We start from the raw sequence: 509,708 nt of genomic DNA, 5'->3' as shown, positions 1-509,708 counted from the left end.
GCATAGCATGCTTCAGTGAGCTAAAGAGGCATAGTAATACCTAGGTGTGATGGATTAAATCTGGGCTTGTCAACATATAAAACAAAATTTACTCTTTTTATTATTAATTTCTTGATAATATTTCAGTGTATCAGATATTGCATTACAAGCCCATATTTAATTTATCTATCTGCATAGCACAGAAATGCAGTTATATGTAAAAAAAAACTTATTACATAGCATCATATGTTCTGGTTTTCATGCATTGCATTTTGTTTTTTGTAGCATATGTTGTACATACATCAAACACAGAATAAAGAAATAAAGTGTTACTTGGGTTGAGTAAATGTCCAGATGTTAAGCAAATTAATCTTAAGTGGAAAACACAAGTGTATTTTCCAATGCTACTTGAGATACTGGAGTTGATAAAACTTACTTTGGTTTGTTTGATACATAATTATAGAATATACTAGCACTCATAGAAAATCCCATAATCAATAAAGTTTAAGTTCAAGGTTTCTATATGAAATGAAGACCTTTTTTCTTCTTCAGGTTTGTGAATAACTAAACATAATAGTAAATTCTACTTAATCCTAGTTTACTAACCTGTTTGGAAAGGGCATTTCTTTAAAATATTAAAATGTTTGCAGAATCTACTTTGATGCACAAAAATTGATTAAAGAATACATATATAAAACTATAAAACATTATTTAGAATTTTTCATTACATCATAAAACAATATTTATACTTTAGGAACTTGAAACAAATTGTTCAAAAAAGCTAGTGCTGATATAAGAAAAATTTCTCTCTCTCTCATACAAAAATTTCTGTGGGAGAAGAAACCTTTATAGTTACATGTGGTAATTTTATATATTTACATGTAGGATTATTATGATATATGTAGGATTCGGATGATGGAGAAAAGGTGGTTTTATCCTTTATCTGTTGATCCCCTCAAAGCAATAGTTGTAGTAGGATATAATCATAGGCCAATGAAGTGTAGAAGCCTAAGATGACACTTTTTTATATACAATTTGATGGTTTATTACTGGATTTTATTATTATATTGTATGTTGTATCAAATTATTTTTTTTATAACCATCACTACATCAATGCTTCAGTGTTTAGAAACTGCTCTGAATAAAATTTAAATTATTTTCAAAGACACAGTTCATAAAAGTATTTCCTAATAGTGCAAACATGTTCTTATTGCATTAATTATATTATTAGTCAAGTTATTTTATTTGGAGTAGGCCAGAGCATAAGGTTTTTGTTTGTAAGTTACATAAATAAAAGAGTACTTATCTGTGGTTTGACATTAATCTGAAGATGAAAAAAAGTATGGTCTTCTCTTACTGAGATTTCTCCATCACAGATACCCACCCTTTCCTCAAATTTTCCATTCTGTCCTCTTCCTGCATCCATGAAAGACAGTAGCCACAGATGAAAGTGTATTTCATGTAACTTGCAAGCAAACCCTTATATTCTTTCAGACTGCTCTGGAAAAAAAAAAATAGCCTTGTCACTAGTATAATGAAATGCAATAATCTCTGTTATCCAGTATCCATCAAAATAGTAGCATGTACTACAGGAAGCTACTGTGGTTACAGTAGTTTTGGGTTACTCCAAATGGCAACTAATATGAGTATATTCTAACTACTAAATTGCATGTGATTTCTAGCTTTGCCAACCTGGTTACACAAGTGAATAATCAACATGCTATGTGCTCACATTACATTCTGGTCATGGATATCTGAGAATGTCTTTAGGTGTTAGATTAATTTCGTCACCCAGTGTGAGCCACCACTTTGCTATTGGTCTGGATTACTTAACACAAAGTTATAAACTGGTACATTAAGCCACCAATGGTGCTAATGTACTGGTTTATAACTTTTCATTGGTGAAATTCAAAAATAAATAAATAAATAATAAATAACAAAAGTTGATTATTATGTTTTTTCTTGGCAAGGAAAATCGTGCTACCTGTGTATGAGACCTCTTAGCCCACTTCCAGTTGAAAAGTCCTTATACATCTTCTTTGCTTTTAAATGCGATTCAAGCCAGGTCTTTTTCAACAAAGGGTGCTGTCATTCTTCTGACTACACCATAGTCATTTAAATCTTACAGATGGTGACAGTGTTAATGCAGTTAATGAACATTAGTTCGCATTAATGTTGAATGCACATCCCTCTTATAAAGAATTAATAATTATGGTATATGTAGACATAATAAATATGTTATATTGCTGGGTACAATTTTTTACATTTTTTATTTTTTATGACAATCTGGTACACAAAAATAACATGTAAACCTATTAGCACTTCTGTGTCAATATACTTGTAAGTGGGCTAATGCTTAGATAATCTGAGACCTCTAAGACAAATGCTATAGTAATCTTTCAATCCGCTTCACTCTTTCCTTTGAATGAAAGGAAATGTTTAAGGATTAAACATTTCCTTTCATTCCTGACAGGCACAAAGTAATCCTTTACACATTTAGTTTGTAATAGGGATAATATAATTTTAAGGTCTAGTGCCCTTGAAATTTCAATCACTATACTAAAATTATATTCGAGGGTCCATATTTGTACTGTGTATAGCACAAATCAGGACAAACAATGAGTCCTTAATTCTGAATTGAAGCACTCCTTCTATATGAGATAGGAGGATGTGTGTGTGTGTGTGTGTGTGTGTGTGTGTGTGTGTGTGTGTGTGTGTGTGTGTGTGTGTGTGTGTGTGTGTGTGTGTGTGTGAGAGAGAGAGAGAGAGAGAGAGTGAATCTGGCTCATTAGTAGTACCATACCATGAGTAGACTAATGTAAGCTAATTTCTTTTTCTATTTTTATTAATTTTATATAATTTTTTGCCTTTTTCTTTTTTCTAGAGACCAAACATGGAACTTTTTTAAACTACTTCAGGCTTCCAGTAAGCAGGACAGTGGTCTCACACCAGATAATAAAATTCATCTCCCACATAAGACAGTCCCACACATCCATGCCCATGGGATTTGAAATTACAGCCAGTTGGTTGCAGAGCAGATATGCTATTCACTTGACCAACCAGGCCAGTAAATCGATAATTATCAAATTCATGCAGTTCTATAAACTGAGGAACGTTAGACCTTGCCTTAAATATAGACTACAGGATAGACTGTAAAAGCTTATGACTAGTTTGAGAGAGAAATGCTGGCTACAAATATGAAACAGTTGAAACAGGTATAAATTAATCCAATATCAACAAAAACAATAGATTTACTCTCAGCATATGTATAATAAATTTAGTTTAATCCTTTATCCAAGTGTGAGCAAACAAAGTTTGCGCCTGAAAGTATCTTCAGGACTGGGTTAAGGTGGTACACACCAGGGCAACTCGTTGCAAAGGTGGAGCAAGCTACCAACACTCCTATCCTAGTATCTCCTATAATGCAAAACACATCTCCTTGCGGATATGTCTATTGTTATGCATTAAGGGAAGGGCCACTACCCAGACCGGTTTCGACCTTTATTGAGGTCTCTTCAGTGACCTGCAAATGCTTCTGCCTGATTTCTCGACTTGGGCCTGGCTCCCACTGAAGAGACCTCAATAAAGGTCGAAACCGGTCTGGGTAGTGGCCCTTCCCTTAATGCATAACAATAGACATATCTGCAAGGAGATGTGTTTTGCATTATAGGAGATACTAGGATAGGAGTGTTGGTATCTTGCTCCACCTTTGCAACGAGTTGCCCTGGTGTGTACCACCTTAACCCAGTCCTGAAGATACTTTCAGGCGCAAACTTTGTTTGCTCACACTTGGATAAAGGATTAAACTAAATTTATTATACTCTAACCAAGTGGAAAATAAACTTTCAACATCTTTCTCTAAATCCAGAGTAATTTATTAAAAAAGGGTGGCACACCAATTGGCAATTCCTATAGGTGGAGATGACCTGCAAATGCTTCTGCCTGATTTCTCGACTTGGGCCTGGCTCCCACTGAAGAGACCTCAATAAAGGTCGAAACCGGTCTGGGTAGTGGCCCTTCCCTTAATGCATAACAATAGACATATCCACAAGGAGATGTGTTTTGCATTATAGGAGATACTAGGATAGGAGTGTTGGTAGCTTGCTCCACCTTTGCAACGAGTTGCTCTGGTGTGTACCACCTTAACCCAGTCCTGAAGATACTTTCAGGCGCAAACTTTGTTTGCTCACACTTGGATAAAGGATTAAACTAAATTTATTATACTCTAACCAAGTGGAAAATAAACTTTCAACATCTTTCTCTAAATCCAGAGTAATTTATTAAAAAAGGGTGGCACACCAATTGGCAATTCCTATAGGTGGAGATGACCTGCAAATGCTTCTGCCTGATTTCTTGACTTGGGCCTGGCTCCCACTGAAGAGACCTCAATAAAGGTCGAAACCGGTCTGGGTAGTGGCCCTTCCCTTAATGCATAACAATAGACATATCCGCAAGGAGATGTGTTTTGCATTATAGGAGATACTAGGATAGGAGTGTTGGTAGCTTGCTCCACCTTTGCAACGAGTTGCCCTGGTGTGTACCACCTTAACCCAGTCCTGAAGATACTTTCAGGCGCAAACTTTGTTTGCTCACACTTGGATAAAGGATTAAACTAAATTTATTATACTCTAACCAAGTGGAAAATAAACTTTCAACATCTCAGCATCTGGATTGCTTCCTTCTACATTCTGCCACATATAAGCCAAAATTAACGGAGACTTAAAAACTATCAGAACTTAGGTATTCTCATCCATGCCCTGATACCTAAGAAGAGTAAATTCTGATGTTAAGTGAATGAGAAACAATGGTACTAAACTGGAGATTTCAGAAATTAGACCCACAGCAACAGCTTTTCGGTTTCATTATTTTTAGGATTAGAAAGGGAAGTTTGAAAAAACTACATGAATTATCACTTAGTTTGCAGGCTTTTTAGGTGCTCTGTCAATTAACTTTAACTGATCAATAGGCTACACTTTATTCTATGTGCACCATGATACTGTTACTTATGCTAGATTGTACCAACTTTTATGGTCTGTGCTGTTGAGTTTTGCATACCAACTTAGTCTGTCATTGACCAAGCATAACACATTTGGACAAAACCATGACTTTTTCATTAAGTAAGGTGTTTTCATTGCATAATGATAATTAAACAATTTCTGTAATATTAATCTTAGTAAGAAATCTTAAAGTTCTTTTAATAATTATATTAGTTTGGTTAGAGAAGGAAAGGAGTATCTAAAAATAAGAGGAAAAAAATTGGGTAGTACAGACAAGTCCTTCCTACTGTTGATATTTGAAGCCTTTAATGGTATTTTACTGTCTGTTACTCTGAACAAACATGCAGTGATCACAGTAAACTAACTACATTAAACAAAAGCAATTACTAAAATGGGAATTTTACTAACTAGTGTTTGTCTGCCAACTTTAATGTATTTTGGTGGTAAAACTACAATAAACACTTTTAAAAACAAAGCAAGAATCATAGACAAAATAATGACCTCTAAAAATTAAATTGCTCTTTTACTGCCTTTTTGTTATGTAATTTGTTTCTTAGTATTTATTAAAATCAGTACTTTGAAAATGAAAAACTGTCAGTTTTTCATGTTATAATAAAAACAAAATACCACAAGACTAAATGCATGCTTCTTTATTTTCCTAATCAAGAATAGTATTATACAAAAAAATTTCATATTAAAAATATATGCAGTCAATTTTTTTTTTAAATAGTCACAAACAAAGACATATCAAGGCAGGTGAAACATTAAAAAATATATATGAAGTCAGTTCATTGTGAAGGTCTTCACTTACAGACACATGCACATAGCATATCAAATTAAACTTATTTTCTGTTTCTGCATTCACCACACTTTCAGAACAATGTATTTCACTCATCCACCATTCTCCAAGCAAAAACAACTCCTCTTTATACAACTTCCAGGGCCTCTTGTTTCACTTTTTTCTCCCTCAAGTGTGAAAAGTCTGCTACATTAACCTGGTTATACCAGGTTAATGTAAACCTCTCATCAACATATATGTCTCAATCAATAAATTATTCCCACTTATTCCTGATACTCTTGGCATATATAAATAAATACAATAACTAATTTTGGGATCTCTAATCACACTAACTTATGCACTTTTCATCTGTGGCTGCTGAGCTCCTCCACTTTATCATAACCATCCTTTTTAACCTAGACCCAAATATTCTCCATGAATGTTAATCATCTTCACCATACACGTTCACAACTTCCACCATTCATGCTCTCCTATGCCATATATTACTGGTCACCCTGACTCTCGCAGTTCTCTGTTCATTCACAACCTTTCATTTGCACGTTCTTGCTCTTTCACAGCTCACCTAACATCCTTAGATTTCTCCTCACTTTAATTCTCTCTGTCTTAACATTTCAAATTCATTTCAAGCAGCCTCTTCAGATAACTCACATCAAATTATTTCAGTGCAATCTATCATTTTATACAATTTCACCTTCCTCTCAAATTGATCCCACATAAATCATAAACTGTACTCTCTTCTGGAGGATGCACTGCAAAAAAAAAAAATTTTTTTTTCTTGCAGACTTTAATTGCCACATTTTATTTTAAACAGAAAGTTGGCCTTCCACAAACAGACAAGAAAAATTAATTTATATTGAAAGCAAACCAGCTAACTCAGAATGGTTTTTAACCATTCTGAGTTAGCTGGTTAATTAAGAAATTGTGTGCTCAAAAAAGAATTAGGTTAAATGAAAATTGCATACATAAACAAAGTGTTTTTTTCTTCTGTTTTAGCTGATAATAACAACCTGAATAATGCCTTGTCGTAGAGTATCTGGTAACTCATATTAGTCATGTAATAATAATAACGCATGCAGTTCATATAGCATAAAGTAGTATAAGCCAGGAATAAGTTTCACAATGTGTCATATGATGCTTTAATTCATGTTTCAAATATATCAAGCAATGAAAAAAAAAAGGGGTAAGTATGTATCATACTGTATGTCACCTAAGGATATTTAGATTACTTAACACATTAACTGCCACAATGTCCCCCCCTCCCCCTTACAGACAAGGTTAATTATTTCATGATTAATTGACACGTGGTTTTTCCCTTTTATTTTATAAAAACATTATCCTAAGAATATAATTTGTTTAAAATATTTAAAATTAAAAAATTGTGCAAAAACAATACTTTGTTGATGTGTTTACATCATGTGCCATTTAATGCAAATTTTTATATGAATTATGTATATTACTTATCACATAAAAAGTTTTTCTTTTTATACTTTAGACCACACCATTAGGCCTGGTTGGCTGAGTGGTTAGCATATCTGCTCTCCAGCCAAAAGGAAGTGGGTTCGAATCCCGCCGTGCGCATGGATGATTGTAAAAATAGTAGTAGTGGTAGTTGGTAGTAGATGGCATTGGTGTAGATCAGAGTTTCTCAAACTGTGTTCTGCAGACTAGTGTTCCGCAGAAGGTGAATCGGTGTTCTGCAAGAAGTTCTAGAATTTGTCATTTTAAAATTAATTTGTCAGCACAAATTAATTTAATGATGGTTTAATTGATGTTTATTTATTAATTAATTATCAATTAATAATTAATAATAAAAATCAGCTAAATTACCAATTAATTATTAATTTATACATTAAAAAATAACCAATGTGTTCCGTGAGAATTTCAGGATTTGTGAAGTGTTCCGTCGTCGAAAAAGTTTGAGAAACCCTGGTGTAGATGATGAAGATAGTTGAGACTGGAGAGTTGGTACCTTCCCTTGATGAGTCATTGCACTCCCTGGAGGTGTTATGTAATAATAATAATAATAATAAAATATATTCAGGCATAAAGATAACATTTTGAGGAATAAGGTAAATGATTTGTGCACCAGGACATACAAAATTGCTCTTGGTGAGATTAGACAGCTGCTATTAAGCAGGGTGAGACATGTTCTAAATACAAGTTAATATCCTTACTTAATGTTCAGATAATAACCCTAAGTTCTCCACCTGCCATGAGCTGTAAAATCTCACTTGTAAGGGGATCTTACAGTATAGACACAATTCATATGTTTCTATCATACTTCTCTTTCATCAGTTACTCAAACGTTCCCTCACTGTCCTTTTATGCACAATTCTATAGGCCAGTCATTTTGGTTCCTCTCTGCCAGATCTCTTCAATTGTCTCCATCTACTCTGAACCCAGTAACAATATACACATTTGGTCTTATCAAGGCTTTGTAGAAAGGAAGAATAACTTCTTTATTCTGACAAGGTAGTGCAATTAGTTCAAATTGCAGTTATCCAGAATGATGACTTAATTACTGTAGCAGTAGCCCCAAACTTTCACAATCATCCCTAGGTCTGTAGCTTCAATGGCCACTAATATAATATTCTGTGTACCTCATCAGTCCAAAATGCATATATATTGCACTAAGCAACATTGAGCTGATATCTATTGTCATTTGTCCATATAAGCCTACAAGGATTCTGTTATTAGAAACATCTCTTATCACCATTCCTAGCTTTGTATCATCAGCAAATAATTGTATATTACTATCCAGATCAACCCTAAATATCAGTAATATATATATAATATAGTACTCTTCTGGTCATCCTCCATAAACTCAGCACTACCATACATTATTCTCTGATACGGTCAGTCTGCCATTATCTTATCCATGTCGCAGGTCCATTTTGTATATCCATCCCTCTGAGTTTGTGTTTGAAATACTTTGGAAAAATCTGAAAGTATTTTGTTTTGGTATACCCATTCTCCTTATCCAACTCTGCAGTCATGCTATTATAAAATTTTGAATAAAATGTTAAAGCAAGACTTCCTCTTAACAAAGCAGTGTTGGCAGACTAGTCAAGTGATCACTCAAACTGATATTAAGTGACAACTTACACACGCAAGGTTCCAGAAAGACATTCAACCATTCACCACAGATGAGTAAAGCGAGACAAGTGGCAAGTGAATTTTCAGCTTCATTGTAAATGTATTCAAAATATATTATTTTTTTTCACATAACTAATTTCCTCCCCCCCCCCTTAAAACATCTCATTCACTATCAAGTTATCTGATCACGGATGGCTACCAATGAGAAGTTTTATTTCCAGAGAGTTGGAAATAAAACTTCTGAATCTGAAATCCTTAATTTGAACACTACAGCTTTCTCTTTTAAAGAATCACAGAAACAGTTGTAATTTTAGTTGCAGGCTTTCTCTAAAAGTCATAACATAAGCCAATCTTCTCCACTTTATTCCCTCTTTTTAACTCCTTTAAGGTTTAGAACTTTATTTTTAAGTTGCCCTCGCGTATATCTCACACCACGATTTTACTTTATGAAAAAAAGAAATTAAAAAGTTTTGCATATACCTCACACATGAAAAAAGTTTAAACTTTAAGAAGTAGTAAATGTTATGGCAGTTTCAACTATTTTGGAATTCGGTTGAAGAGAATCAGCATTTCAACTCAACAGCCACCTTTGCCTTTGTTGTCGAGTCACACGATCTTATGTTAATACTGCACCAATCATATGCATGTCTTCATAGCGGTGCTATTTTTACTTTTGCTGTCTATTTAGTGCTCAGCTTTCACTTCTCATTAGTCATTCGTCTTGTAATAATAATAACCCATGCAGTTCATATAGCATAAAGTAGTATAAGCAAGGAATAAGTTTCATAATGTGTCTTATGATGCTTTAATTCATGTTTCAAATATATCAAGCAAAGGACTGTTCTCAACGTATCTCAAATCTTTAAATTACTGGTCATTTTTGTTTGAAATATGGAGAAACTTTCAAGTTACAGTGCTTGTTTTAAACTCAAAGATAAGCAATAATGAAGCTGTTTGTTTTAATTTAATTACAGAATCAATGTCGCTAAACATTCAAATATATCGCATGATGAATGCAAGAGACCGATCACATAAATAACGTCGATAATTAAAATTTAAATGCATTCATTTTATAAATAATGTGAGCAATTATAAATTATAATGAATACCGAGGATTCAATTATAAACCTCAATTTAGTTTTTCCTGAGAAACTAGTTTCCGAAAATCCCGCATCCGATTTTGTAACTTCAATTTTGGGGAAAAAGAGCGAGTTATATTTGAGTAAATATGGTAAAAAACTGTTTGCTTTTTCGTTGTAATTAAAAACTCAATCTGCCATAACTTACTCCCCCACCCAACAGTTATTCTGTCATCATTGTCATATTATAACAAGTGATAACTTTTAAACATATTTATTTCTATATGAAAGACTTATTATTATGTGACACCTCCAGGGAGTAGACTCATCGAGGGAGAGTGTGGCAACAGCATCGAACGATTGAACCTCTTCCAACTACTTACCGCACTCAAACTTGCTTAACTTTTTGCATGAGCCATTAATAGCAGAGGCTTTACCAATCCACCAACCTTTGCTGGCTTCATAAATATCTGCTTTCGAGTTTCAAAAATCTCATTTCTTGCACAGCTATATTATTATTATTACATGACGCCTCCAGAGAGTCCTTGGGCACCTGCTCTACAGCTCTCTCTCTCTCCAACGATTCACCAACTACAATGAACCACAACTACACCAATACTATCTACTGCCCACCAGCACCACTGGAATTTTCACAGACAATCACAAACATCCATTCCCTCAGTGGGATTCGAACCTGCAGCCTTTTGGCTGGAGAGCGGATACGCTAACCACTTGGCCAACCAGGCCTTACAATATTAGAGAGTTCTTTTCTCCACACATGCTCCAATACGTGACATACTTTCGGTTTTCATTTCAGTCATGAAGCAATAAAAACGAACACTATTATGTGTTATAGTTATGCCACTTTATTTAAAAACAATAAATTACTCTTATTATCAACAGACCTCCATGGAGTCAAGAGACTCTTTGCAAAGAAAGTGAAACCTTCATACAACTAAAGATTGTGATGCAAATTGATACAGGGACATAATTCCAAAAATATCAGCAAAGCCAAGCACCAAAAGAAGCAACTTAACAGCATATTTGATTTGATATTTCTAGTGAACATTTTAGCTAAATATTTATTTTGAAATATAGATTTTATTGTTCATAAATAAAAATGGAGATTCTCAGTAAAAAAAAAAATCAAAGATAACAAATACTTTATAAAAACACAAAAGAGGAAAACAAATAATAAAGTTCTCAATAAATAACATACTTTAAATATGCATCTTTCTGTATTTTTAACAGATTGACAGACATGAAAAGTTGTAAACGCATAGTACGTTAGTAGTATTATGAGTAGACCAAGGGGATTAAATAATCAAGAAATCCCACTGTACAGATCAAACAGAAAACTTACTAAATAAATATGCAGGGTGGTAATAGTCTCAAAAATTGGTGTTTTACTTAAAATTAAGCTTACATTATCCCAATGGTGAACACTGATACTGATTGACTCTTTTAAATGTAAAAAAAAAAAAACTTCTATATTGACATTTTGTAATGGCTCTGCTTTAGTTATAATTTCATCATTTTTTCAGATCAGCATGTCTAATATGTAGACATATGTCAATAAAATTTTATTATAATATAATTTTTTTATTAATGGCTTCACACATGTAAGAGAAAACTAAATATAATTTTTTTTATTTTGCTAAATATGTTAAAATAATAATCATCATCATCATCAAATTCCTGCCATGTACCCTCAAGGGGTGTACAGGATATGACAGTACTACATGAAAAAATTACATCATTACTAACTTCCTATCTACAATTTTCCTCCAAATCAGTCTGTTACTTGTCAAGACTCCAACATTATCAGATCTTATATTTCTATCGTCTAAAGCACTTTGTACCGTATCAATTCACCTATATCTTGGTCTTCCTCTGGGTCGTTTTCCTGCCAACCTGCCAGAGAACACTTGTTTTGATAATCTTTCCTCTCCCATTCTATTTAAGTGACCATACCACCTGAGATTAGCTCTGCTAATGCATTCCTGGATGCTGACAATGTCAAGTTCTTTCCTAATATCCTCGTTTTTAATATGATATTGCCATTGATGCCATCTGTTCATGCCTATAATCTTTCTCAGGACTCTCATATCTGCGGTCTCTAGTCTTTGGTCAAGTGTTTTACTTCTGACCCAGCTCTCTCAGATCCATAAGTTAAAACTGGTTTGAACACTGTCTTGTATACAGCTAATTTAGTGTTCCGACTAATTTCTCTCTTACTCCATATGAATTTATTCAATTGACTTCCCACCATACCAGCTTTGCTGATTCTGTTGTCTATTTCTATATTTAATTTACCATCTTCAGTAAAAATCGTGCCTAAGTAGCTGAAATGTTTTACTTATTCCACAGGTTCTCCATTCACAACATAGTTGACATTTTCAATGATTCTGCCTATTTTCATTGTCTTTGTCTTTTTATTGCTGACCTTCATACCATATCTATTACAACAACTATTCAATTTAGTCAGAGAATCTTGCAGACTTGTAGCGGATTTATTTAAAAGTATAACATCATCCGCATAAAGCAAAGAGCTGACATTAACATCTCCAATTTTGATATCAGGTTTAATACCACTTTCCTTCATAATGTGATCCATATAGATAATGAATAACAGGGGGATAATGTACATCCTTATCTCACACCAGATTTAACATTAAACCATCTTCCTGTACTTCCTTCAATTCTAAGCTGACTTACAACTCAAATAAAGACTAAGTATTGCTTGATATAATGCCCCATTGACACCATATAACTGCAGCGTACGTATTGAATGGCTTCTCTCTCAGCACCTTGTCATATGCCTTTTCCAAATCGACAAAACTTAAATACAGATCTTTGTTATATTCCCATGCTTTCTCGACTATTTGTCGTAAAGTGAAGATCTGATCCTGACAGCCTCTATTTGGCCTGAATCCAGCTTGTTCTTCACCAAGCTTTTCTTCCACAATTCTTCTCAACCGTTTCTCAAGTATACTTGCATAGATCTTGCCAGGAACACTCAGTAGGGAAATACCTCTGTAATTCTCACATTCAGTTTTATTCCCCTTTTTATATATGGGTACTATGAGAGCGCTACTCCAATCATCGTGAATTCGTCCCTCTGTCCAGGCTTTCTGAACTATGCAGTGCAGCCACTGTAAGACTTTTATACCACCATACTTCAGCATTTCTGGTCGAATATCATCTACTCCTGCTGCCTTTCCACATTTCAAGCCTTTGATGGCTTTTTTTACTTCAAGTATGGATATGTATTCCTGATTGCATGCCTGGTCAGTATTTTTTACCACTGTGCTGTCATCAGTGCTTGTTTCATTTAGCAGTTTTTCAAAGTAATTACTCCATACTTCAAGGATATCTTTTTCTCCTGTTTTCATGTCACCTTTATCATCTCTAAATCCTTTTACAGCACTCTTTCCTCCATTCCTAAGCTTCTTCAACAACCTCCAGAATATTTTGCCACCTTCTTGATATTTATTTTCTATATTCTTGCCAAAGTCCTCCCATGACTTTTGTTTAGCTAGTTTTACACAGTGTTTAGCTTTCTTACATTTGTCTCTGTATTCTGTAAGAGTAAAAGCTGACTTATTTATCAGGAACTTTTGATATGCTTTCTTCTTTTCCTTCACTACCTCTTTAACTTCCTGTGTCCACCAGGGAGTTCTGATTTTTTTATCCTTGCACACAACCTCACCACATGCCTCTCTGGCGGAATCAATCGATGTTTTCTTCAGAGTTTGCCACTGAATCTCCAAGGTTTGATTCCTGTTCTCAAACTCTTTCATTTTCTTTTCAATAATCTTTCTATATTTTAGTCTACAGTTCACATCTGAGAGCTGCTCAACTTTTATTCGCTTTAAAACTTTCTTACATATTATTCTTTTCAATATGAAATTCAATTTTATCCTGCTCAAGACTAAATAGTGATCACTTCCAATTTCAAATCCTCTGTACACTCTGGTGTCCTGCACCAGGGAGAAAACATCACTATCAACAATAACATAGTCAATGAGACTTTTCTTATTCCTTGTCTCTTCTCTCCATGTGAATTTGTGCACATTTTTATGTTGGAACATTGTGTTAGTGATAACCAGTCCATGTCCTGAGCAGAAATCCAACATATATTTGCCATTATTATTAGCTTTGCTCTTTTCTCCAAATTTTCCAAAATATTTTTGTATGTCTCACAATCATTTCCTACTCTGCTATTTAGATCCCCAACAAGGACCAACTTTTCCTTTTTCATTGTGTCAGTTGCTTTTTCTAAAGTCTGAAAAATTTCCTCCACTTCTACCTTAGTAGAACCTTCTGTGGGACCATAGGCATAAATAAGTCTCATTGTCCAGTTCCCCATTCTCATATTTGCCCACATTACTCTACTTGAGACTGACTGCTATTCAAGAAGATTAGCCTCATATTTTGTGTTGAATACTATGGCTACCCCTTCTTTTCCTTGATTGTCCTTGCCTGAATATAACATTTTGTATTTATTGCTTAGAAAGATCTCACCAGTTTTGGTCTTTTTTGTTTCAGTCAACCCTATTATGTCGATCTGGTACTTATCTAATTCCTCAGCTAGCTCCATTTCTTTGCCATTCAGGCATCTTACGTTGATAGTACCGATCTTTAACTCTGGTGATGTTGAGTTGGGGTTTCTTTTCAGATTTGTTCCAGTAGCTGACTTTTTGCTGTTCGCCCTGGTTCCCTGCCGAAAACAACGGGGGCCTTGTTTAACCGGGCGACGCCCCAGCCGGCATGAAATTTTGTCATGTTGTACCATCATTTTTTATTTTGGTTTAACCAATAAGAATACAATTTGGTCGGCTAAATCCCAAATTGCCAGCCCATCCTCGTTCGTTCAGTATCAAAGTAGATACCCAACAGAGTGCACAACGAGAAGGTGAGGATTGGACATTAGGTCAGAAGCCCTGGTCGGTTCTGCACATTCCTTTAAAGGCTATATGGAGGTCTCCTCTCAGTTATACAGCTTTGACTCTTAAGCACCCCTATGTCAAAATAAAAAATAAAAATAAAAAATAAAAAAATGTAAAAATAATAAAAAAAAAAAAAAAAGTCGGGCGCCTGTGTAGCTCAGTGGATGTGGCGTTTGCATACCATGGTGCTTGACTGCACGAAGGAAGACTTCTTGGTTTCAAATCTAGTCAGTGACTAGAAGAAATTTTTCGAAGCCTTTTTTTCAACTGGTTCCCGAGTTAGTTGATCTCTGGCACGGGCAAGCAGATTTTTTCTCCTGGAAACTCGGGTTTTTCATCCCGTAAACTCAAGAAAATCGACTGTAGAACCCACATTATTTCAGACATTAAATACGAGTGTTAGGGACCACGAGATGGCGGCATTTGTTGAGCCATCTCTCTTCACTGCATGCTGGTTAATTAGTGATAGCCTTGAGCCAGCTATCTCTGATTTGGTACCAGTGGAGATTGAACTGCCCACTCAGTCTCCAAAAGTTAGATAGGGCTTAAAACGGCCTCGCCCACTCCCTATATATGGGAATAAAAAGGCATTAGCTGATTTTTTTTTTTTTTTTTTTTTTTTTTTGAATATGTCATGAATTTCATTCAGGAAGAAGAACTGGTAACATTTAAATTCTGAATACAAAGACGAGTCATACATCACAAGTCTTGGTCGCAGCTGTACAGTAGGAGGAAACACTATTAGAATTCAGAGACGTGGGAATATATGCATAATTAATTAATTGTAAAATAATAATAATAATGAATAGTATTCACTTCCCAAAACTAAGAGATAAGCGTACAGTCTCTCTGATTAAGATTGGGACAGTGGCATAGGGCTTAACACGATTCGTAAAATAGATAATCAAATTTGAACCTGCTGTATTATAGCATCTTGGTATGGTTTCAGTGAACTCTATGTCTAGCATCGATAGCACGAGAAGAAAGGCCTGTACCTTCAGATTCCCAAAATCTTATGTAATCTTGATTGATGTTCTTCAATTCTAATAGTAGCAGAACTGTCAGTCTGTCCAAAATAGCAAAGATGAAAAGAACAGGGTATTTGATAAACACCAGGCAAAGATAGAGGTGATAATGTGTATTTGATAGGTGATAAGAGAGAGATAATGTCTGGGTTGGTTGAAAGGTCCTTTTAACCTCAGATCACAAGCTGGAAGAGGGATGATAATTATCAAATATTTTCTGTATCGAGGTCTCGCTGTATCTATTAAGTAATAGAGTCAGTTTTATTTTATTTAATCCTAATAATACTTGATTGCATGGGATCTCCTACTTATTATTTGGCAAAATATCTTTCAAGAAGTCTACAAAACTTTACTCATAAAACCACCTCTTATATCAAAAATAATTTTGACTTCAAAAGAAAAAATTAAAGATCTTCAAGAGTCAGAAATTATGGTTTCCTTTGATGTAGCTTCACTAGTTTTTACGATTAGATTTCCCTGATGATATCGTCAATTTATTCAAGTTTACTATCAATGCTGGTTAGTTTACTTGGCGTAATAAATTATTTCAGCAGATAGTGTAGCATACTAAGATGCTACACTACAGTAGGTTCAAATTTGATCATCTATTTTTTGAATCGTGTGAGGCCCTATGCCACCATCCTAATCTTAATCAGACAGACAGTATGCTTATCTCTAAGTTTTAGGAAGTGATTGCTGTTCATTATTTATTTAGTTTAAACAATTAATTATACATCTATTCCATGTCTGGTATTCATTTCTTCTCTGCTGTCGAGATCTCCAATAAGGTCTAACTTTTCAAACTTTTTCTATATGTCAGCTTTCTTCTTTGATGACTCAAAAAATTCTTCCTTAGTGAGGAAGAATTTTTGAGTCATCAAAAAATTCATACATATAATAAGTCTTATTGTTCAATTCTTCATTTTGATGGTTGTCTACATCACTTTACTTGACACTTCCTGCCATTCGAGATTATCTTCGTGTTTAGAATTGAATAATATAATATAGCTGCCCCTTCCTTTTTTTTTAATTATTAGTGACTGAATATATATCTTGTAGTTATTTAGGAGACTCACAATTTTTTCTTTATTTCATTAACACCAATTTTGCAGAAGTGATATCTCTCTAATTTGCCACTTTGTCTTTTCCACTGATACTTCTTATACTGATAATGCTGAATTTGTGTTTGTTCCAGGAGCTGACCTTCCAAATGTATCGCAAAGAAGCTGGTGATTTAATTTAAGAATATTCTGATTTAAATTAAACAAAATTTAATTAAAAATGGTGTTAATCTATTTTACAGCTGGCTCTGTACATGTTTAGTGCACACATGTTTAGTGCACTTCTATTTCACAGTTGGAAGAATGAATCGTTCCCACTGTATGAAAACACCAAGATTTTATCCATGAAGTGAAGAACATTTTTTTTTAAAAAAAGTTCCTCACTTCTTAGAAGTATCACTGTTTTATTGATGCTTTTCTACTTACGCTACAAATTTTCCTCACTCTCAGAATGCAGTTTTTATAGCTATTTTCAAATGATTCCTAACTATATAATCTCCTACTTAGTATTGTTTCCAACATTCAACTATATTGGCAGTGTTTCAACTTACAACTTATTGTAAGTTGAAACAATACCAATAGAAGAGAGCTCTCATAGTTATAATTTCAATCAGCTTAAACAACATAAGCTGTACCATACTATTCGCACCAGGTATGACAACTGGTGAGAATAGTATGGCCTCCCTCGATGTTCCTGACTCCCTGAAGGTCTCTTAATAATAAATGAGGGGTTAAAATTACTTAAAGACTATTAAAAACCCATGTATAATATTAACATGAATGTAATGATTAATCTACTAATCCAGTTTTAACAGGAGTTAACAGAGGATTAGTAGATTAATGTTGCAGGATTTATCTGAAACATCCTACAGAAACTTATATCAATTTATGGTGAAAGTTGCCTTTTAGAATTTTTCATGTTATATGTTCAAGGTATATATATATATCTTTTATGAACAATATTTATTAGATCTCATTTCATTTATATGATATATCTCTCTTTTTATGTGAACTTGCTAAACACTTCCATATGCTTAAATTTGTGAAAATTTTGAAGCATTGTGTTCATAAGTGGATTACTAAATGTCATTTCTGGTCGGTCAAGTCTGTGATATTCTTGCTTGCCAAATTTAGAAAATGGTCCATGTTACTGATCATCACTAGCATTTTGTAATCATTGGAGAGGCAGGATTCAATATATGATATATTGTTATAAATGAGTAATAATGCTAAATGAATAAGTATAATTAAAGTGTTAATTTATATGTATAAGCATAAATTATTTGTTATTTTATAAATTAAATAAGCATGAAGCAAGAAACATTGATATTACAAGGCAGACGAATATATAATGCTGTTACCCCACACAAAAAATCTTTTATAAATTGCTACAAGGTACAGTACTAAATTGTGAAATGACTATCTTTGCTTGCTTGTATATAAATCATTCTTTGTAAAAATCTGTACTTTTTTATTTCCATATTGAAAGAAATTAACTGCAGTAACTTATTATTGTAGATAGCACAAGTTGTATATACCTATATATATATATATATATATACATATGCAGTATGTATATGATCTGTTAATGGTGGTAAAAGAATTGTAAATCAGCAATATTTTTATAGTGATGAGTTTATTTATTTATTGAATTATTTATGTAATATATGTACATGCATAGAACAAGATCTTTTAGTAACTACAATACAAGTCTGCACAAGAAGAAAAATTCTCTAAATAAAGACCCAATGCCTGTTATATGTTCAAAATCATATATTATGTATACATGTGTGTCATAAACTGCTAGTTTGGGAATTGCTTATAATTCCTTATGTGCTCATTCATCAGATATGATATACAGGAAATTTATTCATAAATCTGAACTTTGCATTTCTATGTCCAAATCCAACTGTAATATTTACAAAAAAATGTACATGGTACATACTTCACAGAGAACATGTATGAATATAATGGGTAAATATACATATGAAGCAGCAGTAATTTGTCAAAATTATAAACTGTAATGGTATTTGTATGTAAAATAAATCCAGTTGACAATGAGAACTTGCTACATGTAACCCAAACTATAATTCTGCAAGGGTAAATTTAAAAACAATTAATTCTCTAGCATTCGTTTTATTAAGGCATGTATTTGAGTAACTTCTCCCTTTCCATATGCTAACTCCTTAGCAATATATTCTAAATTAAACTGCTATTTAATTAATTTAGTATATGATAGTTCCCTTATCTTTGACATCCCAATACTATGGTGGTCCAAAATCATTTTTGTTTTCCTATTATTTTCAAATATTCTTGGTCCTTCCACTTTTCTGGTTCTCTTTTATTTCACATCTTTTATTTTATTTTATTTCTGTATGATGTTAATAAACTAATTTCATTTTATTTGATGATTGGTTTTTGGTTCTCTTATCCCTCAGGCTCTTCAAATCTTGGATTGTTTTGTGGAAATTGGAATGGATATTTCTGTGTGCCTGTAATGATCCTGTCTGACATCTGACCATGTTAACACAGTGGAACCATTTTCCAAAAATTTTCCAAAAATACCACCTGATACAGAAGGAGTTGGAAGTTTTTTTCTTTCACTTGGTTATACTATAAATTAAACATACCAAGAAATTAATACTTGGTTTAATCCTTTATCCAATTATAAGCAAACAAGTTTGCACCTGAATTATTTTCAGGACTGGGGCAACTCATATATAGAAGCTTATGACTACACATTACTTGCCTTAGTATGCCATAATGCAAAGCACATATCCTTAGAGGTATGTATAATGCTATGCATTATGGGAAGGGTCAATACAGAAAATCTGTTTTGACCTTTATTGAGGTCTCATCAGTGGGAGCCAGAGGTGATACCAAGGTTGAAGTAATGCAGAAGTCATATTTTCATATACGAGTTGCCAAAAGGTGTCACCTTATTATTAAAATACTCTGAATTACAGATAGTTGTTGGAAGTTTTTTCTTTCACTTGATACTATAAATTAAAGATACCAAGAAATTATATACTTGGTTTAATCCTTTATCCAAGTGTAAGCAAACAAGTTTGTGCCTGAACTATTTTCAGGACTGGGACAACTCGTATATAGCATTGTACATACCCGTAAGGATATGTGCTTTGCATTATGGGATACTGAGGCAAGTAATGTGAAGTCATAAGCTTCTATATACGAGTTGCTCTAGTCCTGAAAATAGGTCAGGTGCAAACTTGTTTGCTTACACTTGGATAAAGGATTAAACCAAGTATATAATTTCTTGATATCTTTAATTTATGATATAGAAGGAGTAGTGTGATGTTCCACACAACACAAGTAACCATAGGATAAAGAATACAGATGGAATAGGAACACTTGATCATGTCAAAGATAAGAACTGTAACTGTCGTCTAAATAAAACAGTGTTATTAAGTCACAGTTAGTATTTTTATATGCCAAAAGATATATGAATCAAATGAATCATATAAATACACCTTGCCATAAAATGAATTTAAGACATATCAGTATGTGCCATTGATACAGAATTAATGTGTTTGTAGTATTGTCTATTCCACATGGAAGTCTGAAAATCTCTGCAACTGATCACTACTGTTACAATAATAATTTTCAATATTGTGAAAATTACCCCTTATATTGAAATGAAATCTCTCAACACACACACACACACACACACACACACACACATCATAGTAAAAACACTTTCAGAAAGAAGTGAAGTTTTTGAGGACTGGTAGACACAAGAAAGTACAGAATCTTATACATATAAATTACTCATTATACTTCATGTCTTAGCTCTATTTTTTTACCAGTTACATGAATATCGCATATACTCTATTTTTCAGTTATGTACTTAACAATACCCACTGGATAACTCCAAGCATCCATAAACATAAGCCATACCAAGGAGCAGCTGAATAGGATAATAAACCTAGTAAAAAACAAGGTTTTAAATTTTGGGTAGTTTAAGTCAGGACTCTCATTCTAATTCCTAGTTAGCAGAAATTCAAAATTTAAATATATGCAAGAAAAAAAAAATTTTTTTATTTTTTTATTTTTAATGCTTTTGCTGCTGGCTACAAATATTGTATTCACTCTTACAGCTGAATTTTTTTTCAGTTATCATTTAGTTATATAATAATATTTACTGCTAAAAGCAATATTATCAAAAGTTATGATTTACATGATGAAAAATCCAGATGTGGCATCTATAAAGCACATCTGGATACTTATGGAGCATGTTTAAGAACATTTCATTATTTTTGGTGTATATCTTTTGCCATATAAAAATACCAACTGTGACTTAATAACACTGTCACATTTCACATCATAGCCATTTTGTAATGAATTCAAATTTGGTTATTATATTTTATTGAGATTTTTTATTTCAGGAAATACAAACTTATAAACATATTTAAAACAACAATACACTTCACTTCAAAAATGAAGCAATTTATCTGTAGCAAGCATCAAACAGTTACACATAAAAGTAACTGATAACAAGTGATGGGAAAAATGTGAAGTTTTTGGTGAAAATAAGGAAAATTAAGGTACCGTCTTGAGCAATTTAAAATAGCTTTCAAATGATGAGGTGATAGTAAAACTTAAAGATTGACAATTCAGGTGGTTTAAGTCAGAACCCTCACTCCAACTGAATTCCTAGTTAGCAGGAATTTTTTTCCCCTTAGCTCTTTTGGTTCTGGCAATAAATTATAACCATGCCAACAAAAAGCAATAGAATGGGGGGGGGTTGTCTTGCTTTGATTGAAGTAGTTTGTAATGGTGAATGAAAAAGCATTGAGCAATTGCTTTGAGTATCGTTAACTTGTTAATGAAAACAGAAGGAATACTTTGAGAGACGAAAAACCCAAGTTCCATTCTTCTGTTTCCCATCCAAAGTTAAATCCTTTACATTCTCCAAGTACTCCAATTTCATCAGCAAGCAAATTAATTTCCTGAACCACTCTTCATGTTATTGTTCTGTGTTAATAATAATGTCATAACCTACAACTAGGACCTCTGAGAAAACAGTAAGTGGCTCAGGAAATTTATTTAAAGCAATTTGACTCATCTAAGAATCTCTTCTTAACATTCCAATTCCAATTTAAAATATTTCATTAAATTTGAGATTCAGATTTATATTCAACCCCACACACAGACATATGAAGAGCTGTAAAACCTATAGCACATCGATGCAGTTAAGTTATATATAAGAAATTTGGCTGATAGTTTAATAAAACTAGTCCATTTTACAAAAATAAAATTTTTATTCTTATTTGCCAAATCTGCAGTCTGTCAATCTTATTGTCAAATGCCATATTTTTTGTCTTCTGAGGTACTAACTGCATCAATCCATCTAGATCCTTGTCTTCCTCTGGACCTTTTTCCTGAGCTCATATACCTGTATTTTTAACTTTTCCTCTCCCAGTTTGTTTAAATGACCATTACCACCTTAGATTAGTGTTGTTCACATGTTTGAATGTTGCTAATGTCAAGTTCCTTTCTAATATCTTCATTTTTAATATGATTTTACCATCAATGCCTTTTCCTGAGATCTCCCTCAAATGGTCTTCTTTAATTTACATTTTGAAGAGCTCAGTTATGATATACTTTCATTGGTGCAGAGAGGATAACTTTACATAGCAAAATTTAAAAAGCAGTGCTAAGAAAATCTTTTATTAACACTGCCATCATGAACAGTTTGAAATTGTTGTCAGAAGTGTGTGATACCTGTTTGAAGCATGCCTGCAAAAAATCTTTATAATGGCAGTAATATAGAAAATGTTATTTCAACATGGGTGATTGGCAGTTGTCTTGAAACTTATCACTCGAATTTCATGACTTTTTGAAATAACACAGTCATCTGGTCAAGTAGGATACTGCAGTTAGTTGCCAAACAGAGAACTATGGTCTATTATTTATTATTATTTTTTATGTTGTTTTCACCCATGAAAGTTATATGCAAACCTACACTACACTTTGTACCGTGGCAGGCTAGTGATTTTTTTTTCCCTATTTTTATCAATTCTATATAATTTTTTTTGTATTTTTTACATAGTCCAGAAATCCTGCTCATAGCAACCAAACATCGAACTTTTTTAAGCCACTTCAGGCCTCCAGTAAGCAGCGAGGTGGTCTCACACCATATGATGAAATTCATCTTCCACCTGAAAACAATCACAAACATCAATGCCCATAGTGGGGAGACTGAGTGGAAAAATGGCGGCTCGCGTGTTAGTGTTTTGTGTCGTGTGTTATTGATGGTGAATTGTGTATTTGACTGATAAGTTTTCAGAGATTTATGCTTATATTCATTAGTAATATCAGTTATTTGCTTGCCGCAATAAACAGGCATTTTACATTTTATTTCCCATACAAGGTAAGTCAACTGACTTCGCAAAGGCGATACGCTAGGCCTACTGCCATTAGTGTCGTTGTTGTATTTTAACATCTTGTTGCTAGTTGACGCGCCTATGCTTGATATTGCTGGTAGTCCTTTGCGGCTGCGGGATATTTTACAAAAACTTCTGCTGGCAGGTCTTTAGACCTGCGGGATATTTTATTAACGCACATACGCAACTAAATCGATATGAGCGTGCCTGACCTGGACGTATTTGCTGATCTGCTCGAAAGAGAGCCAGCTCTTGAACTCATTGATAAACTACAAAAGAAGTTCAAGTTGACATGGCCTACTAGCATGATTGACCCCGACACTATTATTGAGTCACTCGATAAAAAGCTAGCACTCAGTTTTATTAAAAAGCTCCTCAAAAAGTTTGAACGGGATTGGCCCGGCTACTTAAATTTGTATTCCTCACCTGAAGTTGAAGTTGAGGAAAATGAAGACTCCCCACAAGTGGAGGAAAAACTCAATCTAGTTGTCTCTACCTCTAATCCTTCTGATCAAGAAGAAACTCACGCACGTAAGAAGAGAAAAATTCTTGCTGCTGAATCAACAAATGTTGTTGGTATGGAAGAGGATGTTCCCATTTCAGATCCCTCTGTTTCCCACAATGAAAAGGTGCCACCGATTATCCTAAGGGAAAAGCAGAGATGGACAACACTCAGAACCATCATGGCAAATTCACAAATTCATTACACGTCTGCTAAAAATGCAGACGAGGGAATACGAATTCAGCCCACCACGGTGGCTGACTATAGAAACCTTACAAAGGAACTGGATACTAGAGGAACCCAATATCACACATTTTCACTTGCCTCTGAAAAAAATCTGAAAGTAGTCTTACGAGGAGTCTCTGAGGATATTGACACAGATGAAATAGTTACTGACCTTAACCTACAGGAACTACCCCCCATAAAGGTCACTAGAATGTTTAGATCAAATAAGACACCTATGCCTTTAGTCTTAGTAGAAATTCATAACATCTACAAAGACATTTATAATTTAAAATCAATCTGTGGACTCAAAATCACCACAGAACCATTGAGAAAGAAATCATCTTCTGGGCAGTGCCACCGGTGCCAAAAATTTGGCCATGCCCAGAAGCTATGCAAAGCTCAGTTCAGATGCGTAAAATGTGGCGAGAATCACCCCACAAACACCTGCGCCAAGCCAAAAACCACCCCGGCTAAGTGCGCTAATTGTGGGGGTCCCCACCCTGCTAATTATAGAGGGTGTATGCATCATCCCAAAAACAGATGGAATGATCCCAGTCATCAATCTACCTCGTCATCTAATGCGAGAGTTCCTGAAGCTCAGGCTACTCAGTTCTCCAAGAGTGAGAACATGACAACTGGTGCTCGCCCATCATTAACTGAGCCCCTTAAGAAAACGAATCTTCAACATCAAGTAAGAACATATGCTGATGTGGCCCGCTCCAAACAGATAGTACAAACCCAGAACCGGAATACTCCACACTCAAATCTATCAGCTGTTATCACCTCTTCTCTTGCAAACATGCTCCAGGATTTCAGCAACTCAAATCCATCCTTAAGTGTCACAAAAAGATTCCTACAGCAAACCCAATCCATATTATCTGCACTCTCTGATGCATAGGAAAAAAATCGTCCCAAACTCTCTTAGGATTATCGGTTGGAATGCCAACGGTATAAAAAACAAACTATTAGAAATCCAGGAATTTAATAATAGATACAACCCAGATATACTGCTAATTAATGAAACTCACCTGAGGCCTGCTGACACCCTGAAAATCAGAGGGTATCAGATTTACAGAAACGACAGGCTTGGGTATAGAGGTGGAGGTACAGCCACTCTTATCAAAAGCTATATCAATCATCACTCAATAACCAACCCTACTACCACCAACCTCGAAATCACAGGAATCAATGTTCTCACAAACTCAATTGGGAACCTCAAAATTTTTTCTGCTTACAACCCTCCATTAAAGACATTATTGACCTCAGATCTGGATGCCATCCTTGGAGTAAAAGGACCGATCATCATCGCTGGAGACCTCAATGCAAAGCATCCTGCTTGGAACAGTAAATCCACTAACAAAAATGGTCGTATCCTTTCTAGCTACACAGGATTAAACCATGCTGTTGTGGCTGGACCTACCGAACCAACTCATCTCAGTACATCTGGCACTGCTGACATCTTGGATATAGCCATCCTGCAAGACATTAAACTACAGTACAGCCTTACATCACTAAACGAGCTGTCGTCGGATCACAACCCAATTCTACTGCAATTGGGAGAACAAGAATGCCTGTCTCCTCCTCATTCAGGCATATCGTGGGAGAGATTGTCTAAAGCACTTCGGGATCAAATAGGACCCGTCCCACACATATGCACACCAGAAGATGTGGATTCTGCAGTGACTAGCCTCACCCAACAGATTAAGTCCGCTATAATGGTTGCAACCTTCCAGAAACCTGTTCCCAAGCCTGATCGTTTGCCTGAGGACATTATGGACCTGATCAGAGAGAAGAACAGAGCTAGGAAGAGATTTCGTAACACTCGCGCTCCTCAGGATAAGACAGTGCTTAATAGATTGAATGGAGCAGTAAGAGATGCACTTAAAACGCATAGAAACGAAGTTTGGGATAAAAAGTTAGCCTCTATCTCACCTATTGATCACTCTATCTGGGGCCTACTGAGAAACATCAAAAACAAAAACAGATCCCTCCCCCCTATAATCTCAAACCAGGGCCTAATCCACACAGATGCAGATAAGGCAGAAGCCATACTTAAAAATCTTGAGGATCAGTGCAAACCATCTTATAACAACATTGATTTCAATCATCTGTATAAAATCCACAGACAGGTTAGACATGCACTAAACCTCCCGGATACCAGTGCTGATCATATTGCACCCGCATCACCTGTTGAATTATATGATATTATTAAAAAACTTAAGAACAATAAAGCTCCTGGACCAGACAGCATCTCAAACAGGGTGATCAAGCTGCTGCCTCGAAAAGCTATAGTGCATCTGACCAGTATAATAAATGCAATCTTAAGACTTCACTATTTTCCTTCCACCTGGAAACTGGCTGATGTGATTCCTATACATAAGCCAGGCAAAGACCCACACTTACCGCAGAATTATCGTCCAATCAGTCTCATCTCCAACCTGGGTAAGATTGCAGAGAAGGTCATCCTCTCACGACTCCAAACCTCAATAAATGACCTAAACATCCTCCCTAAAGAACAGTTTGGTTTTCGGCAACACCATAGTACTACCCAGCAAATCCATAGAATTGTGGAATATATCATCACCAGCTACAACTGGCGCCAGTACACAGGAGCTGTTTTCCTAGACCTATCTAAAGCATTTGATAAAATCTGGCATTTTGGACTCCTGCACAAACTTATCTCAGCCGGCATCTCACTAAAAATGGTTCATCTAATCCGTTCATATCTTCAGAATAGAACAATGCAAGTTAAAATTAACGGTTCTATATCGTCCCAGCGCCATATCTTTGCTGGAGTGCCACAGGGATCTCTACTGGCTCCATTGCTGTTTTCTGTATACATGTCAGACATCCCTCACAATCCGATGACTTCCATTTTAGCGCTGTATGCGGACGATACGGCAATACTAACCAGATCCCTCAGACCCCACTTCGTTACTAGAAAGCTTCAAGAAAACATTCTAAAGCTGGAGGGTTGGTTCTCTAGGTGGAGATTGGAAGTCAACCCCCTGAAAAGCTCAGCGGTTCTTTTCTCAAAAAGGCCAATGTCTCCTGCAGGAGATGTGTTACTATTCAATACTAAAATTCCCTGGCAGACAGAAACAAATTACCTGGGTGTAATTCTCGACAAAAAGCTATCTTTCAACCAACATATCAAGTCTGCATGTGCAAAAGCATCTAAAGCCATAGCTCAGATTTACCCGCTAATTAATAGAAATAGCAAGCTCAGCAACAGAATCAAATTGCAACTTTACCAGATGACGATTCGTCCCATAATCACCTATGCCTCTCCAGCCTGGAGCCACACCTCTAACGCTAACATTATCAAGATTCAGCGTGTGCAGAACAAGTGCTTGAGAATGATTCTGAACGCCCCGTGGTATGTTAGAAACAGCCAGCTCCATAGAGACACAAATATTCCATATATTCTCTCTTATCTACAATCCTTAGCTTCCAAGTTTTTTCTAAAGACGTCCACACACCCCAATGATTTGATTCAACAAGCTGCAGCATATGAGCCAACGGACATATTCAAATATAGAAGACCAAAAACTATATTAGCCTCCTATAACGATGCATAATCTCCATGCCCATTCAGGGCGAGCAAACTGCTCGTAAATTTTACCCTCACTGTAACCACGACAGATAGCGGGGAATATGAAAAGCATCTTGCTTCACCCTTAAAGACATAAATGTCAATTGTCAATTGTCAATTGCCCATAGTGGGAATTTGCAGCTGTTGGTTGGAGAGCAGGTACACTAATTACTTGGCCAACCAAGCTGGCACTGTTATTCCAAATTGTAAGGATAGAATCATTTGCAATATCTAAAGAAACAAAAAAGGGGAGCGGGATAAAATTACTTAATATAGCTGAAGGAGAAGATGATCTTGAAGATTCTAAGCTCAAAAAGTACTCCAAAATATTACAAGTGAACACTAATCACAAGCCATATGCCTTTGGTTATTTTTATTTATACAAATAAAAAACTTGCAATGTCCCATATTTCAGTCATATGCAGATGCCTCAGCAGTTAATGAACTTCTCAACAACTTGGTATTAAGTTCTATGAGATTTGACTAAGTTAAAAAAAAAAAAATCATCTTCTTATCATGGCCTTGATAGCTTTTTAATAGCATATCATAACTTTTTACCATACTTGTGGTTTTAACGTTTTCAGAGTATACAAATAAAAGTATAAAATGAAAAATATAAAAATATTTCAGCTATTTATGCACAGTTTTCAGTGAAGACAGCAAATTAAATATGGAAATAGACAACAGAATAAGCAAATCTAGTATGGTGAAGAGCCAGTTGAAAAAATTTATATGGAATAAGAGAGAGAGAAATTAGCCAAAAGACTCAACTAGCAGTATACAAGACAATGTTCAAACCAGTTTTAAGTTATGAATCTGAGAGTTGGGTTAGAAATAAAACACTTGATTAGAGACCACAGATGAGAGTTCTGAGAAAAATTAGATGAGTGAATAGATAGTATCGCCAGAATCATATTCAAAATGAAGATATTAGGAAGGAACTTGACATTGTTAGCATTCAGGATTCTTTGAGCAGGTCTAATCTAATAAAGGTGGTATGGTCACTTAAACATAATGGGAGAGAGGAAAGGTTAGCAAAAACAGGTGTTTGATGACAGATAAAAGACCCAAAGGGAGCTAATGTTTAGTTAATTGGTTTTAGATTGGTTCAGTCAGAAGTGCTTTAGAAGCATGAAATGTTAGATATGACAATATTAGTCCTGACAAGTAATAGACTAATTTGAAGGAAAATTGTGGATAGAATCCACATGTTGAAAGATTAATAATAATGTAAATTTAATCATATAGTCATAATAGCCTGAACATCCTCCTTTAGGGTACGTATCAGGAAACTAATGATAAAAAAAAATATTCCTAATTGGAATAGATATAGTAATACCTGGATGTATCAATGAATACATCCAGGTATTACTGTAAACATTGAAGCCTAAAGCAAAATTGTGATGTTAGTTCTGCAACTACACAGTGCACTTCAAAATTAATATAATCTTTCAAACTTTTGGAATCTTTAATCCATTATTCTGATTCAAGTTCAGGCAATGTAACTTAGAATTTGCCATAATAAGCAATGATGTCTAAAACTGCTTCAGTGAATTAGCTTGTCATTCTGGTGGATTCTATGACTAGTTCCAACTGCATGCTGGTAATTCAGATATGTAGTTTGACACACTGAATTTAGCCTTGATGGTCATCAGTCCTCTTCTCAACATGAGGGTATAAGCTTCTGTAACCAAAATAATAATAATAATGAAAATAAAACAATTATTTCCATGATACTTGATATACACCTGGCAGAGACAGGGGAGCCTGTCTGAACATCTTTGATATAAAGCAAAAAAAGTGGATAATTCATTTCAAGGTTTTGAAAATAGTGCAGAACTGAGGAAGTTCCAATCACTTGGATGGTATCACAGCTGAAGTGGGGGGAGGGGGAATCCACTAATACCGAATATTTCAGATGTCTACAGTATAGAATTGCTAATCTAAATTTGTTAACACATGCAGCAGCTAAGCAATACTACTTCACAGTTCAATTCCAAATTCAAAGAATTAAGAACACATTTTTCTTCCTCGTTTGTTCTATCTTTTGAAATGGTTTCAAATTCCATGGTTAAGTTTCAACTTTTTGTCCATTTTCAGGACAAATATAAGTTTAGCAATCTCTCATGTATGGGATTAACATAAAAGAATAAAATAAAAATAATTACAAAATGGATGTAGTTCAAATAGCTCAAAAGTTATCCAAAGAATCACATAAAACTATATACCACTTCCTTTCATCACTGATTTGATTATAGAGTTCTTATTATAGGGCTACATCTGTGAAACAAATATGAGCTCTTCATAACATTTTTGTAAAATAGATGATGCACTTTTGGGTGCAAGTATTTGTCTATAGTATATAAGACGTACTGTTTCTTGAAGAAGAATAGGGATTTGCTAGAGCCACATCCAGATTACTGTGCATAAATTTAGTCAATGGATTTCTTTGGGATAAAAAAAGTGGTGGAAAGGATCTAAGGTGAGTAACCAAGATTGTTGGGTGGTCTGTAGAATGCTCCCAAAAGGACGGATTGAGGGGACTTTAGATTGCAAAAGTTGAATGATAGAAGGAAAAGAGGAATAATGATGGACACAAGTCATGAAAAGGATTTAACAGGATTGATGCGCAGGAGCATTTTCAATATTTGACTAGAGGTCAAGTATTACTGGGGGATAAAACAAAGGGTCAGGCCATCCATAGAAATTGAGTAAGTGTAGCAAGGGCATCAGGACTAATTTTTCACAGAAAGCGGTAAATGAGTTGACTCATTCACTAGAATCTGTTAGTACTTTGTTAGTGAATGTGTTCAAGGAGAGGCATGATAGGGTCCAAAAAAAAATTTTTTTTCTGAAATGTGGATAGAATTATTGAGAACTTGTGGAAGCAATGTTATTATTGCATATGTTCATTAACACCAAAGGAAACAAAGAACAGAATTAACTATTCTTATTATTTTAACTGGCACAACTAGTTTCATCTTTCTTAAGGACTTCATCAAGCATAAATATACAGAGAAGGAAAGTTTTGGAAAAATGCAGACAAAACGTTGGAAATACAATAACTATCACTACTCTAAAAAAAAAAAAAAAAAAAAAAAAAAAAAGGATTGCCATTGTTTGGAACTATTCTAGACCTGCTGGCATTGTTGAGCATTGTGCAGTCTTTCTTCTTTATGCCATAAACGAATCATAGTTGAATAAGTCTAATCAGTTACATTATGATTTATATTTCAGATGATTGGGATCAAGCATGATTTCTGTAGTCTAATATATTTCTTTCACTCTCATGATATCAATCTAAGAGTCCCATTTCATCCCTTGTAGATTGGTTATCATTTGGATTTAAGGAGACATCACAGAAGATCTCCTGTGATGTCTCCAACTTGCTATGGGACATTGCGATCACACTGAAGGTGGTATAAACCTGGGTACTTCAGACTACTGTATTCTGTTAGACAACGCAAGAATTGTAGTTGAGAGGTGTGAATGCAATTCTGATTTTATAATCCTAGATACTTTTACCAGTTTGATTATAATGGACTAGCAGGGAGGGAGGCAGGGGAAGAGAGATTCTTTTATTTCACTATTATCAGTTTCATAGTGCATTTGCAGATGGAATAAATTAACAATTTATCCCAGTCATTCTTTTTCTGGAATGTAGCAACAAAAAAAATTTGAGTTCTTTGGGACTGGAGTTTCCAATATTGACATGATCTGAACCTTTTCGAGTCAATATTGAGAATGTAAATATCTGTTATGAATCAGTTGTTTTCTGTATATTGTAATTTTTACTGTATATGAAGATATGACTTGTAGAAAGTCATATCTTCAGGTCATGGAAAAAAAACCATTTGTCTGGCTCTGCTATAAAACTTGATTTTTGGCTGTTCAGATGATTTAAAAACTTTTTCAGGGCATCTCGCCCATAACTTTTCATCAAGGAAATACCAGTGTATGTCTTAGTTGTAATGATAAGTATTTATGACTTTTTTTCCTAATGTTTCCATTCAAAGCAAGAGTCTTATATTAGACTATTCATGGTATGAGCATAGAATACGTATACAAAAACCTTTTGTGGGTGGGAGTCAAATAAAATGTATAGATATTGATGAGTATCAGACATAGAGGGTTTCCTGTTGCCAAACATGAGTTCGTTTATGGATAATGCCTTTGTATATGCATTAATCTGGATTTATACGAGGGAAGTCCAGAAAGTAAGTTCTGTTTTTAAATATTTTCACTGCAGCGCTGCGATCGCAATGATGCGCATGAGTGCTGAGTTTGTTGATTCGTTAGCAAGGCGTTGCTACTTTCAGACATTCTCACAGTGCGTACACTTCTTGGTGTGTGTTTATAATAATGTCTAAGAAAATCAAATTGCCCGCCGCATGTGAAATTAGGTCAGTTATCCATTTCTTAAATGCGAGGAATGTTAAAGCAGCTGAAATTCATCGGCAAATTATTGAGGTTTATGGAGAACACGCAATGAGTGATTCAATGGTATGAAGATGGGTAAGACGATGAAGAATGGAGTGGGCAACCATCTTTAGTGACTGACGATTTGGACTAACGCCCACCCAAACATGACTGGCATAACACAACTTCTCGCCACCTTCAGCTGGGAACAATTCCATCATCCCCCATATAGTCCTGACCTTGCGGCAAACGACTTTCACCTGTTCAAACATCTGAAATCTTTCCTTGGTGGTCAGCAGTTTCGAGACGACAATGAGGTCAAAGAAGCAGTCAATATGTGGTTCGCGTTACAGGCAGCAACCTTCTATGATGAAGGTATACAACTCTTGGTGCCTCATTATGATAGTGCCTGAACAATGACAGAAATTATATAGAAAAGTAGTGAAAGATGTCATTTCCAATAAGTTTTTTTTTTTTGTAAGTATATTTTTGTTTCTCTGACAGCCCATCAGAAATTACTTTCTGGACATCCCTCGTACAATGCTTTAGAAGCGTCAACTTTTCTGGAAAATGTATTTGAATAATGTAAAAAGAAAAGTGACAAAGGTTGCCACAATTAATTTTTCAAAATGGATGTCTCTTATCATTTTAGATGATAAGAGACATCCATTTTGAAAAATTAATCGTTATTAATTAAAATTGCAGATTATTAGATTATATATGAAAAGGTTAAGCTTATCAATCTTTTTGAGAATTGAGCTAAATGTTTAGACAACCTGTACACAGATGTCAATACCTGTGGCACAGTGTAGCGTTTTCTATGTGCATTTTGAGCACATATTCCACACAAAGCCTCTGTAGCTCAGTTGGTATAGATGAAGTCCTTTGGTCGGAGAGACCTGGGTTCAATTCCCATCTATGTTGTAAGAATCTTTATCTGGCCTCTTTCCACTAAAGGTGAGTTAGCCGGTCTCATATGGAGGTAGTCACCCAGAAACTCTGGTTTTTTGTCCCTCAGAACAGGCAAACTGGCCTCGGGAATTCACAAAGATACAGCCATGAATACCTACAATAATGTGGAAGAGATAGGGTCCTTACACCCATAGTCAACCATGAGTTACATCATGGGGTCAACCTCCTGGACAGTGATGACACATGATGATTCCACACAATATAGGTGAGGAATTAGATGATGAGATCATAGTAACAGTCTTATTCTCTTATGAATTCCACTGTAGTTTTAAGCAGATTATTGGTATTACAATTTTGGAGTTCTTGTGTAGGATCTTTTAAGTTTCAAAAAAGTGTCTGTACTAAGTAACTGCATAATTTTATAATCGCAGTTCTTTGTACGAAGGACTACTACGACGTTTCCTCTATCTGTTAGGAGAATGATTGTTAGTATCGTCTTTTAAACACTCTTTACAAGTTTAATGTTACCTTTCAGTATTCTTCCACTGTTTATTATAAGGCCAGATATGAGTTAGTTTATTATAAGGCTGTAATGAGTTAGCCTCTTAAGGAAGGAAGGAAAAGGGTAGTCCTTTCCATTTTGATCATAAATATTCCTATGGTAATGTACATGCATAAACAGCAAAATTAAATCCTTTACTACGAATGTCTTTTTCCTTCTGTTAGATATATATCATTAGCTTATTAACTGCAACAGAGAAAGGCAAATCCATTGAATTATAAATTATGATCATATCATTTGTCTGGGCATGACATTAGTTACCCATTTCGATTGTGCTCTCTCAGGAGGCAAATCAATATGTGTAAGATTTTGTGGAAGACTATCAGATGCAGGTTTTATTTTATTTTATTTTTTTAATAAAAAGATTCATTTTTATGCACTATTCCCCCCCCCATCATCCCCCAACACACACACAATCACAGGCTAACAAGCAAGAAAAACTTTTTCTAAAAATTTTCGATTACCTCATATCATCTATTCCCCAAGAAAGAAAGAAAAGACTTGAGTTTTCAAAATTTATTTCAAGAAAAACTTAACTAATCCTAAAAGATTAGCAAGGCATGTTTCTGGGAATCACCTGAGAAATAAAGAATTATGAAGCTTTATAAAAGATCTGCATTTCCAAACCTGGTTAAGTGTCAGAGACTTTGAGACTGAAATATCAGAAATATTATAATATTAAATATTAATTTTTTTTTTGAAATAATATAAAAAAAAAGGAAGCATCTGATTATTTTATGAAAGTAACAATGGCTGTAATTTCCTATGCAATGTTTGATATTTCTGGGGATTATACTGGAGGGAAATAAGAATGAAATCCAAATTTACATAAAACAGTAATATGTGATATTCAACGCCAGTGTATAAAATAAATACAAGTGCATCTATCTCGAGATAAGGAGTGGGGGGACACCGACTGCAATGATTGGCTTTGTTTTCTTTGATGTTTTTGCAGATAACGTACAATGGTATAATCATAAAATAGAAATGTCACTAGATATTTATATATACTTGATGCATAATTACTTTAACTTTTGAGATATTTTGAGAAAAAAAATTACTTGAGATATTTTCTGTACCATGAAAACAGTTCGCATTTATTATTATTATTACATCCTCCATGAAGTTGGCAACCTCATCGTGGGAGGTTCGTTCAAGTGACAAAATCTTAAAATCAAATAAGATAGCTGAAATTGAGTTTATTGGTCAGAATTGATACAACTAGTAACCGACTAGTTTCGCCATGTTGACTAGTGGCTTCTTCTGGGTTTGATGAACACACAAATATGAACTTAAAACAACAGGCTTTGATTACAAATCAATACATAACTGAAAAAAAATTATACCAAATGCATAGGAACCGTTACAATACGTGAATGCTACCACATGGTCAGTCATAATTTTTTTTTTTCAGTTATCTAATGATAATCAAAGCCTGTTGTTTTAAGTTTATATTTGTATGTTCATCAAACCCAGAAGAATCCACTAGCAACGTGGCAAAACTAGTCGGTTACTAGTTGTATCAATTCCAACCAATAAACCCAATTTCAGTTATCTTATTTAATTAATTTTGTGATCAAATCTTAAAATTGTTAACACTTCCTGCATTAAAAACACATTCCAGTGATGTGTTCCATTCACTCACACCCTTCTTCACCACACTCTTACAAAACTTGCAAGGATGACTTCTGGTTCGTCCCCTCTGACACCTTCTACTATTTTTTATAATACCCTCTGGATTAATCTGATAAAATCCCCTCACTAACTTAAAAGTCTCTCTCTATCACTCTTTTCCTCCTATCTACCAACCTCTGTTCAAGGCCAACATTCCAATGTTATTGTCTTAGTCACTCATCTCTGAACCCTCTCTAATGAAACCAGTTGACCAAATCTGAGCACAATAGTCCAAGTATGGTCTGACCAGTGCATTATACTCCTTATGTAAAACATATATATTTTACATAAGGAGGTGGTTGTAACGATGTGTGGTCTTTGCAACACTTGTAATATGCCCTCTAAACTTCAGTGTACTGTCAACCATCACTCTCAAGCTTTATATTTCTGCACTCTAAAATGCAGCACCTTGCACTTATTAATATTAAAACTATAACCCCATTCCTTTGTCCAAGTAAAAAGTCTATTCAAATCTTCCTGAAGGAAATTAATATCAGCAGTGCTACTTATTTCCCTCAACTTTGCATTATCAGCAAACAAGTGAAGATCCCCTGACAGTGCACATGGTATACCATTTACAAACAAGTTAAACAGCAGAGGTCCAAGAACAGAACCCTAGGGCACACTACTGGTTATCGAGACTGCTCCATCTTACACAACTTGCTAGTATCGTTCAGAGAGCCAATTATCATCTACCTAACAAATATACTATCTATTCCCATCTTCCTCTGCAGTTTGCATACCAACTTATCATGTGATAATCTATCACACGCTCTTTGCAAAATCCAAGATATCACTGCATATGTTTCTTCCCTATCTAACACGCTCAATGTCTTATCATAAAAATCAAGTAAACTGCTAAAACAAGACCTACCCTTTACAAATCCATGCTGACCATCATAAAGAATGCTATGTCCATCAAGACATTTCAGTATTCTATTCCTAACCAATCCTTGAATACCTTGACCATAACTGCAGTTATACAGACTGGTCTATAATTGGAGACTTCTGTCCTAGAACCATGCTGGAGTGGTACTATTTTGCCTTCTTCCCACTCCTTAGGAATCTTATCCACTGCGAGAACTTTCATTAAATAACCAATCTCTCCAACACCTTGACTACAACTGCAGGTATATAGACTGGTCTATAATTAGAAACGTCTGTCCTTGTGGAGTGGTACTATTTCACCTTCTTTCCACTTCTTGGGACCTTTACCCACTGCAAGACTTTCATTAAATGTTATTTAATGAAATTTAGTCAAAGGCATAACTGTTCTGCACATTCTTTAAAAATATGTGGTAATATGTCATCCATTCCCACAACCTTATTAACATCTAATGCTATCTTAGTTTAACATAAAAATTCTACTGAAAAACTGGCATGTCATATAGATTGCAGAATACATAAAAATGTGCCCACTTGCCTGAAGTAGAAAAGACATTGGTATTCGATGAATGAATGTTACTTTCCTAAAGTTTAAATAATTATTCTAACACGTGTGTTGTGTCTCCATAAATTCTTCACTATGAATGCTGACCACTGTGTAACCTTAAAAGAAAGTACACAATATAACCCAGCATGAATGTATTAGTAAAACTATGCTGATCCTCATAGAGAATTCTGCTGCTATTAACACAATCCTTGAAATTATCTCTTTACAATATCATAACTACCAGTTCGGATACATGGATACTGACTAATCTGAAACCTCAGTCTTGTTAATGCCCTTTGAACAATTTTACTCTCCTTCCACTCTTCTGGGACCATCCTTGTTGCAAGACTTGTTAAATACTGTCACCTACCTGGAACATTCATTTAAAATGAAAGTGACATATCATTAAGTTGATATTAGCATAATTTACTAACCAAAAAAACAGAATCTCATTTTTTTTTATGGATAGCAAATTATGATTTTAAAACTTGAAAGCACTAAAACCATTGGCTGACAACCGTTTTAGAGATTATGTTAGTTGTTATTATCATCATCAAACCTCCATGGAGTGAAAAGACCTTGTGTGGGAAGTCCCTCTGTTAGACAATTCATCAAACTGTGCCTTACATGCATTCACTGTCTCTGCACTCATTCCACTTTAAGGCAATGAATTCCATTCACTCACTCTCCATGCAAAACACCTGCTTCTTGCTCCTCTGCTCACATCCTCCTTATACAACTTCCAGGGATGACCTTCTGTTCTCCCACCATTCTATGAAAAACCTCTTCTACGTTAATCTGGTAAAAACCTCTTAGCAACCATATGTCTATCATGTCCCCCCCCTCTCCTCCTCCTCCTGTCTGCTAGACTCTAAAATGCATTTTCTCAACATTTCAGAGATCACATACCACCTTAGTTAACGCCTCTGGACCCTATCCAGTATCTCTTCATCCTTTTGAAATTTTTTAGGTCCTTATCCACCATTTCCCTAGATCTCATTTCCTCCACCAATCTTCAAGATATCCATACCAATTGTACGATCTCCAATCCACAAACTAATCTATTATTCAGTCCCATCCATTTCAGTTTAATTACCAACTTCGTCATCGGGATTAATTAATGCCAGTCCTGTATTTTTCCTATTTATGAGTTCTGTTAAATTATTGACAGCCTTGATAGAGCATTGTAGATTTATTTGAAGACAGGCCAGGGAAGTAGTGCTGTTTCTACAAGCTTTATTATTGCTTTCCACAATCTATGTTTTGAATTTTGAGCTGTTTGTGGTAGTTGTATGTCGGTCAGTCTTTGCTTAATGCCATGTGTTTGCTGTCATTTTTGGTTTTGGCATGCTTGTTGTGATTTTGGCAATTTATGCAGTTCATCTCCGACTTACTTCGTGGGCACTCGCTGAACTTATATTCTTTAGAGCAGAATGGACATGTGGTTCCCCCCCCCCCTTGCAGTCTCGTGCATGATGGTGAAATTTATTGCAGTTAAAGCATCTCAGAACGCTTACTTCACATTCGTATTTAGTACTAGATACGTTCGTATCTAGTACGCAATAGCAAATTCTCCATAGGATTTTGACACCGGTTTTCAGCAGTTTGGTCCTCACCATTGGATCGACTTCTATAATCAAGTTTCTTTTATTCATTTTTATATCTGTCATGATAAATTTCTGTGTCATCTTTGTGTCGCCGATGAAGAGTTCTTCGTTCTGCATGCGGATTGAGTCTATTACGTTGCTCGTATCTGTTTCACTTGGAATATCATATATTATCAGCATTGGAAGGTGTTTCTTACTGGGATGTGTCTTTGCCTTCCTTCGTGATTTCTTTATGTAACAAGTCTATATCGGTCTTTTCTTTTGATTCAATTAACACTCCGTTATTAATAGTTTTCATTTTTGTGATTCCGATTTTTATTTTTCTTGGGTCTGTTTTTTTCTTTTATAAGATTGTTTCTTCGCTGTTTAGTTAAGCTATCGGTTTGACTATTAATTTATAGCAAGGATTGTTTTCGGATCTGTCTTTGCTTTCAGCGTTATTTTTAACTACTTGCGAGTATAGCTAAGTTAGGCTGTCCCTGGTTGTTTGTAGTTGTCTGTTGTTCTATCGATACTTTAGTTGCATTTTTCATTTTATTAAATACCTTTGTTAGTTCGCTCACTGCTGGTAATATGTTCTTTTTTAAATCATTTCTTAGAGTGCCACTTACTTTGGCAACGTTGCGCCGCAGAACTAGGGCTTTTTCGAATTCTGATTCGTCCCGTGCCGCCATCTTAATATTACTTAAAGTTGTGTGAGTTATTGCTTTCCTATTGAACTGCTATGCTTTCTAAGATACACAGTTTTGCACAACCTTCAGTTCTAATTGCCGATTTACAACTTAAATACGAGCATAAAATTTTCAATTAGCACTAAAGTGGGAAATAAATTTCATCGCCCTGTTCGAGATCAACTGCATAGCTTATTGAGTCTTGAAATGGTGAAAAATTTCCATGTTTCGTCTCCGAAACAGGGTTTCCAGATTATGTTAGAAAAAGCGCGCGTGTGTGTGTGTGAGTAGTATATACATCAATAAAATACGATCTCATCAGTGGGAGCCAGACCTAAAAATGCCAAGGCTCAATAAAGGTCAAAATCGATCTGGGTAATAGCCTTTGCCTTTAATTGCATCATACATCTCTGCTTGCATTAGGGAAAAATACTAAGGAAAGCGATCGGAGCTTACCCCACCTTTACCACGAGTTGCCTCGGACTTGCACTACGTGCAGGCGCAAACTTGACTTACTTGTCCGTTTTGCTTACTTGGGAAAAAGGATTAAAACCTGGCTTATAAAATTGCTTGGTATCTTTAACATAGTATATACCCAAGGTAAAAAACTTTCTATATATATATATATATATATATATATATATATATATACCCTATTGGACGGTAGTAAATTCGTCGTACATTTGGTACCATATGCGAGCTAAGGTTAGATAATCCTAACTCTTCTGTACAGACTAAACATAGAACTTTTCAAGTCGCTCCAGGCCTTCGTTAAGCAGTGGGACGATCTCACTCTGTCGAGTGAAATCCATCTGCCAGCCAGGCGCATGTGTTTACACACAATCCGGAAAAAAACCAAAAAAAAAAAACCAGCAAATATAAACTCTCTGTTTATTTATCCATATATAAACCTGCTGTATGTGAGCACGTCCGCGGGGTTAGCCTAGTGGTCAGTGCGCTTCGCAACCATATGCCTGGGGAAGGAGTGTCCTAGTTTCGATTTCCGTCTGAGACGTGAGGAGCTTAAGGATCTTCCTCAGCCATAGCCAAGTTAGCCGGTCGTGGGCAGTAGAGTTTTTTTCCCAGTTTATCCTGGAGTTTTTCATCCCGCAAATAGGCAAACCGAACCCGTGAACATTCAGGATACAGCCATAGGACATATAGACGAAGACAGAAGAGGAGAGGGCGCCATCTGACTTCACTGCCCATTAGACATTCATAGCTCAGCCGAACGGTCCATTAAGAACTACGGGATAGGATGTGGACCACATGCCATCAGATGACTGTGTGTGTAGGAATCTGCGTTGAGCTGCATAATATTGATTTACGATTTACAGTAAAAAAAATTGTTCACCTTTGGCAAAATATTAAGTATAAAAGACGATTAAGAAATAATTAGCCATGTTATCCCACTAGCGTAGTTTCGATAAAATCAGACATCGAAAAGTTTGATTTTTATAAGACATGGAAAATAATAATAATAATAAAACGCAGTATAAGAAATCGGATGGTAAACAGATGATGCGCGATAATTCTGATTCATTATGTAGAACTTTATATATCATAACTGACCTATGATCCGTAACGGAAGTTGGGAAAGAAAATGTCTTTTTCGTTATAAATACATTCACAGCAGAGGCGTAGCTGGAGGGGAGCGGTCCGCCCCGGGCGGCACTTTGAACATTTTTGAACTTTTGCAGTTAATTCTAAATACAGTCTAGAGAACTCAGTTCCAAATATCGTAATACTACTGCGAATTTTCCTCATAATTGCTGTAAGTGTTGCTAGTTGTGAGAGGAGTGTTTCTAAATAAAATTGATTAAGAATTACCTACATTATTATGAAATAGATTTCGACAATGTCATCGACGATTTTGCTAACAGAAAAGCAAGAAAAATAAATTTTAGAAATTAAAGATTTACTTCAAAAGTAAATAGTGTTTTAATTTATTTCCCTATACGTCGTTTTTTATTTTTTGTAGTATTTTTGGTGTGTATTGAGAGGGGCGGCAAACGCAGGGATCTTCCCTGGCGGCAAAAGCTCTAGCTATACCACTCCATCACAGTACTAACGAAGCGCGTGTTTAGGCAATGATAAACCACATATAAATCTATAAATAAAGCAACCAATATTTACGATGCCAAAAATGAAGGTTGTTACAGTAAATGAACTTCTCACGAGTTGCCATGATAGGTGTCATTAGCAAATAATCGGTCGGTTCATATGTGCGCGCGTGCGTGCTTTCTCGAGTTTTTGTATTTTGTAACCCACACAAAATAAATTACAACCCTTTCTAAAGTATCAGATATGCATTGACCTGCAAAGGCACTACGTTGAATAGTTTACGTGAATGATATTGCTTAAAAGATGATAAACATCTAAACTTCAGACAAGATGCTTACTTATGCAGAACACTTAAGTTTTGTTCCCAGCAACCTTTAACAATGTAATCTCTTAAGAAACGAAGCCTAATATAAAGAACAGGAACTAGATCAGGGAATCTTGAATGTTCTAAATATATATCTAGTAGATTTGAAAAATGAACAAATTGTGTGCGACTGCCCAGAACAAAATTCTTATGTTTACATTGTATTATGTAACACGAATGAGTTATTGTTCTTGGGTAACCAAGAACAATAACACGTGATTCCTTTCATATAGTTTTGAAAGAAAAAAAAATCGGAAACTTAGGATAAACAAATACCATTCCGGGATATATTAGAAGTGTTTTTGCTTGTATTATTCAACATGAAAGAAACAGATGAGCTAGAATATTTTTATTAATCAATAATGTAGAGAACAAAAATAAACTCGGAACCAGGACTGGCTGTTCGAACAGCTGATACCAAACATCAAGCGTTATGGCAGCAAACCAAAATGCTCCACTTGAATACAATTTTTTTTTTTCGTTATTACTATGTTATTATTTTGGCGTAAATAACGAAGAGCTTTTAATTCAGATAATAAAAAAACTTCGAATGAGAGGGGGGGGTGTTAGCTTTATACAAAATCTGTGCAATCTCAACCTTAGCTTGTTATGTAGCTAAGGTTGAGATTGCACATTACCTACTCATCTGAAGGTAATAACTTTTTCTCCACCTACCATAAAGTCTAAATGAGGCAGACGACAAGGTGTTACTGCAAAATGTAGACTTTTTGACAATACACATAATTTATCATTTGTAAAAGGACAGTTAGTTATTTAAATTTATAACCCACTTTCAGGGCAGACTTCGCTGGTTGCTGAATGAATCAACAGCGTTTATGTTCTAAGAATTCAAACTTACATAACAGATTCCTTTTTATACTTTCAGTGAGCACGTCGGGATGAGGAAAGAAAAATTCTACTAAGCCAAAATATTCAGGACAATGATTCTTTTTTCTTTTTTTTTTATTACGTTCAACAATGTTTACAAATAAAATTTCGAAAAAAAAAATAATAGCCGATAATAGTAACAAACAAACAAACAAAAAAATAATAATAAAGAAATAATAATGAAATTAACAAACAAAAATTAAAATAATAAAAATATTTTCATACACTACTAAAAATCTTCATTATAGTGTTAATTTAGAAATAATATAAATTCAATAAAATAAATTAATAATATATCAGAAAAATTATAAAAATAAGGAATTTAAAACAATATGAACACAAAATTGAAGTTGTCGCTAATGATGATAATAATAACAATGAAATATATCAAACTAAACATATTCCTAAAAAAATGATTAAGAAACACATCAGTTGGTCATCGGAGTCAATGGGATTCTTCACTTTCATATCATCTCTAGTCAGTTCAATAGTATCTCTGTCGACAGTAAAAATAGAAGCTCCTGTTCCCCCTTGAGTAGGAGAATTAATGCTGGTGACCTTAGCATTGGTGGATTCAACAGAATCCTCCTCTTTCAATCCTTTCGTAATTATATCAAGACGTTGTCTATTAAATGCATCACGTTCAAGTCCACTTTTTCCGGCATCAGAGAAATCCTCGTATGTGGCTTTATAATTGCTGGATTCAGTGGAATCCTCCTCTTTCAATCCTTCCATAATCATATGAAGACTTTGTCTTTTAAATGCATCAGAGAAATCTTCGCACATTGCTTTATCATTGCAGGATTCAGTGGAACCCTCCTCTTTCAATCCTTCCATAATCATATCAAGACTTTGGCATTTAAATGCATCAGTGAAATCTTCGCACATTGCTTTATCATTGCAGGATTCAGTGGAACCCTCCTCTTTCAATCCTTCAGTAATCATATCAAGACTTTGGCTTTTAAATGCATCAGTGAAATCTTCGCACATTGCTTTATCATTGCAGGATTCAGTGGAACCCTCCTCTTTCAATCCTTCCATAATCATATCAAGACTTTGGCTTTTAAATGCATCAGTGAAATCTTCGCACATTGCTTTATCATTGCAGGATTCAGTGGAACCCTCCTCTTTCAATCCTTCCATAATCATATCAAGACTTTGGCTTTTAAATGCATCAGTGAAATCTTCGCACATTGCTTTATCATTGCAGGATTCAGTGGAACCCTCCTCTTTCAATCCTTCAGTAATCATATCAAGACTTTGGCTTTTAAATGCATCAGTGAAATCTTCGCACATTGCTTTATCATTGCAGGATTCAGTGGAACCCTCCTCTTTCAATCCTTCAATAATCATATCAAGACTTTGGCTTTTAAATGCATCAGTGAAATCTTCGCACATTGCTTTATCATTGCAGGATTCAGTGGAACCCTCCTCTTTCAATCCTTCCATAATCATATCAAGACTTTGGCTTTTAAATGCATCAGTGAAATCTTCGCACATTGCTTTATCATTGCAGGATTCAGTGGAACCCTCCTCTTTCAATCCTTCCATAATCATATCAAGACTTTGGCTTTTAAATGCATCAGTGAAATCTTCGCACATTGCTTTATCATTGCAGGATTCAGTGGAACCCTCCTCTTTCAATCCTTCAGTAATCATATCAAGACTTTGGCTTTTAAATGCATCAGTGAAATCTTCGCACATTGCTTTATCATTGCAGGATTCAGTGGAACCCTCCTCTTTCAATCCTTCCATAATCATATCAAGACTTTGGCTTTTAAATGCATCAGTGAAATCTTCGCATCCTCTTCGCATCATTGCTGGATTCAGTGGGATCCTCCTCTTTCAATCCTCCAGTAATTATATCCAGACTTTGTGTTTTAAATGCATGAGATTCATGTCCACTTTTTCCGGCATCAGAGAAATCGCTTTTTGCATTAAGTGTGTTGGGTTTCATCGATTCGCCATCTGTTGATCTTCCCATAAGCTGTTCGTTACTTCCTATTTGGATGGTGTCAGAATAATGTTCGTTTCCCCCTTCGCCTGAGTTGTCATTTTCTGATGGTGACTCACATCCTGGGCAAATACCTACATGAAAAATGAAGATCATATTATTATCTTCGTTTAATAATATCAATCTAATCTTAGATCGATTTCTTATTTTTTTTCACGTAATTTTATCAGACTTAGAGACCATTACACTGAGCTAAATAGTAGAAGTTGATTATAGATCCAGTGTGTATTTCGAAACTGGATTTTGAATGAAGGAGAAATTCGGTAGCTGGTAATTTATGTTTGCAATATATAAACAAGCAAACAGAGAAGGAGATGCTTTCATATCGAAATGAAGAATGTGAATCATTAAGAAAAGGCCTGTGAGAATTTTAAATTGGGAGCCATTTTGGTGTATATCTTATATTATCCTACCGGCCGAAATGGATAAAATAGCCAGTCTATCCTAGCATTTTTCATCGATCAAAACTTAATCGCGGTTCTACCTTTTATCGTATAATTACTCTGTTCTGCAGTTAATCGCTCAACTACGATTTTCGAGCATTTTGCGGATTAACATTATGGTGGAGCAACCTTTGTGTCACTTGTCTTTACACGTGCTGTGTTACTTGGAAGTTCCTTTACTGTTCTACGAGATTAGACCTTTTTTTTTTTTTTTGCTGCACAATTTATTTATTGTGTATCTTCTCAAAAATAAAAACGAATTTCACATCTGCAAAAATAAATAATCAATCTTGAAATGACCAGATCAGCTTTTGCAATGAATCTATTTATTAGTGGTAGATTTTGTTGGGATATTGTTTTTCTAATCAGTGCAATGAAACAAGACAACTTTATGTTCTTTCACGTTAGTCACACTATAGAAGCATTCCCCCCCCCCCTAATTTTCAAATGTTTTTTGCATTGAAAATATTATGTCAAATATTTATATTTCTTAAATAACATTTATTGAAATAAATATAACCTTTTGCTTTCTTTCCATACAAAATACCATTATGTGGATCGTCACATTTCAGTGTTAGAAACGATTTTTTTTTGTTGTTGTTGTTATTATTATTATGGACAACGAATCATATTCAACTACATTACTCGGTTCTGACTGTGAATCTTTTTAGTAACAAACATTTATATACAGTGATTTTTCAGATATATTACTATTACTATTATTACGGGCGACTCCAGGGAGTCCTTAGACTCATCGAGGAGGCCCTAAACATCATGTCCACACAACTATACGACATTCTCACAGTATGTATCATACTTTGCCTTGAACTCACTCACCGTCATAGCACCCACAACAGACTCTGGCAGCTTATTCCACTCATTTACCATGATATATATACACACACACACACGTATGTGTGTGTGTTAATGATACCAAGCTATTTTACACCTGGTTTTACTCCATAATAGCTTGGTATCATTAACATTTATTATACCCAAGGTAAAAAAAAAAAAAAAATTTCTACATATAATATATATATATATATTATATGTAGTTATCCTAATATATATATATATATATATATTAGGATATTAGGATAACCAAGTTATTTTATAAACTTGGGTCTAGCTACTCACTGAGTAGCTAGACCCTAAATACCAAGGTTATAGTAGTACGGAGCCTTATCAACTTTACCTATAGAAGTTGCAATAAGGTGTTTTTATGATGAAAAGCCAAAACGGCTCTTTTTTTTTGGCGAAGTTGATAAGTTAAGGGGATAAAAATCCCTTGTTGTTTTGGTGTGGCACTACCATGGTGGTCACTTACGCTTGGATACGCTGACAGTTCGTCGGCATGAAACGTTCAGATCGTAATTTTCGATCTTAGTTTCGCTTACTGGCTGAAAAACAATAAGGGATTTTTATCCCCTTAATTTAAGGTGTTTTTATTTTTAATAAAAATCTCTGGAGGAGATATAGATGTAATAAATTTTTTAACTTGGGGACATTGTATATTAGGATAACCAAGTTATTTTATAAACTTGGTTATTTTAACTATAACCTTGGTATTTAGGGTTTAGCTACTCACTGAGGAGACCTCAAAAAAGGTTGAAACCGGTCTAGGTAGTGACCACACCCATAATGCATTGCATTTTATACATCTTCTAGTGAGATGTGCTTTACATTATGGGAAAATACTAAGAATAGTGATCAGAGCTTTTTCCACCTTTACAATGAGTTGCCCTGGTGTTGTACCATCTTTAGACTTGAACTCTGTTTCAGGCGCAAACTTATTTGTTTGCATACTTGGGATTAGGAGTTAAAATAACCAAGTTTATAAAATAACTTGGTTATCCTAATATACAATATCCCCAAGTTAAAAAATTTATTACACACACACACACACACACACACACACACACACACACACACATATATATATAGGATGCACATTACTATAACATCCAGCGCATAAATACAGTAGATATGCTGAAAATCTAATATATGAAAGATATCATATACGGAATAATTCAATATTTATGCTCATTTTGAAGATTTTAATGCCCCCCCCCTTATCCTCTTCTGGAACTCAATTACATAACTACTCTAAATTTCTACAGGTTTGAAAGCTTTTACAGACAGTATCCAAAATCTATTACTTCATTTTACTTTCGACAAAGAAATAAAGCAATAATATTGTTGTATATTGGAAACTTCAAATTATGTAGTATTTCTTTGCAATCTACAATCAGCTGTGTGCTGAAATTATTCTAAGTTTTAGAAATACTACGATATATTTTCACCATGTAAAACTGTTTATATGCATACCACACAAAAGAAAGCTCAGAAGTGCTATTTTTTTTTTTTTTTAAATTATAAATATTACTACTGCTGCTGCTGGTTGCTATTTCTGAAATAATCTACGTCTTAGAAATACTTGATAATAATCCTCTTAGCTGGAGGAAAAGCTAAAGGCTTAAATTACTCTCACTGCTCCTGAGAAAGAAAACAGACTTCACCAGAAGTCACACTGAAGTGCCTCAACTGTAGTGCAGAATACACCAAAAACGACCTGTTTTGTTTTCAACTGTTGATTAGCAGACATCCTGACACAGAAATACTGACATTTGTTTTACAGGCTGATATAGCATTTATGCCAAAGTAATTTCTTAATTTATAATGATCAGTTTCGCTTTTATTATCGAAAAAGTATCAATTATTTGATTCAATTATCTTGAAAAAAAATATTTTAATTATTTAAAAGAAAAGGCGCATATGTATTACATTATCATTTTTTATGGGGGGGGGAAGGGTTATAGACCTATTGAATCTGCAGATATTTCAGAGAATTTATTTAAAAAATCGTTCGCAAGACAATTGTTACAAATGTAAATCACTTCAGGCAGTTTAGTGTAAATTAGTAGCAAAAGTTTAGCTAATTCAACAATGCCACATTAAACTAGAAGTAAATGTTATATCTGCTGATGTTAGAACTATTACATAAATAATTTTTTCTGGCATGATTTCTCTATTAGTTGTAATGTAATCAATTTACATATTTTTTTTCTCTCTTCTATTCTCCCATGTTATGTGTAGTGATTTCTTTTTTGTACCACTAGAGAAAACAAGATAATAGCAGGAGAAAAATATGCAGTATTTTCTTTTTCATTGGGTGAATTTACAATGTTCTTTATTTGTATTTTGAAAAGAAAGTGCAAATGGCTATTTTCTTATTTTTGCCAAAAGAACATCTGATACAATTATAAGAGTGACATTTTACCTTTTTTTCTCTCACACGAGAAAAAGAAATAAGTTAATAATATTGTTGAATCTGTTTTATTTTATTGTTACAAAACTTTACTGCTTTGTAATAACTATTATTAATGCTACTTTGAAAATGTTTAATATGTGGCACACACTGTTAGAAAATTTAATAGAGAAAGTTTCACTTTCGGCAAATTGTATTCTTATTTACTAAAAGCAATCTTATAATATGAAAAAAAAAAAAAAAACATTTGCATTAGGTGCATTATTGCAGTACACAGAATATTTCAAAAATTAAGAAATAAAACATCTCAGAGAATGATTTAGCCTACTATTCAAAATTGTTTAGATTATAATTAAGGAATATAAATAGTCCCTTTAACCCACATTTAATAAAATATTACTATTACTACTAATAGATGGCGCTTTAGTAGCAAGTGGTAGTAAGCACAGTATTTTGATCCTCCCATATTTTAAGTTGTAGATTTTTACTTGTTGATTAAAATTCAAAGTGTATCAACGAATTCCATTCGCCAAGCCGAACATATTGATGCAAAAATTGTATCTTTTAAGTAATAAGTAAGTTATAAATTTTCAAATCTTGAAGCATCCGGTGGTCAATGCAAGAGTTCAAAGGCAGTCGCCATTTTAGCAATCACACCAGGATCGCCAAAACCAGAAAGATGAAGTGCTATAAATGCCAGGAAGACTTAACGGGGAAGAAAACCACATAACAATCAGGAACTGCCAGAGAAATATGCATTTTCTCTATTCGGGATTGTTCGAGACCGCTTGGCAATGAAAATCGAATGCGAAGCATGATGAGTGGAAGTGGCCACACTGTAGAGAAAACAAAGGAATGCCACCTTCAACAGCAGGTGGGAAACAGCCAGCGCAGCAATCAGCAGCAGAGGAAATGGAAATGGAGTAGCCCACTTTGAATGCATTACTAGAAAATAGATTACAAAACCTAAAAGACTGTTTAATCATATTTATTGGAGAACTATTTGAAAAGCATATCGCACAAATTGCTGAAAAATTCAACGAATATGAGGAATTTATTAAATTTAATAACAGTTCTGTAGAAGATGTATTGCAGACTAGCATACTTAATTAAAGACAACGGAACTATGGCAAGAATTAAATTCTTTAAAAGAACATTAGAAATTCCTAAACCAACAACAGTATAAAAATTATCTCTTCATAGATGGTCTCCCAGAAATTGCTACGGCACATTTAAAAGACACGGTAATTCAACTAAGCTAGCAGGATTAATAAATCAGTAGCCACCGATCTGAATGGAGCTAATGACAATACCCCAATCTACCTGTCTGAGTACTTAATAATAATAATAATAATAATAATAATAATAATAATAATAATAATAAGCTAGCACCTTTTATTCCCTTATAGGGAGTAGGTAAGGCCTTTAAACCCTATCTAGATTTTGGAGACTGTGTGGACAGTTCAATCTCCTGTCCGAGTACTTAACACCATATTATCAGAAACTATTTGATCATGCAAGGAAAGCAAAAACAGAAAAGAATTACCGGAGCTTCTTTTAAAGTAATAAAAAAATAACGGGCTTCAACAAAAAAATTTTTTTAATTAATTCTTTGTTTCATGATTTGCATATTAAATTTAGAAGTTCATGATACGGCAAAAATATCTTTTGAAACTTTTTTTTTTTTGCATCGTTCAAGAATTGTACACTTATTGTTCTACTTCTGCTAAGTGATGGGCTACATTGAATTCTCCTATTCAAAATGTAACTTTAAAGATGAGAAAGCCGTATAAAAGCGATAAAGCTTCTTTAAAATTGACATACATGAAATTTATCAAAGCCCTCTTGGAAATAAGACACAACCAAAGATCTCGAATCAAGACCTCAAGCTAATAATCTTGTTTTAAAAAATTACGTCGTTTAAATTTCTTTGTTTAATTATTATATGGCATGAATGTCATGAATAAAATGATGCAAACCCTTCATTTAATATACAAACAGTTATTGAATGTGCTGAACAAATTACAAAAGAATTAACAGATTACATGACAGATCAAAATTTTGAAAGTGTTATTAATTCTGCAAAGAAGATGGCAGATGATTTGGATATAGAGCCAGTTTTTCCAGGTATTCGAAAAAAAGAAAAGAATATGTGGTTATGAAGCAAATGATGAACCTCTGACTACCGCAAAAGATAATTTTAAAATACACCTTTTTTTTGCGATATTAGATAGTACTTTATCATAAAGGTTTATGCAGTTAAAGGAGAATAATGAAATGTTTAAAAGCAACCCTAATCAACGCATTGAAACAATGGAAGGAGGAAAATATCTTAAAACATTACCAAGATTTACACTTAAAATTAAGTGTAAATTAAAAAATCCAAATGATCGTGATATTGAGGGCAATGTCCTTTTCGAGAACTCAAAACTTTACAATGTTCCCTAAAAAAAATCTATCCCCTCACGATTTATTGAACTTCATATATGAGAACAATTTACATTATACGTATGCGAATGCTGTATTTCAATTGGTTTTAAGAATTTCTCTAACACTGCCAGTATCAGTGGCTTCAGGGGAAAGAAGTTTCACGAAACTCAGAATAATTAAAAGTTATTTACGATCAACCATAACCCAAAAACGTTTAACGGATTTGTTTATAATATCTAGAGAAAACGATATTATGGATAATTTAGACTTGGGTGAATTAATTAAGAATTCTGTGGCATTAAAAGCACGAAAGATACAAATTTTGTGATGTTATAAGGTACATGATGTCATTCATGATGTGATTGTATTTATAAACTTATGTATTTCTTATGTATATATGATCCAAAATTATTTTGTTATACATATAATTATATACTATACTTTTCATATGCGATTTCCTTCTTTTGTATGATTACTCTTGTACTTATTATTGTAATAAATATGTATTATAATTATAAAATGTTTCCATTTTTAAATACTTTCACTGACTTTCAAGAGGGGCAGTTTTTAAAGTTTGCACAAAGGCGACTCATATGCCCCCCGGTGGCCCTGGGGAAGTCTGTTCCACTGTGAAGGAAAGAATATCATCGTCTATAAATAGACGAAGAAACATAAAATATTGCTGTGTGAAAATGTTCAGTAGTTCCTGGCTTATCTGTAAATGAAAACTGGACAAGCTGATATGCATTTAGTGACGATCACCCATCTTCCGCACGAAGGCATGTCTGAACTGCACGCGAAATCTTCACAGCTAGAAAAATTTCTCTCATCAACATCAGTAGAATAAGAGCTACTTGAAAGACGACGACTTCAATTTTCTGCATCTTCAGAACTTTTTTTTTTTTTTTTTAACGCGTTACTTTGCTTTCTTTTGGAGAATGTACCACTTATATTTCAATCTGCTTTTGAATGGCAAAGGTGCAGCGCAACACATATACAGGAATTTTGTTTCTACGGGGTTAAAAAAAAAAGAAAAAATTCTGGAGGTGCAGAAAAGTTGGAGCCTTGGCCTATCAAGTAGCTGTTATCCTATTGGTGTTCATGAAAATTTTTCTAGCTACGAAGATATCGATTTTGTGTATTGCTTAGACATGTCTTTGTGAAGATGGGTGATCGTCACTAAACGGGAAAGTATCAGTAGAGTAATCCCTCGATTAATGCGCTCCCGATTAGTGCTCATTTTTTTTTTTCGATACCCAAATTCGATTAGTGAGCCTATATACATCTTAAAAATAAATGTTACAGATTTTAAAAATTTTCTATCTATACATTTTTTATGGCTAATTATTTTAAAAATCACTCACCAGGATGAAATAATTCAGTTACTGATTTAAAACATTTTACAAAGTTATTTTTAATGGTATACTACACTAATTCCATGTACACTATGTTCCAAATTTTTATCGGCAAAATTTATGTCGTTTGCTATTGTACGCCCACAGATTCGAGACCCTTCGACACTTCCGCGCATGTAACAGAGGGAGAATCCATTCCATAATAGGGTAATCAATCCGTCTTCTCGAATGAGCTGTTTATTATTACACGTCGGAAAATTAACTTTTATGATCATTGTAGTTTTTAAAGTGGTGTTAACTATTTTGCTTGCATAACAGTTGGTAAATTTTATCTATAAAGCACGTGATTTCGCGTGTTAGCGACCAATTCGTACGTCCTTCATTTCTTTCTCCCCTTCAATGATAACGTCCAAGAATTAATTAAATCTCATTCTGAAGAACTGAGTGATTCCGACCTGCTAAATTTAGATGCACAGCGGGAAGATCCCGAAGAATATGGAGAAAATTTAACTACCGATAGTCAGCCAAAAGAGATTTCACAGAAACAATTTAAAAATATTTTTCGTACAATCGAAGTTTTTAAGCAGCAATGCTTAGAGGCTGACCCTGATGAAGAGAGAAGCAGTAAAATTTACAGAAGAGTAGAAGAGGCAATAGAGTCATACCGTCGGTTGTATGAAAAAAGGAAACCAAATGCCCGCCAAACTACGTTAGCTCAATTCTTTGTTAAGAAGTAGAATAATAAAATTTATAATCTGAAAATGTTTTATTGTCTTTCAGCTTCATGGTTTTCCATTAACTAGACCCTGAGACATACCTTAATTCTTTTATAAAAAAAAAAATTAAGGTTCAAAAAAGAAATTTGAGGAACGAATTATACATTTTCCCATAGGTTATTATATACGATTAGTGCGCTTTCGATGAATGCGCCTGTTTTAAAGAACGCATTAGGCGCACTAATCGAGGGATTGCAGTACTTCAAAACTGACGCGATTGTTGCTACTACATGCTAATATTCCTTTCTGCTCGAGTAGCAGGCTGTAATCTAACGAAAATTATTGAGAAAGCGAGGAAAGAACACGTCCAGTAGACAAATTAAAAAAACCCCTAACAATAGCCGAATACGCACAGATTTTTTTTTTTTTTTTTTTTTTTACACCTTTCTGATTGATTTACAGATATTCGAAACATTTTATTCTGATATTGCTTTTGTAGAATGACAATGTGGGAATTAATGTTTTTTAAACATTAATTCCCCCAATATCATGTTATTTAATGATTTATAATTATCAGGAAATAATATAGATGAGAAAATATACAAAATTTGCTGATTTATAATAATCACGATTTAATTTCGGTATCAGAACATTAAAAATTATCTGGTACAATTACTTTGGAAAAATGATGAAGTCAAACAAAAAGAAAGTGCACTTACTTAGTAGTATTTGTGTGTGTGTGTGTGTGTGTGTGTGTGTGTGTGTGTGTGTGTGTGTGTGTGTGTGAGTGAGAGAGAGAGAGAGAGAGAGTTTGGAGGAGGGAGTTAGCTATCCAAGGCGAAATACAATTTTAATTCTATTATGAAAATTTGAAATTCACATTATAAATGTATAATCTTTACATGATATGATTCAAGATTTACGTATGATTCTTTATAAAGCAAAATCATAAAGGCGCGAACCTTCATGCAGTCTGTGAACTAACTTTCGAACGAAGATTATGAATAAAAAATAAAGAAAACTTAATTTGTAACAGAATTTTAAGAATCAGATTTTCGTGAATTTATAAAATAATTGTTTGACAAAAATAATTATCTTGAATTAGGTTCTGAGAGAATAAATGTATTGGCGACTAAGATAATTAGTAAAAAAAAAAGAAAAAAAAAGGTAGTGATATTGATCTTCCAAATTGGTGTAATATTAAGTGAAGAAAGTATGAAAGGACATCTTATTTTGCGCTGGCATTAAAAACAATAACTATACGATAAAAACAAACAGCAAAAATGAATATAACCGTATGTTTTTAGTCTAATATAATTTAGGTTCTGGTTACCGAGCAAATGGCAAGCAACTGCGTTTCTGGCAATAGGTACGCAGCTACGTACCCGAGGTAATCTGGTTAAGTATTTTCCTCAGCGTGAAGGATTATCGCACCTTCTAATGGACATGATGGCCAAATTGCACTTCTTATCCATGTTCTTTCAACAAGGGTATGAATCCTATCCAGGTTTTGCTGGACGTGTGGGTTCCCGGCTGGTGGAGAAGTTATTTGAGTTTTACTTGTCAGTCGTGTGTATGTGTGTGTGGGGGGGGGGGGGATGTGATTTGCAATTGTCCATCTGCACTGTAAACTTTCCAGATATTGATGTAATCCTGTAAAGGAAGGAATGGAGAACTGCTCATTTGCATAGCCGATAACGCATTTATATTAATCAAATAGTTAACTTTAATTGGTTCTCTCAGAGGTAGCCTAGGATAGATCAATAAATAAATAAACTCAGGCGTAGATAAAATAAATTCACACAATAATCTTGAATCATGTTTCATAGCTATGATTGCATACGAGAAAAAATAAATATTTCGTTACTAAATGCAGCACTTAAAAAACATGAGGTAATCTGCGAAATACTTACATCTAAAAAACGTCAACAAGGCTCCCATACTAAATTATTCTGGGAGCAGGTGGCAACATCTTTACATAAAATCTTTGAAATAATCTCTTGAAAATTATACACTTTAGGAGAGCTCAATAAGACACTTCTATTCAACATAGAAGAAGTCAAAGAAATGACACTGTGGCATTGTTACAAATAATAAAGTAAACTACAGACTGACAATGAACATTCGTTTAAACAAACATTGCAACTATTCATTCATTCATTCTATTGTTGCCCGACTGGATTCGAATCAAGACGAGAGCAACTGGAAAAAAAAAAAAAAAAAAATTCACCTCACCTTTCACCCATAAACCAACAACACCGTTTCAGGGTTGCTGAAGTTCATGCTACGTTCATAAAAATGACTTGCGTGTTCAATAAACTTTTTTTTTTTTTGTAATCCACCTCAGTGTAAAATTGTATTTTTAATGATTAAATTGACTAGTTCAGTGCCTGAATAAGTATGTTAAATTGAAGTAAGGAAAATATATTCTGTTGGACCTTCAATACCGATCTTCAAATCTCTGCACATAGTTCGTTGAGATGGGTCGGGAACAGCCTTCATTAAGTTTTAAAAGAGGTATATTGTGAGTAGACATATAGATACAAAATTAATAACGGAAAATTCACGTACAAAGATTATTTAATAGTATAAATAATAAGGAGATAATAAGGAGAAGCTTCCACATCTTAATTATCCAGATGTCTACCAGATTCCTTGCGCTTGTGGATTATCTTATTTCGGACAAACAGGAAGATCTGCCTCTATTCGGCTAGAAGAACACCAATCTTATATTGAATACTTTAAACCTGTAAAGTCTGCACTTGCAGAACATGCCATCTTCACTAGACATAGAGTTCATTGGAAAAAGACAAGAGTCCTTCACAAAATTCGGTTCCTCATGGAACGCCTTTATAAAGAAACGTGAAACTTTACTTCATTCTCCTAACTTAAACAGATCCGATGGTTTACATCTATCCCCTTTATGGGAGATAGTATGTTATAAATCAGCTAATCTTTCCTAACTTTTTATTGCATACATTTTTTTTTTTTTTTTAGGAAATTTATTGACCTTTTTAGTTATTTTACACCAGCTACTTAGGTAGCACTTTTTGGAACTGTCAGTTATTGTTTAATTTGAGCTTAATATGTACTGAAGATGCCTGTGACACCCAGGCGAAGATTATACTATTAAATACTCTTAGTACGTTTTTTCCGTTATTAATTTTGTATCTACAGCCTTCATTAAATTCTTCGGTCAAGTGCTACACGCAGAAAATTTTGTTAGTCCATACAAGCTTACTCGGAGGAGGGCGATCTCGTTCCTGAAGACAGTCTTAGGACCATAGTTAGGCTTCTTAGACAAGCAATGCAGGTTATTTTTCTACTGATTAAACACCCCAGATATCTCACCTGAGAAACCAGTCAGCTGCTGTTTTCAAAACTGTGGCTCCAGCCAGATGGGCACCCACAATAAGCCCATCATCGAACTCCGAAAGATTTTTTTTTTCTTTGCTATCAACATTATTGACGATTACTAACAGACAGCATTCTTAAATATTTGATATTAAACATTCTGGTATTTGCATACACGCTGCAAAAGTGCCTTTTACATACATATCTGCATAAAGCTTTTTACTAATTCGGTGGCCGATATGTGTATATTATATTACATATTGTATGCAAAGTCCTCTACGTCTTTAAGTGTGATCCCGGACGATAAAAACATTGCTAGCATATCACCATCATACGTGTGGTGTTAAGCTTACTTGTGCCATATCTTCATACTCGAATTTCTCCATAAAAAAAAGAAAGAAAGAAAAAGGTACTTTTTACAGAAATGAATTACAAATACAGTTAACCCTTGAACAACGGAGGGTTAGGGACATAGACCCCCCCCCCGCTCGTTGTTCGAAAATCTGCGTATAACTTTTGACACCCCAAAAACTTAACTCTACATTATAATAAGCTACTGTTGACCAAAGCCTTATCGGTAACATAAACAGTCGATTAACACATATTTTGTATGGTATGTATGTATTATTTACTATATTTCTTACAATAAAGCAACCTAGAGAAAGGAAAATGTTATTAAAGAAAATTAAGGAAGTAAAAATACTTTTACAGTACTGTACTGTATTTATCGATACTGTAAATTTACGTGGTCTGTTCACAAGATGAACAGACTACGTAAATTTACAGTATCGATAAATTTTCAACAACTACAGCAGACATGCAGGTAGGATTAAATAGCCAACATAAGCAATATCAGGTTTCTAAGAAGCCAAGTTACTTGCCTATTACAAGCCTTTGAGCTCAATATGAAAAAGGGAAGACAGGATTAATAATAAAGGAAATGAATTGGACATGTGGGGGGAGCATCCAGCTGTTTACTGATGATGGTAACAATAGTGTTGTAAAAATCCTGCAGGATGATTTAAATAGACTGATGATGTGGGTAAAGGATAATAGTTCAGTTGAATGTGGCAAAGTGTAAGGTTATTTACTCACTTTGTGATGAAAAAGATTACAAGCTGTGTATTACACTGGTGGAATTGAACTGTAAAAATTAATGCGTTCCACCAAACAGGTGGAAGTTCAGTGGACAAAATCTTAGAGGATCACTAGATGTTAAAGAGCACACTGATTATATAGAGATAATTATATCTGTTTATAAGGCTTTCATTTGATGACACATGGACTCAAAATCAGTTTCCTGGGAATGAGAAAGCACTGGAGGTGATCCAGAAGATTATGGTTCTCAAAGGAAATACAAACAGAGAAGATCTTGAGAAACAAGTGTACCTTAATGGAGAAAGAATTAAGCAAGTCAGCAAGTTTGATTACCTGGGATCCATTATTACCTTACTTATCCTTTTTGTTCCCTGCTAAGCATAGGGCCTCAACCATTGACTTCCATCTGACTCTCTTCAACACTTCTTTTTTGATCTTTTTCCAGGAATGTCCCAGCTGTCTTGCCTCTGTTTCTAGTGCTCTTCTCCATGTTATCCTGGGTCTACCTCTTTTCCTCTTGCCTTGGGGATTCCATTCTAGTGCAATTTTTGCTATTTCTTTACCTGGGTTCCTGATTGTGTGACCTATCCAGTTCCATTTTCTTTTAGTGATTTCATTTCGGATGCTAGTTTGATCTGTTCTCTCCCAGTTCTATGCTTGTTATTTTATTTGGCCAGTATATTCCTAGTATCTTCCTCAAGCATTTGTTTATGTAGACCTGTATTTTATTTATGTTTTCCTTTGTTATTGACCATGTTTCAGCTCCATATAGTAAAACTGGTTTAACATTAGTGTTGAGGAGCCTAATTATGGTTTTTAATTTTATTTCTTTGGACCTCCAAATTTTTATCATCATACTGAATGCAATCTGTGATTTCTGGATTCTATTTTGTATGTCCTGTTTGGTTCCTCCTTGTGTGCTGATCACTGATCCCAGGTAGATAAAGTTATCTACCTGTTCCAGTGTTTTCCTTAGTATTTCAAAGACTAATTCTTGTTTGGGGTTTATCTTCATTACTTTAGTCTTGTTATGATTTATTTTCAATCCACATTTATTTGCTTCCTGGTTTAAATTATCTATTTTCTTTTGGAGGTGTTGATGTTTTTGTGTCAAAAGGCATATATCGTCTGCAAAATCCAGGTCACTGATTTTATTTGATCATCCCCATTGAATGCCAATTCTTTCTTTAGATGTTTTCCTCATCACCCAATCAATAACAATCAGAAAGATGGTGAGAGATAGTATACATCCTTGTTACTCCTGTGTTTGTTGCAAATGGTTCTGATAGTTTGCCATTATTTATTATTTGGATTTTTCATGAGTTTTCTTTATATATATATGATTTTCTGAGGAATCCCGTAGTGCTTCATTAACTTTCATATAGTCTTTCTGTCTATGCTATCAAATGCACATTCAAAAAATATAGGCTACTCTGCCACTCTATTGACTGTTCAACAGTTATTCTTAGTGTTATTATCTGATCAATACAAGATCTGTTTGGCCTGAATGCAGCCTGTTCTTTCCTCAGTTTAGTTTCAATTTCTTGTTTCATTCTTTCTAGCAAAATTCTACTAATTACTTGCAACATTTAGAAGTGAAATCTCTCTCCAATTTTTACAAAGTGTTATATCTCCCTTTTTTTGGCAGTTTCACCAGGAGTCCTGTATTCCAGTCTTCTGGCCATTCCTCCTTTTCCCATATTTGATTAAATAGCAGGTGTAGTATTTCAACAGTAGTGTTTATATCTGCTTTAAGTAGTTCAGCCTGTATATTGTCACTCCCAGCTGCTTTATTGTTTTCTTCCTGCCTGAATTATTTCTAGTTTAGTTATAGTTCCTGTATTTATTTTAAGTATTTCTTCTTCTGGTATTTCTGGTTCTAGGTTTTCTATTTCTCCATTTAAAATTTCTTGGAAATGTTCTACCCATCTTTTCTCTATGTCTGCTTCATTTGTGAGTAACTTTCCTTGTTCATTTTTTACAGGCCCTTCTCTTTTAAAACTCTTCCCAGCTAACTTTCTTGTTATCTCAAACAACCTCTTTGGGTCAAATTTACTTGCTGCTTCTTCAGCCTCTTTACACATTTCCTCCAGGAAAACTCTTCTATCTTTCCTTGCACTTTTTTTTACCTGTTTGTTTTTAAGCCTGTATCTTTTATTTATCCTATTTCTTTTGTTTTCTTCTGTACTTTGCAGAAGTGTATTCCATAAAGCTTTTCTTTCTTCACATAATTTGATGGTTTCTTCAGAGATTCATTGTTTGTGATTCCTACTCTGCCTTCCCAGAACTCCTTCGGCAGTACTATTAAATATATTATTTATTTTTTCCCAGTTCTCTTCAATGTCTATTTCCTTATGCTGTTCTACAAGGCTTCCATATTTATTCCTTAACGTTACTTTATATTTGTCTTTTGTATCCCTGTTTTTCAGTTTGGATATATTGTATTTAATTCTTTGGTTCTTGCCTTTAAATATTTTTTGTAGTTTCATTTTTATTTTTGCAATCAACAATAAGTGGTCTGTAAAGACTCTTACATTCATCAAAGAGGTTCTCCAAGGTATGTTTATTAAAATATGGTCTATTTGGTTTTCTTATATGGTGATATCCAAGTCTGTTTATGGATGTCTTTATGTTTAAATAAGGTTCCTCCTATGATCATATCATTGAAAATGCAAAAGTCTTTTAGGATTTCCCCATTTTCGTTACAGTTTCCTAAACTTTCTTTTCCCATTATTCGTTCATATCCCACTTTACTATCTCCTACTTTTGCATTCATGTCACTTATAATTAAAAGCACATCTTTACTTTTTTACTTCAGCTACTCATCTACTTCTTTTTGCAGCATGTCATAGAAGTCTTCTTTCTCTTTTGTTTTTGCATTGCTTGTTGGTCCATATATGTTTATTATAGTCACATTTCTGTATTTAGTTTTAAATCTAGCTTTGATGATTTTTTCAGAAACTGGTTTCCATTCATTTAGTGCTTTTCTAGCATTTGTTGTTAGCATGAAAGTCAAACCTCTGCTATGTGTGTCATCTTCATTCTGATTTCCAGAATATAAAATGTGTTTGTTTGTTGTTAGTTGGATTTCTCTGCTACCATTCCATCTTGTCTCATTTAGACCTAGTATTTCTATTTTGTATCTGTCTATTTCTCTGGTTAGTAAGTTAGCTTTTCCACTTTCGTACAAAGTCCTAATATTCCAGCATCCAATTTTGGTTAAACGTTTTGGGCTAAAGAGGTTTTTTTCTTGGAGTTTGTCGCCTGTCAGCTTCCCCAATGGGGCTTTCACTGGCTTGCTTCATTTTCCACAGTACTTCTCCCTCTTGGTTCTGTGTCAGTTTTCCAACAATGGTTGAGGTTTCTGTAGCAATATGTTTTTTTATATCATGGTTGCTAGCTGCAAATACAACCCTCCTCCTTTCTCATCCGGGCTTGGGACCGGCAATGGCAGAGTTGGGATCCATTATTAATGTGAAGAATTGCTGTTCAGAAGATGTCAGAAAAAGCTAAAAGAATAGTCAGAGACCTGTCTAAAATCTGAAAGGATGGATTTATCTCCGTGGGAACAAAGTTGAGGATTTTGGATGCAGTTGTTTTTCCAACAGCGATGTGTTACAGAAGGCTGTTGAGGATATCATATACTGAAAGGTGTACAAATGAATGGGTGTTAGAAAAGATCAGTAGAACTTTAAGGCACCTTAAGGATATTGACAGAAGAAAGTTAAAATATTTTGGACGCATAGAAAGGATGGAAGGGAGACTTCTCAGAACAGTAATAGAAGGTAAAGTTCCTGTAAAAAGAGGAAGGGGTAGACCATCAATGAGATGGATGGTGCATGTGTGTGTGGAGTGACTAATCTTCAGAGAGTTGAGGCAGCCAGAAAAGCAAACAACATGGCAAAGCCTGGTGTGGCACATCACCGAGCATCAGAGTGACCATATGGCATCTGTAGATGTCCATGAATATAGAGAACTTCCTTTGATAGACTGAAGATTTGTAAACTTAGTTGATAGGTGCAAAAGAAGGGATTTACAAAGTAGAAGAAGAAAATTTTCAGTTAGAGGAAAAAAAGGGATCACTGTGGAAGTTATATAAAAATGTTTGAGCATGAGGCCCACATTTTTTGCTTGGAGTGGTTGTGAACTGAAGCAAAGTCCTCTCAACGGATTGCCAGAGATGATCATGAGTGATCTAAGTTTAAGATGCATAGCTACTGTGTAAATAATGGTGAGTAGTGGACCTCTCATGATCAGATTTTAGACTCCATGGAGATGCTCACGTAATAATAATGGTTATATGATAATTATTTCTTCTTGTATATTAATATCAGTATCTCATGATAAATATTTTTTAATGTGACTCCAACCTCTTTTAAAGGTTTTAGGGAACTTACGGTAAACATTAATACTGTAGATGGGCTAAGGATTTTTTTTAAACCTAGGTCAGAAATCATGAACAATTCTACGTTTGATCTAAAAACCATACAGGAAACTTTTTCAAGCACTCTGGGACTCCAATAAGCAAGGTGGTCTCACAGTTGGCAAAAAAATTGATCTCCCACAAAACATCCATGCTCAGGCAGGATTTGAACCTGTTCACTTTTTTTAGATATATACACTGAATTAGCTTTGCATTAGGAATACCCACCCTGATTTACATATTCAGCATGATAATAAAGTACAATGTGATATTAATGTCACATGCTGCTACTATAAATGGGCACACCTATCCTCTGTACATAATCAGTAAATATTTGCCAGTAATGGGGCAATGTGGTGACAAACCAATTTGACCACGGGCAGATATTTGGAGTCTGGAAGGCAGGTGACAGTATTTTGAAAACAGCTGCACTTGTTGGTTGCTCTTGTACTACTGTATCAAGGGTTTACTAGGACTAGAAACATGAACATATACCCAGCAGAAGGATGCACATTGGTTAGCCAAGCATAGTTGATCCTAGAGGTGAGCATCAGATGTCACGACTGGTATCTGAGCAACGACATGCAATAGTCATACAGCTCGCACACCAGTATAATAGCGGATCATTTTGACCATTTCCACATGCACCATGTGTCATACCTTGTTTCGCGTGGGGTTCACAGCCAGATGCCAATAAGGGTATCCATGATGACAGCCAGCATTATAAACAATGCCTTGCATGGGCCAAGGAATGTTGGCAATGGATCCTTGACAGATGGAAGAGGGTCGTATAGAGTAATGAGTCCTCTTTCCTGCTGCACTATGCTGTTGGCTGGGTTTGCATTTGGCATAATCAGCATGAAGCCCTATTCCCTGGTTGCACAGTTAGGATTCAACAGGGCAGTGGAGGTGGTGTTATGGTCTGGGGAGCTTTATCCTGGCACAACCTAAGTCTGTTGGTTATCATCCCACAAACACTGAATGGTGAATGCTACAGGGACTTGTTAGCTGACCATCTCCATATCTACAGGAGGCCTACCCCTGACCACAATGCCATCTTTCATTCGTCATTGGGTTCATAGAACTACTGAGTGGTTGGAGGAACAAGATAATGAATTTGCCACATTGCCTATAGCATCCTCAACTAGGCCCTCCAAACTCCTCTGATGGTAACTCAAACAAGCACACGTAGGATATGCTAGAACAGGATGCGAGAACTGCTGATCCTCCTCCATGGAATGAACTGACAAAGTTGCTGCAGCATACATGGGTCCAGGTACGCGTGGAAGATGTTCGACATTTTGTAGAATCTGTTGCTATGCATCTGCAGGCTGTGATTATTAGATAGGTGGACAGACTTGTTATTAGGTATTCCTAATGCAAAGCTAACTGAGTATATGTGTGTGTGCATGTATTACTCCCACACGAGAGGCTGTAAGGCCTATAGCAAATATGTGCCTTACAGAGATGACTGGGAGTTAAGGATGGCTAAAAAAGATGACTGGGAGTTAAGGATGCTATAGAAATTATGTGATTATACTAGGAAAGGCTAGTATAATGATTTGAGGTCAGTAAACAGGTCATTTATGTATATGAGGAAAAGAGTAGCTGAAACAGAGCTCTGAAGAACACCTGAATTAATAGGAAACTTTACATACCATTGCTGAACTTACACACATTCTTACTGTTTCTCCCATGATGTAGTTTCCTTGACTCTCTGAATTAGGTCCACCCTAATAATTAATTTCTCCAGGCTCCTGCTGCCAAATCCATTCCAAAAAAAAATAAACCATAATGCCCACAATCATTTAGTATAAACCTGCTGAACATGCACAAAGGTGATATTCCACTACAATTAATATAAATGGAATTAATTAACCCATTTTTGGCTAAGGCATCTTCATAGACTTAGCCAAAAATGCACATCCTTTCTCTTACATTAAGATTTCACGAGTTTACACAGAAAGAAAAATGTAATACTTCTCTCCATAGACTTCGTAGTTAGTATCAACATTTCTGCCCTTAATCTCTGTATTAAAAAGATCCCTCCACCTACACACACCATTTCTAGACATCACAAAACAAGCTTGCTCATGTGTTTGCATATTCCACATGTAAAAATTGGTGAAGCAAGTTTTACTTTTAAAAAGAAATACAGTAAAGCTCATCACTTCAGAATAGTGATGGAGAAGTGTGTAAACTTCTCTACAATAGAATAACCTGCTTGTGGAACACAGAAAGTTATAGAAAACAAACTGTAGCAGCTTGTCAAATCAGATATAAGTGTTTCATCTTACTTACCCTTATGCAAAATCAAAGGAAACTAGAGTAGTACTTCAACATACAAGGTTCAGTAATAATTAGTGATAACCTCATGATACAGAACTTCGAGCTCTCCTGATGTCTAAACAGATTTATTTTATTTTTTTAAAATCTCACTTCAATGCAGTTTTCCTGGTTTAACGCAGATGGCTCATATACCGAATAAGGATACAAGGAAAGAATCGCATCAAAACGCTAGTATAATTAAAATATTTGTTACATTGGCATAGTTACAATGATATATCACTGATATAATTATTATCAACCTTATGCTTAGTATCTATAGGCAGCACTGTACCTTTAATTAACTTTTTTAATTAATAATTTATATCCCTAATTAATACTTATAGTACCAAAATAAAGAATGGAGTGTTTTATTTTAGAATATATACCAAGGCCATTAAAGCTCACTCAAATTTAATGCTTGTAATACTTATGGGTGAATATGATTTTTTACTAAAATAAAAAATCAGCCAGTTAAATGAAACAGTATTTGTATCCAACAGTGGAAGTGTTATATAGATTTTTTTTTTGTTGCTTTTTTTTATGTTACATCTGGATATTTAAAAAATGCTAAACAATTGTTGCCATTTTTAATGGTGCCATTCTAGGCATGTCATTATATTTCTAGAGGAGAGAGGAATACACACACATACACACTGTATATCCATTTATATATATATATATATATTAAAGATACCAAGCTGTTTTAAACCTGGTTTTACTCCATTTCCCAAGTAAGCAAACAGACAAATAAGTCAAGTTTGTGCCTGCACATAATGCAAGTCTAGCTGACACTGCAGGTAGTTCAAGACCAAGGTAACTCATGGTAAAAACAGAATAAGCTCTGATCACTAATCTTAATATTTACCCATAATGCAAAGCACATCTCCTGGAGATGTATGATGCTTTGTATTAAAGGCAAGGGGCCACTACCCAGACCAGTTTCGACCTTTATTGAGGTCTCATCAGTGGGAGCCAGGCTAGAAATACCAAGATTTTAGTAATACAGAGCTTATAAGTATTTTACCAGAAAAAGTTACCATAAGGTGTTTTAACTAAATTATTAAATAAAAATCTCAGGAGGAGATATAAATGTAGAAAGTATTTTACCTTGGGTATAATAAATGTTAAAGATACCAAGCTGTTTTAAACCTGGTTTTACTCCATTTCTCAAGTAAGCAAACAGACAAATAAGTCAAGTTTGCACCTGCACATAAAATGCAAGTCTAGAACGGCCCACACCTTGAATACCAAACGTATTCAAGGTGTGGGCCATTCCTCTTATACAAATCCAATCTTTCCTCAAGCTCACTCCACACATCCAAAAACTTGCATCCATTCCTTCTACACAGCCTACATATCGAATCGTTTGCCATCATAGCCCTTCTTCTTAATTAATTTTTATCATAGCGAGGTAAAATACTAACGATTTTCACTTTATCACTCTTCGCTCTCACCTTTTCATATCCTCTCTCATACTGAACTTATCGCCAGTTAAGTCATTAGTTCCTCCTACAGCTACGATTTTTCTACTTTTCTTTTCTGGTTTTGAATTGCTTGCTTTATATTCTTAATTTCTGATGCAGGAAAATGTTATAACTCGCTGATCAATAGCATGTTTTATTATAGTCACCATACCAAATAACTTCTTTCTTTTTACTAACAACATCGCTTACCTGATTTTCGTTATTTCGTGCCTTACCTGTTTTGCTGCTGCTTATTTTCCTGTTTAATTTTCTTTTCTCCCACTGTTCATTTAAATGCCTCTCTTGCAATTCCCAAGTTGTCTCTCTCTGATGATCTGCTTCAATTTTGCTATTTTGGAAGTTAATTCATTTTCATTAACCTCCTCCATGTCTCTAATAACCTCGTTAGCGGGCTAACCTTATTGTTTTCGTCTGCAGTGCTTTTTTAGCATTACGTTTCTTGCCCTTTTTTGGCACCATTTTAAACATATACTAAATATTGAAATATCTTAATAAAAATATGTGATGAAATACTAAATACACTAAAATCTACACTAGTATATTACAAAACACTAATTTTCTAAGGGAAAATACAATAAAAACCGACAAAAATCACCAATTTTATAGCACTAAAATTTGCCAACCAACCACAATGTATCCTCAAACCAAAAAATTAATATTTATTTCATAATTATTTTAATTATATAATTAATATAAACTGTTACTTCATAAAAAAAGAACAAATGAAATTAATAATATGCAGTAAATGTTATTGTGTTGTGTTTTGTGTTTTCAAATTTAATGGTATGTATGATTAAAATATGCTAATGCACAACCTAAATTCAATTGCAATATCTTCAATGAACCATTGCAAAAAAACAAGATGTGAAATAGGTCTTTATCTGACAGAATGAAAAATAAAACAAAACAAAAAAAAAAGACAAGCATAATTTATTTGTAAATGATTTATACATGGAATTTCAGTGGATGTGTTATTTTTTATTTCATTTATTAGTAAAGCTTATTTTACTATAAGAGATACCTGCCTGAATTACTTGATACTAAATTTTAACAAGTTGGGATATGTAGATAAAATGTAAAACTGCATATGTTTGTAATATGAAGATATGTTAATTATATCCAAAAGGAATGATTAAAATCAAAACAAAGCTAACCACACTTTGGGATAATTAAGATGTTAATTAATCCAAAGAAATGATTAAAAAGTACCAAAGACTAATAATACTTGCAGTGATATCACTCACATTATTCTTGCAGTCATAAGTTTAATTTTAATTAAACTGATAATTATTGTCCAGTTTTAACAAAAAAATTGCTTCACAATATTCTTCAAGATCTTAATTATTTTGTTGTATCACTGAAGTTGTTTCAGGCAGTGGATGAAGTCATGGACTGTTCAAAATGCGCCTAAAAATGTTATACAGTGTGTTGTATTATTATGACACCTGTGAAAGGCTGTAAATATATAGCAGATTTAGTACTGTAAGTGGGCAAAGAGTTAGAAGCTAATCCAGGAAAACCCCACTCTAGAACCAAAGGCAATCACAAACACATCTGTGCTATAGTAAGATCTGAGCTGACAACCTGCATGTTGGAGTCCAAGAGTACAGAATTTACTTCACTCAACTAATCATACCAGCAATATGCTTTACATGCTGAGGCATATATCCTAAAATTATTGTTTATGAAAGAACTCATTTAATGAAGCAATTCAGACATTATAATTTTAACCTTGAAAATTAAGAATTTCAACTTGAAGAGCATGAAACTTGAGATACCCAAATGGTTCTGGTTGCAGCTAATCATTATTATGACTACAATTCTTCTCCTCTCTGTTATGATTACTTCTGATGGACCCTTTTTTTAAAAACCATAATAATTTTAGCTGGGCTCTCTCAGAATTCTTCCTCTCCCACCTTATATGATTTTGCATGATGGCAGCAATGACCCAAGATTCACAGATACTAACAGAAGAATAATTCTGATATACTCATCCATAAATCATGTAATGTTCTGGAGTAGAGAAAATTGTGACATTGGGTAAGATACAAAAAAGTTGTTGGCTTTGTCACCAAATAAATTATACTAGACAAGAAAATCATGGGAATGATCACTACCACCGGTTTTGACCTTTATTGATATATCAGTATCTGGAAGCTAGATCAGAAAAAATACTAAGGTAAAATCAGCACAAAGTCATAAGTAAAAATGCTGTATTACTATTAAAATACTCTGATCCAGAGTTGGTGACAGATCATTTTATTATTTGTATATGTCCCAGTGATGAGAACTCACTACTGAGGTCTCATCACTGGGAGTACATAGAAGCTGTTGACTCAATATGTGTCTGAAAGGAAGTGTCTTGTGCATTCTGATATTGAGACAAATGATGTGAAGTCAACAGCTTCTATGTACTAGTAGTCACGATGGTATCTCATAAACAAAATTTATTTGAATACACTTGGGTAAAGGATTAAAACAATAATATAATTTCTTATCTAGTATAAATTACTTCCATTGGAAATGTAAAATGAGAGATTACATTTAAAATATAATTCTCTTACAAATATGAGCATAGCTCTTGGATTATTTAAATAAAAATAAATGACATAAATAAAAAATCTGATACCTAACAAGAAAGATATTTCCAGGGTCAAAAATCTCAGAACTGACAAAAAAACAAAATTACGCCAAATTTTCTTATTATTATTACGAAACACGATCATCCTATGGTATCTGAAACCAATCATCTCAGCCCCTAACCTAGACTACATTTAAGCTATCAGGCCATTAACCATCACACAATCCAACTTTTCATGTGAAATTGGCTTCTGTGAAGTCAGAAATCCACTTCTAATCCCCTCCACTGATTCTATGCAGTTTCTTATGTATGCCTTCTCCTCCTGTTTACAACTTTATATACATACACACACACTGCTTGGAAAGAAGTCAACAGACACCATAGTGTAGGAACAAACATCCATGGCACCAATCATAAGATGTAGACCTTCCTTTCACTACGATGACTGCAGCAATCCTACGAGGCATATTTTCCACAAACATACAATAGTGATCAATAGGAATTTTAGACCATTCTTCCTGTGGGCATGTAATGAGGTCCTGGACTGTTGTAGGGCAGATGTCCCTTGACCTCACCTGATGCTCCAGTTCATCCCATGTTAGTCCAGTGTGGTGATGTTCATGTCTGCAAACCACGCAGTTACAGCAGCAGCCTTACATGGTGCACTGTCTTGCTGAGACAGTGGTCAGTTCCATACATACGCCACAAAATAGAAAGCTTTGCATTGTCCAGAATGTTCAGATATCACTCGGAGCTCAATGTTCGTGGCACCACAAACAGAGAACTGAGGGCAAAATAGGACTATACCATCACATTGCCACCTCCAAATTTCATAGTCTGGGTTACACACTCCAGTAAGATGTTCACTGGGCATTGACCACATCCATCCATCTACTCAATAGAGGGTGTAGCGTGATTCATCAGTCCATAACACTTTGCAAGTTTCTGCATCCCACTGTACATGCTCACAGACAATGCGGCATGCTGGTTCGGGTAATGTGGGGCTTGCATATTGCGGTCCTACCATGGAAACCCATGCTATGAGCCTCAGTTCTGAATGTTTTTGTGCAGATTAATGTTCCAGTTGATGCCAAGAACTCTGCATTCATGTTGGCTGACAAATGGCAGTTTTTATATATTATCCTTCGTAGCATCCTACAGTACATTCGGTGAGTGTGATGGGTTGTCCACTGCGGACAGCACTTGTAGCTGACTCCCTGCGCTTCCATCTCACTATGGTATCACTGATTGTTGACCTGGGATGGCCCAATTTGTCGACAATTTGCCAAACAGATAGGTCTGCAGCATGACATCCTATCACTATGCTTCTTTCAAACTCTGTCTCACAGCCATTTCACCTGGACACAGTTGCACTGACTTGGGAGTATCATATTCCTCCAATTCGTACCGGCTACAAACATGTAACTCGTTACATAGCATGATGCACATTGCCCATGAGGGTATCCTTGGATTTCTTTCCATGGAGGGAGAGAGAGAGAGAGAGAGAGAGAGAGAGTGCTAGGTGTGCGGTGCTCATCCACAAAACAGCAATATCACCAATATTATATTTTTGCATTTATTTCCATTAAAGACTCCCCTAACTGTTTCCTAGCTTCACGTGATTCCTAAAAAAAAAAAAAACAATATACTAATGCTTCTTATAGAACAGGAAGACCTGGGTTCGATTTCCATCTATGATGTGAGGAACCTTTATCTGGTCTCTTTTGACTAAAGGTGAGTTAGCCAGTCTCACACGAAAAGAGGTTTTTTTCACCTAGAAACTCAAGTTTTTTGTCCCTCATAACAGGCAAACCAGCCCCGTGAGCACACATGGATCTACAGTCATAAATACTTAAGGGGGCTCAAAATATATACTGAAAAATATACTAGGTAAACATTAAAAAAAATTACTGAATATCACAAATTTTTTAATGCACTAAATGGCCAGAAGAGTCACAAAAGTTGTATGGAAAGCTAGGTCTGAATATGAAAAGAAACTGGCTCTGGAAGTTAAAGATAATCCAAAGGAATTCTATCATTATGCTGCAAGTAAAAGAAAGAATGAATTTGAAAGAATAACTCTATTGAATGCAGATGGTATGTGGGTGACTGATGCAGAAGAGATATTCAACTAATAAGTAGCCATTTTGCTAAAAGCTATCAACCTGGTATATGCAACATTGAACTCACTGCCCTCTTCACTATTGGAAGAAACTAGTGTATGAGGAGGAGGTACTACTGCTGTTGTACAAGCTGATTAAGAATTCTGCAATAGGAACTGAAGCAGCTGAAGGAAAGTATTGCTTCAAATGGAAGTGGTTTCCTCTCCTGGAAACCCAGGTTTTTCATCCCGCAAGCAATCAAACTGGACAGATAATTGACAGACATAATATGCGGATAGGATTTAATGATTTAACTGCTCTATTACAGCATTAAGTTTTTAAGAGGTCAAATTACTTAGCAGTGACAAGCCACTTAATATGTAAGAGATGAGATCATTAAATATTGATTTATAATATGCTAAAAAATACACATGCACACAGCGATCTGTCAATTAAGCAGTTATGCTGAAAATTTATTTGCTGGTCACTTAATTAAAATTGCAAAGTGATATTCCAGGAATCAGTTACAATGCTAACTAGTTCAATAACTAGTTAATAAAGGTTATTTGAAGGTCGGATAACTGAAAGATCACTGTATATAGTTTTCAGATATATGTATAACCAAACATAACTACAACAGATAAAGCATGTTCTATACTGGAAACTTTAGGCAAAGAGTTAAAAACAAATTTATTTGACTATTTACCTTACATAAGCAGCTATACCATTCTAAGAAATATTTACATCATAGCAAATGCAAAGAATAGTTCTGCACCCGAAATTATTTTTTTTTTTTTTAAAAAAAAAAAAAACATTATGTTTAATATTTTGATTCAAAGCAAAATCATTATTATAATTCATTCACATATAGTGCCTGGCCAAGGTTCTACTCTGTTTTTCCTTAAGGTGAAAGCAATTTTGCGGGCCATGTCTTCATTATATATTGCTTTACATATTTCATAGTTCACTCTACGTCGGGTTTGAAAAGGTTTTTCATAACGACGTGTCCTCCTGTAATGCTCAAATATTCCTTCTTTTCCCAAAATTCTATTCAAAAAGAAATAATTATTATTATTGTATATAAAAGATATTTATATAATAACAGTAATTTGTAGATAATTATAAATGTGTTCCAAACTACAAGTCAGACTAAAATTATTCATCAGTGAAGAAATACTGATTTGGTGAAAAATAATCAGTGCAATAGCATTATTTATTCTTTTATTTTTTATAATACAGAAACCCTTTAACACATGTGTGCTGAGATGACAGGAAATTAAAATTGTATCATTCAAGATATCATATATTATTCTTTATGACAATTTACTTATTTACTAGCTTCAGTTTATATCAAATGTACAGTGATATTTTTCAATTAGATGATCTTCAAATAACTGACCACTGAATGGATTAGTAAATCAAGTGACTCTTATACGAGAATGGTCTGAAAAGTTCTTGGCCTCGACCATAGATGGAAACGCTATCGGCAAGACTTTTTTTTTTTTTTTCTAAGTTGGTACATCTATCATAAGCACCCATCTGAAATTGCAAGTCATTCTATCAAGTACTTTGTTTTATACAGCTGTCTGAAGCAAAAGTGTTGTTATCCCTTGAAATGGATAAAAATTGAGTATTGTGCAGTTATAAAATTCTTTGTAACCAAAAGAAATTCATTCCAAGTTCATAAAAGTTTATGGGCACTCTTCTCTTTCGTTTTTGACAATTAAGAAATCGGCTGCTGAGCTTAAACGACGTGTACCAGCCTTGAAGATGATCTACATGAAGGATGTCCAAAAAGTGTAACAACACCAGAAATCATTGATCAAGTGCACGATATGGTATTGGATGACTGGTGAGTCAAATTGCGTGAAATTTCTGAGACTATAGGCATTTCAAAAGAACGTACAGAATATATTTTTCATGAAGAATTGCAAATGAAAAAGCTTCGAGCAAGATGGGTGCACGCTTGCTCACAGTAGATCAAAAACGCACTCGCATGAAAATCTTTGAAGTGCTTAGAGTGTTTTAAACTACGACACACAAACTGATTTTGTGTGTCGATTTATTACTATCACTAACACTTACAGTTCCTTTAGTTTTGCACCATTTCACAAAACTCAACAGTAAGTTTCTGTGGTTTAGCAGTTCTGTAGAAAGTTTCTGATAATTGAAACCAGATGTTTTTAGATAAATAACGAGTTAAAAAAAAATCAGCTAACGCCTTTTTATTCCCGTATACGGGAGTAGGCGAGGCCATTTAGCCCTATCTAACTTTTGGAGACTGAGTGGGCAGTTCAATCTCCACTGGCACCCAATCAGAGACAGATGGCCCAAGGCTATCACTAATTAAGCAGTACGCAGTGAAGAGAGACGGCTCAAATGTGCAGCCATCTCGTGGTCCCTAACACAATATATTTAATGTCTGAAATAATGTGGGTTCTACGGTCAATTTTCTTGAGTTTACAGGACGAAAAACCCGAGTTTCCGGGAGGAAAAACCTGCTTGCCCTTGCCAGAGATCGACTAACTCGGGAACCAGTCGAAAAAAGGCTTAGAAAAATTTCCTCTAGTCGCCGACTAGACTCGAAACCAAGTCTTCCTTCGTGCGGCCAAGTGCGGTGGTATGCAAATGCCACATCCACTGAGCTACACAGGCTCTAAATAACGAGTTTAATAAAAATAAACAAAAGGTATTACTACAAGTTTCATAAGTCACCAGAGTTATATCATCAGATGTATTAGCAAAAGATGTACAAAAAAAAAAAAAAAAAAAAAAAGACTAAAAACAATTACTTATGCATATTAGATGTTATCAGGACTTCACAACTGGTACATATAAATAAGTATCCAGAATAAAAACATTTAATTAATTACTGTATACATGCTGGAACAATTCTAGTTGTTGCTGTCACGTTTTGTAGCATTGCAAATCTCATACCCTAAGACCATGGCAGTTAGATTTTTAATGAAAGCAGACCAAACTTGGTGTAGGATTAAGCCTTGATTTTTGTTATACTGTGTGGTTATCCTTAGCATTTGCAAAGCTTCCTTGTAAAACAATTATGATCAATATAAGGCATTTTTGTTTGTGGCCAAACTATGTGATGGCCTGTGGTGGTTGTATGGGACACCAAATCTGATTTATGCTGCCTTCTTTTTTCAGCTTCTCTCATGTGTTCAGACATGTAGATCCTTCCTGACCTTTTCATCTAGCATACATACACAGCAAATGCCACGAGAACAATGAATATCACAAGTGCCTGTTTTTTTTTTTTTATGGGATGACATGGAGGCTTTGGTGGATGTAAGAATTTGGAGATTTTATCCAAAGGTAAAACAGCCACTTTAATGTTGTACTCAGGTAAAATTTTGCCACTTTTGTCTCCGACATTCTTAATAAAAGGTAGCATGAATGCATTCTTAAAATCTTGTTTAAGTAATGGAACTGTTGAAGGTATAATAAGAATTTTGTTGATTGTCTTGGGTTCACTGTAGGAGAGGGGCAGTTCTTCATTCCTGTTAATCGACATACTGGACATACGAGGGTGGTCTGAAAAGTTCTCTGCCTAACAATGAAAAAATAAATTTATAATTTCAAAATTATATCTATTTTTCAACATAATCTCCAGTAAGACTAATACATTTATTCCAGCAATGCTCCAGTGCCATTACCCCATCCCTGTAGTGGTTCTCAGTGTCATTTTTCATATCCCTATGTGCCCTCGAGGGTACAGAGGTCTCATGTACATCAGTTTACAGGCTGAAGTTAACCCTGTGAGAATGACCAGGCCTCAGCAAAGTACAAACAGCATCGAACGATTGGACCCCTTCCAACTACTAACCGCGATCAGACTTGCTTAACTTGCATGAGCCATTAATAGAGGAGACTCAACCAATCGACCAACCTCTGCTGACAGTGGTTCTCAGCAAGATCTGCAAAATATCTCTCTACAGCTGCAATCATCTCTTGATTTGAAGAAAAATGCTGACCAGTGAGGAAAAGTTTTAATCTTGGGAAGAGATAGAAGTCAGAAAGAGCCAAATGTGGGAAATAGGGGTAGATGTTTCAACAATTCATAGTACAGATCCCTTAATTTTCCCATTGCCAAAACATCTTTGTGGGGGGGATGCATTCTTGATGAAAGATGATTTTTTCCCCTGCAAACCAGATCTATTCTCGTGATTTTTTTTTGTCTAGTCTGGTTAAAAGATTGTAATAACATTCCCCAGTTATTGTTTTACCCTTTTCAAGTTTGTTTATTAATTATCTTGAAAAGGGTAAAACAATAACTGGGGAATATTATTACAATCTTTTAACATTGGTGTTTTGGGATGGCTTTAGCATCCCAAAACACCAATGGCATGACCTTTCCTGATGATGGAACCGACTTTGTCTTCTTTCGTGCTGAACAACCGGCTTCTGTTCACTGTTTTGACTGCTGTTTGGATTTTGGTGTGTAATGGTGAATCCAAGTCTCATCCATAATAATAAATCAATGCACAAAATCAGTTTTATTCTTGTTAAAATGCTCCAAGCACTGTTCAGAAATTTTCATGCGAGTGCATTTTTGATCTGCTGTGAGCAAGTGCAGTACATCTTCCTCAAAGCTTTTTCATTTGCAATTCTTCATGCAATATTTTGCATGAATGATATATTTATCCTACACATTCTTTTGAAATGCCTATAGTCTTAGCAATTTCACGCACTACCATATCGTGCACTTGATCAATGATTTCTGGTGTTGTTTCACTTTTTTGGACGTCCTTCACATGGATCATCTTAAAATCTGGTACGGCCATGTTTAAACTTGGCAGCCCATTTCTTAATTGTCAAAACAAAGGAGAAGAGTGCCCATAAACTTTTATGAACTTTGAATGAATTTCTTTTGGCGTTAAATCTTCTTTTACAAAGAATTTTATAACGCACGATACTCAATTTTATCCATTTCAAGGGATACAGACAACACTTTTGCTTCAGACAGCTCTATAAAACAAAGTACTTGATAGAATGACTTGCAATTTCAGATGGGTGCTTATGACAGATGTACAAACTTAGAAAAAAAATTGTGCCGATAGTGTTGCCATCTATGGTCAAGGCTGAGAACTTTTCAGACCACCCTCATATTGTACTCCAGTGGTGTTCAAACTTTTTTTTTACTAGGCAAGCTACTTTTCTATTCAGCGATCTACTCTCTTATACAGATCACGTTCCCCCAGTTTTTAATTTTTTTTTTATTTGTGCATAATGATATCTGATTATGCACAAATAAACAACTAAAAAAAATACACAACTAAAAACTTTATTTATGTATTTAAAAATTTATTTATCACTTTTAATTATTTTAATACAACAACAAAAAAAAAACAAATATATTGGAATAAAATATTTCTCTATTTTGAAAAACCAAAGTTAGAAAAAACAACAGATTGATTACAAACGCACAAGTTACAGGAAATGCTGGTTGATTTAAAAAAAAAGTTAATGCGAAATTTGGCATTGTTTGGACCTCACAATATTTTCATAGTCAAGTTGATATGAAGAAGTGGCCAAATGCAGACAATCATTGAAATGATCATTTGTAATTTGGTTTCTTAATTGATTTTTTATGATGGTCATATTTGAAAAAGCGGATTCTGACAAGTATGTTGATCCGAAACACAACAGAATTTTTCATGCAATATCAGTTAACACTGGGAATTTTTCATGTGCATATTTTTCCAAATGACTTCATTGTTTATTGATTTTAAATGTAAACTATTCTGAATGTTTATTATCTCAAGTTCTACTTCAGCTTGGTTTATATCAAACAGCCCACTAATTTTATTTGAAATTTCCATGATGTTCAAGTTTTCTTGAAATGGATTATTGATAAAAGATAGTCATTTCAGTTTTATTAAAATCTTTAAATCTTGAATTTATTTCTTCCTCAACTAATTCTATTTCACGAATAAATTCTTTTAAATCATAGCGAAGCATTTCTTGATTTTGTTCAAAAAATTTTAATAAATATGGGAGATGTTTAAATTTGCGGTCATTTATATTTTTCTTTAATGAAAGGAAGTATTGTTGGAAAGTTTTTATTGAACTTAACATGTCAATTAAATTTTTATCTCTACCTTGCAACTCTAAATTTAAATTGCTTAATTTCGTACAGAAATCTACTAAAAATGATAAGTGTAACAACCATCTTTTATCACTCAATTATGGATAAATATCTCCTTTTTCATCACGAAAAATTTTTATATCATTAATTAATACAAGAAATCTTTCTAAAAATTGACTTCTGCTGAGCCAGTGAACATTATTGTACAATAGAAGTTCCCTATCATCATCTGCCTGCAATTTAAATAACCACTATTGCAGGGCTTTTCCTTGAACAGAATTTACAATTTTAAATGTAATATCCAAAACAACTTTTGTGTTTAATCTTTTACTACACAGTACTTGTTGGTGAATAATACAGTGGTACGTTAAAAAATCTAGATATTTGTCATCGTTTTTACATAATGAAATAAAACCTGATTTATTACCTATCATTGCAGGAGCAGCATCAGTAGTAATAGACACAAGTTTAAAAAGTGGAAGTTTGTGTTGTTTCACAAATTCATTAAATGCTGAAGAAATGTTTCTCCCCTAGTCCTTCCCAATAATGGTATAATTTTCAAAAGTTTTTCTTTACTTGAATAATCTTGAAATACCATTAACTGAGCAATACCAGTGAAGTCGTTTGATTCATCAAATTGTAATGAAAACGCAACACACTGGTGAATGTCTGACATTAACCTGGTCTGGAAAATTTTCTCGGGTAATTGGAACTCTTCCTTTCGGCAATTTGAAACCTTGTCTGTGGCCTAGAAGCAGTCTCTCTCTAGCGATGTCTCGAACCCAGAAGCTCCTTTCTGGAAGAGGGAAACTCCTCTCTCAAGCAATGTGATCCGGGCAGTCTCTCTGACGGTGACTCTGGACCAGGTGGCCCTCCTCTCTGACAGCAATTCTGGAACCAGGACCCCTTCTGCTTGCTTCAGTTCCTTTTTATTAGGGCTCCTCTGAGACCTCGCATGAAGTTTGGCAACCCCCAAAGAATCGGTACGAGTCTTTCATCTTAGGTTTCAAGTTCAGCACGCCTTTTGTTCTCCTCCGCTGTCTTTTGATTGTAAGTTGCCAGCCATCAGAAAGTTATTTGAACTCTTTCTGACTGACTTTGGAGATGTTTACACTCAGAGCCTGCAAGCCTTTCTCATACACACAAGTGTCAATAACAATCTTTCTAATGCTGCCATGTACAGCTTCGGTGACAAAAACATTGCCTTTGTTTTTAACACTTTAACATATTCTTATTAAAGCAGTATATACAGTTAGCTTCAAAAGAGTTATTTACAAAAACATCTAATACAAACTATACCGAGACAAACAAAGTTTATTATTTTGCAATATTCACATGGGACCTAATAAGTAAAAAATCGATGTAATGTACTTTGGAATATTTAATATTTAAGCTACAATCGAGTTTTTACACTTTGCTTATAATCGTATTCACTCGGCACTGTTTGACTTCCACTGATCCAAATTAATTCATTTACCTGGACTTTTAAAGAAATTTACTGATTTTACAATTTTAACGAAAAATAAATAAACAATAGCAATACACTTAAAGCTAATTAAAAATAATACAAAATAATGATAAATAATATTATTTTTTCAGTTTTAGTTAAATTTGTAAGTGAGGAGGAATACACAAGAGATTGACCAAAAATTGCTCCGCGATCAACGGGTTGAACACCCCTGTTGTACTCTATCCCACGGTGTTTTAATCATGCCTATCTTTTGTAATGGATGGTGTGAAGTGGTACATAAAAATCTTTTAGTCATGGTAGGAAAAAAGAACAAAAAGAAGGCAGCATGAAAATCAGGTTGGGCATCTCATACAACTACCACAAGCCATCAAGTAATTTTGGCAACAAACAAAAAATGCCTTATATTGATCATAATTGTAAAACAACTATGATCAAGTTCAATTATGAAAGCTCAAGCTTCAAAAATGCTAAGGATTTCCACACAATGTAACAAAAAGCAAGGCTTAATCCCACACCAAGTTTGCTCTGCTTTAATTAAAAGTCTAACTGTTGTGGACGTATGACAACACACGCAATGCTACAGCCCATGATACATTGTTCTGACATGTATACAGTATGTTAACATTTTTTTTTTTATTCTGGTTATTTATTTATTAAACTTGCTATTTATCTAAAAACATGGTCTCGATACCAGAAGCTTTCTACAGTAATTTGTTTTCTAAATCATTCATTGTTCATAATGAAGAATGAATTTATATAACTTATCCATAAACAATAATCCACTCAACAGGAAAGATAAATAATACAATTTACGTAAACAACGAGAACGTAATTAAAATTCACTATGGAGACACTTGCTTTTCACCATATAATGTCAGTCACATGATGTCTGTGACTTACCATTAGAAGATAACTGCATTTTTTAAGTAACAGTATGAAAAAGCCTTTTCATTATGAAAATATTCAAGTATATAACTACACTAAGCTAACATGTCGCAAATTGTGAAAATATGCATATGCCAATACCATATTGAGCTCAGACTTAAAGGTTAAAGACAGTGTTGGAAACCAGGCCGGCCTTGCCAACCCGGTTGGCCGAGTGGATAGCACATTCACTCTCCAGCCAAAAGGTTGCGGGTTTGAATCCCATTCTGGGCATGGATGTTTGCGATTGTGTGTGGAAATACCAGTGGTTGTCAGCGGTAGATGGCACTGGTGTAGTTGCGATCAGTTGTGATTGAATGGTGGAGACGGATTGTAGTGCAGGTGCCTTCCCTCGATGAGTCCTTGGACTCCCTGGAAGTGTCAAATAATAATAATTATTATTTTGTACAGTTGCCAGTGAAAGAAATGAAAAATGTTTTTTCCTCTTTTTTCTTTGTAAGAAAAATAGTGCTGATTGCAAGCTATATAAAATAAGATGTTTTCAGAATTCTTAACTGCAAATTAACTCTAAATGAAGGCGAGATAAATAGTGCCACCTGTTGCTTGCCATAGATTGGAATTACTACATCTTTCGAAAACAGCCAAACTATCTTTTAGCATGGGGAAAGAGCTTATGAATGAATTAACTTATTAAATTAATTAATTTAATGCCGGCCTGGTTGGATGAGTGGTTAGCATGTTCTCTCTCCAGCCAAAAGGGCAGCAGGATTGAATCCCATCATAGGCATGGATATTTGTGATTGTCTGTGAAAATACTAGTGGTGGTCGAAAGTAGATGACTTTGGTGTAGATGCTGAAAGTAGTTGTGGTTCATTGTAGTTGGTGGATTGAGTGGTGAGAAGGAGATTGTGGAGTAGGTGCCCTCCCTCGAGGTGTCATGTAATAATAATAATAATTACATAAGGTACTTTCTCCTGGTTGCAAATAACACTTTAATAAATTCATTGGCAGCTACCCATAATAAAATAACTTGGCAGTGAATGACAGACCAGCTCTAGAGACCAAATGACATTTGGTCTCTAGAGCTGGGTTTCCAGACTGTCATCATCATCAAATTCCAGCCATGTACCCTCAAGGGGTGTACAGGATATAATAGCACTACATGAAAAAAAACTACATCATTACTAACTTCCTATCTACAATTTTCCTCCAAATCAGTTTGTTACTTGTCAAGACTCCAACATTATCAGATCTTATATTTCTATCGTCTAAGGCACTTTGTACCGTATCAATCCACCTATATCTTGGTCTTCCTCTGGATCGTTTTCCTGCCAACCTGGCAGAGAACACTTGTTTTGCTAATCTTTCCTCGCCATTCTGTTTAAGTGACCATACCACCTGAGATTAGCTCTGCTAACGCATTCCTGGATGCTGACAATGTCAAGTTCTTTCCTAATATCCTCGTTTTTAATATGATATTGCCATTGATGCCATCTGTTTATGCCTAATCAGTTAATCTTTCTCAGGACTCTCATATCTGCAGTCTCTAGTCTTTGGTCAAGTGTTTTACTTCTAACCCAGCTCTCTCAGATCCATAAGTTAAAACTGGTTTGAACACTGTCTTGTATACAGCTAATTTAGTGTTCCGACTAATTTCTCTCTTATTCCATATGAATTTATTCAAATGACTTCCCACCATACCAGCTTTGCTGATTCTGTTGTCTATTTCTATATTTAATGTTTACGCCTAATCAGTTAATCTTTCTCAGGACTCTCATATCTGCGGTCTCTAGTCTTTGGTCAAGTGTTTTACTTCTGACCCAGCTCTCTCAGATCCATAAGTTAAAACTGGTTTGAACACTGTCTTGTATACAGCTAATTTAGTGTTCCGACTAATTTCTCTCTTATTCCATATGAATTTATTCAATTGACTTGCCACCATACCAGCTTTGCTGATTCTGTTGTCTATTTCTATATTTAATTTACCATTTTCAGTAAAAATCGTGCCTAAGTAGCTGAAATGTTTTACTTGTTCCACAGGTTCTCCATTCACAACACAGCTGACATTTTCAATGATTCTGCCTATTTTCATTGTCTTTGTCTTTTTATTGCTGACCTTCATACCATATCTATTACAACAGCTATTCAATTTAGTCAGAGAATCTTGCAGACTTGTAGTGGATTTATTTAGAGGTATAACATCATCTGCATAAAGCAAAGAGCTGACATTAACATCTCCAATTTTGATATCATGTTTAATACCACTTTCCTTCATAATGTGATCCATATAGATAATGAATAACAGAGAGGATAATGTACATTCTTGTCTCACACCAGATTTAACGTTAAACCATCTTCCTGTACTTCCTTCAATTCTAACTGCTGACTTACAACTCAAATAAAGACTAAGTACTGCATGATATAATGCCCCACTGACACCATATAACTGCAGCGTATTGAATAGCTTCTCTCTTGGCACCTTGTCATATGCCTTTTACAGATCGACAAAACTTAAATACAGATCTTTGTTATATTCCCATGCTTTCTCGACTATTTGTCGTAAAGTGAAGATCTGATCCTGACAGCCTCTATTTGGCCTGAAACCAGCTTGTTCTTCACCAAGCTTTTCTTCCACAATTCTTCCCAACCGTTTCTCAAGTATACTTGCATAGATCTTGCCAGGAACACCCAGTAGGGAAATACCTCTGTAATTCTCACATTCAGTTTTATTTCCCTTTTTATATATGGGTACTATGAAAGCTCTACTGCAATCATCGGGAATTCGTCCCTCTGTCCAGGCTTTCTGAACTATGCAGTGCAACCACTGTAAGACTCTTATACCACCATACTTCAGCATTTCTGGTCGAATATCATCTACTCCTGCTGCCTTTCCACATTTCAAGCTTCTGATGGCTTTTTCTACTTCAAGTATGGATATGTATTCCTGATTGCATGCCTGGTCAATGTTTTTTACTACTGTGCTGTCATCACTGCCTATTTCATTTAGTAGCTTTTCAAAGAAATTACTCCATACTTCAAGGAAATCTTTTTTCTCCTGTTTTCATGTCACCTTTATCATCTCTAACTCCTTTTAAAGCACTCTTTCGTCCATTCCTAAGCTTCTTCAACAACCTCCAGAATATTTGGCCACCTTCTTGATATTTATTTTCTATATTCTTGCCAAAGTCCTCCCATGACTTTTGTTTAGCTAGTTTTACACAGTGTTTAGCATTCTTTCATTTGTTTCTGTATTCTCTAAGAGCACAAGCTGACTTATTTGACAGGAACTTTTGATATGCTTTCTTCTTTTCCTTCACTGCCTCTTTAACTTCCTGTGTCCACCAGGGAGTTCTGATTTTTTTTATCCTTGCAGACAACCTCACCACATGCCTCTCTGGCAGAATCAATCAGTGTTTTCTTCAGAGTTTGCCACTGAATCTCCAAGGTTTGATTCCTGTTCTCAAACTCATTCATTTTTTTTTCAATAATCTTTGTGTATTTTAGTCTACAGTTCACATCTGAGAGCTGCTCAACTTTTATTCGCTTTAAAACTTTCTTACATGTTATTCCCTTTCAATATGAAATTCAATTTTATCCTGCTCAAGACTAAATAGTGATCACTTCCAATTTCAAATCCTCTGTACACTCTGGTGTCCTGCACCAGGGAGAAAACATCACTATCAACAATAACATAGTCAATGAGACTTTTCTTATTCCTAGCCTCTTCTCTCCATGTGAATTTGTGTACATTTTTATGTTGGAACATGGTGTTAGTAATAACCAGTCCATGTCCTGAGCAGAAATCCAACAGATATTTGCCATTATTATTAGCTTTGCTCTTTTCTCCAAATTTTCCCAAAATATTTTTGTATGTCTCACAATCATTTCCTACTCTGCTATTTAGATCCCCAACAAGGACCAACTTTTCCTTTTTCATTGTGTCAGTTGCTTTCTCTAAAGCCTCAAAAAATTCCTCCACTTCTACCTTAGTAGAACCTTCTGTGGGACCATAGGCACAAATAAATCTCATTGTCCAGTTCCCCATTTTCATATTTGCCCACATACTCTTGACTGACTGCCATTCAAGAAGATTAGCCTCGTATTTTGTGTTGAATACTATGGCTACTCCTTCCTTTTCTTGATTGTCATTGCCTGAATATAACATTTTGTATTTATTGCTCAGAAAGATCTCACCAGTTTTGGTCTTTTTTGTTTCAGTCACCCCTATTATGTCGATCTGGTACTTATCTAATTCCTCAGCTAGCTCCATTTCTTTGCCATTCAGGCTTTTTACGTTGATAGTACCAATCTTTAACTCTGGTGATGTTGAGTTGGGGTTTGTTTTCAGATTTGAAATTGAAATTTCCAGACTATGTAAGTCTGGAAATTTAATTAAAAGATAAATAAAAAATACAAAATAATAAAAAAAATTCTTTAGCCCATCCATGATACGGAGAGTACTATAAGCTTACAAACATTTATGGGTAGATGACACAAAGAAAAAGTATTTAAAAAAAAGGCAATTGTAAGGAATTCAGTAAATTAAATTAATAAATCAAAGCTAAATACCAGTTTTTAATATTTATATTAGTCTCTTTAGCACCCAAAAGTGGCACTGCAATTTTACACGGATAGACAAACCTTCCTTGAAGGTTTACAGAGGCTATGCAAGGCTTGCAAAAAAATGTTAAGAGGAACAACTGATCTGTCTACATACAAATATCAAGAGTATATAATAAATATTGAATTTCAGCTAATGATCAGAAGTAAAAAAACCCAGATATATTAGCTCTAACAGAGGCAGCATATCATCCTGATATTCAGAACTGAATTTGAATATGGAATTTTTACTTATAAACAGAACTGAGAACAATAGGTGAAGTTCTGTTACTGATTAGTAAAATTTTGGTTCTGTACAGGAAATTTCACTCAGTAATAATTCTATCCCCATTATTGGGCCTGTTTGATATGATTTTAATAAATTATTTATTGAATTACTAAAAGCATTAAATTATTAAAAGTTTGAATTATTTTAATTTGGGAAAATCTTGCTAAACATGATTAATTAATCCATCAATTAATGCATGCTAAGTGAAATCACTTTAAGCAAATAAAATAAACAATAGGAATAATTAAAATTCATCCAACAGTTAACATAAATTTGGAAAAAAATTACAGTATAAGCTATATTAGAGGATATAATCATCAAAGTTAACAAAAATCAATTGCTTTAATTTTTATTTAATGTCTAAACATTTGACTGAGCTTTTTAACAAAAAAATTAAGTAAAGATATTTGAAACGTGCTCAACTTTTTCATCTTGTCATGCAATTTGCGATAGCTGGGGATCACTTTATCAAAATTTCAGGATCAGCATCAAACAAAATTTCCTTAGCATGCTCAATGTGATTGAAAACTAGCTCAAGTTCTTTTGCAGGTAGCTTCTTAGTCATAAATTCTCTTATTCACACTCCTTATCTTCTTCTTCATATGCAAGCTGTTCTTCTAGTTGAAGGAGATCATTCTCACATAGCTGTTCTGAATGGGAATCGAGCAAGTTTCTCACATCTTCATTATCCAGTACAGTATCCACTCTCCAGCCAAAAGGCTACAGGTTCAAATCCCACTGTGGGAATGGATGTTTGTGATTGTCTGTGAAAATACTAGTGGTGGTGGTCGGCAGTAGATGCTGTTGGTGTAGTTGCAGTTAGTTGAAGTTGGTGAATTGAGTGGTGGAGACGGAGAGTTGTGGAGTGGGTGCCTTCCCTCGATGATTCTTTGCACTCTCTGGAGATGTCATAATAATAATAATAAATCCAAGTTCTTTTCCAATTGTGCTGATTTCTTCAATAATGTTAGATCTTGAATTTTGCACATGATAAACTAACATAGGCTTGAGTTTAAAATCACCTTTTGCATTGCCTCCTTATAAAAGTGCAAGGCAAGCTTTAGATACTTTGTACCCTGGTTGAGATGCTTCAGTTTTAGTTAGGAAAGTTTTTGGTGGCATATGTTTCCAAAAGAGACCAATTTCGTCGATGTTGAATATTTGCCGATTGTCATAATCACCCTCCTGAACAATTCTTCACGAAACATGAAAGCAGAATCTTTATCAGCACTAGTAGATTCTCCAATTATTCTTACGTTATGCAGTAAAACTGAATTTTTAAAACAGTTAAACCATCTTAAACTCGCAGTAAAGCTTTCGCATTCCTCTTGAAATTTGGTGTCTTTCAATGAGGTGAAAATATTGAGGCCTTTTGCCTGAATATTCCCTGTACTAAGAAGTTTTTTTTGGTTATAATCCTCACTCCAGAGTAACAGAAGACTTTCCATCTCGATCATTAAATGGTTTCTATTTTGGGTGATGTGCATGCTTAAAGAAGCAGTGGCAACTTGTTCTTTGCTCTTATTTAATATAGTCTGAACTGTAGACTTGCTGTATCCCAGGTCTCGAACAATCATTGTATTGCTAGCACCATTTTCATGTCTCTTAATGACTTCCAGCTTTTCTGCTCGCTGCAGATTGGCGAAAAAAAATGTTGTGTAACATAAAAAAATCACATTAACTGATTAATCACTTGCTTAAAGCAGGAAATAGTATTATTTCACTCAATCACGCTAACTGATTATCACACATATCGAATTCGCATTAAGCGAGGTTTTCCTGTAATTCAACCTATTATGCAACATGCTTAAGAATGCAAGCATGTTACACAGTAGGCAACAACCCTAATTATGATATTTCAAAAGAATTTCCCTGATATTGATATGGATGGTGAGATGGATATTCAGCTGCTTATAAATTTTTTTCAGAATCTGCAAAACTGTTTTTGCATCAACATGCAAGATATAATACAGGTACAGGCAATACACTGGACATAATCTATCGCTCCATTGCTATCGGAGAGCTCCTGAGAGATTTGTGTTTTTTGTTGATTTATTGGTGTTTTGGATTCAATTTAATGGACTTAAGTGTTTAATTTTGGTATATTATTGGAGCTTTATTAGCATGGTTAGTGTACTAAAGTGTTTTATAACATAATCTATGTCGGGAAGTCGCCGCTAGATGAATTCGTAATGTGTAGTGTTCGTGCAAGCTCCAGATAAGATAAGTATCATTTTCAGTTATCGATACAAATTACTTAATATTGTGTAGTGTATTTTTGTGCGTATTTTGCGTATTTTAGTGCATCTATTTTTGGTGTGTTATAACGTATAATTTGACAAAACACGTTACAGATAAGTATGGCACCTGTGCGAAGGAAAATGGCAGCCAGTAATGAAGGTTCGCCATCGTTATCAAAGAACGGTAGCATAAAAGAAATGAGTCAGTGTACTAGCTGTGAAATGTACGCTTTGCGGAGTGTGGTCGGAGTGTGGTTAGATGATAATAAAGGATTGAATGTGTGTAGAAAATGTAGGGAGAATGCAGAATTGAAGTGTATTTCGGATCGTGAGTGTGATATTTTTGTCAACCTTCAGAATGAAGGAAATAGGGATATGACAAGAAACGGCAAGGTTGTACATGAAAATTGTGAGAGTGTGAATGTAGAAAGTGTGAATGATAGTATAAATGGTTTCCCAGAGAACAAAAAAGATGAGATAGATGCATTGAGTGAGATCGCGTTGTTGAATAGTGCGATAGAAAGAGCAAAACAGCAGCTAGAGTGCATGAACAAAAGTAGACTGAATGAACCAACCAATAATAAAAGGTATGACAGGAAAAATAGACGTATGAATGTGAACATGAACAAAATGAAGGATAGAGTGCTGTATGGAGACTCGTTAGTACAAGGTGTGTTAGTAGAGGATTTGACAAAATCGTACCAACCTGGTGCGACCATAAAGGACGTAACTGCGTCTATTAGAGAGCAAAAGGAAAGGGTGAAAGAAATGATTGTTGTGGCAGGTACGAATGATTTGAAAGGAGATAAAATGGAAATGATAGAAGACCTGAATGAATTGTTTGAGGTAGCAAAAGAAAAGAGTGAGAGAGTTAGAATGATTAGTCTTTTGCCATGGTATGACAGTGAAATGTTTAAAAGGAGGGCTATAATTGTAAATGACTTTATGCGTGGGTTATGTATGACGAGTGGTGTGGAATTTGTGGATGTGTGGAGTGAGTTTGATGGGCGAAAGGATCTATATAAGATGGATGGCTTGCATTTGAATGGTTACGGTGTAAGAAGACTTGAGAAAGTGTTGCTGAATGTAGTGGATGTGCAAATTCAGGGAAACTAGATTTGTTAGGGGGGGGGGGAGTAGAGATACAGTCCTTATGGAGGCAGTTGAATGTAAGAATGAATATAATATGCCAGAGCAAATAAGGACAACAAATCTGAGTGGGATAGTTAATATAAGGCATCAAGGTAGGGTTGGGGCTAATGGGGGTCTTAAATTCATGTACACTAATACTAGGAGTATTAGGAACAAGAAGGAAGAGTTTTTGGCCATGGTTGGCACTTCCAGACCACAGGTTACAGGTATTAGTGAAACATGGCTGACTGTAGATGATATAACTAGTGGGATTGAATGTGATGGGTATAGTGTGTTCAGGAATGACAGAGAGAATAAAATTGGGGGGAGGAGTATTGTTGATGATAGCTGATGAGCTCCAGCCAAGGAGAATAGAAGTTGAATTGCAGGATAGAGAAAAGAGCACATTTGAGGCCATTTGGTGTGAGATTGTGGCTAGCAGAACTAAATATACAATTGGGTGCTGCTATAGACCAGGTGATGGAAAAGATGGTGGTGACAGTATGCACAAGCAAATAGAAGAAATGGGTGGAAGGAGGGTGATTATTATGGGAGATTTCAACTATGGTCGCATTGATTGGAGTGAGGAGAGGACACACGGGAGGAAGGAACTGGATTTTATGCGGTTATTAAGGGATAACTATCTGTGACAGCATGTAATGGAAAATACTAGGGGTCAGAGAGTGCTTGACCTAGTAATTACATCTGAGGATTTGGCTGTAACAAACATGACCACATTGCCACCAATCGGTGAGAGTGATCATAGGGTCTTAACTTGGGAGGTGGCTAAAGGTGTAGAATTTTCAATTAAGACAGGGTACATGTGGAATTATCGGGCTGGAAAGTATGACAAGCTTAGGAGTTTGATTGGTTCAGTGCCATGGCATGTACAACTGCAAGGACTAGAAGTTGATAGTGCATGGGAGGTAGTTAAGAAGTGCTTGCATGAAGCAATGGCTGACTGTACACCTAGAGTCCGAATAATAAATCAAGTAGGGGTTAAATGGATGAATAACACCATTAAGCTTGAGTTGCAAAAAAAGAAACAACTATGGAGGGAATTTAAGGAGAAGGGTGACCGGCAGGCTCATGAACGGTATAAAGCGCAGGCCAGAAGGGTGACGAGTGTGGTAAGAAAAGCAAAAAAGGATTACGAAAGAACATTGGCCATGCAGGCTAAAGAGAATCCTAAACAGTTTTTTAGATATGTAGCAAGTAAAAGGAAAAATGTACATGGCAGATTGATTTTAAAGAATGCCGATGGTAGGGAGGTAACTGAATCAGTTGAGATAGTTGAGTTACTGAGTGAGCACTTTGCAAAAGTATATCATCCAGGTGGTGACATTGCAGAAACGAATAAACCAGTAGATTATACGGGAATTGTGGTTAATGAAGTGGAGGTGAGTAGTCTATGGCATAACCTCAATGTCAATACATCTGTGGGATTGGATGGTATACCAGCTCGTGTTGTACAAGAAGCAGCTAAAGAATTGTCAGTACCCTTGACCATTTTGTTTAATTTGAGTCTCGGGTCTGGGTTAGTCCCGAGCGGGTGGAAAGAGGGGAAAATAGTTCCACTGCATAAAGGTGGTTCCAAGACTGCTGTTGTAAATTACCGACCGATTAGCATATCAGGAATCATTGTCAAGGTCTTAGAGAAAATAGTCAAGAGGAAAATACAAGATTGGATAGAAGAAAATGGGATACTGTATCGGGGACAGCATGGTTTTGTGAAGGGTAGGTCATGCCTCAGTAACTTGCTCACGTATTATAACACAGTGACGGCTGAACTGGATAAGGGTAATGGGTTTACGGTGATTCTACTGGACCTTGCCAAGGCCTTTGACAGGATTCCACATGGAATTCTAATCAGTAAATTGCAGCATATGGGAATGGACATAGGGTTGGTGAGATGGATAGGAGGGTGGTTGATGGAGAGATATCAGAGAGTGGTTTACTCGGGAGTAGAGTCCACAAGACGGCCTGTGACTAGTGGTGTGCCACAAGGATCTGTTCTTGGACCACTGCTGTTTAATTTGTTCATAAATGATATAGGAAATGATCTGAGAGGAACAGTTCATTTGTTTGCGGATGATGCGAAGTTGGGTAGGGCAATAGTGAATGCAGATGACGTCAAAATTTTGCAGGATGATTTGGATACATTGGAGGTCTGGGCTAAGGAGAATGGATGTCAGTTTAATGTGGCAAAATGTAAGGTTATGCATTTTGGGGTGAAAAGATTGGCGGCAGTTTACTGCATTGGTGGAACCCTGCTCCAGGAAATTGATGAGGCACGAGATTTAGGAGTGTTGGTAGATAAGGAATTGAAATTTAGGGGACACATTGCAAAAGTGACCAAAACAGCTCATCAAATCACTTGGTTGCTGAAGAATACGTTGACAAGCAGAAACAAGCAGGTTATTGTTCCTCTCTATCAAGCCTTGATAAGACCCCATCTAGACTACTGTGCTCAGATTTGGTCACCTAGGTTTCTTCTTGATGGGGAGGAGGTGGAGAGGATCCAGAGGCGAGTGACCAAGATGATAGCAGGTCTGTGGAATGAACCATATGAGAACAGGTTGAGGATTTGTGGGTTGCAAAAATTGGTTGATAGGCGGAGGAGGGGAGATATGATTGAGACATTCAAATTACTGAAGGGTTTCTATAAAATTAATTCAGAAGATATTTTTGAGAACAGGGCTGGTTGTGGGAGGACTAGGGGACATCCATGGAAACTGGGCAAAAGTGTGGTTAGTAAAGGTGTTAGAGCTGGGTTCTTTACTTTTAGAGTAGTGAATGAGTGGAATGCGCTCCCTGAGTCTGTGGTGGATGCTGTGACAGTGAATGAGTTTAAGGCGAGGTATGATAGATACCGTATGAATGTCAAATAGTTGTGATGAATATGATTTGGGGCCTCCCTCGATGAGTCTAATGACTCCCTGGAGTTGCCCGTAATAATAGTAATAGTAATAATAGTAATAATATGATCATAATGTTCTAATCTGGAATATGTTTTGAAACAACACAGGTGAATGAGAAAAGTAAGGAAATTATTATGAGCTGAGGAAATCCTTAAGGGAAATTGTAATTATTTTAAATTTATTATTATATGACATTCTGCAAAGGATCCAAGGACTCATTGTGGGAGAGCACTCCACTACAAACATCTCAGTGACAACACTACAGTTTAATTCTCCTACTACACACATCTACCACCACAACAACAACACTGTTTTTTGTCTGTAAATTGAAAATGTTCTGATGGTGATTTGCCTGGATGCAGGATGAAAACCTCTGTTTCCAGGAGTAAAATTTTTTGCAACTTTACTACCTTCATATGAGATTGGCTAACTCACCTACTATTGAAAACGCCTACATAAAGGTTCCTCTCTTAAGGGTTTCATCTTTTATCCAAGTGTAAGCAAACAAAGTTGGCACATGAAGAAACTTCATAACTGGGCTACTTGTATATAGAGACCAATAACTTCATTAATTGCTTTAGTATCCCATAATGCATGGCATTATACATATCCTTACGGACATGTATAATGCTATGCATTATGGGAAAGGCCACTACCCAGACCAGTTTTGACCTTTATTGAGATCTCATCAGTAGGAGTCAGACTCAGAAGATATACCAATCTTTAAGTAATGCAGAAGTCATATTTCTCATATACAAGTAGTCAAAAGGTGTCACACCTTTTGGCTACTTGTTGATGATGAAAAGACAGTCAGGTAATCAGGAATGCAATGGACATGTAACATTTGCGGAATGATTTGAATAAGCTGGAATTGTGGATGTATGAAAATGGCTGTCATTTCAATGCTAGTAAATGTAAAGTTATTCACTGTGGTGAAATGAGATATCAAATGGATAATATATATTGGTGGGATTATGCTAAAAGAAACTGACCAAGCTAGGGATCCTGGAGTTTTAGTAAATAGGAAGTTGAAGCTCAGAGGTCATATAGTAAAAACTATGAATACAACTCAGAGCATAAGTATAACAATGCCATACAGGAATACATACATCAATAAGTGTAACAATATCATACAGAATATTTCATTTTTTGAAAGGTGGTAAGAGGACATCCATGGAAGTTGAGAATGAATCCAATAAAACATTGACATGTAAAATTAAGGACATCATTTTGCCTCTTTATAAGACTTTGATAACCTCATCTCGACTGTTGTGAACAGATCTGGTTTCCTAGTTTCCAAGGTGATACAGATATGATGGAGAGGATGCAAAGGAAAGTGTTAAAGATGATATTGGGATAAGATGAAAGTAGATTATGTGGAGAAAGAGATAGATCGAGAATTTGTGGACAGTAGACACTAACAGGCAGAAGGGTGATATGATAAAAATCTAAAAAATTTGAAAGAGTCATACAGGATACCAGCAGATAGAATTTTTCATTTTCTGGAGGGTGATGAGAGGACATTAATGGAAGTTGAGAATGAATCCAATCAAGAAAAGGGTGAGTGCTAGATTATTCTCTGAGTGGTGCATGACTGAAATGGCTTGCCTTTGGAGGATGTGTGTGAATGAATTCAAAAGAAGTGGTGCGAGTGATATGTGGCCTCCCTTGATGAGTCCCTGATTCCTTGATTCTCTTGTAATAATAATGACAATCTTCATACTATTTAAACAACCTAAAATGAATAACAAACAATTCGATAGACCGCATAAGTTTCTTTATCCTTATTTGGTCTATCAAATTGTTTACATATGCATATATATATATGTTTATATATACATATACCCTGGAACAATTATAGACCTCTAGGAAATTCATTTAACTATGACAATTAAAAGGAAATATGCACTTTTAAATGCATAAGTCATACTAAAAGAAAATGAGCATGTTTCTGGAAGTGCCTAGGAAAGAAACAAGGAATTTTATGCAATATTTAACATAAAAAGAAACCACATAAATTGCATTGGTCCTTAAGAAGACTGTATAAAATATTATCACCAAAACTGTCTAAAATATTAAACCAATTATTTTGCAACATAAAAGCAGATGCTGGTTAAAAATGATGCTAGTAATCTATTTTAAACCAAACTTACATATTTTAAAAAATGAGCATGGCAAAAACATGTCATGTTTGAATTTCTTAAAATTAAAGAGTTAAGCCATTAGCTTTAATAATAAAGGCTTCATTAGATTAGCACAAGTTACAATAATCAATATAATACTCCTGCTATAGATTTCATTCTAACATCTGTAAATAAATCTAATAAAATATGTAAAAATCTAATAATGTAAAATCTAATATGGAGTGCAGGGTAGATGACATCACATTTTGGGTTTCACTTCAGATTTCTATATTACTTACTGCACACTTTGTATTCATTTTTTAGTCAATCAAACTACAAGTAAAATGGTTAAATTAAAATGCAAATATCTTCTTCTTCTTCTTCCTAACATGGAATATAGGCCATGTGGCCTGTTCCGGTCTCATGCCATCTCTTTCTTGGTCTTCCGATTCTTCTTTTTCCACTTATTTTGTATCTGTATAATATTTTTGGTAGTCTGCTGTTGTCCATTCGATTTAAATGTTCTAGCCATTTTTGTTTATACTGTCTTATGTAGTAATTAATTGGTTTGATTTTTAGGGATTGTAAGATTTCTTCATTTGTTTTGTGGTCCCACTTGGTATATCCAGCTGTTTTTCTGAGGAACTTCATTTCTGCTGTTTGAATTCGTTTTTCATCTTTCCTTTTCATGGTCCATGTTTCGCTTCCGTATAGTAGAGTTGGTTTTGACAAGACATTATATAGTCTGATTCTAGTGTGTTTTTGTACCAGGGATGGCTTAAATATACTGTTTATTATGCCATTTACTTTGAAAAAGTTTGATATTTTAGTGTCTATGTCTTTTTCTTCTTCGTATGATAGATCACATCCCAAGTATCTGAAAGTGTTTACTTGTTCTAGTATTTTATTATCTATCACTATTTTACTTCTTATTGGGTTTTCTCCTTTGAATGCCATTATTTTTGTTTTTTCTTTGGATATTGTCATATTATATTGCTTTGAGATATCATTTAATGATTTTAATGATCTTTGTAAGTCATCTTCTGATGTAGCTAATACTATTTGATCATCTGCAAATAGTAGTGTATCTATCTTCATTTGCAAATACCTTCATATACAAAAATCTAAGCATGGCCTATTTATAGCATAGTCTATTTATGTACTTATAAGGCACTTCCACCTATGGAAATATTCGCTGAGGAGGTATACCATGACACAGAAATACCCATTGAGGAGGTATACATATACCCTGCCAAAATTAACTGCTGGTTGGCCCACTTACTTCCAGTTTAAAATCAGTGAATGAGCTTCTCTGCACTCTTCTTTTGTTTCTCCCTACCAATGTTCCTTAAAACATCCTTATTTATCTAGGTAGAAGATAAGTTTCATCACCTAATATGAAACCATTGCCTCACTTACTGGAAGCTTGAAGTGGTCTGAAAAAGTTCCGTGTTAAGTCTTTTGAGCAAGATTTCTCAATTACAAATAAAAAAAAAAGCAAATTATAAAAATTATTTAAAAAAATACTCAGCTCAGCCAGACATACTACCGATGTACCATAGGTTTACAACCTTTTATGTGTGAAAAGTACAGACGCACACAAAATACTTCCTTCCTTCAGTGCTGATAAAGGAAAATATAAGCGTCTCTTTAGTTTACCAGCCTCTTGTGACACATGATATTCAAGAACTGCATATTCTATAAAATTTTGTTATATACAATCGCCACATAAATAAAACTTTAATATTATGCATGTGTGTGGGGAGGTTTATCTAATTCTATCAACCAATTTAAAGAAAGCGATTGTCTATTGATCAAGTCTATTGTAAATTTTAGAACATTCTTAGAAATTTTAGAAATGTCAATCAAGTCGGTTTTATACTTATTTCAAAACATTTAAAAATTTACACTTGAAGATAACAAAATTATTAATGTTGAATAACTCCATGGTGAAACAATTTCATTTTTATCCTGCTCATTATCGTAAAATCCTAATAAAAATTGAAATTTATTTCTTTCCTTTCATCTATAACTAGATAAGTAATGAATTAGCTAATTTTTCAGGATAAATAAACAATCGAAAAGTTGATTTGCTAACCGATCTAGGAGACGGAAGGCTTCGTCAACTTGTCCGTTTTGAACAAGAATAGTTCTAGCAAGAAACATAGGATGCCTCATTCCCAGCTGGAAATTATCTTGTTATTATTATCAGTAACAAGCAAGTTACTAAAGATTGTTAATACTATCATCAAAAAGCGATCCAATAACTCAAAAATACAAACTATCCGCTTCTAATCATCGGATACAGGATACTCACAATTCCCGACTGCTTACATCCAAATGTACACAACATGAGATTGCTCACAGCGCTACCTAAGTTTGACTTAGAAGAAATTCTTTAACCATTCAAATTATTCTTTTCCGTAACTCTGAACAACACACACACACACACCCAGAGGGCCGACGAAAGAAAGACGTTTGGATCTCTGCTTAAAAAAAAATTAATCACCCTACGGCAAGGACAGATGGCTGAAAACGGCACTACTGAGAAAGATAAAAAAATATGCTGTACATTCTTGCCCCGAACCAGGGTCGCCTTTATACTTTTGGAGACACTAGGCGCAACATCATTACAAGGTCTCGAAAGAACAAGTCTATTTCAGTTAATCAAATTCATACGCATTTTTTTTAGTTAATTGAAAATAAAAGTCAACATTTCCATAATAACTGATTTTGGTATACATATATTGGTATACATATATTGGTATACATTGGTATACTAATGTACAATGTACCAATGTACAACTCAACATTGGTATACATATATTTGTATCTATTTAAATACATATATTTAAAAAAAGTATAAAAAAATAAATCACTTCAAATTTAAATAAAAGAAATTAATAACTAAAAGTTTTTTTTTCTGGCTTTGGTTTTAGCAAATATATTTATAATGTCATCATAATTAATCGAGTCCATTACATCTGATTCAATGCATAATAACTACAAATCACTCGTTTTATTTTGGTGCAAGTTGCTTCTTAAATAATTTTTTATTCGCTGCAGCACTGAAAATGCACTTGCATTTGAAATAGGCATTGTCAAAAAAAAAAAATAAATAACTTGTTTCTACGTTCGGAAAAAAAAGTATACTTTAACCCATCATTTATAAATGTGTACATATTTTTAATTGAAGAATTTTCTTCCTTTATCATTATTAAAAGTTGCTTAACTTCACCAATAAATTTTTCTGAGTCAATATCAGTCCCTTAAGTTTGTAAAATTTTGTAAAACTTAATACTAGTCTTGATCTATATCTGTTTTCAAAAATAATGTCAAACATATTTTTGGTGGAGGTGGGCGGTAGATGGAGATGATCCGTAGTAGAGGTTCGGTGTAGTAGCAGTTGTAGGTGTCCTCCCGCGATGAGCCTTCGGACTCCTTGGAGGTATCAGGAATAATAATAATAATAATAATAATAATAATAATAATAATAATAATAATAATAATAATAATAATAATAATAATAATAATAATAATAATATGTCTAAATAGGTTTTTGCTCTTTCATTAATTTCCATTATTAGCTTATCGCAAATGACATTAAAAGTATTAACAATGAAAATTTCTTTCCCATGTAATATTATCTCATCGTTAGATTATGAAACTTCGCCACACATTTTTTTTTCATTTTTTTCACTCTTTTCTTTTCATCTTTAAATTTTGCATATCTAAAATAAAACCAATTAAAGACTAACAAATTATTAGCTAACAGCAAATCCATATCAGGATCTTGTAGAGATTTACTAGTACATTTATTCGTTGTAAAAGCGTTATCATAGCTTTGTCCTCTGCACATTTTTATCTCCAAACATAATTCTTCTAATTTTTTAATACTACCTCTTCTAAATATAAGGAATTATGTTGTGTAATACTAATGAAAATGGTAAATGTTTTTTCTCTAATGTCAGAATTTGCTGTATCTATCTATCTATCTATCTATCTATCTATCTATGTTCACTGGGCATCTACAGATGCCGTATGGTCACTCCGATGCTCGGTGATGTTCCACACCAGGCCTCGCTATGTAGTCCTGTTGTTTGCTTTTCTGGCAGCTTCAACCAGGGCCGGACATCTCGTGGGTGCAGTGGGTGCAATGCAACCCGGGCCCCACGATCGAGTGGGCACAGTCGGTACACATTTGCGGAAACGTATTATATTTCGAATGTGTTTTTTTTTGTTTTCCTGTGCCAAAATCATTTGCAGGTAAGACGTTTTACAATACGTTTATTTCGAAAAATAAACGTATTTTTCCTTTGAAAAATATTTTAGGGCGCTAAAAAGGTTTGTTGCACAAGGTCCCCTTTATAGATCCTGGCCTCAACTCTCTGAAGATCAGTCACTCCAGACACACACCATCCATCTATCTCATTGATGGTCTACCCCTGCCTCTTTTTCCAGGAACTTTACCTTCTATTACTGTTCTGAGAAGTCCTCCTTCCATCCTTTCTATGTGTCCAACATATTTTAACTTTCTTCTGTCAATATCCTTAAGGAGCCTTAAAGTTCTACTAATCTTTTCTAACACCCATTCATTTGTACAACTTTCAGTATATGATATCCTCAATAGTCTTCTGTAACACCACATCTCAAAAGCAGATATCCGTTTCTTATCTGACTTCTTTAGGTTCCAAGTCTTGCATCCATAAGTCGCTGTTGGAAAAACAACTGCATCTAAAATCCTCAACTTTGTTCCCATGGAGATAGATCCATCCTTCCAGATTTCAGACAGGTCTCTGACTGTTGTTTTAGCCATTCCTAACCTTTTGCGGTAAGGTACCTAAATATAATAGCTAGTTGGTCATTATGCGCAACGTCTGGCATTGAATCAAGTATTATTGCAAAAATAAGCAGCTTCCTAAATTTCTGATATTAATATTTCTCTTGTTCTTAGTAGTTATGAATTCGTCACAAGTGTGGTAAGAAAGATAATTTGATCTGCCAGAACCATAGTACATTTTTGTGTGATGTCTTAAAAAAATCATTGAATTCACTTAAATAATGTAAACACGATAAATAATTTCCACGAGAATCAGAGCAACATAATTTGTATTGCGCCGAAATGCTAGCCCTAGTTTACTCAGTAATTTAATGGTAGATATTATTCTTTTTTAAAACCTCTCTTCATCATCATCATGCATATCAAGGATTTAGGCCTTAGAAGTCATCATTGCATCTTTTAAGAGGCCGTCCTGGTTTTCTTTTCCCTAATGGCTTGTACTTTAAGGCTTGTTTTGGTAATCTTTCTATTTTCATTCTATGAACGTGTTCCATCCATTTATGTTTATTTTTTTAATTTTTTCTATTACTGGTTTAATTCTTGGTTTAATTCTTTCATAATTTCTTCGTTTCTTTTGTGATCATATAGAGTATACTTTGAAGTTTTTCTCATAAACTTCATTTTTGCTGTTATTAATCTTCGTTTGTCTTTTTGTTTTATTGTATAGATATCACTTCCATACAATAAGACTGAAAGTGAAATCTGGACAATAAAAGAAAAACCGCTCTCCAATAATTTTATTCAAATTGTATTTGTTTGATCAATTCAGAATCAATTCGACTATTTATAGAACTTCATATTCTTTTGCGATATGTGCACATCACTCATATATGCTCAGTAGAACGCTTGTGATCGCAAAAGGTTTGTGTTATATTTCTCTGGTCATTAAAACCCTTCATTAAGCTATTATTTGACTTAGAAAACAATTTACAAACAAAGCAGTAAATTGCTTTGCTGGTTTCTGAAAAAATTAGCCGCTCACGTTTCTCCTTTGTTTCATTCGCCGTTTTACAGTAAAAATGTGTTTCATTTATATTTCTGACATATATATTCGATTGCGTTCTGTGTATTTTTTTTAAATTTTCGATTTTACCAACATTCTGGGGCATATTTATTCAAATATGCTCGATAAATTTCATTAATACTAATTGACCACACTGTTATATCGGTAGGATAAGAGATAGCTTGCTTGCTGGTAAGTACAGACTCCGATTGAAAATTTTCTCCAAAACCCTCCTGATTTGTTTCATTTACTCCTTTCTCTCCTTCGGTGTTTTCCATATTACTCTGATGTTCTTCATTTTCACTTTCGTCTCCTCCTGATACTGATACCAATGTTTCGCTTTCATTCCGAGAAGTATGAGGTTCAACGTTTTGCACAACTCTTTGCAACTATTTGCCAGCAGAGGTCGGTCGATTGGTAGAGCCTCTGCTACTAATGGCTCGCAAAATGTTAAGCAAGTTTGTGCGTGGTTAGTAGTTGGAAGGGGTAAATTGTTCGATGCTGTTGGCATTCTCTCCCTCGATGAGTCTTTGGGCTCCCTGGAGGTGTCACATAATAATAATAATAACTTCAGTTCTAGAGCCTGTCTTATTGTATATATTATCATGTTGTAAATGAAAATTGTTAACTGAAATAAGCATGCTATATACTTATTGTATATATGTAAATAGTTCGTCCGAATGTATATAGATGCTTTTGAGAAAATAAAATATCTCAGTGAATGTGGCGTTTACACACCACGGCGCTTGATCGCACGAAGGAAGACTTGATTTCGAGTCTGGTCTGCGACTAGAGGAAATTTTTCTAAGCCTTTTTTCGACCGGTTCCCGAGTTAGTCGATCTCTGGCACGGGAAAGCGGATTTTTTCTCCCGGAAACTCGGGTTTTTCGTCCCGTAAACTCAAGAAAATCGACCGTAAAACCCACATTATTTCAGACATTAAATACAAGTGTTAGAGCTAGGGACCATGAGATGGCGGCACGTGTTGAGCGGTCACTCTTCACTGCGTGCCACTTAATTAGTGATAGCCTTGGGCCATTTTTCTGATTGGGTACCGGTGGAGATTGAACTGCTCACTTAGTCTCCAAAAGTTAGATAGGGCTAAAAACGACCTCGCCAACTCCCTATATATACGGGAATAAAAAGATGTTAGCTGATTTTTTTTTTTTTTACTTCAATTCTATGAAATTCTTCAATTCCTTCATTTTCAGAAGATCGTAAGAAACAACAATTTTCCCCTTTTGACTATTTAGCTGTTTTTCTTTTTCTCTGAGTCGTTTTCTTCTACTACCTCCAGATTCAAACTTCTTTCTTGGCATCATTATGTGTATTATACTATCAAAAGCGAAATAAATATTTATTAAATCCAAAATAAGCATATCGTTAAATAAAATAAATAATTACGTTAAAAGCTAAAAATACAAAAATAGAAACAGTAGTATCTTGGTTTTGTTAAAAATAAACCAGTAACTGCAAAATAAGAATAACAAATTCATTGAGAAATATATTCTTACCGACTACTTTAACCATATAATTAGGTATATACACTTGTATACTGCTTTAGAAATGCTAGCCAAATAACGGTAACTAAACTATTAGTTGTTACGCGGCGTACGAATTACACTTAACCTCCATCAGCCGAGGTGGATGAAATAGCCAGACCACACCAGCATTTTTCATGGATCCAAAGTTCATCGGCATTCTACCTTTTTATCATGCAATTACCCTCTCCGCCCGTTAATCTCTGAACTGTGGCAGTGATTTAATCTTGGGGTGGGGGGAGGGGAAGTTTAGTAGATGATTTGAGAATACACATTGCATACGACCTATGACTAAGCATCTGCAGTGATCGCCAATACATGGTACTCGTGATCTCCACTGCCCCTGCTCGGCCAAACGAAGTAGCGCTCGGTCCTCCCGAGCACTATTTCGTTCGCCTTGCGTTCACAGCGGCAGTGATTCCCGAGAGCAATAGAGTATTCCTACCTTATAAAAAAAATAAATAAATCAGCTAATGCCTTTTATTCTCTTATAGAGAGTAGACGAGGCCTTTATACCCTATCTAGCTTTTGGAGACTGAATTGGCAAGTTCAAACTCCACCAGTGGCCAATCAGAGATAGCTGGCCCAAGTCTATCACTAATTATAGCAGCCACCGATGAACAGGCTGGCAAATAAGTGCTGCCATCTCTTGATACCTAACCCTAACAAGATATGTTACTGTCTGAAATAATGTGGGTACTATGGTTTCTTTTCTTGAGTTTACGGGACGAAAAACCCGAGTTTCTGAGAGGAAAATTCCGCGTGCCTGTGCCAGAGATCGAATAAACCTTATGTGACCGCTAATTCATAAGTAGCATAGAAATAGAAGACATGACACAACATAAATTAAAAAAAAAAAAAAAAAGAATTTGAGGAAAAGATTTTTGGAAATTTTTCTAGTGTGTTTTCCTTTTGGTTTTGGGGGACAGGATCCCTCCCCCCCACCCAGGTGCGCCACTTAACTGTCGTGGAGCGACCTTTGTGTCACTTGTCTTTACATGTACTGTGTTACTTGAAATTCCCTTTGCAGTCCTACGATATTTGATTGTGCGGCACATTTCATTTATTGTGCCTCTTCTCAAAAATGAAAACGAATTTCACATGTGCGAAAATAAGCAACTCTGAAATGACCAGAGATCAGCCTTTGCAATGAATCTATTTAGTAATAGTAAATTTGCTGTCTTTTATTCTTCAAATCGGTGCAACGGAACAAAATAACTTTATGTTCTTTCACTTCACTGACAATATAAAATATTTTTTTCGCGAATTTTCAAATGTTTGTTCAAATGTAAGGGTTTAAAATGAGGCCCTAGCTTGCGCTAATGCGCCTTATGGTAAATGTGACCCTGACCGGAACCCCCCCCCCTTTCTGGACTGCTGTATTCAGGTAATTGGTAGTTGCTTTTTTTCTTTCCCATAATGTCTACACACACACACACACACACACACACACACACACACACACACACACACACATAAAGAAAAAAATCAAACTAAAAGTCAGTGGCATTCATTTAAAGGGGAGAACGCCTTGTAATCCACCCATAGACAGTAGGTGTGGCCCTGAACGACAGCTAATTTTCATCCTAAGCCAATCGGTAATAGCTAGCCCAAACTATCGATGGTTTTTAAACGACATCCGGTAAGTGGAGTACTGCAGACGACTGTCTCCATCTTATGGTTCCTGAACGTAACGCAACATATTATTGTCGTAAATAGTATGGGTTCGGCAGTTGATTATCCTGAGTTGCTGGATTAAAAACTCGAGTTTCCAGAAGAAAACTCTACTTGTTCGTGAGCTCGAATAAGTCTGGAGCCAGTTGAAAAAAGCTTAGAAAGAGCTTCTCTAGTCGATGATTAGAATGGAATTAGAACCCTCTTTCTTCAGGCAGCCCAGTGCTATAGATATAAACTCCGTTTCTGCAGGAAAAAATATGATCTGCAGTTCGCTAGTAAATTATCTACAAGGGTTTAAAAGCAATGTAAATAGAATTATAATCTTATTTGCATTGTTTAACAAGTAGGCATTTTGTAGTAAATGATCAAGATCACAGATCACAAAGAAATAAGATTATCAATGGGTTTGAAACGAAACAAACAGAACAAGGACACGAAGCAAATGAAAATCACTTCTGTGGACGACGATGCACTCCACATTCTCTTCTAGTCTGATGGTGTCTTTATGAATAGAAGTGCTCGGAGAATTCTTTTGAGCTGAGTGCAATGCATTGTCCTATCGATGACATTCGTAGGCGTCAATATAATGATCGAAGTTGCTTTTTTTGCTATAGAGATTCGTCATTCTGGTGGTTCCTAGTTTTCCCTTTCAGTCGTTTCCGACCATAGGTGACTTTGTAGGCATTTCCCACAAAGTATTCCTGTTGAGATTTTTCAGGGTAGTTCACCATTGCTTTCTTCAAACCCCCAATTTTATCCAGGCTTGGGACCGGAATATGGCTGGGACATATTCATGACTGTAATCCATGCATGTTCATGGGGCCAGAACTCTCCCCCAACGTCCGTATGAGACCGGCTAAGGTTCCTCGCGTCACTGATGGGAATCGAACTCAGGTCTTTTCGACCAAAGGGCTTCGTCCATACCAGTGATGGCGAACATTTTTACCCAGGTGTGTCAAACATTTTTTTTTTAAATATTGACGTTGTTGATGTGCCACTTGCATGCATGCATTATAAATTTAACTACATAATCATAGATGGTGACTTATACATATCATATTAGGCTATTTATTTAATAGGAGATTGATATAAAATCTATGAATTCATATTATACAATTAATTTAATAAAGTGAAATTACAAACTTACATTAATGTAAGTTTGTAAAAAAATACAAAAATTCATTTAATGACTTTTCTGTTGCTGAGTACTGGTAGAAAGTTGCTTTATAGAAGGGAAGGCTATAGTGTGTACATTTTAATGCTACACAGGCATCGCTCAAATCATTGCTCAATCTATTTCTCCCTTTCGATTTGATATTATTTAAGGCGGAAAATAGAGTTTCACAAGAGTATGTAGAAGAGAAAATTGTTAGAAGAGCTTTAGCAAAGATTTTAAAAGCATGAAAGTTTTTGGGAAGGCTATTCCACACGCTTAGAATTTCACAGTCTGAATTTTTACACGCGGTATCATGCATACGTTCCCGCTCAAGTTCTTCTAATTCATTTCTAAGAGCAATAAACTTTCTTTTCCAGATATGATTACACTGGAAGTCGGCTAGTTGCATTTCTAGATCTTCTAAATCCAACCACTCAAAGCTATCTAATTTAAGATCCATGAATTCTGTTTCATCAGGATACTTTATGAATTGGATTGTTTGTTCTAACATTCGAAATTGCTTAAATCTAGAAGAAAACTGCTCAGTTACTGGCTTTAGAACTTCGATAGATTGGTAGATATGTTGTTCACGATTTTTGGGGCTGGTTTCGTTAAAAACAATTTTCACTCTTGGGAAATACTTAAAATTATTATTTTCGAAATCACGTTGAAATATTTTGAGTTTATTCTCAAAATATTTCAAGGTTCTTGATCGTGCCAAACATAACATCGACAGATTTTCCGAAACCTTGCAATTGTATATTAAGTTCATTCAGGTGCAATGAGAAATCTGTGATAAACACAGCTTACTTGAGTCAAGCAGAATCGTTCAACTGAGAAAATTCGTGCTCCATGCCCTTCATATTTAAATACAATTTAATTTCATTTAAACATTCAACAAACCGTTCAAATACTTGGCCAAGACTCAACCATCGAATATTATTGTACATTACTGTACATTAATATACCATTGTACACTGATTCAACTTTGCTTAAAAGTGAATTAAATTCTCGTTTGTTTAAAGCCCTGGCAGCAATAAAATTAGTTCCTTTGTCTGTCACAATTCTCATCACATCATCCAAATCCTTTAAGCCTGATTTCGCACACAGTGTCTCCTGATATATAATACAATGGAAACAAACCAGGGGATGACCAACATATTCTGTAAATTGTTTGATAAAACCGACATTAGGCCAACCATATTAGGCGCGTCATCAGTTGTAATCGAAAATATTTTCGATAAATCTATCTGTTTCTCAAGGAACACTTTAACAACACAGTCGCATATGTCTTTACCTGTCGTGTTTTGAGGTAAATTTTCTAACTTTATCAATTTCTCGTGCATAGAATCACCGTGAAAATATCTTGCAATAATAAAATAGTTATTTTTGATCACGAGAACTATAGGAGACAATGACTACTATTTGGGTTTTTTTGGTTAAATATATTTATTTTAAACTAAGTTATACCAACTAGTTCAGCCAACTGTGGATTTATATAATTCTAACCCTGATGAAGCCAACAGCCACAGTTGGCGAAACTAGTTGGAATAACTTAGTTTAAAATAAATATATTTGACCAAAAAAAAACCCAAATAGTAATCATTCTCTCTTATACCTTGAAATAATAGCCAATCGAGCTGATGACGTAATATCTGTAGTTTCGTCGAGACAAATGGAAAAACAATGGCATGAGTTCAAGTCTTGTTGTATTTGATTTTCTATACTAGCATTCATTGATATAACTCTGTCTTTAATAGTATTCCTGTTTAATGGTAACTCTTTGCGCTTTACAATAGCTTCCTTATTATGAAAGTCCTCAAATAAAAATGGTGCACACTTTACCAAAGCTTCTTCAATATAATCACCATCACTAAGTGGTTCCCATGTTCAACAATAGTATGTGAAATACTGAACTTGTAGCTACTAAATTTGAAGGTTCTGAAACAAATTTAATTAAAGTCCCTGATTTTGTGATTCTGCCAGTTTTAGATGTTGAGATATGTGTTCTTTGCGTTCTTCAAAAGTTTTTTCTAGGAGCTATTTGTGCTTAGTTTCAAAATGTCTTCTTACATTTCAAGTTCTACTCACAGATAGCTCACCACACAATTTACATAAAACTTTATTGCCTCTATCAATAACACCATATTGTTCAATTCAGGCATCTTGGAAATTTCTTCCACTTCCTTTCTGTGATAATTTTAGTTTTTTATCAGTGCTAGCTGCCATTGTAAAAGGGTTCACAAATTAAAAAAAAAAGAGCACAATTATATACAGCAGTAATTAAGCAGTAATAATTAATAAGAACTAACAATTACAAGTGAATTATACACCAGCAACTCAAATTAATTAAGTGGCATATCATGCAAGACTACCACTACTTCTTTCAGCAGGATTGCCAGATTTATTATTACCGGTACGTTCGTAGCAACCTTGTTACGTTTTACTCTCTATCATGCTACTAAATAGCAACTATTTAGTAGGTTTTGTTGCGACGTCATCGTAAGTTGTTACTATTTGCATTATTTAACAAAATTTACTGAATTTATTGCAACTATAAAAATGTTTTCATTATTTACTCAGATAAATTCAATATTTAATGCTGCGAATTATATTTCCTGTTAAAGTGGTTTTAAATATGTTTAGACGTATTACTCAGTCGAGAGACTTGGAATGATGCATGAACGAATTTCACACAGAAGTAAAATGAAAAATTTAAGTTTATAATATATAAAGCACGTATTGATAAGTTTGTATCGTATAATATTGATAATAATTTTTATAAGTTTGTACCATATAATATTGATAATTTTTATAAGTTTTTATAATATCATATGACTATGCAGAAATTATAATGAATAAGAAAGAAAACATAAACTTAAAACGCTCGTTGTTTATAGGCTAGTTACAAAATAAAATAGAAATAGTAACTATAAAATATAATTCTTTCAATGAACCGAAACCTATCTTCGCCTTAACTGAGAGCGATCTTACACGATTTATTGCAGTTTTTTCATCAGAATACCAATATTTTTCAACATCCAAGGTGTGTCACCTAAAACCCTCAAGTGTGTCAGTGCTGACACGTGTGTCATAGGTTCGCCATCACTTGTCTATACTGACTGAGCTCTTCATACTAGTGATTCAAGGTAAATGTCCTATTCCAATCTCAGGTCATTTTTTTCTTGGTCTTACAATGTTTATTTATTTATTTTTTATTTATATACCACTAATTTTGGTAATCGAGTATTATCCATTCAGCTTATGCGATCTATCCATTTTGTTTACATATAATCAGCAAGAGATTCTAAAATTTCATCAATTTTGTGGCCTGACAGGTTATGTCCATTTGTTCTACTGATAATAGTGCATAGAATTATGACTGGTAGGATCAACATTGATGTAATGGACAATCAGTATCTAGAATTTAGGACGATGTGGATGTCGTATGTTGTGAGAATTTTGTATCATCAGCCCTTCTGACCTTCTAAAACGATAACACTCCATGTCACAAAGCAGTATCGCTTTGTGACCTAAACACATGGCTGGAAGAGAAGAGCATCGGAATCTTGCAGTGGCCTGAACAGAACAACATGTTGAATCCGATCGAAAATCTATGAGATTAACTGAAGCTGTTGAATGAAGTGAATGGCTTGCAGTCATTCCACAGTCCTATTCATTAGTGAAACTTACTAATGATTTAAACGAAGATTGGAACACAATGCTATGAACCTCTTGCCAGAAATTAGTGACACACTGTAGCAGTTATATATATATATATTATTTAAGATTTAAGAAATTGCTAAATTTCAGTTATTGTGTATATCCTAAAACATTTGTGCCTCTATAATCTGTGGAAATGGAAAGAAAGACGTTTGAAAGAAAGTCCGTTCTAAGTTCGATTCTAGTCGCCAACTAACTTTTTCTATGTCTTTTTCTTTTCAGTCGGTTGTTAGGTTTGTCAGCTTTTGGCACTGAAAAGTAGGGTTTTTCTCTCTACATTAGGGTTTTTAACTCAGCAACTGATGAAAATCGACCACAGAACTCATGCTATTTTAGACCACGGTTTCAGGGTTAAGACAATAAAATGGCAGCAGCTGTTTACCGTACTCTCCTTCCTGGATGCCTTTGGATCAAGGATAAGCTTGGGCCAGCAATGAATGATGGCTATGGGTTGAGAATGATTGGCCAGCAGTCTTAAAAAAGTTAATTAGAGCTAAAACGGCCTAGCCTATTCTCTATGGAAATTAAAAAAAGCATTAGTGGATTTTTTTTATATTTCAATACATCGGTGGGATTGGATGGTATACCAGCTCATGTCGTACGTGAAGCGGCTAAAGAATTGTCAGTACCCTTGGCCATTTTGTTTAATTAGAGTCTCGGATCTGGGTTAGTCCCTAGGGGGGTGGAAAGAGGGGAAAATAGTTCCACTGCATAAAGGAGGTTCCAAGACTGCTGTTGTAAATTACCACCGATTAGCATATCAGGAATCATTGTTAAGGTCTTGGAGAAATTGGTCAAGAGAAGAATACAGGATTGGATAGATGAAAATGGGATACTGTATGAGGGACAACATGGTTTTGTGAAGGGTAGATCATGCCTCAGTAACTTGCGGGCCATACATGGAACTGGGCAAGAATGTGGTTAGCAGGGGTGTTAGAGCTAGGTTTTTTACTTGGAGAGTGGTGAATGAGTGGAATAAGCTGCCAGAGTCTGTTGTGGGTGCTATGACTGTGAATGAGTTCAAGGCGAGGTATGATAGATACTGTGTGAATGTCGAATAGTTGTTCTTTACATGATGTTAGGGCCTCCTTCGATGAGTCTGTCGACTCCTTGGAGTTGCCCGAGATAATAATAATAATAATAATAATAATAATAATAATAATAATAATAATAATAATAATAATAATAATAAAAAAAAAACTGACACTATTACAGACAATAATACGAATGTTAGGATTTAGGGCCACGAGATGGCGATAGTTGTCTACCATACCTACCGTGTCTACCAAATTTTGTGCTATATGAAAGGCGTGGAGAGAATACCCGGGGACATCCATAGAAGTTAAGTTTGTTCGCAGTCAAAAAAAAGGAGTAAGAGCTAGGCTTTTTTCTTTTTTTTTTCCCCCTCACAAAGCAGTGAGTGAGTGGAATAGTTTGCCTTTAGGGGTAGTGAGTGCATCTAGTGTGAATGAATTTAAGAGGTGTGACAGTTGGTTTAGGTGATTTATAGCCTGCCTCGATGAGTCCTTAACTCCCTGGAGGTCTCAGACAATAATAATAAAAATAAAATTCTCTCTCTCTCTCTCTCTCTCTCTCTTTCTCTCTCTCTCTCTCTCTCTCCCTCCCTCCCTCTTGAAAAGCTTTGATATATTGAGAGCTTGGACTCTTTATCAGTGAGAGCTTGAAGCATGAAAGTGATTGCCTATATATCTTCAAAACGTTAGTTAGAGCTAAGAGAGCTCTAGTTACTTCCTTTAGGGAATAAAAGGCGTTAAAGTACTTATTTATTTATTTATTTATTATGTTTATATTATCCAAAATACATTTGAGCGTTGTATTTAAATAAAGATTGAAGCACTTGCAACTGTTTAAAATAATAAGAAAGAAAGAAATCGGAGAAGAGGTATTGTATTTTACTAAACCGAAATCAAAAGGAGTAAGAGACATGAAAAATGGAATTCTATACTGTACTATACTGCGATTCTTGTGTGAGTTACTGTGAGCTTCTAAGATCTGGCCTTTAAAATGCTAGTCTATAGTCGATTCATCTTTAAAGCGTCAAACTAATTCCTTACGTCAAACGCAAAAGAGTAGCTCTTTAACAAGTACTGTTAAGTTCTGTCAGCTGTCCTTGTGCGTTGATTTCTGTAGAATAGCAAAATAAGTTAATAATTCAAATATACTATGCTACAGCATTTCATAATCCTTATGGCAGAAAAGTGGGAGATGGAATTAAATTCTTTATATAGTACAGATATTACATTTCCTACACCTTATGAAGGAGTAAAGATCTTACATTAAAATAAAAAAAAAATCTCATACTACGCTTGAAGGTTCTGGAATTTACAGCTGTCGTAATTAATTCTCTTTGTTTCTTTGCACATCCGGGAGCAGGGTATGTCACGTCTGAGATCAGCGGATGAATTTTTATTAAGTTCTTTGCGTGACTGAAACGAGAAGTCACGAAAGTTCTTTTCTTTACTTAATATGGAAAGAATATATGAGAAATTAATTAAGTTATGAAAATAATTAATATTTTTTAAAATAATTAAGATGTTTCCTTGATAATAATTTTATAAGCTTTATATTTTCGTAACTTGTATTTCTAAATGGCCAATGGTGAACGTTTGAGGTCAGTGAACATGTTGTGTAAACTCTCCGATACCAAACCATTACTAATTCATATTCATAATTAATAAAGCCCAGATATTTATAACTATTTTAACAGCCACATTAATAATTTCTATTAAACGAATAAGATCTTTTCTTTTACCTATTTTAAATCTCATTTATATTAATGATCCTTTTAACAACACGTTATGATAAACAAGGTGACCGTAAATATTATAATCTGATTATAAATGCAGAACGAAGACTTAAATCATTCTGTATAGCTTGCTAAATCAATTGGCTTAGACAGTTATCCATACAGGATCTATTTAATCAATACTGTGAAATATTAATCGCTTTTTAACTTCGACCGCAGGAGAGTTTCAATACATATAGTTTCATGCAAATGGAACTGTCATATTGAAATGGAAAAGAGTCTGAATGTTTCTTTAATGAAATATTTAAGACTTAGAAGAGATTTAAACTAATAAAGACTATGTTCTTTTAAAAGGATTTTTATTTTACATTTAATATGGGAGCAGAATTAATGTTAAATAAGTAGATAAATTACTTAAACGACGTGCCAAAATCAATGCATAATTTTACGCTGTAAAAAATGATGAATTGATTTCGCTATTACTGCCACGCCTTATTTTTATCATTTATTTATGTGTGTTATTTTATTTATAATAATAATTATTATAGGGCATTATTTTACATTAGAATAATTAAGTATTCTACGAGAGAGATAATTATGATTATTAAACTAACACGGAATACATAAATTTAATATATTAAAAATAAATAAATGGTAGTTATATAAATCAATAAATTCAATTATCTCCCGAGACACTAGATGGCAGCAGCGAAAACGTTTAGACGTTTAATAATCAGCACGCTGTTTATTAGCAAGTCTCGAATATTATTTGCATGTATTTATTAATGTGAGGTTATTACAAGCGATGAAGTATTACTCATCAGTAATCTAGAAGATACCACCCAATACTCCTAACCTTCTCTTTTCTTCTCACTAAAATTTTTAAAGTAATTAAAAAAAAAAAAGAATATGTATGAGAAGGAAGTCGCATTGGCCAACAATTCGAAATCTCTCTCTCTCTCTCTCCAAAGGGAGAGGATCGTGGGCGGGGGGGGGGGTAGAAACAAGATATATTCAACAGGTAAACATATGCAAACACCTATATGAATGAATTAAAATTTGTATATCATGTTAGATGGCAACTGCCCAAAGTTTTTTTTTTTTTTTTTTTTTTTCCCCATGTCTGAATGACGTGCAAAATTTTAAGCCAGAAAGAAGAGTAGGCGTTTATAAAACTCATAAAACATGAAAGACGGAGCGAGTGCTTTTTTTTTTTCTGACTCTCAGAAAATTGATACAGCATACTAATTGTACAATACAATTACAGTTCTTATTTAGGTATATTTCCTTACGTTTATATCTTAATGTACCACTCCGAGTACATTAAAGTATAAACATAAGTCAATGGTTATATAAGATATTGGATTTCTTTGAACAAATTCATTGCTACGAGATATATAAAGTTATCATGAAAAATAGTTATGAATAACCTAGAAAAACCGGTTACATTACCTGTATATAATATAATTCAAATAAGAGATGGCTACAGATTTGGAACCATCGGAGAAGAGGTATTCTTCTCCTTCTACATAAGTATAGCAAGGGTTCTAAAAGGTGGTGATTGCGTAATATCATGAAGTCCTTGACTTCATGATATACTCGTATATAACATATAGCCTCTCCCACTCAAATACCACCCTCACTTTCTCGTGATAGAACCTGTTATCACAAAGGAGTCTCTGGTGACCGGCTATCGGCGGTATAACCGAAACAGATACACGATAGTAAATGCTTGTGTATAAAATGTATGTCTGGATGCTGAAGTAGCAGCCCTACCACCAGAATGGGAACTCGGTGGGCTAACAACCCGCAAGTCTCCGAAAATTTAATTACTGTTTTCAAGTCGGATAAATGCAGAAATCGAACTGACTCTTTGTTATCGACTAAAGCTTGGAAAATTGTACGCGAATTGATCAATGGAATGCTAAAACACTATTAAACAGGAAAAGAAAGGAGATGGAAAAATATCGACTTTAATAGATTGCGAGAAGAAGCAAGGATAAGGAACCGAGAGAAAGCATTTACAGTCTCCCGATGTTCCTGACGGAATATGCAAAGAAGAAGAAATAATATAACAAAGCAAATAATAAAAATCATGGTGTAATGTTTCTCATCATTTATTTTGTAATTTTTATTGTAATTTTTCTCTAATGAGAAAAATTACAAGAAATTGCAATTTTTTTCAAGGTAATTTCTAAAATTTTTGTAATTATTATGTATTTTCTAATGTAAATAAGTAAAAAATTCACAATTTAATAGATTCTAATTATAACAAGAAACAATAGTAGTTGCTTTCCCTTCCCACGACATTACTCTGATCCTCGTAAATGTATCAAAATTAGTATACACTATTAAACAACAAAACAATGAATATGAGAGCGAAAAACCTCAGTTAATATGACTAAAGGATGGAAAAATATTATAAATGATACAAACAGGCATGCTATAGTGTGTTATAAGGCATAACATACTGATGCCAACGTCTTTCTAATGTGCAGTGAGAACACTGCAGGCTGGTGGAGGGAGTTTCACACCGCAACTTTTAATGAATATCGTTGACGAGCTAGTGCACCCTTTAAGTGGTTTGTGATGATAACTTCGGACGTCATACTATAAAACCTCTCTTATAACCATAAGAGTAAATAATTTCTGTAAATTGCCTGCTTGGTCACTTAATCCGAATTTCATTGAACATTTATAAGATGTCGTAGATTGAGGAAAGTAATAAAAAAGGGTACTGAGTAAAATTCTTCTCACTCACTTCTCCCTCCCTCAAAATCATGAACTTTTCTTGGGGTTAAAGGTGTCGTATTCATTGAGCAACTACAAACTTTTTTTTTTTTTAAATCTTCTACTTGAAGTATACACTTTTTTTTAGAGTACTTCACCCACCTCCAGTATTGTGCAGGGTTCATTTTACTGGAATTTAAGTTAATTAGTTACTAGCTTATTCTAATTTGTTTTATATATTAATTAAAACTTTTTTTTGTCTCTACTTGATTCATAAATTAAGCTGAAGTTATGAGTGAACACCTACATGGGACTTATTAGCAGGCAAACTGAATACTTAGTCAATTAATTCTGCTATTTTACTTTCTATTCTACATTTACTGCTGAAATTACAACATTCTGTTTAAGGTGCAGTCAGAAGAAGCATTTTCCCCCTAATACCATTAGGTACCTCTAAGTGGGTGATACGCTTCCCGTTTCTACTCCCCAAAATACACACACACACACACAATGAATAGAAGAGTATAATTTCTTGCTCCGCTCTGTAATCACATGGGAGACATAATTGATATGGACAGGAGTGAGACAATTGTCCCATCCCCGAATTGTACGCCTCATTAGCACATCCTGTATAAAGGCAGCCGCTGTAACAAAGCGATCCAGCCGCACCATATAGCACGCGTGACGATATTTTAATATTGCTTACAAACAAAGGACTGGTGTGGTGTTTTCATGCATCGTTAGTTGAACTGTACAGAAATGGTCCTGATATGATACCGATCTCTGCAGGGGGAGGATGCTAATAACATCTAGGATATCTCATTGTTCATCAGATCGAAGCAAGTCTTTCGCACAGCATACAACCACTTAACTTACAGGCAGTCCATTGCGACATCATTTTAATGAAAGCTTGAATAAATTTTAATAATTATTTGTTTAAAAAAGACAGTGCTAATTCTTTATCGCGTTGGAATGGTCTGTCTTTCCCTCACAGGGATGATGTCTTCTGTAATGTTTAAATAAATAAAATGTGCGAAGTACAATCGATTGCACTTTCTCAGAAAAGTGTCGAGATATTTTGAAGTGAAACTATGCTCGGAAAGAACACACACACACACACACACATGTGCATGTGATGTATGCCTCGTATATATACATGCCGGCTTGGTTGACCGAGTGGTTAACGTATCCGCCCTCCAGTCAAAATGCTACAATTCGAATCCCGCCTTGGGGGGGGGGGGGAGGAGAGGATGTTTGTGATTGTCTTTCACCTTCATCCATTCAATTCATACATAGATACAATATACACACTCTCCCAATATGAAATGGGTCACAATAGGAGAAGTAGACCCAACCCTCCCGCAATGGGCCTTCACCCAACAGTAGGGAAGATACAAGCTGAATGAACAGCATCTCCTCGTTAACCTACAGGCCGCGAGTTGGAATCTCCCTATATGACGAACATCTGAGAATGGCTTTAGGTGTCAGGTAGTTTTCTCCTGACCTGTGCCACTACTTTATTGGAAGCCAGAAGTAGCTTTAAAACAGTAACATGTTTGTTACTGAATACGCTGTTGAAATAACGCTATCGAAATGTCCAAATCCTGCTCTGAATGTATGGTGAGTAAATCACCATAACAGCCTGCTGGCACGAGGTATAAGTCATCCTATGCGTACAGTGTAGGGCAGTGATTTTATTACATTTTCTAAAAGCTACATTTTGATTGTAAACCATCATTTCCTTACTTGTTGACTTACTTGCTGTAGAGATAATTTTTCCCCCCTAATTTGTCACTACAAATGATTCGAGTGAAACCAAAATTGAAATAAGTCGATAAATTTTTAATAGGAAATCCTAAATACAAATTTGTTTAAATTTTATCCAGCCAGTGAGGAATGATTAGTATCAGTTCAAGCTGTTTTCCAATAAAAATGATCCGATCGAAGCAATACTTTACTACCACGAAAATATGTTCCAGTGTGCATCTTAAATCTTAAATTTTAGGGAGACTCCCCTAACCAAACCCGAGTCATTGCATGCAATTTCGATACATTTTGTTCCTTTGAGTTTGCAATAGTTCAAGTGAAACCAAAAACTAAGATTCAAATTTTTTGTAAGAATTCCAATTTTCAATTAAAATCCACCCAGGGACAGAGAGAGAGAGAGAGAGAGAGAGAGAGAGAGAATCTAGAAATAATTTACAAACGAATCTAATAAGTGCTTACGCATTAAGGGTCGATAAATTCCCTTAGATCATGATCTTACTTGATAAGACCTTTTTAGTTTTTGAACCCACACTACAGGCGTTTGCCCAAGTCTGCATGCTTGATCGCAATGAACAAATAAATCTCTGCGTCCATTAGAATATCTTAACGAAATAAAATGCATCATTATTTTTCCGAACAGATAAGTATATAGATAATAAGTCCACCAGCTCATTTTTTTTTTGTTTTTCCGAATGACTTTTTTAATATCTGTAAATATTTTCACCTCTCAGCATCGATTCTGTGTGTGCTCTGCTGTCAATTTTATTCCCATTAGAAGATTTTTTTTCTATGCCTTATTTGCAGACAAGTTGTTGATGTTGGTGCATGCGCGCATCGGGTTTCAGTCTTGCAACTCTCAGGATTAAATTCGATTTCGAGTAACTCGCCATATCTCTAGTATTTCGAACCAAACGCAGAAGCCTGGAGCAATATAACATTACTCACGTTATTATTCTATAGAAAAGAGACTTCCAGAACATAACCCTGCATCCGATTTCAGAAATCTCATAAGTTTTGTGTCGCTCGCCAAGCAGTCGACACAAATCATACAAGTGGATTTAAATATAATTTTAAATAAATTTCTTTTTAAATATAATCGTTTATCTAAAGAAAGTTCTGGGGCATTATTGCAAGGATCCAGTATAATCAGAATGATTGTTTTCTATTATCAAAAGTTTGGGAGATTCTAATTCCCAGTTACTGTAAATAAAGTGTTCTTTTATCTAAAAAAATTTAAATATATGTATATTTATCAGTCAAAAATGCATACAAATAATTAACAGAAAAATACTATCGCTTGATAGATGGCGGAGTGAAGACTGTGGATTATAGTGTCAAACGTTGGATTGGTCTTTGGAGTGGGTGTGGCATAGTGGAGTCTCATCGAGTGAGGCCTTGGACTTCATGAAGATATCGTGTAATAACAATAATAAGAAGAAATGTAGAAAGCTTTTTTTTTTTTTTTACTTGATTACAAAGTAAATTATACTCTTGTTTAATTCTTTACCCAACTGTAAGCAAACAAAGTTTGTACATGAAATATAACAATCAATTATATTAAATTACGTTTTTAATTAAATAAATTCAAAATAGGTATTAATAATTAAAACCCTGCGAAGGTTAGTTTGGATTATATGATGAAGTACTTAAAATGACGAGGAGTCAAGTTTATTATGGATGTCAATTATGCACTTCTCATGAACAGGTTTTCTTTTTTATGTAAAGAAAAATCAAACCTTCCAGAGAAAAATCCTTTACCATCTATCTGAGATTGAATAACTCACCCTCATTTAAAAATAAAGTTTATAGAGATCTTCGTGAGATTGCCAAAAAAAGATAGAAAGGTTTCAAAATCCAGTTAACTTAGTCGTTAGAGACCCAAAGGCCTAAAACTGGAAACCAGAAAGATGATAATAAACAGCGGATAATTAGATAAAATGAGGTTATAATTAGGACTGTGGTCCTGAGAAATAATCTCTTAAATGCTAGCCTCAGAATGATGTTTTTAAGTTCAGACAGCTTAGATAGCAGAAACTAATACTCCCCACTGTGCAGCCACTGTGAGTCAGAATTTCTCCCCACGAGAGATTAGGTGATCCATTCACTTTCTACGTTATGGACACTAACTTTCCATTTTGCCACTATGGCAGTACCAGCCAACTCAGGGAAATAGAGGTGAGTCATGGTTGTAAATGCAGCTGCTTTTATAGCCAGAATACCCCGGATTCTCATAAAAAGATATCGATTTTGCGCCCTTCCCAGATATACTACTAGTAGTAGAGAGAGAAAGAGAGATGGTAAAAATATCTGCACTTCACAAATAGAAAAGCAATGGAATTCCGAGTTTATTTTAAGACAATCAAAAATATCCCGAAATTGAGAAAAATATAAAGTGTATTGTAAATATTTTTATTGTAGTCAAGGCTGTTAGTCGAGTAACAGAAAACTAAACTAATCACGGAGAAGCTTTCTTACTGTTTTGTTGTTTTCTCTCTCTTTCTTTCTTTACAATTAAACAAATCTACATAACACAGAATAAGTTAATCTCAACGATCACTAAATTCAATTTAAAATACATTGTTAAGTCATTAAATGATGTTAAAGATCCATTTGATAGTATTAAAAAGATGATCAACTTTATGTAAGTAATCAAGTTACAGCGATAATAAATGCTATAGATTGTTACCATAATAACTAAAAAAAAGTATTCAATGCGAACTGCAAAACTAGACTTAAATATTTAGTTTTCCATAAGGCGAAAACGCAGCAAAAACGATTGTCGACTTTTCCCCCTACTTAACAGCAGTTAATTATCATCATATATCAGTTAGTACTGTGATATTTCACATATAAATTATAGCAATACTCATTATTCTCTTCTATTTGTTGTGTGTGTGTCTTGTCAATATAACAATTGGAATTCGAACTTAGCTTACTTTATTCAGGAGATCTACCATAATAGTAATGGCGGAACTCAACAACAAAAGTATGCTTTGCTCTTACTGCGTGAAGGAAGATGAAAAGCGTTTGCCAAGTTGATCTCGCTCTTTCAAACTATATTAGTTTTATAAGTAGTTAGCAGATATATTACATACAACACTGAAGATCAGCAGACCAATCTGGAGGTAAATGTGATTTTTTTTTATATATATAAAGTGAATGTCGTCCATGAAAGGTTGAGAATTTATCGTATATTTAGTACCATGGATAGGCTAAGAGATAATCCAGTCAGCATTCTCTAAAGATCAAGAGTACTTTTTCATGTTCTTTCAGGTCTTCGGTCTGGGAGTTTTTTGTTTTTTTTTCAGGCTGAGAGAGACTAAAAGTGGCTACCAACTCGATGTTAATATCACAGTGGAAATGGAATCCACAGCTGTTGGTTGGAGAGAGGAGATGCTGTCTACTCGGCCAACAAGGGTGGCAGAAGTGGCACAGTCCTAAAGATTTGTTTACGCCTAGCTCAACCTTTGCTACATTGGTACCGTGGGTGGGCTAAGGGATTAGATAATCCGGATCTCCCCCTCCAGAAACCAAGCTGCTTCAGGCCTCTTATAAGCAGGATTGTGGAGGATCTCACACCCTACAAAAAGAAATCGTCCACCACCTAATGATATTTACAATATCTATTCTACAGTGAGAGTCGAACTCAAAGCCCATTGGTTGGAGGGCTACAAGGCTAACCACATGTGTGGTATACCCGCTTTCCATTAGGAATGAAAGTATGATAAAGTGTTCCTCCTTGATTGTTATATAGGAAAACCATTTGTCATGGATTCCATTAAGAGATTATACAAAAGTCGGACTTCCATGCCTGTTTTCTTATCTCTCACTTACCCCACTTTCGCTTGTTACTGAAGACAGGCTAAAAAGAGATCTCAGCAGTTTATGGGAAGACTTTATGTGTCTTCCGGGTAGGGAAGATGGATTAACAAGAATTGTATAACTTTATCCAGTAAGTAGAATTGAATCAGAATCCATAAATTTATAACTTACTTTGTTGCCCCACATCTCGCACATTGAGAATCACCCTCCCTCCATCATTTCAAAAGTTAAATGAGCACTAAAAGGAAAAAGACTCGATGATATTGAAAACTTGCAGGCTTATCTTATTGCAAATGCTTTCAACAATGAGGAATACGCCGAGTTCGTTATATGATATCTTAGGGAACTGTTTACAGGAGAACAACAACAACAACAATAATAATAATAAAGTACTGGAAACGTTAAGCTCAGTTTTCTTTATTATCTTAACCACCTTACTACTCGAAGCAAGGATAATGACACCTACGCACACATATAACGCCAGACCGTATGTCTGCAGATGAGTCAGTGCATTTGCGTGTCCACAGTCACTTGACCATAATGTACTGAAATAAGCAGGCAGAAATCTGAAATGATTGCATAGGGGTTTTACCATGCAATTTAGCACGGTAGGTTTCATTTTGCCTATAGGGAAAGTTTTAAAGGCCAAGATATAACTCACGAAGAGGGAAGAAAGTGTTTGTCTTAAAATGCCCACAATCTAGAGCACTGACCTGTGACCATTCATCACAATCAACTGCGCTCATCTTACTGTTACTATAGCAACAATGGCTGACCTCTTTCTAGCTGGAATAAGAACACGGATATTTATACTCCGTGAACAGAATTACATTTACAAATCGAAATGTATTCCACGATGCACAAGAGCACTTCCTAATCTCCCCTTCCACTCTCTGCGGGTTCAGGTAGCCAGCATTAAACTTTGCATTGTCAACTGCCATAGTGTCCCCGAAATGTATTGACTGAATGCAAGTGACGACGCCGCAAAGTCTGCACAAGAAGCAGCCAAGAGACGTTTGGTTCGATCTGTCAGGCTGTGTCTAGATTTCCAGAGGGCAATGACTTTGCCGCATGGCGACTAATGAGAACACTGGAAAACATACGGGTCATACTACGGCAAAGGAACCGAGAGACACACCCAATCCTTAGTACTCGAAGGAAAACTTATGTAGGAAAATCGAATCCGTGCTAATCTCTTCTATATTAACAGAAGTGATAATTATTTTAATTTGCCCAATGAATTACCTTAAAAATAGTTAGAGTGATATTTCAGAGTGATATTCTGGTGTCTCATACAGTGATACGCAACATATCGTATACAGAATCATAGCTAGATTTGTAGGATCAGTTGTGAAAGCAGATTTTAATGCTGATCAAACTAGAAGAAAAATTACTTAAATTTAGTATCGTGCAGAATCTAAAGAGAACAGTTTGTTGATGAACATTACGAAGAATAAAGAAAGCCGAATAACTGTTGTTCCAACGCTGTCCATTCGAACATAATTTGACCAATTTTTAACATTTTTTTATGTTAATTCATTGGTACGATATGATTCATTACAATTATTGCAATAACTATAATAAAAATAATACGAAAGCTTCCCTTAAAATATAGGATAGTCACATAGAAAAATGGAAATGTTATGTTTCTCAAACTAAGGGTTCCACCGAGAGACACATCCACTCCAAGTAACCTTGCTGTTCTCCCTAATGTTTAACCACCCTCCTGACGGTTGCTGATAGTGCAGAAGAGTAAAAAAAAAAAAAAAAAAAGTATAAAAATCATTATTGCAGCATTGTTTAAGAGAATTAATGGGTATAAATTTAGATTTAACCTAAAATTAAATCAATTTAATTTTTGAAGCCATAATTCGACACTAAGATACCAGTTTTCGTGAGTTAGATGGATCATGCGCCGAAGTATTGATGCGCTCAAGGAGAATATTTACACAGAAAAACGTTTCTCGACGCCTCTGCGAGTCTCATGGGATGCGATTTTAATTTCTTGCACGGGCGCAAAATAACTGTTGACAGTACTCAGTCAATAAACCTTCCCCAGTTTCATTGTGGTTAAAGAACTGTTATCATGACAGAAATGCTTTTTCTGCTGCAGCCAACTGCGAAGCGTTTGTTACTTACGAGGGGGGGGGGGTTCAGATAAATGGTTCTACCTCAATTCCTTCATGGAGATTATCACAACTTTTCAGCACGCCCCCATGTATCATAATTCTAATTATTATTGCATCTTCTGCATATATTTGAGTGAAAACTTTAAGCAATAATTCACAGATTGCTGTTAATTATTGCTTAAAAGCATTTTGCAGATCGATCTTATCTACCATTTTGCAGATCAACCCTTTCTACCTAAGTCTGAAAAATGCTATCATTTTGCAGATCAACTTTGTCTGCCATTTCTATCATACAGTTTGCGCAACGCAAGTATAATCATCCATATATAGTTTAGGATGTGAAGAAATAACTTAATGCTACTCATGCTATTAATAAATTTATAGAAATACTAGTGGGACTCTTCCCCCCCCTTGACGCCTCGAGTTCCGGATTGGTAGGCCGGTTCTCCTTGAATTCTGATGACTCGAAAGGGAGTCCCCCCCCCCGGCGCCTGCGGCGCCCAACCTCCCGAGTTCCGGACTGATAGGCCAGGCCTTGAATTCTGATTACTCGAATTTTGAAGACTCGAAAGGGAGACCCCTGCGACTACGATGCGCAATCCCCCGAGTTCCGGACTGGTATAGTTCGCCCACCGTTTGTAGATCTCTCCTTGGCATTTTGCGAAGAATAGTCGATTCATGCTGAAGGGGAGAAAGAAATGAAGGATGTACGAATTGGTCGCCAACATGCGAAATCACGTGCTTTCTTGTCTGTCGCTGTACAAGTACTAGCTTGATTTTTGTTGTCGCTTTTTTTGCATTATTTTTTTATTATTAATTTGTATGATGGATCCAGTACAGTCAACAAGTTCTGTTGTTAAACGTTTCAGTAACTCTTGCAACAGAATATTGAATAATATGCTGACATTCTGCGAAAAAGAATCGTCTCCTTGTTCCCCTTTCTCAAGTCATAAAACGTGCAAGTGCAATTGCGGGCGTATCGGGGTCGACTGTTAAAAGAATTCGTACGGAATCAAAAGGTGAAGGTAAGCCAAAATTTAAATCTCCTAAAAAAAAAAAAGCTCCAGAGTAAAGAAAACCATCGAAACCGTAGCTTCGAATTGTTTTGATGTAGACGTTATAAGAAGAACTATTCACGAATTTTACGTGGTCGAGAAAAGAGTGCCAACTGTTCCGAAATTGATTCCTGTGCTTAAAGAAAAAATTAATTTTCCTTGGAAAATAGAAACGTTAAGGAAAATACTTCATGAAATCGGATTTTGTTTTAAAAAGTCCCAGAATAAAAGGAAACTTATCATGGAGCGAAGTGACATTGTTTTATCTAGAACGCAGTATTTGAGAGCAATAAGACGTTTCAGGGAGGAGAAAAGACCGATTGTGTATCCAAATGAAACTTGGATTGATAGTAATTTAAATTATGGAAAATGTTGGCGGTCTAAAGAAGAATGTGGAGTGCTACAAACCGGAAATGCCTCGAGGCGCATAATAATTTTGTGTGCGGGTGGAGAAATGGTTTTATTTTTAGGTTGCAAACTAAAAACCCATTGCTGATTGCAAACCTTCCTAAAAATGCTGTTGTTATAATTGATAACGCTTCATATCACTCTATTCGATCAAACAAAGTTCCAAATTGGTCTAATAAGAAGCAAGTTCTTATGGATTGGCTCTCTGCAAATAACATTTCTCATTCCCCAGATATGCGAAAAATTGAATTGCTTAATTTGGTCAAAAGAAACTCTCCCACAAATAAACTATTTAAATTCGACAGGATGCTCAAAGACCATGGATTTCTAGCTTTGAGGCTACCACCATATCATTGCGATATTAATACTATTGAGTATGTTTGGGCAGAAGTGAAAAGTTTCATTCGCCATCGCAACGTAACTGGAGATATTGACATGTCGAAACTTTTTAAGCTTTCAGAACAGGCGATTGAAAGTATTACAGTTCAAAACTGGGGAAAATATTGCTTTCATGTCACCTCATTGGAAAATACGTATTGGGACAGAGACGGAATTATTGAAGAATTATGCGAACCTTTGGTGATCAGCTTAAGTGAAAGTGATGGCGATTCGGACACCGATTCAGATGACTATGAAGATTAAAAGGATTTGATAATGGTATTTTTTTTTTCAACCTTTTTTTGCACGGGTTTGTTAAAAGAGTCACAACAAGTCATAAATAATTAATCGGTTTAGGACATTAAAGTGTCTCAGTTCTCTCAACTGTAAGTTTAGAATATCTAAGTTCATTTGAAAAAATTTCTGTTTTTCTGTATAATTATTTTTATTTTATAGAAAGCTTTCTTAAAAATAAACTTAGTTAAATTTTTGTTTTATGCTATACCTTTTTTTAATTTTGTTAACACTCTACGTACATTTTTCCAACTGTTATACAAGCAAAATAGTTACACTTTAAAAACCACAATGTTCGTAAAAGAAAAGCTAAATTTTCCGACCTGTAATAATAAACAAACACATCCCAGAAGACAGATTGATTACCCTATTATCGGAATGGATTCTCCTTTTTCTGACATGAGCAGAAGTGTCGAGGGACCTCTAATCGGTGGGCAAACTATAGGCTGGTTCTCCTTGAATTCTGATGACTCGAATTTTGAAAACTCGAAATGGGGGGGTTCCTCCCCCTTGCGCCTGCGGCGCCCAACCCTCGAGTTCCGGACTGGTAGGCCAGTTTTCCTTGAATTCTGATGACTCGAATTTTGAAGACTCGAAATGGGAGGGTTCCCCCCATGGCGTTGTATATACTCGGGGGTTGTACAACAACCCCCAAGTATATACAACGGGGTTGTTGTACAACCGGCCTACCAGTCCGGTAGGTCGGGTTCCGGCCCACCAGTCCGGAACTCGGGGGTTGTAACAACCCCCCGAGTTCCGGACTGGTAGGCCGGTTCTCCTTGAATTCAGATGACTCGAATTTTGAAGACTCGACACTCAGGGTAGCCCCTGAGTTTCAAAATGTTTCAAATAACTTCACACAAAAACGTTACATAAAAAGGCTTATCATTTTTTATCTATAGGGTAGACATATATAACTGCTGTCTATATGCAATGAATTAATACATGACATTATATATATATATATATATATATATATATATATATATATATATATATATATATATATATATATATATATATATATATATATATATATATATATATATATATATATATATTAGTTATTCATTTTGAAAAATCTGTATAATCTTGTTAATATTATAACGATCAGCACATGGCGATACACAGAATTCTTAGCATTAAAAACCTGAAGCACTACATGACGTTAACAAGGAATTACTTCAACATCACCTATCGAAACAACAGAAACACATATCGTATAACACGACCTGCAACAACTCTTTACATCCCCACACCCTTAGACAACTCATATGGTTCTTTTATGAGTTCAGATACCCACGCTACTCAACAACCTACCAAGAAACTTAAAACAGAAATAGATAACTAAAGAACATTAAAACACGAACTCTGGAAAATATACCAACAAAGCTAATATACCATTAACTATACACATCACAAATCACCAGTATCCAATGCCTACATCCCATCCATTGTAACAACAACATAAATAGTGAAGGTTAATCCCACTCTCTTCATAAAAGCTAACCCAAGCTTCGAAGTAGGTGGGATTAATACGCCTCATTCATCTACACGTAATCCTTATATCAAAGACTGCAAATTATGCAACAAAACAGTCAGTACGGTGTATAATAATAATGAAGATACTGATATAAAAAAATTGTGTATATGTAAATAGGCTGTATAATAATAAGCTATGATATTGATATTGAAAAAAAAATTATGTACATTTATATTTACAAAAATCACTGTACTCTACATTTTGTACTGAACAGAAAATGTAATAGTATATGCTTTATTGTATATATGTAAATACTCTGTATGATGATAAATAAAATGTTATTACAGTTCAAAAAAATTATGTATTACGAATACATAATTTTAACTGACATCACTCTGATTATCATCTGAAAGCTCACTAATTACTGTATGCTTCTTTTTTTTCTTTTTCTTTTTTTTTTTTTTTTAGAAATTCAACTATGGCGGCGTATATGAATAACGAAGGGACATAAAATGAAATGCTGCAGTCATATAATGCTATAAAATACAAATATAGATAATGGTATTTGGGTAGTAGAGACAACGCAGCCTTAGATGCCTTATAAATTAGCAGAGCTATTCGTTAAAAATTCAATACCACATCACCAATTACAATCGAAAGCCAACACAACTTAAATCCCGACGCTCTACAAGAGTGTCAGGATTCAAGTTGTGTTTGCTAAAATTAATATTAATCTAATAAATATCATTATTCTCATCCGGAATCCCCCATTGTCGGTATTAATTTATTTTGCTGTAATTTGCTCTTGTTTTCAATTACTGTACCAGCATTTCACGTTCCTCCCGTGGTTTTTTCTTCATTATTTTCTTCTTCCTTCTTTCTGTTTAAAATAGATTTAAAATGACCTCCATTAGAAAGAGGGAAACGCCTTTAATGTCTTAATAATACTTAAGCCGTTTTCAAAATGCAATGAGATTACTAAAGCGATGCATGAATGCCTCCTTTTCTACTGTTATCTAGAGATAAGAGCGATTCTCTAATCCAGTTCCAGTTTTCCATTCAAATCTTCAGTGACAGCCCTACTAACATCCGCGTGAAGAAGGAAGGTTAAAGAACGTAATTTAGACAACGTTAAGAATTTTACGCCTGTTAATGTAAGGAATGTCCTCTGGTGATCTGTGGACCGTTAAAAGGTACACCAAGCTTGATAAGTTCACGTGACGTTACATTACTGGCGTTAGTAATTTACAGAAGTTATTAATAATACTGCAAACCAATATATTACTAAAATTCAACATCGACTTTAGACACTTTTTTGTCTATAGCAATAGGCACCGACATTAAACCATTACCATTTATGATTACGGACGCAAATATTTATTTATTTACGTATTTAGAGTTTCCCATTAAACTCTAAATTTTGTTTTCCATTGTGTTAAACGGTACTGCTTACTGACACCTTTTACAAAAAAAATAAAAAAGCTATTATTAAAAACTAGAAAGAACAAATATTAGACTTTAAATAATACAATATTTATTATCACATCTATTTCTATTTCCTGATGTGAGTGTGAAAGGTGATTTTCACTCCTCTTTATTAGCAAACATAATATCCTCAGTGATGTTTGAATACTCGCTTATATATATTGTATTATTATTATTATTATTATTATTATTATTATTATTATTTATTATTATTATTGTTGTTGTTTTTAATCACTATGCAGCTTTGCTAAAACATTATTTCGATGCCAACTACAGGACAGTCAGAAATACATACCGTATAACAAGACCTCAGACAACTAATTATATCCCGTATAAATACAATAATCACTACGGAAAGGCCACACGAAACTTCTACATCCCAGACATGCTAAACAAATTACCTTTTGAATACAGAAACCTTACAAACTACAATAGCCTGAAAAGAGCTCTAAGGACATACTATGAACAAGAAACACGCACCCAAAATACCATACAAACTTAATGAAACACAATATATTCGTTCAGGCTTCCAGTTCAGCGACGTATCAATACATTCCAAGTTATTGTGTGTGTGTGTGTGTGTGTGTGTGTGTGTGTGTGTGTGTGTGTGTGTGTGTGTGTGTGTGTGTGTGTGTGTGTGTGTGTGTGTGTGTGTGTGTGTGTGTGTGTGTGTTTCTCAATCAACGGCTGTAGTGGAAATCAAACCTATTAAACATCAGCCTACTTCCCAACACAGTAAACAAACCAATAAATAATAACTAACTGGTGTCATTCTCAGATAAGCTTAACAAATGAGCTTCGAGAATGAAGCTGAGAAATTACATCTCATCCAAGGTCAAAAAAAAAAAAAAGGGGAGGGGATCCATATATCACATTTAAGTGCCGTAGTTACAGCGCTTAAATATATTAAAATCAAAATTGTAAATACATATAACTCATTGTTAATTGAATAAATGCTGTATTATTATTATTATTAATATATTATACAGAAAAGAAAAGGAAAAGAAAAGAAAAGAAAAATCTGTTCGAATTTCATTGTTACAAAAAAAAAGAAAAAAAAAAAGAATTAAACCTGTTGTAAATATATAATCTTATATGTTGTAAATGTGAAATTATAATATGTAATCATAATTTTAATAATAAAAAAAATTGATTTTTTAAATAAAAAAATATGTAATCAATGCATGTAATGTAATGTATGTATCATATGTAATCAAATGTATATGTGTATGTAATGTATGTATCAAGTAATTTAAATATGTAATCATAAATTTTAATAAAAAAATATATTTTAACGAAAACAGTGATTTCACTGTGGTCTAGTCGGCTGTTTGGATGTCACATACAACTGGAAAGTGTGACCCAATTCCCGTAAAAGATACAAGGAGCTTCTTGAATTTTCGGTCGGCTGAGCTTAAACTAAATGAAATTTATTTTTCGTTCCTGCATACGGAGAATTAATATTCGTATCACGTAAGTATATAAAATACCACTTTAATATTAAATAATAATAATAAATTAATATTAACGTGGTATTTGAGGATGCATTTACTAGAGAAAGAGCAGTGACGTCACTTGCACTTCGCTTGTAACTCTGGCCAATAGAAATTACTATTTTAGATATTAATCAATGTTACTACTGATGTGATAACCAGTAACGGTTCGTTATCCCGTCTAACTGCATCGAACATGAGCATATTAAACACCAATACTTTTTTTTTTAAATTCCGAAATGAAAATATATTCTTCCCAAATGGAACATAATGAGAACGAGAACATATTTATATAGTACTGCATACCATTTATGATTTTCTTGTTTTTTCTCACTTCCCTTCCTTTGTTGAAAACCTCGATTTGTAAAAGAGCCAAAGGGGGGGGGGGGAAGATCGACAATTCTTATTGTATCCTCATTTTCAAAATGTTCAAAATCGACTGATGTTTCAGCTACAGTTGCTGACCCTGCAATGCAGTAGCATATGGCAACCAAATGGCGATTAAAGAAAACCAGCTTGGTTGTACTACACGCTGACTTTCACTTTCTCGCTATCATCACTTCTATAATGTTAAACTGCAGGCAGGAAATTTGTTGTCACTTATTCGTTCTCTTTTTATTGCTCAAACATGTTTATTGCAAGGCACTTGCCGAAGAGCCGGTTAGTATAATAATATCACTGTTTTACTAGCGCTATCTCTAGGATAATTAATCATTTGCCGAGCCAAGGCAATTCATCATTTGTCCATTCTTTCTTCGTGCAGCTAACTGTTTTTGGTTGGCCTCGTGCCCAAGTGCTTCCAAACCATTTCAAAAATGCCGTATCCGAAAGGCTCACGCACGAATTTTCCGCATGATATAATTCTAGATGAACACCTAATTTAGAGTGATAATAACACGTGGTGTATATATGTGCGCGCGCGCAGTATTATTTTAAGTTTTATTTTATTTATTTTAATTAAGGTGCCAAACACGGAGGGATAAGATTTAAAACCATGCATTTGTAACCAAGGGAAAAGATTTAGGCAAGGAATGACGAGGAAAAGACGAAATATTAAAAAATAAACTCGATGCACATCTAAACGATCGTAAATATAAATATTAAATTAATTGAACAAATAACGGAATAAATCGCTGCGTGAATTTCCCAAGTTACGAAAGCCATTCATTTTAATTGTAATGCTAATACCTCATGTGGGCTCTATAATGTTCTGTTTGTCACGTTGTGTGATGCAGCATCGACCTTTCATCCCTCTCAGTCACTATCGAGGGTCCCCTTTCGGTCAGAAAGACCTAATTTGAACTCGTCTAAGATGCGAAGAACCAATCTTTTTAAGGGTTTTTCAAATGATAGTGAGTAGCCGACCTCGTACGAAGGTGGGCTTACGCTGATCGATTGATGAACTCAGATGAAATTTGGCATATTTGTTCCTTACTAAAATGCACCCAGCATTTAGATATTGATTCAAATTATACAAGTTAACGCACCATAGCTCAGTTATATGAAATAGTAATTCTCATCTCATATTTTCCCTTAAATTTGTAAAATGGAATAATGGTGAAAAGCGAAACTCGCCATTTTCACATTTTGGGTGGTGCAGAGATCCCTAAATATCTTTGACTGTAGCTGGAAGGATTTACAAATGATACAGGATAAACAGTTGTTCAGAGGTAAAATGAAACACGAAGAGGAGGGATTATAGTTTCTTGGATGCTAAGAGAGTGGTAGTTGTGGTATGGTTTTGCTAATAATGTTCGAGGTTCAAGTTATCCAGTTTCATCAAAAAGGTTACATTTCGCGCTTTCCTGTCTAAGTTGAATAATTAATAATGCCTTCATGACCTCACTACGCACTTATAAAACGTAGCTCACCGATGAACTGTCATTAGTTACACTCTCTGCTTCTATACGTCATAAAACATTACTCAGACATCGTGACTAGTTGTAACTTTGGCCTTAATCTAAACTGAGGTCTACTAGGGATGGAGATAACGAAGACTCGTTAACTAGATAATTAGCATTTCTAATCATTAAAATAAAAAAAAATAGCAGAAAATGATTCAAGCTAGTTAACGATATTTCTCGACGCATCCAGTGGTAACAGTTGCTCATCCGCAGAAGAAAAACAACAACAACAACAAAAAAAAAAAAAACGGAACAAATACAATTAAGATTAACACAAAAGATAAAATGCTGTCACACCCATCCACCCACATAGAAACACGTGTATGTTTATTTTTATTTAGTTGTATTCATTGCGACCCGTGGGAGATCGTAATAAATGACTCTTTGCAAGTAGAGATGGAAAATTTTGGTTTTTAAATTATGATTAAATGCAAGCGAAATTTATCTTTGATTCATTTAGTAATATGCGTTTGCGTCATGGCACTAAATGGAGAATATTCTTTCTTTTTCTCTCTGTAGTGTGTGTGTGTGTGTGTGTGTGTGTGTGTGTGTGTGTGTGTGTGTAGTCCTTTGAAAAAACTGTGGATTATAAAGGTGCGACCATCTGTATGTTTTTTTGCTTTTTTTTCCCCTTGGTTCTTGATGCACTTGATTACGAGACAACAACACACCTACAACATTTACAGGACATGTTCGTTCTATTTAATGTTTCTAACACTCGTACATGTTATTCATATTTGATAGACACCGATTGCCCCAAATTGGAAATGCTAAATGAAACGCTATTGTCCTTTTCCCCCTACTATACGTTTCCATTCATCGCATCGACGCATATCAGGTCAGATTAAAGGTAGATGAAAAGTATTTCAAAAATAATAAAGAAAATAAATATGTCAAATAAAATAAAATAATAAATACACAAATAAAACAAATAAAGTACATATACGTTATGCGAATCCCACTCCAGATATTTCACGGTAAACCTATAGTAATATTAGTCTTAGTACCGTGGCGGGCTAACGATATGATATTTCCTGACCTCACCCTCCCCTTTAAAAAAAAAAAAAAAACACTTCAGGCCTCTTGTGCGCACTCGAACTCATGTGCCAAAAGTCGAAACTGAAGTTTTCAGGTGTTAACTAAACTGTGGGCGAAAGTAACAGGTATAGAAATGATCCAAAGAGCACATAAAAGGATTTGATCCTAATTCAAATTTAGTAATATGCATTTGCTTCATGGCACTAAATGGAGAATATTCTTTCTCTTTTTCTCTGTAGTGTGTGTGTGTGTGTGTGTGTGTGTGTGGTTCTTTGAAAAACAGTGGATTACAAAGGCGCGACCATCTGTATGTTTTTTTTTTTCCCTTGGCTCTTGATGCACTTACGAGACAACACACCCACAAAGTAATCTTAGTATTAGTATATGCTAATCTTAATATAGCCACTACAAAGTGGTTTAGTATGAGATATCCAAAATGTACAAAAAATTGTAAGAAATTCATATATAAAATTAGCTGCACAAATCAGAAAGACAGAAGATCAATATCATGAAGGTGGAGAAATGTTCTGTAGGCAATTTGATTAAAAAAAAAAAGGAAAAAGCTTAAAAATGAAGAAAAGTTTACTGTAAAAGAATTTGTAGATGATAAATGTGATACAGAACCGAAAATACAGATGTAGCAGGGTTGATTCTTCCGACAAATCGGCCTTCAGAACACACGCAATTTACAGACAAAAAATGCTGTGGTTGGTGATGATGGACGATAGGTGGCGTTGATAGTTGTAGTATCGTAGTTGGAAAATTAGGTAGTAGTGAAGAGGGTGAGATGCATTTAGCGAAGTAGAGTACTCCCGCGGAGTCCTTGGACTCCTTGGAGGTGTCACATAATAATAATAATAATAATAATAATTAGTTGCAAACAAACATCTACTATTTCACTAAAATACCCACATACATTAAAAATAAAGTATCAATCTTTAAAAAAAATGACAAGCTTAGATTAAAGAAAGAAACGCAAATTTCATCTTTGTGTTTCCCCCTAAAAGGCTGATTTCTATTTAAAAAAAAAAAAACAGGAAAAAAAAAGCGTATTGTAGCCAAACAAGGAATTTATCAACCACAATTCTGAATATTCTGTTAATGTCATTATATAAATAGTATTTTATGTCATTAATTACAAAATACATGACATTGCTATACTTGAAGTGGAGTAAACTATAAAACTTCTAAAGTGAAAACTGGGATCTGCACAACTCGTAGCTACAACTGATGAGCAAGGAAGAGGAAAAATTGCAGATCACAGCGGGGGATTTGGATAAATTTCCAGCCGATCTTTCTACATTTGGATAAATAAGTGATTGTAAAGTGAAAGAAATAACATTATTATTTACATATCTTATAGGCTCGCACACATCGCGATAGCGATTCGTGAATACTGACACGAATCAGTTTACGCGTAGGAATCCATGTTGGGCCTCCAAGTTAGGTCACGACGCGACGGACATCCTCCTCTCTGCTTTTATGCCGTCGGAATGTTTAATATATTCTAGAGGAAATGCTCTATTTCATTGCGCTTACTCTTCTTCTTCCGGTTATATTCTGAGTGATGACCATTCTCTGACATTGGAATCTTTGTAAAAATTTGCGTATTGTTTCGATATATTTCGCTGTTGTTGTTTTGTTTGTGATTATGGCCGAAGCAACTAAAGCTACGAGGCCAGTGGATTATGTCTACAAATTGCGTTCTTCTAACCGCATTTGCCCTGTTTTGAGGAATGAAAATAAAAACCGAGTTTTCCGAAGAAAATTTGTTCGACATATCAGTGTACTGTTTTTACCAGCGTAGAAAGATAGGCCATTTTACTTATATAAATAAACTCTGCATAATAATAAGGATATGTGGGCTATAAATCCTACCCTAAATCCTTCAGAGTAAAATTATTGCTCCTTTAACAAAGTTTAATTGAGTAATTTTATTTATTGAATAATAAATAAAGATATATTTAATAAAGCTTACCTGTTTTCACAAGTCTACAAACGCGTAAACTAAGTAACTCTAAGTAGCTCTAACTTATTTTACATAAACACAATCACAGATCAGACTAGTTAAAGAAATAAGTTGTCAATTTTGGCCGTTGTTTACAAGCGGCTTTATTTACCTAAACGTCAGAGCACAAACATTCGCTCCAGTCTCGCTGATCAGAGCATAGCGGAATTTCAAATATTATTATAATATAATTTGCACTATTTGCTCTCTACATTTGAATAAATAAGTAATTAAAAAGCGAAAGAAATAAAATTATTTGCATATATTATATATTCTAGTAGAATATTTTTGGTGAGTTCGATTTTCGTAGTGACGAGAGGAATTTATATCGGCTTTTTCAATGAAGGTGAGTTAGCCGTCTCATACGGGGATCGTTAGGATTTTTTTCTCCCGGAAACTAGGATTTTTCATCCCGCATGCAGTCAAATCGGCCATGAAGACATACACAATTTACAGACAAAAAAAAATACTGTTGTTTGCGGTGGGCGGTAGATGGCGTTGACGGTTGTAATAGTGTAGTTGTGGTTAGAGAATTTAGTACAGGAGGTGGTGAGTTGTGTGTAGTTGAAGGATTAAATAGTGAAATAGAGGTCCCTCCCGCAACGAGTCCTTGGACTCATTGGAGGTGTGCCGTAATAATAATAATAATGATAATAATTAGATGATAAGGTAGAAGCGGAAAAAGCTGTTAAAATGAATGAAACTAACCGGTCTATAATGTCATTCTTAATATTTTATTTTATTTCAGAATCAAATTTTATTTCAGTAACTTTAAACATTTTTACATGTAAATAACTTTCAACAACTACGCGTTCATTAACTTTAAGTGAAAATTTACTTCTGTGAGAGGAATAAAATAGTGAGGCTATTTAATTAATGAAGTTTCCCTTAATGAATATCACCTTTAATCGGATCGTATTTAAGAACACCTTATCACTGCTGAATTCAAGGTAACACATTTATTAATTCAGTATTTTGAGTTCAGCTTAAAGTACTTATCATCGTCTACTGTATACAGAAGATTGTCCTACAACTGCCAACAAACGAGCACAATGCACCAAGCAGGAAGTTCACGCACACGAATTGCAGATGTGGGCATATTCTCAGCACGAAATTTCTGCTTGAAAATTAATAGTGTTACGTAAGCTTATTTACTTCCTACAGAATGAAATGTGAACTACGTAAATGCACAGTCTTCAGTAACGACGCTCAAAAATATTTGAATAATTTTTCATTATCAACGCTTCAGTTATTTATTTATTTAGGTTAGCGCCACCTAAAATGTTGCTAGTCTTCAGCATAATCATGTATTTGTTTTAGATATTATTTTATGAATATAAATGGTCGGAAGTAATTGAAATATCGAAAACATAGCATCAATATATCTTGATTCGGAATCTTTATTAGATCAAAAGAACTATATCAAAAAAGAAAAAAAAGAAAACGCCTTAATATATTTTTTTAAATTAAAACACGAGTGTATATTAAGTTCATACAGTAAAACTGTATTGCCAAAATAGATAAATAAATAAATACATTTTCAAAATAAAATTGATTTAAACCTTGATTTTTATCATTGCTTTTATTTCCGTTTCTTGAATCATCGTAACTATAGTGACAAACAGCTACATGACGAAAAGGAATAGAAATAAAATATTCCAACACAAATAGTCTCGTACACAGCATATGACACGCCAATAAATCGTATTCTAAGGTTGAATTACACACATAGCTCGTATACATATACACGAAGGTAGGTGAATCTGATGCGAAACATAATACGCATTTCAGTCTGTGGCGTTCGATATAATATGGTAAGATTGTACAGTCGACGATTTGCATAATTATTTTATTTTATTTTTCTTTGTTGCTTCAAGATAATAGGGCAGAAACGCGTACTGTTATTAAAAATAAAGAAATACTTTATTTTAAATAATTAGGATTTCGGAAATTATATATATATTAAATACTAATATTGAATAGCAAAGCTTACTGGGATTTGAGTTGCTCCATGTTTAAACATGCAAAGCTAATAAAGTTAATAATTGTCAAAGTATCAGTTAAAGTATATTTTAAACATAATAGTGCCATGAAGATATACCTGCATATCCTTGTTGGAAAAGACGATAACCATTTTATAGAATCTACAAATTTAATTTCATTTTTTTAAGTAGGGAAGTCAATGATGGCGGCGAAAACAGCATAAGGATGAAAATATATGAGGAAAATGAAGAACCAAGAAATGTATGATAATTTATGATAGAATAAATGTTTCTAATTTATACAAATTAGAAACGTCGAATAGCAAGAATAAGAATATTATCCAATCAAATATATTCCCAATTATTTCATGATTTAATATTTGCTGAATTATATTCATATTTTTTCTCATCCATGTTTTTCTCATCCAAAATTATAGAAATTTATTCTTTCATACATTTATAAAAAAAAATCCTTCAACTAATTAAATTTGAAGACTACACAATATTTATCACTTTTCCTTTCAAGAATATCCAACAAGTTTACTTATATATTTTAAAAAGAAGCTTTCATAGGTAATGCATTTAATTAGGCTTCCTAGTTGGTAAACATCAGGACAGCTTCAATTCCACTATCAATATTCTGTGTGTGTGTGTGTGTGTGTGTGTGTGTGTGTGTGTGTGTGTGTGTGTGTGTGTGTGTGTGTGTGTGTGTGTGTGTGTGTGTTATTTTTTTTTTCATGACAAATAGCACACCAAAGATTGTACAGGGTGCAATATTTGGTGCTTCTTCTGCCCTGTGTGTACTGTGCTCCTTCTTTCGTGTGTACTTCTGCCCTGTACACAGTGTGTGTACAGGGCAGAAGTACACACGCACGACAATGACATTTCACTGACATTCAAACCCACAGCCCATGTAGGTTAGAGAGCGGAAACGGTATCTATTCTCTGCCGACTGTTGCTGTTAATTTTTGGGAATGAACAGAAGGCTGCAGACAGACAGACAGACAAATATAAGGTTCTTAATGACTTCTATTAAAGTTGACCTTTCTAAGCATTATTTGCATAGTATTAAATGTCTAATGTATAGTGCATATAATAAACTGCAATGCGCGTATATTTGTTACATCTGCATAAGCTTGTTGCATGATTGTGCAATAATGAAGTTTAGAAGAGAACCACGTCTCTCTCTCTCTCTCTCTCTCTCTCACACACACACACACACACACACACACACACACACACACACACACACACACACACACACACACACACACACACACACACACACACACACACACACACACACTGTGTTCAAAAATAAATACTTCTAAATGAATAAAACTCAAATATCTGCATGATGCAATTTTTTATATATACAAACTGTAAAACTCTCTGAAATTCTTCAAAATAAAATACTGCATGCATATTACGAGTATAAATTTCATACTCAGAATATTACTAAATTTCTAAGTTGCATTGACAATTTACTATAACTGATACTCTCAGTCGATTATGTCGGTTAATTTTAAGTACAAGCATAATAAACAAAGTTACTTTAAATGAAACATCTGCTCCGATGGTGTGTCCACCAGTGTCTTTTTATTATTATTATTATTTATTTATTTTTGTAACGGACGAATTCTGTTTTAGTTGCATAACTACGAATTTTCTACCCTCCTTGTAACAAGCATTCTTATGCGCCTTGGACCTTTTCAACAGATTCACTTCAGTTTTCGTGAGAGTTAGTTTATCCTTTTTGTTCATTCTCAAAAGCCCTTCATTCCACTTTGTGGCTGCTCATATTGGAGCTGATTGATATTTACTGGAATTATGAATTCAGTTCATCGGAGAAAGGAGCTCCGCCTCCTGTTTGCTGACGTTCATCCACCCACACTTATTCATGAAATTTTTATACTTCATTATTTATTTATTTATTTTTCATTTACGTGTTTATCTATTCCGTCTACTACTTTATTCGAGTAGGAAAATATATGATTGTTCATGAGCCTTCCTAGTTGGTAAACATTAGGACAGCTTCAATTCCACTATCAATATTCTGTGTGTGTGTGTGTGTGTGTGTTATTTTTTTTTTCCATGACAAATAGCACACCAAAGATTGTACAGGGTACAATGAGCCTGAGCTCATTAGCGTTTTCTTAATATTTTTTTCTTTGGACAGTTTATATTTTTGTATTCATATAAGTAGAAGTAGGTATAAGATGAAAATGTATAGTAGTTCGCATCTTGACTAACAGATGGCACTTGGTTTCGATGGCAGTTAATTAATTATTTATTTATTATAAAGGAATAAGTAGAAATTGTAAGTAGATATATAAGTACAAAATGTTTAGTAATTTCTCCCTTGATCAATAGATGCTTCGGGGTTATTACACTAATTTTACTTTAGTATAGAAAGAGATAATTCAAAGATGGGCAATGAACTTCAAAAGCCATCAGCAAAAATCCCATTGCAATGCATCATTAGCAATATGCCGGCCTACAGCTGTCGTTCAGTATGAGTAATATGCAAGTTATACTATTTCACAGAGAAATAGAAATCACCAGAAAGTTCAAATATAACCAGATGTAACGAATATTCGAGTCTTCTATTTATGGTCAGCGACACTGACGATGTGCCAAAAGCGCAGATCGACTCCAGGACGTTATTCTATAGTAGTTCTGCTGGTTGACGCATGGAAACATTTTTAGCATTATTGATTTTTCGCTGCAGTAAGGAGTGGCTGAGTTAGAAATATTCGATAGAAAAAAAACATGTTTTCTTAAATGTCGATTTAATAATCTCAAATGATGGATTCGGGGAATAGCAGACAAACCTTTTCATACGTTGCGAGGGAATTTGACATAATAGTTTGAAAGACTGACAGACGAAATAATTTCTGCTTTAGAGTTGGAACTAACTACTCATTAATAAATAGATTATTGCGAGCTGTGGTATTAAATGCGAGTAACATATATTGTGAAGGCGGTAACAACAGCAGTTTAGAACAGATATAAATATTAGTTTAAGCAAATTAACTGCAATTAAGATAATTAGTGATTTTATTTGGAGAAATTGATGCCGATATCAATCGCACAACTGGTCCACTTTAAGATATAGATGCATTGAACAATAGTATTTTTAAAATTGGTGTTAATTTCAAATCTCTCAATAAGCAAAGAGGGGTGAAATATGCTGCAGTAGAAAAGTTGACCTAAAACGTATCCCGTCCAATGCAGAATAAGGTAAGGTAAGGGAATTCTGCCACTGCACTGAGATTGCCATCTGTACAATGAATGAAAATTGAAAAGATGAGATTCAGTTGATTTATTAGGAAAGTGAATGATTCTTTAGATTACGGCAAAGTGCAGGGCAAAACCTTCCTGAAAGACGAGAATGAAACCATCCATCGCATGAAACCCACTACTTTCAGTTGAAAAGCCATTATGTTTCTCCCATACTGTAAATAGAATCGAACCAATATCCTTCTAACCTGGGTTCGCATCCATCTAGGACAGTGTTTCTTAAACTTCAAATATCCGCGGACCCCTTCTTAAATTTTCATTATTACCAAGTACCCCTAATTAATTAAAAATAAATTAATTAATTAAAACGAAAAAATTATTTAAATTTAATAAATTAATTTAAAATATTAAAAAATTAAATATCTATTTTATTTGAATTTATATGTTCATGTAAACAAAAATATGATTTATTTTTAATAGAACAAACTTTATAAAGATACTATAAAGTTTTACTTACTTGAAATAATTTATCATCAATGAGAGGAGTGAAATTGCTTATGGTGAGATAAAATTTCAGCAAAATTTGGCTCTATAGTTGTTAATTTTAAACTCAGATACGGTTCGACATCTATAATGCGATTCCTCTTCTTCGTCTTAATATCTATAAGGGTCGAAAATCCAACTTCGCACAGATATGAACTTGGAAATAGATAAATGAACCTTAGAGCTTTATCTGTTAATTCAGGAAATTCATTCTGTATTTGTAGCCAAAATGATGATAACGTATTCTCACTGTATTTATTTTTTAGGAAACCATCAGAAGCTAGTTCTAAAAGTTGTTCTTCTATTGACGATAGACCCTTTGGCATAAATTTGTTTTTATTGAAAGGGTATCTTATTCACTCAATATTAATGTCCAATTCAGGGAAATACTTTTCTAGATTCATTTGTAAGCTTTTTAAATGCTGCATGATAGTAATTTTCACACCATCATCAATTTGTTCATTTGAACTTGCGAGCAATTCATGAAGCGATGGAAACGCGTCAAATTCTCCATTACCAACCCGCTTTTGCCATAACTTCATTTTTTTACCAACGTGGCGTTCACTTTTTCTTGGACATAAAATATAGAAATTTCCTTGCCTTGTAAAGATAAATTAAGACTATTTAATACAGTAAATATATCTGCCAGGTATGCTAATTGACTGAGCCATTTCCAATTATGTAAATACTTTTTCAATTCAAACTTTTCATCAAGAAAAACTTGTAGTTCATTCCGAAGTTCAAATAAACGAGTAAGAACTTTTCTACGAGAAAGCCAACGAACATCGGTATGGAAAAGAAGTTGTGTATAGTTGCTTCCCATTTCTTTGCAAAGTTGAGAGAAAAGTCTGGCATTTAGAGGACGGCCTTTAATATAATTTATGATTTTTACAGCTTCATCAAGAACTTTTTTAGGTCTGTAGACATCATATGTGTAGCCAAAGCCTCCCTGTGTATGCAGCAGTGTGTCGACTTTGCATTTGGTGCAACAGCTTGAATCCTTGAAACAAGCCTTGTTTTAGATCCGACCATGGATTTCGCTCCGTCCTGCTTATTCCAACACAACTTTTCCAATCAAGCTTGTTTTGATGCATAAAGGTATTTATACTGTTGAATATTTCTTCTGCTGTTGTATGTTCTGGCAAGGGTTGGCAATACAAAAGGTCGTCATGAATTTTTTGATTTTTTTCGTACCTAACGAACACTAGAAGATTTGCAAAATTTGATGTCGGTGGATTCATCTACCTGCAACGCATAATAATGACTCTTACGTATATCGGATAACAATGTTTGTTTTATATTTTCAGCCATTTCAGTGATTCTTCGATGAACGGTACTATTTGAAAGACAAATCCTATCAAAAGATCTTTTTGCATTATCTCTGATCATAATTTCCGCTATTATTTTTGCTGCAGGCTTGACCAAAGTTTCACCAATTGTTTCGGCTGCACTTTTTGCTATTAATAGCGACACACGATATGAAGCTTCTAAAGCCTTCATGTTTTCACCTCCTGACACGATCGACATCACTTTTTGAGATTCTTTTAAATTTTTTAGTTTATTTTGAAAAAATTATGTTTCGATTCAAAATGACGATTTAAATTACATGGTTTCATTTTTTAAAGTTTCACCGCAAATTACACATAATGGAATAGGTTCCTCTTCATTTCCCGTCCATGAAAATCCACATTTCAACTAATTTATATCGTACTTACGAAGTTTTCTCATCTTCTTCCTAGTTGGTTCTTTAGAGATGTCAGACGACACACACTTATCAATTTCACTTGATCCAGATACAATACCAACATTTTCTTGTTGCTGACAGCTACTTGTATCTACTATGTTCCTCTCTTTTGCGCATTTTAAAAATCCAGTCTTTAACCAGTGATCCATACTTAAGAATTTCAAAGCTAAAAAAAAATTACCGTATTTAACGAACAGTCCTTCAACAAATGGCTAGTGAAAGCAGAACTCGAAACAGACAGCAATGGTAGGCTAGTAGAGCTAAAGCAGCTATGAATACGTCCATATGATTGGTGCGGTATTAACAAAAGATCGCGCTACTAATTGACAAAAGCAAGCCGACAGTTCAGTTGAAATGCTAATTCTCTTCAACCGAATTCCTTATATAATATCTGAAACACATTCACTATATATTTCTTAGTTTTAACACGTTCACTCAAACAAAACCATATGTTGCCGGTGCACCATATAGTTTTGATTGTCTACTATACAGCATTTTATGTGGGAGGGGTCATGCGATTCATTAGTTCTGTTTTTACCCAGTTGTCTCTAATTGCACTATTTTTTGAGAAACATATGACACAGCCTGCGGATGTTTGTGTACCTTATTCAGTGATACAATAGGAACGTTTTACGATCTCAAACTTAAATTTTATTCCATGCGTTAATGATGCATAGCCGAAAATTGCCACGGACCCCCTGAAGATCTTTCGCGGACCCCCGGGGGTCCGCGTACCACACTTAGAGAAACACTGGTCTAGGACAAACTTTTATAAGCACTTTTCAACTGAACTTGAGTTAGCTGGTCTCAAGGCTGTGGCCGGGTTTCCTTTCCGGAAAATAGGCAAATCGGCTAGAAAAAGACTCACAGTTAACAGACATAATAGATGGGGCTCAAAACCTTAGTTACTTCGGCAGTAATTCCAAATAATCCAACCCATATCGTTCCAGCTGAATTGTGTCCGTCACAATTCTGCTGTTGCAGTTTCTCAAAGACCATTTATTGTGCTTTTTTCGATCGATTTTTATATCGTACTCCCATCTGTAACTAAGTACCATATAGCTCAGTCGGTATAGACAAAGCCCTTTGGTCGGAAAGACCTGGGTTCGATTCCTGTCAGTGACGTGAGGAACCTTCATCTGGTCTCATTATCTATGGGACGAAAAACCTGGAAACTCGGGTTTTTCATCCACTAGAACAGGCAAACCAGCCCTCGTGAACACATGAAATGAATACGTCCCAGCCACATGTCGGTCCCGAGCCCGGATAAAAATTGTGGCGGTTGAGGAAAGCAATCATGAACTATCCTGTAAAAATCTCACCAAGAACACTTTGTGGGAAAACCTACACAGTCACCTAGGATCGGAAAGCGACTGAAAGGGATAAACCACCACCACCATATACTCTGCCAGCTCGGTTGGCGAAGTAAACAGCGTTTCGCCCTCCAACCAATAGGTCGTGGGCTATTCCAAAACATCCATGCCACTGACGTTTAGAAATGTCTTTTTTGTCTTTAGGTGGCAGATGAATTCCTTCTTCCTATGTAAGACTACTTATTTGTTTATCGGAAGCTTAAAGTGGTTTAAAAAAACATTCCGTGTTTGGTCTGTAGCGCTGGGTTTTTTGATCATCTAACCCTTCATGTACGACAGAGTTGTAACCTTTCCGGCTTCCGATAAGTAGGGTTGTCTTTTGTCTTCCGGTGATCATACACCAGCGGATGAAAGCAACAAGATATATAGTTTAGATGATATAATACTAACCAGCTATTAACATAAGATATGAGATGTAGTTGAAGTTCTCCACTTTTTATTTATTTTTTTTTATTTGAATTTTTCTCATTTTTTATTTCTTGTAGTATCATGGTATCTTCTGTGTTCTCTCCCTTGAATGTGGATACTTCTTTTTATTCACCTTGTTTTGAATATTCCTACACGCTAGTACTGTAAACCAATACATTAGTACTGTGTTGCAGGTGTTATAAAGACGTAGCATCACCAGTATCTGGATTGTAGTTTTCAAAAGATAAGAACTGGAATGTCCATCAGGTTCAATCCGCTTTGAAATGAAAGCCTTATAATGATCAGCTCTTTTATAATTAAAATGCACTAATCTGAGATAAACGCAATTAAAAAAAAACATGCTGATTTAATAAAATTTTCTATAGATTTTGTAAATCAGTTTTTTTATTTTCTTTATTTTATCAGGAAGCTAGAATGTTTAAAGATGGTTCTGGGGCAAAAATGTTATACTTGACGACTTGACCAATAAAACTTTATAATAATAGCTTGTTTTTATTGCTGCATTCTTACGCATTTTACTTCGAATTCATTTTACGATGTGATGGTTTTCGGTGCTCTTATACGAGGACATTTCGGCAAGGTGTTTCGCATCACACAAAATCGCCTGTCTTGGTGTTAACGGACCACCAGGATATGCTATTCAGTGTTATGTGAAACAATTTTGCCACAGCTGAATTATATGTATGTGGGGCACCCTGTCTAGCTATACCTGTACTGTGCGAAAACACGGCTGTCGGAAAACATGACTACAGCGGCAGGTGCCTGACATGCAGTTTGAAACATGCGTGCCGGATTTCTGTACGTGGGTTTACGGGGAGGGGAAAAAAAAATTACACGTAAACTGACAAGGGACATACGGGACCTAGGGCTCTCTGTCCCTCTCCTCGAAATTCTATCTTCTTAGTTATGCAATTATTTAAAGAGTATTTGATCACAGAATTATACTTTATAACGAAATGAATTAATATGTTACAAGGTTCTTAATTGAAACCATGATAGTGATGTGCACCAAAGATCGTTAGGTTTTAAATTTAAAAAAAAAAAATCAACTTGTATTTGATATCATTAATTAATCGCTGAATATCATTGAGGAAAATTAGATATATTGGGAATCTTTGCTAAAATTTGTCGCATCAGTTCGATTTGAATTTAAATTGGGCCATTTTTAAGTGGCAAAATTAGAAAGAAAAAAAAAGATTTTTCATTCAACATTCTAAAGACCTCAACTAGTATTTAAGTTAATTATCTTAAATTAGTATTAAAACTAGTATTTAACTAAGTTATCTTTCTTGATGATTCATCACCATAAATCGAACGCACAGTCATTTGGCATTCATCAAATAAGTCATTAGTAATACGGAACTTGTGTGCTGGATCTGTAAAGCAAAATCAGAATTAAACGAAATGCGCGTTTTAGTGATCTTTAAATCATTTAATATTTATCAAATTATTAAGTTAACTCTGACAGTAATGTCTTTCATTAGATAGGATTGTTTTCTGGCATACTGAGAACTGAAAATGTCTAATCTCTCCGGAGTAGGCAGGAATCAACACTGACTTAGTTTCTGCTATGTAGAGAATACTCTAGATGTAGGCCATCTCCTTGATCGATAATGAAGCTGAGATGACGGTCTTGGAAGAACATTTCTCTCTTTCTCTTTCTCCCTCCTGGAAAACGTAGTCAGTATAATTAAATAACCCCAACCTATTAAGTCGATTCTTATTGTCCATTTAGCAATGTGAAGGAGTTGCTTACTGGTGAATTGAATCCAGTCTAGAGATGTTGAATACGACTAGAGATTGCGGTTATTTTGAACTACAGTCGAAGCAACTAAGGCAGTGAGGCCAGCGTATAATGTCTGTAAGTTGCTTCTGGCCGGTTTGTTTTCTCAGAGGAAGATTCTTGGGACCATGATTCGATCAGTCGCAATTGGAAGAAAAATAATTCATCCAAAGAATGTGAATACCTCAGGACGATCACAAGGGGTTGAAAATGCGATATCTTCCATAAGACAGTAATTTTAACATGGAGCTCAATTCATATAAACTTAATTTAAAAGAAGGCGTCGAATTATTTTTACTTGATGCTCCAGAATGGTTTGCATCTTCAAACATTAGAAGATAAAATCAAGGCATTTAGATTATTATAATTATGTTAAGTGATTTAATTGGGACATGTGGTAAGATGGCGTTAATAACGATATGCATTTGTTTATTATTTTATTTTATTTATTTATTTTTTTTTTTTTGAAATAACCTGTATATATTTTGAAGATAAAAAAGTCCAGTGTAAATTGAAGTGAAATTTGTCTTGCTAAGCATGGCAAGGGATGCTTGCTTAGCATGCTATCTCTTCATACATCTATCACTATTACCATTACTTAACCTAGAATCGTTCATGCTCTTCACATTTCGGAAGTAGGTTTTGTGCACGGATTATCATGGAGTTCTATGCCAGTATGCGCGCGTAAAAGTTATCGGCGCGAGCTGAATGATAAAGAATTGCTCAAAGATGGTGAATTTAAATGTTTTCTACACGCCATCTTTAGTTATACTTAATTTTCAACTTAAACTGAAAAAAACGTTGTCCCTCCAGTAACTTTAAAGCTCCCACTCAAAAAACGAAAATCGAGTAGATAACATAAATCAGAATCCTATCAAACCCCACTCATAATGTGTGTATGTGCGTGTGCGCGCGCGAAATGGGAAGAGTGATTCTGTAAAATTATAAAGGAGAGAAACAATACTAGAAGAAGGGGGAAAGAATGTAGTATATTATGCGTAATTATGCAAAGAACATAAGTAATAAAGGAAAATATAGATATGGAAAAAAAAAAAGAGGTAAAACTATAGAAGAAATGTTAAATGCAAAAATTTCAAGTGGATACAAAAGATAAAAGCAGCGTAACTTGTAGGGGTGAAAAAAGAACGAACCGTTAAAGAAAAAGAACTTTATGCACTTTTTAAAAATGATTTAGACAATTTAAAATGTCTCGAAAATGAGAACAAAAGATGGGGGGGGGGATCTAGACTGCAGTCATTCATACGAACAAAAGTTTAAGACATCGATCGTCATTGAGCATAAGAAAAATGATCATGACTACTGTAAAGTATTTGAAACATTGAAACAGTTTTGCGAGACTACTTTTAGAAACTCATACATTGTCATCCTAATGAGACTGCACTTTTTTTTTTTTTCATGGACTTTTGGATGTTCATCCTCTATCACAAATTTGCATCTTATTGTCAGATAAAATTACTTCCATTTGGAAAAGTTGAACATTTGTACTTAACAATACCCAGATTGCCATATTTTTTAAATCATACGATCATTAAAAAAAAAAGTCTATTTATTTTCAGTAGTTGTCCGATGAACCTAAAAATTCTCAAAATTATAAAGTGTTTAATAACATTATAAAATATGTTAAGATGCTTAGACCAAAAATTTCATTTAAAAGTGTTAAGATTGGCTTCTTTGTAAACAGGCGACACCATTCTAGAATGAATAATATTTATTGATGTATTTAATTTTGCCAACACATATCAACATTCTAAAGTTCTCCCGAAACTCCATAAATTATATATGCCTTACAAGCTAGTGGCTCCAACTGTGTTGTCATCTTGGCTGTAGTTCTTGTAAGATGTCGCTGCAATCATTAATGTTACAGTATTGTTGGTACTAGATAACGTATTAATATCAATGAAGGACGCACTCTACAATATGACAAAAGTAAATTGGGTGGACTCGTGATACTCTCGTAATCTTGTTCAGATGCATTATAAATAGTTTCAAAATTATGTTATTACATTAAAAATGTTTTTCTTCTCCTCCCATTCTATGTTGTATAAGTATTTATTATTCAGGCATTGGAAATATATGTACTCTGAACGCCTTTGTTTTTCTACCTTACACTATTGATTTATTCATTCGCTTGGATTCGCCTGTGGAAACCATTCTTTCCTTTTGTGTTACAGAAAGTGCTTAAGATCCATCCATTGTTATACTTATGGTATGCTAATAACACGAAAGGCAATAAATTTTATGGTTATTCTGAAATATGTATCACATTTATACGATTTTCATGCATTTCATATATGTATACAGAATACATTCATATTTCTGTCAAAGACAATGGGAAAAAGATTGCCCTCTCACCAAAGGCCAAATTTTCAAAACAAACTATCAGTGAATCCGTTATTCATTTATTTTTTATTTTACAAATGATGTCATTTAAAATCAACAAAATAGAGAATCAGTCTGTTCAGGAAAATTAAGTCACACCATTATTATTATTATTATTATTTTATCAAAATACTTCAACTGTGCTTCATATGTATTACATCTGTCTCTGTACCTTGGCACCTTCATGCTGTTATATAACGCCATAATTTTTCAAGGAATGATGATCATAAGAAAAATCTATTAACATAATATTTTGTTTCAATTTGTGGTCAATGGGACAACCGATTTCCATCAAACTGGTTTCTGTTCTGAAAAAAAAAAGAAACACCAATCTTTGGTCATCACTCCAAATGAAATTTACCACAATCAGCAACACGACGTTATTGAAAAAGGCAAACCCCATTCAAAATGTTGCAGAAGGCATCGCATCACAAATACTAGACTTTAAAAATAAAAAAAAAAGTAGTTGGAGCTACTTTTTTAAAAAACATTTTTCAAACTTTATAATAGTTTAGTACAGACTAAACATATCTGACAAAGATCCAGGTTAGTAATAATATCAAACCGAGCGAGTTTTACGATGGCCATCCATCGTATTGTCATAAACCTAAATGTAACCTAAATTGTAATCTCCGTAATCTAACCATATATTCTGAAAACATTTACACAAGTCTAACTGATTATTAAACCCCCACTTATTTTCCTGATCAAGATAGACGAGAATTGAGGTCTCGTTTTCATAAGATCTAAGCACTAGTTAATCACTTATGTATGATGTAAATATTATAGAGCGTATTTTAGTTTTGATTTTATTTTCATTATTAAAAGTGGAAGCCGGCTGAAAACCATACAACAGAAAAATTTTACGAAATTATGTAACTGTGTGCACATGCACTAAGATCGCAAGACACTTCGCGTCATCGCTGACGTAAAGACAATTTTTAATGAATCTCAATTTGTTTATATAAAAACGTAGAATTAAAAGATTAATATTGATTGTGGTAATTTTGTTATGCAAACAGACATCAAAATTTCGCAAGTTGGTTTTTCATAGATATTTAAACTCAGTACGCGTTATTTCATTTTTTTTTATTTCGATATTTGTTTCTTTCCATATTTTTTAAACTGACAATTTATTATGATTTTTATAATTATATTATTATATATTATTTATAATTATATATTTTATATTATTATAATTAGTATACGCATCTCACCGCTACGTCAATCGTATGCTGTATGTCATAGCTGCCTTGAGGGGAGAAAAATCTGATATCAGTAACTTATTGATAATCTCCCATTGTATTATGTAGAATACAATGGGAGATTATCAAACGAATACATCAAACAGCATACTCAGCGACCACAATTATCATTGACTTTTATCACGAGAGAAAGCTTTATTGTTAGTTGATGACTACCTCATAGAAGTGGTGTTTTTATCCTTCCAATCAGAACACTAAGAACAATAGCGTATTCAACTGCATTCTTTTACAAAATGTAACTTCTTGCTGCTAAAAATATAGTCCACTTCATTTCTGGTCTTATATTACAAAACCCAAATGAATGAACCAGGTGTTGAGCGAGTGTCGTAACCACTCCCGTTTGTAGCAAACAGAGAGTGTGGGGGGGGGGGGATCAATAACCACATGTCCCCTTAATCCATTGATAAAGTCGCCATTCTGTCAGCATCTGCACTTCATGCATAGCGCAGCTGTCTAGCTGCAAAAGAGAGAGGGCGAGCACAGTAATGGTTTATCACGTGACTCACACATATACACACACACCGGCTACTCGTCCCCCAACAAGAGGGGGCGAGTCGCCGGCTCCGTCAATAATTGTGTCTCTCCTCTCTGCGCACTGCCTAAAGAAGGGGCGGGGGGGGAGTAGAGAGGGCGGCGAAGAAAAGAGGAGACGGAAATATCGTAGCAGTACGTTAGTGGTACTGCATTGCCATGGTTTTTGGCCCTGGAGTGAGAATAATGAGAAAGATATTTTCTTCAGTTACCGCAGAGGGCTGCTAGGGGTCTCTCGCGAAGATGCGGAGAAGCAGACGCGAAAATAACGCATGAATCACGGTTGTAACCGGTGGAAGCCTGGGCTGAACACATGTCGGTTAGGGAGTAAGGCAAGAGGCAAAGAAGAACCACCTCTTCTGGAGATTCTTGACGTGCATTGGTAAGTTTACCCCCCTGCCCCAGTTACTTATTTGCATATCTTCTCTTATGTTCGGTCAAGTTGCGCGATCGTGTAACTAGCTTCGTGATAGCACGTGTTAGGTGTGGGAAATAACTATTAGCATGTCTCGTGAACTTCTGGATGACCTTTGTTAAGGGGGGTGGACTTTATTGAGCAAAATTTCGATATCTTCCTGAGTTCTGTCAATCATGAACTGCAAACTGGGTCATTGCCTGCAGATGACACTGACCAAAAGTTCGCTTAGACATTCCTGGCAGTGTGCCTCTCATTTTTAGGGTAACTCCCTCAAAGTTCGTCACGCACGGTGTTTTATATTGGAATTCAGTTGTGGGGTTGGTAGCTTTTTAAAACGATAACGTGAACCGGTCAGTGATGAATGAAAATAATGTGGGCGGACACTTACATGCTTTATTTATTATTTATTTGTTTTTAATGGGGAAACTTGTCCGCTACAGACACTTGTCCTTGAAAAGTGCAATCACCTCTTGCAGGCGACGAATTGTCAACTCTGTACTCCTCTACCATGTAGTTAACAAGGGACGTGCACATTCTTTTGCATGCAGACGCTAATAAACTACTTATGTAAACACCACAAAAGTTCGAGTTTTAAAAACTATGCAACTCTGTTGATGAGCGAAACTGCTAATTTTTAGTTCTTTAATATTAAAATACACCAATGAAGGATACTTCTGGAAAAGCATGTACCGTATTATCACTTAATTATACGTAAAATACCTGTTGTTTTGCTGCGTATGTCGTAAGAAGGAAATGACATTCAAGATTGCGTTAACTGTAGAGCGAGTTGTCTGCTGTATTTTTTAAATATAAACCTTGAGTTTTGAATAACTTTTAAATATAAATTTAAAGTATATAAATTTTAAAAGAAAAATTAAATAGCGTTATGGTATGAATGTATTTATTTCTGAAATATCTTTCATAATGGTTCGTCATTTTTTTTTTTTTTTGTAGAACTTTTTTACCTCCTTTCTCTAAATGTCACATTACTTCAGATCCTGCATTATTGTTGTATTAAAAAAAAAAAGAAGGAAAAATTTAACCTTTTCAATTGTGTAACTTCAATAACCACAGTTTGACATTACGGAACTAAAATTTATCTGAACGATATGGATATTTTTACTGATAAAGATATCTACATCGTTACATTTTCAGATAATAAGAAAATAATTATTTTTTCAGATTTTTTTAATATTTTTTAAAATATGTTGATCTGCGATGTTTTTAATCTGGAAAATTCAAAATATTTCCGTGTTGTTTTTCTGACTTAACTCTTAAAAATGCTGTGTTTAGTTAAAATTGGTGTTTTATTTAGGGAAAGAATAAAAATGAACGATCAGTGCTTAAATTGGTTTTAGCTTATATTTAATTAAATGAAAATCATAATTAACTAAAAAGTATTAGATAAAGAAGCAACAGTTTAGATTTAGTTGAAAAGTATTATTATCGAAGTTTTCTTTGAATTGCTAAAAATGTGACACGTTTACGAAACTGATAGAAACCTTGTCACGTTCGAATTGGGACTCGTGTGTGGATTACGTGAGGTTATTTTGAAGGTTCTTCATAGTATGTGTAATTTAACAGACTACCTGCCCCCTATCACAAAAGAAGACGACCCCTTGTATTATGTTTTTAAATCAACGCCATGCAGGAAAGGTTGTAAAATGAACAGCTCACCAGTGGCGTGTGGGGGGATGACGTTAGGGGGAAAGTGGGAATCTGTCAATGTGTTTTAGAACAAGTAGAGGACTGTAGTCTTTGGGGACGATAAAGTAAGGAAGACCATTCCAAAGAATAAAGGTAGATAAAATAAAGGGGAGAAAGAAGTTTGGTTAGGCTAGTTTGCACAGTAAAATAATGTTGACTGGCAGTTATTCGTATTTTTGAAGTCTTCGAAGCAAGTGGGGAAATGATGCTGGTCAGTTTTGGGAAATAGAACGTTTGTTAGAACCAGAATGAATCTGCACGAGATGGGGGAAGTATCAATTAATGGGACTGCTCTTTTCTGGATAGCCTCAAGCATGTATTATTGGAAGGTTTTAGCATCTCAGTTATGCTGCATTCTACTATTTATATAAACGATGCTTATTATTAAATCGATGAATTCAAAATGCCCAACTCTCAAACACAACAGTGGCAAGGATTTTTGGATGCTCCAAGATGTGATAATAATTTTTACTGAATATCTCAACAAACACACATTATTTTCGCTTTGTATCAGCTATATACAAAAAATAATAGAGAACAGTAAAATATTATCTTTTAATAGGACATATCTCCTGTATAATATCTGGTAACGAAGGTGTCTTTACTGATTAGAATTCTCTTTATTGCTTCATGTTTTCTGCTGAGGATTTGACATTTCACTGTAGTTTTCATTGAACAAATTTATGGGGGTTTGATTCTAAATGTATAGTAATAATAAACAGGTTAAATGTTTGCATTTTAACTGTAGGCAAATAACTAAGTTGTTTGAGAAGAAACCAAATTTTGACGTCATGTGTACGTTTACACGGTTTACCAATGTAATTGATTTCATAGTTAATGTTTTATTTATAAAATATAATTCCGCGTTTTAAATAGTTTAATTATTTTTAATATTCTAAAAATGTTTCATATCTTGATAATATAATTTTATTTTGAAATGATTTCTCCGAATAGCTCAAGTATGAGAATTAAACCCAAGTCATGTCCTATTTAAGATTTGTGTTATATATTCTCTTTCGAAATAGCTAGATTAAATTATGAGTCCATTTCCCCTGTACAGTTGAAAAATGATCGCATAAAATCTAGTAAGACATCAGCTAGTTGATCAAATGGCTGTCCTCTACGAGTGGAGTATTCGAACGCATCATGCATCGAACACTGTCTCGCACTGGGTATAACAGCAGGAAGCCACTGAAGGTGTGACTCCACTTAAAATAAATAAATAAATAAAAGGGACAGTTAACCTTTCGCACTAAAGTGAGCGATGAACATGAGTTTTGAACGGCAGACTGAAAAAAGGTCATGGGACGATGAATCGGGGTTCCTGTTACATCATGAACCCCGAACGGAAGTACACACACAAGAACACCGACCTGTCATCCTTGGTTACAGCAATGCTACGTGGCGACAGCAGAGTGATAATCTGGGACATGTTTACAGACTCTTCCTTAGACCCTATGATAATACTAGGAGAGCAATGGCTGACTGATACGACCTACTATCCATACATCGGCACCGGTCATTTACAGCCATTCATGTTGTACATTTATCCTTGCATGTAATAGACATTTCCAACAGGATAATGCTGCAGATGGCAATCGACATTCGGGAATTGTCAAAAATGCGATAGTGATTTTACCTTAATGGGGTTGTTCCCCTTCATTTAAGGGATTTCAGTGCCATTGAGCATCTTTGAAACGTGGTGGAATGAGATGTTCATGACCCTTAGGGTAGGCGCGTAGTAAATCGATGGAACTATAGGAATTCATCATGTCTGCCTAGGAGAGGATACCTGTGGAGTATTTCCGGAACCTCGTTGAGCTGAGGCATCAAGGTTACTGTTTTCTTCTGAAGGGTATAACATCAGTTCTCATTAACTTCTTAGGGTATAAACACACTGTCAGGTGGATAGCTTTAATAAGCTGTTATATATAATGTATATACAGATATAGTTTTCATATATACTCAGTCACTTACATGCGTTCATCTGAGTGATTGATCAGACTTATTCACTTCCCGTAGAATTTTAAATTTAAAACTAAAATTTTTAAATCTGAAAACCCAAAATATTAGAGTTTAAGTTTCCCAAAATACGTTTTTTTTTTTTTTCGTCTTATCAGAATGGAAGATTTTTCCCAATTGTGTGGAGATAAATATAGAGTACGCATTCTTTACAACAACAACACACACACACAAAAAAAAAAACGATGTGTGCATTGACTGAGATGAATCTGAGAAATTTGATTAAACCTTCACCAGATCGTTTAAACAGTTTCATTTTCATGAAGAGATTCGAACACTGTTCACCGTGCGCACGTTTACATGGCACATACACTTACTTTGCAGTAAAGTTGGCGGCAGAAAGTCGCAAGGGCGGAGCCCCCTAATACATATATAATGTATTTCGTTTCTCGACCCAGACGAATGTCATGTGACAGGTTTCATGCAACAATGGGTTCTGTTTCCTTACAGTAATCAATGCATGTTGACCGTGCATCGTTTTCTCTGTCTACGTTTTTTTCTTTTTATTATTTAGTTTACTGCAAGTTAGCTAATTGCAAGTAAGTAATTAATTATATTGTTTGGGCTACTTGAATGATATGGATCGCGTATCCGTGTCTATAAGCATTTCTTCCGTCTTTCAAAGTGAGAACTGACTGTCGCCTTTTAAGGCTTAGGTACACTTCTGCGCCGGGTGCTTGAGTGTCGGCCAGGCTACAACTGCACGGTAAGCGTTTTTTTTTTTTTTTTTTTTTTTTTTTTTTTTTCAGTCATTTCACCTTGACAGATATGGAAAAGCAGCTGAACGAGACGATATTCGAAGAAATATATCGAGAATTCATTAGATTAGGCCAACTACTCAACAATAATAGGCCGGGAAAAGTGAAACTTTATGATACGTTCCCCCCCCCCCGCAAGTGTCACAGACGCTGTCGCCGAGAAAATAGAAAATCAGTTAGAATCGGTGACTCCCACGCCTTCAGACTTTGTACAGGTGTGCGCACGCAAAAAGCGAAGAACAACAGAAGAACCATACAAACACAATGGAATGGAACAAGGTGGTCAAGGTTCGGACGCCACTGTTTCTCCTAAAGAAAAGGTGCCTCCAATCATCCTAAGAGAAAAACACAGATGGGCAGCTCTAAGATCTGCAAAGTCCAATCTGCACATTGGCTTTATAAAGGCCAAAAACATGGATGAAGGCATGAAGATACAACCAACAACATTGACAGGCTATAGAAGGTTGACTAAAGAAATGGATGACAGAAGCATCCAGTATCATACCTTCATGCTCATCTCCGAAAAAATTTAAAAGTAGGCCTCCGTGGTGGCGTCTGTGAAGACATTGACATAGCAGAAATAGCTGCTGATCTTAATTTACAGGATCTGCCTCCAGTCAAGGTCAGCAGAATGTATAGGTCCGAAAAGACTCCCATGCCGTTGGTCCTGGTAGAGATTCATAACATCTACAAAAATATCTACAACTTAAAAACAGTCTGTGGGCTCATCGTCACACCAGAACCACTCTGGAAAAGGGCATCTTCTGGGCAATGCCACAGATTCAATGTTTGGCCATGTCCAGAAACTGTGCAGAGCTGAATTTAAATGTCTAAAATGCCGGGGATAGCCACCCAACCATCATCTGCACAAAACCAAAAACCACCCTGGCCAAATGTGCCAACTGCGGTGGCCCTCATCCCGCGAACTATAGGGGATGCATTCAGCACTCAAAGAACAGACAGATTGAGACAGATAAACAGCAGAATGTATAGGTCCGAAAAGACTCCCATGCCGTTGGTCCTGGTAGAGATTCATAACATCTACAAAAATATCTACAACTTAAAAACAGTCTGTGGGCTCCTACAGACTGTTTTTAAGTTGTACAAGAGCGCCAGAGGCCCGTGCTCCACAACCGGAGGCTCAGCGGCCACACTCAGAGACCTTCAAAGATAAAGAGAGCCAAAGGCAAATAAGAAGTTATGCCGATGTGGCCCTTTCAAATAAATCAATACCAGAATAGAATCAGGCAACAGCACCTACAAACCTGACAGCTGTTATTACAGCCTCTATAGCGAACATGCTACAAGACTTCAGCATGTCAAACCCTTCAGCAACCTCCACTAAAAGATTTGTACGTGAAACCCAGGTCATCCTCACAGCACTCATAAATGAATAGAAACAAACTTATTCCAGCCTCTCTTCAGATCGTTGCATGGAATGCAAATGGCCTCAAACACAAAATTCTGGAGCTCCAAGATTTTGCATACGGGTATCAATCAGATGTGTTATATTAATTAGTGAATCACACTTAAGACCCTCAGATAACCCTAAAATAAGGAGTTACCGCCTATACAGAAACGACAGATTGGTCTGCAGAGGCGGCGACACTGCCATCTTCATTAAAAGTTGCATCAAGCACAGTTCTGTGAACAACCCTGCAACCACTAATCTTGAGATCACGGGCGTAGAGGTGTTCACCAGCTCGGCTAGCAGACTGAAAATCTACTCTGCTTACAACCCACCCCTAAAAACTCTACTACACTCTGACCTAAATGCCATCTTATGCGTCAGAGAACTCACCATTATAGCCGGGGATCTGAACTCCAAACACCCTACGTGGAATTGCAGATCCACCAACAAGAACGGTTGCATCCTTTCCAACTTCATAGGATTAAACAATGTTGTTGTGGCAGGCCCCACTGAACCAACTCATCTTAGCACGTTTGGCACTGCGGACATCCTAGATATAGCTATCCTGCGGGATATTAATCTTCAATACAGCCTGAAATCAATAAATGGGTTGTCATCTGATCACCACCCAATTCTACTACAACTGGGAAAACAAGAATACCTGTCTCCTCCTTCTCATTCCTATGTATCATGGGAAAGACTGTCAACAGCTCAAGGATTATATTGGACCAGTTTCTCGCATATGTACAAAAGAAGTAGAATCTGCAGTTACAAACCTCATCCAACAAATTACTTTTGCTATATCGGTAGCGACCTCCTACAAATCTGCCCACAAGACAGGTTGTTTGCCTGAAGACATTATGAACTTGATCAGAGAAAAAAAAAAAAAAAAAACAGAGCCAGGAAATAATTGCGTAACACTCGTGCATCACAAGACAAAACAGCTCTAAATAGACTAACTGGTGCAGTGAGAGATGCATTCAAAGCTCATAGAGACCATGTATGGGAAGAAAAGTTAGCTTCTATTTCACCTACTGATCACTCCATCTGGGGACTACTGAGAAATATACAGAAACAAAGATAGATCCCTTCCCCCAATATTCTCTGACCAGGGCCTTGCTCACAAAGACGTAGACAAGGCAGAAGTCATAGCAAACAATTTAGAAGAGCAATGCAAACCTTCATATGAAAACCTAGATTTTGATCACTTGTATAAAATTCAGAGACAGGTCAGACACTCACTCAAACTTCCAGATATTAGTACTGACCATATTGCACCTAATCACCTGCTGAAATATATGAAATTATTAAAAAATTAAATAATAAAAAAGCTCTCGGGCCAGACAGCATTATAAATAGGGTGATCAAACTACTTCCCCGAAAAGCTGTAGTGCACCTGACCATAATAATAAATGTAATCTCAAGACTTCACTATTTTCCTTCCACCTGGAAACTGGCTGATGTAATTCCTATACACAAGCCAGGCAAGGACCCACACCCTCCTCAAAATTATCGTCCAATCAGTCTCATCTCCAACCTGGGTAAGGTTGCGGAGAAGGTCATCCTTTCACGACTTCAAGCCTCAGTAAATGAACTAGACATCCTACCTAAAGAACAGTTCGGTTTTCGACAACACCATAGTACTACCCAGCAGATCCACAGAATTGTGAAATATATTACCACCAGCTACAACTGGCGCCAATACACGGGAGCTATTTTTCTCGATCTATCCAAAGCATTTGACAAAATATGACACTTCGGTTTGCTACATAAACTCATCACAACTGGCATCTCAATGAAAATGGTACACCTAGTTAGATCATATCTACAAAACAGAACCATGCAAGTCAAGATCAATGGCATCACCTCATCTCGGCGCCACATCTTGGCCGGAGTACCGCAGGGATCCCTACTGGCTCCATTGCTATTCTTTGTATACATGTCAGATATCCCGCACAGCATTGTTAGTCAGGTCTCTCCGACCACACTTTGTTACCAGAAAGCTTCAAGAAAACCTTCTAAAGTTAGAAACATGGTTCTCCAAATGGAGACTGCAAGTAAATCCCCCAAAAAGCACAGCCATTCTCTTCATGAAAAGGTCAATATCTCCTGCAGGAGACGTCTTACTATTCAATACCAAAATTCCCTGGCAGACAGAAACGAAATACCTTGGTGTCGTCCTCGACAAAAAATCAACTTTTAACCAACACATCAAGGCAACTTGTGCAAAGGCATCTGAAGCCATCGCCCAGATCTACCCCGTAATTAATAGAAACAGCAAGCTAAACATCAGAATCAAATTGCTTTTATACCAGCTGATGATTCGTCCCATAGTCACTTACGCTTCTCCAGTCTGGAGCTATACTTCCACTACAAATATTATCAAACTTCAACGTGTACAAAACAAGTGCTTGCGAATGATACTGAACTTCCCATGGTTCGTCAGAAATAATCAACTCCATCGAGACACAAATATTCCTTATATCTTCTCTTTCCTACAATCATTAGCAACAAAATTCTTCCTAAAGACGTCCACACATCCCAATAATCTAGTTCAGCAAGCTGTAGCGTACGATGAGGCGGATGTATTCAAGCATAGAAGACCAAAACTATTTTAACTTCCTGTAGCGATGCATAATCTCCATGCCCATTCAGGGCGAGCAAACTGCTCACAAAATTCTACCCTCACTGTAGCCGTAACAGATAGCGGGGAATATGAAAAGTTTTTCGCTTCACCCCTAAAGACATTAATGTCAATTGTCAATTATATACAGAATTTCTACTGTCTGTACACTATGCTAGGAAACCCTGTCCGGCAGGTAATTTATTTATTTATTTATTTTTAAAATCTCTGAGGTGCAATGATTTCGAACTCCATCCCAAACCGAAAGTAAATAGATGATTTTTATTTCCCGGTGTGACACCTGGACCACTTTATTTAATAGAGGCCTGCAATAAGAAACATTTTTGCAGGTAGAACATGTTCCTATCATTTCTAGGTCTCAACTCGTTCATGATAGCCATATGCTATTTTCCCTCATATTTTCTATGTTTAATAACGTGTTTCGATATGCGCTTTATTTATGTTTCTAGCATTTACTGACCACATCATTGATGGTGAAAATAAGGGAGAAAACTTCCAAATAGGGCACTGTTTTACAACATCTAATCATTGTTTACAGACGTACTTGAGAGCGTAACAGAGTTATAATCTAGTTGGAATTCATGAAGAAGATCTGTTGAATAGATTTTACACAATTCTCTGTCCGTATTTTATAATAGAGTATAGAAGATATGCAGCGGTACAGCTACACAGACACTTCCGTGGAGTACACGGTGTGCCCTTATTCCTGCAGTTGGGAAACAGCGAGAATCACCTCAAGAAATAGGATTTTCTTGAGGTGATTCTCGCATTATTGGATTATTGCATATCCAAGGACTGATTCAATCGATGTCAAGGTCTTCCTTTAAGAAACTTTTTTTTTCTTGATTCCGCGTTCATCGATCCTATTACGTAAAATCGTTAGTATTAAGTATTATCGTAGACTAAGAATTATTTGGATAGTCAGGGATCGCTTCTCTGGAGACCACATATAAATTTTTTTCAAGTTTCTTCAGGCCTCTAATAAGTAGTCTCAATTGATGTAAAGAAATTCATCTAATCTCTAAAGGTATCCACGGATATACACGTCCAGAGTTGGATTCCAACTCAGCACCATTTGGTTGGAGAGTGGAAGCTATCCATTTGGCCAGTCATGGCGGCAAAGAATGAGATGATGATTAAGATAAAATTAGATTCACATTGACTTTTGTCGTGAGTTTTCTATTGAAATTGGTCTTTTTATTCCATCTAGAGGCATTCCAAGTCTGCTTCGATTTGTCGAATGGAAAAGATCTAATTCAAAGTTGCCTATCTGTCTACTGGCTGAGACACTTTATTTTATATCATCCAAAAAAATTCCGTAACCTGCTTGTTTTTATTTCACTGTTGGTTTTCCTCTTTTCAGAAGCTCTCATTTGATTTTTTTTAAATACATATAAAGTCTTTATTATGTGAAATAAATTAATGTCATAAGTCACTTAAAATAAACTGTATTCTGAGTAAATTCAAGTTTACTGTTAGACGGTTTCAATCAAATGCATTTGGATTTAGTACCAGAATTCAAAACAACGACGACAAAAACAAACTACATAATTTTTAGGAATTTTATTGATAAAATAATTTTATCTTTTCATGGCTTAAATATGCAGTTTTTGTAATAATACTGACAATTTTTGACATGGTAGTTTTTGCCACAGTATTATGCCCTGATCCTCATAGTATAATAATCTTCTATTCCTTTAACTATGCATTACTGAAATTGGCTTTATCAGTTGATTAGTATAAACAGAAGATACTGCTGCCAACTGACTTTTTTTTTCCTTTTAGGAAACTTTCAGCTTGTATGTTTTTTCTTTTTAAAATGGTATATTTAAAAAATTTTAAAAAGAAAAAACATTATATTTTTTTTTTCTTTTTTAAACGCTTTCAAGTAATAACTTCAATGCTAATTCCGTTTATTTTATTATATTATTTTTTCTAAGCTGTTCAAATTATTTGTTCTGACTACATTTTCTTTCATCAAACAATCTTGTATTTGATAAATCGGACTCCACAGTTCCTCCTTCAGGTCAGCCTCCTAAGATAGAAGCTTTACTTTCTTCCCTTCTTACCCAACACCCACTACATATCCGGGTGACATTTCTTAGTGACTTCCCACTCATCAGTCTTAATCCCTGTTTGAAATAAGCAAATATCAATAATAACCAAAAGCAAGCGTAAATCACAACAGCCATTTAAATACCTTTTTGTTGTTGATGTTGAGAGAGAAACAAAATTTAGGAACTGACATCGTTTTCTACGTTATTAACTGTTTTGAAAGTGCAAGATCATTGGTTTAAAAGATTTTAAAAACCGAAGTAATCTGTGTACAGTAACATTTTACAATGTATCCTGTTCCATATTATTTATATATTACTCCCGAGTGCTTATTGCTGAATATTTGACACCAGAGAAAGGCGTCAGAAAATACAACCGACCGGTTTGGGGAAAGATCTTATTCTGTAGTTAATATTTTTATGTAATATTAGCAGAAGCTATCTCAAGGACACGAAAATCTACTTCAAGGATGACTTCTGTTGAAGATAATGCATACAGAGGCATGCTGCTGATAGATACAAGGTCAGCGAGAAAAACGACCTAAAAATTATCGTCAAGGAAATTACGCAATTGAAGACAATTGGTGGCATCACTCCTGATAAAAACTATTCGTCTATAAAAGTAGAAGTATATAAAAAAAAAGCTTTGCTGCTTTGAAGTGTTTGCTTTTCATCTCTTTACATTTCTGAGTGTGAAGAATTCTGTCCATCAAAACCTTAGAATTGTTTACATAAGCTTAACACTTAAGTTATGAATCTTCAGGTTCTAAAGTGATATTTTACCAACTAAATCTTAAATATGCGAATGATTAATGTAACTTAGAATGAATGTGTGGGAAGTAAAATTTTAATTGATCGTGAAGTGAAAAAAAAAAAACACCCATCCCACACCACTCCCACATAACTATTGAAAACAGCCTTCAGATAGAGAGAGAGAGAGACATTCATCCTTTCAACATCGTAAAGTGCTTCTTATAATCAGGAACTTCTCAAATGAATATTGCTTGTTATGTCAGAACAAGCAGTAGGCTGTTGTGCTGAGTATCCAGTTCTTGATCTTTCAAAATATTATACAATATTTAATACTTTTACTCATTATCATACATAATGACAAATGCTTTCTTATTTGTCTGTCCTTTACAAATTTCGATGGACCTATCAGTTTTAACTCTTGCGTGGACTGTTTTGAGCACCTACAGTCATAGGGCATTATTTTCTAAACTACTGTAGGAACAAGTAATATCCAAATAACTTTAGCCACATGATTTATTACAGTAGTACTATGTACATTACACAGTACAAATGTACATTACTTGCAGTATTTTTTTTTAATTTTTTGAATGCCATTTAAATTAAACAGATATTTCCGTTTATCTATTGAATATATAAGGGAGGGTAATTCGGATAATCTAATTCTCAAATGCACAAACAGAGACATAAACTGCCGGTTATATACATATTTACTTCGGGATTTTAGTCGGTTCTTAGGCATCATCAGTGGAAATCACCGTTTTGTAATTTTTAACGACTTTACACCAAGTTGGTTACTATTTAATGTTTTTAGACTGAAATAAGATACGATCGGTTTGTAACCTTTTGTGGCTGAACTTTTTTTTTAAAGTGCATATAATTACTGTATGAATGAATAAGTTAAGTACGCCTCGAATTAACAAACTTTGAACTCAAAAAAAAAAAAACATGCCCAAATATTAATAAATTTTTAAATCATGCAAACAACAAATGTGATCTTTCGTACAGTTATTTTTATTCGAAAACATTTGGTGTACTTTTTGTTTGTATTAAAAATCTTAGTCCTAAAACGTATTTACTTATTCACAATATAGTAATAAATTTGGTTGGAACAAACATGATGAATTATATCCCTTCAGGTCTTCAATAGACAAATTTGGTTGGATTCTTTAAAATTACAGGCAAAATAATGAAGGCCCTGAGGACAATGTATTATGCCAATTAATTCCTTCTTATCGCAGGTTTGCCTATTTTGAGGCGTGAAAAACGTGAGTTTTCCTGGAGACAAAGTAGCGGTGGTGTGTGTGTGTGGGGGGGGGGGGGATTCTGTTCCTGCCTATCCATAAAAAAATATATTTTTTTTAAAGAAAATGAAAGAATTGGTGTTTATTTGAATTATTATACGTAATTCATTGTACTGACGACAAATTCAGCGCAATGACCCTTTGCATATAACATAAATGCTGGCGGTGAAATGAACTGTTTTTAGATACCCAGATAGTACAGAAATACAAGTGATTCCGCACAGTGATAAACCTCATAAATCACAACCCCGACACAATCACCGTACCTTCAGCCACACATGAACTATGAGTTCCGCTACAGCTGTTACAATTTACAGAATGCTCCGTTTTGTTTTTGTGCAGATGTTAGGTATGCGGGTTATATTTCACGTCTCTCTACTTAGAAGCATTTCAGAAGAAATACATTGCATTGTTTTGCCGTCAGGTTTACTTTAAATTTTCAAAATAAAAATAAAAAAAATACAGAAATTTGAACTATTTATTATTAAAACGTCACTGAACAAATTTTCATGTTTTCATTACTGATACTGCATTAGATATGAAAATCAACTGACATTTATCTGGGATATAGTTATTAAACTATTCATTTACTTATATTTCGCATTTTCCATGGCTTATTACAGAATAGTGTGATAATACAGTACATAGCATCTTATGTACTTACTCGCTTTCTCTCGTATTAAAATAAGATTTCAATATATCCAGAATTCTGTTCATAGCAATTTGTCAGAATTAACAGGTTGCCGGATTGCACATCTGGCTGTTTCATAATCGCCTTGGTGATATTCATATAAGCAGCTAAATCCCCCCAGGCTGTTTCCTCACCTGTTGTAGAATTACTTGATTAATATGTAGGAGTGGCATGCATAAGGGAAGCCAAGTGGCAAGTTGGTTGGTAGGAGTGATGGATCTGAAAACGTGGGATGTGAAATTTTAATCGATCTTCAAATGAAAATATCTTCCCCAACAATTTTCACAAACATCATTGAAGGTGACTTTCATATAAAGACAGAATGACTTTTATCTCTTAAATATAAAACAGAAGTGTGCGTACGTATTGTTAATCAGGTCCAAAATAAAAAAAGTCAGAGGACTTCATATAGTCTACTCTTTATAACCTGAATTTCTATGGGAACGAACTAACTGTTATCACTTTTTTTTTAACCCTCTTGACTTGTTGAAAATTGCAGTTCTTGTATTTCTTGTAGAGTCTACAAACTTACCTTATTGCATCAAGTCTGCAAACAGCATAGATCCTTTTAAATGAACGTAGGCACCGAAAAAGTTATGGGAAGAAATGGTAGTTTTCAGTATACTACCAAAATGCAGAGTTAATGTTTGTTATTTGGAATATACTTTCGAGTTATTCCCGGAAACCATGTATTTCTTTACTCATCAAATAATAAGGCAAATTTAAGCGGACAGTCAGGTGCAGTATAACTTTATTTTGCTTGCATTTCTTGATGCTCAGATTAGTTTGAGTTCAATTAAGGACTAAGTATATCCCCGACAACTACAGAGATCATGCTTTCTGGTACTCAGTGACAGAAAAGAGATAAAACCTGACGGAAAACACATGTAGTTGAGATATACTGCAATTAAGATATAATGAGCAGAGCCCAATGTAGGGGCACTCAATTTGGAGCATGTGTTAAAAAGCATTGCACAAATGTTACTGTAAAAAATTTGTTTTCATTACTACAACACACATACACATTGCAGAAGTTTATGCACGTTAGTGCCATATGTGTGCAAAATTAATTGGCAAACCAGATTTTTAGATGCGAATTCTGGTGAAACAATGGCAAAATTAGTGCAAGCTCTTGAAATTTCGCTCACTCCATAATACAGGTTAATATTCTAAACCCATAAAAGAAATTTGTTTCATATTTTCGCATTTTATGGAAACAAATGCAGGTTACAAATAAACTGAAAGAAAAAAAAGAAAGAAACGGACTTCCTTGTACTTATGTGAAGGGCTATTATGTTTCTTTAAGTTTAAAAATGTTTATTAATTTAAATTTCCAAACTTTAAAGATTAATTTAAGGACGCTAGTCCCTTAGAGCTAATGACAGAGGGAGAGTGTCTCCACTCTCCAACCAACAGACTGTGGGCTACTGTCTGGAGATTTATGAATGTTTTAGGTGGTAGATTTTCATCTCCCAATGAAACTACTGCTAAGCTATGGATTCCTGAGGCATGCTATATATCTATATTTCGTTTCTTGAGTAGTTTCCAGATTATCTAATTCTTAGCACCCATGATACTAATATGATACCAATTTACTACCATTTGTAGATAGGATTGCTATAAAAACGAACACTTTTTTTAATACTGTTGGTCAGGATTAAACACTTTTCATGACAAAATGTTCAAACATAATTATTTGTTACATTTAAATTGCACGACAACGTTGAATCTTCTGATTGAACACACGCAACCATTACATTTAATGGTTGAGTGAATTGTAGAGTAGCCATCTAGCGATGAGGCTTGAAAATCCACGAAGGTGATAAGTGGTAATATATAACATCGTGTTTATGTGTGGGTATAGACAAACAACATCGCATCCATAGCCTCCTTAGCGTCCAAAAAAGCTGGATATCCCTTTTTCGTTCTCTTCTGCTCAACTCCTAACACACTATAAATCCTAAAACCACATGTTCTTGCAATGAAGAGATTACTTCCTTTCTTCTCTCTAATCACCCACACACGGTGCTGTTGTGTTATAAGATCCTGAGATCTCTCGTGTGTGGATTTGATATATGTCGAATCAGGGGAACTGCTTGATTCGACAAAAGAGAACTCCACACTGAACACTCGTAATCCTTCACATGCGCCACATGTCTTAAAGCTCGTGAAAATTGAGACTAAGACTGATATGGAATTCTTCTAAGAATCACAATTTCTTTGTCAAAAATCCATCGCATTTTAAAAAAAGGGTATTTCCTTTTATCCGTTAACTAAGAACACCTTATGGTCACTTAAAATCGGTTGTCATCAAATTACAGAATGAAACTGGTTGACACGATTTCCTGAACAACATAGTATCATGTAATATTTTTCTTTAAACTACTTTCATGTGTCTCGAAAGCAGTAGAAATAGAAACCAGTCTCACAATTCAATAATCAGAAACGATCTGATTACCAACGCGAGGAGCAAACCTCGTGTAGCAACTGAACACCAACTCCTACTGAAAATAGAGAAACGAAAGAAGCGAGTTGAAGTCTTGTACTAGTTTGTCGTCTTTTCCAGACCATGCTTATAAGTATTTTCGCACAATACGTGCACTCTTATTCACTCAGTTCCTCTTTAAGTGATCACGATATATACATTATAACATTTCTAAATAGGTTTTCGTGACTGATATTCTTTTCGAATTAATTCGGTTACAATTTATTTTATTTTATTTATTTTGAAGAGCTAGCTTGCTTTGCCAGTTTCATGCTTTAACCTGTGATATTAAACAGAAATTTCTGTTACATTCGTCTGAAGTCCAGTTGACTTCCGAATTGTTTGAATCCAGATTTTCTCAATAGTGCTTTAAAATGATAATACCAAAATCTGGAAATAGAAATGTGAAAGCAGTATTCTTTCCCAAATACCAAATTAAAAGAGTACTAATTCGGGAAAAAAGAAAATCTTGCTAAATAATTTTATTTCAAATTCCAGAGAGCTTAGGATTAATTCAATACGATCATATGCTATTGAAATCTGAATTTTGAAAGATATTCGAAAACGTCTTTCCACCCCTTGCTAAAAGGGAATAGGCGAGGCAGTTTATGTCCAAACAAACTTTTTTTGAAGATCGATAGTCATTCAGTCTCCACCTGAATTCGTACGAGTACATACAACTAAATATTAGATGATTGAAATCATCGGCTCTTATCTAGCAGTCGAAAAGCAATGTGAGAGACAGAACCCAGCTACTTACTGAGGTACAAAAAGTTAGTGCTGAAAAGGTTCCACCCACTTCATTTGGGAAATGAAAGGGTGTTAGAGGATTTATTTATTTTATATGTGTTTTTATGATAATCCCAGCTACTAAAATATGTAGATTTATAGTACATTATTATCTTGGTTGGGACTAGACATTCCAGGAACCATTGCTATGAAGACCAAACCTGATTTTTTAAAGTCCAATTAGCCTCTGGTAAGCACAGCGAATCTAATATTGGGAAACAAAAGAGATCTTCCTCCTAAAGATTCACAAACATCAGTGAAGTATGGGTTTGAACTCACAGAAAAAAGGAGATGCTATTCTTCCAAGCAGGGGATACATCTTTAAGATTAAATCACTTGGGTTTGATATTTCTGTCTACAATAGAAACTTCCCTCCTTGTTATATATAATCAAGGTTTTATTTTAACTCAAAATTTTCGAATTTTCTGTCTCGCACACTGAAATTTACAAATCAAAATATTTAACTTCAGTTAAATATTTTGATTTGTCAAAGTCAGTCACTAGTGACTGATTTAACATGGTGCATATTACTACTGAATACTTCTATATTAAGATTTGGATTGAATTATTTCACATATATAATAGAAACAATTGAGCAAGATCTGCAAACATACCTTCAGTAATATGAAAATAAAATTTAAAAAAATTAAATTAAAATTTAGCATTAAAAGAAACAAATAACCTGAAAGTCGTGAATTATATATGCTATATTAAAATTATAAAAATGTTAATATCGAAAATAATTATGTGCTGATAGTGGGTAGTGAGAAGCGATGTTAGCAAAAAGGAAGTGGGAACGTAACGCCTCAGTTGATGGAAACAGGTGGGACGACACCCTGCTTCATATCAATTGTTTGCTAATATATTTTCATTTAAAAATAAATCATAAAATTTACCAGATGCGTTTCACATTTCTCTTTTTGAATCAACTGATTTTCTGTTTCAAGCTAAAATGCCAATTCCTCATTATGGAAAAAACATTATATTACAAATCACTAGATAACAATAAAACCATCAAATAATGATTTTTAGGGATAACTGAATATTGATGAATAAAATGATTTGCATTTTCTTAGAAACCTGAAGTGTAAAAACATCAAGGACATTTTTGTTGTCAGCCCACATGAAACGTAAGCCCACTGCACCAAACGAGTATTAGATCATCGTATGAAGATCACTATTTTTCAGAAAATTGTAAAAATCACGACGTCCGTTTTGATTAAGCTTAACACAGTAGATCAACCCTACAAAGCAACCAGAAGCATGTGGTTTAACTTGTCTGAACCTGAAGAGATATGTTTCGTTTCGCATCCTCATAACAACGAGCGAGTGCTTGACGTCGAATACGTTTTAAATGCTAATAGTTTAAATGTTTTAAATGCTCCAGATTATCTAGCAAGATATTCTGGAGCATAGATGAATTTATGAGAGTACTGTATATGTAATTACAATAGATATGTGATCTATACATACATAGTAACATCACAACTTAGCCGACATTGCAAATACTATAATTGCAAATGCTGTTTTAGAAGGAGTAACAAATCAAATACTATAGGGTAAAAGGAAATATGAAGTTTCCCTTTATAAACAGCCATTCTGCTTCTAAGCGCAGATTAAAGCTGCATCCGCGAATATGTACTGCTTTTGGTACGACGCCACAAAACCTGTACATCATACAATGAGGTTACCAACAAACTCTGAAAAGGATGCATCATTTAACCACTTACAATGAAATGAAAGAACGTATTCGTGAAGCCATCGCATTAGGGAGACAAAATACAGACTGGATGTTTATGGTTACAAATACAGTTCTTGGAATGACTTTACAAAACTTGGAATTTTTAAAAAGCCTTGCTAAAACTTGTCACTGTGGAATTAATGTTTATTGTCTCAAAAATAGCCATGTTTCATTCCTAAAGCAGTCTAAAAATGTATTTAAATAATCAAAATTTGATAAATCCTTTTAGTGTATCTGTACACGCTGTGTGCAGAGATACATTAAAAATAAATAAATAAAACTTTTTTTTAACCTTGACACAAATGATGGCTTGGCAAAAACTAACAAATATAGCTTTTCGTTTTCTTTTGTTACGAAATTATTATGACTGTATCTATTAAGATTATAAGTCTATTTTGTTTATAATTACTCCCAAGCAACTAATTAGTGAAGTACCATATTACAACCATGTATGTTTGATCATTTCAGGTGCTAATTAGGTCTGTCCATACATTCCGGCCGAAGTCTTTCCCATTGCAAAGTAGAAAAGTGCCTAATAGAGAAAGTTTTAAGGCAAATCCACACAACGAATACTACAATTTCATGTGGTTGTATATGCAATAATAATCTTCCTGGTATCGTCTTCCAGGGTCTTGAAGCTCAGCTACCGTTCCATACTAGTGTGCTATTTTATTTCCATAGACAATCTTCGAGTTCCTTCCAAGACACGTCCAGCATTTATGGCTTCCCCAGCGTCATCTCCTAGTCGAGAATCTCTGTCCAGTCAACCTGGCAGCCAAGCGGGTACACCTCAGCGGAAATTCAAGTCCAATTCTTTCTTTTGCACAATCCCCGATGCAAATGAAATGAAGTCTATCAACATAGGGGGAGAGTCTCCTAGAGATTCTCCTAGACACAGATCCAGAGGTGGTAGTCAAGATTCATCAGCATCGACTCCGAAACAAGAATCAGAGCAGGAGGATGAAAAACAAGATAAACCACAAGAAAATGGGTCTGTTGTTGAAGAGGAAATCACTATGAAGCAAACAATGGAAGTCGAAGCCAAGCCTTATGGAAACGATGCAGTATGTAAACATTGTTTTAAAATTATTATTATTTTTAAATTTTCTATATTTAAGACGAATAACAAACAAATCTAACAGTATCACTTTTTCAGCACAGCTAATAAAGTTTTTTTTTTTTTTTTTCAACTGTCGATACCATGTACGATTTTGCTTACTTTCTAATGTTTTCTTGGCGCTGTTATTACGACTATTGCTTTGATAACACGTTTTATTTATAAAATTTGTAATTTTCGCATATGCAACGTCTTTCATTATTAACAGAGGCCTACTACTTATGATAAGTGCGTTGCTCATTCTGCCCGTTATTTTTAGTATTCCCAGACTTCCTTTCATCACAAACGGCATTGTGGGTATGTTTGTTAGCTTTCAAGTTTACGATGATTAAGGTAAGTGTTAGAATGCTTCTTATCATTCCAAAGTAGGCTCTGTTCTCTTACACCGATAATAATAAGAGGTTTTTCCATAAATCGATAGACTCCTCTTGACGCCTATATCGAACGTCAAGTGAAGCACGAATGACGTCATCATGGAGTGCGCTTTCTGTCTGTAAACTGGTCTAGACTGTAGATGCGTGCCATTTGCCAGCGTTTTGCGATGCGGCTGCGTTCGTTTATTTCATACATACATTTAATTACGTAAGGATTAAGTTATTGGATTTTTTGGCTAGTTGTCAAAGATGTTATATATTTTTCTTATTTTTTATTACATTCTATCACTGGATATGTAATGTGTATAAAGGGAAAATATCTCATTGTGAACATATGAAACTAAGTGACAAGTTTTGTGACGGCCATTAAAAAAAATCGCCATTATATAACTGCATTGCAGGAAGAAACTTGGAAGAGAAACAACCGCTCCCCTCCCCTCTTTAAAGTATCTGATGTAAACAGCGTGAAATTCTACAGACGTCATATGCGTTGTACTATTGGGAAAAACATGCATTGATCAGATACGAAAAAAATAATAAATAAACAAACAAATTAATTAAATACATAAAAAATAAAAATTAAATAATTTCCACTCGCCTTAGTTCCTGAAAAATCAAGAATTAGAGAAATAAATATGACTTTAATAAAATGATAATATGTATTTTTTACATTTTCGTAGTGGGATTTGAATTAATGAGCAAACCATGCTGTTCCAATTATATTTTTTATCATCTTTTGATCAACCATGTTTGACAGGTGCATTACATGCATCATAATCACTCGTCAAATATAAATTATCCTAAACAGTAATATATTTTTTATTCTCACTAAAAATTGTTAATTTTTTTTAGAATAAAACCTGAGACGGCTTAGTTCAACTGATATAACCAACAAGATGTTTTATTTCTTTCCTTCTTTTAAATTTGATGTTATCATTAACTTCTTTCTTATGTTGAACAAAGTGAGACGATCAACATCACTCACAGCCTATAAAATAGGACAATCTCGTAGCCTCATTGTTTTTATGGTAATCCCAACCACGAAAACTTATAATGTGAAAACCATTAATACCGTGAATGGGCTAAGGATTGGATCATACGGATATCCTGCTCTAGAGATTCAACCTGGTACTTTTTTGAACTACTTCAGGCTTCCAATAAGCAATGCTATTGTCTTTCAGTGGGCAGTGAAATTCATCTTTCACCCAAAGTATGGTGATATGTTGCAAGGCTACGAATTACTGGGCATAATGTTATGGAAAAAGGATGAAAAGATATTGAGAAATTATTAAGGTGAAATGACAAAGGGACAAGTCACTCTGGCTCTCAAAGCTAAAAGCGTGAACTACACGTATGTGACATAATCACTCAACATATATTAATTTTGAGATGATCTGAACTTTTCTTTCCAATCGTAGTTGGAAAAATCGTTTTTCTTAATTAACATTTTGATATATATTTGTTGAGTAGAAAGATCCTCTTTCTAATCAATGATACGAGGAACAGTTTAAGTATTTTTCATTATTTTTCATTCAGTTGAAGTACAGAGAGAGAGAGAGAGAGAGAGAGAGAGAGAGAGAGAGTTTGGTATTTTCTTCCTCAAACTAGGCTTCAGAACATGCATGCAACTGACCTACACAACACAGTCTCATGGTCCTGGTTGCTGATATGTTATTCTGGATTGTCCAACTTATTAAAGGTCTCTTGAAATTCTCTCTATTCACGCACCGACTGCTCTTTCATCTGTCAGTATGGCTTTTTGTATCAGCCTGTTTTTCATATCGATGCTATTAGCTCGATCGTGCCGGTTTTCTCCCTTCCCTTGATTTGCTCCCCTTGTCTAATTGCTTTTATCGTTATTGCATTATTCTAAAATACAGTTTCAACTGTTACTTTATTCACTCAGGTCTAAAATTTACCACATGACGATGAACTCCATTTTGAGATCACTCCTTCACCTGTGAAATCGAACTCTCCATAGCGCAGTCTGGAGGCTATTGTATTGCTCCATTTGACCTTTGGCGGGAAAGATCTGGATCCGTCTAGGATATGAGACTGTTCAAAGGACTTTTTTTTTTCTTTTCTGAAGATAAGTTAGCCTGTCTTATATAGAAGTGTCAAGTTTTATTTATTTATTCATATATTTTTAAACCGGCCGGAGAAGACATGCAGTTTGCAGATATGATTATACTTCCTGAAAAGCCTGAGTTACTTCGGTCGTAATACCAACCAACTTGTGAAGTCATTACGCAAAATCATAGTTAAACATACACAAAGAACGATAATGTGAACTCTTTGCTAATCGAGTGACAGGATTTTTCTCTCATAAATCAGACTTTTTATACCGGAAAACAGTCAAATCGTATAGAAGAGCACACGCAATTTACAGACATAAATTGTACGCTGTTTCAATAGCCTTAGTTGCTTTGGCCGGAATTCCAAACGATAACACAAAATCTGCTAATTTATAAAATGCGTTGTTATCAGTCTAAACAAAAGAACATTTTTTCCTTTATTATGCAGATACTCGGATTGAATTATGCATAAATTCTCGATATTTCGTGGATCTGCTTGGGATCAGTTAATGAAGTAGAAGACTCGACTCAAATCACAGTTTTCAACTGTGATTTTTCCACTCATGACTTTGAAGAACCTCTGAATATTTTGGAACGCTAATCGCTGTATGCAGCCTGTTCACTTTTAATAAACACATGGTAGAAATGTGCGAAGTGGTCGCAACATTTTCCTTCTCTTAGAAAGACACTTGCGTTTGTAGACTATCTACGATCAGTGGAACTTTCGTAAGACTTTTCGAATGAAAGTGAATTAACCGATCTCATACAATGTGACGGTTTTTCATCCCGCAAAGTAGGTAAATCATAGATAGTTCCATGAGCCAATTCCATTCAAACTAACCCAACCCATGATCCAGATGTGATACAATAGGTCCAAAGATCTACTCCTTCCACTCTCGCCGAAAGTAATTAATACAATCTGCTCATCTTCTTGAGTTTTCTCAAAATTTCATATCCTCCGTGACCTCAGTTTTGTTATGTACGTGGAACACCATGAAATAGTCGCAGTTTATTTAATACCCCCCAGAATATATTTAAGTGAAGTATTCGAGCTTGGGCAATCAGTTGTCTTTGTCTCCCAGACTTATCTATGTTAATCTGACCATACCTCCGCTAATTAAATGCACCCGAAGAAGAACATTCACATCAGTGACTGATGACAGCATTGAGAGAAACCTGATCACTGTTTTCGATAATAGTGTGGGTGACATTATGAAGTGATAAACCATATGCAGATTAGTCGCTATTCTGCTTTCCAGCGATCAACAGCTGAAGGAGGGTTTTCGGATGGTACATCGAGGAAACAAATGTTTTCGGCTTCTACCTACGCATACCAAAGTGCACAATTGGAACAAGCAGGTAAAACTAGTTGTGTGTGGGGGGAGCGAGGGGGGGGAGATACCTACTTTGAGAAACGATACAACTGTATGTTTCTTTTTATTATGCTAAACACATTGCGAATATTTTCAATTACTTGGTCACATTTAATTTGTCGTCTTCGCTAAAAAGTATTATTTGTGCCTTATTTTATGATTGTGCTCACCCATACAGATTCTAAATGATATCCTTGAAAAATTACAGGCAACTTATTACTGCAACCTTCTAAAGTTTTCCTTTACTGATATTAATCTATTGTTCTGCATGCTTTCTAGCCTTGGACAGCTATTTTCTGCATTCACCTGTATTATCCAGCCTGACCTTATGCAAGCCATTACACGGAGCGATTTCATCTGAAACTGTGGATTTATCGTAACTGCTGTTATCCACCCCTACACTGGAACGATGATTAGAACATGACAGATCTCAGAGGTCATGCATGCTTTGTCCCAACAATGTCAGGAGGTTTGTTTTTCTCTCTATTCCAGCTGGAATGTCTCTAATAGTGAGCTTGTGTTTAATTGTGGTGCTACTCCTATATTTAGTTCAGAATAGGCATTCTCTTCACTAGAGCTCACAACCTTGGGATCTCTTTGCTCATCCTAGCTTCTTTAACTAGGTATCTGTTCATAATATGTTGAGACATCGCATCTGCTTTATAAAATAATCTCGTAAACACGTTGAAAAACAATGATTCACACATTCTCTTTCATTGTTATTATTATTATTTTTATCTGTTCTTAGATATTTATCTGCTATGTCTGCAGAACACTGTAGTTTATTGTACCAGTTTCGACGAATATCAGAGATTTGATGTTAGTGATAATACTAAATAGGAAACGTGCATTTCTGTGAAGGTCAAGTTTCACTCCTTCAAAGTCGACTAAGGCGACTTTGAGGGAGTGAAAATGGAAGCCTTCTTCGGTTTTCACTTCAAAAATGGTCACTTCCTTGGAAAAAAAAAAAAAAAACTTGTGAACTTCGTATAAAATGGTTAAGTACCCTAATTTAAAAAATATTTATAAAGGTTCCTCTTGTCCTAGACTGAATTTGGACCACCTGCTTTCTAACAGAAAGGCAAATATCGAGACCTCTTCGGGACTGCTTTACGTACGAGGACTCAACATATTAAAAGTTCCAAATCAGCTTTCAGAGGGGACTTTAAATCCAATGACGAAGTATCACTCCTATTATAAGTGAAAGATGTCCACAAGTTTGTGACTCTACATAGCGAATAAAAACATTACAGACCTACCGAAGTATGCAAGAATCTTGTTGTTTCAAATAGACGATCTTAATGAAAAATTTTCCTCCAATACAAAACGGAAATCCACTAGTCATATCTCGAATGACAACTTTCCAGCTTCACTCATGTGGGAAAAACTTTATCCATAGTTCTGGTCAAAGTGCGGAATCACGGGCGGCACAGTCACGAGCAGTTATCTGTGAAAGATAATTTTTTCGCACTAGAGGATGTTACGAGAGTGTGTAAAGAGTATACATTTTCCAAAATGGCGAAACGTGTGCGTTAGAATCGTATTCCATAAAGAACATTGAAGGAAGTTACTTATCCAAAATGCCAGTCTATCGTACAATACGTTCGGTGCGTATATCATGTATTTATTAATAACTTTTTGTAGAGCTGTAACGAAAATATTGCAGTAGAATAAGTTATGGCGGGGGGGGGAAGAACTAACGTATAATGAGTTTTGCAAGTACTGTAAATATCTTTTATATCTTTTATTATTAATGTGGCTTTTGCATTGTTGTTATTGTTGAGGAGAAAGTGCTTTAACTAGAAGAGTTTGCGAATGAGCGGAAACTGGATTGGTTGGAATTTACTAGCGCAGAAGCCAAGGCCGCGAGGTTAGTGAATTGAGACTGCTATTTGCGTGTGTTCTCCGGCCGCTTTGCCTGTATTGCTGGATTAAAAACCAGAGAAAAACCTTGATATTGACTGCCGTATATATATATATATATATATATATATATATATATATATTAGAATCGATCGGTCACTCTATTTATGTATGTATATACTGTATAACCATGCCTAACCACGCTCTACGAAGGAAGATATTCGCGTACCTTTTGCTAACCAGTACAGAATCTGTTAATCAAGGAGGTGCGATTTGTTCACTGGCTATGTCACATTTTTGACTAAAAGCAAAGTGCAGTTCTGCACAGTTTCAAATTTTCTTTCTTTTTCATTTATCTGGACATTTCTGGCCCGTTATAAGCTAGGAATATAAATAATTAAATTTCCATTTCTTCAAACGAACGGAGTTAGGAGTTTAAATATATAAAACTAAATAACGCAGAATTTATTCAAAATATATATACTAAAGAAGACAAATATTACAGAAAGACACTCCCCTCCCATGACCTTTGTTACAAGGCAGATTTATTATTATTATTCCTATCTAATAGTCTAGAGAATAATAACTGCTGTTCTATTCGGTGACAAAATGAAGTACTTTTCTAACAGGAAAAGCAACTTTGTATAAACAAGCTATGAAAGCAATTTCCTCACTATAGCAAACTACGAAAACAATTTCCTCGCTAGGTAAACATAGCTGCGATTCTTCAAGGACGAACAGGATGTGGTGATCAATTAATGCAACTTGACAGGAAGATGGGTTGGAAATTGACTAGAATTAGTAACTACGCGCGTCAAAGATCTTTTATTCCTGGAGAAGAAATTGTAGTTTTAGTTTTGATTTAGGAAAAACAGATATTTTGAGAATTCACAATAATACTTCACGTGTAACTTTTGTAGCGTAGTTATATAATACAGTATTAATATATAATATTATTCTCTCGATGAGTCCTTATTCCAAGAGGTGTTTGTATAATAATAATAATAAGTTTGGAACTGTTGAAATTGACTAACTATTATTAAAAGTAGTAATGCACATCATGTTATTCAAACTATATCTTTCAATAATAATCATTTAAGATTGCATGAAAATAATAATAATGAACACAAACTAATTTTATAAAATTTACATTATTCACACGAAAAAAAACCCAAAAAACTTGGAGATCTAATTATGCATCCAACAGGCACTACTTTAATTAACTGATATCCAAATAATTGTAAATCTTTATAATAGAGCATGTAAACATCAAAGAGCGAGTTCTAGATTTTTATACTAGGCTACCGGATATTAAAGAGGTGACTTAAATATTACTACCCTTTAAAGATGTCAGTTAAAGACACATACATTTTTTTTTTTTTTTTTACTTCTTTAATACTTTTTTTTTTTTTTATTGCTCCGAGGAAGACACGTCTAGAAATGACTGCCAGGGACGTACATTGAACGTAAACTACCACGTGAGTACTAACTTTTGCTTGGCGTCTGCCAGGTGTATTTTACGTTCAATGTCTGACTGGCTTGACGCCAACCTCACGAATTCCAATAAAAGCAGAAGGGCTTAAAAGTATTTTTAGACACCGGAGAAATTCGTGAAGGCTTTTTGTTGTCACTTATTTTAACCGAAAGCCACATATGGTCCATTCATAGATAAATGTACACAAATAAAGCAGAATTGTCGGGTGCAAAAAGGTGGGGGACATGTTAAAAGGAGAGAGAGAGAGAAATTGAGGAACTGGGAAAATATGGTTAGATAGACATAATAATTAGATATGAAGCAATTCTTCCTTTTTTCTGGCGATCCATAAATGCTAAGAAAATGAATATCAAGGGCAAAAATGAAGATTATTTTGTGCCTATCAAATTGCCTTCTTATATAACGACCCAAGACATACCCTATGGCGTCTCAGGGTGGATCAACGCTAAGCGGCACTCCCATCCCTGCTGGCAGTAGTAATAGCACTCTGAAAATATTTTAATTTCTTTCTTTAAGAATAACATTTTTTTTTTTTTTGAATTTATTGAAATTCATTCTATAACTTCGAAAACATAAACAAAGTGCAAAATTGTTACTCTAAATAAAATATTTCAGAATATCGAGGTCGTTATGTTTATATATGAATGTAAATATGCAAATTAATACTTGGAAATACAGTTTTGGAAGTGGTATTATTGCAATTATGGCCAAAGCCACTAAAGTCAGTATATTCATTTCTTCTCCGGCAGTTTTTGTCTTTTGTGGATTGAAATTATTTGAATTATCCCGTTATTTGAAAACTCCTTATGGTTCCTTTTGTTAGAGACGGAGTTCTCAGATCATTCCAAACCGAAAGGCAAAAAAACACGATATCCTCTCGACTGCGCTACGGAAGTGCAATGTTTTGGAAAGACACCAACTGCTTGGAATAATTCCAACTCGTAAAATGGTGCATCATTTTGTAAACTTTAATTTTTGTTTTAATTACAAAACCGATTGCGATTTTCAGAATACGAATCAGTATGCAATTAGTTTTTATTTTGTGACCAAGGAAAATCTAAATCGTTAGCACTTTGCGGAAGCAAATGCATCCATATTCGCTGCATTCATCGAAACAATTATATCATAGCTCATCTGCTGCGTCAATAGGACTACGAAAACATCATTTTGTAAACCAAAGATAATTATGAAAAAAAAAAAAATTTTTTTTTTTTTTTTTTCAATAGCATTGCCAATAGTATATCAGCCCATTACGCACCCACGGAAAAGTCGCCATGTAGAATCATTTCTATTGGATTAGAACAACAAATAGGTACAATAAATTGCCCAAAACTGTCATGTTGATGTGTCCACTGAAACAAACTACAAACATATGCGTTTAGATTCAAACAATAATGCGCCTTTTCAACTGAAGCTAAGACGATGATAGTCGGATTTTTTCCTTTCTTAAACCAGGTCCGAGAACACAGCGAAAAAAAAATCTCAATAGCACACAAATCTCAGGTTGCCAATTACTCCAATTACATCCCGAATTATTCAGAGTATCATTCTTTTGAAAGTTGCTTATTAGTGTTTTTGTTTTATTTCTAGCAGCATCTCCTTTGATACTTAGCGACCATTTCATCTTTAATATGGTTTCTTTTTGTGTCAACTTATTTTTCTCATGGATGCTATCTTGGTTCGGACACATCCTGTGCCGTTTTACCTCCCTCTTACATCGATTTGCTCCATCCTTTGCTGCCCTCGTTGCACAACAGTCATTTGTTTTATCAGTTCTTTTCGTTTCCTAAAATTTCGTTTCAGCGGTTTTCTATTCACTCTGTTCTAAATGCTTGCCGCGTGGCACGAATGAACTCATTTTTGGCAAATGCTCTCTCACGTGTGAAGTCGCTCCACAAAATAATAATTAAAATGCAAAAATGCGCCAGTATGAGCTCACAATAGTGATCATTTGAGCTTTTCAATATTTTTACGAATGAATCTTTCTCTCTTTTCTATACCGAATTCTTCGAACGAATTGAATTCTCAGGGTTTCATAGACATATGACATTGGCTAATTCGCCTCCATTTTAAAAGTCTTCATAAATGTTTTCTAGTCCTAGATGGGATTCGAATCGAGGTCTTTTAGCCATGGGACTCTGGCATTCTTCCAATTTCATCTACGTCGCTCGCAATTTGTTACTAATATATTTCAGTTAAGGACACATTCACCGATTATATCTGTAGTTGAAAGCAAGACAGTCTTCGCAGCTGCACTGTTCAACAGACTTGCTTTACAAAAATATATTACCTGCAGTTAAAAAGAAAGCGGAAGATCTTTCCCCCCCTGAATATGACCTTAATGAGATGATGTGGTTCATTACTGAATTATCTTAAAAAAAAAAAAATTGAAATCGCATGTGTTGGTTAAAAATCTTTCAAGAAATGGTCAAATCTTTTATTCTCGGTAGAATAATTATTCTCTTTCTGAGTTCATAAATGCTAATTATGAGTGATTTGCTATAATTATAATTCCGTGTATTTAATAAAACAAAGCAGCAATAAAAAGAGACTTAACAGATTTAAGGATCTTTTTATTAACACATCTCACCTAAGGAATGACACTATTTTTACGTACTAACTATATTCATTATATATTCATTTCGCTGTGGTGAAGTTTAATAGTTTTGGAACATATCCAAGGTACTGTTATTAAGAATTTTGTAAGATACAGTTTTTTGCAATTTTTTCAACTTAAGTGGACCTTGGGTAACTTTCAACTAGGATGTGTTACTAGGAAAGATAGTCTGAATTCTGGACAATCTCCAATTTGTAAAATAGAACAAATATTTCGAGAATATTTTCGCTTTTCTTAGAAAAAATTCATTGGCTTTGCCGCTATAGTGCAGTCAAAAGAATGCCACGATTTGCTCCGTTTGGTTGGAAAGATCTGAGTTCTAGATTTAATGTAACGTGAACCTGGATTTTATTTATTTTATTTTATTTTATTTTTCCTTCTGGAATTATGCATCCTGCAAATAGCCAAAATAAGTTTTACAACACAACCAGTGAACGGACAAAATATATTAAGTGGTGAAGAAGAACCGGGTGGAATGTGAAGCGGTGTAGGTGGTTTCCTGTGGTGCTTTCTGGTTCTGCATGGAAATATCAAGGAATAAAGTAATAATAACAAAAAGAATGCATTTCATATCTGTAAACTTTGCGATTGCTTTACAGTACTCAAATAGTATTTAACAAATATTTAAATACATTGATTAAATACACAAGGAAGAAACAAAAAGTCGACTAATTTCGATTGAGTAGAACTGAACCAATATAAAGAATATCGAAACATTCGATTACGAAGTTTTTGATCTACTCATATATAAATATTTAAGAATAATTTTCTCTCAGTTTCCAATTATAAATGTTAACGTGCATTTGAGTCTAATTTCTGTTTTACTAGTTTAATATTTATTTTTGGAAACCTGTTATTAAGTTCTTCTGTGAGAAAGAAAGGCAAAAGAAAATTGAGGAAGTGTGTATTCTTTATAATATCAAAAACTTTAAACATGGGGACGATGATTTAATTGAAATACGCAAATCTTAAGATTTGTTCTTACAGGTATTTTGATTTTTTTTTTTTTTTTTTTGTTCATTAATTTTTGGGAAATGTGTTTGGTGCACAGAAGAATTCTTTAACAATTTAGTGATTAAAGCGCATGCTCAACCAAGACAAACTTTAAAAAAATTATAAACAATTTTTTTTTTCAAAGATGCAACCATGAAGTAATATTTCCCTAAAGGATTGCGAATATTTAAACCCTTTGTGCACGCTTTTTCATTTTGACCAAAAATTATGTTGCCCAAGTTTTCAAAAACTAGATACATACGCTTTGATTTTATACACTTTTTTTTTAAGGAAATGTTTTCCAAAAGAAATCCTTTATCTATTTCATTTGCAAATGCCAAATCTTAAAGTAAGTTATTTTTTCTATATGAAATGGCAACGAACACGAAATTTCATTATGAAAATCCTAACTATTAAGAAAGAGCCAAAAAGGAGCCATCAGTTCGAAGCAGCTGTCAGGCCAGTGAAATCATTTATCCAAAATGATGTGAATATACGGGCGCGGCAGAGAGCGTGTCTTTTAAATCGTGCAAATATTTTTAACAAAGCAACTGTGCCCAAGGTTGTATTCTCATTATCTCTCGACCACTTCGAAACTTGTAAAGTTTCAAAAGGCAAACTTTCTTTGCTTACTGCATAAAATAACAACTGATATTTATTATTTCTCCATTTTAATAATTTTCAACGCTCGAAGTATTTTTGGGATGTTTTCTTTACGGGAAGCAACTGTATCGCTTGAGAATGCAATCTGTCATAGAATTGTTTGCTAGTACAGTTTTGTATCGAGTATGTAAGATTTCTGTTTCCTTTGGTGGATGATCAAAATCCCAAAGATTATTTCTATATTTCCACTAAGAAGCTGTCTAGAGAACGGACAGAATAATACAGCGCGTTGCAAATATCTTTTGCTTGGCTCACGCTAATGAAAATATGTGAAACCGGATTATTGTCGCGTTTAGTGTCTCATTAGTAAGATACGTGTTGTTACTCTTTAACGTTCGAACCCCAAAAATATGCTTCTGAAACGAGAAAAATAATTTTTTTAGTGATATTTTATTTTAGAGCGCCAGGTAGCCATAATAAAATTGGATTTTACACGACAAAGAAATTTTGTGATACGTTTGTAGACCATTGAGGTTTGAATACTGTATGAGCCTATCAGTCAGTATAGCAGTACAGCCCGAGATAATCCAGTCTGGTCCTTGATGTGATAAAGGTTACTATTATTATACTAAAGAATTCAAAGGTAAGTTACGGTTATGTGGTCAGTGCGTGTTCTTAAATAGTTTCAATGGTCGCTTGGACTATTGTTAAGCTGCAGTATCTAACCTGAACTTCCTGCATTCTCTCATGAACCAGTTATTCACCCGGGCATAAGGATAACCTTTGACTCCGAACGGTAATCTGTATACAAGTGGAAGAGCACTTTATATTTAATAATCCTACTATTCTCATCGGAGAGTTTTCCTCTTTCTGGGAAGTATGGAGAAAATGAATAGGGTCATGCCCCGCATTGTAATTGCTGTTGCTACAAGTTGATTTTTAGTTGCCGATTAGTTCCTTAATTACTCATGCTGCCATTGATTTTTGGTTCGTTAATTTTTGATTTATGCCTTTAGGCGTAAAAAACTGATAAAATCTCATAAACATTTTTTTTGTTTTTTTTTTTGTTCCCGGAAAAAGGGAGCTTATGGATGTTAAAAGGGAACAGCAAAATGATTTAAAAACAGTTCTACATAATTTTGCTCTCTTTTTGTATAATACACAACTGATTCTTATACTGCAGAATTTTTGTACATTTAAAGCCGTTTGTACGTGTTCGCTATTTTAAATAATCTATGTAATATGCCCATTCTAGGATAAATACCCCTTTTCAAGTGATATTTGAGCGTGCATATCTGCATGCTTCACTAAGCAGCACGCAGCTTTTTTATTATCATTGTTACGAAATGGAAAAGTCGTGTGTATAGTTCATTTAATAAGCTGTTATTTCTTTCAAGGGCGGTGCTGAAACTTTCATGGGATGTTGAATGCACTAAACAGCATTCACCCGTGAAGAAATAAGGGGTTTGTGCACATTTTATTTTTATTGCTATATTTTTATAGTTGAGCAGATTTAAACTACTAAACTCTCTGATTAATAGTACTTGAAGATGTATTCATTGTTAATCGGAGATTAATTACTATTAAGATTAACTACTAAATCGCACTAAAATATAGTTTATTATCACTATTAAAATGTTGCGTTGTTAATAAAAGAAATTGGGTTCTATAAATTAAAATTAATTAAATTAAATTGACAGGGTCGTACTTATGCACAGGAGTACGAGGCTTTAGCTGGGACCCCAAAAATTTAAAGCCAGTATAAGAACCCCCAAACAATGAGAGGGAGTCCCAGAGAACTCGAGCTCCTCGGGACCCCTCCCGCTTCTCAAAAAATGCATGATGCGAATGCCCAATCTATTTCAGCATTCTCCTATCCTGTCTTATTGCCACCATCAGTAAAATATGGTGATTGTGACAATAAACAAACTGGTTGGTGACTAATTATGGCAGACAAATATTTCTTCGCCAGGTGGGATACTACCATCCTGCTTATTGGAAGCCTAAAATAGCTTAGATAAAAAAAAAAAAATCAAAAAAATCCATATCTGATCTCTAGAGTAGCATTTTCGGATTATTCAAACCTTAGCCCACCGGATGATCCATAGGTCTCAACATTTAATGCATAAGATTCGCATTAAAAAAAAAAAAGTTGTGATAAATTTTTATATATAATAAAAATGCATGATAACTGACCACCATGACAACCTTTATATATACATATGCATACTTGAGTAGAAAATTAGTAATTTGTAGAGTTCGGATGTTGACACCCTACATCTTCTGGTGGAAGTTTAATAATGCCGGCCTGGTTGGCTGAGTGGTTAGCGTATCCGCTCTCCAGCCCAAAGGCTGCGAGTTCGAATCCCGCCGTGGCCATGGATGTTTGTGATTGTCTGTGAAAATATTAGTGGCAGTGAGCAGTAGATGGCGTTGGCGTAAATGATGATGATGGTAGTTGAGGTTCGTTGTAGTTGGTGGAGACAGAGAGCTGTAGAGTAAGTGCCCTCCCTCGATGAGTCTTTGGACTCCCTGGAGGTGTCATGCAATAATAATATCATTATTTAATAGTTATTCTAATTCTTAACATGAATTTAGGCCACGTGGCATGTTTAGATCCCTTGGCAACTCTCATTTCTTCTTTTCCTATTTTGAGTGTCTCAGTGGTAAGATGCACGGTATTACTTTTAGGCGTTCGAGCACCACAAAGATTCTTTTGAATTGGGAAAAAAAGATAAATAAAAATGACTTTGGTGATATTTTTATTTTATTTAAAATAAAAGTGAACGTTTTATACTTATTGTCAATTGACTGTTAATCGGTGTTCTGTGTTCGAGGTTTCGATCTTCTGTTCATTTTTGTTTATATTTAATTATACATATGACTGTGGTCATGAAAAATGTTTTCATATACAAGTAAAAATGAATGGTTTCCCAAAAGCTAAGGACGAACTAGCTTTTGGACATCAGTGTAGAAATATGTTTCGAGAGAATCAAGATCACCATATTTATCAAGTACAGGTATTTTTTGTTTCGCAAAGGGGGTTCCTAAAATATTTTAGGAACGTATCCATTTTTCTAAAGTTCATCAAGCGACAATTAGTTCGTAAATTGAAGTTAAGTATCTATTAATTTAAAAGATTCAGCAGAGATAGGGTCTCGTAATCCTATTAATGCATCTAATAATGCTATCTCATAGCAAAAAAAAAAAAAAAAAAGACTTTTCATATGCAAAAAAGGAGAGCCACTGAGAATGTGAAAGGTTGCTAGCTTCACTTTAGAAACGGTTAGTTTGCTGACATTATTGTTATCAGTGGTGTTGTCGTTGCTGTTTAATTTCCAAGGAAAATCTACATTCTTACCAATGAAAACAATAATGCCAGCTAAATAGCTGTTCTTTTTCTATGTGAGATATTTTATATGTTAGATAGTTAGATATCACTTATTTCGTTAGATGAGAAATAGTCTAAATACGTTGAATGTTGCAATTTCCAGACGTGTCAATAGAAATTTACTTTCTTCTCTCTCTCTCTCTCTCTCTCTCTCTCTCTCTCTCTCTCTCTCTCTCTCTCTCTCTCTCCCTTTACGCTTCCTTCATTTTTATTTGATTGTAACAAAATTCTTAACGTAACAACTATATTCCATACTATATCGAAATCGATTGAAAAAAAATGCAACCTATAGACTTGTCTGTGGGAAAATCATTCGTCCACTATCTCTCCTCTCCTTCATATTAGTCAAATTGGACTAATACTGGAGAACAAGCAACTCTAGAACGAATATAATTCTATTTTTTTTTTTTTTTCAGTTGAATCACATACCTTTCACTGATGTCTACGGAGGACGCCACCGTCTATATGCCTATCTCCTTCATTTTAGTTCATCTGAGATAAATTTCTTAGATAGCATTGAGGAGTATCGTATACAATTATTACCCACATTTCAAATTTGATCAAATCAATGCGTCCTGTAGAGAGATTTACAGACGAGTATGCGAAGTTAGAATGCTCTTCATGAAACTTTGATGCATTTTTGGCTTTTGTATTGTAGACATAATTTTTGTTTACCTAATTTTGTTAGTACAGATGGTCCTACTGAAACTAAAATCGAAATTATAAATTTTAAGAGAGATCTTAAATTCCAAAAATGTTATTCAATTTGCAGCCAGTTCGGAATTATTTCTATCAGTATGAATCGTCGCCATATTTTGCTATTCAAATGAAACCAAATCCGATTAAAACCAAAACTGACTTATATGGACATATGCTAGTGGATATCCTAAATTCAAGATTTAATTAAATTCCACCCAGATTTGTAAGTAGCCATGATAGTTAAGCCGTCAGTAGACCTCTATTAGTTTCTAATAGTCAAACAGCCTGAGATTGTCGCATAGGATGTGGAATACTATCAAGCTTTTATGAGTGCCACTGGGAAGATTAGGTTCTTTCACAATGAAAATCAGGTTACATTGTATTACTTTTCGATACTAAAGCAAACTTAAGAAGCTTTTGAAATTTAATCTGTTTTGTTAGTTTAGAATCGTTCATTAGTAACCACTTATACTCGTTTAAATCTAATGGAAAATCTGTATTATTTGCGATACATTTATATTAAAATATCTCATAAGTTCCATAAATAATGAGCATTAAATGTTATCGATAGCGCAGAGCAGAGAAACAAAGATAATGTTCAAGAAGGATAAAACCATTAGGCCAGTAACTATGTGCGTCATACGTGTGTGTGTGTGTGTGTGTGTGTGTGTGTGTGTGTGTGTGTGTGTGTGTGTGCGCGCGCGCGCGCGCCATTTGTTCACTTTTTATAACTTCTTTAGAATGTAAGATAATGAAAGAGACAAGAGGGAAAAATATGACATTTACATTTTTAGATAAGACGGATTATTGGCTTGCTGAAGGGGATCTCATGATAAAGAGATTCATAATGAGATCACGAAAGCGAAAGATATGGATTCGGGGCAAAAGAGAGAGAGAGAGAGGAAGGAAGGGATAGTCCACTAAAATTTTCCACGTTATTTTCCTGAAAGCCAAGAATTAGCATCTTGGCTTTCATAGGTACGTGCATTCAATTACAAAGTGATTATTTAGAATTGTAAGGACTTTATTAATACCTAAAAATTGTTTCACTACATCAGAACTTTGTTAGCTGTCAAGCACATGCAAACCACAGTGATCATAAAAGAATATTTGAAATATTCAAATGCTTGTTGTATTACGCTGGACATAGTTTTCATTTCATCTTCATTCACGTTTTCTGAAAGTGTCCTTTACAGTGGCGCACTCATGATTTAATCTGGGGGGGGGGGGAATACACACTACGCATTGCATACGACCTATAACTGAGCATCGCAAATGATTGCCAATACATGAAATCCGTGATCTCCTCTGGCCCGGCTCGGGCAAACGAAGTAACGTACAGGGCGCCCGGGCACTACCCCGTTCGCCTTGCCTTCACAGAGGCCATAATTCCCGACAGCTATAGGGTATTCCCCCTTATGTGACCGCTAATTCGTAAGTAGTATAGAAATAGAAGACACGACACAACATAAATAAATTTTTTAAAAAATTAATTTTAATTAGGAAAAGATTTTTGGAAAATTTTCTAGTGTTTTTTTTCCTTTTTCTTTTTTTTTGGGGGGGGGGCTTGTCCCCCCCTGGGTGCGCCACTGGTCCTTTATATATCAGTATAAAGATGATTAATTTTATATGTCGGCAAAAATCTGATTATTAACTGAAGAATTACTTTTTTACTCTTGAAAATGCAATTCTATCTACTCCGAAATTAACAAAGATTATTCACATATTTCTGTAGTATGAACAGAATATTTTATAAGATTATTCTAGATCAGCGTTTCTCAACCTTTCTAAGCCCAAGGACCAGTAAAATGCCTAAAACAATTCTACGGACCACTAAGTTATGTAATTTTTTAAAAAACCTATGTGGTGATTACTAACATAGTATAATAAATATAGAAGAATGTTTTGAATACATATGGAGACATAATTAATTAAAATGGAAGTAAACGATTAGAAGTGCATCATGATTGAACAAAGTTTTCATTTTTATTAAATAAATAAATAATATGATATAATTATGTTGCTACTTACTTTTAATGAGATGGTTGAGCTTCTCGACCCTTACAGAGTTGCTGGATATCTGGCTCAATATTGGTCAAATTCAGTCGAAGATCGTCACACACACTAAGGCGATTTCTGTATTTTGTTTTTATTTGAAAAAAGCGATGAAAATCCTTTCTCATAAAGATTTTGTAGAAAACTGTATGACGATTTTCAATGCTTCTTCAGATAATTCCGGAAATTCTCTCACTGAAGGCGAAAACCAGAATCGATCCAACCAAGATCACGGAATTGAATTTTAAGCCTACTGTCACTTGAAAGCTCAATTAACTGTTCATTTTTCGATAACGAAAGGTCGTTCTCGTGACTGTAAGCCTGGGATGGATCGCGAACCCACAGAAATTTCTTATAAAAGTTATTCGGAAAATATGTTTCAAAATTCCGTTTCAGAGTTTTTGAGGTGGTCACAAACGCTTTCCAGAAACTCCAGAATCAACAAAAATATCATTATCCACTAAAAAGAATTTCAATGTTGGAAAATGTGCAAATTGTCTATCTTTTACATAACTAATCCATTACACCACCAGTTTTTTTCTCGAATGCCTTTATTTTGTCATAGGCATCAAGAACAGTTGCAGAATTTCCTTGAAGGGAGAGATTTAGTTCAGTTAATTTCGAAAAAATGTCATGTCTGAAAGATATGATAGTGTTGATAACCATGCTTCATCAGCAAGCAGTGATGCAAAATCAGAATTACGTTCATTTACAAACAATAAAACTTTGTGCCTTAATTGAAATGATCTTGTTAGTACTTTATCCCTGGAAAGCCAGCCAATTTCAGAATGAAGCAAAAGTTGTATATATTCACTGCCCATTTCATCGCAGAGTATTGAAAGCAACCTACTATTTAACTGTTGAATCTTAATAAAATGAACTAGCTTTAAAGCGTTGTATAGCACAGTTTTAAATTCCGGTGGCATTCCTTTGAAGGCTAACGCTTTCTTCACCTTAGAAACAACCCCCACTATGTCTGCCTGTAAGGGCGCGAGCTCCATCCGGATAGAAGCCCATACATTTTTTTCCACTGGATCCCTTTGTGTATTATGTAATTATTGAGAATGTGAAGTATATCTTCTCCAATTGTTCGAGATGACAAATTTCTACAAAACAGAATATCGCCATGAATGTTGTTATCATGCGCATATCTTACGTAGCATATTAACTGTGCATCATTTGCAACATCAGCAGTCTCGTCTAATTGTAACGCATAATAAGGGTTCTTAACTCTTTCGATTAACTGAGATTCTACGTCACCTACCATATAATTAATTTTGCGACCGAAAGTTGTCAAATCAATATCTTTTAGTTACTTGTTGCCAAATATAGTTTTTACCACATCTTTTATAGCTGGAAGTAGTAAATTTTTCCCGATAGAATGAGGTTTCCCTGTTTTCGTTATGCGCAAACTTAAGAGATAGGATGCTTCCAGTGCCTTGCTATTAATCGAACCCATGGCCGAAACTATATTTTCTCCATGATTTAATGTCCCTAAGCGTCGCTGAAAAAAATCAATTGGCTTATTTTTCATATCACACTGTTTGGTTTGTAAACGTCGTCGGAGTTTCTCAGGTTTCATGCACTCGTTCGATAACACTTCAAACACAAAACGCATTGAAGTTTCTGTTCACTTTCATCTTCACACCAAGTATTCCAAATATGAACTGTTATATTTCCTACTGTATTTTTTTCTTTGAACTGCTTGTTTCTTCTACTTTAATAGTATCAGATTTACTCGCCGTTACAACACGTGAATCCAATTAGGGTTCGCGTCACCTGTTTCATTTGCTTTGCTTTTCAAAGTCCTAGTTCTAAGCCACTTTTCCATTATCGAAAACGTTTCCGAAAAATATATAAATACTGGGGTTAACTCACAACACACTTCGTCCAAGTATCATCACTTAGCACTTCTGAAGATATACTGAGCCTTGGTTGAAGGAGGAAAACCTTCAATAAACAACAATCAGTTGGTTGAAATGTGGATAACACATGTTTACTTCAAATCGGACAAAACAGCAAGGGAAAGCGGAAGCAATAAAACCATATTGTTGTTCACTTCACCCCTCTTTTATTATTCGTCATTCTTCTGCTGCAAATTATTGTAGTGGCAGAATGTTCATGGAATAAACATTCTATATATATATATATATATATATATATATATATATATATATATATATATATATATATATATATATATATATATATATATATATATATATATATATATATATATGTGTGTGTGTGTGTGTGTGTGTGTGTATGTAGAAAGTATTTTACCTTGGGTATAATAAATGTTAAGAATACCAAGCAATTTTTAAACCTGGTTTTACTCCATTTCCCAAGTAAGCAAATAGACAAATAAGTCAAGTTTGCGCCTGCAAGTGATGCAAGTCTAGCTGATCCTACAGGTAGTGCAAGACCAAGGTAACTCGTGGTAAAGGTGGCATGAGCTCTGATTACTAATCTTTATATTTACCCTTAATGCCAAAACACATCTCCAAGAAGGAGATGCATGATGTTTTGTATTAAAGGCAAGAGGCCACTACCCAGACCGGTTTCGACCTTTATTGAGGTCTCATCAGTGGGAGCTAGGCTAGAAATACCAAGATTTAGTAATACAGAGCTCATAAGTATTTTACCAGAACAAGTTGCCATAAGGTGTTTTAACCTTATTAAATAAAAATCTCTGGAGGAGATATAAATGTAAATGTTTTAAAAATTGCTTGGTATTCTTAACATATATATATATATATATATATATATATATATATATATATATATATGTATATGTATTTTTTTTTAAGTATCCATTTTATTTCAATAATTGTTACTTATTCAATTTTAATTTGTTTTGTTTGGATAATTAAAAAATATACATTTATTTATTTTATTTAAGTCTGCCTGCGGACCACCTGTCCCATCGTCGCGGACCACAGGTTGAGAAACACTGTTCTAGATGTTTCGGCAGTCTAGCTTGCTTTTAAAAGGCTGAGAATGATTGTGGAAAAGAGGTTTAAGTGTAGAAGAGATAGATATTAAGATGGGATCTCTCTACCTGCTAGTGGATGAGTGATAGAATCTACGGCATACATAAGGAGTAATAGGGTCGGGGAAATCGAAAACAGTTGGGTTGAGGAAAGAGTTTACAGGATTATCTATTAGGTAACTGAAAACAATGTGAAAGAGAATTAGAATGACACCGCAGAGTAAACTAGGACTGGAATTCTCTCTCTTGTCAACAAGATTATAGACCATCTAACCATTAACCTACTCATAGTACTAATACTAAAGCGCTATAAGTCCAAACTTTCGTGAGTGGAGTCATAAAAAAATAATAATAAAAAAAAAAAAACTAGCTCTACTCCCTCCTCCTTCAAGGACGCGTTCTCTCGATTACTATTTTCTTACACCATATTGAAATTTATGACAGCATCTGAGTAATCTTTCAAAATCTTTTTATTAACAGTAGAAAATTATACACCGAATTTCTGAAGTTCAGTATTACGACTGAAATCAATTATAAATTGAGGATATTAAGAAGTGAACTGGTACTTCGATTAACATTTCTGGTGACATGTTTAAAATTTTTAAATAATAATTAAACAAAATAAAATTACTTAATGGTATCTAAGCTTTCCTCTCCTAGTAAGTTACGAAAACTTAGTTTTGAATATACATATTTCTCGAGTTTATTTATTTATTTATTTTTCGCTACGATCATTGTAACTACACATATTATATGCACTTGTCTATGCTTCGAAAGTTTCTTCTTTTTTAACTACTTAAAAAAAAATGACCGGTAGTAATTGATAGGCTTCTTGCAACTTTTCACATACGGTGTTGTCCACATGAAAATGTGGACAACATTTTCATTGCCATACTCTGTGACGTGATTTGTTACCGCAGGATCTACCCCCCTCCCTTCAATTAAAATTCCTGTTTTAAAATGCTGAGAAAGAAAGTGCTAAACGTATAGCTCAAAGAGAGCACCCATTTCTCTATTATTATTATTTCGTTTTGCAACATGTAGCGAAATAGTTTTAATGGAATGCAATGGAAAGCGGATATTAGGTTTAACGCTTCGTAAATATTGTATGGTGAGAAATATCAACAAACATGCTTGTTAAATAGGACGCGGAACATTGTTGTGACAGTCACGTAATGGAGATTACGTAATTCCAAATTCAAGCATTGTAGGTGTATAGCTGAAATGTTCGAGAATTCATTCATTTTACTGTCCTTCCTTTATCCAGTATCTTTCGTCACGATGAGCAGGTGGTATAGCACCTGCCTTGCAGGTCCAGAAGGCTTCCGTGAATTTTCTAATGCCTTAATTATCTTTCGCAGTTGGTCACGTATTATAAAATCATGCTTTGGTTATCGCTTAAAAGACGACTATGGATTTTGTACACGTTTTTAGCTTCAGTGTCCTTTTACTCGTGTTCTGAGTGGAGAATTTTATTTTACAAGAAGGATCACCTCAGAACAAACGATAATAATTAATTTTAGTTTTATTTTATTTATATTTATTGTCAAAAATTATTTATCCGCCTCTTTGGAAACGATTATAAAATAGAAAATTTTTCTTATGAATTTACAGAATGTATACGAGAATGTAAATGTAGAATGCAATGATAATTTCTAAAGCTCTATGACACTGCCATGGAATCTCATTGGACTCATTACGGGAGGTCACTACACTAGTGTTTCTTAAACTTTGAGACGGCGGAACTCTACATAAAAATATTTATTGTTCGCGGAATTCCTCTAGAAATTTTCATAAAAATTATGGAAAAGGAATTATGACAGTAAGCCGTTGCTGCACAATATTTTAATCAAGAAAACATATGATACATAATACTTCAAATAAGAAAGTAACATAACTGTTTTAGAAATCATAAGTCAATTGTAATCAAAATTAGTATTTTCCCCATTCACTGAAGTTTTTTTTTTTTTTTTTTTTCAGAAACTACAGTCTAATACAAGTTATAATTGTCCGCATGATCTTAGGAACCTACATTTTACCCCTGAACACTAGGGTTCCACAATTTAAGAAACAATGTTCTACACAATCTACTATTTACAATGCTCAATCCAACGTCTACCAGACCAGCGCTTCCCAAACTGTGGGCCTGAGCATTCTTGGGGGCCGTAGATTTTGTTGAGGGGGCCCCGTGAAATAATGAAAACAAATTTAAAATATTTTAAGATTAAGTAGATTTTTTTATTTTAAAAGAAACGTATTTAATTTTTATTATTTCTTTTTTGTTATTTTTTATATTTTAATGGAAAAAAATCACACATTGGTGCGGGTTCACAAATTTTGCTTCCTGTGTATTTCGGCGCTTAATGAATATTAGTAAATATATGCTTATTCATATAAGTTTATTTCAAAGTAGAAATCTAAGAATTGCAGTTTCAAATATTTCACCTGATATTGACTCTTTGTGTAGCAGTATTGAAACACATCCATCACATTAAATTTTTATTAAACTTCCTTTATGTTTTTAATTCTTTCTTTATTACTAATCGTTTTACGTTTCATATGCTTGTACTGCAAATGTACAATAACAATATATCTATCTCTATAAAAATATGAGATAATGTGGCATGTCAAATGTGTATGTCTGATGCTAAAAATGTAATATTTGCATTTGATTTTTGCAATATTCGCTGTGTATGTTTTGTTTTCTAATATAAACACAATAAATATTATAATAATATATGTCTATATATATTACGATTTTTTTCGAGGAGGCCGTGTAATATTTTAATTTTTCCAAAGGGGGCTCTGACATCCAGAAGTTTGGGAAGCACTGTACTAGACTATCTGCTACTATTACTACTCACTACCATTACATTTTCGTCTGATAATTGAGTGTGTTCTCTGCCCTATTTATCTGTCATGTGGGACGAAAACCCGAGTTTCTAGAGTGGAAAAACCTTGGAGACTGGTTAACTCACCTTGTGCTGAAAAGAAACATAATATTGTACCGCAGAGTCATAATTTCTTCTGCCTTAATTTAACACAGCAGATCTTTCGAAGATGGGACTGACATCATAAAGAATACTTCATCTTTCAAAATGAAACTCGAAATAACTGACAAAATTCCATTAATAAGTCTTTGGTATTAAACTCTTAATCACCAAATCTGTTAACTTTCTTTCGTTGTTTTATTTTATTTTATTAATGCATATTTCTTTTTCTTTTTTTCCCTTTTTAAATAGCAAACCTAATTTGTTAATCTTTTTTTTATTTTTTATTCTACAGAGCTTTGGATATCAGTATTCACAGAATTAAAAATGTATCCATAAAATACATCACTGATAATTAGAAAACTTTAGGAATGCTTGAAATGAAACTTTTAAAAACTAATATAGAAAAAACACTTTACATCATTTTAAAACCTGATTTCAAAAAAAGAAAAAAGACATCAGAAACAAGTGCATATAATTTGAAGAAGATAAATGGAATGAGTCTCTAAAAAACCTTGGTATTCTTTCTATCTAACATTACTTCTTTTCTCAACTGCTATTACTTTATGAATCTCAAATCCAACCTTAGAATATTACTCTTACATTTGGGGTTGGGGGCACACGCAAAACCTTCTTCAGAATGCTTTATTGTATCTAGAAGAGGATTATTAACTTACCAAATTTGACTCCCTTCATCGCTTTCTCACATGCAGAACTTTTGCTACGTCTTTTTTTATAGGTATTTCAATGGGCACTACTCCACTAAACTGGGCACCACCCTTCCTTCCCTTTCCTCCAATCATCATGTACGAACACTTGCAGCCGTAACCATCCGTACACAATTCAGCTCCTAACTTATAAAACCAACTTTTCATCCTCTTCATTCTACCATTCTTTTTTGAACAGTTTTCTCCATAAGGCCTCTAGTAAATACAACCTCCGGCTCTTCAAGAAATACATCAACAGATTCCCTACTTCTTCCATCCTGCGAAACAGGCATCAGAACAAAAACAATTAGCAGAGACATAATGGCTCCTTAATAACTTGGCTCCTTTGAAACCTAACTGGGCTTCATGGCCTTAGTCATTTCGGCTGTAATTCCCATTAACAACAACAATGTCTGAGAAACTGGAGCTTCTCCGTAGCTTAGTTGCAACTTTTCATCGGTTGGAAAGAACTAGTACCGTAGAGGACTTGACACCTTCTTTTAAAGGCTTTTTGTAAAACTGATTTGGGTTAGCCGGTCTCATAAGGAAGTAGTAGTAGAGTTTTCGTTCTTGCAAAACAGGCAAATCATCCGGAGAAAACACGCATTTAACACAGAAACTATTCTGTTTTTCCACTTGTGTGTGAAACTCAGTGGCCTGTCGCTGCCAAGTAAGTTGACTTCTTTGAAACCTAATTAATGCTCTGATAGGGCGGTTAATCCTTCAATTGCCTGCGTTCTTCTGGTCGGTTTGCCTGCTATGCTTGATGAAGAACCCGAGTTTCAAGGAGGAAAAACTTTTTCACTTCTGTGTGAGGCAGACTAACTCACCTTCAGCTGAAAATCCCCAATAAGGATTCTTCGCACCTAGACGGGATTCGAACTCAGGTCATTCCAGCTTAAGGATATCGACGAAACTGGCTGAATTACGGAGGCTCCACAGGGATTATAAATATATTTAGAGATATTCCAAGGAATATTTCTGCTAATTCCAATCAGCTAACCAGCCAAACTGAAGACTTCAGTATTATTGGGGATGACAGGAAGTGACGTGAGATCTGTTTTGCAAGAAAGTAAACAGGACTGTAAAGTTGTCCTAAATCCATTAAAGATTGCTATGGATAACAATGTTTGAATTACTCAAAGGGATTATTCTAAGATGACATAAAACTACATAGTGACTCGTGATTAAAGTTTGTGTTTGTACCCCTCAAATCCTTTCTACATTTCTGACAAATTGTCAAAGTGTTTATACTTGTATTAGAAAGCATCTTATTATTAATAAGATGTCATCCATCACTGATAGCTGAGCTCGGCTATCGGTAATTTCATTAGACATCTGCAGCCATCTCGTGTCCCTTAATCCCGACAAATATTATTTTAGTCATTTCATTTAGTCAAATCATTTTTTATTTGATGGAGGAATAATTGAGAAAAATTCCACCTGATGTCTGCCGCACATTGGTGGAAAGCCTCCGTCAAAGGATGCAGGAGGTGATCAAAGACAAAGTTGGACATACCCGGTATTAGGTATCAGATATTAGCCTGATGGTATCAGAATTTACAAAATTGCTAAAGTGATCGGACAATTATTGGTAGATAGTGTATATTGCCTGTGAGATATTGATTGAAGTGAGGGAGGGGTTATCAATTAGTCGAACTGCGTTCTTCTAGAAAGCATGAAGGACTTCATAAGTATTTTGTGTGCTATCTCAAATATGAGAACAGTATTCTAAGATTGGAATTGGAGGCAGAAGAGGCTATGGGTGTGATATCTTTGTGCAGAAAGATTAGAAATAAATGCATTCCTGAAAGAGAGAGATATGATCTTGTCAGAGGAGCTGATAAGAGAGAGAGGTGAATTAAGATTTTTTGTTTCAGAAAAGAAGATAGACTGACTGTATTTTGGCAGTATCGAAGTTGACTTCATTGTTTTCGCCATCTGCTCATTCTCTTGTAAGACGTCATAGCATCTGAAATACCATCTCTTTAAGATATTGCTTTTCCTAGGATATTTGAGTACAAAAAGGTCAAATGAGTAGGAAGCTCAAATCATCAGCAAATCCATGTATAGAATTTCAGACCTCTAAGAGTATAGTCATCACTGGGCTTGGTTTGTTTGTTGGTTCTTTTGAAAGTACAGCTGAACCAACTAAAGGCTATGAGTTCACTGCATTATGTAAGAGTTGGTGTGTTTTGCTATACGTTTTGACTATTTACAGGATAAAACCCCGTAAAACAGTCAAAGCCATTTAAGAATTCCTGAGGGAAACTCTTCAATTTCCATACAAGACCAGCTAACTCACCTTCGGTTGAAAAACCCTTTATAAAGGGTGTGTTTTAGACGGGATTTGAGTACAGGTTTTTCCAACCGGTATTTCCAACGGGAATCGTCTATACTATTTAAACTCTGCAGTCACTGGAATTCATCATCCTGCATTAAGAGGAAAAACTGAATAGTGAAATAACTCCACCGAGACACATGATGAACTGACAGAAAAAAAAAATTGCCATTCAGTTATGAAGGGTGTAAAACACGCCATAAGGTAGCATTTCCTGTCCAGAAACCTGATCAAATGCTGTGGAATTGTGAAGAGTTACTGCAAAAGTTTTTCTCTTTTCCATGGTGCTTTCTCTTTTCCTAAGATGGATGATGTAAGTTGATAGCTTCGCTGCTGTTCTAGAATGACTAAATACTAGCGAATGGAGTTTTTGAAACAACCTTTTTATTCAGAATAAGAAGCTGATGTCAGAATAAATGCTGACTAACTGAGCTTGCATAGATGTCCAGTGAATAACTTCAGTGTTCTCAGGAGGCAAGTAGTTATTATTATTATTATTATTATTATTCCTGATACCTCCAAGGAGTCCGAAGACTCATCGCGGGAGGACATCTACAACTGTCTCCACACCTAACCGCTACTACGAATAATCTCCATCAACGCCATCTACCGCCCACCTCCAACACCATCACACCTAGTAATTTTTGTCTGTAAATTGCGTGAGTTCTGAAGGGCCGATTTGTATGTATGCGGGATGAAAAACCCGAGTTTCCGGGAGAAAAAACCCTGCTACCTCCGTATGAGATCGGCTAACTCACCTTCGAATTGAAATCGACCAGATAAAGATTCCTCCCGTCGCGATTGGGATAGTTATTGGGAGTTAATTGCTTGGAGTTAATTGCTACTTCTTTTCCCTTTGTACTTTATAATCTGATATGGACATCCATTCTTCGGTTGAGCCTGTTTGAAGTAGTTGCTAAATTTTTGAACCAGTTGTTGAGTATGGTGTTAATTGAGCCAAAGCAATGTACTCCAGGTTTTCCACTAACCTTGCTTGTCTTTGATCCGTGCGACGACCGATCCGATACCAATATGGGTACTTCTTTCTTGCGTACGCCATTCTGAAATGTTGTTTTTGTTATTGTTATTATGTTTTTCTTGGTGTTAACGGACTCATGATGTCACTCGTCATCGATCAAACCTAATTTTGAAAACATCCTTTGAAATAAAAAAAAAATGTTATTTTATACTTCAGTTAAAATGATAAAAACGCTTTTAAATTATTATTATTTTATATAAAAAAAAACGTCCTTGAACTTAAAATTGGTATCGCATTTATTTCGCGCGTCATAATCTTAAGCATATTTTATCTGTTTATCAAAAACTAATACTGTTCAATGTTCAAGTACTCTACACATAGATGGCGCGAAATAATATTCAACGTTTTCTTGCTGTCGTTTGCTGTGTAAATTTTTCCCCCTGGTTTTTTGGGAATAGGTTAAGCAGTAGCTGGGTTAGTCTTAAGGCTTGAGATTAGATTATATTTGTTTAAGATTTCTAAGTATATATCCAAAATACTTAGTAGATACTTCTTTGAAATATAAGCATGGAATCTGAAAACAAAGAAGATATGAGCAGCTCGGCTTCTGATATTGCTATAGACGAAGTAATTTTTGATGAAATTACTATCGCTGAGGAGGTAAGCGCGTGTATAGTAGTAATATCCCGTACTTTTTTCTCCCAGTATTTACAAATTGATTTAGATTTATTAACGATGAAATATACATAGTTCTCATTAAGCTACCGCCACATTAGTATTTAGTGCAGTTTTAAATCAGTATCCCGATATTAATAAATGCCTAGATTTATTAATATCGGGAATTCCCAATATTAATGAACTCTATGCTGGCTGTTATATTTTACAAGGCATTTTCTAAAAGTGTATACACGAAGTATTTATGTTTCGCTTTAAAATATTCACAAGAAATGTAGAAAGTGGCATATTTTGGATATAAATTAAAATGGCTTTCTCTTATATGTAATAATAATAATAACTATAAAGGTATTTGGAAGAACGACACGCTTATTTATTATAAAAATCAGAGTAAGAACATTTTCAAGGGCTTTCAACTGAAACTGGACTCACACATCGGAAACATGATTACTACACTCCACATTTAAAATGTGATGTTTTCTTCTGCGAATAGACACACTGGCAGGAACAAATCAACTTACCATATTAACTTCATGACTTTCTTTGCCTTACTTAATTTTAAAGTATTCAAATAATGTAATAATAATAATAAATAAAATAATCATCATTCTCAACGAGAAAGAAAAAACATATATAATAAATTCTGGACGAAGACTAAAGTGTGGATATAATGAATTAAATTTTATAATACTGTACATTAACTGAGATTTGATAAAGCGTGGATATAATGAATTAAATTTTATAATACTGTACATTAATTGAGATTTGATAAAGCTCATTTGGAATTTGGAATTACCTTTGCATTTATAAGACAAAATTAAAGAACAAAGAGTCAGAATACACACACACGCACACACGAGCCAAAACATTACAACCATCTACCTACCTAGTAGCGTGTTGGGCCTCCTTTGGCCGAGATAATCACTTGCACCCTTCTTGACATTGACTCCACTAGACCACTGCTTCCCAAACTTCTGGATGTCAGAGCCCCCTTTGGAAAAATTAAAATATTTCACGGCCCCAATCGAAAAAATATCGTAATATATATAGACATATATTATTATTATATTTATTGTATTTATATTCAATACAAAACATACACAGTGAATATTGCAAAAATCAAATGCAAATAATACATTTTTAGCATTAAATACACATTTGACATGCCACATATCTCATATTTTTTATATAGATAGATATATTGTTATTGTACATTTGCAGTACAAGCACATGAAACGTAAAACGATTAGTAATAAAGAAAGAATTAAAAACATAAAAGAAGTTTAATAACAATTTAATGTGATGGATGTGTTTCAATACTGCTACACAAAAAGTCAATATCAGGTGAAATATTTGAAACTGCAATTCTTAGATTTCTACTTTGAAATGAAACTTATATGAATAAGCATATATTTACTAATATTCATTAAGCGAAATACGCAGGAAGCGAAATTTGTGAACCCGCACCAATGTATGATTTTTTTCCATTAAAATATAAAACAGAAATAATAAAAATTAAATACGTTTTGTTTAAGATTTAAAAAAAAAACTACTTAGTCTTAAAGCATTTTAAATTTGTTTTCATTATTTCACGGCCCCCCTCAACAAAACCTACGGCCCCCAAGGGGGCCGCGGCCCACAGTTTGGGAAGCGCTGCACTAGACCAAGGAAGGTGTAATGAGGTCCTGATTAGAGTTGATAGTAATAATTTCGCACTGGCTGGATGGAAAAATAAATAATTGATTTAATATTTATTACCTATATTTAAATTTATCTTCAGTCTGTATTTCAATCGGAACGTTTGTAGTGGTAAAATTAATCATTTGCTTATAGTGCATAATCAAGAATTGCGTAAACTGCGTTACAGCGTTTGATTCATTCTACATTTTTTTCTCAGGAGAAACACTGTGGGATGGAACTCTTCGTGTGGTGAAAATGTCATATATCACATAATAATCTCGTGAAAATGATGGAAATATTTGCAGTCGAAAATTCAGTTGTGAATAATTTAAAATTGCTGTATCTGAATAATTACAAGAGCATGCTAATACGATGTGTATTTGGTCATGTGTACACGTAGTACAATAATTTTCAGTTTTAGGTTCAAGACTTTGATGAACATTTCTTTTTTCTTCCCATCCTCCCCCTTTTCTATTTCTTAGACTCAAGACCAGTTGAGTGATTTTCCCCTCGCTATAATATTTTATTATTGACAAATGGTTCGAAATGGCAGTAATAATTAATTAATTTTCCATGGCTGTATGAAATTTAGACTTCAGGATCTGTATTAAAATTTGGAATCATTTTCGTTTCATTCGAACTATCTTAGTGGAGAAATTGGACAGAACAGAATTGTGCGTTCTACAGTATTATTATTGGGATCATTGATGAGAAATATTACTGTACAAAAATTCTCTTAGGAAATGCATCATTTGATGTACCATTGGCATGGTACATCAAAAATAAAATAAAAATAAATAAATTATTTGTTAATTGTGCTTCAATAAATAATTTGATTCAAACCAAAATTGAAATAATTGAAATAACAATTTCAATTATTTCAAATAACAATTGAATAAAGAAAAAAATTTTAATCTTTGTATTTATTCTTAATTATTCTTTTCAGAGACCTATCTGAGGTTTGATTATTCAGGTATTAGTTTGAAACCTTCATTTCGTAGAATAAGATGGTTAGCCCATTTTTGAAATGTTTTTTTTTTTTTTTTGTAGATCGTGTGTCTGCTCTATGGCCAGTTTGTTTGTCTTGTCTGAAAACCCAAACTTTTATCATGCAAGACGGGCGTCTTTCCTTTAAGCTGAGATCTTATGAAGGTGCAATGTAATAATAATAAATTTTGTGAATCCATTCATAATAATTTTTTATTGTGAATCCATCGAAGGAAGGTTGTAAACCCATATAAGATCCTGATACATTGACGTACTATAGATAATTCGGAAATTTTGTAGGATTTCCGAATTAGTGGAATTTTTTTTTTTTTTTTTTTTTTTTTTTCAATGTCACTTCAGGTGTCCAGTAAGTAGGGTGTTTCATACTGCCGATTCACTTGTCACGAGCTAATGATATATGCAAACATCCATGCCAACTGTGGAATTTGAACCTGCAGCCTGTTGGTTTAAGAGCACTACTCGATAACCAAGATGGCAGTACAAAAACTATTTATTTACATTACTATCCCAGCAAAGTCAGCAATGTCTCGTAGTCACCCCCCCGAACAGTGTACTTGTTTAAAAACTGTTTCATGTTTCTCATCTCTCAACTCTAAAGATTCTTAGTGCCAAAAAATTTAAAACGGTGCTTTGATACTTTTCTTCTGATCGGAAAAGGAGAAAAGATTTGACATGTGTTGACCACTGCTGAACAGTTCTTACATGATGGACAGTAGCATTGTCGTCCGTGAAACAACAGTCGCTTGCTGGATAAAAATCAACATTGCAGGATGGACTTGATTGGCAACAATGTTCAGATATTCCTTGGAGGACACCCGACCTTCCAGCAATATCAGTGGACCCGTTCCATTCCAACAGAACATGCCCCACACCATGACAATACCTCCAGAACTTTGAGTTGTGTTTACATGACAAGCTAGGTTTATTGGTTCATGAGGCTCCCGCCAAACTCTCTGCCTACCATCGGTGCAGAACAAGATCTACTGTGACTCGTCAGACCACTTTTTTTTCCCCAATCGTCCAGTGTCCAGTCACGGTATTCCTGATACCACTGTGGATAGTGAAAGAACTTTCTGTTTTTTTTTTTTTTTTTTTGCAGAAATCAGTGGGTTCCGTGTATGTACGACTGCCAATACCGATCGTACTGAATTCTCTGCTATAGTTCTTTGAGATATGGGTCAGGAACAGCCTTTGTTAAATGTTTCCGTCAATTGCTGCACATAGGAAGTTCTATTTGTCCTTACAAGCTTTCTCAGACGACGGCGATCTTGTTCCTGACAGACTTGTATGACCACAGTTACGCATCTCAGACAAGAATTTGGATTATTTTTCCACTGATTAAACACCCGGGATATCTCACCTTTTGAGAAACCAATCAGTTCTGCTGTTTTTAAAATCGTGGCTCCAGCCAGACGGGCACCCACAACAAGCCCTTTATCGAACTCCGAATGATCCTTCGTTTTTCTCATTGTGATCACTGTTGACGATTACGCAGAACGCAGACCATTGCTGGTTTGATGGGTGAAGCACTAATGCTTTTCATATTCCCCTTTGTCTGTGAGGGAGGTTCTTTGAGTGGTGTGTTATTGAGCTCTAGGCTCGCCCTGTGAGGCGTTGAAATTAGATTGAACATAAGATTGATTTGGGTCTTTTATATTTGTAGCATTCTGCTTCATTGTAGTCCGAAGCTTGTTTGATCAGCGTGTTTGGATGATTACTTGCCTTGATGAAGAACTTTTCTGCTAGATCGTGGAAAGGAGGAAATATAAGGAATATTGACTTCTCTGTGGATCTGGAAGTTTCTAATGAACCATGGGGCATCCAGAATCATCCTCAGGCGCTTGTTCTGTATCCTCTGCAGTTTTCCAATATTTGTATTCGAGGCATGGCTCCATGCAGGAGATGCGTAAGTTACGTCCAGCTTGCTGCCTCTGTTGATCATGGGGTAGAGTGGTGCGATTGCTTTAGATGTCTTCGAGCATGTGTTTATATGATTGTTGAATTTAAGTTTTTTGTCAAGTATCACGCCTAGGTATTTAACTTCGGTCTGCCATGAAATCTTGACTCCTAATAGGTAAATGTCCTTCTTGCTCTGGACGTTCTTTTTGGAAAACATTATAGCTGTACTTTTTTGGGGGATTTACTTGAATCCTCCAGTCCATCAGCCACTTTTCTAGTATATGAATACTGCTTTGGCGTCTACTGATAACAAGTCGGGGCTCTGAGTGATCTTGCTAATAGAGCGGTGTCATCTGCATATAATGCTGTGATGGTTGTACCAGGGTTTTGGGGAATATCAGCTATGTAAATTGAAAATAACAGGGGGGGGAGCAGGAGAGAGCCCTGAGGCACATCAGTCAGGATTTTGCGTCTAGTTGATGCGATTTCATTTATTTTGACTTGCTTAAATCTGTCTTTGAGGTATGCATCTATTATTTTTATTAGCTTGATTGGTAGGTTGAATTCTATGAGTTTATAAAGCAGGCCCCGATGCCTTGTCAAAAGTCTTTGCAACATCTATGAAGACTGCAGCTGTATGGAGGTTCCAATTGTAGCCTTTTGTGATTAGCTCAACCAGCTGTGTATCTGTTGTACAGTATATATATTCTTTACGGAATGCAAATTGCTCATTTGGAATGATTCCTAACTTGTCTGAGATTGAAGCCTTGTGAGTATAACTTTTTCAGCGCTCTTGCCAAGACATGGTAGAAGGCTGATAGGTCTGTAGCTTTCTGGGAGTTGGGGGTTCATTCCAATCTTTTTGATTGGGATTATGTCGGCAGTCTTCGAGGTTGTGGGATAATGCTGAAATTTGAGAGTAGCGTTGATTATGTTGACTAAATGAATTATAGCTTTTCTGTTTAGTGATTTGATTATTCTGTTGGTGATGCCATCTGGACCTGGAGCCTTTTTGTTGTTCAGATGGGCTGTAATATTTGTTATTTCTGTTGGAGAAGTAGGTGTGATAGGTTCAGAATTGTCCTGTTGATGTCTTAAGACTTGCTTGACATGGCGGTGAATTTTGTAGATAAGGTTGATGTTTAAATTTTCATAAGAGGGGTTGCATTGTGTTTCCAAGTTGTCTATTAGAGCTTCTGCTTTTTCTTTGTCAGTGTGGGCTACTGACTTCTTGGTCTGTACTGGGGGTATAAATTGCCTTTTAGTGCGAAGAGATCTCAAGAATTTCCAGATGGCGTTGTCCTCTGGGTTTAGGTTAGTCAGTTTGGTTTCCCAATCAAGGTTTCGGTGCTTTTGAAGAGCTTTGCGGATTTGCCGATTTAATCTGTTCAGTATTGTTTTATTTTGTGGGGCTCTTGTGTTGTGGTATCTTTTGCGAGCTTTGTTTTTTGCTCTTATTAGGTCCATGATTTCCTCGGGGATCCGACTGATCGGGTGAAAGACTATAGATTGGGTAACTGAATTTATTGCTTTTTTAATTTGACTGGTTAGGTTATTTACAGTATAGTCTATCTCCTCTTTATTGTGAATAACAGGGGTTGGGCTGACGTGCTCTGGGAGAATTCTAGAGAGTTTGTCCCAAGGTATAAATGAGTACGGAGGAGTGAGTTGCTCCAGCATACCGAGCTAAGCAGGATGGGGTTGTGATCGGAAGACAGTTCATTTAGTGTTTCCAGCTGATACTGGTATCTAATGTTTTTGAGGATGACTACGTCAAGTGCATCTGAGCATTCAGCTGGGCTGTGATTAGTGGGCTCTATAGGTCTGGCTATAACTATTGAGTTTTGGGCTGACTAATTGTTTAGTGTACTACCTTTATTGTTGATTGTGGAGCTGAACCATGCTGTGTGTTTGGTATTAAGATCTCCAGCCATAATAATTAAGATCTCCAGCCAGTCAGTAGAGCTGAGAATGGAATCCAAATCAGATCCAACAGTGGAATGCTAGGTGGGTTGTATGCGGCGTAGGTTTTGATGCTGCCGGTATTGTTAGTATGATCTTCAATGTCTGTTATCTCAAGGTTCTTGGTTTGTGGGTTGGTCAGGACGTTATGGCTTAAATAATCTTTGATGTATACGGTTGTGCCTCCTCCACCAGCAGGAAGTCTGTCTGTTTTATAGATCACGAAGCCCCGTAATTTAGGGCTGTTAGCTGGCCTAAGATGTGTTTCGTTAACTAGAACTATATCAGGATTGTATCTGTGAGTGAATTCTTGCAGTGCAAGGATTTTGTTTAATAGACCATTAGCATCCCATGCTATTATCAAGAGTGAGTTCGGTATCAATTTCTTATACATTGTATAGAGCTGTCAATATGGATTGGGTTTCTAGATAGAATCGCTTTCTGAAAGATGGTGAAGAGCTTGCTTTTCTGAATTCCTGCAGCATGATGGCAAGAGAAGCAGTTAGAACTGATGCGATGCTTGTTTGCTCAATGAGGTGAAGAAATCTGCGTTCGAGCCGCCTCTGTGTATGTTTTAGTCGAGGATGAAGATCGCGTGCCTTCCTATGCTGCTGCAGGTGAGGTATTTCGAACAGGAGGGCAACCTGCTTGGTTGCTTATGGTGTCATTACGTAGGGGAGCAGGGTTCACACTTGCTGACCCGCGATTTTTCGGGTGGAAAAGGCACCCCTTGTAATTTGCGGGGTGAGGTCCTCTACAATTAGCACAACAGGCAGGTGTAGTTCTTGGCTTGGCGCAGGAGCTGGTCTGGTGTCCTTCATCACATTTTAGACATCTGTAAGCTGTTCTGCACAAATTTTGGGCATGCCCAAACTTTTGGCATCTGTGGCATTGGCCTGCTGATGCCCTTTTCCTTAGAGGCTCGGTTGTAATTTTGAGCCTGCAGATATATGTCACTTCGTATATCCTTCTCTGGGTGTTACTGATTTTTACTAGTACTAAAGGCATTGGCCTTTTGTCGGATATCAGCATTCTGCTAACTTTGATTGGGGTAAATCCTTGACTGATGAGGTCGGCATTGACCTCATCTGCTGTGATGCCCTCGACAACCCCTCTGAGAACCACTTGAAAAATTTTTCTCGCTTGCTAGTGCGAAGGTTTGGAAGAGCATTTTGAAATTGTCCAAAATTTTTGCCATTTTGCGATAATCTGAGACAGTAGCAGGATGAATCTTAACTCCCTCATCTGTGTTACTGGCCCTGGAGAAGTTGATGTTTTGTTCACCGAGGGTCCTTGAAACTAATGTCCACTTTTGTTTGTCATGGAGGATCACTGGTGGGATCTTTTCCTTTTTATCTTCTGAAACTTGTGGTGTTAAATCTTCCATAAGATCTTCAGATGTCCTCTGTCTTTTGGTTGCCTGTGCACCCTGGGAGTCGATATTTCGAGGGTTCTTAGGCGATGGGACCGATTCGCCTTCTGTATCCTCATCCTCTCCTTCTTGATCATTGACCTGGGCATATAGTTTATAAATCCTGGGAATTCTGTGTCAAACCGTTTTAATATCTTCTTGAACAGGTCAAGCAACTACTCTTTGCTAAAGGCTTGAACAATATCGTCCGTGATGTCCATACTGGGATTAAGAGCGCCTTGGTAGATATACCTCTTATTCAGTTATGCCTGTTTAGGCAATCCTGTAGGCTTATAACCTACTATCAGATCCTGTGACTCACGTGGAAGTCTACTAGTTAAGTAAAACAAGTTTGTAATGCCCGTATTGTTACAATGTCAACAAGGGGAATGGAATGTCAAGAACTCACTTGGCCATAGAGTGAACGCCTACCTCCCTAAAATACCATAAATCCACCACTGGTCCTCGTTTCCGGTGGGACCTACACGGCCATCAGACCTCGTGCATTCTTCATGCAGAGGGGAAGCCAGTAGGAATCAAACTGTGTTAGTGCCAGTGCAATGTGAGATTCTCGAAAAACCTTGTATGAAATCTAATCAAGCTCAATCTAAAAAAAACATGTCTGTTCTCGTCAAAAGTCCAATCGATGTGTTGACGATTACTGACCAGTAGTAGCATTAGTAAATAGTTGCTTAGAACACGTGGTGACGCACCTGATCAAGTATTTTGCATATACGCTACGTAAGTGATGTTTACATACATCTGCATAAAGGTTTCTACTCGTAATTCAGTAGCTGATATGTGTTTATTGTTTATCTTACTTTATTGGTAAATCTAATATGATTTTTTCCATGATCGTCAGCATACCCAAATACAGGTGCGTTTAGAAATAATAATAATCCGTTGTAATTAAAGGCTCTTAGGACCTTCGATTGCATGCTATATGTTAATTGCATGTATTCTCCTAGCCAATTTTCTGGATGACATACCCGAGTTTCCAGGAGGAAAATCGTGCCACCTGCATAAGAGACTGGCTAGTTCACCTTCAACTGAAAAGTCCTGATAAGGGTTCTTTGCGTTATAAACTGCACATTTGAACCCAGAAAAATTCTAGCGAGCCTTAACCGTTTTACCCTTTTTAAGGAATCTATATTGATTTGTAGTGGGGTGGATTCAGTTTAAAAAAAAATGAAGCGTCTTTTTCTTAATTTTAAACGCTTTTGACAAATCGCTTGGGAGTAGAGATAACGGTGATGCTGGTGATAATAATGTTGAGATAATAATTTTTTTTAAAGATAGTAAAGACTGTTCCTTTTTTAAAAGTATGTTAGGGACTCTACTTGAAAAATAATTATTTATAATGTAAAGAAGAAATTATGCTTGGTATTTACTTTTCTTATGTGAATGCCACCCTCGAAAGGTTTCAGTGTATCACAAATTTTAGTCTGCAGCTAAAAGTTTAGATATCTTGTTATCCTATTAAAAAAAATCAAGGTGATGGTAATCTCAGATCTGGAAACAGAAAAAGCTACCATCTAAGACCTTTTATCATTTTTACAGTCTTAACCTGCAGCCCCATGACTATTAGTTTGGCTATAAATAATCGTACGTCTTCAAAATTTTCTGAGAAACTTGAAATTTAATTTGCCTTTAGGAGCAAAAAGTTAGGATTTGAGATTCTTCACTTGAATTATCTGACACCTGGATGTCTGTTTATAAATAATGTAATTTATTCCAGTTCATAATTACGTGATGGAAGACTATTTTTCTGCTTCTATTGCTTACCAATAAGTAATGCAAGCGTCTCCATTATTTTCTTAGATTGTTATTGCAGCTAGGAATTCAAATCGGAAGAATATTTCCTTGCCTTTATGTTGGTTTAACAATCTTGAGATGCATGCTAAACGATCTGTATTCGGTTTTTTTTTTTTTTCGTTTATTAAGTTAATTTTTTTCTTGTGATTTATTTTTAATTTATGTTTTTCTCTTTAAAGTTTCGCTTTCACAATAAATAAAAAATTAAACATTTGTTTTATTTATTTATTATTATCATTGTTATTGATTTTATTTTTATTATTTTATTTTTTATTTTTATTATTTATTTTATTTTATTATTTTATTTTATTTTTTGACCGAGTATGTTTGGAAATCAGCACCCTTTCAAGCGGGCGATATTTCTTTCCTGATATGAGGAATAATTAACTGCGTTTTAGGCTTGACTCTGGTTGGTTGAAAACCGTATGTTTAAAGTCCATGTTGTCGCACATTTAGAATTTAAATATTCATCTATTTCTCTATTATCTTTAAGCAGGTATATGTTTACGTCTTCCAGGGAATACATCCAATCATTTTTGACACTTTTAACGCTTTTCTAGATCTTCATTAAATTTTCATTCAAAAGGAACCCGTTGATATTGTTCTTGAATTGCTAAAGGATGTGGTTGTTGGGGAACACTTTGTGAGGACGATTGTTCCAGAACATTTTTTTATGTGATACCCACTCACTAATGATGAGAAAGTTATATTAGTACTGTGGGTTGGCCACGGCACTTTTTATGTATTAAATAATCATTTATATATATGTAAAAATATTAATTATATTATTATTTTTGCATAAGCAGTAATCCTGTAAAAAAAAAAAGGCCAGACACGGATCTTTCTTAAACTACTTCAGGTCTTCAATAAGCGGGCCATGGTCATGTTTCAGCTAATGAAATTCATCTCCCATCTAAAAACATTCACAAACCTCAAATCCCACGGCGGGATTCGAATCCTTAGCATGTTTGTTGAAGAGGTACGCTATCCACGTGACCATTCTGGCCAGCAAGGAGACAATTTAATATGCTTCGTTAAATGGAAGAACGGTGATGCTAGTTCATTGGAGCAGCGCCTGTTGAAATACTAGAAAAGAGATACATAAGTCTGAAACATAATCTCTGACAGTTGTTGAAATGAGTTAGTGAGAGATGGATCATTGACCGTCCGGACCATATTGTTCCATCTCTCACTAACTGATGTATTTTCAGCACAAGTATTCTAAAGATGGATGGATTTGAGATTTATACAGAGTTTTTGTGTTTAAATACTTGGTCGAACAGTTAGCATATCTGCTCTCTCCCACCGATATTATTTATTTTTTACATTATTCCAAAACCCTGGTCTAGAAACCATACATGAACTTTTTTAAATCCACTTTAGGTCTCAGATAAGTGAGGAGGCGGTCTCAAACCGGGCGATAAAATTCATCTTCTATCTAAAGACAATTACAAACATTCAGGTCCACTCGAGACTCGAACCCACAGCCTATCTAAATGTTTGTAATTGTCTTTAGGCAGAAGATGAATATTATCGCCCTGTCTCAAACCGGGCGATAATATTCATCTTCACTTATCTGAGACCTAAAGTGGATTTAAAAAAGTTCATGTATGGTTTCTAGACCAGGGTTTTGGAATAATGTAAAAAATAAATAATAATACAAAAATATATAGAATTTAAAAAAAAAGAAAAAAATCATTAACCCACCAACAGTACTAATTCTCTACAAGTTTACAACCTTTCGTAGACGGAGGCATATTAATTTTTTTTTAGCTTGTGCCAAGTTGTTTGGTCTTCCTCAGCCTCTAAACACACTTGGTATTCTTTTCCGATCAAGACGTTACTTTTCACCCATCCAATTTCTAACTTCAGATCATTACACCCTCTACGTACAATCTTCGCAATCGGGTGAATTCACCCAACTGTCAAGTTTGTAGGCGGTAATGATCTGAACTGTTTTCTCTGGTATGTGCTCTGGCTTTCAGTGGAAAAATGAACTCCGACTGATATGTTTCATATATTGTGGTACACATACCGGTAACTGAATTATAAATCTTTATGTAGATGTACGTAAACCTCTTTTACGCAGCGTATATGAAAAATACTTGGTATATGCAAAGAATCTTTTGGAGTTCGATAAAGGGCACCCACAGAATTGTAGATGCCCTTCTGGCTGGAGCCACGATTTTGAAAACCGCAGAGTTGACTGGTTTCTCAAAAGATAAGATCAGTGGGAAAAGAATCCACATTGCTTGTCTAAGAGGCGTAATTGTGTCTTAAGACAGTCTGCCAGGGAACGAGCTCGTCGTCGTCTGAGAAAGCTTGTACGAACAAACAGAACTAGCAATTTATCCAAGCATTTAATGAAGGCTGTTCTGGATTCATATCTCACCGAATTATGCGCAGGGAATTGAAGAGGATCGGTATTGGCAGTCGCATGCCTATACGAAAACCATTTTATTAAATAAAAGTTTCTAATTCAATGGCCAGTATGTGTAGTTTTATAGATAGATTCATATTTTTCTACACGACGCCGCATATTGTCATATTGCAAGTGCTATTACAACACAATTTGTGAAAAACGATGTGAAAAAAACTTGATTGGCCTACATTGAGTCTATATAGACAGAGTGATTCCATACCCCTGACATAAACTTTATAAGTATATTGTACACCTCAACATCTCAAAACTAACGAAAAAGGTAGCACTAAACATGAGTCCGGAAACCTTGCATTTCCGAGATCCCTTTGTAGTGACAGCATAAATGCTTACAACTCGCAGTGTAAGATTGAAAGGTTATTTTTTATGTCAAGAAATAAGCATAAATTCCTTGGTAACTACAAAAGAAACACTGTAGGACATGGGTGTCAAACTCGCGGCCTGCAACGAATCAACGAATATTTTTGCGGCCCAGCCAAGCGTTTGCCAATGAAAGTGATTACTACATATAGCCATGTTGCATGCATTTCCTTTTTCAGTTTTGACAGTAATCACTGCGAACAAGATTTCCCCCGAAGTAGGAAAGATAGTAGCAGAGAAGAGATGCCAAGTGTCAGGGAGAAAACATTAATTTTATCGTTGTTCTTGTTCTTTTTTTATACTGTACTTTTCAAAATAAACCTGCGTTTTTATGAAAATTGAAGTTTTTGTTTTTTGCGGCCCACATAAACTCAAACCTCGTTTATTTGGCCCGTATGTTAGTCTTTGAGTTTGACATGCTTGCTGTAGGATGAATGTACTTCATAGGAGGAGGAGTTCAAAATTACCTTTGTTGCTAGCCAAGCAGCCATTGAAACGTCTCACTACTGACTTTTCAATGTCGTTTATATGTTTTCTTACTAGTTGAAAGTGGCTGGAGATATCAAATTATTTACTCACTTGTCGTAGAACCAGAAAGCTGAAATTCTACATGAAGACAGCTTTTGGAAATCTGAAAAGTTTAAAAATCCAATTACGTAAGTTTAAGTATCCCAAGTTAAGTGGTTCTGCTGAGTGGAGATCCAGACTCAATGAAGGCCAATCAAGTTTTTTCACATGCTCGAAAGTCTAGCTGATGTCTGATGGCAATGCACGTGCATGCTCGATACTTTTTGCAGTTCAACGTTTCCTATTCAGGTAGAATACACCAATAATTTCAAATGATACCACCACAGAATTTAGGGCAAGTGGCTAAGGAGACCATGTAATTGGCCCACCTCGACCAATAGATGGTCCTGACTGGTAGATGGTTGATTTAGTTCAGCTGAAGTGAAATACCTTTGGACCTAATGACTGAAGTGTGTGGCACTTCCTCAATCGTGAACCACATTTTTCCTCCATTTCATGGGAGATGTACTCGTCATCAAGTACATCATGGAAGCTTTTTGTACTAGGTTTTGCGAGAAGTCGCGGTACAGGGCCCACCAAGCCATACTAATCTGTCTTCAAAGATACCTGTTTATACATTGATGGAGGACTGCTGCTGATATCTTGACTTTATAAGGGCTTTTCAGCTGAATGTGAATTATCCGGTCTCATACGGAGGTGGAGGTTTCTCCCTCCAGAAACAGATTTTTCATCTCGAATCAGGCTAGAAGAGCACACAATTAACAAACATAATGCATTGGCCTCATAGCTTTACCTGCTTCGGCCCTGATCCCAGATAACAACAATAGCTGACGTCTTGACTGAATAATTTCATGCAAAGTTTGATTGACCCACAGGTAATTGTTGTGAAAATGCCATCCCGAGTGAACATCGCCTCGTCTATGAAAAGCACACAAGAGAGAAATCGCATGTTGTTGTTGTTGTTGAAATCACTGACAGAATATCAGTTGACGATGATGATTGATCGTCTGGTAAAAGTGCTTGAACCCCCTGGAAATGGTAGCGATGAAACCAATTTCCATGCAAGACCGTGCATACAGCTACTTGGGAGACACCCCCTTCCATTGTTGTCCTCCATCTGCTAGTGCGTAGATTCACTGCCACCAAATGCACTATGTTTTCCTCAGTTTCTTCATTCATGGTTCTTCATAGTTTTTCGTTCTCCTTCATTTCGTGGTGCATACACTGCGCAGCGTTTGCTAGGTGGTGATGAAGATGAGTGGCCGTTCGAGAGCATGAAATTCAGTTCGACAGCCAGGGAAAGTCTCTTGATAAAGCAACATGCTTCACATGCTTTTCTGTTTTCACGTCCATAATAAAAGTACATTATCAGCCAATTCAGTCAACATGAGGTTACCTTCCATTGCAAAACCCCAACGTGTTATTCAGAAACATAAACCAATAGCAACTATCACTTGTTTAGGAGCCTATTAGACCGAACACAATGTCACGCATACAATTCTGGTTGTTTACAATCAGGTGTTTCATCGATTTTATATCTCCTTTGTTTGTTGTGGGCATTAGTGTTTCAACAACAAAGGGCTGTGCCTCAAAATGCGAGGTTTTTGGACCCATGTTTATTGTGACCATTTCGTTAGGTATGAATACATCATTAAAGTTTTTGACAGTGGTATGGAAAATATAATGAACAATCCATATGCTGTTAGAAAATTAAAAAAAAAAATTCACATCTTGACTTTTCATGCTGTTTTTGCTTCTTTAACATGCGCTGTTTGTAAGAAGTGCAGAAGTATCGTAGTTCGTGAGAGAGTAGATCTCACGCAACAAATGAAATTTGTTCTAATAACGCAACAACATTTTTGTTTGTTTGTTTGTTTTATATTAATCTGGCTACTGTACCGAGATTGCAAGGAGTTAAAATAAAATGGTAACATGTGGTATGGTTAGAAAGACCAGACTTTCCTCTAATACCACTAGTAAAAGTATACTTTTCCATATTATTATTATATTAATTTTACTTCATTTTAATCAAAAAGGAGGTGCGCACGAAATCTCAACGTATTGTTCTCATTAAAAGTAATAATAATAATAATAAACTTTCATAGTTTGTGCTAGCTTTCTGAACAAGCACAGGTAGCCGAAGGGAGGGAGTAGAGCACATTCAAAGTGGATTTATTCTGAGAGAATTTCTGGAGAGTTTCTCTTCTTTTCCATATCATTCTGATTATTGATCTCCTGCGAAGGAGGCAGAGATGTTCCTCTTGAAAATGCGGGTATTTGCCAAAAGACATTCATAGTTAACTGACATAATATAGTGGTCTGGTGTTTTTAGTATTCGTTGCCTCATTAATTTTTCAGTATGTCCTCTGAACTCACAATCTACTGTTACCATATGATCTCTTGTGTTCATCATCATCTTGCAGCACATAGAACAGCATTATTAATATGTAAGTGTATTACTTTTGTGCTTTAGAGCGACGTTTGAATTCCGAAGTTAAAATTTGCCATTTTATAATAATAATAATAATAATAAATAAATAAATAAATGGGAAGAAGTCATCTGGGAAGCTGAATATCAGGAGGAAGGTATTCAAAATTTAAAAAAAATACAAAAAAAAAAAAAAAATAGTCTGTTCGCTCTCTATCCAGTAGGTTATATTCCTGTGGTGGTAATGGATATTAGTGCTTGTCTTTTGGTGAGAGAGGAATTCCATTGTCTGGTTTTAGAGCACCGCCATGCTTATAGGAGCCCCGAAGTGCCTTGAAAATTGAAAAAAAAATTCCATGCTTGGTCTCTAGAGTTGGATTTGCCAGATTATATATATATATAATCTGGCAAATAATAAAAACAACCCTTCCCAATAACGGTTCTAATATACTATAGGTTTGCAATCTTTCGTGGATGGGAGTCGCATAACAAAATCTTTTTGATGGGCTACCTTCAGCATTATTATAATAACCCTCCCATAACTTTCTATTTTCAAACATTTGACTATTTCCTCCTAGTGCCTGCACTGTATCATTAGCATTCATAGAGTGAATGATAATTCCACGAAACATCATGGTGTGTCTAGAATCGAGAATTTAGCATATTACGAGTATAATTCCAAATACATCGTATTTCGTCTAGACCTGAGAACTTACAGGTCCAATAAACCGACTCATGGGTCCTACAAAACCTGTAAGAGGCCTGTAGCTGAAGATTCGTAGTTATGCTATTGTTTCGACATACAACTCTGATATTTGTTAGACTGTCTCTCAGCACGTCCAGTAAAGATTTTCCAGTCCCATCTGCACAGGTTAAATATTAATTTGCTATGCAACAATATTTCAAAGGTATTTGCAAAATTTAGAAACATGCAGTATATAACGTTTTTCAGTATTCTAACATATTATTGTTTTGTTTTGAAACTATTGAGTGTTACATTAATTTGGATAGTTCAATTTTAGAATTCAATATGTTATATTTTAGTAGAATATAATAGAATATAATAGTCTTGAATAAACAGTTATTAATTTATTTATAAAATTATTAATATTTATTATATTATACAAAGAACGATATTTTACATATCATTGCCGGAGCTGAGTAAGTATAAATTTCTACTCTGCGATTTGCAGATATTTTCTGTTGGCATCTAGTGTATAGTACAACCCAGTGACGTTTTCTCGGTATTCTTTATCGATCGTCTGCTGGTTACGTATTGACGATGCATGTTCCGGGGCCACCCATACATGAAGCAGTGGTTAGCGCACAGCGTATGAAAGATGTCCCTGCGCGAAGACTGACTATACAAAATTCTAGCATACTACACACACTGCTTTAAAGGTTCATGGGCACAGCACACTGATCGCACAGCACTGTTTTCAAGATCTTCATTTCTGCTGCTACCGGCGTCCTCTGGGCGCGGCCGTGAGTGGTGGTAGTGAGGCAACATCGTACGCTTTGACTTCCTACACACGCTGTACCAGTCGTTTCCCGCTCATTCGCTGCTGTGCGTTTGCAGTGTGTGTATGTGCAGCTCTTTAATGCGCATCGACCAACTGAACCAGTGGATGTTCGCTACTAAGATAACGTTGTTGTGATTTGTTTCGGCTTGAATATATCTCTTTTCTAGTTCATTTTATTCAGATATCAAGGATTTAAACCACATTCAACTAATTTTTAACCAAATTGTGATATTTTCTTTTTAAAAAACCAATTGCTCCAAAATGTCCAAAACGCCTTCCGGAACACCTGTGAAGAAGGTACCAATTCATCTTCAGGTAAGACTGGAAAGCTTTGGGGGGTGAGGAGAATTTCGCTTCTTTTAGTGGTTATTGTAATACAGAAAAATAGCAGTTATAATTTAATATGCTAAATTGTTTCAGGTGTATACTATTTGCATGAAGTGCTATGATCGTATTTGTTATATCAATATACTTGTAAAATTCGTGTATATTCTAAAAAAAAAAAAAAATCCCTCGAACTGGATTCTTAACTTGTAAATCTATCGCAGGAATACTTATGATCGCTTCTTCAATAAGTTAGTTTACCTTCTGTTATAACTAAAAGTTTGCGGATTAAATTGATTTTTCTCATTTATAGGAGAGGGTATTTTACTTCTTGCATCATTTCTAATTATTTTCATATTTATTATATAACAGTATCGTTACATCTCAAGGCGAGAATTTTGCAAGGATAATGCATTGAATAACAGAAAATTTAGCCAGATGGTTTTAAACATGCAATTTGGATCGGTATGTGGCTAGTATGGCGGGTTTGTTAACTTAGATACCATATTCGCATGGCTTACAGAGATCGATATTTGCAAGCTGAACCAGGGTGGAATGCACCTTAAATGACTTTGGATCTTTATGTTGTCTTAAGCAAAAGTGGACGCGAGCTGCTGTGAAATCTCAGGATTAGTAAACTGACTTCGGATTATTAATTAATTACTCAACCAGTGATACATTTCTTCTTTTTTTTTTGTAAATCGAATAATCTTACTTTTTTTTTTGTCTTGCCTGCACTACTTTCGTATTTTTAAGAGGCCTTTTTGTAGCATCAGCGTTATTCCCATTTTATTTATTAATATATAATATATAAAAATGTATGTGCGGTGGATTTGTGGAAAAAACAGTATATTATTCTTCCCCATTTTTATTTCTGTCGTTACTAAGTGCAACAACTGTATTCGATTATTTATTATACGATTATAGCTATAATTGTTTTTATCTTTTGTTAGTTTACACTATACGTAATTACGTACGTGTATTACACAATTATAGCTACCGGTATATCTGCTTTACTTTTGTTTATCTTTTAGGTTTTATGTATAAATGCTAATGATTGACGTTTACTTCTGTCATCTGATGGTTGCGGCAAAAATATCTGTGGTTTCCTTTCTTAGGGAGGAAGGAGAGGGGTTTGGGAATGAGACCTAGTCTCAGTTCTTGATCAATTCCCTCCCTCCCCTATATGCAAAATTTTTTTCGGTTGCTAATAGTACATTAAGGTGTTTCATATTTATTTCCACATAATATTTTTTGTCTTAGTTTCCAACAACTTTAGTTTAAATTTCATCCTTTATCATGAGTCGTTGTCTACGTTAGGCATGCTTCAGGACAAAAATCGACTATTCGGCATATCATTCGACAGAATTTGATAGTTTTTGTACAAAAATGTGATTAGAGGTAGATAAAACAGTTAATAGCAAAGGAAATTAGGAAAGGGATTAATGATTGACTTCTCTCCACTCATGCAGTACTATCTGCTGCGACATTTGTATCTTATCAAGTGATTAAATTCATCGAGTAATGATTTCGTGGTTCGTCTACCTTTGTGCATTCACGAGAAAAACATAATCGCACGGAATTTACGAATATATAAAAAATCTTTTACAGATATCTGTAAGGAACTTAGCACATTTTTAAAGGTCACTTCCCGATGGCATATCACTCATTTCCCTTCTCATTTGTGCACGAACCTGCATTTCAGAATTAATCCTATCTTGTGGCACCTTTTTGTCAACATCTGACCTACATCTTCGGAGTTAACTCATATCGAGCTAGTCTTAAAAAGGGAAATTTATGTCTGTTGGTGAATTATCAAGTCACTGCCCACTTTGTTCTCATTATTTTTGATGTCTATCAAAAGTCTTCTTCACACCTGGAAACCTCCCCATACATTGAACGACTCTTGTATCGACTTCGTATCGAAAGTGGCGGAATCCACGCGTCAGCGTGGATTCCGCCACTTTCGATACGAAAGGGTGGAGAGGACTCATTTTGTTTGCATTACCTATATTTTGGCTATGTGCCACGAAGAAGTTTGAGGAAATTCAATTCATCGCTCTCGATATTTTCCACTGAATCGGACAGATATATTTTTTTCGCAATTTCGTATAATTGCTGAAACCAGAAGAAACAGCTGGTGTCTAAACCTTGAGATCTTCTCGTTTAAGCAAGGTTTCAATTTCCTCTCATTATTAGATTTTCATTATTAATTGCTTTCGGTGTAGAATTCCCCCAAAGATTTTTGTTTTCTTGTCTATTCTCATCCTCTCACCTCAAATTTAGCCAGAGCTAAATTTGAGGTGAGAGGATGAGTAATGCTTTTCAAATCCTCAAGACGATTCTGTTATTAGTGTCTTAAGTACCGATCTCCAGTGGATGGAGGCAACTTTCCTTACGTGTAATCAAATCTAAATCCTCTGACAAGAATAACTGTTTTCAATATTCGAGTAACTCCGGGCCTTCTTGGCATAAATATATCCCACTATATGCTATTATTCTGTTTCCAAATAAGTTGACCCTCCCCCCCCACACACACCGCTGTACAACCTCCTTTTGTCAATCCTGAAGTTGGCCTTACTATAAAAGTACTCTTCTTGGTACATCAAAAACTTCTCGGAAATTTTTGATTCCTCCAAGAAGAGTGCATTTGATTACTTTAAGATCTGACTCACTTCCCTCAGTCAGGTTTCTCTCCTTCCGTTTCCATAATTCTTCCTTTTTCCTGTAAACCTATAAAATCACGCGACATTAGTTAGCATCAGCAATTTACTATCATGAATGCGATCCAAAACCTGATGAATTGCATTCTGTCTTTTTCAAACACCTCCCTATCGCACCCACTCGGAAGAATAACACACACACTTTGGTTGTAAAAACTAGGTTCTTGCATCTAGAACGCAAAGAATATAAGGACTTTTCAGTTGAAAACGAGTTAGCCGTTCTCAGTAGCAAGATTTGATTTTCCTCTTAAACTCCCCCCCCCCGTCACTCACGCACACAATAGATGCTTCAATATTAGGTATCCAGTTGTTTGAGGAGTATGTCATTCTCCTTCCCTAAGTAAAATGCTTATTTTGATTAGTTTCTTAATTAATTTAATGCAATTAATATGCACATTATTCAGTAATCGCTTACTAATACTTTTACAAAATGTGTAAAGTTTCTTGTGTAGAATATCCACGTAGCGTTGTTCTTAAATTCACATCGAGGATGATGCGACATTTACTTTTTATTTGGAAATATCTCGTCCCCATCTAAGATGCGAGGATCCTTTTCTTGGAAGAGCTTTTGAACCGAAGGTGAATTAGCCTGTTTCATATGCGGGCCTGAGATTTTTCTCAGACACTCAAAAAAAACAGGCAAACCAGTTGAACTTAGAAGTTACAACCGAATCTCAATCAGAGATTCGGTTGTAATTATAGCCAAATCAAATCCACTGTCCCTTTTTTAATAGAAGGAAACAAAAAAATTAAGGTAAAATAGATCGTTAAAAACAAACTGGAAACTCGAAATCTTAAACGATATTTTGTCAACATGAGTAGGAAATTCCCTGTTCATTTTCAATGAAATTTTAACCCCTCTTCTTAACCTGAAAGGGTTCTTCTGTACTGATGACTTCTAAGAATGACCAGTTTTTGGAATTTGATACACTGAGTTGTTTAGTGACAAGCTTTTCATACCTCGAACATTTTTGCTTGTGTAAACAGCTCTTGACAGTGTTCTATAACAAACGATGAAGTAGCTACACCCTACTTCCTACTGTTATTATTTATTTTAGTTCTGAATTTGCCTTTATTTTGTTCGAGCTAGTAGTGGCAGCTATACCCCACAGCTATTCCACACTTTAGACGCAATGCTTCTCAACTACTAATAGTATTCCTTTTCTAAAATTACGGGATTTCTTTTACCGAAAGTGCAAAAACACTGCACTACAGGTTTCACTACTTTGATAAAAAAAAAAAAAAAAAAAGTATTTAAACTTGCTGAAGGTGTTAAGCTTTTCTACACCACAGGATAACTACACACTTTCATTCACTCTACTGAAAATTTTATCTTCCCCCTAAACGCAGAGATTAATACTAGTGAGGAAAAAGTGGTTCCAATTCCACTCAGAATATGTTGCCTGAAATTATTGAATTCGATGAGGCTAGAATAATAAAAGCATTAAAGTAATAGCGGACAAGATTTTCTCATCATGCCGTATGGCTAGAGAAAATATTAAAGCATAGTTTTCTCTTGTTTGTACATCTTTGACTAAGACGGCTTCTTAGTGAACAGAAGAATTTCCTATGGAGTATTTGGAAACCCGCAGTGAAATTCTGATCCAAATGGTTTCGAGATGGGGAAAAGTTTCCAAAATGCATTTCCCATGAAGATCCTAACTGGTACTCTGGTGCAGTATTTCATAGTGGATATGAAGGCCTTGGTTTCTAGCTTTGTCACCATAGTAACATCCTGAGTTATTGTCAATTATCTCGAGGTTCAGAGAGTGTCTGAGCTGTGACTTGCTGCAACAATGTTTCTTAAACTTTTTGAGGCTGCGGAATTCTACATGAAACTCTTTTTCGCAGAACTCTAATGAAAATTTTCATTAAAAATATATCGGAAAGGAATTTACAATGAACTGTTACCTGCAAAATATTTTAATCAGGGAAATATATGATACATACTTGTTCTAGAAAATGTCATCTTAATAATATACAAGGAGTGTTCAAAAAAAAAAAAAAAAAGACTGAACTTTTACTATAAAGACTTTTTTGCTCATTTTACATTTTAAGCACTATCCCCTTCAAAGTAGTCCCCTACTGGCGATACACCATTTCCCAACGTTTCTTTCATTGTTGAATGCTTCCTGGAATGCACTTTCTGTGATGGCGCGGAGTTCTCTTATCGCATTTTCCTGAATCTCTTCTATGGTTCGGAAGCGACGTCCTTTTAAAGTGGTTTTAATTTTGGGAAACAGGAAAAAGCTAAGTCTGGAGAATAGGATGGACATTGCACAATAGATGTCTGATGTTTTATCGTGGTATGGTTTTTCCCACAATTCAGGCCTCTTCTTACGCACAGCATCCCTCAAACTTCTTGGTGCAACTCTTTGTTTACCATCTGACCACGTCGTACAAATTCATAATGGACAATTCCTTTTCAATCAAAATACACAACCAACTTCACCTTGATCTTTTGACCGACTCATCCATCGACGCTTAAACCACTCATAAGTACTGCGTTCGGCTCATAGTCTTCCCCGTATGCTTGGTTAAGCAATTGAAATGTCTCTGTAAAATTTTTGCTAAGTTTGCAGCAAAATTACACACACACACACACACGTTATTCTTCAAGCTCTTTCATTGTCACTTTGTCACTAATCCGACGACAAGCTTGTGCACGTGCTTACTTCAGCTGATGTAGCTCAACGACTAATGCTCATTTGTTTTCAAAACCTGCCGCTAGGCGCGCTCTCTGTGTCGATTGGCGCGCTATTTAAAACATTCGGTGTTTTTTTTTTTTTTGAACACGCCTCGTGTGTGTGTGTGTGTGTGTGTGTGTGTACAGTATATATATTCTCCACTTTCACGGAAAGTTCCTCCCCCCAGAAACTAGATTTAATAAATTATAAATGTCTGCATGTTTTAGAGAATCCTTAAAATTTTCGCAGAACTCTAGTTTTTGCGGAACATAGTTTGAGAAACACTGCTAGACCATGTGGGCAGTAACTGCCTTAGAGCCAAGTGTTTCAACTATACAGAAATAAGGCGTATCTCCAGCTAATGTCCGAAACCATGCAAGAATGCAAAAGCATGGACTCGTATTACCATCTGTTTACAAAGAACATTCGCCGAGAGAGTATGAACGTCAGAACCACTACCGAAAAAAAGTAGTTGCTTAGAGCTCTCCAGCCAACCGATAAAAGAAAACGCTTGAACAAATTGCGCTATGGAGGATAAAAAAAAAATAATAAAATAAAATAATTAATTAATAAAAAATAGAACAGTAAACATCACCAGAGTTGTCCAACAAATAAGCCTTCGATCACATCCACAAGAGTAGGATGATTGCTACCCTATCCTACGGAAGACGCAGTAGAACGCATGCTGATGAAAGATCTTGAGTAGGGAGGTAATAACACAAGCAAAAGACAACGGCATACGCCCTCCACTAATAAAAATAAAGACGAGCTGCTCAAAAAATAAAAATAAAGAAAAACAAAAAGTTAAAGAGGGGGGGGAAGAAAGAATGGGGAGGATTATGAATCTATGACCTTGAAGTGAACCTCCTTCGATTCAGAGGAATATATAGAACTTAAAAATCGTTTCTCACGCACAGTAAACCGAAGATCCAGTTAAGGAAATGATAATAATAAAAAAAATACACAGATAGGAAATTCGACTTATACGATCAGTGAGGAATCGGTCTTTCAATAGAAACAGATTAAATTCTATTACTCAACCGGGGGGGGGAGCTATAAACTTGTGTACTATAAATGACTTTTGTTCTGTGTTTATTATCAATGAGATCAAATATCACATCTGAAAGGTTAGGAAAAATATGCAGGTAACCGTCACCCTCCCAGTGAATTCGCATTATACCAGATAATTTCATATATATTCTACAACTCCTTAAGCCAAGTCCGTGCGGTTAGCCGAGTGGCTATGCGCTTCGCAACCATATGCCTGGGAAAGAAGTGTCCTGGATTCGATTCTCTTCACCAACGTTAGGAGCGTAAGGATCTTTCTCCAGACATAGCCAAGTTAGCCGGTCTTGAGCGTTGACAGCAGGGTTTTTCTCCCCAGTTTAACTGGTGTTTTTCCTCGCACAATAAGCCTGATTCGTCAGCTATGCCGGTCTCAAGCTCGGATAAAATTTGGGGAAATTGAGATGGTGCTGTACTTCTCCATAAGAGGGGCCTCACGGCTGTTATATCATCATACGAATAAAAAAAAAAAAAAACTTCTTAAGGCCTTCCTAAATCTTAGAATAAGATATCCTGAGGGGGTGGGGGACAAAATTCCCAGGAAGATGATAATCTACCCATCTTGTCTATCCTAGGGGATAGAATTATAAAATCCTTACGGTGCAATACTTTTTTTCATTGTTCTCAAGCGTTATCTCCTCATTCATAGTCCTCCATACCCACAGTTTAACTTGTTTTTCTAGCATTTCAACAGTGAGTTTTCTTCAATTAGTCTTCTTTATCTAGGCGTTACTCGGAGACGACCAGCATGTAGGCCAACTAAGGCAGTCATCCCGGAAAAGGATGATCACCTTGGTATCCGTACTCCTGGGTTCCAGCCGATTTTTTTTTCCCTTGGGTCTAGTGAAGCGTGTTGGGTGAAACAGTTTACGTTGACCTAAAATTAGATGAAATTATAAGTTGAGTCCCTTTTCCTCTTACCTCTTCTACTATCCCTCCACTTCTCTTCTTCCACTAGTGTGCTCTCTTAGACTTCCTTTACTTTTTCACCAGGACGTGATCTGACTTGGAAAAGGTGTGATTATAGGGTACTAGTTGAAGAGTTGCAATGTCCAGGAAATTGTCAATATTGTAGGCCTTCCAAGAGCGGAAGGATACTGGGCAAAACAGCATTCGCCAGGCCAATGATGGGCGTCATGTTTCATCGATGCGCGTGATAAATGCTGTTTTCCCGCTATGTGAAAGCTATAGACGAAAAACTGCAGACCGGCTGACGATGGAATTTAATAAGGGAACGGATGGCGATGTTTCCCAGTCCACAATACAACATATGGTCCTGCAGCCCATATGAATGCTACAAAGTATCTCTGCATTTTGATGAGCCGCCGTATCTCAGTTTCGCGATGTCCTTTGGTTGGAAAGACCGAGGTTCGAATCCCGTCTAGATGCGAAAAACCTTTATCAGAGCTTTTCAACTGAAAGTGAGTTAGCCAGTCTCACACAGAGGTAACTTGGTTTTTCATCTCCCGCAAAATAGACAGACCGGTCATTAGAACACATGCAATACACTGGCCTCACTGCCAGGGTTGCTTCGGTCGTAAATCCAAAATAACATTAAATAACATTCTGGCCGATCAGACACATCCCCCTTTATGACGACTGCTTCCAAAATGGCACAGTGTGTTTCAGCAGGATAATACGTAGCACCACGTTGCTGGTGTCGTGCGAAAGTAGTTTGCCAACATGGCAGCGACTTCCCGTTGTTACTGTGGCCACCGAATTCGTCGTATTTGAATCCCATAGAACATCCGGGATTACTTGGATCGGGAGATCGTGCATTGAAATCCTCCACCACGAAGACTAGCAGTTCAACAGAAAATAATCCTGATATCAAAATACACAGTCTGAAGTTATCTTAATCGGATTGTGTATTTTGATTTCGAGTGCGAATTCTAAAGTTGGACTCGAAATTAAAATACAAAGTTGGAACAGTTATATTTTCGTATCTTCTTTATCAGAAGATACAATAGTTGGAAAAGTTTTGGTACAAACATATAATAGCTAAGCTTGGTAATGAACCTTCCGTTGTGTAGGTACTCGTAACAGTAATAGGCAAATAAGTCAAAGTTACTGCTTATTTTGAGGGGGAAAAAACCTATTAAAAATATGCCTGAATATTTTTGAATGGAAAGATTTAATGTTATTTTGAATTGCCTTAATCAACACATATCTTTCCTTTCAAGGATATTCAGGTATGTTTTTAACAGTATTTTTCCCCCCAAAATAAATTCATCAGCAATTGTAACTTATTTGATCTATTAGCCTTATGAGTTGGTTACTGGGAAACTCTGTTTCCGCTGAGCTTAGTTATTGTTACATATTTATGTCAAGATACCCGTGTTATACATTTAACATTTCAGTTCTTTGATGCATTTCAGTTGTGACATATCAGGATTAATCATTAAAAATTGATGTCATTTCTAATTCGTTTGGAACAACATCTCTGAAACAAGGATCTTCAATACAGTCACACGGCATAACTATTCTACAGCACTATCATTTACAGATTAATTAAAATGGATTGGAGGAGAAGACCAATACTTGGAAGATAAACAGACGCAAATCACAAGAGCCTAAATTTAGTTCATCTGATTATTTCTTTAGCATACCTGTTGATATCCTGTTGCCGAATTCTTATCCAGGTGTATGCACCTTAGTCTCTTCATCCAATGTAGTGATAGCACTAAGCATTGTGTTGCATGCACCAGGTTGATTCTACACATGTATTCTTTGGTTGCGTTTTGCCTGCATGACCAGTTTTTTTTTTTTTTTTCATATACTGAGTTAGCTTTCAATACAATACTCAATTTTTCTGGTCTATGCTTTATACACTCCATAACTCCTCATTCTTTCCACATCTTATGGATCTCATGGGGCTGCATATCCATTTCACTTCCACTCAACCAGGGACACAATCAGATACTGCATCATTTAAGCATCTTTTCAAAGCTTTCCTTGCACTGATATTCTCCTTCAGCAATTGATACCATGGGACCAAATATAGTATTCTCTTGGATTCATTTGTAATAATTTCTAGTTTTGTAGTTCAGCATGTAACTTTTCCTAATAGGGACATCCATATACGTAGTTATTTCCTATGTCACTACTTCATGATTACTGTCACTGACTGGTGGAAAATCAATCACATCCTTAACTGAGACTTCTTTGACATTCCAATCAAATGTAACTCCTTGACCTCGAGTTCACATGCTGCTTGAGAAAGTTGCCTTGCAACAGTTGAATAAATTCTTCATTCTTATTGAGTTTTTTTTTCTCTGCCATCTAATCAATATTATGATAATTTAAGATAATTTATAATAACCCATAACGATTATTCATTTAGCGGTTACCATGGTAATTTGGCGATGCATTTCATCATCTGTAGAAATAATATTATTATTTCATTACGCTAGCTTCCAGGTCGCTGCTACACGGAATATTCTTATGCTTTTATGAGTTTCTACCCTATGCTTTACGTCTTTTATTCTTAATTTCAGTTACTGCATCTGACTCTGAGACTCAGATTTTACTAATACCAACAATCCTAGGCCACAAAAGACTCAATCTCTTTATTCCTCACGATCCTTGCGTTTGTGTATAGACATAAGTTTGCCTCTTGGCTGTTTTAAATACATCTGAGTATGAGTGGCCCAGTTGCTTTCCCGTTCTCTCTCTCTCACTACACACACACACAAATTCTCAAACAGTCCGAATCCAGTGCATAAGGTCTCTACCCCCTTCACCAGATTCATAACGATTCTTATTTACATAGAATTATTATGTTTACATACCGTAGCTGTACTTACATTCTCATAGTTCCTTCCATGATCTTGTTTTCCCTGTATTAGATCTCGCCCTCAATAGAATTTTAAAGACTATTGATGCCAAATCTATTCAGGTGCAGGCCAAACTGTGAGTATGGTTTGGGTATAAAGTAATCCGGTTAGTTGTCGAAAGCCTTACTAATGATTTTTGATTTAGGCTGGATTATTTTGAACCACATTACTTGAGAACGCATGAGATTTGAAAACCGGATTCAAACAGACCAGTAGGTATAATGTAGGAATAAATTTGAACAAGTATAAGAGAGAGAGTATATATACTTAAATTTGAAATTTTAAAATTTGCTTAATTAAAAAAAAACCTTTAAAATTTTAAAGTTAAACCCTGTGTAATGCGTGGGATGACTTTATGAAAAGTAAAATATATGAATAAGATAAAATGCAAGAAAAGTACTTTGTTGTAATCCGTTTCGGTGGTCGTCTTCAGATGGGAATAAGATGATTCTAGACTTATTTTTTCCGTATCGGAGTATGATAAAACATTATTCATTAGCCAGTCTTGAACATTAAACTAATTGCATTATTAAAACGATGTTTTTTTTGTTTTTTTTTTAATGCAAAAAAACGTTTTTGTAAATTTACAATACATTCGTACGGTGAGCTATGGATTTTTTCTATTGTTATTATTTTTCAATTCTTTTGTATTTTTATTTTATTTTATTTTTTTTATTCGGTAAACTCTGCTCTAAAGACCATATGTGGAATTTTTTCAATCCACTTCAGGCCTCCGATAAGCGAGGCGGTGGTCTCGCTCCGGGCGATGAACCTCGCATTACACCTAAATGCGACCAAATAAATGTACATCCGATTGGCAGACAAAATTATTTGCATATAACAAGCACCTCCATAGCGCAGCCTCGATGACGTTGTGACATTTTCCCTGGGTTTGAATCCCATCCAGGAAGTGAGAATTCGTTTACTAGGAACTTTAACAAACAGAGAGTACTGGCTTCAGTTACTTCGACTTCATTCCAACCAGCTCAACGCATACAACACATTTTGAAATTGCTCAGAGTTAAAATTTTTAAATTTCTGTTCTTGATATTTCTGTTTTTGCAAGAACTATCATGATTCTGTGGTTGAATTATGTCATTCACAATACGTTATATATATATATTTTTAAATGTGAAAAGCGTGCCATGTTATAGCACTGTTTTTGAAAGCGTCGAACGTTTTTGGCTTATGCACAGTAAATGTTCTGTTTAGTTAATTTTGCTACAGATAATTCTACTGAAAGAATTGGATCAGACGTCCTAAATGTTAAATTTTATTAAATTTAATCTGAGCAATACAGAACTACTCATACTACTACCACCACCACCACCAGTTCGACCTGTGTACTGTAATACCAGTATTTGAGGAATGAATAAAGCATCTAGTTTCCGGTAGGAAAAATTATTTGCTGGATAGGATTTAATAAAAATTTAGTATATGAAGTTAATCTTTATTACTTTTATTCATCCATTGTCTGGATAGAACTGACATGTAAGCCACAAAATAATCCAGACAGTGAATGGATTATTTTGTGGCTTACATATGCAAAAATATTGCATATGTAGAGTCCGTAAGCCACAAACGGGTAGATATGTCCATAAACGCATTATTCCTTTTGATATGCTTATCGTATTTCTGCAGGGTGTATTGTTGTTCTCAATATCTTAAACAAAATGTTATATCGGTGTAATTCTTACACCACTTTCAAGCTTATATGCTACCAGTCTAAACTTTCCATACATGCCTCATGAGTATTGAGCATAATTTCTACAGTCTCGAAGACACTACCTACTTCGTTCATCAACTTTCCTGATAATTATGATTGTTTCATGGAATTTTCAGAGCTTGTACTGATATGGCAGGGCGACAATTCTAAACTAAAAGCATTCTGTGAACCATGAACTCTGTAAATCGATATGTCGATTTACAAAATCGCCTGCAGTTGTCGTTTCAGGCTGACCATGAGCCACATGACCGTTGAACAAGTGCAGTCGAGTTTAGTTGCAATGACTGCTGCAAAATTTGTTGGTCTCTACTTGCTTTAAGACAACGAATTTTTTACTTAATTGATTTCTCCAAAACTTGGAACACACAGACTTCAATAGAGGATTCGAAATATTTTTAATGTCTTCCCCTCTCTTTATAACTAAAAGCATTGAATGTGTCTTCGAAGCTGCAAAAATGTGTGCCCGTTGTTCGGACCTATGTATGTGGAACTCCCTGACTGAATATAAGTTTTAAAATGGTCAAAGGACATTAGACCATGGTTAGGCTGAAGGTTAGATAATCCAGAAATTCTGTTCTAAGGATCAAACATGAAATGTCAGGCCACTTCAGGCGTCCAATGTGTATTTTGTTTTATTCGTTTTGTCTGTCCGTCGGGTGTTATTTCTCGACTGTAGCTAGACATTTTTTTTTTGAAACTTATTTGGAAAAATAAGTAAATGTCGAAGCACCTAAATGTTCATTTCAGTCGAAGCATTTAGAGAGGTGAAGTGGTAAAGCAGTTTGAAACTGATAACTGCACTCTCGTTGGATGGAATTTAATGAAGTTTGATATCTACTATAATTTGTTTTGATTTCACTCGGACCATACTCTTTTGAAACAAACATCTTAGATTTTTTTTCCCTGATCGTTTTTGAATGGAGACAGTTCTATACCATAATTTTTGTTATTTTTTTTCTCTTGTGTTCGTGTTCTTCCCGCAATTTGCGTGTTTTTCCGGAAGGAAAAATCATGCCACCTCTTTATGAGACCTGCTTCACTTTCCATTTATGTGGTTAAACAGTAAGTGTGGAAGCAGTTATTGGATTCGTTTTGTAATCTATATTCGTATTTAGAATTCCTATTATTATGAGGGATTTCAACTATGGAGATATAGATTGGAAGCAAGAAAGATAACATGGCAGGAAGGAAATATAATTTATACACCCGCTAAGAGATAATTACTTATGGCAACATGTGATGGAGGGGGACTAGGGGCGGGAGAGTGTTGGAGCTGGTCATAGGATTAGAAGAGCTATCCATAACCAAGGTGACAACATTACCTCCAATTGGTGAAAGTGACCATGCGGTCTTGACTTGGGAGATGTAAAACATGAGGAATATTCTATCAAGAAGGAGTATTTTGTGGAACTATAAGGCAGGTGATTATGACATGCTTAGGAAGAAGCTTAAATCTGTACCATAGCATAAAACACTGCAGGATAATGATGTTAGTAGTGCATGGGATATAGTTAAGGGTCATCTTGAGGACGCACTATTAAATTCTATACCTAGGGAAAGGAGTGTTAATCGGGTAGGAGTTAGATTGATGACTAATATTATTAAGCATGAGCAGCTTCAGAAGAAGAAAATGCTGTGGAGGGTATAAAGAGAAAGGTGACCAGCAAACTCATGAACAGTACACGGCTCAGGCAAGAAAGGTGAAGAAAGAGAGATTATGAGAAGAATTTAGCTGAGCAGGCCAAAGGAAATCCCAAATAGTTCTTTCGGTATTTGGCAAGTAAGAGGAAGCATGAATATGGAAGATTAACCTTCCATAGTTGAGTTACTGAGTGACCACATTGCAAGGGTATATCATCCTAATGAGGTTGCTTTAACCAATGCGACAGACACTAATATGGGAACAGAGGTGGATGAATTGGAGGTTATTGGGACATTGCAGAATCTCAATGTAAATACAGCTGTGGGATTAGATGGGATATCAGCTAGGGTTGTGCGAGAATGTGCAAGAGAACTGGCAATGCCTTTGACTAGGCTCTTTAATTTAAGTCTCAGCTCTGGTAGAGTTCCAAGGGAGTAGAAAGAGGGCAAAATAATTTCCTTGCATAAGGGAGATTCTAAGCCTGCAGTAGCAAATTATAGACCAATCAGTATTTCAGGCGTTGGTAAAAGTACTAGAAAAATTGGTAAAAAAAGAGAATTCAAGAATGGGTAGATAAAAATATGATAATGTATGAGAGTCAACATGGCTTTGTGAAGGGTCGGCCATGCCTTAGTAATTTATTAACTTTTTATAATATAGTAACGACCGAGTTGAATAAAGGAAATGGCTACACAATGATTTTGCTGGATTTTGAAAAGGCATTTGAGAGAATGCTACATGAAACTCTGTTATGCAAATTAGAACAAATAAGGATGGATATAACTGATTAACTGGAAAAGAGGGTGGCTGCTGGACAGATATCAAAAAGTGGTATATGGATGGGCAAAAACAGGCGACTAATGATATCCGCAAGGTTCAGTGCTGGAACCATTGCTATTTAATTTGTACATAAATGATATAGGAAATAACCTGAAAGGAAATATTCAGTTGTTTGCTGATGATGCAGATTTAGGTAGAGTAATAATCAAGGAGATGTGGAGAGTTTGCAGGACGACTTAAATAGACTGTTAGTATTTGGTATATGGACCAAAGTTAATGGGTGTCAGTTTAATGTCGAGAAATGTGAAGTTATGCATTTTGGAATAAATAGATTACAAGCCGTGTATCACATTGCTGGCACTCTACTTCAGGAAGTAGACGAAGCTAGAGATTTAGGGGTGGTGGTAGACAGAGTTAAAGTTTAGAGGACATGTTGCTAAGGTAACCCATAAGATTACTTGGCTATTGAAGAATACATTAATAAGTAGAGATAAGGAACTTGTTATTCCTCATTATAAGGCCTTGATACTACCTCTGTGTTCAAGTCTACTTGAGATGCACTACTGTACTCAAGTTTGGTCCCCTGGGTTTCTTGAGGATGAGGAAGTAGTGGAGAGGATTCAGAGACGAGTGGCCTGTTGAATGTTCCTTATAAGGATTGATCGAAGGTATGTAGATTGCAGAAGTTGGTTGATAGGAGAAAAAGAGGAGCTATAATATAAATATTTAAGATAAGGATTTTATAGGATAGATGTAGGGGAAATGTTTCAACACTTGGCTAGAGGGAACAGAACAAGGAGTCATTCCTGGAAGTTGAATAAATGTGTGGTTATTAGGAGTGTGAGAACTAGATGTTTCGCTTGGAGAGTTGTGAATGAGTAGAATGGGTTGCCAGAGTCACTTGTGAGTTCTTTGTATGTTAATGGGTTCAAGGAGAGATGGGATAAATTGTGTGGTTAGATTGGATCTCCCGAGATGAGTCTTCGGACTCCATTGAGGTGCCCATATAATAATAATATTAAAATCTGCCAAGTCATCTAATTTTTTTTAATGTGATAATTTATCTGGTTATTGTTTTCTGTTTCTGTCTAGTAAATTGCAACTGCAAATCCCAAACACTGAAGTCTATAGATAACGGTTGTGTTAACGACTTGTTTTCCATCTTCCACTATTATTCTTTCGAAGCAATGTCGTTTAGCAAATATTAAATTCTGTCCTTATTAAAATATTTTACTAACGATAACTTTTTTCAGATTATATAAAAGTTCATATTCCATACTTCATGCTAATTCTTCAACGCTATTTTTTTAATAATAATAAAAGTCATAGATGTAAGAAAACTTATATATGTGAGAAAGTAATTGAAGTGATATCAGCAGTGTCCATACAGAGATATTATTGAATAATAAATACTTCGCAGGCCCAAAGAAATGGTACTAAGGAACTCTCCGAAAGCTTGTCGTGCTAATAATTAATGTACTGTAGATGTTATTACATGTAATAAAAGCAATGCAGTAGTATATTGACATTTATATACATCGCAAAATACCATAGCATTGGATATGTTTCTGCGCTATTTTAATCTGATCCCTGATACTTTTTGGCTTCTCAGATAAAGAACCCCTAAAAATCTATTATGCAAAGTACTAATGTAGAATTTTCAGTTCTGCGATGCTAAGGAATCATTCTTTATGGCAGACTGTTTTTGGTACTTCTAAAACTCTTCCCATTCTGTAAATGTAGTTTAAACTTCTTTCTCCTCCACGCTACATATTAAAATAATAATAAAATACGTAACTACATAAAGTTTAACTTTTTAAAATTTCCGGTCCATTTTAAAGTTTAATTAATTTTATTAATTAAATGACATAATTACATCTCGCAATTAAGTGGTGCATTTCCATAATTAAAAATTTTGAACGTTGTGCTGAGACATCATTTTGGATTTAATTTTGCGAGTTGTAAAGATAACTCAAGAAATTGGTGTTTATACGTATAGATTAATATCAGTGCACATTAGCTCAGTCGGCATTGACAATACCCTTTGGTTGGAAAGACCTTGGTTAGAGTCCTGTCTAGGACGGAATAATTTTTATAAGGGTTTTTGAAAGTGAATTAGCTAGTTTCATAAGGTTACGGAAGGTTTTTTCCCCACAAAACTTGCAAACCGATCAGAAAAACACGCAATTCATATACAAAATGCACTAGCCACATAGTTGTTTCAGTCTTAATTCCAGACAGTAACAACAAACATCAATACAAATCTATTTATTGAAATATAGTAAAAATATAATCCTAGTGTTCATAGGGTGCTCAAGTATATTGGATAGAATGACAATGGATATTTCATAGCGAATTCTGATTGACACGTTGTAAGGTTGTTTAGGAATTCGCTTACACAAGTGGCTTATTCTTACAAAGGTAACTTTGTAGCATTTACTGGATATTTCTTAAATTTTCGGGACATAGGTTTAGGTTTATCATAGGTTTATCCTAATTGTGTAAACGAGCCATCCTAGTAGGCTTCAATAGTGATATTTTTCTGTGTATGTCGCTTTTGCCTGCAGGGTTAAGTTAGTTTAGGTGGGGAGATTTCTTTCATGCAGCTGAATGTGTATTAACTATAGAATTACACTATGGGCTTGTGGGAAGCCCGAATGTAAGGTCCATCTCATTCGAATCGGAAAAGTATAGCTATTGCTGGCGGTTGAAGTATTGTTAAGTATTTCAATCTTCTGAAATATTTAACACAGAGTTATAACTACTGGAATACCACTCTGTTTTAACCGACGCATTAAAATTAAGAATTTTTGGGAAAAAATTGTATAATTGGGAATCAGTGAAAACCTAGACTGTTTAAATTATACATGTTTTTGGTCATAAAATGTTACAAAATATGACTTATTGTTAAACTGACCATAGATTTTTAATTAGCACATGTTCGTACAATATTGCCTACCGGTTTCGCTAGTAACTGACTAGCTTTCTCGAGGCTTGCACAGTACAAAAAAAAAAAAAAAAGGTAAATGCAAAAAAGGTTTAAGAATAATCATATTACGCGTTACATGCAAACGCGTAATATGATTATTCGCGTACTGTAGTTCTGTTGAATTGAGGGAATTAATTAGATTTTTCCAAGTGTCGTTCAGTATGGCCCTTGATTTCTGTTTAGTTTGCTGCCTGTACGTAGCACTACTGCTGTTTCTTTAAATAATCGATGTCTGTAATCTTCGTCTACGTAAGGCATAGAGCTGTTATTCCAGTCTATAGTGTGGTTCGAAGTTGAAGTTTTTTTGTTTTCTTAAACCTTTTTTGCATTTACCATTTTTTTGTACTGTGCAAGCCTTGAGAAAGCTAGTCAGTTACTAGCGAAACCGGTAGGCAATATTGTACGAACATACGTACGAATTAAAAATCTATGGTCAGTTTAACAATGTCTTATATTTTGTAACCTAGACTGTTGTTTCTCTAATTGGTGTCACCCGTTTTCTACGCCGTGTTGATGCTGATGTATCTATCTTTGTTTTATGCTCTTATCAGCAGATAGTAGATACTCCGTGTTGTCTTGTGATATTACGAGTACATTAAAAAAAAAAAAAAAAAAAAAGCAGTACATTTTTTTTTTAAGTAAAAACAACAACAAAAAAAACCTTAAAACACGCTAAACTATACTCAAATATTTCTTATGGAATATTAACGACTTTTGGGAATATACCTATGACATTTATTAATTTCTTTGTTTTGATCAATAATAGCTCATTTTCGGAAGGTTTTATAATCAGAACTCCTAGGATAATGCAGTTGTTTTATAACTACTGTACATAATCATTGCCAGACGTCCACAAAAAAAAAAAAAAAAAAAAAAAAAATCGTCTCTCGTTTTGCGTTGCGAAACATATACCAAATTGCTCAACTTCCGATTTTTATGAAAATACTTAGATGCGAGTCAGCTTGAAGCATATTTACCCTCTATATTCTAATACTTAGATATATTACTTTATGCTTTCATGTAATTATTATTAAATCATAGTTTGTCTATGATATTTTTTATTAAACGAAAATTTTTATTTATTAATTTACAAAAGTCAACAACATTGCAAGTTGCTATTTCATTTCCATTGCCATAAATTAACGTAGGAAGTCATTGATCTGCTCAGTTATTACTATTCGACTTTACTGTGTTTCGTTTCGTTCCACTAAAATTCAGACCTCTGTGTTGCACTCGTGCTTCGTAGGGTCACGATCCTCTAACGTTTCTGTGGTACAGAGAGGGAGAAACAAAAATGATCAAAATATTGAAATGAAAATGATTCTTGAAAAATAAGTGCATCTTTCATTGAGTTAGCCTATATTTCGACCTCTCCAGCTGAAACAAAACCAATTTCAAGACAATCCCCATCTTCATTAGCTGGTCGAGTCTGTTCTATCTGCTACAAATGGCTTCGAACCCAGGACTGTGGGGTTCGAATCCCACTGTGGCTTGATGTTTATAAATGCAACTTGTTTTATATTGCAGATAAAGTAAATAATCTAATCCTTTTTTTTTGTACAGTTTTTATCACCTGCTAATTTTTTTTTACAAAAGTTTATTGGTTTCTAGAGTAGTATTTGCAGATTACTTAGCCTTCCCACCGTACTAATGTGTTATAGGTTTTCTGTAGATCGCATTCTCAATAAAAAAAAAAAAAATATATATATATATATATATATATATATATACACAACTGATTTATTTATGCATACATTCATTCTATATAATGTACCAATGGATCTGTACCTAAACTATTTGGCTCTTTAGTGTAAAAATTGACATTTTCACTCTGCAGAACTAAACCTATCATATTTACAAATATATTTTTTCGCCATAAAAGGAAAAAATGAGAAAATGAATATTTTTTAACTTATCTTGCTAGGAGGTAAGCTTGCCTGCTCCAATTTCCAGATTTATTTTCAAATCAGTTTTTAAGTTGAAGCTTGAAACTTGCTCTATATTTCAATTTTCATCTTAATTATGATTTATTTTTGAAATATAGTGTTATTTTTAGAGGAACCTAGGTTGTATGTTTACTGCCCCAAACTTCTAGATCACTTCTTATAAATGTAATAATGTATGTGTGAATAGTAGCTCTCTTCTCTCACGCGCGATTTACACCATCACATACAAAATTTAAATTGTGTAAACGCATTTTTAGATTTTCTTTATTTCCATATAATGAAAGAACTTCTCTCTATATTATTGGATTGAAATTGATTTTGGGGATGGTATTATTACATACACAAGGAATGACGAACCTTCTATTGTTGGTGTTACATCAAAACTAGAAAAACTTATCAATCTGTTAGGGGTTAATCCACCTGATAAATGTAATAAGCAGTAGTATAAGCTTACCAGTGGGTTTGAAATTATGACTGAGGCAACTTAGTCGTTGGAAGACAAATGTAATTTATGTCTGAATTCTCCGGGCTAGTTGACAGAGTGGGTAGAGTCTTTTTCCAACCAGCAGGCTCCTGTTCCCCTGCCTACCCACGGTACTAAATGTATAATAGGTATACAACCTTTCGTGAATGGGAATCTCATAAAAAGTATTTTCTGTTTTGCCTGTTCTATGGGATGAAAACTCGAGTTCCAGGAGGAAAACCTGACCACCTCCGTATGAGACAGGCTAACTTATCTTCAGTTGAAAAGTCCTTGTAGTTGGTATAAGCTGTTTTAACGAAAATGAAAAATGAGTCTGCAAAGCGCTGAGAAGTTGGTTGTTCGCGTCTCGAATAGGTAACTATTGAAAAGAATCGTCCTACCCATCCCACACATAGCCTTACAACTTTAGATATTTTGGTATATGGTACAGGTCAAAAGTGAATTCGCTACAAGAGTTCAGAGATCAAATATTAGACTCGTTAACTACAGTTATTCGGAAAATGTTGGAATTCGCATTGAATGTGTGCATCTCAAGTTTGGAAGGGTGGGGAATTCCTTGTGAAATTTTATCTGGGATACTGTTGTGGAAACACTATTTTAGGTTACATATAACACTTGAAACTTTGGAACAGGGAAGGTAATTTGGCAAGTATAAAACGTATTCCTTTTTCCAAAGAATTTTCATATCGTGAATTGATTGCATCAGTTGTTTTGTTTTCAAACCTTTTTGGAATTTTTTTGCAATTTTTTTTTGGAAAAGTTTGCAAACTTCCTGGAAGTTTCTGCAAACGATCCATTATCACAATTATTAGAATCAGTTAAAAGAAACGCGCGCAAGCGTGTTTGCCACCTTAATGAATCAAGATCACAATTTTCAAAACTTTTGGAATGATTAATCTGTTGTTCATTCAGGTCAGGAAAATATAAAATTCGTTATTCTTTAAACGCCCTTTTATGTCTTATATTAATTAACCTGTGTTATTCAAAATGATTCTGTGGCGGGATTCAGTGCCATGTTATGCTAGTCCTAATTTATGAAGTTTGATGCGACATATATAGGCATGGTGGTTTTCATCATGTGTTACTGAAGAGTGAAAGAATACTATAGGGCATTCGCAAGGCTTGATGTGTCGACCTATAAGAGATAGGAGAGTCTGTTTGTTCTTGGTAGAAGGCTAAAAATAAAATATAATGGGATTCGTAGATATCATTTATAAATGATGATTAGCAGTGGAGATAGTGTACGTCCTTGTCTCACATCTGATTTAACATCAAACTGCCTTCCTGTACTTCAGTTGTAACTGCTGACTTACAAGTCAAATATAGGCTGTGCTTCGATATTATTTCCGTTTTCACTATAATTGCAGCGTTTTTAATAGCTTTCTCCCGGCACCTTGTCATATACCTTTTTTTCCAGACCTACAAATTTTAAATATACTCCCTTTTCAGGACTTCTTTCTAAAATTTCAAACAAAAATTTGACCACTTTAATTAAAAGATCTACAAAGATCAAGACCACCGCTGTGAAGAGTTCATTATCTCACTCACTTCAGCTGCTTAATTACGTTTCATTTGCAGCTTCAAGTAACTATGTCGTTAACGTTCCGGACTAGTGAGAATGGTTTCCTTTAGAATATGATGAATAATCTCTATCCTTAGGTAAAATTTGCACAAAGACAAGGACGGATTTATCCATGCAGGTATCTTTGACCTTAAATTTCCTAGACGTTCTTATTCGAGAGACTAATAGTCTTTCTGGCACTCTGGTGTTATAGATACAGTCGCAGAAAAATTCGGCATATCCTCACACATACCGTCGTAAAATCTTTGGTAAGAAAAGCAAATTCATTGACTCCACAGGCACTGTATTCTTAACAAGAACTCTATACAGTTAAATACATGATGCACCAAAATGAGCATTTTCCAAAAGTTATTCAGAGAATCATAGGTGATTATGTACCATCTCTATTGACAGTTGAAAAATAGTTTTTTACATTTCATACCTATTTCAGAACGAGCTGCTAGAATGTTGAAACTTCTAGTTCTACCTAATAAACCTTGGAACAAATTACTTTTGCCATTTATGAAAGACTCGCTATCATTGCAACATCTGAATCCCCTTTTTATTTTGAGATAGCCGTCATATAAGTAGCTTCACATGTTGTCCCATACGGAGGTATTAGCAGAGTTTTCCTCCCGTAAAATCGGATTTTTAATATCTGCAAAACAGGCTAACCAGCCGGAAGAACACCAGATTGACAGCCATAAATACACCACTTAGTCTCATAGCTTTAATTTCGTCGCTTTAAACACACACACACACACACACACACACACACACACACACACACACACACACACACACACACACACACACACACACACACACACACACACACACACACACAAAAAAAAAAAAAACTTCAGTGTATAGTGCCATGCATTCGAATATAAGCTTTCGTCTTTTATCCAGAGCAGTTCTATAGGAGGAGAGGATTGAACAAGTTTATATATGTTGCTTCAAAACTCTCAAATCCGAACTTGCACAGTATGATATTGAAAGTTGCTATGGAAATATTTTCGAGTTAGACCAGGTCAGTTCATAGAAGCAATTTTAGACCAGAACACTTTCAAGTTCAGAGACCCTCGTACATTGTCCTGACGTAAATAACTGGTGTCCAAAAGCTAAGAATGAACTACATTTTTACCTATATATATATATAATCTGGAAAAAAAAAATTCATGACTACAGCCAAATATGGGCATAAATTTATTGCCAACATACTAATAAATTATATTACGCAAAAATGTGTTATAAATTTCGTACAAATTAAATTGTAATTCATTTTTGGCAAAGGTTACAAATTTCCAAAGGAAGGAATTAATGTACAGTGCTTACAGAAAACTGTACAGGGAGACATTTCAGTATGGAATATGTGCACCCCCAAAGTGCTATGCTGCTCTCACAATGTCGTACCATGCTTAGCACCAAGTGATTCAGGAGTTCTTAAGGCAAACTGGCGTACTCCTCCTTCAGAGCAAGGATAAAGCCCTGTTTGTTTTCTGGAGTGGAATTTCGAGCAGCAATGCTTCTCCCTGTTGCATCCCAAACGTGTTCTATGGGGTTGAGATCTGGGGAGTATGCTGCCAACTCGATTTGATTATTATCCTCGGTCTTCAGAAGTATCTCCACTACATCTTGTACGATGTGATGCAGCATTATCATCCATAAAAATGAATTCTTCTCCTACACCATGGAACAATCGAACATGACGTTGAAGAAACTTCATTGCAATATCATTCACCGTTCATAGTCCCTTTTCCCGCCACTTGTAGCTCGGCGCGCCCATTAAGCATAATGCCTCACCCACACCATAACCCCCACCACCGCTATCTATCCCTTACAAGAACATTCTCGCGATGGTAAGCAGTACCACTTTCACGTCAGACAAGTGTCATCAAAAATCGGAGGACACACTAAAACGATTGTCATCCGTAATGGGTACATTAGAGCATTGGTGTCTTATCCAGTTTTTATGGATACAACACTACTGAAGACGTGCCTTACGATGAGCTGTGGATAAAGGAACTCAGACTTGCAGACTTTCGGTCATAAAGGCCTACTTGTCACAGATGTCTTGCCAGTTTGTCGAGATATCTGTGTACCTGTGCTTGAATGGAGCCGACTTGCCATGGTGCGTCGATTACGTTTTGCTGTTATAACCAAAAATCTGTCTTCATTCTCCGTGGTAGAACGAGGATGACCTCAGAAAACGTCTGTAACACATTCCATTAGTTTGAAACGCTGCCCAGAGCTTAGATACAACGCTATGTGAGATTTCAAACTCTTGCAATATCAGTAATTCTGCGGCAGCCTTCAAGCTTTCCAATAATTCTTCCCCACGTGAAATCATCTAGATGATGTCTTTGAGACATTACAAGACATCCACGTTTACAACTTTATTCCTTGGCAAAAAGAGCTTCTTTCAAACACAGTTCGTGTAAGCGCAGCCTTTTATCCTGTTGAGTGCTACCACTTGCCCCCTTTGCGTGCAATTCGAAAATTTGAATCTGTACTCGCTTTCTACTCGACACCGTCAGCTATACAAATTTCCACACTCTGATTCGTCTGAATTTGCGGTTGATTTTCAGAAATAGTGTTCGTCCTTAGGTTTTGGACACCAGTGTATAATGTGATGCGGAGTTAGCCTGCAAGAAGTTTGGAAGGTAAACTGCATTCTCTTTTCCCTCTCCAGTTTGAATGGGTTATGGTAATTGTTGTATCGCATTGTTTCTGATATGCAGCGGTTTCTCTGGGATTGTACGGGATTTCGTTCTGCAATTCAAACCTTATTTCCACACTGCAGATGAATGAGTTATACATCCCGAAATATTTTTACCTTTTTTTTATTCAATTATGAATCAGTTAATTACCTATATCATAGCTATATGTTACATTTAAAGTTATGCCATTGTTTCGCTTCTCAAATATAACATAAATATCTTTCATATTTTAAACATGAAATTAATTCCGAGGAATTTATTGATATATTTCATCTATTCGCTTACCGAGTTTGCGATCCCCCCCCCCCCCCCGACAATAAACTTTTAGTAGACGCTTTGAAAGTTTTAGATGAGTTTTTGTTTTGTTTTGGAGAGTGGAGGGAGGGGGGGAGGATGTCTCTGAATTTATTCATCTGTACCACTAATCTTCATCCTGAACAGAGAAATTTGCAGCACGTAGCAGGTAGATTGCCACTATTGGCATTGTCAGCATCTCGCTAGCAGTCGCTTTTTAAGGTGCCGATTCAATGTCACAATTTCGGATACTCATTAATGCGCAACATTGCTAATAAAAATTAACCATTTAAACTGAAGCAAATACTAATCATGTTCATGTTTCATGTTCTTCTCACCAAAGACAATGGTCTTTGGTGAGAAGAACATGAAACAAAAGATACAAGTGGATGGAACTGATATAGAAAATGTAGAAAAATTCACATATTTGGGAAGTAAACTGACATATGACTTGGACTGTAAAAAAGAAATAAAGATCAGGATTGCAAAGGGAAGATCAAATCTGAAGGCCATGGATAACATCTGGAAAAGTAAAGTGATCAGTCTGCGAACAAAACTAAGAATATTGGAAACATGCATCTTCAGCGGTGTACTGTACGGATCTGAAATGTGGGTAATAAATAAGGAATCAAGAAAAAGAATTTTGTCATTTGAAAGAACTTGTTACAGGAAGATTCTAAGAATAGGATGGGTACAGAAAATCGCCAGTGAAGAGCTCTATCAGAAGATACAACCAAAACAGAATCTAATGCAGAGATTATAAAACGGAAGCTGCAATTATTTGGACACATCTGTAGAATGAGTGAGGACCGGAAGATAAAGACATTTATGTTTGGTATTTTGGATGGTTTAAACAGAAGAGGTAGACCATACAGAGAATGGATAGACGATATAAAAGACTAGTGTGGAATGGGTGTACAAAAACTGCGACACTGTGCACTGGACAAAGAAAGGTGGAAGAAGATAGTGAAACAGGCATCAGACATCAACGGGCAGTGAGCCCATGATTCATGATGATGATGAAATACATGTATCAAGTATTTTTGTGTATTGTATTTGCTTTATTGATTAAAAGCTTCCCCACTTGCAAAAATCAAATATGATAACTGTTCCAGATTTTTCATTCTTCAGGGGATGACGCTTTCCATCACATACATGCTCAGTGATATTTTAAGAATTGCTCATAAATAAATGTGAGAAATTCAACTATTTTTTCATTTCCCTTCCCTTCACTGCCGGAAAAACAAACTCGAATTCTCCTTTGATCAAATTGAACTGGATTAATCACCAGCTTATTGCTGCCTAGTGTGACAGAGTGGTTTACTTTCATACCAACAGTTTCTGGATTCGAATCCCACTGTGGGTATAATGTCTTTATATGGCAAATGAATTTTATAGGCGGTGTCTTAAAGTTCCATGTTCAGTTTCCCCAGGATGTCTGTTAGTTTACTAATGATACCGATCTATTACAGAGAATTGTAGCTTTTCCTGGATGAGAAATTTGCACTATTGAAGCGGGTTCTTCCAGAGTGCAGTCGGTATCGACGAAGCTGCCTGGAAAGATGCGGATCAGATCTAATCTGGAATCCGGGAATTTTTAACTTAATGCGAGGTAGCCAGTCTTATCTTGAAGTGACAGTTGTCCCATGCATTGGCATAGCATACCTATGAGGATAAGATTACCCCCTTCCTGCTATTTACAAATAATTTTAACTTACAAAAATCCAGGTTACTTTACCGCAACAGGTCATTAATTTTAATATGTAAAAGGAAGATGGGGGGGGAATAGGACCATTTTGTTATTTTCCCTCCAGATTTATTACTCTAATTTTGAATATTCTTTTAGCTTTGTATTGATCAGGATCAATTGGTGCCACAGTGGATAAACATCTAATATTTTCTTCAGCATTGCCGTTCGTAGGTTGGAAGGACTCATTCATAGTTAATAAATTAAAGTTCACTTGATGAGAATACCATTTCCACAACTAACATAAAATGAATCTATAAAGTATTTCGCATTGGGTAAGCGAGTTGCTTTCCTTCCTTTGATTTATGTTGGTGCAATTAATTTAAACTCGGTCTCGACGAGATTACTTGGGTATCTAGGAGCGATCACTCATCCCGCAGATCAGTGCGAAGAAATTGATCTTTGTGAAGATAACATGTTTTATTTGTTCATCTGCGCATTTTGAATTACCTAAAAATTTCAAATTAAAAATTTGAAATGTTGTTAGGAAAAAATTGGTCAGTTATGTGTTCACGAGCAGTTGGTGCCATAGTGATCCACTGTGGCACCAATTATTCGTGTTAAACATCTGTTTAACAGACGATGTTAAAAACGTTATATTCCTCAATTGCCTTCCCAAAATTGGAAAGACAATTGAGGAATATAACGTTTTTAACATCGTCTGTTAATCCTCAATTGCCTTCCCAAAATTGGAAAGACACGGATTCGAATCCGACGGTGAAAAGACCGTATGACACCGTTAGCCAGTGTCATACGGTCATAAATTTTTCATCATCCAAACACAAGCTAAATCGGACAAAATATCTCACGAAATTAAACGGAGAATACACTCTCCTCATAGTTTTGATCTCTTCAATAATTCGAAACAACGGAAGCTTAGATCCATCTGTAAAACTATGGAACTTTAAAAGGAAGATGTATTTATTAATGCAGGCAGATAATTAAATAAATGAAAACAACATTGCAAAATGTTTTTGTTTTATGTAGATTTTGTTAGTTAAAACGCCTGTTCTTCTGGCCTGTTTGCAGGATATATATATATATATATATATATATATATATATATATAATTTTATTATTATTATTATTATTATTTTTTTTTTTTTTTTCTAAAACTTCCTCTCCTTTATGAGATCGGCAACTTCCTTCAATTGAACAATCCTTCTAAAAGTTGTTCGCTTCCTACATGGAATTTAAATCCAAGTTTTTAACATAAAGGCGTTGTCCAAAATGACTACGCTACAAAGGTTCACATAGATTAGTAGGAGAGTGGTAATTATGTTCGAATTGGCGCTTAATATTAAAGTCGATAAACAGATCCGGCTCGCTGGAAGCTGGTGGTGAGTGAAAAATTATTTCCACCACTGATAATTCTTTAAAAAAACTGGGGTTTTGCTGAGGAAACATTTGCTTCCTTATGGCGAAGTAAGCAATTCAACCCTTCGCAGCACCTTTAGTGAATCCCAATTGAAAAGTTTAGTGCCTTTATTAGGACCAGTGGCGTAGCTGGGGGGGGGGGGGGCACTTTGAACTTTTGCAGTTAATTCTAAAATACAGCCTCGAGAACTCAGTTGTAAATATTGTAATACTACTGCTAATTTTCCTCACAATTGCTATAAGTGTTGCTAGTTGTGAGAGGAGTTTTTTTTTTTTAAATAAAATTGATTAAGAATTACCTACATTACTATGAAATAGACTTCGCCAATATCATCGACGATTTTGCTAACAGAAAAGCAAGAAAAATAACATTTTAGAATGTTGAAATTAAAGTTTTACTTCAAAAATAAACATAGTGTTTTAATTTATTTCCCTATACGTCGTTTTTTTCACTTTTTGTAGTATTTTTGGTGCGTATTGAAAGGGGCGGCAAAAGCTCTAGCTACTCCACTGATTAGGACTGCTATACTGCTCATTATTGCGGATCTTTGGACGATCTAATATTTATGTGTGTGGAATGATTATGAAAAACAATCACGGCAAGATCACTGAAAGAAAGAAAAGAAAAATGCTGATTACAAGCATCTTAGTTTCACTAATTACAGTTATCTAAATTACAAAACGAGTAATATATTTATCAGGAAAATTTTAAATACATACATTTCTGTAACTTGGTATTTTTGCACCGATACACAAATACTACCTATTTGCTTCATCAGTCGAATATATTTTTACTAATTTCTTTAAAAATACCTATATTAACAAACAAAAATTAACACATAAAATGACATTTCTTTGTTCATGTTAATCTCTGATCTTTTTCGCGTGCTCGGAGAGTGGTCGCCCTGGATTGTTCACATATTTTTCACATATTTATTGTTCACATATTTTTAAAATTTGTGACAAAAGTAGGAAGGTCTTGAAGGTCTGTGAGAATTAGTGACAGGTCCGATGATTCTCCCCCCCCCCCCACCCTCTCCAAAGAAAGGTAACCTTACTTAAGCTACCATGCTTCATTCGTAACACTCTAGTATTACCACCTGTTCAAGTATGATGTCTGCGTTCACCGTTCGTCGCTCAGTACCTTGGTTACATTTCAAAGTTACTGTTTTTAAAACCTTAGCTGTTTTAGCAAAAAGAAAGCTGTCAATTAGTAGCTGGACCCTGTAAAATTTTGCTTGCTTAACACACTATCTTATCAGATTCGTATCAGCTGTTTAACGCTTCATTTAAGGGGGAAATCATTAAAGACTTCTCATCCCTTAACTAAACAAAGTTGCTGAGAAGCGAGTCAAGGACACGAGCGTAAAAGAAAAAAAAAAAGGTCGGCTGTCGGTAGAGTAGTTTATTTTGAGCGTCTCGTTCAAAATAAACTACTCCTTGCTTCCTGGATGTACTGAGTAATTCGGTGCACAACTTAAATTTAACTTGAATATGACTCACAGTGAAGAGGTAATTCTAACATGAGAAAAATAATTGTCGGTGTTTTTAAACCTGCGAATTGACCTTTTTTTGAAATAAGTGATTTACAAGTGCAGATAAACATGATTTACAATATTCTCAATTTTTTTTTTTTTTAAATGACTTCATTTTCTGATTTTTCTGTTTTCTAACTTCTGAAATCAGCATCATCTGTCATTCATTACAATAAATATTGTCAATGCAATTAACTGTTTCAATACATTTTCTTTTTTTCAAAATAGCTTGTATATTCAATCTCTGTATCTTTTAATATTCATGTTTTTGGAACACATGAATTTCTTCATTAATGGAATGCATAATATCAGGTTAAAAATCAATGACAACTATCATTCATGCACTTAATGTTATCTCTTAATATGTTCATGGTATATAGAAAGACAGCGGCGCACCCAGGATTTAATCTTGGGGGGGGGGGGCGAGTTGAACGGATAAAAATATTTTTAATGCAATGAATTTGCATTAGAAATAGTTTTATCCGTTCATCGTTAAATTTCATTCATTCAATAAAATTCATTAGGTGATTGTAAAAATTTAATTAAAGAATAAAATCCAGTTTTCTTTTCTTTTTACAAAGCTCTTGAATTAGTCGTGGTTACATTAATCTGTGTGTGTGTATAGCAAAGCCAGTCCGTTCAATCGTGATTGTGTCATGGTAGATCTTAAATAGGTTTTTAAAAGGCGTAAGTTATAAAATGACATTTCACTGACGCATGTTGTTACTGGAAGCGTTGCAAATATTTTTAATAAGTTATAGATGTTAGGATATATCATTTTGTCACACTTTGAAACTGCGTCAACGGCATTTTTGCATGGAGCTATTGCAAACGGTTTTTCAAATTTGTTATACCACAACTTGAATTTGGCGTTCAAAATTGCTGGATTTGTATAAGGCAAATTACCGGCATAAAATTCACACAGCTGACGAAAATCTTCCATTGCACTTGCTGTTAGAGCATCTTTTCCATTTGGTAGAAGAGAAAAAAAATATATTTCAAAATGTTGCGGTGCCGAGTGAAACGTTCATGAAGTTGAGTCAATATTTGGTCAATAAATGGAATGAAATAGTTCTCCTGAAATACTCTTCTACAGAATCGGCTGGAACATTGGACATTAATGTTTGTTTTGATGAAGTCCTTGGCTTTTTAATGTCAATATTAAAATTATTGGCTTTTATACATGCTTCATTGTAAATATCTTTAAATGAAGAATCTGATGTTTCACGAACGGTATTTAATTGAGCCACAACATCAACAAAATTTTGGGCAATTAAGAGGTCACTGTCAGATTTTTGCATTATTTTAGGCGATGGTAAGGTGCACGCAAATATTTTTTGCAAGCTAAATAAAGATATATTATAAATCTTAAAAGATATTAATATTATAATATTATAAACAACAAGGACGGCCTGTCTTTTAGGGGTATTGAAGAAATTGTATACCTTTTCAATTATGCCAATGCAATTTCTTATTTGGCACAGATATAGCATTTCCACGTGCCAAATTCAAACTATGTGATGCACAATGAACATATAAAGCTTGTCGATATTATTATTACATAACACCTCCAGGTAGTCCAAAGACATATCAAGGAAGGGCATCTACTCGACAACTCTCCGTCTTCACCAACCACAACTACAATCATCATCTACAGTCTACACCAACACTGTCTACCGCCGACTAGTACCACTAGTATTTTCACAGACAATCGCAAACATCCATGCCCACGGCGGGATTCGAACTCGCAGCCTTTTGGCTGGAGAGTCGGCCAACCAGGCCGGATATATGGATAAAAAATTAAATTTTGTGGATAAAAATAAAAAAAAACAAAGTTTTAATTTTTATTAAACACATAAATGAAATGATATAATTATGTTAGTATTTATTTTTAATGAGATGGATGAGCTTCTCGACCTTGCAGAGTTGCTGGATATCTGGCTCAATATTGGTCAACTTAAGTCGAAGATTGGCACACACACTAAGACGAATTCTGTATTTTGTTTTTATTTGTAGGAGGGATGAAAATCGTTTCTCGCAAAGGTGGGTTGTAGAAAACTGCATGACGATTTTCGACTTCTTCAAATAATTCGGGAAATTGGCGATAATGGAATTGCATTTTAAGCCCACTGTCACTTGAAAGCTCAATAGCTGCTCTTTTTTCGATAACGAAAGGTCGTTCTCGTGACTGCAAGTCTATCGTGAAATCACAGAAGTTTCTTATAAAAAGTTATTCGGAAAATGTTTCCAAATTCTGTTTCAGAGTTTTGAGGTGGACACAAACCCTTTCCCAGTGGTTAAATTCTAAACTAATGGGTTTCGGGGCCCTATACAAAATAACCAATTGCATTTACCTTTTGAATACTATCTGGGAAGGCTCCAAACCTCCCCGTCCCTTATATCAAGCGTTCGTAATCAGGCGACTGTTGATATTGACTTTATATACACATTCAAAACTGTAAACAATTGTTGAATAATAGCACAATAATGTAGGCATAATTACCGTAAAGGGAGAAAAGTCACGAAACAGAAAAATGTTCCTACAAACTAACCAATTGTATTTACCTTTGAATGCGATCCACTGGTCGAGTGTCTAGCAAGTCAGCAAATCTTTCCTTTCGTTAAGCGTATTAATATTATCGCATTGCAACTGATGGGGTTTCTGTGGATTCGGTACAGATCTTTTTCTCTTCAGAAACTACACACAAACTGTCATTACAAACTCGTTTTGTATTATCGCTGTCATCAGAGATATTTTTCCGTTTAAAGAAGGTACCAATGTACTTATCCATAATTGAAATAGCGTACTTACTCGCATATAACTCTCACCCCTGATTTTACTTTTCGAAAAAAGAAATTGAAAAGTTTTCGCATATACCTCGCAAATGAAAAAAAGCTGAAACACGTTCAGAGCAGGGCGATAGTAACTTGCTCACGCGGTAAACAATACTCCCCCCCCCCCCCCAATAGCCACTATATTTGAGGCAAGAAAAACAAGTACTTTTATTATGTCAGTGAATAAGGTATAAGCAATCTATGCAATATATTTCTCAACAACTAGTGCAATTAGAGACAACCGGAATAAAAACGACACTAATTAATAAATCACATGTCCCCTCATACAGAAACTAGTCTGTATATATAGACTCAAGCAAAACCATATGTTGCACCAGCAAACACAGTATATATATATAGTGAATGCTGTTATTGCAGCTTCACATATTATTGGAATTCGGTTGAAGAGAGTTAGCATTTCAACTCAATTGTCAGCGTACTTTTCGCGCGATTTCCGAAAAATATATAAATACTGGAGTTAACTCCCAACACATTTTGTCTAAGTATTACTTAGCACTTCTGAAGATATATTGAGCCTTGGTTGAAGGAGAAAAACCTTCAACAATAAAAATCAATAAACAACAAGCAATTGGTTCAAATGTGGTCATATGGACAACACATGTTCACTTCAAATCTGACAAAACAGTAAGGGAAGGTGGAAGCAATAAAACCATATTGTTTTTCACTTCACCCCTCTTTTATTACTCGTCATTCTGTTGCTATTTTTTTTTAAGTATTCATTTTATTTTAATAATTTTTACTTACTTATTCAATTTTAATTTGTTTTGTTTGGATAATTAAAATATATTTATTTGGTTAATTTTAGCCTGTGGACCACCTGTGCCGTCGGCACGACCATAGGTTGAGAAACACTGCTATAGGGTTCTCTCACCTTATGTGACTCCTAATTCATAAGTAGTATAGAAATAGAAGACATGACACAAGATAAATAACAAATGAATTTTAATTAGGAAAAGTATTTTGGAAAATTTTCTAGTGTTTTTTAACTTTTTCTTTTGGGGGGACCAGGACCCCTTGTCCCCCTCCCTGGGTGCGCCACTGTAGAAAGAAGAAATGTAGTTATGTGATGTACAGATAGGTATGTTCAGACAAATATGTGATGTATAGACAAATGATTAAACCTGCTGTTTTATTCCATTAAATTGCATTTGATACACTCCTATCTCAGTATCTCCCATAATGCAAAACACATCTCCTTCTAGCACCTAAAGCCTAAATATGTGTAGACAAATATGTTTGGTCTTTTTTAAATAATAGTGATCACTTTACAGTTGCTACCTGTGTATAATAATAGTGCCTTCAATTCTGCTTCCCTAATGTATCTGGAAAATTTGATTAGTTCACAACAAAACTGATAACCTTTTTTCAGAATGCTCTCGGAAAAAAAAATATCAGTTTTTTCAGCAAGTAGGTTTTGATGATACACTAAGCACACTTGATAATCAAAAGTATCTTATTAATGCACTCTGAATTGCTTGGGGTTGGCAAGCAAAGCTCCCACTGAAGAGACCTCAATAAAGGTCGAAACTAGTCTGGGTTGTGGCCCTTCCCTTAATGCATAACATTAGACATATCTGCAAGGAGATGTGTTTTGCATTATGGGAGATACTGAGATAGGAGTGTTGGTATCTTGCTCCACCTTTGCAAGGAGTGCCCTGGTGTTGTACCACCTTACCCCAGTCCTGAAGATACTTTCAGGCGCAAACTTTGTTTGCTCACACTTGGATAAAGGATTAAACTAAATTTATTGTGTCATGTCAATTATAACAAATGTAGTTCTATGTTCAAGGCAGATGCTAAGAAATCTACTGAAGATGGTTTGAAAGTGATATCATGATTATATTTATGAACATTAGGTATCTTTCATATATGCTCCAGATATAGGAAATGAGAATACTTTTGTTGTGATCTTGGGTGTCAGATGCGAGCCTTAAGGAAAGTCCTCCACACCTACTTGACACTTAATGAAAAGTGTATGGTGTTCACTACATTAGCGCAGATGGGATTATATATAGTTGAGGAAGAAAGTGGAGCAAGAAATAATTATTGAAAATTGTTTAACAGTATGGTAAAGGAGTGAGGAGTAAATTTTTTACATGCAGATGGATGAGTGAGTGGCATGTGTTAAGATTGTGAGCTTTGACTGCATGGAGATCGAATGATGTCCATTATTCTGTATGTCCTTTCTTTCTGAAGTTTTTTGGTGAACATGGTCTGGTATACCCTGATGCAGACAAAATTGAATCTTTTGCCAACAGCCTAGAGAAGATGAGAATTTCAGACCACATCAACATGTATCCAGACTTCATCAGTTACTTTCACATCTGGGCATATTGCATGCTAAATTGCAGAGACTACAAAATCCCCATCCAACTGTCACTCTCCTAGGGAGATAAAATCATCTCCAAACTTAAGAATGGGAAAGCACTAGGCTCAGATGAGATTTCTAACAAAATCAACAAACTCCTTCTACATAAAGCTGCAATGCACATTGTTGCTATTATTAAAGGAATGTTGGTATATCATGACTTCCCAGCACAGTGGAAAGCTGATGTAATCTTAATCCCAAAATTGGTATAATTCCCTCAAAATTATCATCTAATTTTTTTAACCTAGGAAGGAAAAATAGCCAAGAGGGTAATACTAACGTGACTGCAGAAAGTCACTAAAGAATTGAATCTCATCCCTGATGAGCAATTTGCATTTTGGAAGAACTGCTCCACCGAACAACAAGTTCTGAGAATTGTGGAAAACATCAGCCTAGGTTACAGCTGGAACCAACACACACAGGACAATCTTCCTGGACATTGCCAATGGGCTTCTTTTCAAATTGCTGGTGGAAAAATGCCACTATAGCTGTAAGATGATGGAAGTTTTTTAATTTATAGCTCCAAGATTTGTAAAATTCTTTATAAATGCCACCATCCATTGTAACCCATTAATCTGCCAAGTGGTAGAATGCAGCAACATGATCCTATAATACATAAACGTACCAAAACTAAAGAAGTCCAGTATAGGTGAGCTGAAGGCTTAATACATCCCAAGCCCATTGTGGTCTATTACCTAGTAGTAGACTACAATAAAGAAATATCTTGGGATAAATGTCTCTCACTGGAGGTGGCATGTGCCTTCCACCACGGCACTAAATCATCCAAAGAGAGAGCATTAAAAGTTCGATTCTAGTCACTGACTAGAGGAACTTTTACTAAGCTTTTGCTGGCATGGTTGGTCGAGTGGTTAGCATATCCGCTCTCCAGCCAAAAGGTTGTGGGTTTGAATCACACAGTGGGCATGGATGTTTGTGATTGTCTGTGTAAATACTGGTGGTGGACAGCAGATGGCATTGGTGTAGATGATGTGGTTGATGGATGAGGTTGAGTGGTGAAAGTGAAGAGTTGTAGAGTAAGTGCCTCCCTCGATGAGTCTTAGACTTCCTGGAGGTGTTAAATAATAATAATAAAAGTTGCACAGAGCAGGTAAAAGTTTTTATTATGTTTTAAAAACTCAATGCTCAATTATTCCCTTTAATTCAACAATTTCTTTTTGGATCCAACAGAGGGATAAGAGATTACAGGTCCAATCAATCCATCATGCCTATTCTAATTATCAGTTAATAACTAGAACAGTTATCATAATTGTGTTTCATCCTGGTTTAGCAGGCTATACTCTTAGAAGGATAATGGGTTATGAAGTGGTAGAAGTGAAGGAAGAGGATATATTCTAAATGCTAAGTACATTAAATGTTATAAGGCAGAGGGCCTATTACACCACGTGTTTAACAGGAATGTGCCATGGATCTGACTGTGCCATTAGCTTGTCTGTTAATGAAAGTCTTGCAATGGGACATGTTCCTGGAGAATGATTTCTCCAAAAGACCCATACCCAACTTGCTCAACTAGGTATAGTGACTGCAGTTTGTTTTCAAATTTCAGTTCTGCTCTTACATTTCACTGACTGCTCCACTCTCTTAATATATGATTTTTTTACTTTCTTCAACAATTTATTATAATAAATAAATTGACATAATTTAATCCCAAAGATTGGCCTTTGGGATCAAAAGATGCATGTTGTGTACTACACTGATGGAACTGGACTGCAGGAAATTGAGGATGCTACAGATTTCAATGGCAGATAGGAATTGGTTCAGAGCACATATTTCAGAATAGCTTAAAGGATCACTTGTATGTTGAAGAACACACACACACACAAAAAAATTTCAGATATAAGGAATTTATTATCCCTTCATTAAAGGCTTTGATCTGGGTTACTGTTCTGGGGGGGGGGGGGTGGGGGGGGGGGGGGGTGGGGGGGGGGGGGGGTGGGGGGGGGGGGGGGTGGGGGGGGGGGGGGGTGGGGGGGGGGGGGGGTGGGGGGGGGGGGGGGTGGGGGGGGGGGGGGGTGGGGGGGGGGGGGGGTGGGGGGGGGGGGGGGTGGGGGGGGGGGGGGGTGGGGGGGGGGGGGGGTGGGGGGGGGGGGGGGTGGGGGGGGGGGGGGGTGGGGGGGGGGGGGGGTGGGGGGGGGGGGGGGTGGGGGGGGGGGGGGGTGGGGGGGGGGGGGGGTGGGGGGGGGGGGGGGTGGGGGGGGGGGGGGGTGGGGGGGGGGGGGGGTGGGGGGGGGGGGGGGTGGGGGGGGGGGGGGGTGGGGGGGGGGGGGGGTGGGGGGGGGGGGGGGTGGGGGGGGGGGGGGGTGGGGGGGGGGGGGGGTGGGGGGGGGGGGGGGTGGGGGGGGGGGGGGGTGGGGGGGGGGGGGGGTGGGGGGGGGGGGGGGTGGGGGAGTGACCAAGATAATAGTAGGACTATGGAATGAACCTTACAAGATCAGGTTGAAGATTTGTGGGCTGCAGAAATTGTTTGATAGGCGAAAACGGTTGATATGATTGAGACATTCAAATTACTGAAGGGTTTCTATAAGATTAATTCAGAAGATATTTTTGACAATAGGACTGGTAGTGGGGAGGACTAGGGGGGGGGCATCCGTGGAAGCTTGGTAAGAGTGTGGTTAGCAAGGGTGTTAGAGCTAGGTTTTTTACTTGGAGAGTGGTAAATGATTGTAATAAGCTGCCAGAGTCTGTTGTGGGTGCCATGACTGTAAATGAGTTCAAGGTGAAGTATGATAGATACTGTGTGAATGTTGAATAGTTGTTCTTGACATGATGTTGGGCCTCCCTCGATGAGTCTAAGAACTCCTTGGAGCTGCCCGTAATAATAATAATCAAGTTATTCTGAAGCATTATGAATTTTGCTATTTTATTATTATGCCGCTGATATTTCTTCAAATGCCTCACTTTTTATAACAAAACTAGCTAAGTTATGTTGAATATATCTTATCTCACCTTCCTTATACCCTCTTTTACCTTGCGGTGTAGAGAGTCCATTGATCATCGGACCTCACTCCGTTTACAGGATAAAGTGGTCAGCCTTATGTCCCGGTGTATCCTATGGCCTGTAGTGTTGAGTTCTCAAGGCCAGTTTGCCTGCTTTGCGGGATGAAAAAACCCAGAATAAACTGAGGAAAAAACCCTGCTGTCCACGCCCAAGACTGGCTAACTTGGGTATGGCTGAGGAAGATCCTTCAGCTCCTCACGTCACCGACGGGAATTGAACCCAGGACACTCCTTCCCCAGGCATATGGTTGCGAAGCGCATAGCCACTAGGCTAACCGCACGGGCATGTTGAATATATCTGTTTGCAAATATACTCAAAATCCTTTTGACCTAATAAAAAGGTAGAATGCTGATGAAACTTCATCAGCATTGTGTCTGTTAAAATGCAATTACCTCCCCCACCTTTAATGAATTATTGTCTTTATGTGCACTGTAGGTACTTGAAATTTCCTTTACTGTTCTATGATATTTGACCCTTTTTTGCTGCACAATTTATTTATCGTGTCTCTTCCCAAAATGAAATTGAATTTCACATGTGCGAAAATAAATAATCAAAATGTTTGTTTGCATTGGAAATATGTCAAATATTTATATATTTTTAAATAACATTTATTGAAATAAATATGACATTTTTCTTTCTTTCCTTGCAAAATAAGATTATATAGGTTGCACATTTCAATTTAAGGAAAGATTTTTTTTTAATGAATAACAAATGATGTTAAACTGCATTACTCGGGGTTTTTGATTGCTAGTCTTTTTAATATCAAAAATTTATATCAACTGCAACAGATTTTTTTAGGATCTGCATTACTATAATATCCACTGTAAAACAACTGTAGATAAGCAGAAAATATAATATGAAGGATATCCTACATGAAATAATTCAAAATTCATGTCGTTTTGAAGATTTTCTACTGCATTTACCTCCCTTCTCCTCTCCTGGAACTACTTTAAATTTCTACTGGTTTGAAAGCTTTCAGACAGTATTCAAAATCTGTTACTTCAGTTTACCGTTTTGACAAAAAAATAAAAAAAAATTTTAAAAAATAAAGCAATAATATTGTTGTGCCATCGAAACTTCTAATTCTGTACTATTTCTTTGCAATCTGAAATCAGTTGTTCAGCGGTCTGCTGAAATTTCAGTAGTGTTATTTTTGTTATTTATTCATTTTTTTTTAAATTCTAAATATTACTACGTCTTCGAAATGCTCCATAATAATCCTCTTAGCTGGAGGAAAAGCTATACTTAGATTACTCTTATTGCTATTGAGAAAGACAAGAGAAAAAGTTTCCCCAGAAATCGCACTAATTTGCCTAGCTGTAGTGCAGAATACATCAAGAATGTCTTGTTTCATTTTCCATTGTTGATTAGAGACATCCTAACACAGAAATACTGATATATCTTTTACAGGCTGATACAACACTTATACCAAAATGATTTCTTAATTTATAGGGATCAGTTTCATTTTTATTATCGAAAAATTATAATTTGATACAATTATCTTGAAAAAAAAAAAAGATTTGAATTATTTAAAAGAAAAGGTGCATATGTATTACTTAATAATTTGCTTTTTTTTTTGGTGTGTGTGTGTTGGGGGGTTATAGACCTATTCCATTCTGAAATAGGTCTATAGACTTATAGATCTATTCATTTATGTTACTCGTATGTTATTATGTTACTCGTAAGCTAATCCAGGTCTGGATTATATTATATAGGTCTGGATTAGCTTACAAGTAAAAGTCCATAAGCTAACGAAAATTATTGAGAAAGTGACGCACTAAAAAGTCCCTAACAATAGCCAAATACACACAGAAATTTATTTTATTATTATATTTTTCACCTTTTTTTAGCCGAATACACACAGAAATTTATTATATTTTATTGTTATATTTTTCACCTTTCGGATGCTTTACAGATATTCAAAACATTTTATTTTGATATTGCTTTTGTAAGATGAAACTGTTTTTTAAACATTAATTTCCCCAATATTACATAATTTAATGATTTATACTTATCAGTAAATAATATAAATGAAAAAATATACAAAATTTGCTAATTTATAATAATCACAATTTAATTTCGGTATCGGAATATTAAAAGTTCTCTGGTACAATTACTTTGGAAAAATAATGAATTCAAACAAACAGAAAGTGCACATATGTTATCTAGCAGTATTTTGTGTGTGTGTGTGTGTGTGGTGATAATTTTGGGAGGTGGGGGGAGAAGTTAGCCATTAAAGGTGAATTAATTCTGTTATGAAAATTTTGGAAATAAATTTCATTTTGACGCATGCACCTATAGATGTTTCGAAAGATAAACTGTAGGGAAAATATCGCTACTTCAAAACTGCCGCGTAATATCAAAATTAGCCGAAAATATGTACATAACAGTTGACTTCATAACTGCCGTTTATTTCGATTTGTAGTTAGTGATTAGGGGGGAACCAACAAAGTTGAAATACTAAAACATATAGATTATGTTATGAAAATTATGCATTACATGATATGCATTACAGATTTAAGTATGATTCTCTATAAAGCAAAATTTAAAAGTGCAAACCTTCGCACAATCTGTGAAGTAACCTTCGAGCTAAGATTATGAATAAAAAAGAGAACTTAATTTGGAACAGATGGAGGCTGTATTCATTTTTAGATTCGGATTTTCATGAATTTATAAAATAATTGTTTGACAAAAATAATTATCTTCAATCAAGTTCTGTGAGAATTTTAAAATGTATCGATGATTAAAATAATTAGCAAAAAAATTGATAGTGACATTGATCTTCCAAAGTGATACAATATGAAGTGAAGAAAGTATGAAAGGATTTCTTATTTTGCACTGGTGTTAAAAACTATAATTATACAATAAAATACACAAGCAGCAAAAAATGAATATAACTCATAGATATTTAGTCTGATATAACTTCTGGTATAAATCCCTAATTAAACCACACATAGATTATTGTGCTCAAATTTGGTTATGGGATTTAAAATGGATAAATTGACCTTGGAGAAGGTGCAAAGATGAATAACAAAAATGATATCAGGACTGTACAACATTAGCTATGAGGATAGACTGAGGATATGCAGACTGAAGAGTTTGGTCAATAGAAGGAGAGGTGATAAGATTGAGATATTTAAACTGTTGAAAGGTAGTTACAGAGTTGATCTGCTTACTCCTTCTTGATCTACATATGTAGATCAAGAGTAAGGGACAAGGGGCCATTCCTGGAAGTTACAAATGGAGGTAGTAATTGAGGAGTGGCCTTTTTTATATGAAGGGTGGTTGCACCTTGGAATGCATTGCCTGATAAGGTTGTGAGAGCACAAACAGTGAAAGAATTTAAGGAATGGTATGATAGTTTGTATTCTTTAAGATAGGATTCCCACTATGAATTTAATAACTCCATAGAGGTCTTGAATGGTAATAAATAAATAAATTGGTGTTATTATTCTTTGTTTTTTGATACAGCTACATCTGTACTACTGTGAACAGATCTGGTTTCTTGGTTCCTCAAGAGAAAGTGGAATAGGATCTGGAATTGAGTTGAAGTTGAGAAGGGATGTGAAATGCTGCCCATCATGGTGGACTTGAAGGGCTGTGGGTTATAAAGTTCAGGTGATAGGCAGAAAGGAGGGGATATGAAAAAAAAACATAATTTATTAATGAATTTTTATAAGATTGATTCAGAAGAAATTTTTGAGTGCATGAAAGAAAGGGAGAGAACTAGAGGTTCAACTTCTGGAAGTTGTGTGTGCTTTGTCATTGAATGAATTCAAGGATAAATATAAGTATTGTTGTGAATAGCAGTTAGTGTAGGCCTCTCAAAATGATTCTTGGAGATGTGTCTAAGAATAATAAAGATTTCAGTTGCTTTTTTTTTTACCTGAAAAATTGCATATGAAGCTGAAGGTGAATCTATATACTGTATTATGAAAAATAAATTTGATATTGAGTTTTTTTTTAATTTATAGTAATAAATTAAAGAAACTCAGTTGTGTCAGTAAATGAATAATGTTGGCAATTAAAAATACTCCATTGACAATTAAAAAGTAGTTATGACCTCATTCTTCAGAACAAGATGATGGAAGCAATGGTGACATGGATGGTTTCAACCTCCACACGAAGCAGAAAAGAGGGTTGTGGGGAAAAAATTGTCAAGAGGCACTTTAAAATAACAGTATTTGACTGTTCCCAGAGTAAGAAGTTTTGTAACAAATTAAAAAAAAAAAAAGAATTTAATGCAGATGGCAAGTTGGCAGATGGCAGATGGCAAAAATTGTCAAGAGGCACTTTAAAATAACAGTATTTGACTGTTCCCAGAGTAAGAAGTTTTGTAACAAATTAAAAAAAAAAAAAAGAATTTAATGCAGATGGCTATTTTTTACTAAAGGCTATCATCTGAGTAGATCTTGTTAAACATGGTACTTGATGGTGTGGTGAGAATAGATGGGAAAATGGAAGTACAATTAGTGGAATATACTAGATACTGTATTATTATTATTATTTGACACCTCCAGGGAGTCCATAGACTCATCGAGGGAGGGCACCTGCTCTACAACTCTGTCTCCACCAACTGACCGCAACTACACCAATGCCACCGACCACCACCACTGGTATTTCCACAATCACAAACATCCATTCCCAGGGTGGGATTCGAACCCACAGCCTTTTGGCTGGAGAGCAGATATGCTAACCACTCAGCCAGCCAGGCTGTTGAAATGGATGGGATTTAAGCTTGTAAGTTAAGAGAACGTACAGGCAAATTGGCAACACATTTGATCTGGTTGTTCATTTTGTCTTAACACAAGCAGGATCCCAAAGAAATAAGAAACGAGTCAAATAGTCTCATTCCACAAGGATGGTGCCAAAGCAGGTGCAGCAAAATATAGTTGGCAGTATCGTAGAAGTTATTATTAAATTGGATAAATTTGTAGGAGTTAGAATTGAAGCATGGGTAGAAAGATGCTCTGTAACCTATAGAGAATAGTATGACTTTATCAAAGAGAGATCCTGTCTAAATAATTGAATTTGCTGTTATTCTTATGAAGAAACTATGAATTGGATAACAAATGTATTCTGTAATAGTTAATAGAAAGTAGTTTAATTTCAGGATAGTATAAGAATCGAACACCTAATGAAGCCAGTGAAGTGCTATGGAGCTCTGTCCTTAGACCATTATAGTTTATTTTGCATATTAATGACCTTAGGCTTTAAGGAAAATATCCAGTTGATTGCTGATGATCAAAAGAATTCTTGTTGTTATTATTTCAAACCTCCAGGGAGTCCAAAGACGCATCGAAGGAGGGCATCTGCTCTACAACTGTCTCCACCACTCAATCTGCCAGCTGACTCCACCAATGCCACCTACCACCGACCACTAGTATTTCCATAGACAATCAAACATACATGCCCATGGCAGGATTCGAACTTGCAGCCTTTTGGCTGGAGAGCGGATATGCTAACCACTTGACCAGCCTGGCTGGCAATTTCCCAACTGGATGAGTTAGAAAGGGATTGAAAAAGGATTGATTCAGATGTAGATGTTTTGCAAGATTATCTGAACAGGCTGATGCTATGTGCAAATCATAATGACCACCTGTCCAATGTTTCGACATCAGTTTTAGGCATTTTGGTTTAAAGAGATTCAGAAGACATATTAATGAGATTCTGTCTTAAAAAATTAACACGGCTAGAGAATTTGGGTGTTGCTGGGCACCTAGTTAAAGTTCAGGAACCACATTGCAAAACGGGTAAAAACTGATGTAGAGAAGAGCAATGATGATAATGAGGATTTCATAATACCCTCTATGCAAGACATTATGGATGCAATTTGAAAGAATGCAAGGGCTAATTTTTCCTTGAGTTAGTGGAGGACTTTAAGGAGAGATATAATAAGTTGTGTGTAGGATGAGTGAGCCATCTTTCAATCTTTGATCTCCCTAGAGGTAGTACTTATATAATAATTTATTTTAATCATTATCTTCATGTATACTTCATTAGTAATTTTATAATCTTTAGCATATAAGGCTGGTCCAATTGGGTGAGTGGTTGGTGTATCTGCTGTCTGGCTAAGATGCTACTGGTTTAAATCCTGCCAGGGGCATGGATACTTGTCATTTTCCTACTGACTGTTTGTGGAAAGGGCACAGAACACAATGGTGATACTCACAAGGTCAACCATGTGGGCATTGACTGGTATGACTAGGCTAGTGCGATAAAAATGAAGTGGCATTAATGACATACTTTTCAAACATGGTTTGATGTCATAACCGTAATATATATGCTTGACAGAATGTGAGAGATCTGTTTGTGGAGAGACTGAACAGGAGAAGAGAAAGTATGGATTTGTAGGAAGTGCGATATTTTATTAGATTAAGAGTTAATAGAGATCAGAAGTAAGAGATGCAGTTAAAGATCAGGAGAGTGGTATTGAAGAGACAGAGGAGCTTGGCAGTGGAAACAGCAGTAGTATGAGAGATGAAGAGAAAATGGGTATGCAAAAGAAACAGGGAAATGAGGAAAGCCCAGGTGGACAGGGACACATGGCACAGGGAGAGTTGGATGTTGGAAGTAGCAGTGAATGTATGTATGGAGATAAGCATAGAAATGGAAGATATTGTGATGTGAGTGAGAAAGTTGAGACTGAGTGGATATATGTGGCAAGTTGTGATAAAGGTGATTGGGCAAGGGCAGGTGTGCTGGGGGAAACAAGCGGCGTGGATAGGACTCGTTATAGATCCCTCAAAAATAACTGTTGTGTTTATTTACAAATGCCAGAAATATCAGCAATAAAGGAAGATGAAATGGTTTTACTAATGGAGTTTATTCACCCCAAAATCATTGGAGTAAGTGAAACATGGCTGAATGAAGGTGATATCCTAATGGGAATAGAAATTGAAGGATACAGTATCTTTTCATGAGGATAGAAGGACAAGAAGAGAGGGGGGGAGTGCACTACTGATGATAGCAGGGGAATTATGTCCACATAAAGTAGACATGAAAGAGGGAAATAGTGTCAATGGTTATGAGTCAGTGTGGTGTAAAGTAGAGGTTGACAGGAAGATATATTTAGTTGGATGTTGCTTTGGCCAGAGAGTGTGAAGAGTGGTGATTAAAAAGAAAAAAAAAAAAAGGTATAAACAACTTGGATTAGTGACAAAGGAAGGATAATTATTATATGTGTTTTAATTATGGCAATGAAGAGATAGCATTTGGGAATAAGGAAGATGAATTTCTCAAGATAACCATCTCAGGTATCAATCATGTAAAGAGTGCTTATGAGGATCGAGAGTTTTAGATCTGATCATTTCATCAGAGGATGTAATTGTGAAGTTTTGCACTTTCCTCCAGTTTGTGTGAGTGATCAATCATTTGGGTTGTGCTAGCCATATGCAGACTTCTGTCAGGAAAGGATATATGAGGCTAGCAATTATAACAAGTTTAGGAGACAGCATGGAGCTGTAGCATGGAATAGGGAATTGAGTGGAAAGAAAATAAATGCTGCTTGATAACTGATGAAGAAATACTTGACAGCATCAATGTGTGAATGTATTCTAAAGGTCAAAGGCTGAATAAGGTAGATGTAAAATGGATGAATGAGGAGCTTACACATGAAATCTGGAAGAAGATACTTTGCAGGCAGTACAAGATGAATAATGATAATAATCAGTTACATGAAGAAGTATAAAGAATAAGCCAGGACAGTGACTCAGTAAGGACAACAAAAGTACAGAAAAGTGCAATATGAGCAGAAATTGGCAAATCAGTCAAAGAAAAGCCCTAGAGATTTTTTTACATATGTGCCAGGTAGAAGGAAGGATGATCATTGTAAGATGATGTTAATGGATGAAAATGGTATAATGGTAACTGCTGCAGAAGACATTGTTGAGGTATTCAATGATCAATTTATAAGGGTGTTTCATCCTGATCAGGGTGAAATTATGAGGAACTTGAGTGTAGAGGACATAGAGGATGGCTTAATTGTGAGTGAGCAGGAGGTATTTTTTGGAAATAACCTTGATGTCAATAAGGCGATAGGATTTGATGACATATCCCTGCCCATCTTAAGGAAATGTTCCAGGGAATTGGCAGTAGCATTGGTATGTCTGTTTAATAAAAGTTACAACAGCACAGGTTTGAGAGGAGTGGGAAGAAGGTAAAATTGTTCTACTGCATAAAGGTGGTGATATAATTTATAGCCATAGGGTATGGCTACAAATTATAGGCCAATCTGGAGTTGTGGTGAAGGTACTAGAGAGATTGGTGAGAAGTAGGATACAGAAATAGGTTGATAACAGCAGTATTCTCTGTGGTTATCAGCATGAGGGAGATCATGTTTCACTAACTTATGTACTATAATAAGGTGAACAAATGCCTTGGACATGGGCGATGCATATAAAATGGTATACTTAGATTTTGCAAAAGCTTTTGATAGACTACCACACAACAAGCTGTTAAATATATTTAAACTGATGGAATTGAATAACAGACTTCTAAGTTGGACAGTGACTGACTTTCAGGTGGGTATCAGAAAGTTGTATATGGGGGGAGGGGGTACAGTATCCTGAAAGGGGAAGGTCACTAGTGGTGTGCTGCAGGGGTCAGTTTTGGGATGCTTGTTGTTTAATTTGTATATTAATGATATTGGGATGGGTTTAACTAGTGATATGCAGCTGTTTGCATATAGTGCAACATTGGGGAGAGGACTTGAATAGTTTGCAGACAGGTAATTGGAATTGTTAGTTCGGTGTTGCAAAGGGTAACGTTTTGAGATTTGGTAAGCAACAATAGGATGCAAAGTATACACTTGGTGGGTACCAAGGACCTGAAATTCAGGGGCTACATTGCAAAAATTGTGAAGATATCATATCTGATAATGGCAGTGATGCAGATGATCCTGACATGCAGTATTAAAGAGGTTATGATGCCATTTTATAAGCCATTGATCAGGCCTCATATGGATTATTTAGTCATCTGGGTTTTTATGGTGATGAAGATATGTTAGAAAGGTTCCAAATAAGATTCACAAAGGTGGTCAGTGTTTTTTGGAATGTGGAGTATGAGGACAGATTGAATGTAGATTGCAAAGCCTTATGAATAGGAGGAGGGGGATATGATTGAGACATATAAACTAGTCAGAGGTTATCTGGTTGACATGGAAGAGATTTTTCATAGAATGGGAGAGGAGGAGTAAAATGAAAATCCATCCCTGGAAACTGTATAAGGAGGGTGTGAGCAGAAGAGAGAGGAGTAGGTTCTTTGCATGGAGAATGGTTGGTGAGTGGAATGCATTGCCTGAGTGTGTTGCAAATGTAGACACATTGAATCAGTAAGGCACGGCTGGATGAGCATTATGTGCAATAGTGTGTACCTCTCACAATGGGTCTCTGACTCCATGGAGGTCAGATGCTAATAATAATAATAATCTGTGACTCTATAACTTCTAGCAGAAGGTTTCACTCCCAAAACCCAGTGAGGTATGGGAGTGACCATACATAATCAAAATGACATTACATGTGCATAACTAACTAGCATATAAAGAAAGCTCATGACTGGAAAGAGAGATCACCTGAGTTTGAACACTTTTGATTCAGTACCTCCCAGCTGCTACATTAACTAATTAAAATTGTTCTCTACCACAGTCCTTCATCCTATTGTTAACTGACTAAAAAGACCAATTTTCTTTGGTACATGTTTTTATTGAATTGTAATGCTCAGTTTTCTAATTTCTGCTGATGTGTCGAATTTATTCATTTCCTGTTAAACAATGAAATATAATTAAATCCTACATAATTCAGTTATCAATAGTGTGCCCTCTTGTTAGAATAGCCTTATCTTCGAATCTCATCTAGAACACAAAGGACCTTTTAAGGGTTTTATTCAGCTCAAGGTGAGTTAACCAGTCTTATGGAGGTGGCAGGATTTTTTTCTCAGAAACTCCACGTTTTTCATCCCACAAAACAGCCAAACTGGCCAAAAGAACATGACAATTCACAGACATAATTATCAACTGGGATCATAGCCTTACTTGCTTTGTCCATAATCCTAAAATAATGGGACTTAAGTATAATGATACTTTCACCTATCATTATAGAAATTATAATAGAAGTAAATAGAAAGATAGATATTAATCTTGAAAGACATCATTCTCTGTAATATATATACATTGCTTGGAAAGAAGTCTACAGACACCATAGTGTGAGGAACAAATAGCCATAGTGCCCACTGTAATAAGATGTAGGACCTCCTTTTGCAGTGATGTCTGCAGCAATCCTACTGGGCATACTTTTCACACGTGTACAATAGTGATCAATGAGAATTTTGGACCATTCTTTCTGCAGCATGTAATGAGGATCTGGACTGTTGTGGGGAAGACATCCCTTCATCTCACCTCATGCTCCTGTTCATCCCACATATGTTCAATGAGATGAGATCAGGGTTCTTGGGGGCCAGTCAAATTTGGTGATGTTCATGTTCACAAACCACAGTTACAGCAGAAGCTTCATGACATGGTGCATTGTCTTGCTGAAAGGGACCATTGTTAGTTCTGTAGAAATGCCACAAAGTAGAAAGCATTGTATTATCCACAATGTTCAGATACCTCTTGGAGTTCAGCGTTCATAGTTTCAGAAACAGAGGTCTGAGGCCAAACCAGGAAAAACAGGGCAACACCATCACACCGCCACCTCCGAATTTCATAGTTCGGGTAACCGGCCATCCATCTGCTCAGTAGAACGTGTGGCGTGATTCGTCTCTCTAGAACACAGCTTTCCAAGCTTCCATGTCCCACTGTACATGCCCTTTGCACTAATGTTGGTTCGGGTATCAATCAATGCTTTTCATGCCTACTGGCACATAAGGCTGCAAGTTTGAATAATGCAAGGCTTGCATATTGTAGTTCATGGAAATCCATATTCAGAGCCTTGGTTCTGAATGCTTTGTGCAACATTCAAAAACTGCCATTCATCAGCCAATGAATGGCAGTTTTTGCATATTATCCTTCGTTGCACCATACAGTAACGTGTGTGTGTGCGTTTTTAAAATTCAGTTTAACACTAGTGGTCACAACTTTCAGATTAAATCATTTTACTATATCCTTGGCTTTACTGTTTATATAATGGTGCAAGTTTAATTATTTTCTTTTCTACATCTATCTGTGCGAGTTTAATCTCGACTCCTTATGATAGTACTGCTGTAAGTGTCCAAATATAGTATGTTTGTGTAGGAATAGTTGTTGCTAATTAATCGACATTTGGAACAGCTAACTTTGATAACTGCTTGATTTCACTACCAAAACTATAAGATGGCTCAGTAAAAACAATGATTAGATTTATCTTTTAACATTGTTCACTTTCATTTTATCAAATATAACAAGATTTTATTTCATTGAAAAAATTATCAAGTAAATTGTATGTTAAATGTTGGGTACATTGTATATTCTATCAGTTAAATGACACAAGCAAAATAGCTGATAGTGATAGTTGGCACAAATGATTTGACTGGTAAGAAGGAGAATGTAAAGATGGATGTCAGTAGGCTGTTAAGGGGAGTGAAAGATAAGTGAGGTAGGTAAAGTAGTCCAGATATGTAAAGTAGTCCAGTTGAGAAGGTGAGAGAAGATTATGAATGGTATGCTATCAGAGTTGTGTGAGGAGAAAGGAGTTCATTTTGTGAATGTGTTGGATAAATTTGAGGAATAGATAGAGCTTTATAAAAGAGATGGGCTGCATTTAAATGGATTTGGTGTGAGTGAGTTGGGAAAAACTGTTGCTGCAAGAGAAAGTTATGACTGAAGTGAATGGAAGACCTGAGGAAGGAAGAGGTGTTGTGGAAGAGCAGGAAAGTAAGGTAGGAGAGTTAGCAAATGGAGATGGAATTGTCAGTGGCACGAGTGAAGAGATGGAACACAAGATGGACAGGGAAGGGAGGGAGAAGGAGATTGTGCATGAGAAGTGTAGATGTGTGAATGCACACAAAAGAATTAATATATTCAAAAATGTTGGGGAGGATAGCGTTTAGGTCTGGGGAGGGAGGTGTGATATCAGTGATGATAGAAAGGAATGGATGTGTGTGTGTGTGTGTGGGAGGTAGAGTGTGGATGAGTCATATCTGAGAAGTGGGGTCAGTGGGACTTGCTATAGAAACAGAAATGAGCTAGTGTGTATGTTTACAACTGCTAGAAGTATTTGAAACAAGGGGAATGAAATTGTAGCATTCATGGAGTACATTCACCCAAAAATTGTTTGAATAAGTGAGACATGGTTGATCGAGTATGACATTCTGACAGGAATAGAGATGGAGGAATATGTAGTCATTCATGAAGACAGACAAGGCAGAAGGAGGAGGAGTGCTTTTGACAATGGCAGAGGAGTTGTGCCTATCTAGGGTGGACATGCAAGGAACAAATAGTAACAGTGCTTTTGAAGCAGTATGGTGTGAAGTGGAGGTAGACAGGGTGAAATGTTTAGTAGGGTGTTGCTATAGACCTGGTGATGTGGAAGGCATTGAGAATCAAATATTTAGGTAAATTGGTCTGGCTAATAAGAAAGGGGTGATCATTATGGCTAGTTTCAATTATGATAATATAGACTGGAAGAAAGAGATAGCATCTGGAACCAAAGAGAATGAATTTCTCAAACTATTTTGAGCAGTATGTAATAGAGGCTACATGTGGGTCAAGGGTCTTGGGATTTGATTATCTCATCAGAAAATGTTATTGTAAATGAAGTGTCAAATCTTCATCCATTTGGTGAAAGTGATGACTATGAAGTCATCACTTATGTGGTGACTAACCATATCAGGACTTTTGTGAGAAAGGGTTATGTGGAACTATAAGGCAGGTGATTGTGATAAACTCAGGAGGTGACTTGCAGTGATATCATGGAATGAGGAATTGGATGAGAAGGAAATCAGTGTTGCTTGATCTCTACTCAGGAACTATCTGGCAGATGCAGTGACTGATTGTATTCCAGAGGTCAGGAGACTAAATAAGGTAGTTGTAAAATGAATGACTAAAGAGGTGAAGCATGCAGTCTTGAAGAAAAAGTCATTGTGGAGGTAGCACAATGAGTAGCCATAATCAGTTACATGAGGAGTACAAAGAGCAAGCAGTGACTCACTTGGTAAAGGTAGCGAAAGTGCAGTATGAGCAGCAGTTAGCAAATGAGACTAAAAAAAATCTAAGGGAGTTTTTTTCAGTATGTGGAAGAATGCTATGGGAGGATGATATTGGTCAGTTATAATGGGAGAATGATGGACACTGATCAGTCGGTATAGACAACGCCCTTTGATCAGGAAAGACATGCATTCGATTCCCGTCCAGATGTGAGGAACCTTTATCTAGTCTTCTTTTGACTACAGGCGAGTTAGCTGGTCTCATACGGAGATGGAGGATTCACTCAGAAACTCTGGTTTTTCATCCCTCAGGCAAACCAGCTTGTGAACACACACAGATCTACAGTCATAAAATACATCCTCAATCCCTCATTAGGAGGGCTCAACCAGTCCAAAGGAATGGTAGAGGAAACAGGAGAACCCCACATGATTGAGTAAACTGAGGAGGCTGTAGTAGAGGTGTTAAATGAGCAGTTCATTGAAGTATTCCATCCTTGTGATTGTAACATAATGCAGAAATTGAGAGCAGTGGGAATGTGGGAGGAACCACTGATGGCATGTGAGCAGGAGGTATGTGAGAAATTGAGTCAACTTGATGTCAATAAGGCCATGGGACTTGATGGTATTTCAGTGTGTGTGTCTTCAGGGAATGTTCCATGGAGTTAACAGCTTTAACCTTTTTAATGGAGTCTTAGATTGGCCCAAATTCTGAAGGAGTGAAAGAGGGAAAAATTATTCTGCTTTATAAAGGCAATGATAAGATTAGGGCTTCAAATTATAGGCCAATCTACTTGTCTCTGGAGTTGTAATCAAGGTGTTGGGGAAGCTAGTCAAGACCAAGGATTCAGAACTGGGTTGACAGCAGCAGAATTCTCTTTAATGGACAGCATGGGTTTACTAAAGGAAGATTGTTTCAGCCATCTGCTTACTTATTATATTGGATAAAGGGTGCATATACAATAGTATATATTTAGAATTCTATATTTAGAATTCTAAATTCTAAGATGAGTCTTAGAATTTAGAATTCTAAATTCTAAGACTCATCGAAGGAGGCCATATACTACACACACCAGCTATCATACTTATTCTTGAATTCATTCACACTGCTTGCACTCACAACATCCAATGGCAATCCATTCCAATCATGCACCACCCTCTGAGAGAAAAATCTAGCCCTCACACCCTTCTTGGCACCCTTCATTCTCAGCTTCCAAGGATTCCCTCTTGTCCTTTCCCCACCCTCCATAAATTGAAAAATTCCATCAATTGAAATCCTGTATGACTCCTTTCAAGAGTTTAAGTCTCAATCATATCACCCCTTTTTCTCCTGTTTGCTAGTGTCTGCAGTCTAGAAATTCTCAATCAGTCTTCATAATCAGTATTTCACAATCCTGATATAATTTTTAACACTCTCCTTTGTACTCTTTGCAAAAGCTTTCAATAGATTGTTACATGACAAGCTAATAGTTAAATTGGAACAGGTGGGATGGACAGTAGATTAGTGCATTAGATTGGAGATTGGCTGTTTTAAGTATCAGCAGGTTGTGTATGGGGGAGTGATATCCGAGAAGAGAGAAATCACTAGTGGTAGCCCTGGGGGTTCTGTTTTGAGTTCATTATTGTTTAATTTGTATGTAAATGCCATTGTAATGGGCTTAAATGGTGATATACAGTTTTTGCAGATGATGCGAATTTGGGGAGAGTTATGAGAAATAGAGCAGATGTAGCTTTGCAAGAGGACCTAAATAGGCTGTCTGAATGGTTGAGTGTGTGTGTGGGGGGAGGGGGGGTATCAGTTTAATGTAGCAAAGTGTAAGGTTTTAAATTTTGGAAAGCAGAGATAGGATGCAAGAGTATGGGATTTGTAGGGATATCTTGAGGAGGTGGAAGAGATGAAAGATCTGGGGGTGATGGTGGATAGGGACTTGAAATTTCATGGACAATTTTGCTAAAATTGTGAAGACAACACAGCAGATTATGGGAATGATGTGGTGAACACTGACATGTAGAAGTAAAGATGTTATGATTCCAGTGTACAAGGTTTTGATCAAGCTGTATATGGATTATTGTGCACAGATTTGATCACCTGTTTTCAAATCGATGATGAATTGTTGGAGATGGTTCAAAGATGATTGACTAAGTCTGTTTTTGGTCTCTGGAATGTGGAGTATGAGGACAGATTGAGAGAATGGAAATTGCATAGCCTAGTGGATAGAAGGAAGAGGGAGACATGATTGAGACATAAGTTGTAATTCCTCCTTACCACTGGTAAGGAGTAATTACAAGATTAATGTGGATGAAATTTTTCATAGAATGTCTGGAGATGGAAAGAACAAGAAGCCATCCCTGCAAGCTGTGTAAGGATGGTGTGAGCATGGGGATGAGGAGTAAATTTTTTGTATGTAAGATCAGTTAGGTGATTTGAATGCATTGCCTGAAAGTATAATGAGTGCAGAGACAGTTAACTCATTTAAGTCAATGTATAAGCTGTGCATGTGAGAGTGGAACCTCCTGCAATGAGTGTCTTGACTCCATGGAGGTCTGATGATAATAAATTCCTGTTATAATAGTTATTATTTCTGAGCCACAAAGTAATTTGATGCATTTCATGCAGTCTCCTTATTTCCATTCTAAGATAGTGTAATACTCCTTCGTTTTGTTCATTGTTTGTATAAGCATTTTGAAACATTTCATTACAATGTTAATATATAACATTATGTATGTTTTATATATTTTAATGCATAATTTATAAAATTTTATAGGCAAGTTGGAAAAGACCTAATTATACCTGGAGGCACTAAGACAATTGAAGCAAAAGGCAAGCTTATAATGCCTGGTATGTAGTTTTTTTCTTTCTATATTAATACCACTGAGCAACAAATCTGTCTCCACCACTCACTCAATCACACCAAATGCAACTACACTGTCATCTACCGCTCACTACTTTCACAGACAATCACAAACATCCATGCTCTTGGCAGGATTCAAACCTGCAACCTTTTGGCCCGGAGAGCAGATACGTTAACCACTCGGCCAACCAAGCTGGCAATTAGCTTTAATATTTCCTTTCACCTTTCTGTAGTTTACATATTTGTAAATTGACTTGGAGTTTTAAAACTCTTCCTTAATCCTCTGTTTATACTTCTCATTATATTTGATTTATGTAATCAACTACCATTCGAGATAAAAACTTTATATTTTTGACCATTTTGGCCATTATATTAAGATCATCTTCAGAAATATGGATGTATATATTTCTGAAGATGACCTTAATGCAGTGGTCAAAACATAGAATTATTGAAGTTTTTATCTCAAAAGCTGACTTCATAAAGGGTGTTGTTCACCATTTAATTTTGCTGACTGGAAAGATCTACTTATGTTACAGTACTCATATTATTTAATCAATGATTAAAAATCAGCAGGCATGCAGGAGTTACACCTTCCTGAGTACTGCTGTTCCATAATGTTACATCTATGACAACAAATGCCTTGATGTAATCATTTTCATGTTTATTGCTGACAGCAAATTTAATGATAGCAGACCCCATAAAGTCAGAAGACTTGTTGGGAGGCACACAAAAAATTCATCAAATCACACCTTACACTCAAGTGTTTCCCTTCTCGCCTCACTCTTGAGCAGTGCATTCACCTCACTAGCCATTTTTCATGTGATGAACTTGCTCATTACCCTCTTGCTCATAACTTCCTTATACAGTTTTCATGGATGGCTTGTTGTTCAACCCCTATATTTCGCCATTCTATGAAAAATCGCTTCCACCTTAATCTGGTAACAGTCTGTGAAGTTGTATAAAAGGAATTTCTTCAAAGTGTTTAAATACCCAACATTTTGCAGACTGCAAACCACCTTAGTCATATCTGGATCCTTTCTAATTTCTAATATATCCTCATGAAAACCAGCTGACCAAATCTTCATGGAATAGTTCATGTGCAGCCCGTTTAAGACCTTATACAATGGAATCATAATTTTTTCTTCATGTCAGGGTCCTTCAGTTGACTCGAGTCAAATCCGTTTAAATGTAATCTGTCACTTTGTACAAATTCATTGCATTTACAGCCTGTACATCCTTCTTCTCATGCAATTGTGTCAGCATACCATTCACTATTCTTCTTCTGTCTCAACTTGTCATTGTCATACCATGGCAACACTGACAACTTTTACTACCACACTGTTATCTTTCAGTCTCTTCAATAATCTTCTGATATCCATCCTCACATTCTCCTTTTATCCAGATAAATCATTTGGGCCCATAACCACCACTAATTTTTCTTGCTCGTTTACTTCTCATATCCAAAGCAATGATTATCTTTGTCATCCTCCTTTCTGGAAAAACAGACCTTGTGGTCCCTCATTCATCACATCTTTAATGATGGAATCACCATACATTACTGTTCTCTTCATTTGTCACCTTTTTTTCTCTACTTTCCTTCATTCTGTCCTTTTGCTCATTCATTTTTCACTAAATGTCTAATTTCACTGTGCATATTCCTGATCCATTTCTCATTCTGATGAACTCATTCTTCAAATCTTGCATCCTAGCCATTTCACTCTGTTGTTCCTACAGTCTCACACCCTCTCATTCTCTCCTTCCTTTCTTTCACATCTTTAGTTTCGCTCACTTTAATTTCTTCACTCCTACTTTCTTTAACATCCCTAGCCTCACTTGCTTTCATTTTGTCATTATGTTCTTTTGCTTCCATAGTCTCACTTATGTTCATCTAATAATAATACATAGTCTTTTGCACCAACAATTATGCTAACTTTTGTTTCATCAGTCTATTCATAATTTGTCTTTTAATTGCTGATTTTCATGTCAAATTTTTTTACAGCTGTTATTCAAATTAGTTAGAGAATCCTGGAGACTTGCACTGGATGTTCATGACTTAGTTTGTTTGGTGTTGTTAATACCATTAAAAAATTTCATAAAAAAAATGTTTTATTGACTTGCTTATATTTTGCTTAATTTCAAATTAGCATCATCAGAGCATAACACAGCATATATACACGACAGTGAGCAAGTGAAACAATACAATTGTAATGGACAAATTTTGTCTGTTACAATTGTATTTCATTTGTAACATATTGTATTTCATTCATATGGCTGTTTGGACAGTTGGTATGCATGTCATATTTCAATGGAGTGAGGACAACATTGTCAACTTCACCAAAACACAATCCTTATTTCATGCAAGGAAGGACTTGCTTCACTTTCCCATACCTTTGATAATCCCCAAAGCCTTCTGTGAAATCAGATATCACTTCTTGGACTCATTATGCCTCCACTGCCTTCAAAAAAAACAAAAAACAAAAACACTAGGTTTCCTTTACTATTCAAGGCATTACTTTTCAGCTCTCCAACTCCTAACATTGTCTAAATCCAAAGTCCATCCTACCCTAGATTTTTCTTTTCCACATTTGGGGAATGCACCAAAAACCTCCCTAAAAATGCTTGATGCTTTCCAAAATAGGATTGTTTGGTTGATTGATGACTATTCTCTCACAGGTGAATTCCAACCACTTTCTGAGATGATTTCTTTCTGTCTTCCTTCATTTTCATTCAAACCTATAAATGCTCAAACAACTACTAGTCAACATCCACTTATAGTCTACCTCTGAATGTACTAAAACCAATTTCTCATCAGTCTCTTTTATTCCATCTACCTCTGTGCTCTGGAACACTCTTTCCTTGTTTTCTCTGAGGAATACATTCTCCAACCCTTGCCATCTGAAACACCTGTTCATGGTGGAAGGCACTTCTCATGTCAGAATTGTCCTGTTAGACTGCACATCTCTAATTCACTAAAATGCTTCAAATGCTGGAAATGCAGACATACCCAAACTGCCTATCATGGCATCTGCCACCTGTGCCTGATGTGGTAGTAAGGTGCATGATAACCAGTCTTGCTTTGCCAAGAAAGCTAAATGTGTGAACTTTCAGGGAGATCTAGTGTATTTCTGTGCATGTCAGAAGTGGAAAGATGAGAAAGAAATACAAAAAATAAAAACAGAACAAAACATACCATATCAGGATGCAAAAAGAAAGTTATCCACCACCACACCTGCTCTGAGATCCTCTTATGCTGAGAGGGTAACAGTTAAGAAAATGTCAACAGCAACTCACACTCACATGTCTATTCTACCATTTGATAATTTCACTATACCTGAACTTTATGATCGTGACTGTTTCTCTGATGAGCGCATCAATCGCATGATGTACAGTCCCACTCTACTTGTGAAAAAAATTGTGGCAAGGTTATCACTTAAAGACAAGCCACCAGACCCTCTCACAGAAAAAAATGGATACTTCCATGTCCATTGAAAGTAACTTGAACTTACCCAGTAATCCTGAGTCATATCCTCAGTATTGGATATTATAAAATATCCAATATTATAAAATATTATAAAATATTATTTTATAAATTTATTTATTATTTATAAAATATAAATATTATTTATAATAATATTATAAAATATAAAATATCCTCAGTATTGGATATTTTTCCAGAGGAAGAAATGGACACTAGTCGTCTATACTTCCCAAAATCTAATGAGAAATATAAATCCAACAAGAGTAAGCCCTCAACCTTCCAGAAATTAGACAAGTCTACAAAACCTAAACAATAGGAAAATTTTTGCAATAGAATTGTTGTGGGTTTTGCCAGAATGTTGATATCAAGTACCTGCTGCAGAAACACAAACCTTTTGTTTCTATCTGCAGGAAATACTTAAACCCAGTGAGGACATTACCTTTAGGAATATCATTCTTGTATGCAAGGACAGAACTGGAGATGGTTTTGCTCATGGTGGAGTAGCTATTCTAGTGAGTAATCATTCTCCATTCTGTCATGTTCATCTTAACACTGCTCTGGAAGCAGTACCAATTTGCCAATCTGTGGGGTTTCTAATCACAGTATGCTCAATGTATTTACCACTGGGTTCTGAATTAAATGCAATGGAACTCAGTAATCTCATGATGAAACTGCCTCAGCCCATACTCCTAATGGGTGACTTTAATGGACATAACACTCTGTGGGATAGCACCAACACAAATAAATGAGGTTGTATCATTGAGTGAATGCTTAACAGCCATGACCTCTCCCTTATTAATAACAGATCAAATGCCTTCTTCCACATACCTACCTTCTCTTATTCGGCAATCGATCTTACAGTCTGCTCCCCCGCCTTTTTTTTGTAAATGAAAACATATATGCAAGTGATCATTTTCTTATTATCAGCACCATGTCCTCCTACATAGATGCCCATGTGACAAATGGACCAGGCTGACTGGAATACATTTTCCATCTTGCAAAATTTAATACTGAAGCAGTCAGCCAAACACATATTAATGGAGCAGTGAAGTCAGAGATTGTATTGTCCATGCAGACACTGCAGCAGTTCCGAAAACATCATCCCAATTTCTGTTCCTTAGCCTTGGTGGAACCTAGAGTGCCAAGCAGCCAAAAGAGATCAAGATAGAGCATGGGATATATTTTGTAGATATCCTACTACAACAAACTTAATAGTTTACACTGGTTTTTTTTTTTTTTTTTTTTTGACCAATAAATTTAATGATGAATTATGCCAACAAGTTTCACCAACTGGGTTGTTTGGCTTCTTCAGGGCATACAAATGGTAAAGACAACTCAGTCACTAGTACATAGAACAAATGTATAAAATATAGCAAAATTAAAAAGACGCATAACATCATATGCACGGAGCGTGTGTTTCATTAGTTATTGTTGTGTGTGCACGCTCTGTAGTTTGCAGCAAAATTAATTAAATTCTGGCAAGCTTCGCAATCTTATTAGGGTTTTCCATACGTCAGGCAGGATTATTCCTTGATTTCTCTTTAGGCTGCTTTCAGAACAGAGAACCACTGTGGCTTCTTTGAAATTGTGACACTGGAAATTTTCTTCTAGATAAGGCATAGAACTTTTGTCCCATTCAATGGTGTGGCTTGTGTTGAAGAAGTGGAGGGCTAATCGAGAACTATCTATTCTGTTGTTTTTAACATCCCCTACATGTTCCTTTTTTTCTTATTTCAAGACTTCTTGATGTCTGACCTATGTAGTTTAGACCACAAGAGCAAGGGGTGTTGTATATTCCAGTGTATTTGAAGAAGGCATTGTTTGGTGACCTTAATATGTTTCGGGTCATCTTGATCGGTTTGAAAGTTACTCTAATTTCAAAAGGTTTGAAGAGAAAGAGTGATGCAATCTTTTTTGACACTGTTCCTGCATAAGGGACGGCAATTGAGGATTTATATTGAGTCTTGGCAGATTGTTGTTGTGTAGGGTTGCTATGAAGGATCTTTTTAATTAAATTTCTTGGATAGCTGTTGTTTACCAGGGTCTGTGATATATGAGTTAATTCGTCCTGGAGGTCTTTTCCTTCTGATATGATGCTGGTGGCTCTATTTTTGAGCATGTGTATGATGCTAAGTTTTTGAGAAATGTGGTGAGTAGACGAGAAGTGAAGATAACGTCCAGTATGGGTTGATTTATGGTAGACTTTAAAGCTGATATGTCCATCTGCTTGTTTTTTGATTAGGGTATCTAAAAATGATAGTTGTCTATTCTTCTCAAGTTCCAAGGTGAATTTGATTTTCTGATGGAGGAATTTATCTTTGTTAGAAAGTCAAAAAGCGCTGTTTTAGTGTTTCTCCAAATTATAAAAATGTCATCAACATACCTCCACCATATTAATGGCTTGGGGTCTAATTGGGAAAGGATGTCATTTTCTAGTTTCTCCATGAATAGATCTGTGCACAGAGGAGATAAGGGACTGCCCATAGCCAAGCCAGTTAGTTTTTCATAGATAGTGCCATTCCATTTAAAGAAGTTTGATTTGAGGCAATAACTGAAGAGGTTAGCAGTATCTTGAGGATACAGATTGTGTAAAATGTTTAACTTCTACCAGGATGTTGGTGAATAAAGATACCACATCCAGGCTGGCAAGAATATCTGTTTCAAAAATAGAGATGTTTTTCAATTTAGTAATGAAGTGCTTTGAATTCTTTATGTAGGTATCAGAGTTTTGAATATGATCCTTTAGGAGACTGGCAAGGTGTTTAGACAATAATTAGATTCTCCAACCTACCTATCTACACAATCTACACAATGTGATCATTAATAATGTGACAAAATTTATTATATCGAAACAAAGAATTATATTTGGAATTGTCAATTATGGTAGAAGTCCTGAACGGGAACTTCCTTCAGTCTTTGGGTCACACTACATTGGATATCCTCAATGCCACTGAAGTGCTCCCCCTTTCAAGGTAGACTTCATCTTTGGGAAGTGGAATAAGTCTGGGAGCCAAATATGGCAAATATTGGGATGCTTGATCACACAGACTTCAAAACCAGAAACTGCTTCACATGCAGCTCATAGTGCATGAGTGCATTGTCATGCAACAGAAAACAATTGTTGTTGTGGAACAGTTCTTTCCTGACATGTCACATGTATAGATGTTGCATTTACTCCTAAATAATACTGACCGTTCACTGTGGTGTCCTCAAGAACAAATTCATGCTGGATAATTCCAGCAGCATAAAAAAAAAAAAAAAAACAACCAATAACTATTGTCTTGACCAGTGATTTTTGCAACCTAACTTTCTTCTGCTGGGGAGAAGACATTCCATGCCATTCCATGCTCTGGCATTTCGTTTTCGGATCAAACTGAAAATGCGAACTTTCATCACCAGTGAAAATTCTTTGTAACACATCATGATCTTAATCAACTGCATGGATGAAATTTTGACAACATGTAACCTGGTTCTTTCTCTGTTTGTGTGTCAATTTGTGAATCACAAACCTTGAACAAATCTTCCTCTTGTGCAAATCTCTTTCTAAGATTAATATGACTGTTACTTTACTGATACCAAGCTGTACAGCAAGTAGCCTATTGGTTATTTGCCTGTCACAGGCAACAATTTCCATAGCTTTCACCACATTTTCATTTGTCTGTGTAGAAACTTTCCATTCACAGCATGGTTCATCCTCCAGGGACTCTCCCCCCCCCCTCTTTAAACATTGAAAACCAGTGCATGGCTCAGAAAGGCGTCGTCATAAAGTTTTTTTAGGTCTTGGTATACACTTTTATAGCAGATTTCCCTAATTTACAGTAAAATTTTATCACAACTCTTTGCTTCACTCATACACTCTTACCTCAACAGTTGCCACATGAAAACTGCTGTGTTGAAAGTTGCATATGCAATTACAACACACTCTAGCAGTCAAAACTAAACACATTTGTAACTTTGATTTTTTACTGGACAGCCTTTTGAATAAATCTCGTTGCTTAATGGGTACACTATGTAGAGCTGATCTTCTTGCTTTCACCATCTGCTTCTGGACTCGAGCCAGAGAAAAATTAGAGAAACTTGTGGTTACTCTTGACATTTTAAAGGCATTTGATCATGTTTGGCACGGAGGCCTACTTAGCAAACTGCCATTCTTTGGTTTGCCTTCCAGACTCTGCAAATGGATCACTAACTTTCTCACTGGCTGCTCACTATGTATCATGGTGGATGGTTTCCTCTCCTGAGATTTCCCCACCAATGCAGGAGTACCCAGGGTTCTGTTCTTCCACCCACTCTTTCCTTTTGTATATATTTGACTCGTTATTAAGAGGAGTGATAGATGGGAGTTTAACTAAATTGTACTTACCGGGTGTGAAATTTAGGGATGTAAGTGAGAGTATTAGAGCACAAAAACAAAGGGTGAAAGAATTGATAGTTGTGGCAGGTATGAATGAATTGGAAGGAGATACATTTTTTATGAGAGAGAGAGAGGACTTGAAAGTATTGTTAAAGGTAGCGAAAGAAAAGAGTGACAGAGTTAGAATGGCGAGTCTGTTGCCGCAGTATAACAGAGAGGAGTTTAGAAGGAGGGCCATAATCGCAAATGATATTATGCACAGGTTATGCAGACGGTGTGGTGTGGAATTCGTGGACTGTGGTATGAGTTTGATGGGCGAAAGGATTTATACAAGATGGATGGCCTGCATTTGAATGGATTTGGTGTGCAGAGACTGGAAAAAGTGTTGCTGAATGAAGTGAAAATGGATGTGCAGAACTTGGGAAACTAGAACTACTAAGGAGGGGGAGTGGATATGCAGATATCAGTGAGACAGTTGAGCGTATGAATGTATATAATGTACCCGAGCCAGTACTAAGGACAAAAAATGGAATGGGATATTTAGAATAACGCATCAAGATAGGGGTGGGACAATGGGATCACTGATTTTCATGTATACTAATGCCAGGAGTATTAGGAACAAGAAGGAAGAATTTTTGGCCTTGATTGACTCTTCCTGACCACAGGTTATTGGCATTAGTGAAACATGGCTGACAGAAGATGATATAGTTAGTGGGATAGAATGTGTAGGTTATAGTGTGTTTAGGAGGGACAGAGAGAATAAAATGGGGGAGGGGTGTTATTGATGTTATTGATGATAGCCATTGAACTGCAGCCAAGGAGAATTGAAGTTGTATCGCAGGATAGTGAAAAGAGCTCATTTGAGGCTATTTGGTGTGAGATTGAGACTGGCAGAATAAAATATATAGTTGGGTGCTGCTGTAGACCAGGTGATGGAATAGATGGTGGAGATAGTATGCATAAACAAATTGATGAAATGAGTGGAAGGAGGGTAATTATTATGGGGGATTTCAAGTATGGTAACATTGATTGGAAGGAGGAGAGGGCACATGTGAAGAAGGAAATGGATTTTATTCAATTATTAAGGGATAATATCTGAGACAGCATGTAATTGAAAATACTAGGGGGTGTGAGAGTGCTAGACCTGGTAATAGCATCTCAGAATTTGACTGTAATGAATATGACCACATTGCCACCTATTGGTGAGAGTGATCATAAGATCTTCATTTTCACACCTTTAGCCACCTGGGAGGTGGCTAAAGGTGTGAAATTTTCGATTAAGACAGGGTATATGTGGAATTACCATGCTAGCAAGTATGACAAGCTTAGGAAATTGCTTGGATCAGTACCATGGCATGTACAACTGTAAAGGCTGGATGTCGATAGAGCATGGGAAGTGGTCAAGGAGCATTTACAGGAGGTTATGGCTGATTGTATACCTAGGGTCCGAATAGTAAAACAAGTATGAGTTAAATGGATGAATAACACCATTAAGCTTGAGCTGCAAAAAAAGAAACAACTGTGGAGGGAATTTAAAGAAAGGGGTGACCTGCAGGCACATGAACAGTCTAAAGTTCAGGCCAGAAGGGTAACGAGTGTGGTAAAAAAAAAAAGCGAAAGCAGATTATGAAAGGAAACTAGCTATGCAAGCTAAAGAGAATTCCAAACAGTTCTTTCAATATGCTGCAAGCAAGAAAAAAAACTGTACACAGCAAAATGATTTTAAGGAATGACAATGGTAAGGAGGTCACTGAATCTGTTGATATAGTGGAGTTACTGAGCGAGCACTTTGCAAAAGTATATCACAGGTGGTGACATTGAAAAAATGAAGGAACCATTAGTTTATATGGGAATTGTGATGAATGAAGTGGAGGTGAATAGTCTATTACAGAACCTTAATGTGAAGGCATCTGTGGGATTGGATGGTATACCAGCATCAGTCTTGCATGAAGGGGCAAGGAATTATCAGTGCCCTTGACCGTGTTGTTTAATCTGACTCTCAGGTCCGGTTTAGTCCCAAAGGTGTGGAAAGAGGGGAAAATAGTTTCACTGCATAAAGGAGGATCCAAGACTACAGTTGCAAATTACCGACTGATCAGCATATCAGGAGTCGTTGTCAAGGTCTTGGAGAAAGTAGTCAAGGGAAAAATACAGGAATGGATTGAATAAAATGAGATACTGTACTGGGAACAGCATGGCTTTGTGAAGGGTAGATCATGCCTCAGTAACTTGCTCAAGTTTTATAACAAGGTGACGGCTGAACTGGATAAGGGTAATGGGTTTACAGTGATACTGCTGGACCTGGCAAAGGCGTTTGACAGGATACCACATGGAATTCTAATCCGTAAACTACAACATATGGGAATGGATATAGAGTTGGTGAGATGGATAGGTGGGTGGTTGATGGAGAGATATCAAAGAGTAGTTTATTCAGGAGTAGAGTCCAAAAGACGGCCTGTGACTAGTGGTGTGCCGCAGGGTTCTGTTCTTGGTCCACTGCTGTTTAATTTGTTCATTAACAATATAGGGAAGGATCTAAGAGGAACAGTTCATTTGTTCGCTGATGATGCAAAGTTGGGTAGGGCGATAGTGAATGCAGAAGATGTCAAAATCTTGCAGGATGACTTGGATAGATTGGAGTTCTGGGCTAAGGAGAATGGATGTCAATTTAATGTGATAAAATGTAAGGTTATGCATTTTGGGGTGAAAAGATTAGCAGCAGTATACCACATTGGTGGAACTGTACTCCAGGAGATTGATGAGGCCAGGGACTTGGGAGTGTTGGTGGATAGGGAGATGAAGTTTAGGGGGCACATTGCAAAAGTAGCCAAATCAGCTCATCAACTCACTTGGTTGTTGAAAAATTCCTTGCCGAGCAGAGACAAACAAGTTATTGTACCTCTGTACCGAGCCTTGATAAGACCTCATCTCGACTACTGTGGCCAGATTTGGTCATCTAGTTTCCTTCTTGATGGGGAGGAGGTGGAGAGGATCCAGAGGCGAGTGACTAAGATGATAGCTGGTCTATGGAATGAACCATAAGAGAACAGGTTGAAGATTTGTGGGTTGCAGAAATTAGTTGATAGGCGGAAAAGGGGAGATATGATTGAGACATTCAAATTGCTAAAGGGTTTCTATAGGATTGATTCAGAGGATATTTTTGAGATCAGGACTGGTGGTGGTGGTAGGAGAACTAGGGAACACCTATGGAAGCTGGGAAAGAGTGTGGTTAGCAAGGGTGTTAGAGCTGGGTTTTTTATTTTTAGAGTGGTAAATGAGTGGAATAAGCTGCCAGAGTCTGTTGTGGGTGCTATGACAGTGAGTGAGTTCAAGGCAAGGTATGATAGATACTGTGAGAATGTCGTATAATTATGTGGACATGATGTTTAGGGCCTCCCTCGATGAGTAAGGACTCCCTGGAGTCGCCTGTAATAATAATAATAAATAACCTGCTCTCAGACTTCTAGTCCTGCCCTTAGCTTTGCTGATGACAGTACACTCCATTCCTCCTTTTTATTTGAAAAACTTGTAGCACTCGAGTATTAGAATTCTCGAGATTCACCATGACCGTTTCCCTGAACTCTGACCTCCTAGTTATATCCGAATGGGGCAAGAACAACCTTTGTAGACTTAGACTTCATTGAAGGGTAAAAATCCAGATGAGAGGGGGGGACAATCCAGATAATCAATGATCCCTCTCTTACAAATGTTAAGTTTCTGCCTTGTGCCTCTTCTACAGATAATTTCATGGACAGTGCTCTGGTAAATTGGCCACTGTTATTCCTCCACTTTCCTCCAAAATCATTAGAACAAAAGCCACTGCTAACCAACACTCTTTTACAATCTATCTTGAAACTCATTGAACCAAGTTCACTGCCTTTCCCAAAGAATGCAACCTTCATCTGTTCAAATAAAATGTGAATGGATTTCTCCTTCCTTCTTTTCCCTTTGCCTATACACAGCACTAATGTGCTATAGGTCTTGTGGCCTTTCATTTGTGGAGACGTGTGTAGTGCTATTGATGATAGAAAACGTTATGACAGTACTTGCAAGGGGAAAATAATGGCAGTGGTTTTGAGGTAGTATGGCATGAGATAGAGGTGAATAGAATTAAATATTTCATTGGGTGTTGTTGTTGTTGTAGACTTGGTAATGTGAAGGGTAGTGACCAGGAAATGTATAAGTAAATTAGCCAAGCAAATAGATGAAAGGGTGATCATTATGGGATTTTAATTATGGTAATACAGATTGGAATGATGAGATAGCAACTGGAAGTAAAGAAAATGAGTTTCCATTTTGAGGGACACCTACCTTAGGCAATAAGAAACAGAACTCACAAAGATCAAGAGTCTTGGATTTGATCCTCTCATCTGAGGATGTCATAAATGAGGTGTCAAATCCCCTTTCAGTTGGTGAGTGACCATGAAGTGATTACCTGAGTGGTTTCCAACCATGTGAAGACTTCTGCAAGGAAAGTGTATATGTAGAAATACAAGGCTGGTAATTATGAGAGGCTCAGGAGACAGCTTACAGCTGTGGCATGGAATGAGGAGTTTAGTGGGAAGGAGATCAATTCTGTTTGGGTGATATTCAAGATCCATCTAGTAGAAGCAATGTCTAAATGTGTTCCAAAGGTCAGAAGGTTAAATAAGGTAGGTGTGAATGGGATGTATGAAAAGATCAAGCATGCAATGGAGAAAAAGAAGGCATTGGATAATGGAAGAGATAAATGCAAGGCGAATCAGAGTAGGAGAGAGAGAGAATTTAAGGAGTATGAATGAGAGGTATGGGGGTGCTAGAAGAGGAGAGAATGGAAACAGTAGAAGAGAGGGAATGAGAGAGAGGTATGGGAATGCTAGCAGACGAGAGGATGGAAACAGTAGGAGAGACGGAATGAGAGAGAGATATGGAAGTGCTAGAAGAGGAGAGAATGGAAACGGTAGGAGAGATGGAATGCTAGAAGACGAGCGGATGGAAACAGTAGTAGGAGAGACAGAATGAGAGAGGGATATGGAAGTGCTAGAAGTGGAGAAAATGGAAACAGTAGGAGAGAGGGAATGAGAGAGATGTATGAGAGTGCTAGAAGAGGAGAGAATGGAAACAGTAGAAGAGAGAGGTATGGGAATGAAAGAAGAGGAGAGAATGGAAACAATAGGAGCGAAGGAATGGTAAGAGGTATAATGTATGGTGACTCAATGATCCGTGGTGTTCAAGATAGGATGCGTGAGGAGTGTTTGCCAGGAGGAACAATAGAAAGGGTGGCTATGGCAATTAAGAGAGGTGAAAGGGTGGATGAGATGATTGTGATGGTAGGAACGAATGACTTGAGTGGTAATGTAAGTCGGGCAGCGAGAGATATGAGATTTTTGCTTGAGACTGTACGGAAGAAGACAGAGAGAGGAAAAATAGTGTGCGTGTTGCCTAGGTATGATAATGATGAGCTGAGCAGAAGAGCGGTGATATTGAATGGCATAATAGCGAGAATGTGTGACAAGAGAGGACTGGTATATGTGGATGCTTGGAGTGCGTTTGAGGAAAGAGAGGAGTTGTATGCGAGAGACTGTTTACATTTGAATGAGGAAGGACGTAGGCATCTGGAGAGATTGCTGTTCTGAACGAGTCAGTGTGTCCAAGGGAGGATGATAGCAGGGGTGGCCTCTTGTGGGAATGGATACTTGGGAGAAGGGAGACAATGTCAGGTAACATTGAGCCCAGTGGAGTCTAGAAGGGATAATGCTGGGTATAGAAACAATGGCATTTATATGCCGTATACTAATGCCAGGAGTATCCGGAATAAGGGAGAGGAATTGGTGGCGCAGATAGCATCAGCCTGGCCAAAAATTATTGCGATCACTGAGACGTGGTTGACAGAAGGGGATATAACAACAGGAATAGAAGTCGCTGGGTATACTATTTTTCGTCAGGATAGGAGGGGAAAGCGAGGTGGTGGGGTACTGCTTATGATAAGTGATGACCTATGCCCTCTAAGAGTGGAGGCTATGGAAGGATGTGAGACAAATGATTTTGAGAGCGTATGGTGTGAGGTAGAGATAGGCAAGACAGGATATTTAGTAGGGTGTTGCTACAGACCCAGGAGCACAGGATGGGGACCAGGAGATGTTTAGACAGCTAAGTTTGGCAAGTGCAAGAAGAATGATTGTTATGGGAGATTTTAACTTCAGTAGTATAAATTGGAGAGAGGAAGATGCATGTAACAATAGGGGAATGGAATTTCTAGAATTCTTGAGGGACAAATGTCTTAGGCAACATGTAACAGAGGGAACAAGAGATTCAAAAATTTTGGATTTGGTTATAGCATCAGAAGAGTTGATAATAACTGAGTTGACGTCTCTCCCACCAGTTGGAGAGAGTGACCATATGGTGTTGACTTGGAAAATGAATAGACATGCAGGAGTATCAAAGAGACGGGAACTTATGTGGAATTATAAGGCAGGTGATTATAATAGTCTTAGACGTCAACTTCGGGAAGTTTCATGGAGGAAAGAATTGGAAGGCTGGGATATCACCAGTGCGTGGGAAATTGTGAAAGAATATTTGTTATCAGCAATGGTAAGTTGTATACCACGAGTGAAGAAGAGGGTGCAATTTGGAGTAAAGTGGATGACAAACAATATTAAACAGGAATTGCATGCGAAAAAGAGGCTATGGAAGAGATATAAGGAGACAGGTGAAGAGATGCATGAGGAATATAAGACACAGGCCAGAAGAGTGACTCGTGTGGTAAGGAAAGCGAAACTGGAATATGAGAGGAGATTGGCCCTAAGATCCAAAAAAAATCCTAGGGAATTTTTTAGCTATGTGGCCAGTAGGAGGAGAAATGACTGTGGAAGAATGATATTGTGGGATAAAAATTGGAATAGAGTGACTGATGCAGAGGACATAGTGGAATTGTTCAATGACCACTTTATTGGAGTATTTCATCCTAGAGGAGTCAGTTTTAATGCTAGAGGGTTAGGACTGGTACGAGGTCCGGAGGTATACAGGAGGAGAGTGTGTTTCAGATACTGAGTACTCTGGATGTCAGTAAAGCTGTGGGACTGGATGGTATTTCGCCACGAGTTTTGAGAGAATGTGCTAGGGAATTGACAATACCCTGAACGTGGCTTTTCATTGAAAGTCTGGCTTTGGCAAAGGTGCCCAGGGAATGGAAGGAAGGTAAGATAGTGCCATTGCATAAGGGTGGTAACAGACTGGAAGTGTCTAATTATAGGCCAGTGTGTGTGTCATCAGTAGTTAAGATCTTGGAGAAAGTAGTGAGGAACCGTGTACAGCATTGGGCAGATGAGGGTAATGTTATCTGTGAGAATCAACATGGATTTGTGAAAGGACGCTCTTGTTTTAGCAATATGCTAGCCTTTTATAATAAAGTTACAAGAGCATTAGATGAGGGAAAGGCATATACTGCAATTTTCTTAGACTTGGCGAAGGCATTTGACAGGGTGCCACATGATAAGCTGATATTTAAGTTGCAGCACATGAGTCTGGATGTCAGATTGGTCAACTGGATTCAGGATTGGCTGTCTGATAGGTATCAGAGAGTTGTGTATGGTGGAGCAGTTTCAAGGAGGCAGAGGGTTACAAGTGGGGTCCCACAGGGCTCAGTACTAGGACCTATATTGTTTAACCTTTATATCAATGACATAGCCAGTGGATTGCAGGGGGATATTCAGTTGCGTGCAGATGATGCGAAGCTGGGAAGGATTATTAGTAATAGTGCAGATGTGGTAGCCCTGCAAGAGGATTTAAATAAGCTAGATAGATGGGCAAATGAATGGGGGTTTCAGTTTAATGCAGCAAAATGTAAGGTCTTGAGGTTTGGGAAACATCGATGGGATGCTGCATACTCTATGGGAGGAGTTATACTGGAGGAAGTAGGGGAGACAAGAGATCTGGAGTTGATGATTGATAGAAACCTGAAGTTTAGGGGACATATTGCAATGGTGGTGAAGGTAACACAGAGGATTGCTGCTATTATGAGAAGGACACTGACATGCAGAGATGAGAGGGTTATCATTCCGTTGTATAAGTCTCTGATCAGACCACACTTGGACTATTGTTCTCAGATTTGGTCCCCAGGATTTGAAGGGGATAAATTAACTGTGGAAAGGATACAAAGACAGATGACAAAGATGGTTTCAGGACTGTACAAGGATAGTTATGAGGATCGGCTGAGAGAATGTGGACTGCAGAGTTTGGTGGATAGAAGAAGGAGAGGTGATATGATTGAGACTTTTAAACTGTTGAGAGGTGGTTACAGGGTTGACACTGGGGAGTTCTTTCGCTTGGTTGATCAGCGGGAAGGAGTGATGACAAGAGGCCATCCCTGGAAGTTACGAAAGGAAACTGTGAGCAAGAGGGTAAGGAGTGGTTTCTTTGTGTGGAGGGTGGTTGAGCCGTGGAATGCATTGCCTGATGGAGTGGTGGGAGTGAGAATGGTCAGTGAGTTTAAGGAGTGGTATGATAAACTTTGTGTTTCTCAGGGGGGGACCTCCCCTCGATGAGTCTTGACAGAATTTATGTCTTAGGAAGGACCTCCCTCGATGAGTCTTTTGACTCCTTGGAGGCCTGAATAATAATAATAATAATAATTATGGAGACAACATAAGAGGTTTGGTAATAAGTCCATGAGGAATACAAAGAACAGGCTAGGAGGGTGGCTCTGTTGGTAAGGGTAGCAAAAGTTCAGCATGAGCAGCAGTTAGCTTAACCATGCTAGCAGCCAAGACGTCTATAGATGTCAATTTAGTATGGATGCGAAGTGCATATTAAAATTGTAATATCATTGATATTGCATTGAAATATATGATGGATACGAAGCGTATGAGGATTCATATTTGATCCATAATGGCCGGTTAGGTGGTTAATGAAGCAAAAAAAAAAATCCTAAGGAGTTCTTTCGATATGTAGCCAGCAGGGGGGGAAAAAATGTGGTAGGATGGCTTTGATTGGAGAAAATGGTATAAGAACTGCTGCAGAGGATATAGAGTTGAGATATTTAATGAACAGTTCAGAAAGGTCCTTGATCCTTGTGGTGACATCATGGAGAGTTTGAGAGCAGTGGATGATGATGGAGGAGGTATATGGAGAATTAAGCAGAGTTGATATTAATAAGTCTGTGGGACGTGATGATATATCACTGCATATTTTGAAGGAATGTGCCAGGGAGTTGACATCTACTTTGACACATTTGTTTAATATGAGTCTTACATTGGATCAAGTTTCAAAGGAGTGGAAGGAAGGCAAAACTGTACCACTTCATAAAGGAAGTAACTGAACTCAAACATTAAATAATAGGCCAATCTGTGTGTCAGGTGTTGTCGGGGAGACTTGTGAGAATCAGAATCCAGAATTGGGTTCACAACAGTGGTATTATTTTTGATGGACAGCATGTATTTGTTAAAGGAAGGTCATGCTTTAGTAATCTGCTTACTTATTCAATAAGGTGATGGCAGCATTATATATGGTAGATGGATACTTAAATTTTGCAAAGGCTTTTGATGATGATAATAATAATTATTATTATTACTACTACTACAAGCAACTCCAAGGAGTCCTTACACTCATCGAGAGAGGCCTAAACATCATGGCAAGAACTATCCAGCATTTGCACAGTATCTTTCATGCTTTGCTTTGAACTCATTCACAGTCATGCCACCCACAACAGACTCTAGCAACTTATTCTGCTTATTTACTACTCTCCAAGCAAAAAACCTAGTTCTAACACCATTGCTAACTACACTCTAGCTCAGTTTTCATGGATGGTCCCTAGTTCTCCCACCACTAGACCTGTTCTGAAAAATTTCCTCTGAATTAATCTTGTAAAAACCCTTCTTCTGTAAATTGTATGTCTCAATCATATCACCTCTTTTTTTCCCGCCTATCAACCATTTTCTGTAACCCATAAATCTTCAACCTGTTCTCGTAAGGTTCATTCCATAGACCTGCTACCATCCTGGTCACTTGCTTCTAGATCCTCTCCCCCTCCTCCCCATCAAGAAGAAACCTAGGTGACCAAATCTGGGCACAATAGTCGTGATGAGGTCTTATCAAGGCTCAGTACAGAGGTACAATAACTCCTCATCACCAAGAAACTCTGGCACCCATTAGTCAAGATGAGATCTTATCAATACTCGATAACCTGCTTGTCTCTGCTCATCAAAGTATTCTTCAGTAATCAAGTGATCTGGTGAGCTGCTTTAGCCACTGTTCCCCCCCCCCTAAACTTTAACTCCCCTATCTACTAATACTCCGAAGTCTCTGGCATCATCAATTTCATAGAGTACAGTTCTATCAATGTGGTATACAGCTGGTAATCTTTTCACCCAAAATGCATAACCTTACACTTTACCACGTTAAACTGGCATCCATTCACCTTTTCCCAATCTGCCAATCTATTTAAATCATCCTGCAAAATTTTGACATCTGTATTGACTATTGCTCTACCCAAGTTTGCATCATCGGCAAATAACTGAACAGTTCCTCTCATATTCTTTTCTATATTGTTAATGAACAAATTAAACATTACTGTATGATAAGTTGATAGTCAAATTAGAGTGAATGGGGTTGGATATTAGACTAGTGCATTGGATTTGAGATTAGTGTCTGATAGGTATCAAAATATTGTGTATGGGGAAAGTCACTAGCGGTGGTGTGCTTTGGGGGTCTGTTTTTAGGGCCATTGCTGTTTAACCTATATGTTAATGATATTTGGGAAGATTTGAATGGGGATATTCAGTTGTTTGCAGATGATGCAAAGTTGAGATGGACTGTGAGAAGCACAGCAGATGTTGCAATCTTACAAAAACTTGAATAGACTGAGTACATGGGCAAGGGAGTGGGGATACTAGCTCACTGTTGCAAAATGTCAGGTTTTAAAATTTGGAAAACAAAGATGGGATGCAGAATTTTCTCTTGATGGGGATATATTATTGGAGGTGAAGGAAATAAGAGATTTTGGGGTGATGGTGGATAAGGATCCAAAATTTAGATGACTAAATTTTAGATCCTTATCCACCATCACAATGAATTCTGGCAGTGATGTGAAGGACACTGACTTGTAGAAGTAAGGAGATTCTGGTTTTACAGATTTGGTCACCTACTTTTCATAGGGGTGAAGAGATGTTGGAGAGGGTTCAGAGGAAATTGACTAAAATAGTTTCTGATGCCTGGAAAGTTGAATATGAAGAAAGGTCAAGACGATGCAATTTGCAGAGTCTAGGGGATAGGAAGAAGAGAGGGTGATATGATAGAGACCTACAAGTTAATAAGGGGTTATTATAAACATTGACAAGGTTTTTCATAAAAATGATGGGAAATTGGGTGAGAACAAGAGGTCATCCCTGATAGCTCTGTAAGGAGGGTATGCAAGGGAATGAAAAGCAGGTTTCATGGAGAGTTGTGAATGATTGGAATGCATTGCCTGAGAACATGGTGTCATCAGAGAATTTGAATGTGTTTAAGGCAGAGTATGATGAGCTGTGTATGACAGAAGGGACCTCCTAGATGACTCTTTGACTTTTTTGTCTTAGGATAATGATGATGATAATTATATACATATAAAAACTTGACAAAAAAAATTACCTTGTATTATTTTATACTCAAGCATAAGCATGAAGTAACTTAATGACTATTCTACTTGTGTATTGAGAAGCTATTGAATGGTCACAACACAGAGCATTCGAGGTTTCATCAGTGGGAGCCAGATCCAAGAAGGTACAAAAGTTTAATTAATGCAGGCCACATATATATTGCTTTGTATGTTTTTTTTTTTCCTACAAGTATAAAAAAAAGATGTATCATTTTATTAAATACTCTGGATGAGAGATAGTTGTGGAAAGTTTTTTTTTTTTTTTTACTTGGTTATAATGTTTATTATACTTGACAAGAATCGTTGTTTATATATCCTAGCATAAGCATCAGTATGAAGCATCTTCATGACTAGCTAACCTACTTATATATAGAGACTTGACTTTGCATCAGTTTCCTTGGTGGTAGTTGTCTAGATGACCAGTAGATTTTTCTATTTGTATATGGAAAATATGACTTCTGCTTTGATTTAACCTTCATAGCTTCTTGGGTATATCTCCCACTGATGATACCTCAAAGGTCAAAACTGATGTGGGCAGTGAACTGTGATGATTTTGCATCATTGGATACGAAGCCAACTGTTGTGGAGTCAACAGCCTCTATATAGATGAAAGTAGACTGGTTGTGAAGCTGCTTCATGCTTATGCTTGCACTAGCAAGAATATAATTTCTTCTCAGGTATAATAACAAAGTAAAGAGATAGGGTCCTCACCACATGTTGGTATATGTCTGTAGTTAACCATGAGTCACATCATGGTAGTCAACTTCCTGGATAGGAGATGACACATGAATGGAATAGAATAATAACCAAGTGGAAAAGCTTTTCACAATAATATTTATTAATACTGATGAACTAAATGGGAACTACTGCTAGTTTTAACTAATGCTCATAATACATGGACTTTGTTATTTATTCACTTTAGATCATATCTTTTGATATTGATGAGAGTTTTTCACTTGGCTAGGCTACCATTTTACCATTTATATATTACCATTTATATATTTGGTTTAATCCTTTATCCAAGTGTAAGAGTTTCCCTAGTCCTGAAAATACTTCAGGCGCAAACTTTGTTTGCTTGCACTTGGATAAAGGATTAAATCAAATATATAAATGGTAATATCTTTTGATGTGTTTTACTCAAAGATTCTAACTTTCTTTTTTCTTATTTATAATAGGTGGAATTGATACTCATACCCATATGCAGTTTCCCTTCATGGGAACAACATCAGTAGATGATTTCTATCAAGGAACAAAGGCAGCACTAGCTGGTGGAACCACGATGATAAGTATGTTTTTAAGAAATTTAACAATTATTTTTTTCAGTTTCCATAACTCATATTTTCCTGATAGGTACTCTTAAGTGGTATACAGGATGGATTCAGCACTAGTACTACATATTCTTCCAAGGAAACCTGACAAATAACATATTAATGTTATTTGTCAAACCTCCAATGTTATTGGATCTTCAAAGGACCACAAACTGCCTCATTCTGCCTAGATCTTTTCTCTGCATCCTGACATCGAACACCTCTTTCATTAAGCATTATCTCCCTCCCTCCCCTTTTTTTTTAGATTTATTATTACAGGTGACTCCAAGGAGTCCTTAGACTCATCGAGGGAGGCCCTAAATCTGGCAGCTTATTCCACTCATTCACCACTCTAAAAGTAAAAACCCAGCTCCAACACCCTTACTAACCACACTCTTGCCCAGCTTCCATGGATGTCCCCTAGTCTTCCAACCACCAGTCCTGTTCTCAAAAATATCCTCTGAATTAATCCTATAGAAACCCTTCAGCAAATTGAATGTCTCAATCATATTTCCCTTTTTCTGCCTATCAACCAATTTCTGCAACCCACAAATCTTCAACCTGTTTTCATAAGGTTCATTCCATAGACCTGCTATCATCTTGGTCACTCGCCTCTGGATCCTCTCAACCTCCTCCCCAAGAAGAAACCTAGGTGACTATATCTGGGCACAGTAATCAAGATGGGGTCTTATCAAGACTCGATGCAGAGGAACAATAACTTGCTTATCTCTGCTCGTCAAAGTATTCTTCATCATCCAAGTAATTTGATGAGCTGATTTAGCCACTTTTGCAATGTTCCCTCTAAACTTCAACTTCCTATCCACCAACATTCCCAAGTCCCTGGCCTCATCAATCTCCTGGAGTACAGTTCCACCAGTGTGGTATACTGCTGCTAATCTTTTCACCCCAAAATGCATAACCTTACATTTTATCACATTAAATTGACATCCATTCTCCTTAGCCCAGAACTCCAATCTATCCAAATCATCCTGCAAAATTTTGACATCTTCTGCATTCACTATTACCCTACCCAACTTAGCATCATCAGCGAACAAATGAACTGTTCCTCTCAGATCCTTCCCTATATCGTTAATGAACAAATTAAACAGCAGTGGTTCAAGAACAGAACCCTGTGGCACATCACTAGTCACAGGCCGTCTTTTGACTCTACTCCTGAGTAAACTGCTCTGTGATATCTCTCCATTAACCACTTTCCTATCCACCTCACCAACCCTATATTCATTCCCATATGTTGTAGTTTACGGATTAGACTTCCATGTGGTATCCTGTCAAAGGCCTTAGCCAGGTCCAGCAGTATCACTGTAAACCCATTACCCTTATCCAGTTCAGCCGTCACTGTGTTATAAAACCTGAGCAAGTTACTGAGGCATGATCTACCCTTCACAAAACCATGCTGTCCCCCCATACAGTATCTCATTTTCATCAATCCATTCCTGTATTTTACCCTTGACTACTTTCTCTAAGACCTTGACAACGACTCCTGATATGCTGATCGGTCAGTAATTTGCAACAGTAGTCTTGGATCCTCCTTTATGCAGTGGAACTATTTTCCCCTCTTTCCACTCCTTTGGGACTAAACCAGACCCGAGACTCAGATTAAACAATAAGGTCAAGGGCACTGACAATTCTTTAGCCCCTTCACATAAGACCTGTGCTGATATACCATCCAATCCCACAGATGTATTCACCTTAAGGTTCTGTAATAGACTATTCACCTCCACTTCATTCACCACAATTCCCATATAAACTAATGGTTCCTCATTCTTTCAATATCACCACCTGGATGATATACTCTTGCAAAGTGCTCACTCAGTAATTCCACTATATCGATTGATTCAGTGACCTCCCTACCATTGCCATTTCTTAAAATCATTCTGCCATGTACAGTTTTCCTTGCTTGCAGCATATTGAAAGAACTGTTTGGGATTCTCTTGTGCTTGCATAGCTGGTTTCCTTTCATAATCAGTTTTTGCCTTTTTCACTACACTTGTTACACTTCTGGCCCGTGCTTTATACCGTTCATGTGCCTGCAGGTCACCTTTCTCCTTAAATTCCTTCCACGGTTGTTTCTTTTTTTGCAACTCAAGTTTAATGGTGTTATTCATCCATTTAAACCCTACTTGATTTACTATTCGGACTCTAGGTATACAGTCTGCCATAACCTCCTGCAAATGCTCCTTGGCAACTTTCCATGCCATATCAACATCCAGCCCTTGCAGTTTTACATGCCATGGCACTGAACCAAGCAATCTCCTAAACTTGTCATACTTGCCAGCACGGTAATTTCACATGCACCCTGTCTTAACCAAAAATTTCACACGTTTAACCACCTCCCAGGTCAAGACCCTATGATCACTCTCACCAATAGGTGGCAACATGGTCATAATAATTAGTCAAATTCTCAGATGCTGTTACTAGGTCAAGCACCCTCAAACCCCTAGTATTTTCCATTACATGCTGTCTCAGATAGTTATCCCTCAGTAACTGAATAAAATCCAGTTCCTTCCTCACATGTGTCCTCTCCTTCTTTCAATCAGTGTTACTATAGTTGAAATCCCCCATAATAATTACCCTCCTTCCACTCATTTCATCAATTTGTTTATGTATACTATCTCCACCATCTATTCCATCACCTGGTCTATAGCAGCACCCAACTGTAATTTTGTTCCATTAGTCTCAATCTCATACCAAATAGCCTCAAATGAGCCCCTTTCACTATCCTGCAATGCAACTTCTATTCTCCTTGGCTGCAGTTCATCAGCTATCATCAATAACACTCCTCCTCCCTATATTATTCTCTGTGTCCCTCCTGAACACACTATACCCTACACATTCTATCCCACTAACTATATCATCTTCTGTCAGCCATGTTTCACTAATGCCAATAACCTGTTGCCTGGAAGTGCCAACCAAGGCCACAAATTCTTCCTTCTTGTTCCTAATACTAATGGCATTAGTATACATGTTCCATCTGTATCTTGATGCGTTTATACTAACTATCCCATTCTGATTTTTTTCCTTTGTACTGGCTCGGGCACATTATAAACATTCTTACACTCAACTGCCTCACTGATGTCTGCATATCCACTTCCTCCCCTCCTTAATAGTTCTAGTTTCCCTGATTTTGCACATCCACTCTCACTTCACTCAGCAGCACTTTTTCCAGTCTTTGCACACTAAATCCATTCAAATATAAACCATCCATCTTGTACAAATCCTTTCACTCATCAAACTCACTCCACACATCCACAAACTCCACACCACACAGTCTGCATCACCTGTGCATAAAGTCATTTGCGATTATGGCCCACCTTCTAAACTCTTCTCTGTCATACTGTGGCAACAGACTCACTATCCTAATTCTGTCACTCTTTTCTTTCACTACCTCTAATAATTCCTTCACATCCTCTCTCATATCAAATTTATCTCCTTTCAAATTATTCTTTTCCGCTATGACTATCATTTCTTTCACCCTCAGCTTCTGCGCACTAATACTCTCCCTTACATCCTTAATTTTCGCACTCGGTAAGTACGATTTAGTCAAATTCTCATCTATCACACCTCTTACTAATGAAACACTCCCAATCATATGCTTCATACATTTGTTTATTTCCATTTTCCAGGGCACTCGGGAAAGAGTTTTGCAGTCTCTCCAACTGTCGCTTCGCCCTATGTATCACTCTGTGTAACCATGCGATCTCACTCATTACAGCTAATTTCTCATTTTTTTTCATCATTCAAACCATTTTCTCTCCCTGTATAATTACTTCCACTCTCTATTTCATCACTGCTTTCATGTACAACATCACAATTTACTGTCAAACCACTATTTCCTTTCATTTTTCACATTCTGGCTTTCTTCTACAACTATCTCATGACCTGACCGACACTTCAATTCCTCACTTTCTTTACACTTTCGGCACAGTCTCCTACCACTATCATTATCTATCCAAACTCCAGCCTCTTTTGGGAATGCATACATACCACACATGTCACACTGGACGAATTCCCTTACATTAAAGTTCTTGAACAAAGATTGTGAAGTCTTGGTCGCCATTGTTTTTCGTCGCATTGGTGCCATGTGCTATCAATTGTATCTTTAAACTACTAGTTTAATTAAGGTGGAACACCAAAAATCACACACACACACCAAGCTACCAAAAACAAACAATACCATGTCAAGATTAAATCAATATTTCCAATTTATTCTCAAAATAATACTTATCTTTGCGAGAGCTCTCTGCAAACACTACTCTGGACTGTTTCAGAGCAGGGATGTTACTGATGCTAGGTATATTTTTGATATTTTGATTTAAAATGTGATTTTGCTATTGATGCCATCTGTTCCCACCTCTAAATTTCCTTAAAAAAATATATGTGGTTTCTAGTCTCTGATTAATCCCCCCCCAACTTTCAGATACTAAGTTTAACTTAGTTTGAACAGTGTCTTGTGTACTGTTAGTGTTTTTGTTGCTAATTTCTCCCTTTTCCCTATAAATTTATTTATTTGGCTCCTCACCATATCAGCTTTGTTTATTTTCTTATGTATTTCCATGATTATTTTGCTATCTTCACTGAAATTTGTGTCTAATGGCTGAAATATTTCATTAGTCTGTAGGTTCTGTGTTGAGAATGCAGTTTGATGTTTTCGGTGTTCCTGTCCATCTTTGATAGACAGCATGGATTTGCTAAAGGGAGATCATGTTTTAGTAATCTACTTACTTATTACAATAAGGTGATTGCTTCCTTGGACAAAGGAGATGGATTAAATTTCACAAAGGTTTTTGATAGATTACTGCATGATAAGTTGATAGTCAAACTAGAGCGGATGGGGTTGGATATTAGATTGGTGCATTGGATTGGAGACTGGCTATCTGATAGGTATCAACAAGTTGTGTATGGGGGAGAGCGATATCCAAGAAAAGAAAGGAAAGTTACTAGTGGTGGGCCTCAGAGACCTGTTTTAGGGCCATTGCTGTTTAACTTGTATATTAATGATATTGGTGAAGATTTGGATGGAAATATTCAGTTGTTTGCAGATGATGCAAAGTTGGGACTAACCATGAATAGTAGAGAAGATGTTGTGGCCTTCAAGAAGACTTGAATAAATTGAATGATTGGGCACGGGAATGGGGGATGAGAGTTCAATGTTGCAAAATGTAAGGTTTTAAAATTTGGAAAACAAAGATGGGATGCAGAATTTATGCTTGGTGAGGATATATTGTCAGAGGTGGAGGAAATAAAAGATCTGGGGATGTGATAGTGGATAACAATCTGAAATTTTGGGGACGCAGCCAAAATTGTGACGACAACACAAAGGCTTCTGGGAATGATGCGAAGGACACTGACTTGTAGAAGTAGGGAGATTCTTGTTCCATCGTATTGATTAGGTCACACATGGACTATTGTGCCCAGATTTGGTCACCTAGTTTTCAGAAGGATGAAGGAGATGTTGGAAAGGGTCCAGAGGCGACTGACTAAGTTAGTTTCTAACCTCTGGAATGTTGAGTATGAGGAAAGATTGAGAAGATGCAACTTGCAGAGTCTGGTGGACAGGAGGAAGAGGGGAGATATGATAGAGACCTACAAGTTGGTAAGGGGTTGTTACAGGATAAATGCTGGAGAGGTTCTACAGAAAACAGTGGGAGAACAGGGGAGAACCAGAGGTCATCCATGGAAACTGTATAAAGAGGGATGGATGTGAGTAGGAGAGTGAGAAGTAGCTTTTTTTTCATGCAGAATTGTGAATGATTGGAATGCCTTGCTGAGAGTGTGGTGTCTGCAGGGAATTGGAGTGTGTTTAAAGCATGATATGATGAGCTGTGTGTATGATAAAAGGACCTCCTAGATGAGTCTTTGACTACATGGGGTCTTGGGTAATAATAATAATTATTATTTTTATGGCTATTTTGCCTGCTTTTGTTTAGGTGTGCCCTTTTTTTAATGTCATTGGCTTTTTACTCAAGAATTTTTAGGGCATTATGGATGTATTTTAGAGACAAATATATTCAGAGTAATAGAGGAAGAAAATTTGCACATACCTTTTTTTTAGAAGTTGTTGGCTGTCTTCTTTCTGTGATGTGCATACTTCTGCTGTTTGGGTGTTAAAAGGAAAGGGGGTTTTGGAAACAGTGGGAGAGGGGTGTTGAGGCAATGCTGGAGAATTAATTTGAAAAAAACCCAGTTTTTTTTTTATATAATATATACGTATATTATTCTTTTTAAGGATGCCTATTTTTTGAGTGGGAAGAGATGGAAGGGGGGGGGGCTGAAAATAGAAATTTGGTTTTTGAGGAAGGGGAAGTGTTTACCCTTTCCCTGGCCCCCTTTTACCCATAAACCCTTCTTCTTCCTCAAAAACAAAAAACAAATTTCTATTTTCAGCCCCCCCCCCCTTCCATCTTTTCTCACCACAAAAAAAGCGTCCTTAAAAAGAATAATATGTATATATTGTATAAAAAAAGAAACGGGTTTTTTTCAAACACATAACACCCAAACAGCAGACGTATGCACATCGCAGAAAGAAGACAGCCAACAACATCCAAAAAATGGTATGTGCAAATTTTCTTCCTCTATTGCTTTGCATATATTTGTCTCTAAAATACATCTATAAGGCCCTAAAAATTCTTGAATAAAAAGCCAATCACATTAAAAAAAAGGGGGGCACTTCTAAACGAAAGCAGGCAAAATAGCTGTAAAAATAATGGTTTTTATGAAGAGTAACATGGGAATTTTCCCAGAAATAATACCTAATAATGATAATAATAGTTTTCATAATTTGCTTTTGTTGATTTCCATATTTGTTCAATTTAGCTAGTTTAAAAGCCTTATAACTTATTTCACAGTATAACTTCTGCATAAAATAAAGTGCCAAGTGTGTAGTAGTTGATATTTTGATATCAGCTTCAGTGCCACTTTATTTCATAATATGGTCAAAATAGATGATGAATATAGTAGAGATGGCATGTATTTGTTACACCTGATTTTACATCTTCCTGTGCATAATTAATTTCTGACTGCACTGCTAAACTATATAATGTTATTATTATTACCCAAGCCTCCATGGAGTCAAAAGACTCATCGTGGGTCGTTTCTAGGAAACACAAAGTTTATCATACCACTCCTTAAACCCATTGACCATTCCTGCTCGAACCACACTCTCTTAGTCAATGCATTCCAAGGTTCAACCACCCTCCATGCAAAGAAACCGCTCCTCACCCTCTTGCCCACAGCCTCCTTTCGTAACTTCCAGGAATGGCCCCTTGTCATCGCTCCTTCCTGTCGAAGGAGCGATGACAAGAGTGATTTCCACCAAGTGAAATCACTCTCCAATGTCTATCCTGTAACTACCTCTCAACAGTTTAAAAGTCTCAATCATATCACCTCTCCTCCTTCTTCTATCCACCAAACTCTGCAGTCCACATTCCCTCAGTCGATCCTCATAACTCATATTGTACTGTCCTGAAACCATCTTTGTTATCTGCCTCTGTATCCTTTCCACAGTCAATTTATCCCCTTCAAATCCTGGGGACCAAATCTGAGAACAGTAGTCTAAGGTCTGATCAGGACAACAGAATAATAACTCTTTTATCTCTGCAGATCAGCATCCTTCTCAGTATTGCAGCAATCCCCTGAGTTACCCTCACCACCTTTGTAATATGCTCCCTGAATTTCAGTTTTCTATCAATCATCACCCCCAGATCTTTTGCCTCCCCAACCTTTTCCAGTACAGCTCCTCCAATCGAGTATGCATCCTCCCATCGATGGATCCCAAACCTGAAGACTTTACATTTTGCTACATTGAACCGACCCCCCCCCCCCATTCATTTGCTCATCTGCCTAGTTTATTCAAATCCTCTTGCAGGGCTGCCACATCTGCACTATTACTGATAACCCTTCCCAGCTTCACATGTTTACACCATATAACTGTAGTGTTTTAAATAACTTTTCTCTTGATATATTTCTTATACCTCTTTCATATCTACAGAGCTTAATAGAGATCCTTGTTGTATTATCATAATTTTTTGACAGTTTGTTTTAAATGAAAATCTGTCCTAACTGCTATTTGGCCTTACTTTGGGTTGCTCTTCCACAATTTTGCTTTCAGTATGCATGCATAAAATTTACCTAGAACACTCAGTAGGAAATTCCCTTAATTCCTAGATTTAGTTTTATTTCCTTTCTTTATAGATAAAATATATGAGAATTCTTCAGTTATCGAGAATATGACCTTATAAGCCATAGTTATACATTCTAGCCCCTGTAAAATATTTACACCCTTTCAATAAGTATGTGGTTTATTAGGTATGTGGGCAAGTTGTCTGTAGAGATTAAAAAAAAAAAGAAAAAAAGTTGAAAGCTTTTTTAATTAGATCAGTATAATTGATACCTCACTCAGCATCGGTGGGAGCCTCCATAGCTCAGTTAATTTCAACGATTCCCTTTGGTTGGATGACCTGGGTTCAAATCCCATCTAGTTTCATATGGAGCTGGTAGGGTTTTTCATCTTGCAAGGCAGCCAAATTAACAGACATATAATACACTGGCTCATAGCCTAGGTCTTTGGGGCATAAATCCAATAAACCAAACCAGCATCAGAGCACATTTCTAATTCTGACTGAAGATGAAAAGACCGGGATTCAAATCCTTTCTGGAATGTAAAGAACCTATATTCTGGGCTTTTCAGCTGAAAGCACATCATCCAGTCTCAGATGGTGGTGACAGAGTTTTTTTTTCTTAGAAACTGTTTTTGTCCTGCAAAATAACAAATCAGCCAAATAACATTTGCAATTTATGGACATAACAGATTATGCAGATAGGATTAATTACCTTATTGTAAGCAGGTTTCCATAAAAGCCAAGTAATTTGGCTGTGACAGGCCATTGAGCCTACATAAAAGGGATGGGAAGCTGAAAAGCAAAATAATAATTATAAAAAAAGAATATAAGTAAATATTGAAAGTGACAAAATGCTCAAGGAAGTTACTGTAAGAAACATAGTGATGAAAAGTGCACTATGAAAGGAATTGGAAGGATGGGTTAATTTGATATTAAATCTGAAGATAAGGATATGGTGAAATATGCAATTTTTTTTTTCATTTGAAGAAAAGATGAAACTGCTAGAACTTTATCAATCACAATGCAGTCATTAACATATTTTAGTGCTGTTAAAAAAAGTCAAACTCGTAATGTGAAAAGAGTCATAGCAGAAGATTCTAGTTATAGAGATACAATAATTTTGGATAGATGATCTGCAGGTGTGCCAGTGGTGCATTCTTTAGCTGCTTCTGTCCATTTCCACCCTTATGTTATTATTATTCGGGATCTCCATGGACTCATTAGACTCATTGTAGGAGGCCCATCTTAAACAACAGTCTATCGTGCCATTCTTTAAACTCATTCCCTATCATGCTCAGTCAGTTTATTACCCTACCCTATTAGGCAATGCATTCCAAGGTCAAGCACTTAGCTTGCAACCACTGCGGACTTACCTTGGCATTGGTGTCTGGTTTTCACAAATGGGAGCTCTGAAATTCTTGGTGAGTATTGCTGCCAAAAATGTAAATTTTTTCCTGTTGAAAGAAATAGAAGCTAGACTGCTAGTAGCAATGACATTCATTGTCTGGTGATTCTTTGCCACCATATTTATTAATAGTGTACAGTGGCTGATATTGTTATTATTTGACACCTCCAGGGAGTACAAGGACTCATTGAGGGAGGGTACCTGCTCTACAACTCTGTCTCCACCATTCAATCACCAACTGACTACAACTACCTCAATGCCATCTACCTCCGACCACCACTGGTCTTTCCACAGATAATCGCAAACATCCATACCCACGGCAGGATTCGAGCCCGCAGCCTTTTGGCTGGAGAGCGGATAATACTCTAACCACTCGGCCAACCAGGCAGGCCAATGTAATGATGCCATGTTTACTTTTCAAACTAGTTGCTCTGACATTTCTTATTACAGGGTGAGTGATATTTTTCATGAGCGACCCTGTAATAAGATATTACATATGCTGAATAAGATATGCAGATAAGCAACTGGTTCTGCAGAACCAGTTGCTAAATAACACACGCAAAAATAAAAAATTATGGCACTGTCACCATATTTTCTGACTAACTAGTGGCATCCTGTTGCCAGTCTACTTGTCTACCTTTTCCAGGCCATGCTTGAAAGGAGTCAAGTAGTGTTATGTCATCATCATCAAATTCCTTCCATGTATCCTCAAGGGCTGTACAGAATATGATAGTTAGTAATGATGAAAAATTTCCATCATTACTAACTTCTTATATAAATTTTCCTCCAAATCAGTCTGTTACCTGTCAAGACTCCAACATTATCAGATCTTTTATTTCTATCTTCTAAGGTACCTTTCTGTGTATGTGTGTATACTCCAGATGATGACCTTAATGTGAATGTCAAAACGTCGAGTGTTTATTTTGGTTTATATTAAAGTTTTACTCCAACATTATAGTTTCCATAATTTTCATAATGTAATTTCTAAGGCACTTCTTACTGTATCAATCCACCTATATCTTGGTCTTCCTCTGGGTCGTTTTCCTGCCAACCTGGCAGAGAACACTTGTTTTGCTAATCTTTCCTCGCCCATTCTGTTTAAGTGACCATACCACCTGAGATTAGCTTTTCTAATGCATTCCTGGATGCTAACAATGTCAAGTTCTTTCCTAATATCCTCTTTTTTAATATGATATTGCCATTGATGCCATCTGTACACACCTCTAATCTTTCTCAGAACTCTCATATCTGCGGTCTCTAGTCTTTGGTCAAGTGTTTTACTTCTGACCCATCACTCAGATCCATAAGTTAAAATTGATTTCTTATAAAAGAACTCTTATATACAGCTAATTTAGTGTTTTGACTTTTCTCTCTTACTCCATATAAATTTAATTAGTTGACTTTCTACCATACCAGCTTTGTTGATTCCATTGTCTATTTCTATATTTAATTTACCATCTTCACTAAAAATCGTGTCTAAGTAACTGAAATGTTTTACTTGTTCTATAGGTTCTCCATTCACAACACAGTTGATATTTTCAATGCTTCTGCCTATTTTCATTGTCTTTGTCTTGTTATTGCTGACCTTCATACCATATCTATTACAACAGCTATTCAATTTAGTCAGAGAATCATGCAGACTTGTAGCAGATTTATTTAGAAGTATAACATCATCCGCATAAAGCAAAGAGCCGACATTAACATCTCCAATTTTGATATCAGGTTTAATACCACTTTCCTTCATAATGTGATCTATATAGATAATGAATAACAGAGGGGATAATGTACATCCTTGTCTGACAACAGATTTAACATTAAATCATCTTCCTGTACTTCATTCAATTCCAACTGCTGACTTAGAACTCAAACAAACACAAAGTATTGCTTGATATAATGCCCCATTGACACCATATAACTGTAGCATTTTGAATAGCTTCTCTTGCCACCTTGTCATATGCTTTTTCCAGATCAACAAAACTTAAATACAGATCTTTGTTATATTCCCATGATTTCTCAACTATTTGTCGTAAAGTTAAAATATGATCCTGACAGCCTCTGTTTGGCATGAATCCAGCTTGTTCTTCACCAAGCTTTTCTTTTACAATCCTTCTCGACCGTTTCTCAAGTATATTTGTGTAAATCTTACCAGGAACACTCAGTAAAGAAATATCTCTAATTCTCAGATTCAGTTTTATTTCTCTTTTCTTTTTTGTATGTAGAGCACTACTCCAATCATATGGAATTCATCCTTCTGTCCAGGCCTTCTGAATTATGCAGTTCAGCCACTGTAAGACTTTTATACCTCTATACTTGAACATTTCTGGTTGAATATCATCCACTCTAGCTGCCGTTCCACATTTCAGGCTTTTGATTTTTTCTTCTTCAAGTATGGATATGTATTCCTGATTGCATGCCTGTTGAGTGTTTATTACCACTGTCACTGATTGTTTCATTTAGTAATTATTCAAAGTAATTACTCCGTACATCAAGATTATCTTTTTCTCCAGTTTTCATGTCCCCTTTATCATCTCTCATTCCTTTTACTGCACTCTTTCCTCCATTTCTGAGCTTCTTCAACAACCTCCAGAATATCTTGCCACCTTCTTGATATTTATTTTCTATATTCTTATCAAAGTCTTCCTATGATTTTTGTTTAGCTAGTTTTACACAGCGTTTAGCTCTGTATTCTCTAATAGCACAAGCTGACTTATTTGCTAGGAACTTTTGATGCTTTTTTCTTTTCCTTCATTGCCTCTTTGACTTCCTGTGTCCACCATGGAGTTCTGATTTTTCTGTCCTTCCAAACAACCTCACCACATGCCTCTCTGGCTGAATCAGTCAGTGTTTTCTTCAGGGCTTGCCACTGAATCTCCAAGGTTTGGTTCCTGTTCTCAAACTTTCATTTTTTCTTTAATAATATTTGTGTATTTTAGTCTACATTTCACATCTGAGAGCTGCTCAACTTTTATTTGCTTTAAAACTTTCTTACATATTCTTCTTTTAATATGAAATCAATTTTATCCTGCTCAAAACTAAATGGTGATCACTTCCAATTTCAAATCCTCTGTACACTCATTTGTCTGCTTCTTTTGTCAGCTTAGAATGCAGATCTTCAAATTGAAGGGCAATACTAGCCAAAGCATATAGGTCTCTTAGTGGTGTTGGTTTCAAGCATTTTGTAATTAAGCATCAGCTTTCATTCAATGCTGGGTCAAGTTTTTCAGCATGGCAGGATCCGGACCATACAAGACAGATATATTCAACAGAAGAATAGCAAAGGGCCAAGGCAGAAGATCTCAGTGTGCTAGAGTCTGCATCCCATTTGGAGGAGGTAAACTTTCTTCGTATGTTGTTTCTCGTATTCATTTTTTCCTTTATTTTTTCTGTGTCTTTTATATGAAAGAGTGCGATCGAGAGTCACACTGAGATAGATTATGTTCCAGGAACGTTCTAAATTAGAGCCTACTCAAGAAATTTGTAACTTCCTGTTGGCTTCCTTATTGTTAAGGTGGAAAAGACCAGTCTGGGTTTTCAAGGGATTTGGTTTTAATTGATTATTGCTATAATATGTGGTAGACTATTTAAGGCAAGTGGTAGAGTAGTTTCACTGGACTTGATATTTTTGATAGATAGCTATGTCAAGGTCAGCATAGATAAAATTTCTAGTTCTTGGAAAGATGGGCAGATCATTGACACAGATATTAAAAAGTAATAGTGATAACACACTTCCCTGGGGAGGCAGTGTTTTTTGGGATACCTGTGGTTCTTCCTACCCTCCAGGTCCACAAAAAAGCATCTGTTTTCCAAGAGTGATTGGATCAGGAGGACAACTGATAATCTGTAGTTATTTCGTATATTTTATTTCTGAGTGTGAAATGGTTTATGGTATCGTATGCTGCAGATGTCTACAAAGACTACTCCTGTGGCTAGTCTTTGCTCATAACCATTTTCTATATATTGAGTGAGGTTAAGAATTTGTGATGTACAGGATTTGCCTGGTCTAAAATCGGCCTGCTCAGCAAGAAGATGGGGTTCGATTAGGGGGTCGTATTCTATTTAAAATTAACCCCCTAATCGAACCGTATTCTATTCAAAATTAAGGTATCCAGAAAGAGATTGCCAAATACCCACTAATAAGTAAAGACAGGTTTATTACTCCTCTTTATAAGGCTATTATGCATCTTGACTACTGCACACAGATTTGGTCACCTTGGGTTTCTTGGGGATCAGGAGGTAGCAATAAGGACTTAGAGATGAGTGATGGAATGCTGCTCCCTGTTAGGATAGATTGAAGGTGTGTGTATTGCAGGTAGAAAAGAGGGAACATGATATAAACTTAAAATTTACGAAAATTTACGTTTATATTAAACTTAATATAAACATAAAATTTCATAGAACAACTTGAATAATTTATTACAAATGGGGAGAGAACTGGGGATCACTCTGGAAGTTTTGAAAGAGTGTAGTTAGTAAAAATGTGTGGGCTAGTTTTTTTGCTTGGAGAGTAGTGATTACATGGAATAGATTGCCAGAAGTGGTTGTGAGTGACCTGATAGTGAATGGGTTTAAGGAGAGGTATGATAATTATTGTATGTAAAAAAGTTAGTGTGGCTCTCCAGCGATGAGTCTTCTGACTGCATGGAGATACCTGTATAATAATAATTATAGGCTACTTTATATAGCTGAAGATCTATTGAAGATTAGCAAGAGATTCTTCATGGAATGGAGAGAGAGACAACTAAGCAAGAAGCCATCTGTGGAAGTTATATAAGAAAAGTATGATTAGGATAGTGAAGATTAGATTTTAGTATGGAGAAGATGGCGAGTCTTGAATGGAAACAATGAATGAATTTGAGGAATGGTTTGATGAGGTGTTTGTGTGTGTATCTGTCTGTCTGAAGACAGACAGATACACACACCTGGAATTAAAACTTCCACGGTGAATGTTTTAATTCCAGGTATGATGATGTTTTTAAATGTTGTGTAAGGAATTAATTCATACGAGGGTGGTATGAAAAGTTTTCGGCCTCGACCATAGATGGCAACACTATCGGCACTATTTTTTTCCAAGTTGATACATCTGTCATAAGCATCCATGTGAAATTGCAAGTCATTCTATCAAGTAGTTTGTTTTATATACAGCTGTCTGAAGAAAAAGTGTTGTCTGTATCCCTTGAAATGGATCAAATTGAGTATCGTGCGATTATAAAATTCTTTGTAAAAGAAGGTTTAATGCCAAACAAAATTCATAAAAGTTAATGGGCACTCAGAAAAGACCTGGTTTGCAGAAGAAAAAAAAATAGTCTTTCATCAGGACAATGCACCTGCCCACAAAGGTGTTTTGGCAATGGGAAAATTAAGGGATCTGCACTATGAATTGTTGGAACATCCATCCTATTCCCCAGATTTGGCTCTCTGACTTCTGTCTCTTCTCAAAACTAAAACTCTTCCTTGCTGGTCAGCATTTTTCTTCAAATCAAAAGATGATTGCAGCTGTGGGGTGTGTGTGTGTGGGGGGGGGGTGTTTTGCAGATCTTACTGAGATCCACTACAGGATAATGGTGCTGGAGCATTGCAGGAATAAATGTATTAGTCTTAAGGGAGATTATGTTGAAAAATAAAAATAATTTGGCAATGATAAATTCATTTTTTCATTGTTAGGCCAAGAACTTTTCAGACCACCCTCCTATTTCTCCTACAAAACATTTATTTTATATAGTTCAGATTTAATTACAGGTTTTATTTTGTCATGTATTTCATTTCTGACAAGAACAAAAGCAATTAAATCCTAGTATTGTAATGAATTCTTTCTATTCACTTTGCAGTTGACTTTGTTATTGATCCAGAGTCATCACTTGTGGATGCTTATGAAAAGTGGAGATCTTGGGCTGATGAAAAGGTCTGCTGTGACTATGGTCTTCATGTAGGTATAACTTCATTTGATGATAAAACAGAAGAAGAAATGGAAATACTTACAAAAGAAAAAGGTAAATATTTACATTTAAGCAGTTTTAACATGAAAGTATTATACTAAATTCTGAGGGTAACTTATTAGTATTTTAGATAAGAATGTTTTTATGGTAGTTGGTCATGTTTAAAACTATAGATGAGGACATATGAATATAAAGAATTTTTAGCTTTCACATATTCCGATTTTTGGAGTTTCTGGCAATGGCTGAGTTCTATGTTATTGCACAAAAATGAAACAAAAACTGGTGAAATGTTTGTATTCATGTAGCTCAAGATGAACCATGGTGCATATTGAGGAATGTATGATTCCTCAAGAGAACTATACTTTTTTTCCCCCAACAAATCATGCATGGTTGTTATAAATTTACAGCCAATAATGAAAAACAGGGATTTGCTGACTAGGTTCTACAGATTATCTTCAGATGCACAATGTTTCATCTTGCGCTGCATCGGTGCAAATATTCCTGCATTTTTTGTTTCATTTTTGTGTGATCACTGCATTTTCCATGTTCCCAACTTTAACTCAAACAACAAACATGAAAGTCAAGAAAACAGAAATAGATTACAGGCATAGCCAAACCTCCAAAAGACTTTCAAATCTACTTTAAATATATACAGTGTTAGTTGCATTCTCAATATTATTAATTTCCATCTCCAGTCTTCAAACCCACACTACTTTTTTTTTTTTTTTTTTTTTCTCCCAGACTCAAAATTTCAAGTTCTTGATTCTTCATCTCAGTTTTTCTAATTACACATGCTTTGACATCTTTTTGTGAAAGATGACATTTGTTGCATATGTTCAGTCTGTATACCATGTCAGAGAATTTCCAGCTTTGAGAATTTGCACTTTTTAATCTTCTTTGGCTAAAAGTGTCACTGCTCCTTTTGTATGATATTCATTTACTTTCTCTGTCCCTGTCCTAACTATATCAACCCTTCTCAACTTTTTGATTTCTTTTCATTAAATGTTGATTTTCTTCATTCCAGCTTTTCTAACAGTGAAGTCACTTCTTTGGAAATTGAAATGTTCACAAATTCAACTAGAATTCCTTTTCTGTCTTTACTCATCTTGCAAATAGAGATGCCAAAACATTTCTTTAAATATCTGAGACACACACACAAAGTTGCAAGATATAGCATACTAGTGCTACACAATCTTATGCTAGTTGTTCATGTTTAACAGAATAAGAGATAAACTTAAGCCTCTCAAATCGCTTTTGATTTCATCAACATTAGTAATTTTTTATAGTATGCTGTGGATTTGGAGGAGGGTGCTAGAATCACCGGAGAACGTGGCGGGGAATTTGAGCTCTGCTGAAAAATGTGCTGTTTTAATCGGTGAATAGTGTGACTTCTGTCAAGATTTGTGCTAAGTTGTTTTTCTTTAATACAGGTGTCCTTCAGTGGTTGTTTTTGGAGTTAGTTGTTGTCGCTATATTGTGTATTTTGGTTACCGAGAAGAAGGGGTCAGAATCGGATGCATAATGGTGGAAGGGAAGATGAAGATAACATAAGTTTTCATTATTTAGTTTTCTTTTATTTATATTTAGTATACTTAAATGTTTTGTTTGTATTTTGTTTGTACTTTTACTTATATAGTTACCTATGGTTAAACTCCCTTATACTTAATTAGCGTTTAGTTGTAATAGCTCCTCGACACTATTTAGAATAATGGCAGCAGTGGCAGCTAAAATTGCAAATGGTGTATCACCAAGTCCTCCCCCATTTAAGGACTCCATTTTGTGTGATACAATACGGGATTTTGTAGCATGCGGAACTTGTGGAATGTATGCGTCTTGGTGGTTGTGTATGTGGCAGGTGAGAGAAGGGGAAATATGTATATGCACAAAATGCAGGCAATTGGAGGAACTTGGTGAGTTAGAGATGACTATAACCGACTTCGTTGAGTCAGAGGTGGGAGATTCTTCATGTAGAGAGAGATGAATGGTATGATAGAGGGTGAGAATAGCGAGGGAAATATGAATAAAATAATGAGAGTGGGGGAGTATGGAAAGGTTGAATGATTGTGAAGTTTTCGGAGATGGTCTCAATTGGTAGGATGAATGGCAAATAAGAGTGGCTTACTTGCAGAGAGAGATAGATGAGCTGAAAGAGCAGGTGGAATGTCTAGGGAATGAGATGAAAAGTGTGAAAGATGAGATTAGGCGAATGGAAGAGACAGATGCAAGGCAATCAGAGTAGGAGTGAGAGAGTTATGGGAATGATAGAAGAGGAGAGAATAGGAACAGTAGAAGAGAGGGAGTGAGAGAGAGTTATGAGAATGGTAGAAGAGGAGAGAATGGGAACAGTAGAAGAGAGGGAGTGAGAGAGAGTTATGAGAATGGTAGAAGAGGAGAGAATGGGAACAGTAGAAGAGAGGGAATGAGAGAGATGGGAATGACAGAAGAGGAGAGAATGGAAACAGTAGGAGAGAGGAAATGAGAAGGGGCACTGGAACCAGGGATAGTGATGACAGGTAAGTAGGAGAACACAGAAAGAAAGTGTTCGAGGAGAGAGAGTGAGGGATGCATGTGAGCAATTGAGGAACAGGGTGGTAAGAGGTGTAATCTATGGGGGGACTCGGTGATCCATGGTGTGCAAGATAGGATGCGTGAGGATTGTTTGCCTGGAGGAACAATAGATAGTGTGGCTATGGCAATTAAGAGGGGTAGATGACATGATTGTAATGGTAGGAACAAATGACTTGAGAGGTAATGTAAATCGGGCAGCGAGAGATATGAGATTCTTGCTTGAGATTGTACGAAAGAAGATGCAGAGAGGAAAGAGTGTGCTTGTTGCCTAGGTATGATAGTGACGAGCAGTAATATTAACACGTTCACTGCCAAGCTGAAAATTGGAATTTCGTGTGGTGGCCAAATTTTTTTTTTACTTGATAGTGGCGCCCACGCGATAACGCGTGATCGGCCGCTTGGTGAGGACTTGCATCACACGATATCGCGTGATTGGCAATGAACGTGTTAATAACATAATAGCTAGAATGTGTCAGGAGAGAGGATTGGAATATGTCAGTGGATCTTTGGAGGGCATTTGAGGACAGAGAGGAATTGTATGTGAGAGACCACTTGCATTTGAATGAGGAAGGGCGTAGGCATCTGGAGAGATTGCTGTTCTGAACGAGTCGTGTGTCAATGCAGGGAAACTAGAATGTCCAAGGTGGATGGTAGCAGGGGGTGGCCTCTTGTGGGAATGGGTACTTGGGAGAAGGGAGATGACATCAGGTAACACTGACCCCAGTGGAGGCTAGAGGGGATAATGCTGGGTATAGGAACAGTGTCATTTTTATGCTTTCTACCAGTTTCCCAACCTTTTTGATGTTGTGGACCCCCGTAGCCAGTGGTGAGCTATGGAAACTTTAACAAAGGGCTTGCAATGTGGAGGAAAAAAAAAAAGCCGTATTTCACACAAAAACTTTTATTAATACAGCTTGTGTACAAATTCCAATAAAAAAAAATAAATGAGATGACAATCAACCTCTAAAGGCTATCATATTTAAACAAATATTTCATGATCTAAACATGAAATATTTGCACACAATCAACTGTGTTAATTTCTCTTACATAAGAAAAAGATTTTTTATTATCAAAATATAAGAATGAAATATTTTATAATCTTTTATAAAAGATTTGATTGGCTACTAGTTTCACCATATGATTGGCTACCAGAAGGAAGAAGGGTAAAGATTGCGCATGCACTTATTTTATTTTCAAGCTTAGTTGCATTCGTTATACAGGAGTTGAAACAATAATTCCATTAATCTATACACTGCCAAATAGACTAACTTTTGTTAGGTTACCGTATGAGTTTGTTGCTTAATATGTTTAAAAAAATTTTTTTTTGAAAAAAATAAAGTAAACAAGAAGAACACGGGGCCTGCAAATTTGAGAAAAATTTAACAAAGAGCTCACGCAAGCCCCTTACAGCTCTCCACTGCCCATAGTGATTGTTAATTCACCGTGGCCCCCATAAAATCCAAAATGGAAATTTTTTATATTTTACATATAATAAAGATGAAGTAATAAATTACAATTTTACAACATTAAATGTGTCATTTATGACAATGCAATACTGTTATAAATGGAGATATTTGGAAGAATATGAACATATCAATTAGGCCAGGTGTGGGCAACATGATAAGATAAAGTTTAATGGAAATAAACTATCCTGCAGACTCAGTTTGGGAAACACTGCTTTATACTAATGCCAGGGTATCCGGAATAAAGGAGAGGAATTGGTGGCGCTGATAGTATCAGCCTGGCCAAAGATTATTGGGATCACTGAGACATGATTGACAGAAGAGGATATAATAACAGGAATAGAAGTAGCAGGGTACAGCATTTTTCGGCAGGAGAGGAAGGGAAAGCATGGTGGTGGAGACTGCTTATGATAAGTGATGACTTATGTCCTCTAAGAATGGAGGCTTTGGAAGGCAGTGACACTAATGATTTTGAAAGCATATGGTGTGAGGTAGAGGTGGGCAAGACAGGATATTTAGTGGGGTGTTGCTACAAACCAAGGAGCACAGAGGGTGGAGACCAGGAGATATTTAGACAGTTGAGCTTGGCAAGTGCAAGAAGAATGATTGTTATGAGAGATTTTAACTACAGCAGTATAAATTGGGGAGAGAAAGATGCATGTAACAATAATGGAATGGAATTTCTAGAATTCTTGAGGGACAAATGTCTTAGGCAACATGTAACAGAGGGAACAGGAGGTTCAAGAGTTTTGGATTTGGTCATAGCATCACAAGAGTTGATAATAACTGAGATGACCTCTCTCCCACCAGTTGGAGAGAGTGATCATGTGGTTTTTGACATGGAAGATGAATTGACATGCAGGAGTACCAAAGAGATGGGAACGTATGTGGAATTATAAGGCAGGTGATTATAATAGTCTTGGACATCAACTTGGGGAAGTTTCATGGAGAGAGGAATTGGAAGGCCTGGATATCATTAGTGCTTGGATATTTGTTATTTGAATATTTGTTAGTATCAATAGTAAGCTGTATACCATGAGTGAAGAAGAGGACAGAATTTGGTGTAAAGTGGATGACAAACAATATTAAACAGGAACTGCATGTGAAAAAGAGGCTATGGAAGAGATATAAGGAGACAGGTGAAGAGCAGATGTATGAAGAATATAAGAGACAGGGCAGGAGAGTGATTAGTATGGTAAGGAAGGTGAAATTGGAATATGAGAAGAGATTGGCCCTAAGATGCAAAGAAAATCCTAGGGAATTTTTTAGCTGTATGGCCAGTAGGAGGAGAAATTATTGTGGAAGAATGACATTGTGGGATAAAAATGGGAATAAAGTGATTGATGCAGAGGACATAGTGGAATTGTTCAATGGACACTTTATTGGAGTATTTCATCCTGGAGGAGTAAATTTTAATACTAGAGGGGATAGGGCAGATTCAAGGTTTAGAGGTGCAGGAGGAGAGTGTGTTTCAAATACTGAGTACTCTGGATGTCAGTAAAGCTGTGGGATTGGATGGTATTTCACATTGGTTGGTTTTTGAGAGAATGTGCTAAAGAGCTGACAGATCCTTTGACCAGACTTTTGAATGAAAGTCTGGCTATGTGAAAGGTGCCCAGGGAATGAAAGGAGGATAAGATAGTGCCATTGCTTAAGGGCAGAAGAGACTGGAAGTGTCTAATTATAGGCCAGTTTGTGTGTCATCACTAGTGTTAAGATCTTGGAGAAATTAGTTAGGGACTGCATACAGCATTGGGCAGATGAAGGTAATGTTATCTGTGAGATTCAACATGGATTTGTGAAGGGGCACTCTTGTTTTTGTAATATGCTAGCCTTTTATAATAAAGTTACAAGAGACAGTAGATGAAAGGCATATACTGCCATTTCCTTGGATTTAGCGAAGGCATTTGACAGAGTGCCACATGATAAGCTGATACTTAAGTTGCAGTACATAGGTTTGGATGTCAGGTTGGTCAACTGGATTCAGGATTGGCTGTCCGACAGGTATCAGAGAGTTGTGTATGGTGGGGCAGTTTCAAGGAAGCAGAGGGTTACAAGTGAGCTCCCACAGGGCTCAGTACTGAGCCTCTATTGTTTAACCTTTATATCAGTGTTGTCAGTGGATTGCAGGGGGATATTCAGTTGTTTGCAAATGCAGGTGATATTACTAATAACCCTGCAAGAGGGTTTGAATAATCTAGATAGATGGGCAAATGAATGGAGGTATGCAACATCGATATGATGCTGCGTACTCTATTGGAGGCACTATACTGGAGGTAGTTGGGGATACAAGAGATCTGGGGTTGATGATTGAAAGAAATCTGAAATTCAGGCGACACATTGCAAAGGTGATGAAGGTAACATAGAGGATTGCTGCAATAATGAGAAGAATGCTGACCTGCAGAGATAAGAGTTATCATTCTGTTGTATAAGACCCTGATCAGACCACACTTAGGCTATTGTTCTCAGATTTGGTCCCCAGGATTTGAAAGGGATAAATTAACTGTGGAAAGTTTACAAATGCAGATAACAAAGATGGTTTCAGGACTGTACAATGTTAGTTATGAGAATCGGCTGAGGGAATGTGGACTGCAGAGTTTGGTGGATAGAAGGAGAGGTGATATGATTGAGACTTTTAAACTGTTGAGAGGTGGTTAGAGGGTTGACACTGGGGAGTTCTTTCGCTTGGTTGAACAGCGGGAAGGTGTGATGACAGCCCCCCCAGAAGTTATGAAAGTAAACTGTTTGCAAGAGGGTGAGAAGTGGTTTCTTTGTATGGAGGGTGGTTGAACTGTGGAATGCATTGCCTAATAGAGTGGTGAGAACGAGAATGGTCAATGAGTTTAAGGAGTGGTATGAAAGACTTGGTGTTTCCTAGGAGGGACCTCCTACAATGAGTCTTGATAGACTTTGTGTTTCCTAGAAGGACCTCCTGCGATGAGTCTTTTGACTCCATGGCAGCCTGAATAATAATAATAATTTATTTTGTCATCTAGGCAATTTAGATGTCTGGTATTATCTGATATGGTGCTTAGATGGTGATTATCACTCATGTTGATATTTAATGGAGAAAACATGCATCTAAAATTAATAAACTAAATTTACTTATTAAACTGTATACCAATATTTTATCTTGGTTACCAAGGCATCTTCATGGGCACAAAGAAATAGTAAGCATGTGCATGCAGGCACTAGCAGGAAAGCAAACACAAATTGATTTCAAAAGGCCAGCTCCTAGGTTCTAACTGGTGCCCTCTATGAATGTGGTGTTGGAATCTTACTGTCAGTCTCACAGTGATGGTCTCCATATTTTTGACAATGTAATGCAGCTGAATTTGTTTAGGTTTGGAGAATTTTGTAGTTCTGTGGAAAATTTAAAGAATATTCTTTCTGATCTGTTTCTGTTTATATAAGAGGGAGGATCTTTCCATTGGATCTGCTCTGTATCCATACCATTGTCTACCAATCATGAATGGCTCTAGTGCAAATGATACATATTTTTCTGTGTTGGATATTAGCTGTTCTTCTGGTTTGTCTTGAGCAAGGCATACTGTAGTACCAGAATGATCAAGATGATGAAGTGAATCTTTAAGTGAGTGGACAATTTTTGGTATGGCTGTTAAAGATTTGTATGTTATACCTTTTTAAGAATGTGTGCAAGTTTTTACGAGATATATCAGATGTAGGGGACAGCAATGGATTTTTTTGTGCACTGGATTTTGTAGGGAGGGAAATTGAGTTTGGAGGATGGGCAGAGAACACTGTTGACTTTGTGAAGGGAGAAGCCATTGGCTAAAAACATCTCATGAATGGGATTGAATTCAGTAGAGAGTCTAGTGTGATCCCAGCACATGGTTCTGGCTCTGTTAGCTAAGGTTTTGATATAATGTGGGAAGGGTTTCTGTGGACGGATAAAGATTCATTGGGTGGCCAGATGACTAGTGTGGCATGGAAAGGCAGAACAGTTATTGTTCAATAGTGAAACAAATCCTCAAGTTTTGGCTGTTCAAATGCTGTTAGCACTTCTAACATATTCCCACCATCTAGCCAAATGGAGACCATTTGTCAATGTAGCGGAACCATATTATGAGTTCAAGAGGTGGGGGGGGGGGTGTTTAGGGCTGTATTTTCAAAATGTCCTGTGAAAGATTGACATGGGGGGAATCCTTGACTGTGTCTTCAGCCTGCTGGTAGGTTTTCCCTTTCTGTGTTAAATAGCCAGCACACATAGTGAAAGTGAATAATGCACATATGTTTGGAGAAGAGAGAGAGAGAGCATGAATGATTTCTATGATTTCTTTTAGGACTGCATTCATGAATATTCATGCATTCAGGCTATATCAAAACTGACCATGATGTCAGTATCCTTGAGGATATCAGCTCTCTGCCCATCTCCAAACTCAACCCTCCCAAAAATCCAGAACACAAAATATCCATTGAAATCTACTACATCTGTGGCTCTTTTCCTCTGCAATTTTTTCCTTAGAAAAAATTGCACATATTCTTAAAAGGTATAACATACAAACCCCTTTCAGGCCCCTTACCAGAAATTAGCTATCCTTATCCACTCATCTAAATATCCATTCACCATCCTTGATCATCCTGATGCCTATAATATTCCTTGCTTCTGCAACCTTAAATACTTTAAACAAACTGGAAGAACATTGCACGGGCTCCATCCATCTCTAATTTCTACTTTCTCCCCTCTGCATGAAATGTGCATGAAGTCGATGGTTGTGAAGGCCCTACCCGATAAAAGGACCAGTGGTGGATATTTAGTTTCTAGGGAGGTAGAAAGCTCCAGCTGATGCCTAGTGAAAATCACGACTCTTCCACCATTACTGTGTGTGTTTTTCTAAAGCTCAATCTTGCTGGCGGACCTTTAGGGCTGCGGGCCTCTCTTTGTGGGGTAGATCATCGATTTGATCTATTGGATAATACATTAAAGTAGAGAGTTCTAGGACCCTCTACTTTAATTGTATCTTGTCATTTCCTATCATTGACCATAAGTGAGATTGACACTGATGCGCTCGTAGAATCACTGGATAGAGGGCTGGCTCTAAACCTACTCAAGATGTTACTAAAAAAGTTTGAACTGGAATGGCCAGGTTTTTTAACCTTGTACTCCATGTCAAGAGATGAGTTCCTTCTTTCAAATTTCTAGGCTTCTTGAAGTTTGGCCTATGTAGGTAAGTCCACACATACATGGTATGCTATAAACACCTGCGTATTTGTAGAAATTGATGCTATCCTTAGGGGATCTTAATAACTATCTTGTAGTTGTGGTAGGTTTAAAAACAACTCTGATGTTAAAAGGTCTCATGATTGTTGCTATTTTGGTGGAGACTGATCCAGCATAGGGTATGACGATGGATGATATGTATTGGGTCGTCGGAGGTTGTTTCTATAGAGAATTTTGTTGATTATATTTTGATGATAACCATTTTGTGATAGAGTTGTTGATGTAAGGGAAAGCTCAGCAAGTACATCTTTATCCTCTGTGATGATATTTTGGGCTCTGTTTTTTAGCATATGTATAATTGCTCTGTTTCTGTGTATAGTGATGATTGGATGTATAATGAAGATGACGTCCGGTATCTGTAGGTTTACGATATATTGTCAGTTTGATAATGAGTTTAGTTTAATCCTTCATCCAAGTGTGAGCAAACAAAGTTTGCACCTGAAAGTATCTTCAGGACTGGGGTAAAGTAGTGCAACTCGTTGCAAAGGTGGAGAAAGCTCTCATCACTCCTATCTCAGTATCTCCCATAATGCAAAGCACATCTCCTTGCGGATATGTGTAATGCTATGCATTAAGGCAGGGGCCACTACCCATACCGGTTTCAGCCTTTATTGAGATCTCGTCAGTGGGAGCCAGGCCCACACCAGACCCTTTCTCCACCTTTGCAACGAGTTGCCTGGTGTTGCACTACCTTACCCCAGTCCTGAAGATACTTTCAGGTGCAAACTTTGTTTGCTCACACTTGGATAAAGGATTAAACTAAACTTATTATAGTCTAACCAAGTGAAAAATAAACTCTCAACATTGTAAGTTTGATAACTAGTACATCTAAAAAGGGTAATTGATTGTTTTCCAATTCTAATGTGAATTTAATTTATACGATGGAAGGAGTTAATTTTTTTGAGGAACTTGCGTAAGGTATCTTCCTTATCTTTCCAGATAATGAACACATCGTCAACATATCTCCACCAGACTGATGGTTTTGGATTTATTGTTGCTAGGATGTCGTTTTCTAATTTTTCCATGAACAGGTCTGCACACAGTGGTGATAGGGGACTGCCCATGGCTAAGCCTTCTAGTTGTTGGTAAACTAAGTTGTTTACTTTAAAGTAGTTGGACTTGAGACAGTGGCAGAATAGTTGCGTAATATCGTTTGGAAAGAGATCTTTTATAATCTTAATGACTTCTTCAACTGGTACGTTTGTGAACAAACAGATCACATCCAGACTTAAAGATTTCAACAAAGTGTTGAGAATTCTTTATGTATGAAGCTGATTTCCTTATCTTCTCTTTTAATAGGTTAGCGAGGTGTTTGGCTAGTAGGTATGTGGGAGAGTATCTGCCATCTACGATCAGTCGGAGTAGAACCTCTTCTTTATGTACTTTAGGTACAATGTAAAGGCATGGAGTTATTGTATGTAAAGATTTTAGTTTTCTTTGTAAGTCCTGAGGCCATCCATTCATTTTGCAAATCAAAAGATTGGTCTCGTTGTGTTTTTTCATGGTTGGATCTTTCTCTTATATTTGATATGTAGGCTGGTCAGCTAGTAAAGTATCGATCTTTGTAATATAATCTTTGGTATTCAAAATGACCTTTGTCTGCCTTAGTTACTATAATATCTTTGTTTCGTTTTAAGTTCAAAATTACTTTCCTTTCTGAATGTGTAATATTCTGTTTCAATGGTAATGCTGTAGAGAGGATGATTGTACTTTTGAATCTTATTTCATTTCTATTGTCTCTGAGAGTGGAGAAAGACCTTTCTCAATGTTACATATGAAGTCTATTTATGGGATATGGTTAGGAGCAATAGAAAAGTTAAAACCTTTTTTTAAAATTTCTGTTTCTTATTTTGAAAGGCTGTAGTCTGAAAGGTTAAAAATAACTTTATCATCCGGGAGACTTGGTCTAGAGTTGTATTTTTTTTCTATAGAGTTCATCAAATTTTTTGATTTGAGATACTTTGCTTGACTTGAAAGGCTTTGTTGTAGCTGTTTGTGTATCATGTGGTCAATAATATTCCAAGTTGAGTTGGCTATGCTATTAGAAATATCAAACATGTTCCAGCATTTAAGGCCAATTCTGTTTAATGCCTAGAAATTCGAAAGAAGGAACATGTCGGAGATGTCAATCATAATAGAACAGACACCTCAGTGTTAGCTCATCATTTCTCAACTTCAAACCATTCAATAGATTGGGATAACAGTTCCATGCCATATATCGAAGAGGATAGGATTGTAGATGTAGAACCTTTAAAGAAGCTGCAGTAGTCCTACGAACAGGAAATAACCTCAATAGAAACCAGGGAATAATATTAAAAGACATGTGGAAAAATCTGTTAAACTCATTAAGTTTAACGAAACTAAATTACGCAAAAAATTATAAAACGCGACTTAATAACAATAACTAAGTCTTCATGCCTTATGCGTGTGATGTCACGCGTGCTCTCCAATTTGTCTAACTATTTTTAAACCGTTACTTCATTCTTTTGTTTTTTGCATTTAATACTAGCATAACCTTTCTCGTCTTGACAAAGCTAGACAGTTACAGCTAGTGAAACTTGTAGACAATTATGTATAAATGTTTATTAAATCCATGGTCTTAAAAATCAAATAGTATGTTTCAATTTTAATGAAAAGGACCAAATAACTTTCAAATATTATCAAAATTGATTTTTTTTCCTCCCCTTGCACTGCAAGATCAAATTCACCTTTGGATAAAGAATAACTGCTCATTCTAGATATCTTGATGATGATCAGCAGTATGATCAACTGTTTACTGGAAACTATCCTAATATTGCAGATATACAGATTCCCACTATAGAGGAATAATCAAGACTGATTCACAGAATAGAATAATTAAAACTGAACAAATTACTATAATTCTCACCTTCAGTAAGAACCACAAAAAAGTTGTTTGCCTAACGATTCTCAATTTGTTAAGCATCTCATCTCTATCTATAACTGTCTTGAATCTAAACATCCTGACAACAGAATCAGCAAATTGCACATTAAAGAAACCTTTGTATGTAACTACACTTCAAATCAGTGAGGGAAAAAAAAATCATACTTATGCTCTCTGCAGAAGACAAACCATTCTATCATCATACCAGCAGTTAACCAAGTGTCATGTTCTTGCAGTATTTCCTCTTATGGACAGATGTAACTATAGAAATTCTTACTGAAAAAAATAGATTATGCAATTTCTTGAAACACTGGAGAGTCAGATATGACTAAGTTATCATCAATATCCACAATACCTCAAAAATTTTATAAAATAAAAGCAAATACCATTATGTAAGATTGCTTAAAAAAAATCTTGGGAATCCCAAAAGAAGAAACCAAAGATAATAAGACTGACTGTATGTCTATTTTAAAATTTTGGAAGGATTGTAATCCTTTATATTGCAATCTGACTATTAGCAAATGCATCTATTATTACTAGTTACTAAATTTACTAATTTTGTAATAGATCCACTTATGCTTCTTAATGATAGTAATAATACAGGTATCCCTTAACACGGGATTTGATTAACGTGGCAAAATTAATTGCGACAATCCCTTGATATACATGGCAAGAGTTTTGATTTAATGTGCCTTTAACCCTGCAGAGCTCGCAGCTGATCTGACAGATACATGCAAAATGTTTTTTTTTATTCTTTGTTGAATAATTGATATCAGCACTAGTGCCCTTGGTGAATGTGGCGGTCGGGTTTAGTTAGTCTAGAAAACGTGTTTTTAAATTTAAATATAGTGTGGCTTTTTGTCTCAAATTGTGCTGCAGTTGTGCATCGGTTAGATACAAGTATCCTTCAGTGGTGTTATTGTTTGGAACTGTGTTGTATATATTGTGTTTTCGCTGCCGTTTGTTTCACTACTTCAACGTGTAAAGATGGCAGCCGAAGAATGTGAAGGATCTGTGGTCGGTCTGGCTAAATTACTTTCATATGTGAGAAGTGTCAGGATAGGCTGGAGCGTTTAGGAATGGAAGCTGACATTGGGACCATAGCAGAAGAACTTTGGCGGGAGTTCATGAAAATGAAAAATGACCTTCATCTTCTGCATGAGGAATTGGAAGTGCTCAGTAAGGAGATACTGGAAGTTAAAAAGTTTAATGTGTTAAATGGAGAAATTAGGACTATAGAGATTACTTTAGCTAAAGTAACTAGAACAGGATTATGTATGGGTGAGTCTTTGGTGAATGATGCAGTAATAAATAGTATGGGAGTGATTGGGAGTCAACAAAATAAAACCACAAGTGGCCTAGAAGAAATGAGATGTCGTGAGAGTGGGGGGGGTAAGTAATAGAGCATTGATTAATGACACTGGGAGAGTCATGCTAAATAGTGTAGAAAATGAGTCCATGAGTGATGCTTGTGTGGACTTGAATGAAGTTAAGAGTGGTAAGATATATGGTGATTCTATGATTAAGGGTATGGAGAGTGGTATGCATGAGGAGTGCTTGGCTGGTGGGACAATAAAAAGAGTGGCTTTAGCAATAAAGAGAGGGCATGATGCAGACAAGATGATAGTTATGGTGGGTACAAATGACCTGAGTTGTGGTATAAATCGCGTAGGAAAAGATTTAAGAACATTGTTAGATATTGTGAAGAGGAAAAGTGTCAATGCGAGGATAGTGTGTGTGCTGCCTCGTTTTGATAATTAAGAGTTAAGTAGACGAGCGATGATAATGAATGATATGATTGCAAGAATGTGCAAAAAAAGAGGTCTGGAATTTGTTGATGTTTGGAGTGTGTTTGAAGGAAAAAGGCAGTTGTATGCTAGAGATGGACTGCATCTGAACATGGAAGGACATAAGCGATTGAAGAAGTTACTGTTTTCTGAACAAGTTGAAGTAATTGGGCAGGGAAACTAATATTGAAAAGGTTGAGTGTAAGAGAGAGAAACTTTAGCACTGATTGTATATTTATTGATCCTTATACGTAGAATAAATTGCAGAAGAGAGGGGATAAAAATTGGCATGGGACTGAAATTAGTGGCTTATATATCAATTCTAAAGCCGGTACAAGATCTAGAGGGATTCGAAATAAGAGAAGAATTTTTGCCATTATTCAGCAATCTCATCAAAAGTTGTAGGCATTAGTGAAACTTGGCTGTCAGCAGAAGATGTAGTCACTGGAATTGAATGTGATGGGTACAGTATTTTCAGGGAGGATAGAGAAGATAGAATGGGGGGGGGGAGTACTGTTGATGATAGCTGATGTGTTGCAGCCAAAGAAAGTAGTATATCAAGATGATAGACATGTGAATGAGAGTTCATTTGAAGCAGTCTGGTGCGAAATAGTGACCAATGCAACCAAATATATAGTTGGATGCTGCTATAGGCCAGGGAGTTCAGGTGGAGATATTGAATTCATGCATCAGCAAATTAGTGCAATGAGTGCAAGTTTAGTGATTATTATGGGGATTTTAATTACGGTGATGTCAATTGGAAGGAGGAAATATCACGTAGCAAAAAGGAAATGGAGTACATACATCTTCTACGAGATAATTACTTGAAACAGCACATAATTGAAGGGACACGTGGTGTGAGAGTGTTTGACCTGGTTATTGGTTCAGAGGTTATATGCATAAGTAAGGTGTCCTCATTACGTTATTGGTGAAAGAGATCATGTGGTATTGACTTGGGAGGTTGTAAAATCTGTGGATTTTTCTGTTAAGAAGGGGTATATACGGAACTACAGGTTAGGCAATTATAACAAGCTTTGGAGTGAACTTGCAGCCATCCCATGGCAGAACATATTGCAGAGGAAAGATGTAAGCAGTGCATGGGATAAAATCAGTGGGTATCTGAGGAAAGCAATATCAGATTGTGTCCCCATGGTCAGGAAGTCAAACAAGGTAGGCGTTAGATGGATGAGCAGTAGTATCAAGCTTGATCTGCAAAAAAAGAAAATGTTGCGGAGAATTTACAAGGAGAAAGGCGATCAGTACAAGGCTCAAGCTTGGAAGGTTACCAGCATAGTAAGAAAAGCTAAATCAGATTATGAGAAGACCTTAGTCAAAGAGATCAAGGGTAATCCCAAAGAGTTCTTCCACTATGTAGCAAGTAAAAGGAAGAATGACTTCGGAAGGATAACTTTAGTGGGTGCTGATGGTATTGCGGTGACAAAATCAGATGTAATAGTTGAGTTACTGAGTGATCGCTTTTCAAAAGTCTATCACCCAAGTGAGGATATCTCTGTACCTGTAGCAATAACTAATGTGAGAATTGAAGCTAAATAATCAGAGGTATTTAATATATTGCAAAATTTAAATGCAAACACTGCTGTAGGCTTAGATGGAATATCAGCTCGGGTGTTGCATGAATGTGCAAATGAATTGTCAACCCCTCTTACTTGTATATTTAAGTTTGAACTCTGGTATGGTCCCTAGGGAGTGGAAGTTAGGCAAAGTGGTTCCTTTGCACAAGGGTGGCTCTAAAACTGCGGTAGTTAATTGCAGACCAAGCTTGATCCACCAAGAATGGGTGGATCAGGATATGATACTCTATAGAGTCCAACATGGTTTTGTTAAAGGTAGATCCTGCCTTAGCAATCTATTAACTTTTCATAATAGAATGACATCTGAATTGGACAAAGGAACTGGCTACACAGTGGTACTTCTGGATTTTGCTAAGACTTTTGACAGGATACCCCATGGAACACTTTTACGCAAATTGGAGCAGATGGGAATGGATACTAAATTGGTGATACGGATAGGAGAATGGCTCAGGGAGAAGTACCATAAGGTGGTGTATGGAGGAGCCGAGTCCTGGATGAGGCTGGTGACCAGTGGTGTGCGGCAGGGCTCTGTGCTTGGGCCACTGTTGTTTAATTTGTATATAAATGATATAGGAAATGGCTTACAGGGAGATATTCAGTTGTTTGCTGATGATGCAAAGTTGGGTAGCACAATAAAAAATCAAGCTGATGTTGAAAGTTTGCAGAATGATTTAAATAAGCTGGTAGAATGGGCAAAAGATAATGGATGTCAGTTCATCTAACAGATAAGCTTAGGCATTGATGGTTATTCATGACTTATTTTTCACAGTATTAACAACACCACAAACACTTTTATCAACAAGCATGTTTTATTTACGCTAATATTTCGCTGATTTTCAACTCAGCATCATCGGAGCACAACACGCATGTAAACGTGACAGTGAGTGAGTGAAACAATATAATTGCAAAAGACAAAAGAACTAAAGTCCTATTTTTGGCACCCTCTAATGAAAAAAAAAAAAACAGCAGCAGTTATCCAGGAGTTTTTCTTAGGATAACCGTCTCCCAAATTTTTGGCAAATTAATGCAACCATATTTGTTAAGGTTGGGAGAATTCTTCAAAGCCATTGCTGACTCAAAAAATAATCTTTCAGATCTATAACGACTCCTAAATAGCACATTCGTTTTCCTCCATCTAATCCTCTGTGAAGGAGTTTCCAAAGCATGGTCTGCCAGTCCCGACTTGCCATAGTAATAGTAGCGGATGTATCTTTAATGTTCTTCCAGGCGGATGTTCACTGATCTTCCTGTTTGCCCATAATAGGCCAAGTTGCAGCAAAAAAAGAATTCACAAAAGTTAAAAGCAAGCACCTAAATAAATTTAAACTACTACAACAGCGCCAACATACGAAGTCCCGACCGCAACTTCGACGTGACCACGTGGTCGTAAACCTATCGTCGGAAACACTCACTGAAGAAGCCAAGAACGATCTCAGTTTGGGACATAACTTTGCAGTCGCGCCAAAACAAATTCCTAAACTCGAAATTATGATGAAAGTAGAACGGGGTATCCACGATCTTACGCCAACAATGGCCAGTAACGTGAGACTAGACATAGCAAGTATTATAAACAAAGCTAAGCCTCCAAAAAGCAATATGCCATGTAAGCAAATAACTGCCCTAAAAAAGTTATATAATAATAAAAATATTATTATTACAAAAGCCGATAAAGGAAATGCAACAGTTATCATGAATAAAGAAGAGTATAACAAAAAAATGCAAGATCTCATATGTTACAGTTCCACGTATCAAATTATACATCGAGACCCTACGATGTCGCAAAAGAAAAAAGTCCGAAAATTACTGAAAAAAGTGACATCATAGCCCAAAGAAATCATCAGGAAAATAAAACCAATTCATGTTAAAACACCTCGTATTTATGGATTACCAAAAATCCACAAAACTAATATTCCCCTACGCCCCATAGTTGATAGCATAGATAGTCCCACATATAAACTGGCCCGGCATTTAGCTAAGTCGCTTGCCCCTCTTACTGGCAACTCCTCTACTTTTGTAAAAAAATTCAATCCATTTCAAAACACTGGTTAAAAATCTAATCCTAAAAAATTCAGACATAATGGTTAGTTTCGATGTCACCTCCCTATTTACCAATGTACCACTTATAGACACTCTTGATTTAATCAAGTCTAAATTTCCCCCAGATATTTTTGAATTATTTTAATTTACCATGAATGCAGGTTACTTTACATGGGGGGGGGGAATTCTACAAACAGATTAATGGTACTGCTATGGGTTCCCCCCTCTCTCCCCCGTTAGCAAATTTTTACATGAAACACTTTGAAAACAAAGTACTTACCACAGCTACATACATGCCACAAGTGTGGTTGCGCTATGTAGATGATGTGTTTGCCATCTGGCCCCATGGACAAGACACTTTGGATGCTTTTGTCACCTACCTAAACAGCCAACACCCCAAAATTCACTTCACAGTAGAAAAAGAATCAAATAACTGTTTACCATTTCTTGACACATTAGTCACCTGCCTTTCAGATGGATCACTATCTTTTTCTATTTACAGGAAGCCTACACACACAGGAAGATACTTACATAAACAATCACACCATCATCCAGTCCAACAGTACGGCATTTTAAAAACACTTACACACAGAGCCAGAGCCATTTGTTCTAACGATACAGCTCTGACCACTGAACTCCAGTACCTGCGCCATACGTTCTTAGCCAACGGCTACAATCCCTACAAAATAGATAAAATACTACATAGGCCCATTACTCTGCCCTCCCCTAATACACAAGAATACAACATGACCATTTCTATTCCCTATATCAGAGGTACATCGGAAAAGATAGCCAAAGTATTGTTGAAACATGGCCTTCGCACCACCTTCAAACCTCATGTCAAGCTGGCAACTCTGATCCACTCGCCAAAGGATAAACTTCACCCTTTAGCACACCCAGGAGTGTATGAAGTTCCATGTGACTGTTACTTGGCCTATTATGGGCAAACAGGAAGATCAGTGAACATCCGCCTGGAAGAATATGAAAGATACATTCGCTACTATTACTATGGCAAGTCGGGACTGGCAGACCATGCTTTGGACACTCCTTCACACAGGATTAGATGGAGGAAAACGAATGTGCTATTTAGGAGTCGTTATAGATCTGAAAGATTATTTTTTGAGTCAGCAATGGCTTTGAAGAATTCTCCCAACCTTAACAAATATGGTTGCATTAATTTGCCAAAAATTTGGGAGACAGTTATCCTAAGAAAAACTCCTGGATAACTGCTGCTGTTTTTTTTTTTCATTAGACGGTGCCAAAAATAGGACTTTAGATCATTTGTCTTTTGCAATTATATTGTTTCACTCATTCACTGTCACGTTTACATGTGTGTTGTGCTCTGATGATGCTGAGTTGAAAGTCAGCGAAATATTAGCGTAAATAAAACATCCTTGTTGATAAAAGTGTTTGTGGTGTTGTTAATACCGTGAAAAATAAGTCATGGATGTCAGTTCAGTGTGCAAAAGTGTAAAGTCATGCATTTTGGGATTAAAAGATTACCAGCTGTGTACTACATTGATGGAACAGTACTCCAAGAGATTGAGGCTAGGGACTTAGAGGTGTTGGTAGATAGGGAGATGAAGTTCTGAGGACACATTGCTAAGGTGTCCAAGATTGCACATAAGATTACTTGGTTGTTGAGGAACACACTGACATCCAGAGATAAAGAGGTTATTATTCCCCTTTATGAAGCGTTGATACTTCCACATTTGGATTACTGTGCTCAGGCCTGGTCACCTGGATTCCTTGGAGATGAGGAGGCTGTGGAGAGGGTTCAGAGAAAAGTGACCAAGTTGATGAGTGATTTAAAAAATGCTCTCTACATTGATAGATTGAGAGCTTATGGATTGCAGAGGTTGGTTGATAGGCGGAGATGAGGGGATATGATAGAAACATTTAAATTACTTAAAGGTTTTTATAGGATTGCAGGGGAAATGTTTCAGCTGTGTTGATAGTGATGGAAGAACAAGAAGTCATCACTTGAAATTAAAGAAGAGTGTGGTTAACAAGGGTGTCAGAACAAGGTTTTTTGTCTGGAGTGTGGTGAATGAGTGGAATTCATTGCCTGACTTAGTTGTGAGCTCTTCGTCTGTAAATGAATTCAAGAAGAGATAAATATTGTTTTATCAAGAAGAGATAAATAAAGAAGTGACAGATATTGTTTTGCTAGTTTTGGTTTCCGCGATGAGTCTACTGACTCCATGGAGATAAACGTAATAATAATTTCTAGATTGTAACTGAAAATAAATAAACTCTCATGTATTACTGAAATAGAGAGCTAAAGGCTTATTTATCATACATGTCCTCTAGGACAACGCTTACCAAACTGTGGGCCGCGGCCTCCTTGCCGGGCCATAGGTTTTGTTGAGGGGGACCGTGAAATAATCAAAACAAATTTAAAATGTTTTAAGACTTGAGACTAAGTAGATTTTTTTTTATCTTCAAAGAAATGTATTTAATTTCAATGGAAAAAATCACAATTTGGTTCACAAATTTTGCTTCCTGCGTATTTCAGCGCTTAATGAATATTAGTAAATATATGCTTATTTATATAAATTTCATTTCAAAGCAGAAATCTAAGAATTGCAGTTTCAAATATTTCACCTGATATTGACTTTTTGTTTAGCATTATTGAAACACATCCATCACATTAAATTGTTATTAAATGTGTGTTATTAAACTTCTTTTATGTTTTTAATTCTTTCTTTAGTATGTGCTTGTACTGCAAATGTACAATAACAATATATTTATCTATATAAAAATATGAGATAATGTGCCATGTCAAATGTGTATGCAAGATGCTAAAAATATAATATTTGCATTTGATTTTTGCAATATTCGCTGTGTATGTTTTTGTATTGAATATAAATACAATGGATATTATAATAACATATGTCTATATTACGATTTTTTTTAGATGGGGGGGGGGGGCGTGAAATATTTTAATTTTTCCAAAGGGGGCCTTGACATCCAAAAGTTTGGGAAGCACTGCTCTAGGAGATGTGCTTTACATTATGAAAAATACTAAGGAAAGTGATCTGGAGCTTATTCCACTTTTACTACGAGTTGGCCATAAGGCACTTACTTATGCTCGCATCTGCCAAAACTCTTGTAGTTTCTATATATTCGGCACAAAACTCTTGTAGTTTCTATATATTTGGCTGTGAAATAATGTTGGATTCAATATCCACTTAATTTGTACCATCATGTATTATATTTGCAATGTTTTTTCTTTGTTTTATTGCATTTTAGCACATACTAGTAATGAATGTTTCTCTCAGATATACTGCAACCTACACTGCAATTTTTACCGCCGTGAGCTCCATAGGGTTACATTTACCATCAAAAACATGCAAGCCTCGTGGCGTGAGCATGATGATGTCATTCCTCCTATGCAGCCTCCTGCGAATTATTAATACAGTGATTGATCATGGACGAATTGTAATTTTTACCATTGATTATTAGATTTTATTAACGCAATTTTGATATACGCAGTAACATCGAGGGATTAATTAACCACGTTAATCATATAATACATTATCTATAGGATACAACAGTTGGCCCCCCCCTGCCAAGGTTCCATAATACCAGGCAAAGAAACCAATGGACAAATAGTCTAGCAGCACTCACAGCAGTGTGCTGATTAAGGGACCAGCCTCATCCAGGGTACCAGCTAAGGGATAAAAATGATAATAAATAAATAAAATTAAAAAAATTCTAGTGTTATGAGACAAGTGAAAAGTGGGTTAATAGCAGTATTCTTTATGATGGTCAACATGGGGTTTGTTAGGGGGTTGGTGACAAATTCACTCTATTTTTCAAAGGCCTTTGATAGACTGCCACATGACAGCCTAGTAGCTAAACTGAAACAGATGGGATTAGATAACAAACTAGAAAGCTGAATTGTTGCAAGTTTTTTTGCTTGGATATGCTATAAATTAAAGATTCCAAGAAATTATATACTTGGTTTAATCCTTTATCCAAGTGTAAACAAACAAAGTTTGCACCTGAAGTATTTTCAGGTTTGGGACAACTCATGGTAAAGGTGGTATGACTATTGACCCTTCCCATAATGCATAGACATTATACATGTCTGCAAGGAGATGTGCTTTGCATTATGGGATACTAAGGCAAGTGTTGTGAAGTCATGCCTTTACCACGAGTTGTCCCAGTCTTAAAAATACTTAAGGCACAAACTTTGTTTGCTTACACTTGGATAAAGGATTAAACCAAGTATAAAATTTCTTGGTATCTTCAATTTATAGTAAGCTGAATAGTAGCTGATTGGCTGTCACACTGGTATAATCAGGTTGTGTATGGAGGAGTGGTATCCTAAAAAAAGAGAAACTCCCCTAGTGGAGTGCAATAAGGGTCTGTTTTGGGACCATTATTATTTAACTTGTATGTTAATGACATTAGGACCAGCTTAACTGGCCCAAGTGATGTGCATCTGTTTGCCGATTATGCAAAGTCGGGAAGAACTATGAGAAGTTGAGCAGATGAGTGGGCAAATGAATGGATCTGTCAGTTTGATGTTGCAAAGTGCAAGGTCTTGAAATTAGGTAGGCAAGTTTGGGAATCAAAGTATACAACTAATGGAAACATTTTTTGTGGGAAGGGTGGAGGAGATCAGTGATCTGGGAGTGATGGACAGTAACTTGAAGTTTAGGGATTACATCGATGAAATTGTAAGAACATCCCAATGGATTATGGCGATGTGATAATGAGGATAGTGACATGCAGAAGCAAAGAGGTTTTAGTTCCCTTGTATAAAGCTTTGATCAGGCCACATATGGACTACTGTGCACAGATTTGGTGGCATATTTTTCAGGGTGATGAAGATGTATTACAGAAGGTCCAAAGGAGGTTTACTAAGTTAGTGTCAGGTCTATGAAATGTTAGATAGGAGGAGAGATTGAGGGATGAAATTTATTTATAGAACCGTGTGAATATAAGAAGAGGGGGTATGATTGAGATATAAGTTGATGAAGTGGTGTTACCAGATTAATGTGGAGAAGATATTTCATACAGTAGTGGGAGGTAAGGGTAGAACTAGAGGCCATCCATGGAATGGAGGGTGTGAATGCAGGGGGAGTGTGAATCAGGTTCTTTGCATGGAGAGTGATCAGTGAGTGGAATGAATTGCCTGAAAGTATGTGCAGAAACTGTGAATAGGTTCAAGGTACAGTTCGATGATCTTTTGGCATGAGAGAGTACAGACCTCCTGCGATGAGTCCTTTGACTCCATGGACATCAGATGTTAATAGTAAAAGATCCTTATCTTCATGCTTCTGTATGTGGGATGTTCCCTCTTTTCCATAGCACATAGATATTCTTTTCACAGTTTATCTTGCTGTTTGTATCAAGTGCACAATTGTAGATTTTGGTACTCCAGTTCTCAACCAAATGATGGTTATTGGTGTTGGGTGAATGGTCTTTGATTCAGTTTAGTGTGGTAAGTTTTTCGGCTAGTGACAGATTTTTGTTTGGCATCTTGGTAAGGGGTTCAAAATTTTATAAAATTAAGAACAAAATTATCAAAAACCAGAGCACTGAAAAATCTACACTTTTCTGATTAGCTGTTGACTCAACATGAAAGATGATGACAGAAGTGCACTTAGTTAATACTGGTTAGAAACTGTCCTACTTATTATTATTATTATTATTATTATTACGGGTATCTCCATGGAGTCAGTAGACTCATCGCGGGAGACCCAAACTAGCAAAACAATATCTGTCATATCTCTTCTTGAATTCATTTACAGACGAAAAGCTCACAACTAAGTCAGGCAATGAATTCCACTCATTCACCACCCTCCAGGCAAAAAACCTTGTTCTGACACCTTTGTTAACCACACTCTTCTTTAATTTCCACAGATGACCTCTTGTTCTTCCATCACTATCACACAGCTGAAACATTTCCCCTGCATCAATCCTATAAAAACCTTTTAGTAATTTGAATGTTTCTATCATATCCCCTCTTCTTCGCCTATCAACCAATCTCTGCAATCCACAAGCTCTCAATCTAACAATGTAGGGAGCATTTTTTATATCACTCACCAACTTGGTCACTCTTCTCTGAACCCTCTCCACAGCCTCCTCATCTCCAAGGAATCCAGGTGACCAGACCTGAGCACAGTAATCCAAATGTGGAAGTATCAATGCTTTATAAAGGGGAATAATAACCTCTTTATCTCTGGATGTCAGTGTGTTCCTCAACAACCAAGTAATCCTATCTGCAATCTTGGACACCTTAGCAATGTGTCCTCTGAACTTCATCTCCTTATCCACCAATACCCCCAAGTCCCTAGCCTCATCAATCTCTTGGAGTACCTTTCCATCTATGTAGTACACAGCTGGTAATCTTTTAATCCCAAAATGCATGACTTTACACTTTTCCACATTGAACTGATATCCATTTTCTTTTGCCCATTTTACCAGCTTATTTAAATCCTCCTGCAAACTTTCAACATCAGCTTGATTTTTTATTGCACTACACAACTTTGCATCATCAGCAAACAACTGAATATCTCCCTTTAAGCCGTTTCCTATATCATTTATATACAAATTAAACAACATTGGCCCAAGCACAGAGCCCTGAGGCACACCACTGGTCACCTGCCTCATTCTGGACTCGGCTCCTCCATACACCACTTTATGGTATCTCTCCCTGAGCCATTCTCCTATCCATATCACCAATTTAATATCCATTCCCATCTGCTCCAATTTGCGTAACAGTGTTCTATGGGGTATCCTGTCAAAAGCCTTAGCAAAATCCAGAAGTACCACTGTGTAGCCAGTTCCTTTGTCCAACTCGGATGTTATCCTATTATGAATAGTTAATAGATTGCTAAGGCAGGATCTACCTTTAACAAAACCATGTTGGCCTCTATAGAGTATCATATCCTGATCCACCCATTCTTGAATTTTGTCTTTAACCAACTTTTCCAATACTTTTACCACTACTCCTGAGATGGTGATTGGTCTGTAATTCAATACCGCAGTTTTAGAGCCACCCTTATGCAAAGGAACCACTTTGCCTAACTTCCACTCCCTAGGGACCATACCAGAGTTCAAACTTAAATTAAATATCCAGGTAAGAGGGGTTGACAATTCATTTGCACATTCACGCAACACCCGAGCTGATATTCCATCTAAGCCTACCGCAGTGTTTGCATTTAAGTTTTGCAATATATTTAATACCTCTGATTCTTTAGCTTCAATTCTCACATCCTCACTTGGGTGATAGACTTTTGAAAAGTGATCACTCAGTAACTCGACTATTACATCTGATTTTGTCACCTCGATACCATCAGCACCCACTAAGGTTATCCTTCCGAAGTCATTCTTCCTCTTACTTGCCACATAGCGGAAGAACTCTTTGGGATTATTCTTAATCTCTTTGGCTAAGGTCTTCTCATAATCTGATTTAGCTTTTCTTACTATGCTGGTAACCTTCCTAGCTTGAGCCTTGTACTGCTAATGGGTGTCCTGATCGCCTTTCTCCTTGTAAATTCTCCATAACATTTTCTTTTTTTGCAGTTCAAGCTTGATACTACTGCTCATCCATCTAATGCCTGCCTTGTTTGACCTCCTGACCATGGGGACACAATCTGATATTGCTTTCCTCAGATACCCACTGATTTTATCCCAAGCACTGCTAACATCTTTCCCTTGCAATATGTTCTGCCATGGGATGGCTGCAAACTCATTCCGAAGCTTGTTATAATTGCCTAACCTGTAGTTCCGTACATACCCCTTCTTAATAGAAAAATCCACAGATTTTGCGACCTCTCAAGTCAATACCATATGATCGCTTTCACCAACTGGAGGTAACGAGGACACCTTACTTATGCATATAACCTCTGAACCAATAACCAGGTCCAACACTCTCACACCACGTGTCCCTTCAGTTACGTGCTGTTTCAAGTAATTATCTCGTAGAAGATGTATGAACTCCATTTCCTTTTTGCTACGTGATATTTCCTCCTTCCAATTGATATCACCATAATTAAAATCCCCCATAATAATCACTAAGCCTTCACTCATTGCACTAAGTTGCTGATGCATGAATTCAATATCTCCCCCCGTACTCCCTGGTCTATAGCAGCATCCAACTGTATATTTGGTTGCGTTGGTCACTATTTCGCACCAGACTGCCTCAAATGAACTCTCATTCACATGTCTATCATCATGATATACTACTTTCTTTGGCTGCAACACATCAGCTATCATCAACAGTACTCCTCCTCCTGTTCTATCTTCTCTATCCTCCCTGAAAATACTGTACCCATCACATTCAATTCCAGTGACCACATCTTCTGCTGACAGCCAAGTTTCACTAATGCCTACAACTTTTGGTGAGATTTCACTGACTAATGCCAAAAATTCTTCTCTCTTATTTCGAATGCTTCTAACATTGGTATACAAAAACTGCAGATTCCCTCTAGATCTTGTGCCGGCTTTAGAACTGATATATAAGTTACTAACTACCGTAGTCCTATGCCGATTTTTATCCCCTCTCTTATGCAATTTATTCTGCCTATAAGGATCAATAAATACACAATCAGTGCTAAAGTTTCTCTCTCTTACACTCAACCTTTTCAATATTAGTTTCCCTGCCCAATAACTTCAACCTGTTCAGAAAACAATAACTTCTTCAATCGCTTATGTCCTTCCATGTTAAGATGCAGTCCATCTCTAGCATACAACTGCCTTTTTCCTTCAAACACACTCCAAACATCAACAAACTCCAGACCTCTTTTTCTGCACATTCTTGCAATCATATCATTCATTATCATTGCTCGTCTACTTAACTCGTAATTGTCAAAACGAGGCAGCACAAACACTATTCTCCCATTGACACTTTTCCTTTTCACAATATCTAATAATGTTCTTAAATCTTTTCCTACCCGAATTCCTTCAGCTAAAGTAATCTCTATAGTCCTAATTTCTCTGTTTAACACATTAAACTCAGCTTTAACTTCCAGTATCTCCTTACCGATCACTTCCACTTCCTCATGAAGAAGATGAAGGTCATTTTTCATTTTCATAAACTCCCGCCGAAGTTCTTCCGCTATGGTCCCGATGTCAGTTTCCATTCCTAAAAGCTCCAGCCTATCCCGACACTTCTCACATAAGTTGACATTTTCGTTCTTCTCATTTTGCCAGACCCGACCACAGATCCTTCACATTTTTCGGTGCATACATGTAGCAGTTTCCGCAATGCATCCATTGCAAAAAATCTAATGCTGAGCTAGCCTTTCGTGTAGTAGTAGAAGTCCTGCGCGCCGCTGACGTACGTTTCTTGTTGGACGCCATCTTTACACGTTGATATAGTGAAACAAACGGCAGTGAAAACACAATATATACAACACAGTTCTAAACAATAATACCACTGAAGGACACTTGTTTCTAACCGATGCACAATTGCAGCACAATTTGTGACAAAAAGCCAGACTATATTTAACTTTAAAAACACGTTTTCTCTTTTACTTAGAAGGTAATATACTGTATAAGCTGAATTGGCAAGAGGAATGATGAGTCATTTGTCACCTAAAAACACATGGATGAACAAAGCTTGATGAGTCATTTACAAGCTGTGCAGTATGATCTTCACACTCCTTCTGCTAATAAGCCTTAAACCAGCTAACCATTTACAAGTGATTACCTCAGAGGGATAATCTTGAGTGATGCATTTTCCATCCCAAATAAACAGCTTATTGTCTCAAATAAGCAAAGAAAACTGGCAGTTTTCGCTATTTGGTTTGGTTCTTTAAGATTTGTCCCAAATCAATTATTGCCCTAGTTAACTGACTGTCCAATTAACTGGATTCTACTGTAATCCAGTATTTTATTTTTGCATTTTATAATGTTAATTTTGAAAGTATTTATAACTTAAGAATAATAAAAGCAGTATTTTTTCTTCTCATGTAACACAATTAAAAGTTAGTATTTTTATAATTAAACTTTGGGAGGGTTATGTTTTGATATTGTCTTGAGTATAGAAATTTTTTGCTGTTGCATTGAGTACATTCTGCTAGATTTTTTTTTACAAATAGAAACCTACAGAAAAGTATCTGAAACAGAGCAAATGCGATTCTTCTCAAGTCCAGTTTCCAAGCATACTCATATCTGCTAAGTAATACCAGCAAATTTCTTTCTTTTTTTTTTTTTTTGGTGGAGGGGGGGGGGGGGAATTTCACAAAAGAATAAATTTTGAATTTCTGTTTTGCACTTCATCAAATTTTTGGTGAATTGCTTTTTCAGTGCATTGTCTGCCTTTTGATATATTGTTTAATTTTTTGTTTGTTTGTTTTGTTTTGATCAATTTCTAAGAACCAGTGTTGATATGTAACCTAGATGAAATATTGTCCTCTCTGAAATCAGTGTTGTTTGTTAATCACTTTAAGTCATAAATATTTAGCTATAAATGTTCTTTAAAGCATCATGCCTCCTTATTCTTTTCATACCTTTTGGCATTAGTTTTACTTTCCTTAAATTTTACATTTCATTAATGTTTAAATGCATTCTTTCTGAAAAATTTAAGAAATTAAATTTATTAGAGAAAATCATTTGCAGTTTTAAATAAAATTATTTTGGTATCAACATGTGCAGCAAGTTAAATTATTCTCTCTTTAATTTGTAGTCTCACATTATGCATTTGACTTTAATAGCTTAATGTTTTTTAGGTATAAATTCCTTCAAAATATTCATGGCATATAAAAATAAACTGATGTTGTCAAATGAAAATATGCTAGACGTGTTCAAAGCCTGCAAGAATATTGGAGCATTAGCCATGGTTCATGCAGAAAATGGAGATATTATTTTTGAGGTTTGGAATTTTTTTTCTTTTTTTTTTTAGCTTGAATAAATCTTAAAATTTATATTAACTAATATATTCGTGCATTTGTAGTCACATACAGTGCCTATGCTAAGGTTGTTGCAAAGTCGGCAGTTTTGTTTTTAAGTTTAATTTTTGTTTTCAAATGAGTTTTACTTTTAAATAGTATTTTATTCTTAATATTTTCCTGACCTCCATGGAGTCACAAGACTCATCGTGGAAGGTCAACACAGTCTGTCACACTACTTCTTAAAATCATCTGCAGTCTGCATGTTCATCACCCTCTGAGGCCAATTTTAAGATTATATTTTGCCTATCCAGTCATACCTGATTGCTATCAATTTGAATGGATAGGCATGATAATTTCATGAACAGGTGCAACTGATGGTAGAACCCTCTTTTCCCATTGTCTCTCTCACCCTCGAATTACCATAATAGCTAATGACCATAACAGAATTTGCTGAGTGAAGTCAATAGTGTATATCTTTTATAATGCAAATAATGTTTTGTATTTTCACATATACACAAACATACACAAACATTTTAATATACCTCTTATATTGCTGGCCTGGTTGACTTGACTGAGCAGATATCACTTGCTCTTCAACTAAAGCTGTGGGATTGAATCCTGTTGTGATGTAGATACTTGTGAATGCTTTTATGTGGGCGATGAGGCTTTCCTGCATATTGGAGGCTTAAAATGACAGTTCTGTGTTAGATCTCTAGAGCACAGGTTTGTAAGCTTTTTTTTTTTTTTTTTCTTTTCCCTTTTCAATAATCATGTAATCAGTTTTAAAAGAGGTATACTATGAGTAGACATATCGATACAAAATTAATAACGGAAAAAACTCGCATACAAAGATTATTTAATAGTATAATTTTCGCCTGTGTGTCACATGCATCTTCACTACATATTAAGTTCAAATTAAACAATAACTGACAATTCCAAAAAGCACCACCTAAATAGCTGGTGTAAGATAACTGGAGAGGTCAATAAATTTCCTTAAAGAAAAAAAAAAAATCAATACAATAAAAAGTTAGGAAAGATTAGCTGAAGAACTCTTGTCTTTCTCCAATGAACTCTGTCTAGTGAAGATGGCATGTTCTGCAAGTGCAGACTTTTCAGGTTTAAAGTATTCAATATAAGATTGGTATTCTTCTAGCCGAATAGAGGCAGATCTTCCCATTTGTCTGAAATAAGATAATCCACAAGAGCACAGAATCTAGTAGACACCTGGATGATTAAGATGTGGAAGCTTGTCTTTAGGAGAAGTGAGATCCGTGCTCTTGTGGATTATCTTATTTTGGATAATCCACAAGATTATCCGAAATAAGTTAATATTTCGGATAACATCTTATTTCGTTTCCAATTTATTCGATAATCTAATCTTATATTGAATACTTTAAACCTGAAAAGTCTGGACTTGCAGAACATGCCATCTTCACTAGACATAGAGTTCATTGGAGAAAGACAAGAGTTCTTCACAAAAGTCAGTTCCTCATGGAACTGACTTTTCTGAACACCTTTATAAAGAAGCATGTGAAACTCTACTTCATTCTCCTAACTTAAACAGATCCGACAGCTTATGTCTATCCCCTTTATAGGAGATAGTACTTTACAAATCAGCTAATCTTTCCTAACTCTTTATTGTATTGATTTTTTAGGAAATTTATTGATCTTTTTAGTTATCTCACACCAGCTACTTAGGTGGCGCTTTTTGGAATTGTCAGTTATTGTTTAATTTGAGCTTAATATGTATGAAGATGCCTGTGACACACAGTGAAAATTATACTATTAAATAATCTTTGTACGTGAGTTTTTTCTGTTATTTTGTATTAATCATGTAATCAGTATAAATATGCTTGATGTTTATTTCTGCAATAAATAAACAAATATAGAATGCATGGTTCTGGTGCATAATTTTAATAGTTCTATAATAAATATTTAATTTACTCACATTTATAAACGTTTACTGCAATCCCCACTACAAGAACTGCTACACTAGAGCATGGTTTCTAGATTATGTAACAAAAGCACTGCTAGCATGCAAAGATGGATACAATGTGTGACATGAGGTGGTAAAAAAAATAATAAAAAAAAAATTAAGTAGTAGTAAGGAAAGATATTATTGTGTTTATTTCATGAAAATACTGGTTTTTCAGTTTGCACTATTCAAATTGATTATTAGTATTTTTTTTGTATGATTGTGTGGTATTTTGTTAGGATTTTACTGTTTCAGTGTTGTCTCCATATGTATCGATTGTATTCAACATGGTGGCTGCCAGTTTTAGCACTTCGCTTAGCCCCCAAACCAGTTAAAGACTATATTATACATAGCATAGTTCATGACTTTGTAGCTTGCTATGCATGCATTATGTATGCATCCTGTTTAAAAATGTGGCAGGTGCAAGACAGGGTGTGAATGAAATGTACATAGTGGAAGGTGCTGAGAGACATAAGTGTCTCGATCTTAGAATTTTAGTGGTGGAAGAGATAGTGCTTTGGAAACGGGTGATTTTCAGTTTGTGGATGCCAGTAGTGTGTTGGAGGGTGGAGAGAATGTTAGATGTTATGTGGGATTTAGCTTTGGGCAGTTTAGTTGGAGACAGTTTGTCTGATGGCCATGATTGTGTGCAAATCTAAATTGAGAGAGAAATAGAACTGCTAAGAAAGGAGATGGAAGGAACGAAGCTCTTGAGTTGATAGAGAGGTTGGCTAGTGTGAGAGGAATGAGAGTAGGTGTAAGAGAATGGCATCAGAGAGCAAAGGGGGGGGGAGGAAGGTAATAGAATGGAAGAGTGAAAATTGCAGAAAACTGAGTGTGTGGAAACAAGGGATAGAGAGATTACAGGGAGGAGGCAGAGAAATGAGAGATTGGAAGCCATAAGAGTCAGGGATACCAATGAGAGAAGGAGGAATGCATCTGTTCAGCATGTCATGTATGGAGATTAGATGATTCGGGGTAGCAGAGGAGTCCTTGCTTGGTGGAATGATAGTGTGGAAATGGTAGTGAAGAGGAGTGAAAGTGTAGAGGAGATGATAGTAATGGTTGGAACAAATGAGCTGAGAGGTAGTGTAAATTGTGTTACATGAGATTTTAGGGTTAGAGATAGTGTAGCAGAAATGCATCTGAGGAAAGATAGTGAGTGCATTATCATGTTAGGAAAATACAGAGTGGAGGAGAGGAGCAATGATGATGAGTGAGATGATAGGCTAGGAAAAGAGGTCTGGAATATGCGGAACATGGAGTACATTTGAGGATAGTAGACAAATTAGTTTGACAAGTGCAAACCAAGTGATCATTATGTGGATTTCAACTATAGTGATATAAGATGGTCAGAGGAGACAGCATACAGTAATAAGGGAACTGAATTTTTGGATTTCTTGAGGGAGGAATATGGATAACTGTCTTAGGCAGCATGTGGGGGAAGGAAACACAAGGATGAATAGTTCCGGATTTGTTCATAGCATCAGAGGATCTGATTATGACTGAGATGACATATGACATACTTGCCCTCTATTAGTGAGAGTGACCATGCTATCCTGACTTGGAGGATGAATAGGCATGTGGAGGTATCAAAACAGAAAGAATTTGTGGAATTATAAGGAAGGTGACTATTATAAATTTAGAAACCAGCTTGTCCAGGAAATTGCCAGACTTTTTATTTAAAAATTTTCCTGTCTATCCAACTTAGAAGCTATTTGGCCTTGTCATTTTAAACTACTCTCCTCCACTTTGTATACACTGTTGTCAGCATTTCTTCTGCCCTCTGAAACATTTCTGGAATGCTTCTTTTGGAATACTGCTGTTCTACTAGTTATTATTATTTTTCCATTATTCAGCCAGTAGACTCAAAATGTTGGCCTTTCAGTTTCAATTTGGGGAATAATAATAATAAAAAAAAAAAAAAGTCTGCTGGTGCAAGGTCATTCGAGTAAGCTGGCTGGGAAATGACCGTTGTTTCACATTTCTCAAAAAATTGATGGATTAGTAATGTGTGTGTGTGGGTGCATTATCTTGATGAAACATCCATTGGTTTTCCCTTTAAGCATCAGGCCTTTTTTTTTCCCTGATAACTTCACAAAGATGTTGCAATGCCCTCAGAATCTGGAAAAAAAAATACTGTCATCACTTTGACATTTGATAGCACACTCGCTTTTTGGGATTGTGGTGATCCTTTTGACACCCACTGTGATGATTGAGCTGTTTCGATGTCATAGTGTGGTTTTTTTTTTCTACATGCTCTCTATTGCTCTTTTCCTTTTATATTCAATGAATGATTCATCTGTCTTTTGAATTTAGCCATTGTTTATATGCTCTCTTTTTTTCTTTAATTATCTTGATCTCTATAGTAACAGCTATATAAATACCTGGCATGCTGTTGGTTTACCTGTATACATCTTAGACCTCTGCATCTTATCCATTTTCTTTTTGTTCCCAAACTCTCTCTTGCAGAATTTTCTAATATATATTTGATGTTTGACCATTCTTCCTCCACTGTCCTGCTTTCCTCGATTTTGCTCAACCAATCCCCAATTTTATATAATTAATTTTATATAGTTTTGTGTTTCTATTTTCTTTTGATTTTTTTCTTCCCTCCCATCTCGGTTTCCATTTAATTTTCCCTACCAGTAAGTAGTGGTCTGACTATCTCTGCTCCTCTATATACTCTGGTGTCAATGATCATATTTGATAATTTCATATTAACTATTATATAATCTATAATGCTTTTGGTATTTCTTGCCTTCCAGTTAAATCTGTGAATATCTTTATGTTTAAAGTAGGTATTTGTTATTCTATAATTGTTGTATATGGTGAATGCTTTTAATCTCTTCCCATTATTATTATATGTTGGTTCACCTATCGGTCCTATGTTAGGTTTATGTGAGGTATTACCAATTCTTGAATTTTGGTCACCCATTATTATAACATAATCAGAAGAGTTTATTTGATCTATAATCTTTTGTAGTTCTTGATTTAAAAAAAAAAAAAAAAAAAAAAAAAAAAAATCTCTGATTCTTCTTTCCCCTCTTTTGGGGAAAGAAGAATCAGAGAATCAAAGATATCTTTAGTCTTGTCTCTATGATTCGATCATTCCACCCCCAGGGGCTTGCAGTTGCAAGTACAAGCTTGGCACACCCGGGATATCTAAGTATGGCCTCCTTCACTCTTTTAGCCATACGAAGGTTGTTTTAAAAGTTTGGTAAAAAAAAAGTTAAACACATATTTTTGGAAAAAATCTTTATTTATTTTTAAAAACCTTTATTTCTCAACATAGTCCCCATTGAGGTCTACATATTTGGTCCAGCGAATTGCCAATTTTTTCAGCCCATCTAAAAAGTAGGATTTGTCAAATTGTGCAAAATAGTCATTGTCAGCCTTGATGACATCCTTGTTAAAAGAAATTTTTTTTCCCATCGATCCAAATTTTCAAGTTTGGAAACAAGAAGAAGTCACATGGGGCCAAATCCGGAGAATACAGTGGATGTGGAACCAATTCGAACCTCAATTCATGCAATTTTACCATTGCGACGGCTGATGTGTGGGACAGTGCATTGTCTTGATGAAAGAGCACTTTTTTGTGTGCCAATCTTGGCTGTTTTTTCTTCAGTTCTTTTAAATGGTCCAACAATGATGCACAATAGACTCCTGTTATTGTCTTACCCTTTTCCAAATAGACTATCATGGCATTGATGTGAATGATTGGTAGTAGAGGTTCGTTGTAATGGTGGAGACTGAAAGTTGTACAGTGAGTATCCTCCTGCGATCAGTCTTCGGACCCCTTGGAGGTGTCACAAATAATAATTCCTTGGGAATCCCAAAAAACAGTGGCCATCACCACCTTCTCAGCTGACAAAACAGTCTTCACTTTTTTCAGTGCTCTTTCACTGGGCATTGTCCACTGTTTTGACTTCTGCTTGGACTCAGGTGTGAGTGGTGGATCCAAATTTTGTTAACAGTCACGAATCGATGCAAAAAAATCCTGCGAATTGTGAACATCAAACACTGCATTGAAATGTCTTTTCACATGTGTTTTTGATCGACAGTCAACAATTGCAGCACCCATCACGCACACAGCTTTTTCATGTGCAATTTTTCATGCAGGATATTATACACCCATTCAGTTGAAATGCCTACAATCTCGGCAATCTCACACACTTTCATTCAACAGTCTTCCATAACGATTATGGATTTTGTGAATCATTTCCTTCATAGTGACCTCAGTCAGCCGTCCGGAGCATGCGTCATCTTCGATGGACTTACGACCACGTTTCAACTCATTTATTCAAAAATAAATAGTCTTTAATGCTGGTGCAGAGTCCCCATGAACTGCACAGCTGTCCACTTCTTCAAATAAAAGTGTTTTATCACTGCTTGAAACTCGTTTTTCTCCATTTTTTATGAAAAATGCGAACACGTTCATTTTAAATGTTTACCAAATGAGAACTACTCATCGCACATGGCTAAAATTTTGCCAGGGGTCATGAAAAAGATGATTTGTGCCAACACTGGTATGAATAAATGAATTGTGTCACTGTCTATTGGAAATTTACCAAACTGTTCAAACAACCCTCATACTTCTTTCCTGTCTTGTTCTTTGTCTGGATCTGTTTTTCATCTCCTCTATTAACATCTATAGAAGAGAACACAATCCTATAATCTTTACTATCCTAACTTCTTTAACTCTGGAGGGGTTCCTCCACTCTCCCCTGAAGGTATTAGTGTAATCGACAGCTAAGGGGAATTTCATTTTCCTTTAATAACCACTAACCAAGACAAGCTTGATGATCTTAAGGTGGCAGCCCCACCATCAAACTAGACTGCAGGAAGCCAGTAACCCTCTCGGTGAACTGAAACTTACTAAAAAGACTCAAGACAATTCAAAAAGGACAGACCCTTGTCATCCATTTGACACAAAATTGCTTTATCTTCCTCACTCCAGGTATACAATTTGTCATTGCTGTCAATTTTTTTTAAGTATCTCCTATGCACTAATGACACCCCCCCCTCTTCCTTCAAATTCTTTCACCCATCCATTGTATGAGGTTTCTGGGAAATTCACAAACCTTTGAATTATTGCGCCAACCACCCCTACTAGGTTCATGCAATCTAGCAGCAACACTGAGAAATACCTTAGCAAACGCTGCAACATGATATTTTGCTTAGTTATTGTACTATGTCTGTTTATGTCAACACATGTTTGGTGTGTCTGCCAATTTTTTGTTGTGTTTAAAATACACAATTTGCATGATTAATGAATTTGTGTGAAGTTTTGTATCAAATTGGGAAAATTTTTCAAGGAGACATTTGAAAAGTTAAAAATAACATTTTGGAATTAGGCAAATGGCTGGATTTAAATGCACGAGTGGTGGAAATATTTCACAGATGGTAGATGATGATTCCCACTGAGGATGTTTAGGACAAACGTCAACATCAAAAATTGATGAAATGTTGCAAAAAGTTCATGAAGTCATCTGTTCTAACTGCCATTTAACCATTTGTGAGGTAGCTGAAGAAGTAAACATTTCAAAAACTGTCTGTCATGAGATTCTTAGGCAAAATTTAGGCATGCATCATATTGCAGCCAAATTTGTGCCTTACCTTTTGATTGACAATCCAAAACAAAATTCAAGTTGATGTAAGCAAAGAGCTTTTCAGTTGAGCTTACGAGAATGAAATCCTTTTAAAAAAACATCATTACCAGGAATGAGACGTGGGTTTACTACCTTCGCACATTAAAAAGACCTAACACATATAGAATCCTCGAACAAATGAATAATGATTTAAAACAAAGAACAAAAATCGATATGATCAAACATCAAAATGGAGTATTTCCAGAAGCTATGACATGATAACTCTTTAATACAAGAATCTTCCTTGAAATATAACATCAGTAATATAGATGAGTTTACATATGAATACCCTCAAACAAAGCAGAACAGGTAAGTCACCAGGAGAAGATAATATAAACACAGAACTTATTAAATTTGCAGGTAAAGAATTTAACATCAGATTTCTAAAATTTATAAACCAAATATACAAAGATGGAAAATCCCCCAAAAAGCTGGGGTAGAACTCTAGCGATACCAATTTATAAAAAAAAGGGTCTAAAAACAGATTATAATAACTATCGTGGCATCAAGCTCCTCAATACAGGATACAAAATTTATGCAAAAATGTTAAGAAACAAATTTTTATCCCATATAGAATCATATTTGGGAGAACAGAACGGATTCCGTAAGGGAATATCGATATTATGTATAGACTCGGCTTTTATCTTAAAAATAATTATGGAAAAAACATAGAGAATACAATATTGAAACCCATAAAGCTTTCATCAATTATATAAAAGCATTTGACAAAATTCTGAGGAATAAACTATGAGAAACTCTAAAGGAATATCATCCCAAACTAACTATACAATGCTCTATTAAACATATACCATAATAATGAAATAGCAATAAGGCAAAATGATATCATATCCACATTGAAGCCAATAAATAGGAGTCTGTCAAGGCTGTCCTTTATCATCCATATTATTCAACATATATATTGACTATATTATCAAAAAATGGAGAGAAGTAAATACATGTGGCTTCCAAATCAATCGACATGCAAAAATAGACGCAGTACTCTTTGCTGATGACGATTATCTTTGGAAAGGCTGAAAATGAACTGCAGAAATCAATTTATAATTTAAATAATATTATACAACAATATGGACTAGAAATGTTAACAGAGAAAACTATGATATGAAAATAATCCTGTCAGAAGTAAAATAGTAATAATTAATAATTATTACTATTAGTAATAATATTAATAATTTCAAATACCTAGGCTGTAAACTATCTTACATAAATGAAATAGATATTGATTTTAAGATGACAACTTTATAAATAAATTAGTGGAGTAATTATAAATTATATATATAAATAAATTTATATATATATATAAATTATAAAAATTACTGAAGTAATTAACAGAACTTTTAAACCTAACTACATATAGAAACATACAAGACTCAGTCTACAAAACAATTGCCAAACCTACACTATTAAACCTACACTCTGGACCTTTGGAGAAAGAGATATACAGAATTCAGGCAGCAGAAATGAAATTCCTTAGGAAAACAGAAAAACTCACTTTATTAGATTAAAAAAAAAAAAAAAAAAATCTCAAAATTAATCCCATAACAGACTCAATGATTAAATATAAGAAAAACTGGTTAGACCATACGGCAAGAATGCAGAGAGAAAGATCTTAACATCTAGAGAAACAAGGAATAGGGGATGACCAAGAAGAAGATGGACTGAATCCAGAACAGGCAACATGGCCTGGATAGGAAGATGACAAGAAATAAAAGTGGAAATTGCAGAAGAAAGAGATTATGGAAGGCATATAAATGGTTTATCTGATGGCCATGATTGTTTGTGAATGTCACTTGAAAGCAGGATGTGTGAAGAGAGAAATATAACTGCTGAGATAAAATAAGGAAGGCATGAAGACTGAGTTGAGAGTGAATGAAGAGAATAGGAGGCTCATAAGATTGGCTAGTGTGAGGAGAATGAGAGTAGGCATACAAGAGACAGGAGAAGAGAAGAAATTGGAGAAAGTCATGAGTGTATAAATGATGGATATAAGAGATAAGAGGAAGGAGGGAAAATGGCAGAGAGATTGGAAGCAGCAAGAGTCGATGCCAGTGAGAGAAGAATGAATGAATCTTTTCTTTTAAGCTTACACAGTGATCCAAATGCATTTTTGAAAATTATTGAGACAACTACTGTGTTTGAATAAAAACTTAGTTTAATATAACTAAAATCTACATTCAATGTTTCGACCTTTATGTCACGGTCATCTTCTGGAGCATACAACTATACACAGAAAACAAGCTACACTACAATCAAACTGGTTTATTAAAGTTACTGACCAACCGCTACAACAATTGTTGGCCTGACCTCTGGTGGGGGAAAAAATTATACATCAATGTTGGAGTCCTATTATTAGTGTTATCTGTTGGTTGTAGACATACATTGGGTGCAACAACAAGTCTATGTATCTATCTATATACATATATTAACATCATGATTATACATGTGTATTCCAGCCAGTTGGTATGGAATGGTTTCTAACACGTCGACGACGTGTTCGTGATCTGTCCGCACGGGCGACAAACGCTAAACACATTCCTTAGCCACCTGAACAAACAACACGAATGCATACGATTTACCATCGAAATCAAAACTCGCTCCTGTTCCCAGACACACTAGTCGCACGTCTTCCTTCAGGCAGTCTATCCTTCACGGTCTACTGAAAACTGACACACACTGGCCAATATATACATGCTAATTCATTAATGCCCTTAAAAACAGAGCTACAACAATTTGCTCTAATCAGCAAGCCATGAAACAAGAACTAAAAATCATCAGCGACACATTCATAAATAATGGATATAACAAAAATACTATTAATAAAATACTCTATAAAACAAAAACGAATCTAGATTACAGTAAAACCATAGCCATCCCATCCATTAAAGGGCCATCAGAAAAAATCAGCAGAATCCTACAACATTATAACCTCAATGCCACCTTTAAACCACCCACTAAACTTAAAACCATATTCAGCTCATCTAAGGATCCTCTCTTCCCATTGGCATATCCTGGAGTCTATTGCATCTGCTGCACCTGTAACTTACCGTACATTGGTGAAACAGGACGGACAATCCCTATATGCAAGAAAGAACACATTAAATATAACCATTATGGTGAAGCAGGCCTCTCAGATCACATGCTCAACACCTTACACCAAATCAACTAGAAAAGCACACACTTTCACACCAAAACCTGGTATGAAAGGAAATTTAAGGAAGCCTGCGAAATCCTGATAAACCACCCAAATATCAACAACAAAGATGGCATGAAAATTCCAAGGATCTGGATGGCACACATTCAGCCCACCTAATAATATAAGATCCAGCATAAGTCAGGACTCTAGCCAATCTTCAGCTAGTATCAGAAACCATTCCATACCAACTGGCTGGAATTCACGTGTATAATCATGATGTTAATATATGTATATAGATAGATACATAGACTTGTTGTTGTGCCCAATGTATGTCTACAACCAACAGATAACACTAATAATAGGACTCTAGCATTGATGTTTAATTTTATTTATTTTTTCTTCCCACCAGAGGTCAGGCCAACAATTGTTGTAGCGGTTGGTCAGTAACTTTAACAAACCAGTTTGATTGTAGTGTAGCTTGTTTTCTGTGTATAGTTGCATGCTCCAGAAGATGACCTTGACATAAAGGTTGAAACGTCGAATATAGATTTCAGTTATATTAAACTAAAGTTTTTATTCAAACACGGTAGCTGTCTCCATAATTTTCAAAAATGCAATGAATGAATCTATTTGGAGTATCGAATATGGAGATTCAATGATTCAGGGTGTTCAAAGTAGAGTGCTAGAGGAATGCTAGCCAGGTGAATGATATAGTGTGGTAAGGAACAGGGTGAAAATATAGAGCAGATAGCAGTAATGGTTGGTATGAATAACCTGAGAGGTAGCATGAATCATGTAGCGAGAGAGTTGCGATTTATGTTAGCAGTAGTACAGCAGAAATGTGTCGGAGGGAAGATGATGTGTGTCTTGGTATGATAATGGAGCTTGGAGTAGAAGAGCAGTGCTAATGAATGAAATGACAAGAATGTATAAGAAGAGAGGTCTGAATGCAAGGACACATGAAGTACGTTTGAGAATAGAAGGGAGCTACATGCAAGAGATGGATTACATTTGAACACAGAAAGGTACAGGCATTTGGTGAGAAAAAAACTGCTGCTAGTGCATTTTGATTCCCTTACAGGGAGTAGGCGAGGCTGTTTTAGCCCTATCTAACTTTTGGAGATTGAGGGGGGGGGGACAGTTCAGTCTCCACCAGAGCCCAATTAGAGACAGCTGGCCCAAGACTATCACAAGATTATCTGGCATCCAGTGAAGAGAGGAGGCTGGCAAGTGTGCTATCTCGTAGTCCCTAATCCTAACACTATGTATTTATTGTCTGAGATAGTGTGTGGGTTCTGTGGTCGATTTTCTTGAGTTTATAGAATGAAAAACCTGAGTTTTGGGGGGAAAACCTGCTTGCAAGTGCCAAAGATCAACTAACTCAGGAACCAGAAAAAAAGTTCCTCTAATTGGCGATTTGATTTGAACCTCTGTCTTCCTTCAGGCAATCAAGAGCTGTGGAGTGCAAACGCCACTTCCACTGAGTTGCACAGCCGTTTGATGAGATGTTTTTTTTTTTTTTTTTTTTTTTTTTTTTTTGTTGGACAACTGTGTTAACCACACTACTGGCCAAGACATTTATAGACGTCAAGGTAATCATGGATGCGAAGTGCATATTAAAATTGTAATACCCTTGATATTACTTTGAAATATATGAAGCATATGAGGATGCGTATTCGATTCATAATGGCTGGTAAGGTGGTTAAGGCATTGAAACTAGAATTGCAAGGGTAAAAGGTGAAATGAAACAGGCATAGTCTTATGGGTATAATGTCTGGAGAAATGAGAGCATGTATACTATTGCAGAGCTGGGTGATGTATCAGGGAGTAACAGCTATATAAATACCTGGCATTGTGTTGGTTTTCCAGAATACAAATGCTGGGAACATTACATTAGGAATGAAGGAAATGAGTATGTAGCATTGATTGACTGTCTATTCAGAGATCATTTGTATCAGTGAAACTTGGTTAATTGAGAACGATAATCTAACAGGGATAGGAATTGAATGGTATAGCATATTTTGAATTGGGTGTTACTCATGATAAGAGGTGAAATTTGCTTTTTTAGGGTGGAGAATCACAGTGGAAATAACACTAATGGACATGAGATTATATGATGTGAGATAGATCTTTATAACACAAAATATATAGTGGGATGTTGCTATAGACTAGGGAATATAGATAATGATGAGCAGGAAATGTTTAGGCAAATTAGCTTGGTAAGTGCAAATTGAGTGATCATTATTGTGGTGGGGCGGGGGGCTTCAACTATAGCAATATAAACGAAGCACAGGAAGCAGCATGAAGTACCAAAGGAATAGAATTATTGGATTCCTTGAGGGACAACTGTCTTAGAAAGACAGAAAGGAAGAGAGGAAGGAACATGAGGATCAAGAGTTTTGAATTTGGTCATGGCATCAAATGATCTAATTGTGACTTAGATGTCATACTTGTCCCCAGTTTGTGAGAGTGACCATTGGATCCTGACTTGGAGAATAAATAGGCACTAGTGGAGTGCTTCAGGGGTCTGTTTTAGGTTCCATTACTGTTTAACTTGTATATTAATGATATAGGTGAACATTTGGATGAAGATATTCAGTTGTTTGTAGATGATGCAAAGTTGGGACGAACCATGAAGTGTAGTGAAGATGTTGTGGCCTTACAGGAAGACTTGAATAGATTGAGTGATTGGGCACGGAAATGGGGATGCGAGTTCAATGTTTCAAAATATAAGGTTTTAAAATTTGGAAAACAAAAATGGGATGCAGAATTTATGCTTGGTGAGAATATATTGTTGGAGGTAGAGGAAATAAGAGATCTGGGGATGATAGTGGATAAGGATCTAAAATTTAGGGGACACATCGCCAAAATTGTGAAGACAACACAAAGGCTTCTGGGAATGATGCGTAGGACACTGACATGTAGAAGTAGGGAGATTCTTGTTCCGTTGTATAAGGGTTTGATTAGGTCACACATGGACTATTGTGCCCAGATTTGGTCACCGGGTTTTCAGAAGGATGAAAAGATGTTGGAAAGGGTCCAAAGAAGACTGACTAAGGTAGTTTCTGACCTCTGGAATGTCGAGTATGAGGAAAGATTGAGAAGATGTAATTTGCAGAGTCTGGTGGACAGGAGAAAGAGGGGAGATATGATAGAGACCTACACGTTGGTAAGGGGTTGTTATAGGATCAATGCTGGAGAAGTTTTACAGAGAATAATGGGAGATCAGGGGAGAACCAGAGGTCATTCCTGGAAACTGTATAAAGAGGGTGTGAGTAGGGGAGTGAGAGGCAGGTTTTTCGTACAGAGTTGTAAATGATTGGAATGCCTTGGCTGAGAATGTGGTATCTGCAAAGAGTTTGAATGTGTTTAAAACATGGTATGATGAGCTGTGTGTGTGTGATAAAAGGACCTCCCAGATGAGTCTGACTCCATGAGGTTTTGGGGTGGTAAAAATAATAATAAAGAAAGGGGCAGAGAACAGAATAGAGAAATAGAATATGAGACGAGACCAGTGCTTCAATTCAAGGATTTTCACTGGGTGGTGGGTAGTAGGTAAAATGATTGTGTATGGATTACCTTGCTAGATGGAGATGGGATTCAGGTAGCCAGTGCAGATGACATAGTTCAGCTCTTCAATTATCACTTTATTAGTGTTTCACCCTAGTACAGGAAGCTTTATTACTCTAGGGATAAGGAGTGCTGAAATGTTAGAAGTGAATGAAGAGGATATTCTGAATACCGAATATGTTAAATTCCCCAGATTCTGTTCTTGGGCCCCTGCTGTTTAACTGTTTGTAAATGATATATCATGTGGACTGACTGGGGATCTTTAGTTATTTGCTGATGATGCAAAGTTGGGAAGAATTATAAGTAGCACTGCTGATACTGAATCTCTTCTGGAAGATTTAAATACTTGGACAAAAGAGTGGGGCTGTAGTTTTAATATCAATAAGTGCATTTTGGAGTGCCAAAATATAAGGCTGTGTACTATATTTATGGTGCCGTACTGCAGGAAGTGGATGAGATTAGAGATTTGGAAGTGATGGTTGACAGTAGACTGAAGTCTAGAGGGCATATATCTAGGGTTGCAAAGGTTACACATCATAGTGCTGCTATGATAAGGTCTCTAATATGCAAGGATAAGGAAGTTGTTGTGCCACTGTATAAGGCACTAATCAGACCACACTTTCACTGTTGTGCTCAGATCTGGTCACCTGGTTTTCAATGTGATGTGGAGACATTGGAGAGTGTCCAGAGATGAGTGACTAAGACAATATCAGGAGTTTGGAATGCTTGCTATGGAGAGAGGTTGAAGAGATGTGGATTGCAGAGTTTGGTGGATAGGAGGAAGAGAGGTGATATGATAGAGACATTTAAGTTAGTGAGAGGATTTTATCAGATTAATCCAGAGGAGATTATAAAGAGTAGAAGGTGAGAGAGAGGAAGAACCAGAGGGCATTCCTGGAAGTTATGCAAAAGTGTGGTGAAAAAAGGGTGTGAGGAGTAGATTTTTTACATGGAGAATTGTCAGTGAATGGAATGCATTACCAGAATGCATTGTTAATGCAAGGGGTGTTAAGGACTTTAAGATTCTATATGATAAATATGTTGTCAGTTGAATGAACCTCCCACAATGAGTCTGACTCCATGGAGGGCGTAATAATATTTATTTATTTTCACATATATCCACGAAGAATTTTCATGTGATGAATTTTCATGCAATTAATTTTCCCTACGATGAATTTTCTGCACAATGAATTGTCCAGACATGGTACTGATATATTGGCTCTTCAAGAGAATTTGAATAAGCTGAAAAGGTGACCAAATAATTGGTGATATCAGTTTCAATGCAACTAAATGTATGGTTTTAAAATTTGGGATCCACAGATGGGATGCTTCATACTCACTTGGTGAAGTTATACTGGAAGAAGTGGAGGAAGTGAGGGATTTCAGGGTGATTGCAGACTGCAATTTGAAGTTCAGAGGATATATTTCAAAGGCTGTAAAGACCTCTCAGAGAACTGCTGCATGTTGAAGCCATTAACCAAGAGAGATAAAATGGTCCCATTGCATACTGGAATAAAACCGTTTCTTATATATACAGTCCTACAGTATAAAGCTTTTGATTTTGAGTTTCATGGATGGAAGACAAAGGGGGATATGATTGAGACATTAAGCTTTTGAAGGATTATTATAGGAATAACACTGGAGAGGTTTTTCATATGGTAGAACATTGGGAAAGAACAGTGATGAAGACCATCCCTGGAAATTTGAATAGTGAGTAAAAGAATAAGGAAGTTTTTTGTATGGAGAATGGTAGGAGCATGGAATTCATTGCCTGAGAGGGTAGTGAAAGTGCAAATGATGAATGAATTTAGGAGTGGTATGATAGCTTTTGTGTTGACTTGTGTTGACCTCCAGGAATGAGTCTTGTGACTCAATGCAAGTAAAGAAAACAACTGCATCTTCCTTCTTGATCATGTATCTGCTCTTTTATTATTATTCAGACCTCCGTGAGAGGTCCTTCCTAGGAAACACAGTCTATCATACCACTCATTGACCTTTCTCGCTCTCACCACTATCAGGCAATGCATTCAACCATTCTCCATGCAAAGAAACTCACCCTCTTGCTCACAGTTTCCTTTCGTAACTTCCAGGTGTGGCCCCTTGTCATCACTCCTTTCTGCTGTTCAAAGCAAAAGAACTCCCCAGTATCAATCCTGTAACCACCTCTGAACAGTTTAAAAGTCTCAATCATATCACCTCTCCTTCTTCTATCCACCAAACTCTGCAATCCACATTCCCTCAGCCGATCCTTATAACTAACATTGTACAGTCCTGAAACCATCTCTGTTATCAGCCTTTGTACCCTTTCCACAGTTAATTTATCCCTTTCAAATCCTGGGGACCAAATCTCCGAACAGTAGTTTAAATGTGGTATGATCAGAGTCTTATACAATGGAATGATAACTCTTTTATCTCTGTTGGTCAGTGTCCTTCTCATTATTGCAGCAATCCTCTGTGTTACCTTCACCACCTTTGCAATATGTCCCCTAAATTTCAGCTTTCTATCAATCATCAACCCCAGATATCTATTGTCTCCCCAACGTCCTCCAGTATAGTTCCTCCATTAGAGTATGCTGTGTCCCATCGATGTGTCCCAAACCTCAAGACCTTACATTTTGCTGCATTAAACTGACAGCCCCATTCATTTGCCCATCTGTCTAGCTTATTCAAATCCCCTTGGAGGGCTACTACATCTGCATCGCAAACAACTGAATATCCCCCTGCAATCCACTGACAATGACATTGATATAAAGGTTAAACAATATAAACCCAGTACTGAGACCTGTGGGACCCCACTTGTAACCCTCTGCTTCCTTGAAACTTCCCCACCATACCCAACTCTCTTCCCCACTATACTCAACTTAAATATCATCTTATCATGTGGCACCCTGTCAAATGCCTTCACTAAATGAAAGAAAATGGCAGTATATGCCATTCCCTAATCTACTGCTCTTGTAACTTTATTATAAAAGGCTAGCATATTATAAAAACAGGAGTGCCCCTTCACAAAACCATGTTGACATTCACAGATAACATTACCCTCATCTGCCCAATGCTATATACGGTCCCTAACTAATTTCTGCAAGATCTTAACAACTAGTGATGACACACAAATTGGCCCCTATAATTAGACACTTCCAGTCTGCTTCTGCCCTTATGCAATGGCACTATCTTACCTTCCTTCCATTCCCTGGGCATCTTTCACGTCGCCAGACTTTCATTGAAAAGCCAGGTCAAAGGAGTTGTCAGTTCTTTAGCACAGTCTCTCAAAATGCGTGGTGAAATGCCATCCAGTCCAACAGCTTTACTGACATCCAGAGTACTTGTGTTGTGTTGAAAAAAATGAGTCACCTTTTTCCCACCCAACATTAAGTTGTCTCAGAAGGAGTGGATAAGGACATGCTTATGCCTCCGGATGGGACATGTACCGACTAATGTCCCAAGAACATGTAAATATCCAAGTGTGTAAGCTCTGAATGGTGTTAAAATAACCCATGAGTTTAATAGAGAATAGTTGTAAATGAATTAGAATATAAAATCATGTATAAATTGCCAAGTAAATATGTATAAGCTAGAGCATGTTTTAAGCCATGTAAAAACAGTCCGTGGCCAATGCGTCCATTCGGCAGTCGCCGTATGCATGACGACACTGCTGAGTGAGGGAGATGTTTTGAGGTATAAAGGTTTCGGCGGGGATTCGAATCACTCTTCTTTTTCTCTTGTCTCTGATCTCCGGGTTTCGTCGGCACCTAGTTTCCTGTCGGAGAGCTGTGTAGAGCTTGCCGCCACGTGTAGCAAGAATTCCTCCTTGCTATGTATGCTGCGTGGGCCAAGGCTGCAACTACAATGTATTCAGATCCATAAGAAGAAGAGCGCCACTGATGAAATCAACGTCAGTGTTCAAATCTGTGTATGAGTGTTTTCGGTTTGTATGGAAACAAAGGAATAGCAAGGCCGCCATCAGTGAAGATACTGAAGTAGACCAGAATATCCAGTTCAAAGCAAGAATGGTAAGCGTAAGATTTTCGTATGTTAAATGTTGGATTAAAGTAACTGTGGAATAAGGAAGCAGAAGTTAAGGAAGCATACTACTTCCGTGTAGTGTTATAAGAACAGTCAGCGATTTGGACACTTTTGTCTGCGGTTCAGAAGAAAGCATATTAGGCGCCAGGCGAATAGGAGGCCGAGGTCCGAACTGTTTGTGTAATTTAGGAACAGTAATGTTATATGGTCAGAACGTAATTAAATGTTAGCTAAAATTTTGGACGGAGGATTAAGTAAGAATAAGAAGTATTACCTTAGAGAAGTTTGTCAGAATTATTGAGTTGTCTTGTGCACACATGCAATATTACATGTGTGATAATATTAGGTAACTTAGTTATAATATAAGAGTCTGAGAATAGATGTTACGTATAGAAGTGAGAAATTTGTGTCAAGTAAGGGACTATAATATAGAAGTTTTGGATGTGATTAATTAAGTAAAGGGAACCCAGACTCTTTCAAGATTAAGGATTTGATTAACATGTATACCTACATGTTAATCAAATGTTAATAACCTTTTACATGTTAATAACCTTTGTGCCATAATAAATGTTTCTTTATATACAATCAAATGAGTTTGTCATGCTTTCTGAGGATTGAGCTACCGTTTGAAAATTTACGTGCCGTGCATTAAGGGGGAAACCAATAGTGATATAAGAGTCAGGACCACAACTGCATGCCTCATGATCCCTACAATTTCTTTAAGTACTCTTGAATATTGCATCAGAGTTTAGTTACTGGCTGGCGCAGTCTTTAATCAATACAAATTTGTCAGCAAACGATTATCTGATATTAAGTGATACAAAAATTAACGTTAACTGTAAAGTTAAAGTAAAGACAGTTAGAGATATAACGATAAGGCAGTCACATAGTCACACAGCACACTAGACAACACAAAAGAAGAACATAACACTCGCTATTTGGAACACACTGTCCTGCTGCACCTCTAAACTTCAAACCTGCCCTATCCCTCTAATATTAAAATTTATTCCTCCAAGATGAAATATTCTAACAATTCCGCTATGTCCTCTGTATCAGTCACTCTATTCCCATTTTTATCCCACAATGTCATTCTTCCACAGTCATTTTTTCTCCTACTGGCCACATAGCTAAAAAATTCCCTAGGATTTTCCTTGGATCTAAGAGCCAATTTTTTCTCATATTCCAGTTTTGCCTTCCTTACCATACTAGTCACTCTCCTGGCTTGTCTCTTATATTCTTCATGCATCTTCTCTTCACCTGTCTCCTTATATCTCTTCCGTAGCCTCTTTTTCACATGCAGTTCCTGTTTAATATTGTTTGTCATCCACTTTATTCCAAATTATGTCCTCTTCTTCACTCGTGGAATACGGCTTGCTATTGCTGCTAACAAATATTCCTTCACAATTTCCCAAAGACTATTGATATCCTGGCCTTCCAATGTCTCCCTCCATTAAACTTTCCCAAGTTGATGACTAGTGATGACACACAAACTGGCCTATAATTAGTCACTTCCAGTCTGCTTCTGCCCTTATGCAATGGCACTATCTTACCTTCCTTCCATTCCCTGGGCATCTTTCACTTAGCCAGACTTTCATCGAAAAGCCAGGTCAAAGGAGCTGTCAGTTCTTTAGCACATTCTCTCAAAATGCGTGGTGAAGTAATTCCTAATACTTAAGTAATTCCTCCATGTTCCCGTCTCTTTGATACACCTGCATGTCTATTCATCTTCCAAGTCCAAACCACATGGTCACTCTCTCCAACTGGTGGGAGAGATGTCATCTCAGTTATTTTCAACTCTTCTGATGCTATGACCAAATCCTAAACTCTTGAACCTCTTGTTCTCTCTATTACATGTTGCCTAAGACATTTGTCCCTCAAGAATTCTAGAAATTCCTTTCTTTTAGTGTTGCACGGTGAATAGGATTCATTTTAGAAATTAGGGACTTTACAACCGTGTTATAAAAAAAACTTTTAATTTCCTGACATTTCAATCTTCATATTTAGATCATCATCTGGAGCATATACAAATATACAGGACAAGCTGAGTTACATTACATACAGTAAGCTAGAGAAACACTGATTAGATCACAGGTTATTCTACTGGCATGACCTCTAGTAAAAATACAAGAAAAATAATTATTTAGAAACTACATCAAGCTAAATTCTATTTATGATAACATGTCTTTCTTATAGATAGTTTTCTTTCAGTAGCAATGATGTCCTGTTTTTAGCATTACAGTTGTTATTTTTGATTTAGGATCCTGGATTATCTATAGTCCTGTTTATAGTTACTCTTAGAGAGGAAGATTCCATGGGTCGAATATGTGCCTTCCATATGTTTGGGATTTTTAGACCATCATGATTGTTCAGATTGGAGTGGTTGATAATAATCTCATAGGCTTCCTTAAATTTGTGTTCATACCATGTTTTGGTGTGATGTAGACAACTAGCAATTTTCCAGTCAGTTCTATGTAAGGTGTTCAACTTAATGAAACATGAATTAACAGCATTAAAATCAAATCCGAACATTGTAATAAGTAGAGTTGATAAAGGAAGTGCCACCGTTATTTTAAACCGAACCACTTATTTAGAAAAAATGAATCTGCTAGTCTCGGATAATAATACATACCAACTCGTTAACTACAACCCAACCAATAGAATAAAAAAGAAAACAGAGAATTACCACATGGCCCGAAGATATGGCCAAAAAACTATTTCCGGACTATGCTTGTTCCCCAAGAATTTACGGGCTACCGAAAATTCACAAACAAAACACACCACTCCAGTAGATAGTCGATGGGATAGATAGCCCGAATTATCACTTAGCCAAGAAATTAGTGGCAACACTCAAGGAATTGGTAGGTCATTCCTCCTCCTATATCAGAAACACACAACACGTTATAAACATTGACAAAGACATTACATTAGAAAAAGATAATTTTTTAGTCAGTTTTCACGACTCTGCCCTCTTTACGAATGTCTCAATCAACGACACAATTGTTCTTTTACAGAACAAATTCCCTCCTGATATCATGGTGCTCTTTATGCATATATTACATTCTGGTTATTTTGTATAGCAAAACGCTTTCTACCTACAAAAATAAGGCACAGACATGGGCTTGCCATTATCCCCCTCTGTTGCTAACTTTTATATGGAACATTTTGAGCAACATGCTTTAGATTCCTCTTTTAAAACCCAAAGTCTGGCTTAGATATGTTGATGATGTTTTCACGATCTGGTCACGTGGCCGCCAGACACTACACACATTCCTTAGCCACCTAAACAAACAACACAAATGCATACAGTTCACAATTGAGATTGAAAAACAGAACACACTTCCATTTCTAGATACGCTTGTCACACGTCTTCCTTCTGGCAATCTTTCCTTCACTTTTTACCAGAAACCGACACATACTGGCCAATATATACACAAACTTATACCACCACCCAACACAAAAACTTGGTGTCATTAATACTCTAAAACACAGGGCTCTGAAGATCTTCTCCAGTGAACATGTACTGAAAGATGAATTTAAAGTTATCAGCAATACTTTTCAAAAAAATGGCTACAGCCAAAACACTATTAACAAAATTCTCTACAAGAACTCAATAAAAAACAAAGACAAACCAGACTACAGTAAAACTATAACCATTCCTTATATTAAAGGGACATCAGATAAAATAAACAGAATGCTACAAAAATATAATCTCAAAGCCACCTTTAAACCTCCTGCAAAATTAAAAAGCTTACTCAACTCATCCAAAGACTTACTCCCTCTGCTGGCCCACCCTGGACTATACCGTATTTATTGCACCTGTAACATACCATATATAGGGGAAACAGGATGCACAATTCCTATCGGACAAAAAAAATCAAAAACGACACATTAAATATAATAATTATCGTGAAGCTGGCCTTTCTAATCATGCGCTGAACATCTTACATAGAACTGACTGGAAAAGCGCTAGTTGTTTATATCACACCAAAACGTGGTATGATCACAAATTTAAGAAAGTCTGTGAGATTATTATCAACCACCCCAATCTGAACAATAATGATGGTCTAAAAATCCCAAACATATGGAAGGCACATATTCGACCCACGGAACCTTCCTCTCTAAGAGTCACTATAAACAGGACTATCGATAATCCAGGATCCTAAATCAAAAATAACAGTTATAATGCTAAAAATAGGACATCATTGTTACTGAAAGAAAACTATCTATAAGAAAGAATGTTTATTCATGTTATCATAAATAGAATTTAGTTTGTAGTTTCTAAATAATTAAATTTTTTTTTTTTTCACTAGAGGTCATACCAGTAGAATAACTTGTGACCTAATCATTGTGTCTCTAGCTTACTGTATGTAATGTAACTCAGCTTGTCCTGTATATTTGTATATGCTCCAGATGATGATCTTAATATGAAGATCGAAATGTCGGTAAATTAAGAGTTTTATATAACACGGTTGTGAAGTCCATAATTTCTAAAATGAATCCATTCCCTTATCCCCAATTTATACTGCTGTAGTTAGAATCTCCTATAACAGTCATTCTTCTTGCACTTGCCAAGCTCAACTGTCTAAACATCTACTGGTCCACACCCTCTGCTCCTTGGTTTGTTACAGCACTCCACTAAATATCCCGTCTTGGTCACCTCTACCTCACACCATATGTTTTCAAAATCATTAATGTCGCTGCCTTCCAAAGTCTCTGCTCTTAGAGGGCATAAGTTGTCATTTATCATAAGCAGTACTCCACCACCAAGCTTTCCCTTCCTATCAAGCTGAAAAATGCTGTACCCTGCTACCTCCATTCCTGTGATTATATCCTCTTCTGTCAACCATGTCTCTGTGATCCCAATAATCTTTGGCCAGGCTGATGCTATCAGCACCACCAATTCCTCTCTTTTATTCCAACTACTCCTGGTATTAGTATAAAGCATAAAAATGCCACTGTTTCTATACCCAGCATTATCCCCTCTAGACTCGACTGGGCTCAGCATTACCTGATGTCGTCCCCCTTCTCCCAAGTACCCATTCCCACAAGAGGCCACCCATGCTACCATCCACCCTGGGCATTCTAGTTTCACTGCATTGACACACACCGACTCATTCAGACCAGCAATCACTCCAGATGTCTATGTCCTTCCTCATTCAAATGTAAGTGGTCTCTTGCATACAATTCCTTTCTCTCCTCAAAACCCCTCCAAGCATCCACATATTCTAATCCTCTCTTCTGACATATTCTAGCTATTATGTTATTCAACATTACTGCTCTTTTGCTCAGCTCGTCACTATCATACCAATGCAATGCACACGCTATCTTTCCTCTCTGTGTCTTCTTTCGTACAACCTCAAGCAAGAATCCCATATCTCTCGCTACCCCAATTTACATTACCTCCCAAGTTATTTGTTCCCACCATCACAATCATCTCATTCACCCTTCTTAATTGCCATAGCTACACTTTCTATCATTCCTCCAGGTAAACACTGCTCATGCATCCTATTTTGAACACTTTTGATCATTGAGTCTCCATACCTCTTAACCACCCTGTTCCTCGATTGCTCACATGCATCTCTCTCTCTCTCTCTCCTCTAACACTTTCTTTCTGTGTTCCCCTACTTACCTGCCTTACTGACATCACACTATCCCTGGTTCCAGTGCCTCCTTGCATTCTTCTCATTCCCTCTCTTCTACTGTTCCTATTCTCTCCTCCTCTATCATTCGCATAACTCTCTCTCACTCCTACTCTGATTTGCCTTGCATTCATCTCTTCCATTTGCCTAATCTAATCTTTCACACTTCTCATCTAATCTCATTCATTATACATTCTGCCTTCTCTCTCTCTCTCTCTCTCTCTCTGCAAGTCAGCCACTCATATTTGCCATTCAGCCTCCCAATTGAGACCATCTCCGAAAACATTCACAATTCTTCAACCTTTCCATACTCCCCACTCTCATTTTATTCATATTTCTCTCACCATTCTTGCCCTCTATCATATCACTCATCTCTCTACATGCAGAATCTCCCGCCTCTGACTCAACAAGGTCAGTTATAGTAATTTCTAACTCGCCAAGTTCCTCCCATTGCCTGCATTTTGCACGCATGTACGTATTTCCCCTTCTCTCACCTGCCACATATACAACCGCTGGGACGCATACATTCCACAAGTCCCGCATGCTACAAAATCCCGCATGATATCATGCAAAATGGAGTCTTTAAATGGGGGAGTACTTGGCGATACGCCATCTGCAATTTTAACTGCCGCCGATGCCATTATTCAAAATAGTGTCGAGGAACTATTACAACTAAATGCTGAATAAGTATAAGGGAGTATAATTATATAAGTAAAAGTACAAACAAAACATTTAAGTATACTAAATATAAATAAAATAACATAAGTTTTCATTGTTTAGTTTTATATTCGTTTTCTCTTCCACCGTTATGCATCCGATTCTGACCCTGTCTTCTTTTTCATCATCATCATCAAATTCCTGCTATGTACCCTCATGGGGTGTACATGATATGATAATACTACATGAAAAATTTACATCATTGCTAACTTCCGATCTACAATTTTCCTCTGAATTAGTCTGTTACTAGTCAAGACATTATCAGATGTTATTTTTCTATCATCTAAGCAACCTTGTACAGTATCAATCCACCTATATCTTGGTCTTTCTCTGGGTCGTTTTCCTGCCAACCTGGCAGAGAACACTTGTTTTGCTAATCTTTCCTCGCCCATTATGTTTAAGTGACCATACCACCTGAGATTAGCTTTTCTAATGCATTCCTGGATGCTGACAATGTCAAGTTCTTTCCTAATATCCTCTTTTTTAATATGATATTGCCATTGATGCCATCTATACACACCTCTAATCTTTCTCAGAACTCTCATATCTGCGGTCTCTAGTCTTTGGTCAAGTGTTTTACTTCTGACCCATCTCTCAGATCCATAAGTTAAAATTGGTTTGAACACTGTCTTCTATACAGCTAATTTAGTGTTACGACTAATTTCTCTCTTATTCCATATGAATTTATTCACTTGACTTCTTACCATACCAGCTTTGTTGATTCTATTGTCTATTTCCATATTTAATTTACCATCTTTACTAAAAATCGTGCCTAAGTAGCTGAAATGTTTTACTTGTTCTACAGGTTCTCCGTTCACAACGCAGTTGACATTTTCAACGATTCTGCCTATTTTCATTGTCTTTGTCGTTTTATTGCTGACCTTCATACCGTATCTATTACAACAGTTATTCAATTTAGTCAAGGAATCTTGCAGACTTGTAGTGGATTATTTAGAAGTATAACATTGTCTGCATACAGCAAAGAGCTGACATTAACATCTCCATTTCTGATATCATGTTTAATACCACTTTCTTTCATAATGTGATCCATATAACTCCAGTTTAACTCCTCCCATAGAGTATGCAGCATCCCATCGATGTGTCCCAAACCTCAAGTCCTTACATTTTGCTGCATTAAACTGATACCCCCATTCATTTTCCCATCTGTCTAGCTTATTCAAATCCTCTTGCAGGGCTACCACATCTGCACTATTACTAATAACCCTTCCCAGCTTCGTATCATCCGCAAACAACTGAATATCCCCTTGCAATCCACGGACAATATCATTGATATAAAGGTTAAACAATATAGGTCCCAGCACTGACCCCTGTGGAACACCACTTGTAACCTTTTGCCACTTTGATACTGCACCACCATACACAACTCTGATACCTATCAGACAGCCAATCCTGAATCCAGTTGACCAATCTGACATCCAGACCAGTGTGCTGCAACTTGAATATCAGCTTATCATGTGGCACCCTGTCAAATGCCTTTGCTAAGTCTAGGAAAATGGCAGTATATGCCTTTCCCTCATCTACTGCTCTTGTAACTTTATCATAAAAGGCTAGCATATTGCTAAAACAAGAGCACCCCTTCACAAATTCATGTTGACTCTCACAGATAACATTACCCTCATCTGCCCAGTGCTGTATACGGTCTCTCACTACTTTCTCCAAGATCTTATTAACTACTGATGACACACAAACTGTCCTATAATTAGACACTTCTAGTCTGCTACTGCCTTTATGCAATGGCACTATCTTACCTTCCTTCCATTCCATGGGCACTTTTCCCACAGCCAGATTTTCATTGAAAAGACAGGTTAAAGGCACTGTCAGTTCCTTAGCACATTCTCTCAAAACTTGTGGTGAAATACCATCCAGTTCCACTGCTTTACTAACATCCAGAGTACTCAGTATATGGAACACACTTGCCTCCTGCACCTCTAAAGCTCGAACCTGCCCTCTCTCTCTAGTATTTAAATTGATTCCTCCAGGATGAAATACTCCAATAAAGTGTTCATTGAACAATTCCACTATGTACTCTGCATCAGTCACTCTATTCCCATTTTTATCCCACAGTGTCATTCTTCCACAGTCATTTCTCCTCCTACTGGCCACATAGCTAAAAAATTCCCTAGGATTTTCATTGGATCTAAGAGCCAATCTTTTCTCATATTCCAGTTTTGCCTTCCTTACCATACTAGTCATTCTCCTGGCCTGTCTCTTATATTCTTCATGCATCTTCTCTTCACCTGTCTCCTTATATCTCTTCCATAGCCTCTTTTTTGCATGCAGTTTCTATTTAATATTGTTTGTCATAAATTGTGTCCTCTTCTTCACTTATGGAATACAGCTTACTATTGCTGCTAACAAATATTCCTTTAGAATTTCCCAAGCACTAATGATATCCCAGCCTTCCAATTCCTCCCTCCATGAAACTTCACCAAGTTGATGTCTAAGACTATTATAATCACCTGCTTTATAATTCCACATACGTTCCCATCTCTTTGATATTCCTGGGGGGCTTCTTTAACTGGGTGACACCCCAGCCGGCATGAAATTTTGTCATGTTGTACCATCATTTTGTATTTTGGTTTAAGCCAATAAGAATACAATTTGGTTGGCTAAATCCCAAATTGTCAGCCCATCCTCGTTCGTTCAGTATCCAGGTAGATACCCAACAGGGTGCACCATGAGAAGGTGAGGATTGGACATTAGGTCAGAAACCCTGGTCGGTTCTCTGCATTCTTTTAAAGGCTATGTGGAGGTTTCCTCTCAGTTATTTAGCTCTGATCCTTAAGCACCACTCCCCCTGTCTTCTTGGTAACCAAAATACACAATATAGTGACAGCAACTAAATTCAAAAACAACCACTGAAGGACACTCATTTTACAGAAAAACAACGTAGCACAAATCTCAACAGAAATCAGACTATTCACCAATTAAAAAAGCACTTTTTTCAGCACAGCTCACATTCCTCGCCACGTTCTCTGGGGACTATATTATTTTATTATATTTTTCTGCTGCATGCAACTTGTTGATGGTCTAAAATATCCCAAACCTTTTCTGATGAAGAAATATCCACATGCACTTCTGCTTCATTACTATATGTCTGATATGTTCCAGTGTCATTTATTGAGGTAGTCACTGATGACATGATTAATTAACAAATTCATACATACACTTCCTTGGGGAAGGGGAAAAAATGAATCGGAACAAGACAGGGCGAGAGTAGATTGTTTCTATGGAGAGTTGTGGATAATTGGAATGCATTACCTGAGAGTGGGGTTAGTGTAGAGAGGGTGAATGCATTTAAGAAACCATTTGATGAGTTAGGTGTGTGATAGTACGGATATCGCATAATTGAGTCTTTTGATTCCATGGATGTCTGATGATAATGAATATTGAGTCTGTAACAAACTATCTTTCTTCAGTGCTTTTCACTCCTCTAAAGAGATAATTTGAAGAAAAGAGGTAAATAATTTAAGATTTGTATATTAAGAACTGTTAATGGATGACTATCATATTTTAGAGGAGTAGAAGAAAGAATGGATAAGATTAAGGAGAGCTATACTAAAAATTCCATGAAGTAGTCATTTACTAAGGAGCAAGCATATGTTATATAGGTGAATGCAGCAAAAGTGAAAGAATTTCAGATGTGATATCACAAATGCAGCAGTAGGAATGGTTATCTGTGAGTCTTGACCCAATGGAAGTTCCTGAAATTATGATAAGATTTCATATATTGTGCCTGTGTAACTTATTATTATGAACGTGTGCGTCATTCTTTGTCTTGTATATCTAAAATTTAAAACATGTTTGTGGATGAGTTATGTAGTGGTAGTGTTCAGTTGTACACACACACACGGTATGGTGCAAAAAAAAAAACAGTACTGAATACCCCCATTACTCCATAACATATATCATTGTAGTTATTCAGTACTTTTTTTTTTTTTTTTTGCACCATATGATGTACATACTATAGTATGTATATATACATAGCACCCAGGATTCAGAGAGATAATTATCCCACATCAGTGATGGTTTAGTGTGTGTGTGTGTGTGTTGGAGGGGGGGAATAACATATCAGAGGATATCAAAGTTACATTTCTGCAAGAAAGGGATCAAAACCTCTGCTGATATGCACAGTCTTGCGATAAATACTGTTACAATTTCCTCACACTACCATGCTGCCTGCAGAATTGTGAGAGCCTGGTTCTGTTAGTAGTGCTGTGTGTGGCCAACATTTGCATGTTTATCGGTAGAGAGAGAGTTGTCTAGCTGTATGGGTTAACAGTGGGGAGATTATGAGAATCATATAGCTGTAATAGCACTTCACACGGTTGGGATATAGCCACCTGTTATTTTCAACATGATAAAAACACTCAGGATCAGTAAGATGTTTGTGTATCAGACTATTAACTGTTATAATGATACAGAAGACAGATCTGACCACCAAAGAACAGGTTGACTACACTATATTAGGACACAATGGCTTGTGAAAGCATGCCTCTATCGGCAAGAACACAGAAACTGATGTCATGAGAGATGAGTGTTTTGCAGAGAGCAATGTCATGTGTGCTAACTAATGACCTAGAGGTGAGAGAGAGAGCCTCTTGTTCTACTGGACACTTCCTAACCCTACAAGTTATGTCAGAGTATGATAAAATCAAAAGCACTTCTCTGGTGGTACATGAATGACAGACAGATATTTTCACAGATGAGATTTTCATCTTAGTTTTCATTTCATTTCATTTTCAACATCGAAGAGTCATTTAACTACCAGAATGATTGAGTATATGTTCTGGATGGTCACACAGTACATGCCATAGCACCCAGGATTCAGAGAGGTCATCACCCCTGCATAAATGATTTGGTGGAGTGACATTTCGGGGGGGGGGGGGGGTATCCAAGTTGCATTTTTGCAAGAAAGAGGTCAAAACCTCTGCTCAAGTGTATCAAGACATCATGCTGGAACATATGGTATGTCCCCTAAACACCATGTTTCATGGTATTTAGGGGACATATCATATGTTCTGTTGTACTGAAAGTACTGTTAGTCCTTCCAACAGGACTCAGTCCCTGCACAAACAAGGCAAGGACCACACAGCAGTGGCTGGAGGAAAATGTGCTTGACCACATGTCGCCATCTGATTGGTCATCTTGAAGACCTGAACTGAATCTGTTGTACTTCAAATTGCTGCTATATGCATATTATACATGTGGTTTGTTCGTGCTGAAGAGCTGTTAATGATTTACTGATAGATTAAAGGTTTGTGTTTTTCAGGTTGTAACAGTATTTATGACTAGAATTGGTGTGTGTGAGTCATAACTGAAATTTCTTCATTAATGAATGGTAATTTCTATATCTTTGATATTCTCAAGTAAATATTGTATGTTTGAATAAGCACTACTTCAGTCTCATTTTGTTTTGATGTAGCAATTGTAAAGCATAATGTTATTTATTTGTTTATTTACCATATATGAAATTATTATATTAACTGTTTCAAAACTAATTATTGAATTAGGTTTTCTAGAGCATGATATGCATTAAGAGTAATAGAATTTTTTTTAACATTTTATAGAATGAGAAAAAAATGCTGGATTTGGGCATCACTGGACCAGAGGCACACCTATACAGTAGACCTGAAGAGGTATTCTTTCCTTTATCACACATAAATTTGTTTATATTAATAAAGAACATCATTAAGTTGGGAAGTGTGAAAAAACAAGTTTTTGAATTGGAAAAATCAGCATTTTGATTCTTTGCTCAGTCAAAGAAATCGATATATTTTTCTTAGAAAAAAATTTATTTTTTTTAGATTAGAAATGTAGTAACTTAATATATTTTACATTAAAAAAATCAAAATCTTTGAATAGGACTACAGTTTCTGTTATTTTTTTATCTTATGATTTCTAAATATAGTTGTGTTGACAAAGGTTTGACTTGGTGGATTTTATGTGTTTTAGGAATAGAATTGAATATTATTAAGCATGTTAGTTTGTTTGTTTGTCCAAGTATGCCAAAAATATAAAATTGCTAAGTATCATCATTTATTATTTTCCTGATCCCATGGAGTCGCAAGGTTCACTGATAAGTTAAAAAACAACCATAGTTGTTAAATTGGAAAGGAAAAAAAAAAAAAAAAAAATTAATTTTTCAGAATGCATATATAATTCATGATATGTGAGAAAATGAAATAGATACTATTAAAAATAGTTGAAAATAAACATAGCTTGAGTAAAAAACTTAATTTGTTTCCTAATCTAAGTAAGCATCTTTGAATCTCTCTCTTAGAAGAACTCAACAATAGTCTCCCATTGCACTGGCCTTTGTGGATTTTTTAGTTCGACTTTTTTACTGAATTTTGCCTTTAAAGAAACTGTGGTGTGAACAAGATCTGCTTGCCATGCAGTGCAAAAATCAAATGCTATTAATATCATAGACTTTTTGAGAATGGTTTGATGTTATCAATGAAAGATGTGTTTGTAGAGACTGAGCAGGAGATGATATTTTGTTGGACTAAGATATCAGCAAATATGAAATAGACTGAAAGAATGAAAGTTAGTGTAAATGGGGATGTGAAAGACTATTAATAACGAAATGAAAGTGGGTGAGAATGAGAGAACATATAAATGAAGAAATGCAAGGAAGTGATAATATTTAAGCAAAAGAAAGTAGGAATGAGGAAACAGAAGAAAGGAATGGCAGAACAACAGGGAGTGAGACTATTGGAGCAACAGAGCGAAACTATTGGAGTAACACAGTGAAATTACCAGAATACAGGATTTGAAGACTGAGTTGTTCACAAAATGAGAACTGAAATGATGAATATCTAAAATGATATCAGAAATTTAATGGAAAGAAATGAAAGAGTGCAAAAGGATAGAATCAAGGAAAATTTGGATATGAGAAGGAAACAAGCAGGAGAGTTAGTTAGTGGTGATTGTGGGAACAAATGGTTTATTTGGACATATGGCAAATGTAAGGATGAATATCAGGAGGCTATGAGGAGACTAAAAGATAACAGTGTAATAGGAGACATTGTAAGTGTGTGACTGGGAAATGACAATGATGATTTGAGATGAAGAGCAAGAATCATGAATGTTATGCTGGCAGAGATGTGTGAAGAGAAAGAAGTACAGTTTGTAAATGTGTTGCATGTATTTGAGGGAAGAATGTGTTTGTACAAAAGTGACAGATTTCATTTGAATAGGTTTGGTGGGAGTGAACTAGAGAAATTGTTGCTATATGGAAGTACAGTGAGCGATGTGAGCATCAGATCAGATGAAGTAAGATGTGAAGTGAAAGACCAAGAGAGAAAGAAAAAAACCGGTGAGACTGAAGTGGTTGTAAATGAGATTGCTAATTTTGTGAGAGTGACAAAACAAGAATGCAGGAAACAGGGTTAGTCAGGGTGGACAGGAAAACATGGCAGGGAGAGTAGCTGTTGGAAGTAGCAGTGAATGCGTTGTTTATGGGAATGATCAGCATAGGAATGGATCAGGATGTGAGGGAAAAGGATAATTGAGACTGATGAGATATATCAGGTAAGGGGTAATAATGGTGATTGCAAGGCAAGTGTGATAGATACCATGTTTTTCCGTGTACAAGACGATACTTTTTTCTAAAATTTTTAGACCAAAAATTGGCGTCGTGTTATACACAGGGTGGGGGGGGGGTAACTGATTGAGAGATCTGTGGTTGCCGTGGTGAAACTTCAGTACCTTGTCTCTGTGAACAGGCTTCCTCCAATCACTAGCCTTTATTAACTCTGTCGATTGACGTCATTAACGGCTGATTCTGAATAAACCAATAAGAACTCTGAAAGCATTCATAAGTGTGCAACTTGTTGGCTGGGTAAGTTAATGCATTAACAATATTTTGAACACTAGCCCATAAAAATGTCTGAAAATAAAAAATGATTGTCATATTCTTCAAAATTCAAGTTAAAAGTCATCAATTATGCAAAACAACATGGAAATAAAGCTTCAGAAAGACAGTTTGGACCTCCTCCCACTGAGTGTATGATTAGACACTGGAGATGTTTAAAATATTGATTTCTTAATTTTGGGTTTGAAAAAGTAAGGTTCGTCTTATACATGGGGGTGTCTTATACATGGAAAAATACGGTAATTCACAGCTTGAGTAGGCCTGGTTATAGACCTAAAAGTGAACTACTGTATTTATTTACAGATACCAGGAATATCAGAAATAAGGGAGTTATTATGATGTAATTGATAATAATGGTGATGATTGCTTACGAAAATGTCTTATTTGGCAGAAATTAGTAGTGTTAAGTTATTATCCCAAGACCCCCATGGAGTCAGATGACTCATCATGGGAGGTCCCTTCATACAAACACCTCATCATTATCATGTAGCTTCCTAATGCGAGAGTGCAGCACCATGTCCTTCCAGTACTCTGTTGTCAGCCCTTCTTGTTTGTTTCAGCATAGTCACATGATCCTGTCCATGACCTTATATCATCAAACCATATCCTTTTTTTATCTCTTGATCCTCTTCCTATAATCTTTCCTAAAGATTTCTGTGTTTTCTTTCTCTGTGGTACTCTGTATTTGTCATGTGCTCTGACCAAATCTCTACTTGGTCTCACTTCCATGTGTGAAAACTGGCCAAACTAATGATCTTATCATTCTCTACTTTGTCTCTATACCCACAGAACTTAAACATAAAATCTGGAAAAAGAAAGTACTTTGGAGGAAGTACAAGATGGATAATGGTAATCAGTCACATGAAGAATATAAAGAACAAGCCAGGAGAGTGACTCAGTTAGTAAGGAAAACAAAAGTAGAGTATGGGCAGAAATTGGCAAAGCAGGCTAAGAAAAACCCTAGAAAGTTTTTTTAGATATATGGCAAGTAGAAAGAAAATGATCATGGAAAGATGAAGTTAAGGGATGAAAGTGGTAGAATGGTAACTGCTGCAGAAGACATTATTGAGGTATTCAGTAATCAATTTATAAGTGTTTTTCATCCTGATCAGGGTGGAATCATGAGGAACTTAAGTGTTGAGTACATAGGAGAGGATAGCATAATTGTGAGTGAGCAGGAGGCACTTGAGGAAATAAATAACCTCGATGTTAATAAGGTGATAAGATGTAGTGATATGTCATCAAATCCTAAGGGAATGTTCCAGGGAACTGGCAGTAGCATTGGCATGCCTGTTTAATAAGAGTTTTGTAACAGCACAGGCTCCAAGGGAGTGGAAGGAGGGCAAAATTGTTCCACTGCATAAAGGTGGTGATAAGGCTGTAGCTTCAAATTATAGGCCTGTCTGTATATCTGGAGTTGTGGTGAAGGTCCTGGAGAGATTGGCGAGAAGTAGGATACAGAAATGGGTTGATAACAGCAGTATTCTCATGGTTATCAGCATTTGTTAAGGGGAGATCGTGTTTCACTAACTTACTTAAGCACTATAACAAGGTGACAAATGCTTTGGACAGAGGAGATGCATATGCAGTGGTGTACTTGCATTTTGCAAAGGCTTTTGATAGGCTGTCACATGACAAGCTCTTAAATAAATTGAAACAGATGGGATTGGATAACAGACTTCTCTGTTGGATCAGGGACTTGCTGTCAGATAGGTTTCAGAAAGTTGTATATGGAGGTGCAGTATCTCGAAAGAGAAAGGTCACCAGTGGTGTGCCGCAGGGGTCAGTTTTGGGACCATTGTTGTTCAATTTGTATATTAATGATATTGGGCTGGGTTTAACTAGTGATATCCAGCTGTTTGCAGATGATGCAAAACTGGAGAGAGCAATGCACAGTCGGCTGATGTTAATGCCTTACAAGAGGACTTGAATAGATTGCATGAATGGGCAAGTAAGTGGAACTGTCAGTTCAATGTTGCCAAGTGTAAGGTTTTGAGATTTGGTAAGCAATGATGAGGTGCAAAGTATACACTTGGTGGGGAAACTTTAACCGAAGTAAAGGAGATGAGAGATCTAGGAGTGATGGTGGACAAGGACCTGAAATTCAGGGGCCACATTGCACAAGTTGTGAAGACATCACATCGAATAATGGCAATGATGCTGAGAACTCTGACATGCAGAAATAGAGAGATTATGATTCCATTGTATAAGGCCTTGATCAAGCCTCATATGGATTATTGTGCACAGATTTGGTCGCCAGGTTTTCATGGTGATGAGGATATGTTAGAAAAGTTCCAAATAAGATTCACAAAGGTAGTCAGTAGTCTTTGGAATGTGGAGTACGAAAACAGATTGAGATAATGTAAGTTGCAAGAGCCTTATGAATAGGAGGAGGGGGGGGATATGATTGAGACATATAAGCTAGTCATGGGTTGTTTTCAGGTAGACATGGAAGAGATATTTCACAGAATGGGAGAGGGGAGTAGAACAAGAGGCCATTGCTGGAAACTGCATAAGGAAGGTGTGAGCAATGGAGTGAGAAGCAGGTTCTTTTCATGGAGAGTGGTATGTGAGTAGAATGCATTGCCTGAGTGTGTTGTGGATGTGGACATATTGAATTAGCTTGAGAAGCGGTTGGATGAGCATTGTATGCAATAGTGAGTACCTCCCATGATGAGTTTGACTCCATGGAGGTCAAATGTTGATAATAATAATAACTTCTGAGCAGATCTTTATTTTTCTAGAAGGCATCTTTAGCAATGGCAGTTCTTATTTTTATTTCTTTATCTTATTTTCCATTTGCAGTAAAGTAGGTACCTAAATATTTGTATTCTGTTGTGTGCTCAATTTTTATATTGTTTATGAATATTTCTGGCTGAGATCTATTTTCTTTTGAAACTCTCATAAATATAGTCTTTTTTTTTGCATTTAAATGTAGGACAAAATGTTTACCTTCTTCAATTAGTAGGCAGTAATTTTGATTAATTTTTTCTGTTGTCAGCTCATCATACTATCTTGTCTTAAGCTTTTCAGGAACCATCAAGGTTCTTAGCTGTGGACTTCACAACCATGACTGTCTCAAGGATAAGGTGTTTGACCCTATACCTCCTGGTGTGTCCTATGTCTGTAGATGTGTATGTTCACTGGGCTGCTTTGCCTGTTCTGAGGGACAAAAAAGGCAACCCCCCCCCATCCTAAATCTGTACTCCATATGAGACCAGCTAAAGTGGTCTCATATGGAGTCAAAAGAGACCAGGTGAGTCAAGAGACCAGCACTCTTGTTTCTTTTGACTCACCTTTAGTCAAAAGAGACAAGATTCCTCACATCTTGGACGGGAATCAAATCCAGGTTTTTCCAACCAAAGGACTTTGTCTATACTGACTGAGCTACGGAGGCTCTGCTCATCATACTGTGCCTTAAATAATTCTCTGCAAATATCACACTCTCAGGAAATGCATTCCAATCATTCACAATTCTCCATGCAAAAACATGCAAAACCCTGCTTTTCACTACCTTGCTCACACCCACCTTATACAGATTCCAGAGATGACCACTTGTTCTCCCCACTTCCCATCTTTCACCATTTATGAAAAACCTCTTCAACGTTAATCCTATAATAACCCCAATGCAAGATGACTCAGTTTGTGTATAGAGTTTCCACACAATTTGACAATGTCATCACCCCATTCTTTTCCTCTTTTGTTCTTTCCTTCAGTTATTCCAAACAGCAACGTTTTTAGTTTTCCCTCATCATTCATTCTACATATATGACCAAATAGATGTAGTTTCCTTTTGATTATTTTCTGGATCAGGTTTTCGTTTTCTTTTTGTTGTATTCATCTGTAGATTTCCTCATTGTTCACTTTCTGTATCCAGCTTATTCTCAAGATCTTTCTATAGCACTTCCTCTCAAATGCCAATATCCTCCTTTCAGATTCTCTCAGGAGTACCCATGCCTTGCATCCATAGAGCATACTGCTGAAGATACAGGTTTCTACAATGCGCAGTTTAGTTTGCATCTTTATAGCTCGGCTCTTCCATATTTTGTCCATGGCTTTTAAAATAGTTGTTGCTCTGGCTATTCTAATTTTTATCTCTCTTTTGGGGTCCAAGTTATGCATCATATATGACATCCAAGATATGTGAAGTGTTCCACATTTTTTAGTTGAAATCTATCTAGCGTAACTCTGTTCAATAACTCCTGTTGTCCGAATATCATTGTTTTAGTTTTTTCAAAGTTGACATTTAGTCCATATCTTTTTCCTTCTGTGTATAGTGTTTGCAATGTCTGTTCCAGCCTTGCTGCATCTTCTTCAATCAGGATGATGTCATCTGCAAAGCAGAGGTAGTTTATTCTCATGCCATTTATTGAAATGCCTCCACCTTCTTTAATCTTATCTAGTGTTTTTCCCAGATGTGTGATGAAGATGATTGGTGGTATTGGGTCCCCTTGTCTTGTGCCTTGACTAGTGGCAAACCAATCTCCAGTCTCATCTGCTATCCTGATTTTTGCTTGTGCTTGGCTGTTTATATCTTTCAGCAGGCAGATCAATTTATTGTCCACACCATAGGATTCCAAGACAGCCCATGTTATATTTTGGTCAATATTATCAAATGCTTTTTGGAAGTTCACGAAACAGCAATATATCGTTTTGTTCTTTCTTCGAGCTTTCTCTGCTATTAGTCTTAGTGCGAGTATTTGTTGCACTGTACTTCGATCCTGTCGAAATCTGGCTTGCTTATCCGGAAGATGTGCCTCCATATGCCCCTTCAGGTGTTCTGTTAGTATTTTCATCAGCACTTTGCCAAGATGAGTCATTAATGCAATAGTTCTGTAATTGGTGCATTCTAAAGCACTGATTTTTCCCACTCTTCGGGGGCATATCCTGATCTCCATATTTCATTACATAGCTGATGTATTTCTTTTACAACTGATTCTCCCCCATATTTTAACATCTCGCCTATTATGTTGTCATTTCCAAGACTCTTGTTGTTCTTGAGATGTTTTATAGCCTTATTCACCTCCTCTTCGAAGATGTCATTTTCAAAGATCTCTGCTGGTGGAGAGATTGCTTTTAGTTCTTTGATTACTTCTGTTGCAGTATCATTTAGTTGATTTTTATATAGTTTGCTGCAATATCTTGTCCATCTATGTATCTTCCCAGATACATAGATGGACAAAATCTCTGTCCATCTATGTATTCTGTCTGTCCATCAATACTGTACCATTTTCATCTTTGACTGCTACTGATCTTGTTTGCCACTTCCTATTGACATTTCTTATAAGTTTGTAGACCTCTCTAGTTTTGTGTTCTCCATAGTACTGTTCAATGTCTTTGCACTGGTCCTCCAACCATTTAGCTTTATCAGATCTTGCTGCTTTCCGTACTTCATTGCATTTTTGATGGTATAACTCATCTGCTGCCTCTGAATTATATCTTTTAAGTTTCAGTTCTCTTTTCTCTTGTACAAATTTTAGGTTTTCCTGAGTTATCCATTTCTTGTTGATCTTTTCTCTTTCAGGAATTACTTCCTCTGCTGCTTTTTTTTTAGCACTGTAGTCAGTTGTTCTGCTCTTGTATTTATATTTTGTTTTTCATTTGAGGTCTTAAGCTTAGTTTCCAATATACTGTTCTTAGCCTGTCTTCATTTAGTTTTGAGATGTCTCTAGCTTTTTGGAACTTTCCTTTGTACTTCTGTTTCAGTTTTAGTCTTATATTCACAATCGCTAAACTGTGGTCCGAATCAATATCAGCTCCTTGGAATGATCTGCACTGTTGAACTGAGGTTATCCATTTCTGGTCTATTAATATCAGGTCAGTCATATTCCTGTGTTTGCCATCGAAGGAGTGGCACGTCCATTTACGACAATCTTTTTGTTGGAATTTGGTATTGCAAATTGTCAGGGTTGTTATCCGTGGCAAATTCCAGAAGCATCTCTCTACGTTCATTTCTTTCTCCATATCCAAATTTTCCCATAACCTTTTCCCATCCTGTGTTATTTTTGCCAATCTTTGCATTCCAGTCTCCTCCAATGATGAGTATATCCTGCTTCGGCACCTCATCAATTACTAGTTCTAGATCCCTGTAAAATTTCTCAATGTTTTCATCTGCACTCTCTGCAGTTGGTGCATATATTTGAATGGTCATGATATTAAATGGTTGGGCACTGAATCTTGCAACCATTATTCTTTCACTAACTGGTTTGTATCCTATCATTGCCTGACAGGCCTTGTTACTTAGCAGGAAACCTACACCTGCTTCATGCTTACTTTCATTTCCTGACCAGAAAACTCTTCTACCATTTGATTCCCCTGACAATGTCCATCTCATTTCTGAAATACCCAATATATCACATCTGTATTTCTTCATTTCTTCTTGAAGCAACTGCAATTTTCCAGTTGCCCAGAGTGTACGGACATTCCGTGTGCCAATTGATATTTCATCCTTTACAGGCCTGAGGTTGATTTTTTTTGTCTATGTTTTCAGTAACTGATTTTTCGATCCAACCCTGATTACTCGATTGGGGATACGGACCTTGTTTGACTGGACGACGTCTGAGCCAGCATGAGTCTTTTTTTCTTGTACTTTGGCATCAGATTTCAATCGTGTTTTTTTTTTTACTGTCAGCACATCGACACTTATCTGACAAACCCTTAGTCTTCCTTGAAGAGCTTGGGAGAGAATCAGAAGGAGAATATTCGTGAAGTATTGTGGTTTTTTTATGAAAGTGGAATAGTTCAGTTAAAGACTGTCATTAAGGACAGTCTTTAACTTATAAAGCTAAAAAAAATTTCTCTTGCCACTGATTATCATTTAAACTCGTCATATTCCTGATTATTATAGTACTATACTAGAAATTTACATCACTACTAATTTCCTCTCAATAATTTTCCTCCAAATTAATCTTGCCTGTCAGAACTCAATATCGTGAGATCTTATATTACAGTCTAAGGCAATTCTTATGCTTGAGTAAAGGACTAAACAAGAATATAATTTCATGATAAGTATAATTTACTTTGTTTTGTGGTCACAAATAAGTCTTATTGTTTAATTTCATTATTCAGGTGTTGCTCACATCACTATACTTGATATTGCATGCTATTCAAGAAAATTATTCTTGCATTTAATGTTGAAGACTGTAACTACTACTTCCTTTACCTGATTATTATGGCTTTAATATAACATTTTGTATTTGTCATTTAGAAGAATCTCGCCTGTTTTTGCCTTCCTTATTTTGGTAACATCTATTATGTTGTTTGAAAATTTTCATCAGGGATTTAAATAAGAACAATGATGGTGTCTACTCTTTTTTAAGTGTTTAAGAATAAGTGTCGCAAAAATTATGGAAGGCATTTTTATTGGTTTACAAATTTGTTTATTTATGAAGTACAGTTCTCTTCAGATGGCATATTAAATGATGCTTAAAGCAGCTTTGGAAGGCTTTATAGAGTGTGTTAAAAGTGACAACTGTAGAGATCTTATAGAAGACATACCATAGGCATATAAAGTAATTGCTAAAACGTGCAAGGAAAGATCTGTTTTCTACATTTACATTTGGATATTTTCCTCCTAACTTGTGTACTGTCATTGACAACATAGCAAATGATTCTTTCAGGACATTTCTTGTACTGAACATTGGAACTCCAAAAATAATTTTGATTTTTGCTGGATGATTAATGGAAGACTTTAAATTGAAGTAAATTTGCAGCTAGAGTTTTATGGAAAACAGCGAGGTAATTGTTAGTGCCCTTGACCATATTGTTTAATCTAGGTCTCAGCTCTCGGTTAGCTCTGAGGGGGTGGAAAGAGAGGAAAATAGTTCCATTGCATAAAGGAGGCTCCAAGACTAATGTAGCAAATTACCGACCAATCAGCATATAAAAAGATATTACGGAAGATATATAAGGAGAGGGGTGGTGGACATATACACGAAGAATATAAGACGCAGGCCAGGAGAGTGACCAGAATGGTGAGGAAGGCAAAACTGGAATATGAGAAGAGATTGGCACTAAGATCCAAAGAAAATCCTAAGGAATTTTTTAGCTATGTGGCCAGAAGGTGGAGAAACGATTGTGGAAGAATGACATTGCAGGATAAAAATGGGAATAGAGTGACTGATGCAGAGGACATAGTGGAGTTGTTCAATGAGCACTTTATTATAGTATTTCATCCTAGAGGAGATTTAATACTAGAGGGATAGTGTAGGTTCAGGGTTTAGAGGAGAGTGTGTTCTAAATACTGAGTACTCTGGATATCAGTAAAGCTGTTGGACTGGATGGTATTTCTCCACTGGTTTTGAGAGAATGTACTAAAGAACTGACAGCTCCATTGACCTGCTTTTCAATAAAAGTCTGGCTGCAGGAAAGGTACCCAGGGAATGGAAGGAAGGTAAGATAGTGCCGCTGCATAAGTGCGGTAGCAGATTGGAAGTGTCTAATTATAGGCCTGTTTGTGTGTCATCAGTAGTTGTTAAGGTCTTGGAAAAATTAGTGAAGAAGTATATACAGCGTTGGGCAGATGAGGGTAATGTTATTTTTTGAATCAACATGGATTTCTTAAGGGGTGCTCTTGCTTTAGTAATATGATTGCCTTTTATAATAAAGTGACAAGAGCAGTTGATGAGGGAAAGGCTGCCATTTTTTTAGATTTTGCAAAGGCATTTGACAGGGCCACATGATACGCTGATATTTAAGTTGCTGCACATTGGTTTAAATGTCTGGTTAGTCGAATGGATTCAGGATTAGTTGACTGATAGGTATCAGAGAGGTGTGTATGGTGGGACAATATCAAGGAAGCAGAAGGTTACAAGTGGGGTTCCACAGTGCTCAGTACTGGGACCTGTATTGTTCAACCTTTGTATCAATGATATTGTCAATGGATTGCAAGGGGACACTCAGTTGTTTGCAGATGATGTGAAGCTGGGAAGGGTTATCAGTAATAGTGCAGATATGACAGCCCTGCAAGAGGATTTGAATAAACTAGACAGATGGGCAAATGAATGGGGGTTTCGGTTTAATGCAGCAAAATGTAAAGTCTTGAAGTTTGGGAACCATCGATGGGAGGATGCATACTCGATTGGAGAAGCTGTACTTGGAGGAGGTAGGAGAGACAAGCAATGTGGGGGTGAAGATTGATAGAAAACTGAAATTCAGGGAGCAAAGGTGGTGAGGGTAACTCAGAGGATTGCTGCAATACTGAGAAGGACGCTGACCTGCAGAGATAAAAGAGTTATCATTCCATCGTATAAGACTCTGATCAGGCCACACTTAGACTGTTGTTCTCAGATTTGGTCCCCAGGATTTGAAGGGGATAAATTGACTGTGGAAAGGGTACAGAGGCAGATAACAAAGATGGTTTCAGGACTGTACAATATGAGTTATGAGGATCGACTGAGGGGATGTGTACTGCAGAGTTTGGTGGATAGAAGGAGAGGTGATATGATCAAGACTTTTAAACTGTTGAGAGGCAGTTACGGGATAGTCTTTCACTTGGTGGAACAGTGGGAAGGAGTGATGACAAGAGGCCATCCCTGGAAGTTACGAAAGGAGGCTCTGCGCAAGAGGGTGAGGAGTGGTTTCTTTGTGTGGAGGATGGTTGAACCTTGGAATGCATTGCCTGAGAGAGTGGTTGCAGCGGGAATGGTCAATGGGTTCAAGGAGTGGTATGATAAACTTTGTGTTTCCTAAAAACGACCTCCCATTATCAGTCTTTTGACTCCATGGAGGCCTGAATAATAATAATATCAGAAGTTGTCAAAGTATTGGAGAAGTTGGTCAAGAGCAAAATACTGGAATGGATAGATGGAAATGGAATACTGTATGGGTGGACAGCACGGTTTTGTGAAGGGTAGATAATGTCTCAATAGCTTGCTCATGTTTTATAATAGTGACAGCTGAGTTGGATGAAGGTAATAGGTTTACAGCAATACTGCTGGACTTTGACAGGATATACCACATGGAATTCTAATTAGTAAACTGTAGCACATGGGAATGGATAGGGGGGTGGTTAATGGAAAGATATCAGAGTAGTTCATTCAGGAGTAGAATCTGAAAGAAGTCTGTGACTAGTGTGTGCCACAGGGGTCTGTTCTTGAACTGATACTGTTTAATTTGTTCATTAATAATATAGGAAAGGATCTGAGAGGAACTGTTCAGTTATTTGCCAATAGAGTTGGGTGGAGCAATAGTTAATACAGATGTCGTCAAAATTTTGCAGGATGATTTGAATAGATTGGCAGACTGGAAAAAGGCAAACGGATGTTAGTTTAATGTAGCTAAGTGTAAGGTTATGCAGTTTGGGATGAAAAGATTACCAGCTGTATACCACATTGGTGGAACTGTACTTCAGGAAACTGAAAAAGCCAGAGACTTGGGAGTGTTAGTGGATAGGGAGTTAAAGTTTATGGGGCACATAGCAAAAGTGAGGTGAGCAGAGACAAGCAGGTTATTGTTTCTCTTTATCGAGCCTTGATAAGATCCCATTTTGACTACTGGGCTCATCAGATCATTTGGTTACCGAAGAATACTTTGAGCAGAGACAAGAAGGTTATTGTTCCTCTTTATTGAGTATTGATAAGACCCCCCCCCCCACCAATCTTGACTACTGGACAGCAGGGTTTCTTGGTGATGAGGAGGAGGTGAATAGGATCATCCAGAGGCGAGTGACCCAAGATGGTAGCAGGTCTATGGAATCAACCTTATGAGAACAGGTTGAAGATTTATGGGTTACAGAAACTGGTTGATAGGCAGAAAAGGGGTGATGTGATGTGATTGAGACATGCAAATTACTGAAGGGTTTTAACAAGATTAATTCAGAGGAAATATTTCAGAACAGGTCTGGTGGTGGGAGAACTAGGGGCTGTCCTTGGAAACTGAGTGGGAGTGTAGTTAGTGAAGGTGTTAGAACTAGGTTTTTTGTTTGGAGAAGTGAATGAGTGGAATATGTTGCCAGAGTCTGTTGTGGGTGCCATGACTGTGAACAAGTTCAAAGCAAACTATGATAGATACTGCACAAATGTTGGTTAGTTCTTGATGTGATGTGTAGGGTCTCCCTTGATAAGTCTAAGAACTCCTTGGAATTGCCCATAATAATATGTATGCTTCTGGATTCATGTGAAATTCAACTAAAGGTGGTAGGGCAATTGTAAGCACATATTAAAATTCAACGTATCAAAATTAATCACAATTGCTTAGTTCCTGATCTGTCAAAATTACTAATAAATGATACATGGATTACTAAAATTCCACAAAGTAAATGAGTTATGTTCAATCATAGATGCCATTAATCCATCCACAAACAAATTAGCCAAGCATTAGGCGAATATCAGTTTGATGTTCGCCATTGTCCATCTTAAATTCACTTTAGACCTTATTTGAGCTGTTTCTTCCAATCTTTAAAGGTATCTGTGGCATGATTATAAACAACAAGTTACTTTCATTTCATTAAAGTTAATTCTTGTGGTTATTGTCTGCACAGTTAGCCTAGTAGCTTTGCACTTCGCAACCATATGCCTGGGGAAAGAGTGTCCTAGGTTCGATTCCTGTCGCCGACGTGAGGAGTTTAAGGATCTTCCTCAGCCATAGCCAAGTTAGCTGGTCTTGGGCGTGGACAACATGCCCCCCCCCCCAGTTTATCTGGGGTTTTTCATCCTGCAAGCAGGCAAACTGATCCCTTCAACATACGGATCTACAGCCATAAATACTTAACCCCCTCCCCCATGAGGGGGGGGGAGAAAAGGGAGGAAAACTCCATACAAATAAAAATAAATAAATAAACTGTGGTTATTGTGTAATTTGTTGTTTATTTTCTCCAAATGCCTCAGCCTGCTTAAGTTCATCATGGACTCTGGCTATTTTGTTCGGCAAGAAAAATTCTGCAAACAAATATACCATTACCATATTTTTAACAGATCTAAACAACCAGCATCTATTTACCTTAGAAAAAGGAAAATAACAGTGTTGTAATCAGCATCTAGGACAGCCAACAATACAATCTCCAAACACAAGCACTACGCCTGTTTCTATCTATAGTCACTGAGGATTTGCTGACCATGCTCTGGACACCTGTCAGTGTATGCTGGATAAAAGGCCACTCTACTCCACTTCAGCAAATATAAATATGAAAGACTATTCCTAGAATCTCCATTAGCATTTGATACTTAAGTATCAAATGCATAGCATTCCTTGTGATTAAATAAAAAAATAATTTCAATGAAGCCTGCAGGCCACTAAGCTATACTGCAGTATTTAGAATTGTAAGATACTTTCCAGATACACCAGGAATGCTGTGCATTTGATACTTTACCAAAATCCTATAAAGATTAATATTAAATAGCCATGCTTCTTCAGCCATCTACCAGCACCAAGCGGTACTAATGTCACAGGTAGATGGGTGAAGCAGTAGTTCGTTCGAGTGTGCTGTCTAGTGCCTTCCAGATACATCTCGAAGGTTCTCGATACTTCGTTATTTTCATATAAATACAAGAGGATCTCATCCACAGTCAATCAATCAGTCGTGAACAGTGTGATATTCATGTATAAGCGCATGCAGGTTCGTCTTGTCAGCCATAGCCTATTGTGGTTTTATATTGCCAGACTTTTTTCATTAGTGTGAGACATATTCAGTAGATAATAACTGTTACACGGCCATTTTGGATCATTTTTTGGGTTCACCTTCCATCACTATGGCGTCTACGAGTAAAAAGCATAAATCAAGTGATTCTTGTCAGGTTTTTAATGAAAAGTGGACCAATTTGTACTTTTTTGTGTTTAATTTGTCGTGAGTCAGTGTCACTATCTAAAGAATACAATATAAAATGACACTGTGAGACAAAGCATGCATCCAATTTTGATCACCTTTAAGGGCGGCTTCGTGTGGACAAAGTGAACCCTAAATTGATTTAAAATCCCAGCAGAGTACGTTTAAAAGGCAGAGGGAAGAGAGTGAAGCGTGCGTCAAAGTTATCTAATAGTTGAGTAATAAAAAATCAAAAGCCTTCTCGGATGGTGAGTTTGTGAAAGAGTGGCTCATCGCTGCTGGGGATATTCTGTGCCCAAATAATAAGGAAGTGTTTAAAAAAAAAACGAGTTTGTCTGGGGTAACTGTAGCACGACCTGTCAAAGAACTTGCCAATGACATTGAAGGAACTTTAAAAAAAACGGTCATCCTAATTTACGTCATATTCACTTGCTTTAGATGAGAGCATAGATGTGAAGGATACAGCACAACTGGCTATCTTTATGCGTGGCATTGATCATGTGACAGAAGAACTGTTTGCGCTCATACCTATGAAGGGAACAACAAAAGGCACTGATATTATTGAAGCCGCCAAGTAAATGCTCCAGGGTTTCGACCTCAGCTTAACCCACCTTGAGGGTGTGGTAACTGATGGTGCCCCTGCTATGGTGGGAAAGAATGAAGGGTTTGTTGTGCTGCTACAGAAAGAACTGGAAGGAAAAGATTTCGTCTATTACCACTGTTTAATCCACCAGGAGAATTTGTGCGTGAAAACTATTGGATTTGAGAATATCATGAAAGTTATTGTGACTATCGTCAACATTAGTGGGGCAACAGGATTGAATCATCGTCAATTCCAAGTTTTTGACCCAAGAGCGTGAAGTGGATCATAGCGATGTGGTTTAGTATAGTGATGTGCATTGGTTGAGCAGAAGGAAAGTTCTTAAGATTCTTTGACTTAAGGAGCGAACTACAGCAGTTCATGCAAACCAAGGGGAATTTGATTGCAGAATTTAAAAGGCATTCACAAAGCAAATGGGAATTGCAAACCAAGGGGAATTTGATTGCGGAATTCACAAAGGCAAAGTCATCCGAAGTGGATGACTTTGCCTTTGTGACTGACATCTCGTTGCATATGAATGACCTAAATACGCGGCTACAATCCAAAGATCAACTGGTGCACACTCTGTTTAATCACATCCAAGCTTTTATGGCCAAGCTCAAACTTTGGGAGGCACAACTCGCAAAAAAAGACTTGACTCATTTTCAGCTTCTCGCTGAGTCCAACTGCTCATATCTTGATGGATATGCTACAAAATTAGCTATGTTGCGAAGTGAGTTTGAAGAGAGAGATTTAGTAATTTTCATAACCAACAGTCTTCTTTAGATTTATTTTCAATGCCATTCAGTGTCAATACTGCTGAAATGCCAGACTCAGTACAAATGGAGCTGCTTGAATTCCAAACCAACTCTTCTTTAACAGAAGAATTATTCAATGTGCCCTTGCTTCCATTTTACAAAGACTACATTTCTGAGAATGCATTCCCTAAACTTTGCCGGCATGCTTTGAAGATGTGCGCTTTGTTAGGAAGGCACACACTTATGTAAGCAGTTCTTCTCCAGAATGAAGCATGTGAAGTCCAAGACAAGAACTCAGATTATAGACCAACATCTCGAGAATACTCTGCGCATAGCGACTTCCAACATTGATGCTAACATCAACGAGCTGGTCAAGGAAAAACATTGCCAAGTTGCCCATTGACATTGTAAAAAATGAATGTTTTATTCATTAAATTATCTTTTTTTTTTTAAGTATTGATTGTATTTACTTATCATGAACCCGACTCCTATCTACGCTCTTAAAGCTGAGTTTGTTTATTTTTATAGGATTTTATGTAAAGTATCAAATGCACAGTATTTCTTGTGAATCTGGAAAGCATCTTACAATTATAAATACTGCAGTATAGCTTAGTGGCCTGCAGGCTTCATTGAAATTTTTAATGCGGCCCACAGTCTGAAAGGTTGAAGACCCCTGACTTAGGACTTCAGGCTTACTTTTGGTTGCCATGCTCCAGCCTCATTTACTCAGAGTAGTACCTGCAAGTGCATATCATATTGTGATGTGTTCCAGGTGATGGCAATTTGACTGCCAAAATATTGGAAATATTAATTAAATTTGTTATAATTATTAATATTAGTCTATATTGTAATTTCCTTTAAAAAAATATAGCTGTGAATAGCAGTCTATAAGCCTTATCATCAGACTGTTCAGACAACTTTCTTAAATTATTTACTTTGTAGGTTGAAGCTGAAGCTACACACAGAGCTATAGTAACAGCAAATCAAGTGAATTGTCCACTTTATGTTGTTCATGTAATGAGCAAGAGTGCAGCTAAAATAATTGCTAGGAAAAGAGAGGAAGGTAAGCTTGGTGAATTTTTTTTTTTTTACTCCATATGTATACAAATAGCTATTTGCTTTATTCTACTACTGTTATTATCGACAAACCTCCACAGAGTTGAGAATTTGTGACAAGTTCTCACTCAAACATACTGTTTGTTAAACTATTTCATCCAATATTCATACAATCAAAACCACCTACTCTGGCTGTCATATTACCCATTATTAAATCCCTAGACGCCTTTCCCTTACCCACAATCATACCACTTGTAGCCCTCAATTTGTACTCACTCAGCCTTAATGGACTATTTTTAACTGCAGGTCTCTTATGATAGTAGCAGGGTTTTTCCTTCTGGAATGTGGACTTTTCTTCCAGCAAAGCAGGTGGCATAGCCAGAACATGAAGTTAACAGCTATAATATATTGGCCCTAGTTATTTTAGTCATACTTCAAAATATCCACAACAGCAGCACTAACATTGTCTCGGGTCAGTATAACCAGCTTTGCCAGTTTTTAAACTCTGCTCTTTGGGTACAGATATCACTAACATCCAGAGCAACTACCTGGTACCATCTCTTCTTCAACATCTTGTGCACCAATGCCTTGGTCTTAAGAGCTAACATCATCCTGTTTCAGAACCTGATAAAGTATGGAGGTTATCAGTTGAGAAAGGATCTGGCACGGAGGATAGTATACAGCATCCTTCCAGTCAACATCAATATATGGAGGTTCTATAACACGAGGAATGCATTCTGTGGTTTTTGTCAAACCATCAATCCAGTTGAGCACAATTTCTGTACATGGCCAACTTCCCTGAGTGTCTGAAGGAAGTTGTGCAATTTGCTCTGCATTTCCTGTCACCGCCAATCAACAACAGGTACGAAATGTTCATTTGTTTTCAATAAGTTAAAATTAGCATGTTTTTTTAACCGACTTTTCAGATGTTTTTAACTCATTTTAAAACATTGGAAGGTCAGGAACGAACTCCATCAGTGTTCCTCCTACTGAATCATTCTGTAAATTCCTTTTAATTCTTTGGTTCAGTATGATGCTTTCTATTTGAGAAAGGGACTCACTCTGAATGATTGCAAAATTCAAAAGCAAATGGTTCACATCTCCCACCCTGTGCATTATTAGGAATGGACCTATCATGTTTTGTCTTTTGTACATCTTTTTTAATAAAGATGTTACTTGACAAGTAACATTTTTATTAGGTATTCTTTTGGTCCATGGAGATAACTGAGAGGAACTCAAGTGGCAGAGGGTAGTCTCTAGGCAGTCTGCCTGGAAAAGACTGATCACCTGGGTGATCAGTCTTTTCCACCAGTTGCTACCCTGGTTTTAACATTGTCCATTTCAAAAGTGTCAATACAACTAGCTAAAGTGAAATAAACAAATAGCATTGAACTAGAAAGATAAACAGTGAGCTGGGTATTCTCTCTCTCTCTTCCCCCCTTACCCTTCCTTCATACTTCTCCTCACCTCTGTCCCTCCCTTACCTTTCCTGTTCTTTCCTCCATACCTCTTATCCACCCTCTCTCCTAATTTTACTCTCTCTTTTATTAGGGTGCTCTTGCCTCTTATTTCAATAGACTGATGATGACATAAACCTTTTACTCTTTCATCAGGAAGTTTCAGTCAAAAGTCAGTGAATCATGATTCAAGAGTCTTAATCTGAAAGGCACAAGAAGAAACACTGGGACTCATTGGTAGAAACTAAGTCTGGGAGATGGTAGAAGTCTCTGGTATCATCACAGAAGAGAGTGATTTGTCAACTGAAAGGTAACTCATCAAGATGAGAGTATGCTATTTGTCATTCTGAGGGATGAGAGATATGCATCAAAACAGTCATCACTGATTCATCACCAATTAACACTTTATATGATCTCTTATAAAAACATTGACAATCATGTCGTTCCCTTGATTTATTATTACTGGCAACTCCAAGGAGTCCTTAGACTCATTGAGGGAGGCCCTAAACATCATGTCAACACCTTGCCTTGAACCCACTCACAGTCATGGCACCCACAACTCTGGCAACTTATTCCACTCATTCACCACTCTCCATGCAAAAAAACCTAGTTCTAACACTTTTGCTAACCACACTCTTACCCAGTTTCCATGGATGGCCCCCCTAGTCCTCCCACCACCAGACTTGTTCTGAAAAATATCCTCTGAATTAATCTTATAGAAACTCTTCAGCAATTTGAATGTTTCAATCATATCATCTCTTTTCTGCCTGTCAACCAATATCTGCAACCCACAAATCTTCAACCTATTCTCATAAGGTTCATTCTATAGACCTGCTATCATCTTGGTCACTCACCTCTAGATCCACTCTACCTCCTCTCCATCAAGAAGAAACCCTGACACCCAGATCTGGGCACAGTAGTCAAGATGTGGTCTTATCATGGCTTGATACAGAGGAACAATAACTTGCTTGTTCTCTGCTCATCAAAGTATTCTTCAGTAACCAAGTGATTTGATGAGCTGATTTATCCACTTTTGCAGCGTGTCCCCTGAACTTCAACTCCCTATCCACCAACACCCCCAAATCCCTGGCTTCGTCAATCTCCCGGAGTACAGCTCCACCAATGTGGTATACTGCTGCTAATCTTTTCATCCCAAAATGCATAACCTTACACTTTGCCACATTAAATCAATATCCATTCTCCTTAGCCCAGTCCTCCAAATGTGCCCCCCCCCCCCCCGATTAGTGCGTCATTTTTTTTTTCGATACCCAAATTCGATTAGTGCACTTATATACAGATTTTAAAAATTTTAGATCTATACATTTTTTATGGCTAACTATTTTAAAAAATCACTCGCCAAGATGAAATAATTTAGTTATCGATTTGAAACATTTTACAAAGCCATTTTTAATGGCATACTATACTATTTCTGTGTACACTATGTTCCAAATTTACTGCCAAAATTTGTCGTCTGCTTTACATAGTATTTTGCTGATCATATCTTGTGTAATTGTTTTCCTTTTTTATTTTAAATTATTTTTCTAACCTTTAATCATTAGTAAAAGAATTAGTGAGGCAAAAAATAGAAGTGTGAAATTGATTCTAAAAGTAATCTTATTGGAAGAAAAACTTGAAATAATAAAGAAAAATGAACAAGGCAAAGCAAAAATAGGACAAGAGCAAAGCAAAGATAGGACAAGAACACAAAAAATGGGTGAATCAACTGCTGAATACAAAGAGAAAGGTAAGGCTGGTTCAGTTGTATGGAAAAAAGAAACAGAATGCTCGCCAAACTACGTTAGCTCAATTCCTTGTTAAGAAGCAGAATAATAAATTTATATTCTGAATATGTTTTATTGTCTTTCAACTTAATGGTTTTCCTTTAACTAGGCCCTCCCTGAGACATACCCTAATTCTTTTATAAAAAAAATTAAGGCTCAAAAAAGAAATCTGAGCAACGAATTATACATTTTCCCATAGGTTGTTATTATATTCGATTAGTGCATTTTGATTAATGCACCTGTTTTAAAGAACGTATTAATCGAGGGATTGCTGTATATGATTAGTATTGTTAATTAATCCTGTGTCATTCCTGAAGTCCAAACAGTCATCTCACTGTTTTCAATTAAATAAGAGATACCCTCTTATCATATAATCAGGAGACGAATCTGTTTTCACATCACTCAGCATACAAACTGAGTATGCAACCTATCCGGGTCATAACAGCAGTGTCTTTGAAGATAAGTTACCATTAGGGATCCGGGTGTCTGTTTTGGAGTCATTACTGTTTCACTTGTCTTGTACATTAGTGATAATGATTTAAATGGGGGATATCTAATTTTTCTATATGATACAAAGTTGGGGAGAACTATGAATAGTAGAGCAGATGTGGCTTTTCAGGAGGATTTGAATATATTGTGAGTGAGCAAGCTAGTGAACCTACCGGTTCAGCATCAAAAATTGTGAGTTTTAAAATCTGGAAAGTTTAGATCTGTATTACATCCCAGCTTTCCAGATATTTAGTGCACTTCCGTGGAGCAATTGGAAGAATGATAGTACGAGGGATATCCAGAAAGTAAGTTTCATTTTTAAATATTTTCACTGCAGCACTGTGAATGCAATGGTGCACATGCGTTCACAGTGCTGAGTTTGTTGATTCATTAGCAAGGCATTGGTGCCATTTCTGACATTCTCGCAGTGCATACGCTTCTTGGTGTGTGTGTGTTTATAACATCTAAGAAAATTGAATCGCCTGCCACATGTGAAATTAGGTCAGTTATCTGTTTCTTGAATGCAAGGAACATTAAAGCAGCTGAAATTCATTGGCAAATTATTGAAGTTTATGGAGAACATGCAATGAGTGATTCAATGGTAGTACGAAGATGGGTAAGCCTTTTTAATGAAGGAAGGACAGGTGTGCACAATGATTAATGGAGCGGGCGACTATATTTAGTGACTGAAGATTTGGTGCGTTCAGTTGAAGAGAAGATTTGACAGAATAGGGGATTCACTATGACGTCAATCTCGCTGCAATTTCCAGAAGTTTCATGTCTTCGTGAAATTGTGTCGGAGAAACTGAATTATCAGAAAAACTGGGTGCCGAAGTTGCTTGCAGGAGACAAATCTGTTTCCCGGGCTTCTCTTTCCTTTTCCATCAGCTGGGCTGTGTGTTGGAATTCTTGACACGCTACCATGAGGATGGCATTGCTTTCCTGAGCAGACTTTTCACTGGGGACGAGACTTGGGTGTCGCACGCAACCACTGAATCCAAACAAGTCCATGGAGTGGAGGTACACCTACACCTCATCACCAGTCAAGACAAAATTGAAGACAACGGTTTCCACTCGGAAAATCATGTGCACTGTGTTTTGGGACAGACGAGGAATTTTGCTGGTAGACTTCTTGGGTCAAGGTTCCACAATCAACATGAGTATGTACTGCCACACCCTTAAGAAACTGCATTGTGCGATCCAGAATAAATGATGTGGCATGCTTACCAGGGGTGCTGTTTTGACTCATGATAATGCCCGCCCACACACACGGCTGGCATACCACAACTTCTTGCCACCTTCGGCTGGGAACAATTCCATCATCCCCCTATATATAGTCCTGACCTCTCGCCAAGCAACTTTCACCTGTTCAAACATCTGAAATTTTTCCTTGGTGGCTGGCGGTTTCAAGACGACGCGGAGGTCAAAGAAGCAGTCAATACATGGTTTGCATCACGGGTGGCAACCTTCTACGACGAAGGTATACAACTATTGGTGCCCTGTTATGATAAGTGCCTGAACAATGGTGAAAATTATGTAGAAAAGTAGTGAAAGATATCTACTTTAATTTCCAATAAAGGGTTTTTTGAAAGTATATTTTTGTTTCTCTGACAGCTCATTGGAACTTACTTTCTGGACATCCCTCATACATTGTGCCCTTTGATTGGAAAAAGGCTTAAGGTCTATTGAACTTGATGAGAGGAATCTTTATATGGGATTTTCAATTGAAGGTAAGATAGCCGATCTCATATGGTGGTATCAGGGTTTTTTCTTCCGGAAACGTGGGTTTTTCATCCCGCATACCAAATCAGCCTTGAGAACACATGCAATTCACTGACAAAAATACTATTAGTGGTGGTGGTGGGCAGTAGATGGCGTTGGTGTGGATGTAATAGTAGTTGTGGTTCGCTGTAGTTCATGGATTAAGTGGTGAGACGGAGAGTTCTAGAAGTAGGTGCCCTCCTTTGATGAGTCTTTGGACTCCTTGGAGGTGTCACATAATAATAATAATATTTTGCAACAGATGGAGGAGATAAGGGATCTTGTGATAATAGTAAAAACAAGGACCTAAAATGATTATCAATGATGTAGAGGACATTGACATGTACAAGTTAGGTGGTTGATTCTTTTCTATAAGAAATGGATCAGACTATGTATGAATTATTACAATGTACAAATTTAGTCATCTGGTTTTCCGAATGATAATTTAAGAGAGATGAAAATTAATTTGGAAGGATCCAGAGATGATTGAATTTGCAGAGCCTCGTGGATAATATAGGGAGGATATGATTGAGAAACAAGTTGGTAAGAGGTTGTTACTGGAGAAACGGTTTATGGAGAAAAGATTTTCATAAAATAGAGTATGGGTAGAATAAGACATCATTCCTGAGGGCTGTATATGGAGGGTGTGAGCTGTAGATTTTTTTTTTTGTATGGAGAGTGACTGGTGAGTGGAATATCTTGCCTTACAATGAATTGAGTTCAAGGCATGGTTTCATGTATGTGATATGGGGAACTCTCATGGTGAGTCTGACTCCTTTAACACGTTCATTGCCTATCGTGTGATGCGAGTTCTCACCTTTCAGCCAATCACGCGTTATTGCGTGGACGTTGCTATCAAGTAAAAAAAATTTGGCCACCACACGAAATTTCAATTTTCAGCTTGGCAATGAACGTGTTAAGGGCTAACAATAATAATTTCATTTCTTGAAGATACTGTATCTCTTCTTTTGGGGAGATTATAAAGTATCCGAATGAAAATGCATCCAAACTCGAAGAACATTCCTTTTGGATCTTGTGGCACAGGTAGAATTCTGTAATGTACTAAACTGCAGTTTTTTTGTGATGGTTGTTTACCATTTTTTTTTTAAATTAAAAATTACAAATGTTTTATCATACTTTAATATATACCTATAATCGTGTAGGTTTGAGTTGGACAAAGTATCTCTGTGTTCCCTCTTCTTACATATTTTCTCTCACTTGCTTCAGCATTTCAGAAACTTTCTCAACTTCATATATTTCCAGAATATCTGTATGCAAGACACAAATTTTTTCCAAACCAGTAATTTTTCTGAATTGTTCTTTATTTAAATATTGTTGCCAGTCTTAGAAAAAATTTTCTTCCTGAGAAAGATTTCTTCATGGCCTAGAAATAGAATCTTTTTTTCTTTTTAATCACAGTACACTTGATTATTAATGCTATACAAGCCATAATGAAATTCTTTTAATAAATAATATTTAACTGTGATTTAATAACATCTGTTTTTTTTTTTTTTCTCCCCCATTTTTGCTCAGGTTGTATAGTTTATGGAGAATGCATAGCTGCAGCTCTAGGCACTGATGGAACACATTATTTCAATAATTGCTGGAGACATGCAGCTGCACATGTCTTGTCTCCACCACTGCGTACAGATCTCTCAACTCCAAGATACTTAATGGACATGCTAGGAAGGTAACACGTCATAGTTTTATTGGTGTTGAATGCTTTTTATATAAAAATGGATTTAATTGCTATCATAACTCATTTGATTGGCCCTTTCTAATTTTTATGTGAATCCCACTGATGACAGATCATTTAGCTTGGATTTTGCAATTAAAATGCGAAATTCTTTTCCAAACATCTGCAAAAGCCATTTCTGACATATATATATATTAGGTTCATTTGCCAGTTTTCTACTGTATTTTTTCTACTGTGATTTTTGCGGTGGAAGAGCAGATAAGTTTTCGCTATCTAGTAGTATAGTTGAATATAGCATTTATATTTATATATATTTAGTGTTTATATATATATATATATGATACAGTGTTTATATAGCAATTATATATATTTTTAGCGATTAGTTGAGTAGTTACTTGGCAGTAAGGAATGATGGCGGATGCAGCTGCAATCACAAATGGCGTGTCACCAAGTTCTCCGCCATTTAAGAACTCTATTATACGTAACATAATAAAGGACTTTGTGGCATGCAGTGTTTGCATCATGTATGCTTCCCGGGAATTGGATCTGTGGCGGGTGAGAGAAGGAAGAGTGTGCAAAATGCACTCTCCCTTCTGCCTGTCTTTTTCTCCCTTCCTTCTGCCTGTCTTCTGCCTGATTTCTTCCCACTGCCTGCATTTTGCGCATTTTTGCAAAATGCACAAAATGCAGGCAGTGGGAGGAAATCAATGAATTAGATATTTATATAACCGACCTAGTTGTTTCAGAGATGGGAAATGAATATCGGGAGACGAGTAGTGTGATAGGAGAGAATGACGAACGAAATATGAATGAGAAAATAAGAGGCAGGAGTGTGGAAAGCTTGAATGACTGTGAAATTTTCGGAGATGGTTTTTGATTGGGTAAATAAATGTCGAGTAAGAGTGACTAACTTGCAGAGAGGGATAGATGATGAGCTGAAAGAGGAGGTGGAATGTCTTGTGAACAAGATGAGAAGTATGAAAGATGAGATTAGGAGAATGGAAGAGATGAATGCAAGGTGAATCAGAGTAGGAGTGAAAGAAAGTTTTGGGAATGATAGAAGAGGAGAGAATAGAAGCAGTAGGAGAAAGGGAATGAGAGAGAGTTATGGGAATGATAGAGGAGGGGAGAATGGAAACAGTCAGAGAGAGAGAGGAGATGTGAAGGAATGCTGGAACCAGGGATAGAGTGATGCTAGGACAGCAGGTAGGTAGGGAAACACAGAGAGAAATGGTTAGAGGAGAGAGAGAGAGAGAGAGAATGAGGGATGCAGGTGAGCAATCAAGGAACAGAATGGTTACAGGTATGATGTATGGTGACTCAATGATCTCAGGTGTGCTTGCACATCTGAGATCTGGCATCAAGATAGGATGCCAGAGATGTGTTTGCCTAGAGGGATGATAGAAAATGTTGCTATGGCAATTAAGAGGGGTGAAAGGATGGATGAAATGATTGTGATGGTGGGCACGAATGACTTGAGAGGTAATGTAAATCAGGCGGCGAGAGATCTGAGGTTGTTCAAAAGAAAACAGAGAGGAAAGATTGTGTTTGTGTTGCCTAGGTATGATAGTGACGAGTTGAGCAGAGGAGCAGTAATACTGAATACCATAATAGCCAGAATGTGTCTGAAAAGAGGATCGGAATATGTGGATGCTTGGAGGGCGTTTGAGGACAGAGGGGGAACTGTATGTGAGAGACTGCTTTCATTTGAATGAGGAAGGATGAAGGCATCTGGAGAGAGTGCTGTTTTCTGAATGAGTCAGTGTGGCAATGCAGGGAAACTAGAATTCCCAAGGAATGGGTGCTTGGGGAGGGGGCGACATCAGGTAACACTGAGTCCAGTGGGGTCGAGAGGGGACAATGATAGTATAGAAACAGTGACATTTTTATGCTCTATACTAATGCCAGGAGTATCCGAAATAAAGGAGATGAATTGGTGGTGATGATAGCGTCAGCCTGGCCAAAGATTATTGGGATCTCTGAGACGTGGCTGATGGAGGATGATATAATAACAAGAATTGAAGTGGCAGGGTACAGCATATTTTGGCAGGATAGGAAAGGAAAATGTGGTAGTGGAGTACTGCTTATGATAAATGATGACTTGTGTCCTCTAAGAGTGGAGGCTTTGGAAGGCAGTAACACTAATTGTTTTGAAAGCATATGGTGTGAGGTAAAGGGGCCAAGACATGATATTTCATGAGGTGTTGCTATAAACCAGGTAGCACAGATGGTGGGGAGCAGGAGATGTTTAGGCAGTTGAGCATGGCAAGTGCAAGAAGAATGATTGTTATGGGAGATTTTAACTATAGCAGTATAAGCTGGAAAGAGGAAAATGCATGTAGTCATAAAGGAATGGAATTTCCAGAATTCTTGAGGGACAAATGGTCTTAGACAACATCTGGTAGAAGGAACATGAGGTTCAAGAGTTTTGGATTTGGTCATAGCATTAGAAGAGCTGTTTATAACTGAGATGGCATCTCTGCCCCAGTTGGAGAGAGTGACCATGTGGTTTTGACTTAGAAGATGAATAGACATACAGGTGTATCAAAGAGACGGTCGTATGTCGAATTATAAGGCAGGTGATTATAATATTCTTAGGTATCAGCTAGGGGCAGTTCCATGGAGGGCAGAATTGGAATGCCAGGATATCATTAGTGCTTGGGAAATTGTGAAAGGATATTTGTTAGCAGCTATAGTAAGCTGTATTCCATGAGTGAAGAAGCAGACACAATTTAGTGTAAAGTGGATGACAATATCAAACAGGAACTGCAGTTGTAAAAGAGATATAAGGAGAGAGGAGGAGGGCAGATACACGAAGAATATAAGATGCAGGCCAGAAGAGTGACCAGTATGGTGAGGAAGGCAGAACTGGAATATGAGAAAAGATGGGCACTAAGATCACAAGAAAATTCTAGGGAATTTTATAGCTATGTGGCCAGTATGATAAAATTATTGTGGGATAAAAATGGAAGTAGTGTCTGATGCAGAGCACATAGTGGAGTTGTTCAATGAGCACTTTATTGGAGTATGGCATCCTGGAGAAGGCTTTAATATTAGAGGGATAGGGCAGGCTCAGGGCTTAGAGATGCAAGAGGAGAGTGTGTGTGTTCCTAATACTGAGTACTCTGGATACTAGTAAACTGTGGGACTGGATGGTATTTCACAATGGGTTTTGAGAGATTGTGCTAAAGAACTGACAGCTCCATTGACCTGGTTATTCAATAAAAGTTTGGCTGTGGAAAAGGTACCCGAGGAATGGAAAGAAGGTAAGATAGTACAGCTGCACAAGGGTAGTAGCAGACTGGAAGTGTCTAATTATAGGCCAGTTTGTGTGTCATCAGTAGTTGTTAAGGTCTTGGAAAAATTAGTGAAGGAGTATATACAGCGTTGGACAGATGAGAGTAATGTTATTTTTTGAATCCACATGGATTTCTTAAGGGGCATGCTTGCTTTAGTAATATGATTGCCTTTTATAATAAAGTGACAAGAGCAGTTGATGAGGGAAAGGCTGCCATTTTTTTAGATTTTGCAAAGCCGTTTGACAGGGTGCCACATGATAAGCTGATATTTAAGTTGCAATACATGGAATTAGATGTTAGGTTAGTCAACTGGATTCAGGATTGGCTGTCTGATAGGTATCAGAGAGTTTTGTATGGTGGGGCAATATCAAGGAGGCATAAGGCTACACGTGGTGTTCCATAGGGCTCAGTACTGGGACCTGTATTGTTCAACCTTTATATCAATGACATTGTCAATGGATTGCAAGGGGATATTCAGTTGTTTGCAGATGATGTGAAGCTGGGAAGGGTTATCAGTAATAGTGCAGATGTGCAGCCTTGCAAGAGGATTTGAATAAACTAGACAAATGGGCGAATGTATGGAGATATCGGTTTAACACGTTCATTGCCAAGCTGAAAATTGGAATTTCGTGTGGTGGCCAAATTTTTTTTACTTGATAGCGACGTCCATGCGATAACCCATGATCGGCCGCCCGGTGAGAACTCGCATCACGCGATATCGTGTGATTGGCAATGAACGTGTTAATGCAGCAAAATGTAAAGTCTTGAAATTTGGGAACCATCGATGGGAGGATGCATACTCGATTGGAGGAGCTATACTGGAGGAAGTAGGGGAGACTAGATCTGGGGGTGATGATTGAAAGAAAACAGAAATTCAAGGAACATATTGCAAAGGTGTTGAAGGTAACCCAGAGGATTGCTGCAATTCTGAGAAGGATGCTTACCTGCAGAAATAAGAATTATCATTCTGTTGAATAAGACTGATCAGACCACACTAAGACTATTGTTCTCAGATTTGGTCCCCAGGATTTGAAGAGGATAAATTAACTGTGGAAAGGATACTGAGGCGGATAACAAAGGTGGTTTCAGGACTGTAAAATGTCAGTTACGAGGATCGACTGAGGGAATGTGGACTGCAGTGTTTGGTAGATAGAAGGAGAGGTGATATGATTGACTTAAACTGTTGAGAGGTGGTTACAGAGTTGAGAATGGGGAATTCTTTCGCTTGGTGGAACAGAAAGGAGCAAGGAACTATCCCTGGAAGTTATGAAAGGAAGCTGTGAGCAAGAGGGTGAGGAGTGGTTTCTTTGCATGGAGGGTGGTTTAACTGTGGAATGCATTGCCTCAGAGTGGTTAGAGCAGGAACGGTCAGTGGGTTCAAGGAGTGGTATGATAAACTTTATTTTCCTAAAAACGACCTCCAACGACAAGTCTTTTGACTTCATGGAGGCCTGGATAATTAAAAAAAATTTTTTTTGAGATTATTATTTTCCTGATTCCCATGGAGTCACAAGACACATCATGGGAGGTCAACACTAGAGAACACAGTCTATCACACCATTCCTTACTTCTCCTGATACTGCTCCCCCTCATATACAACTCTTTGATATCTATCAGAGAGAGCCAATCCAGTCCAGAACCTGATATCCAAACCCATGCAATGCATCTTAAAAATCAACTTGTCATGTGGCACCCTGTTAAATGCTTTGGAAAAATCCAAAAAAGACAGCGTATGCCTTACTTTCATCCATTGCTCTTGTTCATGTATTGTAAAAGGTAACCAGATTATTTAACCAAGAGCACCCTTTAACAAATCCATGCTGGCCTGCATAAATATTACCCTCATATAATCAACTCTGTTTATGAGTTCTTACCAATTTCTCCAAAATCTTAACAGCTACAGATGAAATAGAAACAGGCCTATAGTTTGATATCTCCATTCTACCACTATATTTATGCAATGCTGCTATCTCATCCTCTTTCCACTCCCTAGGAACCTGCCTCATTACAAGTCTTTCATTAAACAGCCAAATTAACAGTTCCATAGCATATTCCCTTAAAAACATGGTGAAATATCATCTAGTCTCCCTGCCTTATTGACATTTAGTGTACTCACTATTCAGAATGCATCCTCTTCATTCAGTTCTAACACTTCACCACTCCTCATTATCCTTCTAGGAATAAAGCCTGTATTACCAGAATGGAACACTAATAAAGTGATCATATCTTTAAAAACACAATCCATTAATAAGTTAAAATAGTAACATGTTCCTGTCAACCATGAAACACCTACTTTTTATAATAAATTTAGTTTAATCCTTTATCCAAGTGTGAGCAAACAAAGTTTGCACCTGAAAGTATCTTCAGGACTGGGGTAAGGTAGTGCAACACCCGGACGACTCCTTGCAAAGGTGGAGCAAGCTACTAACACTCCTATCTCAATATCTCCCATAATGCAAAACACATCTCCTTGCGGATATGTCTAATGTTATGCATTAAGGAAGGGCCACTACCCAGACTAGTTTAAACCTTTATTGAGATCTCTTCAGTGGGAGCCAGGCCCAAGTGGAGATACCAGCCAGAAGCATTAGCAAAGTCATCTCCACCTATAGGAGTTGCCAAATGGTGTGCCACCTTTTTAATAAATTACTCTGGATTTAGAGAAAGATGTTGAAAGTTTATTTTTCACTTGGTTAGAATATAAGAAATTTAGTTTGTGGATTTTTTGTTATTGTTGTTGGATTTTTATGCATTATTTTCAGGCTTCCACCAGGAGACATAAATCCATCTAGGATGATAATGACATGAATACCACCATTGCATTCATATTTATTTATATTCCTGAATATAAATATGTCACTACTTACAAATATATTCAAAGCCAGTTGTATGTTTGTGAATGAAAAACTGGAGATCTAGAGGAAAAACCAACTCCATACTCTGAAACTGACTGAGTTGTATCATATACTGAGTAATAAACACTGAGGACAAACCTATCACTTTCCACAGAATTTGTGGGTGACTTGTGTATATTCACTCATCTTTCATTCTTTCAATATTTGTATTTTATTTTACATAAATTTTAATTAACCTATAATCCATCTATTAGTTGTAATGGTTGGATTATTAAGACGATGGTTGTATCAGTCTTAAAATTATAAATTCACCACTTCTGTAACCTGTTGATTGAAAATCAAGTTTATTCGCATCAGGCCATTCACATATTTTCTACCCTAACAGTAAAACCTGAATTTTGTGTAGTTATTTTAACTCTCTTCTTTACTATCTTTTCCTGTAACTTCTTAACTCTGTTCCAGATAATTTTAGATGTGCTATAATTGTTTAATCATTTATTGAAAAAGTGTATTCCTCAGAAAAGATTTCAAGATATAGAAAATTTAAAAGATAGGTGTGCTTGATTTATTTTCACAATTTTTTCAGTATTCATCGAGAAGTGAAAAATATAGTCTTAACAGTATTTTAGAACCAAATCCTTGTTCATCAGCAAGTTTAATTTCACTCATATTTATTAGTATCTTTCTAGTATGATTTCATAAATCTTGTACAGGATACAAAGCAGAAACTGTTCTTTATTTTTCACATTCAGTACTGTTTTTCATTATGTAGGTTGATAAATGGAAAGTCTATTCATTATCTGGAATTTGACATTCTGACAAGATTTTCATAAAAGCTTATTCTTACTTCAGCAGAGTGTTATTGCTTCATTTCCTTATTTATTATATATATATCACTTAAAACTATGTACTCAGCAACATAATGTGCTAGAAGTGTGGCTAGCTTGGTGCATAAAATGGGATGGAGCTACTCCTGAAAATACCAACAGTCAAAATACCTACATGTTAATGCTTTATTGGCTGATTAAATTGAAGATTTCAGGAGTTTGCAAAGTGGACTGGTGCTCTAAGGGGCTGCAGAAATATAAGTGAAATTTTTATATTCAACTTATCTTTCTGCATCAGATTCTTAGCAGCAGCTATAAAACATTCTCCAAACCTCAATAAGTAATGGCTGTATCACTTTAAAAAAATTTAGGAGATAATCACTTTAATGTCAAATTAATACATGTAAGTCTTTATCCGACAATAGATGACACCAATTAAGACTTTAGTTCTTTGTGTTGTCCATTACAGTTTTAATCCATTCCCACTATTAATTAATTGTTTCTGTACTGTGAAATTATATATGCTCTGAGGATGCTGGACATAAAACAGCGAAATTGCAAACTAAGTAAATAAATGTTATTTCCTTATGGTCTTGTGTTGTGAATTAAACCATAAAAATCTAAGATGAACTGCCAACACCTTAGCCTTTCTACATCTTTTATATTTATTGTGTGGAAATATCAATGATTTTTCAACAATTATATTTCATTGTGCGATAGCTGAGATTGGTAGATCGTCTTCAGTTGAGTTTTAGATTCTGTAGTGATTAATTTCTGTGTATGTTCATTGAGCAAATACAAAATGGTAGTAAGAGTGAGATCTGTATGTAGATTGGCACAAAAGAAAAATAATATAGAGGTATGGATTTTTTTTGAGAATAGTATGGCACTATAAATGTAATAGCATGTGCGAAGAGTTGAGGATGTCTCTGTAGAGAGGTTTAATAAGAGAAGTGAGCAAGTATGTGGATGGCCTCTGTAGCCCCTGTGGAAATGGTATTTGCATCCATAGTACTATGACCCAAAGAAAATCTATTCCAAGTTTAGTTTTAGTCATCGATTAGACTTTTTCTAAGCCTTTCTTCAACTGGGTCCAGAGTCATTTGATCTCTGGCATGGGTAAGTGGTTTTTTCCCTTCCAAAAACTTTTTTTCATCTTGTAAACTCAAGAAAATTGACTGTAGAATCCAGACTATTTCAGAGGTTAATATACTGCATTAGGACAAGATGGTGCCACTTGTCTGCCTCTCTTCACCAGATGCCATATTATGAATGATAGTCTTGGGCCAGCTATCTCTGATTGGCTACTGGTGGAGATAGCTGCTCTCTGTCTCCAAAATTAGATATGGCTAAAATCCTCACCTCCTCCCTATAGGGAATAAAAGGCATTAGTAGATTTTTTTTTTTTTCAGCAAGTATGCAAGAAATCTAACATGCTCATGAACATTGAAGCTTGTGTGAATGTGTTTGGTATCTGGCAAAAAGGAGAACATGAGTAGGCATTTAAGGTATGTAGATAAATGTAAGTATGGAAGCAAGTGAAACTGATGGCAAAAATGAGACTAACAGTAAGATAGCATGCATGACTGATGGCAAGAAAGAAAATGCAACTGACGGCATGAAGCAAATATGAATGGCAGTGAGAAAGTCATTTAAGATATGAAAGCTGTGTTAATGAAGATGAAGCACATATGCAGAATGAAATAAGGAGAATTGTAGATATGTATAGAAGAGTGAGGAAGAATGGAATGTAAGATAGCTAGAGAATACAAGTGACTCAACAGTGGAAAGATTTGATTATTAGAAGTATGCGAATGAGAAGGTGCATGAAATTTGTTTTCCTGAAGGTAGAATGAGCAGATTTGATTGAAACATTAAATATATGAAGTAAGTGAGCAAAGTGTTAGTAGTTGTGGTGGGAATGATTGTTTTGCTTGGGAACAAGGAGAATGTGATAATTAATATTAGGAGGTTGAGAAGAGCAAAAGATAACAGTGTGATAAGAAAAGTAGCCAATGTGTTGCCCAGGTATGTGAATATGCTAGCAGCATATTCATATACTGCTATATGATCAAATTACTACTCTGGCATCTGTGCAAGAGAATTGCCAGTGCCAGAGGCACTGGCAATTCTCTTGCACATTCTCTTAGCACACAGGCTGATATGCCATCTGGTCCCACCTCTTTATTTACATTGATATTTTTCAATATTCTGAGTACCTTCAGTTCATCTACCTCAATTCTTATGTCAGTTTGTCTTATCAACAAATGCATTGCCTTTACCTACATGACATGCCCTTGCAAGGTGATCATTTAGTAACTCAACTGTTTCTTCTGCCTCTGTCACTTTATGCCATCCACATTGATTGTTTGGCTTGCTTAGCTAATTGTCTGTCATAATCTGATTTAGCAAAGGAAATTATTACTATTTTGTAACTGTCAAACTGAAGATTGATTCATTGGAGTAGCAATGCTACTTTTATTAGGGAATGGTGATTTCCTGTTACAGGTAACCCTTGCTTAACGCGGGATTTGATTAACATGGCGAAATTAATTGCCACAATCCCTTTATATACGCGGCAAGAGTTTTAATTAACTTGCCTTTAAATTTACCAAAATTCCACCAAATACGATATATTGCTACATCCCATGGACATGGGGCATCATTGCAACTTTCAAAGCCTATTTTCTTAAAAAGACATTCTCAAGGCAGTTGAGAGTTGAGCCTAATCACATTTTCTCAATGGGAGAAAATGTGATTAGGCTCTAAGAATTTTGGAAAAATTTTAACATTAAACACGCAATTGAAAACATTCATTACTCGTGGGAGCAAGTGTCTTCTAGCTGTATGAGAGCTGTTTGAAAAAATCTTTTGCAGAATGCGCTAATGACTTAGGTGGTTTTCAACATCCTGCGAACAACGTGGTTGAAGAAATCATTGCATTTGGTGAAGACCTTGGTTTTAATGGTGTTGATGTAGATGTTAAAGAATTATTGGATTCAAATTCAAAAAGATTTCATTGACAACAATCTTCTTGAAATTAGACAATGCTCATATGAAGTCCAGTTTCGACCTTTATTGAGGTCTCATCAATGAAGGCAATGAACAAATGGAATGTGAAGATGAGGTTCCAAAGGAGATAACAATCAAAGAACTGCATGGAATATTTCGCAGTTTAGAATCACTTAAACAGCAAGTAATGGATACGGATCCAGATGTTAATTGAAGAATGCTTGTTTGTCGAATTTATGCTTATAAGAAAAAAAACTAAAACTGTTCAAACGACTCTTGATAACTTTTTTTGATAAAAAAAATTGCAGTACAAGCATTTACTTTTACTATTAAACATTTACTTTGCATTTCTTTTTTATCTTTCCTAAAAGAGTACCATAGAAAATGAATTATTAATTAATACAGTAATCGATCGTGGACGAATTGTAATTTTTACCATTGATTATTATATTTGATTAATGCGATTTTGATATATGCGTTAACATCAAGGGATTAATTAATCACGTTGAGCAAGGGATACCTGTATTGTCTTCCTTGTCCAACAGTAAGTATTTTACGTCTGTAGAAATGTGTTCTCATTGGTGTGATTGGTTTGCCTGTTTGGAGGTGTGAAAAACCAGAGTTTCTGGGAGGGAAGGAGGGAGGGAAAAAAAAGCAGGTCTTTTCATCCAAAGGGCTCTGTCGAAGCCAAATCAGCTATGGGAGGATCTGTAAATTAAATTATACTTGTTAAGAAATTATCTTGTTTAATTCTTTATCCAAGTGTAAGCAAACAAGGGTTTGCACATCAATTATCTTCACAACTAGGCTACATGTACATTTGGGCAATTTACTTCACGTCAGTTTCTGCAGTATCCTGCAGTGTGCACTTCCTTTTGGATGTGTATATTGCTCTGCATTATAGGCATCACTGCCCAGTCCAGTTTCGACCTTTATTGAGGTCTCATCAATGGAAGCCAGACTTGGAAAGATACCAAGGTTGAATTAATGCAGAAATTGTATATTATTTTATCTTGCTCCCTCTAAAAAAAACTTCGACCTCAATAAATGTTGAAACTGGTCTGGGTATTGATCCAAAATGCATGTCATTATACACATTTGAAAGTAAGTATGCTTTGTAGGATGCTACAAATGTGACTAGAACTGGGAACAGAAACTTTCATATAACTTTGGAGACTTCTATTCTCAATCCATCAAGATAGGAACTTTGCATTTTTTACAGCTTGTCAATTCAGTTGGTACTTCTTCCCAGCATTATGGACCAATCCTGCAGAGTAAAATGATTGTTATTATGATTCAGGCCTCCATGGAGTCAAAAGACTCATCATGGGAGGCCCATCCTAGAAAACACAGTCTATCATACCACTCCTTGAACTCATTGACTGTTTGTACTTTCACCATTCTATCAGGCAATGCACATCACAGTTCAACCACCCTTCCATGCAAAGAAACCACTCCTCACCCTCTTGCTTACAGCTTCCTTTTGTAACTTCCAGGAATGGTCCTTTGCCCTTGCTCCTTCTCTCTGTTCCACCAAGCAAAAGAATTCCCCATTCTCAACCCTGTAACCACCCCTCAACAGTTTAAGTCTCAATCATATCATCTCTCCTATCTACCAGACTCTGCAGTCCACATTCCCTCAGCCTGTCTTTATAACTATCATTGTACAGTCCTGATATCTTGGTATCCCCCCTTCAAATCCTGGGGACCAAATTTGAGAACAGTAGTCCAAGTGTGGTCTGATCAGAGCTTTATACAATGGAATGGTCAAACTCTTATCTCTGCAGGTCTACATCCTTCTCAGTATTATTATTATTATTAACATTTGACCTCTATGAAGTCAGACTCATCGTGGGAGGTACCCACTATTGCACACAATGCTCATCCAACCATGCCTTAAACTGATTCAATGTATCTACACCCACAACACACTCAGGCAATGCATTCCACTCACCAACCACTCTCCATTCAAAGAACCGACCCTCGCTCCTCTGCTCACATCCTCCTTATATAGTTTTCAGCAATGACCTCTTGTCCTACTCACCTCTCCCATTCTATGAAAAATTTCATGATCATAACCCCTGACTAGCTTATGTCTCAATCATAACCCCCCCCCCTTCTTTCTATTCATGAGGCTCTGCAGGACAGATTGAGAGAATGTCCTTATACTCCACATTCCAAAGACCACTGACCACCTTTTTAATCATCTCTGGACTCCCTTTCCGACATAGCCTTGCAACCAACTCTGTGCACAATATTCCATACGAGGCTTGATCAAGGCTTTATACAATGGCATCATAACCTCTCTATTTCTGCATGTCAGGGTCCTCCACATCATTGTCCTTATTCGATGTGACGTCTTTACAACTTGTGCAATGTGGCCCCCCTGAGCAATCCTCTGGGTTACTTTCATCATATTTACAATATGTTCGCTGAATTTCAGGTTCCTATTAATCATCACCTGCAGATCCCTTGCCTCCCCTACTTCCTCCATAAGAGTATGCTGCCTCCCGTCGATGTATCTCAAACTTCAAGACTTTACATTTTGCTGCATTAAACTGGTACCCCCATTCATTTGCCCATATATCCAGTTTATTCAAATCATTTTGCAGGGCTGCCACATCTGCACTATTACTAATGACCCTTTCTAGCTTCACATCATTTGAATATCTCCCCCCCCCCCCACATCCACTGGCAATGTCAGTACTGGTTACGTGTGGTCCCAGTACTGGTCCCTGTGGGACCCCACATAACCTTCTGCCTCCTTGATATTACCCCACCATACACAACTCTCTGATACCTATCAGATAGCCAATCCTGAATCCAATTCACTAACCTGACATCTAAACCCATGTGCTGCAGCTTAAATATCAGCTTATCATGTGGCGCCCTGTCAAATGCCTTTGCAAAATCTAAACAAAATGGCAGTATATGCATTTCCCTCATCAACTGCTCTTGTCACTTTATTATAAAAGTCAGTCATATTATTAAAGCAAGGTCACCCCTTAACATATCCATGTTGACTCTCACAGATAACATTATCCTCATCTGTCCAACACTGTTTATGGTCTCTCACTAATTTTTCCAAGCTCTTAACAACTACTGATAAAACACAAACTGGTCTATAACTTGACACGTCCAGTCTGCTATCACCCTTATGCAATGGCACCATCTTACCCTCCTTCCACTCCTGGAGTACCTTTCCCTTGGCCAGACTTTCATTGAAAAGCCAGGTCTATGAAACTGTCGGTTCTTTAGCACATTTTCTTAAAACCTGTGGCAAAATTCCATCCACTTCTACTGCTTTATTGACATCCAGAGTACTCAGTATTTGAAACACACCCTCCTCTTGCACTTTTAAACCTCCAACCTTCCCTATCCCTCTAGTATAAAAACCTACTTCTCCAGGTCCTGATAAAGTGTTAATTGAACAACTCCACTATGTCCGTATCAGTCACTCTATTTCTATTTGTATCCCACACTGTCATTCTTCCACAATCATTTCTCTTCCTACTGGCCACATAGCTAAAAAAATTCCTTAGATTTTTTTTGGATCTCAAGGCAAATCTCTTCTCATATTCCAGTTTTGCCTTCCTTACCATATTAGTCACTCTCCTGTCCTGAGTATTATATTCTTCATGCATCTGCTCTCCACCCCTCTCCTTATATCTATTCCATAACCTCCTTGTAACCTGTAGTTCCTGTTTGTTATTGTTTGTCATCCACTTTACACCAAATTGTGTCCTCTTCTCTACTCGTGGTATACAGCTTACTATTGCTGCTAATAAATATTCCTTCACAATTTCCCAGACACTAATGGTATCTTGCTCTTCCAATTCCTCCCTCCATGGACTGCCCCAAGTTGATATCAGACTATTATAATAAACTGCCTTATAATTCCATATTTCTTTCTCTTTGATACTGCCTCATGTCTATTCATCTTCCAAGTCAAAACCACATGGTCACTCTCTCCAACTGGGGCAGAGATGCCATCTCAGTTATAAACAGCTCTTCTGATGCTATGATCAAATCCAAAACTCTTGAACCTCATGTTCCTTCTACTAGATGTTGTCTAAGACCATTTGTCCTTCAAGAATTCTAGAAATTCCATTCTCTTCCCAGCTTATACTGCTGTAGCTAAAATTTCCCATAACAATCATTCTTTTTGCACTTGCCAAGCTCAACTGCCTAAATATCTCATGCTTCTCATCCTCAATGCTCCCTGGCTTGTAGCAACACCCCCACTATATCCTGTCTTGCCCATCTTTACTGCCGCTGTCCTCCAAATCCTCCACTCTGAGAGGACATAAGTCATGACTTATAAGCAGTACTCCACTACCACGTTTTCCCTTCCTATCCTGTCGAAAAATGCTGTACCCTGCTACTTCTATTCCTGTTAGTATATCATCTTCCGTCAAGAACCACATCTCAAAGATCCCAATAATCTTTGGACCGACTGATGCTATCAGCACCACCAGTTCATCTTTATTCTGGTTTCTCTGTATTGACACACTGACTCGTTCAGAGAACAGTAATCTCACCAGTTGCCCACGTCCTTCCTCATTCAAATGCAACCGGTCTCTCACATACAATTCCTTTTTGTCTACAAATGCCCTGCAAGCGTCCACATAATCCAAGCATCTCTTTTGACACATTCTGGCTATCATACCATTCATTATTAATGCTCTTCTCCTCTGCTCTACCTGGGCAACACATACACACTATCTTTCCTCTCTGAGTCTTCTTCCATACAACCTCAAGCATGAACCTCAGATCTTTTGCTACCTGATTCACACTGCTTCTCAAGTCATTCATGTTCACAATCACCTTATCCACCCTTTCACCCTGCTTAATTGCTGTAGCCACACTTTATATTGTTTCTCCAGGCAAACATTCCTGAAGCATTCTATCTTGCACATCACGGATCAACGAGTCTCCTTACATCACACCTCTTACCACTCTGTTCCTTCCTTCCTTGCTGCATTATTATCTCTCTCTCTCCTCTAACATTTTCTTTCTTTGTTCCTCTACTTACTTGCTGTCCTGGCATCTCTCTCTATCCTTTGTTTCAGCACTCCCTCTCATTTTTCTCATTCCCTCTCTTCTATTGTTTCTATTCTCTCCTCTTCTATCATTATCTATATCCCATGATTGAATAGGAATGTAAAAAAAATCATTCATAGTGCATGTGAAAGGCATTTAAGATGTCTTTATTGTTTCTAAAGTCTTGTAGTTATTGATGGTTTTCAATTTCCTGATCACAATTTCATCTGCCTACTGTAGAAGGTAGCAGAAGAAATAGCTGTAGTTCTCAAATGCAATCTAATTTTAAAGTCATTTTCTTTGACTTTTATTTCTGTGGTGATCTCCTTTATGATAAAGTTGCTCCTGTAACTTTTTATGCATTAATGAATGCGTGTTGTTCCATGTGCAGTTCACATCTTGCCTTTCCTTTCTACACTGAATAACTTCGTTATTTTAAAGAAAACTAGTTTTCCCAATCCAAGCTTTGGTCTTTGTTCTTTAAGCTCAGAGAAGTTAATTCGCATTCTTAAGAAACCTCAGTGCCAGGAAGTCAGTGATGTATGTTCTCTCTATCAAGCTAATGTGCTGAATGCACCTTACATCACTCTTCAGGTTGGTAGATATGTAGACCCAGTTGAGATCAGTTGCTGTTGGACATAGCCAGTTTGATTTCTCTGTCACTAGGATTTTTTTCTCTCCAGATCTATTACTGTATTTACTTGAATATAACTCGCACCTCTGATTTTACTTTATGAAAAAAAGAAATTAAAAGGTAGGTATTATTTCTCGGAAAACTCCCATGATTCTCCTCTTAAAAAGTATTATTTTTACAGCTATTTTGCCTGCTTTTGTTTAGGAGTGTCCCTTTTTTTAATGTCATTGGCTTTTTACTCAAGAATTCTTAGGGCGTTGCAGATGTATTTTAGAGACAAATATATGTAGCATAATAGAAGAAAATTTGCATACCTTTTCTTGTATGTTGTTGCCCGTCTTCTTTCTGTGGCGTGCATACTTCTACTGTTATGGTGTTGAAAGGGGAGTGGGGGGACTTGAGCAATGTGGAAGAATTAATTTGAAAAAACCTGTTTTTTTTTTTTTATATATAATATATATTATTTTTAAGGGTGGGCAGAGTGCTTTTTTTGTAGGGTGGGAAAAAGATGAAAAAGGGGCTTAAAATAGAAACTGTTTTTTAGGGAAAAGGGGGCCGGGGAGAGGGTTGATGGGGTGTGAGCCGTTTTGACCATGTGGGTCGTCATCTGAACTCAAGGAGGAAGTGGATGCTATGTCGTGTTGGCTTGGTGTTTCTGCCTTTTGAAGTGTTTGTTTTTGCCTATTGGTCGGAGTTGTGACCTAAATTTTATGTTGTGGAGCTTCCAACACTCGGAGATTATGTAGGGTCGGTGGACATTGAGTTCTCATCACATTTTATGGCTATCGTTTCTGATATTCTAAGCATTGTTTCGTTGTCTTGTCTGTCTATTATGATGGCCTTTTCGATTTGCTGGGTATGTTTCTGTTCAAGGGTATGAACTGCTATTTCTGTTTTTCCTGTACTTTGTATTCTATTTTTCTTTTTGATGTTGTGTTTTTTTGCGTTTAAATGTTATGGAATAGGGATGTTACAGTCACAGAAGTGTTCTTGTAGTCGTGCCCATAAAGGCCCCTTTTTCCCCATAACCCTTCCCCTAAAAAACAGTTTCTATTTTAAGCCCCTTTTTCATCTTTTTCCCACCCTACAAAAAAAGCTCTGCCCACCCTTAAAAATAATATATGTATATATTATATATAAAAAAAAAACGGGTTTTTTCAAATTAATTCTTCCACATTGCTTAAGTCCCCCCACTTCCCTTTCAACACCATAACAGCAGAAGTATGGCACATCGCAGAAAGAAGACAGGCAACAACATCTAAGAAAAGGTATGTGCAAATTTTCTTCTATTATGCTACATATATTTGTCTCTAAAATACATCTGCAATGCCCTAAGAATTCTTGAGTAAAAAGCCAATGACATAAAAAAAAAAAAAAAAAAAGGGGGCACTCCTAAACAAAAGCAGGCAAAATAGCTGTAAAAATAATACTTTTTAAGAGGAGTATCATAGGAGTTTTCCCAGAAATAATACCTACCTTTTTAATTTCTTTTTTCATAAAGTAAAATCAGAGGTGCGAGTTATATTCAAGTAAATACAGTAATAGATCTGGAGAGAAAAAAATCCTAGATGATAGAACCTGTGTAGGTGATATCACAGTCTTTTTGGCAGAGAAATTTGTAGACTACGTTGTGGTGTTCTAATATTTCTTTGTGTGTGTGTGTGAGATTTAGTGGGTTTTAGAAGATTTGCCAATTTTTGGTTTGTGGTGAATACCAGTTTGTAGTCAGTATATTTGAAAATGTATTTGTAGGCGTTGTATGTGTTCTGGATGTATGGCAGTTTGATAACTTTTTTGTGTTGGGAAGTTTGTTTTGGTTGTTGGGTTGTTTTAACAGGTTTTTGTTGTCCTGTTTGCATAATTTATTAATTGTGTGGGATAGTTGCGATTTTTAAAAAAGGTTTAAGGTTAAAAAAAGAAATGAAAAAGGTTCACATATATCCTGCACAAGAAATAAAAAGTTTAAACACATTCACGTTGGGGTGATAGTAACTCGCTCCCCCACAGTAAACAACATGCCCTCCCCAACAACCACTATACTGCAGATGCAAAAAACAAGTAGCTTTATTGCATCACTGAATAGGGTGATACAACAAATAGTGCAATTACAGACAACTGGGATAAATACAGCACTAACTAATAAATCACATGTCCCCTCCCACAGAAACTATGCTGTATAGACTCAAGTAGAACCATATGTTTCCACCAGCAAACCCAGTATCTAACTAAAAACTATTGTCCAACTTATTTGTTTGATTGCATTTGAAATTTTCAATGGCATTAAGACAGATCACAAAGGTTAACTTCAAATAAAATTCTACCGAAAATGTGCGTCTTCATATAATGTGTGGTCAAATCCACTCAACACAGAAGTGGCACACAAACAAGCAGCAATAACATTCAACGGAAGAGTTGAAATTTTTTGTGTGAGTTGAGCTCGCCCACGCAATGTGGAGGTGGTACATGAACAGTAATCAGAAGTTCTGTCAGAATGATAAATGGACAGAACACCACCCCTTCATGAACATCTTAAAACTAAGAAATATATAGTGAATGTTGTTATGGCAGTTTCAGATATATATAATTCAGATGAAGAGAATTAGCATTTCAACTCAACAATTGTTGGCTTTCTTTGTCATTTTGGGTTGCCCAATCTTTTGTTAATACTGCACCAATCATATGCACGCCTTCATAGCTGTCTTCATAGTCTGTTTTGTGCTCTGCTTTCACTTCTCATTAGTCATTTGTGAAGGATTGTTCATTATATATCTCAAGGTCTTGTAAATTACTGGTAATTTGAGAACTGACAGCTCCTTTGACCTTGCTTTTCAATGAAAGTCTATCTATGGGAAAGGTGCTCAGGGAATGGAAAGAAAGTAAGATAGTGCCATTGCATAAGGGTGGTAGCAGACTGGATGTGTTTAATTATAGGCCAGTTTGTGTGTCATCAGTAGTTAAGATCTTGGAGAAATTAGTGAGTGACCGTTTACAGCATTGGGCAGATGAGGAAAATGTTATCTGTGTGAGTCAACATGGATTTGTGAAGGAGTGCTCTTGTTTTAGTAATATAATAAGCCAGCAAAGGTGGGTCGATTGGTAGAGCCTCTGCTACTAATGGCTCAGTTAAGTAAGTTTGAGCGCGGTTAGGTTGGAAGGGGAACCAATCGTTTGATGCTGTTGGCACACTCTCCCTCGATGAGTCTTTGGACTCCCTGAAGGTGTCTAATAATAATAATATGCTAGCCTTTTATAATAAAGTTACAAGAGCAGTAGATGAGAGAAAGGCATATACTGCCATTTCCTTGAATTTAGTGAAGGCATTTGACAGGGTGCCACATGATAAGCTGACATTTAAGTTGCAGCACATGGGTCTGTATGTCAGGTTGGTCAACTGGATTCAGGATTGGCTGTCCGATAGGTATCAGAGAGTTGTGTATGGTGGGGCAGTTTCAAGGAGGCAGAGGGTTACAAGTGGAGTCCCACATGGCTCAACCTTTATATCAATGACATTGTCAGTGGATTGCAAGGGGATAGTCAGTTGTTTGTGGATGATATGAAGCTGGGAAGGGTTATTAGTAATAGTGCAGATGTGGTAGCCCTGCAAGAGGATTTAAATAAGCTAGATAGATGGGCAAATGAATGGGGCTATCAGTTTAATGCAGCAAAATGTAATGTCTTGAGGTTTGGGAAACATCGATGGGATGCTGCATACTCTATGGGAGGAGTTATACTTGAGAAAGTAGGGGAGACGAGATCTGGGGTTGATGATTGATAGAAAGCTGAAATTTAGGGGACATATTGCAAAGGTGGTGAAGGTAACACAGAGGATTGCTGCAATAATGAGAAGGACACTGACCAACAGAGATAAGAGTTATCATTCCGTTGTATAAGACTCTGATCATACCACATTTAAACTACTGTTCGGAGATTTGGTCCCCAGGATTTGAAAGGGATAAATTAACTGTGGAAAGGGTACAAAGGCTGATAACAGAGATGGTTTCAGGACTGTACAATGTTAGTTATAAGGATCGGCTGAGGGAATGTGGACTGCAGAGTTTGGTGGATAGAAGAAGGAGAGGTGATATGATTGAGACTTTTAAACTGTTCAGAGGTGGTTACAGGATTGATACTGGGGAGTTCTTTTGCTTGGTTGAACAGCAGAAAGGAGTGATGACAAGGGGCCACACCTGGAAGTTACGAAAGGAAACTGTGAGCAAGAGGGTGAGGAGGGGTTCTTTGCATGGAGGGTGGTTGAACCATGGAATGCATTGACTGATGGAGTGGTGAAAGCGAGAATGGTCAATGAGTTTAAGGAATGGTATGATAGACTTTGTGTTTCCTAAGAGGGAACTCCCACGATGAGTCTTGATAGACTTTGTGTTTCCTAGGAAGGACCTCCCATGATGGGTCTTTTGACTCCTTGGAGGCCTGAATAATAATAATAATAATTTTTGCTTGAAATAATGGAAAAGATGACACTATTTAGGTAGATGACTTTGATGATGCACACAAGGAAATGGCTCTTGAGTCTGGAAGTAGTGATAGCGAATAGTGGATTCTTGGTAAGTCATACCCATTTTCAGTTTTTTCCTGAAAACTTTAGTTTCCAAAAATCCCTGCATATATCTTGCACCTCGATTTTTTAGCTTTAATTTTGGGAAAAAATAGTGAGTTATATTTGAGTAAATGCGGTAAATTCATATTTCTACAGAAGATTTTTAGTTCTGATACCAATGTTTCCTATATAGGGACTTTCTCTGTTCTTATTAAACTGAGACTATAGTTTCAGTCTCCTGCCATATTTAAAGCATCATACAGATAAGGATCTGTAGATGAGACGAAGGTTATTCAGTCTTTTGGTTATTGGGTGAGTAAACAACCACAAATCTAATAGTTTTCTATTTACATCTCCAATTATTGGCAATAATACATTCTTCTGCATTTTGCTGTACATTGTAAAAGGTACCTAGAATTAGGGGATGAATGAGAATGGCAACATCCCCTTTCCTGCTCTATTCTTTCCAAAGGAACAAAGGGAGGTTAACAGAAATTTTTCAGAATAAGTATTAATGTTTTGGTAGCAGAAGTTAGTCTTTTGGATAAAAAAAAAGTTAATCTTATGAAGTATCATTAGCTTCTTATATGTAATGTTCTTTAGTGCTGGATTTAAATCCTTCGATATTAAGAGTTGAGTTGGAACGTTGACCATTATAAATTTATGGTTATATTAGCAGTTTTCTTATTATAATTTGAAAATCTAACATTGCTGTGTTGAGTTATGATCTTACAACCCTCCCCACTTGAAATCAGTTGCTTGGATTTTTGAACCCTTGCCTTCTATTAAACAAAATTGTGGATATATTTGTTCTACAAAGTTTATTTTAAGATAATTTCCAAACCTTTTATATTCTTAATAAGACAGCATATTGTTTTCCAGGTCTTTGTAGCCTTATCTTTAACTCCTGTACATTCTTTATCTTTTTTGCTGTTAGATTACTTGTTTGCCTTTTGTGATGTTTTTTCTGCTTCATTAGCTCCTCATTTTTAGTGGATCTACTCAAGTCCATTTCTTCTTTTTTTTTAATGCTTTTACTGACTTAGCTTTAATTAGGTCTGATGAGGTTGAAGATTCTTGTATTATTTCTTGTTCTTCTGTGTCATCTGGAAAAGGTGCTTCCTCTAGATTGAAAACTGCCTAATTTAATTTTCTTGATATTGCCAAAAGAAGTCTTCTGGAAGTCTCTTTTTTTTTTTTTTTAAGCTCTAGAAATTCCTTGTCAGCAAGAGTAGATACATACAGTTTATAGGTTCAATAAAATTATATTTTTCTGCATGATTCCTCATAGACAAGTGTTCATTTTGTGTGTACTTGATCTGCATTTCCTGGAAGGTCTATGGCACTTTCCGAAAATTTGTCCTACTCACAAATGATTAAAACATTTAGTACAGTCTGCAACCAAATAGTTGAAGGTGCCACAACCTAGACAGATTCCTGTATAATTTATTACTCTTGCTGTCCATATGTAAACTAAATTGTGACACTTCTGTTTCATCTCTATAGTAAAATAGATGCTGCCTGTTCTCCATTTTTCCAGACATTCTTCCTTGCATATGGAGGAAAAAAAATTGTGTATTATCTTATTTGTGTAATAAAACTGAAAAGAACATAAATTACATTTTGTTTCATTTTATGGTAGTCTTATTTTCTTATTTTTAATTCTTATCTCATAATGCTCATCATATTATATTTATCATAATCATGGCTGTTTTATTTTATTTAATTTACCATTTCCATATCCATAAATTCTTTCACACCTTTATTCCATTGTGTTTAGCACATTTTGACTTTGTTTTACTTTAATTTTTAATGTTTTTATTATTTTATTCCATAATTTACATTATATTTAATCTTACACTTAAAAGATACAAATGTATCTCAATCCCAAAGGAAACAATTGCATTTTAATTTCCAAACGATGATATTATATATTGATACTACTATTTTCATTAAATGTCTTTCTTCTATTAATTTAATTTAAAGCAGCTATAACCAAAAAAACAGTTCATTATTGGAGAGAACACTATATTAAACAAATAAAAATTGCTTATCATATACCTTAGCCTAAGGAGCTACATGCATCAGAGGTATAGAATACCACTAAATTTTTGTGATCTGTTTGACAAGTAGTCTGCATTAACGTTCCCCTCACCCTCCATACGTGATATTGACAAATTTAAATTCAGAATTCAAGAAGAAATAAAGAATCTAGTGCAAATTACACGTTGCCTAATGGATTATATGCATTTGAGATTGGAGAAATATTTGTAATGAGATGTGGGAGCACTTTGAACATATCTTCAGAATTTTTTTTTCTCTGTACTTTATAATTGCCCATTTCTCTGCATTTTTGTGATATTCTTGCATACCAGATATCCTATTTCCAACCCCCCTTCCCACACACACACACTCGAATAAAAGTTGGCATCTTGTAGGAAACATCAGATTTAAAACTCTTCACATTAAAGGGAACTGGATCCAGAATCTTAAATATAAATGCTTTTTTGATTTTTGCACTTTGTATTTGATCATTATTTTCAGACATGAAATATCAACTTGTAATTCTGCATAGTGTCCTCTCATAATTAGGTGTATTTATTTATATCAGGTAACCAAAAATGTTTCTGTGGTTTCAGTCAAGTTTGCTGCAATGACTTGCTTTATTTTGTAGTGGTTTGCAATGTGCAATTTTTTATGTGCATCATAAGGCACAGATATGTGTCAGTCAATCAGTGCACTCTAACTTGGTGTGTATTCTTTTTCTGTGACTTTGAACCCTTTTAAAATGTCAGTTTGAACCTGATGTAATTTGGGCTTGTTTGCTTTATGGATTTAAACTCGGTTTGAAGGCTTCAAAAGCATCCCATAAGGTGTGTGGCATTTGGAAAAGATGCGATAGGAGAACTTGCTGCACAGAAATGGTTTAATAAAAATTTGTTTCTGGTGTTGAATCACTTGAAGATGCACCACTTTCAGGATGACCCTTCATTATTGATAATGAAGAATTATGTGCTGCTGTTGAAAATAATTCAAGATTAATATGTCAAGAACTTTCACAAATGTTTAATATGAGTAGTGAAAAATTCCTTCACACTTGCATCAACTGGGAAAATCATGGAAACTAAGCAAGCGGGTCCCACATGCATTATCAGATGATAATAAACTTCAAAGGCTATTAATTTGTTCTTCACTTCTTTCACATCATAAAAATGAGCTGTTTTTGGATTACTCGCTCACTTATGATGAAAAATGGATCTTGTACTCTAACAGGAAGTGAACTTATCATTGGTTGTCACCAAACGATCCACTACCACACATTTCAAAGGCACTGTTTAGCCCAGAAGACTATGCTTTGTGTGTGGTGGACTGGAGGCAGTATTGTCTACTATGAGTTTCTTGCTGCAGACCAAAAAATAAAGCTGAGATCTACTCGATGCAACTTGAGCATGTGCAGGATGCGTTATTTCAGAAACAGCCAGGACTAGTTAATCGGAAGAAAGTGTTATTCTTGCATGGCAACGCAAAATCTTATACTGCAAAACTTACCTGTGAGAAGATTTGTGTTTTAGGATGAGAGATACTCCATCATCCTCCATATTTTCCTGACATTTCTCTAAGTGATTATCATCTTTTTTTTGGCACTAGACAATCGCATGTGTAATAAACGGTTGTTGTTATTATTATTATTACTATTACGTGACACCTCAGGAGTCCAAGGAATCATCGAGGGAGGGCACATACTTCTACAACTGTCTCCACCACAATTACCAACCATACCAATCCGCCACTACCATCATCATTTATGCCAATGCCATCTACTGGCCACAACTAGTATTTTTTTTTGTCTTTAATTTGTGTGTGTTCTCAAGGCTGATTTGTCTGTAGGCAGGATAAAAACCCTGCTACCTCCATATGAAATCAGCTAACTCACCTTCAACTGAAAAAACCATATCAAGATTCCTCTCATTATGATGAGAATTGAACTCGCACCTTTTCCAATCGAAGGGCACAACGTACCATCGTTCTTCGAATTGTGCTACGGAGGAACTTAGAGTTCTGCAATAAAACAGAAATTGAAGCAGAAGTTGCTAGATTTATTACTTCTAAAGCCAAAACGTTTTATAAAAGCAGAAATTACAAACTTGTATCTTGTTGGGAAAGAGTCATGGATTGTGAAGGTGCTTATTTTAATGAAAACATTTTATGAAAATTTCTATAAATTGTATAAATTTCTGCAGTTGTTAAATTTTTATTATGAAAAACTGCATAAAGTTTTTTTGGTTATCTGATAAAATGTCACTTTTTTTAATTGCACAAAATGGGAGGAATAGTATATTCATTTTAGAAATCATGATTTTTATCCATTGACCTCAGGCTAACATGAGATAATTAAAAATATCTTTGGAAATGCAGTATAATTTGGTAAAAACATAGGAAACACAGAAAATTATAAAGTAAGTTTACACCTAATTAAACTTAGGTGCATGGGAACCATACTTTTTTTTATGAAAACAAAGTCTTTCAGAAAAAAAATAAAATAAAGTGGTGAAAACACTCCATTAGTTACATTGTAACTAATGTAATTAGTTTTTGACGTCTTTAAATAAAATAAAGTATTCCTGTTGTAAATTTATTTTTATATTTTTAACAGATGTTTTAGTGGTCTGTATAAATTACTCGTATGCATTATAATATTCTATTCATATGTAACTTTTTTAATAATATTTTAATACATCCTGTATAATAATAACATTTTAATACATCCTGTACATTGTAAGTTTGTTATTAATCTATGTTTTTAAAATACTTTCGATTTAATGGACTTTCGACAATAGCAGATGCTCCTTTCCAATTAGTCCGTTAAATTAAGGATCTGCTGTATTTTCAGACTTTAAAGATGATTTGTCATATATCATTTTTTCATGCATCTGAGGTGCGTTTGTTCTTTACTATGTAGAAATTTAACCTTTTAGTAAAAATCAAAGCCTAATTTTCATGCAGTTTTTAAACAGTGAATATGAATCACAATTTATAATGTATAACATTGTTAATTTCTATTCGTTTATGATTTAATGAATCTATGCATTATGGTTTTAAGTTTTTACTTTTCGAATATGCAATGGTCATTGTGAACTGATATATGATTGTAAATATGCTACATTTTTACTTTTTCAAAGCATGAAAGTGCAAAATTTCTTTCTAGTGGAGAACTTCAAACAACAGGAAGTGATAATTGTACTTTTAATGCTAATCAAAAAGCAATGGGGTGTGATGATTTTACAAAGATTCCTAATGGAGTTAATGGTGTTGAAGATAGAATGTCAATCATATGGGAAAAGGGAGTGGTATGTTTTTATTTTTAAATCATATTTTTTTGTTTCTGCTGTTAATCTAGTTGATAATTACACTATAATTTCTGTTGATATTTAAAAAAAAAAAATTTAAATATTCCGGAATTGAAGAATTACTGCCTTAAAATCAGGTAATCTGCCTTCTTTCAAAGTGGAGCTCATGAAAAAAAAAATATATACAGTACATTCTAATACATACACTAGAAGTGTTTGTTGTTCTTGATAAAGAACATGAAAGTTCATTGTAATTTGACCACTTAGCACTTGCAAAAATGGATAAAAATAAAGTTATGAAAAGAATTGTAAAAGTGCAGGTTTGCCTAAATAACTTGCATGCTAACTAGTTAGTGCTTAGCTTTGGACATCAGAATATATTCCGTCTCACATACAAAGTGGCATCTGAAATTTGTCTGTTAGTGGAGATGCTTCTTTCAAAGAAGCTACTTTTTTGTTCCATTAGAGGGCTACACGGTGTGTAGTGTTTTCAGAGAGCTCCCAAAAGCTAAGTATAATTTTGAGTGAAAATTGGAATATTGGTTTAAATCATAACATAATATTGTCTAATTTTGGTAGCTTGTTGTGTCTGTGTGAATCTCGTTTTATTTAATTTAGTATTTTAATGATGCATTTCATAGAATAGCACATGGCGGCAATGCAACGTAAGATAATGGTGTACGAAAATACGACGCCTTTGTTCAAAAACTGTAATATGAGGGAGTTTGTCCAATGTGATGTGTGTGTGGGATGTATGCATTCCCGAATGAGGCTGGAGTGGATGGAAAGTGAAAGTGGTGGAATGTGCAGAAAGTGTAAGCAAAGTGAGGAATTGAAGTATGTGTCAGATAGTGAGATAGTTATGGTTGAAGAAAGCCAGAATGTGAGTAAAAATAGTGGCTTGATAGGGAATTGCGATGTTGTACAAGATGGCAGTGAGAGTGGTGATCAAAGAGAGAGTGAAAGCAACAATACAGAGAGAGAAAATGATTTAAATGATGAAAAAAATGAGGAATTATTTGTAGGGAGTGAGCTCGCTAGGTTGCATGCAGTGATACAAAATGTGCAGTGGCAATTAGAGCACCTGCAAAACTCTTTCCAGAGTGCCTCGGCTAACGGAAATAAATGAGTGTTTGAAAGGAAAAATAAGCATAAGAGTGCGAGAGTTTCTGAAATGAAGGAAAGAGTGTTGTATGGTGACTCATTATTAAGAGGAGTGATAGATGGGAGTTTAACTAAATCGTACTTACCGGGTGCAAAGTTTAAGGATGTAAATGACAGTATTAGAGTGCAAAAACAGAGGGTGAAGGAATTGATAGTTGTGGCAGGTACGAATGAATTGAAAGGAGATAAATTTTTTATGAGAAGGACTTGAAAGTATTGTTAAAGGTAGCGAAAGAAAAGAGTGACAGAGTTAGGATGGTGAGTCTGTTGCTGTGGTATGACAGAGAGGAGTTTAGAAGGAGGGACATAATAGCAAATGACTTCATGCACAGGTTATGCAGACGGTGTGGTGTGGAATTCATGAACGTGTGGAATGAGTTTGATGGGCGAAAGGATTTATAGAAGATGGATGGCCTGCATTTGAATGGATTTGGTGTGCAGAGACTGGAAAAAGTGTTGCTGAATGAAGTGAAAATGGATGTGAAGAACCAGGGATATTAGAACTACCAAGGAAGGGAGGGAGGAGTGGATATGCAGACATCAGTGAGAAAGTTGAGTGTAAGAATGTATATGATGTACCTGAGCCAGTACTAAGGACAAGAAATCGGAATGGGATAGTTAGAATAAAGCATCAAGATAGGGGTGGGACAAAAGGGACCACTGCATTTCATGCATGCTAATGCCAGGAGTATTAGGAACAAGAAGGAAGAATTTTTGGCCTTGATTGGCTCTTCCTGGCCACAGGTTATTGGCATTAGTGAAACATGGCTGACAGAAGATGATATAGTTAGTGGGATAAAATATGTAGGTTATAGTGTGTTTAGGAGGGACAGAGAGAATAAAATGGGGAGGAGGAGTGTTATTGATGATAGCTGATGAACTGCAGCCAAGGAGAATTGAAGTTATATCGCAGGATAGTGAAAAGAGCTCATTTGAGGGTATTTGGTGTGAGATTGAGACTGGCAGAACAAAATATACAGTTGGGTGTTGCTATAGACCAGGTGATGGAATAGATTGTGGAGATAGTATGCATAAACAAATTGATGAAATGAGTGGAAGGAGGGTAATTATTATGGGGGATTTCAAGTATGGTAACATTGATTGGAAGGAGGAGAGGACACGTGAGGAACGAAATGGATTTTATTCAATTATTAAGGGATAACTATCTGAGACAGCATGTAATTGAAAATACTAGGGGTGTGAGAGTGCTTGACCTGGTAATAGCATCTGAGAATTTGACTTGTTGTTTATTATTTTAACGGTATAATAGAACACAGAAACTAAGTAAATAATTAATTTATTAACTTGATGCTGATATTTCGCTGGTATTATAACCAGCATCTTCAGAGCACAAAAACACTGTTTGTCACAATACGCGAGACTAAAACAACATGGTGTACTTAAACAAAATTGTAGCAGCAACACAAAGACTAGAGTCCTGATTTTGGCGCCCTCTATCTGAAAAAAAAAAATGAAAAAAAAAACGCTATCATATATTACTAGAGTCCTAGAAAAGTGCTAGTTTTTTCTTAATATGACTGTCTCCCAGATCTTCGGCAAGTTAATACAGCCATATTTGTTGAAAACGATGAGTCTAAGGACTCCTGGAGTAGCCTGAAAATAATAATAATAATAATAAAAACATTAAAGAAAAACAAGATACAAGATAACTTAATAGCAGCCATACAAAGCCTCTACAAAAGTAATAGAAATTATGTAATAACCTGTAATAATAGATCAAAAGAATTTGAAACAAATGTAGGAGTGAGGCAAGGCTGTATCCTCAGCCCTCTTCATCGTAGTAATGGATGAAATTTTAAAGGCATGCCAAACAAAAACAAAAAAGTTCCACTTAGGATACAGGAAAATGAAAGAAACCAGGATTTCACATATAGCTTTTGCAGATGATGTAGTGATTCTAGCAAATACAGCTGAAGAGCTGCAGTACAATATCAACATTTGGTATGAAGAAACAAAGAAAAGGAATATGACCATAAATATAAATAAAACTAAAACAATGATCATATCTAGAAACAAACAAAAACACATAATAAAAATAAAGAATCACCAACTTTAACAAGTCCACTCCTTTAAATACTTGGGATCATATATACAAGAAGATGGTAGATTAGACACAGAAATTAACAACAGGATAAGAGGGGGAACAAAGCTATTCTATGCAATGAAAGGTCCGCTCCTAGATAAGAAAGAAGTCACCCAAAATACCAAAATGGCAGTGTACCGTTCGGTGTTTCTACCAACATTAACATACAGTTGTGAGTCTTGGTGTTTAACAACAGGAAACACAAATAAACTACAAACAATTGAAATGAAATATCTCAGGAAAGTGGCACAAAAAACAAGACTAGATCGAATAAGAAATCAAACCATAAGAGACAGCCTTCAAGTTGCACCTCTGAATCAATTCATAACACAAGCCTAAATGAGATGGTTTGGACATCTTAATCGAATGGAAGAAGGAAGAATAGCAAAAACTGTATACGAAAGCCAGAAAATAGGAAAAAGAAACATAAGCAGACCCAGGAAAGGTTGGCAAAAGGAAATTAAAGAAAATTGGAAAAGAAGGGAATTAACTGGAAAGAAGCAAAACAACAAACCTTGGACAGGACGGCATGGAAATCTCTTTGGCAAAATCTCGACGCTTAAAAGCGTAAGAGATCATAGATGAAGAAGAAACTAATGTTGAACATAATAGTTTTCAAAATTCCAAAAGTTAATTTGAGGTTGGTGCTGGGGCGTCAAGTAATCGATTGTACGGGGCGACAAAATGCTAGAGTCCACCCTGAACACTTTGTTTTCACAGTGACAAAATGTTCATAACTAGTTTCTCTCTTTCTGTCAAGGCCCTTTTCCAAAGATATATGACTTTATTCTTCATTTTCAGGATCCTTTCTCATCACTCATGTAGCACACATTAATTCTTCCTAACTCAATTCTGTCTCTTTTTAGTACAAATAATAGTTTGATCCGGCATCCTTAAGACAGATGAAACTTCCTAATCAGAGTTTTCTCAAACATTCCTTTAGAACATAAATGAAAATTTCTTCTTTTATTCACTAATGCTTATTTGACAGTCTTAACTCTTCCACTTAAAAAAAAAAAAAAAAAACTCTCAGTTCTACGATTCCCTTTTCGGAACCTACTATAAATCTTCCAATTAGAGTTTCCTCCAATATTCCTTTTAAAACGCCTATAGTGATATTTCCCTTTTATTTATCAATACTTATTCCACTTTAAATTTCATAGTTCCATGATTCCTTTTTTGGAATATACTATTAATTTTCCTCCAACTGTCACATAAAAAAAACTCAAGTTCCTCCGAACCTAAATATCTGCCGGCTTGTGTTCTTATTTCCTCCAAACATTCTTCTTGTTTACTCTCTGTTCCTCTGATACCAAATGCTGTTCTTGTCAGCTGTCAATCACACATCAAACTTCTCGGCGAGCATGCGCACTTCTTGAAACTGGTAAACAAGAAACTAAATACAATGGCTGACATGGTGTCTCTGTTAGTGAGAAGAGAATGTCTTCAAAAAACACAACACTTAATATTTTAAACTACAATAAAATTGTTTTTAAAGTAATACAACTATTCAAATCCGGTAAGTACATAAATTTTTTAAATGTTTTACATATCACTTTGACAAATTAATTTCACTAATGGGCACAAGTGCCGACAATGTGTGTTATGAAATCAAAACTAATAAACATTCTAGCATAAACAACTCGTAAAAATATTCAGATTTTTAAATTATGATTATTTTTACAATGCGATTTATATAACGCAGCATTTCTATGGAACCTAACATCCGTGTTATACGAGGGTTACCAGTAATTCATTATTCCGATAATCAGATTTCAATCACACCTCTCACTCCCTGAAGGATAACAAGAGCAAGCATGAATTTCAAGACCAGCATTCACCCCTGGCTGTGTGTGTGATAAAAGGTCCTCCCAGATGAGTCTTTGACTCCATGAGGTCTTGGGGTAATAATAATTACTTAACTGTCAGAAATTTTTTTTAGTGTAGACACAAACACATACAGTGGCAAATTTATTAGACAAAACCTACCTAATAAAGATGTGGCACTCTAATCCTCAAAACAATTTTAATCACATTTTACAGCAAGAAAGAGAACTAACGGACCCCTGGTATAAAACAACTCAATCCATTTCTCTGTGACTGATCCAGTTAGTGAGCAGGCCAATGAAATACAGTAAATCCTCATACATCTGGAATCATTCCTGTTTGATTCTATCTGATAGGACATGGTACATTATCTTGTTGGAAGTAACCATTAACGGATGTTATCAATAAGACACATGCAAGTAGAAATTGTGAAAATGTTCAAGTAGGCTATGGCATTCAAATACCCCCCCCCTCTTCAATATCAAGAGACTCAATCTGCACTAATGAAAATGATAATACTGCCAAGCCATGCTCTTTTCCTGCCATTAGTATAGAACTGGAACTGATTTGTCAGGATAGGTAATCTTTTTCTCTTCAGAATTTAATTTGAATATACCTGTAGTAGCTTGTTTGTTTTTAAGCTGACAGCGCTGGAACTGAGTTCATCTATTACTATGTATCCCATTAATGAAAGTTTGATGCAGGAGTTCTCAACCTGGTTGTGATCGCAGGCACATCTGAGATTGGGAAGAGAATGGTGGGCACCAATATTTTTTTCTATGAAAATTTATACTTGCTTATCAAATGATAACAATTAAGAAATTAATTAACTATGAAAGTAGTACAGAGGAATTATAAATGTTAAATACGCATTAACATTTATTATGCGACTAAATTAAACCATCACACCATAAGCAAAAGCATTTCTCTTTAACTCTGGATAAAACAATAGTCTTCTTCCCAATTATTGAATTTTTAGGGTCATTGTTTTTTTTATTTGGATTACTCATTTTGGGGCAAAATTTTTAAACACAACAGTGTATGGTTAAAGCATGCCGACAACACCAGTGAAGTGGTGATACATCCCTCAAGTGCAGAGTTGCCAGTAGACTAAATACATAAAGCACACGCACAAAATTGGCACTGGTAACACTTACACTTAAAGACAGAGGAATTACAAAATGTTAATATAACATAAAATGATCATTTTTTATGATTTCAATAAATATTATTACTAGGAGAAGACATATTTTCCAGTTTTAATTTTTTTTTTTTTCTTATTTAATAACTGACAGCGAGTATGTGCAAATCGCTCCTCAGGTGCATTTGCACCCGCATAGGGTTGAGAACCACTGCATTGTGTAGACCACCGTTGTACAGCGGCTGTACAATTCTTGGTATCTACACATCCGTTAAATATTAACTGGGAGAGAAAGAAAAGTGATACTATAAATCAAGCGGATATTAAATCCAGCATTATTTCAAAGCCGAATGTAGAAACTATGAAAGTTTCATACAAAATTTGACCAGAGCTTACAGGAATACAGATCAAAACATTCATAGTTTCTACATTCAGCTTTGAAATAATGCAGAATTTAATGTTCACTTGATTTATATAATTTTGCATTGCCAAACTGAAGCCTTTTGGCTCTTTATTTTAGTAAAAAGTGATACAAGCTTTAACAAATTATAACTTGCAAAAGGTAATGAACCAAAGCAAAAGATAATAAAAAAATAAAGCACAAATATAAAATTACTAAGTAGTAAGTCAACTACAAAACCTTAAGTTTAGAAATCAAACTCAACAGGAAGGGTCAACAAACTTTCAACGTTGTTGTTCTCCCTTAAACATTGCAATAAGGACAACTATTATAATTATTATTACGGGCAACTCCAGGGAGTCCTTATACTCATCGAGGGAGGCCCTAAACATCATGTCCACACAACTATACGACATTCTCACAGTATCTATCATACCTTGCCTTGAACTCACTCACTGTCATAGCACCCACAACAGACTCTGACAGCTTATTCCACTCATTTACCACTCTAAAAGTAAAGAACCCAGTTCTAACACCACTGCTAACCACACTCTTTCCCAGCTTCCATAGGTGTCCCCTAGTTCTCCCACCACCAGTCCTGATCTCAAAAATATCCTCTGAATTAATCTTATAGAATCCTTTTAGCAATTTGAATGTCTTAATCATACTCCCCTTTTCCGCCTATCAACCAGTTTCTGCAACCCACAAATCTTCAACCTGTTCTCATATGGTTCATTCCATAGACCTGCTATCATCTTATATGAATAAACCACTCTCTGATATCTCTCCATCAACCACCCACCTATCCATCTCACCAACCCTATATTCATTCCCATATGTTTGCCATATTAAGTGTCTGGGAACTCAGTCAAAGGCCTTTTCAAAATCTATAAAGCATGATTGTAGTTGTTTTCCATATTCCAATGTTTACTCTGATATTTGTCTAAGACTGAAGATAAGATCCTGTGTGCTTCTATTTTTTCGAAAGCCATATTGCATTTCATCCAGTGTGTCCTCTATTTGATTCCTAAGCCTCGCTTCTAAAATGCGGGTATATAATTTTCCTGGAACGCTTAAAAGCGAAATTCCTCTATGGTTTTCACATTTGCGATTGTCTCCTTTCTTAAATATAGGGATTATTATAGCTACTTCCCAGTCTTTGGGAATAATTTTCTTTTTCTGTACAACATTGAATAGGTGTAAAAGAAATTTTATGGCTTTCGTTCCTAAATTCTTTACCATTTCTGGTGTTATTTGGTCATGGCCTGCTGATTTGCCCAGTTTTATTTTATTTATTGCTGCTAACAGTTCATTTGCATGAATTTCTTCACTCTGATCTTCTATTTTGCTTGTGTGTCTTGCTCTTAGGGTTCTATTTTTATCGTGTCCTGCATCTTCCAATAATTCTTGAAAGTACTGTTTCCATCTTTCCATGATGTCTTCGGAATTTGTGAGTAACTTTCCATCCTTATTTTTGATAAACTTTATGGGGCATTCTTTCCCTGACCTCATTCTTCTTAAAACATTATAGAAGAGTTTTTGGTTTCCTTTAAAATTTTGTTCTAAAGTATGTCCGAAGTCTTCCCAGCATTTTCTTTTCTCTGCTTTCACTAAGGTTTTAACTTTATTTCTTTGGTTGTTGTATAGTTCTCTATCAACCTGCAGCTTTGATGTTATATATCTCTTCCATAATTGCTTTTTCTTTTTAATTTCTTCTTTTAGTTCTTCAGTCCACCAAGGTGTTTTATGTTTCTTCTGTTTATTATTTAATGATACACCATTAAAAGTACTGTTTCCATCTTTCCATGATGTCTTCAGAATTTGTGAGTAACTTTCCATCCTTATTTTTGATAAACTTTATGGGGCATTCTTTCCCTGACCTCATTCTTCTTAAAACATTATAGAAGAGTTTTTGGTTTCCTTTAAAATTTTGTTCTAAAGTATGTCCGAAGTCTTCCCAGCATTTTCTTTTCTCTGCTTTCACTAAGGTTTTAACTTTATTTCTTTGGTTGTTGTATAGTTCTCTATCAACCTGCAGCTTTGATGTTATATATCTCTTCCATAATTGCTTTTTCTTTTTAATTTCTTCTTTTAGTTCTTCAGTCCACCAAGGTGTTTTATGTTTCTTCTGTTTATTATTTAATGATACACCACAAATTTCTTTGCTTGTTTCTAGAAGTGTTTTGAACCTGTACCATATGTTTTCTACATCTTAGTCTTCATATATCTCTTTTTCTACTTCTTTCATCTTCTCTTCTATTTTACTTTTATACTCAATGGCTGTTTCTTCTTTCTTTAGTTTGTAGTTCTTTATCTTAACATTTATTTCCTTGCTAATTTTTCTACATTTTTCAACTTTTATTTTATGGATTGTTTCCAATACTGCCTATTTCAGGACCTCTGTAGACTCTTGCATTTTTTGTATACTTCCAGTACGATCTGCTTATGATAGCGTAGTCAATTATAGATTTTTCATTTCTATTGGGCTCTTCCCTGGTAAACTTATGGATTTCTTTATGCTTGAACATAGTATTCGCTATTACTAAATTATTTGTAAGGCAAAGATTTATTATTCTTTCTCCATTATTATTCCGGGTTATTTTTCCTTGTGATCCCAACACTTGTTTCGTTTCTTCATCTATTTGATTCCCTACCCGGCCATTCTTCAATTGTTTTTTGTAAGAGTTCGAAGAATTTATCTTTAATTTCTTTGTTAATGTTATCGTTCATCATTACATTACAACCAAGTATTAATTATCATTAATACTTGGTTGTCTGATTTAATATCTATAGTGATTGTCAACAACCTTTCGTTTATTAGTTGCCATTTAGTAATATATTCTTTGAGATCTGGTTTAATTGTGCAAGCTACCCCTTGTTTTCCCCATTCTCTTGGGTTTACCCCTGAATAGAAAAGTATATACCCATCTTTCATTTTCTGGCAACCTTGACCTTTCTTTTTTGTTTCTGTGACTGCTAGCAAATCCAATCTTGATTTTTTAAATTCATCAATTAATTCGTTTTCTTTTCCATGTAGACTTTTAATGTTCCATGTTCCGTATCTCATGTACCTTTTCCTTCACTTTGTCGTTAACCATTTAGGCAGTTAGGCTATCTCTTTTTCTTTTAATGAGTGAAATTTTAAGGTGTGCAGGGGATTAGCCTTCAGCACCTGAGTCTGGTGGTGGAGCTGCCACCTTTGAGGCCCCCCAGACCGGCCTATGAGGGAAGTACTATCCTGTTGGTCCGCGGGAGGTATTTTATTTCCCTTCTACCCTTCATAGTAAACTATGATGAGCATTCCCCAATCTGCCACCAGGGGATGCACCCGATAGGGGTTACAGGTGTCCCCACACGGGAACATTAGTTTCATGACCATTAATTTTAAATATAGTAACATTAATAATAATGCACTGATAAGGTGATTAAAATATTGCATATTCATAAAATAAATAGACTTCATCAATCGACAATTAAATGAAATGCATATATAATTTATTACTTACATATATGGAATCTTCACTTGTACAATGGTGAACTGTTGAGTTACACTTAACTATAGAATGTACAAGTTATAGTTTTAGCACTATTTTCACATTATTTTAATTAGAATGTATATTGTTTTTAGTATCTATTGATTAAAAATACACTTTTCTTGCTTTCATATTTGCAAAATCAGAAATTAGGTCTGCATAGTCTAATTTCTGACTGATTTCATGTTCAATTGAAATCATGGCAAGTCCTTAGAATCTAGTTTCGGCCATTGTTGAGCGTAAGTTTTAATAAGATTCAGTTTTGAGAAACTACGCTCACTTGTCACAGGCAATGTCGGTAATATTCTTAGGGCGAGTAGTAGCTTCTACAGGAATGAAACCAAGAAAATGCTCATGAATGTTGATATCATTTGGATCCGTATTAACGAATCTTACAATTAGTGTTAACTTTTCAATGTGGCTTACATCGGGAGTACAGTCTGCAACTATGCTGTAATATTTAGCTTTCTCAACCATAGAAATTTGTTTTTTTATGGTTCCAGAGAGGAGAGCAATCAATTCATTTTGAATATTTTTCCCAAGATAATGTTGGGCCGAACCACAAGCTACTCTCATTAAATGTTCAGACATAGCACTGTCAAATCTGGCAATCAGTTCAACAAGCTGTAAAAAATTTCCATTGTTAGGGTCATATAAATTATCAGATGTTCCATGAAATTGTAAGCATTGTTAGCCCAAGAACTGGACAACAGCAATTAGGCATTCTGTTATGCTCCTCCAGTGCCGAATTTCTGAATTTAATAACTTTTGTTGCATTGAATCAATTGTCTGTTCTAATTTAAGCCTGGACGATAATTCAATCCACATTTTGAAATTGTTTTTAGATTTCTCGTGTTCATTAAGATACAAATGACCCCAATCATTATACCCATCAGTAGTGAATGACATATTACGGCAGAAACAAAATACAGAATCTTTTTCTTTTGAATACACTAATCATGATCGATTAATGTTCTCCATTGCTTAGTTTCCTGGTGTAAAAATTTAATTTATATTTCCTACCATTAGAGCTGTGCGGAAAAATGAAATCACTGTTTGGTTTCTCTGGCGGGCCCTTTTTTACGATTTCCAGTCTTTCGGCATCTCTTAAAGAAGGATTCCATCTAGCTTGATCAGTGTACCTATCAAGTTCATCACTTAAATATCTAGATTTGGAAACTGTCATATCAGTCTCATTTTCGAGATTCCTTGCAATGTCTATGTTGCTGGGTTCAGAGTTAGAAGTACTTGCCATGAGCTCAGAATCATTGGTTTCGGTACATTTACTTATTTCCTCCGGCCCTACATCAGCTGATTCAGTTTTTAGATATTTAAGTAAAGTCCCGCTATGTTTTTGAATATCGCATTTTTTTTCCAGTTTCCATTTGCGATATTCTGCACCTGATGGTTTTTTTTTTATCAGACATTGTAATCTATTTGAATATTAAAATTGTTTTAAACCCTACAATAAAATATTATTATTAGTATGGTATTATTTAGTAATTAATGGAGGTTGAAACACTGTACTAACTACTAATTTACATAAAGCTCTAAAAAAAACTTATCACTATAACAGTCACTAACACTGAGCAAAATCAACTTTCCTTAATACACGCTCAAAAACAACTGAAATGTTCTGTAGATTACAGTATCGATGGCCGTTACTCAAAGAGAAGGACTCTAGTGGAAATTTCAATTACTTCGTATACGATCGTTTTCTAGTACACGTGTCTTGCCTTAGGCAGTAATTCATATAATCGGATAATTCGTACAAGTTCCAAGTTCCCGTGTTTAGTTCACATGGTATGCATACACAATACTAAGAATTAGCATGATTAATACAACTAACAACTACACGTTTTTACAAATATATTACAATATATTATACAAAATAGTGACACACAACAGTAGGTAATATTTTAACATTTATTCTGATGAACAAAATTGGCCTTGGGAATGGCAGATTATGTTAAACTCTGAATGAGATACTATTATATTATAATTCTTCTCATTCAGAATTTAACACCAGCTAACAGTGGGAAATTCAATTCATAGTAAGTTAAGAAGCAGAAGATGGAAATATAAGATCGCATAATGAACTTTTAAATGCAGTTTTATTGCAGACTCCATTGTTGCATATGCAAGGAATAGAGAGGAGAGGGAAAGAGAGTAAGCAAAGAATGACTCGCATAGCTTCGATTACTGAAGGGCATTATGTGAGTATCATTGGTTGATGGATTGTCGGAAATAGAAACAGCATCATGGACATAATAAGTCACTAGTCAACTTATTATAAAAACTGCGATCTTATGCAGTATTATTATTTTTATTTATTCCGCATCTTCATTTTATTCACTTTCATTTTGGCCGCCCCTCTGAAAATTGCTGCCCCGTGCAAATGCATGCGTTGCACCGTCAGTAGAACCGGCCCTGAAAGTGTTTAGTCTAGTCTTAAGTGTAAGTTTATTTTTTTAAAAGGCCTTGGATCCAATTAAATTTGTAGTTATGTAATATTGTTTGAGTGTATATATATTGTTTGTTTTATTATTATTACTATTCGTGACACCTTCAAGGAGTCCGAAGACTCATCGCAGGAGCACACCCACTGTACAACTCTGTCTCCACCACTACCGAGCCGCTACTACCAATCATCTACATCAGCACCCTCTACCGCCCACAACCACCACAAGTATTTTTTGTCTGAATGCGTGTGTTCTGAAGGGCTGATTTGTCTGTATGTGGGATGAAAAACCAGAGTTTCCAGGAGAAAAAACAACTGCTACCTCCGTATGAGATCAGCTAACTCACCTTCAATTGAAAAAGTCCATATAAAGATTCCTCCCGTCATGACAGGAATTGAACTCAGGCCTTTTCCAATCGAAGGGCACAATGTACCGTCGTTCTTCCAATTGCGCTACGGAGGCAATCAAATGTTTATTAAATGTGTTTATTTTGTATTTTGGTCTTGAGTCAGTGATTTATTTGGATTCTGAAAGAAATAGTAAAAAAGAGGTCATTGCACCAATCGGAGTGAACCCTTGTGCAAATATTAAAAGCACTCGAAAATTAAAAATAATTGTTAGAAATGGAGATTAAATAAAATAAATAAAAATCCTATATTTAAGCAGTGGTGCAGCCGGTAGGATTAATATTATGATAATATCCTCTTTATAAAAATCTCTAATTATTACAGCGTTATGCGAGACTTGGATCACATACAAAAAGTAGGGTTATGTTCCGAAATTGGTTTTTTAAAAAAAAAATTATATAAACAACAATGACATATCCAACAAAAAAAATTTTTATTTAATTCATGTAAGTTAAGAAAACATAAACTATGACACAAATACATAGTATAAAATTATAAAAATTACAAATTGCAATTAAGCTTCATTGCACGTAATGCATAAATGTTTTAGGCAAAATAAAAAGAAGTGCATATTTTAATCTTTCATAGCACGAGGATTTGAGGATCGGTTAATAAATATTAGTTTTGTCATGTAATCACTTGATGCATTACTACAAAACAGTAGAGTAATTCTGTCTTTGGAAACTTTGAATCCAGGAGCTGATCTTTCTTTTTTTGAAATGTAGGTGCGTTTTAGCATTTTTTTTCCCCAATATAACCCGGATTCATCAGCATTGAACACTGGTCTGCATTATAAATATTTATAAACTTTGAGAGTTTTTTGTTTAATAAGATTTCCATCCAAAGGAATTTTCTTTTGAGTGCATCTTCTTTCCAAATCATTAGAGATTTCTTCATTTTTGTCTTAGAAAATTGCGTACACGAGCAACGAGCTTTGAACTTACTGTTGACCCAGCAATAAACACTTTCTCGGATTTTATGTTCATTGTGTTGGATTGTTTGAATTGTTGATTCGTTTAAATTCAAAGTCCTTACAACAACTGGTTTTTCTCCATTTTTCAAATGATCCATGATTTTAATTTTTTTTCTTCAAGACGAATTTTCTTTTCAATATTCATTTTTTCCTCTTTCGGTGCAATTTGTGGCCATTACTATAAAAATAATTTTTTACATAAAAAAGCATTACATATTATGTACGTAACTCACCAGAAAATAAAGTGCTCAGCTTGAGATAACACACTTATGATTTTTAATGTGCTTTCCTGGCATAAAACGAAGACAATTTTCAACAATAAACACTTTATATGATATACAATTGACATACACGTGCTAAAGGGTGTTTTCTCCTAATATAAATTCGCTACTTATAACTACCTGCACGATACGGGCAGACACAAATTTAACAAAGATAAAATTTGATTCTTAAGTCGTGCAATGAAAAATATATGAAAAGATAAAGGATTACTACAATTTCTAGACTGTTTTTGTCAAAACCGCGTTGTATAATTACCACGTTGAACAAGGGTTACCTGTACTGACCATTTAAAACTATATATTTAGAAATTTATGTACATTTAATCATACAAATACAACATTTATTTTACAAATGATATTTTATATTTTTCAATTTAGCTACCTGAATACAAATTTACTATTTCTAGATATACACAAAGCTTTTGACTCTGTATCACATGAAATTTTAATAAAAAAAATTAGAAGTCATAGGAATACGAGGTACTGCCCTAAACTTGTTCAAAAATTACGTAAATGCCAGTTTACAAATTGTAAAAATAAGCAACAGCTATAGCAGCTCCAAAACAGTAGACTGTGGTGTACCACAAGGTCTTGGGACCAATTTTATTTAATATTTATATCGATGACTTCTGCAATCTTAAACTAAACAGTAAAATAAATACTTTTGCAGATGATACAATACTAATTTTCACTACAGACACAGCATAACAAATGAAAACCATTGTGAATGCTGATCTTTTGAAAGTAACAAATTGGTTCCAGTTAAACAAACTCAGTCTGAATGTCTCAAAAACTAAATACGTAAATTTTAACTTGCAAAATACAACTGGCAAAATGAACTTCACTGCACAATTAATTTTGCATGATTGGAATTGCAGGACAAATTGCAACTGCGAGAAAATAGAAAAAGTCAGTGTAATAACTTACTTGCGATTAAAAATTGATAATAGTTTAAGCTGGAAACTGCATATTACCGATGTCGTAAATAAGTAAGGATTATGTTAAACAGACTTTACTACCTAAACAGATTCTTAAATTTAAATATGCTAAAAATATTATATTCTGCCTGGATTCAAAGCACACCACATATGATATATTAAGTTGGGGAGGAATCTATCATGCCGTGCTGAAACCTATAGTCTCGACTCAGCATTATTATTATTATAGTCTTTAATAATATTTATTATTAATTATTATAGTCTATATTAATTATTAATTATTATAGTCTATAATAATATTATTATTATTATAGTCTACTGTGGTACACCACAGTAGACTGTGGTGTACCACAAGGTCTTGGGACCAATTTTATTTAATATTTATATCGATGACTTCTGCAATCTTAAACTAAACAGTAAAATAAATACTTTTGCAGATGATACAATACTAATTTTCACTACAGACACAGCATAACAAATGAAAACCATTGTGAATGCTGATCTTTTGAAAGTAACAAATTGGTTCCAGTTAAACAAACTCAGTCTGAATGTCTCAAAAACTAAATACGTAAATTTTAACTTGCAAAATACAACTGGCAAAATGAACTTCACTGCACAATTAATTTTGCATGATTGGAATTGCAGGACAAATTGCAACTGCGAGAAAATAGAAAAAGTCAGTGTAATAACTTACTTGCGATTAAAAATTGATAATAGTTTAAGCTGGAAACTGCATATTACCGATGTCGTAAATAAGTAAGGATTATGTTAAACAGACTTTACTACCTAAACAGATTCTTAAATTTAAATATGCTAAAAATATTATATTCTGCCTGGATTCAAAGCACACCACATATGATATATTAAGTTGGGGAGGAATCTATCATGCCGTGCTGAAACCTATAGTCTCGACTCAGCATTATTATTATTATAGTCTTTAATAATATTTATTATTAATTATTATAGTCTATATTAATTATTAATTATTATAGTCTATAATAATATTATTATTATTATTATTATAGTCTACTGTGGTACACCACAGTAGACTGTGGTGTACCACAAGGTCTTGGGACCAATTTTATTTAATATTTATATCGATGACTTCTGCAATCTTAAACTAAACAGTAAAATAAATACTTTTGCAGATGATACAATACTAATTTTCACTACAGACACAGCATAACAAATGAAAACCATTGTGAATGCTGATCTTTTGAAAGTAACAAATTGGTTCCAGTTAAACAAACTCAGTCTGAATGTCTCAAAAACTAAATACGTAAATTTTAACTTGCAAAATACAACTGGCAAAATGAACTTCACTGCACAATTAATTTTGCATGATTGGAATTGCAGGACAAATTGCAACTGCGAGAAAATAGAAAAAGTCAGTGTAATAACTTACTTGCGATTAAAAATTGATAATAGTTTAAGCTGGAAACTGCATATTACCGATGTCGTAAATAAGTAAGGATTATGTTAAACAGACTTTACTACCTAAACAGATTCTTAAATTTAAATATGCTAAAAATATTATATTCTGCCTGGATTCAAAGCACACCACATATGATATATTAAGTTGGGGAGGAATCTATCATGCCGTGCTGAAACCTATAGTCTCGACTCAGCATTATTATTATTATAGTCTTTAATAATATTTATTATTAATTATTATAGTCTATATTAATTATTAATTATTATAGTCTATATTAATTATTAATTATTATAGTCTATAATAATATTATTATTATTATTATTATAGTCTACTGTGGTACACCACAGTAGACTGTGGTGTACCACAAGGTCTTGGGACCAATTTTATTTAATATTTATATCGATGACTTCTGCAATCTTAAACTAAACAGTAAAATAAATACTTTTGCAGATGATACAATACTAATTTTCACTACAGACACAGCATAACAAATGAAAACCATTGTGAATGCTGATCTTTTGAAAGTAACAAATTGGTTCCAGTTAAACAAACTCAGTCTGAATGTCTCAAAAACTAAATACGTAAATTTTAACTTGCAAAATACAACTGGCAAAATGAACTTCACTGCACAATTAATTTTGCATGATTGGAATTGCAGGACAAATTGCAACTGCGAGAAAATAGAAAAAGTCAGTGTAATAACTTACTTGCGATTAAAAATTGATAATAGTTTAAGCTGGAAACTGCATATTACCGATGTCGTAAATAAGTAAGGATTATGTTAAACAGACTTTACTACCTAAACAGATTCTTAAATTTAAATATGCTAAAAATATTATATTCTGCCTGGATTCAAAGCACACCACATATGATATATTAAGTTGGGGAGGAATCTATCATGCCGTGCTGAAACCTATAGTCTCGACTCAGCATTATTATTATTATTCCTGACACCTCCAAGGAGTCCGAAGACTCATCGCAGGAGGACACCCACTATTACAACTGCCTCAACCACTACACCGAACCTCTACTACGAATCATCTCCATCAACGCTATCTACCCTCCACCACCACCACAATTAGTATTTTTTGTCTGTAAATTGCGTGTGTTCTGAAGGGCCGATTTGTCTGTATGCGGGATGAAAAACCAGAGTTTCTGGGAGAAAAAACCCTGCTACCTCCGTACGAGATTGGCTAACTCACCTTCGATAAGGATACTGCAATGGGTAATAAATACACCACACTAAACATACTATCCCTTAGATATTTATACATCTATAGGGTACTATTATTCATAAAAAAAACTACAACGAATACGTAAATATCAAACAAGATGCTTTCCTTAGTAGACATAAGGGCCTAAAATGTATAGTTCCAAAAGCAAATAAAGAAGCAATACACAAACATTATACTTATTTAGTGCCAAAAGTATTCAACACACTACCTTTAACAATAAGAAATGAAACTAACCCAAAGAAATGCAAAACTCTAATCAAAGAGTATTTATTTTCCCACAGAAATGAGGAATCTCTGTTCAAAATAATTGTATAAATTATTGCTTTTTTTTTGGCCTATTTGTATTCAAAGATCATAAAAATTTTAATGCTATTTAACTGCTTTATTTTGTTCCTAATTAATTGTTATGCAACTTTTTCTGTACATATTATTAGCATGTCTCTGGCAATTTTATTATGTAATTATATTATAATAATATGTAATATCTATATTATATGAATGTACATATATGTATATAATGAAAATCAATTGCATAAATTTTTGTAACTTTATGCATATCGTAACCTGGATGAGCTGTTGCTCTTAGGTTACACGTATGATTGTTCAACATTTTGTACTATTATAGGATGCTTACAAATAAATTTTACTAGTTTTTAAAAAAAAAATAAAAAATACTACCCTACAGTTCATAAAGAAGAATTGTAGGGTAGTAACATCATCATAAAAAGTTGGTTGTAACTTAATTTTCCCAAGCAACACGCACACTTGTAAAAGCTGCTGAAACGTACTGGCTAGAGCTACGTTGACTGTGTATGGCCTGTGGTTTAAGCAACAGAGTGAGACGCGTGAAATGGCTATGCATGCACATGAAATCACAGTGCCACTGCGAGGACCTGTAAGCTCCTACAACCGAGCAAGCCAAGGTAGCTTTGACTAGACAAGCAAGCATCGGCTTCAATATACAACGCAAAGCTCAGTTATTGCCACACAAGCTTAAGACATCTTCTGCCTACAAAAATAAAAGCCTAAATGGAATGCTTATAAATGCATGCATTTATTAACAAATAAATAGTACTTCAGTTAAGATAAAAAGCCAAATGGCTAATTTTCTGGCACCTTAATATAGAAAATAAGGGGATAAACATCTGATGTTTTATAGTCAGTAAGCAAAACTAAAGATTGATAACTACGATCTATAAGTTTCATGCCAAAAAACTATCGGCGAAGGCAATTCGAAGTAAAGGTGGAGCAGGCTCCCTCACTATTCTTGATATTTTCTCATAATGTAAAACACAGCTCCTAGGAGATGTAATACTGCCATTATATTATGAGGAGAGGTCACTACCCAGACCAGTTTCAACCTTTTTTGAGGTCTCATCAGTGAGTAGGTAGACCTGGCAGATATCAAAGCTTAGTGAAAAGAACTTGCATACCTTCACTATACGAATGCCATAAAGGTGTAATTATATTTTGGTTAAGATAAAAAAGCCAAATGGCTAGTTTTCTGGCACCTTAATATAGAAAATAAGGGAATAAACATCCTATGTTGTTTTATAGCCAGTAAGCAAAACTAAAGATCGATAACTACGATCTATAAGTTTCATGCCGAAAAACTATTCTACTCATAATGTAATGGCAGTATTACATCTCCTAGGAGCTGTGTTTTACATTATGAGAAAATATCAAGAATAGTGAGGGAGCTTGCTCCACCTTTACTTCTAATTGCTTTCGCCAATAGTTTTTCAGCGAAGGCAATTCGAATTTATGAATAAATTCGTTACTGATTAGGAAAAAAAGTTTTTTGTATATGCAGTACCCCCACTTAAAATTTTTTTGAATTTTCATTATTCTCTCAGGCAGTACATTCCATGCTCCTACCACTCTCCATGCAAAAACTTCCTTTTGCAATTTCTAAGAATGGTCCCCTTCTCCTGGTTCCTTTTCCTCCTCCTCCTCCATATGAGAAATCTCGGTGTTAGTCTGATAAATAGCTTTCAACAGCTTAAATGTGCTAATCATATTTCCTCCATCTTTTGTCCACCAAATTCTGTAGTTTGTATTTTACAATACTGATATTTGTCTAACCAAGTGAAAAAAAACTTCCAACATAAATTTATCATGATATCATTTTCATCATTCATCTCTGCACATCTGCCCGAAGGTTATATCCTGGTGACTAGATCTGAGCAGAGAAGTCCAGATGTGTTCTGATTAAAGCTTTATAGAATGAGACCAACACCCATTTATCTCTTGGTCAATGTCCTCCTCAATATTGTAGCAATTCTCTAAGAGGTCTTTCAGTATTTGCAATATGTTTTCTAAACTTCAAATTTCAGGCAACAATCACCCTGAGATCCCTTGATTCCTCTACTTCTTCCAGTTTAATTCCACAATTGGTATGTAGCATCTCATCTGTGAATCCCAAATTTCAAGGGGTATTCAACTGATAACCCCAATCATTTGGCCACCATTTTAGCTTATTCAGATTCTCTTGAAGAACCAAAATATCAGCAATATTACTAAAATGCCAAGCTTCACATCATTTGCAAACAACTGAATATCCAATTTTTATGAAATCTTAACAGCCACAAAAGAAATACAAAGCGGTCCATACAGTAATACTTCACTTAATGCTGCCCTTAAAATGTTAGTGCTTTTTCATTATAGTGCCTTTCTTGGTAATTTCTGGGGTTGCCTTTACTGCATCATTACTAACATTCATTTAGTCATTCAGTGTGCTTCATGTGGAATACACATGCACAGTCAGCTGCTGTGTACATCATTTGGTAGATGGAGACAATGATATGAGCTACAACCATCTGCTAACACCACTTCATTAATACAGCCAATGGATCAGGGAGTAACCTTGGAAAGACAGTCTTCAGAGATTTGTGTAAGACAAGACCCACAGTCCAGTCCCTCATGTAAATGTAGTATAATTAGTGACTTGCATAAAATGTTGCTCAAGAAAAGTTCATTATTTTTCTACTGTATTAGTATTTTCACCCATCTAATAAAACATAATGCTACAGTAATCTTGTTTAATGTGGATTTTGTTAGTGCTTCACATTCTAGGAATGTAACTTGAGCAGTAAACTGGAATCAGTAGCGCACTCAGGATTTAATCTTAGGGGAGGGGGGGGGTTGAGTAGATGATTTGAAAATACACACTACGCATCGCATATGACCTATAACTGAGCATCTGCAATGATCTCACATCGCATACAACCTATGACTGAGCATCTGCAATGATCGCTAATTCATAAGTAGTGTAGAAATAGAAGACACGACACAACATAAATTTAAAAAAATAAATTTTAATTAGGAAAAGATTTTGGGAAAATTTTCTAGTTTTTTTCCCTTTTTCTTGGGGGTGGGTGGGTGGGAAAGAGCAGGGCCCCTGACCGCACTCTGGGTGCTCCACTGACTGGTATGTCCGTAGTTTGACACACATCATTCTACTGCCGTCACCACCCTTATGCAATGGTACTAACATTCCTTTTACTCCTCAGAAACTGGTCTGTTTCAAGACTTTCATTAAACTGCCAAGTTAATGGTATGATCTGTTCCTTAGCACATGTGGTGAAATCTCACTTATCCTTCCTGCTTTACTGATATCTAGAGTACTCAGTATTCAGAAAACATCACTTTTATTCACTTATAATGCTTCACTCCTCCTTATCCCATAGGAATAAAGCCAGTTTTATCAGGATGGAACATCTTAATAAAGTTTTCATTAAACAGCTCAACTATGTCATCTGTCTTTTGTAATTATACTCCTCATACAACTGTTCTCTTCCTCTCTCTCTTTCTTTATATGCCTTCTATAATTTTATCTTCTTTATCTTCCTCACTTCTAAAATAAGTGAGGAAGATAAAGCAATCTTCCTCACTTGAGTTATGCAATCTGTAATTACCATTAATAATTTCTTCTTAACTATCTTCCATGCATTACTGGCCTCTTTCCTTCAAATTCTGTCTTCATTGCACTGCTCCAAGCAAATTGCTAAGTCTGTGATAGTTGCTTGATTGCCTTACAATTCCATATAAATTCCTTCTACTTTGATACTTTTGCATGCTTGTTCATTCGCTAAGTCAGGACAAAATGACCACTCCACCAGCTGGAGGCAAGTATGACATCTCAGTTAAAATCAGATCCATGAAGCTGTGATCAAATTCAAAAATCTTCAAGAAGTCTAAAAATTCAATTCATTTAGTACTGTTTGCTGCTTCCTCTGCCTGGTTTACATTGCTATAGTTAAAGTCCTCTATAATTATCACTTGCCAAGTTAATTCAGCTAAACATTTCATGCTGATTACCATCTATATTTCCTGGTTTATAGCAGCATCCCATTAAATATCTTGTCCTATTTGCTGCTGCCTCACACCATATACTCTCAAAGCCATTAACCACCTCACTGGCCATTATGGATCAAATACGCATCCTCATACACTTTGTATCCATCATATATTTCAATGTAATATCGATGGTATTACAATTTTTATGCACTTCACATCCATCATAAACTTGACATCTATAGACGTCTTGGCCGGTAGCGTGGTTAATGTTCTTTTCCATATGATCCTCTACCGAGATAGCACAATTCATTTCTTACTACTAGAATTTGCCTTTAATCTTGAATTCTAATTTTTCTCTCCTTACAAAATTAGTCACCTTCCTATCCTGAGTGATTTTCTCTGTTTATATTCCATATCCTGCTAAAATGTTATATCCTTCAATTTCTATTCTTGCTAGAACATCCTCATTAGTTAACCAAGTTCACTGATCACAACAATCTCTAGAGAGAGACTGAGTCAGTCAGTACCAAAGACTCATTTCCTTTACTTGTAATGTTCCTGTTGCGTGTGTGTGTGTGGAATTGGGCAGAAGTTCCTAGGTGATTTGAAATAGTAATAACTCTATTGTATATGAACTTTTTGATTTTAATTACGCAAAAAAAATGTACAAAGAATGAAGATTTTTTTGACATCTAGTGTGAAAAATAATGTCACGTAAATATCTTCTGTTTTCAGCTTCATATGACTACTTGATGTAGGGTATTCTCCATAACAGAGATAACTCTGAGAGTCTGTCATGGTAAGGCTCAGATGTTGTCCTGCAACTGCTGAAGGGTTCAAAGTTTGTTTTGGTACACCTTCCTTTTCAAATAACCCCATAAGAAGTCAGGTGCTGTTAAATCTGGAGACAGTGCTGGAAATTCAATAATTATTGAATGATTATTTTCAAAGTAAAACTGCACAGTTTTCGTTCTCTGGTTCAAAGTGAGTCTCTTTATCTTAAATCTCCCAGGCTTGTAGTTTTACAATCTGAAAAAAAGAAAAAAAAAGAGTCTAAAAAGTTTTGAAAAAGAATAATTGATTTTTAAAATCACCTGTTAACTTTTGACCCGCCCTGTATAAATCAGTGCCTTGTCAGTATTCACGTAGCTATTATTACTCTCTGAAAATGCCACTTGACTCTGCAATATAAGTATATACTCTCATTTCTCAAGCTAATTATCCCCATGTGAGGCCATTCATGCTATCTTCCACTCTTGCAATTCTAGTTTCTCTGCCTTAACACACTCACTTGATCAGAAAACAATAGTTTCTCCAAATGCATGCCATACCATGATGAGTCTGTCGACTCAATGGAGTGTGTAATAATAATAATATATTTGTCAAATCTCTTGTTAAATAATTCATGCTATCTCTCAGGTCATTCATCTCAACGAACATCGTCATCTCTTCTAAATGTTCACATTACCTCATTTGCCATCACAATACTGTTATTCCTCCAGAGAAACACCCAATCTTGCATTCTAGTATGCATGCTTTGAATCATTGAATCTGGATACAGTTGATTAAGTATGCATTCGTAATGTTCCTGGCATTTGTATATAGAAAAATCAGTGTTCTTGTTGAGAGGCTTATACGCTGGTTATACATGATAACTAATAATTAAGGAATTGACAGCGTACACTAGAAATATAAATTAAATAAACTTTAATATATACTTTCCGATATTTCAGCAAACGTCACGTTGCCATCTTCTTGGGAACTTATTACAAAGACAAGTGCACACAAGTACTACATAACAGCAAATGAGAACTGAAGCTAGGAAGCTAACGTTTTCCTAAAGTCCTGATGGTGCCCCCTGGCGGGCTATATTGGTAGTTCTTGGCTTTTGGGCTGAAGTTCTGATAAATGTTTCCCAAATTTGGGGCAGTCTCATGCATCCAAATTTGTTGAGGTTTGGCATATTCCTAAGGGCTGAGGCTGATTCCATGAATAGTCTTTAATATTTGAACTTGCTGCGGTGTATTACTGTGGCTTTCTTCCATCTTATTCTGTGGCGAGTATCCAGAGAGTGGTCTTGCAAGACCAGAGTGGCTGTACTTGTAAAATCGGATGTAATCCTTGTGTTCTGAGATTCTGATATTTGCTGTCCTGCCTGTTTGGCCAAAGTAGGACAGTTTACAGCTGCAAGGGACCTGGTATACACCAGGTAGGTCTAGGGGAAGTGGTTGGTCTTTAGTGGAGTGGATAAGGGATGCCAATTTTCTATGTGGTCTGTAACAGGTAGTCAAGTTATGTTTTTTTAAAATTTTGTTGATTTTTTCCGAGGTGCCTCGGATGTAGGGAATGGTGATGGATTTAGAGTAATCTTTTTTGTGAAGGGGAGGGGATGGTGGGTTGTGGATAACTGGGTTAAGTATTTCTTGGATTCTTTTGGGGGGTAGCCACTGGCTGAGAAAGTGTCACGGATATGATTTAGTTCAGTGTGGCGATATGGCTTGGGAGGTGGCGAATTCCTGCCAACCTCGCAGAGAACACTTGTTTTGCTAATCTTTCCTCGCCCATTCTGTTTAAGTGACCATACCACCTGAGATTAGCTCTCCTAACGCATTCCTGGATGCTGACAATGTCAAGTTCTTTCCTAATATCCTCATTTTTAATATGATATTGCCATTGATGCTATCTGTTCACGCCTCTAATCTTTCTCAGGATTCTCATATCTGTGGTCTCTAGTCTTTGGTCAAGTGTTTTACTTCGGACCCAGTTCTCAGATCCATAAGTTAAAACTGGTTTGAACACTTCATGACTTATTTTTCACTGTATTAACAGCACCACAAACACTTTTATCAACAAAGATGTTTTATTAACGCTAATATTTCGCTGATTTTCAACTCAGCATCATCAGAGCACAACACACATGTAAACGTGACAGTGAGTGAGTGAAACAATATAATTGCAAAAGACAAAAGATCTAAAGTAATATTTTTGGTGCCCTCTAACGGGGGGAAGGGGGGGGGGGAGATGGGGGAACCCATAGCAGTACCATTAATCTATTTGTTTTTCATTAGAGGGTGCCAAAAATAGGACTTTAGATCTTTTGTCTGTTGCAATTATATTGTTTCACTCACTCACGTCGCGTTTACATGTGTTGTGCTCTGATGATGCCAAGTTCAAAATCAGCGAAATATTAGCGTTAATAAAACATCTTTGTTGATAAAAGTGTTTGTGGTGTTGTTAATACCGTGAAAAATAAGTCATGAATAGCCATCATGAATAACCTAAGCTTATCTGTTAGATTGATGATTCTGCACGGAGAAGATATTGTTTACAAAGCGCGACGGTTCGGTAAGTTGAAACTGAAATTGTCCAGAAAATTGAACCAGTTAGCCTTCCTTAAACGATGCCGCGACAACGATATTATTCCATCTTTTCTGAAATTCAAAGAAAAGTTGCAATCGGCAAAGGCACGTCGTATTTATCGACGGGCGAGTTTAGCGCTTCTTCGAGAACAAATTGCCGCTACTCGCATAGAGCTTAGTAAGCTAAACAGCTCTATCACAGCTCTACAACAAGAACTAATAAACGTGTTAAATCCTGAAATATGGACTGTCCTACAGCAGATCTCTGAAGTTGCAGCAAAAAAAGAATTCACAAAAGTTAAAAGCAAGCACCTAAAGAAATGTGAAGTACTACAACAGCGCCAACATACGAAGTCTTGACCGCAACTTCTACGAGACCACGTTCGTAAACCTATCGTCGGTAACACTCACTGAAGAAGCCAAGAACGCTCTCAGTTTAGGACATAACTTTGCCGTCGCGCCCAAACAAATTCCTAAACTCGAAATGATGATGAAAGTAGAACGGGGTATCCACGATCTTCCACCAGCAATGGCCAATAACGTGCGACTAGACATAGCAAGTATTATAAACAAGGCTAAGCCTCCAAAAAGCAATATGCCATGTAAGCAAATAACTGCCCTAAAAAAGTTATATAATAATAAAAATATTATTATTACAAAAGCCAATAAAGGAAATGCAACAGTTATCATGAATAAAGAAGAGTATAACAGAAAAATGCAAGATCTCATATGTGACAGTTCCACATGTCAAGTTATACATCGAGACCCTACGATGTCGCAAAAGAAAAAAGTCCGAAAATTACTGAAAAAAGTGACATCATGGCCGAAAGAAATCACCAGGAAAATAAAACCAATTCATGTTAAAACACCCCGTATTTATGGATTACCAAAAATCCACAAAACTAATATTCCCCTACGCTCCATAGTTGATAGCATAGATAGTCCCACATATAAACTGGCCCGGCATTTAGCTAAGTCGCTTGCCCCTCTTACTGGCAACTCCTCTACTTTTGTAGAAAATTCAATCCATTTCAAAACACTGGTTAAAAATCTAATCCTAAAAAATTCAGACATAATGGTTAGTTTCGATGTCACCTCATTATTTACCAATGTACCACTTATAGACACGCTTGATTTAATCAAGTCTAAATTTCCCCCAGATATTTCTGAATTATTTCAATTTACCATGAATGCAGGTTACTTTACATGGGGGGGGGGGAATTCTACAAACAGATTAATGGTACTGCTATGGGTTCCCCCCTCTCTCCCCTGTTAGCAAATTTTTACATGGAACACTTTGAAAACAAAGTACTTACCACAGCTACATACAAGCCACAAGTGTGGTTGCACTATGTAGATGATGTGTTTGCCATCTGGCCCCATGGACAAGACACTTTGGATGCTTTTGTCACCTACCTAAACAGCCAACACCCCAAAATTCACTTAACAGTAGAAAAAGAATCAAATAACTGTTTACTATTTCTTGACACATTAGTCACCCGCCTTTCAGATGGATCACTATCTTTTTCTATTTACGGAAAGTACTGTTGGACTGGATGATGATGTGATTGTTTATGTAGGTATCTTCCTGTGTGTGTAGGCCCTCCCCTAATACACAAGAATACAACATGACCATTTCTATTCCCTATATCAGAGGTACATCGGAAAAGATAGCCAAAGTATTGTTGAAACATGGCCTTCGCACCACCTTCAAACCTCATGTCAAGCTGGCAACTCTGATCCACTCGCCAAAGGATAAACTTCACCCTCTAGCACATCCAGGTGTGTATGAAGTTCCATGTGACTGTGACTTGGCCTATTATGGGCAAACAGGAAGATCAGTGAACATCCGCCTGGAAGAATATGAAAGATACATTCGCTACTATTACTATGGCAAGTCGGGACTGGCAGACCACGCTTTGGACACTCCTTCACACAGGATTAGATGGAGGAAAACGAATTTGCTATTTAGGAGTCGTTATAGATCTGAAAGATTATTTTTTGAGTCAGCAATGGCTTTGAAGAATTCTCCCAACCTTAACAAATATGGTTGCATTAATTTGCCAAAAATTTGGGAGACGGTTATCCTAAGAAAAACTCCTGGATAACTGCTTTTTTTTTTTTTTTTTTCACCCCGTTAGAGGGTGCCAAAATAGGACTTTAGATCTTTTGTCTTTTGCAATTATATTGTTTCACTCACTCGCTGTCGCGTTTACATGTGTGTTGTGCTCTGATGATGCTGAGTTCAAAATCAGCGAAATATTAGCGTTAATAAAACATCTTTGTTGATAAAAGTGTTTGTGGTGTTGTTAATACCGTGAAAAATAAGTCATGAATAACCATCAACGCCTAAGCTTATCTGTTGGAATGGTTTGAACACTGTCTTGTATACAGCTAATTTAGTGTTTGGACTAATTTCACTCTTATTCCATATGAATTTATTCAATTGACTGCCTACAATACCAGCTTTGTTGATTATGTTGTATATTTTCATATTTAATTCACCATCTTCAGTAAAAATCATGCCTAAATAGCTGAAATGTTTTACTTGTTCCACAGGTTACCCATTCCCAACACAGGTGACATTTTCAACAATTCTACCCATTTTCATTGTCTTTGTCTTTTTAATGCTGACCTTCATACCATATCTATTACAACAGTTATACAATTTAGTCAGGGAATCTTACAAAGTTGTAGTGGATTTTAGAAGTATAACATCGTCTGCATAAAGCAAAGAGCTGACATTAACATCTCCAATTCTGATATCATGGTTAATACCACTTTCCTTCATAATGTGATCCATATAGATAATGAATAACAGAGGGGATAATGTACATCCTTGTCTCACACCAGATTTAACGTTAAACCATCTTCCTGTACTTCCTTCATTTCTAACTGCTGACTAACAACTCAAATAAAGACTAAGTATTGCTTGATATAATGCCCCATTGACACCATATAACTGTAGCGTATTGAATAGCTTCTCTCTTGGCACCTTGTCATATGCGTTTTACAGATCGACAAAACGTAAATACAGATCTTTGTTATATTCCCATGCTTTCTCGACTATTTGTCGTAAAGTGAAGATCTGATCCTGACAGCTTCTATTTGGCCTGAATCCAGCTTGTTCTTCACCAAGCTTTTCTTCCACAATTTTTCTCAACTGTTTCTCAAGTATACATGCATAGATCTTGCTAGGAACACTCAGTAGGGAAATACTTCTGTAATTCTCACATTCAGTTTTATTTCCCTTTTTTATATATGGGTACTATTAGAGCTCTACTCCAATCATTGGGAATTCGTTCCTCTGTCCAGGCTTTCTGAACTATGCAGTGCAGCCACTATAACACTTTTATACCACGATACTTCAGTATTTCTGGTTGAATATCATCTACTCCTGTCTTTCCACATTTCAAGCTTTTGATGGCTTTTTATACTTCAGGTATAGATATGTATTCCTGACTGCATGCATGGTCAGTGTTTTTTTACCACTGTGCTATCATCACTGTTTGTTTCTTTTAGCAGTTTTTCAAAGTAATTACTCCATACTTCAAGGATATCTTTTCTCCTGTTTTCATGTCCCCTTTATCATCTCTAACTCCTTTTACAGCACTCTTTCCTCTATTTCTAAGCTTTTTCAACAACCTCCAGAATATCTTACCACCTTCTTGATATTTATTTTCTATGTTCTTGCCAAAGTCCTCCCATGACTTTTGTTTAGCTTTCTTACATTTGTCTCTGTATTCTCTAAGAACAAAAGATGACTTATTTGCTAGGAACTTTTGATATGCTTTCTTCTTTTCCTTGACTGCCTCTTTAACTTCCTGTGTCCATCATGGAGTTCTGATTTTTCTATCCTTGCAGACAACTTCACCACATGCCTCTGGCTGAATCAATCAGGGTTTTCTTCACAGCATGCCACTGAATCTCCAAGGTTTGGTTTCTGTTCTCAAATTCTTTCATATTTTCTTCAATAATCTTTGTGTATTTTAGTCTACAGTTCACATCTGAGAGCTGCTCAACTTTTATTCGCTTTAAAACTTTCTTAGATGTTATTCTTTTCAATATGAAATTCAGTTTTATCCTGCTCAAGACTAAATAGTGATCGCTTCCAATTTCATATCCTCTGTACACTCTGGTGTCCTGCACTAGGGAGAAAACATCACTATCGACATTAACATAGTCGATGAGACTTTTCTTATTCCTTGCCTCTTCTCTCCATGTGAATTTGTCCACATTTTTATGTTGGAACATGGTGTTAGTAATAACCAGTCCATGTCCTGAGCAGAAATCTAACAGGTTTGCCATTATTATTAGCTTTGCTGTTTTCTCCAAATTTTTCCAAAATATTTTTGTATGTCTGACATTCATTTCCTACTCTGCTATTTAGATCCCCAACAAGGACCAACTTTTCCTTTTTCATTGTGTCAGTTGCTTTTTCTGAAGCATCAAAAAATTCCTCCACTTCTACCTTAGTAGAACCTTCTGTGGGACCATAGGCACATATAAGTCTCATTGTCCAATTCCCCATTCTGATATTTGCCCACATTACTCTACTTGAGACTGCCTATCATTCAAGAAGATTAGCCTCGTATTTTGTGTTGAATACTATGGCTATTCCTTTTTTTCCTTAATTGTCATTTCTGAATATAACATTTTGATTCTCGTAGACAGGCTTATACATTGGTTATGCATTACTAACTCACTTAAGGAATCGAACAACGTAGATAAGAATATAAATTAAATTATACTTCAGTAAATATTTCCAATATTTCAGCAATGCCATTTTCAAAAGGAACTTACAAAAAAAAAGGCACGTGCACGTAGCCAATACAACACAGTAACTGAGAATGAAGAGATGAAGCTATTGTTCTCCTAAAAGTCCTGATGGTGCCCTCTAGTAGGTTAAGTAGGTGTTCTTGGCCGTTGGGCTGAAGGTCTGCTGATGTATGCCTCCCAAATTTGGAGCAGTCCCATACAACCAAATTTGTTGAGGTTTGGAGAGTTTCTTAGGTCTGAGGCTGATTCCATAAATAGTCTTTCGAATTCGTATTTGCTACGGTGTATTACTGTAGCTTTCTTCCACCGTATTCTGTGGCGTGTATCCAGAGCATGGTCTGCAAGACCAGAATGGCTGTACTTGTGAAAACGGATGTAGTCCTTGTGTTCAGAAATTTTGATATTCGCTGTCCTGCCTGTTTGGCCAAAGTAAGACGATTTACAACTGCAAGGGACCTGGTATACACCAGATAGGTCTAGGGGAAGTGGTTGGTCTTTGGTGGAGCGGATAAGGGATGCCAATTTTCTGTAAGGCCTATAACAGGAGGTCAGGTCATGTTTTTTTAAGATTTTGGTAATTTTTTCTGAGGTGTCTAGGATGTAGGGAATGGTGATGGATTTTGAGTAATCCTTGTTGTGGAAGAGGAGGAGGTGGGGGGTGCTGTGGTTTGTAGGTTGTAATATTTTTTGAATTTTTTTGTGGGAGGGGGGTAGCCATTGGCTGAGAAAGTGTTGAGGATGTGATTTTGTTCAGTTTAGGGCCATGTCGTTAGAACAGATTAGTTTAGCCCTGTTGTAGTGTTTTCACCATTCCATATTGTTGTGGGGGGGGGGATTGTTGGTGAATGTATCTGCCTGTATGGGTGTGTTTTCTATAAACTGAGAAAACCAAGATTCCATCAGGCTGGCATTTTCCCCTTTTTCCAGGGTGAACTTGATTCTGGGGTGTTGGTTGCTTAAGTGTGTTAAGAAGGAGAGGAGTGTTTCAGAGCCATGTGGGCAAATATCGAACACATCATCAATGTAGTGAAGCCATATGTTTGGTTTTTGTGGTGCAGAGGTTAAGGCTTTTTCTTCAAAGGTCTCCATAAAGAAATTGGACAAGGGTGGGGAGAGTGGTGAACCCATGGCTGTCTCCCCTCTATTTGTTTGTAGAATTTTCCCTGCCAAACGAAATAGCCTGAGTTCATTGTGAACTGAAATAGGGCTGAGATATCGGGAGAAAATTTAGCTTGGATTAGCTCTCAAGTTTCCTTGAGTGGGACATTGGTGAATCAAGGAGATGTCAAAGCTGACCATTATGCCAGTATGTTGGATTGTAAAGTTTTCTATGCTGGCTTTGAAGTGGGCTGAGTTTTTTGTGTGTGATGGTGTGTTGCCAGTATAGTGTGTGAGCTCTTTGGCCAAATGTTTAGGTAATTTGTATGTGGGGGAATCAATGTCATCCACTATAGGACATAATGGCACATTTTCTTTATGTATTTTTGGAAGTCCGTAAAGTGTAATTTAATTTATATTCTTACCTATGTTGTTCAATTCCTTAAGTGATTTAGTAATGCATAACCAATGTATAAGCCTGTCTATGAGAATCAACATCATCCACGGAGATACTATCGCATGGAAGGCCCGCCAATACGGTAAAATTAAGTTGAAACTGTCTAGGCAATTAAATCATTTAACTTTCCTGAAACGCTGCCGGGATAATAAGGTAATCCTGAACTGTGTAAAATTCAAGCACCGTTTTGTTTCGCAAAAAGCTTCCCATATATGTAACCTACACGTTGCTTCGCGAACAAATCACCGCCACGCAGTTTCTCTTAGTGGACATTAACGAAGCTATTCATGCCTTCGAAGATGGCATGAATAGCTTCGTTAATAGCCTGATTAACTTCGTTAATAGCCTGATTTTTTAATCGAAATTAAAAAAGAACTCTACCGTCAATCCAAAACTTGCTACCAACACCGTAATCAACCTTTCTTCAGTCACCCTGAAGCACTCAATGCGCTTTCACATGGCCACAGCTTCGCCATTGCTCCAAGAAAAATACCTAGTGAGGATATTATGATCCAGATCGAACCTGGAATCCGCCACCTTCCACATCAAATCGCTAACATTGTAAGACTGGATGTAGGTTGTGTCCTCTCCAAAGCAAGACCACTGCAAACCAACGAGGAATTTAAAGCTCTACAGGAAATGAGGAATAATAAATAATTAGTTATCACCAAAGTGGATAAGGGAGATGCAACTGTAGTACTTAACCAAAAGGACTACGAAGGTAAGCTTAATGCTCTTCTATTAGATCGGGCTACTCTCCCTATCAAATACAATCCCACCAACTCACAAATTAGAAAACTTCAGAGGCTCCTTAAGAAAGTCACTTCTTGGCCTGTAGAAGTTACCAACAGATTAAAGCCGTTTAACTTTATACCCCCCCCCCCCCCCCCGTATTTACAGACTCCCAAAAATACATAAAGAAAATGTGCCATCACGTCCCATAGTGGATGGCATTTATTCTCCCACATACAAATTAGCTAAACATTTGGCCTAAGAGCTCACACACTATACTGGCAACACGCCATGACACATAAAAAAAAAAAACTCAGCCCACTTCAAAGCCAGCATAGAAAACCTTTTACTCTAACATACTGATATAATGGTCAGCTTTGATGTCTCCTCCTTATTCACAAATGTCCCACTCAAAGAAACTTTAGAGCTAATCCAAGCTAAATTTTCTCCTGATATCTCAGCCCTATTTCAGTTCACAATGAACTCGGGCTATTTCATTTGGCAGGGAAAATTCTACAAACAAATAGAGGGGGACAGCCATGGGTTCACCACTCTCCCCACCCTTGGCCAATTTCTTTATGGAGACCTTTGAAGAAAAAGCTTTAGCCTCTGCCCCACAAAAACCAAACATATGGCTTCGCTACGTTGATGATGTGTTCGCTATTTAGCCCCATGGCTTTGAAACACTCCTCTCCTTCTTAACACACTTAAACAACCAACACCCCAGAATCAAGTTCACCCTGGAAAAAGAGGAAAACAACAGCCTCCCTTTCCTAGACACACTAGTCACCAACCAGATGGAACCTTGGTTTTCTTAGTTTATAGAAAACCCACCCATACAGGCAGATACATTCACCAACAATTCCCCCCCCCCCCCCCTCACAACAATATGGAGTGGTGAAAACACTATACAACAGGGCTAAACTAATCTGTTCTAACGACATGGTCCTAAATACTGAACAAAATCACATCCCCAACACTTTCTCAGCCAATGGATACCCCACAAAAAAAATTAAACCTACAAACCACCACCGTCCTCCCCTCCACAACAAGGATTACTCTAAATCCATCACCATTCCCTACATCTGAGGCACCTCGGAAAAAATTACCAAAATCTTAAAAAAAAACATGACCTGACCTCCTGTTATAGGCCTTACAGAAAATTGGCATCCCTTATCCGATCTACCAAAGACCAACCACTTCCCCTAGACCTATCTGGTGTATACCAGGTCCCTTGCAGATGTAAACTGTCTTACTTTGGTCAAACAGCCAGGAGAGCGAATATCAGAATTTTTGAACACAAAGACTACATCAGTTTTCACAAGTACAGCCATTCTGGTCTTGCAGATCATGCTCTGGATACAACACGCCACAGAATACGGTGGAAGAAAGCTACAGTAATACACCGTATCAAATACGAATTCGAAAGACTATTTATGGAATCGGCCTCATCCCTAAGAAACTCTCCAAACCTCAACAAATTTGGTTGTATGGGACTGCCCCAAATTTGGGAGGCTTATATATCAGCAGACCGTCAGCCCAACGGCCAAGAACACCTATTTAGCCTGCTAGAGGGCACCATCAGGACTTTTAGGAGAACAATAGCTTCAGCTCTTCATTCTCAGTTACTGTGTTGTATTGGCTACGTGCACGTGCCTTTTTTTTGTAAGTTCCTTTTGAAAATGGCAACATGACGTTGCCAAAAAATCGGAAATATTTATTAAGGTGTAATTTAATTTATATTCTTATCTACGTTGTTCAATTCCTTAAGTGATTTAGTAATATAACATTTTGTATTTATTGCTCAGAAAGATCTCGCCAGTTTTTTGTCTTTTTTGTTTCAGTCACCCCTATTATGTCGATCTGGTACTTATCTATTTCTTTGCCCATTCAGGCTTCTTATGTTGATACTACCGATCTTTAACGCTGGTGATGTTGAGTTGGAGTGTGCTTTCAGATTTGTTCCAGTAGCTGACTTTTCACTGTTCGCCCTGGTTCCCTGGCGAAAACAACGGGGGCCTTGTTTAACCAGGCGACGCCCCCCCCCCCTCCCAGCCAGCATGAAATTTTGTCATGTTGTACCATCATTTTGTATTTTGGTTTAACCAATGAGAATACAATTTGGTCAGCTAAATCCCAAATTGCCAGACCATCATCGTTTGTTCAGGATATACCCAACAGGGTGCATCATGAGAAGGTGGGGATTGGACATTAGGTCAGAAGCTGTTGTCGGTTCTTCTCATTCCTTTAAAGGCTATGTGGAGGTCTCTTCTCAGTTATACAGCTTTGACCCTTAAGCACCCCATTTATGAAATCAACTTATCCTGCTGCAGCCCTTACAGCACTGATTTTCATTCACTTGCCACCTGGTTTATATAAATATAAGCCAGCTGGCAAGTGAATGAATATAATATATTCAAGTAAAAATAACTAAGTTGAGTTTGCAAGTAAACTTGCTAAATCAATCATCCATCATCGTATTTATTCTGTTTATAACCACAACCTCAGATATAGTAACTAACCTATAGCTTGGAAAGCTTGTCTTGCACCACTCTTAACCTCTTTATCTCTGGATGTTAGTATGTTCTTCAAATAACCAAGTAATCTTATGTGTAATCTTGGATACCTTAGCAATGTGCCCTCTGAACTTCATCTCCCCTATCCACCAACATCCCCAAGTCTCTAGCCTTATCAATCTCTTGGAGTACCATTCCATCAAAGTGGTACATAGCTGGTAATCGTTTAATCCCAAAAGGCATAACTTGACACTTTTCCACATTGAACTGACATTTGTTACTTTTTGCCCATTTTGCCAGCTTATTTAAATCATCTTGCAAACTCTGAACATTAGCTTCATTTTTCATTGCGCTACCCAACTTTCTATCATCAGCAAACAACTAAATATCTCCCTTCAAGCCATTTCCTATATCATTTATGTATAAATTAATAATGGCCCAAGCACAGAGCCCTGAGGCACACCACTGGTCATTTGCCTCATTCTGCACTCTGCTCCTCCATGCATTACTTTCTGATATCTCTCTCTCCATATCACTAGTTTAGTATCTATCCCCATCTGCTCTAATTTGCACAACAGTATTTCATGGGGTATCCTGTCAAAAGCCTTAGCAAAATCCAGAAGTATCACTGTGTAGCCATTCCCCTTGTCCAACTCAGATGTCATTCTATTATAAAAAGTTAATAAATTGATAAGGCAGGATCGACCTTTAACAAAACCATGTTGGCCCCTATAGAGTATCGGTCTGATCCACCCATTCTTAAATTCTGTCCTTAACCAACTTTTCCAATACTTTTACCACCACTCCCGAGATGGTATGTAATTAACTACCATGGTCTTAGAGCCACCTTTATGCAAAGGAACCACTTTGCCTTCCTTCCACTCCCTAGGGACCATACCAGAGTTTAAACTTAAGTCAAATAACCGTAAGAGACGCTGACAATTCCTTTGCATATTTACACAACACCCGAGCTGATATTTCATCTAAAGCTTCAGCAGTGTTTGCATTTAAATTCTGCAATATACTAAATACCTCTGATTTCTTAACTTCGTTTCTCACATTAGTTATTGCTACAGGTACAGAGATATCCTCACTTGGGTGATATCCTCACTTGGGTGATAGACTTTTATAAAGTGATCACTAAGTAACTCTACTATTACATCTGAATTGGTCACTTCAATACCATCAGCACCCACTAAGGTTATCTTCCAAAGTCATTCTTCCTTTTACTTGCCACATAGTGGAAGAACTTTCGGATTACCCTTGATCTCTTTGTCTAAGGTCTTCTCATAATCTGATTTAGCTTTTCTTACAATGCTGGTAACCTTCCCAGCTTGCACCTTGTACTGCTCATGGGTGTACTGATCGCCTTTCTCCTTGTAAATTCTCCATAACATTTTCTATTTTTGCAGATCAAGCCTGATACTACTACACATCCATCTAACTCCTACCTTGTTATAATTACCTAACCTATAGTTCCGCATATATCCCTTCTTAAGAGAGAAATCCACAAATTTTGCAACCTCCACATGATCACTCTCATCAATTGGAGGTAACGAGGACACCTTACTTACCTCCAATTGATGAGAGTATATAGGATATACAGAGGATATATGCATAACGAGGACACCCTTACTTATGCATATATCCTCTGAACCTATGACCAGATCCAACACTCTCACACCACTAGTCTCTTCAGTTATGTGCTGTTTCAAGTAATTATCTCTTAGAAGGTGTACGAATTCCATTTCCTTTTTGCCACGTGATATTTCCTCCTTCCAATTGATATCACCATAATTAGAATCCCCCATAATAATCACTAACCCTGCACTCATTGCACTAATTTGCTGATGCATGAATTCAATATCACCACCTGTACCCCCTGGCCTATAACAGCAACCAACTGTATATTTGGTTGTGTTGGTTACTATTTCACACCTGATCACCTCAGATGAACTATCATTCACACATCTATCCTCTTGATATACTACTTTCTTTGGCTGCAACGCATCAGCTATCATCAACAGTACTCCCCCCCCCCCAATCTATCTTCTCTATGCTCCCTGAAAATACTGTACCATCGCATTCAATTCCAGTAACCACATCTTCTGCTGACAGCCAAGTTTGCCTACAACTAATGCCTACAACTTTTGGTGAGATTGCACTGACTAATGCCAAAAATTCTTCCCTCATATTTCGAATGCTTCTTGCATTAGTATACAAAAATTGCAGATTCCCTTTAGTTTTTGTACCAGCTTTAGAACTGATATATTCTACTAATTTCAGTAGTCCCATGCCGATTTTTATCCATTCTGTTTTTCAAATTATTCTGCAAAAAAGGATCAACAAATATACATTTACTGCATAAGGTTCTCCCTCTTACACTCAACCTTTTCAATTTTAGTTTCCCTGCCCAATTTCTTCAACTTGTTCAGAAAACAGTAAGTTCTTCCAACGCTTATGACTTTCCATGTTCAGATGCAACCCATCTTTGCATACTTCAAACACACTCCAGACCTCTTTTTTTTGCACATTCTTGCAATCATATCATTCATTATCATCGCTTGTCTACTTAACTCATAATTGTCAAAATGAGGCAGCACACACACTATCCTCACTTTGACACTTTTCTTCTTCCCAATATCTAACAACATTCTTAAATCTTTTGCTACCCAATTAATACTACCACTCAGGTCATTTGTACCCAAAATAACTATCATTTTTTCTGTATCATGTCTCTTTATTGCTAAAGTCACTCTCTCTGTTGTTCTGCCAGACAAGCACTCCTCAGGCATACTGCTCTCCATACCCTTAATCTATTAACTCACCATATATTATACCATTCATAACTCCATTCAAACCCAAACAAGCATCACTCATGGCCTCATTTTCTATACTATTCAGTGTGACTCTGAATTTCATTACTTTCCCTCAACACTCTTTTACTTACTCCCTCACTTTCACAACATCTCATTTCTTCTAGACCTCTTGTGCTTTCCTTCTGTTGACTTCCGATCACTTCATCATTCACCAAAGTCTCTCCCTTACTTAAACCTGTTCTAGTTACTTCATCTAAAGTAATCTCCATAGTCCTAATTTCTATTCAACACATTTAACTCAGTCTTAATATCCTGAACCTCTTTACTGAGCACTTCCAATTCCTCTTGCAGGAGATGAAGGTCACTTTTCATTTTCACGAACTCCTGCCAATGCTCTTCTGCTACGGTCCTGATGTTTGCTTCCATTCCTAATTGCTCTAATCTATCTAAACACTTTCACATACATTAATGTTTTCATTCTTCTTGTTTATCCAGATGGTCCACAGATCTTTCACATTTTTCGATGCATACATATAGCAGTTTCTGCAATGCATCCACTGCAAAAAATCCAAGGCAGAGCTAGACTTTCATACAGAAGTCCTCCATGCAGCTGACGTACGTTTCTTTATGGATGCCATCTTTAGACGCTGAAACAAACAAGTGGCGAAAACACAATATAAACAACAAAGTTTCAACAATAACACCACTGAAGGACACTTGTATCCAACTGAAGTATAACTGCAGCATAATTTGAGACAAAAAGCCTCACTATACTTTAATTTAAAAACACTTTTTCTAGCATAGCTCAAAACGACCACTACGTTCACTTGTGACACTAGCGCCCAAATGCAAGTTATTAACATTCCCTTTATAAGGCATTCATACTTCCACATTTGGATTCCTGTGCTCAAATCTGGTCACCTGGACTTGGAGATGAGTAGGTTGTTTAGAGGGTTCAGAGGAGAGTGACTAAGTTGGTGAGTGATGTAAAAAAAAATTTCCCTACATAGATAGATTGAGAGCTTGTGGATTGCAGAGGTTGGTTGATAGGTGGAGAAGAGGGGGATATGATAGACACATTTAAATTACTAAAAGCTTTTATAAGATTGATGCAGAGGAAATATTTCAGCTGTGTGATAGTGATGGAAGAACAAGAGATCCCTGAAAATTAAGGAAAAGCGTGGTTAACAAGGGTGTGAGAACTAGATTTTTTGCTTGGAGGGTGGTGAATGAGTGGAATGCATTGCATGACTCAATTGTGAGTTCTTCATCTGTAAATGAATTCAAGAAGTGTGATAGATATTGTTTTGATAGTTTGGGTCTCCTGCGATGAGTACCGACTCCATGGAGATTCCCGTACTAATAACAACCTTTATAAACTTGTAGTGATTTTCAGTAGAGAATCATCCATCATCGTATTCTGTTCATAACCACAACCTCAGATATACAAGCTAATCTATAGCTGGAAAGCTTGTCTTGCACCACTCTTACAGTGACACTTAAAAGTATGCTTTCTTTTTGCTTCTTTGAGTCTGTTCATTACAAGACTCATTAAACAACAGCATTGTTATAGTGTAGCATACTAATATGTTATTGATTTGATATATTTCTTTTTTTTTTTTCTTCTATAATTATGTTGAAGAATACTTGTTTTTATCTCTTTTAATACAGATGTCTGGAATATTAGATCCATGCCATTTTGTAGCTGTAACCAGTACAAATGCTGCAAAAATTTTCAACATTTATCCCCGAAAGGTAAAATCTTTCTTTATTATTAGCAGTTAATTGAATTAAAAGTTAATCTAAAAAGTCAATAGAAAGAACTCTGTGAGTTGTGTATTTTTATTGTTTAAATTGTCGTCTTTGTAATTTGAATTTCTTTCTGCTTTCATTTCATAACAAAGTACAGTTGACCCTTGAAGAATGCGGGTTTGAACTGCGTGTGTTTTTTTTTTTTTGAATAAATATATTGGAATTTTTTTAGAGATGAAAAAAATTTGCAGATAAACCACTTAGCTTAGAAATATCGAAAAAATTAAGAAAAACTTAGGTATGTCATGAATGCATAAATTATGTGGTGAGATGAGGCAGAGAGCAAGGATTATGAATGATATGCTGGCTGAAATGTGGGAGTACAGTTTATTAATGTGTGGAATGAGTTTGAAGGATGAAGTGAACAGTATAGGAGCGATGGACTGAATTTGAGTGGTTATGGTGTGAATCGCTTGGAGAGATTGCTGCTGGAAGGTAGAGAAGTGAGTACAGTGAGAGAGAATGAATCAGATCAAGTGGGAAGTGATGTGGAAGAGGCAGAAGAGTAAGACAGGAGAGATTGAAGAAGTGGTTATGAATGAGGAAGTGAGTGGTATGAGTATAGAAAATGAGAGAATGGGTGTGCAAGAGGAGCAGGGAAACGGGAAGGCTCAGGGTGGACAGGGGTACACAGCGTGAGAAAGATGACCTGGGATCAAGAGGAAACAGTTGGAATTGAAAAGGGTTTTAAAATGAATAAGCAAAAAGGGAAATGGTCCCAGTCGAGCATGGAGAGATCACATCGAGTGAATGGTATCAGTGGAACTAGCCGTAGATCCAGAAATGAGCTGTTCTGCTTGTATACAAATGCTAGAAGTATAAGAAACAAGGCAGATGAAATGGTTGCATTAATTGCGTCTGTTCACCCAAAGATTGTCAGAATAAGTGAGACATAGTTGGAAGAGGAATTCATCTTGACAAGAATAGAGATGGAAGGTATGATGTGTTTCGTGAGAATAGAAAGGGTAAAAAGGGAGGAGGAGTGTTATTGATGATAGAGAAAGAGTTATGTCCATACAAAGTAGAGATGCAAGATGGAAATAGTGCCAGTGGTTTTGAGGCAGTATGGTGTGAGATAGAGGTGAATGGAATGAAATACTTGGTTGGATGTTGTTATGGACCAGGTAATGTGGATGGTGGTGATAATGAAATGTATAATCAAATTAGCCAAGCAAATAAAAGGGTGATCATTATGGGCGATTTTAATTATGGCAATATAGACTGGAATGATGAGATAGCAACTGGAAGTAAAGAAAATGAGTTTTTGAGGGATAACTACCTCAGACAGTATGTAACAGAGGGCATGCGAGGATTGATGGTTTGGATTTGGTCATCTCATCAGAGGATGTAATTATAAATGAGGTGTCAAATCATTCACCAATTGGTGAGAGTGACCATGAGGTGATTACCTGGGTGGAGTTGCCAGCAGTGTGAGGACCTCTGTGAGAAAAGGATATATGTGGAACTACAAGAGGAGTGATTATGAAGAGCTCAGGAGACAGCTTGCAGGTGTAGCATGGAATGAGGAGTTAGCTGGAAAAGAGATCAATGCAGTTTGGGGGATTTTCAAAAACTATCTAGTAGATGCAATGTCTAAATGTATTCCAAGGGTGAGAAGGTTAAATAAGGTAGGAGTGAGATGGATGAATAAAGAGATTAAGCATATGATACAGATAAAGAGAGCGTTGTGGAGGCAGCATAAGAGAAGTGGAAATAACCAATTCCATGAGGTCTACAAAGACCAGGCAAGGAGGGTGACTTAGTTGGTGAGGGTAGCTAAAGAGAGGTATGAACAGCAGTTAGCTAATGAAGCCAAAAAGAATCCTAAGGAGTTCTTTTGATATGTAGCCAGCAAAAGAAAGAATGATTATGGAAAGATGACATTGATTGGAGAAAATGGTATAAAGACAGCTGTTGTGGAATGTGTGGTGGAGATACTTAATGAGCAGTTCATAACGGTCATGGAGAGATTGAGAGCAGTAGACGATGGGGAGGATAGACTGACTGCAAGTGAGCAAGAGGTGTATGGGGAGTTGAGTAAACTAGATGTTAATAAAGCTGTGTGATGTTGAAAGTTTATTTTTCACTTGGTTAGACTATAATAAGTTTAGTTTAATCCTTTATCCAAGTGTGAACAAAGATAGGAGTGATGTTAGCTTGGTCCACCTAAGTACTACCTTACTCCAGTCCTGAAGTATTTTCAGGTGCAAACTTTGTTTGCTCACACTTGGATAAAGGATTAAACTAAATTTATTATAAAAGCTGTGGGACTTGATAATATATCACCACGTATTCTGAAGGAAAATGTGCCAGGGAGTTGACACCTGCCTTGACATATTTTTTTAATGAGTCTTGCACTCGGTCAAGTTCCTAAGGAGGGTAAGATTGTGCCACTTCATAAAGGAGGTATCGAACTCGAGCATCAAACTATAGGCCTATCTGTGTGTCAGGTGTTGTGGTTAAGTTGTTGGAGAAGCTTAGAGTTGGGTTGACAACAATGGTATTATCATTGATGGACAGCATGGATTTGCTAAAGGGAGGTCATGTTTTAGTAATCTACTTACTTGTTACAATAAAGTGACTGCTTCCTTTGACAGAGGAGAAGGATACACAGTAATATACTTGGATTTCACAAAGGCTTTTGATAGAGTACCTCATGATAAATTGATAGTCAAACTAGAGCAGATGGGGTTGGATATTAGATTAGTGCATTGGATTGGAAACTGGCTATCTGATAGGTATCAACAAGTTGTGTATGGGGGAGCAATATCCAAGAAAAGGAAAGTTGCTAGTGGAGTGCCTCAGGGGTCTATTTTAGGGCCATTCACCAATGATATTGGTGAAGATTTGGATGGAGATATTCAGTTATTTGCAGATGATGCAAAGTTGGGACGAACCATGAAGTGTGGTGAAGATGTGGTCTTATAAGAAGACTTGAATAAATTGAATGATTGGGCATGGGGATAGGGATGCAAGTTCAATGTTGCAAAATGTAAGGTTTTAAAATTTGGAAAACAAAGATGGGATGCAGAATTTATGCTTGGTGAGGATATATTGTTGGAGGTGGAAGAAATAAGAGATCTGGGGTTAATAGTGGATAAGGATCTGAAATTTAGGGAACACATAGCCGAAATTGTGAAGACAACACAAAGGCTTCTGGGAATCATGCAGAGGACACTAACGTGTAGAAGTAGGGAGATTCTTGTTCCGTTGTGTAAGGCTTTGATTAGGCTGGACTATCGTGCCCAGATTTGGTTACCTGGTTTTCAGAAGGATGAAGAGATGCTAGAAAGGGTCCAAAGGTGACTGACTAAGGTAGTTTCTGACCTCTGGAATGTCGAGTATGAGGAAAGATTGAGAAGATGTAATTTGCAGAGTGTGGTGGACAGGAGGAAGAGGGGAGATATGATAGAGACCTAGAAGTTGGTAAGGGGTTGTTTTAGGATCAATGCTGGAGAAGTTCTACAGAAAATAGTGGGAGAACCAGAGGTCATCCCTGGAAACTGTATAAAGAGGGTGTGAGTAGGGGAGTGAGAGGCAGGTTTTTTTCGTGCAGAGTTGTAAATGATTGGAATGCCTTGCCTGAGAGTGGTGTGTCCGCAAGGAGTTTGAATGTGTGCAAGGCACGGTATGATGAGCTGTGTATGTGATAAAAGGACCTCCCAGATGTCTTTGACTCCATCAGGTCTTGGGGTAATAATAATAATATGGAGATACCATAAGCTGTTTTATCATTTACTACCATACAAATCTATTATAGAAAAGTTAAAATTTATCAAAACGTATGCACACAACCACTTACAGACTGTACATAGCCATTCGCAGTTAAGAGAAATGTGAACAAACATAAAGATGCAGTGTTAAATCATAATCACATAAAACAACTTAATTATTTTATATGTGTTAATTAATTAACCATGTTTCCAAAAAAAAAAAAAAAGACATTAAAAAAATAAATTTATAAGTGAACTTTTTCCACAGAATTAGTAAGTTATGATTTGATCCATGGCCAATTCTTTTAATTAAATACATATAACTTATGACGAAATTATCTAATTTCACAATTCACATGAACAATGTAATGAAGTAGTTTTCATAAATTAAGTTTTTTCTAATACAAGTAATTAATGCTAATTAATTTAACTTAATTAGTTAAATTAATTAGCATTAGTTACATTAATTCATTAGTGTATAGGCTAGACTACCGTGAAGAACTTGCATCAATTGCACTAGGCTACCACAAAGCAATCATATTTCTGCTTCTTTGTTATCAATGCATGAATCATTGTACCTGTAAATAAATATGAATAATTTCTTTTTCTCCTATTATCTTTTCATTTTTGATGTCTAGGGTTAGTAATATGTATGACATCTATAGTATTTTGTATCATATAAGACAGTATTGATGTAGGTATTGATAGACATACAATTCATCTTGCAAACTTATGACGTAAACTTATGGTATCAATAAATACAGTATGGTACTGTAAATGTATTTTATTTCTTTATGATTTTATTTAATAACATTTTCTTTTCTCTAGCTTACTTTATTGTAAGAATATTACAAGAATAATACATTCATACTATATTCTTACAATATGGTGTTAAGTGTTAATCGACAGCTTATGTTATTGGTAAGGTTTCCGGTCAACAGTAGGCTATCAGTAGTTAAGTGTTTTGGAAGTCAAAAGTTAAACTCGGATTTTCGAACAATGCACGTGGAGGGGGTCCCTAATCCCCGTGTTATTCAAGGACCAACTGTATAGGAAAATTCCTGTAGTAGATTAGGCATATAAAATTGGTTATCAGGTCAGGGTCAGTGAGATCCTATTTTCTAGTGCCTTATGGCAATTGAAAGTAGGATCTCACTGACCACATTAAATTTTAAGAAGCAAGCAAAATTTTGATATTGCCATCAAGTGATAATTACTTGTATTAGAAAAAACTTAATATTTACGAAAACTACTTCATTACATTGTTCATGTGAATTGTGAAATTAGATAATTTCGTCACAAGTTATGTATTTGATTGAAAGACTTGGCCATGGATCAAATCATAACTGACTAATTCTGTGGTAAAAGTTCACTTATAAATTTATTTTTTGAATGACTCTTTTTTTTTTGGAAACATGTTTATTAATGCAAAAAAGTCATAAGAACTTCCAGATGAAACAATATTAAATCATATTATTAAAAAAAAAAATGTAATTTACTTGTGCATCACGGATATATCCATTGAGTACAACAGCAGAACTGTAAAGGCCAAGCACAGCAGAAGGCTGAGTAATCTGTCTGTGAAATGTTGATGAGTACTGTGTGATCACAGATGAAAGACCCCTCGACACTTCTGCATATGTCAGAAGAAGGCGAATCCATTCCAATAATAGGGTCATCAATGCATTTTGTGGGATGAGTGTTTATTATTATACGTTTGAAAATTAGCTTTTCTTTTATGAAAATTCTGGTTTTTAAAGTGGTAACTATTTTGCTTGTACCACACTTGGAAAATTTACGTATAAAGCATGTGATTTTGCATATTGGTAACGAATTTGTACATTGCCTTATTCCTTTCTCCCCTTCAACATGAATTAACTCTTCTTGGCACATTGCCAGCTGAGAGGTCTGGCATCTGTGGTCAGAAAGTACCTCACCTACACTCTTGTCCTTGCTCTGTTAACTAATAATTAATAAATTATAAATTGTTGGCCTGATTGAATAAGTGGATAGTATACTAAGAGGCTGCTGGGTTGAATCTCACTTTGGACCAGAATGTTTTTGGATTATTATTAATGTCAGACCCCCATGGAGTAAAAGACTATTGCTGGAGGCACACTGTTGCACACAAAGCTCATCAAACCATACTTTAAATTCATTCAATGTATCTACATTCACTGCAAATCATTCCACTCACCAACTGCTCTCCATGCAATGAATCTGTTTCTTACACCCACCTGCTCACACCATCTCTATACAGTTTCCAAGGATGTCCCCTTTGTTCTACCCCCCCCCCTTTCCTCATTCTGTGAAATAGTTCTTCCACATTAATCTGGTAATAACCCTTTACCAGCTTAAATATCTCAATCATATCCCCTCCCTTCCTCCTATTCAAAGGCTTTGCAAATTACATTCCTTCGATCTGTCTTCATATCCCACATCCCAAAGGCCAGTTATGACCTTAGTCAGTCTTCTCTGGATGCTTTCCAATATATTCTCATCACCATGAAAACCAAGGGACAAAATCTGATGCAATAATCCATATGAGGCCTAATCAAGGCCTTATACAATGGAAGAATAAGAACTTCTTTATTTCTGCACATTAAGGTCCTCTGCATTATTGCCATTATCTGATGTCACGAATTCGCAACTTGTGCACTTCAAATCCTTTTCCAGCACCACTCCAAGATCTCGTCTCCTCAACTTCCTCCAAAATTTCTTTATCAAGTATATAATTTGCATACAGTTTGTGCTGTTAAACTTCAGAATCTTACACTTTGCAACATTGAATTTACAGTTCCATACTTTTGCACATTCATACAGTCTATTCAAATCCTGAAAGGCCACAACATCTGTTTGCATCATCTGCAAACAGTTGTATATCGCCAGTTAAACTCATCCCATTATCATTAATATACAAATTAAACAATGGTCTAAAAAAAAAAACCTGTAGCACATCACTAGTGACTTTCTTCTCTCAGGATGCTTATACCTGCAGTACAACTTACTGATACTTCTATCTGAGAGCCAGTTGCCTATCCAACTCACTAATCAATCATCCAATTCCATCTGCTTCAGTTTAGTTACCAACTTGTGGTGATTTATCAAAAGCCTTTGCAAAATCTTCCTTGTTCAATATATTTGTCACCTTGTTATAGTACATAAACAGTTGGTAAAATGCAATCTCTCTTTAACAAACAAATGCTTTCAAGCACAAAGAATACCACTGTTAGCAACCAACTTTTGTATCCTATCTCTCATATCTCTGGTACCTTAACTACAACCCCAGATATACAGATCAACCTATAATTTGTAGCCTTGGCCTTATCACCATCTTTTGTGAAGTGGAATAGCTTTTACCTTCCTTCCACTCCTTTGGGACTTGGGTTGTTGCAAGACTCCTGTTAAAAAGGTTGGCCAAGGCTGATTCTAACTCCTTGGAACAAATAAAGAGGTTCTTGTTCTATAAATTAAAGATACCAAGAAATTATATACTTGGTTTAATCCTTTATCCAAGTGTAAGCAAATGAAGTGTGCACCTGAAGTATTTTCAGAACCAAGTATATAATTTCTTGGTATCTTTAATTTATAGTATAACCAAGTGAAAATCCAACAACTTTCTCTAATCCAGAGTAATTTAATAATAAGGTGTGACACCTTTTAGGAAACTTGTATATGAAAATATGACTTCTGCATTACTTCAATCTTAGTATCACCTCTGGGTCTGGCTCCCACTGAAGAGACCTCATTAAAGGATGAAGGGTCACTACCAGTCTGGGTATTGACCCTTCCCATAATGCATTATACATGTCTGCAAGGAGATGTACTTTGCATTATGGGATACTAAGGCAAGTGATGTGAAGTTTTAGCTGCCTTATACAAGTTGCCCTAGTCCTGAAAATACTTCTGTCCACCCATTTTCCTGTTCCTTGCATTCCTGTTCTCTCTTCACCTCTCACACTACTTCTATTTCCATCTCTTGCTTGCATTGCACACTGCACTTCCATCTAGCAATGCTTTCTTCAGTTCTCATTCCAAAGCCATTCAAATGAAATCCGTCACTTACAATTCCATTCTTCTCTCAATTACGTGCTATACATTCACAAACTGCATTCCCTTCCCCTCACACAGTTCTGCCTGCATAGCATTCGTGATTCTTGCTGATGAATTCAATTCTCTTAAACCACACGGTGTTTTAAGAGAATTGAATTCATCAGCAGTCTCTTTAAAGAGACTATCTTCACAATGCTCCATCTAGTTAATGGCAAGGGTAGGAGGGAGAGAGAGATTGGACTACCCATACCTATTCCATCAATTTGTTGGTATAATTTGTCTTTTACACTGAAATAACCAGAGTGGATTATAAAGTCAAAAAGTTTAATAATATCAGGAGGAAAATCTTGTTTAAGTAAGTTTATAGTGTCTGTCAAAGGTATGTTTGTGAAAAGAGTACTATATCAAGACTGAACAAAATATCTGAAGGTTTCTAAATATAGATTAAAAACTTGTTTTTAAATCTATGAAGTTCTTGGCATGAGAAATATTTTCCAGTAAATGAAGATAATGTAGACAAATATTTAGAAACTTTATTATATATGGGACAGCTGATACAATCTACTAGTGGTCTTAATGGAACATCTGGTTTATGAATCTTGGAAGACCATGTAATCTAGGTGGATGAACAAGAAAAAATTTTAGTGTTTTCTTTAATGCTTCATCCTAACTGAAAATATTATCAATTTATTGACTTTAGTAATTTTGGTAGAAGTTGGATTAGATTAATTCTCTAAAAAAAAAAAAAAACAGAATAATAATTTTATTATTACTTGGGCAGACAAAGGCAAAGCAGTTAAGAAACAGTTAAGCAATTAAGGCATACCGGATAAGAAAGAATATTTTAGAAAGATTTCCTTGCAACTTCTTTATTTATTCTCTCTCTCTCTCTCACTCATTTGATCCAACTTCTGGCATTGAGTGGCACTTTTTGAAATTGATTTTTTTTATTGTAATTTTATTTTCTGTTCCATATTGTTGTTATTGAGATTATTAAGTTTGTTTATTTGTGATTCAGTAGGATCTCTGGAAATGCATCTATAGGTGGTGAGATCATGAATTAGAAGGTTATGCTTTCTAAAGTACAGTCATACCCCGAAGTTACACGGTAGGTGGGACCAACAAAAAGCACGCAAGTCGAATTCGCGTAACTCTGGGTATAATTTTGCATGTAATTTATATATACAAACATACAAAATATTAGTTAATTGGGACCAAAGGTTTACAAAAACACCTATATTTTTTAAGAAATATAATCATAATTGTAGTTTTTCATACATAAAAGAAAGTTATTTCAATATCGATGGTTTCATAAAATCTAATACATTCGTCTGATGGCATAATGTCTTTTTCTTGTCATGCAAAATTTCTTCATAGCAAGCTAATGATTTTTTTCTTCCTTGCTTTGTGGCTACAATTCATTCCTCGTTAGAATCTATGTCCTCCAAAATCTGTAATGCTTTCTTTTATGGTTGTTCTTACTGTGGATTCCTGTAGATCGAACTTCTTTGCTAGCTCACAAATTTTCATTCTGCCTTCAAAATCCTTAATGTTGAGTTTTGTTTCTAAAGTCGATGTTTTTCTTTTCTTGCTAGTTGTAGAAGATTCGGGCTGGCTTCTTTTGGAGGACATTATTATTTTTTATGCGATAAAATTTTTATCAAGAACATAACATTAAACAATCGCAAGGTTTGTAGACTATAAAAATCATGTATGAATGGAGACTGTGCGAAACACATCAGTGCTTATTCACAGCATGTGCGACACTGGCAAATGCGGCCAGCACCGGAAAGATACGACTAGTGGTGAGGCATGAAGAGGGACGGGAATACATACATATAAGAAAAAACCGCGTAACTCCAGATTCGCATGTCGGGGTATGACTGTAGTTATTTTAATCATGAACCACAACTGCATGCTCTTTGTTAACTTTCATAATCACTGTTCTTTTGATTTGAAAAATTGTTGCATTAAAAACTGTTGTAAATTATCCAACCTATAAACTCTGAAAATGATTGTCAAATCCTCTCTTTAATTTACAAGTGATTCTTCCTCTTTCTTTAAATTCAGTAGATTTCCAGAATAAAATATCAAGATTATCTTTACAATCCACAGATCTTTTAATCAGGTTTGATGTAGTTTTTCTTCACAAACACCTTACTGTTGATACAATAGAATTATTACTCCACGATTTTCCTGCTGATATTCTAAAATTATTGGAATTTGTCATAAATTCAGGTTACTTTAGTTGTCAAAACAAACAGCAAAAGCAGACAAAAGGAACTGCAATGGATCTCCTATTTCATCTACTCTAGCAAATTATTTTATGGAATGTTTTGAACAGCATATTCTTAATGTTTTTTTTTTTCTCCTAAGTCATCTGTTTGGTACAGATACATTGAAGTTTTTGCTGTGTGGATCCTGTGTGAATAGTGAATTTCTTGAGAAAATTAATTCGGTAAACTCAATAATTAAGTTTATACTCAAAGTAAAAGATAACAACTGTCTCTCCTTTCTGGATGTTCGTATTCTACATTAATCTAATGGCAATTTAACAGTTCTCAGTATACAGTAAACCAATTCCTATTGGTAAATATATTAATGCTGCTTCTCATCATTACTCCTATCAAAAATTTGATGTGATTAAAACTTTAGTTCACCATATAAATAAGGTATGTTCTACTGATTATCTTATAAATAATGAATTGTCATTACATCAGAACTCCTTTCATCTGTAATGGTTATAATACAAAAATAATTGATTAAATAATCAATAACTGTGGCATCCTTCTTAATCCTGATTGAAAAGAAGTTTCTAGAATTTAATTTCCACATGTTAAAGGATTATCAGAGAAAATTGCAAGACTTCTTCACCAGATTGACTTATAAGTTTCTTTCTGTCCAGTTCATAAACTAAGTTCCTTTTTTAAGCCTCTTGATTTCTCAATTTTGGGAAATCATCCTAAGTAACACAACTCATTCTTGCGTTTCTTAATATTGTAATTATTTAAATTTATTTCTTTGAATTCTAATAGTTGTAGATGGAATTATCCTCCTGCAGTTATTCGTGTGTAGAGGCTTAAGTGCTGTGAGGACATCATGTTGGAGGCTTAATGGATTTTTTACAACACTCAAAAAGGATTAAAATAGAATTTAATACTTCCTATATTTCGTCCTAGTCACTAGGACATCTATCAGGATTACAAAAACAACTAATGTAACATGCACACAAATATCATACAATACTAAGCTCAACCACGTGGGTGACACTAAAATCTTATCTAGGTGGAGCGCCCTCTAAGGGCAGTAGTAGGTGGCCCGGAATGTAAGGTGGGACCTCTGGTGATGAGTGTTTCCCAAATCTTCGGAAGCTTAATGCAACCTTATTTATTAAGATTTGGTTGGTTTCTGAGAGCTGCTGCTGCTTCTAAGAAAAGTCTCTCTTTCTTGAATTTGTTGTGGTGGAGCATGGTGGTTTTCTTCCATGATACCCTATGGGTGGTGTCCAAAACAAGGTCAACCAAGCCTGAATGACCATAGTTGTGTTTACAGATGTAAGACTTGTGTTCCTCCAGGCAGATGGATGCTGATCTGCCTGTCTGTCCAAAGTACGCCAGCTTACAGGAACAGGGTACTTCGTAAACTCCAGGCAGAGAGAGAGAGGAGGGAGCTGATCTTTCGTAGAACAGATAAGGATAGCAAGTTTGCGATGGGGCTTATATGCTGTGTGTAGGTTGTACTTTTTTAGAATCGTGGCTATTTTTTTGGATGTGCCACGGATATAGGGTATGGTGATGGCATTTTTAAAATCTTGTTGATGAGAAGGACAGGGAATGGGGGAGGAACTGATTATTTTTTTGATACTGTGATCGCTGTAGCCATTGGAGAGGAAAGTGCGGTTAAGCTCAGTAGTGAGGGTGGTTCCACTGGAACAAAGATTGTGGGCTCTCTTGGTGAGAGTTTTAATAATGCCTTATTGTTGAGAGGGGTGGTGGTGGTGGGAGAGTTTGTGAATGTATCTGCCTTGTGTGTGGGTTTTCTGTATACAGTGCAGGTAATTGTATCATTAGGCAGGCGTGTGACTAAGGTATCTAGGAAGGGTAACCAATTGTTCTTTTCCTTTTCCATGGTAAACTGGATTCTTGGATGCAGGCTATTGTTACATTATATTGTTACAATAGCCTATATCAAGAATCCAACCCACAAATCTTCAACCTATTCTCATAAGGTTCATTCCACAGATCTGCTATCATCTTGGTCACTCGTCTCTGGATCCTCTCCACTTCCTCCCCATCATGAAGAAACCCTGGCACCCATAACTGGGCACAGTAGGAAACAAGGACATATCAAGGAAACACTTGCACGAATATAAATTGCGTGAGCTCCAGGAGACCGAATCATTTCTCTAAATCTAGCAAATGTAGAAATAACTTTTGTATCACAGCATTTTTTGAGGAAGGCAATCCGTGCGCAAAGTTTACCTTGTAAAACCAATAAGTTTCCTAACTTGCTTGTTTGTTTAGTGAATTCTTCCCCGTGCAAGATAATAATCCAATATTCATTCTATTTTGGATCTTGAAAGAATTTTAGCTGTCCTGGATGATGAATTACTGGATATCGTTCTTTGTGTTTCTAAACAATCTTTAGTCCGTTCTTATGAAAAACATTCCTGCAAACTGATGCAAAAATATGAAGATCTTTGCAGATATTGCAAAGATTTTTAAATTTGTTATACATTCAGGATATTTCAGCTGGAAAAACAAGATCTATAAACAAGTTGAAGGAATTGCCATGGGTAGTCCTCTGTCTCCACTCTTGGCAAACTATTTTTTGAACCATCCAGAAAACACCTTGTTCTCATCCATCCATCCCCAACCCTCTCTTTGGTTTTGTTATGTTGATGATGTCTTTGCTATTTGGCCTCATGTGGAAGAGGAACTTACTACATTCCTACAACAGATTAATAGCTTTCACCCATGCATTCAGTTCACCATGGAAAAAGAAAAGGGTGGTAGTTTACCATTCTTGGACATCCTTCTTACACACACACACACACACACACACACACACACACACACACACACACACACACACACACACACACACACAGCCTCTGGTACTTTATCAACCAGTGTCTATCGAAAACCTACCTTTACTGCCAGATACATTCATCAAAAGTCTGCTCATCACACCTCTCAAAAAATTGGTGTTATCAAGTCTTTAATTAATAGAGCACATAAAAGTTTGTTCCTCTCCCTCAAGCTTACAACAAGAACTTTTCACTATCAAAAAGCTAATATAATTTACGACCCTAATACAAATCTAGCAGATAATTGACTTCTATGTTCCAACACCTCAGGATTCTTCAACAGACCATAGGGTTTCAATCCCTTATATTTCTGGCATCTCAGAACCGATTGACAGAATTTTGAAGAAGTATCATCTCAGTTCCGCATATTTTCCTATCAACAAAATTTCTCACTCTTTGCCATCTACAAAAGACAAACTGTCACCTCTGTCATTAGCTGACATTTACCAGATACCGTGTGAATGTAATTTAACATACTTTGGACAAACAGGTTGTTCTGTGGAAAAAAAGAATGAAAGAACATCATTATTATATCGAATACATGAAACCTCAAAAGTCTGGTCTGCCACAACATAGTATTGACATTAAACCCCATATCTAGTGGGATAAAGCTTGTCTTCTCCATAGATGCAAATTTAAATATGAATGTCTTTTCAAAGAAAGTTGTGAAGCCCTTTTACATTGGCGAAATTTGAATCAAAATGATTGTCTCTCTCTCTCTCCCCTAAAAGTTTGGGAGATTCTTATCTTATGTAACCATCAAAGAAATAGTTTTTAAGAATTATTTAATAATATTTTATTAATATTAATTTCTAGCACGCTGCAACAATTTTTAATTGGTAATCAACCGACTATTCTGTACTTTGTATTCCTTTCCTTTTAACTGTTTGTTCTACACTGATGTACTGTTAATTTCAGTACGAAATATTTGTACTATTATTTCATTAAAGTTAATTACTGTGGTTATTGTGTTGTTATTATTTATAGTTATGCCACGGGTACCTTTAAAGATATATAATAAAAAGGGTAATGCCATGGAATATAATATAATCAAAAAATGGAGATTATCCTCAGAGATCGTACTACTTGCATCCCACTAGAACACAATCCCACAAAAACGCAAGTTAAAAAATTAAAAATCTTACTTAAAAAAAAAAAAAGTATCCTCTTGGCCGCTATACATTACAAAAAAACTCAAACCTTTTGGTTCTTGTACCCCTGCGAATATACAGTTTACCAAAAATCCACAAACCTAATTCCTCCCTAAGACCTATAGGTAGATGCCACTAATGCACCATGCTACAAAGTGTCAAAGCAGCTGGCTAACTCTGACCCTGCTCACTGAACGTACCACATCCTATATAAAAAAAAAAAAGCTCGACCCATTTTAAAATCTTAATAGACAATTTAACTTTAAATAATACAGACATATTGGTAAACTTTGACATCACCTCACTGTTTACCAATATTCCCTTAAATGACACCTTAACACTCTAGAAAACATTTTTCCTTCTGATATCTTAGATCTCTTTTTCTTTGCCATCAATTCTGGTTATTTTTTTTGGAAAAACAAAATTTGCAAACAGATTGAGGGAAACGCAATGGGTTCCCTCCCCTCCCTTTCTCGCCCTCTCATGCCAATTTTTATATGGAAAATTTTGAAAAACAAGCCATAGACTCAGCTCCTCTCAAACTTTCTATCTGGCTAAATGTGTATATGATATGTTCTCTATTTGACCCAGACATATTAGACTCCTTCCTCAGTCACCTCAACAGCCTACATCCAAGAATCGAGTTTATGATGGAAAAGGAAAATAACAATTAGTTTACCCTTCCTAGACACTTTAGTAACACGCCTTCTTAATCGTAACCTTTCCTTCACTGTATATAGAAAACCTACTCACACAGGCAGATAATTCATAAACTCTCCCACCACCACCTTTCTCAACAATATGGCATTATTAAAACTCTAACCATGAGAGCCCACAATCTTTGTTCCAATGGAACTCCCCTTTCAACCAAACTCAACTCACTTTCTTCCAATGGCCACAGCGATTACAGAATTAAAAAAATAATCAGTTCCTCCCCCATTCCCCGTCCATCTCTTCAGGAGTTCAGAAATGCCATCACCATATCCTACATCCATGCCACATCAGAAAAAATAGCTAGGTCCATAAAATAAAAAAGTACAACCTCTACACATCTTTTAAGTCCCACTTCCCGTAAGCTTGCTACCCTTATCCTTTCTACCAAAGATCAGCTCCCTCCTCTCTCAATGCCTGGAGTTTATAAAGCTGGCTTACTTTGGACAGATAGGTAGATCAGCAACATCTGCTTAGAAGAACACAAATAATACATCTGCAATCATGACTATGGTCAGTCTGGCCTGGCAGACCATGTTTTGGATACAACCCACAGGATCTCCTGGAAAAAAACCACCATGCTCCACCATAGTAAATTGAAAAAAGAAAGACTATTTTTAGAATTTGTGGTGGCACTCAGAAATCAACCAATTTAAATAAATACAGTTGCATAAAACTTCCCAAAATTTGGGAAATATTATCACAGATCCCACCTTACATCCTAGGCCACCTACAAATGCTCATAGAGGGCATACCACCCAGGTAGGCCTTAGTCACCCACATGTTTCACTTAGTATTGTGTTGTATTTGAATATGTTACATTAGTTTTTTTGTAATCCCTGAAGATGTCTCAGTGACAGACGAAATATTGGAAACATTAAAATTAGTTTTGATCCTTTCCGAGTGCTGTATATATTCCATTAAGCTTCCAACATGATATTTTATTGTGTTTATTTCTTTTCAATTGTGTTGATAATGGCTAGGAAACCTAGCTGAAAATTCTACAAGCAATATATTTTTCCTAATGTAAGTGTTATTCCATTATTATATAATAATTTTATCATTGTTGTCTGCATATGCTTCTATATTTTTATCTATGAAGATTGATTATTCTCATGTATGTTGTTTGTAATTTTACCAGTATAAACATCAGATCATTTTCAGATATTAGAAAAGGCTGCAAATTTGCAGTTTATCATTATCTGAAAATTGAACCTCTCATCAATATATTCAGTTATTCAAGCATCCAGTCTCCCATAACCAAGGAGATTTGATATCATGTAACTTGTATTTCATTTTAAGTTATTTCTGTGTTTTCTTTATTGCTGATGCACATAAAGGAATTCTAACATTTAAATTTTCTAGGGCCGTATTCAAGTGGGGTCTGATGCTGATGTTGTAATTTGGGATCCCCATGCTAGCAGAATCATTTCTTCAAAAACTCATCATCATGCAGTGGATTTTAATATTTTTGAAGGTATGAATTGTCGTGGCATTCCTATTCATGTCATCTCACAGGGCAGACTTGCAGTCGAGGATGGGGAAGTAAGAATTATAATTTTTTATGTAAATTTATTTTTAATGTATTCAGCAGTTTTTGTAGTAGAATCCCATTTAATGATGTAGTGGTAGTATAAGGATATATTGGGCCATGAATAATCTTCCTGTAGAAGGAAGAAAAGCAGTTGCCTCCCCCCCCCCCCCCGACTTAACATTTGGGTATCTTTTTCTTTTCTTTTTGAGCTATACAGAAAAATATAATATGCTATTCACAAAAAGAAGAAATGATAGGCATTTTACTTACATGCTGCCAGACCAGGTAATATCCATTATGAGATAATCAAACATCTGTTATTAATTTCCAACAATCAACAGGTACACAGGTTGAACAGGCACAGTATTAACAATATTGTAACTGCTCAACAGTATATTCTGCAAGAACATTTTTCCAAATAGATGGCTAAAGGTGATTATTATTATCTTTTCCTAAGCCAGGGAAGCAATGAACTATCAGTGCTGCTTGTGCATGATTCTAGAAAAGTGGTCAGCTCTAATCTTTTATGGTTTCTGCATGGAGAGAATTTTTTTTTTTTTAGAACACAATCTGACTTCTGCAAATATCATTCAACTGGAAGCATCTATTTGAAATCTTTCGAAATCAAAGCTTTCTTTGATCTGGAAAAAGTATATGATACTGCTTAGAGATTTCGAAATTGAAAGCCCTACACAATTTTGGTCTCAGAGGGGGGAATCTCTTTATCAAAAATTTTTTATCCAACTGAATCTTGCACATCTGAGTAGGGACTACTCTCACTCTCTCCCAACGCTGTATCCACAAGAAGAGGGAGTCCAACAAGGTTGTTTTAAATGTCAGTTTTTTGTAATCAAGGTTAACTCGATGCCTGAACAACTTCTAACTGTAAGTAATGCTTTCTATGTGGATGACTTTTACCATCTTCTGCCATTCATGTGATATGAGGGTCATTGAAAGACAGCTGCAACAAACCATTGAGCATCTTTCAAAATGGGCACTTGTAAATGAGTTAAAATTTTCCCAGCAGAAGACAGTTTGTGTGCATTTTTGTTGCAGATGTGGTCTTCATCCCAACACATAACTCAGACTAGGACAAACTTTATTCCCAGTTGCACCACAAGACAATATTCTTAATGCTCATATCTGACAAGAAATCCAGCTTCCTCCCTCACATGCATAGGTTGCAAGATACTGCTGTAAAGCAATGACCATCCTCCATGCCTTATGTTCCATCTCTTGGGTTGATAGATGTTCTTTGCTTTGATTGTACCATGCACTGATTAGATCAAAAAACTTGATTGTGTCCCAAAGTCTATGCCTCTGTTGGAGAAAGTGCTCCATAGTTGGACCCTATGATGTTAGGATCCAACCATGGAGATCTATGATGACCCTATACATGTTAGGCTATGAGAATTGCGCTGGAGCATTTCAGACTTCACCAATCCCTAGTCCTTATGTTAGATAAATAAATTTCCCTTGTTGTTTCGACATCAACAGCTGTTTATTACATGTTAAGAAAATAAAATCCCACCAAAACCATCCCACATGGTCAAACTATTTTTCTCCCACAGTGGGAGAATCTGTACAAATACTAATCAGACTGCCACATGACCCTTTTGACCATTATTGCAACTTATTACTGGTCTATAACCAACTTATTATTGGTCTCTTTCTCTCTATTCCATAATGACTACCATTGGGATAAAACTTTGTCTGATGATCTGCCTGTAAGCAGTATAGGGGATAGGCAGATGGATTGTAAAAGCTTGAGAAATGAGATGACCTAGATGAAGTGTCTGTAGCCTAATTTCTCTTACTCTCAATGTGGCTTGTGATGCAATAGAAGTGCACATAAGACATGAGAGAGAGAGAGAGAGAGCTCCAGATGTTACTGCAGATCTAGACTTCTTATTGCCTGTAGAGTGCTCTGTGAATCAGTGTGTGTGTATGTATATATATATATATATATATATATATATATACACACACACACACACACATCTTTGTTAGCAATGCAATCTTTATGTAGTTGAGGGCAAGCTCTATAGCATACAGTTCAGCAGTGAAGTTGTTACATTCTAGTGGATCTGAGCAGATATTATGCTGTCTGTGGAAACCAGTCGCACTAGAGCTTCTGTTTTTGAACTATTTGTATAGAAAGGCACAAAATCAGATTATTCCATTTTATGTGCTTGAAAGCAGTCTTGAATGCCATGGCAGCAATATATTTCATGGCATCTGTGCAACATTGTCTACCCTTACATCAAGAGCTTCTAGAAGTGCTTTTGTTCACATGACCCTTTTGGTATGTGAACAGAAGCTCTCCTCTCTGCCCATCCCCTATACTGCTTAAAGGCAGATCATCAGACAAAGTTTTATCCCAATGGTAGTCATCATGGAATATATATATATATATATATATATATATATATATATATATATATATATATATATATATATATATATATAGAGGGAGGGACCAGTAATAAGTTGCAGTAATAATAAGTTGGTAGTATAATAGGGAAAAGTGACTTGACTAGGAACAAGGAGAATGTAAGATTGGATATCAGGTTGAAAAGGATAAAAGATAGTGTAATAGAAAAGGTAGTCAGTATGTTGCTCAGGTATGATAGTGATGAGATGAAGAAAAGAGCATGAATATCAATGATATGTTAGCCAAAATGTGTGAAGAGAAAGGAGTGCATTATGTGTGGATTGAGCTTGAAGGAAGAATTAAGCTGCATAAGTGATAGACTGCATTTGAATGATTTTGGTGTGAGTCATTTGGAGAGGCTGCTGCTGGAAGGGAAAGTAATGAGTACAGAGAATGAATCTGAGCAAGTAAGAAGCAATGTAAAAGAGTAAGGAAGAAGAGATTGAAGTGGTGCTTATGAATGAAGAAGTGAGTAGCATAGTGCAGAGAATGAGAGAACAAGTGTGCAAGACATAGGGAAATAAGGAGACTGAGTGGATAGGGGAAACACAGTGTGAGAAAGGTTGTGCTCCAAGAGGATGTGAATGCATGTGTAAACAAAAAGGGAAGGGAATGGAACAAAGGAAAAGCAGATTTGAAGAAGATTCTGGGATGAGTAAGAAGACGAGATAGCTCAAGGAAAGTACGGAGAAGTCACATTTAATAAGCGGTTTCAGTGAAACTTGTTATAGATCCAGGAATGAGCTGTTATGTTTGTATACAAATGCTAGAAGTATCAGAAACAAGGGATATGAAATAGTTGCATGAATTCTTTCACTCCAAAATTCTTGGAATAAATGCGTCATGGTTGGAAGGGTATGATGCATTTCATGAAGGTAAAAAGGGAGTGCTATTGATGATGAAAAAAAGTTATGTCCAAACAAGGTAGAGATGCAAGGGGAAATAGTGGTTTTGAGGCAGTATGGTGTGAGATGGAGGTGATTAGAATGAAATACTTCATTGGATGTTGCTATAGACCTAGTAATGCAGAGGGTAGTGACCAGGAAGTGTATAAGCAAATTAGCCAACCAAATGGGAAAAGGATGATCATTATTGGTGATTTTAATTACAGCAAGTTTGATATGTAAACAGAAATCACACGAGGATTTGATTTTCTCATCTTCTTTCTCGTCCGTCAGATGATGGGTTGTCTGCTATGTGCAAATCTTTGCCATCTGGTTCTATCTCTGGCCATTTCTGTTGTTTCTCTGAAGCTCAATATTTGTGACCTTTCCTTCAAAGACTATAGCCAAATTCTTTTTGGCTATAGTCTCTTGATTGTTTTCCTCCAATGATTCCATTCAAGACCATATTTGGTAATCTTTGAGGACATTCCCTGGAGATATTCAAACAACTTTAATTGCTGTTTAAGAATTATAGCTATGATAACTTCACTAGGGTTTAATTCGTGTTTGACTTGCTCATTTGTTTTGTGTTCTGACCAGTGAGTCTTATTTTTTTTTTTAAACATTTCATTTGAGGCTTTTTGAAATGCTGTTATTTTTCCGTATTTTGTTTAATTTATTCATATTAGACCATCCTTTGTTAAGTCTGTATTTTACTGTTTCTGTGTTGTCGAGGTTGAGTTTTGCTTGGATTGATTTTCATTCCAAAAGTTTCGCATTCATCGTTTAATATATATATATATATATATATATACATTTTTTTTTTTTTTCCAATTGTTCTTTAGATTCTGCAAGAATAATAATATAATATGCATATTTGATGTGGTCGATATTCATGCCATTTATTTGCAGACCTGGTTCTTCAGCTATGGATTTGCATATTTTTTTAAGATAGATAATGAATAAATTTGCTAAGAGTAAGCAACCCTCCATGACTCCTTTTTCTACTTTGAAGAAGTAGAAAAAGGGATTATTACAGGATGTTATTAGAAATGAGGTGTGAAATCTCCCTCCTGTTGGTGAAAGTGACATGAAGCAATTACCTGGGTGGTTGCCAACCTTGTGAAGATTTCCATGAGGAAAGGATATGTGGAACTACAAGGCTGGTGATTATGAAAAGCTCGGGAAGCAGCTTGGAGCTGTAGCATGGAATGAGGAGTTGGATGGAAAGGAGATCAATGCTGCTTGTGTGATATTAAAGAACTATCTAGTAGAAGCAATGTCTAAATGGATTCCAAATGTCAGAAGGTTAAATAAGGTAGGTGTGAAATGTAAGGTAGGTATGAAATGGATGAATGAAGAGATTAAGCATGCAATACAGAGGCATTGTGGAAGCAACATAAGAGGAGTGGTAATAATTAGTTCCATGAGGAATACAAAGAACAGGCATGGACTCTGTTGGAAAGGGTAGCAAAAGTTCAGTATGAGCGGCAGTTAGCTAACGAAGCCAAAAAAAAAAATATCCTAGGAGGTCTTTCAGTATGTAGCCAGCAAAAATAAGTGACTATGGTAGGGATGGCATTGATTGGAGAACATGAGGACAGCTGCTGCAGAGGATATAATTGAGATATTTAATCAGCAATTCATAAAGGTCTTTCATCCTTGTGAATGTGGCATCATGGAGAGTTTCAGAGCAGTGGATGATGAGGATGAGAGACTGACTGTGAGTGAGGAAGAGGTATATGGGGAATTAAACTTGATATTAATAAGGGTTTAAAAAGGAAAATGAGATTAATAAGGGTATGGGACTTGATAATATATCACTGTATATTTTTAGGAATGTGCTAGGGAATTGACATCTGTTTTGACATATTTATTTAACGAGTCTTCCATTGGGTCAAATTCCAAAGGAATGGAAGGTAAGATTGTACACTTCACAAAGGAATTGACAGAATTCAAGCATCAATTTAACAGGTGTGATTAAAGTGGTGGAAAGGCTGGTGAGAATCATAATCCAGAATTGAGTTGGCAACAATGATATTATCTTGATAAACAGCATGGATCTGCTAAATGGAAGTCATGTTTTAATAATCTACTTATTTATTACAATAATGGATACACAATAATATACTTAGACTTTGCAAAGGCTTTTGATACTGCATGATAAGTTGATTGTCCAACTAGAGCAGAGGGGGTTGGATATTAGACTAGTGAATCGGATTGGAGATTGGCTGTCTAATAGGTATCAACAAATTGTGTATGGGAAAGCAATATTCCTAGTAGTATGCCTCGGGGGTTTGTTTTAGGGCCATTGCTATTTAACCTGTATGTTAATGATATTGGAGAAGATTTGAATGGGGATATACAGCTGTTTGCAGATAATGCAAAGTTGGGACAACTATGAGGCATAGAGCTTGTGGCCTTACAAGAAGACTTGAATAGATCGAGTGCATGAGCAAGGAAGTGGGGATACTAGATCAATGTTGCAAAATGTAAGGTTTTAAAATTTGGAAAACAAAGATGGGATGTAGAATTTATTCTTGTTGGGGATATCATTGTATCTTTGGCATACTGTTTGAAATATAATATAGCTTGTTTCTGTGTATATGTATACTCGAGATGATGACCTTAATATGAAGGTCAAAATGTCAGGAAATTAAAGTAATTATTTCTAACACAGTTGTAGTCTCCATAATTTGTCTAAAATGAATGCTGATCACCGTGTAACACTGATGATAGTACACTCTATTCATCCTACTCATCTGATAAACCATGCAGTGCTCAGACATCCTAAGCTTCAAGATAATCTGCAACCATTGTCTTAAATACTGATATCTATACCATCTTTCAATGGGGCAAGAACAACTTGGTCATCTTCAGTGCCTCCAACAAGGTCTTGCCTTTTCTCTTGCAAAAGGGAACTCAGCTCACTTACCCTGAGTAATACAAAATCATCACACAGAATCAAATTTCTCTGCTTACTGTGTCCAATGGTAGATGAAGAGGTCAACTGTGGATCTTGATCAGCAGAATCGACACTGGTAGTTGCTAATTGGTGGGGCCTTTAGGTAATGGAGAAGTTGAATGTTGATGACATTCTCCATTATATTGGAGAGAGTTGAGGTGATGGCAATTGGTTGATAGTTTGACAGTAGACTTTTATTTCCCTTTTTTTAGGAGGCTAAGTTTTTCAGCTAAGGATAAAAATTGTAAAGATGACAATTAGGATAGGAGAATATGTTAGGACAGGAGAATAACATTTGTGTACAGGAGAGATGCCATTATGACCAAAGGACTTTTGGTGTCCAAGTTGTTTAGTATTCTTTTGATGTCATTTTGCTGATAAACCATAGGAAATATATGGTGCTCAGTTTCTGATATTATAGGAAGCTGTCTTCACCAGCTGTTCAAGAGTTGGGGGAAAGATTGGTGCTATCTGGAGAGGTGCCACCAGAAGTTGCCAATGATCTTAGCCAACATATAGAAGATGTGGCTTTCATTTGGACAGGAAATATGATTTCTGCTGTTGACCTTTAGGAAGTCAGATTTGATTTTCTGATGATGGTTTGCATTTATTACATGCTTCAGCATAGGCTAAGTATGAAGTTGGAATTCTTGTTGAAAGATACCTATGTTAAGATATTTTTTTCCTTCAGCTGATTTGGTACATCTTATGTTAAACCATGGCATAGAAAGTGGACAGACATTTTGAACAGAATGGTTAGCCTGCATGTGCTGGTGAGGATAATTTCTGTGACTCACAGAAATTATGTTTAGCATTTATTACATGCTTCAGCATAGGCTAAGTATGAAGTTGGAATTCTTGTTGAAAGATACCTATGTGAAGATATTTTTTCCTTCAGCTGCTTTGGTACATCTTATGTTAAACTGCAGCATGGAAAGTGGGCAAGAATTTTGAGTAGAATGGTTAGCCTGCATGTGCTGCTGAGGATAATTTCTATGACTCACTCAGAGTCACTGTTTAGATCAGAGGAACAAAAGCAATAGTAAGACCTGAAAAGGAAGAGTACAAGTTCTGAAGGGTACTTTCATAGACAAAAGATTCGTGATTGTGAATGGTTGGAGGGAGGTGGTTTTGTGTGAGAGTAGAGGTGTATATCGTGTATCCAGAAGGAAAACTGTTTAAAAAGAAGTCAAGGTTATTAGGAGTAATTACTTTGATAGGGTAGGGTGATGTCTGGAGTAATTAAGTAACCAAGGTAAACCATAGGAAATTGGAGACTGTCTCCAATTTCCTATGGTTTACCTTGATGAACAGGAGATGTTCCATACAGCAGTGGAACTGGATAGTATGTCAGTGATGGCGAACCTATGACACGTGTCATAGATTTGCCACTGAAAACCTCAAGTGTGTCAGCACTGACACACTTGAGGTTTTCAGGTGACACACCTTGGATGTTGAAAAATATTGGTATTCTGATGAAAAAACTGCGATAAATCATGTAAGATCACTCTCAGTTAAGGCAAAGGTAGGTTTCAGTTCATTGAAAGAATTATATTTTATAGTTAGCCTATTTCTATTTTATTTTGTAGTTAGAGCTAAAGCTCTTCTAATAATTTTCTCTTCTACATACTCTTGTGAAACTCTATTTTCTGCCTTAAATAATATCAAATCAAAAGGGAGAAATAGATTGAGCAATGATATGAGCGCTGCCTGTGTAGCATTAAAATGTACACACTATAGCCCTTCTATAAAGTAACTTTCTTCCAGTACTCAGCAACAGAAAAGTCATTAAATGTAATGTAAATTTGTAATTTCACTTTATTAAATTAATTGTATAATATAAATTCATAGATTTTATATCAATGTCCTATTCAATAAATAGCCTAATATGATATGTATAAGTCATCATCAATGATTATATAGTTAAATTTATAATGCATGTATGCCAGTGCCACATCAACAATGTCAATATTTTAAAAAAAAGATGTTTAACATACGTGGGTAAAAAGGTTCGCCATCACTGGCCTATGTACTATGTGAATGTGCAAGAGTATTGGCATTGCCTCTGATGAAGTTGTTCAATCTGAGTCTTAGCTCTGGCAAACTTCCAAGGAAGCTGAAAGAGAGGACAATAGTTCAATTACATAAAGGTGAGGACTCCAAGACAGAAGTAGCAAAGTACAGACCAGTTAATATATCAGGAGTGGTTGCTAAAGCATCGAAAAAGTTGGTTAAATCCAACTGTGGGTGGATAGGGATATGATACTCAGAGTATCATATCCCTATCCACACTATAGCTCTTCCACCCACTGTTACATGTTTTAGTAATTTATTCACATTTTATCATAAAGTGACAACAGAATTGGATAAAGAAAATGGCTACAATGATACTGCTGGACTTTGTAAAGGAATTTAATAGAAAACCACTTGGATAACTATTACAAAAGCTGGAGCAAATGGGAATGTATCTGAGGCTAGTAGCATGGATTGGGGGGGGAGTTGGATGACACACACACACACACACACACACACACACACACACACACACACACACACACACACACACACACACACACACTAGAATGTAGTATATGATGGAATGTAATCTAGAATGAGTGTGACTAGTGGAGTACATCAGGGTTCTGTACTTGTACCTCTACTCTTAAATTTGTATATATTAGTGATATAAGGAAACATTTAAAGGGAGATATTCAGTTTGCTGATGATACAAAATTGGGGAGGACAATAGTTGATAAAGATGTTGCAGATATACTGCATGATGATTTAAATAAATTGGCATTATGGATAGTAAAGGATAATGATTGTCAATTTAATGTTGCAAAATGTAAGGTTATGCGCTTTGGGCTGACAAGGTTATATACTGTGTATCACATAGATGGTACGGGATTGCAGGAAATTGAAGCTAGGAACTTCGGGATAATGGCAGACAGAGTTGAAGTTCAGAGGACATGTTGTAAAAGGTGGTAAAATAGCTCAAATGAGGAAAAAAAAAAAACATGCTGAGACATTATTATCCCCCCCCCCCTTTTATAAGGCTATGATTTGGTTACTGTGTACAGATTGGGTCACTTGGGTTTCTTGAGGATTAGGAGGTGGTGGAGAGAATTCAGAGACGAGTGACCAAGCTGGTGACAGGTCTGTGGAATGCTCCCTATGAGGATAGGTTGAAGGTTTGCGAGTTACAAAGTTTGGATGATAGGCAGAAAAGAGGGGAAGTGATAGAAACTCGTAAGATATTAAAAGGGATTTTATAAAAATTAATGCAAAGGAAATTTTTTTAGTATATGATAAATAGTTGGAGAACTAGGGGTCATCCATGGAAGTTGTGTCAGAGTGCAGTTAATAGGGATGTGAAGGTGATTTTTTGTGTGGAGAGTTGTAAATGAGTGGAATGTATTGCCAGAATTAGTTGTGAGTGTCCTGAAAGTGAATGAGTTTAAGGAGAAGTATGATAGGTTTTGTGTGTATAAAAGTTAATGTGCGACTCCATAGAGATACCATATAATAATAATTACTTTGCTAAATGAAACAAGCAGTGACAACATGATGTTAGAAATTGTTCAATGGGAATTCAATCAGGAATACATATTCATACTTGAAGTAGAAAAAGCCATCAAAAACCCGAAATGCAAAAAGGCACTGGAATAGATGAGATTCAGTCAGAAATGGAGATTTTATTATTAGAAGATTGGTTAATGAGAGTCCATAAGTTCTGCTTTCCAGAAGGGGAAATGAGCAAGATTATTCATGCATTAGATATGAGGAGGAAACGAGCAAGAGATTAATAGTTTAGTTGGACATATGGAGAATGCAAGTATGGATATCAGGAGGTTATTGAGGAGACTGAAAGATAACAGTATAGTGGGAAAGGTTGTCAGTATGTTGCCAAGGTATGATGATGATGAGTTCAGATGGAGAGTAAGAATCATGAATATTATGCTGGCAGAGCTATGTTAAGAGAAGAGAGTGCAGTTTGTAGATGTGTGGCATGTATTTGAGGGAAGAATGGAATTGTGCAAAAATGCTGGGTTGCACTTGAATAATATTAAAGTGAGTGAACTGGAGAAACTGTTACTAGAAAGAAGTGGTGTGCATGATACAAGCAAGAGATCAGAACTGAGAGGTGAAGTGAAAAATTAGAGGGGAATGGAAGAGACTGAAGTGCTTGGCAATGGAAATAATAGTAGTGCAAGAGAGCAGGGAAATGGTGTGTGGGGGGGGGGGGGGGGGCGGAGCTTGAGTAGACAGAGATCATGGCATAGGGAGATTGGATGTCAGAAGTGGTACTGAATGCGTACAGGGATGATCAGCATAGGAATGTGGGGGGGGGGGGGGAGTGGAGACTGAGGAGACATATGAAGTAAGTGGTAATAAACAGAACTAGGCAAGGGCGGTATGGTAGGGAAATCACAACCAACAAGTGACATGGGTAGGACTTGTTATTGACTTAAAGGGAACTGCATGACCTGCACATGCCAGGAATATCAGAAATAAAGGAGATGAAACTGTTTCACTAATTAATTTTTGTCCAAAAGTTGGTAGAATGAATATAGTATCCTGATTGAAATGGAAGGGTACAGTGTTCTTCAAGAGGATAGAAAAGATGGGGGATGGGGGGAAATGCTGTTGATAGCAGGTGACTTATGTTTGCACAAAGTGGAGATGCAAGGGAAATAGTGGCAGTGGTTTTGAGTTGGTATTATGTGAGATTGAGGTTTACAGGAAGAGATATTTAGTCAAATGCTGCTATAGACTTGGGAATGTGGAGAGTGGTGTTGAAGAAATGTATAAGCATTTAGGATTAGTAAACAAAGGAAGAGTTAAAAAAAATATGGGCAGTTTTAACATAGATTGGAATGAAAATAATAGGTAACATAACAATAGGTAACATAGATTGGAATGGAGAGACAGTATGAGGTGGTGATGATCTGAGAAGCTTAGAAGACAGCTTATAATTATAGCAAGGAATGAGGATTTAATTGGGGGACATAAATGTTCCTTAGGAACTGACGAAGGAATACTTAATAGCAGCAATGTGTGAATGCATTCCAAAGGTCAGACGTTTCTTACGGTGCATGTTCACTAATGACATTTTAAAATAAGTATTTCTTTAATATGTTAATTTTGAATTGCTTTTATTATCTAAAAGCAGTAATCTTTATAATTTTACATGACAAATTTTTTTTTTTTATTTTTAGCTTCATGTCAGCCAAGGTGCAGGTAGATTTATTTCCACCCAACCATATTCACCTTATGTGTATGCACTAATTCAGCAAAGAGAAGTAAGTAAACTGAAATTCAATAGCATGAATTTTTAAATGTGCTAAATTAACATTAGATTCTGATAGTAAAGTAAACTTGCCTAGAAATTGTATTACTGTTTTAATCCTTTACCCACATGCAGTATCTTCAACTCAGCTACTTATATGTATATAGCTACTCAGAAGTCAATGGCTTCTAATCATATTGCCTTGGTATCCCATAATGCATAGCATACATCTTTAGCCTTGAAGCTAAAATTAGTGAGTTGGTTCATTTCAGTCTGCTAAATTTAAAGATGAGTTTGGAATTGCTTTATCCCATCATATTCTAATTTTCCCCCTTTGTTTTTGATACTCCTGGCATTTGTGTATAGGCTTAACAAGTTACCTCCTGACTTTGTTGTATACTTACATCTGCAGTCTGCTTGGCCTAGTTGGGCAACTTTCTTTTTCTGTGGATGGAAATCCACAGAAGTCTGAACCAAAGCATACTTTTACATTCCTTCATCAGATTCATAACCATGCACAATGACATTCATGTCATTGTCACATTTCCATACTATAGCTGAACTTACATATTCTCATGACCTATCTGTGAATGACTTGATCATATTTTTTCATAAAGGTAGCTGCAGCAAGCCATTGACTATCCTGCCTACAGGTTTAAGTTTTCAGAATAGAAAACTCTGCAGGTGCACTTTTTCCACAAACAGTCTTTGCCCTGACTAGGTTAAACAGTAATCCCAGTTGCGACAAAGTTCTTGGGACTATTTCTTCCAAGGGGTGCAGACTAATGTTCTTTGCCCCATGTATGTCAAGTTCTTATACATTGTTCTCTAGCCCAACATTCATTGACAGTTCAGCTAATAACTTTTCAAACTTGCTTCTCTCAAATAAGATGAGAGAGGAGTCTCTCATCTACTTTCATTCTTTGGGACAGACTTTCTCATGAAGTATTTCCCAAGAACTATAACTTCAAGCTGTTCACATCTGTAGATTTCTTCTTACTTCCTGCCCACAAATAGCACACAAAGTTGCTGCAGTAGGGGTTCACCTCTTGTATGCAAATTAATATTTACAAGGATATTCATTAAAAATTAATGAAGGATATTCATTAGAATTTCTGCACATGGGAATAAAGAAGATAACAAAATTTAATTGTTAGTGAAAATTTTCATTTACCATTTGTCATCAAGCAACATTTTTTTTTTTTCAACTCCAATTTTCGCAAATCCAGTAAGTTCTTGGTAATCAGTAAAAGTTTGATTCTCATCCACCAACTCATAGTGATGGAAGAATTTTGCAGGATTCTACTTTAAGTCCTTCAGGTATATTCTGGGAAATTGGAGTTGAAAAAACTGAAAATTGAAATTTTTCGATTTTTCAGAAGCTATTGCAAATATTGAAATTGCATTTTGACTTTGCAGGCACTTTCTTTTTTCCCCCCTAGGTGCTAATGACAATATTTTTCTTTAGGCAATTATACCTCATAAAGTTCACCGAGCTTCATTGGATGGATTAGCAGTTGATGAAGGTCACACTGTTGGAGATGGACCAAGGCAAATAATGAAAGAAAGTCCAATAAGTGCTCAGCAATCAATGGAGTTTTATTCTCGTCCACCAACTCGTAGTGGTGGAAGAAATTTGCAAGATTCTACCTTCAGTCTTTCAGGTATATTCTGGGAAATTTTTCTATTTTCTGATTCAGTATTTTATATACAGCACTTTATCCAGAGAAGTTAGGAAAATTTTAATCCCCATGACCTTTTTTCCTTTTATTAATAATTTCATCACATAAATAATTTCTGTTCCTAGGCCATGTGTTCATAAAATGTATAGGCTAATTTGCCTATATGTTTCCTTTTTCACTGCTGTTCACATTACCAAACCTATAGAAACACCCAACCAAATATTTCATCCTGTCCACCTCTTTGTCCTTTACATCTCCACATTGAATGGCCATAACTCCTCAAAGCATTCCTCCTCTCCTTTTCTGTCCTGTCTTACAAAAACACAACCCTCAAGCCCTATTCCTGTCATCATTTTCCAATCACATCTCACTTATCCTGACAGTTTTTGGGTGACCAGTGAAGCAGTTTTGTTCCTCTAATTTTGGATACTTCTGACATTGTAAACAAATATAATATATCTATAAGTCCCACTGACAACATTTCTCGGATGTGACTCCTCCATACTCCCTTTCCCATAGCCATTCTTCTGTCACTACTAATCCTCTTGCATTCCAGGTCACATCAATCCAGTCTTGTTTACTTGCATATTCACTTTTGCATTCTGCATCATACTTCTCATGCAGTGTGTCCCTGTCCATCTGTTTGTGTTTTTGCTCTCTCATTCCCTTGACTCATGTCACTCACCTCTCTATTCATAAGCAGTCCTACCCTACCCTGCTTCCTGCTCTTCCATGTGATCTCTTACTTCCACAGATCTATTCACTGCAGTTATTATGCACCTTTCCAGTCTCTTCAGCCAGCTCTCACAAAATCAGATGCAATCTATTTCTCTTATACAGTTCCATCCATCCCCTCAAATTCACCCATACATTCAGCAAATGCACTCCTTTCTTCTCACACAACTCTACTAATACCATTTGTGAACTTTATTTGCCATCTCAACTCATGAAACTGGCTACTGACTACACTCTAATTATCTTTCCCACCACACTATCTTTTTCTCTCCCCAACAACCTCATGGTATTCTTTCTTGCATCCTTCTTGTTCCCAACCAAATCATGTATTCCTACTATGACTACCAACTCTTTTGCTTGCTTACCACTCATATCCAATGCTTTTGCTTATTCTACCTCTCCAAGAAAACAAACCTCATACTCATTCTCTACACCTCAGATAATTGAATCTTCATTCAGAGCCACTCTCAAATCATTCACAATTCACAACCTCTTTCACATGACCACCATTCTTTCTTACTCCTTCATGTATATCAAAAATTCTCATTTCACTCCAGATGCACTTCGTATTTTTTTTCTCATCTTCAACTCTGCTTTCATGTCTTGAATCATTTTCTCACTGCTATTCTATCTCACTATACACCCATGATCTTCCATTCTGCCTTTTGCTGCTCTCATTCAAAAGTGCTTCATAAATATGAGTTGCCTCTCTAATATCCAGCATCTTCAGAACCCAGAGCACAAATATTAGCAGCTAAATAATTTAAAAAAATACAAAACTAAGATGTTTGTTATGAATCAACTGCAAAAATCTAAGATGAATAACTGCCAGTACCTAATTTTTTTATATATATGCCTTTAACACATCTTGAAGAGCTAGCATCTCGCAATCCAGTTCAAAAAAGAAAATTACTCCTAATAAACTTAAGTACTTTAATCACATGCCAATCAGATTGATCCTTGGCATTCTCTGTTTACAACCCCCCCACCTCTCGCACATGAACATAAATAGACAGATACATCCACCAATAGTCACACCATCCTGCTCACCAATATGGCATCATAAAAAGCTTTAGTTCACAGAAAAAATTGATTTCCTCTGATAATGCTCTCACCACTGAATTTATAATACACACAGTACATTCAGAGCCAACAGATGCAGTTCCCACTCACTAAAAATATTGACATCTCGATTTTTGGAGATTCAATTCTATATCATGAAAGGACACTTGAAAGTACTGCTGAAAGCATTTTTTTAAATTTTAATAAATATTATATTCATTTGTTGTAGTTTTTTATAAGAGTGATTAGATTGAGTTTTAGATTTTATGAAAATTATATTTTGTATTCAAGTATATAGTTAGGTTATGTTGTGTAATTTATGTGCGTGTGTGTGTGTGTGTGTATGTATATATATATATTGTGATTATTCATTTTTACTCTGTAGAAAATATTATAAATTATTTTAAATGACTGATACCGAGAGATAGAGATGACATGGTTTATTTAAAAAGATACTACTAGTTTCGTTGAATGGATCAACTTCTTCAGGTATCACAATCAAAGAAATATACAAAAAATAACAGAGACTTAAAAATTGCATTAACAGCTAGTCCAAAAAAACAGTAATGCGAGCTTGAGTTCCAAATAAAAGTTGACTATGTGCTGTCACGAGTGCACCAGTATTGAACAGAGGCAATGTGCATTAGAAAGATTGAAACTTAGGGAGTTATTGATATGGGAAGAATCTAAGGCAATTTATCTGGATTCGACAATCTTTCAAGTTCATCATAGCACACATGGATATTAAGAAGTTTGTGTCCAGTCCACGATGTGTTAGCGGCCTTCATCTGAGTTAACAGAAAAAAGAATGTGGCTAGAGAGAGAGAGAGTGCTGGCTCTAGTTTGGTGTTCTTCCAAACGTAGAAGGATGGATTTAGCAGTTTGGCTGTAGTATGGCTTTCCACAATCACATAAGATCTTGTAGATGCCTGGAAACTGAGTTAGAAGATTGAGCGGGAGATGGTAAATCCCGTTTTATTCCATAGCCGGGCACGAAACTCGGGTCAAAATCCATAGAGTTTCAATGCCGAAAAAACTATCGGCGGAACCAAGTGTAAATGATCACTTGGGTAGTGCAACTCCATGCAAAGGTGGAGCAAGCTCCGTCACTAACTTTAATATTCTCTCATAATGTAAAGCCGGTAAAATAGTCTTTCGGCTGATTATCTTTGAGTTAGATGTTTCTCTTTAGGTTTACTAAGTATGGAGCAAAGTTTTGGGAGCATAGTGAAGCAAGTTCTGAAGTTAAATTTCTTGAGAATTTTAGCTATTTTTGGTGAAAGAGAGCTGATGTAAGGCAAAGAAATAAAGGCTCTAGGGGAAGAGGGATCTTCAGAAGCAGTTGAGTGATGGAGAGAAAGAAAATTTTCAATCTTATTAGGAGAGAAACCATTATTGATAAAAGTCTTTTTAAGAAAAAGGAGTTCATTTTCAATTTCTGTTTCTTCTGTTAGTAAAGATTTGGCCCAGTGTGCTAAGGTAGAAATAATACCAAATTTTTGCGGAGGGTAGTGACGGGAAGAAGCATGAAGGTATCTGTCAGTATGAGTAGGTTTTCTAAAAATTGAGATATTTTAATACTTTCAGAACATCTGGTAAGCTTCAGATCTAGAAAGGGGAGGCAGTCATCGGATTCCAGTTCAAAGGTAAAAGAGATTTTTTCATGAAACTTGTTTAGGTGGTCCAAAAATAAATTGAGGTTGTTGACATCATCTTCCCAGATGAGGAATATATCATCTATATAACAATACCAAAATTTTGGTTTAAGGGGGAAGGAGTTAATAGCTTTTTCTTCAAAATCGTTAAGAAATATATCTGCAAGAATCAGAGAGAGAGTGGGCTGCCCATGGCTAGACCTGAGTTTTGTAAGTAGATCTTATTGTCATATTTGAAGTATCCTGACTTTATGCAATGGGAGAGTAAAGCAAAGAGTTTTTTTGGATAATTTGTTCTTAAGAAGATTGAGGACTTCTTGAGCAGGAACATTTGTGAAGAGAGAGAGAGACAATATCAAAACTAGCCATTAAATCTGTTTTTTTAAGTTTGATGTCCTTGATTTTTGATACAAAGTCAGCAGAGTTTTTAATATGAGAAGAGGAAATTCCAGAAAGATTTCTTAAAAAAGTTGTGTGGTACTTAGAAAGGTTGTAGGCAGATGAGTGTATCCCTTCAACTATTGGTCTGAGCAGGACGTTTGCCTTGTGTATCTTGGGGAGACCATATAATCAAGGGATTAAAGGATGAAGTGATCTAAGTGAAAGACGGATGTTTCTTGGTAAACTTCAAGGTGGTTTTTAATAAATTATTAGTCCTATTGTGTAATTCAATTGTAGGACCACTGTTAAGTTCAGAGTAAGTATCACTGTTTAAAAGTTCCAAAATTTTATTATGGTAATCAGACTTGTCTAAGATGACAGTCGCATTCCCTTTGTCAGCAGGTAGAATCACGATGTCATTATTATTTTTTAAATACTTAATAGCTGCTCTTTCAGAGTAAGAGCTGTTGTCTGGAGGTGGTCTAGCATGATTTATGGTGAAAATGGCTTCTATATGAAGGAGGTTAGCTTCTTTGATTGGTAATAAAGATGCTGCCTTTTCTATCTTCGTTAAGAGTTGTTCTTTAGGTATGGAGATAGCAGTGACGAAATTAAGACCTTTAGCAAGTATATTTTCTTCTGATGAAGACAGTTGGTGGGAAGAATTATTGATAACTTTTTTTCAAAAAGGTAGAATCAAAATGAGAAGTTTGGCAGCCTTGTATATATTTAAGAGAATCAAATTTTCTGATTAGGTTAATTTTATTAGAATTCTGAATTTTAGAAGCTTTGAAAGAGTGCTAATTTCTTTCAAATGGTTCCAAGATGAACTGTCTAGAGAATGAGATAAACGGATTTCAAAATAGGACTTCTTTGAGAAATAAGTGACAAGACAACGCTTGGTTTTTAAAAAATGCGTTCCGATAAAAGTTCCAGTTTGGCTCTGCGGTAAATTCTTTCAGCTTTAGCGGTTTTTATGGATTCTTTAAAGCTAAGGAAGCGTGGAATAATGGAATTGCACTTACATCTTTTTAGACACACAAGTCTGTTAATGTATAATCCAATGGTCCTGAGATTCTTCTGATATTCTTTGATAAGTGAATTTAATTCCTCGTTATCAGGAAAATTAATATTGTGATTATTTATTTTTGATGGGCAGAAGAACTTTTTCTATAATGCTGATAGACTGCACTTAAATGGATTTTCTCAGTTAGGTGTCTAGAGAAAGCTTTGTTCACTGAGAGTGTGGAAGCGTAAATCCAGAAAAACTAAAACTGTTTAGAGTGGATGCAAGTGCCTGTGTGTGTGCACATGCATGTGCAGGTGAGTGTCATAATAATAAAATGACTAATCTAGTCTCACAAACTACAAAATCAAATGGGGTAATCATTACAAGATGTAAAAGTAGGTGGAGGCTTAATAGGATGCTGCAGTTTGTGTACTAATTCTAGAAGTATCAGGAATAAGAGAGGTTTTTGTTATTAGTTGGTTAGTTAACCTCACCAAAATTTAAACATTAGTGGGACTGGGCTGACAGCAGATGATGGTGTGAAAGATATAGTATTTTCATAAAGGATAAAGTAAATAATATGGGCAGAGAGATACTGCTGATGAGGTGATACAAAATTGCAATTCAAAAGAGAAGGTGATCAGGAAAAAAAGGTGTGTGGGCGGCAGCTTATTTGAAGCAGTCTGGTGTGAGACAGTGGCCAACAATGCAAAATGCAGTTGATTGCTGTTATAGGCCAGGGAATTGAAGGGACAATGTGGAAGATGTGCATCAGCAAATTAGCACAAATAAGTGCAGGTTTAGTAATTATTAATAGGGACTTGCTTCAGCAACATAGATTGGGAGGAAGAAAGATGACATGGCAAGAAGGAAAAGAAATTCATTAAGAGATGATTACTTGAAACAGCATGTAATAGAGGGGGGGGATTCAAGATATGAATGTTGCAGTTGGTCATCAGAAGATCTATCCATAACCATATTGCCTCTGAATGGAGAGCGAGTGATCATGTAAATTTTGACTTGGAAAGTTGCAGAACCTTCCAAGGCAAGATTTTCATGATTTATGAAGGGTACATGTTCAGTTACAAAGGAGTATATGTGCAACTACAGGGCAGGTGATTATGACAAGTTTAGAAGGCAGCTTGAAGCTGTGCCATGGCATAAGAATCAACAAGGGAAAGATGTTAGCAGAGAGTGGAAGATAGTTGAGGGATATCTGAAAGTAGCAATATCAGACTCTATATCCAAGGTCAAGAGATAAACAGCTGATGCTAGTATCATTAAGCAGGAGCTACAAAGAAAAAATGTTCTGGAGGGTATATAAAGAGAAAGATAATCAGCAAGCTCATGAGTAGTACAAAGTTCAGACAAGAAGGGTGATCACTATGGCAAAGGAGGGCAAAATCAGATTATAAGAAGAAATTAACTGAGAAGGCCAAAAGAAAATCCCAAAGAATTCTTTTGCTTTGAATAAAACAAGGAATGACTGTGGAAGCATAACTTTAAGGAGTGCCGATAGTAGTAAGGTGAAATAAGCAGACAAAATAGTTACTGAATGACTACTTTGTAAGGATCTATCATCCAAGTGAGGATATTGCTGTGAGAGCAACTGATATGAGAATAGAGGTTGATGAATTGGAAGTAGTACTTCAGAATATTGCAGAATCTCAATGAAGATACAGCTGTGGGATAAGATAGAATATAAGTTCATATATCATTAGAATGTGCAAAGGAATGTATTTCCTCCTGAATAAGCTGTTTAACTTTAGTTGAAGCGTTGGTAAAGTTCCAAGGGACCAGAAAGAGCAAAATAGTTCTATTGTATGTAGGAGGTTCAAAGAGTGCAGTAGCAAGCTAAGCCAAAGACCAATATCTCTAGTGGGATTGAATGTGATGGGTATAGTGTGTTCAGGAATGACAGAGAGAATAAAATGGGGGGAGGAGTATTGTTGATGATAGCTGATGAGCTCCAGCCAAGGAGAATAGAAGTTGAATTGCAGGATAGAGAAAAGAGCACATTTGAGGCCATTTGGTGTGAGATTGTGGCTAGCAGAACTAAATATACAATTGGGTGCTGCTATAGACCAGGTGATGGAAAAGATGGTGGTGACAGTATGCACAAGCAAATAGAAGAAATGGGTGGAAGGAGGGTGATTATTATGGGAGATTTCAACTATGGTCGCATTGATTGGAGTGAGGAGAGGACACACGGGAGGAAGGAACTGGATTTTATGCGGTTATTAAGGGATAACTATCTGCGACAGCATGTAATGGAAAATACTAGGGGTCAGAGAGTGCTTGACCTAGTAATTGCATCTGAGGATTTGGCTGTAACAAATATGACCACATTGCCACCAATCGGTGAGAGTGATCATAGGGTCTTAACTTGGGAGGTGGCTAAAGGTGTAGAATTTTCAATTAAGACAGGGTACATGTGGAATTATTGGGCTGGAAAGTATGACAAGCTTAGGAGTTTGATTGGTTCAGTGCCATGGCATGTACAGCTGCAAGGACTAGAAGTTGATAGTGCATGGGAGGTAGTTAAGAAGTGCTTGCATGAAGCAATGGCTGACTGTATACCTAGAGTCCGAATAATAAATCAAGTAGGGGTTAAATGGATGAATAACACCATTAAGCTTGAGTTGCAAAAAAAGAAACAACTATGGAGGGAATTTAAGGAGAAGGGTGACCGGCAGGCACATGAACGGTATAAAGCGCAGGCCAGAAGGGTGACGAGTGTGGTAAGAAAAGCAAAAAAGGATTACGAAAGAACATTGGCCATGCAGGCTAAAGAGAATCCTAAACAGTTTTTTAGATATGTAGCAAGTAAAAGAAAAAATGTACATGGCAGATTGATTTTAAAGAATGCTGATGGTAGGGAGGTAACTGAATCAGTTGAGATAGTTGAGTTACTCAGTGAGCACTTTGCAAAAGTATATCATCCAGGTGGTGACATTGCAGAAACGAATAAACCAGTAGATTATACGGGAATTGTGGTTAATGAAGTGGAGGTGAGTAGTCTATTGCATAACCTCAATGTCAATACATCTGTGGGATTGGATGGTATACCAGCTCGTGTTGTACGAGAAGCAGCTAAAGAATTGTCAGTACCCTTGACCATTTTGTTTAATTTGAGTCTCGGGTCTGGGTTAGTCCCGAGCGGGTGGAAAGAGGGGAAAATAGTTCCACTGCATAAAGGTGGTTCCAAGACTGCTGTTGTAAATTACCGACCGATTAGCATATCAGGAATCATTGTCAAAGTCTTAGAGAAAATAGTCAAGAGGAAAATACAAGATTGGATAGAAGAAAATGGGATACTGTATCGGGGACAGCATGGTTTTGTGAAGGGTAGGTCATGCCTCAGTAACTTGCTCATGTATTATAACACAGTGACGACTGAACTGGATAAGGGTAATGGGTTTACGGTGATTCTACTGGACCTTGCCAAGGCCTTTGACAGGATTCCACATGGAATTCTAATCAGTAAATTGCAGCATATGGGAATGGACATAGGGTTGGTGAGATGGATAGGAGGGTGGTTGACGGAGAGATATCAGAGAGTGGTTTACTCGGGAGTAGAGTCCACAAGACGGCCTGTGACTAGTGGTGTGCCACAAGGATCTGTTCTTGGACCACTGCTGTTTAATTTGTTCATAAATGATATAGGAAATGATCTGAGAGGAACAGTTCATTTGTTTGTGGATGATGCGAAGTTGGGTAGGGCAATAGTGAATGCAGATGACGTCAAAATTTTGCAGGATGATTTGGATAGATTGGAGGTCTGGGCTAAGGAGAATGGATGTCAGTTTAATGTGGCAAAATGTAAGGTTATGCATTTTGGGGTGAAAAGATTGGCGGCAGTTTACTGCATTGGTGGAACTGTGCTCCAGGAAATTGATGAGGCACGAGATTTAGGAGTGTTGGTAGATAAGGAATTGAAATTTAGGGGACACATTGCAAAAGTGACCAAAACAGCTCATCAAATCACTTGGTTGCTGAAGAATACGTTGACAAGCAGGTTATTGTTCCTCTGTATCGAGCCTTGATAAGACCCCATCTAGACTACTGTGCTCAGATTTGGTCACCTAGGTTTCTTCTTGATGGGGAGGAGGTGGAGAGGATCCATAGGCGAGTGACCAAGATGATAGCAGGTCTGTGGAATGAACCGTATGAGAACAGGTTGAAGATTTGTGGGTTGCAAAAATTGGTTGATAGGCAGAGGAGGGGAGATATGATTGAGACATTCAAATTACTGAAGTGTTTCTATAAAATTAATTCAGAAGATATTTTGGAGAACAGGGCTGGTTGTGGGAGGACTAGGGGACATCCATGGAAACTGGGCAAAAGTGTGGTTAGTAAAGGTGTTAGAGCTGGGTTCTTTACTTTTAGAGTAGTGAATGAGTGGAATGCGCTCCCTGAGTCTGTGGTGGATGCTGTGACAGTGAACGAGTTTAAGGCGAGGTATGATAGATACTGTATGAATGTCAAATAGTTGTGATGAATATGATTTGGGGCCTCCCTCGAAGAGTCTAATGACTCCCTGGAGTTGCCCGTAATAATAGTAATAATAGTAATCTCAGGAGTGGTAGTAAACATATTGAAAAAATTGGTCAAAGACAGAATTCAGGAATGGGTGGTTAAGAATATGATACTCAGTAGTAGAGACAGCATGGATTTGTGAAGGGTAGGTCATGCTTTTGTAGTCCATGCGGTTGACCGAGTGGTTACGCACTCCCCAACCGTATGCCTGGGAAAGGAGTGTCCTGTATTCTATTCCATGTCTGGACAGTTCATCGCGGGAAAATTGATCGCCGGCAATTCATCATGGAGACTATTCATCGTGGGGAACATTAATTGCATGCAAATTCATCGTGGATATATGTGAAAAAAAAGAAATATTTTCCATATAAGAAATATTTAAAAATTTTTTTTTTTTAATTTAAGACACATTTTTTTTTTAAATAAGAAATAGCTGGCCTGGTTGGCTGAGTGGATAGCATATATGCTCTCCAGTCAAAATGTTGTGGGTTTAAATCCCATCGTGGACATGGATATTTATAATCATCTGTGGAAATACAAGTGATGATAAGCAGTAGATGGCATTTGTGTAGTTGCAGTCAGTTGGTGACTGAATCTCGAAGACTGAGTTCTAGACCAGGTGCATTCCCTCGATGAGTACTTGGACTCCTGGAGGTGTCAAATAATAATAATATTTTGATTATATAAGGGTGGCTAAAACGTTTTCGGCCTTAACCATAGATAGCAACACTATCGGCACAATTTTTTTTTCCAAGTTGGTACATCTGTCATAAGCATCCATGCGAAATTGCAAGTAATTCTATAAAGTAGTTTATTTTATACAGCTGTCTGAAGCAAAAGTGTTATCTGTATCCCTTGAAATGGATAAAATTGAGTATCGTGTGGTTATAAAATTCTTTGTAAAAGAAGGTTCAACGCCAAAAGAAATTCATTCAAAGTTCATAAAAGTTTATGGGCACTCGTCTTCGTTTTTGACAATTAAGAAATGCGCTGCCGAGTTTAAATGTGGGTGTACCAGCCTCGAAGATGATCCATGTGAAGGATGTTCAAAAAGTGTTTTGAACATCCTTTTCCAAGTGCACGATATGGTATTGGATGACCAGCGAGTCAAAGTACATGAAATTGCTGAGACTATAGGCATTTCAAAAGAATGTGTAGGATATATTTTGCATGAAGAATTGCAAATGAAAAAGCTTTGCGCAAGATAGGTGCTGCACTTGCTCACAGCAGATCAAAAACGCACTCACATGAAAATCTCTGAACAGTGCTTGGAGCGTTTTAATAAGAATAAAACTGATTTTGTGTGTAGATTTATTACTATGGATGAGACTTGGATTCACCATTACACACCTTTATGTTGGAGGTTTAATGGATTTTTTACAACACTCAAAAAGAATTAAAATAGAATTTAATACTTCCTATATTTCGTCCTAGTCACTAGGACATCTATCAGGATTACAAAAACAATTAATGTAACATGCACACAAAAACTTACAATACTAAGCCCAACCACGTGGGTGACACTAAAGTCCTGTCTAGGTGGAGCGTCCTCTAAGGGCGGTAGTAGGTGGCCTGGAATGTAAGGTGGGATCTCTGGTGATGAGTGTTTCCCAAATCTTCGGAAGCTTAATGCAACCTTATTTATTAAGATTTGGTTGGTTTCTGAGAGCTGCTGCTGCTTCTAAGAAAAGTCTCTCTTTCTTGAATTTGCTGTGGTGGAGCATGGTGGTTTTCTTCTATGATACTCTATGGGTGGTGTCCAAAACATGGTCAGCCAAGCCTGAATGGCCATAGTTGTGTTTAACGATGTACGACTTGTGTTCCTCCAGGCGGATGGATGCTGATCTGCCTGTCTGTCCAAAGTACGCAAGCTTACAGGAACTGTAAGCTTGTGTACTTTGGACAGACAGGCAGATCAGATGAGTTTACTTTGTAAACTCCAGGCAGAGAGAGAGGAGGGGAGCTGATCTTTCGTAGAACGGATAAGGGTAGTGAGTTTGCGGTAGGGCTTATATGCTGTGCGTAGGTTATACTTTTTTAGTATCTTGGCTATTTTTTCCGAAGTGCCACGGATGTAGGGTATGGTGATGGCATTTTTAAAATCTTGTTGATGAGAGGGACGGGGAATGGGGGAGGAATTGATTATTTTTTTGATACTGTGTTCGCTGTCGCCATTGGAGAGGAAAGTTCTGTGTATGTGGTTAAGCTCAGTAGTGAGGGTGGTTCCACTGGAACAAAGATTGTGGGCTCTCTTGGTAAGAGTTTTGATGATGCCATATTGTTGCGAGGGTGGTGGTGGGAGAGTTTGTGAATGTATCTGCCTGTGTGTGTGGGTTTTCTGTATACAGTGAAGGCAAGTGTATCATTAGGCAGGGGTGTGACTAAAGTGTCTAGGAAGGGTAAACAATTGTTCTTTTCCTTTTCCATAGTAAACTGGATTCTTGGATGTAGGCTATTGAGATGACTGAGGAAGGAGTCTAACGTGTCTGGGCCATGAGGCCAAATGGAGAACACATCATCTACATATCTTAGCCAGATAGAAGGTTTGAGTGGGGCTGAGTCTATGGCTCGTTTTTCAAAATCTTCCATATAGAAATTGGCAAGGGGGGGTGAGAGGGGGGAACCCATGGCAGTTCCCTCTATCTGCTTGTAGATTTTTTTCTTCCAAGAGAAATACCCAGAGTTGATGGCAAAGGAAAAGAGATCTAAGATGTCAGAGGGAAAAACGTTTTCTAAGAGAGATAAAGTGTCAGTTAAGGGAATATTGGTAAACAAAGACAAGATATCAAAGCTTACTAATATGTCTGTATTATTCAAGGTTAAATTTTCTGTGAGGGCTTTAAAGTGGGTCGAGTTTTTTATATAGGAAGCGGAATTCCCGGTGAGGGGGGGGGCAGAAAGTTGGCCAGCTGTTTAGACAGTCTGTAACAACAGACTGTATATAGGTAAAAGATGTGCACTACCATAAGGTTATGCATTTTGGGATAAAAAGATTACAAGCTCTACTCCAGGAAATTGAAGCAAGGGATTTATAGTGTTGGCAGATAGAGTTGAAGTTCAGAGAGCATGTTGCTAATGTGGCAAGGTAACTCATATAATCACTTTGTTATTGAAGAAGACATTAACAGGTCTGATCATCTGGGTTTCTTGGGGATGAGGAAGTGGGGGAGAGGATCCAGGGATAAGTGAACAAATGGTGAGTGGTCTGTGGAGTGCTTCATATGATGATAGAATTGAGTAAGAGTGGTTATCAAGGGTGTGAGGACTTTATTTTTTCTTGGAGAGTGGGAAATTAGTGGAATTGGTTGTTAGTCTGTTGTGTTTTGTCTGTCACTGTGGTTCAAGGAATGCAGTAAATATTGTGTTTATAGTTTGGATCTTCCACAGTGAGTCTTTCAACTCTATAGAGGTACCTGTGGAATAATAATAATAGTCTCATACCCATAAATTGGAAGAAATGCTACTTCTAGTAAAGGTATGGAGGCCTTGGTGGCAGCTGTATGACCTGACTTACCTCATTTTGGCTAATAACCAAAATCCGAGTAAATAATTTTACTCGAAAGTCTCAAAAATAATTTCATAGGAAAGCCATTTTGAATAAAGCCCAAGAAGAAATAGATATTGGAAATAATCAGAATGGTAAACTGGAATGTTTTCAAATATCACATAATGAAAGTCCTTCCAAACAGAACTACAGTAAAGTCATCACTATCCCATGTATCCATGACATATCTGAAAAGTTAGCAAACTCTGAAGAAATACAGTATAGTTACCACCTACACAAAACACTACCTTTATCAGCTCTCCTGCTGCAATCCTGTAGTTGTAAACTGTCCTATTATATGCCAAAGAGGCAGGGCAACCTATATCAGTATCTCTGAACCCACTGACTACATCTGGTATATAACTATAGCCACTCAGGACCTGCAGACAGTGTAGATTAAACATGTTTCTGCAAAAAATCATAACCTGAATAACTTTGGATGCATAAAACAGCTCCAAATCTGATGCAGTTTAGGACTTGCCTTGTTTCTTCAGATTATTTTCCTTACTCATATAGTGCTTACATGCCAGTTTGTCTAGAAACATAGGCTGTAATAATTATGACAATTATTTCAGTTGCTATTTTGAACTAGACATAATAAACCCTAAAGAAAGATACTGATCATTTCATAACTGCTTATGCAATTTTTATAAACAAATTAAAGAAGCTTCAATTTTTTTCACCTAAATAAATTATGTAAATGAATAATCCCAAAACTGCATGCTAAGAAGATATGTACATTTAATTCTTTTGTTGGCTTGTTAGGAATATAAAAGTAAAAATTGAGTGGTAAATAGGAGGCTTGGAAAAAAAAAAAAATACCATTTTTGGACTTTTGAGTAGGAGTTCCAGATTACTTACATGTGGAAGATATTTCACGCATAAACATTGTTAGTCTCATATTTAGGTGAAATAAGGATGGAAGCAATATAAATTCTTGACAGGTATATGTTACTTTCCTTTCCAGCTAAATGGCATGATACAGATGTCTCCCACTGCACTGTAATTGCATGTACACAACTTTGTTATTTGTTTATGGAAACATTTGTTTAGTATTAACTATTATTATTATTATTTTGACATCTCCAGGGAGTCCAAAGACTCATCGAGGGAGAGTGTGCCGACAGCATCGAACGATTGGCCCCCTTCCAACTACTAACCGCGCTCAAACTTACTTAACTGAGCCATTAGTAGCAGAGGCTCTACCAATTGACCAACCTTTGCCGGCAACTATTGCTAGGATGTTTTTCCCATTATACTTCAAAGGGTGTCCAGAATGCTAACATGGAGAGAAGTAAGGTCCTGCCTGTCACTGAAATGAACCAAGGTTCAACACAGTTCTATCTGGTGGTAGTAGAGAGAGAGAGAGAGAGGAGAGAGAGAGAGATTCAGTATCCTAGTGTGATATCTCTTGAGAAATCAGATCTCTTGAGGTGCTTATAACACTGATAGTTATATTGAACTCTAATAGTTTTTGAAACTCTGTGCAGGTTTTTGAACAAATCAAAGGGTGAAATCCCCTTCATGGAGGGGAGCAGGTTCCTAACTGGTGGAACAATGCAAGATCTTTTTAGAACACATATTTCTATTGAAATGTTAGCTTTAATAGTTTCTAAAACCCTGCTGGTAGGTTGGAACAAAAATTCAGTATGGGTAGTGATTTCATCATAATACATGACATCATACATATTTGAGAAGAGTCTGTTGTGCATCATAGGATACAATGAGCAAATAAATGTGAAGTCATCTCTTTATGCATGAAGTCAAGATTTTTCATGTGCAAACCTTTAATTACTCACACTTGGGTAAAATAAGGATAAATTGTGAATGTAATTTCTTGTCAGATATAATTTAATTCCTTTTCTTTAATTAGAGAAGGCTTGTTGACAACTTCATATTGCATTTATGAAGTTGTTTACAAATAGTATTATAATAAAATTTGTATTTCAATTTGCTATTCATAGAAAATCAAGACACAGTAGCTTTTTTTTTTTTTTTATGTAGCTCCCACCCATGAAGTTTTTTCTGTAAACTTTTAGTACAATTTTACCATCGGGAAGATTTTTTTAATATTAATTTTATATTTTGGTATAACAAAACTTTTTGTCATTCATACATTTTTTTTTACATGGTCTTAATCCCCTGCTCTAGAGACCACACATGGAACTTTTTCAAAACACTTCAGACCTCCAGTAAGCTGGGAAGTACTCACACAGCTGATGATGAAATTCATCTCCCACCTAATGACAATCACAAACGTTCATACTCACAGCAGGATTCAGATCCACAGCCTGTTGACTGAAGAGTGAATATGCTAACCACTTGACCAACCAGGCAGTTACGGAAGTAATGGTCTGATACACATTTTGGTTATCTTCAGATCATTGGCATCTCAGGGGGTCACTGAGTTGACATGCAGCAGTAATGAAGAACCCAAATGAAAAAATTTATTTTGGGCATAATCTGGTAACCCTGAGCTAGAGACCACAAACTTTTTTCAAGCCTGTGACAGGAACTGCTGACACTCTCTCTTCACTATACAGCTTCTTCTGTTTTCTTTCATTCTATCACTTTGGAATAGTCTTCCTCAGAAAGTTTTTCTAAGGACTATAGCTTCCAGTTCTTCAAAAAACATAGCCACAGGATTCTTCTTTCTTTAAATTACCCCCCCCCCCCCTCCAGCAGTATTATTATTATTATGTGGAATCCAAAGATTCATTGAGGAAGGGCACCTACTCTACAACTCTGTCTTCACCATTCAGTTCACCAGGTACAGCGAACTGCATCATCTACACCCATGCCATCTACTGCCCACTACACTACTAGTATTTACACAGACAATCACAAACATCTGTGACCATGGCAGGATTCAGACCTGCAGCCTTTTGGCTGGGGAGCAGATACACCAACCACTTGGCCAACCAGGTCAGCAAAAAAAATGCGACGACCAGGAATTGAACCTGAGTCAACTGCTTGGAAGGCAGCTATGCTAAACACTATATCACCATCACCTACATTATATTATCGACTTTGTGGCCTTTTACGTGCAAATTTCATATATGCACTCAGTTTCATAGAAACTGTATTACCTTACATAAATATACTTTTTAGTAGTTAAATGATTATTTTCATTGGTTTATCATTAGATATTTCATTATATTGCATCATCTATCATTCTCTCGAGTTTCTGTATAATGTAATAGTTGCTACTATTGCATCAGAATTTTTTATGCTATTAATAGACAACAAGAGCTAGTATTTAATGTATTTTCGTGCTGAGATTGTCATGGTTAGTTACGTGCAGTTAATACTTCGCAGAAATAAGTGTGATTCAAGCTTTGAATAGAAAAGGCTATTCCTCCAACAAAATAGCTAAAATGGCCTGTAGTCAATCTACTGTGATACAGCTGATGTTTAAAGTGAAGGAAACTTTATCTGCTGAAAGGAAGAAAGCCAGTCTACATGAATCCAAGATAGTTCTGAAGCAGTATATAGATATTGCCATGCATCATCCAGAGAAATGGGACTGGGAAGAACAAACAGGAGTTGTGGCTAGCTCTGTAACTGTCAAGAGAAGACTCATTCAACAGGAACTGATAGCCAGGCACCCTAAAAAAAGAAACCCTTGCTAACCAAAAAAAATTAGATTGGCTTAGTTAAATTGGTGCAAAGAGCATGCCAAATGGACCCCTGATCAGTCAATGAATTGACAGTTGCATCTATCAGGAAATTGATTTTGTTAATGCTCTGCCATAGAGGCAAGAGGAGGACCCACAACGTATTAAACAGCAAAAAGTGAATTTTTAGTTTTGAATGTTAGTAAAACTGTGTAGTTGAACTAAATTTTGATACTGGTGTTTGTTTTCCAATGAAAATATCACTGTCCACTCCATTTTGAAATATTGGCAAATTTGTTGTCATTTTCTATTAAAAAGCCAAATATTAATCAAAAATAAAAATGTTATATTACCTTGTTCGTTATTTGTGACAGTTATTGTGTTATTATCTCTTTTCAAATAGGCCTTCAAATTTAATTATCAAAAAAAAAAAAAAACATAGCTACAGCAGGTGATGCAGTTTCTATGAATATGAGTGTTTGTGTATATAAAGCAACCACTTTGATAGTTTGTGCTTTTTTCTTTTCATGCAATTATTCATTGTGTCTTTCTTAACATTCTTTTACAGACATTACTTTTGACTTGTACAACTTCAAATCCCAAATGTGCCCTACCTTAGAATATTGTTCTCACATCTGGAATGTGACACCAGAATCCTTCCTAAAAAATGTTAGATAGTAACCAGAAAAGGACTTTCCAATTAAGTGGCGATCAATCTCATAAATTCATACTAATCACTTTCTCCCACATGTTCCATTTTCACAGGTGCTGTTTCATCAGACTGACTGTCACCATTCTTCCACTTTCTCTTGTACAGGACTTGTGTTAGAATATAATGCAAGTTATAATCTACTTATATTATTATGATAAGATGATGGCAGTAGTTGACAAGTTTGAAAGGTTTGTACAGCCATACTTGTATTTTGCAAGGATTTCTGACAGCTTGGCACAAATGAAATTGATATTGAAATTATGATAAATGGGTTTAGGTTATCAGATATTGGAGTGGATTGAGAAACACTGTGTTGATGTCAGGGTTGTCTAAGAGAAGGAGAGATAACAGTTAATAGGGCAGGACTCTGATCTTGAGCCAGTGTTTAACCTGTATATAGATATTGGGAGTGGCTTCTTAATAGCTTCAAAGTTGGTTGAGGGCTTATAAGAGATTTAAATAGGCTGGATAAGGTGATTAGTTTGACAGGTATACAATTTCAATGCATATTCTTGCATTTGAATTCAGAGATGGAAAACTGAGTGCTACACTTGTGGGGTTATGTTGCAAAAAGAAAATCCAAGAGACCTTGAAATGACAGTGTAAAAGTAGTGAACAGGACATACAGAATTGCTTCAATTGTGAGAAGAATGAGACAAGTAAGATGAAACAGTTGTAGTCCTGTTGTATAAGGTCTCAGCCAGGTCACATATACATTACTGCATACAGATGGTATCACATGGATTTTTAGAGTGATGAGAAAATCCTAGAGGGAATTCAAAGTCTAGTAAAAGAAAGTATGTAGATCACATTTTTTGAGTCTCACAGAATGTGGCCTGCAGAACTTTGTAGTGAATAGAGGGATGATATATTTGAGGCATAAACTGTTGAAAGGTGCCTATCAGATGGATCCTGTTCTCATCTTTCAAGAGATAGGAGAAGGGAAAATAAGAGACCATCTGTGGAAGTTGTATAAGAATATGATAAGAAAAGGGAGTGAATAGGTTTTTTTCCCTCTCTTAGAGAGAAAAGAAAGTGGGTGCATTGTCGGAGAGAAAGCTGCGAGTGTAATTTTTTGTTTATTTTTTAATCTGATCCACATGCAAAAGGCCACATGACCTATAGCACATTAGTGTCGTGTGGGCAAAAGGAATAGGAGAAAGGAGGAATCTGTTCACGTTTTGCTGAACAGCTGAGGGTTATAATCTTTGGGGAAGGCACTCATTGAGTAAATACGTGCCTAATTAGGACTATCTTCTTCTTCTCTTCGACCTAGAACATAGATGGCACCTAATTAGGACTTTAGTTCTTTGCGTTGTCCGTTACACTTTTTTTAAACAAGTCCCACTCTTATACCAAATTGTTTTGCATACTGTGACAAACTATTTTTGTATTCTGAAGATGCTGGATATAATATCAGCAAATAAGTTAATAAATATTATTTTCTTATTCTGTGTTGTCATCAATACTGTGAAAATAAATAACATGGCCTGAAGAAAATCTCACCTAAATCCAGGTCATTACGTTTCTTGACAGCTGCAATGGAGATATCTGTTTTGCTTCTTGAGCTTAATTGGTCAGTGCTGCCCATCAGATAAGAACTGGTATTTTCATAAGTCATTTCTGTGGTGAAGGGGGAGTTTTTGATCCTTTTTTTTTTTTTTTGATCACAAAAACCGATTTTGATTAATTGGTAATTAACATACAGGATGACTGTTTTTAGAATCTGAGGTGAGTGAATGCAAACACACCTCACTGGCAGTACTTTGTAATATAAATATTACATTAAGGTGTATGTACATAGTATATGTTGCCATAATCTGAGTATTAGTTGAATTTCCATTATCTTTATGGAGCATTGTTGCAGCTTTGGTTGGCTTGTTGTTTCCACATTAATTTAAAATATCAATGCTAGTTTGCTGATGGTGGCCTCATTCTTTGTTTGTAGTTCACTGTGAACAATGGCAATTCAGATTTTTCTCAGGAATTGGACTTTTTTTAAAAGTTTAAAATTTTGGTTCTTCTGGATTACATTTATACTTCTAATAATTGTTCCTTTAATAATCATTATTACACTTCTGAAATTTAATGTTTTTTGTTTTATCTGTTATCTTTAGGAGCCCAACAAGATGATTAGCCTTCCTTAGTAGTATGTGATTGTCTGTCTGTCCAGTACCTTGGGGGGGTTAAGGTAGGATATAATAAACAAAAGCACTTTATATAAAAGAAAATGGATTATTCATATTACTTAAGATTCTCTAAATAAATGAGATAACAAGAATACACATTTTTTTAATAAGAATAAAGAAAATTACAGTGACATCTTGCTGTTGAATATCTGACAGAATCGTCAGGAAGTTTTAACTAAAGAAAGCACAAATGAGAAAAGCTCTGAAGATTAACAGTAAATATGACAATTATTTTTTTTAAAAATCAGATTCAAAAATTAGAGTTCCAAGTTTGATTGTCACTTTTAGTTACATAATGTTGATTCCATGGCATGTTTTATGTCATAAATATTTTATATTTTTGCCTCATTTACTATGTCTAGTGAGCATGCTGATCAGTGTAAACTGTTTTGTGCTACTTTTTTTTTGTTGATTATCACTGTTTTTGTTATAATGGGACACAGTGAGAAGGAAAATAGGATACAGAGATATCATAAAAATCTTTAAAGAGCTCTCAGGTATAATGCTAAATAACCAGTATTTTCAGGAACATTTTTTTTTACGGTAATAAAGTAAAATACAAAATTTTATACCCATGATTGAATATCAAAACTTGCAAAGATGAGAAAGAAGTATTATAGATTTTTTTTCTTACTTTTTCAAAATATGTAATTTCTTTATATTGAATTATAAAAAGGTAACCTAGATTTTTTTTTTTTCTTCTTTCTCCTCAGTTATCACTGGGTCATAAGATATCACTGATGTTTCAGAGCCAATCAGAATTCAGAAAACTCACTAGCTTAGCTAAACATGTGTAGACCAAGGGTTTTATATTACTGAGTTTTATGTTGGCTTTGAATGTTTTTACCTTCAACATTATTATTATCATGTGGCACCCTCAAGGAGTCCAAGCACTCATTGTGGGAGAGTGCTGTACTCTACTACTCCTCTCACACAGCCCACCTGCCATCCAACTATCCAACAATAGTATTTTTTTGTAAATTTGTAAATTTTCTTAAATTGTATGTATTCTCAACATTATAAACATTTGTTTATAATAGCACAGAAGAAATTAAGTCGCTATGAAAAAAAAAAAAAAAAAGTCAGACAAGACATACTGTAAGTATTAAGTCTAAAAATGTGTGTAAAAATGACCTTGTATGATTAATAACAAATGACCATATGTCTGATAAAATTTTTTTTTCCCTTCTTGTCCTATGACTGATAAACATTAATATAAGTAGTAATATACCCTAATATATGTGTATATAAGTAACCAAGACGCTTCAGAATTGGTAGTTACACATGGTAAAAAAATTATCCATAAAGAACCACAGAGAAGACCAAGGATCTAACCAGTCTGTTCTTGGTGTTGATAGACCTGGTTGGCTGAGTGATTAGCATATTTGCTCTCCAGCCAAAAGGCTGTGGGTTCTAATCTTGCTGTGGGCATGGATGTTTGTGATTGTCTGTGAAAATACTAGTGGTGGGTGGTAGATGATGATGGTAGTTGTGGTTCATTGTATAGTTGGTGGATTATTTGAGTATTGGAGACAGAGTTGTAGACTAGGTTCCCTCCATCGATGAGTCTTTGGACTCCCTGGAAGTGTCATATAATAATAATATTCTTTTCTATCTTGGTGTTTGAGTACCTGGGATCCATTATTAATGTGAAGAATTGCTGTTCAGAAGATGTTAGAAGAAGATTAGGAATGGCTAAAACAACAGTCAGAGACATGTTTAAAATATGGAAGGATGGATCTGTCATCTCTTTCTCCATGGGAACAAAGTTGAGGATTCTGGATGCAGTTGTTTTTTCCAACAGCAACTTATGGATGCAAGACTTGCAACCTAAAGAAGTCAGATAAGAAAAGGATAGCTGCTTTTGAGATCTGGTGTTACAGAAGGCTGTTGAGGATATCATATACTGATTAGAAAAGATCAGTAGTAGATTGACAGAAGAAAGTTGAAAGATTTTGGACACATTGAAAGGATGGAAGACTTCTCAGAACAGTAACAGTAAGTGAAGTGCTTGGAAAAAGAGAAAGGAGTAGACCATTAATGAGATGGATAGATGATGTGTGTGGAGTGACTGATCTCCAGAAAAGCATACAATAGGACTACATGGCACATCACCGGGCATCAGAGTGACCATACGGCATCTGTGGATGCCCAGTGAACATATGATATGACTATCTTGGTGAGTTGAGTTATTGCAGATCTTCCTACAGTGGGAAGTCTTCTTACTTCTTCCATATGATTCTCACCGGTAGAGAGCAGTAAGCCAATGAGCCCAGATAGATAAACCGATTGACTTTATGTTAGCAAGCAGTTCTGAAGTATTTCCATTATGCCTCCAGTCTAGGATTATCAGCTATGTTTTGCTTACATTAATGTTGAGCCCATATGTTAAACTGTGCCATTCTATTATTCGAAGGAATTCACATTCATGTCCTTTTTGTTTTCTGTTATTAGCACACTAATCTATGTTCCAGTTGATATATTCTTTTGCATGATTTATATTCAGCTAATTTTACAAATAAATTAACTTTTAAAATAAATAAACATGGTAATTGAGATGAATATTGTTATGTTTACAGAATTCCAGTAGTCTTTTATCTCTTTCATTTCTCTCGTCCACTCCAAATTTGCCCACTGCATCTTTCATGTCTGGTGTAAATCCCCCTACCTTGGCTTTGAAGTCTCGCAATTACTGTTAGGATATCCTTTTTGTTTGTTTTGCCAATCGGGTTCTGTTGTTGATGGTAGAAAGTATTTTATTCTTCATCTTCATGTGAGTGATCTGGAGCATGAATTTGTATAATTTAAAAAAAAAAAAATTCTGTTTTCTTTTCCTTTTAATTTATAGTTCTTGAACCATGTGGTTCTGTGGATAAGGTGGAATTTTGCGAGAGATTACTAATTAATATTGTGACTCCCTCTCTGTGGGTGTTTTCTCTTCCTGAGTAAAATAGTTTTCCATTCTTCAAATTTACCATGCCTTCTCCTGGCCAGTGCATTTGGCAATTACTGTTAGGATATCCTTTTTGTTTGTTTTGCCAATCGGGTTCTGTTGTTGATGGTAGAAAGTATTTTATTCTTCATCTTCATGTGAGTGATCTGGAGCATGAATTTGTATAATTTAAAAAAAAAAAAATTCTGTTTTCTTTTCCTTTTAATTTATAGTTCTTGAACCATGTGGTTCTGTGGATAAGGTGGAATTTTGCGAGAGATTACTAATTAATATTGTGACTCCCTCTCTGTGGGTGTTTTCTCTTCCTGAGTAAAATAGTTTTCCATTCTTCAAATTTACCGTGCCTTCTCCTGGCCAGTGCATTTGGCAATACCTATTATATCCCACTTAATACTCTAATGCAGCCAGTTTGCCACTCCTCTGCTGCATTTGACTTCTAGCTTTAGCTAGGCATGGTGGGAGAGAAGGCAGACTCCTGCTGCACGAGAAGAGCGAAGTAAGATAGGAAAGGTTCATCCCCTAGCCCTTGATTACTCTAATAGCATTAGGGGTGATAGGATAAGAATGAAAGAAAGAAGAGTAGGGACCAGTGTCAGGTACTTCCTGATAGTACCTTAAGGAATAATTATACTTTCACACACTAATTATAAAAAATTCTTGTTTTGTTCAGCAGAATCTTTCAAACTTTAAATTTCTCGCTTCATCACATAACTTTGAACCTGATTAAGCCCAATCAGTCCACTTGGCTTAAGGCTAGCCCTAAATGTTATGCAGTAAATTTAATAAAAAATAAATAAAACTGTACCCTTTTTTTTAATAAAAGCATTTCAAATCATATAATTATGATGAGCAAAGATATTCATCAACAACTTTTAAATATCAAAGATTTATGCTTGTTAATGAGTCTACAGATTTTGTTGAATGAAAAGTCCTTGACTGGAGAAAAATGAAAAAAAACTGAGATATACTTGTACCATAATATAAGAATAGATTACATGTACACATATGTAATCTATTCTTATTTATGAAACAGTTAAAGTAATAAACTTCAATTGACAAATATTTTATCCTGAAATATATAGGTTATCCTCGATGGCAGGGAAGGTAGTACGTATGTGGTAGAATGTTAATATCGGATTATATAAATAATGGTGTGAACTGCATGATGGTATACAAGGAACAACATGATGTAGTAATTGATTTAAAAAAAAAAAAAATTACTGATGTCTGAGGAGAATGAGATTCTTATATCATTGGTAAAGAGAGGCAGTCATTTTTGATTCAGATTAGGATGATGAAGCACAGCTTTGAATATTTATTTAAGGAAAGAGTCAAACTTTAAATGGCATTGATGGAATAAGCATGTTTCACAAAAGAAGATTCTGTGGTCTCTGTCAATTCCACACTAGGCTGGATCTATCAGATTTCTTATTAATGATGTAAGATTGGTATTGTAATCTTTTTTCCAGTGTCTAGTTTGTCTGAAATAGGAAAGATGACAATTATAGGAAACTTCAGACTTGCCAGGAAGAGAAAGAGATCATTCTTAGAAGGAAACCATGAGAGAGTTTTGTGCAAGAAAAAGAAATTTTGTAGATACTAGTTTACCTGGAAACTAGTATCTACTACTAGTTTACCCTTTATGATAACAAAGTAATATTTTTATCACCCAGTAATTAAATAATAGAAGTAGAAAGTCTACAGAGGTATTGACAGGATTTAGTCTTTGTACTGAACATTTGTATTTAAGCATAGTGGTTTTTCTTCATACAGTATTTTTTTGGATACTTCTTAAGGATAAATTCATTATCTAAGATATCTAGTTCTTCCTTCATTTTATTGTCACCTCATGAGATGTAAATTGTGATATTCATAATGACCTCTGTAGATAACATAGGAAATATACTGCCTTTTTGATTTTTGTAGAACATCTAAAAACAGCAATTCATTATTTCTTTCCAAGTCCACTGTAAACCTTATTTTTTGATGCCCTGAGTAGAAGTGGAGAAAATTATTTGGAAATCAGTAGCTTAGTCCTGATGATAGGTGGGATATCAGCTCATGTGTTAGGAGGAAGAGGTGATGCCAGTTCTTTTTAAACAGACCAGGCTCTGCTGAAGTCCCAAGGGAGTGGAAAGAGGGCAAAATAGTTCTAGTTCTGTTACATAAAGGAGTTCCACAATGAAGTAGCGAATGAGTCTTTGGACTCCCTGGAGGTGTCTAATAATAATTACAGACCAGTAATTATCTTAGGCATGGTCGTAAAGCTGGTCCAAGATGGAATTCAGGAGTGTGTGTAGGAGGCAGCATGCCTTAGTGAAGAGTAGGCCAAGCTTTAGTAATTTAGTCACTTTTATAACAGTGATGGTTATATAATGGGCTGATATCAAAGAACAGTATATGGAGGAGCAGAATCCAAGAAAAGCAAGATGGTATTGATATACTACAGTGCTCTGTGCATGGATGATTGCTATTTAATTTGTACATAAATGATATAGGAAATGATTTAAAGGGCAATATATTAATTTGTTTGCTGATGACGAAATTGGGTAAGCAAAGTAATATAGAACTTGTATGATTTAAATAGGCTGAAAATACAGGCAAAAAATAAGGTGCCAGTTATGTGGTTAAGTGTAAAAAAAAGTTATGCATTTTGGGATGAAAAGATTAGCTGTGTACTACATTGATTGAACTATATTCTAAGGATTTGAGTGTTGGTAGATAAGAAGGTGAAGTTTGGAGGGCATATTGCAGAAGTGGCCAAGGTAGATCAATAACTTGGTTATTTCTGCTTGTTAGTGTGTTCTTCAATAAGGAAATTTTATAATTTTTCTTTAATAAGGCTACATCTTGATTACTGTGTGCAAGTCTAGTCATCTGGGTTTCTTGGGGATGTTCCAAGTAACAAAGATGGTGAGTGCTCTGTGGAATGCTTCCTATGATGGTAGAAAAATTGAAGTTGCAAAACGTTTTACAGGAATGATGCAGAGGAAATTTTTCAGCACTTTGGTAGAGGGGCAGAACAATAGCTATTCCCTAGAAATTGAGTAAAAGTGTAGTGAGCAAAAGGTATAAGGACTAGAATTTTTCTTGGAGAGTTGTGAATGAGTGGAATGGGTTGCCATAATGTGTTTCAAGTTTGTTGATGAAATGCATTCAAAGAGGAGGTATGATAGATATTGTGTAGGTCTGTCACAATGAGTCTTCAGAACTAATATGCATGAACGATCACAGGCAGTTCTAAGTTGTTGGTTATATAGTAAAGATCGGATATGCAGGATTAGATGAATGATCCTGCACGATCGTTTTCCATGCATAATGAGATTTAGTCACTTTTCTTGTGTGTGAACCACTTCGTTAGACAAGTCATTGAAAATGCAGACCACTTAATTTCAGTTTTTTGCAGAGACATGCAATGAGTCCTTATCTATTAGACTTTGAGCCATATTGCTACAGTTATCTCAATGACATGTATAAGCTGTCCCATAAGAAAAGGAAATTTCATAGATACCAGGGAATTTTGGAATATCTTAAAAGGTTTAGGAATTTCTAAAAGTGGTTTATAAGAAACTGGCAACCCAATCTTTTGATACAGAAGCAGCAAACTATAAGATTTCGTTTGAGTCTTTAAAAAAAAAATAAAAAAAAACTACAATTCAGCTTGCACATAGATTTGTATCTGTGGATGTATATCTTATACTCATCCACTTAACTCAGGGATTGAATCTTCCCCTTTATAAATAAACAAGTATATTTTAATTTATGAGGGGGGGGGGACATATACCATACAAAATTATCAGGACTTGCAATAATATCCTCCAACTACTCACCATGACACTACTGCCACCAATAGTATTTTTTTATCTGTAAATTGTGTGTGTTCTCCTGGCTGATATGCCTGTATGTAGGAAGGGAAAACCCTGCTACTTCCATATGAGATTGAGTAATTCACCATCAGTTGAAAAAGCCATATAAAGATTTTTCTTGTCATGACGAGAATCAAACTCGGCTCATTTCCAATTGAAGTGTGCACTACACTATGTGGAGGTGCTTGTTAAACCAAACATATAACAAAATACATTTATAGGCCTTCTGTATTACTACTCTGTATTGAGTCTTGCATTCCTGTCAGCAAGCCCTTCTTTCTGATGTATTTGATAAGTTGGATCATTTCAGCAGAAACCTTGTAAATGGTAGTGAAGCGTATCTAAAGGAAAGGTTCTTTTAACTTGGGAACAAATTGAAGTCTGGAGAGCTCATGTCAAGACATCAACATGCTCATGTTGGTCATGGAAAGGAAGTACCTGCCATCTATACTATTCCATTAGAGTAAGTCAGTGTGTCAGGTCTAGGATTTTTCTTACTCAACTTCTGGGCTCCCCTTCCTATCACATACTGAAAAAAGTCCCTATTTCCCTGCATCTATATAAAACATGCATTCCTCTTATGTATGTTTGCTAAATTGTGTAGCATATATTCACTTAATTTATCCTCATAATCAATATGTCTTGTTACCAGTATTTACTCAGCAGTGTGCAATTCAGGCAAACAAAATCTTGCAAGTATAAATATCTTAAGTTTCTCCTTTTGGTTTTTCTGTTTACATTTTGAAAATATAATCCTTAAAGCATACTAATCAGTGCCTTAGTTTTCCATGTTAATACTTGGCTGTTATCTTTTTGTGTGTAATTAAATATTCTGTCTTTCTGATTTCATTATAGGTGCTCAGATAGATGACAACAAAAGTCCTCGCTCAGGAATAAGAATCAACAATCCTCCTGGTGGTCGTTCCACAGGATTGTGGTGAAGGGAACAAACTAGCACAGTTCTAAAGCACATGCTGAACTTCATTTATTGTGTGGTATTTTGATAAATAGTAATTTAATTTAACAAAGAAACACATTTTGTTATCCTGTGAATGTATGACTAGGTTCTGTGAAAGCTGTAATAAGACATCCAGTAAATTGTAAAATATTGGAATTGATTTGAAACAGTTCTGTTTGTTGATTAAATTAAATCTGTCTCAACCTGAATCATTTGTGGAATTTTTCTAATGTTTAACTTAATGGAGAGGGAGGGAAGCTTAGAATTATCAGAAGGAAAGATCGATTATGTATAGTCATTTTGTTTTTGTGCCATGCTTATCTGATATGTGCCAAGAATGTGTGGTAAATACTTGTTCTATTGCTGTATTTTTATGCCTTTTGTCATTGTTTATTCATTGTTGTAAACATTATTTTGTTACTTTAGGTGCATTTAAGTGAAGTATTTAATCTATACATGTGACATGCAGCTTGAAATGCACAAAGACAGTGTGACAAAAGTTACTGCCTAAACTTGCCTATACATCTAAAGTGGCTTCTGTGCTCTTTTGCAATTTAAAGGTTTCTGCATTTGGAAAATGTTAATGTACTATGCTGTGGCTTACCACACTTTAAAACAGAGCTTTCTTATTCTGCATAGAAAGTTCATTTATTATTGATTAATGCCGGGAAAGAAAATATCCTACTTATTCTTGCACTTTTAAGCAAGATTATATTTAAATTGACTAGAGAAATTAACCACTTAGGTAGCTTGTAATTATCAGCTGGCATCCTTTTAATGGAAAAACTGTTTTTATAATTATTTTAACAAGTGATCTTGTTTGTTTTTTAATTTGTGCAAATAAATGTATTTATATATTTTTTATTAAGAAGTTGATTACTAATGTAACCTGCCTCCCGTGTTTTGTAAATAGTATTAACTAGAGAGTAAGAGAAATAGAATTTAAAAAATTAGTTTATTATATACTTACTATCATCATTACCTAGGTGGTTAAATTTATCTACAGAAAGAGCTTAGAACATCTGCAACAGAAATGTGCCTCTTTTTAAGATGGTCAGTTCCTTGCTGGAACTTGTAACCAAGTTAGTGCATCTGAAATAAATTTATGAGCTTTGCATTAGTATTCAAATTGCAATGTTTTCTTTTCAAATCATAAGTTGTCATGTGTAGCTTTCAAATTTGAAGTTCAACTGCTGCCAAACTAGTTGATGATTTTTACAAAAACATTAGTATGGAGTGTAAGGAAGTTTTTGGTATTCTTGTTGCTCACTATGAAAAGAGACCATGCTAAATGTAGAAAATCCAGTTTTCCCTTATACTTTAATATTCAGAATGAAGACAACTGGTATATATATATATATATATATATTTTTTTTTTTTTTTTTTTAAATATGTAACTACTGTTATTATTTAGGATTATCACATGGTGTGATACTGCAATAGTGATCAGGGAAAGAAATCAGTAGCTTATATATGAAATAGAACTTAGAGTGAAGTCTATTTGGTGCCTTTGTTCCCACAAAAGGTTCTAGGAGAGAGGATAGCTAATGTGCAGTAAAAAAAAAAAAGTTTGTATTGGAAATCTAAACAGCAAAGTAGGAAATGAATACCAAACATACAGAAATGCTTTAGGAAAATCTGGAGAAAAGGATAATGCTAATAATAAGTAACAATAATTTCTGCTCAGGACATGGACTAATTATTACTATAACCACATTCTGAGAAAGATGTGCATAAATTCATGTAAAAATAAAAGTTGTGTTCTTGACAATGACATCTTCAGACAGAAAGTGATCATGATTTAGTTTTGAGTAAGACAAAAGTATGATATTGAAAATTAAGTTCATTACTTTTAAAACTAATCAAGCAGCTTTTTGAAAAAATGTAAACTCATGTATACAAGTATTAAAGAAAATGCGAAAGAGTTTGAAAATCAGAACCTGACTGTAGAGATGCATTGGCAAAATCCAAAATCACAACTTTTCAGACTCGAGCAGTTATAGAAATCATGCAAAAGTTCCTGGCAAAGTAAAGCAGCACGTATTCTTAGTTTCCTTGCATTTTGAAAAAAACATTACAGATGAAAAATTATGAAGGAAATTAAACCTTGAAGACAAGTTATTCTAGATGTCTAGGGTAACTGGGAAATTATTTTAATTAGAAAATTAAAAACTTTTAATTTCACTTTTAAGTGAAAGAATAGTGGTCGAAAACATACATCCTTCCTAAATGTTTTCTAGTAATGGAGATACTAGAAAACATGAAGCTTTTCTCAGAAAGCTATCAGAAAAGTAGAAAGGCAGCTGTTCCCAAACATGAATAAATTTTTACATTAGCTTTTATATCCAATGTTTGGGACAATTCTTTCAAATGCTTCTCAGGCCCAATCAGTATTTTCTACAGATGTTGCCACATCATCTCTACAACTGGGTTATTTTCAAGGTCTTTAACATTTTCTTTAATACTTGTATACATGAGCCTTACATTTCCTCAGAAAGCTACTGATTAATTTTAAGTTTTGAACTTAGTTTTCTTTTTAGAGTGATATTTCTGTCTTACTAAAATATTAATTTGTGTTCACTTCCTATCAACACTAACTTTTCTACTACTTAATTTGAAAGGTCTAATTCTAAATAACTGAAGAACTCTCAGTATACTCTCTCAGTTAGAATTGATCACTATGTAATCACATTATGAAGGAAAGGTTTGCCTGATATCAAATAAAATCAATCTCTGCCTTCAAGACTGATGAAACTAAACTGTATAATGTTTGGTGTGGAAGCCATCTGAATAAAGTTACATAGAATAAAAGAAAAATGAATTAAAACAGCAGCATACAAGGCAATGTTTGAGTCAATTTTACTTCATGGACATGAAGGCTGGGAATTAAGACAGTTAACAGACTAAAGAGACCAAGAAAAGAAGTGATGATGACTTATGGTTTTAATGGTGTAAGGACAAAGGTCTTACTGTCTCATATCAAAGGTTATAACATTACACAAGGTAAGACAATCATAAACATCTATGCTTGCTACAGGATTCAAGGAAAGAGGATTTTGAGGCAAAGTGCCAGAGTAAACAGATGCATCAGTGGTAAAACCATATTAAAACTGAAGAAATGGAAAGGAAATTCAAGAGTGTTTCATGCCTAATTGGCAGGGGGTGCATTGCTGCAATTAATGTCTTATACAGTCTTCTAAGACAGTAATGTATGATTTGGAAGAAAATTGTTGATAGGAAGTGATCTTTCTTGGTTTGGTCTTCTTAGCTCGATAATAACACTAGCAGTGTCAACTTGGTGTTTCTGTAATCCATCCGATATTCAACTTCACAACTGAAATCTTATATGTTGTTTGTCTTATTTCCAACAAAAGACAATGGGAGCCACAGATAATCTGGGTGATACTCAAAGCTAGCATGATAACTTATTCTGCATTTCCATATTATGGAACAAAAGCAAAATCAATGAAAACATTAAATTAGCAATATTCAAGCCAATTTTAATATATAGATCTGCCATTAGGTTGGAAA

At 36.1% G+C, this 509,708-nt stretch overlaps 3 protein-coding genes across 3 annotated transcripts; 2 read left to right on the top strand and 1 right to left on the bottom strand.

The window, feature by feature from the left end:
- Nucleotides 1-70,579: 70,579 nt before the first annotated feature.
- On the bottom strand, nt 70,580-94,025 carry mRpS21 (mitochondrial ribosomal protein S21). Its single transcript, XM_090410410.1, has 2 exons — nt 93,767-94,025; nt 70,580-70,953 (listed from the first exon to the last, which is right to left on the bottom strand). Exons 1-2 carry the CDS (start codon nt 93,844-93,846, stop codon nt 70,764-70,766), a joined length of 270 nt encoding a protein of 89 aa, XP_090266536.1. The 5' UTR covers nt 93,847-94,025; the 3' UTR covers nt 70,580-70,763.
- Nucleotides 94,026-145,940: 51,915 nt separating this feature from the next.
- Nucleotides 145,941-196,547, top strand: LOC150095487 (uncharacterized). Its single transcript, XM_090410691.1, has 3 exons — nt 145,941-146,044; nt 164,905-165,500; nt 196,506-196,547. Exons 2-3 carry the CDS (start codon nt 165,156-165,158, stop codon nt 196,545-196,547), a joined length of 387 nt encoding a protein of 128 aa, XP_090266817.1. The 5' UTR covers nt 145,941-146,044; nt 164,905-165,155.
- A 67,845-nt stretch (nt 196,548-264,392) lies between these two features.
- Nucleotides 264,393-507,300, top strand: CRMP (Collapsin Response Mediator Protein). Its single transcript, XM_090409720.1, has 13 exons — nt 264,393-264,460; nt 285,089-285,199; nt 300,589-300,750; nt 328,982-329,124; nt 359,461-359,529; nt 376,810-376,930; nt 383,945-384,101; nt 409,539-409,680; nt 449,311-449,394; nt 465,534-465,713; nt 477,205-477,288; nt 478,744-478,939; nt 506,075-507,300. The coding sequence occupies exons 1-13, from the start codon at nt 264,454-264,456 to the stop codon at nt 506,158-506,160; spliced, it is 1,542 nt and encodes a 513-aa protein (XP_090265846.1). The 5' UTR covers nt 264,393-264,453; the 3' UTR covers nt 506,161-507,300.
- The last annotated feature ends 2,408 nt before the right edge of the window (nt 507,301-509,708 follow it).

Source organism: Typopeltis vanoorti, chromosome 20, assembly GCF_054136105.1.
Source record: "Typopeltis vanoorti isolate ZY-2024b chromosome 20, IOZ_Tvanoo_1.0, whole genome shotgun sequence".
Taxonomy (NCBI): domain Eukaryota; kingdom Metazoa; phylum Arthropoda; class Arachnida; order Uropygi; family Thelyphonidae; genus Typopeltis; species Typopeltis vanoorti.
The sequence above is the reverse complement of the archived record's forward strand: the minus strand, read 5'-3'. Positions and strand labels throughout refer to the sequence as shown.

Coding starts and splice junctions, on each gene's coding strand:
- mRpS21 (XM_090410410.1), bottom strand. CDS start 93,846: ATGAGGCATCCTATGTTTCTTGCTAGAACTATTCTTGTTCAAAACGGA. Junction 70,954..93,766: donor GCCTTCCGTCTCCTAGATCG/GTTAGCAAATCA, acceptor CTTTTTGAATAG/AATTTTGGGAAAAGAAGGAA.
- CRMP (XM_090409720.1), top strand. Junction 376,931..383,944: donor TGCTAGGAAAAGAGAGGAAG/GTAAGCTTGGTG, acceptor ATTTTTGCTCAG/GTTGTATAGTTTATGGAGAA. Junction 409,681..449,310: donor TCATATGGGAAAAGGGAGTG/GTATGTTTTTAT, acceptor CTTTTAATACAG/ATGTCTGGAATATTAGATCC.
- LOC150095487 (XM_090410691.1), top strand. CDS start 165,156: ATGGCTTCCCCAGCGTCATCTCCTAGTCGAGAATCTCTGTCCAGTCAA. Junction 165,501..196,505: donor AGCCTTATGGAAACGATGCA/GTATGTAAACAT, acceptor TTTTTTTTGTAG/ATCGTGTGTCTGCTCTATGG.